Source organism: Hypanus sabinus, chromosome 10 (assembly GCF_030144855.1).
Source record: "Hypanus sabinus isolate sHypSab1 chromosome 10, sHypSab1.hap1, whole genome shotgun sequence".
Classification (NCBI taxonomy): Eukaryota; Metazoa; Chordata; class Chondrichthyes; order Myliobatiformes; family Dasyatidae; genus Hypanus; species Hypanus sabinus.
Window position 1 is genome coordinate 112,440,329 of NC_082715.1, and position 576,716 is coordinate 113,017,044.

The following is a 576,716-nucleotide window of genomic DNA, read 5'->3' on the forward strand; positions in this document are numbered from 1 at the left end:
TAAAGGGAAACACCTTTGCAGAATATATAAAACTTCGGTTTATGGGAGGAGGTAAAAAAAGAAAGAAAGGAATTATATTGACGCGTCTTAAAATTGGGCATAAATGCTTAATTGTTTTCCTTATATCTTGTTGGAAACATCTTTCCGTGTTGTGTAAATTATAGGGCTTTTGGGGGTAATTTCCCCCCAATTATCTACATCACACCCAGTCCAGTTGGTGGCGGTACAATGCGCCGTTAAGCGGGACTAGCAACCGCCATTAAGTCGAAAAAAGAATTGAGCTCTGAGTGTAATAGCAACGCGCCAACCGCTCCGCTACCGTGGCGCCCTGTGCTCAAAACAATAAACTGAACTCGCCTCGCCTCGCCTCGCCTTCCACCATGTTAGATGTCCTATAAATTGTCGATAATCACTACGGGCTTCGGCTCTATATTTCTCTCTATAGACGCTGGTTGACCTGCTGAGTTCTTCCAGCTTTTTACGTATGTTGCTCTCTACTCCCAGCATCTACAGAATCTCTCCGAGTTTTTATGGCGATCATGATGATTTAGCGGGGCATTCGATGCTGGGATTATGTGCTTTGAATTACACGTCTGGTGACCCCATTTCTATGTAAAGCATATTCAGAATCAGGTTTATTATCACTATCTTAAATGACGCCACGTTGTTGATTGCTCACTTTAGTGCTTCACACAGCAGTTCTGGGGCTGACGATCCTCAGGCGGAAAGGCTGTCAGCTTCCGGGTGGGTGGTTTCCGCTCGCCCCTGAGTGACGTAACTTCCGGCCTTCTCTTCCTCTTTGTCTGGTGCAGTGAAGGGCTGGACGCCATTTTAAGCTCCCCTGTCAGCGAGTGAGGTGCGCAGTCAGCTCGTTATTAACATGTCGGATGAGGGGAAACTATTTGTCGGCGGCCTTAGCCTCGACACGGACGAGCAGGCCCTGGAAGAACACTTCTCCAAATACGGGCAGATCACCGAGGTGCGAGTTATTAAGAACCGAGAGACCATGGCGTCCCGTGGTTTCGGCTTCGTAACTTTCGACAACCCGGAGGACGCCAAGGACGCTTTGCAGGCCATGAACGGCAAATCTGTCGACGGCCGCCAGATCCGAGTGGGTCAAGCAGAGAAGAAGAGGGGAGGTGGTCGTGGTTACGGTGGAGGTCGAGGCGGCGGCGGCGGATATGGTAACCGCAGAAGAGGCGGTGGTTACTGGGATAACGAGCGGAGCAGCTATGGCGGAGGAGGCCGGTACGACCAGAGCGAGCGTGATGGCTACTTGGGTGGGTACCGGAGCCAGAGCCAGAGCAGTTACAACAGCTACGGAAGCCGCTATAACCGAGACTATGACTGAGGGGCTGGAGCGACTGATGGTGCCGGATTCCCATCCACCTGCCGCCGGGCGAGCGGCTCCTGGAACCGCAGAAAGCCGCTGTGAATGAATTGATTTGCCTGTTATGTTAAAAATGCTAGAAACCCAGTTTTGACTATTGTCATGATTAATCTTGTTAACTGTTGTTTGTTCTGGGGTCTTCCTTAAATTGGGCTTTCGACTTTGAACCTCGCTTACCACGTGGTTTTCTGTGATAATTTTTTAAATCCGACCCACGGAGCCTCTGTATCATTGTATACAGTATGTTGATGATTTTAAATTGCCCTAGTCTCCTTCTGTGAGCTCCTTTTGGAATTTGTCGAAATCGTTTTGCTTTCTGGTGAGCTCTTTCCACAATTCCATGCGGCGCAAAGAACGAAATCGGGCGGAGAACGATTTAATTCCCACTTCCCGGCCATTTCATGATTGCTATCCTTAAAGATGACTGGTCTCGGAATACGGATCGCTCGAGTTACTTTTGATCGATCGACCGATTTTCTTGACTTAATTATCTGGTAATGAGGATTGAACACTTTTTTAAAAAAAAAATCTTAAAACGTCCCGCAATGTAACCTTTTAATTACTTTCACTTGGACCAGTAACATGGAACCTGTAGAAACCATTCATTTAAGTGAGAAACCTTGTTTGTATTTTGCCAACATTCACCCGAGTGCTGAGTCACTTGTCACTAAAACATAATGAGAAAATCGACTACAGAGCAGCTTATCACAGGCCTCTTGGAAAGCAAGCCGATCGTGGTCTTTTATTTTGAAACATTTATTGAAAACTGTATACATTAAAATTCATTTTATATTGTACTTTCATCGGCTAGTACGCCCATTTGGACACCAAATTGCCACTTGGGAGACCAATCTTTGCCAGTGGATGTATCTGAAATAAAATAGCTTCAGGTATTCTAGTGACTTGTCTTTGTTATAAACCATTCAAATTCACTCTTGAGGAGGTGAGTCTGAAGATTATCCTTTCTTGCTAAACATATCTCGTCCTGATAACTTGATCCCTGTGCTACTGAAGATGTGGAGGTGATCCTGAAAAAATTTGCCAAATCTAAGGTAAAGAGAGCACTGGATATTTAGTTGAGTGAACTTGTATATCTTTTGGCTGTGCAGACAAATGTAATTGTTATATTCATTATTCCTCTAATTTAACCTTTGGCCATTTAGTTACTCTTTATAATGCAAAAATATTAGCAAATTACCATCTTCTGATATGGTTCACAGTGTGTCATTTGGTGGCATATAGTGAACATTATTGGCTTTGTGATAGCTAATTAGTATTACTGAATGAAATTTTGTGGATTGGATTGTTATCAAACCTTTGTATTGAATTATTGAACTAATAGAGACAGTGGTCCTGGACCAGAAAATGTGTCGTAAAATTTCTCTCAATTGCTTCTCTCTGCAATTGTTCCATTGGAAAGAAGATTGCATTTATAAGCAAACTAGTTAGTGTGTGGTAGTAGTTTAAATATGGGAAAACCAGGGTCCAAAACAATGTTCACTTGGAGTTGTGTGGTAAAAGCGGGATTTAGCAGAATGGGTTGTGGAAAGCATTCAGTCAACTGTCAAGGGTCTAAGCAGTGGGTGAGGGTCTTGGAGAAACGTGAGTAATTCAGGGTGAATGTTTTTGCAGAAAGATCCAGAACTCCTGCATGACAAAATACATTATATCAGTCTCTACAATGAAATAAAAGCTTATTTGACAAAATAAGTCCCAAAGTTGGTGACCTTGATGGTGAGATCTTGGTGGCAATGCCATGGAATGTCAGGTGTTAAGTAGGCACATCCTGTTGGAGAGAGCCGACATTAAGCAGTTCGGTGGAACAAATGCTACTTGGCACTAAAGATCTCGTGCTACAAAACTATAAATAGAATACACAGAAAGGAGGCCATTGGCAATCAGATACTAGTGTCTGTACTGTACTGCACGGGGAAAAAAATGACATGGGTGATAAACCTGATTCTATGAGTTTCACACACAAAATGCTGGTGGAACACAGCAGGTCAGACAGCATCTACAGGGAGAAGCACTGTCGACCTGTCAGGACGAGACCCTTCGTCAGGACTAACTGAAAGGAAAGATAGCAAGAGATTTGAAAGTAGAACAGTGAAGGTAAAATGCGAAATGATGGGAGAAGATCAGAGGGGGTGGGGTAAAGCTGAGAGCCATCGGGTTGGAGACTACCCAGCTGGTATATAAGGTGTGTACATTATGATATGTCTATCCATGGCCTCCTCGACTGTCAAGATGAAGCCACACTCAGGTTGGAGGAACAACACCTTATATTCGGTCTGGGTAGCCTCCAACTCGATGGCATGAACATTGACTTCTCTAACTTCTGTTAATGCCCCTCCTCCCCTTATCCCATCCCTGATATATTTAGTTTTTTCCCCCGTCTTTTTGCCCATCACTCTGCCTGTTCTCCATCTCCCTCTGGTGCTCCCCTCCCCCTTCCTTTCTTCCCATGCCTCCTGTCCCATGATCCAGCTCTGTATCCCTTTTGCCAATCAACTTTCCTTCTCTCAGCTTCACCCCTCCCCCCACCCCCGGTCTTCTATCATTTCATATTTTCCCCTCCCCATCCTACTTTCAAATCTCTTGCTATCTTTCCTTTAAGTTATTCCTGATGAAGGGTCTCTGCTCAAAACATCAACAGTGCTTCTCTCTATAGATGCTACCTGGCCTGCTGTGTTCCACCAGCATTTTGTGTGTTGTTTGAATTTATACCACCTGCAGATTTCCTCATGTTTGCTCTATAAGTCTTTAGTGTGGACTAAGTGAGGAAGGGGTGGGGAGTGGAGAATCGTGGTTTGAAAAGGGGAGGGAGTGGAAAACACCAGAGAGACGTTCTGTAATTATCAATTAACCAATTGTTTGGAATTAAATTACCTTGCCTTGTGACTCAGGGCTGGGTGTGTCTGCACTAACCCCTGACACTCCTGACTCTACCCTCACCATCCCCAACATCCCTTGCTCCCACCAGATTTACAAACTTGCTCTCCATTTCTCGTCGACAATACACTATTGTGCAAAGGTTTTAGGCACCCTAGCTATATACATGCGCAGTTGTACTGTCATGGCATTGCAACGTCAAGTATGAAATTAACTGACACAAACACTGAACTGATCTTTCTGCCTCAGACTAGACTTGAATTTTAAAATGTTCCCATAATACATTATGCCTAAAGTGGTTGTTTCATGAGCCTTCCCTATTAAATCATTCATTACCTTGGAATTACCTCCAGCACTCACAATTTAAATGTGAAAACAGCCCCATTTGATGTTTCATGACTGTACTTCCCTGTTAGAGACCAACTCCTAATCTCAGTTTCCATTTACTAATTATGCACAATATCCAGCTTCTGTAAAATGGTCCCTTAACCGGAAGCTGTTTTTATTTTAAATAAAATTATCTCACATTGTTCAGATGGCTTCCAATCTGGTTGATCTCTGTGAATGCATACAAAGGTCTGTCTAAACCAGCATGATTTCCATAAACTCAAAACTGAAACAACTGCTATTTTTGACCCTTGTACTAGTACTTTCTTTGTTTACTCAATTTCTCTCACCTACCTTTTGAGTCTCAAAAACTGCACCACCTTTTACCTTGTAAAAAGGAATTTACCACCTTTAATTCCTGTAGTGATTTCTATCAGCTCAGCCTTCTAATATAATTACAAGAGATTTTTAGGGGTGACAAAAAGTCTGACCTGAAATGTTTACACTGATGCATCTGACTTCCTTGATTTTCCATCTATTAATTTGGATTGCAATTTTACTTATTTTCCATGTTTATCAATAGATTCTGTGAAACTTGTCCTCAATCATAAAGCAATTGGAGTTACTTTAGATCTGGAGTAAAAAAATTGCAGGAAATCAGCTGGGCAAGAGTAAATGAATTCACATTAATACTTTTCAGAGCTGAACTTTGAGGAAGCAATTCTTTCAAGATGTGAAAAAGGGCTCTGACAGGAATGAAGCCAGCAGGCTTGATGCTGTTCATAATGTTAGTTGTGGAGACTTGTTATGAGAGGGAGATGAATGCAAGCAGAGTGGGTATAGAATCCCCACGTGAGGTATAAGCAAATGAATCAGACCGCATCATTGGGAATGGAAAAACTGAGCACCTCCAGTTTAATAGCCTTGGATCAGTACAGTTCAATTTGAATCCATAGATCCTGAGGTACATTGCTGAGTGCCATCACTGCATCTAAGAGGTATTTTTACAACTAAATGCAGGTCATTTTGCTGTGGCTGTCATACTTGTGTGGACAGTTGAAATACTTAATTGTTTCAGTCAGGATCATTGGATCCTGAGATTCTATCCCTATGATTCTTTCTCTATCCTTCCTATTCCTTGCTGTGTAGATGACCTTTGTGCCCAAGCCTTTCCCACAACACTCTGTTGTGCTTGTCATGGGGAGCTCTGTAATTTGGCTGCTTCAGGTTGCCACTGCTCGAGGGCTGTTTTCTGAAATTTTGTTTATTTTTCTGTATTTTTCACCAAACCTTTCTATCTAGTTCTGATTACACATCCTACTTACTCTCCCAAGATCTGATCATTTGAACTTCTGTCAAGTCTGCAGCTTTCAAACCAAATCCTGGCTTGGCTATATTGGCAATAAATCTGAGGGCTGTCATCAGAGGTGTCTCATTGATTCTGATTTATAATGTTCATTATCTCATAATAAATAATATGCCAAATTTTCTAGCAGATGGTTCAGTCTGAATAGTCTGTAGCTTTAACATTCTCAATAACTTCCCTATGGTTTGAATGGTATTTTTCCAGGGTTTAGAGTTGGACGTGGTTGCTAGACCAGCAACCAAACCCATTCAAGATTTTTTTTTAAAAAAAGCTCGATCAAGCAGCATCAGTGGAGTCAAAAGAGATAGTTGCTGTTTTGGGTTGAAACCCTACATCAAAATGAAGGGCACCTTTTCTCCCCCTATGGATTCGTCTGTTGCAGCCAATCTTTCTACACAATTGTGGTATGACACTTGGTCAATTTTTGAGTGAAGGCCACAAACTTCGTACAGTTCCCCAACCCATTAATGTTGAGTTAACTCTAAGTTAAATGTGTTTTTTGCTACAAGTCCAGCTGCACTGTGGAGGAACAAGGACCTTCAAAGATGCATCAACCAGTAATGGAAATGGCAGTGTGCAAATTCAATTTGATAAGGAAGGCATACAGCTACTGGTCTTTATTAGCCCATACATTGTGCAAGAAGCATTAACTCCAAAAGCAATAGACTGCAATTTGGGCATGAGTTCTAGTCACCAGATTATGGGAAAGATGTGATTACAGTGGAGAGAGTAGATTACAGAGATTAAAGAATGTTGTCAGAATTGGGAACAGCAGTCATGAACAAAGTTGTAATAAGTTTTGTTTTCATATCAGAGGAGATGGTGTGGTGGGGATAGGGCTGGGTTTCTTGTCATTGAGGTAGTGTGTATAGGAAATTGCAATTTTGTTCCCTGTAACAATGGGGTGGAAAGGGAAATGGGAGGTGTTGATTTAGACAGCACCAGAGGGAGATGAGTAAAAATGAATTCACCTGGTGGGTGAGTACATAGGGTCTCTAGGAAATAAGACATTGAAAATGGTGAAAGATCAGAATCAGGTTTTCATCACTGAAATTTGTTTTGGGGCAGCAGTACAGTGCAAGACAAAATCTGGACACATTCTCAATTCTGTGCATTCGAGTCTTCATATCAAGCAGTGATCAGAATGATCCACCATACTTGTATCTGTAGAAATCTTCTAGGGTCTTTGGTGGACCAAAACTCATCAAACTCCTAATGAAGGATAGTCCCTGTGATGCTGCCTTCATGATTGCATACAGGGCTCAGGATAAATCCCCTGAAGTGCACAATCATTTCTTTGGTGTTGCTGATGTTGAGTACAAGGTTGTTCTTTTGATGCCAGTCAACATGATGATAATGTTTCTCCTTTATGCTGCGTTATTGCCATTTAATATTCTGCCAATAACTTCATCAAACCATAGGGAGATGAGAACAGAAGAGAATGAGAGGGTGACCGCAGTGAGGAATGAATAAAGAGTACGTCATTCTCCACAACTTCTGCCATTTCCAAAAGGACCCTACTGCTAAGCACATCTTCACACTCTTTCTTCCACTTCCCTCTTTCAAGCACCCCCCCACCCCGCCCAGCTTTCCATTGGGATCATTCTTCACATGATTCCCTTGTCCTCTCATACCTCCCCATTGATTTCCCACCTGGCAATTACCCAGCAGCTAAAACCACCTCCCTCACTGCCATTCAGGGCCCCAAACAGCCCTTCCAGGTAAGGCAACACTTTAACTGTGAGTCTGTTCAGTCATCTATTATTATATCAGGTTCTCTTGGTGCAGGCTCTTCTATGTTGGTAAGACTTGATGCAGATTAGGAGACTGTTTTGTTGAGTGCCTTTGCTCCATCCACCCAAAAGGCAGGATTTTTCTGGGGTGACCCATTTCAATTTAATTTCCCATTCCCATTATGACATGTTTGTCCTCGGCCTCCACAATGAGTCCAAGCTCGGGTTAGACCTTGTATTCCATCTGGGTAGCCACCAGCCCGATGACACGAACATCGATTTTTCTATCTTATGTAAATTTTCACCAATCCATTCTCTTCCTTTTTCTGGTTATCCTCACCCCTTCTCACCTGCCAAATACCTCCCTCTAGTTACTGTCCTTCCCTTTCTTCCATGGTCCACTGTTCTCTCCTATTGGATTATATCCTTCATCAGCCCTTTACCTCATTCACCTATCCCTTTCCAGCTGCTTGCATCGTCCCTCAATCCCCACCACCTGGTCTCCCCCATTGCCTGCCAACTTGTACACCTTCCCCTCACCCACTATCTTATTTTGGCTTCTGTCCTTTTCATTTCCAGTCCCGATGGAGGGTCTTTGCCCAAAGTGTCAATTGTTTATTCCCCTCCATTGATGCTGCTTGGGCTGAGTTCCTCCAACATTTTGACACAAATTGTGTCAAACTCCAGATGGTTTTGGTCCAAGAGTGCTGTAATAAATTGGTTACCAAATAAACATGTTGTGTGTCATCATCCCAAATTCTGTCAGAAATTTTGCCTTTGGATTTGAAAATTGTAAGTTCTATGTCAAAGAAATGTTCAATATTTTAACCATTGATACAGTGCAGAGAAGCTTTTTACCAGCAGGTGGCTTATATATTGGATATATTATAAACATGAGATGCTGGAAATACAGAGGAACTAACAAAATGCTGGAAGAACTCAGCAGGTCTGGCAGCATCGATGGAGAAGAATGAACAGTCGACATTTTGGGCTGAGACCCTTCAGCAGGGCACATCAGATTTATTAAACTTGCTAGAAATTGTTTTCTTCTGCAAGTTAAATATCAGGTGTGAGAAACTCATTTTGCCTCTGATTTAATATCCTTGATTAGCTGAAACTGTTGTCTTATTTTTCCCCTGTGGGAATGGTGTGTGATCTGTGTGTAACCACCAGTCTGGTGTTCCCAGTTAGATACAACCTTTATCCTTCTGGGCTGCTTCTTCAACTCTATCCCCTGCCCCCCAACAAATGGTCTCACATGACTTCATGATATAATAAATTTAATAAGACATCTGATTATGTCAGGCTTATGAGATGATCCTGAAGTTATTGATGCTATTGCTAGAGTAGCAGCTAAGAGTTCGAAAACATTATTGTCACTTGTACCAAGATCCTATGTAAAGCTTTTGTTTACATGCCACCGAGACATCATTCCATTGAGAAGATCAGGCAGCATCTATGAAGGAAAATGGACAGTTGTTGTTTTGGGTCAAGGCTCTTCAGAACAGATGAGGGGTTTCGAACTGAAACGTGGACTGTACATTTCCTTCCATAGATGCTGCCTGACTCAGTTTCTCCAGCTCCTGTGTGTATTTCTTCTGCAGTCCTTGTGCCTTATATACGTGTGGATAATTTCATACACAAGTATATTGGAGTAGTGAAAAGGAAAGCAATGTGGAATTGTGTTGCATTTAAAGAGTGGATTGTAGTTAGACAAATTGCAAGTACCATGACAAAGTAGATGGGAGTTCAAAAATTCATCTTTGAGCCCAGTGGAAGGGGGGAGAAAAAATGTCGGAGTGGGAGGGCTCCTTGATTATGTTGGGTGCTTCAAAAGTGCATCACAAGTAGTCTGACTTATAATTTGGTTTAATTGACTTAGAAAATTACTCAGAATTAAGGATTACTTGCTTTGTAAGTTTAAGTTTTGAGAGTTCTTGGGTAACTGAAACTATTATGGTGTTTGGACTGTACCATGAAGGTAGGAAGAGTCAAGTAGGATAAATGCGCAGCTCGTTTAAGGTGGGTGCTACTGACTCATGGCCTCCATGCTCAGTGCATCCCAAATGTTGCCTTTTAAGTAGTTGTGGGGAAATTATCGTGAGTGTGGCATTTTTTTTTGACAAGGAGTCTTTGAGAATGACCTTTACTTCCTTTCTCTCTGCCTGGTGATCTTTTGTGGCAGATTTATCTTAATGGTGTCAAATTTGTCTAGTATTGACATGCAAATTGGCCATAAGAGCAGATGAAATGCAATTAGTCAAAGTCAAGTTTATTGTCATGTGCCCAAGCACATGTATTCACAGCTGCAATGCAAAACTTAGTTGCAGTAGCATAGGCACACAGCTTCATAGGCAGCATTCACAAATACGGCATCACAATTAGAAAGAAAAATAAAATGCAGGGGCAAAACAACAAAGCAGGCAGCATCTGTGAAAAGATAAATGGCCAGTGTTTCAGATCTGCAGGATGCAAATAGATTTTTAATGGGAGCTATGTATCATCAAATCAGGCTCTTTGACCCAACTCATCTAAGTTGCTTAACTGTGCTGATCCCACTTGGCTCATCCTTCTAAACCTTTGCTGAGGAAGTTGTGTAGAACAAAGGGAGTCTCTGATGGGATGAGCTGAAATGCTTAAAGGGATAGTGATCCACAAACAAATAGACCTGTATAATGAGGTAAATGGTAAGGCAGTGCAACTTGCCTGGCATGCTAGACTTGGCAGTACGTAAGAGAAGAGAAAAGTGGTATATGAACATTGAACATTACAGATACGAGCTAAAAGCAGGATTTCCCAATAGCTAACCATCTTAAATTGTATCCCCATTCCTGCTCAGACATGCCGGTCCATGGCACCCTCTTTTGCCACAACGAGAACACCTTGTATTCAATCTAGGGAGCCTACAACCTGACGGCATGAACATTGAATTCTCCTCCCAGTTTAAAAAAATTTCTCCCCCTCACCTATTTCCCACTCTGGTCTCTTACCTCTTCTACTCACCTGCCTATCACCTCCCCCTGGTGACCCTCCTTCCCTTTCTCACATGGTCCACTCTCCTCTCCTAGATTCCTTCTCCAGCCTGTTGTCTTTTCCACCCACCTGGCTCCACTTTTCACCAAAGCTTGTCCTCTTTCCCCTCTCACCTCTTCTGCCTTTTTATTCTGGTGTCTTCCCCCTTTCTTTCCAGTCCTGAAGAAGGGTCTGGGCGTGAAATGTTGACTGTTTATTCATTTCAATAGATGCTGCCTGACATCTTGAGTTCCTCCATTTTGGGTGTTGCACATGTACAAGCCCCTTGGCTCAAGTCTGCCCAATAAAACTGATTTTCTTTCTGTTGGTACATGATCCATTCCCTATATATTCATCTGTCTACAACTTCTAGAATACCACTATCATAGCTGTTTTCACCACTGCCTCTGGCAGCCAGTTCCAGGACTTCCATAGTTTTTTTTCTATATTGATGTACCGTCAATAACTCTTGGAGACGTGAGGCGAGATATAGGCTTTTATTGGCTGGAAGAAAGAAGAAGCAGCAATTGACCACCACACTACATCCTGGAGGCTGTGGCGGAGTCCCCAATCGCCTTTATACCGGGGTCCATGGGAGGAGCCACAGGAGCAGTCAGCGGGGGGGGGGGGGGCGTGTCCAGACAGGTATATGTAGTTCACCACGTTCACCCCCCCTTTGTTTTAAAAGAGAGTAGAGTCCCCATGGGGCGAAGTTTCTTACAAGTATATTTACAGGTTACGTCTATCAGGTGGTCGAAACTGTCGCTGCAATCTAGGTAGACCGGCTGTGATTGCACTGGTGCCGGTGGTGATTGCACCGGAGATGGTGGTTGTGCTGGTTCCGGCCTAACTGGAGGTGTTAGCCCACTAGGCGTCAGTGATCCCTCATGCGTGCACGATGCCCGGTATAGGAGTGTCGTGAGGAGTCTGTAGGGCTCAGTGTGCGCGGTGTCACCTTGGATACAGGGTTCATAGTTACCATGGAGTGTTCGGGGTAGTGGTCCGCCGCTCCTGTGGGCGCCAGGTCACGGACGGAGACCGTGTCCTCCCGCCCATCAGGTAAGACTACGTAGGCGTACTGGGGGTTCACATGTAGAAGGTGAACCCTCTCGACCAGTGGGGAGTATTTATTGCTCCTCACATGTTTCCGGAGCAGCACTGGCCCTGGGGATATCAGCCAGGCCTGTAGGGTGGTCCCAGTGGCAGACTTCCTGGGAAAAGAGAATAGGCGTTCGTGAGGGGTGGCATTGGTGGACGTACATAACAGGGAGCGGATAGAGTGGAGTGCCTCGGGGAGGACCTCCTGCCATCGAAAGACTGGCAACCCTTTTGACTTAAGGGCTAAAAGTGTGGCCTTCTCCCTCTCCACCTGTCCATTTCCCCGGGGATTATAGCTCGTGGTCCTACTAGTAGCAATGCCCCTAGCCAGCAGGTACTGGCGCAGCTCGTCACTCATAAAGGAGGACCCTCTATCACTGTGGATATCGCAAGGATTTCCAAACAGACTGAAGAGCTGGCGAAGGGCTTTTATGACGGACGTGGCAGTGGTGTCGGGGCAGGGGATGGCAAAGGGGAGCCGCGAGTACTCATCGATAATGTTGAGAAAGTAGACATTGCGGTCGGTGGAGGGAAGGGGGCCCTTAAAGTCTACACTCAGTCGCTCAAAGGGGCAGGTGGCCTTGATAAGTTGAGCCTTTTCAGGATGGTAGAAGTGCGGTTTGCACTCAGCGCAGACTTGGCAGTCCCTGATAAGTGAGTAAACTTTGGGGCTGACCCTCGAAAGGAGGATTCTGTGCATAATAGCGGGCTCAGTCACACGAACCTCCTCCAAGTATGATTGGAAGCATGCAAGCCAGAGTTCAAAGGCAAGAGCTGCTTCTGAGTTTTGAGGATCAAGGTCTAATTTTTCCAGATGTAAAATGCTTTCCATGTTTTAAAACTTCCAGCCAATAAAATTGATGCACCATCAATAACTCTTGGAGACATGAGGTGAGATATTGGCTTTCATTGGCTGGAAGAAAGAACAAGCTGCAGTTACCCACCACATTGCATCCTGGAGACTGAGGCTGGGGCGGAGTCCCCAAACGCCTTTATACCGGGGCCTGTGGGAGGAGCCACAGGAGCAGTCAGTGGGGGGGGGGGCGTGTCCAGACTGGTTTATGTAGTTCACCACATATATGTATTGTCATGTACAGCTTTAAAATTCACCTTCTCCCCTTAAATGTATGTAGTCTCGTATTTGACATTTCTGGAATGCGGGGATAAACTAAGCAGCATTCATCTAAAGGGACAGTTAATGCTGCAGCTAAGTGTAATCAGGATCTCATTCACATTTATATTTAAAATTCCTGGTATAAATGTTGGTGACACAACAATATTTATTAAAGATGGTGACCTACACTCAGACTCCCAGTATCGCTATTCTGATCTGACAACAAATCTATAGTTAACCAAATATTTGCCTACCAAAGACTCAATTTAGAATTCCACATAGAATTCCAATCTCCTCAATGAAGTTCAATATTCCACTGAAGTAAATCTGTTTATCTCCTTTGTCACAAATATTTTCATTAACCAACATTGTTTTAACTCTCTTCTATAACTTTGTCTTTAATGAAGATTCTAAAGGTTAATTACAATGGATATAAACTTAAGTTTGTGGATTTGTGCAAGTATTGTTTACCTCTGCATTTTTCCATTCCTTTATCCTATGTGTATTCAAAGCATTTTTTATATTTTTGATCTTCCTTCCTAGGGTATACTATTTGGAAGTGACCATTTTTTGTGCCCTTATTCCCTTTAATAGTTGCTTTTGTAGTTGTGTTTAAGATAACAAAAGTCAGTTTTTTGTTCATATGTACATGCATGCACAGGTGCAGTGGAAAAAAAACTAAACAGTCCAGCATTCACAAGATAAACTAATTATACATAAATTTTATAAGAGTAATTAGAAATAGAAAAAAGATCTATTTTAGTGCAAGGTGGATAAAGGGGTTACAGTGTTACTAGATTGTAGTGAATATGGTTTTATTGATTAATTAGTGGTCTGTCGTGTTCCACTGCGGACTATGACAGAAATTAGTCAGGATGCTTTCAACAGCACATTTGTATAAGTTTGTTAAAGTATTCGGTGACAAGCCGAATCTCCAAATAAATCAAATGCATTTTAAACTGCCTTTAAAGCTTAATGCTTTTTTTTTGTATAGATACACCGATTCTTCAAATCTACGTTCCTCTTTGTGCATATGCTATTCTTGTAGAACTCAAAATAAAGCTTCCTCTTGCACTCAGGATTCATGTGTGCAATGCATTTGTCTCTAGCTATCATTATTCCCTTTAGATGAAGTATTGTTATAGAAAGTAAAATAGATCAAACATAAAAGAAATGAAGGAAAGTCAAATTTCATGCGGAAATGTGGTTTCCTGCAAGTTGACTGGAAAAAGTTGCTTGAAAGTATATGTGCATTGGAGCAGTGGAAGGAGTTCATATCTGCATCTTTGATTATGTTGAATGTACTGACTAGGGTAATCATTGTATAGGGGTTCGGTACTGGTAGATATACAAAGGAAGGAATTATGAAAGAGTTGGAGGGAAAGGACATGGGAAAATATTGTGAAGTAGAATTAAATGGCATGAGGATAACCAGGAGTAGATCTTGGAAATCAAAGTTAATATGAAGGTTTAAAATGTACATAGCATTACAAAGTTGAAGGAGATGGTGTCAAATGCAGCCAGAAGAGAAAGGGAAAAAATGCATGATGTTAACCATAAAATGGAGTAGTTTATTTTAATAACCAGTGATACTTTTGTCTGACTCAAATATTTAGATAAGTTGAGAAAAAAGTGGCATTGCACCTGTTGGTAATAGATTGGAAAACCTTGTTTGTAATTTTCCAATTCAGAGAAATAACAAATAGAATCAAGAATAGCCCTTTGTGATCTTAAGACTAGGAAGATTATGGCTAATCATCCAAGTTGACATCATTTTCCATCACTGTCCTCATGTCCCTTGATAATCAAGAATCCTATAGACCTCTGTTTACAATAAACTCCATGACTGAGACTTCACAGTCCCTCATGATGAAGAATTCTGAGGGTTCACCTCTCGCTAAGTGAAATTTTTAACTTCCATCATAAATAGCCTATCCCTTATTTTCACACTATGCACCCTGATGTGAGAATTGGTCGGGGGTTGGGGGGGTTGGTTTTGGTTTACTATGATGGCACTTGTACCTAGATACAGAGAAAATCTGCTTGCATGCCATCCAAGGCAGATTTTGCCAACGTAATTACAGAGGCAATAAGAGAAAAATATGCACAATGTTTGTTGCAACTACAGAGAATGTGTATTTTAAGAAGAACAAAGTGCAAGAGCCAGGGTGAGGTAAGTGCATGAGAGGAAGGAATGGTTTTTAGTCTTTTTATCCCCGACAAGCTTTTTGTTTATTCGATTTAACCCGAGAAGGGAGAATGACCAGGATGGGAGGGATCCTTGATTATCTTGGCTGCTCTCCTAAAGCAGTGGGGAAATGACAAGTCTGGTTTACAGACACACATCTCTCGTTTCTTGTGGTTTAGGGCAGAGCTGTCATTTTACTAAGCTGTGATGCATTTAGACAATCAGGCCTTTTAATGGTTTGAAATTTTCAAGCAGCTCTCTTCATTCTTCTGAACTTAGTGCCAGTAGTTGTCAGTGTGGCGTGATACATGATTAAGGCTGGAGCTGGGTGACAGTGATATTCTTGGGATCAGTGTGTGGATGACTGCTTTCTTTGATGTACATCACTGACTACAGGGTTAATAGGGAAATTAATGGAAAATAAGAAACATATTTTGGTGGATAATTCAGGGAGACAATGTTGACTTAAAAGGATAGTTCTATTAATAGAAGAATAGACCTGGCTAGAGAGTAAATAATTTTTTTGAGATATTGCTATTTGACTTGGGTAGTCTTGTACTTTAAATTGCATGCCTGATGACACTTATTGTTCAAATGAATTCTACATTGGTTGAATTCTGAAAAGAATTGTGTTCAAACCCTTGGTGTTTGTTATCTTGTAAGATAATTTGACACCTATTTCCAAAAGAACGCACCGATACACAGGGGTGAGAGGGGGCAAAAGGAGGACAAAAAGCAGCGAGCTCCCCGCGTCCTCAGCGGCTGAATTCCTGGCATTCTTTCTCTTTTTGCCCGACGCCATTTTAAGCTTCTCTTTCACTGAGAGAGGTGTGCACTCAGCTCGGTGTTAAAATGTCGACCAAGTCGACCAAGGGGAAATTATTCATTGGCGACGGAATTGGCCTGGACACTTACTCAAATACGTGCAAATCACGCTGTCCGATTCATTAATAAATCAGAGACGGTAACGTCGCGAGTTTCGGTTTTGTAAATTTAGACAACCGAAAAGCTCTAATTGCAGGCTATTAGTGGCAAGTCTATCGACGACCGTCAGATCCGGTGGATCAAAGCGAGAGGAAGCGAGGTTTTGGCAGAAGCCGAGGTGAATGAAAGGAGTGGCTTTGGCGGTAGAGGCCAGTATGGCGAGGTCGCGGGTGACGGCTATTTAATTGTGAAACGAAGCCACGTCCCTGATGGCGGCTACGAAGAACAATGACCGACAATCTAACGCTGCCGTGTTCCTGCCGCTGAATAAACAGCTTCTGGAACCGCTGTAAATGAATTGATTTGCCTGTTACGTTAAAAATGCTAGAAACCCAGTTTGAACATTGTCATGATTAATTTTGTTAACTTGTTTGTCCTGGGGTCTTCCTTAAATTGAACTTTGAACCTCGCTTATGACGCGGTTTTCTGTGATAATTAAAAAATCCGACCCAGTTAAGTCCCTGTTATTGAGACTGTGTTCGCTATTCTAATTTGCCGTTCTCTTCTTCCATGATCTCCTTTTGGAATTGTCAAAATCGTTTTGCTTTCTGGTGAGCTCTTTCCACAATTTCATGTAGCGCAATGAAGGAAATCAAGCCGAGAAATACTCTTAAGTTCCATTTCCTGAACATTTCATAATTGCTCTTCTTAAGATAACTGGTCATGGAATATGCGGACATGTTACTGGTCCAGATGAAGATAGTAACATAGAACCTGCAGAAACTATTCATTTGAGCGGGAGACTTTCTTTTGTATGCTGCCAGAAGTCACTTGTCACTAAAACATATTGAGAAAATAGCTAACTCATATAGTTTATCACAAGCCTCTTGGAAAGTAAACAGATTCTGGTCTGTTAGGTTGGAACATTTATTGAACATTGGATACCAAATTGCCACTTGAGAGAGCAGTTTTTCAGTGCATCTGAAATAGCTGCAGGAATTCTAATGACTTTTCTTTGTTATAAACCATTCAAATTCACTGGAAGAGGTGAATCTGAAGATAATCTTTTCTTGCTAAACATGACTCCTTTCATATTTATTTCCTTTTATGAATATTTAGTGCTGAAGATTTGAAGGTTGTGTTCAACAGAACAAGAATCAAGATTTAAAAAAAGACATAAGAAGGGAAAAGATGAAATATGAGGACAGAAAAGCCAATAATAAAAAGCAGGATACTAAAAGTTATTTTCAGTGAAATAAAGAGTAAAAGGGAGGTGAGTTGATATTGGACCACTGGAAAATGATGCTGCTGAATTAGTAATGGGGACAAAGAAATGACAGATGAACTTAATGGGTACTTTGCATCAGCCTTCACTATGGAAGACACTAGCAGTGTTCCAGAGTGTCAAGGAACAGGAGTGAGTGCCATTGTTGTTATAATGGAAAAGTGCTAGGCAAACTCAAAGGTCTTAAGGTGGATACATCATTTTGCAGTCTACTATTAAGGATAAGGTTTCACGATACTTGGAGACTAATAAAATAAGTCAAAGTCAGCATGGTTTCTGTAAAGGGAAATCTTTTAGAGTTCTTCAAGGAAGTAACAGTGGACAAAGGAGAGTCAGTGGATGTCATTTACTTGAGTTTTCAGAAAACATTTGATAAGGTACCACACATGAGGCTACTTAGCAAGATTAAATCCTATGGTGTTGCAGGAAAGATACTGCCACTAGCTGACAGGCAGGCGGTAGTGAGTAGGAATAAAAGGAGCCTTTTCTCATTGGCTGCCGGTGACTGGTGGTATTCCTCTGGAGTCCGTATTAGGACTACTACTTTTCACATGGTTAGTGATTTGGATAATGGAATTGGTGGCTTTGTGGTAAAGTTTGCAGATAATACAAAGATAGGTGGAGGGGTAGGCAGTGCTGAGGAAGCAATGTGATTGCAACAGCACTTAGACAAATTGAAAAAATGGACAAAAAGTTGCAAATAGAATACACTGTTGGGAAATGCATGATAATGATTTTGGTAAAATGAACAATAATGCGGACTATCTTAATGGGGAGAAGATTCAAGCATCAGAGGTGCAGAGGGACTTAGGAGTTTTTGTACAAGACTCCCAGAAGGTTAATTTACAAGTTGAATCTGGTAAAGAAGGCAAATGCAATGTTAGCATTTATTTCAAGGAGAATAGAATATAAAACAAGATGATAATGCTGAGACTTTATAAGACACTAGTCAGGCCGCACTTGGAGTATTGTACAAAATGCTGGTGGACGAAGGGTCTCGGCCCAAAACATCGACAGTGCTTCTCCCTATAGATGCTGCCTGGTATGCTGCGTTCCACCAGCATTTTGTGTGTGTTGCTTGAATTTCCAGCATCTGCAGGTTTCCTTGTGTTTGCCTTGGAGTTTTGTCAACAGTTTTGGGCCTCATATCTCAGAAAGGATGTTTTATTGGAGAGTCCAGAGGAAGTTCATGAGGATGATTCCAGGAATGAAGAAGTTAACATATGAGGAGCGTTTGGCAGCTTTGGGCCTGTACTCACTGGAATTTAGAAGAATGTGTGGGGTGGGGGGGGGGTGGAATCTCATTGAAACAAATGTTGAAAGGACTAGATGGGGTGGATGTGGAGAGGATGTTTCCTATGGTGGGGGCATCAAGAAGTAGAAGGCACAAACTCATATTTGAGTGGTGATCCTTTAGAACAAAGGTAAAGAGGAATTTTTTTTAGCCAGAGAGTGGTAAATCTGTGGAATGCTCTGCCACAGACTGCGGTCGAGGCAAAGTCCGTGCATATATTTAAGGCCGAAGTTGATCGTGACCTGATTGGTCAGGGCATAAACGGATATGGGAAGATGGTAGGTGTACGGGGTTGAGTGGGATTTGGGATCAGCCATGATGGAATGACAGAGCAGACTTGATGGGCTGAATGGCCTAATTCTTCTCTTATGTTCTTATAGAACAGTACATGTTCGGTATCTCCAAACAATTGTGCTTGTTCAGCTTTTGAAAAATGGTTGAAGTCACACAACATGAAAGGTCCTAAGTTTTTCTGGATTCTTGTCCAGGAGGTTTTTTGCAAAATTGGTGCGTGCTATTTTTAAACCAGTACTCTGCTTTTGGGAGACTGAATCTTTAGTGATGCAGTCTGCACAAGTCACCATAAAACAAAGGACTGATGCTGTGGCATATTTTGTGGTTGAGTTTTTATATTTGATTATGTAGAACCTGGGCAGGTTTTTAAAACTGGGGTAAGGTGGAGTATATTAATCTGAATTTCTCATGCAGGCCACAATTATTTGTTACTGTAATTAGAAATGAAAAAAATAGATTAATATGTGGGTAAAAATAAGACTTAAGAGGGAGGACCTGAGGCATTGGCATGTTAGTCAAGATGAATGGGTTGTACCTCAACAAGTTTGGGCTTTTACCAGTATTATTTGGGAGATATTAAGCAAAACTGTCAAGACCATAAACCCATTTGTAGCAGAAAACAAGTGAATATGGGTAGCAGAGAAGGTAGGGGAGGGGAATGGTAGATGAGATTTAATTTCTTCCCCTTTCTGATGTTTGGTCTGAACAACAACTGAACCTCTTGACCATGTCTGCATTCTTTTTTTGCATTGAATTGCTGCAATGTTATTGGCCGATTGGTTATTTGCATTAACAAACTATAAAGTGGGCTCTGAGTACAGAATTACGAATTTCACCTGTTCACTAGTGCTTTATTTTCTAAAACAAGTTTTATTAGTTGTTGATTGATCTTTCAAACTTCCTTTTATTGACAAGATTGTAACAAATAGCTTTCTGATGGACACTTCCCTCAGCTACTGAGTCCCAGTTGAGAACATCTTGAAATTGCACCTCGAAGCAGGTGCTGCTTGCTTCTCTATCCATAATAAGCCCTTGTCTGTCAGCTTGGTGAGTGAGGCCTTGGGTGTTTGGACCATTTATAGCTCTGAAGAATCATCATGTCATGGTGAGTGGATCCGGCCAGATCTCCTGTATTTATCCTATCCACTCTCTCAAGGCAGGCAACATCGGTGGGAAGAGAAATAGTTAATGTTTAGGTCATTAACCTTTCATCAAAACTGTTAGCAGTTAGAAAGAATGATATCATCTTAAATTGTAGTGCAGTGGGGTGGAGCAGAGAGAACACTGGTGAGGTTTACAGTAGGCTGGAGACAAAGAGGTCGAACAATAGAGGCGATGATTATATTAGATAAAAGAGGATGGTGACAGCTGGTGAATATCAATGGTCATATCTAGAGTAGGTGTAAGTAGAAGAATGAAATATGAAATTATGAGTGGTAAGACTGAATGCTGGAAATGTGAGACAAGACTTAAAAAGAACAGGTTATCTGAAATACAGTCCGCCCTCCTTATCCATGGATTCTGCGTGCGCGGATTCAACCAACCGCAGATTGGGAAAACCCGGAAGTTCTTTCTCCAGCACTCGTTGTTCGAGCATGTACAGACTATTTTTTTCTTGTCATTATTCCACACAATACAGTATAACAACTATCTACACAGTATTTACATTGTATTAGGTATTATAAGTAATCTAGAAATGGCTTAAAAGTACAGGCAGTCCCTGGGTTAGGAATGAGTTACATTCCTGAGTCCATCTTTAAGTAGGATTTGAAGCCGGAACAGGTACATCCGGTCTTATTTAGCGTCAGTTAGTCAAATGTTTTTCTTAGTATATAGTACATATTTTACCTTTTTATGCATCTAAAACACTTAAGAAGCATACGTATTTCAATAATTAAACCACTGTGTTGCTTAGTAATAATTGTAGCTTTCATTGTTGCAGAGCCTTTCACACGCTCCATTAAAATTGTTCTGATTGTTGACCAACTATAGCCTAACCCTTTTCCAATGACCGATGGCATTTCACCTCTTTCCGATTGCTTTATTACTTCCACCTTATTTTCAACTGTGATTGTAATTATTTTCGTGAACAGAAACACCGTGGATTCAGAGCTGCACCGCCAGGTCCTAATGTCCACCGCACTGAGACAGGTTAAGTAAAGTCCGGAGTCCTGCAAGACTCCCATACTGGGACAGGTTAAATAAGGGACTTGAGCATCCGCGTTTTTTGGTATCCGCCGGGGGGGGGGGGGGGGGGGTCCGGAACCAATCCCCTGTGGATAAGGAGGGCTGACTGTAGTTGAATTCAGTGTTTAGTCCAGAATGTTGTAATGTGCCAAGTTGGATGTTGTTCATTAAGCTTTTGTTCTTTATTGAAAAAAGAGGAGATCAAAACCAGTGGTCAAGAGTGGAGTAGAGCAATGCAGTGTGGAACCAACCCCTGTGGATCAGGTCATCCATGACAATGAACATGCCCATCTAAACAAGTCGCATTTGCCATCATTTGACCCAAATCAGTTTAAATAACTCTCTGTACACCTTTTCTATCCAAATATGTTCCAAATGTTTTAAACGTCATTATTGTACCTGCCCCAGCCTCATTTCCTGGTAGCTCATGCCCTCTGAATGAGGAGGTTCCCCCTCAGATCCTTTTCAATTATTTCCCCTCTCACTTTAAATCTCTGCCATCCAGTTTTTGTTTTCATTCCCTTGGCAAAAAGCTGATGTACATTTAATTTAGCATTGCCCCTCATAATTTTATACATCGTGATAAGGTCACCCCTCATCTCCTGTGCTTCAAGGAGTAAATTCTTATGATTATTATTCTAACCTCTTTCTCAGACCATCAAATTGTAACAACATCCATGGTAAATCTCTCCACTCTTTCTAGCTTAATTTTGATTTTCTATAATAGGGTAATCAAAACCGTACACAGTACCCCAGTTGTTTCCTCATCAATATCTTGTACATCTGCAACATAAAATCCCAATTTCTATATCCATTGTCCTGACTAATGAAGGTAAGCATGCCAAACACATATTTCACCACCCTGTCTATCTGTGATACCACTTATACTTGGACTCCTAGGTCCTTCTGTAACACTCCCCAGTGAATTTGTCTTCCTTATTTGTCTTCCCAAAATGAAACACCTTACACTTATCTGAATTGATTGCCATTGCTTAACCCACTTAGCGAGCTGATTAAAATCCTCCTGTAATTTTTAGTCACTACCTTCACTGTTTGCAATACTACATATTTTCATGTCATCTGCAGATTTACCAACCATTTTCACATTAAAATAGTTTCTATAAATGATGAACATCAATGGGTCCACCACCAATCCAAGTGGAACACCACTTATCACAGGGTTCCATTCTGAGAAACAACCTCTGCTACTTTTACTATTAAGTATCTGCTCCTTGCACTTCTGGAGAAGAAAGATGCTTATGAGAGAATGCTTTTCTTGGACTACAGTTCAGCATTCAAAACCATAATTCCCTCCAGGCTCAACAAGAAGCTCAGAGACCTCAGCCTTCACCCTGCTTTGTTTAGCTGGATCCAGGGATCCAGGACTTCCTGTTAGATTGCCAGCAGATGATAAGAGTGTGCTCCCTCACTTCTGCCCCTCTGACCCTCAACACAGGAGACCCCCCCCCCCCAGCGCTGTGTCCTGAATCCTCTTTTTTACTCTCTCTACCCATGATTGTGTTGCCACCCACAGCTCCAATCTGCTAATTAAGTTTGCTGACAATACTACACTGATTGGTCTAATCTCAAATAATAATGAGGCAGCTTACACAGAAGGAGTCATCACCCTAACACTGGCATCAAGAAAACAACCTCTCCCTCAACGTCGCAAAAACAAAGGAGCTGGTTGTGGACTACAGGAAGAATGGAGACAGGCTAACTCCTATTGACATCAATGGATCTGGGGTTGAGAGGGTGAACAGCTTTAAGTTCCTTGGCATAAACATCACAGGGCACCTCACATGGTCTGTACATACTGGCTGTGTGGTGAAAAGGGCACAGCAGAGCCTCTTTCACCTCAGACGGTTGACGAAGTTTGGTATGGGCCCTCAAATCCCAAGAACTTTCTTCGGCGGCACAATTGAGAGCTTCCTGACTGGCTGCATCACTGCCTGGTATGGGAACTGTACTTCCCTCAATTGCAGGACTCTGCAGAGAGTGGTGCAGACAGCCCAGCGTATCTGTAGATGTGAACTTCCCACTATTCAGGACATTTACAAAGACAGGTGTGAAGGATTGGGGACGTGTGTCACCCTAGCCACAAACTGTTCCAGCTGACTATCCGGGAAACGGTACCGTAGCATAAAAGCCAGGACCAGCAGGCTCCAGGACAGCTTCTTCCACCAGGCCATCAGACTGAATAATTCACACTGATAAAATAGTATTTCTATGTTATATTGACTGTCCTGGTGTATATAGTATTTTTAATAAATTGCACATTGCACATTTAGACGGAGATGTAACATGAAGATTTTAACTCCTCGTGTATGAAGGATGTCAGTTCAATTCAAACAGTTATGGATCCACTAGTGCTAGCTCTCCCTGAAATCCATGTGATCTAACATTCCAGGCTAGTCTTCCATGTGGGACCTTGTTACAGGCCTTGCTGAAGTCCACTTAAACAATCACCATCACTCATAAATTCACTTGGTTGCTTTTTCAGAAAACCACCTACACGTACTAATCACCACTGCCTAAACCTGATGTAAGCCATCGTTTTCTTAGCCAGAGCCTCAATATCTCTTATCCTTGCCGTTGTAAGGGCAAGGGCAATGCTGGCCTTGTTCTTTGCCCTGACAGGAACATGCTGTTCATGATGTCTTGAAATCATAGTTTTAAATGCTTCTGATTTGCCAGTCACTTGTTTACTTGGAATTGTTTCATTCAACTTATCTCTACAGGTTCCTGTTTTTAAAAATTCTCCAAAATTTGCCCTTCCCCGAGTTAAGACCTTAACTTGTAGATTTACCTTTCTCCTTATCTTTTTTTTAAACTAATAGAATTAAAGTCACTGGTACCAATAAACTCCACAGCTGAAACTTCAACATTACCTCTAAGTGGTGGTCTAGTTTTGTGCCCTGTCTAGTAGGGTCATCTGTTTATTGATTAAGGAAGTTTTCTTGGACTCATAATATATAACAAATTTGATTTTGTCCAAGCCCTTTGCACTATGGGTGACCAAATTGATATTAGAGGAGTTAAGTAACGCACCAATTTGCCCTGTTGTTCTTACAGCAATCTGCCATCTGTTTTCACATCTGATTTAATTCCCGCTGACTGTTTTAGAGCCTATAATACAGTCCCATCTAAGTGATAATCTCTCTTGTTTCTGTGTTCTACCCATATAGCCTGGCAGGACGATCCCCCAAGGATGGAGAATTCAAGTGACTTGGAGACTGAACATCTTACAGGATCTCATTTCAGACTTCTAATGTTGTTACTTCGGTTTTGTGGCAGTGACTTAAACCTAATTGGAAGTTTTAAAACAGGATGGGAAACAATTGCTCTGTAACTCAATTATTTTCTCCATGGTTTTGGTCTAACTAGGCTAATTTGACAGGGAGATGAAAAGCTGAGTAAATATTCAGAGCGAAAGAAGCAAAGTGGAAATGAGATAATTTGGAGGGCAGAACAACAGAGACTGGAAGATGAATATACAAGGCATAAGTTTGTGCTGGACAGTAAATATGTATGTAATTGCAACAATAATAGCACGTAAGGTGAGATGATATGATGTAAACTGTAGCTAATATGGAAACTTGATTTAAAGGGTGGAAATGGTACTTCAACATTCCTGGTTACAGTTTTCAAATAAAGGGGGATAAAGGAAGGTTGTGTTATAAATGTTGGTTCACAAATTAATAACAGCAATGAGAGTTAATTTGTGAAAAATATGATTGAAAGAAGAAACAATGTCAGTCAAAGGGAGTGGACAATAAATATCTGAAAACAGCTAAGGAAATCAAAGCATAGATTTATGGGCAAATTTCTGATAAATGGCAGAACATGCAGTAATACCAAGGGATTAAAATCATCCAAATGTTATCTGGAATACAATTAGTAGAATTGTTACAGCCAGCATGTAGCAACCCCACAAGAGAAGAGGCAGCTCTGGTGGTTGAACTGAATATGTGCACAGACTAACTACCTGAAAAATTCCCTTATTTTCAAAAGTATGACCCTCTAGTTCTATTTTCTCCTTCAATTTCACTTCCACCAGGATCTTCTTTATTCAACCAAGTCACTCTTGCTCTTCAAAACACCATTAAGCTGCTTTCAATGCATAAACATAAATAAGGAATCAAATAGTTGACTGTGGAATTCAGATCCCTTTGAAGGTGGGCAGTTGGAAGGAATATCAGTGAAAGTGGACTTGTGTTGTAATATAACAGTAATTGGATTATAAATTTTATTTAGTAGAAAAACAATGTATGGGAAATACAGAAAGTTGGGCAGCATCCATGAAGGGGGAAGTAACATTAACAGCATTAATAAAGTCAGGACTACGCCATTTGGCCCTTGAGCCTATGTCCCAAATCAGTCAAATTTATTGTCATATGCTTAAATACATGTATGCAATGGTGTATGAAAAACTTACTTACAGCAGTATTGTGGGCATATAGCATGAAATACACAACACACCCAAGAAAAAAAAACATTTGAATTGCTGTATTAGACTATGGTGCATTGAGATAGGATACTTCATTGATACATGTGTAGGTTTGTTAGAATGATTGATGACATGCTGAACTTTCTTTACCTTCTAAAAAGTAAAGATGCTGACATACCTTACTTGTGATTGCATCTCTGTGCTGGGTCTAGGAGAGGTCATCCAATATGTTAACACTCAGGAATCTAGAGCTGCTCACACTCTCCACCACCAATTCAGCAATGCAGACAGGCACACATTTTCCCACTTTTCCCTTCCTAAAGTCAATAATCAGCTCTTTAGTTTTACTAAAACTAGCAAGAAGTTGTTGTTGTGGCACCATTCAACTAGGTACCCTATCTTGCTCCTGTACCCTGAATCATCACTACCTGTGATTTGTCCAGAAACTGTGGTGTCATCAGCAAATTTGTATATGACATTGGATCTCTGCTTAGTTACGCAGTCATGTCTGTATAGGGGTAGAGCAGGGAGCTAAGCACACTGTCTTGATGTGCATATGTATTGATGGTCAGCTTGGAGGCAATGTTGTCACCAATTCTCACTGATTAAGTCTGCCAATGAGGAAGTTGTGGATCCAATTGTAGTGGCAGATACAGGGCTCGATGATAAGTTTGGTTGGGATGATTTTATGTTGAATGCCAAACTGTACTCAATGACATATGTGTTCCAAAGTAGAGTATAAGAACCAGAGAAAGTAGATCTTCTATGACCTATTGTGGCGGTATCAAAGCAGATACAGGTTATCTCTTGAGACCATTTAACAAGATTGGGGTTAATTTTCTACCTCCACTATTTTACAATCCTATTATGTTATCTCTTAATTAACTGATCAGTCTCTAATTAGAATATAACCAATGACTGATCTTCCATTCCCCTCTATGGAAAAGGATTCCAAGTAAAAACATAAGTTAAAAACAATCAGTAGGTGTTTGAGAAACAGAGTTGACACCTCACATCTGAAACTCTTTATCAAACCTGTTTTATTTATTCTCAGTTAAGTGAGTTTTTATCTGCCATTTTTATTTTTGGTTGTCCAATACAATTTCTACCCAATCTATTGTAAATGTTTTGTAGTTTTATGACAAAAACTATTCAAAAGTAAAGTTTGTCATATGCTTAAGTATATGAATGCACACATGCAATGAAAAATTTGCTTTTAGCATCATCACAGGTATGTACATATCATGTACAATATTCACAAGAAAAACAAATTATATAAAGCCCAACAAATCTGTGTCTGTTCTCAGAGCATTCTTAGCTGACCCACTTTCCCACTAAGTTCACTAAAAACCCCATTTCTCACATGCACATTATCTTTCTCCTGAATCTCCAACCACTCACTTGCACCAAGTGTAGCTTTTACTATAGCTCATCTTTAGACTCTGGGAAGAAACTGGAGCTGATGGGAGCATGGTAACAGGGAGGACATGCAAAGCACATAGACAATACCCAAGGTCTTGATCAAATCCTGGTCACTGAAACTACTGTGCCCATCCCCAGTTTGTTTTAGTGGAAGTTTGGTAAGCCTGCAGATTAATATGTATGTACTAACCTTGCTGGCCATCAACACTGTGCACCTCAGGGATGTGAGCTTAGCCCACTGCTCTGCTCTGTCTACACCCATGACTATGTGTCTAGGCACAGCACAAATTTTGTTGGCAGGACTTCAGATTGTAATTAGAGGGCATACAGGAGCAAGATATATCAACTGGTTGAGTGGTGTTGCAGCAACAACCTTGGACTCAACATCTATAAAAACAAAGAATTGACTGTGGACATCAGAAAGGATAAAATGAGGGAACACACCAGTCCTTATAGAAGGATCAAAAGTGGAAAGAGTGAGCAATTTCAAGTTCCTGGATGTCAGTATCTGAGGATGTATCCTGGACCCAACATATCAATGCAGCTACAAAGAAGGCACAACAGTGGCTAAATTTCATTAGGAAAACCATGTATCCATTTACCTCTCATGCAACTTAATCAGCTAAACAATATTGTTCTGTATGTAATGCCCTGTTTGCATTTTTACTGTTACGCCATAAGTATTTCATTTAACAGTTCTGTAAGAGCTGTCTGTTCTGCTTTCAGCCTGTTTGGGTTATTGTTGAAGATAAGGGATGATGTGGAATGTGTGCCATCCAATTAGCGGGAGGTTTTCTTGGTAAAGGACAATAAAGGTTAGGCTTGGGGTTTTTGTTTGAGAGGAGATGAAGAGAGAAGATGCTGGGGAGAACCATTTGCAGCATACGATTTGGTGGGAGACTCGTTTATTCAAGATGGATTGTGAGTGTCATTCAGAAGGTGATGTGTGCTTTGACGTTGACCGAGAGCCCAGCGTGTGAATGACAGAGAAGTTCAAGATGAGCTCCAACTTGTGCATATTTGACTGTTTAATTAGAATTAGCTCTTTTCTTTGTGTTATTCTTTACTAACTCTTCAGTTAAGATTCATAAATATAATTCTTTTAATTGTGTGTGGTGTACCGTCAGTTGTTTTGTGGCATTAATTTGTAACAGGTTAGCAAATGTCACAGCATCCGCACAAACCGAGGTTTGTGGTGGGATTGAGTGCGCCTCAATCTCATTAGTTTGGTGGGGCCAGAAGTTCTCTTCCGTAGACTTGCGCAGCCGAGGAAACCAAGGTAGTTTCATGTATTTATATTAGCATCCTCATTATTAAACTGCAGTTAATTTACTTATTCCTCTGATCCTACAACTTATCTGGTCTTCCTGGTCAAATGATAGGGCTGGAAGTAAACTCAGAAGTAAACTCTTTTCTTGGAGCAAGCTGATGCCAAATCTGCAGGACAAATGTCAATGGTACTAGCAGGTTACTCTCTGTCAAATTCAAAAAAAACTCCTGAACTGTTGCTACTTTAAGCTTCAGACATTGATTTGTGTTTCAGTGATTTTTAAATATGACAGTTGCATGAAAATATGTAGAACACAACATTTGCAAGGTAGCTGGGTCCTTTTTTCCTCGGCGTCTATTTCATAAAAGTGTAAAATGAATACCAAAAAACTATCTCCTAATGGCCAATACAATGATATCATACCATTGAACTTTGAATAAAATAATACTCAAATATTTATTATGTGTTTCTTTATGTGACTGCATTAAGGCCTGGTATGGGTACATTAATGCGCTTGAGTGGAAAATCCTACAAAATACAGTGGATTCGGACCAGTACATCATGGTAAATAAAGCCCTCTCAACCACTGAGCACATCTACATGAAACATTGCCATAGAAAAACAATATCCACCATCAAAGATCCTCACCACCCAGGCTGTGCTCTTTTCTCACTGCTGCAGTTAGGTGCCTCAGGACCCATTCCACCAGGTTCAATAACAGTTACTACCCTTCTACTATCAGGCTCTTGAACAAAGGGGAATAACTACACTCACTCTATTTCTAGTGTTTCCACAACCAATGGTCTCACTTTAAGGACTTTTTATCTTGTTATTTCAGGCACTTAATTATTTATTGCTATTTATTTATATTTCCATTTGCTCATTTACCCCATTTACAGTTACTGTCCTATAGATTTGCTAAATATGCCCACAGAAAAAAAGAAACTCAGTGTTGTACGTAGTGACATGTATGTACTCTGATAAATACATTTTATATTTGAAATTTCTCCCTGTAATATTAAGGCTCAAACACTTAAGTGTTTGATTAATACTGGTCTTTTCAGCATTCCTCTGCTAAATCTTTAGAATATGCCTTTTAGGGCTATTCTTCCCAGTCCCACTTATATTCAATTCTACTTTAAAGTTATTTTTGATGAACATTTTATATACAGATGAAATGCTCATGTCTTCTTTAGTTCTCTTGTAAGTTACTTTGTCTAGTATTGATCTAGTATGTTTTCCCTTTATTCACGGACTTCATTTTCAGAGGTTGTTGCAAATTGATAGATGTACTTCACTGTCACCTCACTTCTGGACTTTGGTTCGTTTGTTTATGTTTTGACGAAAACTGTGATCAGATTTGGAATTACTGGGCCTTAGAATGGGTTCACAGCTGCTATGAGACGTGTGGTTATGTAACTCTTAACAGTGAGACCAGAAGGGACGAATGGCTTAATACTTATTATTTTCTTTGTGGTTTTGATTTGCTCGTGCGTTTAGCGAAATACCCAATTCTTTGTTATATTTTAATGAGATATTGATTAGAGCTTATCTTAATTTATTTTGAATTAATATGATTCGCAAGGATTTATTTGTACGAGTGGAAGATGGCAGCCTTCACGTGGCCCACTCTGTTAAGTGAGAAATCACGACTAATATCTTCTGTGGGGAGACGAGATATAAATTGTTCATTCCTTCATCTGCAGAATTCAACTGGCGTTTGCGGACACAAGTCTGAAGGCTTGTTCCAAGTTTCTGAAATAGCTGACGTAAGCTGCGCAGTGTTTGTAATTTCAGGAGCCATGTTTAGTATTGATTGTTGACGGCATCATTAAATTTTAATAGCAAGTGAATAAAATTTTTATTGTAGATATAAAAGACTTTAATGTTGTTGTCCGACTATCCTTAAATTTTGAGGCAAACCGTACGGGTGAAACCCGTGAAATTATAGTGGAAATCTCGAACTCTGACCACTGGACTCTGCAGCACATGGGCACCACTTTCCAGGAGGATCAAACAGCTCGGAATGGAGGTTGAACAACTGCGAACCGACAAGATGGCGGGCGGGCGGGAGCGGACTGCGGTCGGAGGGAAGATCTCGCGCAGTTGTGGCGCGGAAAGACCCACCTGCCGTGCGATTGGCTGGTGTCCACAGAGCCTGGCCAATGGAGCAGCGGCTTGGGGGCTGGTGGGCGGAGCGAGCCGAGCTAGAGTCGAGCTGCAGCCGCCACCGAAGGAGCAGACCGGGAACACGAGAGCGGAGAGAACACGCACCAGCACCATGTCTGAGGAAGGAAAGTTATTCATCGGCGGCCTCAACTTTGAGACGGACGAGCAGGCGCTCGAGGAGGTGTTCTGCAAGTACGGGCAGATCTCCGAGGTGCGTGTTATCAAGGACAGGGACACACAAACGTCCCGTGGCTTCGGCTTCATCACCTTCGAGAACCCGGGTGATGCCCACGATGCAATGCAGGCGATGAACGGCAAGTCTCTGGATGGCCGCCAGATCCGGGTGGACCACGCTGAGAAGAAGACGGGAGGCGGTGGCGGCTACGGCGGAGGAGGACGAAGTTACGGCCGCGGGCGAGGCGGCGGATACGGTGCCCGGCAGTATGACACGAGGGACAACTTCTACCGCCAAGATAACTACACCCGAGGCCGAGGCGCCTACAATTATGGAAGCCGCAACACCTACCAGTGACTTGCGTGTGTGTACCCGGCCTGAAACCGAGGCCCACTTCTCTCCCTCCCCCACCCTTTACTTAACACCCTACTGAGGGAGGAGGAGCGGGGAGGCGGAAGGTTCCTGTCCACGAGTCCCGTCCCGCCATTACAGGACTGCCTCTGTTGGTGCCAAACGCCTCTCCCCTCTTATGCTCCACTCGCTTTCCTGCTCCACCCTCTCCTTTGTCCGTCGCGAAGTTTTATAGCTTAAAAGTTCAGCCAGTTTGTAACTTAAAAGACATTTTTTTACTTTGAATTAACGCGGAGGAAGTTGTGGCGGGCGGTAGATGTGCGTAGTGACCCAGCGCCTCTGTGGCGTTGAAGCAGTCTGGTCTCTTCTAATGGTGAAAATGTGTCGTTTGAGAAGCAAAATCCCGCTTTCCGAAGCCTGGGTACTTTATTTACTTAAGACAAATTATTTTGATGGAAAGCTGAACACGTTCTGTATGAAATTCTTTGCAAAGTGAGAAATTAAAAATGGAATTGAATTATTGTCTGCAAAATGCTTTTGTTCAGGTCGTGCGGAGCGGTGGTCGGTGTATCAGGTGAGTGGTGGGTCGGGACGCGGTTTCGGTCTCGTGTGACACGTGGAGTGGCGGCGGGGCCCAGGCGCCTAGGCCCGGCCCGGGGAGGGGCGGACGGGGCACTGCGGCGGGGCTGCAGCAGCCATGCCCACGTGTTAGCGCCGGACCCTCGGCCGGCCCGGCCCAGCTCGCTCGGCTCGGCTCGACTCGGCTCGCCGTGCCCCGCCGACTCGTGGTGTGCAGGGGAGGAGCCAGCGCCGTCCTGCGTGGCCCGCGCCATGTTGCACCTGGAATCCAGTGCGCTAATATATCAGCTACGTTGCCGTTCGCTCGCCATGTTTTCGGAGCCCTTTTACATACGATGTTCACCTTCCAAACAGTTTATTAAAATGATGGCTTCCGGAAACTGTACTTTTAACTGCGGTATTATAGGCAGTAAATGAAGCATTTGGTTTTAATCTAATTAATTAAAGCTTTTTTTGAATATTGCTAATTTAGGTTTTTAGTAAGATTAATTCCACATGAGGTGGGAGCTGCTATATTATCATTTTCACAGCCAATTTATAAAAATCTAATTTAAGAGGTCACTGCAGTGATACGGGAACAGACCGGAGAGATTACTGCAAACGGTTCAAGACAACCATTCACATCTGAGTGATAGCTATTTTATCAACTGTGATGCAATTACGTTTAAATTGCCTGTCACTACATTGCCTATAGTAGTTGAAATTTGATTTTTCAATCCTGTACAGAAACCTAATTTGTGCACTTAAAGCAGCCCCCAACAAAACCTTGAGGGTTAATTGTAACTTTTTTATATATTCTGTACTCTCCCTTCAATAATCAATGTCTCCATCTGATGTTCAAACATACACATTTTGACATAAAATGAATGCCCCATCATAGTCGAGGCTTTACGCATTCATGGTCTTGATCCAAGGCCCAAATCCTAGTACTAGTTACTGCCTGCTGACTACTACCTAAACCCCACTGCCTTTATGGCATTGGTGAACTCCGGGGACATTAAGCCAATGCAGTGTTCGTGATATTCGACAAGTGCAGCATGGTACCTACATGGACTTTGGTAAGCCTTTTGATAATCTTCCACACGTATGGCCCGTGGGATACAGGATGAGCTAGCAAAGTGGATTCAAAATTACATGGGATTAGGCAGAATGGTGAAATAGGAACACAAAAAATGCGGAGGAACTCAACAGGTAAGGTAGCATCAATGGAGAGGAATAGTTCATATTCTAGGCTGAGACAATAGAGTATAGCTGATCATGGAGGAGGCCACTGCAGCATGGAGTGGTGGGTCCAAAATGGGATTGAAGAATATAGCAGAAGTTAGAAAATGTTAATAGACATTTTAAAACCTGAAGTAGTCTCTCTTCCCACCCCCCCCCCCCCCATTCCTAATCTTACCAGGTTCCAACTAGTGCTGGCACGGAGTGGTGGTGTGAAAGGGGTAAGTGCCTGGAGATAGATCATAGGGAGGGAGGAATGAATGGGAAAGGGGGGTGGGTGGGGGAGGTGCTTAATGGTAGGAGCCTGTTGCAGATGGGTAAGGGGAAGACTGAAAATGTCAGACATTTCCAATCTTAAGGAATGGAAAGCCTTATCCTGGGAAAAGATGCAGCAGTGATGGAGGAAATGAGGGAACTTCTTATGAGTGGTGGAAACATACTGTCAAGTTGGTTTCGATAGGGTTATTCAGTCGTAAGATTCGATTGGAATTGATAGCTCTTAATAATGGGGCAAGTAGATTTTGGGGAGCAAGAGGTGCAAAATATGGATTTGGAGAAAGCACAAACTGGCAGATGGCATTGTGGCGTCATGCACTTTAGCAGAAGGATTAAAGGCCTGGACTTCTAAGTAAGTGCAAAGGGGCTTGGGAATTTGTACAGGTAAATAGAATGTTAACATCGTTTTTGAGAGAAAGGAATATTAAAGGAAGCATGTAATGCTGATCCCTTAAAGGACATTGGTTGTCTTGTAAATGATTCTAGGAATCAAAGGTTAATGTATGAGGAGAATTTAATGGCTCCAGGTGTGTTTGCTGGACTTTAAGGAGAATGAGGGGGGATTTCATTGAAACGTGTGGAGAGAATTTTTCCTTCAGTGGGAGGAGTCTGGGGCTAGAGGGTACAGGCTCAATAATTGAATTACACAGTTTCATAGCCATAGATGGCTGTGGGTATTACCAAGTCATAAGGGTACATTTAAAGTGAAGGTTGATGGGTAATTGATTTGTAAGGTGATCAAAGATTACATGGAGAAAGCAGGACAAAGGTATTACGGGAATAATAAATTAGCCAGGATGGAATGGCAGAGCAAAATTGGTGAATCAGAATCTGAGCTGAATGGCCTGATTTTGCTTCAATGTCTGGTCTTGTGATTTATCCTTGATAGAAAATTAAGTTTCTCAGCAAGGGAAATTAATAAGTGATAGAAATAATTTTGCTCATTTGTGGTCAGTTGCTGCAGTAATTTTAAGTTTTTAAGATCCCATCATAGATGTCCAGGATTAGGTAATTAGGTAAAGCAATTGTTCATGCATGCTCAAGTTCTGTGGGTGAATGTCAGAAATTTGAGTTCCACAGGTCATCAGATTCATGAGTGAGGTTTATTATCTCTGATGTATATGACATGAACTTTTTGTAGCAGCAGTAGTGTGCAAAGACATGAATTCAAAGAGTTCAAAATTTTATTAAAGTACATGTGTCACAGACAGCCCTGAGATTTGTTTTCTTGTGGGCATACTCGGGTCCAAGAAACATAATCAGTTAAAGACTCCACCTTACAGGCTGGACAAAACTAGTAAATAATACATATAAATACAGGAGATGGTCCTTGGGTTGTGGAAACAGTTCAGTAATGGGGCAGGTGAAGCACTGGTTTGAGAGCTTGATCGTTCAGAGAACTGTCCCTTAACCTGGTGGTGTGGGCCTTAGGCTCTATACCACTTTCTTGATGTCAGAAGAGAGCACAGCCTGGGTGGTGAGTCAATATACTTTTCTACAGAAATCCCCTCATGGAGAGGATTATAACTGGTTGCATCACCACCTGGTATAGAGGGCCCACTGCACAAGATTGAAAAAAGCTTCAGTGAGTTTGTAAACTCAAGACATGCCCTCTTATTGCTACCATTGAGAATGAGGTATAGAAGCCTGAAGAGTTACTGCCTTTCTCCCATCAGATTTTTGAATGGGTAATGAACCCATGTACACTACCTCACTCTTGCAATGTACTGTTGCTGGAAAGTGACAAATTCCCCCCACACTGACCTTTTCAAATTGCTTAACAGATGCCTTGTGGAAATACTTTCTTTTGACCCTGCTTGATACTTTCCCCAAAGAACTCAACCAAACTGATTTCCTTTTCATAAATTATTTTGACTTGTTTTGATCACATTCAGTTAATCTGAGTTAACTAGTAAATTTGTAGACTGTAGCACCTTCCCCACAAAAGATGTTAAGCAATCTGGCAAAAAGTGTCACATCTGCATTTTTCCACTGGTATCTTCCCAGAGCTCAGCAGGATTTGAAGGGGAAAAAAATCAATTGCTTATGCAGCCACTTGAACCTTTGGGAGAGTCCATAGAGTCTTGATAGTTTGACTATTTTAGACTAATTAGTTATTCTATTAATTCTACTGTGACAGAGTTCGTCTTGAACTAAGAGGGATGTCCATCTAAAAAATGTAAGGATACCAGCACACTTAGAATCTACTTATCTCCCTTCTGGCAGTGTTTACCAAAATTCCTAATATTCTGCTCTAATGCAGAATGCAGAATATTCTGCTCTAATTCACAATGTTCTTTCTACAAGAGTGTCCTCGTGAGAAATAGGAAACCACAAACTAGGAGTTTCTGCAAGTACAAAATAAGGAAGAAAGTGACTTAGGAAAATTTGTCTCTTAGACGATTAGGCTGTGAAGTTAATAAGGGAAAATAGAAGTTGAGACTTTGAATAATTTGTTTCCATCTTCCTCTTAGAAGACAAAATCACCTTAATGATAGAAAATCAATGGATAAAATGAGGAACTTTTAAACAATTATTTTTATTTTCACTAGAAAAGGTGATTTGGCCAATCTTGAAGCTAATGTCTGGTAAATTCTCTGGCTTTTAATTGATTATAGAGGTTGTGGGTTCAAATCAGTTTGGTCTTTAATAATTTTTCAGATTCTGTGAAGTTCTCGGTGGATTAGAAAACCACAATTATTATGCTCCAGTCCATAAAAAGAAGACCGATCAGGAAGCTGGTCCAGTTAGCTGAACAAGTATCACTGAAAAATTGCTGGCATGTATTATTAAGGCAGTAGTAGTAGGGCGTTTGTAATTAAGCAAAGTCAGCATGGTTTCATGAAAGGGGGATTGTTTAAAAAAAATTTAGATATTCTTTGAGAATGCAACAAGCAGCATGAATAATGGGGAACCAGTCAAGAAAATGCCATCTTACTGTTTTGAGTAAGATTGTACAGCAATAGAGATAATTAGCGTGAATAAAGGTTTGGGTAACAAAGAAAAAGACAGGATAAATGGCCGTGAAGCTGTAATTTATGAGCGTCAACACTGGGCTGCACATCATTATAATCTATGTTACTACCTAGAGGAAGAGACTATATTCAAATTCATAAATTTATTGATGAGATAGGATAAATGGGAGGGAGATGCAGAATAAAAGGTCTGGGATATGTTACTTGGCTAAGCTTGTCAGAGTACAGAGTCAATTCCACTTGCCTGCATTAATTCCATATCAATCCATAGCGGTTTATGCTCATTTTGAAAGGGAGAATATAACTACAGCTGTGAAGACCCCTGCTGCACCTGGTGACCCTGTGATCTCTGTTTCAGAGGCTGACATTAGACTGTCTTCAAAGAGGGTGAACCCTCGAAAGGCGGATGGTCCTGATGGAGTATCTTAAAAGGCTCTGAAGACATGTGCCAACTGACTGGCTGGAGTGTTCGAGGACATTTTCAACATCTCACCACTATGGATGCACGTTCTTACTTGCTTCAGAAAGGCAACAATTGTACCAGTGCCTAAGAAGATTAATGTGGGCTGCCTTAATGACTATTGCCCAGTAGCACTCACATTGACAGCAATGAAAGGCTTTGAGAGGTTGGTCATGACTAGACTGAACTCCTGCCTCAGCAAGGATCTGGACCCATTGCAATTTGCCAATTGCCAAAATAGGTCAATGGCAGATGGCTCAATGGCTCTTCACATGTCCTTAGACCACCTGGACAACACAAACACCTATGTCAGGATGCTGTTCAACTATAGCTCAGCATTCAGCACCATTCCCACAATCCTGATTGAGAACGTTACAGAATCTGAGCCTCTGTACCTCTCTCTGCAATTGGATCCTTGACTTCTTAATCGGCAAACCACAATATGTGCGGATTGGTGATAATACCTCCTCTCTGACAACCAACACTGGTGTACCTCAGGGGTGTGTGCTTAGTCCACTGCTCTACTCTCTATATACCCATGACTGGCTAGGAATAGCTCAAATGTTATCTTCAAATTAGCTGATAATGTAACCAGGTATGATAGGTAGAATCTGATGGTGACAAGAGGGCGTATAGGAATGAGATATGCCAACTAGTAGAGTGGTGTCACAGCTACAACCTGGCACTCAATGTCAGTAAGATGAAAGAGCTGATTGTGGACTTCAGGAAGGGTAAGACAGAAGAATGCATACCAATCCTCATAGAAGGATCAGAAGTGGAGAAGGTGAGCAGTTTCAAGTTCCTGGGTGTCAAGATCTCGGAGGACCTAACCTGGTTCCAACATATTGATGCAGTTATAAAGACAGCAACTATACTTCATTAAGAGTTTGAAGAGATTTGGCATGTCAACAAATACACTCAAAAACTTCTAGAAGAGAATGACCAGATGGTTCAAGCTGACAGGAAGGTGATAGTAACCTAATAGTCATGCATTAAAAAAAGTGGTGTGCCAAAGAGCATTTCTGAATGCACAACATATTGAATCTTGAAGTAGATAGACTACAATAGCAGAAGAAGATCGTGCACATACACTCACTAGCCATTTTATTAGGTACTGCAAATACCTAATAAGGTGGCTACTGAGTGTATAATAAGATATAGGAGCAGAATTATGTGGCCTATCGGTGGCATCAACAGAGCTATGCAAAGAGGTATTTCTCACAGGTTGGTGGTAGTTATATAAAAAGGGAGTTTTGAGGGCATTTGTCCATTGTATGGGGCCTATCAGTGGCATCAACAAAGCTCTTACGAACTAAGAAAGTACAGAAGGGATAAGTGGAGCAGCCATTGCTGGGAGTAGGTCAGTGGTTAGAGCAGAAGTGATAGGCTTTGCTTCAAAGGAAGCGTCGGCTCTGTGTAAAGTGTCTGTTAAGGTTTCCTTTGTCTTATTTCCTCTCTTACTGCACCATTTAAATGGCTGTGGTGTTGTTCTTTGTGCCAGACGTTAGAGAACTGGGAGACCTAGAGTTTCCCGAGGAACGACGTCTTCATGAAGTGCATCTAGTTGCAGCTCCTTGAAGAACTTGTTAGGGATCTGGAGCAGCAATTGGATGACCTTTGGCTTGTACGGGAGTGAGGATATAATTGATCAGTTACAGGGAAATTGTCACCCTGCAGGAGGTGAGTAGCTGGGTGACTGTTGGGAGAAATGGAAATAGGCAGTTAGAGCATTCCTGTGGCCATTCCCCTCAAAAACAAGTATACCACTTTGGATACTTTTGTGGGAGGTGACCTCCTGGGAGAATGCCACTGCGACTGGGTTACAGGCACTGAGCATGGGTCTGTGGTGTAGAAGGGAAAGAAAGAAAAGAAGGGAGCAGTAGTGATAGGGGACTTGATAGTGAGGGGAAAAGTCAGGAGATTCTGTGGATGTGAATGGGATACCCAGATGGAATGTTGCCTCCCAGGTGCCAGGGTCACATCCACAACATTTTGGAGGGAGAGGGAGCAGCCGGATGTCTTGGTACATATTGGTACCAATGACATGGGAAGCAAAAGCAATGAGGTCCTGAAAAGAGAATTTGGAGAGCTGAGAAGCAGGACCTCCCAGGTTATTTCTGGATTGCTGCCTGTGCCATGCACCAGTGAGGGTTTAACCAGGATGCTTTGGCAGATAAATGTGTGGCTGTGAAGCTAGTGTGGCTGGGCTTCAGGTTCTTGGATAATTCGGATCTCTTCTGAGGGAGGTATGACCAGTTCAAAAGTGATAGATTGCACTTGAACCCCAGGGGGACCAATATTCTTGTGGGCAAATTTGTTAGAGCTGTTGGGGAGGGTTCAAACTAACTTGGCAGGGGGTTGAAGGGACTCAGGATAGGGTGGGTGGTAAAAAAATAAAGATAGCATGCTGTCAGGTTGTCAGGAAGGGCAGGCAGGTGATGGGACTTAATTGCAGCCAACAGGCTGAGTATCAAATCATTAGGAATGCAGAGTCAGAAAGGATGGCAGATATGGTACTCAAATGTACGTAGTATAAGAAATAAGGTGGATGATCTTGATGCAATATTACAGATTGCTAGGTATGATGCTGTGGCCATCACTGAATCGTGGCTGAAAGATTGTTGTAGTTAGGAGCTGAATGTCCAAGGTTACACATTATATTGGAGGGATAGGAAGGTAGGCAGAGGTGTGGCTCTACTAGTAAAGAATTGCATCAAATCAGTGGAAAGATGTGACATAGGATCAGAAGATGTTGAATCCTTGTGGGTTGAGTTAAGAAACTTCAAGGGTAAAAGGACATTGATGGCAGTTATATACAGGCCTCCCAAAAGTGGCTGGGAGGTGGACCACAGGTTACAACAGGAAAGAGAAAAGGCTAGTCAAAAGGGCACTAGTAGTAGGCCTAATGTTGTAGTGTGTGAAGGAAGAGAAGTGGGTGCAGTTACTGTTACAAGAGAGAAGGTGCTCAAAAAGCCAAAAGACCTAAAGGTACATAAGTCATCCGGACCAGATGAACTGCACCTTTCTGAAAGGGGTAGTGATATTGTGGTGGCATTAGAAATTATCTTTCAGAAATCATTGGACTCTGGTATGGTGCCAGAGGACTGGAAAATTGCAAATGTTAGTTCACTCTTTAAGAAAGGAGGAAAGCAGCAGAAAGGAAGTTATAGACCAGTTAGCTTGACCTCAGTGCTTGGGAAGGTGTTGGAGTGAATTGTTAAGGATGGGCTAATGGAGTACTTGATTAACAAGGACAAGATAGGACAAAGTAAGCATAGTTTCCTTAAGGGAAAATAGGAGGCAGCAAGTGAGAATAAAAGAATCTTTGTCTGGTTGGCTGCCAGTGACTAGTGGTGTTTTGCAGGGGTTGGCGTTGGGACCACTTCTTTTTATGCTGTACATCAATGATTTTGATGATGGATTTGTTCCAAGTTTGCAGATGATATGAAGATTGGTGGAGGGGCAGGTAGTGTTGAGGTACCAGGATGCAGAAGGACTTAAGACAGATTAGGAAAATGGACAAGATAGTGGCAAATGAAATACATTGTTGGAAAATGCATGGTTATGCACTTTGGTAGTAGAAATAAATGTGTGGACTATTTTCTAAATGGGGAGAAAATCCAGGAATCTGAGATGCAGAGCAACTTGGGAGTCCATGTGCGGAACTTGCAGGTTGAGTCAGTGGTGAGGAAGGCAAATGCCATGTTAGCATTCACATCAAGAGGTCTAGAATACAAGAGCAAGGATGTGATGCTGAGCCTTTATAAGGCCCTGTGAGGCCTCGCTTTGAGTATTGTGAAGTTTTTGGCCCCTTATCTTAAAAAAAGATGCTTTGGCAATTGGAGAGGATCCAGAGGAGGTTCACAAGAATAATTCCATATCAGGAATTTTTGATGGCTCTGGGTCTGTACTCACTGGATTCAGGATGAGTGGGGATCTCATTGAAACCTTTCGCATGTTGAAAGACCTAGACAGAGTAGGTGTAGAAAGGTTGTTTCTCAAGGTGAGAGAGTCTAGGAAAAGAGGGCAGTGCCTCAGGATAGAGGGGCAACCTTTCAAAACTGAGATGTGGAGAAATTTCTTTAGCCAAAGGGTAGTGAATTTGTGGAATTTGATGCCACATGCAGCTGTGGAGGCCTGGTCATTGGGTATATTTAAGGCAGAGATGGATAAGTTCTTGATTAGACATGGTATCAAAGGTTATGGGGAGGCCAGGAGCTGGGGTTGAGGAGGAGATTAAAAAAAAATGATGGACTTGATGGACCCATTCAGTCTGCTCCACCATTTCAATGGCATTGAGGTGTATCCAGGTGTATTTTTTTATATAGATAAGATATAATTTTCTGGGATTGCGTTCCAGATACAATGATGATGATACATGATGTTCTCTATCCAAAATACACCTGGATACAATGGATAACACATTAGATGTTAAACATAAGTGGGAATTGGAGGCAAATACCAGAATAGAAGAGGAAGAGTGGGAGAGGTCTTGGGAGACATGGCATATATGCTTGAATAGTCCCAATTGGAGGGAATTTGCTTGGAAAATTAGGATGAGGTACTTTAAAACCCTGTTAGTAATGTCATTATATGCAGAAAAAAACTGCAGACTTTGCTGGAGAGGATGTGGCCTAGTGGGAGATTTTGCACATATATTCTGGGACTGTCCTAAATTAAGGGAATATTGGTACAAGGTTACTGAGGAAATAAGGAGGATTTTAGATATAAGTGTACCCTTTGAACTTAGTCATTTAGTTTCAGGCAACCTCCCGCAATCTGCAATAGAGAAGAATAAACTATATGTTAAGAGTTTTGATTCTGATTGCTCATAAAATGATAACTGTGAACCAGCTTAAATCTCACCCACCCACTTTGGAACAATGGGTACAGAGACTGAAAGAAATGAACTGTATGGAAAATATCACCAAGTTTACTTAGAAAGATGGAACTCTGTTTTAGTGTACCTGGCACAGTGAAAGGCCCATCATATAGGGACCTGGCAAAATGTGGGACTTGAGCTGATTTACTGAGGACTGTGATTTAAAATAGATGTAAATCTACATTGAGGGCTGATGTAAAGTATGTAGATCATGTGTATGTATGTAATTGTAGGTATGTGCTTTTTATTTCTTTTTCTTGTTCCTACTCTCTTCTACCCCTGGTATTAATATAGGCATTTACCATTGTGCAGCGAATTGTGGACCGATAGCCAATGCTTGTTTGTAGATATGTGTTTGTTCAATGAAGTGAAAAAATAAAATTAAAAAAAAAACGTGCTGCTGCCTTCAGGAATATTTGTATTTCTGATTATTACATTATTATGTTTATACCTGCCTTATAAGTCTTCCCTAAATAATTCACCTCATATTTTTCAGAATTTAATTCTACCTGCCGTGTTTTGGCCCATCTTACCACTCTATCACTATCGTTCTGTAGTCTAAGACTACACTCCTTGCTATCATTACCACCAATCTTCCTTTCATCCGCAAGCATACTAATCATACTTCCATACTATCAGCACAGTAGTGCAGTTAGTGGAACTACTGCCTCACAATTCAAGTCGTGAGTCCATATGGGTTTCCTCTAAGTGATCTGTTTTCGTCCAACATGATCAAAAATGTGGGGTTGGTAGATTAATTGGCCACTGTAAACTGCCACAAATGTGTAGCATCTGATGGGATCTGGGAGGAAATGATTGCAGAATAGGGATGTAGTTTAAATAAAATTAGGCATTAGACAAAACATAGAAAATAAAATGGGATAATTGAAAATGTGTATTTGATGGTTGACAAAGTCAGATATGGAATAAAATGTGCATAAATACATAAATACTGGCATGTATTTACAATGTAAACAGCATAATAAAAAGGTTTGAAGAGAATACAGTGCAGTGCTTTTTTTTGCTCACTTCTTTCTCCTGGACACAGAAGTCCTGCATCAATGGTAGACCACTGTAGTTTTCATATATTGTGAGAGGATGCTGCAAAACCAGCCAGTAGTGGTGGTTGTGAGGATGCTATTTATGATGGTAATGTAAGTATGGTTTGGGGAAGATAGAACTTTACTAATTGTCACAAGTACATTTCTAATGAGTCTTTTTGTTAATGAAGGAGATACAGTTCTTCTACATCAGACATAGGAACCTGAATGTTGAAATGATGCTAACTGTAGAGTTGTTGATCATAAGCAAGCAGAGAGGAGACATCTTCTATACTGAAGGGTTGTTGATTGGGAAGGACAGGAAGCTGGAAGATCTGTTAATTACAAATGGTAATAGAGCAACAGAAATCATAGAGCCTTACAGCATGAAAACAGGCCTTTGGGCCAAACTGTGTTACCAAGTGACCCAATCCCATGAGTTTGTAATTGGCTCATAGCCCTCTAAACATCTCTTATCCATGTAGTTCTCTAGATAGTTTTAAACGTTGTAAATGTGCCTACCTCAACCACGATTTCTGGCAACTGTACACCACCCTGTGCATGTAAGAAGATGCGCTTGATGTCCCTATTAAATCTCTTGCCTCTGATCTGATGCCCTCTTGGTTTTAGCACCCTTGCATGTGCTTTTACACTGTCTATGCACCTCACAATTTTATAGACCCCTATAAAGTCACTCCTCAATCTACATTTTAGGGAATAAAGTCCCAGTTATTGTGCATTTAATATTTGAATAATATTGTAAATATGCTGTTTGATTAAGCATACTTTTTTGTTTATATAATTCATTATGATTATATGTAAAAATACATGAATTGCATATGTCATTGTGCTACCATGTGATATGAGTGTGCCTCACTTGAAGTAAACAGGGTTAGACTCACAACTCAAGACTCCTGTGCCTTCCTTAGAATTAGTTTGGAGTTACGAAACTTTGAAACTTCAATGTTTTGAAGTGGTGACGAGGCATTTTTAAAACAAGCCCGAGACAACTACCAAACAGTTGAAGCACAATGACGGAACAGTCAAGTTTAAATAAAGACAATGCATCATCTGTTCTTCAGAAGGGAAGACATGACTAAGTTTTTTTTTAAAAAGGCAAATATGTAAGAATTTACAGGTTCATAAACAGTGAGTACCAGGTGATAATAACCATAAAAGAGAGCAGTCTACATCAGAAAGATTGCTCAGCTGGTAAACGGGTTTACTGAGCAAATTGAACAGTATTTTGAACCAAATGAAATACTAATGAGAAATGTGTACCAATTTTGCTGAGTTAAAAGGCATACAGCTTGCTTTGAAGTTTGACTGCTCCAACCAAACCAGCAGAAATGAAATTTGCTGATTTTGTGAAAGAAATGCAGAAACATTTAGAACCGATTATGGAACACTTAAGTTTTATAAGCAGAATCAAAAGTAAGGGGAGTCCATTTCAGCATACTTGGTTGAATTGACGGAATTGTCTGAGCATTGGCAGTTTGGAAATGGGCTTAATGATGCACTGAGAGATTGTTTAGTTTGTTGGAACCTAAAGGAAAGCATTCAAGGACAGCTCCTAACTGGAGCACAATTTGCATTTAAAAGGACAGTTGAAATTGCCGTATCAATGAAAGCATCAGACAGAGATGCAATTGAGTTTCAGTTAGGAATAGAAGTGAGTGTGAACAAAATGACAAGGTCTAAACAGAAATCGGACTGGCTAAACAAATTGTGTTACTTCTGTGGCAGGGGCTCACATACACTAAACCAATGCAGGTTTGAAGGTGAAACTTTCAGAAAATGCACCAAAGTAGAGCACATACAAAGAGCATGTCAGGCGGACAAAAAATAAATGGACCATACAAGGAAGAGAAAAAATAAGTCAAGTTGCAGTTTCATAAAAAGGGCTACACTGCATGCTGTTGATGAAAAATCAGATATTGTTGAGAGGGATAGAGGGTTGTGTCGCCTTGAGATTTACAATGTGAAAACTAGCGACAGACAGGCAATATGGCTTACACTAGCAGTGAATGGCAACTTAAAATAGAATTGGACACTGGCTCAGCTGCTTCAGTCATTCCACAAAATGAGTTTGAACAGCATTTCAAAGTTACTAAACTGAAGCCTACACATATCCAATTAAGAACTAATACTGGAGAAAAGGTAATGCCTGTGGGAATGACATTCATAATAGTGAGATACAACAACCAACAAACCACATTGCGCTTGTATGCGGTAAAAGCAGGAGGTCCAGCATTGTGCGGGTGTGATTCCCTAAGACAACCACTACTTGATTGGAGATCCATTCACCATTTGCATGCCACATCCCTTGCAAAACAAATTAAGAAAGGATGATGTCACAATTGTCTCTTTATGCTATATGTACAACATGAACAGTTGTCCAACAGAGGGCAGACAGGTGTTGGGGCCAAACTGTGCCTCTGGTTGGAAAGCATATTGAACCAAGGAAGGACCATGCTGCTTGGAGAAATCATGGAAGTGATGAAAGCAGTGGTCAAACTACAATAGTTTTTGTTGGGAACACATCTGAGAAAGCTTCTGATATATTAATCAGCCAGTTACTTGCAAAAGGTGGCTTGCTTTTAAGCTGGAAGAGGGTTCAAAGAGCTTCAGGAAAGTTGCAAGCATTCAGCTTTTGTGAGTATAAAGAACCAAAATCTATTCTGTGTGCACTAAAATGATTGCATGAACTTCAAGTGGAAGACAAACAGATCCATGTAAAATTAGATACAAACACCAAAACCCAGCTGGATGAATGGAAGGCCGAAGAGAAAGGCTCAATGGACATACAAAAATAGGATTCATCAGATGATATAGATGTGGAAACCAAGAGGAGGGATTAGATTGTAAAGGGAGCTAAACACATGGTCCCAAGATCAAGATGCACAATCTAAAACACGCAAGAAGTATGTCCAGAGCTATCAGAACAACTTCCTACAGTCTCAGAATCAACTCCTTCAACCACCACAGAGGAGGCCCCAGACCCGAAATCATCTGAGCTGCCATGCAGAGTGATCCCCCTTGTCAGGAAAGACGTTATCCCACAAGAGTAAGGAATCCTCCATGGTGATTAAATCTTTAGGCTTGAATTGGACTATGTACTATTCTATAGGTGTCTATGCAGCAGTTATACACTTTGTATAAAGCTGACATGCATTTTCTATTCAGTTCGAGTTTATAGTTAAGCAGGGAGGAGTACTGTGTATTTAATATTTTGTTGTTTATATAATTTATATGTAAAAATTCATGAATTATATCTATCATCATGCTACCACGTGATATATGCATGCCTTGCTTAAGTACACACAAAGTTAAAACTCACATTTCAGAATCTGATTTAGTTTGAATTTAGCATTTTGAAGTTACAAAACATAACACTAGTTTACACAACCTCTGCTTGTAACACAGGATACTAAATTCACATAACATCCCAGTCAATCTTTTCTTTACTTCTGCTTGTTTAATAGCATGATTCCCATAACAAGACATTGGAGCAGAATTAAGCCATTCGGCCCATTGAATCAGCTCCACAATTTGATTATGGCTGATCCATTTCCCTCTCAACCCCATTCAGACCCTGATTGATCAAGAATCTGTCAATCAATCTCTGCCTTAAATACATTCAATGACCTGGCCACCAGTCACCTGTGGCAACAAATTCCACAGATTCACTACTGTCTAGAATTTTTTATATCCATTCTAAATGGATATCCCTCTATTCTGAGGTTGTGCTCTCTGGTCCTTTACTCCTCCAATATAGAAAACATCCAGTCTATATAGGTCTTCCAACATTCTAAATTCTAGTGAGCACAGGGCCAGAGCCATCAAATTCATGAACCTTCTATAATGTCATCACATCCTTTCTAAGGGGCCCAGAACTGCACATAGTACTGCAAGTGAGGCAAGTCCTTTATAAAGTCTCAGCATTATATCCTTGTTTTCTAGTCCTCACAAAAAGGATGCTGCATTTGCCTTCCTCGCCACTACTAGTCACCAGCAGCCAATCAGAAAAGGCTCTCTTTATCCCCACTCTTTGCCTCCTGCCTATTGGTCAATGCTCTATCCATGCTAGTATCTATCCTGTATTACCATGGGCTCTTATCTTGTTAAGTAGTCTGCTCTGTGGCACCTAGTCACTTTTGATGATCCAAGTACACAGGATCCACTCGCTCGCCCTCGTCTCTCCTGCTTGTTATTTCCTCAAAGAATTTCAAGAGATTTATTAAGCAAGATTTTCCCTTAAGGAAACTATGTTGATTTTGGCCTGTTTTATCCTGTGCCTCCAATACACTAAAACCTCATCCTTAACAATCAATTCCAACATCTTCCCAACCACTGAGGTCAAGCTAACTGGCCTAAAATTTTCTTCCTTCTTGAAGAATGAAGTGACATTTCCAATTTTCCAGTCCTCCAGAACCATGGTGGAATCTAGTGATTCTTAAGAGCTCATTACAAGTGCCTCCACAATCTCTTCAGCAACCTCTTTCAGAACCATCAAATATAGTCCATCCAGTCTAGATGATTTATCTACCGTCAGACCATTTCAGCTTCCCAGGCACCTTCTCAGTAATACTACTTCTGCCACCTGATACTGCTATTGTCTTCCACAGTGAAGATGCACATTCAGTTTGACAGACATTTCCTTGTTCCCCATTATTACCTCTCCAGAGTCATTTTCCAGCAGTCCAATATCTCCATTCACTTCTATTTTACTCTTTGTATTTCTGAAAAAAAAACTTGAATATGCTCTTCGATATTATTGGCTTGCTTACCTTCATATTTCATCTTTTTGCTTTCTGGAGATTTATAAAAGGTTCCAACTTCCTCTTATTTTTGCACTATTATATGCCTCTCTTTTGCTTTCATGTTAGCTGTCTTCCCTTGTCAGCCATTTGAGTTTTGCCTTCAGAATACTTCTTTGAAATGCATCTATCTTGCATCTTTGGAAACTCCTGCCATTGCTGTTGTCATCCCCGCTAGTGTCCTCTTCCGATCAACGTTGGTTAGCTCCTCTTATGCCTCTGTAATTCACTTTACTCCAATGTAATACTAATACTGCTCCCTCTCAGACTGCAGGGTGAATGCTATTACCTCTCAAGGGTTCCTTTGCCTTAATCTCCCTAATCAGATCCAATTCATTACAAAACACCCAATCCAAAATAGTTGATTCCCTAGCTCAACCACAATCTGCTGTAAAAAGCCACATTCATCTGCAAAATCATCCCATTCTAACCCTCACAGGTGGTGACCAAAACTGAACACAATACTTCAAAATGCAGCCACACCAATATCTTATGTAACTGCAACATGAATTAAAAACTCTTATGATGAAGGCATACCAATACCTTCATTGCTAACAACAAACTATGTGCGTGGTCCTTGGTCCCTCAGTTACATAACGTTCCCTATGGCCCCACCATCCACTATACAAGTCCTAAATTGGCTTGATCTTCCAAAATGCCATCTCCCTCTTTTATCTAGATTGAAAACCATTTGCCAGTTCTCAGCCCACATACCCAAGTGATCAAGATGTCACTTGTAATTTTTCATAACCTTCTAGAGTCTTCAGCACCTACTTTAGTGTGAAATGCCAACTTCCCAATAATGCCTTGCATATTCACATCCAAATTGTTTTATATAAATTACAGTTACATTACTTACAGGCATCCAAACCAAGAAACAAATCTTGACCAACACTGTCTGCTTTCTACCGGAGACTTATAAATCTGAAATCAGCAATTTCCCCCTGGATCCCATGCAATCTAACCTTCCACACTAGCCTGCCACAGGGGACCTTGTCAAAGATCCTGTCAGCATTCACTACCCTACCTTCATCAATCACCTTTACAAAAAGAACTCAAATTAGTTTTGAGACTGGACCTCCACCACAGAAAGCCATATTGGTAGATCCTGTCCCTCCAACAATTTGCCTACCACTGACTCACTAGCCTGCAGTTTCCTGACTTGCTTTTCATACCCTTTTAAACAAAAGGTACATTAGGCATCCTCCAGGCCTCTGGAACCACTCATGATCAGAAATGAAGCTATTTCTTCTCTTTCCATAAGGTCCAAAAATACACTAGGCCAGACCGAGGATTGACCAACCTTAATGCATTTTAAAGCCTCCAAAACTTACCTGCTAACTCATATGTGGTCACTTTCCCCATTACCTGGGCTTTAATTTTTTTGCAGTATAATAAGAGAAATCCCTCTCCCATTTCCTTTAGTTCCACATATGCTGATCTTTAAGAGGACCTTCTCTCTCCCAACCAGCCTTTTAACATACCTGAAGAACCTTGTGATTTTTTTCCCCAACTGCATCCATGAGATGCCTCTCATATCCAATTTTTGCCTTCTTACCTTCTTCCTTAGGTGGTCTCCTACCCTTCCTGGAGGCAACAGAGCATAGAGCAATTCTACATATGCATGGGAAAGTTTCCCTGAGCTCACCTCATTTGTAGGCATTTCACCCATATCCCTCCAAACCATCGCTATCCAAGTGTCTTTATATCCACTTCCTCTGGCAGTTCCTCAACATACCACCTTCTGTGCGAGGAAAAAAACCTTTAAATTTGTCAAGATTTGCTTCCTGGGTTGGAGACCTGTAAGCAGTGGTGTACCATATGAGTTGGTGTTGGAACTTTTGTTGTAAATTATTTACATAAACAATTTGGATGTGAATGTACAAAGACATCATTAGGAACACATCTGATGTTACTAGAATAGGTGATGTGGTAGATGGTGTAGAAGTTTACGAAAGCCTTTAAAGCTTCCCCTTTCACCTTCAAAATAGGCCTTCTACTTTAGACTCCCTTACCCTGGTAAAAGACAGAAATCCATCTAATTTATTATTAATTAAATAAATAACATTCATGCGCTCTTTGTAACTGATGTGTTGCCACCACTCAGTTGAGCTCAAATTTAAAACGTAAATTCATCTAGCCCAGGGACAAAGACATTGGGCCAAAAGTTAGCCAAAATTTGGAAGAATATATGAATGCAAGAGGTTTAACAGAAATCTGTGAGTCAAATGCATTGTTTTAAATAGTAATACTGATGTGACACATGTGACAAGAATACAGGAAATTCTTTCTATCCATCTTCAGCAATTTTTGATGGTTTCAGCAATAGTCAGCTGCTTATTCTAAAACCCTGGCACCACCCTGTGTGAATTTCTGATGTGAGACCTACCAGTTACTTGTATTAGACAGCAAGAATATTTGCCTGAATATCAAGGAGCTGATGACTATTGTTTTAATGTGCTGCATTGATGAATTCCACCTCAGACATCAGCTGTAAAATGTCACCTCCACAGACCAGTATTGAAGTGGCCTGTTCAGTAGATCACTTGATCCTCAAATTGTCCAAATGTGATACAAGGCATTTTAATTTCAACCAAGCAAAATCCCCCAGGCACCAGAATCTCATGTGTGGAATCTGTGGACAGAACAAAAGTTAACTTTCCTACCAGAAATCCTCTCCCAAGGACTGTTGGCACACAAGAATTTTTTTTACCAGTTTCCAAAAAGCTTGATCGAGACAGCAACTGAATATCTTTAACTTTTATTTTTCCCATTGACATGTCTCCAAAGTGGCAAGTTTTTGTACAAAAACATTCCATGCTAACTCATGAAAATTCAATAAGAAACAGCTATCAACTTCCTAACAATTTGCCATTAAAAAAACTGTTAGCTTAATGTTGTACTACTTATAGTAGGACAGTACTAAAGTTTCAACTGTAGACTTCTCACTTAATGCAGAGGCCATACTCCGAACCAGCATACAGTGGTTTACTGGCTGAGTGGCACTAGATTTACATTGAAAACAGTTTGTCAGATATCAATATAACCCACAATATAACTAGATAAGTGTACAATTGACGGGGATGGACTGCACCATTCCCCCCGGATCAATGTTCTTTAATGTTTTGCACTCATTAAAACAGTCATATCTGTAACAGAATATACAAAGTCAAACTGTTGCTCACGAATGCAATCTCCAGAAATGTGGCGTTTTCCCCAACCAGCTGAAACTACAGCGCATTTCCCAGCCTACTAAAAAATCAATTGGATCGTTGTTCCCTATTTAAATCAGTAATGTGGCCCCATAAAACCTCGAGAATAAAATAGAAAATGCTCCCACTTCCAAAATTGATGTCTGACTAAAGACGAAAATGTTACAATGCAGTTACTCAGCCAGATACCCTGGCGGTCCTAAAGATTACTGCGGGCAGGGGAAAAGGAGGACTTGGAGCACATTGCCGACACACTTGAGCATTGAATGTCTCTGCACAAGGCGAGTACGCCATTTTAAAACCAGAACAGAGCAAACAAAAATCAGCAGCTAATGCAACGCCCGGGCACTGGGAGAGGCAGCACTGAGCTGCTGGGCTATTATGCGGAGATCAATGGATCTACATCCTTAATAGTCAAAAATAAACAAAAATAACAAAAGCTATTGGGAAATTATTGTGGGAAAGAAACACTGCTAAGGGACTAATTAAGTTCGGAATTTAGGAAAAGGTCCGACAAACCCTCCCCCCGCCCCGCCGTTGCTGTGAGAAACCTTTACTGCAACAAAGGATGGGAATACGAGTGGACGGAGAATTAGACAGCGTCCCGAAGAAGCGAGATTGAATTCAAGAGATTAGACGGCGTTCGCCCCAAAAAAAAGTCCCTTCAGAAACAGCAAGTGGTCGAGGATCACGGTGACCTGGAAAGCACAGCCGGCGGTGGGCTTCTATCTGTTGGTAGCGTACCGATCGTAGTTATTACCACGGGACCCCCGGGAGTAGCCGCCGCCCGACTTGGAGTCGTAATGCCGGTAGCCGCCATAACCGCCGCTTCCGCTACCGTAACCACCTCCGCTGTAGCCTCCGCTGCTGTAGCCACCGCCGCCGCCGTAACCTCCGTATCCGCCACCACCGTATCCGCCTCCACCGTAGCCACCGCCGCTTGAGTAACTGTTGCCCCGTCGGTAGCCGCCTCGACCTCCTCCGTAACCGCCGTCACCCGATTTCTTCTCAGCGTGGTCCACCCGGATCTGGCGGCCATCTAGAGACTTGCCGTTCATTGCCTGTAAGGCCTCGGAGGCATCCTCCGGGTTCTCGAAGGTGATGAAGCCGAAGCCGCGGGACGTCATGGTGACCTTGTCCTTGATCACCCGGGTGTCAACGATCTCGCCGTACTTGGAGAAAACGGCTTCCAGGGCCTGCTCGTCCGTCTCAAAGCTCAGTCCGCCGACGAATAACTTTCGTTCGTCGCACATATTGTTGTTTTGGCGGGGCTTCGTCTGAAAACAACCAACGAGCTCCGCAGCACTGCCAAACGTAAATGCGCACCCACCGGAAGCGGGCCCGTTTATATAGTGGTTCTGTGCACCGCCTCAAAACGACTTCTGCGCCACAAAGGCCACGGAGTTAGGTTCCGGTACCCACGTTGTGCAGAGAATTCCTGCACACGTGACCGCTGTTACAGGGACAATAACTACGATACTTAGAATGAACACAACAACTGATCCACCAGGGCTCTTCATAGTGTGAAAGTGCAAATTGTCCAAACCTTGGCCCATAGCATGAAGCGAAATCTAAAAACCAGAGCTTCAGCCCTTCATTGTGTGAATATTGCTACTCATTTCGACCTCATCACTTCTTCCCATTCTATCAAAGAATTTTTGTCTCCAGAGGGCACCACTTCATCCATATTCCAGTTTGGGAATGAACATTTTAAAGCACAGCACCAGTACCTTGGTCTGTAGAATCAGATGAATAAACTGTTGTAGGTGAACAACTCAGTTGCTATACACAGTGCAGCAGCAAGAAGTATCATTCATGCACTCATATGGTTTCTGGTAGAGTTTGGCACGATGATGAAATGTCAAGGGAAGGAATCAAACATTTTTTTTTAACACATTTGGAGTATCTATAAATGAAATTATATTGGAAAAGGGTAAAACGTCAAATGCTCAACTTATACAGTGGATAGATATGGCAGTGAAATCTCTGACAAGAGATTGCAGATACTGGAATCTAGTCCAAAAAAGAAACAAACTGCTGGGAGGAAATCAGCAGCACTGTCTGAAGTCAAAGGGATGGTTGGAGCTTTGGGTTGCCTCAGCAAAAAAAAAGTGGAGATGTACAAGTCTGGTGCATGTACATAGTAGGATGGACTAAGATACCCTAAAGATAAATAGATACTCTGGTACTTTAGTTCTTGAAGACTCCTTTCACACTACCGGTTTGTCAGGCCTTTTTAAGTGCCAAATAATGCAAGCTAGATTTTTATGTAATTGCACAGCTAATTGGCTCCTTCACCACGTTCTGGGATGGCCTGGCAGTGACCATCATATACTGAGTGAGTTATACAGGCAGTGAAGGCAATATAAAACTCACAACACAGCTTAGTAATGGCCCTTCCCGTCAAAGACATCGTACCTGTCATCAGTCTTCACTACATGTACTGTCTTGGCAATATATATTTAAAAAAAAGTGGGGCTTTTGGGACTTTCTGATGGGCTTCAATTGCAATTTATTACGCACTTGGCAAAGGCCATTAAGAAGTTAGGTTGAAGCTGATCGGACACTGTGGGAATGGGACAGTGTTAGAGTGGTTAGTTTCAGACAGGCTCAAAATGTTTAGTTGAGAAGACATGAAGGTTATTTCTTTCTATTTGTATTGGTGAATAGCTAGTGCAGTGATAATGGGTCTAGAGTCAGTGGTGTATTCGTCATGTGAGAGCTCTGAGACACCTCCCTGATAACTACATTTGCACAAGGTGCATTCAGCTGTAGCAGCTCCTTTCAAACCGTATTGGGGAACTAGAGCTGCAGGTAGATGATTGGCTCATCTGGGAGAAGGAGGTGATAGATAAGAGCTACAGGGAGGTAGTTACCATTAAGTCGCAGGAGGCAGGTAGCTGGGTGACTGTCAGGGCAGGGAAAGGGAATAGGCAGATAATGCAGAGCACCCTGTAGCCAAACCCCTCAATAATAAATATATCACTTTGGTTACTGTTGGGGAGGGAGAACAATCTATCAGGGGAAAGCCAGAGCAACCAGATCTCTGGCATTGAGTCCTGCTCTCTGAGGCTCAGAAGGGAAGTGAGGGAGGAGTGCAGTAGTGATAAGGGATTCGATAGTCAGAGGGTTACGTAGATGTCTAGGACACAATATCAATGGTCAACCCTGACCAATGGAGGGCCTCAGTAAGTCAAAGGAGCAGACAGGAGATTCTGTGGATGTGAAAGGGATACCTGGATGGTGTGTTGCCTTCCAGGTGACAGGGTCAGGGGCATCTTGGGTGGGTCCACACCATTCTAAATGGGAAAGGTGAGCAGTCTGAATTCATTGTACATATTTGTACCAACTACATAGCAGGAAAAAGGAAAATATAGGCAGCTAAAGAGAATTGTGTAAAAGCAGGGTAATAATCTCTGGATTGCTGCCTGTGCTATAGACCAGTGAAGTTAAGAATAGGATGATTTGGCAGATGAATGCATGGCTGAGGAATTGATGCAGGATGTACGGTTTCAGATTTTTAGATCATTGGGATCTCTTCTGGGGAAGGTATGACTTGTACAAAAAGGACAGATTACACCTGAACTCGGACTAATATCCTTGTGGCAGGTTTGCTACAGCTGTTGGGGAGGAGTTAAACTAATTTGGCATAAGAACAGAAACTGGTGTGATAAGACAAAGAATGGGCAGTTGGTGTACAAGTAGATGTTGTGTGTAGTGAGTTTGTGAAGAAGGATAAGCACTTGATGGGGCAAAATTGCAGTCAGTGGGAATAGGATGAAGTGTGTCTTTAAGCTAAATAGTAGGCTCAACAGTTCAACAGTTTAGAAAAGTGAGGATAATGTAAAAGGGATAGAGAGTGCAGGGGAGATTATGGAAGTCTCCAGAATAAATAACAAGAAAAAAATTAGAATTTAACTTCTGGTAACAATGGCAAAATTGAAAAAGGTTTATGAATACAGGACTGAAGATGTTATATTTGAATGTGTGCAGTATGTGGACAAAAGTAGAGGATCCTGTACTGCAGTTAGAAATTGGCAGGTATGACATTGTGGGCATCACTGAGTCATAGTTGAAAGATGATAGTTGGGAGTTTATCATGCAAGGGTAAACGTTGTATGGAGAGGAGAGGGCACACAGGCGACATAGGATCTGAATATGTAGAATCTTTGTGGATAGAGTTAATAAACTGTAAGGGTATGAAGACCCTGATTTGAGTTATATATAGCCCTCCGAACAGTAGCCAGGATGTGGGGTATAAATTGGCATGTAAAAAGGGTAATATTACAATAGTCATGGGGATTTCAATATGCAGATAAATTGAGAAAATCAGGTTGGTGCTGGAACCAAGCACCAACCTAACTTTTTAGAATGCCTACAAGATGGCTTTTTAGAACAGCCTGTAGTTAAGCCCACTAGGGAAAAGGCAATTCTAGATTGGGTGTTGTTTAATGATTAGGGCTCTTAAGGTAAAGGAATGCTGATGAGGCCGTGATCATGAGTCTGAGGGGGAGAAGAGAAAATCAGATGTATCGGTATAACAGTAAAGAGAATTACAGAGGCACGAAAGAGGAGATGGTCAAAATTGATTGGAAGGGGTCACTCGCAGGGATGATGGCAGAACAGCAATGGCTGGAGTTTCTTGGGGCAATTTGGAAGGTGAAGGATAGATACAACCCAAAGAGGTATTCTAAAGGAAGGATGAGGCAACTGTGACTGACACCATAAGAGCACAAGAGAGAGCATACAATTAAGCAAAAATTAGTGGTAAGCTAGAGGATTGGGCAGCTTTTAAAAGCCAACAGAAGGCAGCTAAAAAAACATAATTATGAAGGTAAGCTAGCCAATCATAAAAAAGTCCATACAAAAGTTTTTTTTCCAGCTACATAAAGAGCAAAAGAGAAGTGAGACTGAATATTCGACCATACCTCTGTGAAGAGGAGGTCTATGACATATGATCTGTTCTCAGGGGCACATGTCAAGATAAGCCAAATGCAGCAGAATTATAAGGAACTGCCCACTGTTCCAAGGTTTAGGACTACATGTTGGGGGACACACTGAGTTTAGTGCTGTTGCCAGAGGCTCCATAGGTAAGAGTCCAGTTTCAGGTCCTCTCACTGTTGCACAAAAGGAGCTGGAACCGACATCAGACCGTTTGTGTGTACAAGGAAAATATTGATAACTCAATGTAAATTGTGTAGGAAGATTAGAAATGATATTGATTTACTGAGAATAATGATACAGTTTGAGAACGAAGCATATTTCTAAAAATATGCATTAAACTTACTTAAAGTTAGAGAGTGTCATGCTTCTTTAAAAGATGGAAAACCAGAGCAATGTTTGATGCAGAGGAGGCACAAAACTCTGGGGAAGAATGACAGTGGGATTGGTTATGACTTTCCCTAGTAAAAGACATGTTGGCCAACAGCCTCTGTAGGGACTGCAGACATTTGGTTCAACTGGAAAAAGCCACAGCTTGATATGACAGCTGGACAGTTTGTGATGGGAAGGAATGATATGAGTTGTGGATATAGTTCCAATACATCACAGAAACTAGCCTCTCCACCATGGACTCTGTAAAGCAGCCAACATGATTAAAGACCCACCTATTCCAGACACTGCCTCCATCCCCTCCAATCAAGCAGATATAAAGCCAGGTTCAATGATTTTCTATCTCACTGTAATTAATCTTTTGAACGATCCCCTTTGGTCTCCTGATAAGATGGACCCTGGACCTCAAATTCTACCTGATTATGCATTCCGGTTAATTGGGGTAGCCGCTTATTTGGGACAACCCCTAAAGAACAAGAACTAATCAAGAAAATTGCTGGGATTCCCTTAGTTTAATTTGGACACTGTGCCTCCTAATTGGGGCATGAGACTGTTGCTGAACTGTTTCTAACCAGCATCACTTGAGTGCACTTGTGTGGCTATTAGACACAACACTGTGCTTCAAGTGAAGTTTTTAAATAGCATCAGTTCCATGTCTTTATGTTCAAACAGCAGTGATTTTTCTCATTGATAGTTGCTGAGAGATGAACAGTAATACTGTCTGTTTTGCTTATTGTGTTTTCAAGCAATCAGGCTTAGAGATGCCAGAAACGGCCCGGAGTGAAAACAAAATAGTTTCACTACTTCAAAAAGTTAGGAATGATGAAGAATCTGAAAGTATCGACAATCATCTTGAATATTACAATGAAAACTAAGACTTGGAGGATGCTTTTGTTAACAGCATTATATGAAGGCAGCCCATTATTTGCACTAGGTTGCTCATTTACAGTCAAAGGAACATGATGCAGGTGAATTCTCGGCCTTTTTTTCCTTGGAGCGATGGAGGATGAGAGGTGACCAGATAGAGGTGTATAAAATGATAAGAGGCATTGGTTGTGTGGATAGTCAGAGGCTTTTTCCCAGGGCTGAAATAGCTAGCATGAGTGGGCACTGTTTTAAGGTGCTTGGAAGTAGGTACAGAGGAGATATCAGGGGTAAGTTGTTTTTTTTTTATGCAGAGAGTGGTGAGTGTGTGGAATGGGCTGCTTGCAATGGTGGTGATGGTGGATATGATAGGGTCTTTTAAGAGACTGCTGGATAGGTACATGGAGCTCAGAAAAATAGAGGGCTATAGGTAACCCTAGGTAATTTCTCAGGTAAAGGCAAGTTCGGCACAGCTTTGTGGCCGAAGGGCCTGTATTGTGCTGTAGGGTTTCTTTGTTACTCTATGTTTCTATTATAGCCTTGCCCCCAAATGCAGTGGTGGACTTTTATCTTGCATTCTGTTATTGTCTTATATTGATACCCCAATGCACTATTGCAGTTAAATGATCTGTATGGGTGGCATGCAAAACAAGTTTTCAATATACCTTGGTACATGCAACAATAAACCAATTTACCAATTTTAATTGGGCTGCACAGTCAGAGTGTTTCCATACTTCAGGAGAGTGGTGTTCTGCAAACAAGAGGTGGATCTGTTGGTGTGCAAAAGTACAAGGAAAGAATTTTTGGTCTATTAATTTGAAAGGATCTCAAGTCCAGCTTACACTTGATTTTAAAAAAGTCCAATTTTGGAAATGAGCAGTAAAGTAAACATTTATTATAGATTTGGATCTACATGATAATAATTGTTATTTAACATAAATTAATACTCGGTTAATCTCCAAATTCACATCAACACTGTGCCAAAAGTCTGCCTGGCACACTGATGTTATCAAAACACAAAAGCGAATCTTCCTGATTAAGACAGTTTAAATATCAACAAGATTTTAATGAGCGAGCAGGCTGGGTATGCTTTGCACAAATCAAATCCCTGGGCTGTGGTGACAGATTATAATCTGCAGTTTTGGGACTAGATTTTCCCACTCTAATTACTTTAAGGCTGGATGGAAACCAAATTTCAACACAATGCTTGATTGCAATTTTAAATAGCAATGGCTCTTTGATTATGAGGGGTGATTGATAAGTTTGTGGCCTAAGGTAGAAGGAGTCAATTTTAGAAAACCTAGCATATTTATTTTTCAACATAGTCCCCTCCTACATGTGCTAGGTTTTCTAAAATTGACTCCGTCTACCTTAAGGCCACAAACTTATCAATCACCCCTCGTATCTCCATTAATTGACGAGACACCTCATGGTTTTCTAACAAGTTTGAATCAAAATCACTAATAATGATTAGAGGGTGATTTAATCCAACCATTTTGCTCTGAATTTACAACTACACTGCAGTTTGAAATTGAAGTGAAATTGTGGATTTAAATTATATATATTTTAGGTGCTGCAAAAGAATTCAACCTTCTATCTTCTGCTCCTTTTACTGAAATTAAGAGGTAATCCAAGCAGATATTAGAAATCACTGAGGAATCTGGACTTGCTCTTTACTGTACACTAGGATTAGTCAAAGGTTTCACACAAATGTTTTTTGGAGACTTCGTGCCCGCAGAAAATTTAAGCTGCAATCATCCTTGGTAATTAACGAATTCATAATTTCCCAGTAAGCTGGTAGTGACCACCCAAAGATGAATATTAATAATGCCAGGTCACAAAAACTCTATTTGCCTAAATTCCATAATAGTTCAATTGCATTAAATCTCATGCTGCATAGGTTCAATGATAACTGCTCAGTATTGAAGAATCCAAACTGTTGTTGAGTTCATGCTCCGCAATTCATACTATCGCAATCATTTGGTTTGGGCTGAAAATCTCTATCCAATAACCATCTGGATCCTGGATGAAAGCGAGCCCCTTCATTTTACCTGAAGCAAAAACAAAATGGATTGTACTGGGTTTCATATTTTTTCACTATCTCCCCTCACCTTACTTGCCCTAGAACAAAAGGAATGCAGATACAAAAAGTATGTTGGAAATATGAACAAGAGATGTTGGAAACAATCAGCAGGGTAGACAGTGTTAATTTTTCAGAACCAGAACAATAAGCAAGTGTGCTTTTAAGCTGTAGAAATGGGAGGGAATTGGAAAACATGAAGAGTCTGTATTAGGTCAGATGTCCATTTCAAGCATGGTCTCCACTGCCTTGATTCATCTGCCCATATTTATGTCCTAGACAGATCAGTTTGCTCAGGACCAAAAGCAATGTGTCACCTGGACAAGCTTAGTTCACCACCCCAGTCCAATCATTTTCTGTTTTCTTTGCCCTCTATCTCACCTTCTCACATTTTCAGTTATGATAAAAGGTCATCCACCTAAAGTATTGACTCCGTTTCTTTCTCCACAGATACTGTCTGACTTGCTGAGTAAGACAAGGACCTGGAATTTATTCTGTCAGTACATTCAACTGTTGTCATACAGGAAAGCACAGAGACAAAAGGACTCACCATCATTCAGTTTCTTCACAAACTTTACTCCAAGTTCCTCAAACCGCTTACAAGCTGCATAAACATCAGGGACAGCAATGCCCAAGTGACCTGCAGGTAAGGAGCATCTCCAGGTGAAAACTAAAAGCACTGGCTACCTGAGATGACTGACTGTGCAGCCACCTGTCATTGTCCAATACAGGGAGGGACAATCACTAAATTCCCAAATTGTAGCATCCAAACTTGGTGCAGTAGAAGCCACCTCCTTCAAAGTCAGCCTATAAATAGGAATCAAGAGCTCTGTCCAGCACCAATCAGCTACCATAGGCCAAATGGCTTCCACCGTTAAATTGTATGATTTTATCAGGCACAGATTGGCAATAGGAAAGGCAAGGAACACATTCCCAAGCAGATGGATCTAGAGTAGGAAACTGTAATTTCCTCTCACCCAAGACTGTTAACAAGCTCAATTGAGACATCTGACCGTAGACTGCCACTGTGACCTCTTGCCAACCCCTCCCACCACACCCCTTACTCAGAGCTACAAAGCAAGCAGAGACCACACCTCCTGAACTAGGAATTTTGTTCCCATTTGGCCAAATGACCCACAAAGCTTTTAGGAGAATCAAGGAGACTAGACTTACCAAATCCTCTGGGGTCAGAATTGCCGTTGTGGTAGGCCTGGTTTTCATCCACTTCTGTGCCCCAGTTGCTACGAAGTACAAAAAATAGTGAATGATCAGGAAGCTGCTCCACCCAGCACATTCCCTCATCGACTGGCCCACCCAAGAATGGCTTCACTAGCTTCATACCATCATTCAGTTCATCACAGTGAAAGAGCCCATCTGATCAACAGCAGTGAGGTGGATCTCCCCAGCTTTCACTCATGTTCTTGGCAGACTGACCTGTATCCGTGGTGCGAGCTTTTGCCTTCACCAACAATCCAAGCAGCAAGTTTTAACACCCAACACTGCCTGGATGAGAAGAAATTTTCTTTCCTCAGGTCCTACCCCAATCTTTCAATCTTCCACGTCCCCAGTAACTACTCTTTTGGGGAAGTGGTCACTTTCAGTAACTTTACACAGTACCACACTGTTATTTAGCACAAAGACAAGAAGTCCAACTCTGTTGGACAAATGCCTCAGGTTAACATGCTCCAGTACTGCTGTCATCCTCAGATCTCCTCTGTTGATCTCATAAGCATGACCAGGAACATACATAGTATCTTAATGGTCCTCCAGCAGGAACTTTCTACCAGGATATCTGAACTTCAAGCCACTTCAGTTAAACATATACTACCTTAGCCAGCACCCTCACACGCCACCCATCAGCCCATGCCTTCACTCCTCCTTCTGTGCTGGCTGCCAAGATACCATTCCTCATTCTGCATAACGACTGTACACATCTTCCCCTTGCCCCTCCAGTCTTCCCTATAAAAATCTTTTTCAACATCTTCAGCTTTCTCCACACTGACATATGCTAAACAGAAACGCAATCAAAGACAAGACCAGAAGTCAATCCACCCAGTCAATCTGTTGTCTGTCAGGAGGTCTTGGCAGTCAGAGAACAGTTCATCGTCACATTCTACGTTTATCACAATGAGAGAAGGACAGTCATTTTTAGGACCCAGGAGTACTGGACAATGAGCACAACCCTTATACTGTGGGCCTCCTTACAGAACTCTGGCAGGAACTCCTTGCAATCCTGATAATGGGGAATGAGAGAAGGTCCCTGATTGTCAGGTCAGTACAAGGAACCAGCAGTTAGGGAGACAAGAAACTGGAATGTGGACCAGAAACCTGCCAAAGGAACTCAGTGGGTGAAGCAGCACTTATGGGCGGGGAGAGAGGAAGAGGTGACATTTCAGACTGAAACCCTGACTGAGTGAACAGGGATGATGGCCAGTATAGAGAGGAAAGGAGGAGGGGTGAGACAGGAGCCAGAAGTGATTGTAGATGAAGTGGGGGTGAAGGATGATGGGCAGATGCGAGTTAGATTAGGGGTGGGGAGGGGATAGAGTTGGAAACCTGAGGCAGGAGTATGATAGATGGAGGCAGGCAACATTGGGTAGATAGAACCAGGAACCCGGTGAGGGGAGGGGAGGGGAAGGTGAAGATGGAGACAACAGCTGGAGGAACACAAAGTCTACCAGTGTTGGAATCTGAGAAATAAATATGAATATTGGGAACCATTATCAGGAAGAGGCAAGACAAATGGAACCATGAACCAGAAGAAGGAGATGGGAAGCCAGGGTGGAGGGTGAAATGTGTGGTGGGTAGGTGGATGGAACCAGGAGGGGAAGGAGAATGAAATAAGGGCATTAGGAGACTACAGTAGATGAATAAAAATCTCCAGTGAGTGTGGGGGAAAGACCAACTCCGGGTTCAGTTGGAGGTCACCAGGATTCTTGCGTAGGGCAGCCATTTGGGCCTTGCTGATTTGGGCCAGCTGATTCCTGCCTCATAGGTACTGTCAAGACCACCCTGGGCTCGATCATCCACATCAGCTTCTACACCTCAGTTTGAAAGCCTAACCCCACTTTCCAAACCCCCAATCTTGGGGCCTTCTACCTCTCCAGTCCAGAGCCCCTCCCATTTGCTCCCACCCCTGCATCTTGTCCATCTCCAGTTTTACCTGACATATTGTTGATCGTGTCTTGGCCCCAAGTTGGGAATTAATTTCCCAGTAACCTCCATCTCTCCCAGATTCTTTTCAGAATCTCCCCCTTTGGGCACATGATTTGTTTAGAATATTCCTACTTAGGACAGTTCACAGCACCAAAGGTACCAGTGAAAATGGGAGTCACAGGTCACAGAACCAGGGCCTTCACCCCATTGTGCCTCTGCTATCCATCTGTACCCATTGAATTTTCCAGCACTGCACCGTGCGGCTTCTCTACCAGACTGTATTAGTGAGTTTTGCACATTGCCGCGCAAGTGCACATTAGTGAATATAACTTCATAAGAAAGCCAGGCTGCGTGTGAAGAATGAGCTGTGCATACAGAACATGCCTGGCGATGGGGTACAATCCACAGCGCCGTCAGACATTACAAAGGAAAACACTGGATGCTTCTGGTAACATTCAGGCAGGAGAATCCGACGTGGACAAAACGCCTCCATGCTCTCAGTACTGCAGCCCACCCTGTTCAGTACCCTGCTGCACTCACTGCGTCAGCTCAATGGTAGCCCTCCTAGAGAAGGTCCAGGCCGTATGCTCGTTCTTTTCTGTTGGGATTTCCTTTTTGTCCTCAAAACCCAGAAAATAGAGTGTGAATTTCATCGAGGGAACATCAACTTTCTGCAGCAATCTAGGAGCAAATTGGAAAAATGACCATTAGAGAAAGAGAGCATGGACAGCACAGAACAGAGTAGCAGTGGTGTAAAGTCCCGGAAGAGGAGGAGTCGGTCCTGAGAGGGAGGGATGAGCCGTTAAACTAGAATGAGTGCAGGAAAGATTTACAACAATATTGCCTGGGCTCAGGGGACTGGGTTACAGCAAGTGGGCAAACAGGCTGGGACTTTATTCCTTGGAGCACAACAGACCGAGGGTAACCTTACAGAGGCGTATAAAATACTGAATGGTACAGATAGTTTGAAGACAGCTTTTTCACAGGATTGGGAGATCAAGGACCAGAGACTATATGTTTAGGGTGAGAGGGGAAAGATTTAATAGGAACACGAGGGGCAACTTTTTCTACAGAGGATGGTGGTTATATGAAATGAGAACACAGTGATTGAGGCAGGGAAAAACATGGACAGGAAAGGTTCATCGGGATATGGGTAAAATGGGTAATTTGATCAGCATGGATGGGTCTGAAGGACTGAAGGGCGTCTTTCTGTGTTGTATGACTCACTCAGCACGAGCAAGGAGGAAGAGGAGGACTGTGGCTTCACACGCCAGTGAACTACACAGGATTCCATTTCCCATCCACTCATTTTGGCTCCTGCTGGGCTCAGTTAAAAGGCACATACCAGCAACGCTGCACACACTCAGAGGTCTGGCATTGGGTAACCATGCAGACACCAAACAAAGGACATCAGTTCAGGCACAAACAAGGGATACCTTTAGAATTCATTTTCCTGACAGGCACTGATCACAGTACTCTCACTGCCCCCCACTCCTCACCTCTGCTTTATCCACAAGTCCAGAAATGTTTGTACTATTCCCACTTGGAACAAAAGTAAACGCAGGAGGAAGTTTCACCCAGAATGAACGCTCACAATCTCACTGGGTGAGACATTTAAAAGTAAAATGAGGAGAAATTTCTTCACTTAAAGGGTGGGTAACCTGTAGAATTCTCTGTGAATGTATTCAAGGAGATGGATAGATTTATAAACCCAAAGAAAAGTGGAGGGTTATGTAGGAGGGAAGGGTTAGATTGATTTTAGTGGGTTAAAAGGTTGGCACAACATCATGGCCTGAAGGGTCTGTATCGTGCTTTATGTTCAAAGGGCTCTAAGGATAATGGGGAGAGAACAGGAATATGGTACTGAAAGGATCAGCCATGATCACAGTTAATGCCAGATCAGGCTCAAAAGGCCTCATGGCCTATTCTTGCTCTTGTTTTTCTGTTTCTATGAAGTATCATGGGGCACGCTTGCATTGTTAAGGGTACTTTATAACAGAAGCAGCTGTCACGTCCTCCAGGCCATTGACTTGCTGCATTGAATTTATTGGATTGGATTTTCTTTTAATGCCAACGAAATACATTTAACCCAGCAATATCAAAGGAGAAGTGCAGGCCCTGCCTCAGCTGGATAAACCCTTCCAACAGGCAAGGTGTACTTAAACCTTCTCTACATGATGAAGTTCAGAGAGGACAGGCACCAAATAACATTCAGTCCTGGACGTGGGCTAAATCCCAAATCACTGATAGGCAAAAGTCCATTTTAAAAAGCAGTAGTTGGTAAAATGCAATAGTTGCCAAGTAATTTCTGCCTGTATAGCTAAATATACCTCAGCAGGAAGAGGAGGGCCCAGGGCTCTCACCAGGTACATATATCTGTAATTTATGTTCATTTACACTATTCCTAACTGATACTTATATTCATCTGGTAATCTACTGTACTGCTGCTCCAGAAATCTCATCTTTAAAGGCATTTATACCCCAAAATGCCAATGATAAAAATAAACTTGAACAGCTGTATGAATTTACAAAGGGGATAACTTTGCAGAGCAGAGGTGTCCGAACCCCCTCCACGAGGAAGTTTTACTAAAACAATAGCTACACAGGTGTTCAGTCCTGGAAGCCACACATTAGGAAAGCTGTGATGACCTTGGACAGGGTGAAGAGATTCCTTATATTAGTTGCAAGGAAAAGGGATTGTAGTCACAGGGTTTGTTTACCTTGGAACAGAGAAGTGTGAAAGTAGGTCTGATGAAGATTTTTATTATCGTGAAGGATGTGGCTGGGGAGAAACCATTGGCAAAGAGATCCTGAACTGCCAAAGGAACCAAAAGTTATTTAGGTACAATTTGATTTAAATAAATGTAGTAAGTTGTTAAAATTTGGAATGCACTGCCAAGATTAGTGGGGGAGAGGTGGCTGAAAACAAATTGTTGGAGGAACTCAGCATGTCAGGCAGCATCTGTGTAGAAGGGAGATAGCCAAAATAGAGAGGAGAGGAAGCGAGACAAATAGGTGGGTCTAGGTGAGGAGGGAGGAGTGGAGGTACTGGCAGAGGTTGGAAGTTGATAGGTGGTGGCATAAAAGACTGAAAATGATGAAATCTGATAGGTGGATCATGGAACCAAATAAGGGAGGCAAGATGGACAGATGAGAACAGTGGGAGGAGAGTGTAGATGGGTAATGGAGTGAATAGGTGAGGGGAAAGAAACTGGGTTGTGGGGGACTGCGGAGTGAGGGGAATTGGAAGGAAGTGAATGTGTGCAGGAGGACTTGGGTGGGTTAGGACAGAGGGAGAGCAGGTTACCTCTGTCTCCCTGTTCATGCCACCAGAGTTTAGACTACCTAGGCAGAACATGAATTGCTGTTCAGTGGAGAATGACTGAATCATGGCAAGCAAGGAAAACGTACAGGCCTGTGGGGAGTGAGATGAGTTGGGTTGCTTTTGCATCGACACGATGGGCCAAATGGTCTCCCTCATTTCTGTAACCTTTCTGTGCTTTTACAAATGCTGGGAGATCAAATGAAACAGAGAGTGGTGAAATGTGAATAGAGAACGATTTGGGAGCTACCTGGGCAACCAGTTGTACAATAATTTTGACATTAAAAGGCAACATACGGGTTTAGTGGAGTTTAACAAGGTTAAGCTGACAATGGATACTTTTGGTTTAATATGAGTTCTGGGTGGGATATGGAGATATAATACTGGGGAAAAGTGAGAAGACAAAGGTAGGGAGAGAACTATCACTGGGACAAAATGTCACACAAGACCCAGATCACACACACTCTGTGTTAGGTGTGACAGTAACCCATGCTCTAACAAGGAGGTACATCAGGAAATATTAATGAGTAACATTAAGAGAACGTAAACAACATTTCTGACATGTGTTTACTTGCAAGAGCTGAATCAGAACATGCACTGAACAAAGAAATGGGAAATTACTTTAGAAAAACAACTATTTAGAAAGGAAATTATTTTAGCACAAAAATTAAGCTTCCAGAGACCATCTGATGTAGAGACAGATACCATCAGCAGAAAATGTGGGAAATGTTGATTAGTCAACACCAGAAAGTAAACTGGATCATTTCACTTTTTAGGTAACAGAGACCAACACCTCAGAAAGTAACTACAGATCAGACAAACTGAATGGTGCGTTTCATTTTGTTTAACCTGTGGGATCCTGGAGTATCTTATACTCTCACTCTCAACTCTAAATCGCTCACTCATTTTTTTTCATGTACTCAATTTTTAATGTTCCTTACGTCATTCCAATGATTCTGGTGTAAAAATCAAGAGATTTTTTCGGATCCTTCACTCTCAGCATTGTCTGTTGCATTATAAAATCCTGAAAGACAGAGACTATGAGAACACTGGGAAATCAATGCACTCTAGTTAACATGCGATAATACTTTGTCACCAAACAATTGATACTAGAGTGTACAATCATCACAGTGATATTTGTTTCTGCGCTTCGCGCTCCTTTAAGTACAAATCAAAATAAATATAATAAAAATTTAAATTATAAATCATAATTTAAACAGAAAAGGGAAAGTAAGGTAGTGCAAGTCAGGTCCAGATATTTGGAAGATACGGCCCAGATCCAGGTCAGGATCTGTTCAGCAGTCTGAATGGAGGAGAAATCAAGTTACTGGTAAGGCATTTACTTTCTCCTCATCCCCTGTCCATCTACAGGAGGGTACTAGGAATAACTTGAATAGCAATGGGCTAGTTCAAACCCCACCCTCTAGTTAATAGAAACATACAGAATAAAAACAAGCCATTTTGTTGTAGACTAGATAATCTGAAGAGCCTACAGTACTCTATGACATCCATACTGACGATCAAGTACACACCTGTGCTAAACCATTAGCCACCTCTTGGTCCATCATATACCCCTTTCTGATTCAAGTGCTTTGGAATGTTCAAAGTAAGACTGTTCCCCCCCCCCCCCCACTCCCCTGGACATGCAGTTTCCAAGCCTCTACCAGCTAATTTTCCCAATAACCTTTGTCCCAAAACCCCCAGCATCTCACCCACATTCATATTTACAGCAGCTAACTGATCAACCAACCCACAGGCCTTTGAGATTGATGGTGGTGGTGGGGAGAACAGGGCAACTACAGGTTGCACCTTTGCACCCCTTATTTGTCTACTTGTACTTTCCAGGTAACCGGAGATAGAATTGTACACTAGTGATGTGGATGAATTGATCTGTCTGGATGGCATACAAATAAAACGTTTTCACTGTACCATAGTACTGTACATGAAACAATAAGTCTATTATCAAATGCACATAGTTACTTAGAAAACATGCAAACATCACAAATCACAAACATGCACTCATTTTCTTTGGCAATGGGGGAGGGATCAACAAAAGTATAATTAGTCAGAGGGGAAAAACGTGTCTCAAAAGATGGTTGAGACAGAAACCCCTCATCAGATGCAAACAACATCTGAAGTTTGGAGAAGCTACGGCGACCGGGAGGATAGGCTGGGTAACTCTTCCACCAGTACGGGAATGATGGGCCGCATGGCCTCCCGCCGGCAGTGTTTAACAGAGCTTCCTGACGGCTCGGATACACTGACCGGCAGACGATCGTCGCATTGCCGAGCCGTGTTTCACCAATTCAGCGGCACAAGCCCTCCGACGTCCCCAGCCATCCCACCGAACTTAGGCCGTTCGGTTCATCGAGTCTGCTCCGCCACTGCTCACGCCCAAGGCGCCGGGCACCGATGCAGCAAACGACGCCCCGTGATAGAGCCCCCACCCCGCACCTTGGTGTTCGGGTCCGGTTCCGAACAAGCGGCATAAGCCTGCTCATCCGTGAGGCCAGTGAGCTCCTGCGCCATGACCAGGCACCCTGCCCGCCTGCCAATCACAGCCCACCCTCCCAGCCGATTCACCAATCCTAACACGGCGTCTGTCGCGGTAATCCAATGAAAATGCGTCGGTGGCGCCAGCTCTAAATTACCCAATCATTGAGAAGCGACTAGTCCCCGAGACTCAACCTCATTGGTCACCGCCGACTGCCATCCGCTCATCTTTCTAGCGTAAACTTAGCTGTTCTTCAGCCTCAATGCGAGTTGATCCTTTTAGGGTTATTGCTGACCGAACTGGGCGAAGGCTCCTACCTTTTAGGGATATGGGAACCTGCGGTTCGTTAGGGAGAAGCTAAAATCAGGTATCAGTATTACAGTGGAGTAAGGGTAAAAAGAGGCAGGAGAGAGGTCCATTCACAAACAAGAGAAAATCTGAGCTGCTAGAAATCCAAGCAACACGCTCAAAATGCTCAGCAGGCCAGGCACAGAAAATGAAAAAAATGCAGGTGACGTTTCGGGCTGAGTTTCTTCGAAAACAGTCGAAGACAGCAGGAAAGCAAAACAGTAAAATATAGCAAAAATTATACTACCCTGAGATTCATTTTCCTGGCAGCTATTCACAGTAGATCATTAACTACTACGCACAATGACTGAAAAACAGCCAATGTGCAAAAGACTAACTGAGCAAATAGTAAATCAGTAAGAATAATAAAAATAGTAAACAACTAATACTGTGAGCATGAGTTGTATCCTTGAAAGTGAGTCCATAGGTTGTGGAATAAATTCAGTGTTGAGGTAAGTGAAGTTATCCATGCTGCTTCAGGATGACTGTATGATAAGAATTCCTGTACCTCTTTACCGATGGCAGAAGAGGGAAGAGAACCTAGTCTGAATGATGGGCGTCCTTGGTATAAGACGCTGCAGTTTTTTGTGGCAGCGCCTCTCGTAGTTGTGCTCAGTGCTGGAGATGGATTGGTTACACAGTTACACAGATCCTCTACTCTGTGTAGTCTTCAGGCAGTCAGAATCCTCTGCACAATGCACACAAAATGCTGGAGGAAGTCAGCAGGCCACTCTATAGAAGTTTGTCAAAGTTTTAGATGACATGCCGAATCTGTGCACTCTTTCAAGAAAGTACAATTGCTGCTGTGCCTCCATTGTAGTGGAATTTCCACACTGGTCCCAGGTAAGATTCTCTGAAATGATCATGCCAAGGAATTTAAAAGTTTCTCACCCTCTCCACTTCAGATCCTCTAATGAGTACTGTCTCACTGTTTCCTCCTGTAGTAAATAATCAGCTCATTGGTTTTGCCGACTGAGTGAGAGGTTGTTGTAGTGGCACCACTCAGCTAGATTTTCAATCTCCCTTCTAAACTGATAAACTTGGAATGAGATTTTAAAAAAACAACTGGAGACAATTAAAAAAACAATATGGAGAGAAAAGATGAAATACTGCATGAAGGTAAGCAGGCCAATAATATAGGAGAGGATACAACCAGAATCAGATTTAATATAACAGGCATGCATTGTAAAATTCATTGTTTTGCGGTAGCAGTACATAGTAATAAAAAAATAAATTTACAATAGGAAATATATATAAAAATAAATTAAGTAGTGGAAAAATATAGAAAGGTAGTATTCATGGTTCATTGTTCATTCAGAAACGTGATGGTGGACAGCAAGAAGCTGTTTCTGTAACATTGAGTGTGTGTCTTCAGGCTCCTGTACCTCCTCCCTGAAGCAATGAGGAGAGAGTATGACCTGGGTGATGGGGGCCCTTAACGATGGATGCTGCCTTCTTGAGGCATTGCGCCTTGAGCTGTCCTTGATGCTGGGGAGAGTTTTTCTGCAGCTTTTTTTGATTCTCAGCAGTGACCCCTCCTTACCAGATGGTGATGTGACCAGTTAGAATGCTCTCCTATAGCAATTTACAAGAGTCTTTGTTGTCATAACAAGTCTCCTCAAACTCCTGATTAAATACAATAGACTGACTGGCGAGTCTTATTTGTATTGCATCAAAATTACAATTTTTTCAGATATATAGAGAGTAAAAGAATCAAAATCAGGTTTATTATCACCAGCATGTGACATGAGATTTGTTAATAGCAGCAGTTCAATTCAATACATAATATAGAAGAGAAAAATAAATAAATAAATCGATTACAACATACATACAGAACTATCGTATATTCAAAAAAGTGTAGTGCCCAACGGTTCAATGTCCATTTAGGGATCGGATGGCAGAGGGGAAGAAGCTTTCCTGAATCACTGAATGTGTGCCTTCAGGCTTCTGTACCTCCTACTTGAGTCAATAGTGAGAAAAGGGCATGCGCTGGGTACTGGATGCTGTTCATCAACTATAGCTCAGAATTTAATACCATCATTCCCACAATCCTAATTGAGAAGTTGCGGAACCTGGGCCTTTGTACCTCCCTCTACAATGGGATCCACAACTTCCTAACTGGAAGACCACAGTCTGTGCGGATCGGTAATAACATATCCTCCTTGCTGACAATCAACACTGGTGCACCAGGGGCGTGTGCTTAGCCCACTGCTCTACCCTCTGTATACCCATGACTATGTGGCTAGGTGTAGCTCAAATACCATCTATAAATTTGCTGATGGTTCAACCATTGTTGGTAGAAACTCAGGTGGTGACAAGAGGGTGTACAGGAGTGAGAGTTGCCAACTAGTGTAGTAGTGCTGCAGCAACAATCTGGCACTCAATGTCAGTAAGACGAAAGAGCTGAATGTGTACAGGTCGCACATCACTGAACCAGCCTCTCCTCCATGGACTTTGTCCTTAGAGCTGATTGTGGACTTAAGGAAGGCTAAGACAAAGGAACACATACCAATCCTCATAGAGGGATCAGAAGTGGAGAGAGTGAGCAGCTTCGAGTTCCTGGGTGTCAAGATCTGAGAATCTAATCTGGTCCCAACATATCAATGTAGTTTTAAAGAAGGCAAGACTTGGATGCTGCATTTCTGAGACACCGCTCCCTGAAGATGTCCTGGGTACTTTGTAGGCAAGTAACCAAGATGGAACTGCCTCTGCAGCTTCTTTTGGTCCTGTGCAGTAGCTCCCTCATACCAGACAGTGGTACAGCCTGTCAGAATGCTCTCCACGGTACATATATAGAAGTTTTTCCAGTGTATTTGTTGACATGCCAAATCTCTTCAAACTCCTAGCGGTATAGCTGCTGTCTTGCCTTCTTTATAACTACATCGAGGTGAAAATGGAAATCAGACTGCTGGGTAATTATGTTGGAGAGGTTGTAATGGGGGTTAAAGAAATGATGGATGAACTTAAGTATTTTGTGGCAGTCTTCACTGTGAAAGACACTAGCAGTATGCCAGAAATTCAAGAGGTTGGGGTAGAAGTGAGTAGTTTCTATTACTAAGGAGAAGTTGTTTGGGAAGCTTAAAGATATGAAGGTAGATGTCACCTGGACCAGATGGACTACACCCCAGGGTTCTGAAAGAGGTGGCTGAAGAGATTGTGGAGGCATTAGTAATGATCTTTCAAGAAGCACTAGATTCTGTAGTGGTTCCAGAGAACTGGAAAATTGCAAATGTCACTCCACACTTTAAGAAGGGAGGGAGGCAGAAGATATGAAATCATAGTACAAACTTCAGTGGTTGGTAAGATGTTGGAGTCGATTATTAAGAATGAGGTTTCACAGTGCTTGGAGGCACTTGATAAAATAGGGTGAATTCAACATTGTTTCCTTCAGGGGAAATCTTGCCTGACAAATCACTCGGAATTCTTTGAGGGAATACTACGTAAGACAGATAAAAGAGGGTTAGTGGATTTTCAGAAGGCCCTTGACAAGGTGCCAAACATGAAGCTGCTAAACAAGATAAGAGCCCATGTTATTACAGTAAAGGTACTAGGATGGATAAAAGACTGGTTGTCTGGCAGGAGGCAAAGAGTGGCAATAAAGGGGGCCTGTTTTGGCTGGCTGTCACTGGGGTTTTGCAGGACTGCTTCTTTTCATATTTTATGTCAATAATTTGGATGATGGAATTGATGGATTTGTGAATGATACAAAGATAAATGAAGGGGCAGATAGGTTTGAGGATGCAGGGAGTGTGCAGAAAGTCTTGGACAGATTGGAAGAATGGGCAAAGCAGTGGCAGATGGAATACAGTGTAGGGAAGTGTATGGTCATGCATTTTGGTAGAAGGAATAAAGCCATAGACTATTTTCTCAATGGGGATCAAATTCAGAAATCAGAGGTGCAAAGAGGCTTGGCAGTTCTTGTGCAAGATTCCCTAAAGGTTAACCTGTAGGTTGAGCTAGTGATAAGGAAGGCAATTGCAATATTAGCATTCATTTCAAGAGGACTAGGACATATATGCAAGGATGTAATGCTGAGGCTTTATAAAGCATTGGCGAGCCCTCGCTTGGAGTATTGTGAGCGGTTTTGGACACCTTATTTAAGAAAGGATGTGCTGGCATTAAAGAGGGTCCAGAGGAAACTCTCAAGAACGATCCCAGGCATGGAAGGGTTAACTTGTGAGGAGCATTTGATGGCTCTGGGCCAATACTCACCGGAGTTTATGAAAATAAAGGAGGCTCTCGTTGAAACCTATCGAATATTGAAAGGTCTAGATAGAATTATTGAAGAGGATGTTTCTTTCAGTGTGGAGTCTAGGACCAGAGGGTTTAATCTCAGAATACAAAGATATTCCTTTGGAACAGAGATGAGGAAGAATTTCTTTAGCCAGAGGGTGTGAATTTGTGTGAAATTTATTGCCACAGACGGCTGTGGAGGCCAAATCATTGGGTATGTGTTAAGTAGAGGTTGAGAGTTCTTGATTTGTCAGAGCATCAAAGGTTAGAGAGAGAGAAGGCAGATCAGTCATGGTGCAATGGCAAAGCAGACTCAATGTGCTGAATATCGTATGGTCTTATGGGATGTCACAAACCTTTACTGATGCAAAGGCCACAGGAAAGCATCAGCCATTGTCAATGACCCCCCCCCCCCCCCATCCAGGCCATGCCCTCTTACCACTACCATTGGGATGAAGGTACTGAACCCACACCACCTGGCCTACAACCTGAACTGTTTCTTGAACAATCTACAGGCTCACTTTCAAGGATTCTACAACTCATGTTCTTGGTATTATTTTTATTTGCAGATGTTGGGAATCTTGAGCAAGATACACAAAGTGCTGGAGGAACTCAGCAGATCAGACAGCATCTGTGGAGGAGAAACAGGTGCCCTTTTGGGCTGAGACCTTCATCAGTACTAGAAAAGAAGGGGGAAGAGGGCAGAATAAGAATGTGGGGGGGAATGAAGGAGTACAAGCTGGTGGGTGATAGATGGAGAAGGTAAAGGGCTGAAGAAGAAGGAATCTGATAAGGACAGTGGACAATGGGAGAAAGGGAAGGAGGAGGGACACCAGAAGTAGGCGATAGGCAGGTGAGAAGGGGTGAAAGGGCAACCAGAGTGGGGAATGGAAAAAGAAAGAAGGGGAGGATGAAGATGGAGAAATCAATGCCATCAAGTTGGAGGCTACCCAATGGAATATGAGGTGTTGCTCCTCCAACCTGAGGTGGCCTCAACATGGTCATAGAGGAGGCCATGGACTAACATGTTGAATTGGGAGTGGGAAGAAGAATTGAAAGAGCTGGTGACTGGGAAATTCCACCTGTTGTGGCAGACAGAGAGAAGGGGCTTACGGAGAGGTCCCTCAATCTATATTCTGTCTCACTGATGTAAAGGAGGCCACACGGGGAGCACTGGATACAGTAGATGATCCCTGATAGACTTGCAGGTGAAAAGTGTTGAGTGTCTAGGACCCTGAATTGTGGTGAGGATGAAGGTGTAGCACACGTTCTGCGTACAGGGTTAATTGCCAACAGGGAGACCAATGGGGAGGGACAAATGAATGAAGGAGTTATGGAGACAGTGATTCCTACAGAAAGTGGAAAGTAGAAGACAAAATGTGCTTAGTAGTAGAATTCTCCAGACGATGGTGGATGTTACAGAGAATGATGTGCTGGATGTGGACGTCCTGGGGTGGTAGTTAAGGACAGGGGAAACTATCCCTGTTATGGCGGCAGGAAGACTGGGTGAGGGTAGATGTCCGGGACATGGAAGAGATGCAGTGAGAGTAGCATCAATGGTAAAAGACGGGAAACTCGTCCTTTGAAGAAAGAGGACATTGCAGATGTTCTGGAATGGAACAGATGTGACAGAGACTTCCCACTTTCTGGCCTGGCTCCTAGAACACTGGTTTACAACATTGTATACCGAATCTCAAATGTATCCCGTCTCACTTTCCTTACCCCCGTTTAAAGGAGCCAAACCATAGTGTGGTTACTCTAACTTTGGGTCCAGGGATATTTATAGGAGTCACGTGGAAATCATGGTCTGTATAGACAGTATCTGTTGGTTCTTTCTAACCAATTTCTATTTATTTATTTAGACATTCAGCACATTAACAGATTTTTCCGGCCCAACATGTCCTTGCTGCCCATTTACACTCATGTGACCTATTAAACTACACCTTTGGACTGTGGGAGGAAACCAGAGCACCCGGAGGAAACCCATGAGGTCATGGGGAGAACATGCAAACTCCTAACAGACAGCAATGGAATTGAACCCAGGTTGCTGACGTTGTAATAGTGTACACTAACTGTATTTAAGCTACAAATTAGAAATACTCAGCAGGTCAGGCTGCATCTGTGAAGAGGGAGACATTTTATGTGTCACTTTTTTGTCAGAACTGAAGAAGGATCATAAATTTGAAATGTTAACTCTTACTTCTCACTCCACAAATGAATCCGAATCAGGATATCACTGGAAAATGTTGTAAAGTGTTTTGTCTTGTGGCAGCAGTACATTGCAATATATAGTAATAAAAATCCTATAAATTACTATGTACATTGTATATATAAAAATCAAATTAAATAAGTATAAAAAGGGAGAAAAATAATGAGAAAATCTGATGGTGGAGGGGAAGAAGCTGTTCTTGAAATGATGAGTCTGTTTCTTCAGGCTTCTGTAGCTCCTCCATGGTAGCAATGAGAAAGGGGCATATTCTGGGTGATGTGGGTCCTTAATGATGGATATAACTTTATGAAGGTGTTCTCAATGGTGGGAGGTCTAGTGCCCATGGTGGAGCTGGCTGAGTTTATAACTTTCTGCAGCCTTTTCTGATCCTGTGCAGTGGCCCCTCCATACCAGACAGTGATATAACCTATTAGCATACTCTCCACATTACACTTGTAGAAATTTTGCTAATATAATTGGTGACGTAACAATTCTTCTCAAACTCATAATGAAATACTGCCATTGTTGTGCCTTCTTTGTAATTTCATCAATATGTTGGGCCCAGGAGAGATCTTCAGAGATGTTGACACCCAGGAACTTGACACTGCTCACCCTTTCCAGTGCGGATCCATCGATGAGGACTGGTGTATTCCCTCGACTTTCCCTTCCTAAAATCCACAGTCAATTCCTTGGTCTTACTGACATTGAGTGTAAGGTTGTTGTTGTGACTCAAGCAACTGATCTATCTTGCTCCTCTACATTGCCTTGTCACCACCTGAAATTCTAACAATAGTTGTGTCATCAGCAAGTTGATTCTAGCTATGACCAACCTCTCAAAGCACTTTATTGCAGTAGATGTGAGGGCCACTGGGTGATAATCATTGAGGCAGCTCACCCTGCTCTGCTTGGGCACTGGTAAGATCATTGTCCTCCTGAAGAAGCAGGTGGAAACCTCCAACTGTAACAGTCAGAGATTAAAGATGCCCTTGAACACTCTTGCCAGTTGGTTGGCACAGGTTTTCAGAGTCTTACGAGGTAGACCATCAGACCCTGATGCCTTCCAAGAATTCACCCTCTTGAAAGATGTTCTGATGTCAGATTCTGAGATAGAGATCACAAGATCACCAGAAGCTTCATTCCCCCTTTCAAAGATTGCATAAAAGGCATATATAAAATACTGTATGACCTGTCAATCATTTTCAGCATTTCTGGTTTTATTTCAGATTTCCAGCATCTACAGTTTTTATAGATTTTTGGTTACTGGAGATACAGAACTTGTAATCAGGGGCTAAGAAATGTCAGCATGTACATTAACGTATGTCCTGGCACCATAGATTCTGTGTTTCTCAAGGAAGTGTGCATGACATGTTTGTGAGTTGAATTTAATGTAAGTTATTGAACACATGGACTCTCACAATCGAGCATGTTTGCAAAATCCAGTGTCTGGCAAGATAGCCAAAGAACATGAAATAATTTTCTTCTGATGTTAGTTATAAAGTAATTGTGGTTTGCAGCCAACAATATTAACATCCCCTCAAAACTTATCAAAAGTTCCAACAGTATCATCAGCAACAGTCTGATTGGCAACAGTATCTCTTCCACAATCACCATTAGCAGAGTCATACCACAAAGCTGTATGCTTGAGCCCCCACTCTACTCGATTTATACCTATGACTGTGAGGCGAAGTGCAGCTCCAATGCCGTATTTGTTTGCTAATGACACCAGTGTTGCTGGCCGAATTAAAGGTGGTGATGAACAGACATCTAAGAGGCAGAGTAAACATCTGGTTGAATGGTGTCACAATGATCTCACACTCAGCAAAACTGTAGAGTTGATTAACGGCCACAGGAGAAAGAAATTGGAGGTCCAAGAGCCTGTCCTCATTAGGTGATCAAAGGTGGAGAGGGATAGTAACTTAAAAAATTCTGGTTGTTATCGTATCAGAAAATCTGTCCTGGGACTTTCTTACAAAGATTCAGAATGTCAACTAAAACTTTGATAAACTTATGTAGATGTAGAGTGGAGAGTATCCTGACTGGTTGCATCTCAGCCTGGTATGGAAACACCAATGCCCAAGAACAGAAAAGCTTATTACAGGAGGTGGATACAGCCCAGTTCATCTCAGTCAAAACCCTCCCCACCACTGAGCAAATCTACAAGTAGCACTGCCACGAGGAAGCAGCATCCATCATCTCGCATCCCACCATCATGGCCATACTTTCTTCTCCCTACTACCACTGGGTAGGGTAGGAGGTACAGGAGCCTTGGGTGCCTCACCACCAGGTTCAGAAAGTTACTGTTCTTCAACCGTCAGGCTCCTGAGCCAACATGGATAACTTCACTCACCTTAACTCTGAATGGATTCCACAACCCATGGCCTCTCTTTAAGGACTCTGCACTCATGTACTGAGTATTATTTATTTTATTTATTTTCATAGTTCATTTATTTTGACATTGCTTGTTTGACCACCTTTATTTGAGTGTAGTTTTTCATTGATTCTATAATGTTTCTTTATTCAATTGTGTACGCCTGCAAGAAAGTGAATCTCAGGGTAGTATGGTGATATACATTATCTCTTCAGCCCCAACCATTTGTTCACATCATTAAATATTACAACCAAGGATTTCAATCAATTTAACCAAGAATTTCTATTTGTGAATCACATGCTCCTTTTTTCACAAAGAGCTCAAACAACAGGGAAAAATGTAAAGTGTGAAACACTACAAATTCAAAAACCGTAATGTCAGTAGTTCCAAAGTATTCACTCCCCTCCCCTCTGCTCAGTACTTAGTTGAACCACCTCTTGCTGATATTCCAGCCAGTAGTCTTTTTGGATAAATCTCTGTTAATTTAGCACAATGTGATTGAGCAAGATTTGCCCATTCCTTCTTGCAAAATTGTTCAGGCTGTGCCAGGTTAGATGGGGAGGGGGCAGTGAACAACAATCTTGAGGTCTTGCTAGAGATGTTCAATCAGGTTAAGATCAAGACTCTGACTGGGCCTCTCAGGTACATAAATTTTCTTCATTTGACACTACTCCATGGTTGCTCTGCAGTGTGCTTTGGGTCGTTGTCCTGCTGAAATACCAACTTCCTCCCCAGTTTAAGCTTTCTGGCAGAGACTGACAGGTTTTTATCCAGGATCTCTATATTTAGCAGCGTTCATCCTCCCATCAATCTTCACCATATTTCCAGCCCCTGGTGCTGAAAAGCGTCCCCATAGTTTGATGCTACCTCCACCATACTTTACTGTAGGAGTGGTGTTACCTGGCTGATATGCAGTATTAGATTAACACCACACATACGGCTTAGAGTTGAGGCCAAAAAAATTCACTTTGGTTTCATCTAACCACAAAAACTTATTCCACATCTTTACAGTATCTTATAAATGACACCTTTTTTTAGCCAGGGCTTCTTCCTTGTCACTCTTTAATTAAATGCCCCTTTGTACTAGGCCTTAAAGATTGTGGAGTTCTGAACGTCACCTCCAGATGCAGCCACTCAGAGTGACTATTGGCACACACAGTAGCTCCTCTTACAAGTGCCATTCTTCTCCCGCAACTAAGTTGAGAGGTGCAGCCTGACTTTGGCAGTGTAGCTGTGGTTTCATATTTTTCCAGTTTTCACAATGAGCTCTGAGGTATGTTCAATGCCTTTAAGATGGTCCTCCTCAGATTTGTGCTTCTCTATTATCATTTCCCTGACTAACCTTGAATGCTCTTTTGTCTTCATGTTCATTTGGTCTGTTGAAAATCTACCATACTGTTGTACCCTACAGAGAGAGGAGGTATTTATTCTTATGAATTCATTGAAAACAGGCAATCCTCCAATTTTCTACATCAACAAATTGTGTGAGTTTATAAGGAGAACCTGGGAAAAATTAGCATCGAATTACAAAGGGTGTGAATACTTTTTAACAGCTTTTGGAATTTTATCTTTTGATTTGACTTGATGCACAATGTTTTGTAGATTAGCTCAAAAATCCTACTAAGTTATATTTTAAATTTAGAAAATGAGACAATAAAATGTGAAAATATTTGTGGGGGGTGGGCGCCGGAGTACTGTTTCAATACATACTTTGATAATCAATTTACTTTGAACTTTGCAGTAGAGAGGTGGCAGGGAACATTTAGCAGAGCCAATTTCTGGACATGGGCCTTTATCAGCACAGTTTAATGCTTCCCTCCCCCAACACTGCAAACCACCAGTGTTTTCAGAGGCCACATATTTCCTGGAGAAAGTGGAGCCTTTAAACAACTGGAACAAAGGAGACTGGGGGAGGGGAGAAGCTGCATTTCGGCCTGGTCTACTATTGAGCTCAACAGCTTGTTCTCTACCCCCACTCATCCTCCATTCTAATGACAAGTTGCAGATTAAACTGTTTTTGTACACACTAAGTTCGAAACCAGTAAGCATTTGTGATATTTATTTTAAACGCACCCATTTATGCAATTTTATTCCCAGGGTTATGTATTAGCTGAAAGGTTTATCGATTTTATTTTTTATGCTTCTTAAAACTCCTGGGCTCAACATATTGATGCAAGTACAAAGGGGGCACGCCAGCGGAGGCTATATTGCATTAGGAGTGTGAGGAGATTACTCTAGCAAATTTCTGCCGGTACTGCATGCTGGGTGCACCACCGTCTGGTATGGAGGGGCCACTACACAGGATCGGAACACGCGGAGCAGCTTTTTTCTTTCCGCCATTAGAATTCTGAACGGACAATGAACCTATGAACATGACTTCACTATTACTGCTCTCTTTCTGCACTAATTATTTCATATATATCTTATCATAATTTATCGTATACATTACATATTGTACTGTACTGCTGCAAAAAGCTACACCTTCAAGCAAGTTTATCACCAAACTCTGGACCTGGGAGTTAGAGACTCCCTCTGCAACTCGATCCTTGACTTCCTGACTGTTCGACTGCGATCAGTAACGATAGACAGCAACACCTCCACCATGATTATTCTAAACGCTGGAGTCTCGCAAGGTTTCATTTTCTGCCCTCTACTGTTCGCACACGCATGTTTATCTGGACAGGTCACTGCATTGGGCTGCGTCACAACCATTGTTAAGGGCGGGAGGGAGTTGAGAGGTTAGTAACATTGTATTATGTCAACAACCTTTCTCTCAATGTCAACAAAAGAGCTGGTCATTTGTTGACTTCAGGAAGGGGAACAGTGCGCATTCAAAACACAAAAATACAACTGCAGATGCTGTGGATCAAAGAATACCTACACAACGCTGGAAGAACTCAGCAGGTCAGGCAGCATCCGTGAGAAAAGAGTAGTCAACGTTTTGGGCCGAGACCCTTCATGCGCATTCTGCCGTCTACATCAACTGAGTTCCTCAGAGTGAACATCTTCCAATGATGCAGACACCACAACCAAAAAAAAACATTTCGACCCGAAACGTTGACTGCTCCTTTCAACGGATGCTGCCCGACCTGCTGAGTTCATCCAGCTTTTTTGTACGTCTTGATTTGACCACAGCATCTGCAGTGCACTTTGTGTTTAGAGTTGTGGATATAGGTCAGCACATCACTGAACCAGCCTCTCCTCCATGGACTTTGTCCTTAGAGCTGATTGTGGACTTCAGCAAGGGTAAGACGAAGGAACACATACCAATCCTCATGGAGGGATCAGAAGTAGAGTGAATGAGCAGCTTCAAGTTCCTGGGTGTCAAGATCTCTGAGGATCTAATCTGGTCTCAACATATGGTTATAAAGAAGGCAAGACAGCGGCTAATCTAATCTAATCTGGTCTCAACATATGGTTATAAAGAAGGCAAGACAGCGGCTATACTGCTAGGAGTTTGAAGAGTCTTGGCATGTCAACAAATACACTCAAAAACGTCTCTAGTTGTACCCTGGAGAGCATTCTGACAGGCTACATCACTATCTGGTTTGGAGGGGTTATTGCACAGGATCACAAGAAGCTGCAGAAGGTTGTAAATTTAGTCGGCTCCATCTTGGGTACTAGCCTACAAAGTACCCAGGACATCATTAGGGAGCAGTGTCTCAGAAAGGCAGCATTCATTATTAAGGACCTCCAGCATCCAGAGCATGCCCTTTTCTCACTGTTACCATCAGGTAGGAGGTACAGAAGCCTGAAGACACACACACAGCGATTCAGGAACAGCTTCTTCCCCTCTGCCATCTGATTCCTAAATGGACATTGAATCTTTGGACATTACCTCATTTTTAATATACAGTAGTTCTGTTTTTGCATTTTGTTTTTTAATCTATTCAATATACGTAATTGATTTGTGTATTTATTATTATTTTTATTTCTCTCTGCCAGATCATGTATTGCATTGAACTGCTGCTGCTCAGTTAACAAAGTTTACATCACATGCTGGTGATAATAAACCTGATTCTGATTCTTATTGCCTCAGTAAAGCAGCCAACATCATCAAAGGCCCCACCCACCCCAAACATTCTCTTCCCCCCCCCCCCCATCATCCAGAAGGTACAAAAGCCTGAACGGACATACCACCAGGCTCAAGGACAGCTTCTACGCCACTGTTATAAGACCATTGGGTTTCCTAGTACAATAGAATGGACTTTTGTCCTTCAAATCTACTTCATTGTGAGCTTGCACCTTATTATTTACACTGCACTTTCTCTGTACACTTTATTCTGCATTTTGTTATTGAGGGACAAGCATCTTTAAATTCCTCTGTGTTATCATTTCAGAGGACCAGTCCTGGGCCCAGCACAAAAGTGCCATTACGAAGAAAGCACGTCAGTACCTCTATTTCCTTAGAAGTTTGCGAAGATGTGGCATGGCATCAAAAACTTTGACAAAATTCTATAGATATGTGGTGGAGCATATATTGGCTGCATCACAGCTTGCTATGGAAATACCAATGCCCTTGAATGGAAAACCCTACAAAAATTAGTGGATATGACCAGTTCACGACGAGTAAAGCCCTTCCCACCACTGAGCATTGTAGGAACGCAACATCTAATATCAGGGACCCCCACCACCCAGGTCATGGTCTCTTCTCACTGCTGCCATCAGGAAGAAAGTACAGCTACCTCAAGACTCAAACCACCAGCTTCAGCAAGTTACTACCCCTCAGCCATCAGGCTCTTGAACCAGAGGGTTACTGAACTGTTCCCACAACCTGTGGACTTTCAAGGACTCTTCATCTCATGTACTTGATGTTTATTGCTTGTCTGCTCATTTGTCTATTAATTGATCTATTATTGTTTTTAAAAATTTATGCAGTGTGTTGTCTTTTGAACACTGGTTGTCTACCATATTGGGTGCACTGCATTGGCTCTATTATGGTTACTGGATTTATTGAGTATGCCTGCAAGGAAATGAATTTCAGGGTTGTGTATGGTAACACATACTTTGATAATAAATTTACTCAGAACTTTGAAAATTTTATCTTATGCTATCTCAACTCACTGTATCTAGGTACCTGTGACAAATATAAACTAATTCAAGTTCTAATTCATTTTCCATTTTGTTTCAGGCTTTCAGCAACTGCCAAGGTTTCCCTTTCTCTTTCACTTTCTGGCTTCTATTAATAAAGTATCTTGTATGACTTTTTACATTACCGTATCTACCTGTCATTTACCTTTAAGGCTCTGTAGATGTGCTCGTTCACACCACTTGGTATCCTGCCATTTAGTATATATTCTCTCACCTTCTACACTTAAGAATTTCCTGGATTAAATTTGTCAATTATTTTTGCTGCACTGACCAGACCACCACCATCTCCCTGGAATCTAAGCTTTTTTTTCCTGTTAATTATACAGCTAATTTTTGTATTACCTGCAGACTTCTTTATATTTCCCTTTACATTTTCTAAGTAACTAATGAATAGAACAATGTAAGTGACCAAGTACCAGCACTCTGGTCAACAGTCTCTGTTTATCAATTCTGTCACTATTTTGGATGCTGTTTGCCATTCTTTCTTGGACAGGAGGCAGCAAATGAGAATAAAAGAATCCTTTTCTGGTTAGCTGCCAATGACTAGTGGTGTTTCGCAGGGGGTCGGTGTTGGGACTTTTTTTATGCTGTATATAAATGATTTAGTTGACGGAATAGATGGCTTTGGTGCCAAGTTTGCAGATGATACAAAGAAGGTGCCAGGGATAGTTCATGTTGAGCAAACAGGAAGGCTGCAGAAGGATTTAGACAGATTAGGAGAGTGGGTAAGAGTGTGGTAAGAAATACAATGTTGGAAAATGCATGGTTATGTACTTTGGTAGAATAAATAAATGTGCAGACTATTTTCTAAGTAGGGAGAAAATCCAAAAATCTAAGATGCAAAGGGACTTGGGAGTCCTTGTGCAGAACATCCTAAAGGTTAACTTGAGTTGGTGGTGGGGAAGGCAAATGAAATGGTAGCATTAATTTCAAGAAGTCTAGAATACAAGAGTAGGTTTGTAATGTGAGTAATGTGAACAGTTTTGGGCTCCTCATCTAAGAAGAGATGTGCTGGTATTGGACAGGGTTCAGAGGAGGTTCACAAGAATGATTCTGGGAATGAAAGGATTATCATACAAGGAACATTTGATAGCTCTGGGTCTGTACTCGCTGAAATTTAGGATGAGGGGGGATCTCATTGAAACCTTTTGAATGATGAAATGCCTAGACAGAGTCGATGTGGAAAGGATGTTTCCCATGGTGGGGGAGGGAGTCTAGGACAAGAGGGCACAGGCTCATTGTAGAGGGGCATCCATTTAAAACAAAGAAGAGGAGACAATTCTTTAGGCAAAGGGTGGTGAATTTGCGGAATTTATTACCACAGGCAGCTGTGAACGCCAGGTTAATGGGGGTATTTAAGGCAGAGCTTGATCGGTTCTTGATTGGACACGGCACCAAAAGTTATGGGGAGAAGGCCGGGGAGTAGGCCGAGGAGGGGAAAAAAGTATCAGCCATGATTGAATGGTGGAGCAGACTTGATGAGCTAAATGGCCTAATTCTGCTCCTATGTCTTATTGTTCTCATGGGTTTTACTACTTCCACTCGCTTTTACAGGGGACCTTATCAAAAGCCTTGCTAAAATTCCTGTAGACCACATCAAATACACTGCTATCACTGATCTTTTTTGTTACCTCTTCAAATAATTCAATCAAATTAGTCAGACACAATCATCTCTTTAATCCAAGTTGACTGTACTTTATTTAAGCCTTTTAAAATAGAGGTTTAGATGAAATATCAGTACTGATTCTAGTAATTTGCCAGACAATGACATTCAACTGCCAGCACTTCTTTTATTCAGTCTTATTGTTTATTATATTCTGAGTTTTTTTTTGCCTGATATTTCTTCTTTTTTTGTACGAGGGAGTGTATTTGGGGTGTATTTTCATGAAGTTCACTTGCCAGTATTTTTAATTTCCTCTCTTTATTTCCCTTTATTCTCCTCCAGTTTCATTCCTATACATTCTATATTCTTCAAGGATTCTGGTGTATTAATCTTCTGGTATTTGACACAAACCTTTTTGCTTTACTCTGACCTCAATGTATCTGCATCCAGATTTTGGAACAAGAGAACCTGGGTTCAAATCCAGCCAGCTTCTTGCATGCTTTCCATCTGTGCTGGGTTGAGGATTGAGCTAGCAACTTGGCCTCATAAAACACACAAATGCAAGAGAAGTGGTATGGTTGCTGCCCGATGTGTCAAACATGATGTAGCGAGGAACTCTCAATGCACTCTGAATTGTTCTGTTCTATATTCTAATATTTGGTCTATCTATACATCATTAACAAATTAACAGACATACCTTCCACAGGAGGCTCCACTTAACCTCTGTCTCAGGAGTCATTTCTCAGTGAAGCAGTTATCAATGAAGAAATTCATTCTCATCTTCACTGCACCAGTGATTGAGGAAATAGGTTTGAAGATCGGACACAGAACTCATAGTCTATCAAGCAGCAGTGATGCCTGCTTGAGACTCTGGTCCACCTACAGTAGGCATCTGAAGGCATTGGAAAAATACTTACAACGCTACCTTCTCCAAATTGAACAGATGGACAAACAAACTAATATCTGTCTTTTCTCCCAAGCCCAGGCATCAAGACCTTGCTAATATGGTTGACTCCAAATTCCTGAAACAAATACACTGTTTCAGGAAGAGAATACCAGGTAGAAAGAGGAAACGATTAAACAATGTGCTTAAAATCTCTTTTAAAAAAAAAATTAATCTCCCCACCAACTTGACCCACAATGCTAGTCAGTGGCGGCCAGGATGGCAAAGGAAATCTAGAGTTGGGTGAATCAGAAGTCCAACGTAAAGGGCATGAGGAACAGATCACTTCCCAAATCAGTCATCCACCTATTCTAGCACACTCTACTCCATGTGTAGAAGAGTTTGTCATTTCTCCAGTGTTCTCATCAGTCACTTAAAATCCCATATGGAAGACCAACTTCAATCCCAGTTGAATATTCAGGAAAATGAACCTCCTGACTATCCTTTTTGTACAAAATTCCTCCCTCCCACCACTCTCAGTAACTCACACTGCACGGAGTACAAGGCAGGAGTAAGGGGATCAGGGAGGCAGGAGAGAAGTGTACCAGTGGAGGTGAGGTAAGAGACAGCAGCATCATGCAAAGGGGACTGAGGATAAGGGAGAACCATGGGGGAGAGAGAGAGGATGACAATGAGCAGTGATGCAGGAAGGGGTGCTGGTGAGCAGGGAAGAGGCACAGTCTAAGACCAACACTGGGAAGAGGGTTGACATAGCAGCATAAGATTGAGCAGGAGTTCATCCATTAATTTTATTCAATGCGAGGTTAGTGACTTAATTCTGCTGTTTCTTTTATTGCTGAATCACAGAGAGTGAGAATTCATCCTTTCATCTACTGAGGCCATCTCTCCTACCCTGGTTGCAGAAGTCAATAGCCCTAACCTGAAGCTACTTCTGGGAGTCAATGCCAATTTCTACAGCTCTGCTCCACTCTGGAGGAAGGATTTTCACACTCCTGGGCCAAAAATGTTGGATTTTTGTTTAACTAAATAAAAGTTGTACAAGTGACGTGCATTTATTTAACAATCCAATAACTCTTTCAAGCAATGAGAAATCAAACAACAAAAAAATCACATATATATGTATTTTTTAAAGTAATGCTGAATTATATATAGTTGTCTTGATTTGTTGACGTGGGGAAGTTTTGAACCACAGCCCCATCCCTACTAGTAAGATGAAGCAGTTTATTCTGCATGTATGGCTGTCTACAGCAGAGTACAAGCACTTCCCCTCAGTACCCGCCACCCTGCACGGTCTGTATGCAGTACCCTCAGATCTCTGAAGGCAAGAAGGAAACAGAAATCCCAAGATTACTCATAGTCAATGCATCTGTAGGCTGGCACCAATCAATCTCACTGTGCTGTTTGGTACAGTCACAGAAAGTGCTGAGACGTCTCGGGGGAATCTCATTGGACCAGCATTCACTCCCTCCAAAGTATCCAGGATACCTGTTGGATTAAAATAAAGTGTTTTACAACTGCCCGTTCTTTCAGATCTTCAGCTGCCTTCTAAAACTGAAAGCTGGTGACACCTCATCAATTCAACCCAGTTAAAGAATTCCTTAAAGCTTATATAGAATAAGACACAGCACCAGAATGAGGAAGAAAAGCAATCTACTGGTGGATCTGTGGTAAATGCACCTTGTAGCAATGAGTCAGTATGTGGCAGCAAGCCAGCTTTGATCACCGGACTGCAGTGGACCAGCTGATCTAATCAAGGCCATGTTATTTTAGCTGTATTATGTAATGAGAAAGAATTGTCTTCCAGTCTTGCAGCTAAGTGGCCTTCAGATGACGATGATGGCCCTCTGTTCGTTGGGGTTGACCATGGATGTTGCATCTTAGCTATCATATGCAAACCAGTACACAAGCCAGGACAATACCTAATAGACAGCAAGCTGTTGCCAATGCAGCAGACTCCACCTCTCCATGCAGCTGATGAACCCAAAGGAATAGCAGAGACCAATACAGTTTGGCACCAGTGGCATTGAAGGAATCGCCAGTTAGCGTTGAAATCAACGCAAGACTGCCTTAGGGACTCCAGCTCCAGATTTTTACTCAGGGTTTATTCCTTGAGTTTTTAAGGAATTGTGATTAAAACTTAATGGATTCTGAAAGATTCCAATTTATTCACCTTCAATGAGCCTGAGAGTATAAATCTCATCCTTAAACAGCCTTCTTCTGCTGAAAAATGTCTGTTTCCCAACTGAGAATTCCGAGTCTGCCTGTGCAGCTGGGAATAAATGAGCAACACCCTGAAGAATGCTACCCTATCAGCCAAGTTGAGATCAGAAGCCTTTTATCAACAGCCACTAAGCATGCACCACTTCAGTACCTTCCACAATCCGGTGATATGCAAAGTGCAGGTAAAGCAGGAAAACCATGTGCAGAACAGCGAGCACCCCACAAACAGTGAGCCGCTGAGTTTGTCCAACTGTGCGGGAGAGCATCACAGCCACCTGTGAAAACAGAAGGGATTCAGAGCACAGAACAGATAACTCGAAGCAAGCTGTATCTTACACTCACAAGTCTCCAAACCTGTGCCTCACCACAAGAGATAGATTAAATTCTTACACAGATAAATTAAACTATAGCTCCCTGTTACTCAGAGGGTAAATGGCACCATAGTTTTCAGGTTACATTCCCAATATGAACAAGCCTCCTCAAACTTTCAGCAAATGATTCGTCATCCCTCCCTCACCCATTTGTGTTACTCAAGACAGATTATACAAAAAGAGGTCTTCTGACTCACAGATCTGCACCAAATTTTATATACAACACTCAACATTCTTCACCTAACTCTACCTTAACACTGCCCCATTCTTTTTGTGCTCTTCCAATTTCCCCAGAAATACTTCTATTTCCCCAGAAATAGGCTTGGTTTTCTATCTATTCTCTGATTACGCAGTGTCTTCCTGAATTACTTGTGACAAAACTGTATTTAGAGACTCTAAATCTTCTTTCTCCCTCATGAGATGGAGTGGAATATGTTTTGTAAATCTGTGCTGTCAAACTATTCTTAACTAGCAGAGGAAAGAGGCTGTTGATCCATACAGGTATTACTTCTCAGCTATGGGAACAGTCTTCAACATGTCTTTTATGATCTAAAGCCATGACACACTTCTTTGTAACGTGGCAATCAGCATCGAGAAGCTGGTACTGTTAACAGGAGACTGAAGAATAATGCCTTACCATCCTGAGGGTGGACAGCCCTCCAATGATAAGCCATAACAGGTAGAAAAGAGAATGAAGATGTACGTTGTAGGTGACAATCAATACAATGCAAGGTCCAAACAAACCATAACCCTGTGAACAAGACAGTAGAATCAATATAAAGCATTGGTACAGATATTTAACACAAGTAACAAATTATTAAGCCAACTGGCACATACTTCCTCACTGTCAGTGAGAAATATAGTCTAATGCTGATCATCCAGTTACTTTCTTACTAGCACACCAATATATTAAACTCATCACACCAAGGAATGCCCCGCAGTCCTTGCTCTAAATCCATTACTGCACTACTGCTAATTGAATTTCAGTTGCAGTTATTTACTGTTATATAAAGTACACTCAGTGGCCACTTTTATTAGGTACACCTGCTCATTAATGCAAATATCTCATCAACCAATCACGTGGCAGCAGTCAATGCATAAAAGCATGCAATCATGGTCAACAGGTTCAGCCGTTCAAACCAAACATCAGAATGGGGAAGAAATGTGATCTAAATGACTTTAACTGTGGAATATTTGTTGGTGCCAGACGGTGTGGTTGAGTATCTCACGAACTGCTGATCTCCTGGGATTTTCAACCAGAGTTTACAGAAAATAGTGCAAAAAAAATCCAGAGATCAGCAGTTCTGTGGGCGAAAACACCCTGATGTTGATGAGAGAGGTCAGAGGAGAATAGCCAACATATTCAAGCTCAGGAAGGTGACAGTAACTCAAATAATTACACATTACAATGGTAGTGTGGAGAAGGGTACCACTGTATGTACAACACGTTGAACCATTAAGTGTTGGGGCTACAGCAGCAGAAAACCACAAACATATACTCAATGGCCACTTTATTTGGTACAGGAGGTACCATATATGAAGTTTTAAAGTTTAATTTATTTTATATTGAACTGTATGAAGCTAATTTTTCATAGATTGGATACTTTCAAGATCAACCTGATCTCAGTAATTCATTACTCAGAAATTGAAACTCCCCCTACTGGGTTAAATAAAGTGCACAAAAGTCTATTTGCATCCAAGTGGGTAAAGATGGTGCCTTGGCAGTACACATCAGCACAGTGACTGGGTAAGTTTAATTTACAGCTTTAGACTGTTGGGTGAGCTCAACAGGGAAACTGTATAACCTGGATGACCCTTAGAGGGGAGAATTTTAAAGTTGCTTAATGGTATTTTTTTTGCTAGGAGGTACAATACATAGGTAAAAATATGACTGTGGTGTCAGTGCTCAGGAGAACGATTACTGAATGGGAAAGAAGAATCTTCACAAAATGTTGCCTACTTCACAAAGATAATGATTAGCAAATGTGTTCCAACCCACCCCCACCAAAACAAAGTGGGTGTTGTGTTCTTCCACTTACTATTTACCAAACAAACTTCCCAACCATCTCAGACTCACCACCAGTGACAGCATCTGTACCATCGTGATCTGGGCATTGCACAAATAGCCAAGGAAGTAGACAAATGAGGAGACACCCAGCCAGTAGCCAAAGCAGGTTCCAATTGCAGTGCCCATCAGCGTGCCTTCTCTCTGTGAGAACATATGACAGTGGACCCTCAGCGATACATAACAGCTTAACAACTCTGCTAGGTCATGAGTAATAAGGCTAGGTCATGCCTTATTTTCCCCATTCACTAGCTGTCTAAGCAGTAGCTAGGGTACATTACTGAAGGTGTAAAACTGCTCCCACTGAAATACATTCCAGCCACCAATAAAGCACTTTGTTAGGTTAAATCCTCATTACAAACATCTCCATGTTTTACAGAAAACTACACTGTAATGCTAAGACTTATGAAACTGTAGAGCTAAGACATATTCACATTTAACTGTATTGACTATTACTACTGATTTGCATTTCTTACTCAGAAAATAATATCAGATTTATCAGAGTCAATGCATTTTTCCAGTTTACCCTCTTCTAATGTACTGGATCCAAGACACTTAATGTTTCAGTAGCTTCAATCAATCATAACTACTGCAACAACCAATTCTGAACTCTCCATAGGTATATTCTGAAATGCTTAAATGATGAGACAAAATATATTTAAAGGCCTGAGTAAACCAGACACATGAAGATGGGATACCATTTCATCCTAGTTTCAATCTACAAAAGCCTACGGTGGATTGTCCCTTAGACTCAAAGAAATGCAGTGTGGACACAGGTCCTTCAGCCCAACCACTCCATGCTGATCCTGCCCATCCCTGCAGCTAACCAAGGGCTTCATAAATGATACTACCGTACCTGCCTCAACTACTTCCTTTGGCAGCTCTTTCCAGATATTCATCACCCTCTGCTTAAAAAATGTTGTCCTCCAGGTCCCCTTTTAAATCTCCTCCCTTTCAGCCTAAACCTACGCCTGCTAGATTTAGACTATCCTATCCTGGGGAAACGAATGTTACCGTCCACTTCAGTAAGGTCCCCTTCATTTTCTTATAAAGAATAAGCCTGGCCAACCTCTCCCTATAACTAAGGCCCTCTAATCCTAGCAACAGCCCCATAAATCTTTTCTGCATTCTTTTGAGTTTAGCCCCATGATTCCTATAACAGGTCAAACAAAACTCTACACAGCAGTGTAATTTTCAATGTTTCCAGTTTTCCTTGATTTCGCAGGACTGAAACATTGGTGCTGTTTCTTATTCTACAGGACCTGTTGGCTATTTCTGTTTTAAAGTCAAAGAAATATAGCACAGATACAGAACCATTCAGTGGGTGCAAACTACCAACCGCTAATTTACACCAGCCCTGCACGTACTCTCCACAAGTTCTCATCAATTCCCCCAAGATTCTACCACTCATTGACATACTAGGACCAATTAACCAAAGAACCTGTACGTCTTTAGGACATGGGAAGAAGCAGAGCACCCAGGAGAAGCTCACATGGTCACAGGGTGAGGGGTGAACTCAGGTATCTGGTTGTGGGAGGCAGTGGGTCTACCAGCTGCACTGATGCACTGGCCTTATTTCAGATTTTCAGCTGTCTGTTTTTGGATTTGTTGAACTCTGTCTCTGCAGGACATTTCACTTGTGATCAATTCATGAATCCATTTGGATTATGTTCATCAGTCTACATCTGTTAACTTGGAGTCACAAAGTAATACAGCACAGAAGCATGCCAACCAGGAAGTGAAACTATACTAGACCCATTTCCTTCTGTTTGACCCATATCCCTCTAAAGCTTGACTATCAAGGCATCTGTCCAGTGTCTTTTAAATGTTGTTATTGTACCTGTCTCAACCACTTCCTCTGGCAGCTCATCCCTTATAATATGAAAAGGAATAGGGACAAATGTGTAGTGATGCCTTGGTCGACAAATAAATTACCAAAGAGGTATAGATGGTCATAAAGCACATTAAGGTGGATAAATCTTGTCTGACCAAGGGCATCCTTGGAGTCATGTGAAGTTAGTGAAGAAATTGCAGGGCCCTTGCAGAGATGTTTGTTTTGCCTTTGGCCACGGGTGAAATTCTGGAAGACTGGAAGATGGCTAATGTTAAACTATTATTTAAGAAGGACAGCAAAAATAAGCCAGGGAACCAGTGACTCTGACATCATTGACGGTTAAGTTACTGTTCATGATGAGAGACAGAACCAACCATCATTTGGATGAACAAGATCTGATTAGGAGTAGTGAACACAACTTTGAGAGTGGGAAATCATGTCTGACAAATCTGTTAGAACTTATTTGAAGAAACCAAGAAGAAAAGTGAGGGCAGGGCAGTGGACAGAGGCTGGTCTGGAAGGTCGAATGCATGGGATACAGGGAGAGTCAGCTAACTACATTCATCATTGGCACGAGGCTAGGAAGCACAGGGTGATGCAGGAAGGCTGTTTCTCAAGTCTGGAGGCCAGTGACTAATGGTGTGCCACAGGAGACTTTCATACACTGGACATGAATAGAGAAGGCATAGCTAGTAAGTGTACAGATGGTATTAAAATAGAATGTATTGTAGACAGAGAAGAAAGTTATCAAAACTTTTAGAAAGATCTTAATCACTGAGGTAAGTGGGCTGCGGATTGACAAATGCCATTCAACCAGATTAGTGTGAGATACTGCATTTTGGGAAGGCAAACCAAGATAGGACTTTTACAGTGAATGGTAGGGCCTTGAGAGTGTTGTACCCCTGGGTCTCTCTGCTCCATAAGTATATAGTTTGTTGAAAGTGGTGTCACAGGTAGACGGATTGGTGAAGAAGGCCTTTGGCACATAGGCCTTCATTATGTTTGAGCATTATGTTGCAGTTGCACAAGATGTTTGTGAGACTGCATTTGGAGTATTGTGTGCAGTTTGGTCACCCTGTTATAGGAAGGATGTGATTAAACTGTAAAGTGTGTATAAGAAGGGGCTGAGTTAAAGGGAGAGGTTGGGTAGGCTAGCACTTTATTCTTTAGAATGTAGGAGACTTAGGGATGACCTTATAGGCCTGAGGGGCAACTCTTCTTCACGCAGTGGGTGGAGTCATAAGTGGCAAGAACAAAACTTGCCCATCGTTGAATGATCCCTGTTTATTGCATAGTACTTTTCTGAAAACATTGATTATTACTTATGTATAGTACACTGGGACCATCTGCCAATCCATAATTGTCCTTAAACAGTGACACAATTCACACAATCAAGTTGACACTTACGATTACTGTTCCAGACGTCTTCATTCCATGCAAAAGAATGGCCACCAGAGTGAAAACCAACATTAAAGGGCCATACAACTCGCCTGCAACTTTCTAGGAGAGAAAGACACAATAAATGCCATTCTTTAAATCCCTCGTAGAACATTTCTCCCAAACACTGGCATTAAACAAACTAAAAGCCAAGGTATTTGGTTCTGTAGTATCAGGAAGAGGCTAGTCAGCCCTTTTGACCCATTATCCTATTCAATCTGTTCTTTAAATCTATCAAACTACCCTAAAGTTCCTTGCAAGTAAAAGAAAACCTAGCAGCCTTAGTTTCAAAATTTCAGTTGATCCTCACCCCTCGTCCCAGTTTCTGGGAGGCCACGGAAACCAGATTTCCAAAGTGATCATCTCCTCTCCTCCTTCTGCTCACCACATTAGATAAATGTATGTCTAATAAAATCACTTTGGTTAGCTTATATTCAAAATAGTTACAGTAGGTACAATGTTAATAGGCTGTCTGCAGGTAATAGTCCCCAACAGGTAAGGATGAGTGGCTGGTAGGTTACAAATAGAAATTGAATTAAGCAGACCTGAGGGAAAGTGATCATCCGGACTGGAATTAGAGACTCCACCAATCTGGAATTGTAAACAAAGTAGAACGTGAGTGAGTCTAGACTTAAATGAGTCCAAATGGTACAGAATCAGACCAAAAATTAGGTAGTGTTGTAATTGGAGCAAAAACAAAACAGAAAAACCAAACTGCTGGAGTAACTCAGTATGTCAAGAAGTTTATGTGGGCGCAGAGGGACGTGACTGTGCTGCTTGAGTTCTGTTCTCAAGCAAAATATTAGCTCTATAGCTGCTGCCTGACCTTCTGACCTGTTGCCTCTTTTCAACATTTTCTATTTATTGCAGGACTCATTAAACTTGAAACAGATAAACTCTGAAATCTTACATCAGCGCTCAAGGTACTGAACGTGGTTTAAATATTTCTAAAAGGCATGAACTATCTTGAGCAACAAGAAAATTACAGAAAATAATTAATAGGAAAGTGATCACAAAAACATGTTATACCTTTTGTTTTCCATAATACAAAGACTTGATCCATAAAAGAGGGTCGAAAAAAAAAGTTAGATATAATAGGGCTTGATAAGATAAACTTATTCAAGCCAAAAAATTTACGAAATTGAAACCATATTCGCAATGTATATTTAACTATGGGATTAGTTATTTGTTTATTCAATTTAGATAAAGAAAAAGGAAGTGAAGATCCTAAAATTGGAAAGAGTGAAAAGTCTTGTACAGATTTACATTCCAAATTTACCCATTGTGGGCAAGACGCCATAATCGATTCTTGTGTCCAAAATATTAAATATCGAATATTGACTGCACAGTAGTAAAATCTCAGGTTGGCAAAGCCAAAGGTACAACATGTTTTCCTGATCTATTTTTAGATAATAGTTTTATGTCCTTTGAACAGCTATCTAATAAATATAATTTACCTAAAACTTATTTTTTTTTAGATATTTGCAAGTTAGAAATTTCTTGAATAATATGTTAGTCTTTTCTGAAATTATGTCCAATGGACATTACGGAAATTTTTTTTTAGCTCTGAATCCTTGCCAGAAGGGTTTAGTAGCCACCATTTATGATATGATCATGAAAATACAGCCAGAAGTATCAGAAAAAATTAAGAAGGAATGGGAAAAAGAACTTAATTGTCTTATACCCACTGAGCACTGAGCGAAAATTTTACAATTAGTCAATTCCTCTTCTATTTGTGCTAAACATGCCCTAATACAATTTAAGGTTGTACATAGGGCTCACATGTCCAAGGATAAACTTGCTCGATTTTACTCTCATGTTAATCCAATCTGTGACAGATGTCATTTCTGAAGTAGCTTCTTTGACCACATGTTTTGGTCTTGCCTCTGCTTGCAAAATTATTGGAAAGATATTTTCGGTATTATTTCAACAGTTCTGAATATCAAATTGCAACCGCATCCTATTACTGCAATTTTCAGTTTACCAATGGTGGATAATAGTTGTTTATCCCCCTCAGCTCAACAGATGATTGCATTTGTACATTAATGGCTAGAAGATCTATCCTATTGAACTGGAAAGAAATTAATCCTCTAACTATATTTCTGTGGTTTACTCAAACTATCTCTTGTTTGAGCTTAGAAAAAATTAGAAGTGTTGTCTTTGATTCTTCAGTTAAATTTGAAGAAACTTGGAGACCACTTATACAACATTTTCGTATTAGTTAAACTGACTTTTCCTAAACCCTGCTTCTACTATCCTTAATTATTTGGATGGAGGTGCAGAGTTATTGATGCTACTGTGTATATTTGACATAATGCAATGGCCCATGTTGGTTAGTTTTTTTTTCTGGAGGTTTTTTTTTCTTATTTACTCCTTTTTTTGTAATCACTATGAGGTTGGGAGGTTATTATATATGGACCATCATCTATATGAATGTATACTTAACCTATTAACTATGTACTTTCAAACTCCCTGTATTCATGTTTCATTTATGTTTGTTTAAAATTAATGAAAAGATTTAAAAAGAAAAAGAGAAGTGATATTTAAACCATTAACAAGAGTAATATATACAGTTGTACAAACTTCACAGAGGTTATGCAATTATGACCAACATAAAATTGCACTTAGAAATAAATCTAGTTCAATTGAGTATTTGCATTAAATGGTACAGGCACAAATCAAATGCATGTTATTTAGGGCAGAGAAGGGAAACTTTAAGAAAACAGGAAAATCAGTACATTGTTGGGATTAGTTTTAAAAGGTGCATGTACTCTGAAGAATGGATGGAGATGCTGTAATAGAAGTGGGACAAAGAATATGGCAATAACTCAGGTCTACAGAACCTTAACTACAGATAATATGGAGGATAAGTAACTTAATTTAGGGTGAATGACCTGTTTCTGTATTTTTTAAAAATATAATTTTGAACCACATATCCATGACATGACTGACAATTATTCCAGAATTTAATGGCTCCACTTTGTCCCTCTTGGAAGCATTATGGGTATTTATGGTGGAACGGATGAGGATATCAAAGTCAGGATCAACAAGACCAGAGTTGTATTCAACATCTTGAAGAAAGTGTGGACATCCAGAATCATATCAAGGAAAACCAAAACAGAATCTTTAACTCAAATCTTAAAACAGTGCTTCCGTATGGGTTTGAAAACTGGAGAACAACAAAGACACGACAAAAACTACAGGCTTTCATCAACCAGTGCCTGAGAAGGGTCCTAAACATCAGAACGATTGACAAAGTAACCAACCAGAAACTATGGGAAAACACCAACCATGAATCTACTTAGAGTTCAAAACATGGAAACAGAAATGGAGGTGGTTTGGCCACACTTTGAGGAAGCAACTATCATCACCAGGCAAGCACTAAAATGGAAGAGGAAAGACGGACATCCAAAGAACACATGGAGGAGAGATGTCAATGCCAAAATTGGATGATGGAGACACTCCCAGTGCACCTACAAGAAACTGGCTCAGAACAAAGGACAATGGAGACAGGAGGTCATTGACAACCTGTGCTCCACTGGAGCCAAGAGCCCAAGAAGAAGACTGTTGTTTGTGGCTGCACAGGTGCCAGAGTTTGTATCTTAATGCTGCTGCTTAATACCTATGTCTCTGACTTTGTTAGTTTTTGCTTATATACCTTAATGTAACCTTGGTATCAAATTCTATTTGCTAACACTCTTATTAAGTGCTTTGCTACAACTGGGGTGTCAGCCAGACAACTATCATCATTTATAGAGCTTTATCCGTCAATAGAAAAACAGAGCTAAAACATTTAAATTAAAGCTCACCTACCTGTTCCTCACTTGGATGGGCTCAACATCAAAGTATGGTCTGAGTATATCAATATTACCGTATAGATTGAATGCCTTTGATGCCTGAATCTTGCTTGCTTGCCACACCTAAAACAGATAATCCAAACTTAGCTTGGCAAATTATTGAGCTGATGCCCTCTAAAGTAACGGAACACTCCCCAACAATTACGTGGCTGAGAAGGCAATGCAGTTCAGCACAGAGCATTGCAGTGGTACTTAAACACACACAAAATAGTGGAGGAACTCAGCAAGTCAGGCAGCATCTACAGAAGGAAATAGTCAGTGTTTTGCGCCTTTGTGCAAATGAAGGGACTTGGCCTGAAACATCAACTGTTTATTCCACTCTATTAATGCTACTGGCTTTGCTGAGTTTCTCCAATATTTTCTGGGTGTTGCTTAAGATTTCCAGCATTTGTAGAATCTCCTGTGTCTAGTGTTACTTAAACCTACCAGATTTAATATGGGACAGGTTATATGCAGAACTTACTTTGGCAACAGTAAGATTTCAAGACCACTTATGGCAAAGACACGAGTAAGTATTTTTGCAGTAGAGGGACTGAGATAGAGATTAGCGTTGTTTTTTCATTTTTAGTTACAATTTACTGTGGATATTTTGAGTTGTTTCTTTTTAACACTGGAATATAACACAGGAATAACTTCTGTAATTTGTCTACACCACTATTACAAATGAAACAGTGGCCCAAAGAGTGACCCATAATCAGAAAAGGGGGAGCAATCAACACAAAACTTTAGCTTGGCATTGGATACAGTGCAATACAGTACCTGGGACATCTAGGCTACACAGTGGGATCAAGATGACTGCTAGAAGAACAGAAGGCTGCTAGTGCTTGAGTAATTTATGTCACTAAGTGGTACAACAAATGAATACACACTATCGTAGACACTCCTGATGTTGGAAGGTTGACAAATATTGCATGGGTTTAAAAAAAATCACAGTACTTGATGCAAGAATCTGGTTTGTAATGGAGCTGACACTGACTGTGATTTTCAAGGTCAATCAGATTCACTGGTTAGGGATACATTCAAATACCCCTCCTGACCCACAATTTTTCTCACACTCTCATGGTGAAAGATGACTTTAAGCAAGAGAAATTTCATTGCAAAGTGCTTCACCTTGAAAGAAAATATCAGACCCAACACAAGACAAACCTGGCTCCACACCTGATCTGCTACTTCTCTGCCCAGCTGTCCTTTCAATCCCTTCATACCAAGGAATGCAGCATCCTCCTGCTCTGTGGTCACAGGTTCCTCACCCACATCATCTTCGTCCTTCATTTGCTGGTGCATCTCTCCCATATCCTCAAAACTGGAGCCAGACGTGTCATCCATGTTCTCCATGTCAATCACTGCTGAGCTGCTGCCCTAAATATTGGCAGAATTTTAGAACATTACCAGAAAAATATACAGATTATTTAAACATAACATTCTTAGACCTGAAGCTACACTAGTGAATAGTAGTCATGAAAGAGGGTATTTATTGGAGCTGTTCCACAGAAGAGATTTCAGCTTCAAGGTTAGACTAGGCAAGCTGGTATTGTTCTCCTTGGAGCAAAAGAAGGTTGAGATGAGTTGTTGAGGTGTACCAGATCAATATTGGTTTAGACAGGTTTACATTGAGAGAAACTATTGCTGTAAGCAAATGGTTAAAGGAATCATATGAGTGGTTTAACATGTGGAAGATAGAGGAAAGTACCTGGGACATCTAGGCTACACAGTGGGATCTAGGCTAACAGAAAGTAACTGCTCCTTGTCTATAATGGTGGTGGAAAAAGAATCAATAAGGGCCTTTAGAAAGGAATTCAATATGCACTTCAGTGTCGCCAGAACACCCTTGCACTCAATATCACTAAGACCAAGGAATTGATTCAAGGGAGAATACACAACAGTCCTCACTGAGAGATCAGCAGCGGGAAGGGTGGGGAGTTTCAAGTTCCTGGGTGTCAACATCTTTGAAGATATACTCTGAGATCAACAAATTGATAGAATTATGAAACATGTTAGAGACTTACTTCATTAGGAGTTTGAGGAAATTTAGTATATCACCAAAGACCAGCATATTTCTACAGATGTATCATAGAGAGCATTCTGACTTCTGGTATGGAGGGGCCACTGCACAAGATTGGAAAAGTCTGTAGGCGGTTATAAACTCAGGTTGCTCCATCACGGGCACTTCCTCCTCACCATCCAGGACATCTTTAAAAGGTGATGCCTCAAGAAAGCAGCACCCATCATGGAGGACCCTCACTATCCAGGACTTGCCCTCTACTCCTTACTATTAATGAGGTGGATCAGAAGCCTGAAGATGCATAATCAACGTTTTAGAAACAGCTCTTCCCCTCTACCAAACAATCTTTGAATGATCCATGAATACTATTTCGCTATTTTGTTCTCTTGTTGCATTATATATTTATACAATACATTATTATAATTTATAGTAATTTTTATGCATTGCACTGTACTGCCACAAAACAACACATTTCACGACATATGTCTGTGATTATAAATTTGATTCTGAGTTACTTAAGAAAGGAGTGAGACAGAAAACCAGCAACTATATGGCATTATAGGAATTATATAGGCATTATATGACATTATCTTTCATTAGGAAAATACTGCACTCTCTGAGGAGGGAGAGAAGCAAAAGACAGGAAACTATAGGCCTGACTTCAGTGGTGGCAAGATGTTGGAGTCCATTATTAATGTTGATGTTTCGGGAACACAGCATGGTTTCCTTAAGGTAAAATGTTGTCAGACAAATCTGCAGGAATTCTTTGAGGAAATAACAGGCAGAATAGACAAAGGAGAGTCAGTGGATATTGTTTAATTAGATTTTCAGAAGGCCTTTAAACAAGGTGCTGCACGTGGATTACTAAGCAAAATAAGAGCCCATGGTACTACAGGAAAGATACAAGCTTGGACAAAAGATTGGCTGACTGGCAGAATACAAAGTGTGGAAATGAAAGGGGTCTTTTCTGATTGGTGGCCAGTGACTAGTGGTGTTTTGCAAGGCTTGATGTCGGGTCCACTAATTTTCTTGTTATAAGTTAATCGTCTGGATGATGGAATTGATTGCTTGAGGCTGAGTTTGTGGATGATACACAGATAAGTGGAAAGGCAGATAGTGTTGAGAAAGCAGGGAGTTTGCAAAAGGACTTGGACAGTTTAGGAGAATGGACAGAGAAGTGACAGGTGGAATAGTGTAGGGAAGTGTACGGTTATGCACTTTGTAGAAGGAATAAAGTTGTACGCTATTTTCTAAATGGGGAACAAATTCATGAAATTGGAGGTTAAAAAGGACTTCAGACAAGCAGGATTCTCTAAAGGCGAGCTTGCAGGTTGAGTCAGTGGTAAGGAAGGCAAATACAATGTTAGCATTCATTTTGAGAAGACTAGAATACAAGAGCAACGATGTAATGCTGAGGCTTTATAAAGCATTGTTCAGACCACGTGGAATATTGAGGGCAATTTTGGGCCAATATCTAACAAAGGATGTGCCAGTATTGGAAAAGGTCCAGAGGATGCTTACAAGAATGATCCTGGGAATGAAAGATTTGACACATAAGGAGCCATTAATGGTTCTGGGCCTGTAATCGCTGGAATTTAGAAGAATGAGAGGGGAAATCTCATTGAAACCTATGGGATATTGAAAAGCCAAGACAGAGTGAGTGCAGCGAGGATGTTTCCAGTTGTAGGGAAGTCTAGGACCAGAGTGCACAGCTTCGGAATACAAAGGCATCCCTTTGGAACAGAGATGAGGAGGAATTTCTATAGCCAGAGGGTAGTGAATCTATGGAATACATTGCCACAGATAGCTGTGGAGGCCAAGTGATTAGGCATATTTAAAGCAGAAGTTGCTAGGTTCTTGATGAGAGTGTCAAAGGCATTGGAGAGAAGGCAGGCAAATGGAGTTGAGAGGGAAAATAAATCAGCCATGATCAAATAGTGCAGCAGAATGGCCTAATTCTGCTCCAATGCTTAATGGAATCCTTTAGAAAGCTAACAGTAGGCTACTTAGAAAAATAACAGTGTTTGATAAATTTAAGTAAATAAACAAACAGGGTGAGTAAAGGGGAAATCAACAAACACTGCAATATGTTGCTTTCCAGAAGGTATTCGATAAAAGCACACGGGCCTGGGGATAATATTCAGTGGTTTCCAGTTAATTAGTACATTTTGGGCCAATTAAGTGGCTGCCCCCATTTGCTGAAGTTTCATAGAAATACTTAAAAAGTACAAAAAAACTGAATAACAAATTATGTACTTCAAAGAAATATAGAACAAATTAAAACACAACCAATAGTACAATACGACAAAACTATGTTAGTTCCTAAACGTTATCAACAAAGGAATTTCCACAATGCACAAAATAAGCACAGATAATACAATGTGATAATTGCCTCCGAAAACTTCATTTTCATTTTAGATGATTGTTGATACCTTCAAATTCTTTGCAGTTCCTAATTTGTTGAAGTAGTGAAATAATTTCATTTTTACTCCCAGCTGTTTCTGGCATCTCTAAGACTGAATGCTTGAAACTGCAGTGAGCAAAGGGGAAGCTTAGTAGTGACCTGGGTTCAATTCCCGCTGCTGCCTGTAAAGAGTTTGTATGTTCTCCCCATGACTGCTTAGGTTTCCTCTGGGTGCCCTGGTATCCTCCTACAGCCCAAAGACATACTGGTTGGTAGGTTAGTTGGTTATTGTAAATTGTTCCCCGATTAGGCTTGGAATAAATTGCTGGGTGGCATGGCTCGAAGGGCCTATTTCATGTTGTATCTCAATAAAAATAAATAAAAAGTTTAGAATTGCCTTGTTGCTTATTTCTGACCCGCTATCAGTAACAAAAAATCACTGCTTTTTGAACACAAACACACAACTGCTGCCATTTAAAAACTGTTCATTCTAAGGATGGTGTAGCGTCTAAAGGCCACCCAAGTGCTATAAACTGATGCCAGTTGGAACCAGGCTCTTGCTCCAATTAAGTGGCCTAATATCCCACATAAACGAAAGAATCCCAATAATTCTTTCAATTAGTTTTTGCTCTTTATGATTTTCCCCGATTAACCAATAGCCTGATTAACTGGAATCTGCTATAATGAATACTTAGAGATAGTAACTAATAGATAACTAAGAGTCAAGATAAGTGAGTAATTTTTGGTAAAGTGTTTTGTTAGCAGCTTCGGTAATATAAAGAGAGATGGATTAGCAAATTGTGGGGGGGGTATAGGGCCTGCAAAAGAATTATAGCTTACAGCAAGTGATTTGAATATGTAGGCAGATAGAAGACAATGAAGAAAATGCACTTTGGATGGAAGAATGATAAACCTGATAATGATTGAAATGAAGTGAGACTATAAAATGCTGAGGTACAAGAGGACCTGAAAGGTCCTAGAACCTGAAACATTAAAAAATCAGCATGCAGAAACAGAAAGCAGTAAGAAATTGGTCTTTATTGGAAAAGATTATATAGGTTGTAACTACATGGTGCAATGAGGCCTCATCTAAAATACTGCATACAATGCTGATCTTGTGTATTGCACAGAAGCATTGCAGAAAAGGGTGATGTACGAAGAAAGTTTGACCTTTTGTAGTAAGTTGTATGCAGTATTTTAGGTGAGGCCTCATTGGATTACTGAAGAGGTGATCTTATTGAACTGAATAAGATTCTGATCGTGGATTAATCAGATGGATGTCAACTGTTTGCTTCCCTAATAGGAGTAACTCCAACTGCAGGACACATCTTCATAAGGGGTTGCTCATTTAAGATGCAAGTGTAGATAACATTCAAGGCTCATGAATCCTTAGATTTCTCAGCCCCAGAGAGCTAAGAAGACAAAGAGACTAACATTTAATGCACATGGTTCAAGGGTTATGTGAAACAGTAATATGGTATTAAAGCCAAGATTGGATCAACTGTGATCTTACTGAATAACAGAGCAGACATAAACTTGAAAGGGTGCAGAGGAAATTTATACAGAAGTTACTAGAACTTGAGGATCTGAGCTACAGGGGAGCAGTTGAATTGGTTAGCATTTTATTCCCTGGATTGCAGGACAATGAGAGGAAATCTTAAAGAAGCGCACAAAATCATTAAGGGTATAGATAGGGTGAATGCATGCAGTTCTCAGATTGGGTGAAATTAGAACTGGAGACCATAGGTTTATAGTGAAAAGTGATATATCTCAGGGGAATCAGAAGTAACTTCTGCGTTCAGCAGGTGGTGTGACAGGAATGAACTGCCAGCAGAAGTGGGTTCAGTTGCAACATTTAAGATAAGTTTGGCGAGGTATATGAATGAGAGAGAGTATGGAGGGTATCTGGGTGTACCTATACAGACAGACTTTATTGGGTTTCGTTACAGGCGCACCAACCAAGAATAGTGTAGACAATATATAAATATAAAACCATAAATAATATGTAGATCATGCCAAGTGGAAGTAAGTCCAGGACCAGCCTATTGGCTCAGGGTGTCGGACACTCCGAGGGAGGAGTTGTAAAGTTTGATGGCCACAGGCAGGAATGACTTCCTGTGACTCAGTGTTACATCACGGTGGAATGAGTCTCTGGCTGAATGTACTTCTGTGCCTAACCAGTACATTATGGAGTGGATGGGAGTCATTGTCCAAGATGGCATGCAACTTGTACAGCGTACAGGACTGGACAAACCAGGCTAGTACAAACTGGATGGGGTAAAGGCCCTATTTCTGTGCTGTAATGCTCTAGGACTCCATGTCTAAAATATTCGGAGGTTAGACAATGTGGGGGGGGGGCAACAAGGAGGGGAACACACTGCAGAGTATACACAATGCAGACGAATATTCAGTGGTGAAGCTGAGGGTAGGGGTAACAATGGATGGGGATAGGTATTGTGGAAGCAATGTGTGGGTGACACACTCAATCGGGGAACACTTTGTGGGTGGGGCACTGCATGAGCCAACGAGAAGTCAGGTGATACGCATTGCGGGTCCTGAGTGGCAAAGTTTATTTAACCTGCAGCAGCGCCTCCTCGAAGTTTCCCCATTCGCCGTTCTTCGTCCCTCCACCACCGGCGGCCGCTGTCGTCGCCATCGCCCGCAGCACCGCACCGGCGGCCCACCGCCACCGACCAACCGTGGAAGCGGTGACGTGAACTCACGTGATCTCACGGACCCAGCTAGGAAGTGTCGGCAGATCTCGCGTGATTGAAAAGTCGCGAGCTTTGCCGGTGGGAGGAGCGGGGCTGGAATCTCGCGCAAATTTAAATCCTCCCCGTAATGGCGGACAGCCGGGAGCGCGTTGAGTTGATACGCAGCCGAGTGGTTTTGAAGGAGTTTGGTGTCCAGAACGTGAGTGTTTCCTCTGGCATTAATGTTGATTGTATGTCTGCTGTAAATGCTGTCCGGGGGAACGTTACCGTCGCTGTTAATTTCCCTCCTCTGTTCAGGTCCATACCACTGATTTCCCTGGCAATTACCCCGGTTACGACGACACGTGGGACCAGCGGCGCTTCGAGCAGGTATGGAACAGGCGGCCGGATGAACGCAAGCTTGGGGTGGGGGTGGGGACTGACACTTATCTACTTGATGTCTCTGCTGGGGGATCGTGGTGACAGAGGATCAGTAACATCATGTCTTCTAACCCTCCTGATTTCTTTCTTAAGGGTCCTCTTGCATTTCTTATGCTCCATTAAGTACCTCATTTGGTCTTATCTGCCGATACCTGCTATGCACCTCCTTTTTAATTCTTAACCAGGCTTGAAATCCAAGGTTCCACAAACATGTTATCTTTTCCTTTTATTCTGACAGGTATATACATATACTTTGTACTCTCAAACTTTCACTTTTGAATGCCTCCCCTTTACCAAGTACACCTTTCCCAGAAAACAGCCCATCCCTATCCACACTTGCCAGATCCATTTCTGATATCATCAAAATTGACCTTTCTCCAATTTAAAATGTCAACATCCAGATCAGACCCATCTTTTCCATATTTATCTTGAAATTAATGACACTACATACAAAATGTTTTCTTACATAAACTTCTGTCACGTGCCCTGTCTCATGCCATAGGCCTTTTGGCCCATTGGGTCTACTCTGCCATTCAATCATAACTGATCTGTTTTTTCTCCTCAGCCACCTGACCTTCTCTCTGTACCTTTGATGTTGTGTCCAATCAAGAACCTATCAAGTTCTGCCTTAACTACACTCAAACACCTGGCCTCCAAAGCTGCCTGTGGTAATAAATTCCACAATTTCACTACCCTCTGGCTATAGAAATTTCTTTATGTCTTTTTTAAATGGACACCCCTCCATGCCCTCTTGTCCTAGACTCCCCAACCATGGGAAACATCCTTTCCACATCTGCTCTGTTAGGCTTTTCAACATTTGAAAGGTTTCAGTGAGATTCTCTTCTCTTCCCCCCCCCCCCCCCCACATCCTTCTAAGTTCCAGTGAGTACAGAACCAGCAAATGTTCCTCGTATGATAACCCCTTAGTTCCTGGAATCATCCTTGTGAACCTCCTCTGGACCCTCTTCAATGCCAGAACATCTTTTCTAAGATGAGGGGCCCAAAACTGTTTACAATACTCAAGGTGAGGCCTCACCAGTGCCTTATAAAGCCTCAGCATCACATCAATGCTCTTGTATTTACATCTTGCCCCTCCTGCAACCAAGTATCATAATTGTATGTGTTGATCCATGCTCTGAGTTCATCTGCCTTTCCTACAATGCTACTCGCATTGAAGTATATGCAACACATTAGTCACACCATGCTCAACCTTTTCAGTCCTGACTTTTACTGAGGTCTTAACAGCATCTGTCTCCACAACTTCTCCACTGTCTGTTCTGGCATTCTGGTCCCCATCAACCTGCAACTCTAGTCTTAATCTGGAATTTATCAAATATACATTGACAGCACTCTGAGGTAGAACAATTCAAAGATTCACTGTCTTCCATGAAGAAATTTTCTACACATTTCAGTCTCCTAAATGAATAGACTGGTCAAGGAAACACCCTCTCAGTGTCAGCCATATCAGGCCTTCTGCAGTTTTATTCTAATGTCCACTTTGTTGATTTTTGTGTTGAGGGAAGAAATTAGCTTTTTTCAAAATGGAGGGTTTACATTAGATAATAGTTAAAGGTCCTTTGTCATTGTTTAAATCTTGATGCTAATTCAGAAAGCTTAATTCAAAAATCAAGTCTATGGACCAAACTGTAGATAAAAGATGTTACTGCCGCAAGGAGGGAAAAATTCACTGTTGCATTGACCCCTGTCTTTTTCCTGGCTTTGTAGGCCAGTCTTTTGCTTATGTTTCCTAAACCCATCTTCGTCCCTTGAAGAGGCATTTTCATTTAATCATACAACATACAGATGTGCCCTTCTGGCTCACAGCTATGACGCCTATCTATGCTAATCTCATCTGCCCTCATTAATCCAGTATCTCTTTATGCCTTCCAGTTGCCTTTCAGATGCCGCTCTTGTAGCTCATTCCAGATAATCACTTCCCTCTGAACTCAGAGGTTACTGATTGCATAACTCAGCTTCATTTAATGCTCTGGAACAATTTGTTGCTGGCTTTTAGAACTGTCCACACCAGAATTAACTCCGCTTAACTTCAGGTGCAGAAGTGAAAATTTGTGTGAATTCCCTGTAAAGTGAAAGTTGTGTGAGATTTATGTCTTCATCAGAATTTTAGGATTGACATTGTTCGGTTGGAGGATGACACTTTGGAGTTTGACATGATTGGAATCGATGCCGCTATTGCAAATGCTTTCCGCAGGATCTTGCTTTCCGAGGTAATAAAACTGCAGGCTGTTATGCTGCAAATTATGAATTGTATTTGCCTTACGACATTTTGGATCATTAGCATTACGATAGTATTTTAGTTGTTAATGTGCATAGCTTGCGTTTTGCATTGAGACCCTTTGAATATGTGAAACTAGCAGACTCAATGGGTCAGGTAGCATCAGTGGAGTTAGTGCTTCAGGTTAATGGAATTTCTTTGAATATTGTACATGATACAAATGTTTTTATTCAAATTCATTTGTGTTACAATATATGTTGAAATTTCTGTGAGCACATTGGAAACGTACAGACTGGGTTGAAAAGCTTTCTAGGTTCTTGCACTTCACAGTCCAGTAGGATCACCAGTAAATCCCAACTGTACTGAGTTGAGATGTAACTGAAGAGATCTGTCAAGGATCTGAAAAGTGGTCACACCCATTTGTTGTATTTATTAATGGCCTGACTGACAGGAATCCATTTGTTCATGTTTGTCGATGATAGTCACATTAATTTTCAGTGTTCATACAGAGGGACTCCTCTGTCCTTCTGACCACAGATTCTCTTTCAGTCCCTTGTCATTTTAAAAGGTACTCTGCTGTTTTAGTTTCTACCAGAGTGATGTTTTCATACTTTTCTATGTTATAGTACATCTATCCTTAACTTGTTCTGTCTGTCTGTTTGTTTTTTCTAATATTCTATTGTAGTTTTTTCATGTAGATGTCTGCAAGTGGTAACATGTACATAGTTTGATAATATGTATTAAAGAGCTCCAACTTCTCCTGTTGAACATTGTAGCTGAAATCTTTCATCTCTGGACCCTTCTGGGCCTTCCTATCCTCTCTAAAGTGAGGTGGACAGAATTGGATGCCTTAAGAAGTCTTTCATTTTCCTTCTGTCAAATTATTATCATTTCACATTTCTGCACTTAGAATTTAATTGGCTTCTTGCCTGCTTATTCAGTTAATTTATGTTCTCATGATCTATTACAATTGTTCTGTTTAAATATTGTCTCATCTGTGAATGTTAAGTTTTTTATTCTAATAGAGTGAGCACTCCAAGGGAACATTTTGCAATTTTTCAGTCTCAACTTTACTTTCTTTTCCAATTTTTAATAATATTTATGTTACTTTGACTTTTGTCCAGAAGACATTAATTTTGCTAACCAGTATTTTCTTTGTAGAACTTGTCAAACAATGAATAAAGGTGACACTTAATACATTACTTCCACTGTGAATCTAACCTTTCTGCTGTTCAGGTCCCGACCATGGCTGTGGAGAAGGCATTTATCTACAACAACACCTCCATAGTTCAGGATGAGGTTCTGGCACACAGACTGGGCCTCATCCCCATCAAAGCAGACCCACGACTGTTTGAGTACAGGAGCACAGGTGAGGGAGTTGTTTTGCCCCAGTGAGCAGATGTGTTACCCACTGTGTGGGACTGATGTAGAACAGCTACTGTACTATTAACAGAAGAACAAAGAAGCATCTTTGCATCTGAGTCATACAAAACAGAAACAAATCCTTCAGTCCAGCACATCTGGGCTTGCCATTCTACTTGTCTATTAATTATATTAGTATATTAATCCCTGTAACTGGGTAACTTTGTAGTCTTTTATTTACAACTGTACCTGCCTCCACCACCTTCTCAGGCAACAGGTGAAAAATCCTTTCCTCGTATCTCCTATTTTAAAAAAAAACTTCCACCTGAAATAATTGCAAAACATATTGAAAATATTCCGGAAGTCAGGCAGCATCTGTGGAGAGAAGCAGTTAACATCTTAGGTTGATCAACTCTTTTGTTCTCTTCATGGATTTTGCCTGACTTTTTGAGTATTTGCAGCATTTCCATTTGTATCCTACATTTCTGCTGTCAAGTGCAAGGGTCACTGTGTGCTTCAGTGAAATTACTGTGCCCTAACAGGGGACTAAGCTTTATTTCTTTTTCAGGAGATGAAGAAGGAACAGAGATTGATACTCTGCAATTCCACCTGAAAGTGAAATGTACCAGAAATCCTAAAGCACTCAAAGACTCTTCTGACCCTGAAGAGCTGTACCTAAATCATAAAGGTATCTGAAATTCACAGTTCTGCTATTTTACATTCCCTATTCACTAAAGCTCTATGAGATGACATCTTACTGAAATAGGGAATTTTCTGACACTTGCATGAACACTTATCAGTTGATTCAGCGGGAGATTTGCAAGTGTTAGAAAACTGCATCAGAAAGATTAGGGTCTGCAAGCCCAAGTTGGGAAAATGGTTCATGGTAGCGTAGTGGATAGTGTGATGTTATTACAGCTGGGGGCATCAGCGTTCAGAGTTCAATTCTGGCATTCTCTGTAAGTACTTTGTACATCCCCTCTGTGGAATGCATAGGTTTTCTCAGAATGCTCCAGTTTCCTCCCAGTGTCTAAAGGCGTACTGGTTAGTAGTTCAATTGGTAATTGTAAATTGTCCCGCAATTGCACTGGGTTAAATCGCGGGTTGCTAGAAGGTTGCTAATCCGTGCAGTATCTCTAGATAATAAATAAATCTCACATGAGCCCTGTCCATGTCCTTTTTGTAATTGGCAGACCAGAAATGAATGCAACTCAATATGAGCTGGTATTGGAATTGTTCTTTATATTATAGTTTTGTGATTCATCATGTTTCTTCCATAATTCAGTTATGCTGCAGTACGGGCCCCACATTCTTTCATTTGTCGTTTCAGTCTACTCCAAGCACTTGAAGTGGGTACCCATTGGGAACCAGGCAGATGTCTTTGGACAGATTGAAATTCAGCCTGTACACGATGATATTCTCATTGCTCAGCTTCGCCCAGGGCAAGAAATTGATGTCGTCGTACACTGTGTGAAAGGAATTGGTAAGGCAGTGGTAGGAGAGGGAATCGTGTTGCTTATGACAGTCCTCTTTGGGTCAATAGTATAGGAACTGAATGGCCTTGTTGAAAAGAAAATTGGCCTTGGCCTCTACTGTTCAATGAGCAGTAGGCCAACACTTGGCTTAATCAGTGTATTAAAAAAAAGTGTCCAGTAGGGTGATGGAGAGAAAATATTTTCTCTTCTCGGAGTTCAGGACTGGGTGGGAGGAGGGTGCTGGCTGTAAAAATACCACTATTAAACTGAGGAAAGAATGCAAAATAAATCATGATATGAGCTGTACCATAGTGCATGAATGTAATCTTTGTGTTCACTTCCTAGCTAAAGACCATGCCAAGTTCTCTCCTGTTGCCACAGCAAGCTACCGACTTTTACCCGAAATAACTCTACTGAGTCCCATAGAAGGGGAGCTTGCAGAGAAACTCAAGCAGTGTTTCTCCCCTGGTGTCATTGAGATTGAGATGGTGAACGGTGAGTCAGTTCTACTGTTGAATTTGAAATCCCTGTTTTTTAGAATTGTGTCCTTGATCTAGATGTGCTGTTTAGATCAGAGGACAACAAGGTGAGTCTCAACATAAATAAACACAAAAAAAACTGTAAATGTATCTTTCTTGATGAACCATCTCTTTCGAGATGTTTCAGATCATTAACTTTTCCCCCTCAGAGATGCTGCCTGAATATTTTCAGCATTCTCTTTTTATTTCAGATTTTCAGCATCTCCTGTAATCTGGTTTTAGTGCAAGTGTGCAGAATCATAAGCTATTTATGTCAAGGAAGGATCTTTCTAGTGGAAGAAGTGAAAGAAAGGTTTGTACAGGATAACTTAAAATAATTGGCATGGGAAGTGGGGACATATAAATTATTTGAAACGAGTTACCTTAAAAGATAAATTAAGCTATTTTATATTTAAACCTAAGTCTTTCCAGAGCTGTGAGAATCATTGTATACTTCATAAAAGGAAATAGTATATTCAGGAAGTCCCCTTTAAGAAGGGGGTCCTGCAGTGGACTGCAATTTCCTTAGTGTATTTAGTGCGGCAAGGATAGAAAGAGCTTTTCCATTCTTGGCTTCTTTAAATCAGGTTTCTATTGATGACATTATACTTAAGAAGTTTAGGAATTTGGATTTTCAAATCAAACCCAGAGAAATGAAGATTCCCAAGTGATACAGGTTGCCTGTCCTTTATGAGCTTGCTGTGGTGGATGGTATGGATGCATGCCAACAGGCAAAGCTGAAGAATGGAAGGAAGTGGGATGCAAGGCTTTTGGGCTAAATGCCCTGTTGTTACAAGTTTCTGGCAAAGTCTAAGATTCATACTGGTAATGCATCAGTTTATTGAATTTGTGGAATGTAACCTTTCTGGTTGGCAGGGTGGAGAAACGTCTCTACCAAAGGAGGTGTAAGGTGCTCCTTCCTTCCACTAGGCTGCAGGTTACCCTTGGGCGAGGTTTAGCACCCCAATCACTGTCATGTGAAACTACGGGAGCAGCTGGTGTATATCACAAGTTCTGGTTATGCGATCATTGACGCCAGGCAGACAATCTCTGAAGAGTATTGGTAATGGCTGGGGTCACCTGTCTTGTAAAGACACTGCCCAGACGAAGGCAATTGCAAACCATTTCAGTTGTAAAAATTGCCAAAAACAATCATGGTCATGGAAAGACCATGATCATCCATGTCATATGACATGGCACATAATGAATGAAAGAACCATACAGAGGTGTACATCTGGTCTCATCAGATCTGTTGTCTTCAGCTTCTCTACATGTGGTGTGATTGCATAAACTAGGAAAACCCTGTTTTATCTATCCATGTTGATACAAGTTTTCCAACTGACACACTGTTAGCCGGCATTAGTAACACTTGAAGTTTTACAAGCAGGGAACCAGATGATTTTGGTGACTGGTCTGATGTACAATATTGATTTTTTGGAAGTTGAAAAGTCATCTGTTCCTTTGGTCTTAGGAAAAAAAGTTGCAAATGTTGTGAACTCAAGATTGGACACTTGCAGTCGGGAGATTTTTCGTCATGATGACCTTAAAAACCTCGTCCGTCTTGGCAGAGTTCGAGATCACTACATCTGTAAGTATATATTGGGGGAGGATTTGAAGTGTAGCACTATAAAGAATTTTGTGTTTGGGGTTGTTTTCAGTTGTGTGACTTGTAAATAATCTCCACACTGACTGTTAACAGATTTTGTTATCTTTTGTTATTTTGCTAGCAAGGGAGCAGTTAAGGGAAAGCACCTAGCTCTAGCAAACTTCATTTCTTGTTCATTAACTTCCATGAACTGTTCTTCTCCACATAGTGGTCAGATGCATACAGACGAAGATTATGACAAAAATGGTGGTGCTGTAGCAAGGATGTGTGGTTAAATCATTAAACCTTATGCAACCATGTTGTTCATGTTCTTCTACACTCCCCTCTTTTGTCCTGTAAGGACACCAAGATGGCTCTTCATCATCATACTGTGTGTAGATTAAGGCATAGAGAGCTTCTTGGAAGTTTAGTTATGGGGAACATGGAGATAGCTATAGGTCTGGGGTGGTGCCTTTGCTGTCTTATAGTCCCACATAAGGTGTCACCCAAATATAGTGCCACTTGGATAGGTAGGTCACCATTATGGTGGCCAATGCAATGAAAATGTTAGTTATCAGATGCTTAACAGTGTATCCCAATATCTGGTATCTACCCCCACCAGTCAGAAGGTTCATTCTCCACCACTTTATGTAAAATCTGCTTTTGTTCTGCATCCCTGTGTTACACAACCACTATGATCAACAAGGTAGCAGCAGGACTCATTGATAGCAGGTGCAGACTCCTTCACTAGCTGTCATAGGGAGGATTAGGACCATATGATTCCTGGGAATGAAGTTCTAGTCCATGCAATGTTTCCTGTAACTCAGGCCCCTAAGTACAAGCAACATTCTAGTAAATCTTTTCTGCATTTTTTCTAGTGTATTAACATCTTTTCTATAACAGGGTGATCAAACGACATAACGCAGCCTCACCAGTGTCTTGGTGTAACATAACTTTGCAACTCCTATAACGTCCTGATTGATGAAGGTCAGCCTGACAAATGCCTTCATCACTATTCTAGCTATGTACCGAAACTCCTGGGTCCCTCTGTTCTATAACATCCCAAAACCCTGCTATTCTACCTTGGTTTGAGCTCCGGAAATGCAGTACTTTGTGTTTAAGTGTATTGTAAGCCATTTGCTAATCCTTAGCCCACATACGTAGCTAATCAAGATCCCTTGTAATTTTTCATTAATCTGTACACTCTCCACTACATTAGCTATATTAGTATCATGTGCAAACTTACAAACCATGGCTTGTACATTCACAGCAAAATAATTTATATAAATTATAATAAAGCTCCCAGCACCAACCCTTGTAGGACACCACAAATCACAGGCAACCCTCAACGATCACTGAGGATTTGACCTTCCTACCACAAAACTAATCATGAATCCGATCTATTATCTCCCTTGGATCCCTTGCAATCTAACCTTCCAGACTAGGGAGGGACCTTGTCAAAGTTGTGCAAAACTGTACATGTTGAACATTAAACTGTCCTGCCCTCATCTAACCTTTTGGCTACCATAAGACATAGGAGCAGATTTAGGCCATTCAGCCCTTCCAGTCTGCTCTGCATTTCATCTTGGCTGATTTATTATCCCTTTTTACAATATTTTTTTTCAGAAGAAAAAAAACAAGATTTACAGAGTGCAACACATAGATACATCTCAACATAACTTGTGTACGTTCATATATTGTGATAAAATTGATCAAAATGTTATAGCATAACACATAAAGGTATACCACTCTGTAATCAAAAATTTAAAGATAGGTCATACGTCATAAAAATTTTTTTTTATATAAAAAGAAGTCAACTACCAAAGAAAAAAGCTGATGGATGATAATGGATAAATTAGAAAAGAAAACATATTCGCTTAAGAAGAAAAGATAAAAATATACATAAAATTCTGTGCACTGTTAAACTTTATAAATTGGAAAAGTAATTTACGAAAGGTCCCCAGATATCATAAAAAGATTGTTTCGTATTTAAGACTAAGCAGCGGATCTTTTCTAAATTTAAATAAGACATAATATCACGTAGCCATTGAAGATGTGCAGGAGGGGTAGACTCCTTCCATTTAAGCAAGATTGCTCTCCTTGCTAAGAGAGAGCTAAAAACTAAAACCTGTAGTTTAGTATTTAAAGTTATATCTTCATCTGCAATAATACCAAACAAGGCAGTAAGGGGATATGGGTCAAATTGGACCCTAAAAAGTTGTGGGAATACTTCCAGCCAAAACTTTTCAATTTTAGGGCAAAACCAAAACATATGAATTAAAGAGGCATCAGCAGAGTTACATTTATTACAAAGTGGAGAAACATTCAGATAAAAACTGGAGAGCTTTTGTTTAGAAATGTAAGCTCTATGAAACACTTTAAATTGTAGAAGGGAATGATGAGCACAGAAAGATGATTTATTAACCCATTTAAGAATTTTATTCCATCTATCATCAGAAATCTGAGAATTTAGGTCATCCTCCCAAGCTTTTTTTATTTTATCTAAAAAGACTTGTCGAGATTCAATCAACAAGTTATAGAACCATTAACAAAAGTTTTTAAATTTAAAAGATCGTCCAGTAAATTTTTATCAGGACCAATAGGAAAAGTAGTTAATTGGAAACGTAAGAAATCTCTAATTTGAAGGTATCTGTAAAAATGTGTTTTTGGGAGTGCAAATTTAGTTGACAATTGGCCAAATGAAGCAAGAGATCCTGAGATAAACAGGTCCCAAAAACACTTAATACCTAGTTCATCCTAATCCTTAAAGACTTTGTCAGTCATGGAAGGGATTAAAAAAAAATATTAAGGAGAATGGGAGATGATAATGAAAAATTCGCTAAACCAAAAAATTTCCTAAATTGAGACCAAATCCTTGAAGTTTGCTTAACAATTATGTTATCTGTTATTTTATTTGCTGAAAAAGAAGAATATGATCCAAGAAGAGAGACAATAGAGGTATTTTTTACAGAATTAACTTCTAAGGAGACCCATGATGGGCAATCTTCACGATAAATATAACAAGACCAGAAAGTAATAATCCTTATATTGGCAGCCCAATAGTAAAACCTAAAACTGGGTAGGGCTAATCCACCCATCTCTTTATTTCTTTGTAGGTAAACTTTACTTAAACGAGCTTCTTTATTATTCCAAATATAAGATGTTAAAATTGAATCTAAAGAATCAAAGTAGGTCTTAGAGATAAAAATAGGTAAGGCCTGAAAATGATATAAAAATTTAGGAAGAATCTTCATTTTAATTGAATTAATTCGGCCAATTAGGGATAAAGAAAAAGGAGACCATTTAGAAAGCATCTTTTTCACATAATTCAATAAGTTTTCTTTAAATAAATTCTTGAAGTTTTTAGTAATTGTTACACCTAGATATGTAAATTGACTTGTAACAGCTTGGAATGGAAATTTGGCATTTGATGACATTAGGTCATTTAAAGAAAATAGCTCACTTTTATGTAAGTTCAGCTTGTATCCTGAAAAAGAACTAAACTGGGAAATTAAAGAAAGAACCGAAGGTAAGAAGTTTCAGTGTTAGAGATGAAAAGTAAAATATCATCAGTTTATAATGAAATTTTATGAGTCATGCCTTCCCTTAGTATACCAGAAATATCCTTAGATTCTCAAAATGCTATTGCTAAGGGTTCCATAGCTAAAGCAAAAAGTAAAGGACTAAGAGGGCAACCTTGTCTAGTTCCCCGCTGTAATTTAGAGGGCTTAGAAATTTGAGAGTTAGCAATAACCTTGAGTGGTAGGAGGCAAGTAAATTTAATTTAACCTAATGAATAAAATTAGGCCCAAAATTAAACCTTTCTAAGGTCTTAAAAAGATAATTCCACTCAATCCTGTCAAAGGCTTTTTCTGCATCTAAGGATATTATACACTCTGATATTTTTTTGGATGGTGAATATATCACATTCAACAACCGATGAATATTAAAATGTGAGTAACGATTTTTAATAAATCCTGTCTGGTCATGTGATATAATAGATGGTAGAATATTTTCAAGTCTTCGAGCTAAGATTTTGGATAAGGTTTTTGCATCAACATTTAATAAAGAGATTGGTCTGTATGAAGAACATTCAGCTGGATTTTTATTTTTTTTAAGAATAAGAGAAATAAAAGCTTCATAAAAAGATTGAGGGAGTTTACCTGATTTAAAGGACTCTGATAAAACAGAGGATAAATAAGGTGTAAGTAACGTAGTGAAAGTTTTATAAAACTCCCCAGGAAAGCCATCAGGTCCTGGGGTCTTACCAGAATGTAAAGCATGTATAGCCTCAGCAACTTCTTCATTGGAAATAGGCTGATCTAACTGTGTTAGGCTATCAGCAGACAATGTAGGAATGTTGATATTACTGAAAAAAACATTCAAATAGGTATCATCTAAAGAAGAGTCAGACTGATACAACTTAAGGTAAAAGTCTTTAAATACGTTGTTAATTTCAGAATGGTTGGATATCTTAGTACCATTACCTTTAAAAGATTTTTGTGATTTGACGATTAAACTGTAAAATATTTTAAGTGATTGGCTAATAAACTACCTGTTCTATCCCCGTGAATGTAAAATTGAGTTTCATCTCTCAACAGCTGTCGTTCAATTGGGTAAGTCAGCAGAAGATTATACTTGGATTGGATTTCAATCCGCTTATTATATATAGTTGGATCTGGAGATGGGGCATGTTTTCGACCAAGATCTTTTAATATCGCTGCTAGGTCAGACCTTTCTTTGTCAGCTTTTTTCTTTATATAGGTAGAGTAAGAGATAATTTCTCCATGAATATATGCTTTAAAAGTATCCCAGACTATAGTACCAGCAGTATCTCCTTTTTAAAATTTTCTTTAAAGATAAAAGTAATATGGTTTTCTAAAAACTTTAGAAAATTTTTATCAGATAAAAATGATAAGTTAAAACGCCAACTTCTAGTTGGTACAGAGTAAACAGGTAATCTTAAAGCCAGAAGCACAGGTGCATGATCAGACAAAGCAATCTCCTTATAATCACAGGATCGAACCAGTGGAAACAAGTTTCTATCTATAAAAAAGTAGTCAATCCGAGAGTACAGATGATGAACCTGAGAGAAATATGAATATTCCTTTTCTTGGGGGTGTAAAAAAAACGCCATACGTCGAGAATACCACATTGAAATAGAATAGATTTAAAAAGTAGGACTCATTTATTAGTGACAGGGGTTTTACTTGAAGAGCGATCTAATATAGGGGTCAAGCCAAAAATTAAATCTCTACCCATCACTGAGGAATACCAATTCAAATCAGGCAGAAAAGAAAAAAGATGTTCAAAGAACAAGGAGTCATCTGTATTTGGAGCATATACATACGCAAATACGATTAGTTTATTCTCAAGACTACCCGAAACAATAACAAAATGCCCATTTGTATCAGAAATTACATTATGTTGAATAAAGGATACATTCTGATCAAACAGGATAGGGACGCCTCTCGATCTAGATTGAGAGGGTGAGTGAAAATGTATACCCTTCCATCCTTTGAAAAAGCGTGAAATAACATCTTTACGAATATAGGTTTCTTGGAGAAAGATTATACGAGTTTTAATTTTCCTGATATAAGAAAAAATCTTAATTCGTTTAACAGGGTTATTTAGACCTTTCACATTAAAGCTGAGTATATTAATAAAAGAATCCATCAAGTATCCTTTAGAAATGTATAAAAAGTAATCACAGACATGTAGATAGTGAATAATTAAACAGTAAAAATCTCCAATCAGCTTTCTGGAAGAACCCATTTCCTTCCCTCCCCCCAAAGAGAGAAATCAGCCAAGGGAGGCTGAAGACTAATTCTAACGTTCCCAACCCAAAACTCTGGTGGCTCCAAAAATATATATATGTATAGCTGTGCTGAATAAACGATTGGAAGTAAGTAAGTAAGTACAAAAACAAAATATCAAAGTAAATAAGTTCGCTATTTACGAGAAAAAACCATGGGAAAATACAAGTATTAGTCTCGGTAAAAAGGAAAGACAAATAAGGAAAATCAATAAGTAAAACAACATGTGGGTGCAAAGAAAAGGAGTAAAGAAACAAATAGAAAATAATTAGAAAGGGAAGCGGTTTAGATAGCTTCCTACATGACTAATTCAAGGGGGAAAAAAACAAAATGGCAAAATAATGAAAAAACCAAAAGCCAGCAATAAGAAATATAGAATATTGTATACTATTGAAAAACAGTAAAAGACCAAAAGGTGTATAAATAATCAAAAGATAGAAAAAATCTGAATGAATTTAAAGTAAAGCAAAACACCCTATAATTTCATTTCTCAGTAATTACTACATGTACACCCTACATAATTACTTCCAGTCAAATTACTAAAAGGAAGGTAAAAATCAACATAACACTGAGACAATATAACATTTTGTTTAAAAAGAGCTGCGAGAAAGTAACATTCGAGGACCCATATAAAGGCGGAAAACAGCGAAAGAGAAAATAGATGCAGTCTGACTGCATGTTTTGCATAGTTAACAAGATAACAAGTTAACAAAGATAACAAGGTGCCAGTTACTTAATCAAACAAGTGATTAAGACTTCGTAAAACCAAGAAACCTTGTTAACAACAAAGTGCCAGTTACTCGATTGAACACCTGAAATTAAAACATTTAGCATAAAGCAACTCAAGGTTGAATTTAAGAATGGAGACTATGTACAAATTTCTTAGCTTCTTCAGGCTTTGTAAACCAAGAAACCTTGTTATCAGAAGTAGTAACCTTGAGTTTACACGGATCTCTGAGATAAAGGTGACAGCCAAGCTTAAAAAGGTCAGGCTCTTTAAAAGCCTGTCTAGCTCTTAAAACTTCCGATGGATAATCTTGAACGATCCGAAACTGTTGATCACGAAATTGTAATATGCGTTTCTTCCTTGATTCACGAAGGATCTGTTCTTTAATCTGATCGTCATAAAAGCGAATGATAATAGAACGAGGTTTGGCAGGATCCCAATTAGGCGGGGTAACTTGGTGAACGCACTCAAATTTTGGTAGTTCCGATAATATATCAGGGAATAAATCTTTCAACATTTGAGTACAAAAATCGATAGGTTGATAACCCTCTAGTTTTTCAGGAAGCCCACAAGTTTTGATATTGCACCTTTGATTCCTGGTCTCCAAATCTGTCAGTTTCTTCAGTAACACGTCGTATTTTTTAAAGTTGTTCCCTAGAAATTTTCTTGAAACCTTCGATATCCTTCTGCAACTTCGGCAGAGATTCTTTGTGTAACTTAATATGAATTTCATGGTCATTCACAGTCTGCTGTATACTTCCAAGTTTCTGATTAAGCGTTTTCAGTTCAGATTTAACCAGGTCGAAGGTATTCTGTAACAAGTCAAACTTGGATTCCAAGTCATCCAGTTTATCCAATTTTTCGCGTCTCTCTGACATTTGTTGAGACATTTCAGCCAAAGTCTCTAAAGTAACCTCTTTTCTAGAGTGTTTTCTACTCATGGTGCTCTCACTGAGATAGGTTTAAACAGCAAAGTAAACAAATAATTTTGGAGCACGGAGCTACTGCAACCTACTCCATTACAGCCACCGGAAGTCGTCTATTATCCCTTTCAACCCAATCTCCTGCCTTTTTCCTGTAACCTTTGACGCCCTGATTAATCAAAACCCTGTGAGTATACCCAATGACTTGCCCTGCACAGCCATCTGTGACAATGAATTCCATAGATTCACCACTCTCTGGCTAAAGAAATGTTTTTCCTCATCCCCGTTCTTAATGGATGTCCCTCAACTCTTGAGGCTGTGCCCTCCGGTCCTAGATTCCTCCACTATTGGAAACATCCTCTCCACATCCACACTATCTAGTCCTTTCAGTGTTCAATAGATTTTAATGAGATTCTTTCTCCCGGCCCCCCCCCCCCCCCCCAATTCTTCTAAACTCCAGTGAGTACAGGCCCAGAGTCATCAAATGTTCCTTGTATGTTAACCTTTTTATTTTTGGGATCATTCTCATGAATTGCCTATGAACCCTCTTTAGTGCCATCACATCTTTTAGATAAAGGGCACGAAACTGCTCACAATTCTCCTAATTGTAGTTTGATCAATGCCTTATGTAATGCCTCAGCATTACATCCTTGGTTTTCTATTCTAGTTCTCTTGAAATAAATACTAACATTGCATTTGTCTTCCTTGCCACTGACTCAACCTGCAAGTTAATCTTTAGGGAATCCTGCACGAAGCCTTCCAAGTCCCTTTGCACCTTTGAGTTTTGAATTTTCTCCCCATTTAGAAAATAGTCCTTTATTCCTTCTGTCAAAGTGCATGACCATGCACCTTTCTACACTATGTTCCACTTCTTTGCCCATTCTCCCAATTTGTCCTAGTCCTTTTGCAGACACCCTGCTTTCTCAACACTACCTGTCTTTGTATTGTTTGCAAACTTGGCCACAAAGCCATCAATTTAATCATTCAGATCATTAACATATAATGTGAAAAGAAATGGTTCCTTAACTGACCCACTAGTTTCTGGCAGCCAACCAGAAAAGGCACCTTTTATTCCCACTCTGCCTCCTGCCAGTCAGCCAATCTTCTATCCATGCTCATATCATTCCTGTGATACCATGGGCTCTTATCCTACTAAGCAACCTCGTATGCAGCACCTTATCAGAGGCCTTCTGAAAATCTAAGTAACCAACAGTGCACTAGGTCAAGCCTTGAGTATTTATCCACCCTAATGCACGTTTAAGCCTTCAGTACTGCAAAATAATCGCTGGGAACCAGGTGGTGGAATGTTTGAAGCACCAGTTTAGGTAAGGATTCTATTTGAATAAGCAGGACCTGTATCACATGTATGGTGTCGTTTTGTACCTTTTCTATGGTGGCTGAAATATTAATCACAGCACTCTGCAACTCTGCCATGTCTAGATAAGGTAAATGGGCTCAGATGAACTGGTGACACCCAGTGTTTCATAAGGATTCTCTACCTCCTGCTTACGGTGACCCTTCTTGGGGTAATAATTGTGATGAGCATGTGCATAAATTTTTACCTAGTCAACTTCAGGATCAGTTATTCCTGTAGTACATGTACCTGCTCAATCCTAGAGTAGGATTTTATAGACACTGTTACTACAAATCCAGAATTATCTAGGGCTAATGTGTTGGAGGTACCAGTCAGTGTAGTTCTGGCTGAACCTCATCCAGAGGGAAGAGTTTAGAGGAGGCAGGTGAGGTAACGGATACATATCCAACATTTTGTGTTAATGGTTTGGGAGGTTTCATCCTGCATTTGCAATACTGCTGAATTATCCTACCTTATATTAACAATTACACAGCATGTTGCAGACTCTCAGGTATTACTTCCTTCACCCTTGTTGCTGTCTCCTCAATTTGTCCCTATAGCCCACTCAGAAACGGTCACCTCCACTGGCACCCTTTGTTAGATATATTCTTCTACAACTGCAACTGGCTGCCTCGGGTATGCAGAACAGGGACATGCCTGAACTCCCTCCCCATAGTGTAGACAACCAGAGCTGGACTGAAGCCCAGTCCATAGTGCAGACAACTGGATTGGTGCTGGGCAGTCCAATCTCTAGACAACTGTTGGTCTGTGCTCACTGGCTATTGTCCACAACTCCTATCCTGTCCAAACCATCTCCAATGCTAGAAGACTGTAAAATAAACAAAATGCTGGAAACGCCTAACAAGTTGGGTAGAATCTGTAGAGAAAGATGCAGCTAGTTTTGGATCAGAGATCTTGGTCATCAGGACAAATTGCATTTTAACTATCAAGTAGTAACATTTTGCAAGGTGTTTTGCAAGATTATTATTCCATCAGTAGTCATAAGGGACAGAAAATTACGGACACATTCTATTTGAGCAGTATCTGGGAGAAAGAGCAGTAATATCTAAGGTAGAAAGAGGCATGAGCCTGCAGGTACTGGAAGTGAGAGAAAAAACAAGCTGCTGGAAGAACACAGCAGGTTAGACAGCCTCTGAAGAGGGAAATGGACAGTTGATGTTTCAAGTCAAAATCCTTCATCTGGACTAGATATTTAAGGTAGAAGATTTTTAGACAGAGCTGAGAGAGTAGTTTGTAAACGTCATCCAAGATTGTTGGACGATCACTTCAGCTTATCCCTTGGCTTTATCTCATCACAAACATTCCCTTTGTCCTGCCCATTCTTTCCTGCACCTAATCTTTAACCTGTAATCTTAACTTTATTTCAACATATTGTGTTTTTAATTTCAGAATTCTGACATTTACACTTTTTATTTTGATTTTCCTATATGGGAGACACTGGGCTATGTATCCAAAAACTTGGTGACTAAAAGTTTTATAGAATGCCTGATGAGACAGGGAATTTGATTGATTGTATAGTTGAATATTGTCCATTAGATAAAGGAGTTCTGTAATGGTGTCTTTCTCATGTATCTGTTGTGTTTATTCATAGAGAATGTGCAAGGTTCTAGAAAGATTTTGGCAAGCTTGATCCTTTGGCAATGAGTGACGAGTTATCCTATGAAAAACAGTAATTGTCCTGGGGGGGGTGGTTTCCCAAGATTTTGTGTGCTGCTATCCACTAAGCCTCTGTACCTTTAAAGTTTCAGTGGAATCAACGGGAATTCTTCCACCAGAAGTGCTTGTGTCTGAAGCCTTGAAAGTCCTGATAACAAAGTGTAGAAGATTTTTGAATGAACTGGACACGGTACAAATGGACTGAGCTTGGTGTGGTTGGGCTGGTTCAACTCGGTCTGAGCTGTGCTTGGACCTGATGGCAGTGAGAATAGTGGCCTCTTCTGAGTACCAATTCTACCTGAAATGAGCATCATTGACTTGGTTCAACAATGACCTCTGTCCCACGTAATAGTGGGTTAATACATATAAAGCTGAATGTCAGGGACAATGGCAAGGATAACAGATATAATGAACTATCAGTTCAATCATAAATAAAATGAAGTGGAGTCAATCAGCAGCACCTGCAAGAGAAGATCCAACTTTCAGGTTGATGACCTTTCTTCAGATCTGATTTTTTTATATATTGTAATTTGTGTTTGTAAATATGTTGCACTATTAAAGAAGTTTGCTCTGCTATTACAGCATGGCTGATTTATTATCCCTCTCAACTTCATTCTCCTGCGTCTCTCTGTACCTTTGATGCCTTGATTTCTCAAGAACCTATCAACCACTGCCTTAAATAAACCCAATGACATCGCCTGCACAGCCCTCTGTGGCAATGAATTCCATAGATACACCGCCCTCTGGCTAAAGAAGTCTTCTTCATTGCCTTTCTAAATGGATGTCCCTCAGTTCGGAGGCTGTGCCCTCTGATCCTTGACTCTCCCATTATAGGAAACATCCTCTCCATATCCACTCTGTCTACCCTTTTCAACATTTGATGGGTTTTAATGAGATCCTCCCCTCGTTCTTCTCAACTTCAAGTACAGGTTTAGAGCCTTCAAGTGCCTTTCACTCCTGATCATTCTGGTTAACCTCCTGGATCCTCTCCAATGCCAGCACACCTTTTAGATGAGGGTTCAGCATTCAACACCATAATTCCTTCCAGGCTTGACAAGAAACTCGAGATCTCTGCCTTCACCCTGCCTTGTGTATCTGGATCCTGAACTTCCTGTCAGGTTGCTGGTAGGTGGTAAGAGTGGGGTCCCTCACCTCTGACCCTCAACACAGGTGCCCCTCAGGGCTGTGTACTAAGCCCCCTCCTTTACTCTCTATATCCATGACTGTGTCACCACCCACAGTTCAATTTGCTGACAACACTACACTGGCCTAATCTCTGACTGGGAGACCATTTTGCTGAACACCTACGCTCTGTCTGCCAGAGAAAGTAGGACCTCCCAGTGGCCACACATTTTAATTCCACGTCCCATTCTGATATGTCAATCCATGGCCTTCTCTACTGTCAAGATGAAGCCACAGTCCGGTTGGAGGAACAACATCTGAAATTCATTCTGTCTGGGTAGCCGCCAACTTAATAGCATGAACATTGATTACTGTAACTTCTGTTAATCCCTTTCCTATCCCATCCCTTATTTATTATCCCCCACTTTTGTGAGCTCTCTGCCCCTCACAATCACTCCTTGCCTGCTCTCCATCTTCCTCTGGTGTTCCCCTCCCCCTTTCTCCCTAGCCCTCCCGTCCCATGATCCTCTCCCTTCTCCAGGCTGTGTATCCCTTTTGCCAATCAACTTTCCAGCTCTTAGCTTTATCCCTACCCCTCCTGTCTTCTATCATTTTGGATTTTCCCCTCCCCCTCCCACTTTTGTACCTCTTACTATCTTTTCTTTCAGTTAGTCCTGACAAAGTGTCATGGCCCTGAATGTCAACTGTATTTCTTCCTATAGATGCTGCCACCAGCATTTTGTGTGTGTTGCTCAAAGAGGCAGCTTACAGAGAGGAAGTCATCACCCTGACATGGTGTCAAGAAAACAACTCCGTTAACAGTGGAGCTGGTTGTGGATTACAGGAGGAATGGAGACAGGCTAAACCCTGTTGGCATCAATGGATCTGGGGTTGAGAGGGAGAACAGCTTTAAATTCCTTGGCATAAACATCACAGAGGATCTTGTGTCTGTACATACTGGCTGTGTGGTGAAAAAGGCAACACAGTACCTCATTTACCTCAGACAGTTGAAGTTTGATATGGCCCCCAAGCTCTAAGAACTTTCTATAGGGGCATGATTGAAAGTATCCTGACTGGCTGCATCACTGCCTGGCATGGGAACTGTACTTCCCTCAATCACAGGGCTCTGCAAATGTGTACTTCCCATTATTCAGGACATTTACAAAGACAGGTGTGTAAAAAGGGCACAAAGGATCATTGGGGACCCAAGTCACCCCAACCACAAACTATTCCAGCTGCTACCATGTGGGAAATGGTACTGCAGCATAAAAGCCAAGAGCAACAGGCTCCGGGACAGCTTTTTCCACCAAGCAATCAGACTGCTTATTTCATGCTGATGCAACTGTATTTCTATGTTATATTGACTATCCTGTTGTACATAATATTTATTATAAATTACTATAATTGCAGAGATGTAATGTAAAGATTTTTACTCATTCATTTGAAGAATGTAAGTAATAAAGTCAAAACTGCTCTCAATACTCCTGAGTGTGGATTGACTAGTGCCTTATAAAGCCTCAGCATTACATCCTTGCTTTGGTATTCTAGTCCTCTTGAAATGAATGCTAACATTGCAGTTGCCTTTCTTACCACTGACTTAACCTGCAAATTAAGCAAGAGGGAATCCTGCTTGAGGGCTTCCACATCCTCTTCTACACCTTTTGATTTTTGAATTTTCTCCCCATTCAATAACAATAAAGGCAATTGTTAATGCCTTTATTTCATATTATACAATATTCCATCTGCCACTTCTTTGCCCGATCCCTCACTCTCTCTTAAGTCCTGCAGATACCCGCTTCCTCAACATTGCCGGTCGCTCTACCTATCTTTATATCATCCCAGCTCCCAACTCCAGATACTTCTGTATGGAGTAATCTGTCTGGATACCATGGAAAAACAAAAGCTTTCCACACGTATGACAATAATAAATCAATTACATATTAGCATTGATTTTCCACAATATTGTTTGCTTTCCAGAATCATAGAACTTAAATAGTTTGCACGTTAAATCTTTATAAAATATTTATTCTTGGATTGTTAGCAGTGCTGGCAACTAATACTTATCACTAATTGTCCCGGAGAGGGAGCTACTGAGGTAAAACACTGAACTGTTTGTGTGGTGAGGATGTGCACAGTGTAGGGAGTTCCAGGATTTAGACACATCGATGATGAAAGATAAGTAATTTATTTCCAAGGCAGTATAGGGGTGTAACTTCGTTGGAAACCAGTGGGTGCTTTCTGCCCTTCTCCCAGCTAGCAGGGGTTAGGGATTATAACCTCTGATGGGTAACTACAATGCATTTTAAAGATGTTACATATTGAAGGCAGTGTGGAGGGACGAATTAATTATAAATATTAACTATTTCACTAAGGTTTACTGTTAAACAATGGTTCCAGAAGTTATAGTTACTGTTTTGCTCAGTCTCACTGAGTAAATTTCAGCGCTCCTGGGGATTTGAGGAATCTGCTTTTCACTCTTCCTTTATGTCTGTCCCTCATTCTCAGACACCCCTTCCCATAGTTAGCCCCTTTTCAGTCCCCTCTCTTCTATTCTAAGCCTTCTGTTCACCATACCCCCATCCCCTCCTCTGCATTCTCAGCCGCTCCCTGTCCTCTCCTCAACGTCCCCAGCCCTGCCAGTTCTCTTGGCCCACTCGACCTTCCCCACCACCAGTCCCTTTTCGGCCTCCTTCCCTATTTTTACTTTCCCTTATCCCCTCCACACATTCACTCCCTACTCCCCAGCTCACCCCACTCCCCCCTTGCCCGAGCCCGGCTCCGCTGCTGACGTGTCGCGGCGGTCAGTGCGCTTGCGCCGTCATCCAGCGCCGCGCAACATGGCTGCAGTGCTGAAGGGGATGTGTCTATGGGCGCTGCTTGTCGCTGCCGTCAGCTCTGGGCAGAAGCTTTTGTCCGACTTCAAACGCTGCCTGGACGAAGAATGCAGCAGTAAGTAACCTGTTCTGTAAACAGCCGAGCCCGTAGGTTCTGTTTTAATGAATTAATAAGTCATGAACAGAAAAGATGTCCTAGGCTCCAACTGCTGACCTGTTGGCAGCTGCAGGACACCCAAAGCATCAGTCTGAACTTTATATGCTGCCTGGATGTTTTGTGAATAACGAGGTCGGCGGGCTCCAAACTCTTCAAACCACGGGAGCTAACTTTGGATACATTTTATCACCTCATTGAAAGCATATCAGAGGTCTAAATTACTTATAATTGTTGTAATCTAAACATAATTAGTTATCATATCTAAAATATCATCTCTTTCTCCAGATTATTGCTTTGCAAAGATAATGATGCATTTGTTGTTGACGGGGTGTTCTAACTTTAACCATACATGCAGTTCCAAATCTGGGTTCATCTGGGTAGACTCAGGAATTTTAATTGATTAATTCATTGACAGCGCCACCCACATCCTGTTCATGTCCGTATGTGCTGCCAGCCCAAACTACCATTTGGAAGTAGGGTGGTGTATTTTCCTCACGTAGGAGGATCAGACAACCAGTTAGAATTTTGTGATTCTGTAGTTTGCTGCTGGTGGTTCATTTCAGGTTTATTTAATTCGTCAGCTGTTAGGAGTGGGATTTGAGTTTGCGTTTATAAGCGCAAACCACTGGACACCAATCAGATGATTTAACTGTTGCACTGCTGGTCAAATAAATGAGCAAATTTCCATTCCATAACGTGAGGAAGTGCCGAGACTTCCCAATGCACTTTTTATTTTTGTTGCCAGTGGTACAAGTTGTGGTTCGGTGTGCAATACTCTCAAGCTCAAGTTTATTGTCACCTGACTCTGTGTATTTGTTTATATATAATACAACCTAAAAGAAACACAGTTCCTCTAGACCATGGTGCATCCACAAAATGTATATCATACACAGCACATAAAACAAGGTGTTACCACAAATAAGTTAAATATAATTCAAGTTGCAAGTAGTGTTTTGTACAAGTAGGCAGTACAATAAAAGGCTCACTGTCAGAGTGATGAGATCGTGCTGGAGGTGGGATATTCATTAGCCTCATAGCTTGAGGGAAGAAGCTGTTAGCCAGACTGGCAGACTTGGTCCTGATGCACCTGTACCTTTTTCCTGACATTAGTGGGTCAAAGAGAGTGTTGGTGGGGATTCTTATAATGCTTTGGGCCCTTCACATATAATGCTTCCCATAAATGTGACAAATAGTGGGGAGGGAGACCCTGGTGATCCTCTTGACAGTTTTTACTATCTTCTGTAGGGTTTTGTGTTCCGATGCCTTGCAGCTTCTGTACCACACAATGCAGTTGGACAGGCCACTCTCAATGGTGCTGCAGAAAGTTGTTAGAATGGGGGCAGGGAGCCTTGCATGCCTCAGTCTCCTCTGAAGGTGTAGACGTTGCTGAGCCTTCTTGACAATTGAGGAGGTGTATGTCCAGGTTAGACTCCATAATGTGCACACTAAGGAATTATGTGCCCTTCACTCTCTGTGGCAGAGCCATTGATGTGCAATGGAGTATGGTTGACCTGTGCCTTCCTGATGTCCACAGTCAACTCTTTTGTGTACATTGAGTCTCAGATTGTTGTTCTCACACCACTTGACAAGCCTCTCTGGAGGCTGATGAGGCCAGCCACTGTTGTATCATCAGTGAACTTGACGTTGTTTCAGTTGGACCTGGCATTGCAGTTGTGAATCAGCAGCAGGCTGTGTGCATGGCCCTTGGGGAGCACCAGTGCTCAGTATGATGGAGCTGGTGATGTTGCTGCCAATTGGGGTCTTTTGTCACAATGTCCAAGAACCAATTACAGAGAGGGGTGAGTCCCATTGAGGACAGTTCACCCACCAACCTCTGAAAGATGATCATGCACTCTCCCTCCCCTCTCAATCAGCAGGTTGTTGTTTCAGGACTAACTCTGGACCAAATGTATTCCTCCTGTCATTTCAGTTATTTGGCCCGCCTTGTTCCCTAAGAGGTCTGGCATTGCTTCTTTCTGAGTAAGTTTCTCAATACATTGTGTCAGGAAGCCCTCTGGGATGCACCACATAAATCCTGCCCATTTCAGGCCCTTTGCCCTCTGAATGCTCAGTTGAATTGAACATTGAAATCTCAGCACCTTACTATTTTCACAACTACAGGCAATTTCTTGACATATCTGGTTCTCAAGTGCCCATTGACTATAATACAGATCTACTGGTGGTCTATAGATCATTCCCTTCTGATTTTCAAGTTATACTTAGCCTCATTCTATGGTTCCTTAAGAATATCCTCTCTAAACACTGCTGTTATGCATTCTCCTATCTAAAGGGAACACCCCTCCAGTCTGACCTGTTTCTCTGTCGCACCTTGTCGCACATTGGAATCCCGGAACATTGAACTGCCAGTCCTGGCTGCCTTTCAGCCACATTTCTATTACGGCCACAATACCCTAGTCCCTTGAGGGTCTATGTGTTAGTCATATTAGTCTATGTGTTCAGTTTGTCCCCCCTTACCTGCTAAGCTAAGTGCATTGAAATAGATGCAATTTGAATCAGTGGTCTTGCCTGCCTCTACCTACTTGTCTGCCTCTTAGGAAATCTGCCGAAGCATGGCTATCCTGATTGTTAGGCTTATACTCTTCAGTTGCTGCACATACCCTGCCACCCACTGCCAATTTAGTTTAAACCTTCCTTGGTAACAAGGGGCAAATTTCCCCACTAGGGTATGGGTCACTCTCCAGTTCATGTTGACCCATCCCTCTTGAACAGATTTCTTCAAATCCCAGCAGAGATCCCAATGATCCATGAACCTGAATCCCTGCCCTCTGCACCTGCCCCTCATCTATGAATTCACCTGGCTTATCTTTTTGTTTCTGGACTCACTAGCTTGGCGCACTGGGAGTAATTTGGAAGTCCTGCATTTTAATTTCATCCCTAATTTCCTATAGTCATTCTGCAGGACCTTGTCCCCTGTTCTGCCTGTGTTGATTGTACCAATGCGTCCACTGACTTCTGGCTAATTATCCTTCACCTTCAGAATGTTCTGCAGCTGCTCAGAGATATTCTTGACTTGGCACTTGGGTGGCAACACACCCTCCGGGCATCTGTACTGCAGCCACAGGACCTCCACTGCCACCTTCTTAATCAGGTCTCCTATCACTATTGTCCTGTGTGGCTGCACTTTTTCCAGATAGAGTATAAATAGACGGCCCACATCTTTTCCCCACGTGGTCAAAATGTTTAATTTTAGAGGGCATGGATTTACGGTGAGCAGGGGTGATTTATTTTATTTTTACTGTGTGCTATGTGCCTGGAATGCACTGACAGGGATGGTAGTAGAGGAAAATATGATGGAGGCATTTGAGGGACTCTTAGATAGGTGCATGAGAGAATGGACCGAAGTGGACAACGTGTCACCATAGTTAGTCGTTTAATTACTCCAGCGCAACATCGAGGGCTGTTCCTGTGCTCTACTATATTCTATGTTCTGTGTCTCCCCCGTTCCTGAGAGATGGTTCCAAAGCAAAAGTGCCACAAATGTCCTCTGCGTAATTCAACTTCACTGTCTTCTTCCAGATCAACATCCTGAGTATTGAGGCTTTGGTTGCAGACACATTGAGCAGGCTGTGCCATTCGCATGCCTGGAACCAGACTCCTGAATCAGACATTCTACTTTGAGTTCTATCATGGGAAGAGATGACCAAGCAGATAGAGGAAAAGATTTATGAAAGATGTACAAGAGACTGCAGATATTGGAATCTGGAACAACAAACAATCTGCTGGAAGGACAGAGACCTGTCTGTGGGAGGGGAAAGGAATTGTGGATATTTTGGGTCAAAACTACGTTGGGACTTGGTCTTGCCCTGATGCATGGTTTTGACTTGATATATTGATAGTTCCTTTCCCCCAAGAATGCTGCCCAACTTGCTTAGTTTCTCTAGCAGATTGTTCATTGCCAACGATTAACAAATCTGCTTAAAATCTCCTTGAAGAAATATAATATCCCCTCTGACCTTTAGGAACCTCTGGCTCATTGTCCTTCAAATTGGGGAAGAAGTCTTCAAGATGTTATCGAGAACCTTGAGTCCATGCTTCAGGAGAACACAGAAGCCCTGTGTAAGTGTTAGAAGGAATGCACCAGCTCATAAACTGCCCCCACATCCCCCCACCTCCCAGTCCATTACTCACATCTGCCCCATGTGTGAAAGAGTCTACAGCTCCCACATTGACCTCATCAGCCATCTGAGCACCCAGTGAACTACAGTGGAAACAAGTCATCCTCTTTTCTGAGGGACTGCCTAAGTAATGTCCTCACTTTCGTTTGAAAGTATCCCGAATTGGATGCAGTATTTTTATTGCGTTTGGACCATTGCCTTATCAGCAGGAGACATAAAAGTCTGTATCTGGAGTAACGTACATATTGCTGGAGGAACTCAGCAGGTCAGGCAGCATCTATGGAGGGAAATGGGTATTCTTATCAATACTGTTACTGTCTTATCAATATAGTTGTTCTGTTTTTTAAGAGTGGGGAAGAGGTGCAGGAGCAAGTTTCCAGAGCCTGCTTTGCTGTTTACAGAACGAATCTGCCTTGGCAAATCACTGTTCTCTAAGGTTTTTGGAGGCTGACTGAATCACCCAAATTGGCCTTGAATAAACTTGACTGAGCATGCGTGGATTTCTGGGATAGAGGGAATTCCAAAGATTTGCAGATCCCTGAGCAAAGAAATTCCTTCTGTCTTCACCGGTAAATGGTTGACCCTTGAACGTGCAACACTACCCCTGGTCCTGTTTCTGCAACTTGAGGATGCAGCCTTCTAATATTTGCTTGTGAAACTCTTTTGAACTGTTGTACATAAAGCTTTTGTTTTGAGCTCCGGAACAGTCCTGTTTTCCTCAGACTCATTGTAGCACAATATCAGTAATCAATTAATCTTTCCTCCAAGTTATTCCTACCAATTGCAGATATTTCTTCATGTTTGCCTGTCTACTCCTTCCCAAGGTTCTGTTCCTGTGGCCCTTTTAGAACTGGATCCATCTTATAATACTGGCTCTCACCCTTCCTAAATAAAGTATCTGCAAAATGCACCCAGGCTACTCCAGTGAAACATTACTGAGTCTTTGCCAGCAAGCACAAGGGCAGCAGGTGTAGGGGAATACTACCACTCACAGATTTCCCTCCAAGTTGCATGCCATCCTGAATTTGCAATTTATTCACTATAACTAGGTCTAAATCCTGGAACTCCCTCCTCAACACCTTCGCCAGAAGGGATGCAGTAGTCCAAGAAGGGGACTCGCCCCTCCACCTTCTCAAGGGCAAATTGGAATGAGCGGTAAATGCTGGGTATGTGAAAGATGCCCAGATACTGGGCACCAAAAAAAAACACAGAACTCATAACAAACAGTAAAAACCATGAATGTGAGAACTTCTACCTTGTCTTCTCCTGAAGGCGGAAGGGCGATAGGGATAATTGAGAAAGATTTTGAGAGAAGTAATTCAGGTTGTAAGTTTTATTTAAAATTGGAATGATGTTTGAGTTGGTGTGGTTATGGAAAAGAGTTTAAGAAAATGCTCTAAAGTACAACCTCTGGGTCTGAAGGAGTGGGAATGGAGGAATGGTATAGAATCATGGAGTTTTGCAGCTCAGAAACCTGCCCTTCAGACTATCATGTCTATGTTGACCTTTTTTTCTCTATCTAGACTAATCTCATTTGCCTGGATTGGGAGGGTGCTCTTTTAAGTTTTGCTTATTTGTGTCTGTCTAAATGTCTCTAAAACATATCTGATTGCAGACTTCTAAATATCAGCCACTCTGTGTAAAATATAATCTTGCCCCTCAAATTCCCTTTAGAACTCCTATTTCTTGCCTTAAACCTATGCTTTCTTGTTTCTGATACCCCTACTATGAGGGAAAAAAGGACTACCTATGCCTTTTATAATTTTTATAAATCACTTGGCCTCCTTCTTTCAAGGAAAGAATTGATAGAGATATTCTTCATTGGGAAGTTAATTGAGTTCAACAGGATATTTTAGAATATGATAGCCTGGATAGGAAACCATGGCCTTGTACAGCTTTCAGAAAATTCCAGATCTCCTGAGGAGTGTGAATCTGTGAATTTTCCTCCTTAATATGAGGTCCACAGAAGGTAACTACACATGTCCATCACCACACATGTGAGCAGCTGATTCAAAGACTGCATCATGGTGGCAGATGATTTTGTCTGACTGACCGTGTTTGTGTTTATGCTTGTCTTCCATACAAGCAGTATTCACCCTGCTTTGGCCACTAACCTTGTCTGTGTCTAATCTGGTATCATGTTCCTGAATTGAGCTGATCCAACTTTCTCTCTGTGTGAACTACCTTCCTGAAATCTTTCCAGTACTTTTGTTTTTTAAAAGTTGGCAGATCTCCACTCCTGCATCACTTCCTCATAGCAAGCTCTATGTGATGATGTGCTGTAACTTTACCATTGGCTGAACATGCAGTTGTTTTAAGCTCAGAGTCATGATTCTTCAGAGAGGAGAATTTGCCCCAGGCTACTTTAGCAAGCATGATGAGAGAGACCGGGTAATGTGTGGATGTGGTAGGGTATGACTGGAGGATTGGAGATGGCACACTTGGAACGTGTACACACTGAGGTTGTGGCAGGCATGGCTGTGTGGAGGTATAGTGGCACAGATAGTGCAAGAGGGGGATGTTGGGATGGTAGGATGTTAGGGAGGGACAGAAGTTAGATGTGGGGGTGACTCGGGACATAGGTGGGTGTTTTTTTATTAAGAGATTTAGAGTAGATCAGATGTAGGGATGGATAGTGGAGGGGTATGTGGAGATGATGATGGTGGTGGGGGGGAAGGGGCTCTGATTAATTGTTTAAAATTTGGATGCACTTATCATTGTGTTTTGGTCTGAAATTCCCTGCTTGCCACAATATCTGGAATTGCATGATCATTCCTTCAAATAGTTTTTCCATTTGTCATGTTGTTTTTCTTGTCGTGTGGATGTGGCCTTTTTCCAAGTCCCGAAGTCAGAGCCTGGGCAGGTTCCCTTGATACAGGCTGCAGAACTGGTGCTGCCTCTCAACTGCTGCTTCTGCAGGAGAACTTACATTGCTCAGGTGCAGTTAAAACATCTGGTGAGTGCCCCTGGAGTCTTGGCCAACATTGATCAGCTGTATAATATTGTCTGACCATTTATTTCATTGTTGTTTGTGGATGGAGTCATATAACCGGGAAACAGGTCTTTGGCTCAGCTGTTCCATACATCCAAGATTCCCATCTAAGCTAGTTCAATTTGCTTGCATTGGGTCCAGATCCTCATAACTACAGTGGATTCCAGTTAATTGGACAATCGGTTAATCAGGACAGCCATTTATTTGGTTTAACTCTTAAAGACTAAAACCTAATTGAGAAAATAGCCAGGATTCCCTTCATTCATTTGAGACATTACGCTGCTTAACTGAGATGGGAACTGCTTCTGAACAGTTTCTAATTATTGTTAGTTGCATGCACTTGTCTGGCTGTTAGACACTACACAGTGCTTAGAGTGAAAAGTTTCTAAAATAACGTCAGTGGTGTGTGCTTGTGTTACGTTATCCATTTGGGCAGATGGACGCCAATTCAAAAAGCAGTGATTTTTGATACCTTTATTGTTTTTAAACTTAAAAAAATTTCCAGGGAAGTGAGTGCAAGGGTTAATCTTTTATAGGCAGTACAGCTTGTCAATGAGAGTTGGCAAGAAATAAGCTGTAAGACAATTCAGAAAGGTTTTGCTCATTGCAGTTTCAAGGATTCAGGCTTGGGGATGCCAGAGACAACCGGAGTGAAAATGAAATGATTTCACGATTTTAAGTTAGGAACTACGAAGAATTTGAAGGCATTGGCAATAATCTTGAATGTTAAAATGAACATGAAGATTTGGAGGATTGTAAATCATTGAAAGCATTGTATCAAAACAGCAAGGTGGGAAATATGAAGACAAGGAAGATGAGGAAGATGATGCATCTGAAAGAGCTAGCGACTGCACAGGATGGCCGGCGGTTTACGACATTACTTCGTGAAGGAAGTTGACTACCTGCGCTATGTGTCTGTACTGATTTTGTTCATTTACAATCAGTTAAAAGAACCAGCAGCATACATTGGATGAATTCCCCTGTTGATACCTGTTGGGAATGAATACGTGAATATATAGTATGTTGTGTTATTGGTGTTCTAATTTGTTCTGTCTTTCATTTAAATACATAAACTGTTACTCAGTTAACCAGTAGTTTGTCTTTTTTCAAAGTTTTAAAGTCTCATTTTATTACCAAAACATGATAGCCATAAAGTACAGAAAACCACGGAAGTAGTTGAAAGGAAAACATCAATCCTCTGCCCCTGCCCCCCCGTCCTTTAGTTGTAATCTTTCCCCCCCCCGCATGAAAAGAAAAAGAAACAAAAACTCTCAAATCCCAAAGCCCTCAACCCCTCCCTCGCATAAAAGCTAACAGATCACCCAGATGGAGAAACAACAAGAACATCAAACGCCAAACCCCCAGCCCACCAATCAGCAACAAGGAAGAATGGATGAGAAAACGAAAAAAAAACACAGAACTGAAAGAGGCCAATATGAACTACAGTCCAATCCATAAATCTCAGAATTTCGATAACGTCTCTCAGAGCATCGGGGCCCCTCTGAGGGCAGTGAGCTGGAACCACTGGCCCCTTCAAGGGCAGTGACACAAACCAGCGGCCCCTCTGAGGGCAGTGACATGAACTAGTGACTCCTCTGAGGGAACAGACTCAACTCAGAGGACCAGCGTGAAGCTTTTAAACTATTTCTATAAAACTAGCTAACTGGGAGCAGCCACTTAATTGGACCAAAATGTACTAGTCGTAATGTGTCCTAATTAACCAGAACCCACTGTATATTCTATCCATATCATTATCCTTTATTACTAATGGACTGCCTTAATCATTTCCTCTTTCATACAGTGATCACCCTCTGGGTGAAAAAGGTGGCCCCTCAGATTCCTATTAAATCTCTCCCCCTCACCTTAAATCTATGCCCTCTGGTGCTTCATTGCCAGCCCTGGTAAAGAGGTTGCACTTTCACCCTGTTTTTGTCTCTTATGATTTTTTACATACCTGTGAGGTCATCCCTCATTCTCCAATGCTGCAATGAAAAACTCACGACTTGCTGAATCTCACCCTTCATAACTCAGTCCCTTAATTCCTGGCAACGTCTTCATAAATTTCCTGTGTTTTTTTTAGCACTTTTTCCTATCTTGCTGAGTGCAAACAGGGAAATGGTGGGTGGGGGAGGTGGTATGGTAATTTTCTTACACAGGCCTTCCCCAGTAACAAACAAGTTTAAATTATGCAGATGTCTATAAGTCAATTTTGTCCACATAAGATATATTAAAAGGCTCCTGATGTCGTAATCATATCTCCATTGTATTGTAATGAACAGCAGCAAAAATAAACAAGATGATAAAAAGAACCAACTAAAAGTGAAAGGAGAGAGGAAACTAATTCTGTTTATAGAATAAATGTATGTACATGGGTTAGACATTTTTTTTATAATATGGGAACTCATTTGTATGGAGGGGTATCTATACGTTGGGTTTTCTTTACCTGGGAACATTTGGAGCTACAATTGTGCCAGCATTTGAGAAGTATTTAATTGCATGCGTATATTGCTTCTGGTTATCAGGAGCTGATAACATTGTCATAAAGAGGACGTATTATTGTCAGAACATATGAAAGAGAAGTTGCAGTTGGCTACTATGCCTCTCACACCTGCCAGTCTGTGAGCTAATGGTTGACCACTTTTCTCAGCTTGATTTTCCTGCAATGACCCGATATCCTGAGATTCTCCTATATTCAAAAAACAAATATATTTTAAAATACAGTAGGTTCCGATTAATTGGGCTGATCGGGATATCCACTTATTTGGGACAACTCTTAAAGAACAAAAACTATTTGAGAAAATCGCCAGGATATCCTTCCTTTATTTGGGACACTATGCCACTTCACTGGGGCAGGAGACTGTTGCCTAACAGTTTCTAACTGAGGTCAGATGTGTGCACTTGTTTGGCCAATAGATGCTACGCCATGCTTAGTTCAAACAGTTTTTAAGCTGTGCCAGTTGCATGCACTTGTGTTAAAAAAGTAAGTGATTTTGTCACTGATAATTAGCGAGAAAAATGCAGTAAGACAGTTCAGAACTGTTTTGCTGACTGCGATTTCAAGCGTTCAGGCTTGGAGATGACAGAAACAGCCGGGAGTGAAAATGAAACGATTTCATTGTTTCAACAAGTTAGGAGCTAAGAAAAATTTGGAGGTATTGACAATCACCTTGAATGTTACAATGAAAATGAAGATTTGGTGGATGCAATCCTTGATAGCTTTGTATGAAGGCAGTCTATTATTTGCACTAGGTGATTGTGCTGATTTTGTTCATTTACAGTTAAACAAAAGAATGTAGTAGCATACACGTACATTGGATGAATTCCTCGATAACATTTATGGTACAGTAGTATAGATATTGTTCTGTATGTAATTTAAATACATAATTTGTTACTCAGTTAAACAGTAGTTTGTCTTTTTTTGTAAACCTTTTTAATTGTTCCCATGAAACTTTGGCTAATTAGGGCAGCCACTTAATTGGGCCAAAGTGATCTAGTATTGATGTGTCCCAATTAACCAGAATCTCCTGTAGTGTAGTCATGAGGATTGTAGGTGACGTACTTAATTTGTTTTCCCCAAGAGTGGGGAATCACTAAATATAGGGCATAGGTCTAAGGTGAGAGGGGAGAGATTTATTAGGAGTCTGAGGGGTAACTTTTCCCAAGAATACCTTTCATGAGCCCGTCTCCAACCTCCTCCTAGAACTAACAGCAGTTTTTCCCGGAACTCCAGATGCTGATTTAAAAATATTTTCTGTATTTCCAGCATGTGGTAAGTAAATGTACTGAATGATTGAGGGGGGCAGAGAGGATGGGGAAGCCTTTCTGTCTGTTGGGTGAGGTGGGAAGTGGGTGGTAGAGACAGGTTGAGTTGGGGAATGATTCTGTCTGTGGGGTTGGTGGGAAGAAGCAGTTGGGGCTCTGATTGATGAGGTGGTTTGGAGAGCTACAGCTAATTATTTTCCATATCTTCCAGTGCTGATGTGTCGTGGTAAAGCTGTGAAGGATTTCGTGGGTCCTGACTGCCGCTTCCTAAAGTTTAAAGCGGGTGAAACCATTTATGTGTATTATAAATTAGCAGGGAAGAGAAATGACCTCTGGGCTGGAAGTGTGAGTAGTGTTTTATGGCTGTGTTTCTCTGTGTATGTGTCTGTCACATTAAATACCCTTTAACAGGGCCTGTTCACTCTGTTCTTGCATCATGAAAACTCGCTCTGATGCTGAGAGTTGTGGGTTCAACCCCTCATGCATGACAAGCACCTGATCTCACTGCTGCAGTGTTAAGAGTCATTCGTCCAACCCATCTGTATTAATCTACCTCTACCTCTTGGCCCGTTGCCTTCTCTGCCAGGGCCATTCACTGATGGTCAAAACACTTCCTAAATATTCTCAGTGACACCACTTCCAGTGCTCTCTCTGACATAGACCCCCTCAGATGCCTTCTAAATTTCTCGTCCTTACCCTGAATTTACGTTCTTTACATTTATTTTTCTGTGGTAGGGTAGACTGCAGGAAATTACACCTTATCTATGTCTCTTATTATTTTATATTCAGTACATCAATCCCATCCTCTTTTTCAGGGAGAACAGGGCCAGCTGCAATAGTCTCTCCTCATGACTGAACTGCCCCACCCCAGCTGTTGGATCTCCGTTTAATTTCTGATTGTTAGGTTTCTTCCAGGAATCAAACATGGAAAGCAGTCTTAATTCCAATATTTCAGTTTATTTTAAAGTACAGACAAACATCCAAATACTAAGCAAATTAAATAAAGAGCTGAAAAACTATCTAAGAGGGGAATTAATGAGTGTAAGACAAGGAATAAAAGAAGGTGCTTCTGAAAAATCCATCACCTTTATAGATAAGACATTTCTTAGTGATAAATTAGTTTATCAGCCACGTAATTTAAAAAAAATTACATTACGTGGGCAATGTGCTAGCACATAGCTAATGAAAAATAAAGTAAAACCATTATTTTAGCTGCTATACCGCTTCCTGCCAGTGAGTGTGAAAATTACAAGTTTGTTAAAAAAGTACAAATCTTATAAAAGTATTATTAAAGGAACAGTAGTTTTCAACAGTTCCCCCCTTTTTTTTTCAGTAACAGACCCTAGCAGAATCACATTTAAAAATTCAAGGTAATCACTTTTAACCAAACACAAAAAATGTAGACTCTGGTAATGTTCAATGAGAATGTGCAACAATTGTATTTGGTTTCGAAGTCTTCCCACAGTACTCGTCTCAATCTGGAGTCACTGTAGCTTGCCTGGCGTGTATCCACTTACTTTCATCTTCTACCTTAACTGCTGAATTGGTAATTAACAGTACTTGTAAGGACCTCCCCACTGAGCTCCCAGGGATTCCTTATGCAGTTTCCAGATTAGGACTCACTCGCCTGGAATCAAGGTGTGTCCTCCTTTCGATGGACCACTCCAAGCAGCAGAAACCTGTTAAAAAGCAAATGGATCAGACTGTGTTAGTTTTGCACAATAATCAACTAAGCTATCTGACGTAACACGTACTTCAGCCTCTCTGAGATCGAGAGCTCCTGGTAGTGATGTAGGTCATCCCGTTACCACTTCAAATGGTCTCAGTTTTGTTTTCTTGTTTGGGTTAGCTGATCCCTGATGCTGCATAACACCAAAAAGAGACTGTAGGCCATGGTGCGCCTTCCTCGTGATACATAGTCAGCTGTTGTTTGATAATGTCATTCATTCTTTCAACTTGTCCTGATGACTCTGGATGATGTGGACGATTAAAGAGCATTCCATGTTCATCAGTCGACATAATTCTTGAGAAGCACTCCCAGTGAAATGTGTTCTTTGATCAGAATCGATTTGGTAGCTTTTTGTGCTGGGATGGTTTCCACCCATCTTGAAAATGTGCTCTCTATTACTAACACATCTGAATATCTTTGGCACTTCAGTAAAGTAATAATAGTCCACTTGTAGATGTAAAAATGGATCAGATGGGGCAGGAGTACTAAGTTGAGGTAGCTTCTCTGTTGATCTGGGGTTTTTCTGGAATGTCATACGTCTTTCAACTGTTTGTGGTGTTTGCATCCTGAACTTTGGATTCCACTACCATTGCGAGAATCTGCTGATTATTGTTTGTACTCCGATGTGTCGTAAGGAATGTACCTGCTGTGGCAAGTAAGGAAGCAGCTGAGCTGGGGCCATCAGTCTGTCTCTAGTGCCATATCACCATACTCCATCGTCATTTAATAACCCCCCATTTTCCATCCAATACCACTTTTCTTCATTTGAACGCTGATGTTGCATTTTTTGAATACCTTGCATGTTCATCTGTGACAGTGTTTCACTTGGTTTCAGTTCTTGGGTTTTCTCCTTTTTCTTCAGTTTTCTTCATTCCTTTTTCTGCTGCCCTTTTTGTAGTTTCATCTGCAAATGGAATTCCACAGCTTTCCATTGTGGTCACTTTAATACTTTAACTTCTGGCAGCAGTTGTATGACTTCCATGAGTTTTTGTACTAGGTTGCCATTCTTGATTGGAGTTCCCATGGCTGTGAGATATCCTCTTAGTCCCCATAAATTTCCAAAGACATGAACAACTCCAAAAGCATTTTGAGAATCATGTAGATATTAGCTGATCTTCCTTCTGCTAGTTTACAGGCTTCAACTAAAGCTTTCAGTTCAGCCTCTTTTGCAGAAGTACCAGGAGTCATATATACTGAGGCTATCCCTTCATTTTCTGTGGCAGCAGTCCAACCAGCCATTTGAAGTACTCTGAAATAGTTGAGGAGCCATCAATGTATAGAATCAGATCTGGGTTCAACAAAGGCATTTCTTTATGATAATTCGCATCTCCTTGGCATGTTATAGTTCTTGCACAGTCACAATCATCATGGTCTTCCATGTCTACCGACAACAGCGTATATAAGTCGTCTCCGATTCTTGTTCTATTGCTGCAGACGAAGGCTGGGAGGCCTGGTCTAGTCATTGTTGCAACTTTGACAGCATCTTCATTACAGTTGTTATTCTACTCTGAAATTATGCCGCCCAGTCAATTTTTTCCTCGTGAAGTGGGGGTTCAGCTTGCTGTTGAGGTTGTTGTTGACCTTGTGGTCAAGTTGATCTCAAATGCCAACACAATCTAGCCCAAAGTCCTCTTTTCATCAGCTGGAGACCATTGACCAGTCTATACAGTGCTTATCAGATGTTGATATCCACTCCTTTTATTTGGCAGGTTGTACCACTTCACTGCAGGAAATGGAAGTTCCACTCCAATTTGCTTTTGCTAGCTTCATCATTTTGGCAACATCTCATATCAAGCCATCCTCGAAAGTCGACTTCAAAGGGCCATATATAGCTTCTTCAATATTATCTTCATTTATTCCGGGGACTCCTGAGTAACTGAGCCAAACTGTCCTATAGCAGTCTTCATATTCAGAAACGTCCTCCTAATATTTGTTTGCAATTGACCACCATCTTCGAATCAGTCTGGTTTCAGACTTGTCCCTCCAACCATGTCTTATTTGCTTCCCAACTGGCTGGTAAATTCTGTTTATCCTCTCCTATATTATCTTCATCCCACTGTGTCAACTGATTTATTTTCTGAGATGTAAAATTTGATGCCATCATATGGATGCAAATTGTATATATTCTTTATTAGTTGAAGTTTAGTCCAAGTCCCTAAGCTTCCTTTTTTAGGAAGTGGAATTTCCCTAGACCATTTGTCAATTTTTTCCAGATCTGGTGATTACCTCCTGTTTCCTTTCATAATCTCGATCATCAGTCTTGTGTGTTTTCTCTCCTGCTGCTGCCTATAAGGAGTTTGTATGTTCTCCCAGTGACCGTTTGGGTTTCCTCCAGGTGCTCTAGTTTCCTCCTACGGTCCAAAATATTTACCAGTTGGTAGGTTAATTGGTCATTGTAAATTGTCCCGTGATTAAATCAGGGGACTTCTGGGTGGTGCTGCTCAAAGAGCCAGAAGGGCCTATTGCATGATGTATCTCACTAAGTACTGGGGCTGGTCTTCCCATGGCTGCCAGACTAGTTACCTCACTACTGTCATCATGTCTTAAGCCACTAGAGGTCTCTGGTGAGTCACTATCGCTGCAGTTCCTTGGAGTTCCCTAGCTGTTACTGTTTCTGGGGTCTAGTCAGTGGCTGCCTTTCAACATGATTGAAATCACAGTTAACACCACTCACTGGGTTGGCAGAACTGCCTACCAAAGGTCTCCCCAATGCCACGCAGATTTGCCTCATTTCACTTTGCAACTCTGGATAGAGCTTTTGAGTGTGGACATAATTTGTATGCTATATTTTAACATGCTCCATCAATGCAGAGATCTGTGTTTCTGCTGCTTTATCATCTTTTTCATACTGTTCTTTTAGCATGTTATGCATTTTTTCCTAAACCAGCGCATTCGTGCTTCGAAGTATCTACATCTGTAACTCAATAAACTTGTACCTTTGAAGCTCTGTTAGAGTCACCAATGTCCATGTTGTCTTTTTAGTTCCCGACCACAGCTTATTGATTTTACAACTAATCACTCCAACGTTATTTATAAGCCAGTCCTCACTTGACTTAGGATCGGTAGCACATTACTTCTGTATCTTTTTATCATTGTATCAAGTTTAAATGCATCACTTAAATAAGTGCTTAAGATTTTAGTTAACTTTTCTCTCTTGGCTTTGGTTATTGTATTAGTTTTGATCTTAAGGAGTACTCTTAACCTTAAGACACCAGAAATCTCATGAAACTCACAACCCTGTTGTTAGTATAATATCAGGTTACAACCAAACAAAGGTCCATCCAGTATCTTAAAACTCTTGTCAGCCTCTTGTCCTACAAGTCACACAAATCCATTGTGACAATAATATCAGACCTGGGTTTCCAATAATTTATACTGATCCTACGTGGGTTGTACAATTACGACTCCACTCACTCGTAAACTCCCTTTAAACGATGTACTGAAGAAATTTATTCTCAGACAATTAAGGAATGGAGGAATGTCTTACCTTCCAGCTCCATGCTTAAAACTCCCTTCTTGTTAGTTTTTTTTCTTCAAGTTGGTGTCAAATTAGTGGATCTTCCTTTATTTTCTGATCCTTGGGGGTTCTTCTGGGAGTCAAAAATTGTGAATGCAATTGGAAAAAATAAGAATTGAAAAATAAATGTTTCCAGCCAGATGCTGATTTGAACAGATGTTTTGATGACAGACTCTGCCATCTTCATCAGGGATGATGCCTGAGCATGTCTAGTCTGGTGGTATTTATACCCCCATCGTCTGTCCCTCCTGATTGGTTAGTCCTCATCCAATCAGGTTTCTGTTGACCTCCCTTGTTTACAGTCAAGTTCCAGTTCTTTCTTAGAGTGAAACCTTCATCTTTGTTAAAATTCTTTTCCTTAAGTTTTATTTCAGTGGCTTCCTTCACCAGGCAGTCCCAAAAGCCATTGGAGTGGCACAGTCTGTTCGTACCTCTGAAGTCTGTCCTATGGCGAATGCAAATACAATGTTCTGCTACCACCAATTCGTCATATACGCCAGGAAAGCACTAGATCATTTTTTACATGGGTTTTAAAAAGTACACGTCTTATAAAAAGTATTATTAAAAATACACTGTGGTTTCCAATACAGGCAACAACCTGAATCTCCTCTGTATGCTGTTCAGCTTTATCATAGATTCTTAGAATCATACAGCAAGGAAAAGACCCTCTAACCCGACTTGTCCATGCAGACCAAGATGTTGAAATGAGCTCATCCTATTTGTTATATTTGGTCTGTATCTCTCTATGCCTTTTCTGTCCATTTACCCATCCATATATATATTCTTTTATACTGCATTTGTTCCAGCTTTGATCACCTCATCCGAGAGCTCATTCTGTTTACTGGTCACTCTGCGTGGAAAAAGTTGTCCCTTCTCTCCTTAAGTCTGTTCCCTCTAGTTTTAGACTTCACTGACTTGGGAAAATGCCTGTGACTATCTACCTTACCTATGCTCCTCATAATCTTATATAACTATATTAAGTGCCTGTGACTGTCTACCTTATCTATGCTCCTCATAATCTTATATAACTATATTATAAAGTCTATAAGAACATTAGACCATAAGACATAGGAGCAGAGTTAGGTCATTTGTCCTATCGCCCCTGCTCTGCCATTTCATCATAGCTGACTCAATTTTCCTTTTAGCCCCAATCTTCTGCCTTCCCATGTCCCTTCATGCTCTGACCAATCAAGAATCTATCAACCTCTGCCTTAAATATATATGAAGACTTGGCCTCCACAGCTGCCAAAGAATTCTACAAATTCAGCAGTCTCTGGCTAAGGAAATTCCTCATCATCTTCGTTCTTAAAGGATGCCCCTCTATTCTGAGGCTGTGTCCTCTGATCTTAGATTCTCCCACTAGAGGAAACATCCTCTCCACTCTATCAAGGCCTTTCACCATTCTATAGATTTCAATGAGGTCACCCCTTATTCTTCTGAATTCTAGTGAATACAGAACCAAAACAATCAAACACTCTTCATTTGATGAGTCATTTATCATGGAGTCATTTTCACGAACCTCCTTGGAACCATCTCCAGTTTCAGGACATCCTTTCGAAGATAACGGGCTTCAAACTACTCACAATGCTCCAAATGAGGCCTCACCAGTGCTTTATAAAGTTTCAACATTACGTCCTTGCTTTTCTAGTCCTCTTGAAATGAATGCTAACATCTCGCCTTCCTTACCACAGACTCAACCCTCAAGTTAACCTTTAAGGAATCCTGCACAAGGACTCCAAATTCCTTTTGCACCTCAGTAGAAACATAGAAACATCGAAAACTTTCAGCACAATACAGGCTCTTCAACCCACAATGCTGTGCCGAACATGTACTTACTTTAGAAATTACCTTGGGTTACCCATAGCCCTCTATTTTTCTGAGCTCCATGTAGCTACCTAGGAGTCTCTTAAAAGACCCTATCATATCCCTGTCACTGGCAGCCCATTTCACACACTGACCACTCTCTGCGTAAAAAAACTCACCCCAACATCTCCTCTGTACCTACTTCCAAGCACCTTAAAACTGTGCCCTCTCGTGTTAGCCATTTAGCCCTAGGAAAAAGCCTCCAACTATCCACATGATCAATGCCTTTCATTATCTTATACACCTCTGTCAGGTCACCTCTCATCCTCCTCAGTGTTTTGTATTTTCCCTCCATTTAGAAAAGAGTCAACTCTTTCATTTCTTCTACCAAACTGCATGACTGTATGCTTCCTGACACTGTATTCCATCTGCCATTTCTTTGCCCATTCTCCTAATCTGTCTATCTGTACCCCTCTACTTCCTCAAAACTAACTGCCCCTCCACCTATCATAATATTGTCTGCAAACTTTGCAACAAAGCTATTAATTCCATCATCCAAATCATTGACATATAATGTAAAAAGAATTGGTCCCAACACAGACCCTTGTGGAACAATGCTAGTCACTGGTGGCCAGTCAGAAAAGGCTCCCTTTATTCCCACTCTTTTCCTCCTGCCAATCAGCCACTGCTTTATCCATACTAGAATCTTTCCTGTAGCTTGATAAGCAGCCTTGTGTGGCACCTTGTCAAAGGCCTTCTGAAAATCCAAATATATAACATCAACTGATTCTCCTTTGTCTATCCTCCTTGTTATTTTTTTTCAAAGAATTTCAACAGTAAGTGTTCTTTTCCAGTCAGTTCTGGACAACTCCTCTCCAGTGATTCTTTTACTCCAGTGTAATACTGATACAACTGACTTAAACTTCTCTTCTGAAACTTCAGCATAAATTCGATCATATTATGATCACTTGCCTATAAGGGTTCTTTTACCTTAAGGTCTCTAACTAATTTTGGTTCATTGCATAACACCCAATCCAGAATAGCTTCCGATCTCCCTGCATATCGAAGATCACCCATGAAAATTGTAACATTGCCATTTTGGCATATATTTTTAACCTCCCATTGTAATTTGTAGACCATATCCCATATCCTTACTTCTGTTTGGGGGGGGGGGGGGGTCTGTGTCTAACTCTCATCAGGGTCTTTTTACTCCTGAAGTTCCTTATCTCTACTCACAATAATTCTTCAACTTCCGCTCCAGTGTCACCTCTTTCCGATGATTTTATTTCATTTTTACTAAAGGAGCAACACCATCCCCTCTGCCTTCCTGCCTATCTTTTTGATACAATGTGTATCCCTGGATATTAAACTCCCAGCTATAATCTTTCAGCCATGATTCAGTGATGCCTACAACATCATACATGCCAATCTGCAACTGTGCTGCAAATTCATATAGCTTATTCCATATACTGTGCGCGTTCAGATATAATACCCTATATGCACCCTTTTTGATTTTGTTGCACCATGTTCAACCTTTTGATTCTTAGCTTTGTCTAAGGGCTTACCAACATCTGCCTCCACAATCTCTCCACTGGCACTCTGGTTCCCATCCCCCTGCAACTCTTCTTTAAATTTCACTGTGCAGCATTAAAAAACCTTCCTGCCAGGATATTAGTCCCTCTCCAGTTCAGATGCAAATCGTCCCTTCTGCACAGGTCCCAACTTCCCTGAAAGAGAGCCCAATGATCCAAAAATCTGATGCTCTCCCTCCTACATCAACTCCCTAGCCACATATTAATATGTATAATCTCCCTAGTTCTGACCTCACTAGCATTTGGCACAGGCAGCAACACTGAGATCACAACTCTGGAGGTCCTGCCCTTAACTTGGCACCTAACTTATTAAACTCCCTACACAGAACCTTGTCACTCATCCTACATGTCATTGGTACCTATATGGACAATGACTGCTGGCTGTTCACTCTCACACTTAAGAATGCTGAGGATTCGATCCGAGATATCCCAGACCCTGACCCAGGAGGCAACATACTATCTGGGAATCTCGTTTTCACACACAAAAACTCCTGTCTGTTTCCCTAACGAACGATACCCCTATCACTATAGTGTGCCTCTTCTTCCCCCTTCCCTTTTGAGTCACAGAGGCAGACTCAGTGCCAGAAAACCGGACCTCTGTGACTTTCCTCTGTTAAATCATCACCTCTCAACAGTATCCAAGTTGAGGGGATGGCCACAGGGGTACCCTGCATTGGCTCCTTAGCCCCTTTCCCCTACCTGACTGTCACCCAATTTCTTGTGTCCTGCACATTGGGTGGGTGTAACTATCTCTCTTTGTCCCATCTATCACCCCCTCAGCCTCCCGAATGATCCGGAGTTCTTTCAGTTCCAACTCCAATTCCTAAACACAGTTTGTTAGAAGCTGCAGCTGGATGCCCTTCTTGCAGTTGTAATCATCAGGGACACTGAAGATCTCCCTGACTTCCCTTATCCCACAAGAGGAGCATTGCACTATCCTGCATGATATCTGTCCTGTCTTGAGCTCTTTCCCCTTTGCTTTCTCTAATCGAAGCTAAGAAGAGCTAAAACCGTAAGATCACCACTCTCTCTAATCTGACAACGGCTGCTCTGACTCTGTACACTCAAATGACAGCCACTGTGACAGTGGCCATTGTACTTGTCCCTGCCTTCCTTTAATTTGCTCTTACTAATCAATCCCAAATGCCAATTGGCTGTTGTCAAAGCTCTATTATGCTGCTGCGACCTTATCTTTGGACAGGATTGAAGTCTCCTCCTATCTAAGCTTTCGATGTCCGGATTCGCACTGGACAAAGCACTATGAAGGTCACCACTCAATTTCTTATCCTTCAATGAAAAAATCCCAGCTTATCTAGCCTCTCCTTGTAATGCCACTATAATATCTACATGAATCTTTTCTGCACTGTTTCTAGCTTAAGGACATCCTTCCTTCAGCTGGGCAACAAAGCTGCACACAGTAAATGTGTGGCCTCACTAATGACTTGTAACATGATGCCCCAACTCTTGCAACTCAATGCTTGACTGATGAAGACTAGTACTTTACCATCTTTTCTATAGTGTAGTGACCGGAATTGCACGCAGTGCTCCAACTGAGGTCTTACCAGTGCTTCGTAAACTTGAAATGTAGCCTTCCTGCTTTTATATTCTTTGGCTTGACAGATGGAGGCCAATCTCCTATAGTATGCTTTAACCATATTAAATAACTATGCTGCCATCTTCTAGGATCTTTGGATGTCCACCAAGGTTCCTCTGTGCCTAAGCACTCTGTATGGCCCTTCCATTCAAGATGTATGCCCAGGCCTAATTCGTACTTCACCTCACATTTATCAATCATTTCTTAGCTCATTTCACCAACATATTGTTAACACCCTGTATCCTAAAGGTACCTTTCACACTCTCTCAGCCCTCTGCCCTTTTTTGATCTGTGAGCTTGCTGATCTTGCCTCCCACATCCACATTGTCATTCACATATAATAAACAGCAAGAGTTGCAGCACTGATCCAAATGGTACACTACAAGTTACAGGTATCCGATCACAAAAGCAAGCCATACTATTGCCTCTTGCCAAGCTCAATTTTGAAACCAACCTGCCCTGGATCCCATGGGCCCTGAGCTTTTGGACTACACGTTGAAGGCCTTACTGAAGTCCACTTAAACCACATCTGCTGCACTGCTTTTGTTAGTACATTTTGTTGTTTCTTTGAAAAATTTTGTTCAGATCAGGTCAGACAGGATTTGTCTTGCCAAAGCCGTGTTGGTTCTCTTTGATTAGTCTTTCATTAACTCTTCTTGCAGAATTTTTATAAAGTAGTTTCAATACCACTCATAGGCCTTTAATTGCCAGGCTTTTCCCTGCTGCCCTTCTTGAAAGGTGGAGCCATATTTGCCATCCCCCAGACATCTGCTATCTCACATGCAATCACTGAAGGTTTAAAATTTTCAGATAAAACTCCAGCAAGCAATCTAACCCAGCAGAATATTACATGCAGCTTCAGTGGAATAAACTGATTCTCCTCTGTCTGCAAAAATTGCTGGGCACTTAAAGAAGTTTACCTTTCAACATCTCAGGGTTGTATGATCAATCAGTAATGGATCTGCCTCACTCTGATACTGTTCAAATTGAGTCAGGAGTGTTTGAATGCCTAAATACAGCCCATGTAAATATCTAATGCAGCAGTTTTGTTGCGGAATCCTTGTTGGGAGCTTGCTAGCAGGCAGGAATTGAGAGTTTTCCCAATGATGGAATTTCTCAAAGTACTCCTACGAATCAAAAAAGTTGCAGATGTTGAAATTTAGAAATAAAAACAGAAAATTCTAGAAACACTCAGTAATCAGGCTTCATTTGAGAAAGAGAAACAGTTAATGTAGCATTTAGTTTGAAGACATTCAGTTAGAACTGGAAAAGAGGTAAATATTTGTTCTGAGTTTGTCCATTTCAAGCATTAGGCTGTCATAGAACTTGACACCCTCACAGTGGATGCTGCTTTACCTTGTGTGCATTTCCATCATATCCTTGCTAACCTTTTTGCCTATCCAGATTATCCTATTTGCTTGCATTTGCTCCATATCCTTCTAGGCCTTGCTGACTTAGGTGTTTGTCTAAATGTCATTTAACGCATCGATTGTATCTGATTCCACCTTCTCCTCTGGCACCATTCTAGAAATCATCCACTCTCTCTGGGGGAAAAAAAATAACACAATACTTTCACCTCAAATCTGTTTTAAGGTGTTTCCCTCTCATCTTAAGCCCATTTCTTGTTGTTTTTTTGTACCCCTGCCATGGGAAGAAGACCCTAAGTATGCCTCTTTTAATTTTATGTACCATCAGGGAAAACAAGCCTGCTGTATATAATTGCCAAAACTAAAGTCATCCAATCCGGGTAACTTCCTGGTTTATTTCTGCCCAGCTCAACCGTATTGTTCCTGTAATGTGATCAGAACTCTTAAGTGTGCCCGAACCACAAATGGAACATTCCAATCAGAAAAGTATCTTTCCATTACATTCAATTTTGGATCCAGTTTAGTCATCTGACCTTGGATCTCATGTGCTTTATTCTTTTTGGATGGACTTGAAAACTTGTCAAGTGCCTTGCAAAAATCCATGTACCCATACAGACGATGTCTACCTCCCTGCCTTCTTCAATGTTCTCAATTACCGACTCTTTAAAAAAAGAGAAACTCATTCGAATTAATAATTACCCTGTATGAAGGCAGGCTGACTATCCCTGATCAGTCGCTGTCTTTACCTTTCAGATTTTGCCACTGATGTAAGGATTACTGGCCTGCAGTTATTTGGCTTATCCTTGCTGCTCTTCTTGAATAAAGGAACTATTTTAGCTATCTTCTAGTCTTCTGGTACCTCAACTGTGGCTAACAAAGAGAAATCTATCCTCAAAGGATCTAGTGCTTTCCTGGCATATATGATAAACTCTTCTTGTGCTTCCAGCCAGTACAAATATCGATTATAACTGATGTTTCAATGGCAAGCTCATCGGATGCTCCACTAGCCACAGGCCTCCAGTCAGAGAGGCAACCGTCTACAACCGCTCTTTTGCTTCCCCCACAAAGCTAATACCTTATCCTATTTACTATTGAATGCCAAGCAACTGAACCTTCTTGACCAAGCCCCATGTGGGACCTTGTGAAAGGTCTTGCCAAATTATCTCAAATAACGAGTAAAAGTACAGGAATGAGGTAGAGAATTATGGTGAATATGGTGTCACGACAACAGCTTCTCCCTCAATGTCAGAAAAACAAATGGACTTCTGGAAAGGGGACAATAGACATGCCGCTATCTACATCAAAAGTGCTGAGATTGAGAGGATTGAGAGTTTCAAGTGGTTAGGAGTGAGGATCACCAAAATCTTGTCCTGGTCTGGCCCTTTTCCTTTTTTGTTATTTTGAAACTGTAAAAGATGGAAATAAAAAAAAGTAATCTTGCTTAAAATATTAAAGAAATGTGTCATCTTTAACTTTATGCCTTTTGGAAATCAGGTCATCTTTTACTGGCTTAGCTATTCACAGTAACAGAAATTTTGACCGGGGTGCCCAAACTTTTGCATGCCACTGTATGTAATGAATTGATCTGTATTGGTGGTATGCAGAACAAGTTTTTCACAGTATGTTGATCGGTGACAATCATAAACTAATGTACTAAAAGGGTTTTTGCTGCTTTATGGTTGTGGTAACTGAGGTCAACATTTTTTTTAAAGTTCCAGATTTGTTCACTTATGTTAACATAAATTCCTCAGCTGTGGGGTGGTCAGCTCTGCAGACCAGTGGTCCAGACTTCAAGCTTTTACAGAACTATAACTAAAGTTGAGGACAGGGAGGGACAGAAACAGGCCGTGATCCACCATCAACATGCTGACCACGTACTGCAACGTGGGATACCAAGCCATGGGCTAGTCCTGGTGACTGGCTTCACTCCAAGGTCAAGAGGACCTATTGAGGAATGCCTGTAAATGTTCTAGGACCTAGGTAAGGGAGCCAGGGGTGGAAGCCACTCTGTAATGCCATCCTCACCTCCTTCACATGCAAGTGAGACTGCTACAGAGCTTGCATACAGGAGGATTAGAGAGTGCTCTATCCCATGTGGAACCTATTGCAAGCAAAAAAAAAATCTTAAGTTTTGTTTGTGTAACTATGATGGTGCAGATTATGCTCTGTGAAATGTAATATGAAAATCAACTTTAATATTATACATGAAGTGGAAGTTTCACACTGGCTGTTTTCCTGATCAGTCAGAAATATGTTAAATTTCTTGATATGAAATCTTTCTGTCGCAGGTGGGGAGTCAGTTTGGATATTTTCCCAGCAACTTGATTGAAGTAAATCTAGTGTACTCGACTACTGAGGTGGAGTTGCCAGCTGAGGTAAGTGTGAGTTTTTGGTCTAAGTGTGTGCATATGTGACAGTGTCAAAGAGCAGACTCTACTTAAGGATGCTTTCTAACCCCATCTGAAGCATAAACAAAGACCTGCAAGATGCCAGGAGAGCTTCCCTTAGGTAATTACTCATCTCTTCTGCATTAGCAAATTACTTTTCATTATTTTTGTTGCATTTTACAATGTAGATTACACACTGATATAGATGTTCCTTTACTTTGCTGCCTGTGTGAATTTTCTGAGTTAATATTGAACGGTGGTAGGCAGAGTGGTGTCTGGTGGAGAAAGGGGAAACAGAAGATATAGGATCAGGCCATTCGGCCCCTCTGAGCACATGCACTCACTGTTCAACAACGACTGATCGACCTGTGTCATTTTCCCTCACCTATATCCTTTGGTTCTACAATATACAGAATTTCATTGAACTTTGTTGTGAATGAACTCAGGACTGAGTCTACACAGCCCCATGGCACAGAGAATTTCAAAGATTTATCCACCTCCAGTTAAAGAAATCTCTCCTACTACTCTCAGTTTTCAATGCCCAGGGCCTTGACCTGAGTCTATAATGCTTGTTTTAAACATGGCTAATAATTTTTTTCATCCAGCCCACATTTCATTCATTTAAATGACTAGAACCCTCTCTCCCTTTAACTTTCTAATGGCATATTGAAAAATTCTGACCTTTAATGGATTACAAATTGGCAAATTACAATGCCACTTCACTTTAACTGATTGAAAGTGATATATCGGTAGACTCACATGGGGGGGTGGGACAAAAGGCATTTTTGTTTTGGGAAAGATTCCCCCTCAGGATGCTGAACCTGAGGAGGGTTATGGTGCCTTTTCCCTAGTCAGCCCTGTCCAATTTGGGGCAAAACAGCATCAGTTCTTCTTCATTCCATCCTTTGTCCTGTTTGTTTACTGACAGTTGAGCTGCCTCCTCCACTCTTCCCTCAGCTTCATATTCTCTCTTGGACAACATGAAACACCCAGACCCTCCACCTTTCTCCTCCGAGCAGGACCTCCTGCAAGGGGTGGCATTTGCAAGGGTGATCCTTGAGGAAGTGGTTTACTAATATTTCAGGGGGCCCTTGGTTGGAGGCAGCTCCTTGTATTTGCAAAGATATTCTGTGTCACATGGTTTGGTGAGGTGGTATTCGTAGTGAGATCTCTGGGTTGGAGGATATGCCAGTGTTTGTAGACACTCCCCCAGTAGTGGGTAAAGTTGCCACTTGCTGGGGAGTCTGCAGACAGGTGTTTGGGGTTACAGTGTCAGGTTTGATAAGCTAATGGCTTGACTTTAATCTTTACCTCTTGCACATTTGCAGGACACAGACTTCGTTTGTTTTGACGAAGGCCCAGAAGAATTTGAAGAGGTGGATATTGACAAGCTTGTCAGAATTGCAGGCTCCAGTGACGGTGAGAGTAAGGAGCACATTGAAGAAAGGGATGCAAGTCCAAGGGAGGATGATACAGGGCAACAGATTCCAGATGATGAATCTGGGAAGACATCAGAAGTACCTGGAATTAAGTCTGTGGGCGATAAAGCAAGCAACGAAGCTGTTCAGTCTGCAGAACAGGAAGGTGGGGACTCCCTAACACAGACTGAAGGGAGAGGAGCTGAATCTATAGATAGTTCATTAAGTGATGAAAGAACTCTTCATGTTGAAGATGAAGTTCCTGAAGAAAAACCTGCTTTTGTGGGTGATGATACTTCCTCTTTGGAAGACCATTCAATGGAAGGGGATGGTAGTAGCCACGTTAAAGTGAGCACACACTTGGAATCCAGTTCTCAGGAGCCAGCAACCACATCTCCAAAAGATGCAGGGAGTGAAGGGCTAAGTCGAGATGGCAGAGACACTCGAGTTTCCCTGGACGCTGAGGAACTGCTGTCTGTAGCAGAACTTGAATCAGAAGGTGGACAGAAAGAACTTGTAGAACTTGAGGGCTCTTCAGTATTAAAAACTAGATCTGAGTCAACAAGAGATGCGATTATGGTAGATCATGAAGTGGGCAGCAAAGTCACTACATTGGATGAAAAGACATTGTTGGATGTAGAATTGGACCAAGATCATTTGGCTGAGCCTCCTGAAAACATAACCCTACTCTCCAGCTCAGATGAGAATTCACTTCCTCAACAGGATAAGGAAGTTGGGGAAGATTTAAAATCTAGTGAAGCTGACACTAAAACTACAACTCAAGCTGCAGATACTCTGGCAGCTTCTATTAGTCCAGAAAAGGGACAACCATTAGATAAAGTAACTGAGAAAACTACCGAAAGTGGGGAAACACTAACTTCAAAAGACAGAAAAAGTGGAGGGCTGTGGACAACTCTTGGAGAGACCTTTTCTGCAGTTCTAACTGAAGATGAGATGACATTCAAGGTTACAGACCCAGATGGTTCTGATTCTGAAGACGTGCTGAATGATCCAAGTGTGGGAAATAGTGAAAATCCAGTAGAAGAAAATAGGATCTATTTGTTGAGTATGTCAGAAGATGCTGGCAATAAGCTTCGATCTTCATTTGGTAAAACAGCTGCAACTGATGTTGCTGTAAAGGAGATAGAAGATCCTGAAGCCACAGTTCAGGCCCTTGACACGAGCCTGGAAACTGAAACCAATGTTGAAATGTTGGTTATGGAATATGAGGGAATCAAGCAGCAGCAACATGTTGCGTCTACAGTAGATAGTCAAAGTTCAGGGCAACACAAAGAGGGAAAATTGCAGTCACAGGACGCTGTGGATGATGAATCTGTGACTGTGCCAGAAACAGATGAAATTAGTCTAAAAATTGAACCACAAGTTGACACTGAAGTTGAATTGGCAACTGAGATGAATCAAGAACTCCCAAAGTTTATCCAGTCAGAACTAGAAACTGGAATGGACAAACCATCTGGGCATTCTGAAGGAATAGATACTGTAAATGAAGAGTTAAAATCGGAAGATCGGATAAAGGTAGTGACAAGTGAAGGGCTTCCTGCAAAAGATGCCAATACCACCCTTTCACAAGATGCAGTGCAAGTTGAAGATCAAATGACGGACCCAGAAGACCGCAGGACGGTGAAGAATGAAGATGACATGCAAAAGAATGACCAGAGAGATGTAAATCTAACTTCAGATAGTTATTCAGAACTGCCTGACACTGGAATTTCAGATGATAGCCAAGGAGATCTAAACAGTGAAGACAGTGAAGTTTTAGATGAATTCCTTGATGAAGATCAGCCAGAAGAGTTGTTAGAGGATGAAAATGCTGCAGATGCCAGAATGGCTAAAGAACGAGGTGCCAACATAGCTCTTGGAGATGGGTTAGATGATCAGAAGTTAGGTGTTAGTGATATGAATGTTACAGAAAAAGAGAATACTGTGGAGCCGGTAGATCTGCAAGCTGGACGAGAAGATGCTGCAAAGGAAGCTGCAGAGAAAGACCATGAAGTAAGAAAGGAGCATGCTCAGAACATTCAAGGACAAGCAAATTGGATTGAAAATGAGAAGAAATCAGAACAATCCTCCCTTAGATCTGTAGATGAGCGTGAAGAGTGGGTAGACCAGACTCAGGACCTGAAGAATCTTTCAGGAACTTTGCATGAAGAAAATGGTGAGTTTGATAAGAGTCTTCATATTGAAGAGAGTGCAAAGAGCGAGGGCAGGTGGCCTGGGACGTATTCCAGAAGTGAAAATGCCTCAAACCCATTGAAAGTTGAAGAGAAGAAGACTGAAGATTCCAAACAACCAAGCAATTATATTGGGTCAGAAGATGCAAACGAAGAGTATGAAGATCTCAAGTACCAGGAGGCTGTGCAAAAGCTTACAATTTTGAAAGGCTCCTTGAGTGAAAAGAGCTTTCAGCTTGTGCAGAAGTATCTAAGTCCTCAACAAGTTTTGGAGGTTGAAGCTGTGCTTTATGATTTTGAAAAGGAGCTAAATCTCACCAAGTTATCTGAAGCGAATGATGAAGATACTGAGAACATTCTTGACAACATACTTGAGGAATCAGAGTCAAGGATCCTCGACATGGTGGAGAATATGTTGGACAAAAGAGCTGCCGTGAACCAACAAAAGATAGATGAAAACCCTCTGGACAGTGATGAAGAGACTGTAATTTTGAATGACCTTCAGGAGCTTATGTTTCAATTAAGACTGAAATATTCAGCTATCAGGGACAGTGTTGTTCTTGCCTCTGGAGATGAGTTGTCGAAGGAAAGGAATCATTTCCTCCATGGTAGAGTAGAATATTGATTTGATGGGGGGGGCGGGGGGGTGTGTGTGTAATATACACCCACATTTGCAAGGAAAAGTTAACCCTTTGCAATTACCTAGTTTCCTGTGCTAATTACTCATAAAATATGCTCTAATCTTCACCTAAGGCAACCTAAACTAATAACACACAAACGTAATCCGCCTTAACTAATAACAGACAAACAATTGTACTTTTCATTGTTTAATTATTCACATTCCAGGCTGGAAAAAGTATGTGAACCCCTGCATTTTAATAACTGGTAGAACCTCAATTAGCAGCAATAACTTCCAAATATTTCCTGTAGCTGCTGAACAGATTTACACAATGGCAAGGAGGAATTTCAGACCATTCCTCTATACAAAACTGTATCAGTTCATCAATATTTATGGGATACCTTGCATGAACAGCCCTCTTCTGGTTATGCCACAGCATCTCAATTGGGTTAAGGTCTGAACTCTGACTTGGCCATCCCAAAACATGAATTTTCTTCTTTTCAAAATATTCTGTTGTTGATTTGCTCTTGTGTTTCGGATCATTGTTTGGTTGCATCATCCAACTTCTATTAAGCTTCAGATAATGGACTGCTATCTTAACATATGTCTAGATACAATTTTGAATTCATTGTTTCCTCAATGATTTAAAGCTGTCAAAGGGTTCAAAGGTACATTTAATGTCAGAAAAATGTATACAATATACATCCTGAAATTCTTTTTCTTTGCAACCATTCATGAAAACAGGAGTGCCCCAAAGAATGAATGACATTTAAAAGTTAGAACCCCAAAGACCCCCCCCAGCTCCCCCTCCCAAGAGTAATCAGCAGCAAAGCAGCGATCACCCCCGCACCTGCAAAAAAATCGGCATCCCCCCCCACTGAGCACTCAAGCGTACAACAAAGCATCATAAAGGCACAGACTTGTAGTACCCCAAAGACTACTCGTTCACCCAGTAATTTGACATACCACAAGCATGTCTCTCTCTCTCTCTCTCTCTCTCTCTCTCCTCCAATAAGAGAAAAAGAGTTGTCTCCATTTCGCAGCGAGAGGGGAGATGTAACAAAGCAACTTGCTGATTTACGATGTTAAAGGTCTGTTGCGTTGCTTTTTCTGAGCTCTTGCCCAAAGAACTTGGGTCTCTGGGCACACAGCCAGAGATCTTCTGTCTCTCCCGACAGAAGACCGATTTCCTGCAGTGGCACCGACCTTGAGTCCGCCCGCCTGCAGAGCCATGAAATCCTGAAACTCTGAAGGTGAGCTGATCTTCCAGGCCATGTCCTTGGTATATTGAATAGCAACCAGTCGGGAGATGCTGAGAGTGGGTCCCGTTCCCGCAAAGAACCAAAGTCAGTGTGTCAGGGTCTTCAAAAGCATCCTGAAAGGGAAAAATAGAGATATTAAAGATAGAAATAGAGCTGTTTCCGAAGATGCAAGCAAAGGAGTCACCGTTAGATGCCAATGTCTCCCTGACTCCACCCCACTTGATCCAGGCCCTGAGGCAGCAAAGCAGCTCCAAACCATGATGCTCCTTCCACCATGCTTCACAGTTGGGATGAGGTTTTGGTGTACAGTGCCCTTTTCCCTCCAAACATAGCAATGTGCATTTCTGCCAAAAGTTCAATTTCTGCCAAAAGTTCTGTCCACAGAACATTTTCTCAGATGCATAGTGGAACATCCAAGTGGTCTTTTGCAAACGTGAAACTTGCAGCAATGTTTTTTTTGGAGACAGTGGTTTCCTCCATGGTATCCTTCCATGGACACCATTTTTGTTCAGTATTTTTCTTGTAGTGGACACACGAACAGAGACTTCAGCAAGTTCTAGAAATTACTGCAGGTCTTTTCCTGTTATCCTTGGGTTCTTTTTCACCTCCTTCAGCATTGCACAATGTGCTTCTTCTAAGGTAATCAGAAAGTTGTTTTAGTTGAGGCATGTTTCACATAAATAGATATTTCTTGAGAAGAGCAGGCTCTGTCAGACTTTTTTTTTAATGGGGCAGGGCACTTCTACAGCCACACCTCCAATCTCATCTCATTGATTGGAACACGTGTTTCCAAATAGCTTTTGTAGAAGGCATTGCCCCAGAGGTTCACATACTTTTTTGAACCTGGACTGTGATAGTTTAAATGATGTACTTCTCAGTGATGAGAAGAAGTATAATTGTATGTTATTAGTTCAGGCAGATTGAGATTGTATTTGTCTATTATTGGGACTTTGATGATGACCATGTTTTATTCGTAATTAATGGCAGCAAACCAGGTAATTGCAAATGATTCACAAACTTTTTCTTCTAAGTATAAATAAGTATAGCATCAGATACACATCCACAAAAACATAAATTAAGTATAACTTATGTACAATTTTTACAATCAGAACCAAAAAACAGTCCACCTGTTCAAGTGAGAACTTCTGTTCAGTGGGTTTTGTTCTGGCTTCCGAGTCAGAGATTATGGGTTGAAGTCCCAATTGAACACATAAACACAGAATCCAAGTCTGATGCTCTTGTGCAGCACAAAAGCTGCAGTGAACTTGAAGGGCATTTTGTCAGACAGAAAGAATGGATGTGATCTGTGCCAGGCCTCAACGTTTTATCATGTATTAAGAAAGGCTGATCTGCGTCCCCATCCATTCATAAACTTTATAAACAATTTCATACTGTGTGTGGTTGACAGGTGCCTGAAGAAATCCATAGTCATTTAAACTCAAATGGAGAAAGGAAAAGCAGGAAATGTCAGGCCATTTAGTCATTTGGAGAAGGTTAAAGACCATAACATATAGGAGTAGAATTAGACCATTTGGTCCATTGAGTCCACTTCATCATTTCATCATAGCTGATATTTTTTCAATCTCTTTCTCATACCTCCTTCCTGTAACTCTTAACCCCCTTACCAATCAAGAACCTATCAATGTCTGTCTTGAATACACCCAATGACTTGACCTCCACAGCTCTCTGTAGCAACGAATTCCACAGACTCACCACCCTCTGGCAGAACAAAAACTCTTCCTCATCTCAGTTCTAATGGGCTGTCCCTTTATTCTGAGGCTGTGCCCTCAGATCATGACTCTCCTTCTGTTGAAAAGATCCACTCTACATCCGGGTCTTTCAGTAATAGAAAGTATTATGGAAGATGTTGTCGAACCAGGCAGTGCAGAAATGGATCCTTTGGCCCAGTGAGTCCAAACTGACCAAGTAGCCACTGAAACGAATCCCATTTTGCTCCTCCCATGTTCCCACTCCACCAATCACACACAGACTTGGAGCAATTTATAATGGCCGATTAACCTATCAGCATACCTTTCTTTGGGATGTGGGAGGAAACCAGAGCACCCAGGGGAGGATCTCACTTGGTTACTGGGAGAATGTGCAAAGAGAGTGTGTGAGGACAGGCTGGAACCTGGGTCCCTGGAGCTGTGGGATAGCAGGTCTATGGACTATGCTGCTGTGCTGCAGGTCTCATATTCTAATCCGAGGTAGCTGGTCAGCAGAAGCAGATTAAAACCCAGGTGAATGCAAGTGTAAAATTGGCCTCTTTATAAGCCACAAACTCTTTAATAGGCCTCCTTCATCTCTGGGCTGTATCTACCCTGAGCCTTCAGAATTGATCTAGTCATTGCTGTTCTGAAGTCACCCTTGCCAGTAACCCCTTCCAACCAACTTTGGCCATGTCCCCTCTCATGCCTCAGTATTTCCCTTTAATCCACTGTAATGCTGATACATCTGACTTTAGCTTCTCCCTCTGAGACTGCAGGGCGAATTCTGTCATATCAATACTGCTTCCTAAGGGTTCCTGACCTTAAGCTCTATTATCAAACCTGGTTCATTACACAACACCCGATCCCGAATTGCCTTTTCCTTAGTGGGCACAGCCACAAGCTGCTCTAAAAAGGCATCTTGTAGGCATTCTGCAAATTCTCCCTCTTGGGTACCTGACTTTCTCAATGTACCTGCATACTGAAATCTTCTGACTATCATAACTTTGCCCTTTTTACATGCCTTTTCTATCTCTGGTAGTGATTTGTATCCCATATCCTGGCTATTGTTTGGAGGCTGGTATATAACTCCCATTAGGGTGTTTTTACGTTTGCGTTTCTTAACTTTACCCACAAGGATTCTACATCTTCCTTTTTTAAAGGATTTGATTTCACTTTTTGTCAACAGAACCACCCCACCCTCTCTGCCAACCTGCCTGTCTTTTCAATACAAAGTGTATCCTTGGATGTTAAGCTCTCATTTATGATACTCTTTCAGCCACAAGTCAGTGATGCCTACAACTTCATACCTGCCAAACTGTTACTGCACTGCAAATCATCTTATTCTGTACACTGCATGCATTGAAATATAACACCTTAAGTTCTGTATTCATCACTCTTTTCAGTTTTGCCCCTTTGTTATACTTCAACTCATTTTGCCATATCTGCTTGTTTCACCTCACAGTCTCACTACACACTGCAGATAGTTGCGTACCAACTGCCCCATCCTCAACCATATCACTCTGGTTCCCATCCCCCTGTCAAATTAACTTTAAGCCTTCCCAACAGCTCTAGCAAACCTGCCTGCAAAGATATTGGTCCCCCTTGGGTTCAGGTGTAACCCGTCCTTTTTGTACAGGTTATACCTTCCCCGGAAGAGATCCCAATGATCCAGAAATCTGAAACCCCACCCCCTGCACCAATACCTCAGCCATACATTCATCTTCCACGTTATCCTATTTTTACCCTTACTGGCATGTGGCACAGACAGCAATCCAGAGATTACTATCCTGTAGGTCCTGTTTTTCAGCTTTCTACCAAGCTCCCTAAAATCTCTCTTCAGGACCTCCTCCCTTCTCATAACAATGTTGTTGGTACAAATATATACCACAACTTAGATCTGCTCACCTTTCCCTTCAGAATCTGAGACATCCCTGACCTTGGACCTGGGAGGCAACATACTATTCAGGTGTCTCTTCCATGTCCTCATCAGAATCTCCTGTCTGCTCCTCTAACTCTGGAATCTTCTGCCACTGCTGCACGCCTTTTCTCCCCACTTCCCTCTGAGCCACGGAGTCAGACTCAGTGCCAGAGACCTAGTGGTTGTTGCTTCCCACTAGTTAGTCCCACCCCCCCACCTCAACAATTTCCAAAGCAGTGTATTTATTATTGAGGGGAATGGCCACAGGGGTACACTGCACTGGCTGTTTTCGCCCTTTTTCTTTCCTGACAGTTACTCAGGTACCTGCCTGCTGGATCTTTGGGGTGACAACCTCCCTCACTATTACAACTTCATTCTCCCGTATGACCCGAAGATCATTGAGCTGCATCTCTAGTTTCTTATCACATTCACTAAGGAGTTGCAGCCTGATGCACTTCCATGCAGGTGTAGTTATCAGGGAAACTGAGGGCCTCACAGAGTTCCCACATCTCACACAAACAACATACCACTAACCCTGAATCCACTCTCCATACCCTAGCTATATACTAATAGAGAAAGAAGGGGTGAAAAAATGCTAGGAACTTTCTCACCAAGCCTGTTGAGCCAAAGGCTGGCCACTCTTAACCCAGCTCACTCACACAATAGCCACTCCAAGAATGGCTGCTTTGCTTACAGCTGACTTCTTTATATTGGCCTTTGCCTGAGAGATCGCTATGCTTGTAGCCCGGTGAAAAGTTCCAAAAGGCCCTGAGCTCTTTCTAAACCTTGTGCTGCTTCAGCCAACCAGCGACTACTCAGGATGATTGCAGAGCACAGCTGTTGCTGAATGCACTTACCCCATCCTCTCTTTGTATTGACCATCTCCCCTCTTTCTTTCCAGTCCTGATGAGGGGTCTCAACCCAAAGTGTCCACCGTCTGTTTCCTTCCATCGATACTGTCTGATCCACTGAGCTCCTACAGCATTTTCTGTATTTCTCCTGATCGTAAGACATAAGACCATAAAATATCAAGGCAGATTTAGGCCATTTGGCCAGTCAAGTCTGCTCTACCATTTGATTGTAGCTGATTTATCTTTAGTCTCACTCCCTTTCTCTTGCTATCTCTCTCTGTAACCTTTGATGCCCTTACTGATGAAGAATCTGCCAACCTCCACAATGATTTGACCTTCATAACTGTCTGTGGAAGTGAAATCCACAGAGTAACCACTCTCTGGCTAAAGCAATTCATCCTCATCTCTGTTCTAGAGGGATATACTTGTATTTTGAGTCTGTGCCCTCTGTCCTGTACTCTCCCACTATTGAATATATGCTCTCAACACCCACTATATTCTGGCCTTACAACATTTGGTAGGTTATGATGCGAACACCCCTCCCCCATTCTTCTAAACTCTAGTGAGTACAGGCCTAGAGCCATCAAACACTCCTCGTAAGTTAACCCTCTCTCCAATGCCAGCACATCCTTTCTTAGATATGGGGCCCAGAACTGCTCACAGTCCTCCAAATGTGGTCTGAGAAATGTCTTACAAGCCTCTGCTTTATATCCTTGTTTTATATTCTCATCCTCCGGAAATGTATGCTAACATTACATTTACCATCCTGAATATTGACTCAACCTGCAAACAAATCTTTGAGGAATCCTGCTCTCACGGTTCCAAGTCCCTTGCCACTGTGGAAAGCCTTTCCACTGTGGGTTTCTGAATTCATTCACTGTTGAGAAAATGGTCTATGCTTTATACCTTCTACCCTTCCCTACACTGTATTACGTACAGTGGCCACTCGCTTCCCTACTCTGTATCACGTACAGTGGCCACACACTTCCCTACACTGTATCACGTACAGTGGCCACACGCTTCCCTACACTGTATCATGTACAGTGGCCACACGCTTCCCTGCACTGTATTACGTACAGTGGCCACACGCTTCCCTACACTGTATCACATACAGTGGCCACACACTTTCCCATGCTGTATCACGTACAGTGGCCACACGCTTCCCTACACTGTATCATGTACAGTGGCCACACGCTTCCCTACACTGTATTACGTACAGTGGCCACACGCTTCCCTACGCTGTATTACGTACAGTGGCCACACGCTTCCCTACGCTGTATCACGTACAGTGGCCACACGCTTCCCTACACTGTATCACGTACAGTGGCCACACACTTTCCCACGCTGTATCACGTACAGTGGCCACACGCTTCCCACACTGTATCACGTACAGTGGCCACACACTTTCCCACGCTGTATCACGTACAGTGGCCACACGCTTCCCACACTGTATCACGTACAGTGGCCACACGCTTCCCTACACTATCACGTACAGTGGCCACACGCTTCCCTACACTGTATCACGTACAGTGGCCACACGCTTCCCTACACTGTATCACGTACAGTGGCCACACGCTTCCCTACACTGTATCACGTACAGTGGCCACGCAGTTCCATACGCTGTATCACATACAGTGGCCACACGCTTCCCTACACTGTATCATGTACAGTGGCCACACACTTCCCTACACTGTATCATGTACAGTGGCCACACGCTTCCCTACACTATCACGTACAGTGGCCACACGCTTCCCTACACTGTATCACGTACAGTGGCCACACGCTTCCCTACACTGTATCACGTACAGTGGCCACACGCTTCCCTACACTGTATCACGTACAGTGGCCACACGCTTCCCTACACTGTATCACGTACAGTGGCCACACAGTTCCATACGCTGTATCACATACAGTGGCCACACGCTTCCATACACTGTATCACGTACAGTGGCCACACGCGTCCCTACACTGTATCATGTACAGTGGCCACACGCTTCCATACACTGTATCACGTACAGTGGCCACACGCTTCCCTACACTGTATCATGTACAGTGGCCACACGTTTCCCTACACTGTATCATGTACAGTGGCCACACGCTTCCATACACTGTATCATGTACAGTGGCCACACGCTTCCCTACACTGTATCACATACAGTGGCCACACGCTTCCATACACTGTATCACGTACAGTGGCCACACGCTTCCCTACACTGTATCATGTACAGTGGCCACACGCTTCCCTACACTGTATCATGTAGTGGCCACACGCTTCCCTACACTGTATTACGTACAGTGGCCACACGCTTCCCCACGCTGTATCACGTACAGTGGCCACACGCTTCCCTACGCTGTATTACGTACAGTGGCCACACGCTTCCCTACGCTGTATCACGTACAGTGGCCACACGCTTCCCTACACTGTATCATGTACAGTGGCCACACGCTTCCCTACGCTGTATCACGTACAGTGGCCACACGGTTCCCTACACTGTATCACGTACAGTGGCCACATGCTTCCCTACGCTGTATCATGTACAGTGGCCACACGCTTCCCTACACTGTATCATGTACAGTGACACGCAGTTCCATACACTGTATCACGTACAGTGGCCATGCAGTTCCCTACACTGTCAATTACACCAGCTACACTTTGCCCATTCTCCTAATCTGTCTGAGTTCTTCTGCAGAATCCCTGCTTCTTCAACACTTCCTGCCCCTCCACCTATCTTTGTTAGTGACTAGTGGTATTCCACAGGTGTCGGAGTTGGGTTAATGATCTTACCACAAAGCCAGCATTTTCATCATACAGATCATTAAAATGTAACGTGAAAGGTAGCAGACCCAACTCCAACACCTGTGGATCACCACTAGTCACTGACAGCGAATCAGAAAAGGCCCCTTTTATTTCCACTGTTTGTCTTCTGCTAGTCAGTAATCTTATGTCCATGCTGGTATCTTTCCTGTAATATCTAATCTTATCTTGCTTAGCAGCCTCATGCAGCACCTTTTCAAAGGCCTGAAGATCGAAGTGAACAGCATCCACTGACTCACCTTTGCCTGTTAATTCGTCAACTCCAATGGATTTGTTCGGCAAGTTTCCCTTTCAGGAAACCACGCTGACCTTGGCCTGTTTTATCATTTGCCTCCAAGTAGCTCAAAACCTCATCCTTAAATAATGAACTCCAACATCTTACTAACCACTGGAATCAGGCGATCTGGCCTATAACTTCCTGTACTTTGGTTCTCTCATTACAGAGAGGAGTGATATGTGCAATGTTCCAGTCCGCTGGAATTACAGTGTCTATAAAAAGTATTCATTCCCCCCCCCCCCCCACCCCCCAGAAGTTATATTCTCAGAAACTTCAAGACTTTGTTCTTGTTTTCCTCTGACAGAATCAGCGGATGAAGGCAAACCGGAAGCACCAGACAGACAGGAAGAAGAGAAGGAGGAACAACTGGAAAGAGGGCTGCCTTCTCTACATTTCTCAGAGCATGTATCACATTTGGAGGAAAAGCAGCACGCAAGCAGAAGTGAAGGGGGACTTGGAAAGTTGGACTCCGCAGAGAGTGAGAGCAAAAAGCACGACAACAAACCGGGGGAGGTGCTTTCTCCAGAGCCTCCAAAGGATCTAGAGGAAGAGCTTCCTTCTGTTAACGGTCCAGACGGTGGAGCAGGTCACACACAGGTGACAGAGGGAGAACCAATGTATCCAGATTTTACACAGCAACATCCCAGTGGAGAATTTGAGGAAACAGAAGCAACTCCTTCTAACATTACAGGGAGCATGGAAGATGCAGGGAGTAAACCTCCTCCAGAGGATGGTGTAGAACTAGGCGCGGCTGAACAGAGGAATGACGGGGAATGTGCCAGAGGAACAGGCTCCATGATGGTTGGAGGGAGATCAAAGGAGGAAGTTTTGGGAGAACAGTGTGTCCTGAACGCTGAAGGCGGGAAGGAATCACAGATGGGACCTCCTACAATGAGAGATGGAAAGTCTGACAAAATGGACCACGTGGATGACAGTCCACTTAAGCAAGAGTGGCAAGAGGTGGACAGTGTGCGTGCGATCACATCTGAGAGTGTTGCCGACAGGGCTCATTTGGAGACAGAGAGAGGTGGGTGTAGAGTAACTAACTGTTGGTTACAATCATTTGTCTCTTCCATACATTCACCTGTAGAGTTCCTTATAGAACACAGAACAAAGAGCACAGATGGGCTCCTTGGCCCACAATCTGAACTAATTAAACCCCTAACTAAACTAATCCCTTCTGCCAACACTACCTCCACATCTCTCCATTCTCTACATTCATGTGTCTACCAAAGAGCTTCTAGAATGCCTCTATTGTATTTGCTTCCAGCACCACCCTTGGTAGTGCCTCCCACCACTTTGTTTTTAGAAAATATCTATTTGCATGTGTCTTTTCAATTTAACCCCTCTCACTTTGTATGCTGTACAATATTATATATTTCAATCTTGCTGAAAGATATTGGTTGTCTCTACGTCTGTCATAAGCTTTTAAACTTCTACAAGTTCTCTCCTCAGCCTGCACCACTCTGTTCGATCTCCCTCTCGTGAGCTTTCCTTGGTAAAAAGTGTAAAACCCACATGATGATTTCAGAGGAAGTAATTGATGAGCTATGAAACACTGTGGCATATCCTGAGATGATAAAGGCAGAGCAAATCTTGTGTCTCTCCACAGCCAGGGACTTAAGGGGCCATTACACGGCTCCATGACTCCATATCTTGGTGCCATTGAAGAGAGATGTCTGAATCACTGTAAGCTTCAAGCAATTTGTTGGATGATCTCAGCAGATCGAGCTGCATCTGGGGGGAATAGATTCTGCTCAAATCTGAAATCCTCCAGCACCTTGTGTGTTCCAGATTACAGCTTTTACAGTCTCTTGTGTCTTCAGTATTGATTACAGGCAGGGTGCAGAGAGGCTTTGGGAGCAGTGGGAATGGATAGGCTAAGTGAATGGGCAAGGACATGGCAGATGGAATATAAAGTGACACACACAAAATGCTGGGGGAGCTCAACAGGCCAGGTAGCATCTGTAGAAAAGAGAACAGTCGACGTTTTGAGCCGAGACCCTTTGATAGGAAGTCCTGCAGAAACGTCGATTGTACTCTTTTCCAAGATGCTGCCTGGCCTGCTGAGTTCCTCCAGCATTTTGTGTGTCACTTGGATTTCCAGCATCTGCAGATTTTCTCTTGTTTGTGATTGAAATATAAAGTAGATAGAATTGAAAAGCAGAATAATTATAAAAGATAGGAAGTACTGGGAATATTCTGGCTGTGCCACATCTGTGGATTGAGAAACTTTTGAACAAAGTTTCTCCAGCATTTCCTATTTTTATTTTAGATTTCCAGCACCTGCAGATTTGTGTTTGATTTTGAGGTTTTCCTTTGAAATGGTGAGAGATTATAAATTGTTGCTGTTCCGTGGAGCTTGGATGCTCTTGGGCATGAATCATTGAAAGTTAACACATGGGAATTATGAAGACTTTATAATCTCTTACCATGCTTCGATGAGTATGATGTGTGCTGTCAGCAGGTAAGCTGGTTCATTCACTGTCTCTGTTCCGTGTTGGACATCAGGTTCTCTGCACTCCCAGGAAAGGATTCAGTGGCTGCCATGGACTATCTCAGCACTGTACGGAGTCATCCTGGCTACGAGCAACACTGTGAGACAAGTTGTCCGTTCACTCTCGGAATTTGTAAGTATCTCTATTTACTCCCAGTTTACCTACTGCTGTTCTATGTAGTTCTGTGAGAGTATGATGCTTCTGTCATTGGTAATTCTTACCCTTGGGTCCATGTGTGTTGAAGTCCCATATCTGATTTTCTGCACATATAATCACAGTTTGGGACGTGGGAGTGCATGATTTCCTGAAAGTGGTGTTGCCAGTGGACAGGGTGCTGGAGAAGGCTTTTGGCATGCTGGCCTTCGTCAGTCAGGGCATGAAGTATAGAAGTTGGTATATTATGTTGCACTTGTGCAAGATGTTGATGATTTGGAATATTGTGTTCAGTTTTGGTCGCCCTACTATGGAAAAAATGCCATTGAGTTGCAAAGAGTGCAAATGAGATTCATGAGTATGCTGCCGAGAATCGAGGGACTTAGTTACGGAGAGAAGTTCAGTGAATTGGGACTTTTTTATTGGAGCATAGGAAAATGAGAGATGAATTTAGAGGTATATAAAATCATAAGGGATGTAGATGGGATGAATGCACACTATCTTTTTCTCAGGGTTGGGGAATTAAAACCTAACGAGCATAGGTTTAAGGTGAGAAGGGAAAAATTTAATAGGAACCTGAGGGGCAAATTTTACACCTCAAGGCTGATCAATGTATGGGATGAGCTGCCAGAGGAAATGGTTGAGGCAGGCACATTAATGACAGTTAAAAGATATTTGGATAGGCACATGGATGGGAAAGGATATGGGCACTGGGAAAAGCTTAGATAAGAATCTTTGTTGGGATAGACTTGGCCTGTTTCTGTGTTGTCTGACTATGATGAACTTGTATACATGTAGCACTTAATCTGTCGTGTTATCCCACGGTGATATAGCCAACTTGGCACTGGGGCACCAGCAAATACTTGGATGGTGACTGAAATCTTGTTTAAGGGGGAGGGTTTTAGCGAGTGCCGTCTCGGCAAGTAGGAGTGGTTTGGGGAAGAAATTCGAAAGCCAATCACCTGGGCTACTTGAAAATGTTGCCCTTGGTGCAGTCCTTTTTAAATCAGGGTTGGAGATGAGGCCAGAATATGAGGACCTCAGCTTTTAGAATCCAATGGACTTCTTACAATGCAGGAGGCCATGTAGCTTGGCTTAGCTCCCAACAGTCCCATTATCCTCTTTATTTCCCTGAAGCCTGGCAATTTATTCCCTCTCCCTTTGACTCGTTATTTTTACTGAAAGGCGACTTGTGTTTGGAACGTGTATGGGGGGAGGGGAAGCCCAACTGCACAGGGAGCACCACACAAACAGCGTCTGAGGTCGCGATTGAAGTAGGGTTGCTTGAGCATGGCTAGTTATATCACTGCACTACCCAAAATTGCCTTCATCTGTTTGAGGAAAAGGGTGCTTGAAAATGAAGACCTCAAACCAGGCACAAGGTGATCCCTGTGATTCCTGATCACAAAGTGCTTTTGCAATATGATATCCTACCACAAGCAGACAAAACAGCATGCTCACTGCAAAATCCTCCAAACCCACTAGCCGATAAGCGAACCGGAGTTGTCATCCTACCCTTGGCTAATGTTGAGTCCTGAATTATATAGTGTGATTCCAATAGTCGGACCAAGATGACAACTGAAACAGGCTCACATGGCACAAGGTTAGTAGGAGGAAAGGGGAAAGGCTTTAAGGTTGTTCTCAAAGCCTCGCTAAAGAAGAATGAGCTGGTCACCATGAGCTTTCGTAGCCATTGACTCAATGAACTGGAGGAGCAGCAGGTGGAATTGCACTTGAGAGCCAAGAGATCTTTTTGTGGGAGTATGCTGAAGCAGGAAAGAGCAGCGAACCTCTTTACTGCCAGCTTGACACTTCAAGTGCTTCCTGACCCAGCCTGTGGATGTCACTTTGACTTCATGAGCCACTTCAGAGTCTGATAATTTTGGAATGGAAGCAAGCCATTCTCGACCCCAAAGGATTGCTCAACAGGAAGGTTTACAATCGTGGAAATAGAAAAGATTGCAGATGCTGCAATTTGTAGCAACACACAAAATACTGGATGAATTCAGTGGGTCAGGCAGCATTTATGGAGGGATGATAATCGTGACTGGGTTTCAAAGTTCTGCATTGTTTACAGAAGCTCTTCAAGGTGAAGAAAGCTTCCAAAGACTCTTAAGAAACTGAAAAGCACCTATTTTCGCGGTTTATGAAACGATCTGGAGCCAGATCGACGTAGGGCTGGCGGCTGGCGGCTGGGGGCGCTGCTGGCGGAGCGGAGCCATCCGGAACCGTGATGGTGGAGGTGGCGCTGTTAGTTCCGGCGCCGCTCACTTTCGGTTGACGTGTTGAATGGGAGGCGATCGGTATCTGTCGGCATGAGGCCGATACACAGACGGTTGTCTGGGGTCTTCTCGCTGCCGCTGTTCCATTAACAGGGCAGCCTCACCGGACCCTCTGCTGTCAGACTTCCGCCCTCAACGCCATGAGCTCGGGGAAGGAGCAGACAGCGCCGACCGCTCACGGACTCGGGCCCGGTGCACTCGTCTACTCGGCTCTGGTGGGCCGCATTAACCAGGTGAGGAGAGCGGCGACCAGGGACTGGGAGCAAGTCCACCTGTCCGATCCCGCCACTGGACTCCGGCCGGCCTGGTTTGACGGGTGGCAGAAGGCAATCACTTGGGAGCGAGATAACGGGCAGTGATAGCACTATAAATGTTCGGTTAACACAGCCGTGTTTGTTACCTGAAGCCAGTTGTAAATGCACTCTGTGTGTGTGTGTGTGTGTGGAGGTTGGTCAGTATGGGTATACTGTGTGTGTGTACCCGAGGTTGGTCAGTGTAGGTATACTGTGTGTGTTTGTGTGATAAGATGGGCTGCTTAGTAAAGGTTGCAAATGCCAAAATCGGTGGAGATGTTACTGAAGAAGATTGTTACAGGAGGATGTAGGTCATTTGCAGATATAGAGAAATGGATATACAGTTTAATCCAGCAAGTGGGAGATGTATTGCACTTTTGGGGGTAGGGTCAGATGTAAATGTGAAATGTATACAGTAAATGGCAGGATCTTTGCATCATTATTGTACCGGTGATCTTGGGGTCTAAGTCCATAGCTCTCTGAAGGTAGCAACACAAATAGGCTGGTAAAGAAGACATATCAGTCTTCACTGAAGGCACTGAGTACAGGAATCGTAAACGTTGCAGTGTATAAAACTGGTGAAGCTGCATTTGCAGTGTTATCTGCTGTTCTGTTTGCCCCATTACAGGAAGGATGTACACACGAGGAAATCTGCAGATGCTGGAAATTCAAACAACAACAACAACACAAAATGCTGGTGGAACACAGCAGGCCAGGCAGCATCTATAGGAGAAGCACTGTCGATGTTTCGGGCCAAGACCCTTCGTCAGGACTCCTGGCCTGCTGTGTTCCACCAGCATTTTGTGTGTGTTGTTTACAGGAAGGATGTGGAGACTTTGGAAAGGGTGAAAAAGAGGTTCATCAGGATGTTGCTTGGAATATTAGGAGATATTAATCAAATTTGTGTTGTTTTCTCAGAGGCACTAGAGGCTGAATGGAAACTTTGTAGAGGGTTGTAAGATTATGAGAGGCATAGGTACTCAATCTTTTTTCTAGGTGGAGATGTCAAATACTAGAAAATGCATTTAAGATGAGAGAGGGAAAGTTTAAAGGAGATGTTTGCTGTAAACTTTATTTTTACATGAAGTGGTAGGTGCCTGGAATGCACTGGTGGTGGAAGCAAACATGGTAGTAGCATTTAAGAGGCACCAGAGCGTGTAGGGAATGGAGAGGTGTGGATCACCTGCAGGCAGATGGTTCACAGAGCGTGTAGGGAATGGAGAGGTGTGGATCACCTGCAGGCAGATGGTTCACAGAGCGTGTAGGGAATGGAGAGGTGTGGATCACCTGCAGGCAGATACTTTACTGTAGGACAAAGTCCTATGAAAAAGTTTCTTAAATTGTGTTACCCAAAGAGGGGGATGGTACGGGTCATGTGGGTGGTAGTGGCACACTTTATAATGAAGGTGATCATACTACAAATGTATAGAATCAGTAACACTGTGAATGCTTAGATTGAATGACATAATTAATGATAAATAAAGCAATGCATATTTTCTTTGTATTTATGTATATTTTGATGAATTAAGTTTACTTTGAAATTTAAGAAGTCACTAAACATTGTGTGTGGGTGTGAATGTAGCCATAGTTACAAGATGTGTTGTCTATATGCATGTACTCATGGTAACTTGTAAGATGCATTAAGGTAACTTGATTAATGTGCATATGGTAACTTTATAAATGTATTTCTGTCATATCTGTGAGTGAGTTTACGTATAGTAACTGTATAAAATGTATAAAGTTGTGGGTTATTGCACTTTAGTGGTAACTTCAAAATTTTTTGTTGTAATTTGTATATATGAAAATATCCTTGTGACTTTATAAACTAATATTCAATATATCTGTGTGTTTTATGTGCTTACTATTTATATTGCTGTCTATTTTCTTACTGTAGTAACACAAATGTGCTAGTACCATGATCTCAGTTTTATAAATGTACCGTTAATGCAGCTGTATGTTTTTCACAGGTGTCCTATGAATGTATTGTTCATTGAGTGGTAGAAACAGGAAAAAACAATTTGGTCTTTTGTATCTCAGTCAGATCATGTTGATCTTTTACCAGATATTATCCCATATCTCATATTTGCTGAATAACCTTCTCCACCAAAGGTGGCTGTGAAGGCTCAATCAAGGCAGAGATTAACAAGAGTTGGGTTAAAAACAGAAAGGATCCAGTGCTTAGAAATTGCTCCTCATCTCTGATATAAATGGACCCCTCTATTCTGAGGTTATGACCTCTAGTCCTAGACTCCCTCACTCTTGGAAACATCCTCGTCACATCCACTCTATCTGGGCCTTTCAACATTTGATATACGTCAATGAGATGGCCCCCCCCCCCCCATTCTTCTAAATCCCAGCGAGGGCTGTTCCGGAGCCATCAAATACTCCTCATATGATGAGCCTTTTATTCCTGGAATAATCTTCATGACTCTCTTTTGAACCTGTTGCAGCCTTTTCTTAGATACGGGGCTCAGAGATGTTCACAAGCCTCAGTACTACATCCTTGCTTTTTTATTCGAGTCCTCTTGAAATGAATGCTAACATTGCATTTGCCTTCCTCACCATCATCATCATCTCAACCTGCAAGGGAACCCTGCACAAGGACTCCCAAGTACCTTTGCACCTTGGACTTTTGGATTTTCTCCTTGTTTAGAAAGTACAGTCAGCCCTCCTTATCCGCGAGTTCCGCATGCGCAGATTCAACCAACCACGATTCGGGAAAACCCGGAAGTTCTCTCTCCAGCACTCGTTGTTTGAGCATGTACAGACTACTATTTTCTTGTCATTATTCCCTAAACAATGCAGTCTAACAACTATTTACATAGCATTTACATTGTATTAGGTATTATAAGTAATCTAGAGATGATTTTAAAGTACAAGCAGTCCCTGGGTTATGAATGAGTACCGTTCCTGAGTCCGTCTTTAAGTCGAATTTGAAGTCGGAACATGTACATCCGGTATTACTTAGCGTCAGTTAGTCAAACATTTGTCTTAGTATATAGTATATATTTTACCTTTTTATGCATATAAAACACTTAGGAAACGTATGTATTTCAATAATTAAACCACTGCATTGCTTAGTAATAATTGCAGCTTTCATCAGGAAGGGCCTTCCACATGCTCCATTAAAATTGTTCTGATCGTTGACCGACTGTAGCCTAACTCTTTGACCGATCGCGTTTCACCTCTTTCTGATCGCTTTATTACTTCCACTTTATTTTCAATTGTGATTGTCATTGTTTTCATGAACTGAAACACTGCGGATTCAGAGCTGCCCACCATACTGAGAGACAGGTCAAATAAGGTCCGGTGTTCCGCTGGGTCCTAAAGATCACTGCACTAAGACTGGTTAAATAAGGTCCGGTGTTCCGCTGGGTCCTAAAGACCACTGCACTGAGACAGGTTAAATAAGGGACTTGAGCATCTGCATTTTTTGGTATCTATGGGTGGGGGTCCTGGAACCGATCCCCCATGGATAAAGAGGGCCGACTGTAGTCAGTGCTTTTATTCCTTCTGCTAAAGTGTATGATCATAATCTTCCCTACACTATTATATCTACCACTTCTTTCTCCATTCTCCTAATCTAAGTCCTTCTGCAGCCTTCCTGCTTCCTCACATTACCTACCTGTCTCCTTATTGTTCGTAAACTTGCCTACAAAGCCATCAGTTCCATCATCCATAATCGACTTACAATGTAAAGAGCATCAGTACCAACTCTGTGGAGCCCCACTGGTCATCAGCGGCCAAAAAGAAAAGGCTACCTTTATTCCCACTTTTTGCCATCTGCCTATCTGCTAATGCTCTATCTGTGTTAGTGTCTTTCCCGTAATACCATGGGCCCTTAATTTGTTAAGCAACCTCATGTGCAGCACTTGTCAAAGGCCTTCTGGCAATCCAATACACAATGTCCACTAATTCTCCTTTGCCTTTCCTACTTGTTATTTCCTCAAAGATTCCCAACAGATTTATCAGGCAAGATTTTCACTGAATGAAAGCCTGCTGACTTTGGCCTATTTTACCATGTGCCTCCAAGTATCCTGAAACCCCATCTTTAACAGTCGAGTTTAACATCTTCCCAACCACTGAGGTCAGGCTAACTGGCCTATAATTTCCTTTCATCTGCCTCCTTCCCTTCTTGAAGAGTGGAGTGACGTGCAATTTTCTAGTCCTCCGGAACCATGCCAAAATCTTTTGATTCTTGAAAGATCATTCCTATTACCTCTACAACCTCCTAAGAGACCTCTTTCAAATCTGTGGGGTGTAGTCTGTCTTGTCCAGGTGACTTATCTACCTTCACGTCTTTCAGCTTCCCAAATATCTTCCTAGTAAAAAGAATTGCACCCACTTCTGTGCTCTGACCATTACTACCTCTCCAGGGTAATTTCCCAGGATCTGATATTTACTCTTGCCTCTCTTTTACTCTTTATAAATTGGGGAAAAAACAATTTTTGTCCTCTTTGATATTATTGGCTAGCTTACCTTCATATTTCATTTTTACCCTCCTTATTGCTTTTTTTTTTACTTGCTTTCTGTTGTTTTTTAAAAGCTTCCCAATCTTCTCCCTTCACACCAATTTTTGTTCCGTTGCATGCCATCTTTTCCTTTCATGTTGGCTTCGACTTGTCAGCCATAGTTGCCATCCTGCCTTTTGAATACTTCCTTGTTTTTGGGATAATTCTGTCCTGTGTCTTCTGAATTGCTCTCAGAAATCCCAGCCATTGCTGCTCCCTCATCATCCCTGCTAGTCAACTTTGGCCAGCTCCTTTCTTACGCCTCTCATTCCTTTTACTCCTTTGTAATACCGATACATTTGACTTTAACTTCTCTCTCTCAAATTGCAGGATGAATTGTGTCATATTATGATCTCTTGTCTCCTACAGGTTCACTTACCTTAAGTTCCTTGATGAAATTTATTTCATGACACAACACCCAGTCCTGATCCCCTAGTGGGCTCAACCCTGATGGGTTTAACAGGCAGGTGTACCTAAAAAGTGGCTGTTGAGTGTGTGTCCTAGTTCTTGATTTCCCCATTCCTGGGAAAGAGACTGTACTCATCCTAACTGTGCTCCTCGTGAGTTTATAATGTCACCTCTCATTTTATCATACTCTAAAGAATAAAATCCCAGCATGCTCAATCTTTTGTAACAGTCCCTTGAATTCCAACAACTTTCTTGTAAATCTTCTCTTTACTCTTTCCAGCATAATGGCATATTTTCTATAGCAGGGTGACCAAAACTGAACATAATATTCCAAATGTGGCCTCACCAACATCTTGTACATTTACAATAAAAGCAGTGAATGGTTAATCATAGAAACTACTATATGGGAAACTGCTGAGCCCTAACAATTCTGCATGCTATGTTGTATATCTCTGCTTTTCTTTCCTTTGTCCTCTAAGTTTCTAAATCTCAGGCACCTATTAGGTTTGTTTTAAAATTACAGAAATAGTCTAGGTGTCTTTGCTAGATGTAAAGTTAATGTAACTCTTGGTCTGTGAAGTAATTTCTTAAATACTTGAATCTAAATATGTTAATGTAACCAGTCCTCCCTGTGTTATTAACAGGTGACTTTCTGTAGAACCCATATGAATGACCATTTGAGAGACCAGAGACATGAGGTTGTCAGCTGCTGCAATGCTGCAGGTTTCTACCACGTGCAAACATAGTTCAGAATTAGTCTTGTTATCGCTAGCAGGATTCATGAAAGTAGTCTCTTAATGGTTGTGCTAAGCACCCTAGTTTAATTATGTTATCCTTGGCTGGTGTGTTTTTTTTCCTCTCTATATTGCTCTGTAGTTGGCATTTGTCACTTGCAAACTTCCTGATTATGAGCAGTTCTCAGGAACCCTGCTGTAATTTGGAAGATTTCTATTCTTAACACTTTCATTAACTGAATGCCTCATTTGCCACTTCTTTTCACATGCAATACCTTGGCATATTGATAAGTGCATATATATATATATATATATATATATAAAGAATTTATCCAATTCTTCAGTTCTAATTCCTAACAGACTTTCCTCTCTTTTTTTTATATAACCACTTGCAGTGTTTTTTTTAGATTTCTGGACTCAATCAACTTGAGTCTCTTGTGCATTGTCCATAAACTTCACCCGAGCTTCAGCAGTGCTATGTCTTGGTTATAAAAGCATTGAGCTTCCAGTCCCTTTTCCCCTGGCCACTCAAATCTTGCTGTTTTGTTTCTCTAAGACCCACGTTGGCCAGATGGTTGATCATCTGTGCTGGGGTTGTCTTTTGCTTGGTGCCTGTTCTTGTCGGATGACTCACCTGTGACGTTCTTTGGGTGTTTTTACACACGTGCATGTTTTTGGTCATATCAGTTATATCTGTATGATAATTTTAATGCATACTCTTAAATCTTCTCCAATTTGAACTGCATGTTATTTTTGGGTTATAGGCTGTTCATTACTAAAGATAGTGGTAAGAGAGAAGTGGAGGATATTCTCTTGAACAATTGTAGAGCGGCAGTTTAAGTGAATTCAGATAACAGTACTGTATTGGCTATGTGGCCTGTGCCAGTTTGCAACATGGAAGCAATGGTAGACATTTTCTTGTGATCTTTATAAATATGTCCATGCATCTCGAATTGATGAAACTATGCATGTGGATGTGCTATTCTAGTTTATGATTATTAAGTTCTTTAAAAAATATTTTGTATACTAAATCATCTGGGACACTGTTTACGTGGAGCTGGGGCAGTCTTGAAATTAAATAATATTTATGGTGAGAGACTCTTGGACCAGGAGCCTACTTTTATTAGTGTCATATTGTCCAATTCTTTTATTTTTACTCCACCTGCAATTTCTCTGCCCATATTTCAAATTAGTTTACTGTATATCCTGCTCTAGCCTCTATCAGCTTTTCTACTATCCACAATTCTGCACTTACTGTGTTGTCTGCAAATTTGTTTATCAGCACACCTATATTATTCTCCAAATCATTTATATGGATTACAAAGGATAGAACTGATCCCCACTGGTTACAAACCTCCAGTCAGAAAAATACTCCTTCAAAACTACTCTCTTCTTTGGCCAAAACCAGTTTTAAATCCAAACTATCAACTCACCAAGGGCCTTAATCTTTTAGGTCAGCCTATCTTGGATCATGTTGAATGCTTTACTGAAGTCCATGTATACATTATCAGCTGACCTGTTCTTATCTCTTCTCACTGTGCTGACTATGGGTTAATAAGCACTTTCAGTTGCATGCCACATTGTGACTTGTCGCTTCAAGTAAAAGTTGAGAAACGAAGTGCGTTAATCAGAGTTTAATCCTCCAGGTAGCTTGCCAAGGTTACCCAGCTGATAGTTGTGTTTTATTCAGTGACTGGCCATGTTGATCTAATTCTAGACAGCAGTATCAGTGCAATTGGAATCAGCAAACAGTGTTATATTGAGAGATCCTCCCTCAGTATTGATGATTTATACTGGAACTATATACACATCTGCTTGCACAGTGTGCCATCATTTGGCTTTAAAATATACTGACAGGTTTGAATATCAGGATTATGAAAAGCAGTGAGCATTAATAGCCAGAGAGTCATACAGCACTGAATGGAGCCCTTTGACACAACTTGTTCATGCTGACCATAGCATCCTCCCCGTTAGTTCCAGTCACCTGTGTTCAGTCCATGCCCTTCCTCTTCATATGCGTATCCAAATGCTTCTTCAATGTTGCAGTTCTGCCTGCTTCAGCCACTTCTCTGACAGCTCATTCCAAGTACTCACTACTCACTGTGTAAAGAAGTTATCTCTCAGGTCTCTTAAATTTCTCCCCTCTTGTGTTTGTGCCCTCTTGGTTTAAGCTCCTCAAGCCTGGGAGAAAAGGCTGATCATCTATCTCATCCATATCCCTCATGATTTTTATAAACTTTAATGAGATCATCTCTCATTTTCCTACATTCCAAAAAAAAATCCAGTGTGTCCAATGGGTCCCTAAAACTCACTGTCAAGTCCAGGCTACATCCTCATAAGTCTCTTCTGCACTGTCCTGAGCTTGACAGTATATTTTATGTAATAGGGTGACCAAACTACACATGATTCTCCAAGTGCAGTCTCGCCATGACTTGTATAACTGCAACATAATGTCCCTCTTCCTAAATTTCATGCTCTGACTGATGAAGGTCAACATACAAAACACCTTCACCACTCTATCTACTTGTGCAAAGTTCAGTGCAAGTGCCTGCACTTGTTCTCCGAGTTGCCTCTTTTGCACAACACCTGTAAGTGCCTTTTGATTCACTGTATAGGTCCTAAACTGGTTTGAATGTACAAAATACATTACCTATTTTGTTTCAAAACTACAAAAGTTTATTTACACAAAAATACACAAAATACAGACATCATTTACAAGTCTGTGAGCATTAATTAAAATATGATTATTACTGTCTATAAAACAGTAGGTTTTCCAGGAACAGTAAAGCCCACTGTTCCCAGAAATCCCCTACTGTACCCTTCATGACCACATGATCCCTATAACCTGCTTAACTATCAACAAGACCTTATAGTTTAGTATACTTTCACAACCAACTTATTTCCATATTGGATAATTTGTTTGCGTTCAGTCATGAAGTTGAGTCCGACTCTTCATGACCTCATGGACACCTGCGCACCAAGACTTCTGGTTGGAAGCTGCCTCTCTAAGATCCCCCAAGGTCATGCACATTGTCTGAGTAATATTATCGATCCTGTCGTCGTCCTCCTTCTGTTTTACCGAACATGAAAGTCTTCTCCAAGGCATCCTGTCTTCTCATGATGTGGCCAAAATATTTGAGCTTATCTCTTATAATCAAGTCTCCTAGTGAGCAGTCGGTTTGTATTTCTTTAAGTATTGACTTGTTGGATCTTCTTGCTGTCGAACAAACTCTTAACATTGTCCATATTATTGGATAGTAGCAGTACCAAGACTGATCCCGGGGCATCTCACCAGTAACAGTCCTCCAGTTGGAGAATCGGCCTTTAATCATTACCCTTTGCTTCCTGACATCGAGCCAATTCTGAACCCACCTCACTTGTCAGTCCCCTTGAATCCCATGCGACTCTTATCTTCCAGTTCAGCTTGCTATGTGAGACCTTGTCAGGGGCCTTACTGAAGTCCATATAAACAACATCCACTGCCATATCTTCATCATTCTCCTCTGTTGTCCCTTTAAAATATTCCGAAAGATTTTTCAAACATGACCTCCCACACACAGAATCATGCAAACTATTTTAAATTAGGTCTCGACTATCCAAATGATGGTAGATCTTGTCCCTCAGAATTCCCTCCAATGAATTCCCTCTAGTAGCTTCCCTAAACTGAAGTCAGGCTCACAGGCCTGTATTTCCCTAGCCTGTCCTTTCTACCCTTATTGAACAGTGGAACAACATTAGCCACCCTGCAGTCTTCAGGAACTTCACCAATGGCTAACAAAAAAGCAAATTTCTCAGTCTGTGACTTTTTTTTCCAATGGCTACGATCTGGAGGTGCGCTTGGCCGGGTCCTGGGGATTTGCCCATGTCAATGTACTGTAAGGGTGCAAATATTTTCTTCATCATAATATGAATATGATGCATGATCTCATGATTTATTGCCCTCACATTTTGACATACTAGGATAGAGAATTAAGAAAATGCACCTGTGAAAAGCAATTCCTTCACACCTCAGTTTTACATGACTGTCACCTTGTAAGTATGTCTCCATACTTGATACCCTCACTGGTAGAAACATCTTAACATGTACCCTGCTATACCTCCTCAGAACCTTGTAAATAATATCTTATTCTTCTAAACCCCACAGATCCAACTTGGTAAGCCTCTTGCGATGGGAATCTCCTCTTACTCCAGGAATGTCTTTTGGACAGCCAACAATACTACTCTGTCCTTTCTTTAGTGACTTGACCAAGACTGTACGCAGCACTCCTGGTGTAGTTTCACCGGCACCTTGTACATTTGTAGCAGTACTTGTCATTTCTCAAACCCAGCATCTTACAATAAAAGCAGTATGCTGTGTGCAACATGCTGCTTCTGCAGTTGACTCTCTAATTCATGCACAAAAGCAATAGGCCATCATTTGCAGTCTGCCTTTTGGTTTCACTTACTGAAGTATATGACCTCCTATTTTCCTATATTAAAATCCTTTTGCCAGGTTTTCTCCTGATTAGGCAGCCTGTCTATCCTGTCGCTCCTCTCAGCATGTTCTTCCACTATTTGTGTATTATTGGCAAACTTGGATGCCACATATTCTATTCCCCCACCCTTTCCAGGTCATTAACATAAGCAGTCAGTAATTAGGGGCCAAAATCAGATCCCTGGGGCACAGAAGCATAGTGGTTAGCACAACGCTTTACAATGCCAGTGATCTGGGTTAAATTCCTTTTGCTCCCGGTAAGGAACTTTAATGTTCTCCCTATGACCATTTGGGTTTCCTCTGGGTGCTCCGGTTGCTGTGTGGCATGGCTGGAAGGGCCTATTCCACGTTGTATCTCAATAAATAAATAGATAGATATATCTCTGGTTATGTCCTTCCAGCCTGCAGAAGACCCATTTACTCCTCCATCTTCAGAGATAATGTCTTTCAACCAGATTGTACTCTTAGGTAGTGGCCTTTCATGTAGTACCTTTTTTGAAATCAAAACAGACTTCATCTATAGATGTCCTTTCAACTTTGCAAAGAACTGGCGCAGTTTTGTCAAATGCAATTCTTTTAATAAAACCATACTGACAGTTTCATTATATTAGGCTTTCATGAATGCTGGTTTGTTTCCTCTTTGATTGACTGTAGCATCTTGCCAATTACATATGGTTTTGTATTGTTAGCACAATGCTATAGTTTCTCAGTTTCCCCACATTTTGTCTCCTTCCCTTTTTGAACCTCAAAATCACATGTAATGTTTGGTACCTTCCCAGAAATCAATGAGCTTTGAAAGCTTTCAACCATTGGGTCCGCTAACACCCCACAATACCTGTTTCTTTATACTTTTATACCCAAACATTCATGCGTTCATCTACCTCCCTTATATTTCCCAAAGGTGTTACCTGACATCTCTAAATACATTTAAATAATATATCAGAAATGTTTAGTCAGGTGTGTCTCAGTAGATGACACGCTTGGAAATAGCAGGTTGATAGTGAAAGTTCCAATCCAGAGATCTGGGCACAAAATTGGAGGCTGATGCTTGTAGTACATTAATAAATATCAGAGATCTAAAACTAAGGCTCAGTCTATGCTCGCAGACTCTGGTGACAGTGTTTCAAAGAAGAGCAGAGTGCTAATCGTCCCCATCCTCACATCTTGGCTGTTAAGATCACTATTTGTGATCCTAGAAAACACAAGTTACTTGTTGGATTTTCTCCTTCACATTTTGACATCATAGGCAAATTCAGTTATATTTGTAATTATTACATGTCTGCTTGTATATATGTTACTGCATCTCCAGTATAGATTATACATTTAGTTGCCTGTATTATCTCCAGTGAATTGGGTTCAGGACTGTGTGGTGCCAGCTGGTGAGGTTTTGTATGCCTTCTCCACAACAGGTCATTGGACTGAATTTGAATTTTGGTGCTTAATGTGTGAAAGTTTGACAAGGTGAAAAGTCGTTTGCTTTTTGAAGCAGTTGGGTTGGAGTGAGATTGGGTTTTGTATCTTGAGTTTAAGTTTTGAAATAATATTTATGGAAGCAAGGGGTGAGCTCTCCTTGTTACAGAGACATTAGCCTTTTATTTCATTGTGAATCCTCGTAATCCGGCACATGCCATTCCTTGTCAGAGTCCACCTAAGTAATTATTTAATCATCAGTGATAAGGAGTTGGTTGCAGGAAGTTAAATGGTTTAGTTATGATAGTGTTCAGACCAAAGCTTAGATGCTTTTTGAACCTGGAGATTAGATTTCAGTTAATTTGCGCCAATAATTCCTCCCACATTCCAAAGACGTATGGTTAGGGTTAGTGAATTGTGGGTATGCTATGTTGGTGCCCAGAAGCATGATGACACTTGCAGGCTGTCCAGCACAATCTTTGTAGAATTGATTTTGAGCAAACATATTTCACTGTATGTTTCAATGTACACGTGACAGATAAAGCTGATCTCCTTATCTCTTTTTTGGAAAAAGGAGCAGAAGTATAAAAGTCATACGAATGAGAAGTTTGGCAGAATATTCCCTGAATATCTGTTGCTCTGATGGCAAAAGGCTTCCATTTAGTGTGTTTTTTTTTAAGAGGAACTGTGTGTAGGCTTCATGTGGTGACGTGTATGAGCTCTCCAGTTGGCTACATCTTGTGATGATTTGCACATGATTTGAATACCTATAGTTGTAGCTTTCTTTTTAGTGGAGGAAACATGCATTCTCAGAGTGGAATCTGGAATCAGAATCAAGTTTAATATCACTAGCATATGTAGTGCCAAAAGAGAGAAAAAAATAGTGGGTAGTGTTTGTACTGGGATCTGATAGCAGAAGGGAAGAAATGGTTCCTGAAACATTGAGTGTGTGACTTCAGACTCCTGTACCACCACCTTGATGGGAGCAATGAGAAGAGGGCATGTCCTGGCTGATGGGGGTCCTTTTGAAGATGTTCCTGCTGCTAGAGAAGCTAGTGCCCATGATGGAGCTGGCTGAGTTTACTTCTTGTTACTTTTTCCGAACCTGTGTAATGACGCCTCCACACTAGATGGTGATGCAACCATTTAGAATGCTCTCCCAGTACATCTATAGAAATTTGTGAGGATCTTTGATGACATACCAACTGGTGTGTGTTCCCTCAACTTACCTTTGCTGAAGTCCACAATCTATTCCTTGGCCTTATTGACATTGAGTGCAAGGTTGGTGTTGCATTACCACTCAAGCAACTGATCCATCTCACTCCTGTACACCTGCTTGTCACTATCTGAAATTCTGCCAACAATCGTTGTGTCAAGGGTAAATTTATAGATGGCATTCAAATTGTGCTTCACCTCACAGTCATGGGTGTAGAGAAAGTAGAGCAGTGGGTTAAGCGTGCACCTTTGAGGCGTTGGTGTTGATTGTCAGTAAGGAGGAGAAGTTATTTCTGAATGGCATTGGTTGTGGTCTCCCGGTGATGAAGTCAAGGACCCAGATACGGAGAGAGGTACAGAGGTCTCGGCTTTGGAGCTTGTTGGTCAACAGACGGTTTGACTGTGTTGAATGCTGAGTGGTAATCAATAAACAGTAGCCTCAACCAGCTGATCTATCTCACTCCTGTACACCTCCTTGTCAACGTCTGTAATTCTACCAACAGCAGTGCTACAATTTGCGAATTTTGTAGATGGTGTTGGAGCTATGCTTAATCACATGTTCATAAGTATAAAGAGAATATAGCAAAGAGTTAATCAGGCAGCCTTGAGCTGCATCTTTGATTGTAAGCCAGCAATTTCCTAATGTTCTTCCTGTTACACTTCCAGCTTATTTCCTCTTTGCCTGATGAAATGAGGCCAGGCCCAGATTTCCATGGAGTGCCCTGGGAACCCATTCTGATAACTGCTGCTCTGGGATTTCTTACTTTCTTTATCTTTATGTGGCGAACCTGTCTTTCAGTAAGTAAGATTAATTTTGCCATTCACAGACCCAGATAATTTTTTTTTATTAATGCTTAGCTTAATTGTTGTTCGATAGAAATGGCTGGACTTGCAAAATAATGTTATTGTTTGGCTCACTGGTGGCTTTTCTGCACTGTCTCAAGTCTGATGTTTTGACGTACCGTGTTGGAGCATTGACGGTAGTGGTTGTGGTTATGAGGATGAATTTGATAGCTGATGGCAACAAGCTGCCTGGCAAAGCCAGATTTATTAACCATCTTGAGTTGTCTGGAGATTCTGCTGGGCCACATTTTTTGGTGCTGAACCTGAAGGACATCTTGCCTTGTTATGCTGTGTTATGATTTCTGTAACTGACAGAATTTCTTTTCTTTCCTTTCAGGTGAAAAGTAGAAAATATCAAAGTAAGTGTCCAGTGGGTACTTGGGTTAAATCTCGTACTGAAGTCTTATAAATAATATGCGTTTACTGTTTTGCATAGTAATGAATCTACACATGATCATAATGATAACGGAGGCCTTTCCTAATGGTTTATAATCTGCTTTGTTGGTCTTGTTTGCTGCTGTTACGTTGCGTTCCCTATAACTTAACTGTTTATCAGCCAGGCTTTACAGAGCATGACCAGACTACTTAACTGGGGTGTGTTAGAGGGTGTGGGGCTTCAGGGCAAATAAACTTGTGATTGTCCTCTGTATCCCAAGATAGTTAATACTTGGTAGATGTCAGGAGCAGGAAAAAAGTTGCCACGTCCAGCAAGATGAAGCCAATTAAGTCTCTTCAACCAGTTGTGATCTGTTAATTCTGGAGATGTTGGGAATCAGGTTGGAGTCCTGTGTGACTTGTAGAGCATTGTGTCAAGTATTCTTCAGATAATTGGTACTTTAAACCATATTATTACATAAACTAAGTTGATTGTAAAACATTTCTCTCTCATCCAGTTACTGAAAAGCAGCTAGCTGAGAAAATCAAACAGCTTATTCAGGAAAAGACTGAAGCTTTGGAGAAAGTGTCCAGTTATGAAAAGAAGGTACAGATCTAAATTTTCATGGAGTTTATAGTATGTAAGTGTGTGGATGGGACGGTTGGGTTGGGGGTGAAGCAAACTTGTTATGATATTGAACAGTGAACTGTGCATAGCTCAAATAAAACCACGATCTTTAGTGTTAGGTCCTTGGAGTTCACATGCAAACATTATTTGGTTTGAGTCTATTTAAACCTCCTCCAAGTGGTATGTTGAGTAATTCTAACGTCTGTCCTGACTAAAAATATTGTACCCTGGAACAGTGAGCCGACACTTCTGCCAGTTCTGTACACTCCTCAACCGTGTTTCCGTAATAGCTGTACTATCACAATCCACTGGGCTAATCATACACAGTTAGCCCATCACCCATACTGGGGTATGGGTTCCCAACTGCAGCTCGCCAGAGTGCTTTGTCCTAGGCCAGTCTTTCAAGTTGTCCCCAGGTATAGCCCATCTTAAGATCCTTTCTCTCCCAGAGATCAGGTCTTTGGAGGTTCTGTCAGCTTTTCTGCAGCACTGGGATTTTAAGGGAAGGGAATGCTAGTCCCATGCCTAACCCCCCTCCTCTCGCAGCTGGGCTTGGGGCCAACCATGGCTAAGTTAACATGTTGATCATACTTTGAGTTAATATGCCTTAACTATGAGGTTTTTTGCATTAAAGTAAATACAGTTTAGCCAATCAGGCCTTTCTCATTTCCTGTCCTGTCTACTGGAGTTGCTTTGTCTAACTTCTGTGTTTGCTTCAACTTTCTCATCATTTAAACAACTACTTTTGGTTTACTTTGATACCTTTTTGTCTTGTGAAGTAGAAGTGCAGAATACCCCTTGGTTCTGTCTGTGTGAAGTTGCATGTTCTTCCTGTGATCACATGGACTTGCTGTGTGTGGTCAGGTTTCCTTCCACATCCCAAAGGCGTACAGGTTGGTAGGTCATCTTGCCCCGGTGTATAATTGAGTGGTAGAATCTGGGGGAAGTTGAGGAGAACATAGATACAATAAAAATGCATTAGTGTAAATGGTGGTTGGCATGGACTTCCCAGGTAAAGGGGCCTGTTTCTGGTCTGACAGCAGTGATTTCCTTCTGTACTTTCAAGCATTTGAGGTGATCAGAGAGTGTCCGTGGATGGGAAAATACTCCTGAATGGACTTGGTGAAATTTACATCGTGGTTTTAAATGTAATTTTGTATTCAAAATGTACTTTTTCTTTTATTTCCACCTTCCCCTGCCCTGCCGCCCCTGAACTATTTAGTTGGAGGAAACCAAAGCCCTTATAAGTGAGGCCCAGAACGTCGAGTCTACAGCTTCTGTTGAGACCAAGGAGCTTGAGGTGGGAGAGCCAGTATCCTACAGTGTGTGACAATTGGTCATTGAAATTCTGTGCATTAACATTATAATTTCTCTGTAACCTAAGGAGTCTTGCCGGGAGCTTGAACAGGTGAATCTTCATCTGGAAACGCGTGTGAAAAATCTCCAGGCATCATTGGATAAAGAGAGGGAAGAGACTGCAAAACAGCAGACTCTGGTAAGGAAATCATGGGCAAGTTTTGAAAAGGGTTACTTAGAATTATTTCCTAAAATGGGAAATAAAGTGTGTGGGAAGAGAGGAACCTCAAATGTGTGCTGACTTCAGTTGGCAAAGCTGTTACTTGTCTCGAGAAGAGGGTGATTTAAAAAATAGAGTCTGTTGAGACTTCCTGTTCAGTTTTAAATTGATCAGGTAATGAAGTAATTGACAAGGGCCAATTAAGGGAAGTAAGGTTTAAGTGGGAGAGGCCATCGTTAGAGTCAGGAACTGAGGCTTAGGCAAGAAGAAGCGGAGGCTAGGTCGAGTTTTCTTTCTTTCATTATTGGATAGGTAGAACAACGAGAATGGATCCCATGGCGCTGTGAGCTCCTCTTGCGTGATATGGGAAATACCGGAGAGCTCGAGTGTCCTGATGGATGCATTTGGCTGCAGCTCCTTGCAGACCACGTTAGGGAGTTGGAGATGGATGACCTACTGTTCATTCAGGAGGCAGGTAGCTAGGTGACTGGAGTTGGAAAGGATGCCAAGTACCCCTGTGTTCTGTTCCCCTCGTTAACAAGTAAACCATTTTTGATACTGTTGGGGATATTCTACCAGGGAAAGTTGCAGTGACTAGGTTTCTGGCACTGAGTCTGGCTCAGAAGGGAGAAGAGTGATGGTGATTCAATATTTAGAGGAACAGACAGGAGATTCTATGGCCGTGAAAGAAATTCACAGATGATATGTTACTTCCTAGATGTCAGGGTCAAGGACATCTCAGATCATGTCCATAGCATTCTTAAGGGGAGGATAGCAGCTAGAAGTTGTGGAACAAATTGATAGCAAAGATACAGCTATGAAAAGGGATGAGGTCCAGAAGAGTGAATAAAGGGAGCTAGGTATGAGGCAAAAAAGCGGGACCTCAAGATTAGTAATCTCTGGATTGCTGCCTCCGTCACGCTCCAGTGAGGGTAAGAATAGGATGCTTTGGCAGATGAGTGAGTGGCTGAAGAATGGGTGCGGGAGACAGGGTTGCTGATTTGTGGATCATTTGGATCTCTTCAGGGAAAAGAATAACAGTAAGTGGCAGGTTCCAACTGATCTCTATGCAGACTAATTTCCTTGTGGGCAGCTTTGCATGGGCTGTTCTGTGGGGGGGCGGGTGTAAGCTAGTTTGGTGGGGATGGGAACCAGAATGACAGGTCGGAGCATGGGAAGTTGGTATAAAGGTAGATGTAATGTGTAGAGAGACTGAGGAAGGAGAGGCAGTGGGTAGGACAGGAATGAGGAAGGAGAGTCAGTGGGTAGGATATGAATGAAGAAGGAGAGGCAGTGGGTAGGACAGGAATGAGGAAGGAGAGGCAGTGGGTAGGACATGAATGAGGAAGGAGAGGCAGTGGGTAGGACAGGAATGAGGAAGGAGAGGCAGTGGGTAGGACAGGAATGAGGAAGGAGAGGCAGTGGGTAGGACAGGAATGAGGAAGGAGAGGCAGTGGGTAGGATATGAATGAGGAAGGAGAGACAGGGTAGGATATGAATGAGGAAGGAGAGGCAGTGGGTAGGACAGGAATGAGGAAGGAGAGGCAGTGGGTAGGACAGGAATGAGGAAGGAGAGGCAGTGGGTAGGATATGAATGAGGAAGGAGAGGCAGTGGGTAGGACAGGAATGAGGAAGGAGAGGCAGTGGGTAGGATATGAATGAGGAAGGAGAGGCAGTGGGTAGGACAGGAATGAGGAAGGAGAGGCAGTGGGTAGGATATGAATGAGGAAGGAGAGACAGAGGGTAGGATATGAATGAGGAAGCAGAGACTGGGTAGGATATGAATGAGGAAGGAGAGGCAGTGGGTAGGATATGAATGAGGAAGGAGAGGCAGTGGGTAGGACAGGAATGAGGAAGGAGAGACAGTGGGTAGGATATGAATGAGGAAGGAGAGGCAGTGGGTAGGACAGGAATGAGGAAGGAGAGGGAGTGGGTAGGACAGGAATGAGGAAGGCGAGGCAGTGGGTACGACAGGAATGAGAAAGCAGAGGCAGTGGGTAGGACAGGAATGAGGAAGGAGAGGCAGTGGGTAGGATATGAATGAGGAAGGAGAGGCAGTGGGTAGGATATGAATGAGGAAGGTGAGGCAGTGGGTAGGATATGAATGAGGAAGCAGAGGCAGTGGGTAGGACATGAATGAGGAAGGCGAGGCAGTGGGTAGGACAGGAATGAGGAAGGAGAGGCAGTGGGTAGGACAGGAATGAGGAAGGAGAGGCAGTGGGTACGACAGGAATGAGGAAGGAGAGGCAGTGGGTAGGACAGGAATGAGGAAGGAGAGGCAGTGGGTAGGACAGGAATGAGGAAGGAGAGGCAGTGGGTAGGACAGGAATGAGGAAGGAGAAGCAGTGGGTAGGACAGGAATGAGGAAGCAGAGGCAGTGGGTAGGACAGGAATGAGGAAGGAGAGGCAGTGGGTAGGATATGAATGAGGAAGGAGAGACAGAGGGTACAACAGGAATGAGGAAGCAGAGGCAGTGGGTAGGACAGGAATGAGGAAGGAGAGGTAGTGGGTAGGACAGGAATGAGGAAGGAGAGGCAGTGGGTAGGACAGGAATGAGGAAGGAGAAGCAGTGGGTAGGACAGGAATGAGGAAGCAGAGGCAGTGGGTAGGACAGGAATGAGGAAGGAGAGGCAGTGGGTAGGATATGAATGAGGAAGGAGAGACAGAGGGTAGGATATGAATGAGGAAGGAGAGGCAGTGGGTAGGACAGGAATGAGGAAGGAGGCAGTGGGTAGGATATGAATGAGGAAGGAGAGGCAGTGGGTAGGACAGGAATGAGGAAGCAGTGGGTAGGACAGGAATGAGGAAGGAGAAGCAGTGGGTAGGACAGGGATGAGGAAGGCGAGGCAGTGGGTAGGATATGAATGAGGAAGGAGAGGCAGTGGGTAGGACATGAATGAGGAAGGAGAGGCAGTGGGTAGGACAGGAATGAGGAAGGAGAGGCAGTGGGTAGGATATGAATGAGGAAGGAGAGGCAGTGGGTAGGACAGGAATGAGGAAGGAGAGGCAGTGGGTACGACAGGAATGAGGAAGGAGAGGCAGTGGGAAGGACAGGAATGAGGAAGTAGAGACAGTGGGTAGGACAGGAATGAGGAAGGAGAGGCAGTGGGTAGGACAGGAATGAGGAAGGAGAAGCAGTGGGTAGGACAGGAATGAGGAAACAGAGGCAGTGGGTAGGACAGGAATGAGGAAGGAGAGGCAGTGGGTAGGATATGAATGAGGAAGGAGAGACAGAGGGTAGGATATCAATGAGGAAGGAGAGGCAGTGGGTAGGACAGGAATGAGGAAGGAGGCAGTGGGTAGGATATGAATGAGGAAGGAGAGGCAGTGGGTAGGACAGGAATGAGGAAGCAGTGGGTAGGACAGGAATGAGGAAGGAGAAGCAGTGGGTAGGACAGGGATGAGGAAGGAGAAGCAGTGGGTAGGACAGGAATGAGGAAGCAGAGGCAGTGGGTAGGATATGAATGAGGAAGGAGAGACAGAGGGTAGGATATGAATGAGGAAGCAGAGACTGGGTAGGATATGAATGAGGAAGGAGAGGCAGTGGGTAGGATAGGAATGAGGAAGGAGGGAGTGGGTAGGACAGGAATGAGGAAGGAGAGGGAGTGGGTACGACAGGAATGAGGAAGGCGAGGCAGTGGGTACGACAGGAATGAGGAAGGCGAGGCAGTGGGTAGGATATGAATGAGGAAGGAGAGGCAGTGGGTAGGACAGGAATGAGGGAGTGGGTAGGACAGGAATGAGGAAGGAGAGGCAGTGGGTAGGATATGAATGAGGAAGGAGAGACAGAGGGTAGGATATGAATGAGGAAGGAGAGGCAGTGGGTAGGACAGGAATGAGGAAGGAGAGGCAGTGGGTAGGACAGGAATGAGGAAGGAGAAGCAGTGGGTAGGACAGGAATGAGGAAGCAGAGGCAGTGGGTAGGATATGAATGAGGAAGGAGAGACAGAGGGTAGGATATGAATGAGGAAGGAGAGGCAGTGGGTAGGACAGGAATGAGGGAGTGGGTAGGACAGGAATGAGGAAGGAGAGGCAGTGGGTAGGATATGAATGAGGAAGGAGAGACAGAGGGTAGGATATGAATGAGGAAGGAGAGGCAGTGGGTAGGACAGGAATGAGGAAGGAGAGGCAGTGGGTAGGACAGGAATGAGGAAGGCGAGGCAGTGGGTAGGACAGGAATGAGGAAGCAGAGGCAGTGGGTAGGACAGGAATGAGGAAGCAAAGGCAGTGGGTAGGACAGGAATGAGGAAGGAGAGGCAGTAGGTAGGACAGGAATGAGGAAGCAGAGGCAGTGGGTAGGACAGGAATGAGGAAGCAAAGGCAGTGGGTAGGACAGGAATGAGGAAGGAGAGGCTGTAGGTAGGACAGGAATGAGGAAGCAGAGGCAGTGGGTAGGACAGGAATGAGGAAGCAGAGGCAGTGGGTAGGACAGGCATGAGGAAGGAGAAGCAGTGGGTAGGACAGGAATGAGGAAGCAGAGGCAGTGGGTAGGACAGGAATGAGGAAGGAGAGGCAGTAGTTATTTTTTTGACAGTGAAATTGGTAAGTGTCTAGAGGTTGTGGTAGAGGCAGAAACATTAGGGGCGTTAAGAGATTCTTATGCACGTGGATGAAAGAAAAATGGCAGGCTATGTGGGAGGGACGAATTACAGAAGATTGATTTTGAAGTAGGTTAAAAGATTAGCACAACATTGTGTGTCAAGGGGCCTGTACTGTGGTGTAGTGTTCTATGTTCAGTGTGTCTTAATTCCAAAGGAAAATAACATTGTGTTGGAATATGGAAGATAAATGGGAATAAATGGAGTGTATTACAAGCAAAGATTATTTTGCCAGCATGCAGCATAAAGTAATTATGTATTAAAGTATTAAAACAGTTACAATAGAAAGAGACCAGCAATTATTCTTGACTATGGAAGAGCTCTTTAGTTGTTATACTAATAATACGTATTTTATTGATCCCGAGTGGGAAGTACTTTTGTTACAACAGCAACATTTAAAAACACACTTAGCAGTGTGTAGACTTAACTAATAATAAAGAACAAAATAATAAATTACCAATGTGCAATAATGTGTGAAATAATAAAACAGATGATTGTGCTATGATGTGTGTTCTGTCACACAGAGAGGAACTATTGTATATGCATATTACATTCGGTAGGAAAGATTTCCTGTGATGATCCTTGTCACAGCAGAGCTGAACGAGTCTGTTGGAAAAGGTGCTCCGCTGCTTATTCAGTTGGTCATGGAGAGGATGTGTCGTATTGTCCATAATGGACAACAGTTTGTTTAGTGATGCCCTCTCCACCACTAACTCAGAAGGGTGGGATGGATCCAGCCTTTTTGATGAGTTTAAGAAGGGATCCAGTGTAGGCAGATTGGAAAAGGGAATTTTGGGCTTAACCAATGACTCAATTTTGGAGGGCCTTTGGGGAAGAAGTGCTCAGTTGAGTGTATTTTTGACTAATTGATGGGGTGCCAGAAACGAAGGGTTTGGTGGGTACGGAGGGAAAGAAGAATTGTTGTGGAAGTGCAGCTGTTGTCATCGAATGGCAGAGCAGTCTTGAAAGGTTGGCCCTGCTCCTGCTTTGTTGTTGGCTTGGGTTCAGACATGGTGTTTTCCTTTAAGTTATATTGATAATATGCCTGGGCTGGTAAGTTTAAATCAAAACTGTTGAAATATGATAAATGCCAGGAGCAGGATTCATAATCTCTCCCCTCTCCCATCGGGCAGAAGATGCAAAAACCTGGAAGGACATAACACCAAGCTCAAGGACAGCCTCTGTCCTGCTGCTGAATGGTGTCCTGGTACAATAAAGATGGACTCTTGACCTCACTAGCTGCCTCATTAGGGTCTTGCCTGCACTGCACTTTCTCTAACTGGAATATCATACTCTGCTATTTTCCCTTGTACTACCTCAGTGCACTGTTGTAATGAAATGATCTGTATGGATGGCACGCAAAACTACTGATTTCAGAGTACGTTGATACATGTTATGATACTAAACCAATTTATCAGTTTAGTTGCTAGTAAGATTATGAGAGCGTAAATAGAGAAAGCTTATCTGAGAGGTAGTTGGGGTTATGTTAGCTTGAATCTTAAAACATCTTGTTTACATTTAAAGTGTAAGCTTTATTTTTATAAGCAACCCACGTTTTATCAAAGTGAATTTGATAATAAATTTACTTTGAAATTTGAGCTTTGATCTACCAATGCATGTTTTAAATTATTTTCAGAATGTTTAAAAGACTTCCTTAAATCACTTTGGAAAAGACTCGTTGGCAAGTGATCCACTGGGTCTATTTTATCCCTGCAACAGGGTTCAGTGATCCTCTGAATTATCAGTATTCTGAAACTATTTGCATACTTTCTACCTCCTCACTCCCCACCTTCCACATGTGCAGTGTCTTTAATACTTTAATTCAGTTGCCGGACTCTTAAACTGTTTGGTTGACACAGGTCAGCGTTTTTTATATGAGAGGATCAGCCTTTTATTTCCTCTCATATAAATTCACCATCATGCAGAACAGAAACAAATAGCAAGCTTTGGAGTGGAAGGTAGGAGCAATAAAATGACAGATTTAAGAAAACAGAGACAAAGGGGAGGCTAATGGAACAAGTGAAGAACAGGAAACTGAGCTTGAGATATAACTGAGAAAGGCAGAATCATTATCCAAACAACATTGAGACTGGAAGGCTGTGATGTGCCTGGTCAGAAGATGAGGTGTGTTACATTTTTTTACCGGATCTCCCATTATCATTCCAGTTAATCGTATGTACTCTCATTGCATGCTAATGCATTGAAGGTTATATACAATGCTTATATACAAAAAGGTACCACAAATGGATCAGTAACGTTATGAAGGATCTCACCCACCCTCCGCATGGATGGTTTGTCCCAGGTCCATCAGGAAGGAGGCTACTTAGGACCATCAGACTCAAAAACAGTTACCTTCCCCAAGCTGTAAGGCTGATCAACCCCTCCCCTCCACCACTACTTTATCATTCCTGTCAGTGTCACCTTATGTACGGACACTCCTGTGTCTAGTGTCACTTTATGAACATACCATACAATAAATCGAGATATTTGTATGTGTAAGATATATTTATTGTTCGTGTATTTTTTTATTGTGTACTTACTTTTTTTGCTGCATCAGGTCTGGAGTGGCAATAATTTTGTTCTCTTTTACACTTGTATACTGGAACTGACTTTAAACGATCTTGGATTAGTGTACGTGGGTGCAATGAATGGTGTGGATATGATGAGCTGAAGGAACTGTTTTTGTCCTGTTCAACTTTATGGCTGCATGACCTTCAGTGGAGTTCACAGCGATTAGGCACAGGGGCGCAGATGTTCAGATTTGAAAATGATGCCATGTTGTGAAGCAGGCAGCATTCTCTGCTTAGTGGTGTGGAGTTCAAAACCAGGTTTTCTCAAGCTTGGATATCTTGGCAACTGCATTTCAGGGCACCAGTGTACATGCTGGAGAGTTAATAACACTAAAGCACCAGTGTTTATCATGCCAAGGGACACACAGAAAAATGCTTTATCTGCACTAAGCTGCACGTAAGGAAAGTAGATGACTGTGGGGAAAGTGGGACTAACTGGATAGCTTTCCAATACTAATATAACTAATGGGAAGAACCAGCTTCTTAATGCTGGAGTATCTGCAGTGTTTGAACATGGTAGGTCATTCTCAAGATATATTGCTGTCAATACCTTTGAACATTTGTCTTTTTTACCCCCCTATTTTTCTTTTTGGCAAACGCAGATCGCAGATACTCAGCAGTCCGTGAAAAAATTGCAAAAAGTTATTTCGGCTCATTCAGCAGAACTGTTACAGGTAAGGGGCCTTTGAGTTTAGAAAAAATCTGACCAGGCAAATATGGGCCTGAACAGTGTATATATACAGAGCACTGTAGCTATGTGGTGTGGACAAGCACCATGGCCATGCAGTGTGAGCAGATGTCCCCATCTGTAAGAGAATATTACGGCAGTATATATTCACTCACTTATGATATCTGTGGAAATGTATCGACCAAAATTACTCGATACAGAGCACGATTACTATATACTGTATTATGAGCTGGCTTATTCTGGCGGTAACTGTGTAATGTGGGCTAACATATCTGTGTGGATAGCATTACAGCTGAATAATGTGGGGCATCATGACTGTATACAGAGCATTGCAGCACTATAATTTAAGCTGATGTTAGTTGCTTCTGCAAAAACAGCAGATCTGTAATGCTAGGCCTACCAGAGGGGGAATAATCAAAATTACACGGTCAAATGCTCTGAGTGTGAACTTCTGTCAATCCTGTTTTCATTCTTCCTAAATAATTCCCTAGAAATGTTAATTGAACAGATGCTTTGAATTTTCCATTCCACATGCAGTATGTTTGCGAGAGAAATTAATTTCTGAGGCTTGAGTGATTTGGTGGGAAGAGTAGTAGATTGCAAATGTTGAACTGAGTTTTTACTGCTCCTAGTTATAACAGGAAATGGAAGGATGTTTTCTGTTCAGCTAAAGTAAAGAGAAACTGATAGAGCAAGCAATGTTAATGCAGCTCATTATTTCTTATTGCATTTTGTTCTTGGTTTTAAAGCAATTTATTTCCAATAGACTTCATTTGCTGTATGGTCAATATTTTATAGACAGCTGCAGTGGCCAGTTTGTGCATGGCAAAATCCCACAAGCAAGGTGAGGCTGTTTGGCTATTTTCACTGTGTTCTAAAAGAACTGCCAGTACTTGCTGAAGAGTAGATAAGAGACTCAAATTTAACTTTAAATTTGAAGGCAGAATGCATTACTTGAGTCACTCGGCTCCAACTCTTGGCTGATCATGGACCAGAGCTGAAGATGATGTCAGAGTAACGCTTGACAGAATGTGGTGACCAGAGTCCTGGTAAAGCTGGATTTAGTGGCTTGATAGGGAAAATATTCCAATGGTTAGATTCACTTGCAGTAAGGAAGATACCTGTGGATGTTAGTAGTCTTCCTTCCTTACAACCCAAAAGGTTCTCCACCATCTACAACGCACGTTTCTGAATGAACATGTCCCCAACATCTTTCATGAAGCTCTGTGTGTTCCAGGAAAAAAACAGCCTGCTTGTTTGGCACTCAGTTCTAAAAGTAATTTCCTCCACCTTGGCTGCTGTGTGTATAGTCTACAAAATGCACTGCTTTTCTTTACTTGAGCTACTCCAATAACATCTCCTAAATGTATGATCTCTATTCCCAAGAAGGATGAGGGCAGCAGGTCCCTGCTGACACCCCCACCTGGAGTTTCCTCACCAAGTTGCACAGCATCCTGATTTGAAACTATATTGGTGTTCCTTCATTGTTGTAAGTCCAGATCCTAGAGCTCCCTCAGTTGGTGTACCTTCACCAGAGGGACTCCAGATTTGAAACTATATTGGTGTTCCTTCATTGTTGTAAGTCCAGATCCTAGAGCTCCCTCAGTTGGTGTACCTTCACCAGAGGGACTCCAGATTTGAAACTATATTGGTGTTCCTTCATTGTTGTAAGTCCAGATCCTAGAGCTCCCTCAGTTGGTGTACCTTCACCAGAGGGACTCCAGATTTGAAACTATATTGGTGTTCCTTCATTGTTGTAAGTCCAGATCCTAGAGCTCCCTCAGTTGGTGTACCTTCACCAGAGGGACTCCAGCAGCGGCCACCTCCTTCTCATGGACCACTGATTTGGGTAGTAAATTCTGACCTTGCCAGCGAAGTCACATGCCAAAACTAAATGAAAAACAAGATAAACCATTTGACAATCCAGCACTACCTCAGTACCACACCCAGTGTCAGCCAGAGGAATCCTGGAAAGTCAGAGCTTGAAACTTAATGTGGGAATTAAACAGCATAGCCATTAGCAACTGGGCATCCATTTTGTTCTCTGGTCTTGGTCACTGTTTTCAGGAGACTTTAGTTTGTGGTGGTGATGGACATTACCTAACACAGTTGTGTATTTTAGGTACAAGAAGCCCTTTGTGGTGCCAAAACAAATGAAGAGAAACTGCAATCAGATATGCAGGCTGTGCTTGAGGAAAATGCTCGACTTAAGCAGAGCAAAGATCAGGTGAGTGTCCCTTTTTGCTTCAGGAGTCCACCTGAAGTAAGCAAAGCCACTAACAAAGGCCTTGTTTTGTGGGTTTGCAGCTGCTAAAAGAGGCAGAAGGCTGGAGTGAGCGACATGGTGAGCTTAATGAGCAAATCAAGCTCTGCCAGAAAGCTCAGAGAGACTTGGAGGAAACCTTGGCCTACAAGGATAATGAGATTGAGGTACGTTGAGGAAGCTCCTTTAGGTTGTTCATTCGTTCATCAGAAGTATTTTTGTGTTATTGGTTAATGGCAAATAGACTTTCACTTGTGACAATGTGAGATTGAAAAGCAGTTATTAATAGAAGATTTGATTTAGAAAAGATGTATATCATATTGGGAAGATGTAGATGAAAGGGCAAGGCTCTTGTTTTGAAGTTCTGGGAAAGACTTGAGTTGCAGTTCTGATTTGAGAACATCTTGTAAATGCTAAAATCAAATTCAAGACCAAAGAGCCCTTCTATCACCTTGTTTCTAGCCCAGGGGTGGGCAAACTTTTTGACTTGAGGGCCACAAAGGCTTCTAAGATTTGACGGGGGGGCCGGACCAGGAGCAGGTGGACGGAGTGTTTTGGTAATACACCTCATAAGAGAAAATAAAATATCATGGGATATGTAGAAAACATGTGCTTTAATTTCAATTGAAAATGAACAAATGCATTACAACAAAATATCTGTCTTTGAAGTCCCATGGTATTTAGCTATTTATTGAAATATCTTTTAAAACACTGAAAATTAAATGAATAAAATACAGCTTTTTTTAATAGTAACAGTTATTATTTTAAAGCACTGAAAATTCTGTTATCCTTCAAGATATTATCATCATCACTCTCCTCCTGACTGTCTTTATTTCAAAAACGGTAGGAAATGCAGGTCTACTTGTCCTGCTCCTTCTTATTCAATTGTCCCCTGTGCCAAAACTCAACAACGACCCGCACAATGACAGAACAGTGAGAGCGCGCCAATATGCGGAGCTCTGTGCTTGCAAATCCCCGCAGGCTATCTCCCTTAGCCGGAACGCTGGCTAATTGTGAGCCGGTTCGGATGTGCCAGGAAATGGGTCGCCACAAGGTCACAAAGTAAAGCGCAAATGTGGAGTAATACGCTGCACCTCAACAAAGGTCAATGTATATAGAGTGCGTCATCTATTGGGAAAACGCCAGAATTGCAGGGAAAAAACGTTAACAAGGTTTATTAATATAATTTCATCAAGTTCTGCGGGCCGGATTAAAAAGCTTAACGGGCCGCGTATGGCCTGCGGGCCGTAGTTTGCCCATGCCTGTTCTAGCTCCTTCATTAGTACAGCTTGTGGAAAAAATAACTCTTGGATCTGAAAGAACAGCACTTTCACCTGACAATACAATGAATGTGAGCATTTGTAACAAATGTAACATTTCAGCAAAAACACCTTTTGCCTTCCCATCTGTTAAATGGTATAGTAATTCTGTCCATTTAAAGGTTTGTGACTCAAAGCAGCAACTGTCCATTTCCTTCCAGAGCTTTCAGCCTGATCAACTGAGTTCCTCCAGTCTCGTTCTGAATTGGCATTCCAAAATGTCCATTCATTAATTTCAGATCTTTACCACTATAAAGACATTACTTCCTGCAAAGTGAAACCCAATAGCATGAATGGCAGCGATGCTTCACTACCAGATTATCCCAATGCCTTCTATGAACGCTTTGAAAGGCAGAACACAACTACAGCTGTGAAGATCCCTGCTGCACCTGATGACCCTGTGATCCCTGTCTCAGAGGCTGATGTTGGGCTGTCTTTAAAGTGAGAGAACCTTCGCAAGGCAGAAGGTCCTGATGGAGTACCTGGTAAAGCTCTGAAAACCAGTGCCAACCAACTAGCGGGAATATTCAAGGACACTTTCAACCTCTCACTGTTACGGGTGGAAGTTCCCACTTGCTTCAAAAAGGCAACAATTACACTAGTGCGTAAGAAGAATAATGTGGGCTGCCTTAATGATTATCACCTGGTAGCACTCACATCGACAGTGATGAAATGCTTTGAGATGTTGTTCATGACTAGACTGAACTCCTGCCTCAGCAAGGCCCTGGACCCATTGCAATTTACTTATCGCCACAATGGGTCAACAGCAGATGCAATCTCAATGGCTCTCCACACAGCTTTAGACCACCTGGACAACACAAACACATATGTCAGGATGCTGTTCATCGACTATAGCTCAGCATTTAATACCATAATTCCCACAATCCTGATTGAGAAGTTGCAGAACCTGGGCCTCTGTACCTGCCTCTGCAATTGGATCCTCAGCTTCCTAGCCAGAAGACCACAATCTGTGCAGATTGGTGATAACATCTCCTCCTCGCTGAGATCAACACTGATACACTTCAGGGTTGTATGCTTAGCCAACTGCTCTACACTCTGTATACACATGACTGTGTGGCTAGGCATAGTTCAAATACGATCTATAAATTTGCTGATGATACAACCATTGTTGGTGTAATCTTAGATGATGATAAGATGGTTTACAGGAGTGAGATATGCCAACTAGTGGAGTGGTGTCAGAGCAACAACTTGGCACTTAACATCAGAAAGACAAAAGAGCTGATTATGGACTTCAGGAAGGGTAAGATGAAGGAACACATACCAATCCTCATAGAGGGATCAGAAGTGGAGAGAGTGAGCAGCTTCAAGTTCCTGGGCATCAAGATCTCTGAGGATCTAACCTGGTTGCAACATATCGATGTAGTTATAAAGAAGGCAAGACAGTGGCTATACTTTATTAGGAGTTTAAAGAGATTTGGCTTGTCAGCAGATACACTCAAAAACTTCTATAGGCGTACCGTGGAGAGCATTCTGACAGACTGCATCACTGTCTGGTATGGAGGGGCTACTACATAGAACCGGAGGAAGCTGCAGAGGGTTGTAAATCTAGGCCGCTCCATCTTGGGCACTAGCCTACAAAGTACCCAGGACATCTTCAAGGAACATTGTCTCAGAAAGGCAGCGTCCATAATTAAGGACCTCCATCACCCAGGGCATGCCTTTTTCTCACTGTTACCATCAGGTAGGAGGTACAGAAGCCTGAAGGCACACACACAGCGATTCAGGAACAGCTCCTTTCCCTCTGCCATCCGAATCCTAAATGGACATTGAACCCTTGGACACTACCTCACTTTTTAAAAAATATACAGTATTTCTGTTTTTGCACGTTTGATTTACTTGTTTATTATTTTATTTTACGTATTATTGTTATTTTCTCTTCTATATTATGTATTGCATTGAACTGCTGCTGCTGAGTTCACAAATTTCACGTCACATGCCGGTGATAATAAACCTGATTCTGATTCTAAATAATAAGCCTCACCATCTCCTGAAAAGCACTAGGGAAGCTGCTGTAATAAAATGGAACCATTTCCTTGCAAGCATTCTGACTTTTTCTTCAATTATCCAATTTTAGACATCAGGGAAACCAGCCTCCCCTCTGTGGATTGTGTCTTTCTGTCTCACTTTAGTGGTGTCCTGGGTATTCTCTCTTCCCTCCTTTCCATTGGGCAAAAGCCTACCCAGCTCCACATCAACCCCCAAATCACAAACTGCTGATCAAGTGGGCTGCCTGTATCAAGGCCAGTCAGTGGGAGGCTAGTTCTGTTTGCCTTCCGCTGATCCGTGCATGTTATAATACATAAAACGTGACATGAAGGCTGATGTTACTGCAGTGGGGTCATCTGCCAGAATTTTGGTTCAGAGACCTGCTGGAGATGTATATTCCAGATTGGGTGGTGGGTCCATTTGGGGTGACTGAATGGTGTTGACACTACTTTGCAAGGATCTTACTGAGCTGCAGGATTATAAAACAGCTCAAGCAAAATTTCTGGATAACTAGTGATATTCAAAATAAGCTTCCACAGCTGTGGGAGAAAGCAAAGTTGTTTTAAATTGGATTTCACACTTCTTATCTAGTTGAATGTGGTTTTAGTCAAGTTCTTCACTGCTATCAAAAGCTTGTAACTATCTTGATGTTGTGAAAAGAGCTGATCTTTGATTATGTTACAATCAGATATTTAAAAACTTGCTAGATATTTTTGATACATTCTTTTGATCTTTTCTTGCTATAGAAGATATTTTTGATACCTTCTCTACAGTTTTGCACATTGATTTGCAACCTCACCCTATCACTGCAATATTTGGTTTACCAATGATTGATCAGATTGGCGGATGATTGCATTTGCTACTTTAATGGCTAGAAGAAATATTTTATTGAATCAGAAAGAGATGAATCCTCCAACTATTTCACAATGGTTTTTCCAAACTGTATCCTGTTTAAACTTAGAAAAAATTAGAAGTGGTACCTTCGGTTAAACTTGAAGAAACTTGGAGGCCATTTATCCAATCCTTTCATAGAATGTAATTTGACCTTTTCCGATTCCTTTGTATTAATTATTAATTTGAGTAGAGGAGCAGAGTTGATGACACTAATGATTTTATCCAATATAATAGAATAGCCCAGCTTTGTTTAGTTTTATTTCTGTTTAGTTTACTTTGTTTTTGATTTTTTCAATTTGGGGTTTTTTTCCCCCCATTTTTTATTTCCTTTTATCTTGTCTATATTAAGAGTTTGGGAGGTCAATTATATTGGTGTTACCTACGGTCTCTACTCACATGTATTGCCAACAATGGAATCCCACTCCTTTTGTACTATTATGACCACTATGTATTTGTTCAGAAAGATTCAATAAAAAGATTGAAAAGAAAAGAAAAAACTTGCTAGTTTGCATCAGTCACAATGGTCTCACTAAATACCTTAAGTAATAATATTAAGTGTTTTGTCATTGCTGGTTGGAAAAATATGTATTTTATGAATTAAGTATCCTATTCAGAGCTTTGAAATAGTTTGTTTTCATATACACCTGTAACTGTATTTAACATGTAATAGTATCTATTGTCTATTAAAACATAAATATTGATTATATTAGAATAATTAGAACAGTTGACCAAAAAGAACTTTAGCAACTAAAGGACACTATGGAGGGCAGGAGCCACAGAGATTGAAAACCAATGTATTAAAGCATATTCATGAAAAACATCAGGTTTAAAATGTAAACATTTAATTTTCTGATTACTTTCAGCTGCCTTTGTTTCTGAATTTTTGTTTCTCATGTTAACAAGCATGGTGGTTAAAAAGCCCAATTTGAGTCCAGGTCTTTAACTGTTTTTGATTTGTTTGTTAAACTGCTTCCCATCTTTAATCAGTCAAAATCCTTGCAAATGTGGAAGAAATCAAAGTTGTGACATGTGTCATTCCTAAAATGATTGTCTTGCTTGCAAGTTTTTCTATGAGTTGAAAATGGTGTTGGAATGTGCAGTATTTGCTGTTGTCTTTGGGTGTTCGAGATTCCATACTAGCCCATTGTGGTCAGCTGCAGAGTTCAGTTCCCTATTTTCTATCATAGTCACATCACCCTATGCTGCTAACTTTAGTCTGGAGCATAACTTCCACAAGCTCTTTCCCACCAACCACCTCTCAACCTACCACACACAACTTCAGACGTGTCACTTAATCTGTTTCCCAGACGTAAACACGCCATGATATGAAGTGTTGGGCCGAAATGCTGGGTTACCTATTATAAATAGCATGAAATGCCAGGCATTTTGTCACCTAAGCAGATTGGAAAAATTTTGCGCCATGGGCCATTTTTATAGGATCTGTGCTAAAAATCTGAAAATACATTTACCATAAGATTCCTGTGTTTCAGTAATTTAAAGCAGACTGCTGAAAAACAGTCCCCAGCTCAGCTTTTAGGAATTTCAACCTCTGCAGCAACTTTGTTAAGCTAGTAGTGTAATGTTCCTCATTCTTGACTAATATCCAGGTGCTGACCGACTGTGTGATGCAGCTTAGGCAACTTGATACAGAGTCTGACAATGAAGATCGTGGATGGGACAAAGAAGTGGATGGTGATGTGGCTAACGGTGAACTGCCAGGTGAAACTAGTGCAATCGCTCCAGATCTCTTGGCAAACAGTGGTTTGTTTGCCTTATTTCTGATAAAGGAAGGGAGATGGGAAGATAAGTACTTCTGCAAAAATGTCCCATTAACACAGAATTTGAAAGGTTATGTGTACTTGGGTCTTGGGTTCACTCATTATTTGCTAATGTACCAGAACACAGTTTGTGTTTATATAGCACCTCTAATGTAGTAAAGGATTTCCAAGCTTCTCATGGTGGGGAAAAAAAACTCAGGCCACATCACAATCTTTTAGGGAACTGAACTTTCACTCAAAGAGTGTGAATTTAGATTTGGAATTGTTGGCTGGGAGTGGAGAAGGGACTTTCCAAAGAACAAGGGTGAGGAAATTGGAAATGTGGGCTGTCAAGTTGGTGCAAGTTAAGGAGATTGGAGAGGGAGCTAAAGTGGCAGTAAAGCTTTGGAGGTATTTTCACACCAGGGTAAGTGTGTTAAATCATGACATTACTGAGGCCACTGAAGGTCAGTGTGAATACGAGTCAGAGATAAATAGGGTTTGGTATGTAAAGATGAGAAGCACGGTCACTAAGCTTGACCTCACTGTGGGAGATGAATTAGGCAAATTTTCCACGAGTTCAGTCACTGTGTTGGAAGCCCAGTGGAATGGGTTGACAGTTGTTGCTCAGAGTGCTGTTTCCATGGTCTGACGTGATGACATAATTATATCAAGTTTTTACCGCACTTTGTATTCTGTGTTTGGGGGACAATAAAGGAGTTACAGTTTCCCTTAAACTTAAAACACCACTGCAATTTTATTTATGAAAACCTACAATCTCACAGATGTTCTCAGGTAATTGAAGCATGACTTCTGCAGCAATACACATGATCTTGTTAATGTACCTGATTACTTGCTGCACCTGCAGAAGTCTTTTGGAAGTCATGCACTAGGCCCTTCCCAAATTCCCAGATCCTTCTGCATCTTGGAGCTCTACGTTGCTTAACATTTAGATAAGTTTCTTCTGCCAAAATAGACACTTGCACATTTCCCACGTTAAAGTCTTTCTGTTAATCTTCATCCGTTTGTAGCCTATAAGTACTCTTCACAACTCCACAGATTTAGCAACAATACCTTTAGTGCCTTCACTTATGATTCATGTGACATACTTCCTGTTTCATCTTGACGATCTGAAACAAAACCATATGTACTTGCTGTGTTTCCTGTTAGTCAGCCAGTCTTCCATCTGCACTAATACTTTCCTGTGAAATAGCCAGACAAGTTACTATGAAGCGCAGGAGTGTAGAATAGACTGATGATCAAAGCATGTTTGGAAATATTCCTCACACCTCAGAAAATGCACTCAGTGGCCACTTTATTAGGTACAGGAGTGGAAGCCAGCATGGTCTTCTGTTGTAGTCCATCCACTTACTTCAAGGTTCGATTTGTTGTGTGTTCAAAGCTGTGTATCTGTCTCCACTGTTATAATGGATGGTTATTTGAGATGCTGTTGCCTTCCTGTCAGCCTGAAACAGTCTGACCATTCTCCTCTGACCTTTCTCATTTTTGCCCACCAAACTGCCACTCACTAGATTATTTTTTTGTTTCTGTTTTTTGCACCATTCTCTGTAAACTCTAGAGACAGTTGTGTGTGAAATTCCCAGGAGATCAGCAGTTTTTGAGATGCTCAAACCACCCCATCTGGCACCAAAAAATATTCCACAGTTAGTCACTTAAACATGTTTCTTCCCCATTCTGTTGTTTGGTCTGAACAACAAATGAACATCTTGACCATGTCTGCATATTTTTATGCATTGAGTTGCTGCCACATGATTAGATATCGATGTTAATGAACAGGTGTACCTAATAAAGTGGCCACTCAGTGTAGAACAGTAAAGCACAGGACAGACCCTTCAGCATACAATGTGGTATTGATTGTCTAGAAAATTACAGAGTATGTGAGCTGAGGCTTTCAATCCTGATAAACATCAGGTTCTTCAGGAATATGTAGTATTGATGTGACACGGACACTGCTGTGGATTGAACAACCACGTTTATTCAACACACTTCCACTTTACTTACCTACGTCCTGACATCATACGCACTCTGACGCTACAAATACTCACACAATACATTACCTCCCCTTTCTCAAGATGTTTTTTTTACAACACTGAATTCCCAAAACAATGCCTCTAGGTTTGCCTTTCTTACATTGCAACAACCATGACATAAACTAAAAAAAATCTTAACTCCTTATACTGTATTCTACATTGTATCTTGCAATACTAACGACAGTATATTTTCTTTTACTAACATAGACCAATAAACCTTTTATTTCACACCTTGGAACATGTTCCATCAGCAGTGAGTGCTGAGGTTGAGAACTTCAAGTTCAAGATGACCAGTTGTCTGTCCTGGTCCAACCATGTAGATGCCACGACCATGGAAGCTCACCAACATGTCTATCTCCCAAAGAGACTGAAGAAATTTGACACAATCCTGTCCATTCTTAGCAATTTTAATCGATGTATCTCAGAAAGCATTATATCCTGATGTATCTTGGCTTAGTGTGGTGACTGTAGAGTGTAGACACAGCTAGCATATCATGGCTTCCGATACTTCTCACTATCTTAGTAAAGCAGCCAACATGATCAGACCTCACACACCCTGGAGATCCTCTCTTCCCTACTCTCCCATTGCACCGAAGATATAGAAGCCTAAAAGCCTGTGCCATCAGACAAGGATGGCTCCTACCTGGACTGATTTACAAGAAGAGGTTGTGTAGACTAGGACTTTATTCACTGGAATGTAGGAGATTGAAGGGTGACCTTGTAGAGATGTGTAAGATCGAAGATCTTGTGGGGACATAGACAGAGTAAAAGCACAGATGCCAAAAACAAGAGGGCTTAGGTTTAAGATCAAAAGCAAGAGATTTAAAAGGGGCAATATTGGCAGCAGCTTCATGCAAAGGACATTTGGAGTGAGATGCCACAATCGGAGGTTCGGGTGGGTGTATTAGCAACGGTTAAAAGCCATTTAGATCCGTACCTGGATAGAAAAGATTTGGAGAACTTTGGGCCAAATGCTGGCAGATGGGACTAGCTCACTGGACAGCACTGTTGGCATGGACAAGTTAGAGGCTGCTTCAGTGTTGTAAACCAGTGGCTCCTAATTAATCTAATCTCTTCCTTACACATTGACCATATCCCTCCTTTGGGAATAGCATCTAATTTTTAACCCTTCATTCTTCCCTCCACTCCCCTAATAAACCAAGCATCTTGAAATAACTTTAGATTTAATAGAAATAACTGAGGCTATTTTCTCACAGTAAGCTGTGGTGAAATCAGGCTGATGTACACAGATTATAATATTTTAGGTTTTGCTTTCTCTTAGATAAAAACAAGAAGACAAAGATGAAGATACAACAAATGATGGACGTTTCAAGGGTGAGTTGAAGGGAAAGCAACTGTGTTTGATCGCCGCTATTGATGTACAGGAGTGTCATTGACTCTTGCTTTGTGCTCATCAGGTAAAAACCACACTGAAGATCATTGAAGAGGAAAAAGAGCATTTCCAGGCCAAGCTGACAGATGAAATAAAAGCCAGACATGAACTGGAAGGTAGGATGTGTTTTTATTTGGTGTGACTAGGTGGAGCTTTAATTGTGTAACCAAAATCAATTAGTTGATAAATTTGACACAACATTTTCTTCGTTAATGGGAGAAAGGCTGACTTTAGCTCCTCCATTAACTTAACAGAGTGGAGGTTGACTTTCTCTTCCTGTTTCACCTGTCCTGTTTGTAGATGCAGAGCTGCTTGGAGAGAGATTTCTTCACCACTTTATTGTTTGTTGGGTTATCTTGCCATTTTCCTCAACTACTTCTGTAACTCGAGCTTCATGATGATGAGGGAGTTTGAAAACTTGAAGAAAACTGCTAGATATACTACAGCTATGTATACCTGTTTTTTGTCAGGTATATTCTGGCAATTTACTTTCATTTATTTCTTGCGCAGAACAAATTAAACAACTTGAACACAACTTTGCAGCCACCGAGACTGAGAAATCAAGGCTCGAGAATGAATTTAAAACAATGCAACAGAAGTTGGAAATCCTGACTGAGCTGTACCACCAGAAGGAGATGGCTCTGCAGAAGTATGTCAGCAGTGTATCTGAGACCTGAGTACAGATGGTGGTGGTGGGGGGTGGGAGGAAAGTAGATGGGATCATTTTCATATCACATCACAGAGGTGTTTGATATACTATGATGAATGAACAGTATAGTGGAAGGGAAGTTTAGTTCCAGTGTTGAGGAATGGGATTAAAGAATTTTCCATACTGAAGAATGCCCTCTTTCATGTAAATCCCCACCTCTTACCTAAACTCCCACTGTGCCTCTAGTGATTTGATTGGTGAGGTAAGATTTCCTTATTGTGCTTCTCAACAAAGGGCAGGGGTGCCTTTTTGCTATATAATGTTGATGCACGTGACCAACTCCTGACAGCAGTGAAAAGGAGTTGAGTTCTGAAGGAAAATAGAAGCCAAAACTCCTGGCAAGTTGGTATATTATCTCAATGATTCCGAAGACCTTAAGATATAGGAGCAAAATTAGGCTAATTGGCCCATCAAGTCTGCTCTGCCATTTCATTATGGTTGATCCAATTTTTTTCTCAGCCCCAATCTCCTGCTTTCTCCCTGTATCCCTTCATGCCCTGACCAATTAAGAATCTATCAATCTCTGCCTTAAATATACATAAAGACTTGGCCTTCACAGCGCCTGTAGCAAATGAATCCACAGATTCACCACTCTCTGGCTAAAGAAATTCCTCCTCATCCCTGTTCTAAAAGGATGCCCCTCTATTCTGAGGCTGGGTCTTAGCCTCTCCCACCATAAGGGAGCATTCTCTCCATGTTCACTCTATGAATAAAGGTCTCTCACCGTTCCATGCAGAACTGTAACTTTTCACCTGAGATTTATTGAGCATTAGCTAGTTCTTTCAGTGTGATAAGGCTCATTGTAATTGCCCTGGCTGAGGGCAAATTTAGTACAGGTTGAGAAATGAATGTGGGGTTGCTCTTGACATTGACCTCAATGCAGCAGCATAGTGTTACTCTTTGTAAGAAGCTGGCTAATTCCTCTTAGCTCCATCGTCAGTTGGAACAACCTTACTGTTTTCTCAGAAAGGACGTGTTGTCAGTGGAGAGAGTTCATGAGGATAATTCTGGAAATGAAGGGGTTAATATGTGAGGAGTATTTTGCAGTTTTGCGCCTGTACTCTCACTGGAATCGTGGGGATCACATTGAAAGCTATCAAATGTTGAAATGACTAGGTAGGTGGATGTGGAGAGGGTGTTTCCTATGGTGGAGGTGTCCAGAACTAGAGGGTACAGCCTTAAAATTGAGGGGTGACTCCTTTAGAACAGAGGTAAGGAGGCATTTTTTTAGCCGGAGATTGGTGAATCTGTGGAATGCTCTGGCGCAGGCTGTGGTGGAGGCCAAGCTTGTGTGCATATTGAAGACAGAAGTTGATCGATTCCTGATCGGTCAGGGCATAAAAGAATATGGCGAGGAGGCAGATGTATGGGGTTGAGTGGGATCTGGGATCAGCCATGATGGAATGGCAGAGCAGACTCGATGGAAGAATGGCCTATTTCTGCTCCTATGCCTTATGGTCTTAATGGCTTTGTATGGACGGTGCAAAGAATACCATATTGTGCTTCCTCTAGCTGAGGACGTAGGAACTCACTGGGGGGTTACTGCCAGTGTCATTCCTGATTAGAATGGGAGATGATACCAGTATTTACAGCATTTGTTGTCTTAACATTTGTATCAGTTACTTGTTTTCTGTTTGACTTGTTACTGGGGGCACCTGGTGATTTTCATTAAGTGTTTCTTCCTCTTTTCCTTTTATAGGAAGCTGTCTCAAGAAGAGTGCCAGCGTCAGGAAAAGGAGCTGAAGCTCTCTGTGGCTGATGAGAAGGCACTTCAGGCACTAGAGGAGGTGAAAATGTACAAGTGAGTGGCTCTGTCACTTTAGTTCATTCATGCTGAGAGTGCATTATATAGACATGAATTAATTTACATGACTGCTTCTTATTTGTGGGGCAATTGCAAAATGAAATTTTTATTAAAGTGTGATTATAGTCAGTGTTGTAACTTGCTAACTTCTCCAAAAATCAGTGTGATAATATCTAAATATCATTGTGTCTTTGGGATATTGATGGGTTTTATTCTGGCTGTAAGACAGTGATATGTGGAATGCAGGGATCTGTACTGAACCTCTTATGTTTATGATGTATAAAAATAGATGGATAGGTGGGTTAGTAAGTTTGCAGATAATACAGATGAGTCTTCTCCAACCAGAAGCCCTGGATGAACCAAGAGGTTTGCAATCTGCTGAGGGCTAGATCAGTGACATTTAGGATTGGCAATTTAGGAAAGTGCAGAATGTCCAGGTATGACCTCCGGAAAGCCATCTTGCATGCAAATTGGGAATTCCAGATTAAATTTGAATCACAGAAGGATGATTGAATGTCCTCACGTCCTAGAAAGCAAAACCAAGCAACAAAAATGGCAACGAGATTTCACTCAATGCTTTTTTATATTCGCTTTATATCAAGCATGTAAACACCTTCACAAACACCCACAGCCCCCAGTGAGGCTGATGTGAGAGCATCCTTTAGGAGGGTGAATCCATGGAAGGCACGTTCTATATAAAGCAAGCATAAAAGGCACTGAACTGGTCTGTAAGTGAAATCTCGTTGCCATTTATGTTGCTTCTAGGAAGTGGTGGCATTCAAGCATCCTTCTGTGATTAAAATTTAATTTGGAATTCCCAATTTGCATGTGAGATGATCGCACACGGTTGATTATTAAAAAGCTGTGCTAATCAATTGGCTGGAGTATTTACGGACATCTTCAACCTCTCACATTGGTAGTCTGAGGTACCCATCTGCTTGAACCAGGCATTAATCATACCGGTACCCATGAAGAACGCAGAAACCTTTCTTGATGACTATCGTCCAGCAGCACTTGAATCCACCATGAGAGGTTGATCATCAAGCATACCAGCTCCTGCCTACAGATAACCTTGATCTGCTCTAATGTGCCTACCGACACAACAGATTAAAAGCAGATGCCATTTCATTGGCTCTTCTCTCTGCTCTGGAACATTAGGACAACGAAGGTGAATACACCTGGACTTTATTGACTGTAGGTCAGCATTCAATACTCATCGCCACCAAGCTCATTACAAAGCTCCAAGACTGGGCCTTAGTACCTCCTTGTGGAACTGAATTCTCAATTTTATAGACCCCAGTTAGTACGGCTTGGCAAAAGCATCTCCACACTCAGCACAGTTACATCGCAGGCTTTGTGCTTATTCCTCTGCCTGCTCTGATCGCTGCATGCTTGTGGTTATGTGCAGTTCCAATGCCATTGTTATTGGCCGAATTAAAGGTAGTGATGAATGGAAGGGAGATCAAAAATCTGGTTGAATGGTGCCTCAACAACAAGATTTCACTCAGCAAAAAGCTGATTATTGATTGCAGGAGGAAGCCATAGGTCCATGAGCCAGTCCTCATTAGGGCAACAGAAGTGAATCATTAATATCATCAGAGGATCTGTACTGGATTCAGCATGTAAATGCCATCTCAAAGAAGGCACGACAGCACCTCCACTTTGTTAGAAGTTGGTGTGGATTTGGTATGTCATGAAAAACTTGGACAATTTTCTATAGACGCACATTGGAAAGTATCTTATCTGGTTGCATCACAGCCTGGTATGGAAACACCAATGCCCAGGAACAAAAAAAAGGCTACAGAATGGTAGAGTGTGGTATTCACTGGCAAAGGCCCTCCCCACAATTGAGTACATTTACATGGAGCACTGCTACACAAAAGGACCATCCAGGCCATTTCTCTACTACCATTGGGTAGGAGGTACAGAAGCCTTTAGTCACAAACCATCAGGTTCAGGAATTATTACTCTACCATTCTCAGGCTCCTAAACCAGTGTGCATAACTTCGCTGACTCTGGACTGATTCTGTGACCTGCAGCCGCTTTCAAGGATTCTTTCCAACTCGCGTTCTCAGTTTTATTTATATTTGAACAGTTTGTCGTCTTTTGCACATTGGTTGTTTGTCAGTCTTAGTTTATGTATAGTTTTTGTAAAGTTTTATTGTATTTTTTCCTTGTAAATGCCTGCAAGACACTGAATCTCCTGGTAGTGTATAGTTTCATGTGTGTACTTTGATAAACTTATTTTGCAATTTAAAGATGGGTGGCATTGTGGATACTGTTGGCCAAGAAATGACAGATTGAGTTTAATCTGGGCAAGTATGAGGTGTTAAGCCTTGGGAGGTTAAATGTAATGGGGAAGGTATATAGTTAATGATGGGACCCTAACAAAATTAATATATAGAGGCATCTTTTGTAACAAGTCTTTTCGAAGCACCCTGAAAGTGTTCACACATTGGAGGGTGATAAGGCTTATGGCATGCATGCCATCATTGGTCAAGATATTGGGTTTAGGAGTCAGGAAGTTACATTGCAGCTTTATAAAACTCTTGCTAAAGCTGCATTGAATTCTGGCTGCCACTTTTCATAAGGACGTGAGGCTTTGGAGAAGGTTCAGAAAACGCTGACTAGATTAGAGGCCATGGTGCAGTAAGAAGAGGACGGACAAAACTAGGGTTATTTTCTCTGAAGTTTGTTGACTATAAGAGGCATAGATAGAGTAGGCAGCCGGTATCTCTTTCCCAGAGCTCACGTGTCTTAACAGCAGAGGATATGCATTTAAGGCGAGGGAGGGAAGTTTGAAGGAGATGTCTCGGGCAAGTTTTTTCACAGAGTGGTGTCTGCCTGGAATGCATTGCAAGGGCTGGTGGTGGGGCAGTTACAATAAAGGTGTTTAAGAGGCTCTTAGTCACATAAATATGGGAATGGAAGGATGATGGACTATGTACAAGTAGAAGGGATTAGTGAAATTGGATGTCGTTAGCTTAATTAGCGTGCCACAACATTGAATGCCTGTTCCTGTGCTATGCTGCTCTGTCTCAGTGCGAATTGAGGTGTGACATTGCAGAACTCATAGTGGCTGCTCCAATCTTCGACAACCAAGTCTGGCCTATTTTTTAAAATCATGTCCAACAGATTACACTTTCAGCAGTGCAGCCATTATGTCATTGTGGGTTACATGCTCATAGAGTCATAGAACACCAGAGCACAGAAGTGGGGCCTTCAGCCCATTTAGTCTGTGTTGAATCATTAATCTAGTCCCATCGACCTGCACCTGGACCATAGCCTCCATACCCTTCTCATTCAAGCACCTATTCGAATTTCTCTTAAACGTTGAAATGACTCTGCATCCATCACTTATGCTGGCAGCTCATTCCACACTCTCACCATCCTCTGAGGGAAGAAGTTTCTCCTCATGTTTCCCTTAAACATCTTATCTTTCACCTTTAGTCCTTGACCACTAGTTCTAGTCTCACCCAACCTCAATGGAAAAAGCCTGCTTGCATTTATCCATTCTAAACATCTCATAGTTTAGTATACCTCTATCAAAACTCTCTTCAATCTTCTACGCTCCAGGGAATAAAGTCCTAACCTAATCAATCTTTCCCCAAAACTCAGGTCCTCCTGTCCCTGCAACATCCTTGTAAATTTTCTCTGTACTCTCAACCTTCTTTACATCCTTCCTTTAGGTAGTGACCAAAACTGCACACAATACTCCAAATTAGTCCTCACCAACATCTTGTACAATCCCAACATAACATCCCAACTCCTGTACTTAATACATTGATTTATGAAGGCCAGTGATACCAGAAGTTTTCTTTGTGCTGAAATCTTTGGTGTGGATCTTGGGGCCCACCACCTGAGAGAGAAGGAACTGCCGTGCACAAGATGGTTTGCTTGTACTTTGTGATGTTTATACTGTTGGTGTGCACTTTGTTTTGGTGCAGCTTTTTTTGCAGCCCTTGTAGACCTTTGTCGTCGGAATATCTAACCCAAGTGTTTTAAAACCACAGCACACAGGCTTGGTCTCACAGTTTGTTCCTCTGTTGACTCCTTGCCCTTTAGTTTCTTTGAATAAATCAAGTTCACACATGCAGTCCAATCTGCAAAAATATTTTTTAATTGAACTCAACTTTCACTCAGTTTTTAAATTAAAGTTATTTTATGGGGGAACCACTTGTCTTTATTTGCAGCATGGTTATATAAAATATGATCCAAAAGAATCTTCTGTGAATTATCTTTGTTGTAAAACTGTTGACTTATTTTGTTTTCCTGTGTACTGACCTTACTTATTCTCTTTTAAACTTGCTAGACAAAGAATCCAGGAGGTGGAAGAAGAGCTGCAGAAAAGTGAGAGATCGTTCAAGAGTCAGGTGGGTGGGCAGGGTGATGTGTTGGAGCTTTGAAGTGTTTTACAATAGTTGGTGCTACTGGATGAATAGCATTCACAACAAAAGTGACAGGCAATTGTGGTTTCCTTCCAGAACAACTCCCAATCTCTGGTACTCCCTGTTAACGTTGCTGAGAACCCTGCATCAACATCCTTAGGGTCACTGTGTGACTGGCTAAAACTGAGCCAGCTGTGACTGGGAAATGTAAAAGTCTTTATTCACACAGCAGCCTCCAGGAGAGAGAGAGTCCTGGAAAATCCAAGAGAATCTCACTCTCCTGACACAATGTTTTATACTTCTTTGACACAAAGATAACAATAAACGATTAACTGCAGTTTCAATTGCTGCAATCATCTACTTTAACATTTGGAATATAGTCGGTAAAATTTACAGAATTACATATTTACAATGACAGCATATTCCAATAATAAGAACACCTTTGAATATTTAATACCAGGGTCTGCACCAGAAGCCAAGCATCCAAAATATGTCTTTTTAGTTGCAGTGTCTCGGCAAGAATATACAATGAACTAGAAGATTAAGTGACCCTCTGAGATGTTGATGCCCTTCAGGACCATTAACCCCTCAATGAGAACGAGTGCATGTTCTCTTGACACCGCAGTGTTTGTGGTTGTAGATTTCAGCTGTAGTAGTTGCAAGTGAGAATACTTGATGATTCCTTTGGGAGCTGCACACAAAACATCACCCCTCTCTGGTGCATCAAACAGTGTTTGTGAAGCACAACACCAGTTAAGACAAAGCATCCTGCTAGATTGACACTCAGTGCACCATTCTAAAATATTCACTCCCTTCAGTGTACCCAGCCCAAAATGCACTGCTGTTACCAGTCTAGGACATCTGGCATCTCTGATACTTGTGTTCCTTTCTACCAGCAACTCAGTGCATTAGAACACCACCTACTGGTTTTGCTCCAAGTTACTTACTATCGTGACTTAAAAATACGTTGTGTGTTTATTTTTGGTAGATCTGAACCCTGAAATTATGTATGAGTACTGTGGGAGCATTTCTGCCAGAACTCTAGAGCTCAAGAAGGTGTTCAACATTGCCACCTCAAGGACAGTCAAGAATAGAAAATAAACTTTTATTTTGCCAGTGGCATGCGCATCCTGAAAATCATTTATGGCTTTTGTTGAGGATCCTGTAGAAGTGCGATCAGTTAAACTGTAGGTAGTTTTTTTTATTTTTGCAATTGATAGTTTATTGGCAGTGATTAGCCAAGTTGGATTTTGTTTTTTATTTGAAGTCGTGATTTTTTTGTAAGTCGCAATTTTTCACTTTGACAATTAAACTGTTTCTCATATAACAGTGAAACCGAATGCACCCAACCACATCTGACAATTACTTACATGAGTAAGACAGAAGGGATAAAATATACTCACAGTGAGTAGGACGAGAAAACTGGAGAGTGGCAAATGTTATTCCTTTGTCAAAGAAAGGCAGCATGGATAATCCTGGGCATTATAGTTTACTTTTTTGTCACCAAACAGTTGATACTAGAGCGTACAATCATCACAGTGATACTTGTTTCTGTGCTTCGCGCTCCCTGAAGTACAAATCAAAGTAAATGTAATAAGAATTTAAATTGTAAATCATAATTAGAAAACAGAAAAGGGAAAGTAAGGTAGTGCAAGTCAGGTCCGGATATTTGGAAGGTATGGCCCAGATCCAGGTCAGGATCCGTTCAGCAGTCTTATCACAGTTGGAAAGAAGCTGTTCCCAAATCTGGCCAAATGAATCTTCATGCTCCTGAATCTTCTCCCGGAGGGAAGAGAGACAAAAAGTGTGTTGGTAAAGTGTGTTGAGTGAGTCTTACTTCAGTAGTGGGCAAAATATTGGAGAGGATTCTCAGAGACAGGACTTAGAGAAATTGGAGAAACATGGACTGATTTAAGGATGGTCAGCAGTGCCTTGTGAGGAGCCTGATCGAACTTTTTGAATTAGTGACAAAACAAACTGATGAAGGTGGAGTGGTACATGTGGTGTATATGGATTTTAGTAAGGCATTCGACAAGTTTCCCATGGTAGGCTCATTGAGAAAGTCAGGAGGCATGGGATCCAGGAAAAGCTGGCTGCGTGTATTTGGAATGGGCTTGCCTGCAGAGGCAGAGGGTGGTAGGAGATGGAGTGTATTCTGCCTGGAGGTCAGTTACCAGTGGTGTTGAGCAGGGATCTGTTGTGGAACCTCTGCTCTTTGTGATTTGTCTAAATAATTTGGATAAGGAAATGGAAAGGTGAATTAGTAAGTTTGCAAATGACACAAAAGGTTGATGGTGTTGTAGACAGTATGGAAGGTTGTTGTAGGTTACACAGTGGGACATTGATAAGATGCAGAGCTCGGCTGAAATGTGGCAGATGGAGTTCAGGCTGGAGTGTGTGAAATGATACATTTTGGAAGGTTGAACTTGAGGCAGAGTACAAGATTAATGGCAGGATTCTCGGCCGTGTGAAGGAACAGAGGATCTTGGTATCCACATCCATAGATCAGTGGTTAAGAAGGCATATAGTGCATTGGCTTTCACTAGTCATGGGATTGAGTTCAAAAACTGTGAGGTAATGTTGCAGCTCTATCACTTCTGATTTCCTCATTAAAGGAAAAACGTGGAGGCTTTAGTGAGGGTGCTGAGGAGATTTACCAAGATGCTGCCTGTACTAGAAGACATGGCTTCTGAAAGTAGGCTGAGCAAGCTTGGCTTCTTCTCTTTAGAGCAAAGGACAATGCGCTGACCTGTTAGTGGTATACAAGAGGCGCAGGTCAAGTGGATAGCCTTTTCCATGGCAGAAATAGCTAATACCAGGGTGCATAATTTTAAGATGATTAGAGGAAAGTATAGGGGAGGGGAAGTGATGTCAGAGGGTGGTGGGTGTGTGGAATGCTCTGTCGGGTGGTGGTAGAGCAAATACATTAGGGGCATTTAAGAGACTCTTGGATAGGCAAATAGATGATAGAAAAGTGGAGGGCTTTATAGAAGGGAAGGGTTAGATTGATGGAGTAGGTTAAAACATTGGCACACTTTGGGCTGAAGGTCTGTACTGTGCTGTTATATTCAATGCTCAGTTACTCTGAACCAGTGAGGTAATGAGCACGTTAGAAGCTGTAAACAATAATTAAAAAGAATATTGACCTATGGGATGCCATTAAGAAGAACCTTCATAGGTTTATGGAAGACAAGTGATACTGTTTATTTGAGGAAAAAGCTATTGACTAGGAATGAGGTTCTTATTTTTTTCCTTTAATTAATTTTTACTCCTTTATCAGAGCTGGAGGTACTGAGCTTGGATTTGTTCATCAGGGATCTTTGAGCAGTGGGTACTGATGGGCTGGATGGTTCTTTTGCAGCCTCTCTGTACGCAGCCTACCACCCTAATAAGAGCTCAGAGTACCTAGTGGTGGAGGTGGCTTACTGATTTAGTGTGGTACACTGATAGAAATATATCGGTTAAATATTTTCCCTCTTTTTACACTGAACAAATGGATGCAAGTGATGATTTCTGTTTTAGTTTTTGCCCTTGTTGCATTCTTCAAATGAAGGTTTTATTTTTCAGATTGCCGCTCATGAGAAGAAGGCTCATGAAAACTGGGTGAGTTTGATATGTTGTCCTGGTGTCCATTGTTTTACCTTTTGGTTACCATGCCCAGGAAAGGATGATGGTCCTGCAGTGTCATCCTGGCCATGCAGAGGGTTTCCAATGTTAAAAGGCACTCTAAAGTGGATTACCAGGAAGTGACCTTAATTACTGAATTTCATTGAAATCCACCAACCTTTGCCTGATAGCTGATGTTTATTTCCCTTTTGAAGTTTATAATGCAAAGGAAGCATCCTGACCATAACTAGAACAAGTTAAACAAGTATAATTCCACTCTCCTGCTTTCCTCACATCTCCACTGTTTATAATCTTTGTTCTTGTAAAAGGCTTCATTTACAAAAGTCTGGGACTTGATGACCAATGCCAGCTGGCCTGAACTGAGGAGGCTCTGGAGAGCTGAGCACTTTGGTGAGTTTAGACTTGCCTAAAGTCAAGAAAGGATTTTAAAAAAGGCAAATCACTTCCCCAGTGGACATTAATGAACTGGGTGTTTTATTTTAATGACAACCTCTGGTTTGATTCTTGTTCTAAGTGTGGCTTCAGTTCCCTATTTATTTCAAATCTCCGCAAAACTTTGTTCTATATTCTCTGTCTGTTCATGACACTTCCTATGTCCCAATTTTATCAGTCACTCAGATGCCTCTCAAACTTGTCTGATATTTAGTTTCGAGCTTTTGTTCTCTTATTTTCATTTCACTTTGTCAATGGGTAGTTATACAGGATGAGGAAGGTCTAGAGAGTCGTGGGCCAAACCCAGGCAAAATGCAACGAGCTTAGTTAGATGTGTTAGTCCACATTGATGAATGAGGGCGAAAGGGCCTTTTTTTGTATTGTATAAGTATGGCTCTTATCTTTATTCCTCAGCATCTCAAAAGCTTGTGTGTGTTTTTTTTAATCCCCTCGCCCGCAAAACCATTTGTTCATCTGACCTCTCTGTTTCTGGAGTCATACAGCACGAAAATAGCCTGTTCAGCCCACCTCACCCACACCGACTAGGGTTTCCGATCACAAAACATCCCAGGGTTTCTCAGTGCCAGACAGTAGGAAATGATACCCGGCAGGGATCACTAATGAAGCTAAAGGCAAGCATTTTGAAATCTTGATATCTTACCGTTAAACAGGTGTATGGAGGAGAGGAAAACCAGGCTGTTCAAATCTGCAGACTAAAGCCAAATAATTATAACAAAGTATAGGAGCCCCACTTATTGGCTGAGCAGAGATATCTGGAACTAACTATCCTTGATGTTAAAAATAGTGACAGCAGATGATAAATCTATAAACCACTGTGACATCTGGAAGTACAGAACAAATGAAGTCAGCTAGTAGAGTGTCTGTATACCGTGCGGAGTATCTAGTAGAGTATCTGTGTACCGTGTGGAGTATCTAGTAGAGTATCTGTGTACCGTGTGGAGTATCTAGTAGAGTATCTGTGTACCGTGTGGAGTATCTGTATGCCGGGTGGAGTATCTAGTAGAGTATCTGTATACCGTGTGGAGTATCTAGTAGAATATCTGTATGCCGTGTGGAGTATCTGTATGCCCTGTGGAGTATCTGTATGCCATGTGGCGTATCTAGTAGAGAATCTGTATGCTGTGTGGATTATCTAGTAGAGTATCTGTATGCCATGTGGAGTATCTGTATACCATGTGGAGTTTCTAGTAGAGTATCTGTGTGTCGTGTGCAGTATCTAGTAGAGTATCTGTATGCCATGTGGAGTATCTAGTAGAATATCTGTGTGCCATGTGCAGTATCTAGTAGAGTATCTGTATGCCGTGTGGAGTATCTAGTAGAGTATCTGTATGCCGTTTGGAGTATCTATTAGAGTATCTGTATGCCGTGTGGAGTATCTAGTAGAGTAACTGTATGCCGTGTGGAGTATCTGTATACCATGTGGAGTTTCTAGTAGAGTATCTGGATGCCGTGTGGAGTAGCTAGTAGAGTATCTGTATGCTGTGTGGAGTATCTGTATACCATGTGGAGTATCTAGTAGAGTATCTGTATGCCGTGTGGAGTATCTAGTAGAGTATCTGTGTGCCGTGTGGAGTATCTAGTAGAGTATCTGTATGCCTTGTGGAGTATCTAGTAGAGTAACTGTATGCCTTGTGGAGTATCTGTATGACGTGTGGAGTATCTAGTAGAGTATCGGTATGCCGTGTGGAGTATCTGTATGCCGTGTGGAGAATCTAGTAGAGTATGTGTATGCCGTGTGGAGTATCTAGTAGAGTATCTGTGTGCCGTGTGGAGTATCTAGTAGAGTATCTGTATGCCGTGTGGATTATCTAGTAGAGTATCTGTATGCCGTGTGGATTATCTAGTAGAGTGTCTGTATGCCGTGTGGAGTATCTAGTAGAGAACTGTATGCAGTGTGGAGTATCTAGTAGAGAACTGTATGCTGTGTGGAGTATCTAGTAGAGTATGTGTATGCCGTGTGGAGTATCTAGTAGAGTGTCTGTATGCCGTGTGGAGTATCTAGTAGAGTGTCTGTATGCCGTGTGGAGTATCTAGTAGAGAACTGTATGCAGTGTGGAGTATCTAGTAGAGAACTGTATGCTGTGTGGAGTATCTAGTAGAGAACTGTATGCAGTGTGGAGTATCTAGTAGAGAACTGTATGCCTTGTGGATTATCTAGTGGAGTATCTGTGTGCCGTGTGGAGTATCTAGTAGAGTATCTGTGTGCCGTGTGGAGTATCTAGTAGAGAACTGTATGCAGTGTGGAGTATCTAGTAGAGAACTGTATGCCTTGTGGATTATCTAGTGGAGTATCTGTATGCCGTGTGGAGTATCTAGTAGAGAACTGTATGCAGTGTGGAGTATCTAGTGGAGTATCTGTGTGCCGTGTGGAGTATCTAGTAGAGAACTGTATGCCGTGTGGAGTATCTAGTAGAGAACTGTATGCCGTGTGGAGTATCTAGTAGAGAACTGTATGCTGTGTGGAGTATCTAGTAGAGTATCTGTGTACCGTGTGGAGTATCTAGTAGAGAACTGTATGCCGTGTGGAGTATCTAGTAGAGAACTGTATGCTGTGTGGAGTATCTGTATGCCTTGTGGATTATCTAGTGGAGTATCTGTGTGCCGTGTGGAGTATCTAGTAGAGTATCTGTGTGCCGTGTGGAGTATCTAGTCGACTATCTGTATGCCGTGTAGAGTATTTAGTAGAGTATTTGTGTACTGTGTGGAGTATCTATATGTGATGTGGAGTATCTAGTAGAATATCTGTATGCCATGTGGAGTATCTAGTAGAGTATCTGTATGCCGTGTGGATTATCTAGTAAGAGTATCTGTATGCTGTGTGGAGTATCTAGTAGAGTATCTGTGTGCCGTGTGGATTATCTAGTATCTGTATGCCGTGTGGAGTATCTAGTAGAGTATCTGTGTGCCGTGTGGATTATCTAGTAGAGTATCTGTATGCCGTGTGGAGTATCTGTATGCCATGTGGAGTATCTAGTAGAGTATCTGTATGCCGTGTGGATTATCTAGTAAGAGTATCTGTATGCCATGTGGGGTATCTAGTAGAGAATCTGTATGCCGTGTGGAGTATCTGTATGCCATGTGGAGTATCTAGTAGAGTATCTGTATGCCGTGTGGATTATCTAGTAAGAGTATCTGTATGCCGTGTGGAGTATCTAGTAGAGTATCTGTGTGCCGTGTGGATTATCTAGTAGAGTATCTGTATGCCGTGTGGAGTATCTGTATGCCATGTGGAGTATCTAGTAGAGTATCTGTGTGCCGTGTGGATTATCTAGTAAGAGTATCTGTATGCCGTGTGGAGTATCTAGTAGAGTATCTGTGTGCCGTGTGGATTATCTAGTAGAGTATCTGTATGCCGTGTGGAGTATCTGTATGCCATGTGGAGTATCTAGTAGAGTATCTGTATGCCGTGTGGATTATCTAGTAAGAGTATCTGTATGCCGTGTGGAGTATCTAGTAGAGTATCTGTGTGCCATGTGGGGTATCTAGTAGAGTATCTGTATGCCGTGTGGAGTATCTGTATGCCATGTGGAGTATCTAGTAGAGTATCTGTATGCCGTGTGGATTATCTAGTAAGAGTATCTGTATTCCGTGTGGAGTATCTAGTAGAGTATCTGTGTGCCATGTGGAGTATCTAGTAGAGTATCTGTGTGCCGTGTGGATTATCTAGTAGAGTATCTGTATGCCGTGTGGAGTATCTGTATGCCATGTGGAGTATCTAGTAGAGTATCTGTATGCCGTGTGGATTATCTAGTAAGAGTATCTGTATGCCGTGTGGAGTATCTAGTAGAGTATCTGTATGACGTGTGGAGTATCTAGTAGAGTATCTGTGTGCCGTGTGGAGTATCTAGTAGAGTATCTGTGTACCGTGTAGAGTATCTGTATGCCGTGTGGATTATCTAGTAGAGTATCTGTATGCCGTGTGGATTATCTAGTAAGAGTATCTGTATGCCGTGTGGAGTATCTAGTAGAGTATCTGTGTGCCGTGTGGATTATCTAGTAGAGTATCTGTATGCCGTGTGGAGTATCTAGTAGAGTATCTGTGTACCGTGTAGAGTATCTGTATGCCGTGTGGATTATCTAGTAGAGTATCTGTATGCCGTGTGGATTATCTAGTAAGAGTATCTGTATGCCGTGTGGAGTATCTAGTAGAGTATCTGTGTACCGTGTAGAGTATCTGTATGCCATGTGGATTATCTAGTAAGAGTATCTGTATGCCGTGTGGAGTATCTAGTAGAGTATCTGTGTGCCGTGTGGATTATCTAGTAGAGTATCTGGATGCCATGTGGAGAATCTGTATGACATGTGGAGTATCTAGTAGAGTATCTGTGTACCGTGTGGAGTATCTGTATGTGATGTGGAGTATCTAGTAGAGTATCTGTATGCCGTGTGGAGTATCTAGCAGAGTGTGTGCCGTGTGGAGAATCTAGTAGAGAACTGTATGCTGTGTGGAGTGTCTGTATGCCGTGTGGATTATCTAGTAGAGTGTGTGCCGTGTGGAGTATCTAGTAGAGAACTGTATGCTGTGTGGAGTGTCTGTATGCCGTGTGGATTATCTAGTAGAGTGTGTGCCGTGTGGAGTATCTAGTAGAGCATCTGTATGCCGTGTGGATTATCTAGTAGGGTGTGTGCCGTGTGGAGTATCTAGTAGAGAACTGTATGCTGTGTGGAGTGTCTGTATGCCGTGTGGAGTATCTAGTAGAGTATCTGTGTACCGTGTGGAGTATCTAGTAGAGTATCTGTATGCCATGTGGAGTATCTAGTAGAGTGTGTGCCGTGTGGAGTATCTAGTAGAGTATCTGTGTGCCGTGTGGAGTATCTAGTAGAGTATCTGTATTCCATGTGGAGTATCTAGTAGAGTATTTGTGTGCCGTGTGGAGTATCTAGTAGAGTATCTGTATTCCATGTGGAGTATCTAGTAGTGTATCTGTATGTGATGTGGAGTATCTAGTAGAGTATCTGTATGTGATGTGGAGTAACTAGTAGAGTATCTGTATGCCGTGTGGATTATCTAGTAAGAGTATCTGTATGCCGTGTGGATTATCTAGTAAGAGTATCTGTATGCCGTGTGGAGTATCTAGTAGAGTATCTGTGTGCCGTGTGGAGTATCTAGTAGAGTATCTGTGTACCGTGTAGAGTATCTGTATGCCGTGTGGATTATCTAGTAGAGTATCTGTATGCCGTGTGGATTATCTAGTAAGAGTATCTGTATGCCGTGTGGAGTATCTAGTAGAGTATCTGTGTGCCGTGTGGATTATCTAGTAGAGTATCTGTATGCCGTGTGGAGTATCTAGTAGAGTATCTGTGTGCCGTGTGGATTATCTAGTAGAGTATCTGGATGCCATGTGGAGAATCTGTATGACATGTGGAGTATCTAGTAGAGTATCTGTGTACCGTGTGGAGTATCTGTATGTGATGTGGAGTATCTAGTAGAGTATCTGTATGCCGTGTGGAGTATCTAGCAGAGTGTGTGCCGTGTGGAGAATCTAGTAGAGAACTGTATGCTGTGTGGAGTGTCTGTATGCCGTGTGGATTATCTAGTAGAGTGTGTGCCGTGTGGAGTATCTAGTAGAGAACTGTATGCTGTGTGGAGTGTCTGTATGCCGTGTGGATTATCTAGTAGAGTGTGTGCCGTGTGGAGTATCTAGTAGAGCATCTGTATGCCGTGTGGATTATCTAGTAGGGTGTGTGCCGTGTGGAGTATCTAGTAGAGAACTGTATGCTGTGTGGAGTGTCTGTATGCCGTGTGGAGTATCTAGTAGAGTATCTGTGTACCGTGTGGAGTATCTAGTAGAGTATCTGTATGCCATGTGGAGTATCTAGTAGAGTGTGTGCCGTGTGGAGTATCTAGTAGAGTATCTGTGTGCCGTGTGGAGTATCTAGTAGAGTATCTGTATTCCATGTGGAGTATCTAGTAGAGTATTTGTGTGCCGTGTGGAGTATCTAGTAGAGTATCTGTATTCCATGTGGAGTATCTAGTAGTGTATCTGTATGTGATGTGGAGTATCTAGTAGAGTATCTGTATGTGATGTGGAGTAACTAGTAGAGTATCTGTATGCCGTCTGGAGTATCTGTATGCCATGTGGAGTATCTAGTAGAGTATCTGTCTACCGTGTGGAGTGTCTGTATGTGATGTGGAGTATCTAGTAGAGTGTCTGTATGTGATGTGGAGTAACTAGTAGAGTATCTGTATGCTGTGTGGAGTATCTAGTAGAGTATCTTTATGCCATGTGGAGTTTCTGTATGGAATGTTGAGTATCTGGTAGAGTATCTGTATGCCGTGTGGAGTATCTGTGTGCCGTGTGGGGTATCTAGTAGAGTATCTGTGTACCGTGTGGAGTATCTAGTAGAGTATCTGTATGCCGTCTGGAGTATCTAGTCGACTATCTGTATGCCGTGTAGAGTATTTAGTAGAGTATTTGTGTACTGTGTGGAGTATCTATATGTGATGTGGAGTATCTAGTAGAATATCTGTATGCCATGTGGAGTATCTAGTAGAGTATCTGTATGCCGTGTGGATTATCTAGTAGAGTATCTGTGTGCCGTGTGGATTATCTAGTAGAGTATCTGTATGACGTGTGGAGTATCTGTGTGCCGTGTGGATTATCTAGTAGAGTATCTGTATGCCGTGTGGAGTATCTAGTAGAGTATCTGTGTACCCTGTGGAGTATCTGTATGTGATGTGGAGTATCTAGTAGAGTATCTGTATGTGATGTGGAGTATCTAGTAAGAGTATCTGTATGCCGTGTGGAGTATCTAGTAGAGTATCTGTATGCCGTGTGGAGTATCTAGTAGAGTGTGTGCCGTGTGGAGTATCTAGTAGAGAACTGTATGCCGTGTAGAGTATCTATATGCCATGTGGAGTATCTATATGCCATATGGAGTATCTAGTAAGAGTATCTGTATGCCGTGTGGAGTATCTAGTAGAGTGTGTGCCGTGTGGAGTATCTAGTAGAGAACTGTATGCCATGTAGAGTATCTATATGCCATGTGGAGTATCTAGTAGAGTATCTTTATGCCATGTGGAGTTTCTGTATGGAATGTTGAGTATCTGGTAGAGTATCTGTATTCCATGTGGAGTATCTGGTAGTGTATCTGTATGCCGTCTGGAGTATCTGTATGCCGTGTGGATTATCTAGTAGAGTATCTGTATGCCATGTGGAGTATCTAGTAAGAGTATCTGTATGCCGTGTGGAGTATCTAGTAGAGTATCTGTATGCTGTCTGGAGTATCTGTATGCCATGTGGAGTATCTAGTAGAGTATCTGTCTACCGTGTAGAGAATCTGTATGCCGTGTGGAGTATCTAGTAGAGTATCTGTGTACCGTGTGGAGTATCTGTATGTGATGTGGAGTATCTAGTAGAGTATCTGTATGCTGTGTGGAGTATCTAGTAGAGTATCTGTATGCCGTGTGGAGTGTATCTAGTAGAGTATCTGTGTGCCGTGTGGAGTATCTAGTAGAGTATCTGTATGCCGTGTGGAGTATCTAGTAGAGTATCTGTATGCTGTGTGGATTATCTAGTAGAGTATGTGTGTGCCGTGTGGAGTATCTAGTAGAGTATCTGTATTCCGTGTGGAGTATCTGGTAGTGTATCTGTGTGCCGTGTGGAGTATCTAGTAGAGTATCTGTATTGCGTGTGGAGTATCTGTATCCCGTGTGGAGTATCTAGTAGAGTATCTGTGTGCCGTGTGGAGTATCTAGTAAGAGTATCTGTATGCCGTGTGGAGTATCTAGTAGAGTATCTGTATTGCGTGTGGAGTATCTGTATCCCGTGTGGAGTATCTAGTAGAGTATCTGTGTGCCGTGTGGAGTATCTAGTAAGAGTATCTGTATGCCGTGTGGAGTATCTAGTAGAGTATCTGTATGCCATGTGGAGTATCTAGTAGAGTATCTGTCTACCGTGTAGAGAATCTGTATGCCGTGTGGAGTATCTAGTAGAGTATCTGTGTACCGTGTGGAGTATCTGTATGTGATGTGGAGTATCTAGTAGAGTATCTGTATGCCGTGTGGAGTATCTAGTAGAGTATCTGTATGCCGTGTGGAGTGTATCTAGTAGAGTATCTGTGTGCCGTGTGGAGTATCTAGTAGAGTATCTGTATGCCGTGTGGAGTATCTAGTAGATTATCTGTATGCTGTGTGGATTATCTAGTAGAGTATGTGTGTGCCGTGTGGAGTATCTAGTAGAGTATCTGTATTCCGTGTGGAGTATCTAGTAGAGTATCTGTGTGCCGTGTGGAGTATCTAGTAGAGTATCTGTATTGCGTGTGGAGTATCTGTATCCCGTGTGGAGTATCTAGTAGAGTATCTGTGTGCCGTGTGGAGTATCTAGTAGAGTATCTGTATTGCATGTGGAGTATCTGTATGTGATGTGGAGTAACTAGTAGAGTATCTGTATGCTGTGTGGAGTATCTAGTAGAGAACTGTATGCCGTGTAGAGTATCTATATGCCATGTGGAGTATCTAGTGGAGTATCTTTATGCCATGTGGAGTTTCTGTATGGAATGTTGAGTATCTGGTAGAGTATCTGTATGCCGTGTGGAGTATCTGTGTGCCGTGTGGAGTATCTAGTAGAGTATCTGTGTGCTGTGTGGATTATCTAGTAGAGTATCTGTATGCCATGTGGAGAATCTGTATGCCGTGTGGAGTATCTAGTAGAGTATCTGTGTACCGTGTGGAGTATCTGTATGTGATGTGGAGTATCTAGTAGAGTATCTGTATGCCGTGTGGAGTATCTAGTAGAGTATCTGTATGCCGTGTGGAGTGTATCTAGTAGAGTATCTGTATGCCGTGTGGAGTATCTGTATGCCATGTGGAGTATCTAGTAGAGTATCTGTATGCCGTGTGGAGTATCTGTATGCCATGTGGAGTATCTAGTAGAGTATGTGAATGCCGTGTGGAGTATCTGTATGCCAGGTGGAGTATCTAGTAGAGTATCTGTGTACCGTGTGGCCTTATTCTCCTGTCTACTTGGATCTGCTGGCTAGACCAGATACAGAGAACCCCTGCTTGTCCCTGGGTGATCATCCATTCCTCCTATATTGTACACCTCCTAGTATTTTGGTGGTTTCACAGTGTTATGGAAATTAGGGTCTGGGACCATTTTCTTCCCCCCCCCCCCCCCCCCCCACACACCTGTTCTCTTAATGACTGGCTATTTGCTCATCTCAGGTCCTCTGTTGTGGAGGCTTTGAAAATTGCTGCATATGTTGTGCAGCTTTTCACATGATTACCTCTTGCACTATTGTCGTCAAACTCACCATTCAAGTTCTGTGCCAGCATAAACTCCAGAAACAAACTCTCTGCCCATTAATTCTGGAAAAGGGAATTGTTCTGACGGGTCAAGTCTCCTTTGGTGCTGATTTCTGGGCTGGGATACGCTGGCTTTATTTCATCTTTATGTGATAGAATCTAGTTATTGACCTTCGCCATTGATTTTGTAAAATGTGGACGTGATGAGATATTTGATCTCAGAATTAGAGGTAACTGTGATAAGTTGGAAATCCAGTGATGTTGAGGAAAGTTTTCTCAGGTGGCTGCTAGGCCACAGCTTTGAGCATATTAATGACAGATAAAACAATAATGTTTTCTTCAAGTTTGTAAGACAAAGGTAATTTGTTAGCTATATCTTCCATTGGAAAGTGTCAGAATATTATTAAAAATTTGCAGGAAAGGACTGCTGTTCCAACTCCCGTTGAACCTCTGGGTGTTGTCTAGGTTGGATGTAGCAGCCACTGCCAGCATGCAGATATACTTCATTTCCCACTGTAAGAATGCTGACTGAGGAATTGGTTTACATTACCTCTCTGCACAGGATGCTGTAGTTACAGCATTGCATTCTTGCATACCTTGTGTGATGGGGATATAAGAATGTTTAAAGAGAAAATACTTGCTATGCTTATAATTCTTAACATGTCTATTTAGACAAAATAAATAGCAAGATGTACTGTTTCCTTCCAGTTAAGTGCACGTTCAGCTGAGAGAACACTTACAGAAGAGAAGAGAGAGTCTGCAAATTTGAGACAAAAGTAAGTTTCTGTGTTGAATAGTGTCCAGTGCTTTGTTTCAATCTGGATCTATGCGGAGGGTGTTGTATCTGACTTAATCAGGAGATGTCAGTGAACTTCCAACAGACATTTAACGATGGTCTACAGATTAATGCAAGTATAAATTATTTTGCGACATTGGCTAATAATCGGTTGGAAGTCAGATGAGAATGGAAATGATGATGAAATGGAACAAATAAACACAGAGCCTCAGTGTGAATATTATTTATAAATTATAAATAACAATAATACTGTGTATGGGTTTGCAGCAGACTTTCCACTATAGGCACAGTGAGTTATGTAGTTCAGAGCAGGAAGTCACAGGAAGACAAAAAAGAACAAATTGCTGAAGGAACTCAATCAAACAGTATTTGGAATTGTGATGCATGGTCCCAGTCCAAGCGTCACCCATTTGTTTTTCCACCACAAATGCTACTTGACCTATTGAGTTCCTCTAGCAACTTGATTTTATTTTTGCAGTGGATTTCAACATTAGCCTCTAGTGTCTATAGTAGGGCAAGATGTTTTTCTGGGGATGGAGTTTGGTGTCATAATGTGTTGTGGTTATTCAGTTGGGATCAAAGTATTTAGTTAATGGTGTGAGACTTCTAATTATGGAGGAGCAAAGGGTGTCATCTTTTGTTAGCAGTAAAAGCTGGTGCTCAGGGACAGGAATATTTAAAAGACCAAATGTGACGTTAGGTGGAATTCAGAAATGGTTCGACGTTTGTCAGTCTCCTTTAGACTGGAGCCATACTCTAATTTCGGATGGGGGGGGTGGGAGGGGATGAAGCACAGATTTACTAGAATAATGCCAAAGCTCGAGAGGGTTAGTCTGAAGATGGTAATGATAAGTAGCCCGTGTTCTCATACAGTTGCATGGTCGAGGGGTGAATTTATTTAATTATTTAAATTAACTATTTAAAATTAAGGGTTGAAAAGAAAACTATACAATAAAGTAGAACTACAGTGTGAATGAATGCTGCTTCCACTGATAATGTGGACTGAAGGTGCGCTCAGTCGTGAAGTCAGTTTTTCTTACATTGTGTGAAGGATTGTGGTTGCAAGCATTGATGGATTTTTGTTGGCTGAAGCGGCATCAAACCTGTGTAAATTGTATGTAGATGAACAAAATTTACATAACTTAGTAAATTTTGGCTGTTTAAATTTAGTTTGGCTGATAAACTAAATCTAGTTAAAAATCAAGTATTTAGGTGGAATAGAATTGCATGCTTGATCTTTGTTATTGCAGGTTGATCGAATTGAATCAGAAGCTTTCTCAGCTCCAAAGACCTTCAATAATTAAACCAACGCCAGGTAGGCCTGACAGGCAGGTTCCTCCAGGAGCTCCTCCACCTCTAGGACCAGCACGCAGAGGTGAGGAACTATATGGTTTATCCACCTATGAGAATGAATTGCTTCATATTTGACCATTTCCTCATCTATTTGCCTTGATTTCTGCATTGAGTCTCTGGATAAGAGATATTATTGCACGAACTGTATGTTTTAATGGTTGTTAGGAACCCAAGCATCTTATAAATCAATTTTAGTGATTGTTAAAGTATCTTGGTTCCAAATCATTTTCATCAAATAAGCCTCTAACAAGTTAAACTGAGGTAGAGACTGGTAGAAGAGAAAGAGGAGTGAATAGGGTAGAGACGAGAGAGGGGTAGAGGGGAAACAAGTAGGTCACTCAGCAAGTTCTTTCCTTCCTTTGTGAACATCTGGCCTTCAGCAACTTTCCACCTCTGTTGAGGTGAAGTACTGCCCCTGCTCAGTTGCTTTACCTGCTGAGGTGGACTTTCTCTTTGATTCTGACTGCCCTAGACAGACTTTGCCTTATACTTGATCATCACACACACTAAAAATTATTACATACCATTAATATAATGAAAATGTAATGTGTGCAGGGTAATGAAAGTAATCTTTTAGTCTCCACTTATGATGCTGTGTTTTGATTAAAAGTTTACAGTACACTGTATTTTTTGTGAGGTATAGAAACAATCAGCATTGTAGACTTGTACTGGTGTTAGATTTTCATCAGTGACCATCTTCACAAACTCATCAATGCTTCATCATCAGCAGACACTTTATCTTTAATTTTTTTTAAAAAATCTTAAAAAAAATTATGCCATAACTTAAATTTCTGTAAGCAGCCTGCTGAATATTCACAATTACCTAAAATTTTCAGTTCACAATGATAGATATTTGCTTGTTTCATGATCAGCATATGTTCACTCTGATGCTGATGAATCCACTCTTTCAATACACAATTGAGATCTCCATTTTCCACTTTATGCAGTGTTTTTGTATTTTTAGTTGACTTCTGTTTATTACATACGTGAGATTACTTCTGACAACTGTCTGTGATGCAGAGACCTTCCCAGTGCCTTGTGGAATTTTGCAATTGTTATGTCAAGTCAGTGCTCAAAAAGCAATTGGATTTTGGAGGTTTTCAAATTCTGGAACTTCACATAAGGGGTGCTCAACCTGTGCTGAGGAGAAGGTGCTTGGGAAGCTGAAAGGGCTGAAGTAGATAAGTCACCTGGACCAGATGGACTACACCCCAGGGTTCTGAAAGAGGTAGCTGAAGAGATTGTAGAGGCTCTAGTATTCTCTTTCAAGAATCACTAGTTTCTGGAATGATTCTGGAGGACTAGAAAATTGCAAATGTTCCTCCACTGTTTAAGAAGGGAGAGAGACCTTTAAGGGAAAGGTCTCAAGGGAAAATCGTGTGTGACAAATCTGTTGGAATTCTGTGATGAAGTAACAGGCACGATAAACAACAGTCAGTGGATGTTGTTTACTTTGATTTTCAGAAGGCTTTTTGACAAAGTAGCACACATGAGGCTGCTGAACAAGCCCATGGTATTACAGTGAAGATACTAGAGTTTATAAAAAGATTGGCTGACTGGCAGCAGGCAGAGAGTGGGAATAAAGTGGGCTTTTCTGGTTGGCTGCTGGTGTTCCACAGTAGTCAGTATTGGGACCACTTCTTGTCACGTTATATGCCAATGATTTGGATGATACAAAGATAGTTTAGAGGGGCAGGGAGTGTTAAGGGAGTCTTCAGAAGGACTTAAATTGAGAGATTGGGCCAAGAAGTGGCAGATGGAACACAGTGTAGGGAAGTGTTTGGTCATGCACCTCATTGGAAGGAATAAAGGCATAGACTATTTTCCTTAAAGGGTGCAAATTCAGAAATCAGATGTGCAAAGGGACTTGAGAGTCTTCCTGCAGGATTTCCTAAAGGTTAATTTGCAGGTGAGTCAGTGGTAAGGAAGGCAAATGCAATGTCAACATTATTTTCAAGAGGACTAGAATAAAAAGACAAGGATATAATGTTGAGGCTTTATTAGGCATTGATCAGACTACATTTGGAATATTAAGTGGTTCTGGGCTCCTTCAGCACTGGCTTTGGAGAGTCTGGAGGAGGTTTACAAGAATGACCCCAGGAATGACAGTGTTAATGTATGAGGAGAGTTTGGTAGCTCTGGGTCTGTACTTTAGAAGAATGAGGAGGAAATCTCATTGAAACCTATTGAATATTTAAATACCTAGATAGAGTGGACATGGAGAGGATGCTCCCAGTAGTGTGGGAGTCTGGAACCAGAGGGCACAGCCTCAAGGGACGGATGTTCTTGTTGAATAGAGATGAGGAAGAATTTCTTTAGCCAGAGGATAGTAAGTCAATGATATTTATTGCCACAGGCGGCAGTGGCGACCAAATCATTGAGTGTATTTAAAGCAGAGGTTGATAGGTTCTTAATTAGTTAGGGTGACAAGGGTTATAGGGACAAGGCAGAAAAATGGGGTTGAGAGGGAAAATAAGTCAGCCATGATGGAATGGCGGAGCAGAATCTAGGCTCCTGTACCCTATGATTAATGTTTCTTGATTGTAATTAAAAGCAAGTTCATCTAATTTAAAATTTGATTTGTTCTGGCTCATACACTATCTAGTCTAAACTGGCAATTTGCCATGCATTAACCACCTCTAAGAAGTTGCACTTTTAGATTCATAAACAATTACACTGTGGAGTAATCTTCAAACAGTTTGCACTTAGACATTTTATTCCTGTGGGGCTTGCAGAAACAAATGTATGTGCTGAAATCAAAATGTTGCTTGTTGTATTCCAGCTCCAGTATCTTGTGATGACTCCTATGGGCCTTCTCCTGTAAGCACTGGGCCCCCTTCACCCCCCATGATGATGGAGCTCCTTGTACGGCCACCCTCAGCTAATGCAGGTCGTGGTTTTCCCCGGGATCGGGGGGATGGAGGTAGTGTATTCAGATGCTACTTAGAGCTGTTGTTGCATAATTGCCATTCTGTAAATGTGAATTGGCCAAATATGAAGTAACCACATAGTGTTTGTGAATTATAGGCCATCGAGTTCCTCCCGGTGCTTTGCCTTCTCGTGAGTGGGTTGGTCCAGGCCCAGATCGGTTAGGTCCTTCTTCTGATCATGGTTCTCCACCTCCTCTGTGGGACCGGCGGCCAGGTATTATCACTGTTGACAGCACAATTGAATTTTCTCCACTCCTGCTCCTGGCTTAGAATTCCTGCCCCTAGCCGCTCACTCTTGCACAAAAAAGGACAGAAGCAGGGAACTACCGGTCTGGTAGTTTAACAGCTATTATCGGCAGTATATCAATGAAAGAGAATAGCTAATTGTTTTTAGAAAATTAAACTAGTCAACATGGATTTATGATAGGTTACATGTTTGACAAAACTTTCTCTAATTCTTTGAGTATGTAACAGGGAGACTTCATAGACGGGATCTTGTGTTTAGTTGCCAAAGGACATTTGACAAAGTGCCACATCAGAGGCTGCTGCATAAATTAAAAACCTATGGTATCAGAAAAAAAGTGTGTTAGAGTGGATTGAAAACAAAGTTTGGAAAACATGGGTCATTTCAGACTTCAGAGGGGTAACTAGTGGACTATCGCAGGCATCAGTTCTTGGCTCATTATTTTCAGTAATGTCCAGTATGTAAGATTTCCATTTTTGCCAGTGAGTTATAAAAAATAATTCTGCAATAGGATATAGATTGAGTGAGTGGGTAAAAGACTAGCAACTGGCCTTTATTTAGAGATACAGCATAGAACAAGACCTCCCAGCCCTTCGAGTCACGCCTAATCATGGGACAATTTACAATGACCAATTCTAACCGATATGGGAATAAGCTGTGGCAGTCAAAACCCATGCATTCCGCAGGGAATACATGCAAACTTCTGAGAGGATGCTGGGATTGAACTCTGACACCCAAACTGTAAACACGTCACGCTAACTGCTACACCACCATGATGCCAGGAGGAAGTGTGAGCAATCATCTAAATGGAGAGAGACAAAATGAGTGAAAGACAGAGGGATTGGACATGAATAGCAAAAAGCTTGCAGGCAGCTCCAACAAATGGTTAAGACAATTGTACAGGGTGAATTGTCACTGAGAGTGTCTATAGTTTTGGACGCTGTACCTAACATCAGACAATAACGTTGGAGGCAGTACAAAGGAGATTCACCAGGTTAACTCTCGGGATGAGAGGGTTGTCCTTCTAAGAGAGACTAAGTAGTTTGGAGTTTAGAAAAATGAGTGGTAACCTTATTGATACACAAAGGAGCTTGATTTTAAATTGTATTAACCCCCTCCCCAGGAGAAGCACAGGAACAGGCCCTTTGGTCCACAGTGTTATGCCAAACCAATTAACTTCGCAATCAAATGGCTAACAAAACCTGTTCTTTTATGCCTATACAATGTCCATATCCTTCCATTTTTTCACATTCATGTACCTATCTGAACTTACCTTAAAATGTTTCTGGTGATACCATACCAGGCAGTGCATTCCAGGCCCCCACCAGTCTGTATATATAAAAAAGCAACAAACTTACCCCTCAAATCTCCTTTGAAATTACCCCCTCTCACTTTGAATGCATGTTCTCATTATTATACATTCCAACATGTGGAAAAATGTACCATCTATCTACTCCACCTGTGCCTCTCATAATCTTATAAACCTCGATCAGATCTCCCCTCAGCCACTCTAGAGAGAACACCCCAACCTTGTTCAACCTCTCATTATAGCATATGCCCTCGAATCCTGGCAACATCATGGTAAATTTCTATTGCATCCTTTACAAACCTTTGACATCCTTCCTATAATGGGGTGACCAGTACTGTATGCATTACTCCAGATGTGGCCAAACTAGAGTTTTCTAAAGTTGCAACGTAACTTCCTGACTTTTAAACTGAATGCCTTGACTAAAACAAGCAAGCATGTGACTTCTTAACCACCAATCAACCTGTGCAGCAACTTTTGGGGAGCTGTGAGCTTGGATTCCAGATCCCTTTGCTTGTCAACAATATTGAGGATCTTGCCCTGAGCAGTGTTCTGTCTCTTTGCATTTGACCTATCAAGGCACAACACTTAATGTTTGACTTTGGGGGGGGGGGGGTTAAACTCCATTTGCCATTTCTCCTCCCATATCTGTAACTGATATGTAATCTGTTGTATTCTTTACTCTTCATAGATTACAGCACAGGACAATGTTGTGCTTAAGTAATTAATGTTAACTAAACTAACCCTTCGTTGACGTACTGCCTGTGTCCTTTCATTCGCTGCGTATCTAAGAGCCTCATAAATGCCTTATCACAATTGCCTCCACTATCACTCTTTAAAAATACTGCCCTGCACATCTCCTTTGAACTTACCCCTCTCACCTTAAATCCCTGCCCTCTAGTACAAGACATTTTGACCCTTCTGTCAGGTTTGCCCTCAGCCTCCAACATTCTAGAGAAAACAGACCAAATTTGTCCAACCTCTCCTCAGCGCATGCCCTCTTATCCTTGCAAATTTCTTGGTAAATCTGCTCTGTACCTTGTCCAAAGCCACCACATTCTTGTATGGGGCAACAAGAATTGAATCTGTGAATCTCTTTTGAACTCTATCCAGAGATGGACAGGCAGTCTTTCTAGTGTGAACTTTTCTATACTTCCCTTGCAATGTTGAAAGAGGCCATTTTATTATCAAGTTCAAGTAGTCCCAGTCCCCACTGTTTATCCCATAACTTGTGCTCGCTGCAGATTCTACCACTCCCTTATGCATTGCCAATAATTTACGGTGGACAAAAAACCTGTGAGTCAGCATAGCTTTGGAAATCAGAGGAGCCTGGAAAAACCCAGGCCTGTTCAATTTTTGGCCCATCTAGGATCTCAAATGTCTTTTCAAGCAGACATTCCAGCACCTTTGGGAGTAATGCACATCAGGACTTCTGACTGAATTGCCCACATATCATCACCTGGCTCCAATTTCCTTCCCTACCTCTCCACTCATTGGCAGCATATAGAAGGCCCAGATTATTTCTACTTTAAACAAGATGCCCTCTCTCACCACAATATTTCATGTAATCATTGCTCCCATTTCTCTCCTTTCTCCCCTTTTCTGAACATTTTATACAAAGGGATTTTTCACACTCAATCTTGTTCTTTTAAGCCAGTTGTTTGCCCTACTGTTATAAACAAGCATGGTTAGTTGAATAAACTGCTCTCTAGCCTTTATTATGCTCTATTTACTTATATGCATGCACTGAATATCTCTTAGTTGTTTGTTGCTGTAGAGAAATCCATCTCTCCTAATTCTCTGTATACCATTCCATCGCCTCCCCATTTCCCTATCCTTTTCGTTATCCCATCTGGTGAAACTTCAGCAAGGGCTTTAACCCCATCTCATGGAGATGCAACTTAAAATCACCCCCCTAAGACTGTTCACAGTACCCCAGGAGTCTGAAACCATTCCTGCTAACCATCTCTCCACATGTGCAATCTTCTGTACTTCCCCATTTTTTTAGATTTGCAGTCTAGTCAAGTTCTGCTTCTTCAGGCTCCATCTCAACACCTGCAAACAAACGCTTATTCTACTCATGTCGTAACTACTCACTTACCCTACACTTGGTTCTGATTCTTCCCATCCCCCCACTCCACCCTCTGTGGCTGATGGTGGCTAATTGCAGGAAGATAGGACTCTGCAGCTGTATCTTTAGCTCAAAACCTGAGCTTGAGCTCACTTCTTCATTTGATCCTCTAGGGCACGTGAAATATCCTTTCCTCACGGTGGATTGTAACTCATCCGGATCTAAGGAACCTAGCATTTCTCGTCCATAGATAATGCTTCTTTTATAGTTTATAACATGGTTGATTAGTTCTTTTTGTGACCTTCAAATTTTAATTTGTGGTCATTCACTAATTATTGTTTTCTTGGTATTATTCTTCCTGCTCATGATGTAAATAGATTAGCCCTCTCAATTCCATTTTAATGTTGCTCTTTCAGGTCCAATGGATGGTTATCCTGGACTACGGAGACCACCTTCGGAATCGAATATAATGTCTGGACGAATTTCTGGTCCGGGTGAAATTCGTGGACTTCCAGCTAACAGAGCAGGTATATTTAAATAAAACAAATAAATGTAAAATGATGACTAAAGCAAGTGGTGGCTTGCAATGAAATCCACTGAAACATTCAATTGCTGTTGTTTGAAAGAAAACAATGTTTGATTATCTCTGGATAATTTCAGTCTTATAAATCTATATCCACAGAAAAATGAGACAGGGTTTTAAAAAGAAATCTGCAGATGCTAGAAATTGTAATTAATCTGCCAGAAACACTAAGAAGATCATGCAACATCCATGGAGAGAAATGAGCCCTTGAACCTTAGATGCTTAGCTGATCTAGACCTTGTTGCAACCCTGTGCATTACTCCACCCAATGTTGTGGTGCTGTCCCGTGTGTTGCACTGGTCCGCTGTGCCTCACATGCTTGGACACTTTGTACGCCTTGTTTATCAGATCACATTTCGCCACATAAAACTAATTCCCCTGACTTAACACACTGGGCACCTCAATAATTATCTGTATTCTGATTTCTGCCTACTGATCTGTCATTAGGAACTATTTTCCTATATCTACCCCATAAAACCCTCACTATGTCAAATGCCAACAATCCCTCCATTTTATATATTACTGAGTACATTCGCCCTGCTGATCTTGATGTTCCAGTTAATCACGGAGACTGGTACAGGCTTTTTTTTTTAAAAAAAACAGCTTTTAGCTGAGTTGTTTCATAATGAGTTTCATCTTCAGCAGAAATGTGCTCTGGAGGATCGGGTCAGTTGCCCAGTGGGCCAAGAACATCTTCCCCAAATGTGACGGAATGTGCGACGGTAAGTTTTGCACCCACCACTTTTTGCTAAAATCGGATTTCCCTTTTGCTGTAGATCCTCTGCTGAGTTTTGATTTCATCACTTTGTAATGAAATTGCTTTGACAGAAAGAAGTGTGATAGTTTCACCTGAAATGCTTTTTAAAATGTTTCCACATCCCCTGCTGGTTAAGCTTGATAAGAGTATCAAGAATTACTGGATTTAAACCTCTGCTTTTGATGATTTGGACAATCTATGTGGCAGAAGGATCCTTTTGGAGAAGCGGAATCAGTCCTATCCTCCCTGTTGTGCTGCCTTTCCACCAAGCTGGTTAGTGTGATGGAGATGTTGGTTTGGTGGACTTTTGCACTCTGTTTTGTTTTTAATTTGTTGGTTTTCTCTGTAGCAAGATGATGTTGCTAAGGCTGAAGAGCCGGTATCTTTATCTAATCCATCCTCTGAACAATCAAAGGCAGTGAGTAATGGGCATAGGAAATTGAATTTCATAACCCACTAGTAGTTTGCCATTTAATAAAACTAACCAATTGGATACTTTGATAAGCCCAGATTGTACATTTGTGGAAATGACTGTCCTCTGTGCTTTGGTCAGTTATCAGATGAACTAACCTTGCATTTATCTATGTCACTGTAAGGCCTGTTCGTTCTGTGTTAAGCTTGCTGGTGCTTGTTATTTTAAAAGCTCTGATTGTTATGGATGTTGCTGGATAAAATTGGGGCGGTTAAAAACAAAGGCTTGCTTTAAAGAGATGCTCATCTTAGGAATGTAGAAGCTTTTAAAGTTCTCTTCTCCCCACCAGGTGAATGCTAATGCCTCTCAGGCTGCAATGTCTTTCCCAGGAACACCTATCATGAATTCATCTCTGGGTGGGATGCCTCCCCCTGGACCCCGACATGGACCCCCTCCACCCAGAGGCACCTACGGTCCAGTGCCAGTGCCACTCCCGCAGAGCCATCTAGGTAGGCTGAACAGTCCTCTGTATCCCTACTGTTATTTAACCTCATGAGGTTTCAAATTACAACTACTTGCCCTCTGTCTGATACGTGAGTGTTTTTTTTTATTCACAGTCCGTGTTCCAGCCCTCCGTGATTACCCTCCAGGGCCGTTCCCGCCACCAGGGCACAGACAGTTTCTTCCTGCACCCTTACCACCACCTCCACAAGTTCTGAGAGACTTCCCACCTGGTGTAAGGGAATACCCACGAGGACCCAGAGTTCTGCCTCCTGGAGCCCATGACATTCCCTCTGGGCAAGATAACCGGCAGTGACAAGGCATTCGACTGGACTGATCACTCACCTCAGGCAAATGTACTTGATGTATGTAAACCAGATTTACGATGGAATCCTTCAAGTATTCCAGGATCCTGGTTTGTTTCTCAGTTACCTGTAATTGGGAATTATTTAACTAGCAGGTCTGATTATTGGACCTGTTTAAACTGTGCTGGCTGTTGGAGGATCCCATTCATCGTAGCAGTGGCTTTACCCTTGTGAATGATGATCAGGCGCAGTCAATCATCAATTTATTCTGCAGCCAGAAAACTCTTGGACAGCTTAAAGTTTTGTACTTTCCAGCTTTGGAAATGGATAGGAATGTTTATGGGAGATTTGCAAATTAAGTATAACATGCTGTTTACAGCTTCAAACTTCTGAGAATTTGTCAAAAGGTAGCCACTTTGCCAATCAAGGAGTAAATAGTGCAATATTAGGGTACCTGTGTCTCGTGTGGTAAATCTCTTGATAATCTGTCAGCATTGTTCTGAGGCCTTTTAGTCTTCATGGTTGCAAAAAAACTTTTCCTGTGGAAATAACTAAAGAGAGCAGCCTGATTATGTTGTCATGGCAATACATTTGTAATTCATACACAAACTACTTCAATGAACCATCCATTTGTCAGCCAGCCTGATTTTAGTTTGACTTCTCTTTGGGAAAACAAAACACAGGAACACCCTGTATAAGTAAGGCCAGATGTAACTTATTTTACTATTGAGAATTTATTAATAAAGATTAAAATTACTGGGTTGTCAATGAATAATGTTCAGTGGTGATATTTGGGCCTCATTATTTTCTTTCCATGTAAGTCTCTGTTAGTAGGAATACATAGATTGGCACGGCATGAATCAAAACAGCCTGCAGATGTCCTGCTTCTAAGTCCCCGTTCTCTTCCCCTCCCACCCACCCACCCACCTCCATTATCATACTGTAAAATTTGTTATAAACTCCACAAATGTTAATGAACAGGGTACTGAACAGTTATATACAATGAAAAACAGTGCTACATGCAGTTGTAGTGCAATGATTAGACAAAGAATACAATTTTTAGAGCTTTGGCCAAACACATCTCACTAGGGCACTTCAAATACATTTCTAGCAAAGTTTCCAGCCAGACAGAAGGGTTCTTGTTAAAAGTACCACTGCATACTGTTCACCACTCACACCTCTACATTAAAACACAGAAGCCAAGATCCTTTGTCCACTTAATGCTTCCCTTTAGTGTAACAATTAACTATAAAGCTGCTGCCTCAATGATCACAGCACACAGTCTGGATTTAAAAAGTGATGACTTGCTTTGTGAAGTTGTTCTCCAACAGTTCAGTATTAATCAGTTGCTAAAGTAATAAACTGGATGTTAATCAGCATGAAACTTTCCCCTGAATTGAACCAGCAGCAGTACTGGACACAAGATGTTCTCTTCGAGAAACTGATACTGTTATTGCACGTTGTTGATCACAGATGTGCTGCCTAGTATGACTGGGATTCTGCTGTACACACACACAGTTACCACAACACTTGTTAATTTGCCTTAGTATCTACAGAAAGTCATTCCTTGTGCAATGTTTGATGGAGGTGAAGATACAGCGGTTTCCTGGTCAGCAAATGTAGCTTTTTTCTCTTAAAGTCGGTTGGCTTTTTGTATCTGAAGAGAGAGAGAAAGTATTTAATGTTAAGTTATGATGACTGGCTGAGTGTTCACTTTCAAGTCTGAGCATGGCAAGGACAAGTTGTAATTCTATTCCTTTACTCATTTTTTAAGTTGAAAAACTACACAGATGTGGGATGTGATGCTTCAGTGTCAAGGCTCAAGGTGACAAAAGTTCATTTGTGGACAAATACTAAATCTCTCAACCTTCATTCTGAATAGTTCACAGCTATTCTATTGAATTAACTTGAGAGTTTGGCAGCTGTTATGCTGTTAGAAAGGATACATATAGATTTAAGATAATGTGAACAATTAAGATTTAGAATGTAGAAATGTACTTGTAGAAACAGATCCATTATGAATTAATGATATGCAGTCGTCCCTCAGTATTGGTGGGGGATTGGTTCCAGGACCCCCTGCAGATACCAAAATCCGCAGATGCTCAAGTCCCTTACATAAAGTGGCGTATTTGCATATAACCTACACACATACTCCCGTATGCTTTAAATTATCTCTAGATTACTTATACCTAATACAATGTAAATGCTATGTAAATAATTATACTGTATTGTTTAGGGAATAATGACAAGAAAAAAAGTCTGTACACGTTCAGTACAGACACAACCATCCAGCCCTTTTGGGAAGGCTGATGCCGCTTCAGCATCAGCCGATCCCGATTCTCCAATGATCTTTAAGTTCTTGAGGCTGTAACACTTTACGTAGCGAGCCAGCCATCCCTTAAATGTTTGCTGTAAGCACGGTGTAGTGTTTAACGACCACACAATGTGCACGCGACCAATGCTAATTAAAAATTATTTGGTAACAGCCTACTGTCCCAGGTGCATATTTTCATTAGACACAAAGCGAATATAGTCAGAATCTTTCCCTTGCTAGAGGTATCAAAAACAAGAGGGCACAGATTTAAGGTGAGGAGGAGGATTTAAGGGGATGAGGAACGTTCCAGATATCAACCAAAGGAGATGATGGAATCAGCTTCGTGCATTAAGAGGAATTTGGAGAGGGACTTGAACAGGCAAGGCACAGGAGGTCACGGTTTAGGAAATAGATTAGTACAGATAAGCAGACATGGTGGGCCAAAGGACCTGCTTCTGTGTTGTAAACTCCATAAGACAGGAAACACAAGCAGGTCTAGGCTACCTGTCCCTGAACAACCAATCACTCCTAATTCCATTAAACTCCAAAGAATACAGGGCAATTTATTTCTGATTATACAACACTGTGGCGGCTCATTTCCTAGCGTATGCGAACCGACTCACAATTAGATAGCCTACGGGGGTTTGCGAGCACAGAGCTTTGGAGCCTCTTCGCCATGGGGGGCCGGTTGACAGAGGCTTAAAAGTGAGGCTGAAGTTTTCGAATAAAGTTTTTTCCTTCGACTGCAGTTACCGACTCCGTGTCGTAATTTTAGCGCTGCTTGTAGCACACCGCTACAACACCTTCATTACAGAGCTCAATCTCAGTTGGACTTGTACTGATTGTGGAGGCAGCCTATCTTTTCTTAAAAAAAGACCAAAGCTGGCCTCCCCAACATCATGTACAATTGAAACAATACCTTGTTCTTTCTAAACTAATTCCTCCAACAATATAGGCCCATACATTATAAGCTACCTGCTCCTCCTGTCGGCTAGCTTCTTGCGTTTCATGCACAATAGCTCGATCCCCTTCCACTCTAGTCACTTGCAGTCTCCCACCATGTAAATAATAGTCTGCTTTTAGCATTTTTAAGCATGACCTTAGATTTATAGAGGTGCTTGGAGATGGGCTGTGAATGGATGGAATATTAAAAATCAGAATATGGAAACACACTATACAGTTTCTAATGGTGAGAGATTGAAAGGTCTGTGTTCCAAGGGACATGGGTGACTCTGTCCATAATCATTAAATTAAAAAGGCAAAGAGTGCTATATGCTGATTCGATCACAGCTAGAATAGTGTGTGCATGCAGTAAAGGATTCTGAGAAAGTGGGGAGATTCACCATGATGTTACTTCAGAGATTGGACAGCCTGTTTCCCCTGGAGCAGATGATTGAGCTGATAGAAGTATGCAAAACTGATGGGAGTAGATTTAAGAAACTTTTTTCCCCTCTGATGGGGATGTTCAAAGGTTATCAGGGTAAAGGGTAGGAAGTGCAAAAGGACCTGAGGGAATTCTTTCCTGCAAAGTCATTGGAGAACACTACCCTAAAGGTGCAGGTTCTCACAGCATTTTCATACAGGAACTGGTGAATATAGATGGACATGAACCCAATGCGAGTCAATGAGATTAGGAGAGATGGGTGCAGTGGCTGGCATAAATGCAGTAGGTTAAAGACATATTTTAATGCTGTACACTTCTCTAGGCATTTATCAAACAGACTGTGTCTATACTTGGGAGTTTGGAAGAACAAGATAATCTCTCACTGAAGCTGCTTGAATTGATAAAGCAGCTCTGTTCAACTCTAGTTCAACTCTGAACTAGGAGTTAGTTTCAGAATGGGGTGGGAGCAATTATTCATAGCATAGATGAAAGGAAATGTCTAGAGTGTAGTGTATCTCTGGCCAACAGAAGACTATGAAGGCTCAGCTGCTGTGTGTTCACAACTAAAATCAACAATTTTGTATACTAAGAGAATCAGGGGAGTGCAGCAAGTGGTAAATGGTCAGTCACTGTCTTGCAGAAGGGCAGGGTCTTGTTCTCACTAACGGTTCAAGAAATTGGTGGCACACACTTAAATTTTGCAAGAAGTACAAGTATGATGTGAAGAAAAATATTTCTATGCCCAGAATTAACAGGGACTTCCAAAGGAAATGGGATAGCCACTTGGAAGGATAACCTGCAGGGATGCTCAACCTGAGAGCTAGAACAGGCAGGAGGATTAGAAGCGGTTATAAAACTGAAAGAGACCTAGCAGGTGAGTCAGTGTCACACAACATGAAAACAGGTCCTTTGGCTCAACTGCTCCAAGCTAACATATTCCTATCTAAGCTAGTTCCTGGGTTTTGTGCACATCTCTCTAAAACTTTCCTATCCTTGTACTTACTCAAGTTCCTTTTAAATATTACTAAAGCACCATCCTTAAGCACTTTCTCTAGCAGTTAATTCCATGTTATGACCACTTTCTGGGTTGAAAAAGTTGCCCTCAGGTTCCTATTAAATAATTCCCTTAATAGCGAACTTAACAGAAAATGAAATGCAACATCTGTCAAACACTGGGAAGGCTATAGGTAGACCAGGCAAAATCTTTACCAGGTGGCTCAGTACTCACAGCTCTATAACAATCTCTCCAGCTTTGATTTCATCCATTTCCATAAATGCAAAGCACTTTGTGCTTGTAAACTTCTTTTTGGGTTTGTAATGTTTGAATTCAAAGAAAATAGCAGCTCCTATAAAAGAAAAAGTGGATTGCTGAAGATTAAATAGGAAGCAGTGATGTCTCACACTGATAAAATACATCACTATTATAATCAAGCTCAACATCAAACATCCATGAGGGTTTCATAAAATCCCACCCAACCCTACACATCAACAGAAAATACAGAAGTCCTAAAGTACATATCTCAAAGTTTCTATACCGGACTATGGAACAGTCCCGAGTACAATAGGTCAGACCTTGTTGCATGCCTGCACCTGTCACTGTAACACTTTATTCTGCATTCTGTCAGTGCTTTTCCCCAGTAAACCCTCAATGTACTGATGTGATGAAATAATCTCTATTGGTAGCAAGCAAAATTAAGTTTTTCACCCCATCTCTGTACAGACATAGAACATTACAGCACAGAAACAGGCCTTTTGGCCCTTCTTGGCTGTGCCGAATCATTTTACTGCCTAGTCCCACTGACCTGCACCGAGACCATATCCCTCCATATACTTCTCATCCATGTACCTGTCCAAGCTTTTCCTTAAATGTTAAAAGTGAGCCCACATTTACCACTTCATCTGGCAGCTTATTCCACACTCCCACCACTGTGTGAAGAAGCCTCCCCTAATGTTCCCCTTAAACTTTTCCCCCTTCACCCTTAACCCATGTCCTCTGGTTTTTTTTCTCCCCTAGCCTCAGTGGAAAAAGCCTGCTTGCTCTATCTATACCCATCATAATTTTATACACCCCTATCGTCTCTCCTCATTCTTCTACACTCCAGGGAATTTTATACACCTCTATCGTCTCTCCTCATTCTTCTACACTCCAGGGAATTTTATACACCTCTATCGTCTCTCCTCATTCTTCTACACTCCAGGGAATTTTATACACCCCTATCGTCTCTCCTCATTCTTCTACACTCCAGGGAATTTTATACACCCCTATCGTCTCTCCTCATTCTTCTACACTCCAGGGAATTTTATACACCCCTATCGTCTCTCCTCATTCTTCTACACTCCAGGGAATTTTATACAACCCTATCGTCTCTCCTCATTCTTCTACACTCCAGGGAATTTTATACACCTCTATCGTCTCTCCTCATTCTTCTACACTCCAGGGAATAAAGTCCTAACCTATTCAACCTTTCTCTGTAACTCAGTTTCTCAAGTCCCGGCAACATCCTTGTAAACCTTCTCTGCACTCTTTCAACCTTATTAATATCCTTCCTGTAACTAGGTGACCAAAACTGCACACAATACTCCGACTTCAGCCTCACCAATGCCTTATACAACCTCACCATAACATTTCAACTCTTATACTCAATACTTTGATTTATAAAGGCCAATGTACCAAAAGCTCTCTTTACTACCCTATCTACCTATGACACCACTTTTAGAGAATTTTGTATCTGTATTCCCAGATCCTGCTGTTCTACTGCACTCCTCAGTACCCTACCATTTACCTTGTATGTTCTACCTTGGTTTCTCCTTCCAAAGTGCAATACCTCACACTTGGCTGTATTAAATGCCATCTGCCATTTTTCAGCCCATTTTATCAGCTGGTCGAAATCCCTCTGCAAGCTTTGAAAACCCTCCTCACTGTCCACTACACCTCCAACCTTTGTATCATCAGCAAATTTGCTGATCCAATTTACCACATCATCATCCAGATCATTGATATAGATGACAAATAACAATGGACCCAGCACTGATCCCTGTGGCACACCACTATTCACCGGCCTTCACTCAGAGAAACAATCTTCCACTACCACTCTCTGGCTTCTCCCATTGAGCCAATGTCTAATCCAATTTACTACCTCGCCATGTATTCCTAGTGACTGAATCTTCCTAACTAACCTCCCATGCGGTACCTTGTCAAAGGCCTTACTGAAGTTCATGTAGACAACATCCACTGCCTTCCCTTCATCCACTTTTCTGATAACTTCCTCGAAAAACTCTAATAGATTTGTTATACATGACCTACCACACACAAAGCCATGTTGACTCTGTAATAAGTCCCTGTCTATCCAAATACTTATAGATCCTATCTCTTAGTACTCCTTCCAATAATTTACCTACTACAGATGTCAAACTTACTGCCCTATAATTTCCCGGATTACTTTTAGAGCCTTTTTTAAACGAGAACAACATGAGCTATCCTCCAATCCTCTGGCACCTCGCCCGTAGATATGGATATTTTAAATATATCTGCCAGGGCCCCTGCAATTTCAACACTAGTCACCTTTGAGGTCCTGGGGATTTATCTACTCTGATTTGCCTCAAGATAGCAAGCACCACCTCCTCTTCAATCTGTATACATTCCAAGACCTCACTACTTGTTTGCCTTATTTCCATTAACTCTATGCCAGTTTCCTTAGTAAATACAGATGCAAAAAACCCATTTAAGATCTCCCCCATTTCTTTTTCATACATAGTTGTTCCATACATACCTAGCTGACCACTCTGATCTTCAAGAGGGCCAACTGTATCCCTTACTATCCTTTTGCTCTTAATATACCTGTAGAAGCTCTTAGGATTATTATCCTTCACCTTGACTGCCAAAGCTACCTCATGTCTTCTTTTAGCCCTTCTGATTTCTTTAAGTATTTTTTTGCACTTTTTACACTGCTCAAGTACCTTATTTGCTTCGTTTCCTATACATGTCATATATCTCTCTCTTCTTTATTAGAATTTCAATATTCCTAGAGAACCAAGGTTCCTTATTCTTATTCACTTTGCCTTTAACCCTGACAGGAACATACAAACTCTGCACTCTCAAAATTTCTCCTTTGAAGGCCTACTACTGACCAATCACATCCTTGCCAGAGAACAACCTGTCCCAATCCACGCTCTTTAGATCCTTTCTCATTTCTTCAAATGTGGCCTTTCCCCAGTTTAGAACCTCAACCCAGGGACCAGATCTATCTTTATCCATGGTCAAGTTGATCACTGTTATGCTCACTGGAACCAAAGTGTTCTCCAACACGCACTTCCGTCACCTGTCCTAACTCGTTTCCTAATAGGAGATCTAATATTGCATCTTCTCAAGTCGGTACCCATATATATTGATTTAGAAAACTTTCCTGAACACATTTTACTAACTCTGACCCATCTAGACCTTTAACAGTATGGGAGTCCCAATCAATATGTGAAAAATTAAAATCCCCCACTATCACAACTTTATGTTTCCTGCAGTTGTCTGCTATCTCTGCAGATTTGCTCCTCCAATTCTCACTGACTATTGGGTGGTCTATAATACAACCCTATTAGTGTGGTCATACCTTTCCTGTTTCTCAGCTCCATCCATATGGCCTCAGTAGACAAGCCCTCTAATCTTTCCTGCCGGAGCACTGCTGTAACATTTTCCCCGACTAGCAATGCCACCCCCCACCCTTCATCCCTCTGCCTCTATCACATCTGAAACATCGGAACCCTGGAACTTTGAGCTGCCAGTCCTGCCCCTCCTGTAGCCAAGTTTCACGAATGGCTACAATGTCATAATTCCACATGTCAATCCACGCCCTCAGCTCATCAGCCTTCCCCACAATACTCCTCGCATTGAAATAGACACACCTCAGAAGATTATTACCACCACACACAACCCTTCTATTTGTGACTGTACATGAACTTTTAACATAATTTATTTTCACCCCCGCTTCACTATCTACTCTGGCACTCTGGTTCCGCCTGCCCCGAGTAGCACTAATAAACCTCCCTGCAAGGATATTGGTCCCCCTGTAGTTCAGGTGTAACCCGTCTCTCTTGTACAGGTCCCACCTGCCCCAGAAGAGGTCCCAATGGTCCTGAAATCTGAAACCCTGCCCCCTACACCATGTGTTCATCCTCCAGAGCATTCTATTCTTCCCCTCACTGGCACGTGGCACAGGTAGCAATCCTGAGATTACCACCCTCGAGGTCCTGCTTTTTAACTTCCTACCAAGCTCTCTATACTCACTCTTCAGGACCTCCTCACTCTTTCTTCCTATGTCATTGGTACCAATGTGTACCGTGACATCTGGCTGCTCACTCTCCCATTTCAGAATGCTGTGCAGGTGATCAGAGACATCTCTGATCCTGGCACCCAGGAGGCAACAAACCATCCGAAAGTCTGTCACAACCACAGAACCTCCGGTCTGTACCTCTAACTATCGAGTCCCCTATCACTACCACTCTCCTCATCTTCCTCCCCCACTTCTGCACTACAGAACCAGACTCAGTGCCAGAGATCCGGCTTCCACAGCTTGTCCCAGGTAAGTCACACCCCCAACGGTATTCAAATCGGTATACTTTTTGTTGAGAGGAATGGCCATAGGGGAGCCCTGCTCTGCCTGCCCCTTCCTTCGCCTGACAGTAACCCAATTACCTTTGCACTGCTCCTTTGGTGTAACTAGTCAAGTCTCTTTTACTGTCATTTCGACCATAACTGCTGGTACAGAACACTGTAAAAATGAGATGTTTTTTCAGGACTGTGGTGCTGCATAAACACTACAAAAACTACATTGAACTACATGAAACCAACACAAAAACGACACTAGACTACAGACCTACCCAGGACTGCATAAAATAACACAGAGCAGTGCAGGCATTACAATAAATAACAAACAAGACATAGCACAGCAGAGGGCAGCAGGTTGGTAGACCAATGGCTTGGGGAAAAATCTGTTCCACAAATAATAATCAGTCAGTTTCTGTACTCCCGCTGAGTATTTCGTTGCCACAGATGTAGTCCAATTTAATGTCAATTGGAGAGCAGAACGGACGGGAGAGCCGGCTGGCTAGTGCTCACTTTTTTCCTGGCACGGACTCCTGCCCACTCACCTTGCTTCCGCTTCCTCGCACACTGCTTATGACATCCCCACCTCCGGCCACAGGCATCAGGCGACTCTGAGAACTGCAGGCCCGATTCCCTCAGCAAGCCAAGGTCGTGCAATCTAACCAGTAGATTTTCATGAAGGTTTGTTTTTGGGCGATCTCTGTATTATAGCAGTAACTGCCGATGGTAGATAACTGTTATCCATTGCCCTAAACCCTAATTGTGCCTTAAAATTAAATTAAAAAACTAAATTAAAGTAGCACCAGATCCAAAAGGCCGCTGCTACCGTGTGCTGCTACCTCCCTGAAACTTATCTAGAAACTTCTCATTCTCCCGAAGATCCGGAGGTCATCCAGCTCCTGCTCCAGTTCCCTAACATCACAGACAATAAACCATTTTACCAATTTACTATGTCCAGTAACATAAGGAGAGGACCGAGTCATTCAGTATATTTAAGTTAATTCCAATGGACCATGTCTGATCAGCTCCACGTGTAAAAGCTCTACACAAATGCCGCCATCTTCTGGATGTAAAGACCTTCTGCTGATCTCAGATTATCTCACAAATTTAATATTCATGCATTCTCCATTATTTCCATCTTTTCCCTATTTAGAAAATCCTCTTCTTTCTGTTTCATGTTTAAAGTTGGTTACCTTAGACTACCTCTTTTTTCCAGTAGTACACCTGCTAAATCAAAACGTGGATTGGACGATGTTAGCTATAAGAGAATGGACAAATGCAGATTGTTTTCTTTGCATATCGGAGGCTGAGGGCTGACCTGACAGAAGTTAATAAAGTTTTTAGAGGCATGCATGTGGTTGGCAATCTATATAATTTTCCCAGGGTGCATATGTCAAAAACTAGAGGGGCATAACCTTAAGCTGAGAGGGGAAAGTCTAAAAGGTTTGAGGCAAGTAGTGGGATGTGCTGCCGGAGGAGGTGGTGGAAGCAGATACGACAGTAACATTTAAGAGGCATTTAAATGGGCATGTGAACAGGCAGCGAAGGTTAAGGACCATGTGCAGGCAGATGGGATTAGTTTAAATTGACATCATATTCAGCACAGACATCATAGGTCGAAGGGCCTGTTCTTACATGTGCTATGTTCTAGAACACCTAACATTCACCTACACTTCTCTCAAGTTCATATGAAGCTCTCCAACATTAAGTCATTACAAAATCTGGGGAACAGTTTGTCACAATACTTTGGATTCCTTGGTCCTATGCTTCCTTGTAGTTCCTTCCTATGCTTCCATCTCTTGCTCTTCACTTCCACGAGGTTGAAAAATTCCTATCAAATACCATCTCAATAACCTTACGAATTATATTCAGAAACTTTCTGGTTTAATTACTTCACAAAATTCAGTAGATTTACTATAAACATGAGAAATTCTGCAGATGCTGGAAATCTACAGTAACACGCAAAATACTGCAGGAACTCAACAGGTAAGGCAGCATCTATGGAAATAAATAAACAGTTGACACTTTGGGCTAAGTTCCTTCTTCAGGACTGGTTTTACTAGAGGTTGTTCATTATTAAGCAACAATCCTGGAAAAAAGAAACTGTTAAGTGTAATGTTGGTGATAAGACTATTGGAGAGGATTCTTTAGAATTCATGAGAATTCTCTATCAGATTACCACTCATTCTGCTACACCCTGTGAAAGAAGTCCCAAACTGCTCAACATTTCTCCATAACTCACTTCTTTCATGTCCTAGCAACATCCCTATAAGTTCCCTCTGCAAGCTTTCCAGTTTACATCTTTCCTGTAGCTGGGCAGCTGAATCTGAATGGAATGTTCCAAATGCAGCCCGAGCAGCATCTTGTACAATTCAATAGGCTGAAGGGCCTGTTCATCACTGTGATCTCAGTGTAATGTACTTCCACACAAGCCAGTGCTTCACTCTGCATTAAGTGAACACATTTCACTGGGTACCAGGACATTCTCTACCATGGTGTTGCCACACAAAAAGCCTTCTCTAAGGTAGAAAAGGAAGCTGACTTACCCTTTGGCAATTTCTCGATGTGTTTCTGGATTTCCACATCAACAGCAAAATGTATGTACGTGTCTTCCTTTCTTGTAGCCACAGGGGTATCTTGTACAGGGGTTAGATCCACTCCATTAATATCTGTGTAATAGAGGTACTTCCTGTATTAATATTTTGTAAGCATCAGAATTATATGGACCACAGACCCATTTCAAAGTGACCCTGCTTTACCTTTTACACTGACTGTCAGGTAGGGGTCAATGCACTGCCCTGCATCCTTGAGTCCAATTTTTTCTATCTTTATAGTAAGCAGAGCCATGCCTGGTTCAGAGGGCAGTCGTGGTAGGAGAGTACCTGAGAACAGACATTACCACAGTCTCAATGCTTGTGCCTTGTCATCATCAGAACACCACCTGAACTTAGTATTCAAAACAGTAATTCAACATTACCCACTCCCCTCCCTTGCAGGGTTTTAACACACTGTTCATACATCTGGTGATTTCTCATAATGACCTTGCCATTTCTCACAATTGTTCCTCAGTGCCAGTGTTTGTTCAATGTGGAAGTTGCTTTTATGTTGCTTTACTTAACACTGTCAGCTGTGAAAAGTGAGACTGAATTGCAAGTTTTTGAGAATTACTAGGGAGAAGTTCTCTCAGCTTTAACTAGTTTGGACAGAAATCAGTCCATTTTCCTATCATGCACAAATAAACATTCAGTGTAGACAGCCTATTCAACACAGAAGGCACCAGAAAGGGCTCTCAGTTTTTCTACGAGGCTAGAAAAGAAACTGATACATGGGGGCAGGGAGCAAGGCTCTAGTGCTAAGTCACTGTGGAAGAGGTTGCTGAAGGAGTCTCAGTAAAGGAAGATGTAGCTGAGATTCTGGATGGGCTTAGATTTGACACAGAAGGGGCCCTAGGAGGCTGTAGTTCAAGTGGGTAAATCACCCGGACCAGATGGAATGGATCCCAGATTGCTGAGAGGGAGGGAATTGCTGACACTTATTACCACAGGCCTTCAGTGGAATTAGTGGTGGTGCCTGAGGACCGGAAAATGGCAAAAGTGAGACCCTTTTGCAAAAAGGGGTACACACCAGTCCATTTAATTTCAGTGAAAAACTCTAGAAACAGTACCAGAGACAACATACAAACACAAGACTTAAGAAAATTAGTATGTAAGTAACTCGCTCCATCAATCAATACAATCATTAATAAAATGGTGGAGGATGAAATTTAATTCAGGGAATCGTTAAGTGTTACATTTTGTGGGAAGAATGAGGTCAGCCATTTTGAATGTCAATAGAGTTTTGAATGAGCTATGAGAATTGGAGAATTGGGGTACTTGTTTAGTTCCATGAACATGATAAGACAAATTAAGTAAGTGGTGTAATAAAAACATGGGATCCGGGGCTGTATGGGGCAGAGAAATAATTAAAGAAATATGCAAGACTGTGAGGGGCATAGACAGGGTTAAAGCACAGTGTTTTTGTCAAAAGGGGATGCTAAATGCAAGAGGGCATATGCTTAAGATCAGAGATGAGTGATTTAAAAGTGATTTTTTTCTTCACGCAAAGAGTGTCTGTATTCAAATGAGCTGTCAGAAAAGGTGACTGAGGCAACATTAGAAAGCTATCTAGATAAGTATATGAATAGGAAAAGTTTAGAAGACTATGGGCAGTTGGGACGAGCTTACTAGGCAACACAGTTGGCATGAACAAGTTGGGCCAAAGACCTGTAACAGCAAAAAAAATTTGTGATCAACCTGATCAAACACTAGCTCAGCCTTAACTGAAGCATTGTGTCCACTTCTGGGCACCAGCTTTGGTTTTGACAAGGGTGCAAAAGGGAATGATTCTGGGAATGCAAAATGGAACAGTGGTTGAGGAGATTTGGTGGAGAGATTTGAAGAAATGGAAGGACAGAAGAAGACCAAAGTAACTAATCCATTATGCAGAGGTCAAGAAACAGGAGACAATAGAGACAGGAGCAATACAGCAGGCATACAGACTCTCCAGTCCAACTCATCCTTGACAATCAAGATAGTTTCTTGAGCTGGATCCATTTAGATTTGACCCACCTAAATCTTGATGTCCTTACAAAGGCCTGAAACATCAACTGTTTACTCTTTTCCATAGATGTTGCCTGGTCTGTGTGTTCCTCCAGCATTTTGTGTATGTTGTCTCTAACTCTTTCCTATCTACAAAACGATGTCCAAGAGCCTTTTAAGTGTTATAATTATACCTGCATGAGATTTTTTTCATGAAAAATCATGGAGTAGTTCAGGTCTGCAGTACTGTACATAGACAATGTACACACAGGGTCAACTACAGAGAGTTGCAAATACTTGAAAGTAAGGAATTGGCAGGCCATTGCAGAGTTGGACAAGCTGAATTGATCTTGCATGGTCTTCGTAGGATAAATGGCTTCTTTCTGAGCCTTATGCTTCTTACATCAGCCTGCCTCTGAATTCGAACAATCTAATACTGATCATGAATGTGATCTTGCTAGTTATTCTATCTCAGTGCAGTGTGGCAATATATGAACCATTTAATCACACTACCATTATTAATGCTTAATTTAAAAATAATCCCAGATCTCCCCACCACACTTCTTTCTCTCAGAACTTCTCTCTGACCACAACAAAAGGCACCAACCCAACAAAGGCTCTTCAACTTGCTCCTCAAAACCTTTCCAAAATCCAAAAGGCACAGGCCAGGAGTGTAATGGCAGTCTCCGCTTGTCTGGATGGGTGCAGATCCAACTGCACAAACTCAATGGCATGCAGGACAATGCAGCCTGGTTGACTGATTCCTATCTACCAACCTAACCGTGCACTATTGTTTGTGAAAACCCATGACCACTATCAACTAGAAGACAAAGTGGGCAGAGGTGGCAATGGCACCACGAACAGGGTTTCCTCAAAGTCACACACCATCCCCACGTGGAAAAATATCACAGGTACTTTACCACTGCTGGAACTCTTACCCCAATAATTCTGAAGGATACTTCAACACAAGCATGCAGCAGATCCTGAAGGCAGCTCACTGCATTCAAAGGCATACCATGACATGGGAGCAGAATTGGGTCATTTGGCCCATCTAGTCTGCTGCACCATTCAATCATGGCTAATCATTTCTTCCCCTCCTCAGTCCCACTACTTGGCCTTCTCCCCATAACCTTTGATGCCATGTTCAATCAAGAACCTATCAAGCTCTGCCTGAAATTTGTTGCCTGTGGCAACAAATTCACCACTACCTAAAGAAATTTATCTGCATTTGTTTTAAATGGACACCCCTCTATCCTGATGCTGTGCCCTCTTGTTTTAGATTCCCCAACCATGGGAAACATCCTTTCCACATTGACTCTGTCTAGGCTTTTCAACATTTGAAAAGTTTCAATGAGAGCCCCCTCATCCTTCTAAATTCCAGTGAGTACAGGCCCTGAGCTATCAATCATTCCTCATATAATAACCCTTTAATTCCTGGAATCATCCTTGTGAACCTCCTCTGAGCCCTCTCCAATGCCAGAAGCATCTTTTCTTAAAGATCTTTTCAAAACTGTTCACCATACCCAAGGTGAGGCCTCACTAGTACCCCTGCTCTTATATTCCAGATCTCTTGAAATGAATACTGACATTGCATTTGCCTTCCTTACCACCAACTGCAAGTTAACCTTTACGATGTTCAGCACAAGAGCTCCCAAATCCCTTTTCAGCTCAGATTTTTGGATTTTCACCGTTTAGAAAATAGTCTGCACATTTATTTCTACTACCAAAGTGCATGACCATGCATTTTGCAACATTGTATTTCATTCGCCCCTTTCTTGCCCATTTTCCTAATCTAAGTTCTTATGTAACCTACCTGTTTCCTCAACGCTACCTGCCCCTCCACCAACCTTCGTATAATCTGCAAACTTGGCAATAAAGCCATCTATTTCATCCTCTAAATAACTGAAATCAAGCATAAGAAGAAGCGGTCCTGATACCACTAGTCAGAAAAGGATCCTTTTATTCCCACTCACGCCTCCTACCAATCAGCCAGTGCTCCAACCATGCCCTGTAATACCATGGGCTCTTAACTTGGTAAGCACCTTGTCAAAGGTCTTCTGAAGGTCCAAATATACAGCATCCACTGTATCCCCTTTATCTATCCTATTTGTAATCTCCTCAGAGAATTTCAACAAGTTCATCAGGCAAGATTTTTCCTTAAGGATACCATGCTGACTTTGTCCTGTCTTGTCCCATGTCACCAAGTACTCCACCACTTCATCCTTTACATCTGACTCCAACATCTTTCCAACCACTAAGATCAGGCTAACTGATCTATAACTTCCTTTCTGCTGCTTTCCTCATTTTTTAAAGAGTAGAGTGCATTTGCAATTTCTCAGTCCTCTAGCACCAAGCCAGGGTCCAAGGATTTTTGAAAAAGCATTACTAATGCCTCCCCAATCTCAACCGTTACCTCTTTCAGAACCCTAGGGTGCAGTTCATCTGGCTGGGGTGACGCTTATGTATGCTTATGTCTTTCAGCTCCTTGACCCGCTTCTCTCTACTAATAGTAACTGCACTCACTTCTCTTCCTTCACACCATTCAACATCTGGCACACATCTGGTGTCCTTCACAGTGAAGACTGATGCAAATTACTCATTTAGTTCATCTGTCATCTCCTTGTCCCCCATTATTTCTCCAGCCTCATTTTCAAGTGGCTCTATATCCCCTCTCATCTCTCTTTTTATTTATTTATTTGTTTGTTTATTTATTTATTTTTCATACTTGGAAAAAGCTTTTTCCATTTTGATATTGTCTGTAGTGGCATACTTTCATAGTTCATCTTTTACCTCCTAATGATTCATTCAGTTGCTCTCTGCAGGTTTTTAAAAGCTTCTCAATCCTTTCTTTCCACTAATTTTTACTTTATTGCGTGCCCTCTCTTTTGCTTTTACATTAGGTTTGACTTCCCTTGTCAGCAAGTTATACTATTTTGTGATTAGAGTATTTCTTCATTTTTGGAATACATCTATCCTGAACTTTCCTCATTTTTCTCAGAAACTCATGCCATTGTTGCCCTGCTAGCATCCCTGCCAGAATCTTTTTTGAAGTTACTTTGGCCAACTCCTCCCTCATACTACTGTAATTTCCTTTACTCAACTGAAATACTGCTACGCCAGACTTCACTTTCTACCTATCAAATTTCAAGTTGAACTCATTCATATCGTGATCACTGCCATAAGCACCTTCATACATGTCCTGTGAATGGATTGAAAAAGACCTGACAAATCTCATTTAAACACCTCATGAAATGGACAAAGCTGCTGACAATATGGCATGTCATGAGTCATACAGACTCTTCAGCCCAACAAGTCTTTGCTGACCAAAACACTCCTCTGCTTGTCCCACTAGCCCACATTTGGACCACACTCCTCTAAATCTTTCTTATCCATGTACCTGTCCAAGTGTCTTTTAAATGTTAATTCACCTGCCTCAAACAGTTGAACTCTGGCAACCCACTCCATATATGGACCGCCTTTGGACAAAAAGGCTGCCCCTCAGGGTCCTATTAAATCTCTCAACTCTCACTTTAAACCTATGCCCTCTTGTTCTCAATTCCCCAAATCTGGGAAAAAGACAGAATGCATTCACTTCATCTATACCCCTCATCATTTTATATAGCCCTATGAGATTACTGGCATGATAGTGTAGAGGTTAGCATGATGCTATTACAGGAGTTATCTTTTCTCCAGTATTCATCTTATGTTGGATAATTGCAGGCTTCAGTTCAGTATCTTTGAAATGATGTTCAAATTCATTTTGAAACAGCTGAGCCAGTGTCTAATTCCATTTTAATTAATTTGCTGTTCATATTTGATATAGGCCATATTGCTTGTCTCTGGTTGGTTCTCACATTGTAAATCTCAAGATTACTTAATTCTGTAAGTTTCACCTTTAAATCTGTATTGGTTTAGTGTACGTGAACCCTTGCCACAGTAGTAATCCAATTTGTTTGACAGGCCGACTTCTGTTTGGACAACGTAATTTTGTTCTCTTTAACTTTCATTCCTGACTACAACTTAATTACGTCTCTGCATGCTCTTTCCACCGATACAGCAGTTTGAACTGCTCTTGTAAATTGAAGTTGTGCTTCAGTTAGGTGCTGTTTTTTGAATGTTTTCTTGTAAGATTCCACAAACTAAACAATCTCTCAGTGTATCTTTAAGCCCATTACCAAACTGACAATGCTTGGACAATCTCTTCAATTCAGCTACATATGCTGAAATAGGCTCCCCTTACTTTTGATTCCACTTATGAAACCTAAAGCATTCTGCAACCAAAAATGGTTTTGATTCTAAATGTTCCTGCAATACCTTCATAATATCAGCAAAGGTCATTTTGGCAGGTTTGGTTGAAGCAACTAAATTTCTAGGCAAATTATATGCTTTTCTATGAATTACACTCAGCAAAACCGGCACTTACCTCTCATTAGCTATTTCGTTTATTTCAAAATACCGCTCAATTCACTCAGTATATATCACTCAGTTATCAGTTGTGCAATCGAATGTGTCTATTTTTCTGATGTAGCCAGCCATTTAAAAAAAAGTATTAATATCATCACATGGTACTCACAGCTTATGAACCCATGAATTTGTCTGATTTTTGCCTTTTGTTTAAAACTCAACCTTCTGTCTCTTCCACTTGCAAAGAAGACGAGCTGTGTTTTTTTAAAAACTTGAACATCTTACTACATTTCAACAGTTAGGTAGTCATCTCAGGTTTGTTTTAAAACTTACTCATCACCACTGTTATGCTTTGTAACAAAACATACAAGTAATTGAAAGAAAACACGGAGCCAGGAGATGCATGTCTCGTTCTGTTTTTACTTCAGTGAGGAGCCTATTTATGACATAGGCCATTCACTTACTTTTATCTATAACCTGTCATGAATTATGTAAACAAAAAATGCTTAATCAATGTATTTATAATATTAATCAAATATTACTGAAATATAAATACACAACATGTGGGACATAAATAAACATTGGTGAACAGCCTATTGCTCCTTTAAATTGGCTACATGTGGGCAAAGAGGTGAAGGCATGCAGTATGCATATCCTTGTAGGTCCAGGCATAGAATGTAAAAGTTATGTTGCAACTTTACAAAACACCAATTGGACCACAGTTTAGTATTATGTGCATTTCTGGTCACTACACTAGATTAAAGATGTGGTTGTGTTGGTGAGAGTGCAGTGGAGATTCATCTGGATATTGCCTGGATTGAAGGTTTTAACTATTGGGAAGGTTTGGATAGGTTGCTTTGTTTTCCCCAGAGTGAAGGAGGCTGAGGGGCGATTTAATAGAGACGTGTAAAATAATCAAAGGCCTAGGGAGGGTAGATAACAGAATCCTCCCCCCATGGTTGGAACAAGAGGGCATGAGTTTAAGGTGAGAGGAAGGAGTTTTAAAGGGGATCAGGGAAGTTCTTTTTTAAGAATGAGTAATTGATATCTGGAACTCACTGCCAAAGAAGGTGATGGTATCTAATATAATAACTACATTATGAGACACTTAGAAAGCAAAGCATGGCAGGATATGGATCCAGTGCAGGTAAATGGGATTCACCTAGATGAGCAAAAAGGTCAATATGGACGTGGTGCACCAAAGGACCTGTTACTCTGCGATAAATTCAATGTTGCACAATACCTGGCAAGCTGTCAGCGTGAACCTTTGGTGCTCTTTGATGTTCTAGACACCAGGTACAAGTACAGTAAGCAGCAAAACTAATACCACAACAGGCCCAAATCTATTCTTTGGACGCATGCTCCAGACTTATACATTTCATCCACCATCACAGCAATACACATAATGCTGGAGGTACTTGCCTGACCTGCAGAGATTTATGGAGGGAAATGGACAGTTTATGTTACAACTCATAAGACTTAATCAAAACTGGAAAGAAAAAGGGGAGACACAAGACAACTCCAATTGATGTAGCAAGCCCACTTGAACAAACAATGCAAATATTCTTCAGGATTATCACTGTCCATGTGATTGATACCCTGAGCTAAAGTTCTCTCTGCCTCTGCCCAGATCTAGTGAATGAAGACAAAAACTGCACTATACTGTTGAAGAAATACTGGTGTTTCACTCTGCTTGGAAACACTGGTAGGTTAAAAGAGCAACCACAATAGAGATGCTGAAAGAGCAGTGCAGTGATACCATGGATTGTTCTTCCATGGCTGTCAATCAGATACAACATTTGACTGACAAAGGTACAGGTCAGGATTTCAATTTTAAAAATTGCAGGACAGTTGTAGACCAAAGTGAGGAGGCAAAGAGATGGAAAACTTACAGGTAGAGATATTTTTAAAGAGGATCAACTTACAACAAAAATAACTTGCATTTCTAAAACACCTTAAATAGTAAAACACCCCAAGAGATCACTTGGCATGCAGGATAGGAGATATTAGAACTAATAATACTGCTGCCACAAAACAACAAATTTCACAACATATGACAGTGATAATAAACCTGATGCTGACTCGGACTCTAACGGCTTGGCCAAACAATCAGGTGCACATGGAGCAGTGGCAGAGAATTGCACAAAGACAAATTGATCTTGGCAGCCTATAGTAGCATGAAGGGAATGCAAGAGGCCAGAAATGCTTATTGAAGGTTGAAGAAGGTCTGCAAAGAGAATGTTAGTAAAAAAATTAATTTGCTGGACTAAGGACGGCCAGTGGCATGGAACAGTCAGGAGACCAGTGGAGTTGGGTATCCTGCAGGAGCAATATGGATGCAGCTTCAGGAATGGATGAACAACACTAACAGCAGTTGAGAAGAAGACTGAAGGTACATTCTGCACTCTTGCCAATGGATTTCCAATCATTACCTTAATCTACTTTTCTGTAAAGATCAATGACTGAAGTAAAAAGGTTGATTTGACCCCACAGAACAAACCCATCATGGTAAATATCAAAAGCAACCCCATTACCTTCTACAGCTCCTAGGGTTAGAACGCAGGACATGCAGGTCAGAAGCAGGTGAGCCAACAGAACCAGACCATGCAGATGAAAGACAGGATCACATGTTAATGCATCACCTTAATACAATCTACAACCCTAACACGCTGTAATTATACAGTGATGGCAAAAGACTGGCAGTGAGCACGAAGCAGAACAAGAAGTAAAATTTGCCAAAAAGCAAGTTTGCAAGTCACGATTAAGTTTTGAATCCTTGGTCATGAGTTTGCACAACCCCTGTGATCCCCATCATCATGGGGATCAACCGAAGAAACAGGAGCAACTATCAGCTTGGGGGGGGGTGCGGGTGAAGAAAATCAATCGTCTCAGTCACAGGGGAATGAGTTACACGGTCCTTACAATGGCAATACTAAGTGGTAAAGTTTTTCTTAGTCCTTTCTCACTTAGTATGGAGGAGGGCTGGTAATGTGTATCCTTTAATCCCTGGTGGATCACTGACAGTTGATATCAAGGCTAAGGGTATGCTTGGGTACAGTAGAAGGTTGTTCATTGACAACACAAGTTGAACACTGTCATAACATGTCAATAGAACAAAAGTGCTCTTGTCTGGGTACTTAACTAGAATGGAGTCTGTGAAAAATAAGTGAAGAAAATGCACAGATAATGATCTTGTTCTGATTTGGAGGGGCCTGGGGGAACTGGATCAACACAGGACACACTACTCTACAGCACCAAGTGAACACTGGTTCAAAGCAAAACAGTTTCACAAATAAAGGGCTGCTCAGGAGAAGCATTCAGCAATACAGGGACTTTGAGAGGGTTCATTGAATTGGAGAGCACACTTGTGGAAAATGGATAGTCTAATTCATTGATTTTTTAAAAACATCTGTCCCCATTTAAGGACTATCAAGTGTTTCTGTTTTAGGGCAGAGATGAATAGAGCAGATAATGAATAAACTAAAAGGAATCCCATGGAAATATTTTCCAGGGCCTAGAATTACACAACCTATGAATATGAACCTGTCCTTACTGAAAGTATGGCAGAATTTCTTAAGGAAAACAATGGCTTTCTCACTGTAACAGGACTGTTATTACTCAATAAATGAATGAAGAACAGCTTAACCAAACAGTCCCAATTATTCTTACACATGTGGAAACAGCTGTGTCAGTCAAACTAACGTGGGTTTTATCTGGAAGGGTAAGCATTTATGATGCATTGTGATTTTTATAAACCATGTAGATGAGTATGTCTCAGAGGCTCTATCACCTGGTTACAGAGCAAGATGGAGTGTAAGTGAGTGGCAGGGAAGTCAGAAGGGACTTACTGGGAATGTAAGAGAGAATAGGTTACAAGGAAGTAAGAGGGAAGGGGATAATGGCTTGTGCTGAGAGCTGGCATGAACTCAATGGGCCAAATGTCACAAGGAAATGTAAGCAAGTCTACAGTTCACCCACCAGCACTGCTATCACCACTGAACAATAAAACCTAGAGAAATGCTGAGACTGGTTTGCTGCTTTCCTCACCACAACTCAATGGGCCATTTAACCTTGAACACAGAAAGGAGAAAGGACAGTGGCTTCAGACTGAAGGTTCATATGTCACAGAATGTGGGGAGAGTCCACCAGACCTAACCACTAGGTATGGGTGAAACTACCCAGGGATATTCCCTGCTGTAGAGATGATAAATCCTACTTCACTGGAACAGATAAGAACCAAGTTGAATCCCTTCAGCATTGTGAATGCTTCTCTTTGATTCCTATCAGGAACAGATGGCCAAATATCGCCGGTTTTATTCAATTCAGCACTCATCATTCTGCCTTCATCAACAAGCCCAGAAATTCAAGTACAGGAATCAGTGCCCCATTAGCCAACCTGGAACTCTGGTAGTGAAGAAGTCAGGGGTTCCTGCTCCGCCATCCTCCTCTTCCTCAAACTCCAAGTTCTCCTCTTCTCCAGGTGCCAAGATTTTCCTGTCACACAAATCAAAACCAATGCTTATGAAGATTCCCAGCCTTCCGGCAACTTATCCTTGACTCAAAATAACTCCAAATGCTACAGGAAGTTGAGCCTATAAGTTGAAATATGGGACCACACAGACAATGAGCTGCATTTCATTACATAAAGCTCCTAACAATTCAATGCATCACAACCTGTCCTTGTAAATGGCTATTTCTACACCAAGACTGTTCAATGCACCCCCTATCCCCTGGAAAGACATGTGAAGGTGAAAGGATTCCTTGCTCATTGATTAGTTACTATTAAGTTCTTTTTTTAAAAATTAAGAGACTATTTAAACACTTACTGAACAATAAACAATCTGCTGGAAGAACTCAGAGGCCTAAGCAGAGAAAAGAAAGGATTTTGAGATATTTTAGGTTGAAACCCTGAATAAGGATTGAAAGGCAAGATGGCTGGTATAAAATGAGTAGTGAGAAAGCATTCTGGGATGATATGTTGGCTGATGAAGGGTGTAAAATAATAGGTAGGTTATTGCCTCGTAGGGGAGGGGAGCAAGGTTTCAAACTGAAATGTCAACAACTTCTCACCCACCCCAACATATGCTGCTTGACCCGCTGAGTTCTTCCACAGATTGTATATGCTCCAAATTCCAGCATCTGCAGTCTCTTGTGTCTCCATTGTAAACATTTATTGAAAAAGGGAACAGCCTGAGCAATTAAAATACTAAATGATCACTCCAATTATGCCTGTCAGCATCAGTAACTGCAGCCATGACTGTCTTGTGAAACATCTGGGACCTCTAACCTACAGAGGAAAACTGTGAGCCCGGGACATCAGTAAGATCACTCTTCTCCGTTCACAGAGAAGACAATTTCATCAAACCACAGGAACAAGAATTCAACATCAATGTGATCACCAAAGTCATTAGAGAAACCCACCATAAAGTAAAGATTCATTCAGTCATCAAGCAAAATGAAGTGTTATTTTAGTTATTCACTTAACTAGGACAGAAATCAGCTGATGCAGCAGAAAAGGAAGACTGGATGGAAAGCAAGCTGAGGCTCTGTGGCATGAACAAATCATGGACAAATCCTGATAGTCTGTTGGAAAATCGCATGCCCAAAAGAAAGAGAACAGAAGCAACTCATTATCAAGATGGATCAATTTTATTAAGCTAAGAGTTTTAATGGACAAGATGCCAAATTAAATCATTTACCTTATAGGGACAGGTTGAACATCAAAAGGAAAATCTTTGTTATAAGAAAGAATGTTCTTTAAAACTGTAAAGAAAAAAAGCAGAAAACAAACCAATGTCTACTATTAAAAGCAGCAGTGCAGGTAAATATGGGCTTTCATCTCCAGACCCTGTAGTTGTTTTCAAACAGACAGATTCAATCTTTAAACTTTGCAATCATATTGGAATTCATGTGGTTAAGTTACTGGACTAAAATCCAAAAGAGTCAACTATTGATTTGAAGCCCCAATTCAAATTCCACTACAATAATTAGTAAGTTCAGAAATTCCAAAAACCTGGTATCAGTTACAGTGATCCTGAAACTCAAAATCTGCCTTAAACCATCTTATCCACACTGCTCTTCAGGAGGGAAAGCCAGTATCCCCTCCCAGATCTGGTCCCCTTTATTCCAGACCTAAAGCCATGTAATCAACTCAAAATATGCCACATTAGGGGCATTTAGGGATGGGCAATAAATGTGCAACCCCCTAGATGAATAAATTAATGATCTTTGATGGTTGCAATCATATTTTAACCCATACTGATTTCACTTATGATGATGCTTAAATGGATGCAGGAATTTAACTACAATCACATTTAAGAATCTTTGACACAGTGTTTTGATATCCAGATCTCTAGTTCTCCTGAAGGAGAGGATGCAGAAAATAGTTGTGGCACAACCTGTGTAAAATAATCTGCCAATTTCCACCATCTTTAATGGGATCCTACCACCAAACACATCTTTACTATACCTCCCCCTCCACGCTCCACTTTCCACAGGGACCGCTTCTTCCATGATTCCTCTTGACCATTCGTCCCTCCCCACATATCTCCCTCCTGGCACATATCCCTGGAGCCATAAATGCTAACCTGTCATTCACCTCCTCCCTTATCTCCATTCAAGGCTCCAAACAGTCGTTCCAAGTGAGACATCACTTCAACTGCGAATCTATTGGGGTAATCTATTACATCCGGTTCTCCCAATGCAGCCTCCTCTACATCAGTGATAACCAATCACACTGGGGGACCGCTTTGTCGAGTACCTCTGCTCCATCCACCAAAAATGGAATTCCCGGTGGACAACCATTTTAATTCCTATACTCATTCCTAATCCGACATGTTGGTCCATGGCCTCCTCTTTTGCCATGATGAGGCCTCTCTCAGCATGAGGTTCAACACCTCATTCCATCTGCTTAGTTTCCAACCTGATGGCAAAAGCACTGATTCCAGTAATTCTTTTGTTCCTTCCCCTTCCCTCTTCTTCAATCCTCCATTCTGGACTCTTCTCTTCCTCTCAACTCTATCAACCCCCTCCCACCCGGTGCCCCTCCTTCTTCCCTTTCTCCCATGGTCCACTCTCCTCTATCAGATTCCTTCTTCTCCAACCCTTTACCTTTCCCACCCACCTGGCTTCAATTATCACCTTCTAGTTATTCTCCTTCCCCTCCTCCTACCTTTTATTTTGATGTCTTTCCCCTTTCTTTTCAGTCCTGAAGAATGGTCTCCGCCCAAAATGTCAACTGTTCATTCATTTCCATATTCTATATAGTGCTGACTGATCTACTCAGTTCCTCCAGCATTTTGTGTGTGTTGCTCTGAAGCAACCTGCCCTTCAGTTTTGTGAAGTTATCATGGCATCATACCTTAGAGTGTAAAGCAATAGTTTCACCCTCTGTTGGACAGTTTGGGCCTGGTCCACTGATACCTAATTTTTTGTAATGCAATTACAAGAATTTTGCAAGGATGCAAGGGATTAGAATGAGAATCTAACCCCTTGGGAGAATGGGCGAGAACTTTATTCCTTGCAGTGTAGGAGCCCGAGGAATAACCTTGTAGAGGTGTATAAAATCATGAGTAGTAAAAGTAGGGTTACATAGGCACACATATTTTCCCCCAGGGAAAATAAATCAAAAACTGGTGGCCACAAGGTTAAGGTGAGGGGAAAGTTTCAAAGGACCTGAGGGGTAACTTCTTCACAGAGGGTGGAGGGAATATGAAACAAGCTGCCAAAGGAAGTGGCAGGGGCAGGTACAATAAAAAGTTAAAAAGACACTTTCCTATCCATATACCTACCTAAAAGCAGGCAAGTGAGTGTAGATGAAATGGGCGGACATATTGGTGAGAGGGTGGGAGGGTGGAGGGGGGAGAGGGAGAGGGAGGAGGGGGAGAGGGAGGAGAGGGAGAGCGAGATTTTTTATATACATATAGAAGTTGGTATTCATGGGTTCAAATGTCCATTCATAAATCTGATGGCAGGGGGAAAGAAGTTGTTCCTGAATAGTTAAGTGTGTGCCTTCAGGCTCCGGTACCTCCTCCCCAGTGATAGCAATGAGAAGAGGGCATGTCCAGAGTAATGGGGGTCCTTAATGCTGGATGCCACCTTTTTAGGGCATCGCTCCTTGAAGATGCCCTGGTTGCTGGGGAAGTTAGTGCCCATGATGAAGCTGGCTGAGTTTACAACTTTCTGCAGTTTATAGGTCCTTCCAGCCCTTTGAGCCATGCCATCAGCAACTCACCTATTTAACCCTAGCCTAATCCCTGGACAATTTACAATGGATTAACCTATGAACCAATACGTCTTTGGACTGTGGGAGGAGATCAGAGCACCCAAAAGAAACCCATATGCATTCCACAAGGAGGACATACAAACTCCTTACAGAAGATGTTAGGATTAAACTCTGAACTCCGATGCTCCAAGCTATAATAACGCTGTGCTAACCGCTAGGCAACCATGATGTCCCTATGTCACTCAGCCTATCTTTGCAATGTGACAGTTGGGACTTTACAGCTACTGTGAGGTGATTATACAACTGAGGCCACATTTTCACTCAATTTCACCATAATGGCCCAGAAGTTCCAGCAGCAACCCACATTTGATCCTGACTTCTGGTGCTGTCTGTGCAAACACCACGCGTTCTCCCTGTGAATACAAGGTCACCCCTGGATGCTCCAGTTTCCTCCCGCATCCTAAAGATCCTGTAGATTACCCTTGGGATAGTTGAGTGGTAGGAGAATCAGGAGGAGTTGAGGAGAAAGTGAAAGATAACAGGTTACAGAGGTAGAGGAGGGGGAGTGGGACAGATGGAATGATTCTGCTGGTAGCTACCTTCGGCTCACTGGACCTAATGGCTTCCCGTAAGCAAGTATAATTTAAAGTGGCAAGTTTTAAATCTCTCTTTTGCAGGTACCCATCTTAAAGATTTGCTAAACATGTAATCAACTCATGGGTCCCTGTCAGTGCTAGGTTGATAACGAGTTGTTTGGAGATGCAGGTCAGCAGCCCTAGGTAATGCTCCCTGGCAAGCAGTTTCAGAATTACTTTCAGCAACTTTAACAGGGTCCTTACTATATCTTAGATAGGGATAATTTACAACAAGGGGAACAGCAAGTTTATAATGTTAAAGAATAGTCATGCTGCCAGAAGAAGCACTTATGGCAGGGACTCAGTTAAATTATGTCTTTAAGGTCAGTGGTAGCTCGTCTCTGGGTTCTAGACAAATACTTGAACATGTAATAACAAAGGGAAATAAACTGTACATGTTAAAACAATTAAAAACATAATTCTGGAAACATTCAGCATGTGATGCAGCATCTGTAGAGGGAGAAACATGGTTAACCCTTTATCTGACTCAAATCATTAATTCTGTTCACTTTCCACAGACGGTATCCAATATCACTAAGTATTTCCTGGATTTTTTTTAATTAATCAGACAGGATTTTCAGTGCCATTCTATGGGAGTACAGCACAGTTGCTGCCACCATCTTTCAAATCAATAAGGCTCTTTCACTGAGAAATTAAAGATTTTACAGCTTTATCCACACTGGACAGAGAATTCATCAATCATGTTCCTTGGTCCTCACCAAACTTTTTCTTACAAAGACTTTACAGAAGATTTGGTGTAGGGCAGCTACACTGATCCAGGACTACAGGACTAAATATTTGAAAAGTAAGCCTATAAATTTACTAAAATATACAGAGGAAATAGAAACAGGGGCAGGCTATACCACCCTGAGTGGCTGTTCTATCATTCAATAAAATCACGGTTCATCTTTTTACCTCAGCAGCGCTTTTCTGCACTAATCCTATATATCTTGATTTTTACAAAGAAATAGTCATTTGAATGATTTAAGATTAAAGCAAATAATTAAGCTAGCAGACACGATCACTTTTTGGAAAGAGAAATGAATATAAATTTTCACAGGTTTTGCTTCAATTATGGGAAAACTGCATCTGGAGCTGCTGGTTGTGAAGGATGTTCAATGTATCAGAAACATCTCAGAAAAGATGAATCTGGAACGTGTTGGAGGAGATAGGGTTGTATCTATTGGAGTCTTAAGAAAGGAGAGGAGACAATGCAAACAAACAAGTTCCTAAAAGGTCTTGCCAAGGAAAATGAGGTGAAGGTCAGAATCAGGATCAGAATCAGGTTTAGTATCACTGGCATATGTCATGAAATTCGTTGTTTTGTGGCACCTGTACAGTGAAATACATGATAAAAACACTATAAAATTAAATAAGTAGTGCAAAAAGAGGTGAAAAATAGTGAGGTAGTGCTCATGAGTTCATTATCCAATAATAAATCTGATGACGGAGGGGAAGAAGCTGATTATAAAATGCTGAGTGTGTGTCTTTGGACTCCTACACCTCCTCATTGCTTAAAGCCAAGGACTCAGCAATTTAATATGAGTCTAAGTGTTCTGAGGAGATCATGAGTCTTTGTATTCTTTTCCACAAAAGGCAGTAGAAGAGGTGGCTTTGATTATAATTGGGAAAATGGAGTTAAGGACTTTATTGCCTGGCAGGAGTTGAGTGACCTGATCCTGCTCCTAAGTGGAGGCTGAAAAAGAAAACATTCAGGAGTCTTTCAAGAGGCAGGTAAATGCTGAGATAGGATTAACAAATGGACATCAAGTATCGCTCAGCTATACTTATTTTTATGAGCCAGAGTTAAGCACAGATAAGTTTACTGATGTATTGCTTTTATTTTTCTAATTGCATTGTGGTATCAATGTGACAAAACAATTTAGCTAAGTTGCCATCAGCAGAGGATGCTGTATTAAAAGCCTTTGTTGTAGCGATGCTGCTTAGGACAGGATTTCTGAATTGGATTCTTGGCAACTAGGTCATCAGAGGCAGGCAAAAGGAGAGAATCAAGGGAAAGAGTCATGGTGAAAGTTGTACGGGTAGAGAGGAAGGTTCAGAAATCACAATCAAATTTGATGCATCCAGTGATCAGGATGAACATTTCCAACATGTCGGTCCTTGGCTTCCTCTACTGTCTCGCGATGAGGCCACACTCAGGTTGGAGAAGCAACACCGTATATTCCATCTGGGTAGCCTCCACCCTGATAGAATGAATATCAATTGCTCAAACGTCCGGTAATGCCCCCCCCCCCCCACTTCACCATTATGCATTCCCATTTCCCTCTTTCACTATCTCCTTACCTGTCCATCACCTCGCTCTGGTGCTCCTCCCCCTTCCCTTTCTTCCAAGGCCTTCTATCCTCTCCTATCAGATTCCCCCTTCTCCAGCCCTTTATCTCTTTTACCAATCAACTTTCCAGCTCTTTACCTCAGCCCTCCTCCTCCCGGTTTCGCCTATCACCTTGAATTTCTTCCTCCCCTCTCCCCACCTTCTTACTCTGACTTCTTATCTTTTTTTCTCCAGTCCTGATAAAGGGTTTTGGTCCAAAACATTGACTCTTTTCCACAGATGCAATCTGGCCTGCTAAGCTCCTCCAGGATTTTGTGTGTGTTGCTTGAACTTTTTCACTGTTGGCAGGATCTGACTTTATCACTCAATAGATCAGTATTGTACAGAGAGTTTCCCGGCCCAACCTTAATCAAAAGCATGGCAGTTTATTTACAGAAGAAAAGGATGGATGACTTCTGAGTAGCATTAGTTCAGAACAGACAAGAGTTCTCCTGTACTGCAGCACAACACTGTACTTCCCTTACCATGACTCAATTCCCAAGAGATACTCACTTGGTTCTAGTGTCTTCAAATCTTCCAATTTGAATGCTTCCTGAGATTGTGTTGTCTATAAAATTTAAAAATAAAGTACAAATGCTCATTATGGCCTCATAACAGTATGGTAGCAATGTGGTTAGCATAACAATATTATAGCACCAGTGACCCAGGGTCAATTCCGCCACCGTCTGTAAGGAGTTTGTGCGTTCTCCCCGTGACCATGCAGGTTTCCTCCAAGTGCTCTGGTTTTCTCCCACATTCCAAAGACATACAGGTTCGTAGTAATTGGTCACATGGGGGTAATAGGGCAGCAGGGCTCACTGGGCCAAAGGGCCTGTAACTGTGCTATATCTCTTGAAAAACATCACACTGTGTGGCACACAAGAGCAGTATACATCTCCAGGAGGAACACAACACGCTGAAAGGGGTACAAAAGACTGCAGATGTTAGAATCGAGAATAACACAGAAACTGCTGGAGGAACTCATCTATGGAGAGTTACTTGAAACTTACGTTAGTGCAAGCCTCAAATCAATCCATAGCAATTACATACTGTACACCTGAAGTGCAATTCCAAACACCAATTTACACACAGCAAGATCTCACACACAGAAACACTGAAATAATCTCGTTTGGGAGTGTTGGATGAAAGATAAATATTGGTTAAAGCACTTTGACCATGGGATCTGTTGCTTTCAAGAGCGATCAGGGCCAGTTTAACACTTTAACTTTAGTACACAACTCTCTAACTCAACATGGCATTACTTGTTAAGAATTGTTAAATTGGATTCAGATTAGTTTCTTCACATCAGGATACAATAACGATTCTTGCTTGCATGAAATTCAGAGTGAACAGTAGACATGGATTGAAGTCAGGACTTTGTGATGGCCACTTCAATACCTTGACTTTGTTGTCCTTAAGCAATTTTGCTACAATTTTGGAGGTATGCTTGAGGTCATTGTCCATTTGGAAGACCCATTTGTGACCGAGCTTTAACTTGCTGGCTGATGTCTTGAGATGTTGCTTCAATATATCCACATAGTTTTCCTTCCTCATAATGCCATCTATTTTGTGAAGTGCACCAGTCCCTCCTGCAGCAAAGCACCCCCACAACATGATGCTGCTACCCCCATGCTTCACGGTTGGGATGGTGTTCTTCAGCTTGCAAGCCTCACCCTTTTTCCTCCAAACGTAACGATTGTCATTATGGCCAAACAGTTTAATTTTTGTTTCATCAGACCAGAGGACATTTCTCCAAAAAGTAAGATGTTTGTCCCCACGTGCACTTACAAACTGTAGTTTGGCTTTTTGTTTTGGAGCAGTGGCTTCTTCCTTGGTGAGCAGCCTTTCAGGTTATGTCGATATAGGACTCGCTTCACTGTAAATATAGATACTTGTTTACCTGTTTCCTTCAGCATCTTCACAAGGTCCTTTGTTGTTGTTCTGGGATTGATTTGCACTTTTCATGTCGAAGTTCGTTCATCTCTAGGAGACAGAATGCATCTCCTTCCAGAGTGGTATGACAGCTGTTTGTACAGATGCATGTGGTACCTTCAGGCGTTTGGAAATTGCTCCCAAGGATGAAACAGATCTGACATCATTTTCTGACCTCAATCCAATAGAAAATTTGTGGGCAGAACTGAAAAAGCATGTGTGAGCAAGGAGGCCTACAAACCTGACTCAGTTACACCAGTTCTGTCTGGAGGAATGGAACAAAATTCCAGCAACTTACTGTGAGAAGCTTGTGGAAGGCTAACCAAAACATTTGACCTAAGTTAAACAATTTAAAGGCAACACTACCAAATACTAACAAAGTGTATGTTGTTACATACCCGTGACACGTGACAGTGGTGTACTTGTCACTTGACATGTGTTGAAGCTATACTGGACTTGAGGTAACGGTCTTGTGATGGTGGAGTGACGTCATTTTCCCGCCAGTAGAGGTCATGTGACAGGTTTTTTTTACAGGGTATAAAAGGAGGACCCCTCCCTGTGAGGAGGGGCAGTTCGTGGCTGGATTTGCCATTTTGACTTCATGCCACTGCGTGATTTAATATTATGACTCAGTGTGGTTGAAAGATGGAGTTTTATTAAATGCCTAAAGTTTAAAAGGTCATTGCCAGCAGTTTCTTTATAATACTGCTAGTTGAGAATCAGTGGAGAGTGAAGATCGGAGTTCGGGAGCTAAAAGATCGAGGAAAATCGATTTCGATGGTGAAATAGGTTCGACCTTGTTTGATCCTCATTCGGAAGGAATTCGTTGACTGAGCTCGTGTTAATCCCTGTGAAATAGCAGAATGGATTGAGTACAGTTTTGTAAAGGAAAGGTCAGTGCCTTTAAGCCGTTCCATTTTTCATCTTCGTAAATTCTTCGTGGGAAAAGTAGTTCGACTGGGAACCGCAGCAACATGACGTGAAAGAGAATTTAAATCGTCTTAAAAAGTCTCTCCCTTAAATGGACTGTAAACATTTTGAACTTTTGCAATACTACTTTGAAGAACTGTTTTTGCAACATCGCTTTAAGGACTGTTTAAGCTGCTGCACAGCAGCTGATTTCCGGTTACGTTAGTGATTTGTTTACTTTTGGGGGTTTGTTTTTCAGTGTTTAATAAATGTTTTATTTGTTATAAAAACCCCTGCCTCACTCATATATTTATTGTTGCTGAATCCGTAACATAAATATGGGGGCTGCATCCAGGATGAATCATTTTGAGTTTAAATGCTTGTTAAATTTTGAATCGGTGTTTTGGAAAAGGGAAATACTCCATTCTTTTGTTTGATTGGCTTGTGAGTGGTATTTGGCAACAATGAATATTGATGAGTTTCTGGCTTCGCCAGACGCGGAGTTGTTAGCGAAGGTAAAAAAAACTGAGGTGTCTGAGATAGCTAGTAGATTGCAACTTAAAGGTATTTTGAAGGCTACATCAAAGGCTCTAATACAGAGAAAAATCGCGTCACACTATGTGGATTCAGGTGATTTTGATGAATCGATTTTAGAGTTGTTTCCAATAAGTAATATAGAGATGCAGTTTCAAATCAAACAAATGAAGTTGGAACAAAGTAAAGCAGAATTGGAGTGTTGTAGGTTAGAAGCTGATAATAAAAAGAGGGAATTTGAATATGCGAAGACGGAATTAAGGTCTGGGAATCAGTCTTCTGGTTCTAGAAAACCATTTGTTGCTAGTCAAGAAATTAAATTGGTCCCTCCATTTAGTGAAACAGAAGTGGAAAGATATTTCCAACATTTTGAAACAATTGCTTAGATTTCAGAGTGGCCGAAAGATAAATGATCAGTGTTGTTACAGAGTGTAATTAAAGGCAAAGCACAACAAGTTTATACAGCTTTAACTGCTGCGCAAGCACTTGATTATGATATTGTGAAAAAGCATATTTTAAAAGCATACGAATTGGTCCCAGAAGCATATAGGAAAAGATTCAGAAGTTTGAAGAAGTCTGTGGAAAAAACTCGTGGAATTTGCCTATGATAAAGCTGTGTGTTTTGAGAGATCGGTTTCTTCTAAAAATGTAAATGGGGACTATAATACGTTGAAAGAGCTGATTTTAATGGAATTTAAAAGAAGCATCCCTGTTGAAGTAAGGACCTACTTAAATGAGAAGGATACTGATACATTGCAGGACTGTGCTAGATTAGCTGATGAGTATGTTTTAATCTATAAGAATAAATTTCCTCAGGGCAGAATTTTTAAGAGGGGAAATAACACGGAGACTCAAGGTAAATCAGAAATTAAATCAGAAGTTAATGAGAAAGGTAAGGAGGAAGGAAAACCTGTGAAGGAAAGACAGTTTGGTCTTATTTGTAACTATTGTAGGAAGCCTGGCCATGTAATAGCTAACTGTTTCTGATTGAAAAAGAAAGAGAAGGAAGCAGTTCCAGATGCTTGTGTGCAACATACTGAAGCACCTGTAAAATTATGGGGTTCGATAAACACAAATGAGGTTTTGTTAGAGTCTGACCAAGTTAAAAAGGGATATGATCATTTTATAACTGAAGGGTTTGTATCCTTGAAAGAAGGATCTGCTCTGGTGCCAATAAAAATCCTTAGGGATACTGGAGCTTCTCAATCACTGATGTTAGACAGTGTATTGAAGTTTAATGAAGAGTCTGATACTGGTGAGGTAAATTATATAAGAGGTGTTGGGAGTGATTTTATGCCTGTACATTTACATAAAGTAAGTTTAAAGTCAGGGTTAGTTACAGTATTTTTTAAAGTAGGATTACAGCCTAGCTTACCTGTGAAGGATATTTCTTTATTGTTAGGTAATGACTTGGCAGGTGGACAAGTTTTTCCTGAAGTGCATTTGACAATGGAGTCAGAGGAACCAGAGATGAATTCTAACACAGATTCTTCCTGTGTTGTGACCAGAGCTATGGCTAAAAAGATTGATGTGCAGAATGAGGTTGTTACTCATGACTGTTCAACTCAGGATTCGAGTTTTGAGAATGTGTCAGAGACTTTCTTACCTTCATTGTTTGAACAAGATTCTTGGAGTAAGTCTGACTATGAAGATTTATTTCTGTCTCGGAAGGAGATGATAGCAGAGTAGGGTAGAGACGCTGAAATTATAAAATTAAGAGAACAAGCTCTACTAGAAAGTGAAATTGAGAAGCTGCCAGTAGGATATTACTTGGGAAAATGAGTGTTGATGAGGAAGTGGAGATCACCTACAATTCCTGCAAGTGAGGAATGGAATGTTGTTTACCAGGTAGTTGTCCCTAAAGTTTATCGAAATGAGATTTTGACTTTAGCTCATAGTGTGCCTTTAGGTGGACATCAAGGGGTAAGGAAAACTGTGGACAAGATTTTAAAATATTTTTACTGGCCTGGTCTAAGAAAAGATGTGGCGATGTTTTGTAAAACGTGCCATACTTGTCAAATTGTGGGTAAACCAAATCAAGTTACATCAGTGGCTCCATTACAACCTATTCCAGCATTTGGTGAGCTGTTTTCTAAAGTTATTATAGATTGTGTTGGTCCATTACCAAAGACAAAAACTGGTTATCAGTACTTGTTTACTATTATGTGTACTTCGTCTAGGTTTCCAGAGGCAGTACCACTTAGGAATATAAAAGCTAAAACTGTGACAAAGGCCCTTATAAAATTCTTTACTTATTTTGGATTATCTAAGGAAATACAAACTGATCAAGGCAGTAATTTTATGTCTGGATTGTTTCAACAGATAGTTTATAAATTGGGAGCTAAGCATCTCACTTCGTCTGCATACCGTCCAGAATCGCAAGGTGCCTTGGAAAGGTTTCATTCTACCCTCAAGAATATGATTTGGACATATCGTGTGGAAAATGAAAGTGATTGGGATGAGGGTATAAACTTACTTTTATTTGCAGTAAGGGAATCAGTACAAGAATCTTTAGGTTTCAGTCCATTTGAACTTGTATTTGGGCATAGAGTTAGAAGACCTTTATCTTTATTAAAAGAATAGTGGATTAGTAAGGAAATACACACTAATTTGTTGGACTATGTTTTGAAATTTAAGGACAGGTTATATAAAGCTTGTAGCTTAGCCAAGGAAAATTTAAAATTGGCTCAGGAGAAAATGAAAATTTGGTATGATAAAGAAACTAGGACGAGGATGTTTAAGCCTGGAGATAAGGTGTTGGTTCTTTTCCCAGTGCAAACGAATCCTTTACAAGCTAGATTTCATGGTCCTTATGAAATTGTGTCTAAAATCAATGATGTTGATAACGTGATAAAAACTCCAGATCGTAGAAGGCCAACATAACTTTGCCATATAAATATGGTGAAACCATATTTTGAGAAATAATCTGGTATTGTGACTGTTGTGGTTAATGATAATGAGTTTGATTTAACTAGGAACATGATAGATGATTCATCTGAATTTCATTCTAAATCCAACATTGTTTCTGTTAGGTTACCAAATTCAACCATTCTGGAAAATATTGATGAGAAACTAGCACATTTACAGCTACAGCAGAAACAGCAGATGAAGAAATTAATTTTTAAATATAAGGATTTGTTTCCAGATGTTCTGAGAAGGACTACTATAGCTTCACATGATGTAGATGTTGGAGATGCCAAACCTGTTAAACAACACCCATATAGGATGAACATAGAAAACTGTGAACTTGCTGAGAAAGAAATTAAATATATGTTAGAGAATAATATTATTAGACCTTCTAACTCGAATTGGAGTTCACCCTGTGTTACGGTGCCGAAACCAGATGGTAATATTAGGTTTTGTACGGACTATAGGAAGGTGAATGCTGTAACGAAAACAGATGAATATCCAATTCCTAGAGTAGATGATTGTGTGGATAAAGTTGGAAAAGCAAAGTTCCTTACAAAGATTGATTTATGTGTCCATTAATGGACAGAGGTAGAGAGATTTCTGCATTTCTAACTCCATCTGGGCTATATGAATATAATGTTCTTCCATTTGGGATGAAGAATGCCCCAGGTACTTTCCAGAGAATGATTAACTCTGTGATTCAGGGATTGAAAGATACTGATGCTTATATTGATGATTTAGTGACAGGAAATGATACTTGGGAAGCACACATTATTGCTGTGGAGAAATTGTTTGAGAGGCTTTCAAAAGCTAACTTAACTATTAATTTAGCTAAGAGTGAATTTGGACATGCCACTGTGACTTACCTTGGTTATGTTGTGGGTCAAGGTAAGGTAGCTCCTGTTCAGGCAAAAGTTCGGGCAGTTTTAGAGATTCCCACTCCAACGGGGGAAAAAACTCTCAGAAGATTCTTGGGAATGGTAGGATATTATCGAAAATTTTGTAAGCATTTTGCTAATGTTGCCCTTCCATTAACTAATCTTTTGCAGAAGAATGGGAAGTTTGTGTCGACAGTGCCTTGTCAAGAAGCATTTGAAAAATTGAAAACAATGATATGTGAACAACCTGTGCTCAAGGCACCTGACTTTGAAAAACCTTTTTCATTAGCTGTAGATGCTAGTGATGAGGCTGCAGGAGCAGTATTAATGCAAAGGAATGAGGGTGATGAGGTTGATCATCCAGTAGCTTACTTTTAGACAATAGACAATATCACCTACAACCCCAGAATGTGTTATCTCATTAGATGCTGAAAAAGCTTTTGATAGAGTTGAATGGACATACTTATTTAATGCACTGAGAAACTTTAATTTTAGTCCTAATTTTATATCATGGATTAAATTAATATAAACCTGTTGCTTCTGTTCTTACAAATAATTATAGATCCTCTTTTTTTCAATTATCTCGTGGTACGAGACAAGGTTGTCCTTTAAGTCCTTTATTATTTAATATTGCATTAGAACCTTTAGCCATTGCTATTCGTGAATCTCCTAATATTTTTGGTATCACCCGTAATGAGAAGTTATACAAATTATCACTTTATGCTGATGACTTGCTGTTATATATTTCTAATCCTAATAGGTCTATTCCCGCTATTTTATCCTTGTTGGCTCAATTTGGTAGTTTTTCTGGTTATAAATTAAACTTAGATAAGAGTGAATTATTCCCCTTAAACGCGCAAACCTTATTGAATGACAGGATACCATTTAAAGTTGTTACTGATAACTTTATCTATTTAGGTATAAAAATTACCAAGAAATATAAAGATTTATTTAGACTGAATTTTTTACCTATGCTTCATCAAATTCAACAATTTACTACAAGATGGTCTCCCTTATTCTTATCATTAGTTGGTCGGATTAATGCTATTAAAATGATGATTTTACCGAAATTTTTATATTTATTTCAAGCCTTACCGATTTTTATTCCTAAATCTTTTTTTGACAACATTGATTCAAAAATTTCCTCATTTGTGTGGCAAAATAAAAACCCCAGGTTAAGCAAAAGGCAATTACAAAAATCTAAAAAAGATGGTGGTCTTGCTTTACCTAACTTTAGATTTTACTATTGGGCGAATAATATTCGTAACCTAACGTATTGGAAACTAGATTTGGACTCACCATTGTGTCCACAGTGGGTAAATTTGGAATGTAGTGAGGTAAAGGGATATTCTATATTCTCCGTTCTTGGCTCTTTTCTTCCTGCTGATTTAGTTAAATTCAATAAACAGATATCTAATCCTGTTATCAAACATACACTATGAATTTGGTTTCAATTTCGTAAATTTTTTAATCTGAAAAACTTTGTTCTTGATAGCCCTATTTTACTTAATTTTTTTTTCAAACCTTCATTGACAGATCAAGCTTTTAGCATATGGAAAAGGAAAGGTATAAAATGTTTTCGTGATCTTTTTTTTGAAGGTACTTTGATGTCTTTTGATCAACTTTCTAACAAATTTAAATTACCTAAATCTAATTTTTTTAGATACTTACAAATTAGAAATTTCTTACATAAAGTTCTTCCATCTTTTCCCAATTCAACTCCATTGGATTTTTCAGATTTGATTTTCACCTTTAATCCTTGTCAGAAGGGATTAGTAGCTTTTATTTATAACATGATTATGAAAATACAACCAGAAATATCAGATAGAATTAAACAAGAATGGGAAAAAGAACTTCGATACAATATATCAACAGATAAATGGGAAAAAATTTTGCAAATGGTTAATTCCTCTTCTATATGTGCTAAACATGCTTTAATACAATTTAAAATTGTACATAGAGCTTATATGTCTAAAGATAAGCTTGCTCAATTCTATTCTCATATTAACCCTCAATGTGACAGATGTCACTTAGAAGTGGCTTCATTGACTCACATGTTTTGGTCATGTCCCACTTTACATAACTATTGGAAGGACATTTTTGGTGTCATTTCCTCAGTATGGAATATCGATTTACAACCTCATTTTATTACTGCAATTTTCGGTATACCAAATGAGGATGGTAATCAGTTTTCCCCTTCAATCAGACGAATGATTGCTTTTGTAACATTAATGGCCAGAAGGTCTATATTACAAAACTGGAAAGAAGTAAATCCTCCTACCACGTCTCAGTGGTTTTCTCAAACTATTTCTTATCTGAGTTTGGAAAAAATTAGAAGCACTATTTTTGACTCATCAATTAAATTTGAAGAAACCTGGGGACCGTTCATTCGACATTTTCATATGAATTAATTTGGCCTTTTTCAGACCTTCTCTTTACTTATTCTTGTTCAGGTATGGAGTTCCGGAGTTTTTCTTGACACTATCACATACTTATAAACTGTTATTATTGCCCAGGTTAGTTTAGTTTAGTATTTTTTTTCAATATATATTTTCTTTTATATATTTTCAATTTTTTTTTCTTTTGATGATTATTTTTGTTTTTTTTTCATATATATTTATATAGACTTGATTGATTAATGTACCTTTTGTTCGTTGATGTTTAATAGGATATTATTATCCTATTACTAATGTAATTTCAAGTCTATTGAATTTATAACCTATTCATTATTATGTTATGTTTTTTCTTATATATATATGAAACTTAATAAAAAGATTGAAAAAGAAAGACAGACAATAGACAATAGACAATAGGTGCAGAAGTAGACCATTCGGCCCCTCGAGTCTGCACCGCCATTCTGAGATCATGGCTGATCATTCTCTATCAATACCCAGTCCCTGCCTTGTCCCCATATCCCTTGATTCCCCTATCCATCAGATATCTATCCAGCTCCTTCTTGAAAGCATCCAGAGAATTGGCCTCCACCGTCTTCCGAGGCAGTGCATTCCACACCTCCACAACTCTCTGGGAGAAGAAGCTCTTCCTCAACTCTGTTTTAAATAACTGACCTCTTATTCTCAATCCATGCCCTCTGGTACTGGACTCTCCCAACATCTGGAACATATTTCCTGCCTCAATCCTATCAAATCCTTTAATTATCTTAAACGTTTCAATCAGATCCCCTCTCAATCTCCTCAATTCCAGCGTGTACAAGCCCAATCTCTCCAATCTCTCTGCGTAAGACAGCCCTGCCATCCCAGGAATCAACCTAGTGAATCTACGCTGCACTTCCTCAATTGCCAGAATGTCTTTCCTTAAACCTGGAGACCAAAACTGTACACAATATTCCAGGTGTGGTCTCACCAGGGCCCTGTACAAATGCAAAAGAACATCCTTGCTCTTGTATTCAATTCCCCTTGTAACAAAGGCCAACATTCCATTTGCCCTCTTCACTGCCTGTTGCACTTGCTCATTCACCTTCATTGACTGGTGAACTAGGACTCCTAGGTCTCTTTGCATTTCTCCCTTACCTAACTCGACACCGTTCAGACAATACTCTGCCCTCTTGTTCCAGCTTCCAAAGTGGATAACTTCACATTTATTCACATTGAATGACATCTGCCAAGTATCTGCCCATTCACTCAGCCTATCCAAGTCTCCCTGTATTCTCCTAACGTCTTCTTCGCATGTCACACTGCCACCCAGTTTAGTATCGTCAGCAAACTTGCTGATATAGTTTTCAATGCCCTCATCTAAATCATTGACATAAATCGTAAAGAGCTGTGGTCCCAATACAGAGCCCTGTGGTACCCCACTAGTCACCTCCAGCCAGTTTGAGAAACACCCATTCACTGCTACCCTTTGCTTTCTATCTGCCAACCAGTTTTCTATCCATGTTGAAACCCTGCCCCCAATGCCATGAGCTCTGATTTTACTCACCAATCTCCTATGTGGCACCTTATCGAATGCCTTCTGAAAATCTAGGTACACAACATCTACTGGCTTACCCTCGTCTAACATCCTTGTTACACCCTCAAAAAACTCCAACAGATTAGTCAAGCATGATTTGCCCTTGGTAAATCCATGCTGGCTCGGCCTAATCCTATTTCTGCCATCTAGATGTGCCACTATTTCGTCCTTAATAATGGACTCAAGCATCTTCCCCACGACTGACGTTAGGCTAACAGGGCGATAGTTCTCCGTTTTCTCCTTCCCTCCCTTCTTGAAAAGTGGGACAACATTAGCCACTCTCCAATCTTCAGGAACTGATCCTGAATCTAAGGAACATTGGAAAATGATTACCAATGCATCCGCAATTTCCTGAGCCACCTCTTTTAGATCCCTCGGATGCAGACCATCTGGACCCGGGGATTTATTAGCCTTCAGTCCTACCGGTCTACTCATCACAGTTTCTTTCCTAATGTCAATCTGTCTCAATTCCTCTGATATCTTATGACCCTGGCCCATCCATACATCTGGGAGATTGCTCGAGTCCTCCCTGGTGAAGACAGATCTAAAGTATGCATTAAATTCTGTTGCCATTTCCCTGTTTCCCATAACAATTTCTCCCAATTCATTCTTCTAAGAATTTCTAAGAAATTTAATAAGCATCAAAGAAACTATTCGACAATAGAGAAGGAATTGTTATCTCTTGTTTTAGCTTTAGAATATTTTGAGGTATATGTTGGTACAACTCAAAAACCACTTATTGTTTACACTGATCATAATCCGTTAGTGTTTCTGAGTAAGATGAAAAACAAAAACAGAAGGTTATTAAATTGGAGTTTGATGTTACAAGAGTACAATATTGTGATTACTCATATTAAAGGTAAAGATAATGTGGTTGCTGATTGTCTATCTCGATGCTGAATGTACAATGTAATTTTTTTATGGAGTACTTTTTTTACAATTGTAACACTCCTACTGTATTGTGAGTTGTAAGATGTTATATGATGATACTGTATTGTATATTGTGTATGTTATAAAATTTATACATTTGTTTTTCTTGTAAATAATTGTTAAAATTTTTGTTCTTGACAGACCCAAAAGAATTTTTTTTGGAGGGAGGTGTTATGTACCCGTGACACGTGACAGTGGTGTACTTGTCACGTGACAGGTGTTGAAGCTATACTGGACTTGAGGTAGTGGTCTTGTGATGGTGGAGTGACATCATTTTCCCGCCAGTAGAGGTCATGTGACAGGTTTTTTTTTACAGGGTATAAAAGGAGGACCCCTCCCTGTGAGGAGGGACAGTTCGTGGCTGGATTTGCCATTTTGACTTCATGCCACTGCGTGATTTAATATTATGACTCAGTGTGGTTGAAAGATGGAGTTTTATTAAATGCCTAAAGTTTAAAAGGTCATTGCCAGCAGTTTCTTTATAATACTGCTAGTTAAGAATCAGTGGAGAGTGAAGATCGGAGTTCGGGAGCTAAAAGATCGAGGAAAATCGATTTCGATGGTGAAATAGGTTCGACCTTGTTTGATCCTCATTTGGAAGGAATTCGTTGACTGTGCTCATGTTAATCCCTGTGAAATAGCAGAATGGATTGAGTACAGTTTTGTAAAGGAAAGGTCAGTGCCTTTAAGCCGTTCCATTTTTCATCTTCGTAAATTCTTCGTGGGAAAAGTAGTTCGACTGGGAACTGCAGCAACACGATGTGAAAGGGAATTTAAATCGTCTTAAAAAGTCTCTCCCTTAAATGGACTGTAAGCATTTTGAACTTTTGCAATACTACTTTGAAGAACTGTTTTTGCAACATCGCTTTAAAAACTGTTTAAGCTGCCGCACAGCAGCTGATTTCCGGTTACGTTAGTGATTTGTTTACTTTTGGGGATTTGTTTTCAGTGTTTAATAAATGTGTTATTTGTTATAAAAACCCCTGCCTAACTCATATATTTATTGTTGCTGAATCTGTAACAATGTAAACTTCTGACCCACTGGGAAAGTGATGAAAGAAATAAAAGCTGAAATAAATCATTCTCTCTACTATTATTCTAACATATCGCATTCTTAAAATAAAGTAGTTATCCTAACTGACCTAAAACAGGGAATGTTTTCTAAGATTAAATGTCAGGAATTATGTAAAATTGAGTTTAAATGTATTTGGCTAAGGTGTATGTAAACGTCTAACTTCAACTGTACATGATAGCACACACATAGAAAATATCGGTAACATACCGTCACACAAAAAATATAGTCCAAAACCCCGAGTTCACGAACACTGTAGAAATCCGCAGTCGACCATACTACAGCTTGTCTTCTGCCAGGCGTACACTGACAGGCAATATGCACAACACGCTGGAGGAACTCAGTGGGTCGGGCAGCATCCGTGGAAATGAACAGTCTACATTTCGGGCCGAGACCCTTTGTCAGGACTGAAGAGGGAGGGGGCAGGGGCCCTATAAACAAGGTGGGGGGAGGGTGAGAAAGAGAAGGCAGGAAAGGTGAAGAAGGAATGTAAGGGGAAAGCACTATGGGTAGTAGAAGGAGGCGGAACCATGAGGGAGGTAATAGGCAGTTGGAGGAGGAGACAGAGTGAAACTGGGATGGGGGAAGGGAGGGGAGGAGGGAATTACCAGAAGTTGGAGAATTCAATGTTCATGCCAAGGGGCTGGAGACTACCCAGACGATATATGAGGTGTTGCTCCTCCAACCTGAGTTTGGCCACATCATGGCAGTAGAGGAGGCCGTGTATGGACATATCCGAATGTGAATGGGAGGCAGAGTTGGTGGGTGGAAACCGGGAGATCCTGTCTGTTGTGGTGGACGGAGCGGAGGTGCTCGACGAAGCGGTCCCCCAATCTGCACTGGGTCTCGCTGATGTAGAGGAGGCCGCAACGGGAGCACCGGATGCAATAGATGACCCCAACAGACTCACAAGTGAAGTGTTGCCTCACTGGAAGGACTGTTTGGGGCCCTGAATGGTGGCAAGAGAGGTGGTGTAGGGACAGGTGTAGCATAGAAACATAGAAAATAGGTGCAGGAGTAGGCCATTTGGCCCTTTGAGCCTGCACCGCCATTCAGTATGATCATGGCTGATCATCCAACTCAGAACCCTGTACCTGCTTTCTCTCCATACCTCCTGATCCCTTTAGCCACAAGGGCCATATCTAACTTCCTCTTAAATATAGCCAATGAACCGGCCTCAACTGTCTCCTGTGGCAGAGAATTCCACAGATTCACCACTCTCTGTGTGAAGAAGTTTTTCCTCATCTCGGTCCTAAAAGGCTTCCCCTTTATCCTTAAACTGTGACCCCTCGTTCTGGACTTCCCCAACATCGGAAACAATCTTCCTGCATCTAGCCTGTCCAATCCCTTCAGGATTTTATACGTTTCAATAAGATCCCCCCTCAGTCTTCGAAATTCCAGAGAGTATAAGCCTCGTCGATCCAGTATTTCTTCATATGAAAGTCCTGCCATCCCAGGAATCAATCTGGTGAACCTTCTCTGTACTCCCTCTGTGGCAAGAATGTCTTTCCTCAGATTAGGGGACCAAAACTGCACACAATATTCTAAGTGCAGTCTCACCAAGGCCTTGTAGAGCTTGCAGGGATAAGTGCCAGGTGGGAGATCCGTGGGGAGGGACATGTGGACAAGGGAGTTGCGGAGGGAACGATCCCTACAGAAAGGGGAGAGGGGTAGAGAGGGAAAGATGTGCTTAGTGGTGAGGTCCTGTTTTCCTTTACTCACATGATGAGCCATACATGGCCTCCTCTACTGCCATGATGAGGCCAAACTCAGGCTGGAAGAGCAACACCTCATATACCGTCTGGGTAGTCTCCAGCCTCTTGGCATGAAGACTGAATTCTCCAACTTCCAATAATTCCCTCCCCCTCCCTTCCCCCATCCCAGTTTCACTGTCTCCTCCTCCAGCTGCCTATCACCTCCCTCATGGTTCCACCTCCTTCTGCTACCCACAGTGCTTTCCCCTTACATTCCTTCTTCACTTTTCCTGCCTATGCCCTCCCTGTTTCCCCTCTCCCACCCCTTGATCTTTCCCCTTACTGGTTTTTCACCTGGCACCTACCAGCCCACCCTCCCCCTGCCTTCTTTATAGGGCCCCTGCCCCCCCCTTTAGTCCTGACGAAGGGTCTCGGCCTGAAATGTTGACTGTTCGTTTCCACAGATGCTGCCCAGCCTGCTGTGTTCCTCCAGCGTGTTGCTTTGACCCCAGCATCTGCAGAGTATTTTGTGTACACTGACAGGCCACAGCACCTCCAGTGAAGCACACTGATTTCAATGCCTCTCTCCTGGGTGGCTGTAAACAGGTGACACAACGGCTTGAGGCCTACTCCTCACTATGAATGAGGCCACGCAACTCTCCTGCCATCCACCTCTACCATCAGCCAATAAATCAGTGGATTGGACTCGCAGCATTCTACATTCCACATTGTGACTACACTTCAAACAGCACACAAGTTGTTGGAACACTGGATATGCAATTATCTTGATGGGCCAAATGGCCTAATTCTGCTCCTGTGTCTTATGGTCCTATCTATGGAGGAAAATAGCTGATATCTTTGGTTGGGACCCTTCAGCTGGACTGAGAGAGAGGGGATAGCCAGTATAAAAAGATGGAGGGAAGGGGTGATGCAAAATCTGGCAGGTGGATAGTTTTATTCAATTGAGGGGGGTGATAAGGGAGAGGAGAGGAGTGGGAATGAAGTCAGAAGCTGGAAAAAGATGGGTGAAGTGGCAAAAGGCTGAAGAAGATGGCATCACAACCTGAAATGAAGCCTCCATTTCCCTCCACAGATGCAGCCTGACTTGCTGAGTTCCTCCAGCTGTTTGTTTTTCCAGATTCCAGCACCACAGTCCTTTGGGACAACACCAGAATACCCAGTGAGATCTGTTCAAAGGGCACCAAAGGACATTGAGACAGCACTTCATTTCTCTCAGGTTACCTCACCAGACTGGTCCCAAACTCCACAATAAACCTTCCCCTCCTTTTCTGTGTGTACTATCTCCTGCAAAGCAGTTTCCAGCATCTCAATCAAGTACGATTACACATCAGTGCCCAAAATCCTTCAACATTGTTTGACTTTACAGCTCAGCCCAATCTTGTCTTCCACAAACATCCAACTGTGAACCTTTCACCAGAAGATAACAAATAGTCAGACAGGAACTAATCATCTTCCTTTTTTAACATTCTGTTCACTAAGGGAGAAAAATATCAGAGGTAGCCCTTTTACTGAGTGCCTGTTTGGCTTGTACACCGTTTCAAAATGCTGGAGGAAGTCAGTATGTCAGGTAGTATCTTTGGAGGGGAATAAACAGTCAATGTTTCAGGCTGACACCCTTCATCATGATATCAAGACCCTTTATGAGTCTTGATGAATGTCCTTGGCCCAAAACATCAACTATTTATTCCTCTTCTATAGATGCCTGCCAAGTTCTTACAGCATTTTTGCACATGTTGCTCAAGATTTCCAATATCTGCAGAGAATGTCTTGTATTTATCCTGTACTCCTTGTTTCTCGAAGCAACTTCAACACCTATTTCCACAGAAATTATCCTTCAGAAAACAGAATGCGTTTCATTTGATTGAATTTATAGAATTTTAAAAAGTTAACCAATCATTAGTACCTGTAGAGCCGTGCTTCTTAATTCAAGACATGTTGCTATTTTGCTGAGTGTTTTCTGTGAAGGAGAAAAAAGGTATTATTAAGTCTTTTGGAAAGAAGTCAAAGCACTCTTAGGAACAAAAATAGTGTTAATATTTATCGCAGTCTTTCACTTGCCAAAGGAACTACATTTATATAAAGTATGGTGGATTTCAGCAAACTTATCAGTTATAAATTACTTTGAAACACATCATTACCAACACAAACATTTTTCCCACACTGCAAGATTCCAGATATAAACCTCAAAATTAATAACAGTGTGTATTGTTCAAATATTAACTAAGGGAAAGATTAAGTTAAAATACAGCAAGAGTTCCCCACAGCTTCAATAGTGTCCTGGGAAGGTGGGAAAAGAGAGACAGGGTGGGAGGAAGAAGAGCATGGAGAGTGTGAAGATAGTTGAGAGGGCTGAGAGGGGGCCAGAATGACGAACAACCAATATTAACCCATTTTCATTAACCACCAATGTTGCTGCAGAATCACCAACAGTCCATCCCTTCCCAATGAAATTCCTCATTCTATGCATATTTTGAACAGAAGAGAATGGGTACACCACCACCCACCTTGACAGTCTCCAGTTCACCTTAACCCACAGTTACCATTGCGACATAGGATTAGTCTTCCAGAGAATGAACTTGTGCAGATGAATTGGTGGGGTATTTGCAGAAATCTTTACCTTCTCCCCACTTTGATATGAGAATCCCTCCCACTTTAACAAAGTCAATGTCATCCGGGTACCTCAGAAAAACAACGAACACCCAATGGCTCTGAAACCTCCCATCGTGAAGTGCTTCGAGAAACCTGGAGTTAATGTGCTATGACCAGCTTCCAGACAATCTCAGCTACACTCTGCTTTAAGTGCTATAATTCCAAGCAAATTGTCAAACTCCAGACCGTGGGAGTCAACTCCTCCCTTTACAACTGGATTCTTGTATTGCCAGCAACATCTCTGCTATGATTACTCTAAACGCTGGTGCTCCATAAGGTTGAGCCCCAAGCTCCTTTCTCTGCTGCCTGTACATTTATTACTGTGTGGCCAGATTCTGCTCTAATTCCCTCTACAAAGTTGCCCAGGGGATCATATCACAAGTAATGATAAGTTGAAGTACAGGAAAGAGATAAGAGATAGATTTTAGTGCCATGACAATAACCTTTCCTTGTCAACAAAAGACATGGACATTCTAGTCAAGTCACCTTTTATTGTCATTTTGACCATAACTGCTGGTACAGTGCACAGTAAAAATGAGACGTTTTTCAGGACCAGGGTGCTACATGAACAATACAGAAACTACACCGAACTACGAAAACCAACACAAAAACTACACACTAGACTACAGACCTACCCAGTACTGCATAAAGTGCACAAAACAGTGCAGGCATTACAATAAATAATAAAGAAGACAATAGGCACAGTAAAGGGCAGTAAGTTGTCCTACCTCAATGTACTGTGTAATGAAATAATCTGTGTAATGTGCTGTAATGTTTCATGCTAATTTAATGGTTTCTCTGTAGCAGTAATGTTTGGGTTATGACTAGAGATAATGGGGACTTTGGAATGTGCACTGGCCAATGAGGGAAGACGTTTTCTTTCTCGCGTGCCCAAGCAAAGGTTTTGCGGTCTTTTGTTCGGTGTAAGATGGAGACAAGATGCCAGAACGGGGAAGTCGTAGTCTGCAGGATGGAGTGGTCTTGGAATGGGGTCAGGAGTCAATGCCAGAGGGGAAAATCGATGGAGAACTAACAGAGGGGAAAACAGTGAGCTTCAAAGTTGCGCATTAGAGTGTTTCATGAGATTGAGCCCTTTTCCCCCCTCTTTTTGTTTCTTTACTAACCTACAGTCAAATTAAGAATTATAAAGCTCAATCATTTAATTGCATATTGTGTACTGTTTGTTATTTTGTGGTACTGATTTGTAACGGGGAACACATCACGCAGCATCCACCCAAACAAGATTTCTCAAGCTTGGCTGGGCCAGAGGCAGTCTCCTCCAAGATTAAGCCATGAGCCCTGAAGGTTACAACTGGGGCCTTGTCCGGGATTGATTTCGTTGTATGCTGTGTGATCATCCTGAGCACTGAACCTGTGGGATAGATATTCATACTCCAGATGAATTGTTAATTCACCTATTAAGTACTGTTAAAGTTGCAATTGTGGATGGAGGTTTGATAAACTGGCGGGCACAGCTCTTGCTTTAATGCAGACCAGCGCTGACGTAGTGGTGGTTTGGGATAGAGATTTCAAAGACAGGGTTCTATTGTTTCTGAGGAGTGAGGGGAAGGAATGGTCTGATTTGGAACATCTAATTAGACCCTGTCTCCCGGGGAGAGTGAGAATTCTGAGTTAGTATCTGCCCTTACCTCTCTGGCAAATTAATAGAAAAATGCCCAGTTTCAAAGTCCCAGCTACGGTAGGCTGCAGCTATTCTCTGGAATAATGCCTACCCCTAAAGGGAAAAAGGAGTATGAAACCTCCCAGCTGTTAGATGAGTAGCAGTGCTCTGATAACGTAAAGCGAGAGATTGGTTGTGGTATCCCCTAGCAACTGTAGGCGATTACATTTGGCACATCAGGAAGCCCAATGGAGCTCACGGTGGGGTTTCAGAACATGCATCAGGAGAAGGGGGAGAAGCTTTCTGCTTATATTTTTCAGCCAGAGAGCCAGCTAACTTGCTTGCAGCGCAGAGGGGTCATTCAGGCGGTTGAGGTGGGTCAGTTAAGAGTGGACCAGACAGCTAAAGGCACCCAGTCCCAGGACCTGACTGCTTGGGGTCTCCGACTGTCTCATGAGACGCACCCCGTTCCCTCTTTTGTTGAGCTGATCAGAGGTACGAGGGGAGGAGAATGTGTCGGAGGTGCGGGAGGCCTCACGGTTCTTGGTAGTGGTCCCCTGCGGTGAAGTGACCACAAATAGCCCAACCGGGGAGCGGTAGAGGAGAACTGAGATGTCTTGGATGTTATCAACAGGTGTGACCCCCCCCCCCCCCCCGCATATGATGGAGCTGACGGTGGGGATGGATCCCCTAAAGGGCCGAACAATGCAGAGGGCTGCTGGCAGCAAGTGTCACGCGAGGACGGGACTGAGCCCCCAGGTACCTAGGCAGAGAAGACAAAACATGTGGTGGTGCCTCCATTACTGAGAGAATGGCCTTGTTTGGAGTTGCGGAACCAGATTCTGTACCGGGTCACATCACCCCTGGACTGACCTTGGCACTGCCAGAGAAGTATCGCAGGATTGAGGTCACTTCATGATGATTTTGGGCACTTGGGGTTGAAAAGAGCTATAGATTGTTCAAAGATCGGTTTTACTGGCCCCGAATGAAGTTGGAGGTCAAAGAATATCGCGAGTTGTGTATTCGATGCATACGGCAGAAGATGCTGCCTATGTGGGCAGCTCCCTTGTCCCACTTGCAGGGTGCGGGGCCCCAGACCTGCTGCATATGGATTTCCTGTCAATAGAACCCGATGCCAGCAACACGGTGAATGTCTTAGTCATCACGGACCACTACACCACATATGCGCAGGCTTTTCCTACCAAAGACCAGAGGGTGTCCACCGTGGCCAAACTGTTATGGAAGAAGTATTTCATTTATTATGGCCTCCCATGTGGATACACAGTGATCAGGGACGGGATTTCGAGAGTAGGTTCATCCATGAGTTACTGGGCAGGCTTGGAGTCGAAAAGTTGAGGATCACACCCGCAGGGTGATCCCCAGCCAGAGAGGTTTAATTGGACCTTGCTAGACATGCTTGGGACCTTGGAGACCAGCAAGAAGAGCAGGTGGAGTCAACATATTGGACATCTAGTCCACAGTTACAACTGTACTCGAAATGCAGCTATCGGGTACTCAGAATACTACCTGATGTTTGTGTGCGAGGCAAGGTTGCCCACTGACCTTTGTTTTGAGACTGACGAGGGCAAATTACCACCGAAGACTTATCTGAAGTATGTGTCTGAGATGAGAAGAGTTGAAAAGGACTTCTGAATTACTTGGGGTCGCGACTGCCAAGCTAAATCAATGAAATAAGAGGAGGTATGATCAAAAGGTGAGGTTCTCCCACCTCCTGCCGGGAGACTGAGTTCTCATCAGGAAGTTAGGGCTACCTGGGAAGCAGCAGTTGGCTGACCGCAGGGCGGCTAAACCCTATGTGGTGAGAGTCAGATGCCAAACCTACCAGTTTTCCAGGAGAAACCAGAGAATGGGAATGGGCCTTTCAAGATTCTCCATCAGAACCACCTGCTGCCCCGGAACAAGAGGTGCAGGTAAACACAGAGCCTGAACTGGAGTCTACACCTAGTAAGAGGACTCTGTGGAAACGCGGGGCGACTACAAGGCCCATAGCAGGAGAGGTTAAGCCGGCCCCCACTCCTAAGAGGAATACTGATTCGGAGGATGAGGACCTGGATGTGTGGTATATGCTACCTTTTGCTAACCTCTCACTGATTGAGGAAGAGACTCCCAACCCTTCAGCTGAGTCAGGTGAAATTGGGGAGACTATCTGTGGATAGCCTGGGTTGCAGCGGGACCCTGCAAGGGATGAAGCAGGGCTTGGCCAGGGGACAGAGGGGTCCAAGTTGTCAGTGGGCACAAGTGAGAGGCCAGGGGAGGCCTCGCCAGGTAGACCAGTAGTATCCCCAGTAGTGTCGGAACCTGAAGAGCTAGGTGAGGGGGGACGAAGGTCTCAGAGAATTAGGAGACCACTGGATAAACTGGCCTATGTAGCACTGGTAGAACACAGTGGGGTCCCTGCTATGTCACTGCCTTTTACACCTTGGTTGGACTTGGCGCTTTGCAGGAAGGGTTGGCGAATTATCTCAACATCATGAGGACATGACTGAATTTGGTAGGAGTGTAACGTGCTGTAACGTTTCATGCTAACGTAATGGCTTTTCTGTAGCAGTAGTGTTTGGTTTATGGCTAGAGATAATGGGGACTTAGGAATGTGTGCTGGCCAATGAGGGAAGATATGTTCTTTCTAGTGTGCCTGAGCAAAAGTTTTGCGGTCTTGTTTGGCGGAAGATGGACAGACAAGATGCCAGAACAAGGAAGTCATAGTCTGCAGGACAGAGTGGACTTGGAATGGGGTTGAGAGTCGATGCCCAAGGGGAACATTTTTTTTTGTTTCTTTACTAACCTATAGTCAAATTAAGAATTATAAAGCTCAATTGTTTAATTGCATATTGTGTACTGTTTGTTGTTTCGGGGTTTTGATTTGTAACAGGGGAACATATCACGCAGCATCCACCCAAACAAGATTTCTCAAGTTTGGCCAGGCTGGAGGCGGTCTCCCCCAAGATTAAGCCGCTAGCCGAACCGGAGGGTTACATCTGTATGAACAGTATGCAAGTCAAGCTTTTCGCTGTATTGTACATGTGACAATAATAAACCAATTCCAATGCTCATTCTCATTATTCTAGTCATTTTCATGGTACTCAAATATTCTTTCCGAAATGAAGCAGAATTAAATATAACAGTTCAAATATCAATAACCAATACCTTGTCCAAAAATACTGTCCTTTTTTCCCCAAGTCTCACACACAAAATCAAGAATTTGTTTTCACTTTTTACTTGCATCTTCACCACTGAATATGGATCTGCACTTGTAAACTTCTTCTGGCAGTGACCCTATACCCCAAACATACCGTTTCATATTTCTTTTCACTTACGTGCATCAGGATATTCTCAAACTTGCCTTCTGCCAATTTCCCTTCATTTTCAATTTAGTTTCATCAATATAGATTGTGCTTCTTAAAAATAATTTGGAGGTGACACACAACAGTAGATTATGGCCCAGCAACATTTTACCAAAATTGAAACATCCTTTTGTCCCTTTTTTTTGATTCCCATCTTGTAACCATGTACCTATTTATTTAATTTCACCTTTATTCTAAACTTTTAAATGTTTGCAAGAAGTCATTTCAAAAATGTTTTAAACAAAATCAACCTACTTCATCAATTCTCAACCAACTCTGAATACATAGAAACTTAGAAACCCTACAGCGCAATACAGGCCCTTCGGCCCACAAAGTTGTGCTGAACATGTCCCTACCTTAGAAATTACTAGGGTTACCCATAGCCCTCTATTTTTCTAAGCACCATGTACCTATCCAAAAGTCTCTTAAAAGACCCTATCGTATCCGCCTCCACCATCGTTGCCGGCAGCCCATTCAACGCACTCACCACACTCTGCATAAAAAACTTACCCCTGACATCTCCTCTGTACCTACTCTGCAGCACCTTAAACCTGTGTCCTCTTGTGGCAGCCATTTCAGCCCTGGGGAAAAGCCTCAGACTATCCACACGATCAATGCCTCTCATCATCTTATAAACACCTCTATCAGGTCACCTCTCATCCTCCATCACTCCAAGGAGAAAAGGCCGAGTTCACTCAATCTCTTTTCATAAGGCATGCTCCCCAATCCAGGCAACCTCCTTGTAAATCTCCTCTGCACCCTTTCTATGGTTTCCACATCCTTCCTGTAGTGAGGCGACCAGAACTGAGCTCATTAGACATTGGAATAAATTGAATTGAATTTCTTTTCTTATTCAACAAGTACCATGAAATCTTTAAAATATTCAAGGAACATTAGAAATAGCAGATGAGGACCAAGCTTGATTGCTCAAAGAATCATACATTATGGGAAAAAGGCCCTTCAGCTCAATTTATCCATGCTATCCAAGTTGCCTAACTTAGTGTAACCCTCAGGTTCTGTTGACTGTGTAAGTCTAGGGAAGACAAACTCTGGCCCCACCAAACGGGAGAGATTGATGCAAGTCTACCTCCAAACCTTCCTGTGTGTGTGGATGCTGCATGATGTGTTACCCTATTACAAATCAGTACCATGAAATAACAGACATTACACCACATGCAATTAAATGATTTAGTTTTATAATTCTTAATTTGACCACAGGGTTAGTGATGAAAAAGCAAAGAAAAGGGTCCATTTTCCTGAAGCAGTTTAGTGTGCACAAGCTAGAGCTCATGGTTTCCCCTTCGCTGATCCTCCTTTGATCTCCCTGGCCTTCATCGGATCATGACGCTGCTCCAGGTTGAGTCCTAAGACCTTTTCCCATGGGCATCTTTTCTCTTCATCTCCCACCAAACAAAAGACCAGGATCACCCCGGTATCAGGCACATGGCACAAAAAAACCCTCCCGTCATTGGATGGTTCACATTCCAAAGCACCCGTTATCTCTAACCATAACCCAAACACTGCTTCTACAGAAAGGCCATTACATTGGCAGTGAAACCTTTCCCAGGGTGTTACATAAGCAAGCTTGTGTTTGACTCTTGTATTTTCTTATGTTACATACCCGTGGGTGTCTTGTACCTGTCACGTGATGTAATTGAAGTTATGCTGGTGTTACGTACCCCGTAACTGGGTATCTGACCAGCAGAGAAAGAAGAATCCATTGGAGTCTGGTGGTACCAAACTAAAGGTGTTTATTAGTAAACTACACAATACAATATCAAAAATGCAAATACACATATAAAACAAGTTAGCAGTAATAAACCTAAAAGTGTAGGAATAATAATAATCAATAATAAACAAGCTCTATCGAATACTAGGGGTAAATGGATTGTCATAGGAAAGTATAGAGTTCAGTTAATAAATGCTGAACTAGTTATGGCTGTTGTATTGAAATTGTTGGAGAGAGAGAGAGAAAGCGAGAGAGTGAGACGTAACAGCAACAGTTGCGGCAGGCAAACTTTTTTTTGTGGCTTTCTTAATCCGTCATATCGTTGTGGTCATTCAGTTATGACCCCTCTGGTCTTCAGCTAGACCATTCTTCTGTGGTGGACTCGTCACTCTGGCATGAGTGGACACACACACAAGTCCCCACCACCCTGCTGTAACACTGTGAGCTTTACTGACTGATTTCCTGGTTTGGTCTCTGAAGCCCCCATCTTTCTGTGAGTTCCAACACTCAGTCAGTGTCCATTGGTGTGTCTGAAGGGTGTCTCTCCAGACCTGTCTTTTTACCCCTACTCAGCTATCCATCAATGACCGTGTCCATCAAATCAGGCCACTCCTGATATCTCCTGAGGAATGTTAATGAGCAAAGTACAGTCCTTGTGGTAGAAGGTAAATAATCCTTGTAGAAGTCATAATACAGTAAATCAACAGTCTCTGTCCCCCTCTTATCTGTAGCAGATGTTCTTGCCTGGGCTTTATCTCTCTCTCATGAGCAGCATAACAACAGCAATAGTTTGTAGTTCTCAGGAGGGGGGTTGGGAATGGTTAACTCTGCACCCCATTGTTCATCAGGTCCATTCATCACTCATAACACTGGACATGAGGTAATGGTCTTGTGATGGGAGAGTGACACCATTTTCCCACCAGTGAGAGGTCATGTGATAGTTTTTTCAACTGGGTATAATACGAGAACCCCATCCTATGACATGGGCAGTTTGTGGCTGAATTCGCTACTGACTCCATGCTGCTGCGTATTCCAATATTATGATGCAGTTTTGTATAAAAGTGGAGTTTTATTTTCTGCCTTAAGTCTCAAAGGTTATTGCCGGCAGTTTCGCTATATTACTGCCAGTACAGTCAGTGGAGAGTGAAGATTCGTCAAAGTTCGGTAAGCTGAAAGATCAAGGAAAGTTGATTTTGACGGTAAAGCAGGTTCAACTTTGTTTGATTCTCATTCGGAAGGAGTTCGTCAGCTATCCCCATGATAACCCCTGTTCTGCCAGAAGAATAGAGGGTTGGGTAAAGTTTCGCCAAAGAAAGGTCAGTGCCTTTAAGCCGTATCATTTTTCTTCATCCTAAGTCCTTTGATCGAAGCATACTTCGACTGGGCTCAGCAGTAATGCCACGAAAGAGAATTTATTATCAAGGAAAGCTTCTCCTTTAACAGACTGTAAATCATTTTGGACTTTTCACATTACTACTTTAAGATCTGTTTTCGCATTACTGCTTTAAAAACTGTTCGAGCTGCTGTATCGCAGCTGACTTCCGGTTACGTTAGTCGTTTGTTTACTTGTGGGTTTTTACTGTGTTTAATAAATGCTTTATTTGTTATAAAAAAAAACCTGCCTCAATTATATATTCCTTGTTGCTGATTTGTAACACTTAAATTTCCTTACAACATAGAAGTATATTCAGCCCATTCAATCTGTGCTGGCAATCCCATTGACCACACCCCCCTTTGCCACTTTATTCTCTGTAATCTACTCTATGTCACTTGGCCACAATCCCTCATGCAAAAGACAATGCTACCAAACAACATTGCATTCCGTTATCAGACTGCAGGATCACACAAATATATGTGGTCTGGTTCCATTGAGAGGTTTTGTACCTACAAGTCTTCTGCCTGAGTGACATAAATTGACCAATGCTGCAATTATGCAAATTAACATTCAAAAGCATTGTGTATCTTTATAGTGGGATTAATAACAGAAACAAACATTAATTTTAATGTACAACATGTCCAAAAATGCACAAATGCTTTCTTACATTCTTACTTCACGGGGAGAAGGAAAAAGAACTGTCTGTTGAAGAAATCACTGCACACATTGTGCATTGTGATATTCTCCAGTGAAATAACTATGTAGTCATGTCAGCATTAGATAAACTAAGATTGTGTTGAGCACTAAGCAGGGAAAATCAAAGGCAAGGTTAGCAGAGATATTCTGGACAGAAAACAAAACTGATAAAAATGATGAGACAAGTTAGACGAAAACAGAAAGGTCATTTAAAATTGTGGTATATGGAAAGTTCTCCTCTCAGGAAGGTGGTTAACCTATATAATTCTATACTCTCAAGGGAGGTGAAGGCCAGATCATTAGATGTACTTATGGTGAAGAAAGATAAACATCTGAAAGATCAAGGATTTGAGGGTTATGGGGAGGTGGCAGAAAGAGGAATTTAGATCTGAAACAGATGCTGAAACATCCTTTTGGGAGCTAATAGCCAGGAACAAAGGTACTATCATGGTAATCCAAGGAAGTCCATCTCTTTCCAATAATAGTGCATATTGTATAATGTTTTCATTTCTATTTCACTTCTCAAAATTCTGAGCAGAGATGGAACCAGTGATATTCACATGGAATTAAATTTATACTGCTTGTAAAAGTCCACACAAGGCATCCACTACACCAAGAGGTCACTTTTAACAGCAATACAACACATTTTGTGCGATCTTCCGACAAAACAAAAGAGCTGGTCATTGACTTCAAGTAGAGGGTGGTGCACATGTTTTTGCCAACATCAATAATGTTGAAGTTGAGAGGTTCAAGAGCTATAAGTTCCTAGAAGTAAACATCACCAATAATCTGCCTGGTTCAATCACATAGATGCCATATCACTAGTTCCATTTCTGCTCAGTTTTGAGAAGTGAAATAAAATGAAAACATTTTACAACATGCACTATAATTGGAAAGAGATGGATTCATGAGAGTACGTCTATTCAATGGCTACTAGGACCCACAAGGATGTTTCTGCATCTGTTTCTGATCTAAACTCTTCAGAAGGCTAAAGAGATGTCCCTTTCAGTCCTTACCAATATTTACTGATGCACCATGGAAAGCATTTTATTCGGACGCATCGCAGCTTGGTGTGGCAACTGCAAATGCAGAGAGCTACGAACGTAGCTCAGTAAATCACATGAGTTAGCAGTTCCTCCAATGGCTACTTCTACGCCTCAGTAAAGCAGCCAACATAATGAAAGACCCACCCACCCCAGCCATTATCTCTTTTCCTCACTCCCAGTGGGCAGAAGATACGCCCAAAAGCACATATAACCAGGCTCAAGCATATCTTCTATCCTGCTGTTATAGACTTAAAGGTTCCCTAGTACAATAAGATAGTGAGGTAAAGAATCAATCTTGTTATGACCTTGTGCCTTACTGTCAGACTACTCCATACTTCCTCTACAACTCTTAATACTTCATTTTGCACGATGCTTTTGTTTTATCTGCAAGGCACTATTTTGTAATGAATTGATCTGTATGAAGACAAGTTTTTCACTATACCTCACTACATGTGGAATAATAAAACAATTTATCAATTTTAATGAATGCACAGCGGGGCAGAATGGGTGTGGTAGAGCTCTGCACCTGCAAGATTCTGGGTGATGCAGAGAGCATAATAAGTAGCTCCTTTCTCCCAACGTCTGACCACACTTAGTGGCTGGTTACCCAACTCAATCCCAATGACACCCACTACTTATGTCGGGTTTTTGTCATACATCCAAAAAGTTACAAGTCAAGTTCATACTAACCACTGGGTCAGGTTTTAAATTTATACCTAAGCAGAGCTAACCATCCTCCCACCATTTCAATTGTTCTATTCAATTAATGAGAACACAAAAAATTGTACCAATTTTACTTAAACTGGATGTTGAACTTTATCCCAGCAATTTATGATAATACTTTCCCTCCCTCCCCATCTTTTTAAATGTACAGTTCCTTGGAGATCAGAACTCCCAAAGGTGACCTTCAGGTGACAGGGAAGTTACTGGAGAAAATCCTAAGAGACAGAATTTTATGTACATTTGGAAATATAGTGGTTAATAAGGGATAGACATCATAAAGATCGCCTTTATAGATATCATTCAGGAAGCAGTACAAACAAGACCTTGTGCTAGGGTATTTATTTACCAAATGGAGCAGAATCTATACCACCATAATCTGTCACTTTCCAGTTCAGCACACAACCCTCTCTAGTATTAACATCAGACAAGTGACTAACCTCGGTTACATGAGTACACACCCATGGCAAGAACATTCCCAGAACATATCTGACAACAAAACACTAACCCTGGTTGCAGATGTATGAAACTTCGGTTAGGCTACATTTCAGCATTGTGTGCAGTGCCAGTGTCTGCATTACAGAAAGGATGAGAAGTTTTTGGAAAAGGATGTATGAGTTGTTGACTAAGATGCTGCCTGCATTCGAGGGTATAAACCACAAAGAGGTTGTTCAAATTTGGATTGCTTTCTCTGGAGTGTCAGAGATCGAAGGGAAACCAGACACACATTTATAAGATTATGAGAGGGCACTGACAGGGTAGACAGAATCTTTACCAGCTATGTAACATCAAATACTAGAGAGCACAGATTTAAGGAGATGTGTGGGGCAAGTTATTTTTACTATGCAGAGAAAGGTGGGTGCCTGGAATGCATTGCCAGGTTGGGGGTAGAAACAGATATGACAATGGCACTTGAGGCTTTTAAGTAGGCATATGAATATACAAGAAATGAAATACTATAGATCATGAAGGCAGAAAAGACTGGTTTAAGTTGGCATCATGTTAACACAGTCATTGTGGGCTAAATAGCATGTCTCATGAAGCACTGATATATGCAATTTTTAAATTTTTGTAACTTATAATTGTCTTTGCACTGTACTATAGCCATAAAGCAACAAATTTCACATAATCGGAGTCAATGATAATAAATATGAATCTAATTTATCTTTTGACTTGTTCAAGTCCTTGTGATATCAAGTATACCCACCAAATCGCCTTGTTACCTCTTTTTATTTCGCATTTCCAGGATATGTGGCTTTTCCAATTTTCCACAAATCAATTGAGTGCATCTAGCTTTGGACATTTTTACTCACTTCTACTTCTCTGCTCTAAGCTGAACAACTCTGTTGTTTCCAGTCTACTCACATAATTGAAGTGGGACCAATCAAGCAAATCTTTCCAAGCATTCTACATCCTCCTTAAAGTACAGTATCAAGAATATGTACTTAAGTTTTAACTTAACTAGTTGAACACTGCTTTCCTATTTTAAACTTCTGTTTACAAAGACTAGGCCCTTAACCACCTTTTCAACCTCGCCCAGATTTTGTGCATCAATATCCATGCATCTCTCTTCCTGCACCCAATTCAAAATTATACTTTAGAGACTGTTTTGTTTCCTTTCATTACTTCTCTTACCAAGATGTACCCCTCAGAGTTAAGTGTCTATCTACCGCATGTCTGGGAATTTCAGGAGCCCAACTATGACACCTTGAAATTTATCACTCTCCTCCATCTCACTTACAGCACTTCCAAGTTGTGTTGTTTGCATATTATAAAACTGGCCTTCTGTGGTAAAGTAGCACGTCAAGAAAAGCACTGGTACTGCAATTGGTCCCTGGATAACAGCACTGTTTTCCCAGCTCCCACCCAAAAGCATTCAGCACTGTGCTCAGTTTCCTGATCCTCATATTCATGCTGCCAACACCCCTGTATTCAATGGGCCAATGTTCTGGCAAAGATCTTACATTATTTGAAATTCCCTATACAAAACATCACTTACAATGGCCTCCAATGTGTTTGCGTACCTCAGAAATAATGAAGCTAGCTAAATATTATTTACCCTCAGCAAAGTCACCTTGATGTGTTATTAATGAACAATTATCCAAGTGACCATTAAGTGTAGAAGACCATGGGGTCAGCTCCACCTTCAACTATGTCAAACACCAGCATACAAAATGTCAAAGACATTGTTACGTACTTACAAGTCAGAGGTTCTGAGTGACAATGCATACCTTGTTCTTCTCCAGAGGAACCAGAATCTAGCCAATCCAATCCACCGCTGATGCCAATAATCAGTGCAATTGTAAAGGCAATAGCAGAATTGAGGAAATGCTCCTTCACAAGTTTGCTTCTAGTTAAACTATCTGTGAAAAATTGCCCAGCTAAATATTGACCACAGTTTGATCCAGACGTTGACCAAGCTATCAATTTAATCTCAATGTGTAATACTGTATGACTGGCAGCATCACTGATAATGGCTACATGTGGCACTTGACAATAAGCCGAACACCAGTGAACAAATAAATTATTTTCCCAAGGGATCAAGCTGCTCCAAATATCACTATGATTTTGGCCCACATCAGAAGTAAAGTGGAAATAACTACCTTTGACATTGAGATAGTTGAACAAATGTGGTATCAAAACAGGAATTAAAGGAAATCTCTCCAAAATGCAGGCTGTAAAGGGCAATGATTGTTGTGTCACAGAATTCCTCAGGGCAGTGTTCCAGATCCAAACATACCCCAGCAATAATCTGGTATGAATTGTACAGCCCAAGTAATTGTGTACCTGAAATTGCACTTTCTTTGTAACTGTAACACTATATTCCTCATTCTGTTTTGTTTTATTTTGTATTACCTTGATGAACTTGTGTATGGCATGATCTAAGTGGACGGTACACAAAAGCTTTTCACTATCTCAAAACACGTGACAATAATAAACCAATTACCTACAATTTTGTCACACAAGTATCAAGTGACCTTTGAATAATGAAGAGATCAGTGTGGGTGTAGGGAAGGTTTCCAATAACCAGAAACAGAACATGATCAAGCACATAAACAAAATTAAGTACATTATCAGGTCAGACACCTCTTTCTCTGCAAAGCATTTCCATTGTCAAAGTATGTCAGGTGTGATGAAATATTCTCTACTTTCCCATACAAGATCAGCTCTAACACCATACAAAAACCTTAATATATCCAGTTCAAAGCAACCCATTTGATCAGCATCCCATCCACAATCATAAACATTCATTCCCACTACCACTGCACAATGACTATAGTATGTGCACTTACAAAATGCATTACTACAGCTCGCCAAGGCTTCTTTGACAACACCTTTTAAAACCCTGAGACACAGGCAGAAAAAGTGCACGTCCTATTGAAAACTTTCATCACTTTCAGCACATTCAGAACAACACACATCCTCCTGATTTTGGAAATAAAGTTATTCCTTCAATAAGACTGAATGAAAATCCAAGAATTGCCCCTCAACAACATTGTGCATGCATCTCCATCACACAGACTGATGCAGTCCAAAGTAAATTTATCATCAAAGCTGCCACACTTAGCGGCCACTTTATTAGGTACAGGAGTGAAAGGCAGTCTTTAGCTGTTGTAGCCCATCTATTTCAAGGTTCAACATGTTGTGCATTCATATATGCTCTTCTGCACACCACTGTTGTAACATGTAGTTATTTGAGTTATTGTCACCTTCCTGTCAGCTTGAAAACCAGGCCATTGTCATTTAACCTCTCTTGTTACTAAGGCGTTTTTACTTGTAGAATTGATGCTCACTGAATTTTTTTTGTTTATCTCAGCATTCTTTGTAAACTAGATACAGTTGTGTACGAAAATCCCATGAGATCAGTAGTTTCTAAGATACTCAAGCCATCCTGTCTGGCATCAACAATCATTCCATGGTCAAAGTCACATAGGTAGCACTCCTTCATTCTGATGTTTGGTCTGAACAACAACTGAACCTGTTGACATGTCTACATGCTTTTATGCATTGAATTGCTGCCACTTGATTGGGTGATTTGAAATTTGCATTAATGAGCATACCTATTAAAATAGCCACTAAGTGTATGTTACTATATAATACCTTGAAATTCATTCTCTTGCAGGTATTCAGAGGAAAAAAATGCAATAGAATTCATGAAAAAACTATACAGGAATAGATACAGACTGACATAGATAAAGAATGTGCAAAAGACAAAGTGTGCAAATTAAAAAAATAGAGAACATGAGTTGTAAAATGTCCTTGAAAAGTGAGTCTAAGTTGTAGTATCAGTTCAGAGTTGTAGTCAATGAAGTTATCCACACCAGTTCAGGAGCCTGATGCTTGTAAGGTAGTAACTATTCCTAAACCTGGTAGTGTGGGTCCTAAGACTTCTGTCCCTCCTTCTGATGGTAGTAGACAGAAGAGAGAATGGCCAGGATGGTGGGAATCTTTGATGATGGCGGCTGCTTTCTTGTGGTAGCGTTTCATGTAAATGTTCTCTATCATAGGGATGGCTTTGCCGGTGATGGACAGGGCTGTATCCACCATTTTCCGAAGCCTTTTCTGTTCCTGGGAATTGGTGTTTCCATATCAGGCCATGTTGCAATCAGTTATGATACTCTTCACTGTGCATCTATAGAAGCTTGTCAGAGTCTTTGGTGACATGCCAAATCCACGCAAACTTAGTAGATACACAGAAAGTAGATGCACTGTCATACCTTCTTTGTGATGACACTTAATAGCTAGTCCCAGGACAGATCCTCTATTATGTTAACACAAAAGTCCTTAAAGTTATTGACGCTCTCCATTTCCAATCCCTTGAGCGCTGCCTCATACATCTCTGGTTTCTGGTCATGTTCTTCTTTAAAACTGTTTTGGAAATCTTTATTTTCTACAATCTCTAAAGCTTTGAAAATTAATTTACAACCTAATAGACTAACTGTTCTATTTGGAATAGTTCCGCATCATATTCAGGGTATTTCATCTTCAGATCAACATGCTATTCTGTTGAAATGGGAAGATATCTCTTCCACTACATTAATTGAATGGTTTTCTCAAGTAATGTTATGTCTCAGCTTGGAAAAAATTAGAAGTAGAACTTCTTGAACCTCGATTTGATTTTGAGAGAAGATAGGGTTCTTTTGCCAAATATTACCATTTAATTTGAATTATTCTATATGGTTTCCTTCCAATTTTATTATCTTTTTTTAAAAAATGTGAATAGGTGATTGATGACTTTTTTTCTATATATCTATATGACGGTTAAACGTATTGTTTCCGGGGGTTGATTCCGAATGGGTTTTTTTTGTAGTTAATGGGATTTTTTTTTTCTCAGTTAGATGGGGTTCTTTTTTTTCCTTTTTTCTATATATAAGTTTTTTTTTTCATTTTTATAAATTACGATTAGTTTTTTTCTTCAGTTCTATTAATTGTATACATGTTAATTTGTTGAAGTTTTGTATTATTCTATAGTTGTTGACGATTATGTATTAGTAAAAAGATTCTAAAAAAAAATTTCTGGTTTCTTCCCCCGGCAGTGGATAATCAGCTCATTGTTTTTTCTGACAAAAGTGAAAGGTTGTTGATGTGGCACCACTCAACCAGATTTTCAATCGCCCTCCTATATGCCAATTTATCACCACCTTTGACTTGCCCAACAACAGTGGTGACATCAGCAAACTTAAATATGGCATTGGAGTTGTACTTAGCACACAATCATGGGTATGAAGTGAGTAGAGCAGGGAACTAAGCACACAGCCTTGTAGGGCATGGTGACTAGTGTGGAGAAGATTGTGATTCATAACCAGGGTCTGCCAGTAAGGGAATCAAGGATCCAATTGCACAGGGAGGTATCAAGGCCAGGGTCTGATGCTTAGTGACAAGTTGAGAGGAAGATAATGTTGGATGCAAAGCTGTAGTCATTGAAAAGCATCCTGATGTATGCATACTCTTTCTCCAAGTGTTCCAGAGCTGAGTGAAGACCCAATGAAATGGCATTTGTTGTTAACCTGTTGTGATGGTTGGCTAACCGGAGTGGATACAGGTCATTCCTCAGGCAGGAGTGGGAGCACGGAGGAACATCTGGAAATCTCCAGGAAGACCTTCTTCGTTGCTGCTGCTGCGAGGTCCGGGACTCTGCTGCGAAGAACAGGCCCCCAGTCCTCAGGGCTGCGCTGCCGATGGCTGTTGGCAGGGCCATCATAATACGCTCGGCAGAGGATGGTGCTCGGAGAAGCTGTGCCGAAGGGGATGGTCATCGGCTCAGAGGTTCGACAGACTCGGAGTCCACTGCGGTCAGGTCGCTTTTGGTGTGTGCTGCGCCTGCGAGGCTGGTTTCGATGGAGCTTTCATTGTCTGCTGCGTCTGTGAGGCTGAGTCGGGCGGCGCCATGGAAGTCCATAGCGGGGGTACTCCCTTCTGCCGCCGGTGTGGGATGGCGAGTCCGTCGGGACCCTGGGGACTTGTGGAAACTGTGGTGATTTCTTTTGAATTTGTAGTCCTTTAACATCTTTGGACTATTTTTACTGTGTCCATGGTCTGTTTTTTATCAATTATGCTATTGTTTGCACTGTTGTAACTCTGTGGTTTTGTGCAGGTCTTGTAGCTTTAAGTTTTTGGTCTTGTTTGTCTGGTGGACTTGGAGCTCCTTTCCGGGGAACGTACTAAGACGGTAGTGCGATATTAATACGCGGCAGCCTCTCCGGACTCTGGATTGGGGATTGCCAAAAGTTATGTGGATTTTCTGGTGTAGTCTGTTTTGTCATATGCTTTTGTGATATCATTCTGGAGGAACGTTGTCTCATTTTTTAACTGCATTGCATTTGTGGTTTCTAAGTGACAATAAACTGAATCTGAATATGCTTTATGACTTCTCAAAACACTTCATCATAGTAGATGCAAGTGCTACTGGATGATAGATATTGAGGCAGGTTACCACATTCTCCTTGCGCACTGGTATAATTGATGCCAGCAAGTGGGTACCTGATTGCTGAAGCAATAGGTTCAAGATGTTCGTAACCATTCTAGGCAGTTGATTAGCACAGCTTTTCAGTACTTGCCAAGGTAACCTCTCTGGGTCAGATGTGGATTCACCCTCCTGAAGGATGCTCTCATGTTGACTTCAGAGACTGAGATCAAAGGGTCATCAGGGGCTGGAGGGGTTCATGAAATTGCTTCCATCTCCTGTCAGTCAAAACAAGCATAAAAGGCACCGAGCTCATCTAGGAGCTAAATGTCAATGCCATTTATGTTGCTTGGTTTTGCTTTATAGGAGGTGAAGGCATTCAAGCCCGGCCACAGATGTTGATTATCCCTCTGAGATTCAGGCTGAGTTTGGAATTGCCACGTTGCATGTGAGATGACCTTCTGGAGTTCATACCCGGATCTCTTGTACTTTCTTGGATTGCAAGTCTTAAATATCACCAATCTAACCCTCAGCAAATTTCATCATGAGTATACTTCTGGGGAATAGTCTGAATGATCTTGTGGGGGATACACTCATCCACGTGTATCTTTATACAGTCCGTGACAATCATAGTGTTGTAGCGGTGTGCTACACGCAGCGCTAAAATTACGACACGGAGTCGGTAACTGCAGTCGAAGGAAAAACTTTATTCGAAAACTTCAGCCTCAATTTTAAGCCTCCCTCAACCGGCCCCCCATGGCGCAGAGGCTCCAAAGCTCTGTGCTCGCAAACCCCCGTAGGCTATCTAATTGTGAGTCGGTTCAGATGTGCCAGGAAATGGGTCGCCACATAACCCCCCCACAGAACCGGCGATACACCCCCCAATGTCCACAGTCTGGGCCAGAACCTGCTTGGGAGGTCGGCCTCTGCGCCGAGGCGCCGGAAACTCGGCCAGTTGCGCCAGGTCCACATGGGCCGGTTTGAGGCGGTCCACCGTGAAAACCTCCTCTTTCCCCCCAACGTCCAGCACGAACATGGACCCGTTGTTCCGGAGCACCATAAACGGCCCCTCGTATGGCCGCTGCAGCGGCGGCCGATGCCCGCCCCTTCGTACAAACACAAACTTACAGTTCTGTAGGTCTTTGGGTACGCAGGTCGGGTGCCGCCCGTGCTGTGAAGTGGGTATGGGGGCCAGGTTACCGAGCTTCTCGCGTAGTCTGCCCAGGACTGCTGCAGGTTCTTCCTCTTGCCCCCTTGGGGCTGGTAGGAACTCCCCGGGGACGACCAGGGGCGCGCCGTATACCAACTCGGCCAACGAGGCGTGCAGGTCGTCCTTGGGCGCTGTGCAGATGCCAAGTAAGACCCAGGAAAGCTCGTCCGCCCAGTTGGCTCCTCGCAGGCGGGCCATGAGGGCCGACTTCAGGTGACGGTGGCCGGTACACCAAAGCGAGACACCCAGGTGGCGATCAGTGCTCGGGCGCAAGATTCAGAGGTGGTGTCTGTGAGCGGGACCGCCTCTGGCCATCTTGTGAACCGGTCCACGATAGTCAGGAGGTGCCGCACTCCACGCGACACTGGCAGGGGGCCCACGATATCCACATGAATGTGGTCGAAACGCCGGTGGGCAGGATGGAACTGCTGCGGTGGGGCTTTGGTGTGCCGCTGCACCTTGGCCGTCTGGCAGTGCATGCACATTTTGGCCCATTCACTGACCTGTTTGCGGAGTCCGTGCCAAACGAACCTGCTGGAAACCATCCGGACAGTTGTCCGGATGGAGGGATGCGCCAAGTTATGAATGGAGTCGAAAACGCGGCGCCGCCATGCTGTCGGGACGACTGGACGGGGCTGGCTGGTGGCGACGTCACAGAGTAGGGTCCTCTCACCTGGGCCCACGGGGAGGTCCTGGAGCTGCAAACCGGAGACTGCGGTTCTGTAACTCGGAATCTCCTCATCCGGCTGCTGCGCCTCTGCCAGTGCCTCAAAGTCTACCCCTTGGGAAAGGGCATGAACGGTAGGGCGAGAGAGCGCATCCGCCACGACATTGTCCTTACCCGAGACGTGCTGGACATCCGTCGTGTATTCAGAGATGTAGGACAGGTGGCGTTGCTGGCGGGACGTCCAGGGGTCGGACGCTTTCGTAAACGCAAAGGTAAGCGGTTTGTGGTCCGTGAACGTGGTGAAGGGCCGACCTTCTAGGAAGTACCTGAAATGCCGGATTGCCAGGTAGAGCGCCAACAGTTCTCGGTCGAAAGCACTGCACTTAAGCTCGGGTGGTCGCAGGTGTTTGCTGAAAAATGCCAGGGGTTGCCAGCGACCTGCGATGAGTTGCTCCAGCAGCCCACTGACTGCCGTGTTTGATGCGTCCACTGTGAGGGTGGTAGGGGCGTCCATTCTGGGATGTACTAGCATTGCGGCGTCCGCCAAAGCTTCCTTCGTTTGAACGAAAGCGGCGGCGGACTCCTCGTCCCAGGTAATGTCCTTGCTCGGACCCGACATCAGGGCGAACAGGGGGCGCATGATCCGGGCAGCTGAAGGGAGGAAGCGGTGGTAGAAATTGACCAGACCTACGAATTCCTGAAGGCCTTTGATCGTGGTGGGTCGGGGAAAGAGGCGGACCGCATCTACCTTAGCGGGCAGAGGGGTTGCCCCGTCTTTAGTAATCCTGTGGCCCAGGAAGTCAATGGTATCGAGTCCGAACTGGCATTTGGCGGGGTTGATTGTAAGACCGTACTCACTCAGTCGGGCGCAGAGTTGACGGAGGTGGGACAGATGCTCCTGACGACTGCTGCTGGCTATGAGGATGTCGTCCAAATAGATGAACGCCAAGTCCAGGTCCCGTCCCACCGCGTCCATTAACCGCTGGAACGTCTGTGCGGTATTCTTCAGGCCGAACGGCATGCGGAGGAACTCGAAAAGGCCGAAAGGAGTGATGAGAGCCGTTTTGGGGACGTCGTCAGGATGCATCGGGATTTGATGGTACCCTCGGATGAGGTCTACCTTGGAGAAGATCCGTGCGCCGTGCAGGTTTGCCTCAAAGTCCTGAATGTGCGGCACAGGGTAGCGGTCCGGTGTGGTAGCCTCGTTCAGCCTGCGGTAGTCGCCGCACGGTCTCCAGCCCCCCGTCGCTTTGGGCACCATGTGCAGGGGGGAGGCCCATGGGCTGTCGGACCGCCGGATGATCCCCAATTCCTCCATCCTCTGGAACTCCTCCTTCACCAGTCGGAGCTTGTCCGGGGGAAGCCACTGAGCGCGGGCGTGGAGGGGTGGTCCCTGGGTCAGGATGTGGTGCTGTACGCCGTGCCTGGGCATGGCCGCTGTGAACTGCGGTGCCAGAACCGATGGGAACTCCGCCAGGACCCTGGTGAAGTCGTTGTCGGACAGCGTGATAGAGCCGAGGTGAGGGGCTGGCAACTGGGCTGCACCCAGGGAGAACGTCTGAAAGGTCTCGGCGTGTACCAGTCTCTTCCTGGGCAGGTCGACCAGTAGGCTGTGAGCCCGCAAAAAATCCGCACCCAGAAGCGGTTGGGCTACGGCGGCCAGTGTGAATTCCCACGTGAACTGGCTGGAGCCGAACTGTAGCTGCACCTGACGGGTGCCATAGGTCCTTACTGTGCTGCCATTCACGGCCCTCAGGGGGGGACCCGGTGCCCTGCTGCGGGTGTCGTAACTCGTCGGAGGTAAAACGCTGATCTCAGCCCCAGTATCGACCAAAAACCGGCGTCCCGACCTTCTATCCCACACATACAGGAGGCTATCCCGATGGCCAGCCGCCGTAGCCATCAGCGGCGGCTGGCCCTGGCGTTTCCCGGGAACTTGCAGGGCGGGCGACAACGGCGGGCTTCTGCGCCCCACCGCTGGTGGTAGAAGCACCAGTGTTCCTTGGGCCGGGGGTTGGCGGGCTCTGCGGCCGGGCCTGGACTGGTTTGCTGCCGGGAGCGTGGCTGGGAGATCTGTGCGATGGACGCCCCGCTCACCTTTTTGGCATTCCACAGCAAGTCCGCCCGGGCTGCCACCTTCCGGGGGTCACTGAAATCCGCGTCGGACAGCAGCAGGCGTATGTCCTCGGACAGCTGCTCCAGGAATGCCTGCTCAAACATGAGGCATGTGTGTCCGTCGGCCAGAGACAACATCTCATTCATTAAAGCCGATGGAGGTCTGTCGCCCAAGCCATCCAGGTGCAGTAAACGGGCAGCCCGCTCGCGCCGTGAGAGTCCGAAAGTCCTGAGGAGCAGGGCTTTGAATTCCGTGTACTTGCCGTCTGCCGGGGGCGACTGTACGAACTCCGCGACCTGGGCCGCTGTGTCCTGGTCGAGGGAGCTCACCACGTAGTAGTAGCGGGTGTCTTCTGAGGTGATCTGGCAAACGTGGAATTGGGCTTCGGCTTGCTGGAACCATAGGTCTGGGCGCTGTGTCCAGAAACCCGGCAGTTTCAACGAAACCGCATGAACAGAGGCGGCGTCGGTCATTTCTGGTCCAAAAATCGTTTGGACCGTCGGGGTCACCAATTGTAGCGGTGTGCTACACGCAGCGCTAAAATTACGACACGGAGTCGGTAACTGCAGTCGAAGGAAAAACTTTATTCGAAAACTTCAGCCTCACTTTTAAGCCTCCCTCAACCGGCCCCCCATGGCGCAGAGGCTCCAAAGCTCTGTGCTCGCAAACCCCAGTAGGCTATCTAATTGTGAGTCGGTTCGGATGCGCCAGGAAATGGGTCGCCACAGTGTATTCATTCAGGCCTTCTGACGAATGCTTGAACATGGCCCAGTCCATCAACCTGAAACAGTCCCATAACTGCTCCTTTGCTTCCCGTGACCACTTCTTTGCTGTCCTTACCTCTGGTACCTTGTTCTTTAGTCTCTGCTTATATATAGGTCAAAGGTCAGATGGTCAGATTTCCCAAAATGCAGTCAAAGGATGGAACAGTATGCATTCTTGATAGTATAGTAGCAGTGGTCAAGTATGTTGGGTTGTCTAGTACTGCAGGTGATGTGTTGGTAACTATGAAAATGGACCAGGGAGAGCCAGTGGATGTAGTGTACCTGGACTTCCAGAAAGCTTTTGATAAAGTCCCACATAGGAGATTAGTGGGCAAAATTAGGGCACATGGTATTGGGGGCAGAGTACTGACATGGATTGAAAATTGACTGGCTGATAGGAAACAAAGAGCAGTGATTAACGGGTCCCTTTCAGAATGGCAGGCTGTGACCAGTGGGGTACCGCAAGGTTCGGTGCTGGGACCGCAGCTGTTTACAATATACATTAATGATTTAGATGAAGGGATTAAAAGTAACATTAGGAAAGCTGGGTGGCAGTGTGAAATGTCAGGAGGATGTTATGAGAATGCAGGGTGACTTGGACAGGTTGGGTGAGTGGGCAAATGTATGGCAGATGCAGTTTAATGTGGATAAATGTGAGGTTATCCACTTTGGTGGCAAGAACAGGAAGGCAGATTACTATCTAAATGGAGTCAAGTTAGGAAAAGAGGAAGTACAACGAGATCTAGGTGTTCTTGTACATCAGTCAATGAAAGCAAGCATGCAGGTACAGCAGGCAGTGAAGAAAACTAATGGCATGATGGCTTTTATAACAAGAGGAATTGAGTATAGAGGTAAAGAGGTCCTTCTGCAGCTGTACAGGGCCCTGGTGAGACCCCACCTGGAGTATTGTGTGCAGTTTTGGTCTCCGAATTTGAGAAAGGACATTCTTGCTATTGAGGGAGTGCAGCGTAGGTTCACAAGGTTAATTCCTGGAATGGCGGGACTGTCATATGTTGCAAGATTGGAGCGACTGGGCTTGTATACACTGGAATTTAGAAGGATGAGAGGGGATCTGATTGAAACATATAAGATTATTAAGGGATTGGACACACTGGAGGCAGGAAGCATGTTCCCACTGATGTCCAGAACTAGAGGCCAGTTTAAGAATAAGGGGTAGGCCATTTAGAACAGAGATGCAGAAAAACTTTTTCACCCAGAGAGTGGTGGATATGTGGAATGCTCTGCCCCAGAAGGCAGTGGAGGCCAAGTCTCTGGATGCATTCAAGAGAGAGCTTTTATATATAGCGGGGTCGAGGGATATGGGGAGAGGGCAGGAACGGGGTACTGATTGTGTATGATCAGCCATGATCACAGTGAATGGTGGTGCTGGCTAGAAGGGCCGAATGGCCTACTCCTGCACCGACTGTCTATTGTAGTTGAGCAGAGTTCTTAAGCTAACCTGACTGAATTTTCTGGCAAGGATGTGAACGGCATCAGGATAGATGGGTTGTTTCTTGTTGTTAATCATGGCACTCAATACATCAAGTGCTATCTTCACATGTCTTTGGTAGTATGCAAAGTACAGTCTTAAGGTTCCTTAAGGTTGTAATAGCCAGGGGTGGTAATGGGTACTGTTGCGTCAGTGCACAACTACATGTGTATGTTAAATGAAAGCACACATGCAGGAGATGGCTTTAATTGGTTTATTAACATTGCAACAAGAGAGACAGAACAATGCACATGTGCAGACAATGGATCAATACATAGTGCTAAGGGGCAGGAGGGCTCATTGCTCTAAAGAAATAGATCCATACATTACACTTCTTCCCTCTTTAGATTAATGTACCATAAAACTGTATATGTAAAAAACATTCAATTTCCCTTTCATAAACCCATATTCCTAATAAACATGCTTTCACAATAACAGTCCATAACTAACTTTACAGTTCTAAAGGTTCAGTCTTTCGGGTGGCACTCTGCTTCTTTCAGGATAGCACCTCAGGAGCTGTGGAGTGGCATCAGTTTGGTAGGTGTCCTGTCCAAGACAACATTCTTGGTTTCTGGTGTCATGATGGCTGCAATATGTTCGTCTTGGATGCAATCAACTCAGGTGTGTTCTTCAGTTGAGCATCCAGTATCTGGTCCACATGGTGTCGACACCATGTCTGATCTCCGACATTCACTGTGTATATCAGCTGTTCAGTTCTTGTAGCTACCCTACCAGGTGCCCCCTTGTCTGCTCAGTAATAACGTGCTTGGACTTCCTGTCCAATCTTGAAGGTCCTTGCTGCTTTGCTTGGCAACTGGCTGAACTACTTATTCTGCATTTCCCTCTGTCGGTCTGCTTTCAGGAGGTCTATGCCAGATTGCAGATTCCTGGTCATGAACAGCATTGCAAGTGCATGATTTGTCATCAGAGTTCCAATACACAAAAAGGAAGTTGTCCACCTTGTGCTGTTGAGAAATGTCCTCCTTGTCCATCACTTTAATGGACTTTGTAAAGGTTTGGATAAACATTTCAGCTAACCCATTCATTGCTGGGCGATGAGGAGCCGACTTGAAATGCCTGATGCCTTTTTTTCTTCATGAACAGTTGGAATTCTTCTGACATGTATTGTGGTCCATTGTCACTCCCAATTTGTTCTGGTAAGACATTTCTGGCAAAGGTAGTCCTCAGAGTGGAGTCAGTTTTTGCTAAGGTGGTTGACTTCATTGGCATAACCTCCAGCCATTTTGAAACAGCAATCAGAAACATGAATCAGAGTCCATGAATGGCCAGCAAAGTCAATATACACTCTTTGGCACAATGACAGCAGTCACTCCCTTGGGTGTAAAAGTGCCTGTGGAGATGCATTTTGAACTTTCTGGCATCCCGAACTGCTTTTGGCCATGACTTCAATCTGTTTGTCTATTCCTAAGCATCACACCTAGATCCGGGCAAGATTCTTCATCTTGACTGTACCCAGGTTTCCTTCATGCAGATTTTCTAACACTCTAGGGCACAGTTTGGAGGGAACCACAACATGGTATCCACACATTAGTGTTCTTTGACATAGTGACAGTTGGTTTCACCTTGCTCAGAGATCTGGAAACAGGGTTACTACGAGCTGGCCAACCTTGCATGGTGATTTCATGGTGATTTGACAATTTCAGGTCACTCCTCGCTTCCCTTTGTACTTTGGAATTTGTTACCGGCAACTTGACAACCAATGCAGCGTGGAACACTACTGCTGGGTCACAGTATGAAGACTTTTCTTCTTCAGTTGCCAATTATGTGTAAAGGGGTTTTCTTCTTTTTTCTTTGTTACTGTGTATGTAATCAAAATGGCTTCTTTGTTTTGTTAACTGGCAGGAATGCTTCTTTGTTGCGAGAGAGTGCTGGGAGAATTGTATTCCTTTGTAAACCAAATGGGGATTAATGTTCTTTCTTCTGAGTCTGTAAGCTTTTGTTGACGGGCTTTTGGGCAGATCGACGTGAGGGGGTTGAGAGAGAGAACGCAATGCTGTAAGCTGGGTGAGGAACGGACCCCAAGCGGGGGTCCGAGGCCAGGAGGTACTCCGAGGAGGGGGGATGAAGCTAGATGTGCTTGGTTGACCACTCGGAGGGTCCTGAGCTGCGAGTCGAGGAGTTCAGAGGGGATCGAATGGTGGCCAGAAGACTTCAGTAATTGAGCTCCAACTCAATTGTGCACGAAGTGGTTTGGACTTTGATAAGTTTGGCGCCTTTTCTTTATTTTTTCTCTTCATATATACTGTATCGTTATTAATCACTTAGTTATAGTAACCTTTATAAATTGTACTCATTTAATCGCTTATGGTGTACTGTCTGTTTTTGGGCGAGGCGGGGACATCACACAGCATCCACACCAGCTGATTACCCAGTTTGGCGGGGCCGAAGGCTGCTCCCCCTAGACGAGAACGAGCTGAGTGAGCATGAGGTGACCCAGGGAGTTACATATGGAAGACGTGACAACCCATCAGCATTGCTGTGTTGTTTGGTACTCTTGAACTCTATAAGAGTGGGCTCCCAGGATAGTGCCCAACATTGTAACCAGGTAGCAATCATCACTGGAGTTCCCTTCCTGGGATTGAAAATGGACACAAGGGGCTGGTGATCTGTCACTAAGGTAAACTTTTATCTGTAGGGTAGTGGTGAAACTTCTTTATTCCCCATACTAGACTAAGGGCCTCTTGGTTAATCTGTGCACAGTTGCATTCCGTGCTCATCAGTGATTTTGAGGCAGATGCAATCGGGCATTCAGATCCATCTTTCATAATGTGTGACAAAGTGGCTCCAATGCCATAAGGGGATGCACTGCAACCAGTTTGTTGGGTAGGGATGGGTCATAATGGGTGAGCAGTTCATCGAATGTTATTAGTCTCTTTGTTTCCTTGAATGCTTTTTCACATCTTTCTGACCACTCCTACTTTGCTCCAGTCTGTAACAGTATGTTCAATGGGTGCAGCACTGTAGCAATGTTTGGGAGAAACCAGTGATAGTAGTTTATAAGACCCACGTATGACCTGAGTTGTGACACATTTTCCGGTTTGGGTGCCTGTAGCTCTGCTTCAATCTTCTCTTGTGCCTTATGTAAGCCATGCCTGTCAATAACGTGTCCACAATATGAGATCTCATTCTTGGAAAACTCACATTTCTCTCTCTCTGCGCACTGACTATGCTCACTCAGTCTAGTAAGCACTTCACCGAGGTTCTGGAGGAGCTTTCATCACTTTTGCCAGTCACAATGATGTCATCAAGGTAACATTGTGTTCCTGAGGTATTTTGGGACATCTGGTCCATTGCTCTTTGCCAAATTGCTGGAGCTGATACAATGAAAGATAGTACAATTATACTGGAACAGTCCCTTGTGAGTGTTGACTGTGAGGAACTTCCTGCTTGACTCCTCAAACTCCATTTCCTGAAAAGCTTGTAACAAGTTAATCTTTGAACATCTCTCTCCACCTGCCAAAGATGGGAAAATACCTTTTATTCATGACAGATGTTACTGCACAGTACGCAGCACCAGGTTGATGCTCACTTTGAAATCACCACATATGCAAAGGCTCCGGCCTTCCCTTTCTTGATCATCAGGACAATGGGCATGGCCCAATCGCTTTATTCAACCCTGAGAAAATTCCAGATGCCTCCAAGCTCTGCAGTTCAGCATCCACTTAAGGACGCAGTGGGTAAGGCACTGGACATGCTTTATGGAATTTTGGTGTTGCCGGTTCATCCAGTTCAATTCTGGCCTTCATGCCTTTTGCGTTTACCAATCCACTTCTCATTAGCATTAAGCAGCTGTGCCAGTCTCTGGTTGCCCCATTTGGGCTGCTGTTGCCTGTTGATGTCACACTGAGAGCTTTAATTGAGTGCCAATCTAGTTAGATTTTTCTCAACCATTCACATCCAAAAAGTGCTGGCCCTCCACTTTTCAATACATGAAGCTTTAACTGTTGTGTTCGGCCTCCACAGGTCACATTTACTTTCAATTTGCCTTTGGCAGACACTTCTTCACCTGTCTACGTCATTAGCATCACTGAGGTCTTCTTTAATGGTATCTTAGAAAACAGTCTGTTATAATCAGCACCTGGAACTATGGACAAAGCTGACCCTCTACCCTCTCCATTTTCAGTTTTACACCAGACACATCTATTGTGATCCAGATGATTTTGCGATCTTTCCTTATACTGTTCAGTTCTATGCATGGCCGTTCACCTTTGTCAGACTCAATGTTGTCGGATTCTGTTGTACATTTGGTAACTTCATGCACTTGCTTAGTTTTGTGTTGGAGAACTTTCACTCAGTTGTGTTTTTTGTCTGCCTTGCACACTCTCTCTGTGACACTTTCTGCAGACTTTCTCTTTGAACCAGTCATTTGCATCATTTGCCACATCAATAAAATTTTTGGCTTTTTGCACCATCCAGGGGCATTTCATGCATTTCACATTCTAGCCTCCTTCTCTGTAGTTCTACTACATCTTCTGCTGCAGTCTCTAACAATATTACAATGGTTAATGCCCATTCTAAGGTTAGGTCTCTTTCAGATAGTAGCCACTTTTGAGTGCTTTGACTATGCATGCCATATACAAGCCTGTCCTTTAATGCATCAGTAAGTCCATCTCTATGCTCATGGTACCGGGAAAGCTTACGCAGTTCTGCAATCTATTCAGAAAGGCTTTCATCTTTTGACTGGTCCTTTTGTAAAATTTAAACCTCTGAGCTATTACCAGTGGTTTAGGGCTCAAGAGATTTTGTAAAATTGTAACAGTTTCATCAAATGTCCTGCTTGCTGGCTTTGCAGCAGTTACTAAGTCGCATAACAGGCTGTATGTTCTTGAGCTAAGACCTGTGGGGGCTTTCTTTTGCTCCTGCAGATAGTTTGCATTATAATACAGTTCAACCTTCTCAATATACGACTCCCAGCATGATGAAATTCGTCAACTTTCCCGACTGAAGCCATCGCTCCGTTATTTTCACTTTAAATTCAGCGCATTTTTCACTATTACTCACACATCGTTCCACTTTCTCTTGCACTTTAACCCTCACTGTTTTGTCCCGTAACTTTCAGAGCAGTTCGTGATATTCTCTGACATTCAGGTTCATACTTGTCACCAATTTGTTGTGTCTGTACACAACTACATATATATTAAATATAAGCACACATACGGGGTTGGCTTTAACTGGTGTATCCACACTGCAGCAAGCATGAGAGGGACAGCAATGCACCTGTATAGACAACAGCATTGCAGAGTTGACAGATCAATACGTATTGCTAAGGGGTGGGGTTTCATTGCTCTAAAAGAAATAGATACAGTACAAATAGTACAGAAAGAAATAGTACAGGGACAAGTTCCCACTACCTATTAAATGCTCCCAATGAGGTGTGCCACAAATAGCCTCTAACAACCAAGTTCAGCTCCTGGCCTTCATGTATGGCTTAGCTACTAAGCCCTGCGGAACAGTTTCTACTGACAGGAGAAGGGACAAAGGCAGATTACTAGAGCCTTAAACAAGGTAGATGGGGCTCGTCAGCTGTGGTTGGCGGCTCATCGAGCAGAAGGAAAACTTTGGTCTCAAACTTCTGCTGCTTAGTGGCTATACCTACTCATGGGGAATGCTTTCGGAGTAAACCCAGAGGGAAAAATCTAGTGCTGGAGTCTCTAAGGCAGTTCTATCTTGAGTTCAACGCCTACTGGCAACTCCAGTGATACGGCTGGTACGAAACTCTATCAGCCTCTGCCGTTCCCTTGGGTTCATGAGAGCATGGAGAGGGGGGAAAGCTTGCTGCATGGGCAACAGCTTGCTCTCCATATCGTATTGCCCAGCTTGCATATCTAGATAGTTAGGACACAACATCCATGGTTGACCCTGATCGACGGACCAGCTCACTTAAACTACAGTCAGGCGTAGCTCACCATCATCTTCTTAAGGTTGAGTAGGGATAGGCAGAAGATTCCTGTCTTGCCATGAATGACTAATAAAACAAAATACAGAGCCCTCACAAATAGCTGGAAGAAGCATATAAACTTACATGAAGAAATGCTACTTGGGTTTGGTATTCAAGAGATGCTAGCAACTCTAGAATTTTGCCAAGGTAGAAGTCAACATGTAAAGACTGCAAGCATGAAAGGACCAAAATGAAATGAAAAGGGAAATCGCAAATTAAAAGCAGAGTTTTCTTCTTACACAAAGCAAGATATTCAAACATTGTAGCAGCGTGCTACATGCAGCGCTAAAATTACGACACGGAGTCAGCAACTGCAGTCGAAGGAAAAAACTTTATTCGAAAACCTCAGCCTCACTTTTAAGCCTCCCTCAACCTGCCCCCCGTGGCGCAGAGGCTCCAAAGCTCTGTGCTCGCAAACCCCCGTAGGCTATCTCCCTTAGCCGGAAAGCTGGCTAATTGTGAGCCGGTTCGGATGTGCCAGGAAATGGGTCGCCACATAACCCCCCCCCCCAGAACCGGCGATACACCCCCCAATGTCCACAGTCTGGGCCGGAACCTGCTTGGGAGGCCGGCCTCTGTGCCTCTGTGCCGGAAACTCGACTGGTTGCGCCAGGTCCACATGGACCGGTTTGAGTCGGTCCACCGTGAAAACCTCCTCTTTTCCCCCAACGTCCAGCACGAACGTGGACCCATTGTTCCAGAACACCATAAACGGCCCCTCGTATGGCCGCTGCAGCGGTGGCCGATGCCCGCCCCTTCGTATAAACACAAACTTACAGTTCTGCAGGTCTTTGGGTACGCAGGTCGGGTTCCGCCCGTGCTGTGAAGTGGGTATGGGGACCAGGTTACTGAGCTTCTCACGTAGTCTGCCCAGGACTGCTGCGGGATCTTCCTCTTGCCCCCGTGGGGCTGGTAGGAACTCCCCGGGGACGACCAGGGGCGCGCCGTATACCAACTCGGCCGACGAGGCGTGCAGGTCGTCTTTGGGTGCTGTGCGGATGCCGAGTAGGACCCAGGGAAGCTCATCCGCCCAGTGAGCTCCTCGCAGGCGGGCCTTCAGGTGACGGTGGAAGCGCTCCACTAGCCCGTTCGACTGTGGGTGGTAGGCAGTTGTGTGGTGCAGCTGAGTCCCCAAAAGGCTGGCCATAGCTGACCACAGGCTGGAGGTGAACTGGGCGCCTCTGTTGGAGGTAACGTGGGCCGGTACACCAAAGCGAGACACCCAGGTGGCGATCAGTGCTCGGGCGCAAGATTCAGAGGTGGTGTCTGTGAGCGGGACCGCCTCTGGCCATCTTGTGAACCGGTCCACGATAGTCAGGAGGTGCCACACTCCACGCGACACTGGCAGGGGGCCCACGATATCCACATGAATGTGGTCGAAACGCCGGTGGGCGGGATGGAACTGCTGCGGTGGGGCTTTGGTGTGCCGCTGCACCTTGGCTGCCTGGCAGTGCATGCACGTTTTGGCCCATTCACTGACCTGTTTGTGGAGTCCGTGCCAAACGAACCTGCTGGAAACCATCCGGACAGTCGTCCGGATGGAGGGATGTGCCAAGTTATGAATGGAGTCGAAAACACGGCGCCGCCAGGCTGTCGGGACGATGGGACGGGGCTGGCCGCTGGCGACGTCACAGAGTAGGGTCCTCTCACCCGGGCCTACGGGGAGGTTCTGGATCTGCAAACCGGAGACTGCGGTTCTGTAACTCGGAATCTCCTCATCTGCCTGCTGTGCCTCTGCCAGTGCCTCAAAGTCTACCCCTTGGGAAAGGGCATGAACGGTAGGGCGAGAGAGCGCATCCGCCACGACATTGTCCTTACCCGAGACGTGCCGGACATCCGTCGTGTATTCAGAGATGTAGGACAGGTGGCGTTGCTGGCGGGACGACCAGGGGTCGGACGCTTTCGTAAACGCAAAGGTAAGTGGTTTGTGGTCTGTGAACGCGGTGAAGGGCCGACCTTCTAGGAAGTACCTGAAATGCCGGATTGCCAGGTAGAGCGCCAACAGTTCCCGGTCGAAAGCACTGTACTTGAGCTCGGGTGGCCGCAGGTGTTTGCTGAAAAACTCCAGGGGTTGCCAGCGACCTGCGATGAGTTGCTCCAGCACCCCACCGACTGCCATGTTAGATGCATCCACTGTGAGGGCAGTAGGGGCGTCCATTCTGGGATGTACTAGCATTGCGGCGTTCGCCAAAGCTTCCTTCGTTTGAACGAAAGCGGCGGCGGACTCCTCGTCCCAGGTAATGTCCTTGCTCGGACCCGACATCAGGGCCAACAGAGGGCGCATGATCCGGGCAGCTGAAGGGAGGAAGCGGTGGTAGAAATTGACCATACCTACGAATTCCTGAAGGCCTTTGATCGTGGTGGGTTGGGGGAAGTGGCGGACCGCATCTACCTTAGCGGGCAGAGGGGTTGCCCCGTCTTTAGTAATCCTGTGGCCCAGGAAGTCAATGGTATCGAGTCCGAACTGGCATTTGGCGGGGTTGATTGTAAGACCGTACTCACTCAGTCGGGCGCAGAGTTGACGGAGGTGGGACAGATGCTCCTGACGACTGCTGCTGGCTATGAGGATGTCGTCCAAATAGATGAACGCGAAGTCCAGGTTCCGTCCCACCGCGTCCATTAACCGCTGGAACGTCTGTGCGGCATTCTTCAGGCCGAACGGCATGCGGAGGAACTCGAAAAGGCCAAACGGGGTGATGAGAGCTGTTTTGGGGACGTCGTCAGGATGCATTGGGATTTGATGGTACCCTCGGACGAGGTCCACCTTGGAGAAGATCCGTGCGCCGTGCAGGTTTGCTGCAAAGTCCTGAATGTGCAGCACAGGGTAGCGGTCCGGTGTGGTAGCCTCGTTCAGCCTGCGGTAGTCGCCGCACGGTCTCCAGCCTCCCGTCACTTTGGGCACCATGTGCAGGGGGGAGGCCCATGGGCTGTCGGACCGCCGGATGATCCCCAATTCCTCCATCCTCTGGAACTCCTCCTTCGCCAGTCGGAGCTTGTCCAGGGGAAGCCGCCGAGCGCGGGCGTGGAGGGGTGGTCCCTGGGTCGGGATGTGGTGCTGTACGCCGTGTCGGGGCATGGCCGCTGTGAACTGCGGTGCCAGAACCGATGGGAAATCCGCCAGGACCCTGGTGAAGTCGTTGTCGGACAGCGTGATAGAGCCGAGGTGAGGGGCTGGCAACTGGGCTGCACCCAGGGAGAACGTCTGAAAGGTCTCGGCGCGTACCAGTCTCTTCCTGGGCAGGTCGACCAGTAGGCTGTGAGCCCGCAAAAAATCCGCACCCAGAAGCAGTTGGGCTACGGCGACCAGTGTGAAGTCCCACGTGAACTGGCCGGAGCCGAACTGTAGCTGCACCTGACGGGTGCCATAGGTCCTTACTGTGCTGCCGTTCACGGCCCTCAAGGGGGCCCCAGTGCCCTGCTGCGGGTGTCGTAACTCGTCGGAGGTAAGGCGCTGATCTCGGCACCAGTGTTGACCAAAAACCGGTGTCCCGACCTTCTGTCCCACACGTACAGGAGGCTATCCCGATGGCCAGCCGCCATAGCCATCAGCGGCGGCTGGCCCTGGCGTTTCCCGGGAACTTGCAGGGCGGGCGACAATGGTGGGCTTCTGCGCCCCACCGCTGGTGGTCGAAGCACCAGTGTTCATTGGGCCGGGGGTTAGCGGGCTCTGCAGGCCGGGCCTGGACTGGTTTGCTGCTGGAAGCGTGGCTGGGAGATCTGTGCGATAGACGCCCCGCTCACCTTTTTGGCGTTCCACAGCAAGTCCACCCGGGCTGCCACCTTCCGGGGGTCACTGAAATCCACGTCGGACAGCAGCAGGCGTATGTCCTCCGGCAGCTGCTCCAGGAATGCCTGCTCAAACATGAGGCATGTGTGTCCGTCGGCCAGAGACAACATCTCATTCATTAAAGCCGATGGAGGTCTGTCGCCCAAGCCATCCAGGTGCAGTAAACGGGCAGCCCGCTCGCGCCGTGAGAGTCCGAAAGTCCTGAGGAGCAGGGCTTTGAATTCCGTGTACTTGCCGTCTGCCGGGGGCGACTGTACGAACTCCAGGACCTGGGCCGCTGTGTCCTGGTCGAGGGAACTCACCACGTAGTAGTAGCGGGTGTCTTCTGAGGTGATCTGGCGAACGTGGAATTGGGCTTCGGCTTGCTGGAACCATAGGTTCGGTCGCTGTGTCCAGAAACCCGGCAGTTTCAACGAAACCGCATGAACAGAGGCGGCGTCGGTCATTTCTGGTCCAAAAATCGTTTGGACCGTCGGGGTCACCAATTGTAGCGGTGTGCTACATGCAGCGCTAAAATTACAACACGGAGTCGGTAACTGCAGTCGAAGGGAAAAACTTTATTCGAAAACCTCAGCCTCACTTTTAAGCCTCCCTCAACCTGCCCCCCCGTGGCACAGAGGCTCCAAAGCTCTGTGCTTGTAAACCCCCGTAGGCTATCTCCCTTAGCCGGAAAGCTGGCTAATTGTGAGCTGGTTCGGATGTGCCAGGAAATGGGTCGCCACAACATAATTAAAAGCAACCGATATACTGTATACTCTAACATAAACCTTAACTAAACCTCAGGCAGTTAATTAATGAAATATCAAGGAATACATACTAATGAACCTGTTATGGATTCACACACAGCACAGTCAGATACAGAGTCAGACAGTATATAAGCATTCCACACTCTTGCAAAACTTCAGTTTTTGGAGAGTAATTTTTGAAGTAAAATATTTATGTCATTGTTGTGTATCTTGAAGCAGAAATCTTAGACAAGTCTTAAGACATACAATCAGCATACAAGCTAATTTCATGTACTTGAATTTATTGCATTCTTTATACTTGTATTATATTTTTATATGCAACATCTGATTCAGAAAAACCATCATTCCATTTTCATTTACACTTCTAAACGGACAAATGCCAAAAAAAAATCTTGAATCTTTACCTGTGATCATTTTAATGATCTTACCAATAACCCTGAAGATAGGAACATCTGATCTGTTTTGCCAAAACACTGAAAGCAGACAGCACCAAGACATGGAATACCAGGTAACATTAGTGGTCCTTGTAATGCTACACCACTCACCTTTTGATCCTCTGAGAGTTCAGAAGAACTGGCCGTTGACTGCACTTCCTTCTGCAAATGCCTGGCTAATCTGTGTGAACATGATTTTTATAAAATGGTTATCTCTCAAAAATTTGGTGTGACAAACCATGAACAGAACAATTCTCATAACAGGAAAAATACGTGTATATGGCATACTGAACATTAAACTTGATAATTATTCCCATCAGCTCAGAAATGTTCGCAGAAGCTTGGATGGCATTCTCCACTCAAACCGAGCATTGTGTCTCAGTGAGAAGTACAGAAAGTATCATACTCCACAACAAATCTCAGGTTGTTTAGCTAAAAGAGTATCCCACCGAGGGTAGAATGCAGCTGATACTATAATACAATACAGCTGAAAGATTATGCATAAAGCGTGCTTGCTCAAGTATTTCACTCTCATTCCAATGTCTGAAAGATGCATACTCCTTGGAGTTGGCAGTTTTAATTAACAAATAGCATGTCTTCTGAACAAGAAGATAAAGAGAAAATGGCAGCTGGCCACATTATCCCCTTGAGCCTCCTCCATCATTCATTCAACCTAATCTTGGCGTCAGCTCCACTTTCCTGCCCACTCCCTTCACCTTCAGCCACTGGGACTGAGTATTGGCTTTCTGCATTTTGGATATGGACCTTGAAAATAAGACTTGGACAGTCTTTTAGTTTTTTATATTCTGTGTTTTTCACCCAACCTTTCTCTTTTTCTGTGTGCAGGTGAGAGGAATTTGCAGATTGATGTGCTTATTCTGTTTTTGTCCGATACTGTGCAGGAAGGAGAGAATAGGGAGTTGATGATCATGCTGGCTTTCTTTGCTTTTTTTTTCCCCGATTTTGTATTTGGAGAAGAAGAAATTCAGAGTTATACACTTCAATAATAAAATGAATCTTTGAATATATTGATTGATACAACTTCCACAACTCTTATCAGAGAGAAATTCATCCTTACCTTCCCCTTAAACAAGTGATCCTCAATCATGAGACTATCTCCCCTGATTTTAAAAGTCCCTGAGAGGCTACATGTCCACTTTGTCAAGTCCCCTATGTAAGTAAGATCATTACTCTTTCTTCTGTAATCCAGTAAGTATGGGCCTAACCTACTCAACCCTTCTTTGTACATTTACCCCTCCATCCCAGGAACAGACCTCGTGACCTGCTGAGATCTGCTTTTTGTTCCAGATTCCAAAAGGTATAGTCTCTTTTGTCTTCAATGAACCTAGTGATCCTTCTCCAACCATCTTCAAAGTATGAACATCTCCCCTTAAACAAAAAACAAAACTGATCACCATAGTTCTTGTATGGTATCAGTAAGACCTTGTAGTTCTAGCAAGAGCTCTCCACTTTTATACTCCATTCTACTTGCCTACATTATTGCCTGTCCATGCTTTGTGTATATAAACACTGAATGCTCCTTGACTGAGTATTCTGCAGTCCCTCTAAATTTAAAAGACCATCTGCTTTTCTATTCATACTTCCTAAGTGTATAATTTCACATTTCCCTAGGTTGTTCTCCACGTACCAATGTTTTCTATCCCTCCGCTAATTTAACTTCTATGCCTCTCTCTCTCTCTCCTCATTATCCATTTTCCCACCAACTTTAGGTGCAAAACCCTTGTACCCTTCATTCAAGTCTTTAACATAGATTGAAGATAGTTAAGAACTCCCCTCAATAGATCAACAACCCAAAAGCTAAAGATAATAAAGCTTTATTTTTTAGAGTTTAGAAGACTGATCCTATTGCAACATATAAAATCCTTAAGAGGCCTGACAGGGTCAAATTAGAGTGCATACTTACAAGATTAGAGGTAATTTATTTAAAACGGGCTTTTCACAGAGGTGGCGAATCCATGGAATTCTCTACTCTAGATAGTTATGGAAGATAGGTCATTAGATGCATTTAAAGTAGAAATACTGAATGATTTTTTAAAAGATCAAAGGAACTAGCAGAGAAGAGGGAATGAGGCCCAAGACAGACTGGCCACGATATATTGAATGGAGGGCAGCCTTGGGAGGCTGTGTGGCCTAAGTCTGCTGCTAAGACCACTAGATAAGAGCAAAATTAGCCTATTCAGCCCACCCAGTCTGCCCCATCAAACATGGCTAATTTTTAATCCCATTTGTTGTGAGGGAAATGAGACAGACTCTTTACGGCTCTCTGGATATACCATTCTCCTGCCTTTCTTTGTAACCCTTTACCCCATCTCCCAACAAATCCAAAAACCATCTATTTCTAAATATACCCAATGACTTGGCCATCACAGCCTTCCACAGCAACAAATTCACCACCCCCTGGCGGAAGCAATTCCTTCTCATCTCAGTTTTAAGATGTTTTGTCCATCTCTCTCCCCCTTTATATTTCTACTGTAACTTGAATACTGAAACTATGAAGACAGATACAAAATTCACTTCAGTTTATTTTTTAAAAAGTTACTAATATTCTGGTTTACCACTAATCTTCCGAATGTTAAAAGCTTTTTCTTTCAACCTAATACTATCTTCAATATCTTTCAGAGTCTTTATTTCTCAGTTGAATCCATATTTATAAAGAGTTATGAAATGGCTCTTCAGGTATTTGGCTCAGACCCTGCTGTTGAGTTAGCCAACATCAGTCAGGGTAATGACAGAATGCTGCTGTAGATTTAGTACTCCATAATTGTACAGGATTAGAACCCCAAGCAAGGTGTCAATTATTTCAGTAATCAAATTGGCAAAGTATAATTCTACTCCTATTTCCACAATTATTAATCCTAAATATTATTTAGCCATGTCCTGTCCTTCTTAGATTCATCTATAATTACCAATTAGGGAAAGATGTGGCAAAGGATCTCTCAAGAGGACATTTCCAGGAATAGTCCACTACAAAACCTTCCTGCAAAAACAGGTTGCACACCCATTTCCTGTTTTGAGGAAAATACCTTACAGACCAGCCAATATATACTGGAAAAACATTACAAAGATACTGGCCACAAAAGTAACTACTACTTTTTTATATGAACTTTCTGAATCCAGACTTCAAAAGTTTACTAATAAATAAATAATCCCATCGCTTCTGCTGAAACACAAGTTTGCATCATCACTGAGTGTATTTACATAATATAAAGCAACATTAAGTCTAACATTGTTTTCCCAGCAAAAAATCAGATTTTTAAAAAAAAATTTGGAACACAGGTCATAATCTCAAATGATAATCCAGTTTTGGTACCCACTTCCAGACCCCACTGAACATCTCTGAAGATTACATCTCCACTAACCCAAGCTACAAATTCCACAAATCTAGTTGTGAACTACCAGAGTGAGGATGAAAAGCAGAAACAATCTGACACCCTCTATCACAATTAAGGTCAGAAACCACTTCAGTCCAAACTGCCCCAAATAAATAATTTGGAACCAGATAGCATTCAACTTTTCAATGGTGAGAAAAAAAGAGCTAGTCTTGCATAAGGCATATAAACAAGGAGAACCTGAAGAAACATGTTAGGTAACTATTAAGGGAGCTATATATAAAGTGAACATTGCATAAACATACCAAAACCACAAATCATTGTCAGTATCTTCCCAGTTTTATAGATCTAATACAGATGGCGCTGCATTTTCCAAATAACCTGGCATATAGCTAAATACAGCCACGTTTAACTATAGAATTTATTAGTAGGTAAATCCATGTAAGATCTTTGTCCAGGATAAAGAAACTGATGTGAAAGCAGATCTTCAAAACAAATAAATAAATGTAAACTTTATTCCAAACAAACAAAAAATACAACTATTTTCTTTCAAAACTGAGCGAGCATCAACAGATCCTGCTGTCTCCACCCATAACAAAAGAGGGTGTGGATGCAGAATAAACTGAACATGGCTCTGCTTCTTCCAAACCCAAACACTGGAATGATCTTCGGCATTTTTTGTTAAAAAGTTCCAACTCAATTCAACATTGCAAGAAATGTTTTTTTCTCAGAAGAGTTAGGTCAATAATAGCTCAAACGGTTAATTGAACACGATTAGTGGTAACTCACATTTGGTACTCGTCGATAGCTTCCACTAACTGTCCCCAGGAATCGAAGTCTGTACCCTTTTTGAAACTTGCGTGCCATTTTTGAATCATTTTATTAATATCAGTCATTTTAAGAAATGCACAAATATTATGGTCCCAAAAGATATCGGGTTAACATCTGGGCTCGGGTTATAAACTAGTCCCAAAGTAACATTATCAAGTCACACACTCCAACCAGTACCAAACCCGGCCAGTGACCAAGCCCATCTGAGCTGTGTGTGGAAGCCGATCCAAAGCCAACCTAGTCTGATCGCTGAAAGTCCCGCCCGCGTCCCCGCCCACTCCACTTTACACCGATCCGATTGGGCACTCAGCCCACACGTATTGGTCTTTGGCAAATCTGATGGTTTGGTCGGTTGTCCATCATTATTCACTACCGCCCCTTCGCTGACGTTCTGACCGCGCTCTTAAAAGTTAGGTTGAGACGGCAGGTGACGCGATGGCTGAGGTGAGGTAACTGTAAACAACGCGAACTACCAGCTCGCGAGCGCCCGGCGGGACGGACCAACTAGCCAATGAGAAAGCAGACTGCTGAATGACGTCAGGCGAAACCTAGGGACCTGGGCATAGCACGGCAGTGGTTCATCATGATTACAGCTTTTTTCTAACAGTAATGGAGTAAACAGTGTATCCACCTGAAACTAAAGGGAAACAAAAGAGAGACAGGAAAGCCAAAAGACGCAAGGGGGTGTTCGGTCATTGGCCAATGGGCTGTGACGTCTGGAGCGGGGATGACGTCACCGCGCTGCAGCGATCCGTCCGTCGCTTCCTGCCGGGTCAGGGAGGTGGTTGTTGATTTTGGAGACGGTGCTGGAACGCTACGATGACCCACTGGTTTCATCGCAATCCCTTGAAGGCCACGGCCCCGGTTTCCTTCAACTTCTACGGAGTGGCGACTAACAACGCGGCGGCCAAGATATGCAAGTAAGGTTTGGAATCGGGATGAAAAAGCAATTAATATGGTGTCTCCGATTTCAGTTAGGCCTTTTAAATTCGCAAGGGTTTCCCCAGCCTGCTAGGTTTGTCCCACCTCAACTGCTCCTCTACAAAGGTTACTGCTCAGTCTCGTATCAGACTGCAGGTACTGGAATCTGGGGTGACCTCAGAGGTTTATTAAACGTGAGATACGTTGATAGGAGTCTCTGTTTCCTCAGAACAGGGGAGTCTAAAATAAAATCCATTGGTTTAAATGAGAGAGGAAAGGCGCAAAAAGAACCTGAGGGACATCTTTTCACAGAGAAATTGGTGCGTTCATTGAATAAGCAGAGGAAGTGTTAAAGACCAGTGCATTTATGACATTTACGAGATTGCTGGGGGCAGAAATGTTGATAGGAAAGGCCTATTGAGTCAAATGGGATTTATGCAATTAGGCAAGTTGGTTGGCATAAATGATTTGGGCCTGTTTCTCATGTTGTAAAGTTCCAATCCTCTGACAGTATTCACGTACCTACATAGATGCTCCCTGACCCGCTGTTTAATCATACAGTTTATTATTGTCGCACCTATTGAGGTAAAGCTTTTTGTATGCCATCAGTACAGATCTTTTCATACAAATGTACATTTTGGGTAGTGAAAAGGAAACAAAAGATAATGTAGTTATAGAGAAGGTGCAGTGTAGGTATAATGGGGAAAATACCTTCCTTTGAAAAGAGAAGCTAACCCTCCCTCAGCAGTTTATTGTTCACTGAACCTGATGCAGAGGTTTGACTGGAAATGTAACAACTTTATTTCCTCCCAAAATGCTTCTTGACCTGTTGAGTTCTTCCAACAGTTTGTTGCTCTAAATTCCAACAGCTGCAGTCTCTTATGCCTCCTCTTTACTTAATATGTTATTGTAAGACAGGTTTCATTGCTGCTTGAGTGAGCTTTGTGTCAGTCTTGAAGATAGAATCTTAGGCAGCCTCTCCCTCAGATGTGCTGGTTAACTGAAGGCTGTGGTGAGCGGTGGCTCCTATTGGGAATGATCCACAGTTTCCAGGGACTCATTGTGGACCATTGTTGTATATAGCTGGGGCACATTGGGAAAATATGTTCATTTTGTGGGCAAAGAATGTGAGGTTTGTTTAACGAATGAATTGATGACTTGGAGATTAATTTCCAAGTATGAATGTTAATTAATGTCTAGACGCCACAGATTAATGACAAGTTAGGTGACTTTCGATCTGGAGTAGAGGTGATTTTAACAGTGTCCCATTAGTTTCACTCAGAAAGAAGCTTGTTGGATGTGAGGTGCAGCACTGCCCCAACGAAAGCTATTTTTTTTCAAATGTCACGGCAGTGACACAGCCTTGTTTAACACTGTTCTGCCATTGTGAACCTCTTAGTTATTGCTTGAATGCCATCAAGATACAAACATAAGATTGAGACAAATTTCTCCAGTTGGACATATTTGGACAGGGTGTTTTACTTGTCCTCCTGTCCTAAGGAATCAAGGGAATTAGTGAGTTTAAAAAGGACACGTATAGATGGTCGTCATCTTCTTGGGCGCTAACTCCCAGTGGAACAAAGGCCTTGGATGATGGAGATGAGAGATCATCAAAGTTGATGGAATGGTCATCAATGTTTCTGTAATCCATTGTATCCACTGTACAGGGGTTTGGCCTATACAGCTTCACCAGAGCCTGGTTGGCTTGCTTTATGCATTTCTGCCTCATGATGGGGACGGAGTGTTGGACTTTAAGAGGCAATTGTTGATAGTACACCCTACCTTTCTCAGGGATGTCATGGATTGAAGATTGTGTCCACTGTGCTTCCAGGTTAATTCAGATTTATTTATCAAGTGTACATTGAAACATACAGTGAAATGTGTCAGCTTCATTAACAACCAGCACACACAAGGGTATTCAGGGGCAGCCTGCAAGTGTTACCGCACATTCTGCTGCCAGTATTAGCACGTGCACAACTTTCCACACAATACAAGCAGCAACAACAGCAAAACAAGGCCTTCCACCCTGCCAAGTCTCCAACCCCAGTGCAGGCCAACTCCAGGTCTCCAATCCTTGTACCCAGATTCTCAGACATCAGGCCTCCAACTTCAGATGCTAACCATGGGTTTGACCTTTGGGCCTTGATTTCCAGAATGACACAGACCTGTGTGAGGTAGTCCACAGGGGACTAGGGGAGCAGTCTTTGGCAACTGAGGCAATTTGTCATGGAGAACCATGATAATCTTGCCTTGTGGCACATATCAGGAAGCTCCCTCTTGCACCTGCAGTCAAATTTGTTTCTTTCATTGCAGGTGGCCATGTTTATGGTATATCTGATGTCTCCTGACATATCCTCTCTATTACGTTATATGCTGAATGGAGGAGAATATACAGTTTGTGAGTGAACGAATTTTGATCAGATTACGAGGTGCATTTTGAAATGTTGGCCACATCTTAGTGATTCCGTAATTGGCTTCAGATGTTGGTAATGGGTCGCCACAGTCTACTTATGGTGTTGTGTTGTGATTTGATAACAATGAAAGAGAAGTGCTAATTGTGTTCCCAAGACATTGTTGTAGAGTTGTACAGTTCACAAATAGGTTTACCTTTGCTAATCCCACTTGACAGTATTACATCTCATCCTTCTGCTTTCCTTTCCAGAGGCCTTTTAAACACTGTAACCATAGCAGACCCTGCTACTCTCTCTGACAGCTCTTCCATATGTCCATGTGGGAAAAACCTGTCCCTCGATCTCAGAATCAGGTTTAATATCACTGGCATATGTTGTGAAGTTTGTTTTGTGGCAGCAGTACATTGCAATACCTAAAAGTAAAAAAAATATAAATTGCCTTAGAAATATATGTAAAAATTAAATTAGTCCAAAAAGTAAACGAAAAGTTGTGAGGTGATGTTCATGGGTTCCTTGTCCATTCAGAAATCTGATGGCGGAGAGGAAGAAGCTCCTGTGAACTAATTATTGTTCTCTGTGGTACTCATCTTGGAGCTGGGAGCAGGCTGCCAACGTAAACTTAGAGAGTACATGGTACATCCAACAAACAAACTGAAGCTGAGAAAGTGCTGATTCATGGACCGGAAGAAAGGCACTACTTGGTCCTCTGGCGTTCATCCTGTTTACTGTAGCAGTTATATTCGAACATTGCTGATGGAATGATGTTGTTGTAAGCTGCCTTGTAACTTTCTTGTCATTGTCTCTGCCTTCAGACAAGTGTATCAGTTGTTGTTGAATAAATATCCTCATACATTGTCGAATTTTTTCCTAACTGCTTGGTTCATGGGCTTTTTAAAACCACCCTAGGTGTTCTTTGTACTGGTGGTAATTCTTCACTTAAGAACCCCAGCAGTATCATCCAGATATTCAACAGTGAGAGGTATTACAGTAGGGTTACATTGTGTTCTCATCCTTGTGAGTTGCTCCCTTGGAGAGATCTCTGAATTCAAGAACAGTAATGGGCAGTGATGGATGGTGCTATCAATTCTTGACTCCGTTACAGAATCTTTGAGGCTAATTGCCATCTCCTTACCACGAAAGCATTTGAACTAATTCTACACTCGGTGATTAATCCCATATTGGTATTCCCAATATTACACTTGAGAACTGGCATTTGTAAATTTGAATACATTTTAATGAAACCATGTAAATCAGTACACGATAGTATCTCTGCTGTTCGTGGAGCATATCTTGCTCTTGACCTCTCATACATGAGTAGATTATCTGGGAATTTGTGTACAAAAAATATAAGCATTAATTTATTCAAATTCCACTGTTGGGCATAATAACAAAACCATCCCCGACAAAGAATCTGTTAATCATTTATATTCACAATTTGAATGATAGATGAACTTTATTTGTCACATGTACGTCAAAACATGCAGTGAAATACGTTGTTTGCATCAACAGCCAGCACGGTCCAAGTATGTGGTAGGGATGGCCCACAAGTCATAACACTTCCAGCATCAATACAGCATGCTTGCAACTTACTGACCCTAACCAGTTAGTCTATAAGGATGTGGGAAGAAACCCAGGGGTGAAAGTCCAAACTCCTTAAAGCAGCGATGGGAATCGAACCCTGACTTCTGGTGTTGTAAAGCATTATGCTAACTGCTACACAACAGGGTAGCCCACTGAAATGGAGTGGAACAGGGTTATCAAAGTTTTCTCAACATCAATCTTGCTACAAAGTTCTAAAATGGATCCTAAAATAAATGGAATCAAACCACCTTTGATGTGTACACGCATAGTGATTGAACTTACTGGTGTTGGTAAATGTAATGAATATGTGATCTTATTCATAGTAAGAAATCTGCTGTTTGTGCTTGTCTTCAATAAATCTGTTGTTACCAGGAACAAGTGACTTACAAATTTGAGATTGACTTTTAACCAAAGTCCGGAGTTCAGAGTTGGATTGCATAACCTGAATGGAGTGGTGGGACAGATTTTGAGCTAATTGTCTACATAAGAACCAGAAGAAATAGGAGCGGGAGTAGGTTATCCGGCCCATCGAGCCTGCCCCGCCATTTAATAAGATCGTGGCTGATCTTTCTATAAACTCAACTCCATCTACCTGCCTTTTCCCCATAACCCTTAATTCCCCTATGTAAAAATCTTTCTAACAGTGTCTTAAACATATTTAGTGAAGAAGCCTCAATTCTTCCCTGGGAAGAGAATTCCACAAATTCACCACTCTCTGGGAAAAACAGTTTCTCCTCATCTCCATCCTAAATCTCCTGTGAATCTTGAATCTTGATTTTTTTTTTAAATTTTCCTGTATTTGTAATAATTTATTTTTCTTTCAGTGACTTGAGAAGCACAAGGATGAAACTTCTGGAGTTATTTCTAGATGTGAATTGTAACATGGAAATGATGAAGAATGCAGTAGATGCATACTTCTCCCTTTTACAAGGTAAAAATGTAATTAAAGGTTAAAGGTCTGATGTTAATGTGTTGAATTTTGTACAAGGAAGGTAAAGTGTGATAATTTAAAAGCAGGAATTGCTGCAAGCCCTTGGTCAGGTAGCATCTGTGGAGATCAGAGTCAGTGTTTCTTAGAAATGTGGAACATGAGGTGATAGTTGTTTTAAATTGTAGAGAAGAGGAAGGAATGGAGTAAAGGAATGATAAATGAATGGGTGATAAAAGAATCCAGGTACTGTTGGTGTTGTCTGATAGAAGCTGTTATTAGTCATTGCTGTGTAGAGGAGATGTAAATAGGAGATGGACAACAGAGGAGTTAAAGGTAGAGAAAGAAGCTGGAATTATGGAATGTAGAACACAGTTGCAGGAAATTCTGAAGGATGAGAATACTTCACACATCAACCAACAACAGAGAGTTAAGCAGAATTCTGAACAAATTTGAAATGCTGGTTACCTAACTTTGTTGGATTAATGCTGTGTCGTAAGAGCTATAATAGATGAGATTTTTGTTCCTTCGGCTTATGTTGAACTTTGGAATTGTGTGGATGCTAAAATAGAGACGTTGACGTGGAGTGGCTGGAATATAAAGTGACAGGCACTCAAAATGAAGATATGAAAACAAAATTTTATTTCAGAATTAGACTTTATTCATAGATATATGCAAAGGCAGAAACAATGCAAAGAGTTTTTAAATTAATAGTATTCCATTCAGTGGTGTAAACTTCTAAAGGGGAAAACACGAATGTAGCACTGTTGTCCCTCAATGTGGCTCCCTGAGGTGATGCATCTTCCATTTTTCGAGGAGCTTCTCTACTTGACTCAGCCCTTTTCTGTGCAGTAGTGGAAGGGGCCTAGAATATGGTTCTTCCCCACAGAGTGTTAGCTTTGGCTGTACCAAGCTTCAGTGCATCCTCTCTACAGACACTCGGTGGCCACTATATTCGGTATACCTTTTCCTAAATGCAATTATCTAACATTCAAAATGCTGGACGAACTCAGCAGGTCAGGCAACATAGATGGAAATTAATAAAGAGGTTTTATTTCTGGCTGAGGCCCTTCATCAGGACTGGAAAGGAAAAGGTAAGAAGCCATCATACGGTGGGAGAAAGAGTACAAGCTAAAAGGTGGGTGGGGAAGGGGGAATGAAGTAAGAAGCTAGGAGGTGATAGATGGAAAAGATAAAGGGCTGGAGAAGAAGGACTCTGACAGAAGGACCATGGGAGAAAGAGAAGGAGGGGGGCACCAAAGGGGAGGCAAAAAGAGGTAAAAGGGGGGCAGAGTGAGGAACAGAAGAAGAGGGGAGAAGAAACCAATGCTCATGCCATCATGTTGGGGACTACCTAAAGAGAATGAGGTGTTGCTCTTCCAACCTGAGCATAGCAGGTAGAAGAGGTCATAGACCAGCATGTGGATTGGAATTAAAATGGTTGGCCACCAGGAAATCCTGTTTTTGCAGATAGAAAGAAGGTTCTCAATAAAGTAATTCCCCCCACTGTTCATCAGGTCTTACCAGTATAGAGGAGGGCACATTAGTAGATGACTCCAACAGATCGGCAGGTGAAGTGTTGCCTCACCTGAAAGGACTGATTGGAGATGAGGGAGGAGGTGCATTTCTTCCACTTGCAGGGATAAGTGCCAGGGGGGAGATTATTGGGGAGAGACGAATGGACAAGGGAATCACGGAAGGAATGATCCTTGTGGAGAGTTGGTAGAAGTAAAGATGTGTTCGGTAGGGTTCCGTTGAAGATGGCGGAAGTTGCAGTGAATGATGTGCTGGATGCAGAGGCTCATGAATGGCAGGTGAGGACAAGAGGAACTCTATCCCTGTTAATGGGGCAGGAAGATGGGGTGAAGGCAGATGTTCGGGAAAAGAGATGCCTGGTGAAGGCAGCGTCAATAGTGGCGGAAGGGAAACTCCATTCTCTGAAGAAGGAGGACACGTCTGATGTTTTGAAAAGAAAAGCCTCATCTTGGGAACAGATCCAATGAAAACAAAAGAAATGAGGTAAGTGTGGAGACAGAGTGGGACAAAGTATAGCCAAGATAGCCATGGGAGTTGGTAGGTTTATAAAAGATCTTTGTAGACAGTTTGTCTCCAGAGATGGAGGCAGAGAGATATCAAGAAAAGGGATCAGCCAATCATGTGGCAATAACTCAATGCATAAAAGCCTGCAGACATAGTCAAGAGGTTAATTTATTGTTTAGACCAAACATCAGAACAGGGAGCAAAGGTGATCTAAGTGACTTTGACCATAGAATATGGTTGGTGCAAAATGGGGTGGTTTGTGTATCTCAGAAACTGCTGATCTCCTGGGATTTTCATACACAATAGTCTCTAGAGTTTCCAGAGAATGGTGTGAGAAACAAAGCTCAACTATTGGAGTGGCAGTTCTGTGGGTGAAAAGGCCTTGTTCATGAGGGAGGTCGAAGGAGAATGTCCAGACTCTTTCATGGTAACAGGAAGACCACAGTAACTTAGATAACCACATGTCATAACAGTAGTGTGGAGAAGAGCATCTCTGAATGCTTGTCTTATGAAGTGTGTTTGATGGCTCTGGGCCGGTATTTTCTAGAATTCAGAAGAATGAGGGGTGATCTCATTGAAACCCATTGAATAGTGAAAGGCCTTGAGAGAATGAATGTGGAGAAGATGTTTCCTGTGGTGGGAGAGTATAAGACCAGAAGACACAGCCTTAGAATTAGAAGGGTGTCCTTTTGGAAGGGAGATGAGAAGGAATTTATTTAGCCAAAGAGTGCTGAATCTGTGGAATTCTTGGCAATAGTCAGCTGTGGAGGCCAAGTCTTTACGTATATTTAAGACAGAATTTGCTAGATTCTTGATTGATCAGGGCATGAAAGGATGCGGGAGATTGGGGTTGAGAAAAACATTGGATCAGCCATGATGAAGTAGTAAAGCAGACTCGATGGGCCAAATGACATAATTCTGCTCCTGTAGCTTATCTTGTATCTTACCACATTGAACCTGGATGTGGAGGGGCTACAGTAGCAGAAGACCACAACACATTCCTGTCAACTAAGAGTGGAAAATGAGGCTGGGTGGGCATAGGCTTACCAAAACTGGACAGTTGAAGACTGGAAGAACATCGCCTGGTCTGAGAAATCTTGATTGCTGCTGCAATGTGCAGTTGGAAGGGTCAGAATTTGGCATAAACAACATAATCCATGGATCCGTCCTGCCTTGTATCAACAGTTCTGGCTGGTGGTGATTAATGGTATGGTGCTAAGTGATGCTATCATGTCAACATGGACCAAAATCTCTAAGGAATGTTTCCAGCACCTTGCTAAATCCATGCCATGAAGAGTTCAGGCTGTTCTGGGGGCAAAAGGGGATCCTACCTAGTATTAGAAAGTCATACCTAATAAAGTGGCCACTGAGTGTACTCCTGTGCCATTCGTGACACTGAGTGACACCTGGTGCTGCACACACAGCATGATACAACACATTTGAAGATGGTCATCAGGCTAAAGGTAGTACTTCTAACCTCCCTCCCTCCCCCACTTCCCCCCACCTTCACCTCCTGATGAATGGTCTTGGTCCAAATTGTCAACTGTTTATTCATTTCCATCGGTACCACCTGACCTGTTGGTGTCCTTCCAGCATTTTGTTTGTGGGGCGAATGGTAGTGTTGGGTATGCTTTTGTCCCCATTCTTTGGGGACTTGTGCAACGTGACCCAATGGGATCAATCCTACCTCCCAACACAGAGTCCATATTCTTGCATTTCAAGAACTGTAGTGGTACTTAATTTTTGGTTATGTAAATAAATTTCAGGACAATGTCTTTTCAGGCGGAGTGAGAAAATTCTATCAATATTTCTGTCATCCTTCTATTAATTAACTTGCATTAATTCAAGTTAGATTTATCAGTGGGTTTGTGTTGGTACTTGTGCCTTGAAATGGCTTTCGTGTCAAGTCCTACTCTTGTGGTGTGGCCACAATCCAGGCTATTAGTTTGCTGGAGTACTAAGTACTGCTGTGTTAAGGGTGCAGTCCTAAAATACAAAGCTGCTACTGTTTGCTCAACTGAAAGTAAAGAATCCCAGAGCACTTTTCAAAGAAGAACTGTGGTTTTCCCTGGTCAATGTGTATCCCTCAGCCAACATTACTTAAAGCAGATCATAAATTTTCCCTTTATGTACTGTACATTACCTTTATAAAATTAGGTTACCCCATTTCCCTTCATCACATAGCTACACTTCAGAAGTACTTTAGTGTTTGTTGTAAAGTGCTTGACAATGTTAACACTGTTGTTTTGGTGGGGGATCTGTTTTTCTTTCTGATGTGTTCTGAGGATTTAAAAAAATCTTGATTGTACCTCGTAGGTAATAAAAGTTCATCCCAGAGAACTGGGTTTAAAATCAGCTTTTGTGGATTCTTCTCTCTGTTCTGTGAAAGGGTTTGAAATGAAGACATTTGTGACGTAAAAGCAATGAATTTAGAAGCTTTGTTTTGACTATTTTGTGTTCTGCACTGCATCTCTTTTGTATTGGCTAAAAATGGTTTTAAGGTTAATCCTTGTTCCCAGTACTAGGACCTCTGTATTTGTACATGTATGGAGGGATTTTGCCTCCTTTATTCTTCCAGGTGAACTTAAGACCCAAACCATATATTGAGACCCTTCCTTTTAATTCCCCTGTAATTCTTCTATTAATTAACAAATATAATTTTATGGTAACTGAACTCAACAGCTATGGTAAACGAGTCCTCTGTTTAACCTGTAATTTAGGCTTCCTACCATCTTAGCAACACACACAAAATGCTGGAGGAACTCAGCAGCCCAGGTAGCATCTATAGAAAAGAATACAGTTGATTTTTTGGCTGAGACGTTGACTGTACCCTTTTCCATAGACACTGCCTGGCCTGCTGAGTTCCTCCAGAATTTTGTATGTTGCTTGGATTTCTAGTATCTGCTCTTGTTTGTGATTGGACGTCCTATAATCTTGTTTGGCTCAACTTAATCTTCTCTCTGTCTCATTTGTTCCATGGGGAAATAACACACAGCCTAGGCAGACTATCTTTGTAAATCTTCTCTGCAGTGTTTTATATAGCTTTAGCATGAATAGGCTAGGTTGGAAGCTTCTGGAAATGATCTTTCAAAGCTATATCTATTCCCTGTTAAATACCTCCCCTGCCTGTTTCCCCCGTGATCGAACTTCCACAATTCTCCAGGGTGAAGAATTCCATGGATTCACCACATTTGTGAACAGGGGTAGACCATATGACCCCTTGTGCTTTGTCTGCCTTTGAACATGATAATGGCTGAACTTCTACTTTACTCTCCGAGGCATCTCCTGAAGTCTTTAAGTGGACAGAAATCTATGGTGCCATTCTGGATGCAGTCAAAATACTACATGAATGCAGTTAACTTCATTAGTTAAGTGTTTGGGATATCCTTAGGCAGTGAAAGTTGTGTGAAAGCTTTCTTTCTGATATTTTGGGCTTTCTCAAAGCATGTGTTCCAAAAGAGAAAACATGCAGAAAATAGTTTTAATAATCCTGGTCAACTTAGTTTTCTAATCATCTGTAAAGACTATTCTCATTAGCATTTTGTCACTGTCTATATCTAAATTGCAAGTAATTTGTTTTTGGCTTCATTTTCTCCTGGAGCACAGTTAGGGATGAGTGGAAATTGACTGTCCTGTTTGCAATCCACACTTCCTATAAATGCAATCCACACTTCCTATAATTTTTTCAGAAAGACCACTCAGAAAACCAGTGGATGGGAAAGGCTTAATAGGGGAGTCAGAGAACAGACATATCCCTTTTCAGCCCCTAGTCCATTCTGGTCATCTTTTCCAACTAGCGAGTCCCAATTTCCGATATTTCGCCACATTCCTCAAAACCCTACTACTCCATGTGGCTATCCAAATGCTTCTTAAAGATGGTATTATTCCTACCTCAACCACTTCTGATGGCTGCCTGTCCCATATGCTTACCCTGCTGTCCTTGGGTGCCAAAGTGATTGATCCTCCTTTGAAGCTGCTGGGAACCTCCACTGGCAGCAGTGAGAGGTTGAAGATGTCCTGCAACACTCCAGCCAGTTAGTCGCCACATGTTTTCAGAACCCTGCCAGGGGTCTGATGTCTTAGAAGGGTTTAACTTTCAAGACTTAGATCACAGGGTCATTGGATGCTATGGGGATTCACCCTGGGATAGTGAGTTTTTCGCTCTTAGTGTTCCTAAAAGGCATTGAGCTCATTGGGGACTGAAACATTAGGTTTTGCAGTACAGAAGTAATGCCATGCACAACTGTCGTGCACTTGATTGTGTCTCTAGCATCACATGGAATTACCTTTTTACTCTCACAATGGCCTTTCGTAGGTCATACCTGGACTTGTGGGTTCTGGATTGACTGTTCTGAATGCCACAGGTCTAACCCTCAGCAAGCTGCAAAACTTCCAAGGTTTCTGGATGGGATACATCCAGTGTGTTCCCAAAGACACACACTCATCCACACGGGTCATGATGAAGTCACTGATAGCTGTGACATGTACATTCAGATCCGAGTATATAGTCACCAATGATCTAGTCACCAATTTAAAGCAGTCTTTTAAGTACTTCTCTACCTCCCTTCGTCATACATTCATGATCCTCAGCACTGCAGCTGCAGTCCTCAGTCTGTATGAGTAGAAGTACAGCCAGGTGATTGAACTCGCCACAGTGTAGATGTGAGATGGTACATTAAGTCTTAATAGTTAAGAATGAGTGTTGACTTCTGTGGTTCCACAGGTGACGTGTTGGTGACAGTTTGTCAGAGACATCGCCAACTAACCTAGTTGAAGTCCCCTGCAATCATCAAGAAAGCATCATTAGCTCTAGTGTAGTAGATGTCAAGGCCTTAAAAGGTATGGTTCAAAATCATGGCTTTCTGGTAAGGTAGAAGACTGAAGTTGGGAGCAGGGCTAGAAGGTATGCTGCAGTATATTACAGTCCTGTCAGTACTTGTCTCGCAGGCTGGATGACATTTAAATACAATGAGACAGGTTACACCTGAACTACCAGGGGACCAATATCCTTGCAGGGAGGTTTGTTAGTGCTGTTTAGTTTTGTTAGTGTTGTTAGGGAGGGTTTAAACTAGATTTGCAGGGGGATGGGAACCAGAGTGCCAGAGCAGATAGTGGAGCAGGGGTGAAAATAAATGATGTTAAAAGTTCATGCAAAGTCACAAATAGAAGGGTCGTGTGTGGTGGTAATAATCTTCTGAGGTGTGTCCATTTCAATGCAACGAGTATTATGCGGAAGGCTGATGAGCGGAGGGCGTGGATTGACACATTGAAATTATGACATTATAGCCATTAGTGAAACTTGGAGGGGCAGTTTAATGTTCCAGGGTTCCGATGTTTCAGATGTGATAGAGGCAAAGGGATGAAGGGTGGGGGGTGGCATTGCTAGTCGGGGAAGATGTTACAGCAGTGCTCAGGTAGGACAGATTAGCGGGCTTGTCTACCGAGGCCATATGGGTGGAGCTGAGAAACAGGAAAGGTATGATCACATTAATGGGGTTGTATTATAAACCACCCAATAGTCAGCGAGAATTGGAGGAGCAAATCTGCAGAAAGATAGCAGACAATTGCAGGAAACATCAGGTTGTGATAGTGGGGGATTTTAATTTTCCACGTATTGATTGGGACTCCCATACTGTTAAAGGTGTAGACGGGTTAGAGTTTGTAAAATGTGTTCAGGAAAGTTTTCTAAATCGATATTGAGGTACCAACTAGAGAGGATGCAATATTAGATCTCCTATTAGGAAACGAGTTAGGACAGGTGATGGAAGTGTGTGTTGGGGAACACTTTGGTTCCAGTGATCATAACATTAGTTTTAACTTGATCACGGATAAAGATAGATCTGGTCTTCAGGTTGAGGTTCTAAACTGCAAAAATTTGAAGAAATGAGAAAGGATCTAAAGAGCGTGGATTGGGACAGGTTGTTCTCTGGCAAGGATGTGATTGGTCAGTGGGAGGTCTTCAAAGGAGAAATTTTGAGAGTGCAAAATTTGTATGTTCCCGTCAGGATTCAAATCAAAGTGAATAAGAATAAGGAACCTTGGTTCTCTAGGGATATTGGAACTCTGATAAAGAAGAAGGGAGAGATGTATGACATGTATAGGAAACGGAGCAAATAAGGTGCTTGAGTATAAAAAGTGCAAAAAATACTTAAATCAGGAGGGCTAAAAGAGACACGAGGTAGCTTTGGCAGTCAAGGTGAAGTATAATCCTAAGAGCTTCTACAGGTATATTAAGAGCAAAAGGATAGTAAGGGATAAAATTGGTCCTATTGAAGATCAGAGTAGTCAGCTATGTATGGTACCAAAAGAAATGGGGGAGATCTTAAATGGTTTTTTTGCATCTGTATTTACTAAGGAAACTAGCATGGAGTCAATGGAAATAAGGCAAACAGGTAGTGAGGTCATGGAACCTATACAGATTGAAGTGGAGGAGGTGCTTGCTATCTTGAGGCAAATCAGAGTAGATTAATTCCCAGGACCTGACAGGGTATTCCCTCAGACCTTGAAGGAGACTAGTGTTGAAATTGCAGGGGCCCTGGCAGATATATTAAAATGTCAGTATCTACTGGCGAGGTGCCGGAGGATTGGAGGATAGCTCATGTTGTTCCGTTGTTTAAAAAAGGCTCTAAAAGTAATCCGGGAAATTATAGGCTGGTAGTTTGACATCTGTAGTAGGTAAATTATTGGAAGGAGTACTAAGAGACAGGATCTACAAGTATTTGGATAGACAGGGACTTATTACAGAGAGTCAACATGGCTTTGTGTGTGGTAGGTCATGTATAACAAATCTATTAGAGTTTTTCGAAGAAGTTATCAGAAAAGTGGATGAAGGGAAGGCAGTGGATGTTGTCTACATGAACTTCAGTAAGGCCTTTGACAAGGTCCTGCATGGGAGGTTAGTTAGGAAGATTCAGTTGCTAGGTATACACGGTGAGGTAGTAAATTGGATTAGACATTGGCTCAATGGGAGAAGCCAGAGAGTGGTAGTGGAAGATTGTTTCTCTGAGTGAAGGCCGGTGACTAGTGGTGTGCCACAGGGATCAGTGCTGGGTCCATTGTTATTTGTCATCTATATCAATGATCTGGATGATGATGTGGTAAATTGGATCAGCAAATTTGATGATGATACAAAGGTTGGAGGTGTAGTGGACAGTGAGGAGGGTTTTCAAAGCTTGCAGAGGGATTTCGACCAGCTGGTAAAATGGGCTGAAAAATGGCAGATGGCATTTAATACAGCCAAGTGTGAGGTATTGCACTTTGGAAGGAGAAACCAAGGTAGAACATACAAGGTAAATGGTAGGGCACTGAGGAGTGCAGTAGAACAGCAGGATCTGGGAATACAGATACAAAATTCCCTAAAAGTGGTGTCATAGGTAGATAGGGTAGTAAAGAGAGCTTTTGGTACATTGGCCTTTATAAATCAAAGTATTGAGTATAAGAGTTGAAATGTTATGGTGAGGTTGAATAAGGCATTGGTGAGGCTGAATTTGGAGTATTGTATGGAGTTTTGGTCACCAAATTACAAGATGGATATTAATAAGGTTGAAAGAGCACAGAGAAGGTTTACAACGATGTTGCCAGGACATGTCACCATATACAACCCTGAGATTCATTTTCTTGCTGACATTCATAGTAAATACAAGAAACAAAATAGAATCAATGAATGACTGCATCCAACAGAACAGACAAACAATCAATGTGCAAAAACAAAAAAAAGCAAGTTATAAATATTGAAAACGTGAGATAAAAAAGTCCTTGTAAGTGAGTCCATAGGTTGTGGGAACAGTTCTGTGATTGGGCAAGTGAAATTGAGTGACATTATCCGCTCTGGTTCAAGAGCCTGATGGTTGAGGATAACCTGTTCCTGAACCTGGTGGTGTGGGTCATGAGGCTCCTTCACCACCTTCCTGATGGCAACAGCAAGGAGAAGAGCATGGCCTGGGTGGTGGGTGTCTATGTGTCCTAGATGTCTTTGTTTTACCCTGCATTATAGTTAGTAGGTTTTGTAGCCATGTCTGCTTCTTTTCCTGAATTCTGCATTGGACTCTCTTACTCAGAAGTGAAATGAGATTTCCCTATCCTCATTGCCCGCCCTAAAAATCTCCACCTTGAAACAACTATCCCATCTTTCCCTCTCCTCTGCGTTCAACATTACAAAGGGTGCAAGCTCTTCTGTTAAGTCCCTGGGTGATTCTTCTACCTCAACTAATACCAACTTGACATTTCACAATACTTTTCCGTGCAACTGGGTGATGTGCAGCCTCATATCTTCTCTCCATCAAAGATTCCAATCATGCCTTCTAGGTGAAGGACTGATTTACTCGTGCCGCTTCTAAGTTGGTGTACATAATGTGCTGCTCTTTATTTAGGAGGAATCAGAGATTGAGTGACTAGTTTGCTATAGAACTTCAGTGTCCCTAAACTTCTAATTGCCTGTCACATGAATTCTGTTTAGTCTCTTGCATTTTGCCAACAAAGCCCACTATAAGACCATAAGATATCAGAATAGTATATCTAAACTGTACCCCATTCAATTATGACTGATTCTTATTTAACCCTGCTTCCTGCCGCCTTGATATCTTTAACCTCCCCATTAATCAAACGGAGGAAAACATTCCTTCTGACTCAGCACATTATAGCTCTTGGGACCTAATATTCATCTGATTTAGAATCTGCAGCATTTCATATTGCATAGTTCAAAATCTGTGTTCTGCATCTCCAAACAGATCAACTGTAGTTAAGCCATCAGCATGTCTTCGGGCTATGAGAGGAGACCAAAGTGCCCAGGACTGAGTAGAGGCATCCTGCAAGGCAGCTACCCAACCTACTTTTGGTTCCTCCGATGTTGGAGGCTACAGTATGAGCACTAAGATTGTGAGATGTGCAAATGAATCTCTGTTTTATCTGGATTATGGGAAGATTTAAAAGGAAGTGACCAAACAAATTGAAGAAGGTAGAGTGCTGGATGTGGTGTATATCAATTTTAGTAAGGTGTTTAACAAGGTTCCCTGTGGAAGACTCATCTAGAAAGTCATGAGGGATCCATGGAAACATGTCATCATGGATTTGGAATTGGCTAGCCCACAGAAGGCAGAGGGTGGTGGTCGATGGAGCATATTCAGCCTGGACATCCGTGACTAGTGTTTTTCCACAGGGATCTGTTCCTGGACATTGCTCTTCTGTGATTTTTATAAATTACTTGGATGAAGAAGTAGAAGGGTGGGTTTGTAGGTTTACAGATTACATAAATGTTGGTGATATGGATAGTGTGGAAGGTTGTCTTAGGTTAAAGTGGGACATTGACAAGATGCAGTGCTGGACAAAGATGTGGCAGATGGAGTTCAGTCAGAAAAACTGAAGTAATTCATTTAGAAGATCGAACTTAGTTTATGGAGTACAAAGTTTATGGCAGGATTCTTAACAATGTGGAGGAACAGGGGTATCTTGGGGTCCAAGTCCATAGATCCCTCAAAGTTTCCACGCAAGTTGATAGGATGACTGAAAAGGTATATGGTATATTGGCCTTCATTTGTGGGGGTGGGGTTGGGTTCAAGAGCCACAAGTTAATGTTGCAGCTCTATGCAACTGTGGTTAGACCAATCTTGGAATATTGTGTTCAGTTCTGATTGCCTAATTGCAGGAAGAATATGGAAGATTTAGCGAGGGTGTAAAGGAGATTTACTAGGATGCTGCCTGGATTAGAGAGCATGTCTTGTGAGAAAAGGTTGAGCAAGCTAGCAATTTGCTCTTGAGAGTGAAGAATGAGACGTGACTTGATAGAGGTGCATACAATATGTGGTTGAGGCTGATACATCAGGGGCATTTAAGAGACAGGCATATGAACGAAATAAAGATGGAGGGTCAAGGGCTAACAAGGAAGGGAGGATTAGATTGATCATGGAGTTACTTTATATGTGTTGGCACAATATAGTAGGGCCGAAGGGCCTGTTCTGTGCTGTACTGCTTTGTTCTAAGAGAGCAGTTGCATCTTATAGATGCACAGAAAAGTAACGGGAGAAGGGGAGTGGTTGGCAGAGACTGAAGAGAAGACTAGCAAATAACAGGAGGAATGCTGCAGGTGGAAAGAGGAGAATGTATCTGGCGGACTCTTATTGAAGTGGCGGATGACACTAAGAGTGATGTGTTGAACCTACAGGCTTGTGAAATAAATGACAGGACCATTGGGGATCTTGGGGTACAAGTCTAGAGCTCCTTGAAAGTGGCTCTACAAGTAGGTAGTGTGGTAATGAAGGCACAGGGCAAACTTGCTTTTGTCAGTAGGGTCATTGAGTATAAAAGTAAGGAGGTCCGGTTGCAGCTGCATAAAACTTTGGTTAGACTGCATAAGGAAGTCATTGTAGACCCTCAGAGTTGAAATGGTCCGTTTTAAATCTTTCTACGTCAGCAATTCTAATGCAACTTGTTCAGCTTCCAGGAGTGAGCAATGACCCAAGGTTTGACCAATTTAAGGGCCAGGTAATATTTGAAAGGTTGGGCTTGAGAGTGTATTGAGGTGCTGGTGCCCAAGGTTTGGCTGATTTAAGCGCTGGGCTAGATTGAAAGGGTCAGGGTATCAGGGCTGGAGGCAAACAACAGGCCGGTGCTCAGCTCACTTCTCCGCGACAGTTATTTGCCTCTGTGCTGAACTGAGGCCGTGGCCTGCAACTAAAGCTCGCGGATTGGCTGTGACTGGCTTTGTGGCTTTCATGAACTTCAGTTCTGAATGTTATTTGCTTTTTTTTTTGCATGGGTTTTTGTTTTTTATTCTTAATACTGGGTGTATGTGTATGACAGTCTTTTTTTAATGTATTCTGTCTGTTTTGTGGCTGCCTGTAAGGAGATAAATCTTAAGGTTATGTATCGTGTACGATAATAAATGTATTTTGAACATTGAATTTAGAAAAAAATTATATAGATAATCATGATTTACTCATATTTCTTTTACCTTATACCTTCCAAGGTTTCATAACATCGCTAGATGGCACCACACAAGAAAATAAACTGCGTTTTATTCAGAACTTTAAATGGACTGATACCTTGCAGGGAAACATAGCAAGGTGGGTCTCAAGTAATTGTTTAATGTGTTTACATTGTGACTGAAATGTGTTGACTTGGTGTTTACGTGGCCATCCCACAGCATTTGGTACCTCTGCCTTAACCAATGGTGTTGATTCCTTGTAGTGTCACTGCTGCAGGTGGGTGGTATTTAACTGCCAGTCATTTGTCTATTAATGATAGCTAAACCTTGACCCTGGTGCCACATGCTGTTCAATGATCAGGCATTCATGATGCATAAAAGCGAGCCTATCACAAGGGTGCATGACAAAGCATTTTATAACTAATTACATTAAGTGTAGAGTGGAAGACGTATCAATCTATTTTCATCCAAAAATACCCCACAACTAGTGATGTAATAAGCTGATAATCTGAAATAAAAATTTTGCCTGAAATACTGTGTAGGCCAGGTAACATCAGAGGGGAAAGAAACATTTCAGGTCTATGAGAGGATATTGATGCAACAAGGTAACCCTGATTCTTTCTCCACAGAAATTGCCTGACTTGCTGACTATTTCTATTATGTTGTTTCAGGTTTTCAGCATTTAAAGATTTTTGCTTTTGCCCCAGGTAATTTGCTTTGCAATTGGTCGGGATGAAATAGAAAGCACAAGTGAGTAATGCTGCAAATCACTTGCATTTGCCTGACCTTTTGTTTAAGGCCTTAGTAAAAAGGGTACTGTACCTCCACCAGAACCCGCAAGTCTTCAAGCAAGGAATAGTCTGCTGGAGGAACTTGGGGGGGTCAAGTGGCATTCACGAAGTGGTTTGGGAGGTGATGTAGGATTTTAACCTGAAATGGCGACAGTTCCACACTACCTCCCACAACAGGTGCTGTTCAACCCACTGAATTCCTCCAGTAGATCATTTGTTGCTCCAGATTCCAACATCTGCAGTCTCTTGTGACCCTGTTTTTCGAGCCCATAATTGTTTCAGGTAAGTAAATTACCTGATATTGAATAGTGGCTGTTTCTATGCATCAACCAATCCTAAGCCTTCTCTTGTGCTCACCAAACATGAAGAGCATCCAAGTTACATGAGGCCTCAGATGACTGAGACCAAACCTGGGACTCTTTAGTCTTTTACCTGTGTCACTGCTGAGAATTGTCAGAGTTGAAAGCCCTGAATTATGTACACTGGAATTAATGTGCACATTTAAAGACTTGTTTACTGGAGTGCATGTCTGCAGATTACCACACCTGATGCCAAGAGGAACTGAATGTCACAGCACTTTAGGTGGTAATTCCAAAGGTTCACTAACCCTGAGGGAGGTAGTTCTTCCTGATACAATTCTGAATGGCTAAGCCCTTATCCAGAGTTTGACTGCAGGTTTCAGACATCAAGAGTTTTCATACTTCATTGAGAACTCAGTAGTTTGGTAGAGCATAGGCCTTTGCTTCACTTTATCTAAAGCACATGTAGTACGTTCCTGTGCAGACCAAAACGATATGTTGTATAGGTGTGGCCTCGCCAAACTGCTAAGGAAATCTTCTATGGTTATTTACTCTTGTTGTTTGACTATGTAGCACCCTTTTTAAAAAAAGTTGACTCAGTGAATAGCTTTGAAATTCTGGCAGGTAGCCATGGCAGCTACTTTAAGATCTACAAGGCATCAGAAAGAAACATACCTGGAATATATAATCTAAGAAATAGCGACAGGATTTGGCTGTCTAGCCCATGAACTTGTTCTGGTTGAAGTGTTGAGTTCATGTGGCACAGACCAGTGTCCTATGGCCTAAACCAAAGTGTTGTTGATGAAGAGAGCCACGAAGCGGTCCTTACCTCTCCAACTTGCCAAACCATTGTATTTATACATTGGCTCTTGGCCTACTTCTCGAGGCACTTGTTCATTAGATGTGCCTCGAGAAGTAGGCCAAGAGCCAATGTATAAATACAATGGTTTGGCAAGTTGGAGAGGTAAGGACCGCTTCGTGGCTCTCTTCATCAACAACAATATATATATAGCTGTGCCAGGAGCTTGGTGTGAATCCAGCAATGAATTGCCCTGGGCACAGTGCAAAGGTGCTTTCTGTGAGGGCTGGTATTGAGCAGACAAGGGCCAGCAGTGTAGCAGCTCAGTGAAGACAGAGGGCTTGAGGTTGCACCCTGGCCAGCACACTAGTCTGAGCTGCTACCTGGAACTGAGCAGATTGCCCAGATCCTGTGGTCTCCCTTGTTGCCATCACTTGGATGTGATGGAAGCTGCTGTCTCCCCCTGGTTGTTTGGCTGCCTAGCTTTCACCAGCTCAATGAACTTGTTATTACAGAGACATCTCTGGGCTGGAGTGAGATGTGAGTAAGTAAAGGGAGGTAGCTGCTCCCATCTATCTAAGTCATGGTGCGGAGACAGAGAGAGTTGTAGGATCCCAGGTGATCTGGCATTGTAAGACTTGGCAATGGGCTGCGTCTTGTGGTGCTGACTAAAGTCTAGCCTGAGCCCCACATCTCAGCGCTAAGGGTCACATTGCTTGCCCTCAACCCACTCAAGTAGTATCTGTATACTGAGCTGTGGAGTAGATTGCATAAATTCCTGCCTGCTGTTGACAAGTTTCCAGTGTGATGTCATTTAAAATTCAGTGGGTTACGTATCAGTCAGTGATGGAATTGAAGGACCCAGAGTGTTATAACAACTCAATATGGTGGAACATCCCCAAGTAGACTAACATTTGCAAATTTAACTCTACTGCCACAATATCATCGCTTTTTAAATTCTTACTTTGCTTACTTGGCCTGTCGCCCTAAAGCACCAGAGGTGAGCTGAGGTCCAATAACCAGAATAATTCCTGATTACTTCTGATCTCAGGATTAAATAATCTGAAGTCACCAACTGGTACAGTGGACATTGAAGATGGTTTTCAAAAATTATTGCAGGTTCTTGGTCCACTTACTCAGCTGATCAAGGAATGGTAAATGGAGTTTAGTTTGGAAGGACTGGAGCTATAAGTACATAGTTCCCTAAGTGGCATCACAGGTAGATAAGGTGATGAAGGTGACATGCTTAGTTTCATCAACTGAGGCACAGAGTACAACAGTTGGGATTCACATTCAAGTTGCACAAAGTCACTGGTTAGACAGTACCTGGACAATGTGCAGTTCTGGCCTCCCTCTGTATAGGAAGGAAGTGAATGAACAAGAGGATACAGAAAAGACAAGGATGTTGCCTGTGCTGGAGGGCTTGAATTACAAGAAGAGCTTAGGGCTCTTTTCCCTGTAGTGCCTGATATGGAGGGGTGATCTTATGACCTTCTGATGAACAGCCAAAGCCTTTTGCTCCAAGGGAGGGCTTTCTAAACCCAAAGGGTTTAGTTTGGATAAGAGTGAGGTGTTTCATTTTGGGAAGACAAATGCAGGTAGGAATTTCACAGTGAATGACAGGGTCCTGAGTAGTGTTGTAGCACAGAGGGACCTTGGAGTAGAAGTACATGATTCACTGAAAGTGGGGTTAGACGGGGTGTTGAAAGTTTTTAACCTGCTGGCTTTCATCAGTCAAGGTATTGAGTACACGAGTCATGGTGTGGTTGAACAGGATGCTGGTGAGGCCATGATTGGAGTATTATTTTCAGTTTTGGTCGCTCTGCTAAGATGTTATTAAACTGGGGGGAAAAAGTGCAGAAAAGATTTACAAGGATGTTGCCAGGATTTGAGGGATGAGTTGGAGAGGTTGGACATACTGAGACTTTATTCCTGGATGTGTAGAAAAATGAGAGGTGATCTCATAGAGGTGTATAAAATCATTAGTACCATCAGTCTTTTTTCCAGGGTTAGAGAGTCAGGAAGGGGAGGGCTAAGGTTTAAGGAAAGATTTAACTGGAATTTGAGTAGTGGTATATTGAACGCGACAAGTTGGCCCCTTGACTGTGGGCCAAGGGTGTGGCTGGAGTCAGGGTTGTGGTCAGGAACATGGATAGGTTTACAGCTGGAGTTGAGGTCGGGTATGCTTGTATGTTTCCTACTCTCATTAAAACTGCAAAATTATTGTATAACTACGCTGCAAATATTTTTAAAAAGTGAGATAAGTGTGTCTAGGTAAATGGTCCAGAAAACGTGCTGATCTGGCAATACCACAGACCCAAGGCTGCCAGGTTATCAGTTTTTCAGTAAAATGCAATCAACCAGAATGAAAATAGACCATATCTTGAACTTGCACAGCATAGAAACAGGCCCTTTGGCCCCCTGCATCTATGTTAACTATTATGCCTAATTCCATTTTCCTGTGTGTCCTGCATATTCAAATTGCTCCTGCTTCCATATTGATCTCCTCTGGTGGCTCATGCCAGATACCACTGAGTGAAAAATTTGCCACTCTCATCTCTTATGAGTTAGAGACTAAGCCATGCTAAGCATTTTGATTCTCCCGACTGATCCCTCCCAAAGGACACTACCTTCACTATCAGCTGTTTCATTCCCTGGAAGAGTCTACTTAAACAAATTGCTCTAGAAAGAATTAGTGTTTTAAGCATGCCATCCAAAATTCCAGTATCTTTTATACTCCGTGATGATTATCCAGAGACATAACCTTTTTTCTTTTAAATTCTCTATGCAATTTCTGAGCTTCATATTATCTAAGTAGGTCTTTATTTGCTATTTATGTAACTTGTGCAGAAAAGGAAATTGTCAGAAGTGGGAAAAGAAAGACCAGGCGCAGGTGCAGGAAATAGGATTCTATTCCATAAGGCACAGAAGAGATCTTGCATGACTCATCCTCAACGCCATCCATGACCACTCTCTTTACCCCTAGCCCTGTCTTTTATAAAAAGCGTACACACTCACGCACATAAAATAGTTGTGCAGTATTGCTGTTTGCAAAAACAATTAGAGCCAGAGCTTAAAAGCTGGGCAGTTATTTCAACACAAACTGTATTGAGTACCCAAGTAGGGCTTGGAAAGTATGCACTGCCATAAACAATGGGGATATGTGTCTTGTTTTTAAAAAAAACTGGATGGTGTTATAGTAACTGTCATGGTCTGAGCCTCTTACAATGAGGACAGTCAGAATAAAATTCCATGGGAGTGATGACGTGTCGGAACAATAACTACAAACAAATGAGCACTTTGATTCATGAGTAGTGTGGCGCTGTTATGTGAAGTTGAGTGCAAATTGTAAGGCCATGCCTCTTCTCTCATTGAAATTTCGTAACCTTAACTGACCCTCAAAAGCTGCTCATTTGTTATTGCTATAGTTGGAAGACTTCAGACTGCAGTGGAAAAGCCACTATAAAACGTTATAAGTGACATCTAGCCCTTGCCAATACCCTCCTAAACCTTTCCTATCCATGTAGCTGCCCAAATATCTTTGAAACGTATTTGTACCCACCTCTGCCACTTCCTGTGGTAGCTCATTTCCTGTGTCTAGATGGGGGTGGTTGTTAATTGTCTTTCAGGTCCCTTTTAAAACCTTTGCCCTTTGGGTTTAGAAATCCCTCCCTTGGAGCAAAAGGCTTTGGCTGTTCATCAGAAGGTCATAAGATCACCCCTCCATATCAGGCACTACAGGGAAAAGAGCCCTAAGCTCTTCTTGTAATTCAAGCCCTCCAGCACAGGCAACATCCTTGTCTTTTCTGTATCCTCTTGTTCATTCACTTCCTTCCTATACAGAGGGAGGCCAGAACTGCACATTGTCCAGGTACTGTCTAACCAGTGACTTTGTGCAACTTGAATGTGAATCCCAACTGTTGTACTCTGTGCCTCAGTTGATGAAACTAAGCATGCCACCTTCATCACCTTATCTACCTGTGATGCCACTTAGGGAACTATGTACTTATAGCTCCAGTCCTCTCCATTCAATTCTACTCCCCAGGGTCTTGTCTAGCACTGTCTATACTTTGCCCTGGCACTTCCCAAAGTATCACCTTGCATATCTAGCTTAAATTTTATCTGCATGCCTTTCCCCATTTTCCTAATTGATGTTATATATTGAGACAGCCTTCTTCACTGATCACCAATGTTGGTGTCATCAAGAAGCTTGCTAATCATGACACCTCTATTCTCAACCAAATTAGAATTAGTTTTATTACTACTGACTTGTATATTGTGAAATTTGTTGTTTTTCAGCAACAGTACAGTGCAAAGACATCAAATTAATATAAATTAGAAACTAAATAGTGTAAACAAAAAGGAATAGCAAGGTAGTATTCATGGTCATAGCCTGCTCAAAAATCTGATGACAGAGGGGAAGAAACTGTTCCTAAAATGTTGAGTATGTGTCTGAGGCCCCTGTACCACCTCCGCAATGGTAGTAACAAGTATTAATGAGAAGAGGGCATATTCTAGATGATGAAAGTCCTTAGATGTGGATGTCACTTTGAAGCATCACCTCATGATGGTGGGGATGGTTGTGCTTGTAATAGAGATGGCTATATCTATAACTTTTGGTAGCCTCTTGTGATCGTGTACATGAAGTTTCCATACCAGGTGGTGATGCAGTCAGTCAGAATACTCCCTAATGTATGTCTACACAAATTTGCAAGAGTCTTAAGTGACATAAGAAATCTCCTCAAATCATTACTACAATGACCTGTAACTTTGACTAGCATCTCTTCCCACAAATGTTGCCCACCTGACTGAGTTATTCTAGCGTTACTCTTTTTTTTACTTCAGCTTCCAGCATTTGTTTCCCATACTACAGATACAGGCAATTAATTGTGTTGGAGGTCTGGTTTCAAGCATTTGGCATTTTTCTTTCAAATCTTGGTTTGGGGAAAGGTTAACACTTACACTGTAAATTTTTTTTAAAAACTTTCACAAAATTCAAGATAGCCAGAAAAGAAGCAAAATTGTAAGAAGATAATTACTTATTGAGCCAATTGTCACAGAAATATTGTATGTCCTGAGCTGTCATACAAGCAGATAAGCTTTCTTAACTAAATTGAAACCTGCAACACCTTTCTTTGCTGAAGGAAATGAATGAACCACATAGTTTTACACTAGAGGGAAGTTTTACCCACATTCCTTCTTGACAATGAAGATACTCCTTGCATTCTTTCTAAGTGTTGGCCACGCAACGAGGAAGCCTGCTGGCTTAGTTGTCTCTAGCTGGGTCACTCCAGAGGTATTTAAGACATGGGTAGTCTTCTCTAGTAGTGTATAGGTAACCATTCCCTAATTTGCTAATCAAGTTAACCTTTGGAAGCTTGACAAGTTGCACTCCCTTTTTTTTGTAATGCTGATTCTTCCTCCTTTTTTTTGTAATGGGCTCCCCAAAAAATTTAAATCTTGAATGTAGATGTAGATTACTCTGGAGTTTATCAAAGATTTATCTGGAATATTCTGACTTTGATCTCAGTGCTCAACAGGATGCCATCTTTGACCTCGTCTCTGTGGAGTTTAACGTCGCTCTTTGGCACACTAAGTATGCCTCCAGACTTGCTGGAAAGGAGGAGTAAGTAACTGGATTATTCAAAGCTAAACATCCTTGTGTGAAGCTGTTTCTGAATTGAAGCTTTATGATGTGTATGTCAATTCACTCTTAGTATTACAGTGGATGAAGCAAAAGAAGTACACAGAAGCTTAAAGACTGCAGCTGGGATCTTCAAACATATCAAGGTAAGCAATGGCTGCCTTCCTGCCCACTGCCTGAAGATGTGCACATTTACAGCACCTTCACTGAAGATTTGGTGGGAGAGAGAGATTCCTATCTGATCTTCCCCCAATAATCAGCTGCAGAGTTCAACACTACCCATACCTGATGCAACACAGTCCTAGAGAATTGTCAAGCACAGTATAAAAGTTTCAATTATTTCAGAATATTTTTTGGCTTCACAGCATTCCCATGTCCCAACTAGATATCATAGAGTGCGTGGTATCAACTTTGGCTCCAAGTACAATACTGATCAAGCCTAGCTGGACACTCGTGAAACAATAGAGTTGTTCTACAGAAGCATGAGGTTTAATTAATTCATGAGCCACCTTCCTTCATTTACTTCTGTACCAACTTGCTGGTATATGTATCAATCATATGGTGGGATTTTATATGAATGACAGGTTATAAATGTGTCCCAGATCCAGACAGACATACTTTATTGATTCCGAGGGAAATTGGGTTTCATTACAGCGGCACCAACCAAGAATAGTGAAGAAATATAGCAATATAAAACCATAAATAATTAAATAATAATAAGTTAATCATGCCAAGTGGAAATAAGTCCAGGACCAGCCTATTGGCTCAGGGTGTATGACACTCTGAGGGAGGAGTTGTAAAGTTTGATGGCCACAGGTAGGAATGACTTCCTATGATGCTCAGTGTTACATCTCTGTGGAATGAGTCTCTGGCTGAATGTACTTCTGTGCCTAACCAGTACATTATGGAGTGGATGGGAGTCATTGTCCAAGATGGCATGCAATTTGGACAGCATCCTCTTTTCAGACACCACCGTCAGAGAGTCCAGTTCCACCCCACCCCAGCACACAACAGCAAACATGATAGAACTGGCCACAGCCTCATAGAACATCCTCAGCATCGTCCGACAGATGTTAAAGAACCTCAGTCTCCTCAGGAAATTGAGACAGCTCTGACCGTTCTTGTAGACAGCCTCAGTGTTCTTTGACCAGTCCAGTTTATTGTCCATTTGTATCCCCAGGTATTTGTAATCCTCCACTATGTCCACACTGGCCCCTTGGATGGAAACAGAGGTCACCAATGCCTTAGCCCTCCTCAGGTCCACCATCAGCTCCTTGGTCTTTTTCACATTAAGCTGCAGATGATTCTGCTCGCACCATGTGACAAAGTTTCCCACCGTAGCCCTGTACTCTGCCTCATCTCCCTTGCTGATGCATCCAACTATGGCAGAGTCATCAGAAAACTTCTGAAGATGGCAAGACTCTGTGTTGTAGTTGAAGTCCGAGGTGAAGAGAAAGGGAGACAGGACAGTCCCCTGTGGAGCCTCAGTGCTGCTGACCACTCTGTCTGACACACAATGTTGCAAGCGCACGTACTGTGGTCTGCCAGTCAGGTAATCAATAATCCATGACACCATCTGCATCACTGTCAGCTTCTCACCCAGCAGAGCAGGGCGGATGGTGTTGAACGCACTGGAGAAGTAAAAAAAAAACATGACCATCACAGTGCTCGCCAGCTTGTCCAGGTGGGCGTAGACACGGTTCAGCAGGTAGACGATGGCATCCTCAACTCCTTGTCGGGGCTGATAGGTGAACTGGAGGGGGTCTAAGTGTGGCCTAACCATAGGCCGGAGCTGCTCTAGAACAATGAATTAAATAGACTTATAACACTATCTTCCTACTTTCTTTTCAAAATATTGTACAGGTGAATCCTGTATTACAGGGATGCAGTGGTTTGTAGCTCAACTTTGTACTATTACAAATGGTTTGTAATGCAAGGCCATGACATCTATGCAAGCATCAAGGAATGAGCGTTTGGGGGAAAAGATTTTCAGATTTGTGATCACAAATTTCATAAACTTTATAATTTTATTCTGTATATCAAATTTTTGGGCAGTGATTTGTGAATTCTGTAAAGGCAAATTTCTGTAACCCATAATGCAGAGGTTGCCCATCGTATAGAAATTGTTTCCAGTGTAGGGATTTTAATTCTCGCTTATATTTGACAAGTGGAATAGTTTTCATGTACAGTCAGTATAAACAGTACGTTGTAAAACAGTACAAGTGCGTTACAAATCACTCGCACTTCAAGAAGAAATAAATTACTTTTGTGTCTGTCAGCTTTTGATTACATTCCATAAACTCCTGGATATAGGCAGCTGCAATCTGGCTCTTTCCAGTTACAATTTTCATAAATAAATCCAAGTTCAGGATGAGGTGAGGAAATAAATAAAACTTCCCTTGAAATGGAATTGTGAATCTCTCTTGGATTTGTAGCTGTATATGGTTTTATAGACCATGGGTAGAAGTCAAATACTATGATATACTATCTTTTCAGTAGGTTTCAGAATAGCTGCTTGACAATACACAGCTAAAATTGCAAATCAGTTTTCTAATAAATTAAATTTACACAATAAACTGGCAGGTAAACCACAAATAAGTATTTAATTTCCACTAACTTTAATCCATCCCCCACCCCACAATGCTAGATGTGTTTTTTTTTTACTTAGAGTGGCTACACTTAATAACGTCAGAAAAGGAGCACAATTTGTCATTCACTGTGGCTACAAATGGTGCAGGTACGGCACCAAATTCATTTTGCTTGTCAGTGATGTTTTCAGTATAAACTAGAAAACGGCTGTTCTGTCACCCAACGAGAAAAGGGTATCTAGACTCTTTCGCCTCTTCTCCTCCACAGCTCATCATTTTTCCTCGCACTGCAGTAGTTGGTGACAAGGGTGAGGCAGCAGTGCCTTGTGACTGGCCAGCCACAGAGTTGGTCTAGGAGCCCAGTGGCTGCCAGCCACAGCCATGGAGCCAGTTCAGTGCTGTGGCAAGTAAAAGCCCCTTGGGAGTAGTGAGCTGAATAGTCAGCCTCAATGCCTTGAATTTCACACATTCGTGAATTTCATATGACAGGCATACTTCTATCATTGGGATCTTCACTGGTGGCCAGTGGATGAGAATTGATCCGATATTTTGGATGTGTGCTTTTTCCTTTCCCTGTTGGCTTTCTGCCACTTCTAGCCTGGAATGTGGAGTGTGACCCTGCAGTCTGTAATGTGTGTGTGCGTGATGTCACCCTGGAGCCCATTCTCCTGTGCTGGAGAACATGCATTTGTTTTAGTTTTCTGTTTCTGATCTACTGAATCCTCAGTCATTATCTGCATTCACAAGTTAGAGCTGGCTTTAATGTAAGTCACTTTTGTTTTGCTTAGGAAAATGAAGTCGCCAAACTTGTGACCGCTCCTGAGAAAGGAAAAGACCTCGAATCACGGGTTCTTGATACCTACATTGTTCAGTGTCAAGCTGAGGCTCAAGAAGGTACAAATGGGGAGACAGTGCCCAGAGCACCAAACTATTTCTCATTGTAGCCAAGGCAATGTAACCCTGTCAACAGAAGGCAAAATTTCAAATTTTACCAGACAAAAAGCCTTGAGAATGAGACTTCAGATGCTGCAAGGCATTCAGTTTCTGTAATTATCCAAAACTAAAAAAATTTATCTGTAAAACTGAACATGAAACTTAAAGATTATCATTAAAAGCCCAATTGGTTAAATACTGCCCTTTAGCTGCTATCCTTTCACGCAGCCCAGGAGGTTGATTTATTTTTATTTAAAGATACAGAACAGGCCCTTCCATCCCAACAAGTTGCACTGCCTAAGAATCCACCGATATTTAACATTAGCCTAATCACAGGACAATTTACAATGACCAAGTTAACTTACTAACCAGTATGTCATTGGACTGTGGGAGAAAACCGGAGCACCTGGAGGAAACACGGGGAGAATGTACAAACTCCTTGCAGATGGCACTGAAATTGAACTCCAAGCTCCTGCTCACTGCCATGCTACTGTGGCAGCCCAGTTACAGAACAACAGTTCATGAGGTCGTCTCACTGCCATCTCCTGAGGCAACCAGCAATAAGCAAAATATTGGCCAAAAAAAACTCAGCAGGTCAGGCAGCATCTGGTAAGGTTAAGTTTAGACCCTGTAGCCAGAGAAGTTAATGGGCCAAACTTGTGCAAATTAGACTGGCTTTGATGGGCTTCCTGATTAACATGGACAATTTGGGCCAAAGGACTTGATTCTATGCTGTATGATTCTTATCAGAACTAAAACTAGGAATAATGAATATGCCAGATTAAAAAATTGAGCGCATTGTTTTACCACCAAGTAACCATCTATTTGCCTTTAATTATAGTGACCATCGCAAGAGCCATTGAACTGAAGCACAATCCAGGTCTAATTGCAGCTCTGGCCTATGAAACGGCTAACTTTTACCAGAAAGCTGGTGAGTTTGCTGACTTCCCTCCTGCTCTTTTCCATTGTATTAGAAAGAACTTGTTGATCATTGAAAGCAATGTTATTTAAAGTTCTGGGGGGGTTTCCCTGACCTTTTATTGGCCATTGGCACATCTGCTGACTTACCTTGCTGTCCAAGTTTGTCTGTGCAAAGAATGTAGGTGGCCCTAGTAATCTAGGCCAGACTTACTTCCCAATAAGAGTAGTACCGGAAGGGTGGCTCAGTTGATCAAACTTGGCAAGTCAGCCTGGGTTACTAATCACTCTATGGTCTTGTCTGTTGGATCTGTTGTTGAAGGTAGGGATGAAATTTTCCTTGGACACTGGGCACAAACCCTGACATCCAGTAGTGTCAGAGGGGTGTGAGCTTAATTTTCTTTCTCTTCATCCCGCTGAACTATCTCCCACTCCACTCCGAGCTCACGTGCGTTAAAATATTCTACCTGTTTGGATGCATGAACTAAGCAATGAATTAAACGCTGGGTAGGTCTGTGTTTGCTTCTGCCCTGTTGTGACTGCTGCTAGTTCTGTGTATTCCAATCCTGTGCAGACAGGGAGAGAGTTCCTTCGATATGTAGAATTGTTTTTTTATTCCTTGTCAATGTACATCTTACTTCAAGAAATATTCAAATGGGATCTGATGGGGAAAGTTCATGCAGAGGATGGTGGTATATGAAACAAGCAGCGAGAGAAAGTAGTTGAGGTAGGTCCCAACAATGATGTTTGAAAGACATTTGGATAGGTATATAGAAAGGAAAGGTTTAAAAGATGTGGGGAAAATCAGAGTCAGGTTTATTGTCACCGGCATCTGTCGTGAAATTTCTTAACTTAGCAGCAGTACAATGCAATACATAATATAAAAGGAAAAACGTAAAATAATAAAAAATAAATTACAGTAAATGGATATTGAATAGGTTAAAATTGTGTAAAAATAGAAATAATATATATTTAAAAAGTTAAGGTAGTGTTCAAGGGTTCGATGTCCATTTAGGAATTGGATGGCAAAGGGGAAGAAGCTGTTCCTGAATCACTGAGTGTGTGCCTTGAGGCTCCTGTGCCTCCTACCTGGTGGTAACAGTGAGAAAAGAGCATGCCCTGGGTGCTGGAGGGCCTTAATGGATGTTGCCTTTCTGAGACACTGCTACTTGAAGATGTCCTGAGTACTTTGTCGGCTAGTACGACTAAATTTACAACCCTCTGCAGCTTCTTCCAGCCTTGTGCAGTAGCACCCCTCCCCCCACCACCCATACCAGGCAGTGATGCAGCCTGTCAGAACGCTCTCCAAGATACATCTATAGAAATTTTTGAGTGTATTTGTTGACATACCAAATCTCTTCAAACTCCTAGTAAAAGATAGTCACTGTCTTGCCTTCTTTATAATTGCTTCTATATGTTGAGACCAGGTTAGGTCCTCAGAGATCTTAACACCCAGGAACTTGAAACTGCTCACTCTCTCCACTTCTGATCCCTCTGAGGATTGGTATGTGCTCCTTCATCTTACCCTTCCTGGTCCACAATCAACTCTTTCGTCTTACTGACGTTGAATGCCAGGTTGTTGCTGCGACACCACTCCACTATTTGGCATATCTCACTCCTGTACGCCCTCTCGTCACCACCTGAGTTTCTACCAATAATGGTTGTATCATCAGCAAATTTATAGATGGTTTTTGAGCTTTGCCTAGCCACACAGTCCTGGATATAGAGTAATGTCTTGCAAGCCCTGCCAGAGTTGTCGTACATCCATCTAGCTTTGATGGCCACCTTGGTCAGCATGGATCAGCTGGACCAAAGGGCTTGTTCCAATGCTGTTCTGACTTGGCATCACTGGCTAGACCAACGCTTCTTACCCTGGTGGTGTTGTGGTCTCTTGTAGGACACTTGCAGCTGTCTCTTTATTAGTTTGTTTAGCACAGATGTGCTTCGTCTGATTCTGTCTTGGTCATTACAGTTCAGCAACTTGCTGGATCAATTTTTGTAGCTTGAAGGGAGTAGACAGGGCTTCCTGTGGTGCTGTTAGATCTCTTTTCCATGCCGTGTAATATAACTTAACACTCAGTCAAGTCAGGTAATGTTTAGGTGGTGAATAAAATATTTCAAAGAGCATCATAAAGTTTAAAAAAAAGGGGGGGGGGGGTTAGGGAAGGAAATTCCATAGTTTGGAATCTTGACAAGTATAGGCGCAGCCGTGCATGGTGAAGTGACTTTAAAATACAGGAAAAAATGGAGGCATATAGAGTTCTGGAAAGTTATAGGTCTGGAGGAAGTTACCAAAGTAGGGATGAGTGAATGTCCAAGGAGAAATAGCAGGGGATGGGACTGGGCGAGGCTTAATGGCAGGGGACTGGACTGGGCGAGACTTAATGGCAGGGGACGGGACTGGGCAAGGCTTAATGGCAGGGGACGGGACTGGGCGAGGCTTAATGGCAGGGGACGGGACTGGGCGAGGCTTAATGGCAGGGGACGGGACTGGGCGAGGCTTAATGGCAGGGGACGGGACTGGGCGAGGCTTAATGGCAGGGGACGGGACTGGGCGAGGCTTAATGGCAGGGGACGGGACTGGGCGAGGCTTAATGGCAGGGGACGGGACTGGGCGAGGCTTAATGGCAGGGGACGGGACTGGGCGAGGCTTAATGGCAGGGGACGGGACTGGGCGAGGCTTAATGGCAGGGGACGGGACTGGGCGAGGCTTAATAGCAGGGGACGGGACTGGGCGAGACTTAATGGCAGGGGACGGGACTGGGCGAGGCTTAATGGCAGGGGACGGGACTGGGCGAGGCTTAATGGCAAGGGACGGGACTGGGCGAGGCTTAATGGCAGGGGACGGGACTGGGCGAGGCTTAATGGCAGGGGACGGGACTGGGCGAGACTTAATGGCAGGGGACGGGACTGGGCGAGGCTTAATGGCAGGGGACGGGACTGGGCGAGGCTTAATGGCAAGGGACGGGACTGGGCGAGGCTTAATGGCAGGGGACGGGACTGGGCGAGGCTTAATGGCAGGGGACGGGACTGGGCGAGGCTTAATGGCAAGGGACGGGACTGGGCGAGGCTTAATGGCAGGGGACGGGACTGGGCGAGGCTTAATGGCAGGGGACGGGACTGGGCGAGGCTTAATGGCAGGGGACGGGACTGGGCGAGGCTTAATGGCAAGGGACGGGACTGGGCGAGGCTTAATGGCAGGGGACGGGACTGGGCATGGCTTAAGGTCAGGGGGCGGGACTGGGCGTGGCTTAAGGTCAGGGGGCGGGACTGGGCGTGGCTTAATGGCAGGGGCAGACAGGACAGTTTAAAGACGGTAGTGTGTGTAAGTTGAGCAGGAATGATTTGGAAAAGACAGAGTGTCAGTAAGATTTAAGAGCAGATGAGTTGAGACAGTGGTGGATAGAGCAGAGTGTTAGTGTATTTGAAGACTGAGATTACAGCTCTCATCTAACTATCTTTGTGCTACAGATAACAGCCTTACCACCTTGGATCCTAGCTATGCAGCAAAATGGAGGAAATACTTACAGCTCAAAAACTGTTTCTACCTGGCTTATGTAAGTGTTAAAACTGACAAGTAAAGCAGTAAGCTATCAATTTTATTTAATAAAATTTATTTATTTTGTATCATTTAGTGAAAGTACATCACTTGAGGCTTACACGTCAATAGCTCCTCTACAGGGTAAGAACCATCTTCACATTGAGGGAAACCTGAGACCAGACTGCCTCGGGGCATCATCTTAGACTCTGTTCCTGTCCTCTTCCCCCACGAGTCTATTGAGTTTGGATCAGTCAGTATGATGTTCCTGCTGTTTGACGAATTTGTGTCCAGTGATTTGTTTTAGTACTGATGTCCATTCAATCACCCAATGACACGAGCAACAGTAAAAAAAAAACGAGTTGGGGGGAGGGGTGAGTATCTGAGTGATGCCCCTGGCCTTATTTTCTGCTGTTTCTTTCAGTTTGCAAACTTAAACAATTATTCCCCTATCACGGATGTGGGAGGCATTCTTAAGCAATGGTATACAAGGGGAAGTATTGCTGTATTGTTTCACTTTGGGAGTCCTGTCCAGTCCAGTTGCAATGTTCAAGTACCTTGCCCTCCATATGGCTGCAGTGAGGATGTGGACAATGCTTTTACCAAATAATTCTAGAATATATCAAAATTCATCCCAAGTAGCTGCAAACAGAGGTCTCTGATCATTAGACAGTTTTAAGGCAAATATCAGCTGCTGCGGGAGTATTCGCTTTGGTCTGTACAAAATACAGTGTCTTGGTCTTTGAATGTAACAAGATATCTGTAAGGGAATGTTGCTAACTGGCACATTCAGGGATAAATGACTAAGTGCTGAGGGATGTTCTGAAGCTCTGTAGCCACAGGGTCCTGATCCAATGGACACAGAGGGACTGAGCACAGTGTAACAGTCTCTCAAAACATTTCACCGTAGCTCAAACAGGAAATGTGAGTGGCTTTGGTGCATTGTAGAGAGAATGTGTTGAGTTAGTGGCACAAGTAATGTAATCAGATGTGCACTGATTCATGTATATATATTTTATAAATAAACTTACTTTTGCAACTTAGAGCTGTAACACTTTAGAACAAAATAATGCAGCCAATGGATAATGATAGGAGTTGAAGCTACTGCCTAGGGATGGATGTTGTGATGTCGGGTGAGCTTGGTATTCTTTTGATTCGAGTTAATTTTGGTCCTGATAACCATTTGATGTTGGAGAGGGGGAGGATTCCACGTCCTGACTGTAATGTGTGTTTTTCCTTGCAGGCATACTGTTACCATGGCCAGACCTTGCTGGCCAGTGATAAATGTGGGGAAGCCATCCGATCTCTACAAGAAGCAGAAAAGTGTGAGTATGCTGAGTCTTTACTGCCTGGCACTTCTGGTGGCTTGGTCACCCGGATTACATGTGGTGATGGAAATCCCTTTTGTGTTGGCTGTGGTGGTCACAGGAGTCACCTCTAAACGAAGGGTTGTGGCAGGTGCTTCCTTGAGCAGCTGGTGTCTGGTGCTTTGGAAGGCAATTCTCAGCATGTAATGTGCTTTTAGACATTGCGGGTGAGAATGAGCAAGATGTTTAAAGTGGCATCTGTTCAGTGGGGACATGAGACAGCAGATATTGGACTCCTGAGCAAAATACTATCTGCCAGAGGAACTCAACAGGTCAGGCACTATTGTGGAGGGGGGAAAGAAACTGTCAATGTTTTGCTCTATTGGCAACCTAAGATGTCTCATAGTCTTAAGCTTACCAGACGTAACCCTGGTCAAATTAGTCGCTCTCCTTTCCCACCTAAGACCATAAGATATGAGGAAAGAAATGGCCCATCAAGTTTGCTTCACTGTTCAATTATGGCTGATTTTATTTTTCAACTCCATTCTTCTGTTTTTCTTTACCCCTTAACCCCTTTACTAATTAAGAACCTATCATTCTCTGTCATAAATAAACCAAATGACTTGTGGCAAGCAATTTGAAAAATTCACCACCCTCTGGCTAAAGAAATTCCTACTCGTCTCAATTTTAAAGAAACATCCTTTTATTCTGAGGATGTGGCCTTGGATACTAGAGTTTCCCACTAGTTCCTCTCCATATAAAATCTACCTAGTTCCCACGTCTCTAGATTCATCACCAGTCTAAAAATCAATTGATCTTTGCCTTGAGTGTACTTAACTGCACATTCATTGCATTCTGGTGCACTGTTCCCAACTACATCTCCAAGTATCTGACATGAAGGCCAGAAGGACCTATTCTGTGTAGTCTCCTAATAAATAAATAAATAAATTATTGTCCTGAGAGCATTCTGCACTTGAAGGTTCACTAGCCTCTGTGCAATTGGTGGGCTGAGGTGTCTGTTTCCTTGTTGAATCTCTCTAAGTGAGTACTTTATGGCCTGTGTGCAGCAGGGCCCCTATATGTTTTGTCTGATTCTTAACAGCCTCAAAATAAATGAGGGATAGCTGATATGATTTTAATCTGGAGCTTGCTCTGTATCAGGCGTCAGCGACCTTTTTGCCTCTGTTGGCCGGTTCACGTATTAATGAGCAGATGGTGGGTCAGATAATTGCCATAAAAAACTTGAAATATGGGAATTATCCATTTAAAAACATCTAGTTATGTTTTGCCTCAAATTAATGAATAATGCATGCTAGAAAATCATTTGTGCTTAACCAAGAATGCCAATTAGTAATCAAATAACTCAGTTTAGTTGCAATTTATTTCAATCAAGGCATCTTTTGAATCTATTAAAAAGACACAAAGAACCTTTAAACATAAAAGGTATGAACATGATGCATTGAATGGTAGTAAATTAAGTATAATAAAAAAGAAAATTTTAATGTAAACAGTTGATAAATCAGTCTGAAATGATGCTGTTTGTTGCTTGATAGCTTCTCAATATTGGGTGTCAAGAGCAAAACATTATCCAGATGGGCATCAATCAATCTTGTTCTCAAATGGTTCTTGGTGTGCTTCATTTTTGAAAATAATTGCTCACACAGATAAGTACCGCCAAACAATGATGCCATCTTTTTTTGCAAGGTTCACTAAGTTAGGATACTTCCCACTTGGATGAATATATTTTCTATAGAAGTCAAGCACCGACATATCTTCAGAATGAAATTTCGATCTCAATATGTTGTCACACTGCATCTCAAATCAATTCCATTTGAAAAATTTCTGATGGAGTGTCCACTTCCACATCAGATGGAGTAGCAAACAGCTTAAACTCTTTTCTCAATTCTTGGACCATATTCACAAAAATGCCTGGATCTTGTGCTTTACTTTTTTGAAAAGTGGGAAAATGTGCACAATTTCCTTTTTGAAGCTGGTACTCCCACAATTGCAGCTTTCTTTCAAAGGCCACAATATGACCATACATCTCATGTATCAGCTGATTTTTTTTCCCTTGAAGTTGTAAATTCAAGTTACACCTATCCTCGTTATATGCGGGGGATACGTTCCTTGCAGTCGGTGCATAATGTGAATAATTATTTAAATAGGGATGAAATTATCCCTATTTAAATAGGAAGAAAATAGGGATGTGTTCCAGAGGGCTTCTTAAGTATATCTATAATTTATTCACATTTTCATACCAATATGACACAAAAGCTGTACCACAAAGGCAACATATGTATTATACTTAATCAATTTGAGGTAATATTCAACGTAATAAATCATAGAAAGTTAGCATATTAGGGTGTAAAGTACTCACCAACAGTGGCAAGTGTGTTCGCTCCAGGAGATGAGTGGTTGTTGTGGTGTCGGGATCATAGGGGTGAAGGAAGACTCACAGAACTCTCAGAACTGCCGGCAGCAGGAGATGACACCGGTTTGAAGAAAGTGGTGAGGGTTGTTTGCTTGGCAGCATTTTGTTTTTCAGCATAAATTTGCTTGTAGGGAAGAAGGGTTGATGGCAGGGAACGACTGAAATGCTGATTCCGTTCTAAACTTGAGTCCATGTCCATCGCCATTTGTTCCAAGTGTTCCGACTTCCACCATTCCCTCACCGTTGGTAAACTCCCGGGACTTTCAAAATCGTCTGTTGCTTGCAGCATCTGAGAGATAGTTTGCCGTAAAAAAAAAAACGCCTTGAATGTGGATCGCACCTTGGTCGAGTGGTTGAATCAGTGATGTTGTGTTAGGTGGCAGGAAATGCACTGTTATGTTAGGATGAATGCTGCCCAAATGTTTAGGATGGGCTAGCGCATTGTCAAGTAACAGAAGAACTTTAAAGGCAAGATTCTGTTCCCGGCAGTAGCGCCCCAGAGCTGTGTTCCCTTCACCTGATGCCGCGCTGTTTATAATTTCCAACTTTTTTTCAAGTGTTTAAAGCAGTTCTCTGCCGCTCGGCTGATGGCCCAGGACTGGACTTAGCAGGCCTAGTTAAATATTTCAAGCACAGAATCACTGCACTGAAGGTAAAGCCAGCAAAAGTTTAAGAGCACAAGATCGCACATCCTCACCTTGCCAAAACCAATGCAGGACTGGCGGGAGTGAGATTGAGAGGCATGTGCATGTGACTTGTATTGGCGGGAAAGCAGGGCTGCTCGCATAACTCTGAGTTTTGGACGCATGTAAGGAGACATTGGTAGAAATAGGTTCCTCACATAACTGTGGAGCTGCATAGTATGAAGATGCATATAACGAGGATGTATTTAAATGAGATGTAATGTCCACAAAAATGTGAAGCATCCTCATTTTTGATTTCAAGGAATATGCAACGCAAATACTCCTTCCAGCATTGACTCTTGGCTAAGCCAGCGTACATTGCAGAAATAAGTCAGGTCCCCATATTCTGCCTCCGTATCCAACAAAAATTGCTGAAACTAGCAATGATTCAATCCACGAGATAGGATCAGATTCACTGCCTTCACAACAATGTCCATAACACTCTTTAATTTCAGAGAAGTGGCACTTAATGCCTCCTGATGGATAATGCATTGAATTTTAACCAGTTTCTGTGCGATGCCCAGGTTTTCCATTTGTCCCTGCAGCAATGCCATGATGCCTTTTCTGTCCCACCATTGCTGGTGCCCCATCAGTTGTGATGCCAACTACCTTCGACACATTAAGTTTCATTTCTGACATCATTTTCAACAAAGCTTCAAAAATGTCTGCTCCAGGAACCGTGTCCTTCATAGGAATTAATTGAATAAACTCTTCAAAAATTTGAGAAACTGAGGTCACTCCTAGCATAAACACTGCAAGTTGAGCAGTGCCTCTCAAGTCTGTGCTCTCATCAAGCGCAATTGAAAAAAATTGCAATTTGTTGCAAGCATCCCTTAAACAACTTTTAACATCTGACTTTTCTTCAACATGCCATCTGATCATTCTTGCTGACAGGCTGATAAGATGCAAATAAAGATTTCTTTTCAGGACAAACAATATCCACCACTGCCAGTAAACATTCATTGACAAAAATCTCCATCTGTAAAAGGCCTCGTCTTCTCTGCAATACATTTTGAGACTTCGTAGCTGGCATAGGTATTTCCTTCATTTTCACTGCTTTTCTTGGCAAAAAATGACATTTGTTTTCCAAAACTAGCCTTCATTCACTCAACTTCATCTTTCCTTGCTTGCCCAGTAAACTTGTTAAAATTTCCACAATGGCAGGTCTCATAATGTCATCTGATATATGCCACCTTCTTCACAGCAATACTTTCTAGGCAAATGAAACAAACTAGTTTCGCAGCTTACTCGATGAAGAAGTAATCTGGTGACCAAGTGTCTTTGAAATTTCAGTGCTCTGTGTCTACCTTCCTGCCTTTTGCATTCATTGCCATTGGAACTTTTTTCTTTGATCTTATTTTGAAACACGAGTTATTCAACAAGTATAGTAGCACTTGTAAATATCTGGATATTTAGTGTGGATTTCTTGTTAAAGCACAGTGACGTGGTTTCTGTTTACAAATTTGAACGATACCATCTGAAAACCTGCGTGTGCAGGGAGATTATCTAATACATATTAATAAGGTAGTATGCCTTCCCGTCATTCATATATACCAGTGTTTGGTTTGGAACAAAACGGAACCTGGGGCCAGTGTAACAAGATGCCATACATGTCCATCAGTGTGGTCATGTGAAACACTCAGAATAAGGAAAAATCACTCGCGGGCCGGATAAGCATAGTATCCCAATATTTGCTCGTGGGCCATAGGTTGCCTGCCTCTGCTCTATACCATCAGTCAGGGCACTGAATACAGAAGATGGAATGTTATGTTGCAGTTGTTGATTCATATTGTGTTGAGTTTTGGTCATTCTGCTCTTGGAAAAATGCTGTTAAACTGGGAAGAGAATCGAGATTTCATGAGAATGTTGCTGGGATTTGAGGGACTGAGTTATGGAAAGAGGTTAAGCAGACTAGACTTTCTTCACTGAAGTGTAAGAAAATGAGTGATCATACAGAGGTACGTAAGATTGAGGGGCATAGATCGAATGAATGTGCACAGTATTTTCCCAGGGTTGGGGAATCGAGAATGTGGGGGCAGGGGTTTAATGTGAGATAGAAGAGAGATTTAATTGGAACTTAAAGGCCAATTTTACCACCTAGAGGTTGGTACATGGAATGAACTGTCCAAGGAAGTGGTTGAGGCAGGTACATTAATGTTTAAAATGTACTTAAACAGGTACATGGATAGGATTTGGAGGGATATGGGCCAAATGTGGGCAAATGAGATTAGCTTGGTGGGCACCATGGTTTCAAGAACAAATTGGGCTGAGGGACTTATTTCCATGCTGTAAAATTTTGAATCTATGAGGATATAGAATCACTTAGGATTTTCCAAAGGGAATTTTATATACATTTAAAAATTGTTTTCCTTCAGAACTGGATTGTTCTACAACAAACTAGTAAGGGGCTTAATAGGCCAAAATGTAGCCCCCTCTCCCCCCACGCCAAGGACACATTGGTTTTGTAATAAGGTGGTAGTGACCTTTTCCACATGGATTGATGTGATAGAGATTTTGTTTGTCTCCTGGTCTTAATTTCCATCTACTCTTTCAAACCTGCAGACTACTCCAAGGCAGAGACCTTGTGCAAGGAGTATGGACAGACAAAGGGGCCAGGATCTACTGCCAAACCATCAGAACACTTGTTCTTCAGGAAGCTGGGAACATATGTCAGGAACACCTTGGAAAAATGTCAGAGAGAGAATGGGTTCATGTAAGTGTCTTTTGCAATGAAAAGTCACCAAGTTGGTGTGGGACTAGACTCACAAAAGGAAAGCAGGAGAAATTAGTGCTTGAGGCAATTTTTATGTTAACGTAGAGTCATACAGAACTTATAAAATATGAGCTGATACCATTTAGTAACTGAGTCAGATTACAAACCACGTGGTGGAGTTTGAACTGGTATTCAAGTCAGTGTATCCAGGATTCACCCTGACCCATCGGGTCCTTGGTCTCCGAGGGTTAAGTCCTGAGCAGAAATGCCTCAAACTGGAATCATACTCACCACAGTATTGAGGGAATTTGAAGGAGTTTGCAAGACAGAAGATGAAGAGATATTCCTATTCATTAAGGATCCAAGGACCAGGAGCTGGCCTTGAGGTGTTAAAAGAAATATTTCTGAATACCAAGGGTTGTAGTAGTTTGGAACCACCTTCTGCAAAATTACTTGTCTGAAAATCTACGTGAGATTGTTAGTCATGGATCTGTATTGCACAGAAACAGGCCTTTTAACCCATCACATCTATACCAAATGTCAAGTAGCTGTCTACACTAATCCCACTTACCAGGACTTGGTTTGTGGCTACTGTGCCTTTGTGATTCAGCTGCTTGTTTAGATGCCATGAGAGTCTCTGCCTCAATAGTGTGCTTCAGATTCCAGCCACCTGAGTGAGAGCATCCTTCCTCAGAACCCCTTTTACAAGTCTCTGCTTTATGGTTATTGCTCTTCAAAGTTATTATTTATAACGGGGATCAAATCACATGTTCGACTCTATTTCATTGAAAGGCAACCATGTATGTGTTTTGCCAGTCCCTGTTCAAGTTGACATTGTCATGGTTCGAGAGCCCAGGAAGCTGCAACTGTGAGTAGATTCACCTGGATCAGCAGAAGGTCCTCTCCTGAGGGCCACTGGGTAAATGGTAAGGTGCGACAAACCATTGAAGTTTGAATTGGGGTGCAGACACCCTCTGGTCTGGGCCAGGCCAGAGGTTATAGTCAAAGTTAACTAACAAATAGGAAACTGGGCCTTACCTCAAGCTCCTAAACACTGCTTTAAACCAGCAGGATGATGTGTGGGATAGGAGTGTGCTTGAATGCAATATTGACGTGCCTGATCATGGCAATCTGAAAGATCTCATCCAAGAAGCAGTTTGGTCATGCACTGCCTGTTTTTTGTCCTTTTCAAGCTATTTCCAGAAAGTTCCTCCAGAGGCTCCACAGCTGGAATTGAAGGCAAGCTATGGTTTGGTGGAACCTCAGATGTTTGAGCTCCCAGCACTGGCAGCTGCATGGAACCAAGAACTATACACTGCATTTGACATCACAAAAGGCCCCAAGGATGACAAGGTAGGAGAAGACATCTCTTCTGGTGATTCTGAGTTTAACTCTGCTTCTCTTTCCTCTGGGAATGTCAGGAATATTAGATTGAGGCCCTCGCCTGCTTCACCATTCAGTAAAGATCATGGCTGACCTGAGATTTGATCCTGGTTTCAGCTCCTCTTTCCTGTCTATTCCTCTGAACCCTCAACTCCCCTTTTCCTAAAATACCTTCACCCAGAGTCCGTTAATGATCCCACGTCCATCTGAGGTGGAAATTTTAAGAGTCATAATCCTCTTGGAGAGAAAACAGTTCCTCCTTCCTTCAGTGAGTGATCACTTTATGAGAATACCACTACCACTGTTCACCTTGCTAGACTCTCTCAGAATTAGGTCATTTCAAATTCTTGAAAACACCAGCGATGCTGTGCCCAACATTTCTCCATGTCAATCCTCTATCTCTGGAATTATCCGAGTAAACTGTTTCAGAACTACTTTCCCCAATTACATCTTTATTAAGGAGACCAAATCCTCATAGTGCTCCATTTGTGGTCTCAGATGTGGCAAGAACTTTGTATGGAATTTCACCCCCTTTCGCAAATAAAGGCCAACATTCCAAGTACCCTTTTAGTTGATAAAGCTGTGTGCTGACCTTGATTTCCTTTTAGAGCATCACACTATTTAAATAGAATTGTTGTAGCACAGACAGAGACAATTGGATTGATCATGCATCTAACCTAAGTCCTGCTGTAGCAGATAAATAACCCTACACATTCTTGCCCCAAAAGTTGGATTACTACCTTTATCCACCTTGTATACCAGCTGCCATAGTAGACCGACTTGACCTTTTAAATCCCTTTGTATATTATTTGTGGTTTTTGTGCATGTTACATATCTGCCTACCTTCATATCACTAGCAAACTTGGATTACAAAGCTATCCTCATCCCAGTCTATGACATGAGTTGTGAGTGGCTGAGACTCCCACTAATTTCCAATTCTAACATGGGATTGACCCACACTGAAAAACAAAGCTGCAGATGCTAATAATTTAGCAGGCTGGCCAGGGTGGGACAGATCTGTGGAAAGAGAAATCCAGATACAATTTAATCTGTTTCATCTTTCACAGATGCTGTCTGACCTCCTGAAAGCCTGTTTGTAATTTGGAAAATCACAGTTAACTGGATAGTCATTGGCTATTTAGCACAGAAATAGGCTCTGTGACCAAGCTTATTAATCCCATTTGCCCACATTAGCCCCATACCCCTCTAAACTTTCCTATCCAGTAAAATATTGTACCTGCCTCCACCACTTCTCCAGCACCTGTTCCATGTATTCTCCACCCTCTGTGTGGAGGAAAAAGTTGCCCCTCAAATTCCTTTTAAATCTCTTCTCTTTCACCTTAAACCTGTGGCCTCTAGTTTTAGATAGCCCTACCCTAGGAAAAAGGTACCTATTTATGCCTCTCATGATTTTATAAACTTCCATAGCAACACCCTGCAGTGTCCTAATTTCCAGTGAGAATAAACTCAGTCTATCCAACTCTCCTTGTGTATGAGGTCTTCCCTTCCGTGCAGCATCCTGAATGATCTCTGCTCTCTTTCTAACGCTACCTTGTTATTCCTGTAGTGTGGCATACACGATATTCCAAGTGCAGTGTTTTGTATGTTTTTCACAACACACAGTTCCATATCTGTAAACAGCAAGTTCATCTTGTGCAGAGGTGTTTTCAGAATAGCACCTTTGCTAAGTGCCTATCAGTGTGGCAGTCCTCCATTAGCCAGCACCACTTAGTCTTTTCCTTCTCAGTTGCTTAATATGTCACTGGATGTCATGTTCATCTCCTTTCCAGGCCAAAGTGAAGGAGGAAGAGGTGAAGCCAATGAAGGAGCCAGACCTGAAACCCCAGAAAGACACTGGCTGCTCTATTTCATAAAGAGATGAGCAGTGGGAACTGACTCAAATGTATGGTCTCCTCTGCACTGAGTGCGAATTTATCTTCTGAAAGGACTTTTATGCAACAGCCAAGAACTGAGACACAGCCTGTTTTTCTTTTATTATACCCCATTCATTGAGTGCTCTTTGCAATGAAACTTCAGGTATATTTGCAAGTAACCCAGTGGCTGCGTGCAAACTGTCATCAAGCTGTCTCGGATACAGGAACGAGAAGAGGTTACCCTCTGGTCAGTGTTGCCCTGTCTGCAAGCACTCTTCTGCTCATACTGGGAAAGTGAGAGATTGATACCCAGGAGCTGATATAAACTGTAGTCATTCTCCCATTTACCTATTGGTTTGCAGTAACTGGCCTTAAACACCCTAACTGGATCATTCCAGAGCACTTGACAAACATTCCTACTTATTTAATTTCAGTCACACATCTGAAGATTTTTTTTCCTTCAGTCATCTGGGTGGGGCCGAGAGTGAGAGGGGCTTCCATATTCCCCAGGCCCTCCACACTTCATTTTACCAGCAGCAGTTTGATTAGTCAGTTTCTCCCCCATGAGCCAACACACAAGTAGGTTATTCTGTTCATTCTGACCAAACCTGGGCCAGAACAGAAGCCCAGTATATTGAATTCTGACATGCTCAATGGTGGCAGTCAAAGTTCTTGGAGGCTTCCCTTCTTGTCAGCTGAGCTGCTTGTAATATCTTGTTCCATTGGCAATGTGGCACTGCCTGTGTGCAATGTTTCAAGACAATGACACAAGATGTTAGTTTCCCTCCAAAGACTGCCTTCATTTTCAATTTATTCTGAAATCCTGTCATCCACTAATTCTAACACTAACCCTGTGATAGTTAAGTTTCCCAATAGTCTCCAGGGCACTTCAATGTTGTTAACAATATAAAATCAGCCAGTGAATCAGAAAAGGATACAAGGAAGTTAAGCAGCTGTTAGAGCCACTGCCTCAGCGTCAGAGACCAGGTTCAAGCTTAACCTCCAGTGCTATCTATGTGGAGTTTACATATTTTCCATGGGTTTCCCTCAATTTCTGCCCACAACTCAAAGGTGTGCAGGTGGGTAGATTAATTGGCACTGTAAATTATATGTGGGTGAGAGTAGATCGGGGGGGGGGGGGGCAGGGGAGGTTGTAATTGGTGAATCTCCAACTCTTTTGAAGGAAGAACCATGATGTGTGATATACCTATGCACTGCTGTAACCAGGCTTCAATTTAATGCACTTAAAGCTCAATATAGTATCTTGGTTAGGGTTAATTGTCAGATTTTTTTCCTTGAACGGGATGGAAAGCAAGGCCCAGAGCCAGACTAGCTCGTTGCCTTACAGCCAGCTTCTATCCCTGGTCCCAGCCTTTAATCAGACTTGTATTTCAGCCATACTGGGGCTCACAATCAGGGAGGGTGTCTCCTGGTGGCTGCTCACTGCTGTACAAGCTGAGCAAGCAGATAGATGAGAGTTCTCTGTGTGACCATCTGCAGTTGAATAGGCTGGTGAGACTCTTTCCACAGTCCCAAGCCTGTGCTTGTCCATGGCGTTGCATGAGGTTTGATGCTTGGAATGAATGGATTCAGGAGGGTTTGAGATATGGCTTGTGAACAGAAGGTAACAACTGAAATCCTGGATACTCGATACCCTGCTGAACCTGTGCTGTTTCAAAGCTGTATTCTAGACCTGGGCCAGTCACCTCCTTAGTCAATGTGGTGGGTTCATCCCCAGCAGGCTCCACTGGTGAATGCTGTCAGTGTAGGTGGAGATCACCCCAGTCCTTAAGCATTTTCACATTGAGACAATAGCAAATCTGCAGATCATTAAACATGTAAATTCAGCCATAAAGTCCATTAATCTTTCTGGGGAATTGTATAATTCTGTGGATGAATGAGGGTGTGAATATTAGTTTGATTGTAATATTATCCCTGCTTCTTGTTAAGATACCTGTTTATCATGTAACTCTGTAATCTCTGCTGCTCTATAGTTAAATGATTTATGTTGAAGAGGAAAAATAAATATTTATACATTAAACAGTTTTTTGATGGAGTACATTAAGCCAGCAGTTCTGGAGCAGGCAGGCCTGTCTGGAGAGGATGCTCAGAGTGGGCTGTATTGGTCAAAAGCTGCTTGTAGTTTGACTTAACCTGGGTCCGTTCTCAGCCAAGCTGGCATCTGGTGAAGCTGGGGTTTGCTGTCTGGTATTTGACCAGGCCCCATTCTAACTACCAATGTCCCAGATATAGCAGTGACCCTCCAATGGCTAATTGATTTCTAGAGGCCAGTACTTGCTGCCTGAATCAGGCATAGCTTAACTGGCATTGAAGTACCTCTTGGAGTTGAACGGAGAATGTAATTAGGGAGATGAACAACTGGCCACGCACAAAATGCTGGTGGAACACAGCAGGCCAGGCAGCATCTATAGGAAGAAACACTGTTGACATTTCGGGCCGAGACCCTTCATCAGGACAGTGCTTCTTCCTATAGATGCTGCCTGGCCTGCTGTGTTCCACCAGCATTTTGTGTGTGTTTGAATTTCCAGCATCTACAGATTTCCTCGTGTTAGCTGAACAACTGGTCATTTCATTTCTGATTCCAGCTGCTTAATTCCAGATTTTATCTCTGGGTCAAGGGTGAGAGAGAAAGGGGAACGGGAGATCTGTATGTAAGGAGTAGCAAGGGAATCTGAGACAAGGGCAACACATCTTTATAATTAAATCATTGATCAACCTCGAAGGGCTGTAAGACTGAGCAAAGAAATGATTTGGCAGCTGGGTCTGTGCGACTTTCCTGTTGTCTCTGCTGTTGTAACTTTTTCCCTGAAACGCCTCTTCGTGGAAAGGAAGCCCACATCTGGGGAGAGAGGGAGGGGACTTTGAGGAGAAAGAAACAACCATTGGTCTAGATACCTGTGGATCAGGTATCCCTGGGCAATGCCGTCCCCTCTGTCAAGACAGTGGTCCTCTGTCCCCATCTACTGGCCCTTATGGAGGAGATGATGTAACAAAACAAGCACGAATTGTGGCGGAACTGCCAGCGTACCTTGAGTGGTAATATTGAGGGGGCTCTGCTTCTGGATTTACATTGCAGTTTGTAAGTACTAACGAAAGATCACAGTGCTGAGAAAATGAGTATTTTTGCATTGTGGATAGGGGAAGCAAGAACTCCCAGCATGGTTACTGCCCCCCCTCGAGCACCACCAGCAGCTGCAGCAACAGCAAGCAGACCGACTGCCCGAATGCATGTGCACTCGGGCACACCAGCGAAACTGCAGAGTAACCCAGCATTCCTACACAGCACCAACACTTGGTGGTCCAGAGCAATGCCCATCATTCCTGCTCAGCTGGAGAGGAAAGAGGCAGGGTTTCCTAGTTAATGATGTTCGATTAGATTCCTCGATTAAAATCTGCATTAAGCGGAGGATGAATGGGTAAAATAGTTTAATGCGGAAGCGTATTGAGTTAACCAGACAGAGAGGCAGTCTGGTTATCCGGTATGGTCAGTCCACTGACCCCAGTCCTGGAGGGAAGGACGCTCTACCCCCAGGTTTTCTCTCAGTCTCGCTGTTTCCCCCTTACTCTGTCGGAGCGTCTCGGAGCCTTTCAGCCTGTCACCGATTCCAGGTTCCGCCCTTCTCAGGATCCTGAGGTTCAGAGCCTCACCCCGAAGGGGAGGGTGCGGTGCCGGAACAAAAGCCCTGTTTGAACCCACAGGTCCTACCTCCTCTACCTGCTGCTTCCTGCACTGCTGCCGCCGCCTCCGAGTTTCTCGCCGAAAGAAGGGACAGAAAATGGAGCTTGGAGATCGAGGACGAGAGGTGGGAGACTATCTCTGGGGAAGGGAGATATTATTTAATTTTCTGCGATCGGACATTCCCTGACCCTCAAAGTGAGCTCGCTAACCGAAGAACAGTGCAGATTGGAGGTGGCACTCCAGTGTCCTGGCTGAGCGGATAGTTCAGCCCTCTGCTCTGGTCAGGTGCAATCCTGCCTGTCCCACTGTCCGGGATCCAGTCCCTGCGCCTCTTCCCCGACCCCTCGCTGACGTACTACTGACTTAAACGATGTTGAAAAGGCATGTGGACAGGTACAAAAATAGGAAAAGTTAAAGGGTATTTGACACGAACGCAGACACCTGCATCAGCATAGACTAGTTGGGCCGAAGGGATTTTCCGTACTGTAAGCCTCTGAGTTTTCAGCATGTAGGGCCAGAGTACTCCTCGTATCTGTGGCTGACTTCCCAGAGGAATCATTTTCCCGACCTGTACTCAGAGCTGAATTAATTGTTAGAACTACCGTGAGCTTCAACTTTCTCCAACAGTCGCATTTTGACCTGTCCGAATGCTCAGATAAAAATGCTGGAAACGCACAGTTGGCTGGGCAGAATCTACTGAGCAGTTGTGGAGCTGACTCCTCCTGAGAAATGGGAAAACTTGGACATGAAACCCGAGATTTCAGAGAGCAAAAAGTAGGGTGGAAGACTGTGTGACACTGGAAGTGGTGGTACCTTTGGAGGGAGGGTGCTGAAGGATTGTTTGGAAGAAGCACACAGTAGATATGAGGAGGGGAATGGCACTGGAAAGATTAGCAAAGGAGAAAGGAAAAATGCAACTGGAATGGCTCAATTCAAATTCCCTTTGGAAGTCCATATAACCTACACCAATTGACCAGTGATCTGTTGCTTACACCACCACTAATTTCTCCAAGTCTGCCCATAATTATAGATTCCTGTGATGGTGCTAGTTTTAAAATTTCCTAGTTTCCATCTCACGTTTTCCAAATTTTCCAATTCAACAATCCCTGAACCAAAAGAACTTGGGAAGCTTGGTCAAAACGCTGGATTATAGAACCAGTGGACTTCAATGGCATTGGTTCTTTTGTTTTTCTTTGTTCATCGCCTTGGGTAAGTTCCAGTCCTTAGTTCCCCTTTAACTTTCTCAGCAGGTGTGACACAAACTAAATATTGAATCTGTTCGTCAGTTTCACATATATTAATGAGTCAGTGGTTGAACCATCAAAAAACACACAAACAACATTCACAAAATACACTTTGCTTTGTACAGATATATGTACCCAGTCCTCTAACTGCAGCCCTATCCTATTGAATACAACAGCCACATTGTTCTCAAAACACAAGGAAGCAGGTGCAGGAGTTAGGTCACTTAGCTCCCCAGGTCTCTCCCACTATTCAATATGATCTTGGCTGGTCCAAGGCATCAACTCTACTGTAGTCTCTGAGGTCTATTTTTAACTCTTCTGCACCAGTTTCGTCCATCTTTAAATCCTTGATTTTTCAAATATTTATCTTTCATATATCTTTACCTTAAATATATCCAATTATCTGGCCTTCACCACCCTTGAGATTCATTACCCTTTAACTGGGAAAAAAAATCTAATGACCAATGTCTTATTTTGTAGTTTTGTCCCTTGTTCATGACTTTTCCAATAATGAGAATCATCTCAACATCAACCCTTCAAACACACTTAGGATTTTCCAAGTTTAAATAAGATCACCCCTCATTCTTCTAAACTCCAATGAATACAGACCCAAACAATCCAGCCGTTCTTGAAGGGCTACAGATAATGGTGGATACAGCCAAGTCCTTCACAGGCAAAGCCCTCACCATGATTGGGTATATTTACATGGAGTGCTACTGTAAGTAATCAGCTTCCATCCTCAAAGACCCTCACCATCTAGGTCATGCTCTCTTTTCACCACCAATAATAAATATACATCAAAACCTCTAATCATGTAAATCTTCTTTAGACTACCTCCATTGCTGTTATTATCCTTTATTAGGTAAGGGGACCAGAACTCTGTGCAGTGCTGAATTTTGGTTTGGGTTGGCATAGTGTAATATTGGAAATATGTTGTTTGATTATTGTTGGACTCTGTTGGATTAACTATATTGTTATTGGACTCTATTGTTGGGGATGAACTTCCAGGGAAATGCTATGGAGACCAGATTACTGACTCTGAGCATGGGTCCATAGTGCAGAAGGGAAGGAGGGAGAAGAGGGTAGTGGTAGCAATATGTGGCTCAACAGACAGAGGAATAGAAAGGAGATCTGTGGGCATGAATGGAACACCCGAATGGTATGTTACCTCCCAGGTGCCAGAATCAGGGACACAGCATCTTGGAGGGGAGAGGGAACAGCCAGCTGTCTTGGTACATTTTGGTACCAATGACACAGGAAAGAAAAGCAAAGAAGCCCTGAAGAGAGAATTTGGAGAGCCAGGCAGAAAACTGAGAAGCAAGACCTCCAGGGTAGTAATTTTGGATTGCTACCTGTGCCACCAGTGAGGGTAGAAACAGGATGATTTGGCAGATAAATGTGTGGCTGAGAAGCTGGTGTAGGGGGTATGGCTTCAGGTTCTTGGAACATTGGGATCTCTTCTGGGAGAGGTATTACCTGAACCCGAAGGGGACCAATATTCTCACAGGCAGGTTTGATAGAGCTGTTGGGGAAGGTTTAAATTAATTTTGCAGGGGGGTGGGAACTGGAGTGAAGGGACCTAGGACAAGACAGATGGTAAAAAAGTATAGCGTGCATTCGGACTATCAGGAAGGGTAGGCAGATGATAGGATAAAATTGCAGACAGCAAGGTGAGTATCAGTGCATTACGGATGCAGAATCAGAAAGGATAGCAAATACAGTAGTCAATGTGTTATACCTCAATGCACTGAGTATGAAATAAGGTGGATGATCATGTTGTACTTGTACAGATTTTCGGGTATGATGTTGTGACCATCACTGAATCGTGGCTGAAGGATGGTTGTAGTTGAAAGCTGAAGGTTATATGTTGTATCAAAGGAATAGGAGATAAGCAGAGGGGGTGCCATGGCTCTGCTGGTAAAGGATGGCATCAAATCATTAGAAAGATGTGACATAGGATCGGAAGATGTTGAATCCTTGAGGGTGAGTTCATTTGAATTGAATTGACTTTATTACTTACATCCTTTAAATATATGAGGAGCAAAAATCTTTACATTACATCTCTATCTAAATGCACAATTTGTAATTTATAGTCATTTGTCATAAATAGTATTACAAATAATTTAACAGGACAGTCAATATAACAAGGAAATACAATTGTATCAGCATGAATTAATCAGTCTGATGGCCTGGTGGAAGAAGCTGTCCCAGAGCCTGTTGGTCCTGGCTTTTATGCTGCGGTACCGTTTCCCGGATGGTAGCAGCTGGAACAGTTTGTGGTTGGGGTGACTAGTGTTGCCAATAATCATTTGGGCCCTTTTTACACACCTGTCTTTGTAAATGTCCTGTATAGTGGGAAATTCACATCTACAGATGTGCTGGGCTGTCCACACCACTCTCTGCAGAGTCCTACGACTGAGGGAAGTACAGTTCCCACACCAGGCAGTGATGCAGCCAGTCAGGAAGCTCTCAATTGTGCCCCTGTAGAAATTTCTTAGGATTTGGGGGCCCATACCAAACTTCTTCAACCGTCTGAGGTGAAAGAGGCTCTGTTGTGCCCTTTTCACCACACAGCCAGTATGTACAGACCACGTGAGATCCTCGGTGATGTTTATGCTGTGGAACTTAAAGCTGTTCTCCCTCTCAACCCCAGATCCATTGATGGCAATAGGGGTTAGCCAGTCCTTCTGTAATCCACAACCAGCTCCTTTGTTTTTGCGACATTGCGAGGTTTCGGACTAGGACTGCTAGAAAATTAGGCTGGAGAAATAATAATAGGGGACAAGGAGATGGCAAATGAACTAAGTAAGTATTTTGCATTAGTTATTACTCTGGGGGTCTCTAGAAGTGTGCCAGATATTGAAGGGTGTGAGGGAAGAGAAGTGAGTACAGTTACTATTACAAAGGAGAAGGTACTCAAAAAGCTGAAGGACCTAAAGGTGCATAAGTCACCCAGACAAGATGATCTGCACCCTAGGGTTCTGAAAGAGATAGTGGTAGAGATTGTGGAGTCATTAATAATGATCTTTCAAGAATCATTGGACTCTTTTTCCATTTCTGGAGAACTGGAAAGTTGCAAATGTCACTCCACTATTAAAGAAAGGGGGAAGGCAGCAGAAAGGAAATTATAGACCAGTTAGCCTGACCTCAGTGGTTGGGAAGATGCTGGAGTCAATTGTTAAGAATGAGGTTATGGCGTACTTGGTGACACAGGACGAGATAGGATAAAGTCAGCATTCCAACCTGTTGGAATTCTTTAAGGAGATTACAAGTAGGATAGGTAAAGGGGATGTAGTGGATGTTGTATATTTGGACTTTTTAAAGGCCTTTGACAAGGTGCCATACATGAAGCTGCTTACCAAGTTAAGAGCACATGGTGCTACAGGAAAGTTTCTGGCATAGTTAGAGAACTGGCTGATCAGCAGGAGTCAGCGAGTGGGAATAAAAGTATCTTTTTCTGGTTGGCTGCCAGTGACTGGTGGTGTTCCACAGGGGTCGGTGTTGGGACCACTTCTTTTTATGATTTATATCAATGATTTAGATGATGGAATAGATGGCTTTGTTGCCAAGTTTGCAGATGATACAAAGATTGGTGGAGGGGCAGATAGTATTGAGAAAACAGGTAAGCTGCAGAAGCACTTGGACAGATTAGGAGAATGGACAAAAAAGTGGCAAATGAAATACAATGTTGGAAAATGCACTGGTCATGCACTGTGGTAGTAGAAATAGATGTGCAGATTATTTTCTAAACAGGGAGACAATTCAAAAATCTGAGATGCAAAGGGACTTGGGAGTCCACGTGTAAAACTCCCTGAAGGTTAACTTGCAGGTTGAGTCGGTGATGAGGAAAGCAAATGAAATGTTAGCATTAATTTCAAGAGATCCAGAATATAAGAGCAGAGATCAGATGCTGAGGCTTTAAAATGCTCTGGTGAGGCCTCACCTTGAGTATTGTGAACAGATTTGGTCTCCTTATCTAAGAAAAGATGTGCTGGCATTGGAGAGGGTTCAGAGGAGGTTCACAAGGATGTTTCTGGGAATGAACGGGTTATCATACAAGGAAAGTTTGATAGCTCTGGGTCTCTACCCACTGGAATTTAAAAGGATGAGGGGGATCTCATTGAAACCTTTTGAATGTTGAGAGGCTGAGATAGAGTAGATGTGGAAAATATGTTTCCCATGGTGGTGGAGTTTAGGACGAGAGGGTACAACTCAGGATAGAGGGGCATCCATTTAAAACTTAGATGTGGAGAAATTTCTTTAGCCAGAGAGTGGTGAATTTGTGGAATTTTCAGGTGGCAGTGGAGGCCAGGTTGTCCGATGTATTTAAGACAGAGCTTGATAGGTTCTTGATTGGATGTGGCATCAAAGGTTACGGGGAATGGGGCTGAGGAGGGGAAAAAGGATCTGACGTGATTGAATGACGGAGCAGACTTGATATGCCAAATGGCCTAATTCTTCTCCTAGGTCCTAAGGTCTTATTAAGCATTCTTTGTTTACATAATTAATTGTGGTTTATATGTAAAAGTACATGAATGGTATATGTCATTACACTACCATATTATCTATGAGTACTTCACTAAAAGAAAAGAACAGTGTAGACAATTTGTCCCGGGCTCCTTGTTTTTCTTTCAATTAATTTCTGGAATTACAAAACATAACAATGGCGATGAGAAAGTTTTCAAACAAGCCTTAGATGACTACCTACCTGTTGAAGTGCAGAATATTTTTTCTTTGGAAGGGAAGAGAGACATTTGAGTTTTTAAAAAAGGCAGGAAATGGACAAAGTTAACAAGTAATGGCCGCAGGATCATAAACTGTGAGTACCCAATGATAATAATTTTAAAAAAGCCAGAAATAGCTGGCTACATGGGAAAGACAGATGCATTCCATTGTGTAATAGATAACCGGATGATGTATACTGAATAAATTGAACAGTATTTGGAAACAAGTGAAAAGTGAGCGCCAATGTTAATGTGGAACAGGTGGAAAAGCATACTGTTTGTTTAGAAGTTTAACTTCTTCAACCAAAACACTCAAAATGAGCTTTGCTGATATCTTGAATGTATTGCAGGAACACTTAGAACCAAACCCATTGTTGACTGCAGAAAGCTTTAGGTTTCATAAGTGGAATCAAACAAAGGGGAACCCATTCAGGTTACATGGCTAAATTGAAGAAATTGTCTGCGCCTTGTCCGTTCAGTGATGGGCTTAAAGATACACTGAGAGATTGTTTAGTTTGTGGAAGCTTACAAGAAAACATTCAAAGATGGCTCCTAACTGAAACACCACTCACATTTAAAAGAGCAGTTGAAATCACTATTATCAATGGAAACAGCAGCCAGAGACGCATTGAGTTGCAGTCACTAATGAAAGTGAGAAAGAACAAAATTGCAATGTCTAAACAGAAACCCACCTGACCAAACAAATTTTGTTACCGTTGTGGCAGAGGCTCACGTATAGCAGACCAATGCAGGCTTAAAGGTGAAATTTTCAGAAAGTGCAACAAAGTAGGACACATGCAAACAGCATGTCAAGCAGACATGTCCGCTCACAGACATGTAAGACATAGTTTCTTACTGTCCGACTTTAATTTCTCCCTTTTCTGACTTAAATTTTGATATTATAACTTTATTTAGTCGGGTCTGTAGAGCAACAGTTATAATTATGGCTACCCTGAGAAGCACCAAAAGGAATCCGGACCCAGGCAACAGAAAGCCTAAAAAAGCTGACGAGTTCTCAGAGGAACTCCCCTGGGTGAAGAGATTAGAGCCTCAAATCAGCTGTATCGGCATTGAAATAGCTCAACTAAAAGATAAATTGACTCTCTGAGCCTCGATCTTAAAGAAGCTAGTCGAAATGCGGCTGACCTTTCTTCTTGTTTGGAAAAGGCTCAACAACGAATCGTCGATCTAGAAGCTCGGTCACGTTGGAACAATATCCGAATTGTTGGATTAAAGAGAAATCAGAATCTGCTGACACACTGGATTATTTTACTAATATGTTTTAGTCTTTATTTCCAGAGGCTTGTTTGCAACCCCTGAAGATTGAAATGGCTCACAGAATCAGTGCTTTAAAACTTTTGGACCAAGGTAAAAACAGGCATATTGTTGTGCGTTTCCTTCATTTTAGAGACAAAGACCGCGTTATTAAGCTTGCAAGAAAACAAAGATTGTTTCAATTTCAAAGTTCGGAGGTTCACTTTTTTGAATATTTTCTACATGAAATTGTTAAGAAGCATGCTGGATTTTCCTCGGCCATACGTTTAGCTTACCAAAAAAAGCTTTATCCATTACTTCAATATCCAGCTAAATTAAGGCTTTTTATCAAAAATTCTGGAGCTCATATTTTTGATGACCCAGCCGAAGCATTGCATCTTATCAACTCCTTGCCTGACAAGTCTGAAGCCTGAAGTTTGTATGATTTACAACTGTTTGATTGTCTCACGACATAAGGAGTGATGAAATTGGAAGATTTGATGGTTATAGAAAGTCTTTACGTTAAAATGTATTTTAATCTCTGAAAAAGACTGGTTTGGATGGTTTTAACCTCAGAAGACATAGCGGGAGAACTGTTGAAAGATTGTAGATAATGTTGAATCATCTAGAATTTTTTCTCTGTAGCATTTAAATGAACTAATTGTTTTTTTTGTTCCATATGCTTTTGTAAAGATCTTTTAAGTAACTATCTAGATTTCCTTACGTTTTAAAGATGGCAATTGTTTTTTTTGTGCAAATATTTCAAGAATTGTTTTGGATGTGTTTTTCTTCCATTATATAATATAATGAAGGTAATCTCAAAATTGAAGGTTGTTTTGTTTTACAAAAAAAGACACTGTTCCTTCCAACTTAGTTATATTGAGTTATATGTCGACTATAACGAATTTTATGTCCGGTAGAGGGAGACAGAGATTACCTTTTTCATTTTTTAAGTTTTATTTAGGTAGGTGGAGTTTATATTCACTTTCTATGCTTTCTTTGAGGCTTGTGTCGATTGATATCGACTTATTTCTGGGCTTTGTAGTTTGGGTGGCTTTTTTCTTTTTTCCTATTTTTTTATCCCCATTATGGAATTCCGGAGCATACGCTAATTATTATTATTGTTGTTCATCTCCGCCATTTTCGATTACCTTATCCTGACATGCGTCTAACTACTCTTTTTAGATACAAAGTCTCATGATGATATCTAAACAGTTAAATGTTTTAAATTGGAATGTCTGTGGTTTGAACCATCCTATTAAGCGCAAGAAAACATTTTAAATTATTAACCGATTCCAACCTGATATAATCTTTGCGCAAGAGACACATATCTGGTTATGTGATAAAAACCAATTTTTTAAATTTTGGAAGGGTCCTCAGTTTCATGCAAACTCTCAAAGTAAAATTAGTGGTGTTTTTATAGCCAATACCAATGGTAGATTTTTGATTGTTAAAGGAATAATTTATAATAGGAAAACTGTTTTGGTTAATATTTATGGACAAAATGTTGATGATCCCTCATTTTTTTAAAGCTGTCTTTGCTCTATTACCTGATTTAAATGAATATATGTTATTAATGGGTACTGATTTTAATACTTGTCTAAATCCTTTAATGGATAAGTCATCATCCAAATATCAACTTCCTAATCATTCTGCATCACTTATTAATTCCTTTTTAATTGATTATGGCTTAATTGAAGTTTGGCGGCATATGCATCCCAGTGATAGAGAATATTCTCTTCTCTCATATGTTCATAATAAATATTCGAGAATCAACTATTTCATAGTCGATCCTGGACTTCTATTTAATGTTCAGAAATGTAAGTATGATGCGATTACTATCTCTGATCATGCGCCTTTAAACCTAATATTTGAACTAAAAGATGTTGCTCCTACCAGACTATTTTGGCATTTTCCAGAACATTTGTTACAAAGTTCAGAATTTGTTGAGTTTATTGAAACACAGATAAAAGAGTTTTTTCTCTTTAATAATACAGGCTACGTCTCAAAGTTAGTAATCTGGGATACATTAAAAGGCTATTTACATGGTCAGATTATTTTGTATATAGCTAAACTGAAGAAACAAACAAGAATAGAATTAGATAAAATCGCTAAACGAAGAATTAGATAACATCAGTGCAACCATTCCAAATATTGTTTTGTTTAAAAGAAGAGTATAATATAATTTATTATTAACTTATCCTATTGAAGGATATTTGCTTAAATTGAAAAGTCAGTTTTATATTTTTGGGGATAAAAATAATAAGCTCTTAGCTTCTCAATTAAGAGCAGCTTGAGCTAAAAGACAAATTATAAAGATTTGCAAAAATAATGGAGATATAGCAAGTAACCATGAAGACATCAATAATATTTTTCAAGATTTCTATTCTGATCTTTATAGATCTCAATTTCCTGCAGATTCCTCCAAAATTAAGGCTTGTTTACATAAGATTAAATTTCCTCAAATTTCTGTTGACGATCAACAGATGCTTGATGCTCCAATTACTGAGCATGAAATTCAGAAAGCTATTCTATTAATGTAATCAGGTAAAGCTCCTGGACTTGATGGTTATTCAGTAGGATTTTACAAAAACTTTGAAAGATTACTTTCTCTGTATCTTTTGGAAATATTTCATGAATCCTTTGAGAAGGGTAGTTTACCTTCTTCCTTTTATGAAGCTTCTATTTCCTTAATCCTTAAGAAAGAAAAAGATCCTACTGAATGTTCATCATATAGACCTATTTCGCTATTAAATATGGATGCAAAAATTCTCTCTAAGATAATGGCTAACCACTTGGAAAATATCTTAACTAAAATCATTTCTATGGATCAAACGGGCTTTATTAAAGGCCGTTACTCTTTCTCTAACACTCGGAGATAGATGAACATTATATATTCATCACTATCTAAGCAATCCCAATGTCTTTTCACATGGATCAAAAGGCATTTGATAGAGTTGAGTGGCCATATTTGTTTAAAGCATTAGAAAAATTTGGTTTTGGTAATACTTTCAATAGGTGGATTCAAATGATTTATAAGAATCCTATTGCCATGGTTATTACTAATAATTTCAGATCCTCTTTTTTTCACTTTCACGTGGTACTAGACAGGGATGTCCATTAAGCCCTTTGTTATTTAATCTTGTATTGGAGCCTTTGGCCATAACACTCAGTGAAGCTAAAAATATTCATGGTATTTCTATGAATGGAACTATACTTAAGATTTCTCTTTACGCAGATGATCTTTTGGTTTTTATTTTGAATCCTGAGGAATCAATTCCTAATCTTTTGGAAACCATAAAAGATTTTGGTAAATTTTCAGGATATAAATTTAACTTGAATAAAAGTGAATTGTTTCCATTAACTGCCCCTGTTATTATATTGTTATGTACCCCGTAACTAGGTCACTTACCAGCAAAGATAGAGAGGTCCGTTGAAGTCTGATGGTACTATTTTTTAAAGTCTTTATTTATAAAGGGGCACAAAAATAAGATTAATACAAACATTCAGATAATATACGTCGTCACTACTCAATCTAAAAGCGCAGGTCTAATAATAACCATCAATAAGAAACAGCTCAATCGTTTGTCTAGGGGATAATATATTGTCCGATGGAAATATAAAAGTCACTCAGTTCCTGCAGGCTTCAGCCTTTGGGTTTTCACTTGTTGGAGAGAGAGAAATTTGTGAGAGAAGAAACTTGCCCGGGTCTTTCATGAAGCAACACTGTTGAATTGGGGAAGTTGGTTCCCCGTGGTTAGTTCAAGAACATTGGTTCTGTGGTACCTGCCACCGGCTACCCAAGCACGGGAACCGAACACACATGGCTTCCTTCAAATGGCTTCCCGTTACTACGGATTTGTTAGCGTTTCTTCTGGTGCGTCTGAAGGGGTTGTTCCCCCAGACCCTCTTTTATACTTCCTCACGGGGTCTCAGATGTCAATCAGGTTGGGGTGATGCAATCTCTCTCTCAACCAGCCCACTTTGCCCGAGGGCTTGCACGTAGCATAGTCCCCAATCCACAAACGTGGTCTCAGGAGACAAAGGTCAATGTCGAGTCATTTTGCATCGCCGGGGAACGAGGCATTCGGCACGTCTCTCTCCCATTTCCTGGGTCTACTGACACCCCCCCCCCCCCCCAACTAGTGCTCTTGCGATTCTCACAAAGGAGGGGGCTGCGGGCATAACAATATATAATGATATTCCATTTAAAATTGTTAAATCTTTTAAATATTTAGGTATTATAATTCCTAAAAAATATAAAGATCTTTATAAAGCTAGTATAGTTCCTTTAATGGACTCCATGAAACGACTATCTTCTAGATGGAATCCACTTACTCTTTCTTTAATAGCTTGTATTCATGCTGTGAAAATGATGATTTTACCTAGATTTTTATATATTTTCCAAAATATATCTATCTTTTTAACTAAAATTTTTTTTGATCAAACTGACTCTCTTATTTCATCCTTTATTTGGAACAATAAGAGACCAAGAATTAATAAGTATCATTTACAAAAATCTAAAAAAGATAGTGGACTTGCACTTCCTAATTGAAGACTGTATTATTGGGCTGTTAATATCAGACAATTATGTTTTGGGCTATATTGGCTCGACAAGAGCCAAAAACCAGTTTCGGCTGATTTGGAATTGAAAGCTGTTAAACAATTGTTAAACAATTAACCTCAATATTAGGAGCACCATTACCTTTACAGCTCTCTAAAATTCCAAATTTAAATCCTTACCCTGTTATTAAACAGTCCTTATGGATTTGGTTTCAGTTTCGCAATTTTTAAAAATTTTAAACAACTTAAACTGTCTAGTTCTTTATATCAAAACTTTTTATTTAAACCTTCAATAACCGATCCCATTTTTCTCCTATGGAGAAATAAAGGGATCCGTTCTTTTACAGATTTATTTTGTGATGGTCGATTGATGACTTTTGAAGAGTTAATTAACAAATATTCTCTCACTGATACACACTTTCTGCAATATCTTCAAGTTAGACATTTTTTACAATAATATTTATCTAAGTTTCCATATTTGCAAGAATCTGATTTGTTGGATACCATTTTGAATTTGAATCCTTTAGTGGGAGGTTCCATTGGTAGAATTTATAATTTATTTTTACTACAAAAAGAGAACCTCTCATTAAAGATTAAACAAAATTGGGAGAGAGAACTTAATATGACCTTTGTTAATGAAGATTGGTTGCGAGTTTTGAAAAAGGTAAATTCTTCTTCTATATGTGCCAATCACTGTTTTATTCAGTTTAAAATTGTTCACCGTTATTATTTAACAAAGGAGAGACTATCCAAAATATTTCCTAGTATAGACAATTACTGCAATAGGTGTAAAACTGAAGTAGCTACTTTGTCACATATGTTCTGGTCATGCTCTTCATTAAAAATTTTCTACAATTTCTAAAGCTCTGAAAATTAATTTACAACTTAATAGATTGACTATTCTATTTGGAATAGTTCTGCATCATATTCAGGGTATTTCATCTTCAGATCAACATGTAATTGTATTTGTTACATTATTGGCAAGAAGGGCTATTTTATTAAAATGTAAAGATACCTCTGTCCCTACCTTAACTGAATGGTTTTCTCAAGTAATGTTATGTCTCAGTTTGGAAAAAAATTAAAAGTAGAACTTTTGATCCTCGATTTGATTTTGAGAGAAGATGGGGCTCTTTTGCCAAATATTATCATTTAATTTGATTTATTTTATATGGTTTCCTTCCAATCTTATACTATATAAACATGAACTGGCGGTCGATGCTTCTTTTTCTTTATATATATATATATATATATATATATATATATATATATATATATATAATGCTAAGACGTATTGCTGCGGGAGTTGATTCCTAATGGGGTTTTCCCCCTTTTTTGCAGTCAGTGGGGTTTTTTTCAGTTAGTTAGCATTCTTTTTTTTCCCTTCTTTTCCATATATACATTTTTTTTCAGTTTCATATACTATGATCAGCTTTTTTTTCTCTTCAGCTTTATTAATTGTGTATATATCAACTTGTTGAAGTTTTGTATCATTTTATAGCTGTAGAAGATTAAGTACCAATAAAAGGATTCTAAAAATGAAAAAAATGAAAACAAAGATAAATGGACTGCACAGGGAAGAGAAAAAGATAAAAAGTCAAGTTGCAGTTTCTAAAAGTGCTAATCTGCATGCTGTTGAAGAAAAATCTGAATGATGAGAGTGACATAAGATTTACATGTGAAAACTAATAATAGACAAGCAATATGGCGTACGCCAGAAGTGAACGGCAAATTAATTAAAATGGAATTGGACACTGGCTCAGCTGTTTCAGTCATTACGCAAAATGAGTTTGAAAGCCGTTTCAAGGATAGGGAACTGAAGCCTGCAGATATCCAACTAAGAAGGTATACTGGAGAAGATAACTCCTGTGAGAATGACGTTTGTTGCAATGAAAGACAACAACCAACAAGGCCCATTGGGCTTGTATGTGTTAAAAACAGGATGCCCAGTATTTGGAGGCTGTGATTGGCTGAAACAAATGCAATTTGATTGGAGATCCAGCCACAATTTGCATACCATATCCCCTGCAGTAGAGTCAACTGAAAGCAAATTAAGAAATATACTGGATGTTGCCACAGCAGTGTTCAAGGCTGGCATAGGAAAGCTCAAATATATCAAGGGTAAAATTGTGTTAAATAAAAATGCCATACCCAATCTTTTCAAAGCCTGTCTGGTCCCTTATACCATCTGTGATAAGGTAGCCAGTGAGCTGGATTGCATGGAGGCTGAAGGAATTCTTTCCAAAGTTGAGTGAAGCCCATAGGCAACACCAATGGTTCCAGTAGCCAAGAAGGGTGGGTCTGTCAGGATCTGTGGTGATATTACGGTCACCATCAACCCAGAACTGAAAGTTGATCAAAGCGCTCTGCCCAGGATAGAGGATATTTTTGCAAACCTTTCTGGAAGAAAACACTATAGCAAGATGGAAGAAGAGTGCAACATGTTTCTCAACATAAACACTTAAAGGGCTTTATCACTATAATAGCCTTAGTTTGGAGTGGCATCTGCACCTACAAATCTGGCAGAAAGCTATAGACCAGGTGCTGCAAGGCTGCCCAGGCACTCAGTGTTACCTGGATAACACCACTGCTACCAGTGAGAATGACTAGGAATATCTCAAAAATCTGAAGACTGTGTCCAAAAGATTAGCAGATTATGGGCTCAGAGTACAATGCAGCAAGTGTGAATTCTTTAAACCAAACATTACTTACTGTGGTCACACCATTTATGCACAAAGGTTACACAAATGCGCTGAGAAAATTCGGGCGGTGGTGGATGACCCAAGGCTAAAGCATGTGTCTCAATTGCAATCCTTTTTTAGGATATGTCAATTACTACAACAATAGACAACAGGTGCAGGAGTAGACCATTCGGCCCTTCTAGCCAGCACTGCCATTCACTGTGATCATGGCTGATCATACACAATCAGTACCCCGTTCCTGCCCTCTCCCCATATCCCTTGACCCCGCTATCTATAAGAGCTCTAACTCTCTGTTGAAAGCATCCAGAGACTTGGCCTCCACTGCCTTCTGGGGCAGAGCATTCCACATATCCACCACTCTCTGGGTGAAAAAGTTTTTCCGTATCTCTGTTCTAAATGGCCAACCTCTTATTCTTAAACTGTGGCCTCTAGTTCTGGACTCAACCATCAGCAGGAACATGCTTCCTGCCTCCAGTGTGTCCAATCCTTTAATAATCTTATATGTTTCAATCAGATCCCCTCTCATTCTTCTAAATTCCAGTGTAACAGGTACTACCAAATCTGGCTACTGTGCTCCACCCCCTTAAACTCATTACTATAGATCGGGAAGAAATGGCAATGGACAAAGCAGTGTGAGACAGCTTTCCAAAAGGCAATAGTGATATCAGAGACTGTATTGACACATGATCCATGTGGTCCAGTGAAGCTTGTCTGCGATACCTCGCCTTACGGTTTAGGGGCAGTGATGTCACAAGTTATGAGTGATGGAAGTGAACACCCCATAGCCTTTACCTTATCACTGCAGAAAAAAATTACTCACAGATTGACAGAAAGGCCTTGGGTCCAGCTTGGGGTATAAAACATTTCAACTAATACCTGTATGGGATACAGTTTACCCTCATTACTGATCATCAACCACTAGTGCCCATTTTCAATCTACAGCAGGGTGTTCCACAGATAGCAGCAGCATGAATGCAGAGATGGGATCTGTTTCTTGGAGGACACAGTTACACACTTTCTCTAACACAAATTGAAAATCTTCCTATTATGGTAGCGATGAATCAAGGGAAAACCAGAAAAGACTCCACGCTGTCTCAGGTCTACATTGCCACCTAAAATGGCTGGAATGTGCAGGAGGAATTCCATTTCCCCCACTTTTACTATGCCAGGATGAACTTGCCCTTGAAGGAGGCTGCCTTGTGTGGGGATTGAGAGTTATTGTACCATTGAAGCTGAGAGTTAAAGTGTTCGAGGAGCTACATGCCAGTCATCGAGACATAGACAAAATGAAAGTGTTGGCTTGAAACTTTGCCTTGTGTTCTGGGATAGATCAGCAGCTTGCCATGCACTGTTCAGGATGCCAACACATTCTGAAGATGCCAAGAACAGTGCCTTTCCATCCCTGGGAACAGCCCACATTGCCCTGGCAGAGGATTCATGTCATTTCATGGGCACAAATCTCTTGGCAGTAGTGGATGCAACTACGGAATGGCCAGAAGTGTTCCCAATAACTCCAGTACAGCCTCACACACCGTTAAGAAGCCTCTTCTCATTGACAATGGACCACAGTTTGATGTGGAACAGTTAGTCATTCCTGAAAGTGAATGGAATAAGACATATTACATCTGCACCATACCACCCAGTTACTAAGAGTTTGATGGAAAGGCTTGTCCAGGGTCTAAAGACCACACTATGAGCAATGTCAGCAGAGCACACTGTACTGATGCTGAAGCAGAAGCTCAGCATTTTCCTCCTTGTATATCACAATGTACGCACGCCACAATCAACAACTCACCAGCCACACTGTTCCTGGGTCGTCCCTTGCACTCATGCTTGGATCTCCTCAAACCCAGTCTCAGAAGGAGAATGCAGGACAAATGTCTGAGACAAATTGAGGGCTCCTCAAACAAGGAGGTTTGAAGTTTCATTCCTGGACAAGCAGTCCTGCAAGGCACTATAGAGGTGATAAAAAGTGGGTACTCGGAAAGATTAAGGACAGAACTGGACCACTCTCCCACACAATGGAGATTGTGTCCGATATCATCTGGAGATGACACACTGATAAGTTGTGGAGAGCAGAGTCAATTGTTAGAGAAGAAAGGTGCCCAGAGCTGTCAATTCCACTTCCTGCAGTTCCAGAGCCATCTCCTACAATCACCATGGTGGAGGCCCCAGAACATAAGATTGTTTCACAGCTACAAGTCTCACCTGCCAAGCAGAGTGACCCCCCCCCCCACTCCCCGCCCGGTCAGGAAAGACTTTGTCCCACAGACTAAGAAATCCTCCTCAGCAATTATATCTTTAGGCCTGAATGGGACATAAAATTTACTATGCTGTAGATGTCTGTATAGTAGTTCTATTGTATGGTATACTGTGTATATAGTTGAGATACATTCTATATTGAGTTGAGGTTTATAGCTAAGCAGAGAGGAGCGGTTAAAACTTATGCAACATTTGAGTAATATTGTAAATATATTTTTGATTAAGTATTCTTTCTTTGTTTACATAATTAATTGCGGGTTACAGGTAAGAAGTATGTGAATGGCAAATGTCATTACGTCACCATATAATATCTGAGCACCTCACCCAGAGAAAGATCTGAGTAGGCAAGTTATCCCAGGCCCCTGTGTTTTTATTTTTGATTAATTTTTGGAGGTACAGAACTTAACAGTTGGGAATGACATAGTTAACACCTTAACTGTCATCGGCTTCTGACCTGCTCTTGTCGCTACACGACAGCCCAGCAAGCAACGACTTAAAATAACAACAAAGAATGTTGGCAGGTCAGACATCATTCATGGAAAGAGAACAGTCAGCATTTTAGGTTGAACATCCTCAGCATTGTTGCTTCTCTCTTCACAGACGCTGTCTGACCAGCTAATGTTTCCAGCACTTTCTGTATTTATTTCAGATATCAACATCTGCAGTTTAAAAAAAATTTGTTCAGGTATGAAGTAAGTTCCTACTATAGAATATCTTCTGATTCCATTAAAGAAGATTGATTCCACTTGCTCCTTGATTCAAGTGCAGCATATTAGGCAATAGAGTCACACAGCACAGAGAAGGCCCTTCGGCCCACCATGTCCTTATCGACCTTCAAATACCCAACTGTACTCACCCCATTTATTAGAACTTGGCCCTTCACCTTTTATTTCTTAATAAATCATGTGCTTCTTCATGTACTTTTTAAATGAGTCTCTGCCTGCTCCACCCCCTCAGACAGTTCTTCCAGATCCTAAACACACTCTGAATGAAAGAAAATATTTTTTCAAATTTTGTCTCCTTATTTTAAGTCAATGTTCTGTGGTCATATACATTTGCTAAGGGGTCAAAGTTTCCTACTCTTTCTGTGCCTCTAGTAAATTTGTACACCTCTATCAAGTCCCCCATTTCAGTAAAACCCAACCTCTCCAGTCTCTCACCATCTGAAATGCTGTATCCCAGGCAACAAACTGATGAATCTGCACCCTCTCGAGTGCAGTCATGTCTTTCCTATAGTGTGGTGACCAGAATTGTACCCAGATATGGTCTAACCAACATTTTATATAGTTGAACCCCAACCTTCCTGCTGTTAAAATTCTATACCCTGGCTTCCTTTCTTAAGATTTTACTGAGCGTTCTAATGACAGGTAATCAGTCTCTATACAGATGCTGCCTAATTTGAGTGTTTCCACTTTTATTTTGGATTTCTGGCATCTGCGGACTTTTGCTCTCTGTAAAGATCACTTTTTGCCAACAGTCAAGCTCGTCTTATCAGGCATCATCTCACATGTCAAGCTACTAAATCATGGTTCAGTGAGATCATGGATCAGCCTTACTTCAACTCCACATTCCTGGCTGATCCCTATATCCCTCAATTCCCTTGATCCAATAATTTGCGACCTTATCCTTGGATACTGAAATGCCTGGATAAAATTTCCAGACTCAAACCTTGGAGTTAAGACGTTTCTTCTCATCCTAGATCTAATCCTGAAACCATGTATCCTAGTTCTAGATTTGTCCAGTCTAGGTTAAACAAAACCTCTTGACCCACTAACAACTTTAAATAGTTCAAACAAATCTCTCCCTCTAAACTCTAGTCAGCAGCCGTTCTTACCCAGGATGGCTGACTCCTACCAGAGATCTGCCCAGCAAACTTCTGCTCTGAAGCCCACAAGCCCAGTATAACGCTTTTTTGTTGGGTACAAGAATCCGAACAACTGATAGTACAGATTTACCTGAGTCATGACAGTTGATCCAGGTTTCCTTTGTTTTGCACTCAGACCCTCCTATGATAATGTAAACACAAGAGAAGGCAGATGCTGGAATGTAGAGTAACAAACAATCTGCTGGGGGGATTCGGTGGGTTGAGCAGAATCTGTGGAAGGAAAGGGGTTGCTGATATATCGGGTTGAAATTTTGCATCACGGTTGAAAACCTAATGAGAATTTCAACCCAAAACATAAACAATTCATTCCCCCATCCCAATAGATGCTGCCTGGCCTGCTGAGTTCCTCCATGTGTTGTCCATTATGAAAATGATAATATCAGTCACTTGTCTTCATTTGCTGTACCTGTACTTTCTGTGTGTAAGTAGGCTGCTCTCTTCTGTACTATTGTGAAACCCTCTTAAGTTGCGTGGAGATCATATTTCTCTCTGCCTGAACCTGTTGATCAGGTTTCATTGTTATTCTCCCCTTTCCCACTTGCCTATCACCCTTCTACAGTTAGATCCACCGATCACTGCCAGCTCTTGATATACCCCTTCCCCTCATCTCTTTATACTGGCTACCTCCCCTCTGTCATTCAGTCCAGATGAAGTGGCTTAACCCAAAACATAAACTGTCCATTTCCCTCCACAGATGCCGCCTGTCCTGCTGAGCTCCTCCAGTACTTCTGTGTGTTGCTCCACATTCCTGCATTTACTGTACGTTCTCTTGCATCTATTTTTGTTCCTCGTTTACTTACAGGACATTATTCTTCTAGAATTCATTCCACATCCTTGTTTACGTACTGCAACAAACTGAGCAGCTTGCCGGGCTGTAGTAATCGGACACTTCACTGAGAGTCTGGAGTCATATGTAGGCAGATGCAAAGGACAGGAGATCTCCAGCATTCAAGGGGCAGATGTTCCCAAGGCCTCCTCAGCAGGACAATCACACATCAGGAGCTCACCATGTCTCCTTCTCTGTGCCCCTAGTGCATTCTTCCAAAGAGAGGCTGATCAGGGCGGGACCTTCCAACCAGAGATTGTCCTGGTTCTTCCCACTAGACGTTATCCCAGCTGATCAGGGATCTTCCAGTAAATTTGTCCGAGCTGCTGCAAACTGGCTGATTTTTTTTAAGGTATTTCAACCCTTTACTGTCCTTGCCACTTCCACTGTGGAGTAAGCCAGCTCCTTATGGTTAAAGGTCTCATGCGTGGTCAAGCACTAAATTAAGCATGTCTCCCTGATCTCTCCTCATGATCCTCTGTTTCTGAGCACATCTCACCCACCCTCAGTTGAGGTGAGAGGTCCAGTGTGGGCATTGCTGCTAGGGATGTATTACACTGCTATTGACACTCCCACCACACTCAGCACTCTACCTGGCCTCTCTGAACCAGCAGTATTTCAGGAGGGAGGATGACCTCACCTGCTTCCTAACCCTAACATTATGTCACATAGTGGCCAGCTGCAGCTTGGGTTGAAGTACAAGCACCCTCTCAGACAAGGACTTTCAGCACAGAATGAGTCTCCATGGGAAGAAATTTTCCCTCTCATGCCCCTTGAATCCTTTCTCTAACACTCCACAAATAGAGGCCACTTCCCACAGTTTATCCTCAATCCCATCCACCTCCATTAAATACCTCACACCCTAGGGGGAACAGGCCTCCTTCTCCAGTTCAGCCCCCATCCCAGAACTGAACAACCCATCCAGACTAACATCAGAACTCAAATCTCCCATCCCAGTAACTCCAGAACTGAACAACAAATCCAGACTAACATCAGAACTCAAATCTCCCATCCCAGTAACTCCAGAACTGAACAACCCATCCAGACTAACATCAGAACTCAAATCTCCCATCCCAGTAACTCCAGAACTGAACAACAAATCCAGACTAACATCAGAACTCAAATCTCCCATCCCAGTAACTCCAGAACTGAACAACAAATCCAGACTAACATCAGAACTCAAATCTCCCATCCCAGTAACTCCAGAACTGAACAACAAATCCAGACTAACATCAGAACTCAAATCTCCCATCCCAGTAACTCCAGAACTGAACAACCCATCCAGACTAACATCAGAACTCAAATCTCCCATCCCAGTAACTCCAGAACTGAACAACAAATCCAGACTAACATCAGAACTCAAATCTCCCATCCCAGTAACTCCAGAACTGAACAACAAATCCAGACTAACATCAGAACTCAAATCTCCCATCCCAGTAACTCCAGAACTGAACAACAAATCCAGACTAACATCAGAACTCAAATCTCCCATCCCAGTAACTCCAGAACTGAACAACCCATCCAGACTAACATCAGAACTCAAATCTCCCATCCCAGTAACTCCAGAACTGAACAACAAATCCAGACTAACATCAGAACTCAAATCTCCCATCCCAGTAACTCCAGAACTGAACAACAAATCCAGTCTAACATCAGAACTCAAATCTCCCATCCCAGTAACTCCAGAACTGAACAACCCATCCAGACTAACATCAGAACTCAAATCTCCCATCCCAGTAACTCCAGAACTGAACAACCCATCCAGACTAACATCAGAACTCAAATCTCCCATCCCAGTAACTCCAGAACTGAACAACCCATCCAGACTAACATCAGAACTCAAATCTCCCATCCCAGTAACTCCAGAACTGAACAACAAATCCAGACTAACATCAGAACTCAAATTTCCCATCCCAGTAACTCCAGAACTGAACAACCCATCCAGACTAACATCAGAATTCAAATCTCCCATCCCAGTAACTCCAGAACTGAACAACAAATCCAGACTAACATCAGAACTCAAATCTCCCATCCCAGTAACTCCAGAACTGAACAACCCATCCAGACTAACATCAGAACTCAAATCTCCCATCCCAGTAACTCCAGAACTGAACAACCCATCCAGACTAACATCAGAACTCAAATCTCCCATCCCAGTAACTCCAGAACTGAACAACCCATCCAGACTAACATCAGAACTCAAATCTCCCATCCCAGTAACTCCAGAACTGAACAACCCATCCAGGCTAACATCAGAACTCAAATCTCCCATCCCAGTAACTCCAGAACTGAACTTTCATCCCCAGTAATCAACGTCTGAATGTCATCACTGCACCATTCCAGTAAAACTCTTCCAGCTTCTCTGCAACTGTCACACCCTCTGAACATGAGGTAACCTGAACAGGATTCCCTTCTCCATTAGTGGTCAGTGGTATTTTGTACTGGCTCACGTCTCCACAGGCTTATGTACGGCTGGAGGCTAAATCAGTGGAGGTGGTGGATACGTTTGTGAAAGGAATTGAGACCCATGTGAAACTGTCAGTGCCAAAGCCTGGGGCAGAATCAGCCAAGTTTAGACCAACCAGTGGAGCGGCAGTCTTCTGTTGCATTCCTGTATGATGGAACATCCCTGACTTTGTACTCCGACTCTCAAGTTGGAATCCAAGATTCTGGTGCTTTACCCCACATCACTCAATGTGTACCACTACCAACAGAGGGTCAGCTTCCTCTGTTCCTCCGTCCCACACATTCTCTCTTTATCATCCTTCTAACAGGCAGAAAACACAAAAGCTTGAAAACACCAGACTCAGGGATTGATTCTATCTCACAGTTATAAGACTCTTTAATGGACCTCTTGTATGTTGAAGATGAACTTTTGATTTCTTAATCTGTGTCTGTCTGTGCTGTACTTTCCCTGTAACTGTAACACTATATCCTGCATCCCGTTATTGCTTTTCTTTATGCATTACCTCAGTCTGCATTGAGAGAGTCAGGGTTCTGTCTCGGGCACAGTTACACACTGTGCCCCAAACCCCTACCAATGTCCACATTTCACCCTTAAAGAATGGTGGCTGTGTACTGCAACTTCCTATCCAATCCTTGATTTGTCAGGCAGAGGGAGATCTTTCCCACGAACTGGAGGCAGGCAAGAAGAAGCTGGGAAGAGTGATTCACTTTGCGAGCGGAGAGACGATGGTTGAGAGTAGCAGTGAGGAGGAGATGGAAGAGGAGCAGGAGCAGCTGGTGCAACGAACTGACCCTGTGAGTGCCCAGGGCGGCGGGCGTTACTGTCACCATACCCACTCTGCGGGTCTCACCGGTTCCCAGCACCCACCCCTCACCCTCCCTCCACATTCCCACACCCTCTCCATGAATCGCAAGCCCTCCCCGCTCATCCTCCAGCTCCTGACACATCCAACATTCTCTCTGCACACCCCACTGTCTCCCCACACACCTGGCACACACCACGTCACTCTCCCCACATCTGACTGACTTCCTATAAAACCTGTATAGTGATTGGGAGAGGGATCAGAGTGTGTGGGGGAGAGTGATGGGTGTGTGGGGAGAGGGATGGGTGTGTGGGGGGAGAGTGACAGGTGTGTGGGGGAGAGTGACGGGTGTGTGGGGGGAGAGTGACGGGTGTAAGGGGAGAGTGACGGGTGTGTGGGGGGAGAGTGACGGGTGTGTGGGGGGAGAGTGACGGGTGTGTGGGGGGAGAGTGACGGGTGTGTGGGGGGAGAGTGACGGGTGTGTGGGGGGAAAGAGTGACGGGTCTGTGGGGGGAAAGAGTGACGGGTCTGTGGGGGGAGAGTGACAGGTCTGTGGGGGGAGAGTGACGGGTCTGTGGGGGGAAAGAGTGACGGGTCTGTGGGGGGAGAGTGACGGGTGTGTGGGGGGAAAGAGTGACGGGTGTGTGGGGGGAGAGTGACGGGTGTGTGGGGGGAGAGTGACGGGTGTGTGGGGGGAAAGAGTGACGGGTCTGTGGGGGGAGAGTGACGGGTGTGTGGGGGGAGAGGGACGGGTCTGTGGGGGGAGAGTGACGGGTGTGTGGGGGGAAAGAGTGACGGGTCTGTGGGGGGAGAGTGACGGGTGTGTGGGGGGAAAGAGTGACGGGTCTGTGGGGGGAGAGTGACGGGTGTGTGGGGGGAAAGAGTGACGGGTGTGTGGGGGGAGAGTGATGGGTGTGTGGGGGGAGAAGGACGGGTTTGTGGGGAAAGAGATTCAGCTCATCCTGTAACGCACTTGTAGTAAGGGAACTCTCTGACAAAGCAGAGTGTAATGTGGTTATTCTGATAAACATTTTGGACTGGGAGCTTGCAGAGATCAGGGTGGGGAGCTCCGCTTGGGTAATGCACACTTGCTGGAGGGATTGAGCTGTTGAACAATTTGACGTGTAATGTTTTCTGCTCTAATGGTCTACAGTCTACACTCCCCTGGAGGCACTTCCTGTGGTTCTGGGTGATACACTTTGCCAGAAGATCATTATTCAGTGAGTATTGCACTGTGATAAGGAGCTGGTCCAAGACTGCAGAACATGACACAGACTGACAAATCACACAGCCCCCAGAACACCAACAACAAATAAACAAAGGACATTAATCTGTTGGTAACTATTCCTGAACTGCCATATTAGGTCATCCTCTCAGAAACTGACCCATCGCCCCCCTCCATTTCATTGCTACGTAAAATAACTTTTCTCTCTTTCCCCTTTCTGATAAAGTGCCCTGGCTCTGAAAAGTTAATCGTTTCAGCTTCCACAGATATTGCCTGATCTACTGAGATTTTCCAGCATTTTCTCTTCAGTCTAACATGTCTGGCAGCTTGATGAGACAGTAGTGATGCACCATCAATAACTCACTCTGAGATGTAAAGGCGAGATATCGGCTTTTATTGACTGGAAGAAGGAACAAGCAGTGAGTGACCACCATACTACATCCTGGAGACAGAGAGGCCGGGCTCAATCGCCTTTATACTGGGGTCTGTGGGAGGAGCCACAGGAGCAGTCAGCAGAGGGCGTGTCCAGACAGGTTTATGTAGTTCACCACAAGTAGCAATGGAGTTTTCTCCAGAATAACTGGTCTGTTGCATTAACTAAAAATTGAAAATGCTGGAAATACTCAGTATTTGTGAAGAGAGAGATAGAATTGACCTTAAAGCTCAGAGACCTTCATCAGAACTCTATTTCAGATTTATAGCATCTGCAGGGTTTTGATTGTCAGTTTTCTTGCAACAGGCCCTGTCTCTGCTTCCATGTTGCCAAAGAAAGTGTAATCTGTTGCAAGTATATACCATGCACTTCAGCCACTATAACATGATGTTTGCGGGAGCCTGGTCCTTGCAAACTGTGTCTGCTCCCCGCACACACGGCACTTGGTACAGGGGACCACTGAAATAACACAACATCGCAGCAAACCATGAGCTAATTCGGCATGATTGGGAATTGAATTTGGGATTTTCATTGCCCGTGTCTTACAGTGAGGCGGTGTTGGCACAGTGATGTGACATTCTGTTGCTTCTTTTCTCCTAGCCTGTGACTTTCTTGGAGGGAAGCTGGCTGACTTGTTTGGACTGACGACAGCCAAGTACCAGTATGCTGTGGATGAATTCTTCAGTGTTCAAGACCAGGTCTCCTACACATTTGAACTCTCTAAAATATATGTTGCATTGTATGTTATGTAAACATGATGCAATTATCAGGTTATCCATGGAACACAGCAAATATTTGTGTAAATGGTCCAACAGATTATCCAACAACTATTTCATACTAATATGCACATCATAATAATTTCCTACGGGTGATCAACAGGCCACTTGATACTAATAATTATATGCATTGTATATATATTATATAGTAGATCATTTAACAATAACAAAGTCAGTCAGCACAGAAACAGGCCCTTTGGCCGATCATGTTGCTGCTGATCCTCAGATATCTATACTATACTATCTACCTACACTCTTCCGGCAGTGCAGTTCAGTTTCCAAACATCTTCTGGTGGAAGACGTTAATCAGTTAATCCACTCTAAATATTTCTACCCTCATCCTATACCTATGCCTTCTGCTCTAAAACACTGCTGCTATGTGGAAATATTTGCTGCTATCTATTCTATCTGTGCCACTCACCATTTTATATAACTACATCAGGTTCTCCCCTTTACCCTCCAGACCCCCATATCCTCTGCTCCAAGCAATATATATTCATATATCTGATATACAATCAATAGCTATTAACTAATAATATTAACTAATAATGATAATAGATTTAATTTAGATATTAATTGGATATTATTTTTCAGGGTATCATTAGATGAGTTTGCACATTCATATGTAAATTATTAACAGGTTTTAAATTAATTACAGTACTGTTTCCTTTATGTATTGCGGATCTGGGCATTGTTGACCAGCTAGTGTTTTTACCCAACCCTAGTTGCCCCTTTGAGGCATTTCAGAGCTTTTACGAGTCAACCATATCGGGTAGATCTGAGGTCATACGTAGACCTGACCAAGTGAGGAGAAGGGAGTCATACAGCACAGAGGCCGCCCCTTAGTCCCGGCTACTCGATGCCAAACAACATGCTCATCTGAGCTAGTTCCACTTGCCTGTCTTTGGCCTAAATCTATCTAAACATTCTGATTCATGTACCTGTCCAAGTAACTTTTAAATGCTGTTAATGTTCCTGTCTCAACTACTTCCACTGACAGCTCATTCTATATACTAACCACTCTTTGGGTTACCCCTCAGGTTACTATTAAATCTTTCCCCTTTCACTTTAAACCTAAACACTCTAGTTCTTGAATTCTCAGCCATCAGCAGGCATTGTACATTCACTCTAATTGTGCAACATCATCAACTAGATACGTTTTGTGATAATTAGTATTATGATTAGTTATTGCTCCAGGTTCTACATTAAATTTAAATTCCACAGCTGGTGGTGGGATTTGAACTGACGCTCTTTATGGCCTCTGGATTTTTAATACAAAATTCAACCAATGTGCCATCCACATCCAAAATAATAATAATAAGATAAATATAATAAACGTTGATAAAATAACCAATTGGTAATTTGGTTTAAAATGACTCCAGCATTGTTATTTTAAAAGTAACCAAAAGGCTTCTGATAAACTTTTCATGCTGATACCTGGCAGTTTAATGACAGTTTAACATGATGAATCAATACAATGAATCACTTTTGAAGAACAGTGACTATTTTGTTGACAAAGGCAAGAATCAGCTCAGGTATACATTGTCGTCAGTCAGCAGTGACAGGAAGACCGAGGGAATTCTGGCAGGGAGGTTGGAGAGGAGCCAGGCACAGGGACAAGGGAGGAGAGGGAAGGAGGAAATACAAGTACATTACCAGGACTGGGGGGCTTGAACTGTAAGGAAAAGCTAGATAGGCTGAGACTTCTTCCCCGGAGTGCAGGAGGCTGAGGGGTGATCTCTCAGAAATTTAAAATCATGAGGTACATTTACAAGATTACACGTTGCAGTCTTTTTCGCTTGGGTATGGGAGTCTACAACAAGCAAGCATGATTTAATGTAGCAGGGGAAGATTTAGAAGGGATCTGAGCAGCAGCATTTTTTGTGGCTTGTATTTGTAATGAGTTGTGTAAGGACGCTGTTGAGGTGTGTACAATTATGACACACTTGGACAGGTACATGGGTAATAAATGCCTAGAGAGACATCAGCCAAATGCAAACAAATGGGACTAGCTCAGAGAGATTTTATTCGGCCAAAGCCTATTTCTGTGTTGGTTACTTTGTGAGTCTAACTAGAAACAAGCACAGGCCATTCAGTCCCTTGAATGTGTTCTGCCTTTCAATAAGGTCATGGCTGATCTTTCATGTGAGCAAGTGACACACAAAATGCTGGAGGAACTCAACAGACCAGGTAGCATCTATGGAAAAGAGTAAACAGTTGATGTTTTGGCCTGAGACGTCGACTGTACTCTTTTCCACAGACCATGCCTGGCCTGCTGAGTTCCTCCAGCATTTTGTGTGTTGCTTGGATTTCCAGCATCTGCAGATTTTCCCTTGTTTATGATTGTTTCACATGAGCAACATTCTTTTCTTAATATCCAAACCACTTTCAATCTTTGATTTAAATGTACTTTGTGACTGAGTCCCCACAGTCCTTCTGGAAAGATTCACCAACCTGGATGAAGATATTCTCCCCATCTCCATCCTGAACCACTGGGACTGGTATTCCTGGTTTTGGACTCCCCAGCCCAGGAGGGTAGGTCTGGAAGGAGATGGGAAATGGTAAAAAATGCTTCTCCCTACCCCGGATGATTTAAAATAACTGTTCTCTACTTCCAGAAAGAAGATGAAGATGGAGAAGAGATCACAGAAATGGAGGAGGTGGAATGTTATGAGAGGAAGCATCTCCCCCTCCAGACATCTGAATATGGGACTTTACATACAGCAGAGTGCCCAGGAATCAACAGCAAAGCTGAATGCAAGCACCAAGTATCATACAGCAATGAAGTACCGGGAGACAACTAACCCCATCGGGATCTAAATCTCCTCATGTATAATTTCCTCCCTTGCCAATTGTTGCAACTCTTGAAAAGAGATTGACATGAGTTCATAAACCGGGACAAAAAGTATCCTCTGTTTGTGCCTCCTCTCCTATAGGGGATGATCTCACAAGTTATATATGCACCCGTCACTGCCAACCATCCTGTAGCAGAGTCATGTGGCAGCATAGTGGTCAAGACCCAGTCATCAACACAAAATGTTGACTCTGCTTCCCTCCTGGCAGATTCTGCCTGATCTACTGACTACTTTCTGCACTATTTTGTTATTGGAATTCTAGCGCCTGGAATTGGTAGAATTTAAATCCTGTCATGACAACTGAATCATTAAGGATCATTCAAAGTGACGATGAAACATGTTCTCTGGAGAAAGAGATTAGATATCCTTATCTGGTCTGGACTATAGAGTTGAAGATTCAAGTTTACTTTATCATGTGTACTTTGAAACATACAGTGAAATGCATTGTTTCTGTTAATAACCAAGACACCCAAGGATATGCAATTCCAGAGTATTAACTGTTAATAATCTTGAGTTCAGGGGCAATTAAGGATGAACAATAAATGCTGGTATTGCCATTGTGTTCACATCCACTGAGTAAGTAGATGAGAAACATTCTAAGGGTGTTTTTTGTGCCTAAAAAAAATGTAAGTGCTGGGAACTCTCCAAAGATCAGGTGGCATCAGTGGAGAGAGAAACAGTGACGATGTTTTGCTTCGAAGACCCTTACTCAGAACTTTGTGCTTCAGATCAGCTGCAGATAAACTGTAAGAAACATCAAGTTGAAGCTCTATTCTGCCCTTGTTTATTGTTTTTAAGCTCAAAATTCAAAGTAAATTTGAAGGAGAAGTGAAAGTAGATATTGGACGGCTGGAAAACATTGCTGGAGAGGTAGTAACAGGGGACAAGGAAATGGCAAACTGTCTGAATAAATACTTTGCATCAGTCTTCACTGTGGAAGACACTAGCAGTGTGCCAGAAGTTTGAGAATGTCAGGGGGAATAAATGATTAAAGTTGCAATTGGCAGGGAGAAGGTGCTTGGGAAGCTGAAAGATCAGGTAGATAAGTCATTGGGACCAGATGATGTACATCCCAGTTCTGAAAGAGGTGACTGAAGAGATTGTGGAGGCATTAGTAATGATCTTTCAAGAATCGGTAGATTCTGGCATGATTCCGGATGACTGGAAAATTGCACATGTCACTCCACTCTCCAGGAATGGAGGGAGGCAGAAGAAAGGAAATTATGGACCAAATAACCTAACCTCAGTGTTTGCGTACATGTTGGAGTCGATTGTTAAAGATGAGATTTTGGAGTCTGTATTGTTTCCTTAAGGGAAAATCTTGCCTGACAAATCTGTTAGAACTCTTTGAGGAAATAGCAGGTAGGGTAGGTAAAAGTGAACTGGTGGATATTGTGTACTTGGATTTTCAAAAGGCCTTTGACAATGTGCCACACATGAGGCTGCTTAGCAAGATAAGAGTCCATAGTATTACAGCACAGATACTAGCATGCATAGAGCATTGGCTAATTGGGAGGAGGCAAAGAGTGGGAATAATGGCTACCAGTGACTAGTGGTGTTCCACAGGGGTCTATGTTGGAATGCTTCTTTTTACATCGTAGGTCAACGATTTGGATGACGAACTTGACGGCTTTCTGGCCAGATTTGCAGATGATATGAAGATATGTGGAGGAGCAGGTAATGTTGAGGAAGCAGGGAGTCTGCATATGGACTTGGATTAGGAGAATGGGCAGTGTTGGGAACTGTATGCTCATGCACATTGCTAGAAGGAATAAAAGCGAAGACTATTTTCTAAATGGGGAGAAAATTCAAAAATCTGAGATGCAAAGGGACTTGGGAGTGCTTGTGCAGGATTCCCTAAAGGTTAACTTGTAGATTGAGTCAGCTGGTGAGGAAAGCAAATGCAATGTTAGCAGTCATTTCAAGAGGACCAGAATATAAAAACAAGGATGTAATTCTGAGCCTTTATAAGACACTGGTGAGGCCTCATGAAGTATAGTGAGCACTTTTGGACCCTTTATGTAAGACAGGATGTGCTGATATTGGAGAGTTCACAAAAATTATTACAGGATATGAGGAGTGTTTGATGGCACTTGACCTGGGCTCACTGGAATTTAGAAGAATGAGGGTGAGTCCCATTAAAACCTATTGAATATTCAAAGGCCTAGATAGAATGGATGTGGAGAAGATATTTCCTGTAGTGGGGGAGTCTAGGACCAGCTGGCACAACTTTAGAATAGAGGGACGTCCATTTAGAACAGAGATGAGAAGAGGTGGCCTTCAGGCAGAGGGTAGTGAATCTCTGGAATTCATTGCCACAGGCAGCTGTGGAGGCTAGGTCATTGAGTGTACTTAAAATGGAGTTTGATAGATCCTTGATAAGTCAGAACATGAAAGGTTATGGGAGAAGGAAGGAGAATGGGTTTGAGAGGAAACTGGATCAGCCATGATGAAATGGAGCAGCAGACATAATGGACTGAATGGCCTAATTCTGCTCCAATGTTTTATGGTCTAAATTTATTATTGAAGTACATATATGTCACCATATAGAACTTCAAGATTAATTTTCTTGCAGGCATACTCAATAAATCTATAATAGAATAATGATTATAATAGAATGAATGAAAGATAGCACCAACTTGGGCGTTCAATCAGCGTGCAAAAAGAAAACAACCTGTTCAAACACAAAAAGATAGAAATAATAATAAATAAATAACCAATAAATATCGAGAACATGAGATGAAGTCCTTGAAAGCGAGTCCATGTGTTGTGGCAACATTTCAAAGATAGGGCTAGTGAAATTGAGTGATGTATAGTAATGTATGGATCTATTTCTTTTCGAGTACAATTCGGCTTAGCACTACGTATTGATCTGTTGTCTGTGCATGGATATTGATCTGTTGTCTGTGCATGGATATTGATTGCTCTCTCTCGCTGCAATGTAAATACATCAGTTAAAGCCATCTCCCATGTGCATGCTTTTATTTAATTGATATGTAGTTACACAGATACTACAGTTATCCGCTTTGGTTCAAGAGTCTAATGTTTGAGGGGTAATAAATGTTCCTGAACCTGGTGGTGTGAGTCCTGAGGCCCCTGTACCTTCTTCCTGTTGGCAGCAGTGAAAAGAGAGCATGGCCTGGGAGGTGGGAGACCCTGATGATGATGCTGCTTTTCTGTAATGTTTCGTGTAGATGGTGGGGAGGGCTTTACCTGTGATGGACTGGGCCTTATCCACACTTTTTGTAGGATTTTCCATTCAAGGGTATTGGTGTTTCCATACCAGGTTGTGATGCAGCCAGTCAATATACTCCCCACTATACATCTATAGAGGTTTGTCAAAGTTTTAGATGACATGTGGAATGTTCCCAAACTCTTAAGGAAGTAGAGGCACTGCTATGCTTTCTTCGTAATTGCACTTGCATGCTGGGCCCAAATCAGATCCTCCGAAAAGATAACACAGAGGAATTTAAAGTTGCTGACCCTCTCCACCTCTGATCCTCAGATGAGGTCTGGCTCATGGACTTCTGGTTTCTTTCTCCTGAAGTCAATAATCTGTTTCTTGATCTTGCTGATACTGAGTAAGATATTGTTGTTATGGCACCACTCAACCAGATTTTCAATCTTCCTCCTATGCACTGATTTTTGCTCTGGGATACTCTAATCGGAGCAACTGTTTCTGGTATTGACCTGCTAAACCTGAGATCAAGCTTTGTGTTGTGTACAATGCCAGGTTCGCGGAAGTAATCTCACTAGACCCAGGGTCTGGGTCACTTGTTTGACAGTTTAAATGTTAGATTTGAAGAGAAACAAAGAGCCATAATTTACCAGTTGTCACTTCTGGATCAGGGTGAATAAGGAGTTAAAAGTCAGTCAAATGACCCATAGCCAATAACACTGAAAGGCAACATTTGAACCGGTAAGGAATGGAAATGAAAACAGACGTTTTCAGACTGTCGCAAGGAAGAACCCCCACGCCAGGGGCTGGGAAAAGAAAAGATCGGTTGGTTAACTGGAGATCCCCTGTTTCAGTGTTATAAATTGGAAAAGTGGTCTGAGTGAGTATTGGTACAAAGGGTAAAGTAGAATTCATGTTTTAAGTTATTGGCCCTGGTCAACATAGTTCATTATTTCTGCAGGAACAATAAATTGCAAGCTTTGATTAATTAAGAGTTGTGTAGTGAGATTCCTAACCTAGTTCCATTGATGAATGGTCAACAGGAGATACTGGAGACCTGGGGACCTCAGTATTTTAGTGTTCAAATCACAAAATGTTATCAGGTCCTGTAGGTCCAACAAGTAGTTAAAAAAGCAGCAACGTTTTGGCCTTCAATGCGAAGCAAAGCTGAGGCAAGATGGTGCTGGTGGACCTTGGTGATGTTCTGTGGGCTGCATAGATTCATTGAGTATGCTTAAAGAAAATGAATCTCAGGGTTATACGTGGTGACATTTATATACTTTGATCTTTTTACTTTGAACTTCGAAGAAGCTGGAGGTTAAATATAGGAAGATTTCGTTTCTGTTATACAAAGTGTTGCTGAGGTTATAACTGAAATACAGTATACTGTTTTGGTCCCCTAACTTAGTAACATTGAAGGCAATCCAATGGAGGCTTCTAAAATTAGATCATCCTATCGAGATAGGCTAAATACTCTGGCTCTGTATTCCTTGAAGTTTAGAAAAATGGGGGGTAACCATGTTCAAACATAGAAAATCCTAAGGGGGCTTGATATGGGATATTTTCTCTAGTGGAAAAGTCACTAACAGGGGCCAATAGTTTATAAAATGAGCTGCTCTCATACTAAGGTGCAGAGAAATTTATTCTCTCAGAGTATAAGGAACCTCTGGAATTCTCAACCCCTGAGCACAGTGGAGGCCAGATCATTAAATGTATTAAAAGTAAAGGTAGATTATTATTTGGAAGATTGACAAATTGAGAACTATCTGCAACTGGCACAGAAGAAGAGCTGAGTCCAGCAAAGATCAGACATGCTCATGCTGAATGGTTAAACAAGCTGAGGAGGTTAGTGGATTCCTCCTGATATTATTAATGGATCTGTCTAGGACAAATCTCCATTTAGCCAGAAATGGTCCTGGAAACTATAGTCAATTACAGATGACCATGACTTCATCACAATGATTGACTCTGAAACTGTATCCTACCAGACCCTTTCCTGCTCCAGCCACTGTCATGATTTCCTCTTTTGGAGCACCTCCCTTTACATTGACCTTCCACTGTCCTGTAGTAGTTCTTTGATTGGTTTTGAAAACAAATACAACAACCTTTTCCACACAAGATTTGGTGTCACACAAGGGACTCATCTCATGATGCTTCAAAGCCTTTTCACCAACTACAGGGACAAATCAAGAATGTGATGGAAGACCTCTCCACTGCCTGCATGAATGTAGCTCTAACAACTATCATGGACCCGAACACCAAACAGGATAAAGTGCCCTGCTTGACTGTCGTTCCATCCACCAGCCCAAACACTCATTCCCGCATCCCTGGCAGACCTTGACTGCAGTGTGCACGCTCTACAAATCCCACCATTCTTGGGAATGTAGACATTGACCTCGGAAGAAAGAGTTGGAGGGTTGGGTAGGTCAGACTTGTACTGGAGTTTAGAAGAGAGAGAAGTGATCTTATTGAAATACATAACATTCTGAGGCTTTGACAGAGTGGCAGCTGAGAGGATGCTTCCCCTTTTGGGGAATACACCTATGGGGCACGTTTAGACTAAGGGGCCATTTATACCAGAATTAAATAGGGATTTCTTCTCCTAACACTTTGAAATTCTCTGTGGTAGAGAGATCTGAAGGTGTAGTTATTAAATAACTCAAGACCAAGGTGGACAGATTTTTGGATTATTAGGGAGCTGAGAGTTCTGGGGAACAGGTCAGTGGGCCAGTCATAACCTTATTAAATGGTGGAAGAAACGGAAGGGGCAAAATTGCTACTTGTTACACAACATTTTTTAAAAGACTTCTTCAAAGTGCTTCAATTCAAGATTTTAAGTATTTATAAACAAGATCAGCAGGCAAATAGCACTATCACTTGCAGGTTTCATGCCGAGTCACGTACCATTCCTGATTTAGAACTATATCTCCATTCCTTTACCACCACTGGATCTAAACCCTAGAACACCCTACCAGTGTGGGAACACCTTCAACAGGTGGACTACAGCACTCAAGGAGGGAGTTCATCACCTTCGCCTCCACCCCCTCCCCCACACCATCTCTAGTGCAATCAGAATTATGTTATAAATACCAGGTTTTCCAGTGACCGCTAGATCCCAAAAACAAGTTGAGAGCAGACTTGAGGGTATTCCACAATGAAGTTAGTATTAACAAGCCCAACAACTATTTTTATTTTATATCTTAATCAAAAGTTCAATTGGTCACAAAAGTACATGGATTTGCAATTAGCTACATATGTTTATAAAGCATTTACACGATCTGGACATTACTCACAAGGCTAACATTTGCTTCTCCCAAACTACTCTTGAGAAGGTCATGGTGAGCCACCTCTTGAGCTACTAAAATGCTTCCAGTGAGACTGGTCCCATGGTGTTCCTCCAGGATTTATATTGGGTCATGATAAATGGTTGTCATGTATTTCCAATGCAAAATGATATGAGAGTTGGTTGGGAGCCCACAGTTCATGGCTTTTCTATGAGCAATACTGGCTTCAGTGGAGTTCAGGGGTTGGTGAAAAGCTGTCTGAGAACCCAGGTGAAGGATCACAGTACAGCGGTAAAGGAGGGTGGATGGGATGCCAATCAAATGGGCTGTTTTGCTGTGAGTGATATGGAGCTTGTACTGGACTTACACTCACTTATACAAGTAAAAAGCATTCTGTAAACTCTGACTGCATGGTGGAAGAAAGTAAGAAACTTGTAACTGCATACCCAGGTTCTTTCAAACTCTTACAGCCGCAGTAGTTTCATGGCTGATTCACTTGAGATCCTGGTCAATGGTGTTCCCTCAGACACAGTCAATGGCAATGTATTCAATGCTAACACTGGGTGGTTAGATGCTCCCATTTCTTGGCACGTGAATAGTGCAAATGTTATTTAGGAGTCCAGGGTTTAATCTTCCCCTTCCAATGGGCAGAAAAAGTCGGTCACTTCTTCTCTTTACCATGCTGAGTTCTCTTCCCTTGAGGATGAATTGTTTTCACTCTGGGTTCTGATGTGACTAATGAGGCCGGTGTGGGAACTGTAGCCTCTGCCACAGATGGGGAAGGAGGTGCTTTATTGTGATGGTCTTCCTCCCCTACTTACTCAGGGCTTTTGCCTGCTCCCATGGACTCAATGCCACCGAGTGCTCCTTTGAATGATTCAAGGATACCCAGGTCAGTGGGCATGTTGCATGCTTTCAAGAAGGCGCTGAATCTTTTCCTCTGTCCACCTGATGTTTTCCTCCCATGGGAGACTTGGAATAGAGTGTGTTTCGGGAGTCTGGTGTTGAGCATATGATCAACATGGTCAAGTCAACTTAGCTGTCTGAGTGTAACTAGGACCTTGATACTAGAGCTGCTGACCCAGCAGAAAACATTAATACTTGTTCAAGTTAATTCAGACAATTTGGTGGAAAATTTTGAGTGCTTTCAGATGCATTTTGTAGGTAGTCAAGGGAGCTGTGATCGTCACTAACTGGTCCATAACAGGTTTAAGACCATAACAGGTCCAAGGTCTTAAACTTAAAATACCCTTTTCCACAATTGATTAAAGGCTGCTAAAACCGCATCCATCATCAAGGATCCCACCATCCAGGCCACGCTCACTTTTCACTGTTGACATCAGGAAACTTCAAATCCCACATTACCAGGTTTAGGAGCAGTTATTATCTCTCAGTCATCAGACTTTGAACCAGAGGGGATAACTTTACTCACCCCAACACTGAACTGATTCTGTAATCTATGGACACACATTTAAGGACTCCACAACTCGCGTTCTTGATATATATTGCTTATTTATTTATTATTACTTTTTTTCTTTTTGTATCTGCAGTTGTTATCTTTTGCACATTTGTCCGTCTTTGTCGTGTGTGATTTTTCATTGAGTCTTTTTTGTTTCTTTGTATCCACTGTGAATGCTCACAGGAATCTCAGGGTAGTCTACGGTGACATACATATATGCACTTTGATCATAAATTTACTTTGAACTTTGAAGGCAGTGTCTTCACCAAGAGGTATTTAAAATTGGTAACAGTTAAATACCAAGATATATTTCATTTCAATCCTAAGAGTCCGACCTGCTAGGACTGGGCGTATTTCCTAATCAAATCACTGACCAGAAGCTTGCTAAGGACCAGTGAATCTAGACAAATATGTCTTTAGGATCTTCCCAAGATGGCACTGATAAGTGGCAACTCTTTGTGTGCTGCTCCGATGGGAGTAATCAAGTATTCCTGTTCAGGAATACTACAGCTGAAATCCACTGCCACACCCATAGTACTTCAAAGGTTCAAAGATACAAAGTACATTTATTTTCAAAGAATGTATGCCGTATATAACCCTGAGATTCGTCTTCCCACAGACAGCCTGTGCAAGCGAGCTAGCTGAAGTGTTTGCTGACATCTTCAACTGCTCCCTGCTTCAGTCTAAGATCCCCTCATGTTTTAAGAAGGCAACGATAATCCCGGTGCCGAAGAAAAGCAAGGTGGCATGCCTGAATGACTATCGACCTGTGGCTCTGACATCAATTATTATGAAGTGCTTCGAGCGATTGGTTATGGCACACATCAACCCTAACCTACCGGTCAACCTCAACACTTTGCAATTCGCCTACCAGAGCAACAGGTCAATGGCAGATGCCATCTCTCTGGCACTACATTCCTCCTTAGAACATCTGGAGAATAAAGACACATTTTCATTGACTACAGCTCTTCTTTTAATACCATCATTCCAATCCCTGATTCAAAGTCACCTAAAATAGCAACAAAGAGGGAGCAACCAGAAACCAGTAACACATCAATGACAGAGTCCAATCCATATACTGCGCCGATTAAACTTTACCGAAGAACTCCAGCACCATCCTCTGACAGCATCGCAGGAACTTTCAAATACTTCAGGAGCAGCAAGTGAGATGGAGGGAGAGACCATCTCACATAGATACCTTCTAGCAGCAGCGAGTGAGAGGCTGGTAGATAGTGCTGAATTCTAGACTTCCACACTCAACTCGATGATTTCAATCTTCCTCAATGCTTTAATCAGTGACATTGGTGAGAAATGGAGTTGATCATTTATTTGCACCCCCTCTCCAGGCTCCTCAGCCTCAATGCCGCACTCTTTGCACAAAGCCTCCTGGAACACCCAGGACAACCCAGGGCAACAGCAAAATGCCAATCGACCCGATAACACACCATCAAAATGTAGATCATGGGCTCCAGAAGAAGCAAAGTCACACTTGAAAGAAAAAGAAGATCTAAAAGAAGTGAAAGAAGTAGTTTCATGAACCTTCTGGAGGATGTCACCCTTGGTCAGGTTATTCGCTGACACCATTCTTCTTCAGTAGCTTACTTCATTTTAAGATGTTTAAAAAAATCTATTGATACCCAAAATCAGCAGATCCTAGATTGCAGACTCAGGTCATGAGTGAAGTTCCCCTTTAAATAAAAAGGAAGCATGGAAGGTGAGTTGGTCTGCAGGTACCATTGAAGCACACAGGCCTTAAACCCAATTATCCTGCTGGTGAATGTAATTTCTGGAAATTAAGGCTGGAGACCTCAGAGCAAGATTGCAGTACTAGAGGGACATTGGGGACTGCTGTGTACTCTACTTCATGGAAACATGGCTCACACCTGCCATTTTGTACACAGCACCATTCTCCACAAAGACAAGACAACTGAGTCTTCTAAAGGAAGAGGACATGGAGTATGCTTCATGATTGATTCATCATGGTGCACAGATTTGGCAATCCTGCTCACCCGACCTAGAACATTTAGCAGTCAAGTGACATCCATTTTATCTGCCGAGGAGGTTTTCCTGGTAGAGGTGTACATTCCACCTCTGGCCAATGACGAGCAGGCACTGGAGATGCCGAGTACCATAATTAGCAGCCATCAAGCACTGTATCCTGATGCCTTCCCTATCATCGTGGGGGATTCCAGCTTGAAGAAGTTTCTGTACCAATACCACCAACATATCACCTGTGGAATCAGAAGAGCCAACACACTAGACCACTGTTATATTACGAACAAGATACTCACTATGCCATCCCCTGTCTACATTTTGGAAAGTCTGATCACGTGGCTGTACTTCTACTTTCGATGAATACGCAGAGAGTAAAGGTTGCAGTACCAGTGGTGAGGACCAAGAAGGTATGGTCAAGGGAGTCAGAGAAACAATTAAAGAACTGCTTTCAGTCTTGACATCTTCAATCTCCCACTGCTGCAGTTGACGGTTCATACCTGCTTCAAAAGGTCAACAATCATACCAGTGCCGAAGAACAGTAGGGTGAGCTGCCTCAACGATATTGCCCAGTTGCATTTACATCTACTGTGATGAAGTGTTTTGAGAGTTTGGTCATGGCCAGAATCAACTCCTGCCAAAGCAAGGAACTGGACCCTCTGCAATTTGCCTTTCTGGGCTATGGTGGATGCAATTTCACAGGCTATCCACTCTGCCTTGGATCACCTGGACAATAACAATATTGTCCTATGTCAGGCTGCTATTTACTGACTGCAGCTCAGTGTTCAGCACCATCACACCCTCTGTTCTAATCGCCAAGCTCCAAAACCTGGGCTTCTGTACCTCTCTTAGCAAATGACTTCATAACCAGGAGACTATAGTTTGTGCGGATCAGAAATAACATCTCCTCACTGACAATTAACACTGGCGCACTTCAAGGATGTATGCTTAGCTCATTGCTCTACTCTCTCTACACCCATGATTGTATGGCTGGGCACTGCTCAAATGCCATCTATAAATTTGCCAATGACACAACTATTGTTGGCAGAATTTCAGATGATGACAAGGAGGAGTACAGGAGCGAGATAGATCAGCTCATTGAGTGGTGTTGCTGCCACTCAACCACTCAATGGTAAGAACAATGAATTGACTGGACTTCAGAAAGGGGAAATCAAGGGAACACACACCAGTCCTCATCGAGGGATCAGCAGTGGGAAGGGCAAGCAGTTTCAAGTTTCTTGGTCTCTGAAGATCTATCCTGGGACCAGCATATTGATATGATTACAAGGAAGGCACAACATTAAGAGTTTGAGGAGACTTGGTATGTCACCAAAGACTCTCGCAAATTTCTACGGATGTATCGTGGAAAGCACTCTAACTGGTTGTATCACCATATAGTATGGAGGGACCACTGCACATGATTAGAAAAAGCTGCAGAAAGTTGTAAACCCAGCCAGCTTCATCAATAGCTATATTTAATGTCAGAGAAATGTATACAATATACATCCTGAAATTCTTTTTCTTTGCAAACATCCACAAAAACAGAGGAGGGCCCCAAAGAATGAATGACAGTTAAATGTCAGAACCCCAAAGCCCCCCCCAGCTCCCCCCACCCACGCACAAGCATCAGCAAAGCGACGATACCCCCCACCCCACCAGCAAAAAAGCATCGGCACCCCCCACCAAGCACTCAAGCATGCAGCAAAGCATCAATAAAGACACAGTACCCCAAGGACTTACCTGTTCATGGTAACTCGACATACCACAGGCTCTCTCTCTAATAAGGTGTCTGCATTTCACACCAAGAAGGAAGACATAACAAAGCACCTCGCTGATTTATGGTGTTAAAAGTCCGTTGTGTTGCTTTTTCTGAGCTCTGTGCTCAAAGAACTCGGGTCTCTGGGCGCACAGCCAGCTTGCTGCTTATGATCTTTTGTCTCCCACGACGCATCAAGTAGTGGTATCGGCCTCGAATCTGCCCGTCTCCAGAGCCAAGAAAATCCGGCATCCTGAAGGTGCGCTAGTCTTCCAAGCCACATCCTTGGCATATTGAAAAGCTGCTGGTCATGAGGCCACGAGACCAGGACACATTTCCACAAAGAACCGAAGTCAGCGTGTAACTCCAGGTCAGAGTCTTCAAAAGAACCTTGAAAGGGAAAAGAAGAGATATGAAAGATAGAGATAGAGCTGTTTCCAAAGATGCAAACAAAGGAGCCCTCCTAGGCTCTGCCTTCTTCATGTGCATTAGCTTCCCCAACATCAAGGATGCCTACAAAAGGCGATGCCTCAGAAAGGCAGCATCCATCATTAAGTACTCTCATCACCCAGGACATGCCCTCTTCTCATTGCTACCATCAAGCAGGAGATACAGGAGCCTGAAGACACACACTCAACATTTCAGGAACATCTTCTTCCTCTCCGCCATCAGATTTCTGTATAGACAATGAACTCATGAACACTACCTATTTTTTTTCTTTTTTTGGCTCTTTTAACACCATTTATTTAATTTAATATTTATATATTTCCTATTGTAATTTATAATTTTTTATTATTATATATTGCAATGAACCGCTGCACAAAGCAACAAATTTCATGACATATGCCATGATATTAAACCTGATTCCGATTATGGATGTAATAACAAAAATGTATAATGGTGACATTCCCACTGCCTTCCAGCTGGGGGAGCTAAAGAGCTGTGTTAAATCCTTCTCAATGGCACCAAGCCTGGGCATGTGGTTCATAGCCTTAATTTTGTTGCAACTTTGCAGGGGCACATTGCTGCACAATTTCATTAGCTATATTAGTACAAATTTGTTGGAATTTTCATATCAGAATAAAGGAAATTGCTAATGAAAATTGTACACAATTCCTTATGATTCTGTTTTTGTTGGCTTAAGTTTCAGTTTGAGTCGGAGTTACAGAATGATATGGCATGGAAACAGGCCCTTTGGTCCTTCAAGTCTATGCCAACCCATTATCAACCACCCATCCTGACCTTCTATTCCAGTTGCAGCTCCTCTCACCCTTCCTCAAATACCATCAGTCTAGATTACGCAGTCAAATCCTGGAATAGATAGGAAACAAAATCATCTAGCTCCAAATGATGATGTACAGTTTCCCTTCTTTTCTTTATCTGAATGCCTTTGTACTTGTGTTTCTGTTCCCTATGCACCAGAGAGTAAACATGCAGTGTTGGTGACAGCACTGACTTCTCCCTCAGAGAAGCATGCCCCATCCAGCACAGGAGTAAAATCACCCTCAATTTGCACCTCTAACCTTGAATAGATTACTTGTGATGAATCAAAAGTTGTTCTTCTTGTGCTGAATGACCAATTCTCCTAGTAATCTCAATTATAAAATGTAAATGACACAGCAAAGTGACAATTTAATCCTAAAGAATTTAAATTCTGAATTAATACAAAATCATGGCAGCATTGCTGTAGGTGTGACTCAGGCATTATCAGGGTAGCATTCTCACCTCAGTGTTTGCACCCCTGTAATGATAACACTCAGATCAAATGTGCTACTGTTTACTCAGTTTTAGTACTAATCACAGCAATGCTACTGAATTCACCAGCCCTGCTCTCATTAGTGGCAAAGGAAGTAAGTACAAACCCTTTGCTGTACCTTGTCTGAAATGACTCTTTCATGCAGTACCAAGATGTTTTGGCTTAACTAAAACATTTAACCAATCTATCTCATTGCCCTTTGAAAGGTTGGGTTCTGTACATTGCAATAATAACTGGACTTAAAAAAAAACTTAATTGGCTATGAAATATCTTGGCACATCCTGAAAGCCACTATGTAAGAACAAATTCATTCTTTAAGAGACATCTAGAGACGCTTAATAAGATACAGTCCTAATGCTGAAAAATAGGATTAGTGTAGATCGGTAGGTAAATGGTTGGCATGAGATGTGATGGGTCAAAGGGCTGTTTCTGTGCTGTATGACTCCATTACTGTGTCCATTTTGTACTCTCCCTACATTCTTTAACCATTACTTATTTCGCTTCGTCTGCATCTTATTTTTTTTTCTCTTTTCTGGGTTCACCTATGAAGAATATAGTGAATCATACAACACAGGAGGCAGCTATTGGCTTGTTATATATGTGCCAGCTCTTTCTAAGCTTTGTCAGGGTCCTCCTTTAAAGTATCTATTCAATTCCCTTTATGAAGCCTCGATTACATAGGCTTCCATCAGCCTTTCATGAAGCAAGTTTCAGACAGTAGCAATGGTGTATTAATATATTTATCACTCCTCTGGATTTTTTGGCCAATTACCTGTGATTACTGACATACTTACCAATTGAAAAATAATTCTGATTTTGTTATAAACATCTGTAGCTTTTTTTTTCGTTTGTCAGTTAAAGCATTGTTCCATTTACAAAGTTGATTGGATATAATGGCGTCTAATTGCAATGTTTCAAGCAGTATCAAATATATGTTAAAAGTTGAGTCCATATTTTAAAAAATATATATTTTGTATATTTTTGTCACAAGTTCTCTCACTGAAAGAGATGTTAATCCAGGTCACAATCTGAAGTTAACTAACAATTGTAATAACATAACATACAAGAATAACAAAGCTTTGAGTCTGCTTCACCATTCATCAATGCCACTTTCTGCACTATATCCGTACCCTTAATAGGATTCCCTTAATATTGCTCTCTATTTTAAAGGAATTTGATTACTTAACTGTCACAGAGCTGCAGCAGAGAATTCCAAAATTAACCACAAGCCCTGCTGATAATCCTGTTCATAGAGAGGAACCTGTGTAAACTGGGGTAAAAGCCAACATGAACATGGTAGGCTGAAAGGCCTGAATGTGTGTTGTATAATCATGGAAGGAAGCGTGACAGGAATGTGATGTTTTCATACTGTATAGCAGTTAACTAAAAGATTCTTCACATGATACATTTAGGCAGGTACTACTGCAGGAGTCACAATTTCCCTCACTATATCTGATCTGGTCTGAGGATACATGGAAAAATGAGACATAAAAGTAGGCTGGTTGAGTGTTTTTTTCCTGGTTTGACTTGGTTGGTTCCACTGTGGCCAGTGAACCTTCTAGTTGTTTGTGAGAGCACATGATCCAGGCTGACACAGCAGTCGGTTACTGAAAGAGGCCACATTGTAGGATGTGTTCTCCCTTGAATGGGTCATTAAACCAAAGTTCTGATGATTCAGGGGGATGTTTAAGGTCCTGTGGTGTCTACCTTTGCTGAATCATGCTGAGATTTCAGCCACATTAATGACTCAGTCAATATGTACAGTCTTCATCGTCTGAACCATCCATGTATATCCTGGATAGGTGCCATTTTGGGAAGATTACAAAGGTGCCATTTAAAACCCACTAACTAGCAGAGTATTTCAGATAGCTCAAACAAAGTAATTTGTTGTGCCATATTAAAGTGGAGTCTCCATAACTTAATTTCAAGTTTTGTGGCAGCCCTGTGACAATTACTTTGTACAAGGGTAGAAAAGAAATAAGTACTCATTTCTAACACATGCAGAATTGGAGCTGTTTATGACAATGTCAATATCACTGGCTCCTGGAAGATCTACAGTTCCCCTCACATTTCAGGTTCACCCTTGGCCTGGTTTCAGATCACCAAAATTTCAAATCACATCACAGCTCCAGCAACCTAGGCTCCATTCTGATCCCCACACTGTTTGTGTCGAGTCTGCCATTCTTCCTGTGTGAGGTTCCTCTGGCTGTCCCATCCCAATTACATTTGAATTGGTAAGCTAATTGGCTACTATAGTGAGTGATAGAATTTGAGGTGAGTGGTGAGTGGGGAAGTTGACAACGTGGGGAGAATAAATAGGGATTAGTCTAAGTGGGTGGTTGACAGTAGGTACATACTCAGTGGAATAAAGGACCTAATTCTGTCCTACATGATTCTATAACTGCCTACAAGTAGGTCTGATGGTAGTCCTCCATCTTATCTGCAAATTGTTGGCTGGTTGCTGTCGTCCTAATACTTTGCCCAGACTCTTTTGCAGCAATGATATGCCATTGCTCCAGCAGTCAGCATGGCTTCGTGCAGGACAAGACATGTCTTACTGACGTGATGGAATTTTCGAAGAGGTGACAAAGGTGATTGAAGAAAGTAGAGTTGTGAATATTATCTTCATGGATTCTAGTGAGATGCTTGACAAGGTCACTCATGGAAGGCTCATCCAGAATATTAAAATGGATGAGATTCGTATTGAATTGGCCATTTGGATTCACAATTGGATTGTCCATCGAAGCAAGAGGGTAGTGATTGATGGGGCTTATTCTGGCTAGGGGTCTGTGACAAATATTGTTCCACAGGGATACGTGCCCAGACCTCTGCTGTTTACATATAAATGAGCTAGATTAAAACGTAGATTGGTGGGTTGGTAAATTACAGACAATATGAAGATTTGTGGTGTCATAAAAGCTGGGCAAAGGATAAAGAGAGATATAGATCAGTTCCAGGTGGATGGCAAATGTGAAGCATTGTACTTTGGGAGATCAGATATAAATGGCTAAACTCCTAACAGTGTTGATGTGTAGAGGGGTAAGACCATAAGACCTGTGAATCCTCAGACTTGCCCAGCTTGTGGTCATCTAGGGGAAACAGCCTTCGGCCCCACCAAACTGGGAAATCATATTTGTGTGGAAGCTGTGTAAAGTACCCCCAGTTACAAACCCACAATGCAAAATATCAGACAGTATACCATATGCAATTAAATAACTGAATTTTATGAATCTTAATCTGAATATTAGTAATGAAAATTAAAAAAGGGTCCAATTCAAGTCAAAAGTTCACGTCGGAGCTCACTCAGTAGTCTTTCTTCCACCATCAGTCTCCTCCGAGCATCGCTGACCTTCGGACCCTCAGATCCCAGTCCACTCTGTCCGGTGGTCTACCAGCTCTCTCCACACATGTCCTTCTTCATCTCTCCTTGACAAAAGACCGCAAACAAACATCTTTCACCAGACAGGGCAACAATCTCTTATTGGCTAACATGCATCCTGTTATCTCCAGCCACAACCCAAACATCACTGCTACAGAGAAACCGTTATCTCAGCAGTGAACATTACAGAGAAGCCATTACATTAGAGGTGAAACCTTACAGCACATTACAGACCATTAGACTTCGGAGCAGAATTAGGCCATTCAGCCCATTGAATTTGCTCCACCATTCCATCATGGCTGATCTCAGATCCCACTCAACCCTATACACCTGCCTTTTCACCAAAACTTTTGATGCCCTGACCAATCAGGAAACTATCGATTCTCACTTTAAATATACCCACGGACTTGGCCTCTACAGCTGTCTGTGGCAGAGCATTCCACAGAATCACTACTCTCTGGCTAAAAAATTCCTCCCTATCTCTGTTCTAAAGGGTCACCCCTCCATCTTGAGGCGGTGGCCTCTAGTTCTGGATACCCCAAAATAAGAAACATCCTCTCCCTATCCACCCTATCAACATTCAGTAGGTTTCAATGAGATCCCACCGCATTCTTCTAAATTCCAGTGAGTACAGTCCCAAAGTTGCCAAATGCTCCTCATATGTTAACCCCTTCATTCCTGGAAACATCCTCGTGAACCTCCTCTGGACTCTTTCCAACAACAACACATTCTTTCTGAGATATAGGCCCAAAACCCTTGACAATACTCCAAGTGCAGCCTGTCTTAGTGTCTTATAAAGCCTCAGTATTATCTCTTTGTTTTTTTATATTCTAATCCCCTTGAAATGAATGCCAACTTTACCACAGACTCAACTTGTAAATTAATCTTCCTGGAGTCTTGCACGAAGACTCCTAAATCCCTCTGCACCTCTGATGTTTGAATTTTCTCCCTATTTAAATAATAGTCTGCACTATTGTTATTTTTACCAAAATGTATTATCATACTGTATTCCACCTGCCACTTTTTTGCCCATTCTTCCAATTTGTATAAGTCCTGCTGCATTCACATTGCTTCCTCAGAACTATCTACCCCTACACCTATCTTTGTATCGTCTGCAAACTTTGCCACAAAGCCATCAATTCCATTATCTAAATCACTGACAAACAATGTGAAAAGTAGTGATCCCAATACTGACCCCTGAGGAACACCACTCAACCAGAAGAGGCCCTTTTTATTTCCACTCACTGCCTCCTGGCTGTCAGCCATTCCGCTGTCTATGCCAGTATCTTTCCTATAATGCCATAGGATTTTATCTTGATAAGCAGCCTCACATGTGGCACCTTATCGAATATCTTCTGAAAATCCAAGTAAATGACATCCACTGCCTCTCCTTTGTCCTTCCTGTTGTAACCTCCTTGAAGAACCCTAACAGATATGTCAGGCAAGATTTCCCTGTACAGAAAACATGCTAATTTAGACTTATTTTATCATTAGTCTGCAAGTACCCCAAAACCTCATCCTTAATAATGGACTCCAACACTTTCCCAACCACTGAGGCTAGGTTAACTGGCCTATAATTTCCTTTATTTTGCCTTCCTCCCTTCTTAAACAGTGGAGTGACATTTGCAATTATCCAGTCCTCCGGAATCATGCCAGAATCAAGTGATTCTTGAAAGATCATAACCAATGCATCCGCTATCTCTTCAGCAACTTCTTTCAGAACTCTGGGATGTAGTCCATCTGGTCCAGGTGACTTATCCACCTTAAGACTTTTCAGTTTGCCTAGCCGTTTTTCCTTTGTAATAGAAACAGCACTCACTCCTGCTCCCTGACACTCACGGGCCTCTGGCACACTGCTAGTGTCTCCCACAGTGACGAACTGATGCGAGGTGCTTATTAGGTTCGTCTGCTATTTCTTTGTCCCCCATTACTACCTCACCAGCAACATTTTCCAGAGGTTCAACATCAACTCACCTCCCTTTCACTCTTTATATAACTGAAAAGACTTTTAGTATCCCGCTTTATATTATTGTCCTCGTAAATCCTGAGACCAGGACTACCTACTTCAGGCACATCAAGGTGCTTTGGTTTAACAGGGTTCAGCATGAACAGGCAAAGGCCCTGTAAGAAGAGGTAAGCCTTTTTCTTTTTTAGTATAGAGTAGTCAGGATGGAAGGTTTCTCCAGTCAGATGTGGGAATTCAGGAAACCTGACGGTTTCCCACTTGACTATATCTGTGGGACGTGCACTCAACTTCAGCACCTCACTGACCAGGTCAAGGAGTTGGAGCTGGACGTACTCAGGATCATTCAGTCGGCTGAAGATATTACAGGTGAGACGTTTGAAGAGGTGATCACACAGTAGCTGGGTGACCACCGGGAGAGGTAAGGGTGTTAAGAAGTCAGTGCAGTGTTCCCCAGTGGGCATTCCCCTCAGCAACAAGTATTCCTCTTTGGATGCTACTGGGGGGGATGTGCCATCAGATCATTGCAGCAGCAGCTGAGCTTGTGGAACTGTGGCCGGCTCAGAGGCTTAACAGGCAAGGGTAGAGTTAGACAGTGCAGTAGTTACAGGAGAAATCAATCGTTAGGGGGACAGAAAGAAGATTCTGTGGCTGCAAAAGAGATCTCAGGATGGTGTGTTGCTTCCATGGTGCTAGGGTCCATGATGTATCAGAGCGGCTGCAGAATATTCTCAAGGAGGAGGGTGAATAGTCAGAAATCATGGTACATATTGGCACCAACGACATAGGCAGAAAAGGGGAAGAGGTCTTCAGCAGTGAGTATATAGAGTTAGGAAAGAGGTTGGTGAAGGACCTCCAAGGTTTCAATCTCTGGATTACTCCTTATGCCATGGGCTAGTACAGGTAGGAAAGGGATAATAGCACGGATGAATGAGTGTCTATGGAGATGGTACAGGGGGCAGGGTTTCAAGTTCTTGGACCATTAAAACCTTTTCTGGGGAAGGAGTGACCTGTACAAGAGGGGTATGTTGCACCAGAACTGGAGGGAAACCAATATCCTGGCTGGGAGGTTTGCTGAAGCTACTTGGGAGAGTTTAAACTACTTTTGCGGGGGTGGGGGGGGGTGCTGAGAACTGGAACCCCAGGTCAGTAAGGAAAGGATCGGACCAGAAAGGAGATGTTATGAAAAGTATTGAAAGGCAAAATCAAAACAACAGGTATGATGGGTCAGATAGTTTGAAGAGTGTATATTTTAATGCTTGGAGTGTTATGGGTAAGGGTAGTGAACTTAGAGCATGGAACTAGGATGTTTTAGCCATTACCGAAACTTGTTTGAGGGAGGGGCGAGAATAGGTGATTAATGTACCATGTTTTTGAAGTTTTAGAAAAGATGGAGAATGAGGTAAAAGTGGGGGAGAAGGAGTTGCACTACTAATTATGGACAGCATCACAGTTGCACTCATATGAAGGGATCAGACACTGTGTCCATTTGGGTGGAACTCAGGAATAGGAAATGTGCAATCACACTGAATGGATTGTACTACAGACCACCCCCTTCCCCAATAACCACCGGGACATTGAGGAACAGATATGTAATCAGATTAAGGAAATGTGCAAAAATAATAGGGGATTTCAACTTCCCTAATAAAAACTGGAAACTTCTTAGTGTGAGGGGTTTAGATGGAACAGAACCTGTTAAGGTTTTTTTTAATCAACATGTGGACGGTCCAACAAGAGGAGGGACTGTACCTTACTTGGTGTTGGGTAATGAGCATGGCCAGGTGGCTGACCTTTCAGTGGGTGAGCAGTTAGGGAACAGTGACCACAAATCCTTAACTTTCAAGAATAGCTATAGATAAGCAAATTGGAGTAGGACAAATTATAAGGGCATTAGGCAGGAACTAAGAAGCGTTAATTGGGAACATCATTTTCTCTGGCAAGTCCACTTCAGACATGTGGACGTGTTTAAAGATCAATTACAGAAAGTACAGGAAAGGTATGTTCCTGTTAGAAGGACAGAGACGGAAAGATAAGAGAACCTTGGATGTCCAGACAGGTGGTGAATTTAGTCAAAAGGTGATGTAAAGCTTCAGAAGTTAGGATCAAACAAAGCACATGAGAAGTATAAAGAAGCCAGAAAAGGACTGAAGAATGGAATTAGATTAGGAAAGCCAGGAGGGGCCATGAAAAGTCATTGGTAAGTAGGATTAAGGTGAATCCCAAGGCATTCTATACTTACATCAAGAGCAAAAGGGTAACTAGGGAAAGGTTGGGACCACTCAAGGATAAAGAGGGGAACATTTACTTGGATGGAGAGAATGTAAGTGAGGTACTTAATGAGACTTTGCTTCAGTATTTAACAATGAAAATGATATGGAAGACCAGGAGATCTGTGCTAACTATATAAGTACACTAGGGCGTTTAGAGATCAAGGAAGAGGAAGTGTTGAACCTACTGATGAGTATTAAGGTGGATATGTCCCCATGACCTGATGAGATTTACCCCAGGTTATAGAATGAGGCAAGAGACAAGATTACTGGGGCCTTGACCAGAATTTTTGTGTCCCCTCTAACCATAGGCAAGATCCCAGAGAACTGGAGAGTGGCTGATGTTGTACCTCTGTTTAAGAAGGGAACAAGGGAGAATCCTGGGAACTATAGATTGGTGAGTCTCATATCAGTTATAGAGAAATTGCTGGGGGAAAATTCATAGGGATAGGATATTGTCATGGTCCAGTCCGAAGTCTGCATTCCGGTTCACAGTCTGGTCTGCAGGCTCCGGACTCCGGGTCCTCCGGCTGTCCCTTGTTTCGGTTGGACTAGACCATAAGCACCTGATGCTCATCTTGAGGCTGGGAATATAAGTGGCTCTGGGATTGAGTGTGGTTGGGGGGGGTGCTGTCTTGTCAAGATTCCCTGGGAGCAAATGGCTGGTGGAAGGCTAGAATGGCCACTTGCCACCTTTAGGCTGCGTTGGAGAACCATTGCTTCTTGGATCCTTGCTGTCAGTGGTCGGAGCTGTCATGGCGATATGGATTCGGCCGTTTCCCGGGCCAGCTAGGTGGCTGTCAGCCACTCCGAGCTAGGTAGGGATCCGGTTGTTTCCGTAGCCAGCCAAGGTTGCTGGCCGTGACTGCAACTCAAAGCAACCCCGATGCAGAGATGGAACTGTCTGTCGTTCTTCGGTGTTTGTCTCTTCCGGTCCTTGCCCCGTGGGGTAAGTCAGGCTGTTCTGCTGCTGCCCTGCGGGGGGAATCTGTCTTGTCTTTGCCTCCGACACACACAAAACCTATGTCGATGTCATTGATAGGTCGAATAAATGCTATAAAAATGGTTATTCTACCGAAATTTTTACGTATATTTCAAGCAGTTCCCTCTTTTGTTCCAAAAACATTTTTTGATAAAAGTGAATAAACTTTTATTGCAAAAATCAAAAAAAAGATGGAGCACTGGCTTTACCAAACTTTAGATTTTATTATTGGGCAATTAATATTCGCTATATTACTTTTTGGATTTATGATATAGACGACCAAGATCACCCTTCATGGTTACAGTTGGAGGAAGATTCAGTAATGGGGTTTTCATTAGCTTCTTTATCAGGAGCTCCTCTTCCGTTTTCGCTCTCCAGAATAGGTAGACAAGCTCTTAACCCTATTGTTAAACATACTTTAAAAATTTGGTTTCAATTTCGTAGATTTTTTGAATTAAATGATTTTTTACTTTCTAGAAATATTTATTCTAATTTCTTTTTTAAACCATCAACTTTGGATAAGGCTTTTTTAACATGGAAAATTAAGGGAATAAAAACTTTTTTAGATTTGTTTTTACAAGAATGTTTAATGTCTTTTTCCCAGTTAATGGATAAATATGATATCTCTAATACACATTTTTTCAGGTATTTACACATTAGGAATTTTTTACCGAATTACCCCTTGGCCTGCGCTTCAAATTTGGCTTATGTTATTTTTCAGTTTAAACCTTTTCAAAAACGATTAATAGCTATCATTTATAAACAGTTAATGAATGCTCGCATGTCGCCTAATGATAGGGTTCAACGCTCCTGGGAAGTAGAACTTCAACATTTACTCTCAGATAATCAATGGAGTAAAATTTATTTAGTCAATAATTCATCTATCTGCGCACGCCATACCTTAATTCAGTTTAAGATAGTACACAGGGCCCATATATCCAAAGATAAATTGGTGCATATTTTTCCTAATATAAGCCCTATTTGTGACAGATGTAACGCAGAAGTGGCTACTCTAACTCGTATGTTTTGATCATGTGTAAGTTTAAATAATTTTTGGAGGGATGTGTTTGGAATATTATCTAAAGTTATAGATTTGGATGTTCAACCTAATCTACTTACAGCAATTTTTGGGATTTTTCCAGAGGAAGCAAGCAAAGTGTCTGCTTCCGCCCACCATGTGATTGCTTTTTCTACTTTACTGGCTAGGAGAGCTATTTTGCTACACTGGAAAGAATCTAACCCACCTACTGTTTTCTATTGGCTCTCCTCCATCATGTCATGTCTATGTTTGGAGAAAATTAGAAGCCAGACATTTGATACATCCTTTAGTTTTGAACAAGTCTGGCAACCCTTTATTCAATATTTTCATATGATTTAATTTATTTTTATTTATTTATTTTTCTTTATTCTCTTTGGGGAAAATCTTTATCCATGAAGGTTCGGAGATGACTGGAAGGATGCGTTTTTTTTTCTAATTTTATCCTCAATTGGACTGCCCAATCTTTCTTTTTCTTTCCTTTTTTTCTTTTTTTTTTGCTTCAGTTTAGTTAGTGGGGTTTTTTTTCCTTATCAATAAAATTTCCAATTTCTTTATGATTGTTATGAGGAGTTGTAGTTTTTTTGACTATTGTATATATAACAGCATAATATTTTACTTATTTGATTTTGACATTATATACTTTCTGTTTTTACTATTGCTTTTTATATGTCTTTTATATTATCTACTTGTTAAACTCCTCTTCTGATTTGTATATTATTTATCTGGAAAGCAATAAAAAAGATTGAAAATGAGAAAATGCTGGTGGAACACAGCAGGCCAGGCAGCATCTATAAGGAAAAGCACTGTCGACATCTCGGCCCGAAATGTTGACAGTGCTTCTTCTTATAGATGCTGCCTGGCCTGCTGTGTTCCACCAGCATTTTGTGTGTGTTGTTTGAATTTCCAGCACCAGTAGATTTCCTCATGTTTGTCTTTGCCTCCGTTGGGTAAGTCAGGCTGTTATGCCGTTACCCGACAGATAGACCTGCCCCACCTCGGTGTGGAGTGAAAGTTGAGTCCCGGTTTGTTGAAGGATAAGTCCCGGCTCTATGTTGATGTATAGTTCCTAGTCTGCCTCCAAGCTCCAGCCTCTGAGGTATGCAAGCCTCAAGCCCCCAGACCCCAGTCGCAAGCCTCAAGATCCCATTCTCAAGCTCCAAGAACCCAGGTCTCGTCACGTCTTCACCTGGTTTGGGGTCCGAGCCCGAGTCAAGACCCAGGCTCTGGTTGAAGGGACTTACTCAAGCTGGAGGTCTGTAATTAGTGGAGTTCCGCAGGGATCTGAGCTGGGGCTCTGCTGTTTGTACCTGGATGAAACTGTAGATGGGTTAGTTAGTACATTTGCTGATGATACAAAGATGGCTGGAGTTGTGGAAGTGTAGAAGACTGGCAAAAAATATAGCAATATATAGATCAGTTGCAGATATGGGCTGAGATATGGCAGATGGAATTTAACCCAGATAAAGGTATTGTACTTTAGTCGGCCAAATGGCAAGATCCTTAACAGTGTTGCTGAGCAGAGATCTTGGGATCCAGGTTCATACTGTAGATCCTTGAAAGTGGCTACAAAGGTCAATAGGGTGGTTACGAAGGCTGATGGAATGCTTGCTTTTATTAACCGAGGTATTGAGTTCAAAAGTCAGGGGTTTATGTTTCAACTTTATAAAATTCTGGTTAGGCCACATCTGGAGAGTTGTGTGCATTTCTGGTCACCCCACTATAGAAAGGATGTTGAGGCATTGGGGAGGGTGCAGAAGAGGTTTACTAGGATGCTGCCTGGTTTAGAGGGTCTGTGCTTTCATGAGAGGCTAGACAAACTTGGTTTCTTTTCTCTGGAGCACCAGAGGCTGAGGGGAGATCTGAGAAGCATAAATAGAGTAGGCAGGGAGTATCTGTTTTCCAGGATTGAAATGTCTAATACAGAAGGCATGCATTGAAGGTGAGAAAGGGTAGGTTCAAGGGGGATGTGAGGGGCAATTTTTTACTCAGAGAGTTGTGGATGCCTGGAATGTGCTGTCTGGTGGTAGAGGCAAATGTATTAGAGACTTTTTAGAGACATGGATACAAGGAAGGTAGGGGAATATGGGCATGGTGTAGTTGGGTTTATTATTTGGATCTTTTTGATTTGCTCTTTAGCTGGTTTGGCACAACATTGTGGGCCAAATGGCCTGTTCCTGTGCTGTACTCTTCTATGTTCTACTCTATATCAACAAAATCCTCCAAATTCACTTTCCCAGGCTAACATACCCTACCTTGAGGACCCAGTTACACCTAGTCAGCTCCAATAGGCAAGCCGTTGTTCATTTGCCTGACATCAGACTTCTGAAACAGATAACGTATTCCAAACTCTGTCATAGGAAGAAATCACCAGCTGGAAAAAAAAACAGATTAAAGGGTGTGCTCAAGGTCTCCTTGGAGAAATCAGCATTCTCTCTTACTTCTGGGAATCTTTGTCTCATGAAGTTCAAAATGGAGATGGAGTATTCAGGACGGTACTGAAAACTTTGATACTATTCAAGGTTCTATATAAGTGTGGAAGGAAAGCACCATCTCACTTCCTGGAAGACTCCACATTGGTCTTATCAACAATTTCAGCCATTGCAACGGTAATGAAAACTAACGTCTTGTGCATCACTGCTATGGTTTCATAGGAAGATGTTTTCTCAGTCTTTCATGTTCCAGGCCAAACATCTGCAGGGTCTATAATCTTTTAATCCCCTCAAACCTGGAAACATACTGGCAAATCTTTACTGCAACTTCATTGGGACCCTTTCATCTTCCACTAAATGGAGTGATCAGAAATAGATGTAATACAAAGGTTATGTCCCAAGCAATGTTTTATACTCACTTAATACACTCATGTTGCTTTTCATTTTATAGATCTCATATACTTTATCAAACAACTACTTCCCTTCAACTATTTGGTTTTTGAACCAAGTAACACACACAAAATGCTGGTGGAACGCAGCAGGCCAGGCAGCATTTTAATTCCACGTCCCATTCCCATTCTGATATGTCTATCCATGGCCTCCTCTACTGTCAAGATGAAGCCACACTCAGGTTGGAGGAACAACACATTATATACCGGCTGGGTAGCCTCCAACCTGATGGCATGAACATTGACTTCTCTACCTTCTGTTAATGCACCTCCTCCCCTTCTTACCCCATCCCTGATATATTTATTTTTTTAATGTTTTTTTCCCCCCTCCCCTATTTATGTTCTCTCTCTGCCTGTTCTCCATCTCCCTCTGGTGCTCCCCTCCCCCTTTCTTTCCCCCTAGGCCTCCTGTCCCATGATCCTTTCCCTTCTCCAGCTCTGTATCACTTTTGCCAATCACCTTTCCGGCTCTCAGCTTCACCCCACCCCCTCCAATCTCCTATCATTTCGCATTTTCCCCTCCCCCTCCTACTTTCAAATCTCTTACTACCTTTCCTTTCAGTTAGTCCTGACGAAGGATCTCGGCCTGAAATGTTGACATTGATTCTCCCTGTAGATGGACTTCATTGTTTCTGTTTCAATGGCGTTGTGTCTTGCAAAAATTGTTTAATTTATATTTTTCTTGTGAATGCTGCTAATATAATGCTACATGTCTGTGATGCTGCTAGCAAGTCAGTTTTTCATTATTCTTGTGCATACATGTACTTATGCATATGATGATAATTTCAGCTTTGACTTTGACAACCTTCTGCCACCTTTACCTCTCTCTACCTGCACTTCATTTGGGAATTCTAAATCTTTTAGTCATATTGTTTCTCTTTGTCTTCCTAATAAAATACATCCTTGCACAAAATCTTCCATGGATCTGCCCATTCCAACACCTACTCTATATCTTCTTGTTCCGTGATCATTCTTCTCAGTGCCTACCACACTTCCAGCTTTGAGGTACCTGCACATTCTGAGTTGTTACTCTGTACAACTGTATCTAGGTTATTAAATTATATCAAAATTGACACTGGTTGCAGCACCTGTCAAAAGCACACCTGAAAAATTAAATTACATTACAAAGATTTGTCTTTAAAATCTACAAACAGTGCAATCCAAAGTAGTGAAAAAGAAATACTGAAGTGTTGAATACAGAATAACAAAGAGGGGTAGAATTAAGAATCTGAGAACTTGGAAGGGGAATGTGAAATAGGTGCTTGGTTCTGAAGCTTCATAGCAGTGGGGAAAAACCTGTATTTGAACCTGGTTGTCCAGGCTTTCAGTTTCTGTATTGTCTCACAGAAAAGTAGGAAAGGATATATAGCCTTAATTTCTTGGGTGTCAACATCCCGAAGGATCTATTCTGGGCCCAACATATTGATGTATGCCAGTGGCTTTTCTTCATTAGGAGTTTGAGGAGATTTGGTATGTCACCAAAGACTCCTATAAGTTTTTATAGATTACCATGGAGAGCATTCTCACTGGTTACATCACTGTGTGATATGAAGGCTTCAATGCATACTTAGGATTGCAAAAGGCTGCAGAGGCTTGTAGACTCAGTTAATTCCATTATGGCCAAAACCCTCCCCACTATTGAAGACATCTTCACAGGATGGTGCCTCAAAAAGACAGCATCCATCATCAATTCATGTATGCCCTCTTCTTGTTACTAGCATCAAGATTAGCTATAGGAGCCTGAAGACCCACACTCAATGCACATGTGGTCACCAGTGACAGTGAAAGACATAGAGTGGCACTGTTTGCCTGTGATAGGCTCATGTAGCCTATTTGTGTTATAGTCTGTGCTTTCACAATGCAGAAGGGTGTGTGCTTTCCTGTCATAACTAATTACTTTAAATTAAATTAGAATTTACTAATTACCACCAGGCTTTATTTTACTCTCAACATTCTCCCACATAATCAAAGGACCTTTTAATGTCTCCGAGCCTCTATTGCTGCATCTTGTAAACTCTGAACTACTGTTGCAGCTGCTTTTAGAATTTCACAGCCTCTGTTACTACTATTTTTAAATCCTGGCCTTCTGTTGCTTTTTAATTAAACAAAAGCCAAATATAAAATGTTCTTTTCAGTTAAGGATTATTATCCAGAAACAACAGAATGAAAATTCAAAGCAATGGAAATTATTGTATTGAAATGACAAGGCATTGGAAATGCATGGGAAAACAACTATAGTGAAAACGTTGGTACAGTTCTACATTATAGGAAGGTTATGATGTCACCAGAGAAAGCCAGGGAGGATTTACAGGGATAGTTCTGGAACTGGAAGCTGTAGCTTTGGAACAGGAGGCAGCTTTTCATTTAAGGAGAAATGTATTTGAGGTGCATCAACTCATGAGGGGCTGGCTCAATTGTCATAAATGTCAGCAAGATGAAAGTGATGGCTGTTGCCCTAAAAAAAGAAGAGTGAATATAACCATGTCCTCATCAATGGAAACACCGTCGAGATGGTTGACAGGTTCGGGTTCCTTGACATCCACATTATCAGCAACCTCACCTTCACACTGTCACGGAGATTTAAAAATGCATCAGCATATTAACTTGAGAGGAGTTGGCATGTTCACCAGGATTCTCTTGAAATTCCAGAGTTTTTTTTTGGAAAGGACCGTGATCTGGATGCATCCCAGCTTGGTGTGACAATTGCTCGGCTCTGGACTTAATGAACATGGTCCAGTTCATCAAAGACTGGTCACTTCCTTCATAAGGTGTTGCATCAAGAAGGCCAACTGTGTGGTTAAAAATGTCGACTCTCCTGACCATTTCCTTTCCTTTCTTCCACCTTATGGGACAAGACGTAGGAGCTTAAAGCCTGGACGTCCAGACTTAAGAATAGTTTTTTCTCCACTGCTTTCTGACTTCAGAGCCTATCATCTCTTTCAACTTCTCTCGGTTATTCTATATTTGTCTCTTTGGCATTTTTACAACTACTTCAGATTTGCTCTGATGTCCTGTACAGGGTCTCCAAACGACGCATTTCACTATGTTTCGATATGCATGTGATAAATCCGAATATGAATCTGACATGCCGACTGTTAATTTCCCTCTACAGATGTTCCTCCATAATTTGTGTGTGTTGCTTCAGATTTGCACTACATCTTCGCACCCAGATATCATTTGCATTTATACAATACATACTATTTGAGAGCTTCAGGCAAGCAAAAAAATTCATTGAACTCCTGTGTATGCGAATAAAATAATTTGAACCTATTTCTCTCATGCGAGCTTTCAAAACCTATTGACGTGTATTTAAAGTAATTGATAGAAAAACATGGAAAAGAGGAGCATAGATTATTCACCCAGAGAGTGCAAGGAACCTGGAACTGAATGTCTGCAAGAGGCAGAAACCCCTCAGCACATTTCAGGAGCTACCTGGATAATGTACTTGAGGAGAAGCGATTAGAGAACCTAAAGCCGGAATGTGGCTGGGGAGCCTTTTCCTGGAACTGGGTTGAGAATGACGATTTTACATATTTGCAAAGGAAATTCATGAATGTAGTGAAAACGCACGGAAGACTGTACAATGCATCGGTATGGAAGCTGATACAATGAAAACACAAAAAAATGCGACGAGGATGGGATTCGAACCCACGCGTGCAGAGCACAATGGATTAGCAGTCCATCGCCTTAACCACTCGGCCACCTCGTCTTGTTGGCGCCTTTTACGAACCTACAGTAGCCAACCAACTAATTCTCCCGTTGAGACATTTCCACACAAATAATTTCATCTTCTGCCCACGTCAAGTCAACCAAATGCCAGCCTTTTCCTCCCCTCCTCCCCCTCTACACCCTGAGCCTGGGTCACCTCTTTTCGCAGCAGCAGTATCAGCTGGCTTTCGCGCTGAATGGAAAGTTGTTTGGAAAGCCCCATACTAGATGCCGACACTATCCCGGAGTTTATGAACTGCGCTCGACACCCGCACCCTCCCGCTGTCAACTGTCAGCCCTCTATTGGCTTCAGCCTCCTCTCCCCGATGGTTAATTGTGCCGCCATTCCCTTCTTACCCTCTCATCAGGCTAGGTGCACGTAAACGTAAGGTTGGTTTTCTCAACTCAGTCTGTGATTGGGCAAGCACGGTTCAGTTAAGAGCCGCGCGCTCCAGCGAATCCCGTTGGTCGTTGGTTTGGATGTTTGTCAATCATAGAAAAAGGGGCCGGGACGCTTGAGATCAAGGTAATTAGAATCAGCCAATGGGGACTTGATAGTGGGCGGGATAGCGATTGTTCACCAATCATAAAGCGGAAACGGACGCAGATGCCTCTATGACTGGTTAGAGGGGGCCGTCAGTCGCCCGCCTCCCTCTGCGATTGGCGCCAGGGAGAGGGCAATTTGCGAAACGTCAACACGGGGGCGGCGAGCGGCTGTGGTACGCTGTCGTTTTGTCGTCGTCGTGCGTCTCTTCCTTGTGTTGGTTGGTTGGTGGGTGCTGGCGGCGGCGGCGGCGGCGCCGGTGGTCGTGTCGGCTTGCTGTGTCCCGGGATGACCGCGCCTCTCAGCTTGGGTTTAATTGACTGAGGGAACGAGGCTGAAACCGTGTGGGCCATCTCCGCTCAGGTAGGTCCCTCAGTTCACGCCGACTGGCTGTCCTAACTTTTCCACTCGGCCGGCGGCGAAAGGTTCTGCAAAACTTCTTTGGTGATTTTGTTTGAAGATAAAGTCGCAGATTATTGTTTGTGCAGAACACAAATGAAGAGGGCTGAGTTATTTATTTTATTAATAATTTGTCCCACAATCAACTGGAGATCATGCCAAACTAGTGATGTACGTTAAATATCTTGCAAGAGGGATCTAGGGGAATGTTCGCACTTTATACCGGTGTATCTTTCTTTTGGAAATAACATGAAATTCACATGTTGCTCTGTAAAGCGTGGCTTTATGGCAGTGAGAACGTTCCGAAGTACTGGACGTGCTTTAATCTTGGCAATGCTAAACGCACACGTACATATTGCCAACATGCAGATTTAATCTAAAATTGTAAGGAATTAACGGTAATACTAATATATTTTAGGTCTATACAGTGCAATTAAAGTATACCAATTTCACTGCATTCAAGGCTTGATATTGTTGCTAATTTTATGAATATTGAAACTCGAAAGTGTCGGTAAATGTGGAGAGAAAGATAATGATTTTATGACATGAGTCGTGTAGTGTGCTATAAAGTAAGATATTTGCCTCCAGATTTTTACAGTTATTTTACCTTGTGTATTTTAGTGCAAACCTTGCAGCAAAAGCAATGCCTATACAGTAGCTCAAATGTTGATGCTGGAAAATGGAATTATATACCATTTTTGGAACTGAACGTTAAAGAACCCTGCACGATTAGATGTAGTGTAAAGTTTCTACCACTGAACCACAGTTTCAGCATGCTTTCTGCTTCGTTTTGTACAATGGTCAGAGATTATGTAGGAAACAAAGATATCCATCATGTTGAACTATATTTATAACCATCTTGAAGGAGGTGCGAGGTTTACTGTTATAGCCGGTTTCTTTAGTTGTACTTTAAAAGACCCTTTAAAATAATTTTAATTCTAATGGGGTTTTTAAATTCCTGATCAGTCTAGGCTAGCATAAACCTTGCTTAGAAAAATGCTTATTTGCGATTTTTATCATTTTTTAATGACCTTTAACATCACTATAGTAAGAGATTCTGCAGATGCTGGAAATCCAGAGTAACACACACAAAATGCTAGAGGAGCTCTGCAGGTCAGACAGCATTTATGAAAATGAATAAATTGTCAACATTTCAGGCTAAAACCTCTTCATCAGGACTGAAAAAAGTCTTCCCTCCTCCTTTCCAGTCCTGATGAAGAATCTCAGCCGGAAACGACTGTTTATTCATTTTCATAGATGCTGCCTGTCCTGCTGAGCTCTTCCAGCATTTTGTGTGTATCACTATAATTAGTTAGGGGCTTAACTTTCCATTTGTCCTGCTGCAGGAAGCAGTCAGGAAATAGTTTGAACTAATCAGAAAAGAAGGAAGTCTAGAAAGAATTCTATTATTAGATACTTAGTCTGCAGAAGTCTCCCTAGGTTGATAGTTAAATTATATGATTTGAATGGAAAGCGTGTGTTTAAGTTTAAGATTTGCTATCTGATAAATGATCTGATCTCTAATTTAAACAGTATAAAGAAAGTGGTCTGAAAGCGAATTATAGAAATAGTCTTGTGCAGTCTGTGTAACAAACAACAGTATGATTTATGGAGAGAGAAGTGGGAAAAGTGATGTTTTTAATTCAGTGCTTAATTAATGGTGTCAGTTTTGTTTTTGAAAAGATTTGATGTGATTTTCTGGCCATTCAGTGGGTAGGAAATATTATCTTACTGTTTATTTACTTTAAATAAACAAGCTAAAGAGTGTGGGAAGTCCCACCCCAAGAGCTCTATTATTGTTTTGCCAGGCTGACTGGAGCCAGCAGAGGAAAAGAAGTAGGTTGATGCATATGACTGCAGTAGGAGCCTGGTGCCTCCCTCTGTTAATCCCTGCCAAATTTTCTGTGTTCAGTTACACGTAATTCAGGTAGGGCTGATTTAGAAACTGAATTGCTTCCATAATTCTTAAGAGAATTCTTTTTAAATACTTTTAAACTGGAATGATTCCTTGCCATTTTTATTAGCTCAATGATCAAGTGATCCTTTATGTTCCAAAGATATTTTTTGAAAACCTTAAATTAAAATAGAAGCTGCAGATGAAATCTTGTTTGCTTGTAGAGAAAAACCTCCATGATTAATGAGTTTTGCTGTCAAAATTCCAGTTATTTGGCATTTGTAATCAATTTAGGACCAACATTTTTAATCCATTATTACCCCTCCTAACTTTTGTCTGGCTCTGCACTTGCTTTTCTATAAATCTGTCTGAAGTGCCTTGGAACTTCAGGTAGAAATACATGTATTGTGAGGTACTTGGATCCACCAGCCATTGCATAGTACCTAAATGATATTGAAACTGTAGGAAACACTTGTTAGGTCATTACAGAACACTACATGCAGTCTTGTCACCACATTATGGGATGGATATGATACTACTAAACAGCATGTAAAAAGGATGCTGCAGGAGCTTCAGAATTTTAGCTATGAAAAAAGATTGGATAGGTTTGGGGTAATTTTCTATTCGAAGTTGGAAGGAAGTGTAATTTAAAATACAGCAACAAAACCAGCTCTGAGTCTTCTGAGCATCTGGCTCAGGTCGAGTAGGGGAAATAGTGAGGCGGTAATTGGAAGAGGTGCGAGTATAGGGAAGGGAGCGGCTCAAGGCTTGTGGTGTTGGAGCTGAGAGAATAAGCTTGAGGTTGTTGTATTTGCAACCTATGCTTCAGGGGTTTGGGAAGGGATGTGCCAATCCTTTTCCTTTTGTCCCCTACCCCTCCACCTCTTGTGAGAGAGGCAACGGACTGGAGGTGCCTGCTCTGGGTTTGGTTAAGCTGACATTGGAACAGCATCCCTTGCCCCATCCCACTCTGGGCACGAGAGTGCATAACATCTTAACCCATAAACATTTCTAGTGGTCAGTGTAATTGAAGGCATAAGGGGGTTGCTAGCATGGAAGCTTCGGGAAGCTATAAGTGCTTTTCCATGGGCCATCTTGGCAGTGATATATATTGTGGTTCCCCTAGTGACTCTGGAGCCTCAAACAGTTCTCACTTTCTCACGTATTAGCTTGCATGGAGAAGCCAAGCATAGCCAGTGGTTGAACCTGACTGAACTTGTTTAATTAGTCTTTAGTTACTTCTGTCCCTCATGTTGCTTTTATTCATGAATTTAACTTCTGTTTTCTTCAACACAAAACAACCTGCTTCCTGGAAGAAAGAAGGGAAAATCAAGCCTTTGTCACAGTTCAAAATGTGCCTTAGTGTTGTGGGACTTGGCTTTGTAAGTTGCAGAAATGAGGGTTTTGTGGAGAAGGGTGGAAGTGATGGGTTGAATGGTCTGTTCATAATTTACAGCATAGAAGTAGGCTGTTCAGCTTGCACATTAAATGCTCACTCTCTATAAAACAGAGGGACTTAGTGGTACAGGTACATAGTTTTCTAAAACTGGAGACACTGGTAAGCAGGGTGGTGAAGAAGGCTTTTGGCACACTTGCCCTCATTGGCCAGGTATTTGTGTACAGTACTGCTAGAATATTCTGTGTAAATTTGGTTGCTTGGCTATAGAAAGAATGTCATAAAGGTGAAAACATTCATGAGGGTGTTACTGGGAGTGGAGAGGTTGATCTATGAGGACAAACAGAATCGGTTAAGACTACTTCCCCTGGAGTGAAGGAGGCTGAGGGATGAACTCCTAGAGGTTTAAAAAAATCATGAAGGGAGAATGGCCACAGTCTCCACAGGTGGTGGGTATTAGGACATGAATTTAAAGTGAGAAGGGAGAGATTTGAGAGATCTGAGGGACAAGACTGTCACAGATGGTTAGTATATGCCAGAGGAAGTGGTGGAGGTGCGTATAGTTACAACATTGAAGAGACATTTAAACAGGTTCACGGAGAAGTAAGGTTTAGATCAGTGATTCTTAAATCTTTTTGGATTACAGCCTTGGCTCCCAGAACACACTCTGTTTATGAAAACTATAAAGAATTTGGCTTTGCAATGCACAGTGAAAGAAAATAGGACTGCAAATTGAAAGCAGTGTCAAATAATTGCAAACATTATTCAAATCTATTTAAAGCTAAAAATAAAATTATTTCTTTGATTACATTAAAACAATTTTCAACAATTTTAGAGTGTTCAGTAGGAGTCCTGCTATTCATGGCATTGCTTTTCCACCTTTCATTGAGATGGATGGGCTTGGTGCAGTGATAACAGCTGAATGCCACTCGGGAGTCTCAGATCCCCAAGTTCAGTCATTTGCAGTCTGTTTCATTGCTTTAAAAGAGATTGAGCAACTGTGCTGAAATTACCTTCTATTAAATATAATGTTGGAGAGGTAATAAAGAGCATCTTGACCTTTCTTTCATAGTGCAGGAGAGCATTTGGAGATTTATTTTTGCAACCAAAAGCCTTCATATAATTTTTTTGAACCTTGACTTCAGCTCAGTCATTTTGTAGTGAGATCAGTTTTTCCTCTGTCCTTCCTGTTAATGCCTCATTACAGGTGTTCAGGAATGGCTTCATTATCCAATCTGGTATTTGGATCGAGAGTAGATCAGCCAGGTGGACACAATATACTTGAAGATCATCATCTGGTATTCTTTCTTTCTCTTCCAGCTCAGAGAGGCTCAGAAAGGGAAAAGGTCAGGATAGCCATTGTTGCACCGGAATAGTTAACTTTGACAGAAACGTGGAATGACTGATTTGACTTTGCTAAGGTTCACATTATTTCCTTGCAATTGAAGATTGATTTCATGAACTTTGTGAAAAATACTGATACATAAGCAATGTTGTGCCTAATATTCTTGAGTTGATTACTGAATGAAGCATTTGAGTCTTCAAAGAATTTTATCACAGTTTCTAGAAGCAGCTTCCTTTTGAGAGCCATCTGACTTCTGTGTACAGCAGCAAGCATTCCAACTGTTCATCATTCTCAGTACAATTGATCATCTTATGTAGCTAATCACTTAGGTTTTTTTTACGACAAGATGTTTGTGAATTACACAGTGAATATGTGGGGTACAGATTTTTTTCAAGAAAGTAATAACCCTATGGTGGCATCCTGCCATTGATCATGCCCTATCTGTTGCACTGCCAAGAATGTTGGTGAGGGGAATATCCTTCGTTTTGGAAAAAATTAACAACCCCAACTGTTGACTCCTCCCTCCCCCTCGTATTTGTTTCCAGACTCCTTGCAAATAGCAACTCCTGAACCATGCTGTTAATCTTTTATGAAGCGAATGTAATCAAGAGGCAAAGGTTCATTGCCTGGCAAAGTTGACTCATCCAACTACAGAGCAAATTCTATTGTCCTAAGTATGTGGCACAATATGTCTTCCACATTCTCAGCCATTTATTCGTCTTTGAACAGAGTTGTTGCTGAGTGGAATTGCTTTAATTATTCCCTCTGGTGATTTATGCAAAACCATACTCAGAACTTTACTGCCAACAGAATCAGTCTTTTTCCAATTGTAATGGGGCTTTCCAGATTTGGCAATGAGCAGTGAAATGTTGTACAAAGCATGTGAACCATCACTGTTTTGTTGTGATGTGCTGGCAATTATGTTTTGAAGTATTTTCCGTTTCTGAAAGTTTTCACGAAGTAACTTAAAATAATCCAAGTTCTTGTTTGCTTTTTTAAAGTGTTTTCTCTTCAAATGTTCAAGGAGCCTGGGCAGTTTATTGCCTCACTTGAGAAAACTTTTTCACACAGTAGGCACATTGGCTGTTGTTGTTTGCTTGGTGCTGGTAGAAATCCACACTATAGTGTCTACACTTTGTTTGGTCTGCTTCTGCCATTTTTGTTATGGATTAATGACCATGGTCAATCGCCTATTGTTTAGGTCCTTCTTCAAGTGCTGCGATCAATAAAGGGGAAAGTTATGACTTCATCACAGCTCAGGCAAAACCTGACTCTGCCTGAAGGTACGTAAAGTTGGGCAGCAATATTTTGATTGGGTCATAGACTAGCTAAATGTGGTGAAGGCTATTGGAAAGGGCAAATTCTGAGCTTTACCCCATTGAATGTCATAGTCTAATTCATAGGAATTAGGTTAATGCATGATTACAGTATGGGAATTGTACTAGCCAACACTGTACTACAGTAATGAATGGCAGTAATGTGTGGGCCGGGCCTGAAAATAACACTTCCTCGTGATATACCAAATTCAGAAGTGTCACATTGCTTTTCATAACTATAACACACTTAGAGCAAACTCTGAGAACCATGGTTATCAAGAGATGGGGTGATTATGTGATCATTGTAATCAATTATGAGGCACTGAGGATCAAATACTTGTAATAAATAATTCGTTTCTTAAATTAAACCTGTCATCCCATAGCTGCCCCCTTGTTACCAAGTATTGATCCCCCCCACCACCCCTTTTACCTTTATCACCCCTTTAGAACCCCCACAGCCCCCATGGGGCGATATTGCCCACTCTGTGAGCTACTGGTTTAGATGGGTATGGGCTGAATATAGGGAAACTGAAGTAGCTCAAGAAACTAACAATATGCATGGATGAGATGGGCCTTATGGCCTGTTTCTGGACTTTGACTGCAGCCAGCATTCTTCTAGTTGATTTCATCTCACCTAATCTGAATACACTGTTTTGTAGTAAATGGCTTTGTTGATTTTTTTTCCAATTACTGGTTGTGGTATTTTTCCACACTTATTCCCAGTATATTTTTTAAAGATGGCCTATATATAAAACACAAGAAACTGCAGATTTTGGAATCTAGAGCAGAAAGCAAGTTCTGGAGAAATTCAGTGGGTTAGACAGCCTCTGTAGAGGGAAGTGGATAGTTGACATTTGGGATTAAAACCCTGCACCATTCCCTTAAAACTATTGATCCCCCCCCCCACCCCACCCTCTCATAATTTAAAGTGGACTTGTTTTCTCTCAGTTTCACTCTGAAAGGTCTTTGACATGAAATGACCACTGAATGTTAGCAATAATTTGATTCCACATCAGCTTTCCAGCATCAGAATAAGATTTATTATCACTGACTTAGATGAAATGAAATTTTTTGCATCTGCACTTTTTTGATTTTATTCTTGTAGAGTGGCTGTGTCTAATATAAAAGTTGTGGTGGGCCAACTATGTGGAATGACCTTCTCCTGTGCTGGCCCATATTTATCCCTTCATCAATATCACAAAAATAGATCATTTTATCACTTATTATGTTGCAGTTCATGCAAGCTCTGTGCAAATTGCCCCCTGTGTTTTTTGGTACGATGCAATAGTGTACTTTGAAATATAAAGTGTAGTTTAAATGAGGTTTAAATGTACCCTGGATGTAATTCCCACTAAAGACACTATATAAATTGGTTTATTATCGTCATACAAGAGCATAAGATATAGGAGCAGAATCAGGCCATTCAGCCCATCATGTCTTCTGCCATTTCATCATGCTAATCCAATTTTCCTCTCGGCCCCAGCTTCTTGCCTTCTCCTTGTATCCTTTCATGTCCTGGCCAATCCAAGAATCTATCAACCTCTGCCTTAAATATACATAAAAACTTGGCCCCCACAACCGCCTGTGGTAAGGAATTCCATGGATTCACCACTCTGGCTAAAGAAATTTGTCCTGGTCTTTCCCAACAAAGGAAGCATCTTCTGCACATCCACTCAATCAAGGCCTTTCGCCATTCGATTGGTTTCAATGAGGTCACCCCTCATTCTTCTACATTACAGTGAAAACAGGCCCAGAACCATCAAAAGCTCTTCATACGACAGGCCTTTCAATTATAGAATAATTTTTCTAAACCTTTGAACCCTCTCCAGTTTTAGCACATCTTTTCAAAGTTAAGGGGTCCAGAACTACTCACAGTACTCCAAGCAAGGCCTTACTAGGGCTTTATAAAGTCTCACCATTACATTCTTGCATTTGTATTCTAGTCCCCTTGAAATGATTGCTAACATTGCATGTGCCTTCTTCACCACAGACTCAACCTGCAAATTAACCTTTAGGGAATCCTGCACAAGGACTCCCAAGTTCCTTGGCACCTCAGATTTTTGTATTTTCTCTCCATTTAGAAAATAGCCAACCCTTTCATCTATCAAAGTGCATGACCATACACTTCCCAACAAGCAAGGACTTTATAAAGCATTGTTGAGGCCTCACTTGGAGTATTGTGAGCAGCTTTGGTCCCTTTATCTTAAAAGGGATATGCTGAAACTGGAGAGGATTCAAAGGAGGTTCATGATCTACTGTTTCTTTGCCCATTCTCCTAACGTCCCAAGTCCTTCTGTAGCTTCTCTACTTCCTCAAAACTACCTGCCCCTCCACCTATCTTCATATCAGAATCAGGTTTCTTATCACCGGCATGTGATGTGAAACTTGTTGACTTAGCAGCAGCAGTTCAATGCAATATATAATCTAACAGAGAGAGAAAAATATAAAAAAAATAATAACGAAACTTGTAAATCAATTGTGTATATTGAATAGATTAAAAAAGGTGCGAAAACAGAAATACTGCATATTTAAAAAAAAGTGATGTAGTGTCCAAAGATTCAATGTCCATTTAGGAATCGGATGGCAGAGAGGAAGAAGCTGTTCCTGAGTCATTGAGTGTGTGCCTTCAGGCTTCTCTACCTCCTACCTCTTGGTAACAGTGAGAAAATGGCATGCCCTGTGTCCCCGAGGTCCTAAATAGTGGATGCTGCATTTCTGAGACACTGCTCTCTGCAGCTTCTTTTGGGCCTGTGCAGTAGCCCCTCCATACCAGACAGTGATGCAGCCTGTCAGAATGCTCTCCAAGGTACTCTGGAAGTTTTTGAGTGTATTTGTTAACATGCCAAATCTCTTCACACTCCTAATGAAGTATAGCCACTGACTATAGTTCTTTATAACTGCATCAATATGTTGGGACCAGGTTAGGTCCTCAGAGATAGTGACACCCTGGAACTTGAAGCTGCTCACTCTCTCCACTTCTGATCCCCCTTTGAGGATTGGTATGTGTTGCTTTGTCTTACCCTTCCTGAAGTCCACAATCAGCTCTTTTTACTGATGTTGAGTACCAGGTTGTTGCTGAGGCACCAATCCACAAGTTGGCATATCTCACTCACTCCTGTACACCCTCTCGTCACCACCTGAGATTCTGCCAACAATGGTTGCATCGTCAGCAACTTTATAGATGGTATTTGAGCTATGCCTAGCCACACAGTCATGTGTATATAGAGAGTAGAGCAGTGGGCTAAGTACACACCCCTGAGGTGCACCAGTGTTGATTGTCAGCGAGGAGGATATGTTATCCCAATCTGCACAGATTGTGATCTTCCGGTTAGGAAGTTGAGGATCCAATTTCAGAGGGAGGTAAAGAGGCCCAGGTTCTGTGTCAGGATTGTGGGAACGATGGTGTTAAATGCTGAACTATAGTCAGTGAACAGCATCCTGATGTAGGTGCTTGTGTTGTCCAGGTGGTCTAAAGCCGTGTGGAGAACCATTGAGATTGTGTCTGCTGTTGACCTATTGTGGCAAATTGTAATGGGTCCAGGTCCTTGCTGAGGCAGGACTTCAGTCTAGTTGTGACCAACCTCTCAAAGCATTTCATCACTGTTGATGTGAGTGCTACCAGGTGATAGTCATTAAGGCAACCCACGTTCTTCTTCTTTGGCACTGGTATAATTGTTGCCTTTTTGAAGCAAGTGGGAACCTCTTCCCGTGGCAGTGAGAGGTTGAAAATGTCCTTGAATATTCCCACTAGTTGGTGGGCACAGATTTTCAGAGCAAACTGCAACAAAGCCATGAATTCCATCAACCTAATCATTGACATATAACGTAAAAAGAATCTGTCCTAACACAGATTACTGTGAAACACCATTAGTCACTGGCAGCCAACCAGAAAAGGCTCCCTTTATTCCTACTCTCTGTCTCCTGCCGATCAGCCACTGCTTTATCCATGCTAGAGTCTTTCCTGTAATACATTGGGCTCATAGCTTGTTAAGCAGCCTCATGAGGCACCTTGTCAAAGGCCTTTTGAAAATCCAAGTACTTAACATCAACCAATTCTCCTTTGTCCATCCTCCTTGTTATTTCTTCAAAGAATTCCATTAGGTTCCTTCTCTTCGGTATTCACTAAGGAGAAGGATATTGAATTGTCTAAGGTGTGGGAAACAAGTAAGGAAGTTATGGAACCTATGACAATTAAAGAGGTGGAGGTACTGGCGCTTTTAAGAAATTTAAAAGTGGATAAATCTCCGGGTCCTGACAGGATATTCCCCAGGACCTTGAGGGAAGTTTGTGTAGAAATAGCAGGAGCTCTGATGGAGATCTTTAATATGTCATTAGAAACGGGGATTGTGCTGGAGGATTGGCGTATTGCTCATGTGGTTCGATTGTTTAAAAAGGGTTCTAGAAGGAAGCCTAGCAATTATAAGCCTGTCAGTTTGACATCAGTGGTGGGTAAATGAATGGAAAGTATTCTTAGAGATAGTATTTATAATTATCTGGATAGACGGGATCTGATTAGAAGTAGCCAGCATGGATTTGTGCGTGGAAGGTCATGTTTGACAAACCTTATTGAATTTTTTGAAGAAGTTACGAGGAATGTTGACGAGGGTAAGGCAGTGGAAGTAGTCTATATGGACTTCAGCAAAGCCTTTGACAAAGTTCCACATGGAAGGTTAGTTAAGAAGGTTCAGTCGTTAGGTATTAATGTTGGAGTAATAAAATGGATTCAACAGTGGCTAGGTGGGAGATGCCAGAGAGTAGTGGTGGATAATTGTTTATCGGGATGCAGGCCGGTGACTAGCGGGGTGCCTCAGGGATCTGTTTTGGGCCCAATGTTGTTTGTAATATACATAAATGATCTGGATGATGGGGTGGTAAATTGGATTAGTAAGTATGCCGATGATACTAAGGTAGGAGGTGTTGTGGATAATGAGGTGGATTTTCAAAGCTTGCAGGGAGATTTATGCCGGTTAGAAGAATGGACTGAACGTTGGCAGATGGAGTTTAATGCTGTGAAGTGTGAGGTTCTACATTTTGGCAGGAATAATCCATATAGAACATACAGAGTAAATGGTAGGGCATTGAGGAATGCAGAGGAACAGAGAGATCTAGGAATAACTGTGCATAGTTCCCTGAAAGTGGAGTCTCATGTAGATAGGGTGGTGAAGAGGGCTTTTGGAACGCTGGCCTTTATAAATCAAAGCATTGAGTACAGAAGTTGGGATGTAATGCTAAAGTTGTACAAGGCATTGGTAAGGCCAAATTTGGAATATTGTGTGCAGTTCTGGTCACCGAATTATAGGAAAGATATCAATAAATTAGAGAGAGTGCAGAGACGATTTACTAGGATGTTACCTGGGTTTCAGCAATTAAGTTACAGAGAAAGGTTGAACAAGTTAGGTCTCTATTCATTGGAGCGTAGAAGGTTGAGGGGGGATTTGATCGAGGTATTTAAAATTTTGAGAGGGATAGATAGAGTTGACGTGAACAGGCTGTTTCCATTGAGAGTAGGGGAGATTCAAACTAGAGGACATGATTTGAGAGTTAGGGGGCAGAAGTTTAAGGGAAACACGAGGGGATATTTCTTTACTCAAAGAGTGATAGCTGTGTGGAATGAGCTTCCTGTAGAAGTAGTAGAGGCCAGTTCAGTTGTGTCATTTAAGGTAAAATTGGATAGGTATATGGACAGGAAAGGAGTGGAGGGTTATGGGCTGAGTGCGGGTAGGTGGGACTAGGTGAGATTAAGGGTTTGGCACGGACTAGGAGGGCCAAGATGGCCTGTTTCCGTGCTGTGATTATTATATGGTTATATGGTTTGTCAGGCAAGATTTTCTCTTGAGGATGCCGATTTTTACCATGTGCCTCCAAGTACCCTGAGACCTCATCCTTAAAAATCAACTCCACCATCTTCCCAACCACTGAGGTCAGGCTAACTGGCCTATAGTTTCCTCTCTTCTGCCTCTCTCCCTTCTTGAAGAGTGGAGTGATATTTGCAATTTTCCAGTCTTCTAGAACCATTCCAGAATGTAATGATTTTTGAAAGATCATTACTATTGCCTCCACAATCTCTTCAGCTACCTCTTTCAGAACCCTGGGGTGTACATCATCTGGTCTAGGTGACGATCACTTGCCCTTAAGGGTTCTTTTACCTTAAGCTCTCAAATCAATTCTGGTTCATTGCACAACACCCAATTTAGAATAGTTTATCCCCTGGTGGGCTCAACCACGAGCTGCTCTTAAAAAGCCATCTTGTAGGCACTCTAGAAATCCTCCCCTCCTGGAATCTAGCACCAACCTGATTATCCCAATCTACCTGTATATTAAAATTCTCCATGACTATTATAACATTGCCCTTTTGACAAGCACTTTCTATCTCCCATTGTAATTTGTACACCACATCCTTGCCACTATTCAGGGGTTTGTATACAACTCCCATCAAGGTCGTTTTACCCTTGCAGTTCCTTGGCTCTATCCACAATGTTTCAACAGCTTCCGATCCTATGTCACTTCTTTCTAATGATTTGATTTCATTTTTTACCACCACAGCAACACCACTCCCTCTGCTTTCTTTCCTGTCCTTTCAATGCAGTGCATATCCTTGGACATTAAGCTCCTAGCTATAATCTTCTTTCAGTCATGATTTAGTGATGTCCATATTATCATACATGCCATTCTGCAACTGTGCTTCAAGTTCATCTACCTTATTCAAGTATACGTGCATTCAAGTATAACACCTTCAGTCCTGTATTCACCGTTTTTGATTTTGTCTGCCTTTTTATGTTGCAACTCATCCTGTAGACTACAGTTTTGCCCCATCAACAGCTTCTCCTCAGTGCACATTGCCTCAGTTTGTAAACCAGCTACTTCATCAGCACTATCATCTGCCTTTCCTACGATACTTCCTACATTGAAATATATGCAGCTCAGGACACTCGTCACACCATGCTCAACCGTTTGATTCCTAATTTTGTTTGAGGTCTTACCAACATCTGCCTCCACGACCTCTCCACCAATGGTTCTGGCATTCTGGTTCCCATTCCCCTGCAACTCTAGTTTAAACCCCACCGTGCAGCATTAACATAACCTTCCACTAGGATATTAGTCCCCCTCCAGTTAGGGTGCAAACTGTCCCTTCTGAACAAGTCTCACCTTCCCTGGAAGAGAGCACAATGATCCAAAAATCTTATGCCCTGCTCCCTACCCCAACTCCTTAGCCATGTATTATGCTGTATAATCTCCCTAGTTGTGGCCTCACTAGCACATGGCATGGGTGATAATCCTGTGATCACAACCCTGGAGGTTCTGCCTTTTAACTTGCACTTGAACCCCATCTGTAGAACCTCGTCACTTATCCTACCCATGTCATTGGTACCTACATGGACCACAACTTCTGGCTGTTCATCCTCCCACTTAAGAATGCTGAGGACTTAGTCAGAGATGTTCTGGACCCTGGAACCTGGGAGCCAACATACCATCTTTAAATCATGTCGTAGCCCTCAACCTCCTTCTTTTGCCCTAACTAATGAATCCCTTATCACCACAACATGCCTCTTCTCCCTCCCTTTAGTGCTGGAGACCTGACTACTGTGACTTTTCTCTGATAGGTCAATCCCTCTCTTCCCCCCCCCCCCCCCCCCACCACCCAAAGAGTATCAAAAGTGAGTTTATTGAAGTAAGTTGTTGAAGGGGCTGGCCACAGGGGTACACTGCATTGGCTCCTTAGCCCCTTTCCCCTTCCTGACTGTCACCTAGTTCTCTGTGTCCTGTACTTTGGGTGTACTACCTCTCTCTGTGACCTATCTACCACCCCCTCAGCCTCTTGAATGATCCAAATTCATCCAGTTTCAGTTCCAACTCCTTAACACTGTTAGAAGCTGCAGCTGGCTGCACTTCTTGCAGTCATAGTGGTCAGAGACACTGGAGGTCTCCCTGCCTTCCCACATCCCTCAAGAGCAGCATTGCACTATTCTGCCTGGTATCTTTACTGTCCTAGCTGAGCAGATATAAAGAACAAAAACACTACTTAGAGCTTTTCTTTCCTTTGCTTTCTCTAAGTGAAGCCTTGAAGAGCTAAAGCCTCAAGGTCACCGTTCTGATTCTGTCCATTCAGATGACAGCTGCTGTGCTTGCCCCTGCCTTCCTTTAAATTGCTCTTGTTAGTCAATCCCAAATGCTGATTGGTTGCTGTTCAAAACTCTTTTGTTGTAGCAACCCACTGCTGTCTTAACTACTGGGGCAGTGGACCTGATTGAAATTCCCTCTCAAAACTTCAGATGTCTGAGTGGTTGCTAGATGAAACTTTGACCTGTTCTGAGGTACAGTGAAAAACTTGTCTTGCATAGCGATCGATTCATTACAGCTGTGCATTGAGGTAGTACAAGGTAAGCATTAACAGTGTAGAATAGTGTTACAGTTGCAGAGAATGTTCAGTGCAGATACACAAAATGGTGCAAGATCATCCTGAACCGGACTGTGAGGTCAAGAGTCCATTTTATCATTCTAAAGAACTACTGAACAGTCAGTCTTCTAATTCCAACTACACTCTGTCTCCAAGTTTGCAGATTGCACCACTATATGGAAGCTGCATCTCAAATAACGATGAGTTGGAGCAGATAGAGACAAGGTGTCATGACACCAACCTTTACCTCAACGCCAACAAAATAAAGTTTGGAAAAGGGAGCAGTGCACATGCGCTGTCTGCTTCAGTGATGTCTAGGTCGAGAGCTTAAAGTTCCTAGGTGCAAATATCACCAATAGCTTGTCCTGGTCCGACTGCCATGATGTCATGGTTAAAAAAGCTCATCAACATCTCTACTTCCTCATGAGGCTAAAGAAATTTGGTTTGTTCTTGTTGAGCCTTATCAATTCTTATCAATACACCATAGAAAGCATTCTGTCTGATTGCAGTACATCTTGATAAGGGAACTGCTCTGCATTTGACTGCAAGAAACTGCAAAGAGTTGTGGACACAGCTCGGTACATCACAGGAACCAACCTTGCTTCTATGCGCTATACTTCTTGCTACCTCATGAAAGTGAAAACCACATCCATCTTGGACATTCTCTTTTCTTCCCTTTTCCATTGAATAGAAGATCCAAAAGCCAGAAGCCATGCACTACCATCTCTAGGATAGCTTCTAACCCACCTGTTATCAGACTTTTGAATGGTCCTCTTGTGTAATAAGGTGGGCTATTGGTCTTGCGATCTACCTTGTTATGATCTGGCACTTTGTTGGTTACCTGCACTGCACTTTTTTGGTAACTTTTACACTTTATTCTGCATTGGTATTGTTTTTCCTTATGCTAGCTTATTCACTGTAACAATGTGATCTGGATGAATAAGTATGCAAGGCAAGCTTTGCACTCTTTTTGTACATGTGGTAACCAATACTAATGAAACAGTGAAATAGAGGCTGTGAGCTTGATATTATAGGCTTCTGTATCTTTTGCCTGATAGAGGGGGAGAAGAGAAAATGTTTGGGGTGGGTGGAGTTTTGGTTAAGTTGACAGCTTTACCAAGGCAGTGGAAGTGTAGACAGTCCATGGAGGGAAGGCTAGTTCCTGTGATGTGCTGTTGAGCTGTGTCCACAACTCTCCGCACTTCCTTGCATTCACAGGCAGAGCAATCGCCGTACCGAGTAATCTGGACAGGATGTAAGTTAACTAGAATTTGAATTGTTTCTCTGCTGTGCTCTAGTTACACATCCTAACAAGTACTCAGCTGAAATTTACAGTTCAGTGGTGAATGGGGGAGGAATGGTCTTGTGGTGGGACAGAATGAATTGGACACCCCTGGTCTTTTCAAGTCTTGTAGAATACAATATAGGCATTCTCATTAAATAGTTTTATATCTGAAATTCATAGACACCCCTATAGAATATAGCCTACCGTGACAAATGGAAAGTTTGGCTTTTAACTGCAACTAATTCCCAAATTTACCAAGTTATCAGAAAAATGTTTAGCTTATGAGCACTTGTGTATTGTAAGCTAGGCTATTCTAGTTTCATCCTTAGTGATGCTAGTTATAAATCTTAGAAAAAAGCTAATTTATGGTTACATTTCTGCTAACTGGATGTCTGCTTGAACTCCCAGCTAGATTACAGCTGTGCAGTAATACAGTAATTTATTGTTATCATTTGTAGTGGAGTGTCAAATTCCCAAAAAAAGGTGGAATCTGCTGTGGTGTGCTGTAGTTGCAATCTGTCTGATAAATTAAACACACTCTTCCACGGATATAGTTATGAGAGAGAGAGGGCCTATATGTCAGGTCTAGTCACTATTTGTGTGGGCCCACAATTGTCTCTTTTTGTCATTGTGGAAATGTCATTGTTCCCAGTGTGTGTGCAAGCTTATTCATCATCTGTTTAAACTGATTCTGAGATCGTGTGTGGCTGACGTTGCCTCTTTAGTAGACTTGGAGATTCGTTAAAGGTTGGCCTGACTCTTCCACAAACCCACCAAGTGAGCACCAACTTCGAAACTTCTCATCTTATTGGAAACCACAAAAGTTGCAGAAACTTGTGAAATTAGACAGCTCTGTAATTAAGGATCCCACCACCCAGGACCTGCCCTCTTCTCATTGTTACTGTCAAAGGAGGCACAGAAGTCTGAAAACACAAACTCAGCAATTCAGGAATAGCTTCTTCCCCTCCGCCATCCAATTTCTAAATGAACATTGAAAGCTTTTACTTTATTACTTTATTGTCGCCAAACAATTGATACTAGAGCGTACAATCATCACAGCGATATTTGATTCTGCGCTTCGCTCTCCCTGGAGTACAAATCGATAGTAAATATAATAAAAAAATTTAAATTATAAAGAGAAAAGGGAAAGTAAGGTAGTAGAAAAAAAAACCGAGAGACAGGTCCGGATATTTGGAAGGTACGGCTCAGATCCGGGATCTGGGCCGTACAGAATCTGTTCAGCGGGGTGTGAGAACAGGATCAGGATCTGTTCAGCAGTCCGTCTCACAGTTGGAAAGAAGCTGTTCCCAAATCTGGCCATACGAGTGTGTTGGCTGGGTGGGTCGTGTCCTTGATTATCCTGGCAGCACTGCTTTGACAGCGTGCGGTGTAACTTGAGTCCAAGAACGGAAGATTGGTTTCTGTGATGTGCTGGGCTGTGTTCACAATCTTCTGCAGCTTCTTCCAGTCTTGGACAGGACAACTTCCATATCAGGTTGTGATGCACCCTGGAAGAATGCTTTCTATGGTGCATCTGTAAAAATTAGTGAGAGGTTTAGGGGACAGGCCAAATTTCTTCAGCTTTCTCAGGAAGTAAAGGCGCTGGGGGGCCTTCTTGGCAGTGGACTGCTTGGTTAGACCAAGTCAGGTAATTTGTGATATTGACCCTAAGGAACTTAAAGCTTTTGACTTGTTCCACCTGCGCACCACCGATGCAGATGGGGTCGTGCAGTCCGCTACTCCTTCTGAAGTCAACTACCAATTATTTTGTCTTGCTGACGTTAAGAGATAGGTTATTGTCTTCGCACCATGCCACCAGGTTCTTAATTTCCTCTCTGTACTCAAGCTCATCATTACCCGAGATACGGCCTACAATTGTGGTGTAATTAGCAAACTTATATATCAAGTTTGATGGAAACTTGGCTACACAATCATGGGTGTACAGTGAGTATGGGACACCGGTGCTTAGAGTGATTGTAGAGGAGAGCTCGTCTCCTATTTTTACAGCCTGGATCCTGTCTGTGAGGAAGATCCAGCTGCAGATCTGAGTGCTTCAGGTTCTGGATCTTAGGAATCAGTTTATTTGGAATAATGGTATTAAGGGCAGAGCTGTAGTCACTGAAAAGGAGCCTTACATATGCGTCTTTATTCTCCAGGTGTTCTAAGGAGGAATGTAGTGCCAGAGAGATGGCATCTGCCATTGACCTGTTACTCAAGTAGGGGAAGTGCAAAGTGTTGAGGTTGACCGGTAGGTTATGGTCGATGTGTGCCATAACAATCACTTGAAGCACTTCATAGCAATTGATGTCAGAGCCACAGGTCGATAGTCATTCAGGCATGCCACCTTGCTTTTCTTCGGCACCAGGATTATCGTTGCCTTCTTTAAAACGCGAGGGGATCTTAGACTGAAGCAGGGAGCAGTTAAAGATGTCAGCAAACACTCCAGCTAGCTCGCTTGCACAGGCCTGGAGAACCCGTCCTGGGATGCCATCTGGGCCCGTCGCCTTCTTTGGATTTATCTTCAGGAGGGCCCTTCTAACATCCTCCTCAGTGACGATGAATCTCAATGCCACCAGGTCCGGTTCATCCTGAGGGGGCAGGATGCTCCTCTTCTGTTCGAATCTTGTGTAGAATATGTTAAGTTCATCAGGAAGAGAAGTGCTACAGTTATTGATATTCCCAGCCTTTTCTTTGCGCCCAGTGATCTCATTTAGACCCTGCCATAGTCTACTGGCATCCCTCTAGTTAGCTTGGGCTTCCAACTTGGCTCGTTATTGCCTCTTGGCATTGTTAATGGCTTTCCGGAGTTCATGCCTGGATTCCATGTAGCGACTGGTATCCCCAGACCTAAAAGCTGCAGCTCTAGCCTTCAAAAGGGACTGGACTTCATAATTCATCTAAAGTTTCTGGTTAGGGCATACCTGAATCATCTTCGAGACACACAGTCCTTAGTGCATTTCCAGATAAAGTTCGTGACAGCTGAGGCATACTCATCGAGGTTAGCTGCCGAGTCCTTGAATACTGATCAGTCCACCGATTCAAAGCAGTCATGGAGTCATCCGTTTCCTCTGTCCAATGCGACACCACTTTTGACACCGTGATCTCCCGCTTCAGTTTCTGTTTGTAAGCCGGGAGGAGGAGTACGGCCTGATGGTCTGATTTTCCGAAGTGAGGTCGTTGGATGGAACGGTAGGCATCCTTGACCGCTGTGTAGCAGTGGTCAAGTATATTCAGGCCTCTAGTGGAGCAGGAGACATGTTGGTATAACTTTGGCAGTGCTTTTCTGAGGTTGGCCTGGTTAAAGTCCCCGGCTGCAATGAGCAAAGCCTCCGGATACCTAGTCTCAAGTTCACTGATGTTGGCTACAGTGTGTTCAGAGCACACTCCACGTCCACCTGGGGGGGAAATGTAGACTGCTGTCAGTATGACTGAGGTGAATTCCCGTGGCAGATAATAGGGATGACACTTCACCGACAGGTATTCCAGGTCCGGACTGCAGGAGCTTGTGAGTGCCATTGTGTCCGAGCACCACGCAGTGTTTATCAGTAGGCAGACACCACCTCTCCGCATCTTGCCCGAAGATGCTGTGTGGTCCATCTGATGGATCGAAAATCTCTGCGGTCAGATGGCACAGTCAGGGGTGGCAGGAGAGAGCCAGGTCTCAGTGAAACAGAATACACAGCAGAATGCTTGAACACTACCTCATGACTTTGTTTTTTTTTGCTCTATTTATTTTAAATTAACTATTTAATAGACATATACTTTAAGTTTATTTTGTGTTTTAGTTATTCAAAGTATGTATAAGTCAAAGAATGTATAAATTATACAACCTTGAGATTTGTTTGCTTACAGGCAGTTATAAAGCAAGGAACCTGAAAGACCAGCCCCCAGTGTGCACTGAGAGAGCGAAAAATAAATCATGCAAACAATAGAAGCAAGCACCAACAACAATGGCAATCTGAACCAAACTGAGTCCTTCGATCCAAATCCCCGGGATAGGCCCAAAGCCGTGGTTGGTTTATCATATTAATGGGGCAAATTGCCGCAAAGTCGCAGACATGAAACGCAGCAGCTGAGGGCAGTCTCACAGACTTGGCATTGTGGAGAGAGGAGCTCTGTGTCTCTCTGGGCTGGTGTTTAAATTCTCCAAACAGCAGATTGTACCTCACATTAGGATCTGGGTCCTGCCGTGGCTCATTGCTCTGGGCTTACATTTTGTTACCACTGTTTTCATTATACTGCTGCCATAAAGTTAACAGATTTCACAAATGTCAGTGATATTAAACCTGATTCTGAATACGAGCAATTGCAGAATCAAGTATTTGACCTTGCAATTGTAATGTGTCAAAATTGCATTCTGTTCATTTTGTGCATTTTGTTGCATCATGCAATGTGACTCTTCCCATAAATTGTCACAAGTTTACTTTGGAAAGCACCACACTTGTGGGACAGAGCAGGGATAGCTTTATGATTGTCTTGTTGACAGTTGACTGTGGTGTACCTCAAGGATGTATGCTTATCCCACTGCTCTACTCTCTCTACACCCATGACAGTGTGGCTAGATACAATTCAAATGCCATCTATAAATTTGAGAAATTTGGGAAAAAGTTGTTCCTGAATTGTTGAATGTGTTTTCAGACTTCTGTACCTCCTTCTGTTATAAACTTCTTTCAATCTACCCGATGCAGACACCACGTACTACGGTGAAAGTAACTTTAACTCTTTATTAGCAAGTAACTCGAAAGAACCCTCTCTCGGAGGCTGCTTCGAGGGTCTCTCTCTCTCCTGAAGCAAATACAGTTCTTTTTATATAATGCAGTCACGTACACAGATACATGTGGGTACACCCTCCTTAGTTTCTCTACAGATGAGTATTGTTAACGTTATCAGTCATAAATTGTTCGTATAACAATTTTAATTGCTACTATGTTTGGATACAGACATGCACAAGCCCACCACCCGAAGTCTGCTGCCCGTGGAAATAGTCACTCCCTCTAATTGCTTTTCTTATAGGTGACAAAGAAACACAAGGCGTGATATGTTTTCCCACAGCAAGGCTGCCGTCACCTGCTCAGCTTATCTTATGGGAAAGCATTTGTGCATTTATACTCTTTTTCTCAAGCTCACAGCTGCTATGACCTTTTAAAAATAATAGCCAGGGTCACAAGCAGCCTGCGAGATGTTAACTTCTTAATGTTACATTTTGACAGTAACAACAATTGGCAGAATTACTGATGGTGACAAGGAGGCATACAGGAGTGAGGTAGACCGGCTGGTTGAGAGGCAGCAGCAACCATGCACTTAACATTGTCGTGGTTACTTGAAATGACCTGGAGACAGACAATTCTTCAAGAAAATTAAACCTTTATTTGCAAACAAAGGCTGAGGCAATCAATGAACTTGTCACCGAAAGCCCACCGAGCTCCAGTGTACAGCATTCTTTATAGTAATTTCTTATCTCAGTTACATTTCGGTTTCATCAGCATACCCAATCAAGTTTTAATTGCATATCATCTATATATTAATTAATCGCTCTTGCCTCGCCTGTGGTGCGCCACCATTATATTTCACCCGTTCGCATTGGGGCCTTATTCGTGGCCAAGATTGTTTTCCAGACAACCTCCCTTATATTCCTGCTCGCAGCATCCTGTCCGCCACCGTTATCTCGTACTAAACAAAGGCCGAGTGTAATACATGGGGTACACTTCAGCTAATAGTGCTGCTAACTAAACAGGTGTCCTGTAAGTGCCACAGTATGCAGCTAAGAGAGTAGAAAGTATCTAGTGAAAACAACACATAGCAAAATGTGTCTAGTAAAATAATACATATTAATATTCAGTACCTAGAAGTGATTACATAGTATAGTAAATGGCTAATACATAGTGATTATATTTCAGGTATATATAGTGATTATATTTCAGGTATATATAATGATTATGTCAGGTATATTTCCCAATATAATCAGTAAGATCAACAATTGACTGTGGACTTCAGGAAAGGGAAGTCAAGGGAACACACTCCAGTCCTTATCGAGGAATCAGCAGTGGAAAGGGTGAGCAGTTTCAAGTTTCCGGGTGTCAACACCTCTGTGGGTTTATCCTGGGCCCAAATATATTGATACAACTAGAGCAAAGGCATGATAGCAGTTATATTTGAGGAGACCAGGTATGTCACCAATGACACTCTCAAGTTGTACCATGGAGAGCATTCTAACTGGTTACATCCCTGTCTGGTATGGAGGGGCCACTGCAGCTGTAGAAAGGTGTAATCTCAGCTGTTAATGTTTGGTAACTCCAAAACATTAACTTAAATAAAAGAAAAAGACGTGAGTCCGAAATGTGAGTCTAACTTTTACTTTGAGGCACGTGCGCATTACGTGGTAGCATCATTACGTATGCAATTCATGTAGTTTTACATATAACCCATAATGAATTGCATAAACAAAGAATGCTTAATCAATAACATTTAAATATTACTGAAATATTAATACACAACATCATCATGGGCACTAACCTCCCTAGCATCGAGGACACCTTCAAAAGGCGATGCCTCGAAGGTGAAGGACCCTCATGACTCGGGACCTGCCCACACACACTTGACATTTCAGAAATAACTTCTTCCCTTCCACCATCAGATTTCTGAATGTACAATGTATCATTGAGCACTGCCTCACCTTTTTTCCTCTTTCTGCAATAATTTAATATTTTTAACATCTACTTATTGTAATTTATAGTTATCTTTTATTATTTTACATTGCAATGTACTGCTGTCACAAAACAATGAATTTTCCAGGCACATACCAGTGATATTAAACCTGATTCTGATATTTTCATAATTGTGCATTTCCTGGCCTGAGAAGACGCAGTACATTTTTTAAAATGGGGCATCAATTGATAAGTCATTGAGATGAGAAGGAAGAAGCTGTACATTTTGTGAGATTGCATTCAGCTGCACCTCCTTACTGAGTGTCAACATTCTCTTGAGTGTCTGGTGGTATTCAGGGCTCTGATTTTTCTCCCGACAATTCCTTTGTGTTATCTATGTGGCAAAATGAACCATGATGGATGGATCTGCTGTGGGTATAAAATAAAAAAGTGACTAATCCGAATCACAGAACTCGTTATATCTGTACCCATCTTGAATGTATTTCAGTAAAATAGAAAAATATGCTATATACTGTATTCTTTGCTATTGACAAAGAACACAGGACTTTTACTATTAAGTGAGTCAGTTTGACCTGGGTAGTACTGAATCAGACTAGGATTGCACAGCTGAGCTAGTGCATGTAGTTATGTCCTGTCAGCTGGCCAAACTTTAACCTGAGAAGTAACTCAATAGAGTTGTTTAAGGTTATGAAAATGTTTATGGCTGAAATGGCAAGGGTACTGGTTGGGAAGAATGAACTCTGATTTGTAGGTGTTGTCAAGAAATCAAAAGGAGACATTTTCTTAGAGTGGTGAGAATGGGACTCTTGTGATTAGCATTGATGGATTTAAGGCAGAACTGATGTGTACTTGAGGGAGGAAGAAAGGAAGGGAATGATCTGATGAAGAAAAGTGGTGCTAGGATGTTATTTAAAGCAACAATGAATGGATAATTTAAATGGGTCCATAGCTGCTGTGTATTGCTATATCATTGTTATCAAGTTACTCACTGCTCTTTCCCTCCCTCCCCTCCCTTCTTCTCTTCCCCAGGAAAGCAGCCAGTGAGTGAGTGGGCCAGTGAAGGAGTGGAGATTTGAGGCTTTGACTCGAGATTCTGGCAGTTTTGGCAGTTGGACTGTGCAATCAAGTCAATCAAGATTTGAATAGCTCGGCAGAAAGCTGTTGATTAGACAATCAAGATTTGAATAGCTCAGACTCAGCAGAAAGTAGCTGATTGGGCAATCGAGGTCAGGTGACCAAGCAGTTTGAAAAGCTCAAACAAATAAATAAAGGGTTAACTCAAGCGGAGCGGCCTGTGGAAAGCGGCCAGTGAGTGAGTGGGCGGGCCAGTGAAGGAGTGGAGTTTCAAAAGTTCAGGCGTGTATTGGGTGGCTCATGGCAGCTGAGATCGGCCCTGTGGTTTGTTCATCCTGCAGTATGTGGGAAATCAGGGCTACTTCCATTGTCCCTGATGACTATGTGTGCAGGAAGTGTGTCCAACTGCAGCTTCTGGCAGACCCATGTTGAGTGTCTGGAGCTGTGATTGGATTCATACTGGAGCATCCGCGATGCTGAGAAAGTCGTGAATAGCACGTTCAGGAGTTGGCCACACCGCAGGTAAAGGCTACACAGGCAGAAAGGGAAGGGGCGGCCATTAGACAGCATAGCAGTAGACAGGTAGTGCAGGAGTCCCCGGGGTCATCCCCCTCCTAAACAGATATACTGTTTTGGATACTGTTGGGGGAGATGTCTCATCAGGGGAAGGCAGCAGCAGCCGAGTTCATTGCACCATGGGTGGCTCAGTGGCACAGGAGGGAAGGAAAAGGAGTTGGGAGAGCTATAGTGATAGGGGATTCGATTGTAAGAGGAATAGATACGCGTTTCTGCAGCCGCAAACAAGACTCCAGGATGGTATGTTGCCTCCCTGGTGCACGAGTCAAGGATGTCTGAGTGGCTGCAGGACATTCTGGAATGGGAGGGTGAACAGCCAGTGGTCATGGTGCACATAGGTACCAACGATATAGGTAAAAAATGGGATGAGGTCCTACAAGGTGAATTTAGGGAGTTAGGAGATAAACTAAAAACTAGGACCACAAAGGTAATAATCTCCGGGTTACTACTGGTGCCACATGCTAGCGAGAGTAGAAATAGGATATTTCAGATGAATATGTGGCTTGAAAAATGGTGCAAGGGGAAGGGATTCAAATTTTTAGGGCATTGGAACCAGTTTTGGGGAGGTGGGACTGGTATAAACAGGACGGTCTGCACCTGGGTTGGATTGGAACCAATGTCCTAGGTGGAGCATTTGCTACTGCTGTTCAGGAGGCTTTAAACTAATGTGGCAGGGGTATGAGAACAAGTGCAGAGAGACAGAGGGGTGTAAAATGAGGGTAGAAGCAAAAAGTAGTAAGGTAAAAAGTAAAAGTAGCAGGCAGGCAAATCCAGGGCAAAAAGCAAAAAGAGCCACTTTTCAACATAATTGTATGAGGGCTAAGAGTGTTGTAAAACAAGCGTGAAGGCTTTGTATGTCAATGCGAAGAGTATTCGTAACAAGGTGGATGAATTGAATGTGCAGATAGTTATTAATGAATATGATATAGTTGGGATCACAGAGACATGGCTCCAGGGTGACCAAGGATGGGAGCTCAACATCCAGGGATATTCAATATTCCGGAGGGATAGACAGGAAAGAAAAGGGTGGGGTAGCATTGCTGGTTAGAGAAGAGATTAATGCAATAGAAAGGAAGGACATTAGCCTGGAGGATGTGGAATCGATATGGGTAGAGCTGCATAACAAAAACGCTGGTGGGAGTTGTGTACAGGCCACCTAACAGTAGTAAGTGAGGTTGGGGATGGCATTAAACAGGAAATTAGAATTGTGTGCAATAAAGGAACAGTAGTTATAATGGGTGACTTCAATTTACATATAGATTGGGTGGACCAAATTGGTAAGGGTGCTGAGGAAGAGGATTTCTTGGAATGTATGCGGGATGGTTTTCTGAACCAACATGTTGAGGAACCAACTAGAGAGCAGGCCATTCTAGATTGGGTATTGAGCAATGAGGAAGGGTTAGTTAGCAATCTTGTCGTGTGAGGCCCCTTGGGTAAGAGTGACCATAATATGGTGGAATTCTTCATTAAGATGGAGAGTGACATAGTTAATTCAGAAACAAAGGTTCTGAACTTGAAGGGTAACTTTGAAGATATGAGACGTGAATTAGCTAAGATAGACTGGTACTTACAAATGATACTTAAAGGGTTGACGGTGGATACGCAATGGCAAGAATTTAAAGATCGCATGGATGAACTACAACAATTATTCATCCCAGTCTGGCAAAAGAATAAACCAGGGAAGGTAGTGCACCCGTGGCTGACAAGGGAAATTAGGGATAGTATCAAGTCCAAAGAAGAAGCATATAGATTAGCAAAAAAAAGTGGCATACCTGAGGACTGGGAGAAATTCAGAGACCAGCAGAGGAGGACAAAGGGCTTAATTAGGAAAGGGAAAAAAGATTGAGAGAAAGCTGGCAGGGAACATAAAAATTGACTGTAAAAGCTTTTATAGATAAATGAAAAGAAAAAGATTGGTCAAGACAAATGTAGGTTCTTTACAGTCAGAAATAGGTGAAATGATCATAGGGAACAAAGACATGGCAGATCAATTGAATAACTACTTTGGTTCTGTCTTCACTAAGGAGGACATAAATAATCTTCCGGAAATAGTAAGGGACCGAGGGTCTAGTGAGATGGAGGAACTGAGGGAAATACATGTTAGTAGGAAAGTGGTGTTAGGTAAATTAAAGGGATTAAAGGCAGATAAATCCCCAGGGCCAGATGGTCTGCATCCCAAGAAATAGTGGATGCATTAGTGATAATTTTTCAAAACTCCTTAGATTCTGGATTAGTTCCTGAGGATTGGAGGGTGGTTAATGTAACCCCACTTTTTAAAAAAGGAGGGAGAGAAACCGGGGAATTATAGACCGGTTAGTCTGACATTGGTGGTGGGGAAAATGCTAGAGTCGGTTATCAAAGATGTGATAACAGCACATTTGGAAAGAGGTGAAATCATCGGACAAAGTCAGCATGGATTTGTGAAAGGAAAATCATGTCTGACGAATCTTATAGAATTTTTTGAAGATGTGACTAGTAGAGTGGATAGGGGAGAGCCAGTGGATGTGGTATATTTAGATTTTCAAAAGGCTTTTGACAAAGTCCCACACAGGAGATTAGTGTGCAAACTTAAAGCACACGGTAATGGGGGTATGGTATTGACGTGGATAGAGAATTGTTTGGCAGACAGGAAGCAAAGAGTGGGAGTAAACGGGACCTTTTCAGAATGGCGGGCAGTGACTAGTGGGGTACCGCAAGGCTCAGTGCTGGGACCCCAGTTGTTTACAAAATACATTAATGATTTAGACGAGAGAATTAAATGCAGCATCTCCAAGTTTGCGGATGACACAAAGCTGGGCGGTGGTGTTAGCTGTGAGGAGGATGCTAAGAGGATGTAGGGTGACTTGGATAGGTTAGGTGAGTGGGCAAATTCATGGCAGATGCAATTTAATGTGGATAAATGTGAAGTTATCCACTTTGGTTGCAAGAACAGGAAAACAGATTATTATCTGAACAGTGGCCGATTAGGATAAGGGGAGATGCAACGAGACCTGGGTGTCATTGTATACCAGTCATTGAAGGTGGGCATGTAGGTACAGCAGGCAGTGAAAAAGGCAAATGGTATGTTGGCATTCATAGCAAAAGTACAGGAGCAGGGAGGTTCTACTGCAGTTGTACAAGGCCTTGGTGAGACCGCACCTAGAATATTGTGTGCAGTTTTGGTCCCCTAATCTGAGGAAAGACATTCTTGCCATAGAGGGAGTACAGAGAAGGTTCACCAGATTGATTCCTGGGATGGCAGGACTTTCATATGAAGAAAGACTGGATCGACTAGGCTTATACTCACTGGAATTTAGAAGATTGAGGGGGGATCTTATTGAAATGTATAAAATTCTAAAGGGATTGGACAGGCTAGATGCAGGAAGATTGTTTCCGATGTTGAAGTCCAGAATGAGGGGTCACAGTTTAAGGATAAAGGGGAAGCCTTTTAGGACCGAGATGAGGAAAAACTTCTTCACACAGGGAGTGGTGAATCTGTGGAATTCTCTGCCACAGGAAACAGTTGAGGCCGGTTCATTGGCTACATTTAAAAGGAAGTTGGATATGGCCCTTGTGGCTAAAGGGATCGGGGGTATGGAGAGAAAGCAGGTACAGGGTTCTGAGTTGGATGATCAGCCATGATCATACTGAATGGCGGTGCAGGCTCGAAGGGCCGAATGGCCTACTCCTGCACCTATTTTCTATGTTTCTGTGACTGATGACTGTGTATCATAGAGTGCAGTTTGGAGGAATTTGCTGAGCACCGAAATTAGCCAAAGTAGGGAGAGTGATGCTGCTTGTTACTTAAAATAAAATGCACAGCTAAATTATTGTTTAATCAATAACTTAAACTTGTAGCAGGCCTACCAGACTCAAAAACAGTAGCTTTCCCCGAGCAGTAAGGCTGACCATCACCTCCTCCCACTAACCCACTCCTCTGTACCTCCACTACTTTATCATTTCCTGTCAGTCACCTTGTGCACAGACAACCCTGTGCCTAGCGTCACTTTATGGACAACTAATCAATCTGTGTGTAGATACCTTATGTATTTTTACTATATTTTATATGCTAACTTATGCTTTTATATTTATTGTATTTTTTTATTGTGTTCTTTATCTTATTGTGGTTATTTTTGTGCTGCATTGGATCCGGAGTCACACTTAATTTGTTCTTCTTTGCACTTGTGTACTGGAAATGACATTAAACAATCTTGAATCTAAACTGTGAAGCTAAGGTAATTGAAGAAATATTTGATTCATTCAAGTTGGTACAGAGAAGTGAGACAAAGTTTTTTCAGATTATGGATTTGACAGCTGAGGCCCAAGGCCAGCATTTCTTGTGTCATATAAAAACTTCACTTGCCCCTTGGAAACTGTTCAGCAATACCTCTATGTAGTAATACCTCTGATCTAACTTGCTCAGGTTTTAAACTTGAAGGACACCTGGTGATGTTAGTGAGGGTAGGAGCTTCCTGGATTGAGTTTCAGGAGGTAGCCACTCTGCAGCTGGACAGTGTTTGGGATAGAAAGTGTGAAGTGGTTTGCAATTGACTTTACTTTGATCCCATGATTCTGAGGCACCTGAAAGGGCAGAAGGAGCAAGAAGCCTAAATGTGGGTGCAACTTGCAAACAGATACTCAACATTAAGAACTGGTGGAAGTGATGTCTTGAAAGAATACCATCCAGAGCACAATTTTATGATTTAGTGGGTTGTACAGCAGAACCACCAAACATAGAAATGTGATAAACATAGGAGATTCTGTATGTTCGTGGGTGCTAGGTAACCTTTGTTACATTCTTGTTTGCATGTCTTCTTGGTGCCAGGGTAACCTCTATGTTTAAAATGGTGCGGAGTATTGTAGGGAATCAGAGTGGGATATGCATATCCAGGCTGTGGTACAAGGCACTAACTCTAACAAAAGTAGAAGACTGCAATAAACTCTGTAGGTGGACGTTAAGGAAAGGGTGTTGAGAAATAGGACCTCAAAGTTGGTCACCTCTGGATGACTCTTGCCACTAAATGTGAGTGGATACAGAAATCTGAAGATAGTTGATGAATACTTGTTGGAAGGTTGGTGCAAGACAGAAGATTCGATATAGGGTGTTGGGGCCAGTTCTGGAGCAGGTACACCTGTGGAGCTTAAATGTTTGTGAAACAATGTTCTGTGAATAGATTTAATGACACTGTGGAGGGGAAGGTTAATCTAATTTGGGGTGACTGGTGTACCTGGGCTGTTACACTGGGGGGGGGGGGAAGAAAAACAAAAATTCCAGAGCTTTGTGAAGGATGAATAGCATTTGTGAGAAATGTAGTTTTACATGGAACTCCTTGTTCTGGTTGTAAGATGTACATAAATGCATAGCACTTGTGAAGGGGATTGGAGAGATGCAGGTATAATTAGTTATGTGGGATTCTGTTGTGACATTTAGGGAAAACAAGAATAAAGCAGGACAAGATTGTGTATTAAATGTTTCTAGATCATGTTGATGCAAGAGGATGAGGAAGGAAGAAGCGAGGGAGTGCAGGGTGGTGAATACAATGATTAAGGAGAATACAGTGAATTCTGGTTAATCAGGGCAGCTACTTACTTGGAACAACTCTTAATGAACGAAGACTAATAGAGAAAATAGTTGGGATTTCCCTTCTTTCTTTGGGACACTATGCCACTTAATTGGGGCTGGAGACTGTTGCTGAACAGGTTCTAACCAGCATCAGTAGCTTGCACTTGCGTAGCCATTAGACACAACACTGTGCTTCAAACGGGCAGTTTTTAAATAGCATCAGTTGCGTGTGTATTCAAAATGCAGCAACTTTTGTCACTGATAGTTGGCAAGGAATAAGCATTAAGACAATTCAGGACTGGGAAGGGGAAGTTGAGGGAACATACTCCAGTCCTCATCGAGGAATCAGCAATGGAAAGGGTGAGCAGTTTCAAGTTCTCGGGTGTCAACACCTGTGAGGGTCTATCTTGGGCCCAAATATATTGATACAACTAGAGCAAAGGCATGATAGCAGCTATAGTTGAGGAGACCAGGTATGTCACCAAAGACACTCTCAAATTGTACCATAGAGAGCATTCTAACTGGTTGCATCCCTGTCTGGTAAGGAGGCGCCACTGCAGCTGATAGTGTATATAGTATTGATAGTGTTCAGATTTGTTCTGTGTTTCATTTAAATGCATAATTTGTTACTCAGTTTGTCTTTTTTTAAATACCTTTTTAACTGTTTCTATGAAACTTTGGCTAATTGGGGTAGCTATTAATTGGGCTAAAATGTACTGGTCTCAATGTGTCCCAATTAACAGGACAGTTGCAGTCCTGGAGAAAGAAGATATCTTGAAAAGATCAAGGACTGTGTCTGTTTGCTTGGAGTCATATTAAAGGTGCCATTGTACCTTTTACTGTATCTCCCTACCATCCTCCTCTTCTGTCACCTAATTCTCCAAAACTTCCATCACCTCCAATGGGATCCCACCACCAAGCACATCCTCCTCCTCCCCCCCCCCCTCCACTTTCTGCTTTCCTCAGGGATCACTGGATCACTCCTTATGAAAGTCCCCAACTCCCTTGTCCATTCATCCCTCCCCACTGATATCCCTCCTGGCACTTTTTCTTGCAAATGGAACAAGTGTTACACCTGCCCCTAAACCACCTCCCTCACTACCATCCAAGGCCCGAAACAGTCCTGCTAGGTGAGACAACACTTCACCTGTGAGTCTGTTGGGGTTATTTAATGTGTTCATTGCTCCCGGTGTGGCTTCCTGTACATTAGTGAGACCCAATGTAGATTGGGAGACTGCTTTACCAAGCATCTATGCTCCATCTGCCAGAACAGGTGGGATCTCCCAGTGGCCACCCATTTTAATTCCACTTCCCATTCCCATTTCAATAGGTCCACCTATGGCCTCCTCCACTGTTGTGATGAGGCCACTCTTAGGTTGAAGTAACAACACCTTGTATTCTGTTTGGGTAGCCTCCAACTTTTTTGGCATGAACATTGATTTCTCAAACTTACAGTAATGCCCCCTAAACCGTGCCCCCTCTATTTCCCATCCCCTTTTCCCTCTCTCATCTCATGTCCTTGCCTGCCCGTCACCTCCCTCTGATGCTCCTTCCCTCTTTTTCTTTCTTCCATGCCTTCTGTCTCTTTCACTAATTCCCAGCTCTTTACTTCATCCCTCCCCCTCCAGGTTTCACCTTTCTCCTGGTGGTTCTCTCTCCACCCTCCTTCCTTTTAAAATCTACTCCTCAGCTTTTCTTCAATTCTACTGAAGGGTTTCAGCCTGAAACATCGACTATACTTTTTCCATAGATGCTGCCTGGCCTGCTGAGTTCCTCCAGCATTTTGTGTGTTGCTCAGATTTCCAGCATCTGCATATTTTCTCTTGTTTGTATCATTATCTTATCTGTTTTTTTTACCATGGAGAAAGACACAATAATAAAAAATACTTTAATGATCCTGAGTGGGAAATTCTTTTGTTACACCAACATTTAAAAACACACTGAGCAAAGTGCAGACTTTACTAATAATAAAGTACAGAATAATATACACAATTTACCAATGTGCAATAATTTGCAATAATAATGTATGAAATAATAAACAGACTACTGTACTAGGATGTGTGCTCTCCTGTCACACAGAGATGATCTGTTGTATATGCTTATTGCATGTGGTAGGAAATATTTCCTGTAACAATCCTTGTGACAGCAGAGCTGAATGAGTATTTTCAAAAAGGTCCTCTGCTTGCTTATTCAGTAGGTTATGCAGAGGATGTGCCAGATTGTTTATAATGGATTACAGTATGTTTATTGACCTCCTCTCCACCACTAACTCAAGAGAGTCTGGATTGTAGCCAAGGACAAATCCAACTTTTTTGAGTTTATTTAGTCTTTTTGCATCACCAGCACCGATTCTGCTCCCCCAGCATAAAGCTGCAAATAAGACTGCACTAGCTACAACAGACTGGTAAAAGATCTTCAACATCTTGCTGCACACATTGAAAGATCTCAGCTGCCTTAGAAAATAGTCTGCTCATCCCCTTCTTGTAAACAGCCTTGGTGTTGGTTTTCCAGTCAAGTCTGGAAACAGATGAACACCCAAGTGTTTGTACTCCTCCACCACCACAACTTCTTTTCACAGAACGTATACAGGACTCGCCACAGTCCTCTTCCTCCTAATATCAATCACCATCTCCCTGGTTTTGGCCATATTCAGGAGTAGGTGATTCCTCCTGCACCCCTCCATAAACTAGTCCACCAGTCCTCTGTCCTCTGACTCCTGCCCATCTCTGATACACCCATCCACTCCAGAGTCATCAGTGACAAGGCTCAGATTTGTACTGAAAGTCTGAGGTGTACAGTGTGAACAGAAACGGAGACAGGACAGTCACTTGTGGCATGGATACCAGAGATCAGATGTATCCTGGGATACGGTGGGAAGCCAGAAAACAAATTGTGGTGATATTTGTATCATCAGTAACTATGGGTGAGGTACCAGAAGACTGAAGGTTAGCTAGTGTAGTGTCTTTACTTGGGAAAGGCTATAAGGAAAAGTCTTTGAACTACAGCTTAGTGAGCCCAATATCAACGGTTGGTATTGGAGGGATTCTGAGTGATGGGATCTACATGTGTTTGGAAAGGTAGAAACTGATTAGGGATGGTTAGCATGTCCTTGTATGTGGTAAATTGTCCACCTCAAATTTAGGTGATTTTGTTTTTGGAAGAGGTGATTAATGAGGAAAGTGGGTTTTAGTAAGGCTTTTGACAAGATACTGCACAGTAGGCTGGTCAGGAAAATTTAGATCACATGATCCAGGACAAGCTAGCCAATGAGATGCAAAATTGTCTTGGTGGTAGGTTGGTGGAGACCTATAACTAGCAGTGTGCCACAGGGATTGGTGTTGGGACCTCTGTTTGACATTTATATTCATAATTTGGATGAGAATATAGACAGTGTGATTAAGTTTATGATGACACTAAAATTGGTGCTGTAGTGGACAGTGGAGATGGTTATCTAACATTAGAACAGGATCTTGATCAATATAATGATCTGAAGAAAGTCAGATAGTTTGAGGTGAATGTGAGGTGTTGCATTTTGCTAAGACATACCAGTGCAGGATTTATGCAGTAAATGGCTGGACTCCATAGAGTGTTTATGAAACAGAACTAGGAGTATATGTACATAGTTCTTTAAAAATGACAAAGCAGGTGACAGTGGTGAAGGAGGAGTTTGGCACACTTGCCTTATCATTCAGAATTTTGAGTACAGGAATTGCGATGTCATGTTACAGCTGTGCAAGACGTTGGCAAGTTCATATTTCTGGGTGTCCTGCTGTGGGAAGGATGCCATTATACTGGAGAGGGTGAATTTAAAAAAAAATCTAAAGCATGATACCAGAACTGAAGGGTTTGGGTAATAGGGAGAGGTTGGTTATGGTAGGAATTTCCTCATTAGAGCCCAGGAGCCAGAGGGATGACCTTCAAGGTTTATAAAATAATCTGGTTGCACCTTGTCTATGACCCTCCTTTTCCCCAGAGTAGAGCAGTTTGAACAGAAGGGGTCAGCTTATCATAAAGTTTGAAGCCCTTGGAGTATGAAAGGCAATACTAGTAGTCTGGATAAAAAATTTGATTAGTGACAAGGAACAGAATGGAAGTGAATATTCTTTGGATTGGGTGAAATTTGAGGTATTCGTGAGTGTTGGGGTCGCTGCTTTTGTCAATATATTTATTAAAGTCTTGGATTTGAGTATACAAGGCACATTTCAAGAATCTAGTCCATGTAAAATTTGGAAGAGTGTTGAAGTTTGAAGATAGAAACCAGAATTTAAAGGAATTGAAGGCAGGTTAGAGAAATAGCCATAGAAAATATCCTTTCATGATACATCACAGGTTGGAATGGGAATTGCTGTGCTCCAGCCCGTTTTTAAAAAAAATCTACAGAGAGCCTCTCTTTCATGGTCTTTGTCTACACCTTTTGCTGCCTTAGAAAAACAGCTAACATAAAGACTCCATTCTCTCTTCCGCCCTCGCACTAGGTAAGCCACCAGGCTCACGGGCGGATATTATCCTGTGTTATGAGACTATTGAACAGTCCCCATGTATGATGAGGTGGACTCTTGATTTCACAATCTCCGTCACCGGGACCTTGCACTGTATTGTCTGCCTGCACTGCAGTTCCTCTGTAACTAACTTTATTCTGTATTCTGTTACTGTTTTTCCCTTCTACTATCTCAATGTGTTCATGTGATGAAATGATCTATATGGGTAGAAGTAAAACAAACATTTCTCATTGTACTTTGATACATGTGACAATAAATCAATTTATGAAACTTAATGTAAAAAATGAAGTTTTGGTGGAGTGAATGAAGAGGGAAAAATAGTGGCAGAATTCTGTAAGGGTATCAGTAAAGAGAGATCTGGGGTGTTATGGCTATAAATTATTGAAAGTGGCAGGGCATATTGGAAGAGTGATTTTAAAGTGTCTCAGAATTCTGGACTTTATAAATGGAGGCAAAAAGTACAAGAGTGAGGAGGTCATGATGAATCTTAGCAAGGAGTATGCTGTGGAAGGGTGCTTTCCTTCAAAAGAAAAAAAATGGAGTCCTTCCAGAGGTTTCAGAAGTGATTCATTACTATTATTCCAGGGATGAGGGGATTCAGGAGAAACTGGTGGCTCTTGCTGGGGGGGCGGGGGGGGGCAGAGTTTGAGGGGATCTGACAAAGACAATTAAACTCATGAAGTCCAGACAAATAAATTAAGAGGGTGTTGAATGAAGGTTACAGAATAAAGGCAAAGTGCCTTTAGTAGTACTACTGAACACAGTAAGTGGTTAGGATCAATTCTGTACTGTCATGGGGAAGAGATTGTGTTGAGTATGGGGTGGGTAAATAACTGAGGAGGAAACATTGCAGCAGCTGTTGGGAAGAAGGGATAGAAGAGATTATCTGAATTGTTCTTGCTTTGAATTGGCACAGGCACATCCTAGCTGAATACTACATATACTTTCCCTGATTCTAAGATCCGATTGGGCTCAGTTGGTGAATAGCTTTAAAAGAGTACTGAATGGGCTACATGGTGTGAAATATATCCCTTTCCTCAGATAAGGCAAAGTACATTTCAGTGTGGGCTGATAACTTTGCAGAGAAAGAAGAAAACTTAGCACAAAAATACAGCTGCAGATGCTGTGGATCAAAAAATATGAACACAACGCTGGAAGGACTTAGCAGGTCAGGCAGCATCCGTGAGAAAAGAGTAGCCAACGTTTTGGGCCGAGACCCTTCATCAGGAATGGGGGGGGGGGGGGAGAGAGGACCAAAACCCAGTAATAGAGATAGGGGAGGGGGGAGGGCCTAGAGGCGCCAGGTGGAAAACCAATCAGAGGAAAGAGAAAGGGGGGAGGGGAGGGGATAAGCATGAAAGAACTGTAGAGATAAAGAAGCAGAAAGTTGAAAGGGGAGCGAGGCAGAGAGGGACCAGGGGGAGGGGGAGGGAATTACTGGAAATTGGAGAATGCAATGTTCATACCACCAGGCTGGAGGCTACCCAGACGGTAGATGAGGTGTTGCTCCTCCAACCTGAGTTTGGCCTCATCATGGCAGTAGAGGAGGCCATGTATGGACATATCTAGATGGGAATGAGAGGCAGAGTTGAAGTGGGTGACAACCAGGAGATCCTGTCTATTGTGACGGACAGAGTGTAGGTGCTCGACAAAGCAGTCCCCCAATCTGCGTCGGGTCTGACCGATGTAGAGGAGTCCGCACCAGGAGCACCGGGTGCAATAGACGACTCCAGCAGACTTGCAGGTGAAGTGTTGCCTCACCTGGAAGGACTGTCTGGGACCCGGAATGGTGGTAAGGGGGGAGGTGTGGGGACAGGTGTAGCATTTGCGCTTGCAGGGATAAGTGCCAGGTGGGAGTTCTGTGGGGAGGGACGTGTGGACCAAGTAGTCGCGAAGGGAACGATCCCTGCGAAAAGCTGAGAGGGGCAGGGAGGAAAAGATGTGCTCGGTGATGGCGTCCTGTTGAAGGTGGCGGAAGTTGCGGAGGATAATGTGTTGGATCCGGAGGCTGGTGGGGTGGTAGATGAGGACAAGGGGAACCCTGTCCCTGTTTTGGTGACGGGAGGATGGGTTGAGGGCTGAAGTGCGGGAAGTGGAGGAGATACAGGTGAGGGCATCTTTGATGACGCCAGAAGGGAAACCACGAAAACAAGGAAAAACTTAGCAATTTGAGTCAACCCAGGATTTAGAGTAACAAACTTTGGTGGAGAGAGATGACCTGCATGGTTTGAGGGATATAGTTAGCTGTACATTTTCTAGCTGAACTGTCAAGAAAGAACTTTCAGAAAGAGCAGAATGTCTCCTTGTAGCAATAAATTTGATTTGGCTAAATCTTGAAAGATGTCAGAAGACTGGCTTGTGAAGACTTGGAAATACGTGTGATATTTGGCAGTGCATTATTTAACTCTGTTTCCACAAATCTGGACGCTTTTGGGGATAATGTGTCTTGTGTATTAAGTAGTGACTGAAAACATTTTAATAACTAGAATAAAGTATATGCTTTAAATTATTTGAGCCTTGGAGTTTGAAGAATAGTGAGTGAATATTGGTATTATCATCACAATGAAGAAGTTTTATTGCTTATAAAATTTTATTCTTATTATTATTTAAAATTATAAAGTTTTATTAATACTTCCGGGGCACCTAGGGGCAGCTTGTGTAGCAGCAGAACTCTCAATGGACACAGTTAAATATTCTCGTTTCAGCCTGATACATTTAAAAAGCACACCTGCTTCCAAGGTCAGTACAGCCAACAAAGATGTTTTAATGCATTTAAACGAATTAACGCTGCTTAAAACTGATGGAAACAATGCCAGTTGTAGACAGATTTGTCCTCATAGGATTTCACGTGAGAAGCATGGCTGCAGATCAGAGATATGTGCATTTAAGGAAACTGGGAATTAAACTCCCAATACTGACCATCTTGCTGGCAAACATGCAATCTCTGGTGAATAAAATCGATGATCTCAGAGCTAGGGTGCTGAATCAGAGGGACATTAGGACCAAGTGTGTCCTTTGTTTCACGGCATCCTAGTTAAACTCTTCTGTACCGGATGCAGCGATTCAGATTGGTGGGTTCACTATACACTATCAGGATAGATCTGTAGAGACTCTCAAAAGCAGAGGTGGAGGAGTATACCTCAGGATCAACTCTTATTGGTGCAGAAATGTATCAGTGCTATCCTAATTCTGCTCACCAGACCTGGAATATCTAGCAGTTAAGTGCCGTCCTTTTTACCTACTGCAAGAGATTTCTGGGGTCATTTTGGTAGCTGGTTACATTCCACCTCAGGCCAATGCCAATCAGGCTTTAAGGTGATGTGAGCAATGGGATCAACTTGCACGAAGCAGTGCACCCTTACACCTTCATCATAGTTTTGGGGGATTTTAACCAGGCCAGTCTTTAAAAAAAAAATCACTAAGCAATTACCATCAACAGATCACTTGCAATACCAGAGGAAACAACACACTGGACCATTGTTACACCACCATCAAGAATGCCTACCATGCTATTCCACGCCCTCACTTCGGGAAGTCTGATCACCTGGCTGTACTTCTACTCCCTGAGTATAGGCAGAGACTGAAGACTGCAGCACCAATACTGAGGATCAAGAAGGTATGGACAAGGGAAGCACAGGAGCACTTACAGGACTGTCGAAGGGTCTCGGCCTGAAACGTCGACAGTGCTTCTCCTTATTGATGCTGCCTGGCGTGCTGTGTTCCACCAGCATTTTGTGTGTGTTGTTTGAATTTCCAGCATCTGCAGATTTCCTTGTGTTTGCGCTTACAGGACTTTTTTTTTAATTAGTTTTTTTTTATACATTTTCTACATCACTACAGATAAAAAAAAAACCCCAGATCAAAATGAAGAACATTAATACAGTGCAAAAATAAACATACAATAATAATATAATACAAAAAAAATAATTGAGAAAGCACCCAAATTGAAGACATGTAAAATTAGTATCCTCCCCAAGCCCCGCAAAAAAAAACTCCAGACCAACCACAACACAATATAGAGAATATAAATCAGGACAATCAAACCCCCAAACTGTGAATACACTTAGCAACAGAAGATATTAATGCCTACTACCAAAAAAAGAACTGAAAGCAAGGGACCGAGAAAAAAAAACCTTAGTTAAGAGGAAGGTTATGAAAGTACTCAATAAAAGGTCCCCAGACCTTATGGAACTTTATATCCGAATTAAGAACTGAATAATGAATTTTTTCAAGGTCTAAGCAGGACATAATATCGTTAAGCCATTGAGCATGCGTGGGCAGGGCAACATCTCTGTATCTAAGGAGGATTAAACATCTAGCCAGGAGAGAAGCAAAAGATAATATTCAACACTTAGTCGAACTCAGACGTAAATCTGTCTCACCCAAAAAACCGAACAAAGCAATTAAAGGGTTAGGTTCTAGGTGGTGATTCAGAATATATGATAATGTTATGAAGACATTTTTCCAAAATTTCTCCAAGCTAGGACAAAACCAGTACATATGAATAAGAGAGGCCTCGCCCCTTTTGCATTTATCACAAAGAGGACTGATGTTAGGGTAAAATCGAGATAATTTAGATTTAGACATGAACTATGAACAATCTTAAACTGTAAAAGGCAATGGCGAGCACAAAGAGAGGTTGAATTAACCGAATTGAGAATCGAGTCCCAAGTCTCATCAGATAAGGAGGTATTTAAATCATGCTCCCAAGCTATTTTAATTTTATCCACAGGGGCACGTCGTAGGGCTGCTAATTTATCACAAATAAATGATATTAAACCTTTACCTAGTGGATTAATAGAAAGAAATAAATCCATAACATTTTTCTCAGGCATTTCAGGGAAGTTAGGAATTAAAGGATTAATAAAGTGTCTAATTTGGAGATATCTAAAAAAAATGAGCATTGGGCAGATTGAACTTAGCAAAGAGCTGTTGAAAAGATGCGAAGCGATTATCAATAAAGAGATCTTCAAAATGTCTAATGCCCTTCCTATACCAATCATGGAATGCTGAATCATACGTAGTAGGTAAAAAAAAAGGTGATTATGTAAGATAGGGCTAGAAAAGGAAAAACCATGGAAACCATAAAATTTCCTAAACTGAGCCCATATACGCAAAGTGTGTCTAACAAGAGGATTAACAATTAATCTGGACAAACTACTAGGGCAGGGGTCAGCAACCTTTACCACTGAAAGAGCCACTTGGACCCGTTTCCCACAGAAAAGAAAACACTGGGAGCCGCAAAACCCGTTTGACATTTAAAATGAAATAACACTGCATACAACGTTTTTTTTGCCTTTATGCTATGTATAAACAAACTATAATGTGTTGCATTTATGAAATTGATGAACTCCTGCAGAGAAAACGAAATTACATTTCTGCATGCAACAAAAACATTTTGAACTCCGAAAAAAAGACGTTGGGTTGAAGGTTACTTTTAAGTAAAATACTCAATGTCTATTTGAGTCCTTCTTGTATTTATGAAAAACGCCAAACTTAAATTTGCCGCCAGCAGCAAACCAAAAATAACATCAGCCAGCTGTCAGCCTGAAAAATAAAAGGACTATTTCACTGAACAATGAATAAATATGAATATACATAAAATAATAGGCAATTAAAATATTTATCATACTTGGTTAATGGGATTTCTGCTCCTGGACCTCAGCGCACAGCGTCTGCACATCAGGGCTGTATGACGTCACCTTCATCTTTACACAGGATCGCAAGCTGTCATCTGTGAGGCGTGCGCGATGTTTGTTTTTAATAAAGTTCATGTTGGAGAACACCTGCTCACATACATATGTGGATCCAAAGATCGACAGGACTCCAAGCGCATACTTTTTCATGTTTACATAAATGTCGGGCATAGCATTCCATGTTTCGAACACAAGTTTGTCCGGTTTTGGAAGGTTTTCAATATCACTCCATTTGTGATTCTGAGCAAGAATGGCCTTCTGACGGGCAACATCTTCAAGGTCTGCTGTCAAGCGTCTAAACTTGGACACCCATATGTCTTTGTCGGCTATGTCGGCCAGTTCCATCTCAAGATCAGGTTGACTCACACCTGCCAATGCAGTCGTATTCAGTAGGGAAGGATCGATGCTTAAGGGAGTGACCGGGAAGGATAATGTGTTTTTTTCCTCTCTGAACTCACAGAAGCGTTTCCCAAACGATGTTTGCATTGCGATGATTGCAGAATGTAAATACTCCGAAATTATCATGTCGTGACCTTGTTTGAACTCTCTCAAATTGGGGAAGTGAGACAAAGTGCCTTTCTGTAAATCTCTGGCAAGCACTGTCAACTTGCGCTCGAATGCCAAAACATCCTCCAACATGTGCAGGGCTGTGCGTCCTTTCCCCTGAAGAGCTGTGTTCAGCGTGTTCAGGTGCGCTGTCATGTCTACCATGAAGTGTAGCTTTTCCAGCCACTCTGGCTGTTCCAGCTCAGGAAAGGTGAGCCCTTTGCTGCCCAGGAAAGTTTTCACTTCTTCCAGACACGCGACAAAGCGTTTCAGCACCTCCCCTTTGGACAGCCACCGGACTTTGTTGTGCAGCAGGAGATCAGAATATGCGCTTTCCATCTCGTCCAGTAACAAACGGAATTGACGGTGATTTAAACTTTTTGCCATTATTTTATTGACAATCTGAATGACAACATCCATTACTTCTGTGCATTCCGGAGGAAATGTTTGAGCGCACAGTGCCTCTTGGTGCAAGATGCAGTGAAAAGTCAGCAGCTTTCTGTCCAGCGACTTCTGCAGTAAAGCCACAAATCCCTTGTGCGTTCCCGTCATATTCGGAGCCCCATCAGTAGCTACTGACACCAGATGGGTGGTCTTTATTCCTTTGGCTCTTAAACAATTCAAGAGAGCCTCACAGATGTCCTCCCCCCGTGTTTGGTCTTTTAGAGGTATCAACTCAATCAGTTCTTCCTGTGGCCCGGCAGAGTTTACATACCGGCAGAACAACGCTATTTGTTCAATATCACCTTTGTCTTTAGACTCGTCACAGGCAATCGAGTAGGCCACAGCTGAATTGATGTCTTTAATTTGCTGTCTTGTGATGTCTTCTGCCATTTTTATGGTTCTGTCTTTGACAGTCTTTGCAGAGAGGGGCATATCCCTGATTTTCTGCACAATTTCACTCTTGTTTTTAAAGTCCGTGAATAGATGTTCTGAAATCTTAATGAAAGATTCTTTTATATATTCACCATCTGTAAACTGCTTCCCGTGCCTGACTATTTCCTGAGCGGCAATATAACTGGCGTATGTCGTTGATTTTCCAGACTTCATCCATTTCTGGAAATGATTTTTGCTCAGATCAACCTTCCGCATCAGTTCCGAAACGGCTTTTTTTCTCTCATCTCCATCCGGATATTTTTGAGCAAAGGCTGCATGTTTACTCTGGAAATGCCTTGCGACATTTGACTTTTTGTTGTTTGCTAGTTTCTCATTGCATATTAAGCATACCGGTAAACCAGTCTCGTCAACAGTGAAAGCAAATGAATCTGTCCACGTATCATTAAACGTTCTGTTTTCTTCAGTCACTTTTCTTTTTTTAGAATTCTCCATAGTTGGCTTACCTTGGATCGAAAAATTAAAGAAATCGCGCACTGGCGGGTGTCAGGTATTGGCAGTGGTGACGTATATTAATAGCGATAAAAACACGTTGTAGCGGTGTGCTCACGCAGTCAGTAAACTGCAGTCGAATAACTTTATTCGAACTAAACAGCCTTGCTTTTAAGCCTCCCTCAACCCAGCCCCCATGGACGCAGATGCTGCAAAAGACGCGTACTCACAAACCCCCGTAGGCTATCTCCCTTAGCCGGAATGCTGGCTAATTGTGAGCCGTTTCGGATGTGCCAGGAAATGTGTCGCCACACTTAGATTGTACAAGATCACCATAATCTTCAAATTTAGAATTACATTTCAAAAGCTAACAAACTAACATAAAATACATTTTAATTAAATACTGACCAATTATTTCCCAAAGCCACAGGGAGCCACAGCACAGAGGTGAAAGAGCCACAAATGGCTCGGGAGCCACAGGTTGCCGACCCCCGTACTAGGGAGTACAGAGCCAAGAAGTGCAGAAATAGATAAATCTTCAGTGGAACTCAACTCCATTGCCACCCAATTAGGGCACTCGGGTTGGCCATGGAAAAAAGACCAAAAGGTAGCACAATGTATATTGGCTGCCCAGTAATATAAACGAAAGTTAGGTAAAGCCATACCACCCTCTTTTTTTAGATTTTTGGAGATAAACTTTATTAATTCTAGAGTGCTTATTCTTCCACAGATATGACAAAATAATAGTCTAAGGAATCAAAAAAAGATTTAGGAATAAAAATTGGGATTGATTGAAATAAATATAAAAGTTTAGGGAGAACATACATTTTAACAACATTAATATGACCTACCAAAGACATAGATAGAGGTGACCATTGTAACAGACTCTGTTTTATAGTATATGAAAGATTGGCAAAATTTTCACGAAAAAGATCTTTAAACTTCCTTGTGACTGTAAGCCCAAGATAAGTAAATTGATTATGAACTACTTTAAAAGGGAGATCACGGAATGTTAATTCTTGTGCTTCTTTATTAATTGGGAAAAGTTCACTCTTATGTAAATTAAGTTTATAGCCAGAGAACTGGCTAAACTGATGAAGAAGTTAAAACATTGGAGGTAAGGATGTAGACGGATTTGAAAGAAAAAGTAATAAGTCATCAGCATAAAGAGAAACTTTATGCTCAACACCCCCTCTCCAAATCCAGGACAATTTTGAAATTCTATCGCCAAAGGTTCTATAGCCAAATCAAAGAGAAAGGGACCTAAAGGGCATCCCTGACGGATGCCACGTTTGAGGTTAAATAACTGGGATTTCTGAAAATTAGTCAAAACAGAGGCAGTAGGACACAGATACAGCAATTTGATCCAAGAGATAAAACTTTGACCGAGGTCAAATTTTTCTAAAACTGCAAAAAGGTAGTTCCACTCTATACGATCAAATGCTTTCTCCGCATCGAGGGAAATAACACATTCAGGAATCCCAGTTGGAGGTGAATATAAAATGTTAAATAAACGCCGAAAGTTAAAAAAAGGAAGACGGTTTTTAATAAAACCAGTTTGATCCTCAGAAATAATAGAGGGAATAACAGTTTCTAATCTATAAGCCAAAACTTTGGCCAAGATTTTAACATCAACATTAAGCAAAGAAATCAGCCTATACGAGGAACACTCTGCTGGGTCTTTACCCTTTTTTAATAAAAGAATAATAGATGCCTCATTAAAAGAGGGTGGCAATTTACCGTAATTAAACGAATCAGATAATACTGAGAATAACTGAGGAGAAAGAAGTGAAGAGAATGATTTATAAAATTCTACGGGGAACCCATCAGGTCCAGGAGATTTCCCTGAAGACAATGCAGAAATTGCAAGAGATATTTCTTCTGATGATATAGGTGCATTAAGTTTAGCTTTAAAATCAGATGAAAGCGAAGGAATATTCAGATTATTTAATAAATGATCAACAGAGATATTCTCATTCAGAGATTCAGAGGAATAAAGTCGAGAATAAAAATTTTTAAATGCATCATTGATTTCTAAGTGATCCGATGTAAAGTCTCCATTCTCCTTCCGGATCTTTGTAATATGTTGTTTGGCTTTGGAACGCCTCAGCTGATTGGCTAGAAATTTACCAGATTTGTCACCATGAATATAAAAGCGACTCTTACTTTCAAGAAGTTGGCGTTCGACAGGTTGAGTAGACAAAAGATTAAATTTAGTTTGAAGTTCTACACGCTTCTTGTATAATTCAGGATTCTTAGTTTGAGCATACAGTTGATCCAATTCTTTAATCTGATTAATGAGGTCTAATCGATCTGCACAGGACCTTCTATTAAGATTTGCTGTATAGGAGATTATTTGACCCCTTAAATATGCTTTCATGGCATCCCAGACAATCTGGGATGACATTTCAGATGATGTATTGGTGTTAAAATAAAAGGTTATCTGATCCTTAATAAATTTTAGAAAATCATCATCCGATAATAAAGTCGAGTCAAAATGCCAGTGTTTATTCCTGTGAGGGAGACCAGGAAAATTTAAAGACAAAGTAATTGGGGCATGGTCAGAAATCAGTATACTCTGATAATCACAAGACTAGACAAATGGAATAAGTTGATTATCGAGTAAAAAGTAGTCAATTCTAGTAAAGGTATGGTGAACATGTGAAAAAAAAAGAATAATCTCTCTCAGTAGGATGAAGGAAACGCCATATATCAGAGATACCATAATTAGAGAGAAAAGATTGAATAGCTAAGGCAGATTTAGTAGGTAGTCTAATAACAGAGAACAATTGATCCAAATTAGGATCTAACCAACAATTGAAATCACCAGCCAGTATAAGAGAGTATGAGTTTAAATCTGATAGTGAGGAGAAAAAACGTTCAAAAAAATTAACATCATCAAAATTGGGAGCATACAGGTTTGCTAGAACAACTTTATTATTATATAATTTACCAGAAACAATAATAAAATGGCGATTTGTATCAGATATCTTATTATGGAGTTCAAAAAGAATATTTGAATTAATAAGGATGGAGACCCCCCCCCCCCAGCTTTGGTGGCAAAGGATGAATGAAAATGCTGACCCGCCCACTTTGACAAAAGCTGAGAATTATCAAAACTACGAATATGAGTTTCTTGAAGGAAAGCAATGTCAGCTTTGAGTTGTTTAATATGTGAGAAGACCTTCCTTCTTTTAACAGGATGATTCAATCCCTTTACATTTCAGCTCACAAGTTTAAGTGTATTAACTATTATCAATTGTTAGTGCATAGAAGGCAGCAGGCATATAAAAAATTAAGCAGTACAATAACAGTCTGGGAGCAAAAATGTAAACATAGATCCGTAGAATCAAAACAGAGACATGTCCTGAAAAACAAAGGAAAACAAAAGAAACAGTGAGTAGTGTTGGAACTGGAGAATCCACTCCACCCTCGCAACCCAAAACTAGACGGCTACCTAAAAAAGCAGCTAGCTCTACCAAAAAAATTAACCCAAGTATGACTTACAGTTCTGTGTCGTTAACAAAAGTTCCGTATAAATACTATAGCTAAATAATAACTAATTTATGCACTAGAAAACAGAATTACAAATAGGAACAACTTCAACAGAAGTATAAAACATAATACAAAGAAAATCAGAAGAAAACTAAAACTAACCTACCAGTGAAAAATTATAAAAGATTAAAAGAAAAGAAAAAAAAGGAGGGAGAAAAGGGGAAATTATAAATTCAAAGAGAGTACTTATCAACCATTTACAGAAAAAAAACAAAACTTGAACTATGAAACAACCAACAGGGAGGCCTTCAATAAAAACTCCAAACCTCCAAAACAAGTTAAAGTCAATTGTAGATCTCTGTAGATAAAGTTATACAAAAATAAAATAGATTACACAAGTACAATCTAAAAGTCCGCAGGGAAACATTAAACTTAGATTATCTATTTAGAAAAAACACACCAAGTCCAGGGAGAGATTGACTACAGCCCTTAGAGTTTCAATAGATAATGTCTGAATTATTCAAGTAAAGTCTGAGTTCGGAAAAATTAGTTTTACTTCGAGAAGTACTTATCAACCATTTTAGAAGGTCAGGCCGGTTCCGAAGAAGACGGGGTGGCCGGAAGACTTCCAACAAATGCCTCAGCCTCCTTCACTGATTTAAACCACTTATAATCTCCAGTAGTAAGCGTAATTGGAAGATAGGCTGGATTTCGGAAAGAGGGTCTGAATCCACAATCGAAAAGCACTTTCATTACACCTTTAAACTCAGCACGCATCTTTAGAACCTAGGGGGCATAATCCTTCACAAAACGAATGACCGTATTTTGAAAAGCAAAAGTACCTCTGCGGCGTGCCTCCATAATCAAACGGTTTTTCACCTGGTATTGATGAAAGCACAAAATTACCGGCCGTGGACGAGAACCCAGAGTTGTACGAGGAACATACATCCTGTGAGCCCTTTCAAGCTCAGGTGGAGTCAGAAGAAATTCTTTCCCAAAAATCTCACAGTGAAAATCAGAAAAAAATTCAACCGGAGAGCCCTTTTCAGTGGCCTCTGGCAAACCAAGAACTCGTAGATTGCAACGTCTGCTCCGGTTTTCAAGATCCACCATTTTGGAAAAAAGTTTACTGTTCTTTTCCTCTAGGTTGGAGCAGAGAGTTTCAAGATATTGAACACGGCGTTTTAAATCTTCAGAAGTTGAGTCAATGCGAGATAAATGTTCAGCATGTTCATCCACTCTAGCATTGATCTGATCCAATTTGAAATCCAGCTGGTTGAAAGAAGTTCTAAATTCATTTCTAAAATCCTTTAAAATATCTTGTCGATGTTGTTCCAAAAAAGCGAGAATGTCAGCCGGCAAAGCCGTAGAAGTTTCCTTTTTTCTGGTTTTAGTACTTTTGGTAGCCATTATAAGATAGATGAGTTCGCAGGCAGGTAAAAGAGAACTAATAAAATACCTAACTAAGGTTTAAGAAGGGAGACATATAGTGCAAAGATAGGAAGAATGACAGAGCAAAAGTTCGGAGCAACTAAACAATTGCCATCTTACTGGAAGTCTCTAGGACTGTTTTGAATCAATGGACTGGACTGTATTCAGGAATTCATCTTCGAACTTGGAATGAAACAAAGGACACACTTGGTCCTAATGTCCCTGTGATTCAGCACCCTAGCTCTGAGATCTTCGATTTTATTCAGCAGAAACTGCAGTTGTTACTGACTTCATTAAAACCAGTGTGGATGAGTGTGTGCCTACAAAGACTTGCTGTACATTCTCAAACCAGAAGCTATGGATGAACCAGGGGGTATGTCATCTGCTGATGGCTAGATCTGTGCATTCAAGTCTGTCAATGTGGGTGCCTGTACCAGAAAACCAGGTATGATTTGCAGAGGGCTATTTCAAGGGTCAAGAGACAATTTCGAATGAGGTTGGAGGTGACATCGGATGTACAAGAACTCTGGCAGGGTTTGCAAGACATTACTTCCTATAGAGCGAAACCCAATAGCATGAATGGTAGCGATGCTTCACTATCAGATAGACTCAATGACTTCTGTGTCCGCTTTGAAAGGGAGAATGTAACGAGAACTCTGAAGATCTGTGTTGCACCTGATGACCCTCTCATAGACTGTCTTTAAAGAGGATGAACCCTTGCAAGGCAGAAGGTCCCGATGGAGTACCTGGTATGGCTCTGAAAACCGGTGCAAACCAACAGGCGGGAGTATTCAAGGATATTTTCAACCTCTCACTGCTACGGATGGAAGTTCTCACTTGCTTCAGAAAAACAACAATTGTACCAGTGTTTAAGAAGAATAATGTGAGCTACCTTAATGACTATCGCCTGGTAGGATTCACATCTACAGTGATGAAATGCTTTGAGAGGTTGGACGTGACTAGACAGAATTCCTGCCTCAGCAAGGACCTGGACCCATTGCAGTTTGCATATTGCCACAATAGATCAACGGCAGATGCAATCTCAATGGCTCTTCACACGGCTTTAGATCACCTGGACAACACAAACATCTATGTCATGATGCTGTTCATCAACTATAGCTCAGCATTTAATACCATCATTCCCACAATCCTGATTAAGAAGTTGCAGAACCTGGGCCTCTGTACCTCCCTCTGCAATTGGATCCTGAACTTCCTTACTGGAAGACCGCAATCTGTGCAGATTGTTCATAACACCTCCTCCTCCTCACCCTCAGAGGTGTGTGCTTAGCCCACTGCTCTACTCTCTCTATATACCCATGACTGTGGCTAGGCATAGTTCAAATACCGTCTATAAATTTGCTGATGATACAACCATTGTTGCTGTAATCTCAGATGGTGAGAAGAGGGTTTATAGGAGTGAGATGTGTCAACTAGTGGAGTGGTGTCAGAGCAACAACCTGGCACTCAATGTCAGTAAGATGAAAGAGCTGAGTATGGACTTAAGGAGAGGTAAGACAAAGGCACACATAACAATCCTCATAGAGGGTTCAGAAGTTCAAGTTCCTGGATGCCAAGATCTCTGAGGATCTAACCTGGTCCCAACATATCAATGCAGTTATAAAGAAGGCAAGACAGCGGCTATACTTCATTAGGAGTTTGAAGAGATTTGGTCTGTCAACAAAAATGCTCAAAAACTTCTATAGATGTACCATGGAGAGCATTCTGACAGGCTGCATCAGTGTCTGGTATGGGTAGGGGGTCTACTGCACAGGACCAAAAGAAGCTGCAAAGGATTGTAAATTTAGTTGGCTCCATCTTGGGTACTAGCCTACAAAGTACCTAGGACATCTTCAAGGAGCGGTGTCTCAGAAAGGCGACATCCATTATTAAGGACCTCCAGCATCCAGGGCTTGCCCTTTTCTCACTGTTATGATCAGGTAGGAGGTACAGAAGACTGAAGGCACGCACTCAGTGATTCAGGAACAGCTTCTTCCCCTCTGCTGTCTGATTCCTAAATAGATATTGAACCCTTGAACACCACCTCACTTTTTAAATGTATATTATTTGTTTTTTCACACAATTTTTAATCTACTCAATATATGTATACTGCAAATTATTTATTTATTATTATTTTTCTTCTATCTTATGTATTGCATTGAAGTTGCTGCTAAGTTAGCAAATTTCACAAATCATGCCGGTGATAATAAACCTGATTCTGATTCTGATCTAAAGATTAAAGATGTTAAAGGAACAGTGGAAGTAAATAGTAGTTTGCACTTAAAAAAAACATTTATTATGGAAAATTCCATTTCGAGGTGAAGAAGGGGCACCGATACAAACCTTGATGAGAAGCAGTTCAAAATAGGAACTTTAAAATGAGCAATATTTATTGTACTTACTGCCTGATATGCCGCTGACATTTAGGGCAACAGTGAAGATTTTCCATCTCTGCCGGTGTTCAGGGCTTCCTTCGACATGTCAGTATTTTTCTCTGTTTTCACTACTGTCAATCATGCAAGTCCCGGGTAGAGACTCAGGAATACCATCACACTCAGAAATAGAAGAATTCTTCATTGCTGCTTTCATAACAATTTTGTTTTACCAGTCAAGGTCATTAGACTTGAGCCAAACTCCAAACCAGGAGGACCAGTTGATCACTCTTACTCTATATAGTCTACCCTTTAACCTGTTTGGCATGAATGACCCTATCAAGAGCCAAGCACAAAGCCATGAATCCAGCCAACATAGTTCGCTGGGTCATTGAGGCATGCAAGCCTCCAAGTCATGATAAGGTTGTGGTTCACTTGGAGAAATATTTTTGTACATTTCCAAAATTGAATGAGGCCCTCCATTGGTCAGGGTCCTATTGCGCCCTAGCTTTCTTTGTGATGCGCAAGCCAGAGCAGGCAGTACAATACAGAGAGCAAGTTATTGTCATGCAGCAAGTTCTCCCTATCCACAGAACTGATGAATCCAAAGGAATAGCAAAGACCAGTACTGTTTGGCACCACTGGCGTCTCAGGATGTGCCATTCATCATTGAGCTTAACATTGGACTGGCCTTGGGGATTCCAGCTCTGGATTTTTCCCTCTGGGTTTACTTTTGATGGATTTACTCCCATGAGTGGGTATAGCTGCAAGGCAGTTGAGGTTTGGAATCAATTTTCCTTCTCTTAGATGAGCTGCCAACAATGGCTGATGAGCCCCATCTGCCAAAGTGACTGGTTTTAAAGGCACCAGTAACCTGACTGCCCTTCTCCTGTTAGAAACAGTTTTGCTGGGGTTAGTAGCTAAGCCACAGTGAAGGCCAGGAGCTGAACTTGGTTGTCAGAGCCTAGAGATGCACGCTATTGGGAGGTAGTGGGAGCTTATTCTCAATACCTCTGCTGGCCATGACAACCTTAAGGAACCCAAATTGACTAAGTATTTGGAAAGCGTGGTTGCCTATTTTTAGTTATATATAGCTTAGACCAGTTACTTTTAATGATATTGAGGGAGGAAAGAATGAAGGGTGAGTCACTGTTACATCTAATTCAAACCGAATCATCAAGTTCGCTGATGATCTCATCAACAACAATGATGAGATGGCATACAGGGAGGAAGCAGGGCAGCTGATAGAATGGTGTGAACACAACTTGAGTCTCAACATAGATCTAGACATGTGCAATGAGACAGGTAAGATTAACGATCTTGTAGTTAGGGATCCTCTTGGAAAGAGTGATCATACTATGATTGAATTTCGCATTCAGATGGAGGGTGAAATAGTTAGATCTAAAACTAGTGTATTATGCTTGACCAAGGGAGACTACAACAGGATGAGGGAGGAGTTGGCTAATGTGGATTGGGAGCACAGGCTATTTGGTAGGACAGTTGAGGAACAGTGGAATACTTTCAAAGAGATTTTTCACAGTGCTCAACAAAAGTATATTCCAGTCAAAAGTAAGGACAAGAAGTGTGGGGAGAGGCAGCCTTGGATAACTAAGGAAATAAAATACAGTATCAAATTAAAAGCTCATGTGTATAAAGTCACAAAGAGTAGTGGGAGGCTGGAGGATTGGGAAAACTTAAAAAAGCAACACAGAACAACTAAACAAGAAATAAGGAAAGGAAAGATAGAGTATGAAAGTAAATTAGCATAAAATATAAAAACAGATAGCAAAAGTTTTTATAAATATATATAAACTCAATGTATTTCCCTTGGAAGATGAGAAGGGGAAATTGATATTGGCTGATAAGGAAATGGCTGAGGCATTGAACAACCGTTTTGTGTCAGTCTTCACGGTGGAGGAGACATCTAATATGCCAAAGAAGGATGTTATAGATGAAATGGGAGGCAAGGACTCTTCATCTGCACCCACTGGTAGAGATGCTGCGTAAATCTAGCACCATGTGTTCGGTGTGGAAGTCACATGTCCTCTGAGACCATGTGGTTTGTTTCGAGGTGCTCTGGTTTTCTGCTTGTAGGTTAATTGTCATCTGTAAATTATCCTTACTGTGTTGATGTAAAATGGGAATGCAAGGAGAATAACCGGATTAATGTTAATTCTCAGTTGTTGGTGTGAATTTTATGGGCTGAGGTAGCTGTTTCCATGCTGTATGACTCTGGCAGTGCCTGTTTGTCCATGGATAGTTTAATCCTTCACATTCTTAAATGGAGCTTCAGAAGAGCTATTGAGCTGAAATATTGAAAGGATTGTTGCAGCGGCTAAGCAGTGGCTCTGAAGAATAGATTTGTGCTTTAATTGTTAAACTGGCTTGGGGGTACCAAGAGCTATAGTGTGGCATCTCTGCAGCTGAAAAGAGTACCTGAGAGACTAATTAGTAATCAACAATGAGATGACTTTCCCAAGTTTAAGACCTTTGTGGAATGTGAGGGATGAAAAAAGAGCAAATAAGTAAGTTCTGCAGTTTGATAAGAATTGATATTGTGTTTAGTGAAGAAGAATTTTAATATATGTTGGTTATTGAATGTGATATATTCACCATCCAAAAAATATGATGCAGAAAAAGCCTTCGATAGGATTGAGTGGAATTATCTTTTTAAGACCTTAGAAAAGTTTAATTTTGGGCCTAATTTTATTCGTTGGGTTAAATTAATTTACTTGTCTCCTACCGCTCAGGTTATTACTAACTCTCAAATTTCTAAGCCCTTTAAATTACAGCGGGGAACTAAACAAGGTTGCCCTCTTAGTCCTTTTCTTTTTGCTTTAGCTATAGAACCCTTAGCGATAGCATTTTGAGAATCTTAAGGACATTTCTGGTATACTAAGGGAAGGTATGACTCATAAAATTTCATTATACGCTGATGATATTTTACTTTTTATCTCTAACACTGAAACTTCTTTACCTTTGGTTCTTTCTTTAATTTCCCAGTTCAGTTATTTTACAGGATATAAGCTGAACTTACATAAAAGTGAGCTGTTTCCTTTAAATGACCTATTGTCATCAAATGACAAATTTCCATTCCAAGTTGTTACAAGTCAATTTACATATCTAGGTGTAACAATTACCAAAAACTTCAAGAATTTATTTAAAGAAAACTTAAACCCCTTATTGAATTATGTGGAAAAAGACGCTTTCTAAATGGTCTCCTCTTTCTTTATCCCTAATTGGTCGAATTAATTCGATTAAAATGAAGATTATTCCTAAATTTTTATATCTTTTTCAGGCTTTACCTATTTTTATTCCTAAGACCTACTTTGATTCTTTAGATTCAATTTTAACATCTTATATTTGGAATAATAAACAAGCTCGTTTAAGTAAAGTTTACCTACAAAGAAATAAAGAGATGCGTGGATTAACCCTAACCAATTTTAGGTTTACTATTGGGCTGCCAATAAAAGGAATATTAATTTTTGGTCCTATTATATTTATCGTAAAGATTGCCCATCATGGGTCTCCTTAGAAGTTAATTCTGTAAAAATTTCCTCTATTGTCTCTCTTCTTGGATCATACTCTTCTTTTTCAGCAAATAAAACAACAGATAACATAATTGTTAAGCAAAGTTTAAGGATCTGGTCTCAATTTAGAAAATTTTTTGGTTTAGCGAATTTTTCATTATCATCTCCCATTCTCCTTAATTTTTTTTTATCCCTTATTTATGACTGACAAAGTCTTTAAGGATTGGGATGAACTAGGTATTAAGTGTTTTTGAGACCTGTTTATCTCAGGATCTTTTGCTTCATTTGACCAATTGTCAACTAAATTTGCACTGCCAAAAACACATTTTTTACAGATACCTTCAAATTAGAGATTTCTTATGTTCCCAATTAACTACTTTTCCTATAGGTCCTGATAAAAAATTTACTGGATGATCTTTTACATTTAAAACCTATTGTTAATAGTTCTATTACCAGTATCTATAACTTGTTGATTGATTCTAGACAAGACTTTTTAGTTAAAATTAAAAAAGCTTGTGAGGATGACCTAAATTGTCAGATTTCTGATGAAAGATGGAATAAAATTCTTAAATGGGTTAATAAATCATCTTTCTGTGCTCGTCATTCTCTTCTACAATTTAAAGTGGTTCATAGAGCTTACATTTCTAAACAGAAGCTGTCCAGTTTTTATCCGAACGTTTCGCCACTTTGTAGTAAATGCAACTCTGCTGATGCCTCTTTAATTCATATGTTTTGGTTTTGCCCTAAAATTGAAAAATTTTGGCGGGAAGTATTTCATACCTTCTCACAACTTCTTAGGTCCAATTTGACCCAAATCTCCTTACTGTCTTTTTTGGTATTATTGCAAATGAAGATATAACTTTAAATGCTCCTAACCTACAGGTTTTAGTCTTTTAGCAAGGAGAGCAATCTTGCTTAAATGGAAGGCATCTACCCTTCCTACATATCTTCAATGGCTACATGATAATATGTCTTATTTAAATTTAGAGAAGATCCCCTGCTCAGTCTTAAATTTGAAACAATCTTTTTATGATATCTTTTGTGTTACACCATCATTCCCAGGAGATGAAGGTTGTTGAGAGGATAGGGAAGTAGGCTAAAAAATGTCAGATAGAATTTAATGCAGACAAGTGTGAAGTGTTGCACTTTGGGAGGAAAGACCAGGGTAGGACTTGAACAGTGAATGATAGGGTACTGAGGAATGCAGTTAGAACAAGGGGATCTGGGAATACCGATCCATAATTCCTTGAAAGTGGCTCACAAGTAGATTGGTTAAAGAGTGAGCTCTTGACACATTGATCTCCATAAATTAAAATATCAAGTACAGGGTTGGGATGTTACGCTCAAGTTGAATAAGATGTTGGTGAGGCTTAATTTGGAGTATTGTGGCCAGTTGTGGTCATTTACCTAGATGAAAAGTATCAATAAGATTGAAAGGGTGCAAAAAAATTTCCAAGGACGTTGCCAGGTCTGGAGCACCTGAGTTATAGGGAAAGACTGAATAGGTTAAAACTTTATTCCCTAGAACACATAAGATTGGGGGGGGGGGATGGTGGTGGTTTTGATAGAGGTATGCTAATCATGAGTGGTATAGAAAGGATAAATGCAAGCCCGCTTTTTCCACGGAGGTTGGGTGAGACTAGAACTCGAGGTCATGGTGAAAGGTGAAATTTTAAGTGGATGATGAGGAGGAACTTCATTCGGAGGGTGGTGAGAATGTGGAATGAGCTGCCAGAGGAAGCAGTGGAAGTGGGTTCAATTTTAATATTAATGAAAAAATTGGATAGATACTTGGATGGGAGGGGTATGGAGGGTTATGCCTGGATGCAGGTCAATGGGACTAGGCATATAATAGTTTGGCACTGACTGGATTGGCTGAAGGGTTTTTTCCTGTGCTGTATGACTCTAAGCTCTGATGAGGGTTCCTTTTGAGATAAAGAATCCAGTAAAATTATTCAATTATGAAAGAAGGATGTCTGATGGGCAATGGATGAGGTGATGGCTAAGATACTGGAAAAAAACTACTTTCAAAGAAGTGAAAACTGCAATATCTTCACTTTGCCATTGAAAATTGTGGAGAGCAGGTTGTATTTCAGTTACGCTGTCTCAAGAGGATAGTCTTTAAGTTTGGAAACTGAAGTCTGATGGAAAATCATTTGCTTGACAACAAAATGAGGAGTAAGAATTGAGTAAGAAAAGTCATTGATCTGGGGAAGGAATATTGGGAGATGACAGAACAGCAATAAAAGTTCATGCTAGATAAAGTCAAATAAACAGCAACAACAGTTTGCATTTATATAGTATTGTAAACATAATTGTCACAGGCTGGTGACTGAATAGTGAAGAATGATCCAACAGAAAACTACAGCTGTATGATGAGTAGCCAATTTTATGCTTCATAGTTTGCAGCCTTCATTTTTGAGCTAATACCTCCATGTTTCTTCTGGCTTACTGCTCAAACTTTTCTATGCAGGTTCAATGAGTTTTCCCTGTTCTTCTGCCTGTGACATTAAGAGCTTACAGTGTGGCACCCACTGCTGCAGTCAGGTAGCCTCCATTTGTAATAATTGTAACAGCTGCTGGCCTTGTGGTGTGGTGGTGGAGTTATTTGGCAGGAAAGGTGGAACAGTAGTTAAATTCTAGGATTAATAATCCAAGGATTTGAGTTCAAGTTTCTCAGCTGTAGAATAAAAGTTCATTTTTTTTTAATCCAAGAAGATTTGAAGGGTGGTGGGAGTGGAGAATGACCCTAGGTAACACATTACTACTGGGTTGGGATGAGAAAGCCATCTGGTTCATAAAGGGCCTTCAAGGAAAGCAAATTTCCACTTTTCCCCTGTAACTTTAGATTAGAATCTGGTTTATTATCACTGGCATGTGACATAAAATTTTGTTATCTTAGCAGCAGCAGTTCAATGCAATATATAATCTAGCAGAGAGAAAAAATAATAATGAATAAACAAGTAAATCAATCATAGATTTAAAAAACGTGCAAAAACAGAAATGCTGTATATTTAAAAGGAAACAAGATGTAGTGTAAAAAGATTCAATGTCCGTTTAGGAATCAGATGGCAGAGGGGAAGAAGCTGTTCCTGAGTCGCTGAGTGTGGGCCTTCAAGTTTCTATACCTCCTACCTGATGGTAACAGTGAGAAAAGGGCAATCCCTGGGTGCTGGAGGTTCTTAAAAATGGATGCTGCCTTTCTGAGATACCGCTCCCTGAAGATGTCCTGGGTGCTTTATAGGCTAGTACCCAAGATGGAGATGACTAGATTTACAACTTTCTGCAGCTTCTTTCAGTCCTGTGCAGTAGGCCCTCCATACCAGACAGTGATGCAGCCTGTCAGAATGCTCTCCACAGTACAACTATAGATGTTTTTTGAGTGTATTTGTTGACATGCCAAATCTCTTCAAACTCCTAATGAAGCAGAGTCACTGTCTTGTCTTCTTTATAACTACATCAATATGTTAGGACCAGGTTAGATCCTCAGAGATCTTGACACCCAGGAACTTGAAGCTGCTCACTCTCTCCACTTCTGATCCCTGTATGAGGATTGTTGTGCTCCTTCATCTTACCTTTTCTGAAGTCCACAACCAGCTCTTTTGCCTTATTGACGTTGAGTGCCAGGTTGTTGCTGTGGCACCACTCCACTAGTTGGCATATCTCACTCCGGTATGCCCTCTCGTCGTCACCTGAGATTCTACCAACAATGATTGTATCGTCAGCAAATTTATCGATGGTATTTGAGCTATCCCTAGCCACACAGTCATGTGTATCTATAGAGGGTAGAGCAGTGGGCTAAGCACACACCCCTGAGGTGCACCAGTGTTGATTGTCAGCGAGGAGGAGATATTATCACCAATCTGCACAGATTGTGGTCTTCTGGTTAGAAAGTTGAGGATCCAATTGCAGAGGGAGGTACCGAAGCCCAGGTTCTGCAACTTCTCAATCAGGATTGTGGGAATGATGGTATTAAATGCTGAGCTCTAGTCGATGAACAGCATCCTGACATAGAACCATAGCAATATGGTTGATTGTTAATAACTTTAATTGATTGACCCTGACAGCACAGCACAGTGACTATGGTATGTCACCAGTAACATTTTGTTGAGCTCAGCTTATGATAATTGAAGTTAGCATACACATCTGAGGCCAACTGTGGTCAGGGCAGGGCATACTCCAATCTCATAGTACTTCAGTGATTCGCATTTCTGGCATGATCTGCAATATCCCTTGGTCTGTGTCTGTAATGAAGTTTGGCCTCAAAAGGCAAGAAGCCTTTTAGTATCATCTGTTTTGGAGCAGAAGGGTATATAGTTTGCAGATAATAGCTTCATGGGTATACAGGGTGATGAAGGTGGCGCTTGGCAAGCTGGCCTTTGTCAGTTGGGGATTGTGTTGTAGTTGTATGAAATCTTGGTTGACCTGCATGGAATATTGTTTAGCCCTATTGCCCTGTTATTGGAAAGGTATAATTAAACTGGAAAGAGTGCAGAGATTTGTGATGATGCCGCCAGGACTCGAGGGCCGGTGTTATAGAAAGCTGCTGGTCAGGCTAGGGCTTTATTCCTTCAAAATATAGGAGATAGAAGGATGACTTTATGGAATTGCGTAGACTCATGAGGGATTATAGATAGGATAAACACAGTCTTTTTCCCATGGAAGAGAGCATGGTTTAATGTGAGAGGGGAAAGATTTAAAAGGGATCTGAGGGGCAGCTTTACGCTCAGGGTTGTGCATTTATGGAACAAACTGCCAGAGGAAGTGGTTGAGGCAGGTATTATAACATTTAATAGACACTTGAATAAGTTGGTGGATATGGGCCACTCCTCGGAACTTCAAGCTCTCAATCCTCACGATGTCAACACTGTTGACATAAACAGGAGAATGTGCACTGCCCTCACAGACCTCCCCCACCCCGCCCCTACTTTCTGAAGTCAATGACCAGATCTTTGGTTTTGATGACCTTAAAGGAAAGGTTGGTGTTGTGATTCTATGTCACTCTTTATCCTTACTATACTCTGATTCATCATTATTTGGCATATTATGGTTTTTTTTTTGGCTCATCTGCAGACTTGGCAAGTTAAAGCCTGGCGCACAGAATTGTTACTTTCAACAACATCCCAGACTTCTTTACAATCTCTACAAATCGCCCTGGGAATCTGCAGTGTTCACTCTAAATCCTTTGGAATTTCCCATGGCATGAGTTCAGACCTGGACAAGGAGGGATTTTCCTGATTATTATTTACTGCCCTTCCTCAGCTGATGAATAGACCAGCATCCAAGTTGAAGCATTGAGTAGTGTGAATGAGGAACACGAGCGGGCTCAGTAAGATTATTTTTGAGTGATCTTGCCTGAGGAAATATTTACCAATCTGGTTTTGCAGAAGGTAGTGAGAAAATTAACAATAAGCGTGCTTAATTTCACTTCCCCATCTTCTCTTTATGGATATATCTGCCCAAACTGGATGGTAGGAATGAAGGTGGGGGGGGGGGGGAGGGGGGAGGGACATTTCTTGTCAAGATACAGTCATATCCGCATGCAGAATGATGGTCAGAATGAGTGCGATGATCCTGATGTTTGAAGGGAAGGCTCAATGAAATCTGTGTTCTCAGTAATAGTGAGGTTCAGCAAAGGAAAGGATGAAGTGTTCTGTTCAGCCAGTCATACTGGGTGGATGATCTCAACTTCCTTTTCAGATCTCAAAGTTGCAGTTTAAAGTAATCATATTATCATAGTACATATATGTCACCATATAGAATACCTGAGATTCATTAAATTGCAGACATTAGTTTGCAAATGACAACAACATGTGTAAATATAAAAAGAAGAAGAAGAAATAATAAATAAATAAGCAATAAATATTGAGAACCTGAGATGCGGAGTTCTTGAAAGTGAGTTCCTAGGATGTAAGAACAGTTGAGCGCTGGGGCAAGTGAAGTTAAAGAGGCTGATGGTTAAGAGGTAATAACTGCTCCTGACCCTGTTGGTGTGAGTCCTGAGGCTCCTGTACTTCCTGATGCAGCAACGATAAGAGGGCATGGCTTGGGTGGTGAGGTTCCTTGATGATGGATGCTGCTTTCCTGTAACTTTTTGCAGCATTTTCCATTCAAAGGCATTGGTGTTTCCATACTCTCCACCACACATCTATAGATATTTGTCAAAGTTTTAGGTGTTATACCCAATCTTCACAAACTTCTAAGAAAGTAGAAGTGGTGCAGTGCTTCCTTTGTAATTGCATTTGTGTGCTGGCCCAGGACAGGTCCTCTAAAATGATAACACTGAGGAATTTAAAGATGCTAACCCTCTCCACCTCTGATCTCCTGGTGAGGACTGGCTCTTGCAATTTCTGGTTTCCTTCTTCTGAAGTCAATAATCAGCTCCTTGACCTTGCTGACATTGAGTTCAAGGTTGTTGTTGACACCACTCAGCCAGACTTTCAATCTGCCTCCTATATGCTGATTTGTCACCACCTTTGATTCAGCTGATGACAGTGGTGTTGTCAGCAAACTTAAATATGGCTTTCGGCTGTCCTTAACCACACAGTGGTAAGTGTAAGACGAGTAGAGTTCCTGAGAACATGAGTTGTAGGATCCTTGAAAGTGGCCAAATGGCATTGGTTGTATAAACAGTTTAGAGTTGAGATGACCATAATAGAAACCAAGTTTCATCTAATACGACCTAGTCCATGTAAATTTTGAAACCTGGGATTTTCAGAAAGTCATTGGTAAAGTCCCTTGTGAATTTAAGTAGGCGTTATTGGCGATAATTTTAGTAGCATGGATTGCAAATTAGTTCACTGACAGGAGATAGAATAGGAATAAATGAGTTCTTCTCAGAGTAGAGGACAGAAATTAGTGGAGAATTGGTGCTGGAGGCTCAGCATTCATATATTTCAACGACGCAGATATCTGAACGGAAGGTAATGTTTTAAAAATTGCTACCAACCCTAAAGTGGGTGAGATTTTGAAGAGGGCACAAGGAGTCTTCAAAGCAACTCAGGTTGAGTGATTGGACATAAACATGGCAAGTGAAGTAGAATGTGGATAAATGTGTTGTGCATATCAAAAAAACAATTCTGATTCTCCCGTGATCTTTAAGTTCCTGAGGCTGTAACACTTTATGTAGCGAGCCAGCCATCCCTTACTAGCCTTTAACTCCTTCCTCTCGCTCACAACACAAGTAGCGAACGAACAAGACGTGAGGCGAACAATGCTCAATTTCCGGGTTTTCCCAATCTGTGGTTGGTTGAAAAAACAAGGGCAGCATTATATTTAAATATTAGGTGGGAAGCATTGATGTACCGGTAGACTTGTTTGTGCTTGCACATAATTCTGTGAAAACAAACATGCAGGTTCAGGAAGTAGTTAAGCTGACAAATGGTACACTGGCCTTCATAACAAGGGAACTTGAGCACAAGGCCAATGATGTCTTGCTACATTTAAATAGGCCTAGTGAGAGACCACACTTGGGAGTATTGGTTTCCTTGCCTTTTGTAATACAGTCGGCCCTCCTTATCCGCGGGGGACTTGTTCCGGGACCCCTCGCAGATAACAAAATACGTGGATGCTCAAGTCCCTTATATAAAATGGCATAGTATTTGCATATAACCTACGCACATCCTCCTGTATACTTTAAATCATCTCTAGATTACTTATACCTAAAACAATGTAAATGCTATGTAAATAGTTGTTATACTGTATTGTTTGGGGAATAATGACAAGAAAAAAAAAGTCTGTACATGTTCAGTACAGACGCAATCATTGTAGCTCTTTTGGGAACACTGGTGCTGCCTCGGAATCAGCCGATCCTGATTCTCCCATGATCTTTAAGTTCCTGAGGCTGTAACACTTTACGTAGCGAGCCAGCCATCCCTTACTAGCCTTTAACTCCTTCCTCTCGCTCACAACACAAGTAGCGAACGAACAAGACGTGAGGCGAACAATGCTCAATTTCCAGGTTTTCCCAATCTGTGGTTGGTTGAATCCACGCATGCAGAACTCACGGATAAGGAGGGACGACTGTATAGACTTACCATAGATAGAGTGCAATAAAAGTTGACTTGATTAATTTTTGGGATGGCAGAGTACCCTATGAGGAGAGATCATCAACTAGGTTTAGATTCACTGGAGTTAGAAAATAAGAAAACCTACAGCACAATACAGGCCCTTTGGCCCATAATGCTGTGTCGAACATGTACGTACTTTAGAAATTACCTAGGGTTACCCATAGCCCTCTATTTTTCTAAGCTCCACATACCTATCCAAGAGTCTCTTAAAATAACCTATCGTATCTGCCTCCACCACTGTCTCAGGCAGCCCATTCCATGCACTCACCACTCTTTGCGTTTTCTTTTTGTAATTTATTTTTTTTATTGAAGTTCATCATCAAACAAACATTTCCATGAGATGTATTTCAGACATTGTACATATATATCATATATATCACAAATCTTCACAAAGTATTTATCTGAGGTATATACTTATAGAAAAGAGTGGAAAGAAAAAAACAAGCAAAAGGAAAGAACTATGTACAAGTAGGGAGTGATCTTTTTTTTAACAACAGATTCATTGATTTGTGAGAATAAAATCAGGCCTATGAGGCATTATGTAGTTAAACCATTTTTCCCCAGTATGAATCAAATTGTTCCAGCTTATGATTAACAGATGCTGTTATCTTCTCCATTTTGTAAATGTCCATTGTAATTTCCATCCATGTATTTAAAGTTGGGCTCTCCTGTGATAACCATTTCCTAGAGTCTTTTTACCAGCCACCAACAGTATATTCATTAAATATTTATCTCTTTACAACCATTCTTGAGGTATATATCCAAAATATATGGTCTTACTCTCCAAGGGTATTTCACATTTAAAGATGTCTTGTAGGGCATTGTGTATCCCCCTCCAATAGTTTTTAATAACAGGGCAGTCCCAAAAAATATGATAATGATTTGCATTTTGATTTCCACAATTTCTCCAGCAAACAGGGAGGTTACTATCATAATGGGATTTCTGAGCGGGTGTAATAAAATATCTTATCAAGTTTTTCCATCCAAACTCCCTCCATTTCTGTGAACTGGTACACTTCCATTGATACCTCCATATTGTTATCCATTCTTCCTCAGATATAATTATCCCTCCTTCCTTCTGCCATTTTGTTTTAATGTATGAAGTCGAATGTTTTTTAAGATTTGACAACCCCTTATACATGCTTGAAATGATTCTACTACCATTATCTGAATTAAATGCTTTTCTAAAGAGTTCTATCAAGCATGTACTTGCCTTGGTTACATTTTTAAGCATCTTATTAACATATTGTCGCACCTGTAAATAACAATAAAAATCTTGTTTTTCTAATAAGTGTTTCTCTTTAAGCATTTCAAAACTGAACAGTGTTCCTTCTTTCAGTATGTTGCAAAGAACTGTTATTCCTTTAGCTGTCCAGTCCTTAAATCTAGCATCCAATTTATTTGGTGTAAAATCCGAGTCATATGCACATCATTTAAGAATTGCAATATCTTCCTTTAGATTATATTCTTTTATAGTAGTTTTCTATAGTTTAAGAGTCAATTTCACCCATGGATTATCAATGGTATTTATGTACCTTTGCAGGTTGTTATCAGCCAAAATTGCTTGTATGGGGATGGGAAGTACCCGCTCCTCAGTGTTTTTCCAGTGAGTGTCATATGATGGGTTGCACCAACATATCACAGTTCTCAACGGTGCTGCAAAATAATAATCTCTAAGAGAAGGTAGGCCCCATCCCCCCTTTTCCTTTGCTAATTGCAATGTTTTGAGACAAACTCTAGGCCTTTTACCCTGCTAAATATACCTTGATAGCATCTTGTTCCATTCATTGAATTGATTTTGATTAATCTCTATTGGTAGGGTCTGAAAGAGATATAACAGTCTGGGCAGTATATTCATTTTAATAGACTCAATCCTTGAACTGTGACTGAGAAAAGGAATCAGGTTCCATCTTGCCACATCTTCCTTAATTTTTTTATACATAAAGACTGATAATTACATTCTGATAATTCTGCCAAATCTTTTGGCATAATGATGCCCAAATATTTGAAAGACTCTGTGTGCCATGTCCAGGGGTATCAACTTTCAATTTCTCTTGGTTGTCTATAGTATTATGAAAGTAATTTGGTTTTATCTATGTTGATCTTGTATCCTGATAATTGACTATATTGTTCAAAGGATTGCATCAATTTAGGTAACCAAATCTGTGTAAAACTCTAAAGAAAATTCCAATTAACTGAATCAAATGCTTTTTTAGCATCCATGCTTATCACTATTGCTTCGATTTTATTTTTTTGTATATGATCCATAATGCGAAGTGTCCTTTGTATATTGTCTTGTGTCTGGCGTTGTCGTATAAAACCTGTCTGATCATTACGTATCAGTATGGGTAGAAACTCCTCTAATCGTTTGGCCATGATGGAGGTAAATAACCTATAATCTACATTAAGAACGGATATTGGTCTAAATGACCCGCATTCCATTTTATCTTTGCCTTCTTTTGGTATAGCTGAGATTATCGCTTCCTTCCAACTGGGTGGCATTTGTGCCTTTTTTAGAGCCCAGCTCAGTGTGGGGAGTAAAACAGGAAAAAAAAACATTTTAAAATTCTTTTGGGTCAATTTGGGTTATGCTTCCCCCTGGAACTTTGGAATATAGAGTTTTGTAAAACACTTCAAAGGTTCTTAAATTTCACTTAGCTTATTTTTTATCATTTTCGTTCTGTGAATTGTATTTTCTAACTTTTTTTTCAGTTTCCACACCAGTATTTTCATAGATTTCGATCCGCTTTCATAATGTCTCTGTTTTAGAAACATTAGGTTTTTCCTGATTTCTTGCATAGCCAATCTATTTATTTCATTCCTAATTCTTTTAATTTCCCCTAATGTATCCTGTGCCAAATTCGATTTGTGTTTTTTTTTTCTAGTTCCTTCAGCCTATTTTGTAATTCCTCTAATGTTTTATTCCTTATTTTTTTCTTATATGAAGATATCGCTATAATTTTCCCTCTTAAGACCACCTTCAGAGTGTCCCATAAAATGGGAAGTGAAACCTCTCCATTATCATTAAATTCTAAGTAGAGACCAATTTCTTTTTTAATTTGTTCCTTAAAGTACGGATCATTGAGTAGACTTGAATTTAGTTTCCAAAAGGTATTCTTTGGTTGTAGGTCAAAATCAACAGATAAATATATAGGTGCATGGTCACTTACACCTATTGTCCCAATTCCACTGGTGTTTATTTTGTCTTTGTCTTTTCCAAATGTTATGAAATAGTCTATTCTTGTATATACAGAATGTGGAGCAGAATAATGAGTGTAATCCCTTCTGTCAGGAAAAAGGTCTCTCCATTTATCAATTAAACCAACATCCTCAAAAAGTGTATTAACTTTCTTATGTAAAGATTTTGTTTCATAGGTTTTTCTATTAGAAGAGTCTAAGTTTGGTTGTAATTGTAAATTTAAGTCTCCCTCACATATCAGGAGACCTGTTTCCGTTACCATAATATCAGTAATTTTCTGAAAGAAACCAATATCACTTCCCGGGGGTGAGTATATATTCAATAGAGTAACTGAATTTTCGTCTATATTCTTCCTTACCAGAATATATCTGCCCTCTTTATCTCCCAGTTCAAATACTTTTTCAAAATTTAGCTTACTTGAGATAAGAATAGCAACTCCTCTCCTATGTCCTGATTTATATGAGGAGAAAAACAGATTAGTGAAGCCCATTCTCTTTAGTTTTTCATGCTCATTATCACTTAAATGAGTTTCCTGTAAATATACTAGATGGGCCTGTTCTTTTTTCATTTTGGATAAAATTCTCTTATGTTTGATTGGATTTAATAGCCCATTGACATTAAAAGAAATGAATTTTACCTTGTCCTTAACCATCTGTATTTAACTGTCAATGTATCATTGAAATTAGAATAAAACTTAATCGATCTACTCCCTGAACAAATAAGAACCAAGAAACGCAAATAATAACAAAAATGGCAACGAACGTGTGATTCCAAGGCTGAGGTCTCTAGTAGATGACCCTGCGTTGAGCTAGAGGAAATGTCTAGCTGTGGGGGATAACCCCTCTTATTTGTGAGGGCCCCCATTGCAGTATTCATAAAAGTTAGTGAACAAATCCATTACACAGAAAAGATTTCCCTGTGTACTCCTCCTACATACATACACACACACACTACATACATACACATATATACACATACACTATATATATATATTCTCATTTTGGTGGGGAAAAAGGAGTAAGTGGGCGAATAAAGAATAGCAACTAAGTAATATAAAATCCACATTATGATAAGTATTTCTCGGGATAGGTATATCACCGTCTACTTTTGCTTCCGTTTAGGTTCTCAATATTTTTAAAGTTAGCCAAACCTTATGGCTCTTCTGAAGGGGGTGAGGACTGTCTTTGGGAAACTTCCGGTCTCTTCCTGATATATTTCTCTCAGCCTCCTCCCGTCTCCTGCCTTATCGATTCTCACACTATTTTCCAAGTGGAGCGGGATAATTCCTCAGCCAGGTTTTCTCTCGTTTTGGTCACGCTGATCGGCAACCATCTTCATGTCTGTAGTCGCCTCTTCAGCTGTCTGGTACAACTGTGTTCCCTTGTCATAAAACACTCAAAGTTTAGCAGGGTACGGAGTTTGAAATCTAATTTTTTTTTGCTTTAGTACTCGCTTTACTTCACAGTATTCTTTGCGTTTCTGCAGGACTGTGGAGGGGGGGGGGTAAGCTTGGTCGAAATATATTAATTTATAGTCTAAAAACACTCTTCTTACCCCAGGCCCTTCGTAGAATCTGCCTTGGTGCTGTACTGAAGGAATTTAATTATTATTGAGCGTGGCTTACTTGGGTAGACTTCGGGACTAATATGCGGTGGGCTCTTTCGACTTCCAGCTCCATAGCCGTGGGAAGATCCAGCGCGTCCCGCAGTAACTTTCCGACAAACTCCGTCTTAGATGAGCCCTCCGCTCCTTCGGGAATATCGTAGATTCTGATATTTTTCCACCATGATCTTCCCTCCAGGTCAAGCAGTTTACCTTCTTGGTGATGTATTATTTTTATTGTCGTACTCGGTATCCGTTCCACATTTTGAACGTGATTTCCACCTTCTCAATTCGAGTCTCTGCCACCACTATTTTTTGTTTGACCCCGGCGAGCTCTGATTTAATATCACGAAGCTGCTGTTTTATTGCTTTCTGAAACTCCCTTATCTCTTTCAGAATTTCAATCATATTCGCCGCTTCGCCTGAATGAGGCCCAGCGTCTGCCTCACTAGCACGCAGTCGGGTAGGAGAGCCGCTTGCTGCACTCCTCTCAGCTGCAGACTCTGCTTTTTTTAAAATTTCCATTCCTTTTCCCCATTCTTGCCCCTCTTTTCAGTTCAAATATTTTTTGAAAAATACTATATGTGATGGGTTAACGGGGCTTAATATGTGTTTTTCCAGAGGAGCTAGTGACTTAAGCTGCCATTCTTGACGTTGATGTCAGCAGAAAACCCACCCTACGCGTTTTCAAAAAAAAAACTTACCCGGACATCTCCTCTGTACCTACTTACAAGCTCCTTAAAACTGCCTTCTCGTGTTAGCCATTTCAGCCCTGGGGAAAAAGCCTCTGACTATCCACATGATCAATGTCACTCATCATCTTATACACCTCTGTCAGTTCACCTCTCATCCTCTGTTGCTCAAGGAGAAAAGGCCGAGTTCACTCAACCTGTTCTCAAAAGGCAAGCTCTCCAATCCCACGCAACATCCTCATAAATCTCCTCTGCACTGTTTCTTGGTTTCTACATCCTTCCTGTAGTGAGGTGACCAGAACAGTGCATAGTATTCCAAGTGGGGTCTGACCAGGGTCCTATTTTGCTGTAACATTACCTTTCGGCTCTTGAACTCTAGAACTCAATCCCACCTATGCTGCCTTAATCTCAGAGTCAAACTGCGAAGTGGCTTTGAGAGTCTTATGGACTCATAGACACCAAGAGCCCTCTGATCCTGCACGCTGCCAGGAGTCTTATCATTAATACTATATTCTGTCATCACATTTGACCTACCAAAACCAACCACCTCACACTTATTTGGGTTGAACTCCCATCTGCCACCTATCAGCCCAGTTTTGCATCCTATTGATGTCCCACTGTAATCTCTGACAGCTCTTCACACTATCCACAACACCCCTGACCTTTGTGTCATCTGCAAATTTACTAACCTACCCCTCCACTTCGTCATCCAGGCCATCTATAAAAATCACGAAGAGTTGGGGGTCCCAGAATAGATTCCTAAGGCACAGCACCGGTGACCAAACTCCATGCAGAATATGCCCTGGCTACAGCCACTCTTTGCCTTCTGTAGGCAAGCCAGTTCTGGATCCACAAGGCAAAGTCCCCTTGGAAGTTTTCTGATGACTCTGCCATAGTTGGATGCATCAGCAAGGGAGATGAGGCTGAGTACAGGGCTACTGTGGGAAACTTTGTCACATGGTGTGAGCAGAATCATCTGCAGCTTAATGGGGAAAAGACTAAGGAGCTGGTGGTGGACCTGAGGAGGGCTAAGGCACTGGTGACCCCTGTTCCCATCCAAGGGGTCAGTGTGGACATAGGGGAGGATTACAAATACCTGGGGATGCAAATGGACAATAAACTGGACTGGTCAAAAAAACACTGAGGCTGTCTACAAGAAGGGTCAGAGCTGTCTCTATATCCTGAGGAGACTGAGGGTCTTTTACATCTGCTGGATGATGCTGAGGATGTTCTATGAGGCTGTGGTGGCCAGTGCTATCATGTTTGCTGTTGTGTGCTGGGGCAGCAGGCTGAGGGTAGCAGACACCAACAGAATCAACAAACTCATTTGTAAGGCCAGTGATGTTGTGGGGGTGGAACTGGACTCTGACGGCGGTGTCTGAAAAGAGGATGCTGTCCAAATTGCATGCCATCTTGGACAATGTCTCCCATCCGCTCCATAATGTACTGGTTAGGCACAGGAGTACATTCAGCCAGAGACTCATTCCACTGAGATGTAACACTGAGCGTCATAGGAAGTCATTCCTACCTGTGGCCATCAAACTTTACAACTCCTCCCTTGGAGTGCCAAACTCCTTGTGCCAATAGGCTGGTCTTGGACTTATTTCCACTTGGCATGATTAACTTATTATTATTTAATTATTTATGGTTTTATATTTCTTCACTATTCTTGGTTGGTGCGGCTGTAACAAAACCCAATTTCCCTCAGGATCAATAAAGTATGTCTGTCTGTCTGGGTCCCATGCCTCCTTACTTTCTCAATAACTCTTGCATGGGGTATCTTATCAAGTGCCTTGCTGAACTCGATATACACTACATCTACTGCTCTACCTTCATCAATGTGTTTAGTCACTTCCTCAAAAAATTCAATTCAATGACTATTCCTAATCATATTATGCCTCTCCAAATGTTCATAAATCCTGCCTTGCAGGATCTTCTTCATCAGCTTACCAACCACTGAAGTAAGACTCACTGGTCTATAATTTCCTGGGCTATCTCTGCTCCCTTTCTTGAATAAGGGAACAATATCTGCAACCCTCCAATCCTCTGGAACCTCTCTTGTCCCCATTGATGATGCATAGATCATTGCCAGAGGCTCAGTAATCTCCTGCCTTGTCTCCCACAGTAGCCTGGGGTGTATCTCGTCTGATCCCGGTGACTTATCCAATTTGATGCCTCCCAAAAGGTCTAGCAAATCCTCTTTCTTAATGTCTATATGCTCAAGCTTTTCAGTTCACTGTAAGTCATCCTACCAGTCTCCAAGGTCCTTTTCCATAGTGAATACTGAAGCAAAGTATACCTCCACTGCCTCCTCCGGTACTATAAACACTTTTCCACTGTCACGTTTGATTGGTCCTATTCTCTCACGTGTTATCCTCTTGCTCTTCACATATTTGTGGAATGCCTTGGGGTTTTCCTTAATCCCGTCTGCTAAGGCCTTCACATGGCCCCTTCTGGCTCTCCTAATTTAATTCTTAAGCTCCTTCCTGCTAGTCCTTATAATCTTCCAGATCTCTATCATTACCTAGTGTTTTGAACCTTTCATAAGCTCTTCTTTTCTTCTTGACTAGGTTTACAATAGCCTTTGGACACCACGGTTCCTGTACCCTATCACCCTATCCCTGTCTCATTGGAACATACCTATGCAGAACTTCATGCCAATATCCCCTGAACATTTGCCACATTTCTTCTGTATGTTTATCTAAGAACATCTGTTTCCAATTTATGCTTCCAAGTTCCTGCTGATAGGTTCATATTTCCCTTTTCTCCAATTAAGCATTTTCCTAACTTATCTTTCCTATCCCTCTCCAAAGCTCTGGTAAAGGAGTTAGAATTGTGATCACTATCTCGAAATTGCTCTCCCACTGAGAGATCTGACACCTGACCAGGTTCATTTCCCAATACCAGATCAAGTACAGCCTCTTCTTTTGTAGGCTTATCTACATATTGTGCCCTGAAACTTTATTGAACACAACTATCAAACTCCACCCCATCTAAACCCTTTGCTCTAGGGAGATGCCAATCAATATTTGGGAAATTAAAATCTCCCATTATGACAACAATGTTATATTACACCATCCAGAATCTGTCTCCATATCTGCTCCCCGATATCCCTTTTACTATTGGGTGGACTATAAAAAACACCCAGTAGAGTTATTGACCCCTTCCTGTTTCTGACTTCCACCCACAGAGATTCAGTAGACAATCCTTCCATGACTTCTTCCTTTTCTGCAGCTGTGACACTATCTCTGATCAGCAGTGCCACGACCCCACCTCTTTTGCCTCCCTCCCTGTCCTTTCTGAAACAGCTAAAGCCTGCCACTCTGAGTAGCCATTCCTGCCCCTGAGCCATCTAAGTCTCTGTAATGGCCACAACATCATAGCTCCAAGTACTGATCCACACTCTAAGGTCATCCGCTTTGTTCATACTATTCCTTACATTAAAATAGATACATCTCAAACCATCAGTCTGCATGCATCCCATCTCTATCATCTGCTTATCCTCCCTCTCACACTGCCTACAAGGTTTCTCTATTTGTGATCCAACCACCCCTTCCTCTGTCTCTTTAGTTCAGTCCCCACCCCCCAACAATTCTAGAGCTTAGAAGAATGAGAAGAGATTTAATTGAAATGTACAAAATTCTGACAAGACATGGGAGGCATATTCTACTGGCTGGCTTTCTAGATTGAGGAGTCAAGGCAAGAGTCTTCAGATAGAGATACAGAGGAGAATCTGAGTTCTGTAGGGCAGCAAACCTATGGAATTTGCCACCAAAGTGTTTTAAAAGCAGGGTTGCAGAATTTATTAAAGAAGGAAATAGGTATTTAGAGGTACAGCACAGTAATAGGCCCCCCAGTCCAACGAGCTCATGCTACCCAATTACACCCATGTGACTAATTAACCTAATGACCTGTAAGTCTTTGGAATATGGGAAGAAACTAGAGTACTTGGAAGAAACCCATGAGGTCATGGATAGAACGTACGAACTCCTAACAGACAGCAGTGGAACTGAACCTGGATTGCTGGCTCTGTAATAGTGTTATGCTAACTGCTACCCTACTGTGCCCATCAATAGAGGGAGGCATAGAAAAAATACTGAGATAGAAGATCAGCCATAATCGTATTGAGCAGAGCATGCTTGAAGGGTAGATTGTAGTTTCTATTTGAACAGAAATGGCTGCAAGCTTTGGTAATGACAAAGACAATTAGACCAAGTCGTATTCTGATTTTTAGTGCACTTCAGAACTTGCCTGTCTCCAGTCCTGCTCCAGTGTAGTTACAACACTGACATCCACTCAGCACTACGGGATTTGCTAGCAGTGTTCCTGTGCTCAAAGGGGAGAACAATCAAACTGTTGATGACCATGCTATCATGTGATATTTACTCACAATGACTAATTTTACTGAAGTTTGATGTGGGTTTTGTTAGAGACCACTTGGCTTTAAATTTCATTACATCCCTGGTCCAAATGGGTGCAAGAGCCAAAATGTTAAATTCTAGGATGAAGTGAGTGATGACCCCAGCATCTAACCAAGTGTATTACTAAGTAGTACTGGTGATACAGGCTGTTGGGAGATGGGAGAATACTTCATTGTGTTAAGTAATTTGCACAAAAATGGTTCTGTTTGTTGGTCGGTCATCCCAACCTTGGATGTAACTTTAGGAGTTCCTTGGAGCAGTGCATCTTCAACTGTCTGCATCTGCTTCATCATTGGCTTTACATCCATCACTGGGTCAGATTTAGGAACTGTGGCCAATAATTATACAATTTTCAGATCCATTTGCATGTCCTCAGAAAATTGTCCTTTATGTGCAATAATAAGACCAGCTATCAATAAATAAAAGTAACACTTGTGCCAATGAAAGTGTTTTGAAATATGAGGTGAGAATAGAGGTGGATTTTGAAGAAGAGGTCCATCAGCTGCTTCATCTCAGTATATAAGGGAAGATCCAGATCCTGGTTTCTCTTTTTTTTGTAACATACCACTACCATGATTGTGTGGGACAACCAGACTTGAGAACACCTGCTTCCCCACTGCTGTCAGACTTCGTAGCTAATCACCTCTTCTCCACGCTCTCCCCTTTTCCTGGTGATGATGATGTGCTCTCAGTCTCTTAATTTTGCCTCTCGCAGTCATTCCATTATTGTCAAGTTACCATCCCTTTATGCTTTCCTTCAGGTTGCACTACAGTCTTCAAACCATTCTGTTGTTTAGTGCTCATTGCTGTATTTAGAACAATACAGCACAGAAACAAGTGCTTTGGCCCAGGATGTTTGTGATTTATTGATAATTTATTGTTATATTTATTACTCTGTAAGCTTCATGTGAGTAAGGAATTTCATTGTATCCTGGTGTATGTGACAATAAACTATGATCTAGATCTGGGTGAATTGTGGAAAGTATAACCAGGCAGAGACCAAGGGCAAAGCTGTTACTGGCAGACTAGATATCCATCAAAGCCTGGTTCACTAATGAAAGAACATGGTGAGTGGAACAACTGAGTGATCCAAAGGAGCAGCAATGTGCAATTGACCAGGTTCAGGAGACTGGCTGGATTAGTCAAGGGATAAACACGCCGCAGCTAATGTTTGTTATCTGAAAATGAACTTTTTCATTTTGAAATCATCTGTAAACTGGTTATCAGCTTAATTTAATATTTGAGACACAAAACCAATGCCAGATTCAGAAAATAAAACTGATGAACTGCACAAAGTATAGGTAAAATATCCTGAACACAAGAAGTATGAAAGAGAAGCAATAGTGCCCTAAAAAGGAGAAAATTATTGTAGTGTAAAGGATATGGGGTTTCTGTTGACATTTTTTTAATGGACATCTTTTTCTCTTTCAGTCTTAACATACTTAAAACATTTGGCCCAAGTTCACAAACTGGAAGCAATTATTAATGGTGTCAAAAGTGAATTAGATTGGCAGTTGAAAGAACAGTTTGAAGAGCCATGGAGAAAACGGAGGAATTAATCTGTCAGTCCTTCTGTGCTTCAACAGTTTTATGAATTCTGACTTCTGAAAGTCTTTCTGCCATATATAATGTATAATGTAAGTACGACTATACACTTGGTTCTTATTTGGATGAAAGAAACTTGATGAGCTTGGCACCATCCAGGATAATGCAGCCTGTGAAATTGAACCTTTTATTGTTCAAGTAAGTTACCCCCAATTTGCACATCATTGCGAGCAGTCTACAACCCAATGGCATGTGTCAAATCCTCTAATTTCAGGTAATCTGTTCTCCATCTGTGACTTTCTCTCTCTTGATCAGTCCAGGTCCTTTCACACACAACCTTCCAAATCTCTAGCCCCTAGCTCCCTCTCTCCTGGTTTCTTTCCTCTCTGTCACCTATTCCATTAGTCAAGGAACTCCCTTGTCTGTTTCCACTCTTCTTCTCATCAGATTCTGTCAACTACAGTATTTACTTGTTTCTGCCTACCATTTCCCAGCCTTTGTCACTATCTCAATTCTTATCTTTCCACTTGACCCATCTGACAATCAACCTCTCCTCTCTGCCCTGGATTCATCTATTTTTTAGCTTTGCCTCGCTTCCCTTTGCCTCTTTGTTCTAGCTATTGTCCTACCACTTCAACCCAGATGAAGAACCTCGACCTGAAGTATCTGTTTCACTCCACAGATGCTGCCTGACTCTGAGTTTCTCTAGCTTTTCCTTTTTTGCTCCATTCCAGCACCTGCATTCTCCTGCGATTACACATCAGTCTGACTTGAAATTTTATTTGCATTTTCTTATCAACATCGAGTCCAAATACTGCTCAGTAGCTCTATGGCTGTAGTGGCTCAGAAGTACTATACCTTAAGCAGTTTGAAGTGGTTGACAAGTTCTGGTGTTGACTATATATTCCTTCAATAAGTCGGTAAATAGATAAAACAATAACTCTAGGTGACTCATCCTAATATCTCCACGTGAGGAAATGCCTTGGAACTCTCGTTAAAGACTCTGCTTTAATAGAAATTGTCTTTCCTGATTTGGGATCGTTGTTGTCCACTGTATCTGCTTGCATACTGCTGTCTTGACATTAACATTTGCATTACATTTTCTCTGAAGTGGGAGGAAAAGAGGAAATTACAAACTATCAAATGTAGTCATAACAATAATTATAATATGACACTTGACAATTTGAATGGAACTACTTATAAAGATTGTGATTTGCTAATGTTGTTCTAAACTGTGCGCTTATCATTACCAGTGGAGGCCAACAGTTCACCCTGGTTTTGCATGGCTGCTTTTTTATCTTTCTGCAATTGATATATCTTTTAAGAAAGATCAAGGGCTTCCACCTATGTAATTAGTACACTGACGTAGTCAGCTTATGTGTTGTATTATTTAGTATTTAAAGCATAATTTAAAACAACATTCCTAGTTTTAAACAATTATGTTGGCAATCTTTTCTGGTAGTGTGCAGTGTTTCTATTTGCTTTTTTTCCAACTCTGCCACCCCACCTACTACCTTGCAGTGAGAAACTGTGGGTTCCTTGCTTTTTCGCTTTGAGAGGTTTTATTGTGTGGGAAGTGGTGTGTTAAGGCAAGGCTTCTGATGTCAAAAGAAATTGTACTTGATCGTCAAGATGAGCAGATAGAGATAACAAATAATTAACTAAAGACGGAGAAAATTGTCCTCAGTCAATTTAGTGAATTCAACAGAGATCTAATAAGAGTTTCTTTTTTTTTCTAACCTGCTCAACAATCTGCCCATTAAATTAAGTAACGTCTGGATTGGGAAAGTAAAAGTGCAAAGAGAGGGAAAGCAAGCAGTAGCACTATGGAGATAACTTTGTATTATCTGATGTTGTTTTGTGGATAATAATCTCAGTTCAGTTGGTCAAGTTTTGCTGCTTGTAATATTTTTACTGCCTCCATCCTCATGCCACCCATCATTTGCCTTCCTGGACCAACATCTATGGATGCCTGAAACCTGAAATAAAAAATGTTGGATTAAGCAGGATCTATGGACAGAACAATAGAGTAATTATTTCAGATTTTATTTCCTTGGCAGACATGTTCAGCATTTTCTGATTATTGCCTTTTGAAAAGTGCTGTTGGAGATGAAGGATTCGGCATGGTAGAGACTGGAGTGGCTTGAATTGCCCTTAGAATCTGGTTTATTATCACCAAGCTGTATGACATGATATCTGTTGTTTTGCTGCTGCAGTACAGTGCAAAAACAAAAATCACTATAAATTATACAAAAAATGAAGTGTGAAACAAATGGTGTTCATGGACAGTTCAGAAATCTGATGGCAGAGTGGGAAAGCTGTTCCTAAATCCATCTTGGAAACTCCTTAGGAGAGCAGAGGTTTTGAGGGGATCTGATAAAAGTATTTATGATCATGAATGGTGAAAAGCGAAGTTGTTCTTATTGGTAGATCAATCAAGAACTAGGGTACAGAGTATATCTATTGGCAAAACAGCCAAAGTGACGCAGGCAAAAAATCGTTTCACTACATACATCTAGTGCCTAGATCTGAATGCAGTGGAGGAAGACTCAACATGTAAAAGAGCTGGATAAGAAACTGAAAGGAAAGTCTTTTCAGGACTTTGGGGAGTGGGTGGGGGGAAAGAGACTGGCGTAGAGCCAGTCTGAACTTGATGGCCTCCTTCCAAGCTGTAATTCAGGACCTCTGTGGCTTCCAGTTACTCAGTGTTTATCTAGTACTTTTTTAAATCCTTTGGGTTTAAAGTGGATGACTTCATTTTCTTCTTTTGAAAGTAATTTGCCACAGCTTTATTTGTTTATTCTCTTTGCTATTTAATTTATTCATCAGCATTGTTCATCATGTCATCTATTTTTCAGTTATTGCTAAATTTAGATATCTGGTTTTCTACTCAATATTTTTCAGTCATAAGGTGTGAGGCTCCATTAGTAATATGTCAGTTTGACAACCTGCCCTTCATTCCTGTCTCCTGTCATTTAGCCATTTCCCGGGCCAGTATTATTTAACCTATCAATTTCTAAGGAGAAATCTATGCAAGCTCCATCCAAGGATATTTCTTTGTATACTAACTGTCTCCAAAAGAATATGGTCAGGTTTGTCGGGCATAACTTGCTCCTTACAAATCATGTGACCTCACTGTCCAGCTCAAAGAAATTCAAGACATTCAGTAATCTGTATTCTGGAATCTGGAACAATTTAGCCATTAAACAAATTTCCATCTCTCATGCTTTCTTCATCCATGCTCAGCATCTGCATTCTCATGTACTGTGGGGTTGCTTTGAACTTGCAATGGCCACGGTCCATGGACTTATTGGAATAAATTGAAGCTAAGTTTAATTTGTGTTAGTATCTTAAAGCCAGAAAAAAAATAGGCAATTTATTTTTCGCATGGAGGGATTGGATTTAAATCCAGATTCTGAGAGCAAAGCAACTAATACATATCACTACCTACTGCTTCTCTTGCCTCCTTTGTCAGTTCATAGAAATCATGGCAGACCCATGGAGTTTGTGTCTGCACTGCAAAATTAAAATTTTGGCACATGCTCACAAACTGGGGAAATACAAAATTTGTTTGAAAGCTTGATGCTAATGTTAGTCATAAATATTAGAAATAGATTTTCTTGCATCTGTATCATCCCTTGCCTCTCTGCAGGCAAATATTCAATAAAAGCAAGCTGGTAAATTATGCATTTTGCACCATTCCCTTCATAGTTTATCAAATTTATTCAGACAGTTAATAAACTGTGTAGATTAGGGAAGCCCTTGGTTAATCATACAACATGGAAACATGCCCTTTGGTCCATTGAAACAATGCTGAGTATCAACTGTTTTTTTACACTAAGCCTATTTTGTTCCCCCAACATTCTCATCAACTCTTCCCCCCCCCCCCCCCCCCCAGATTCTACCCCTCACCTACACACTTGGGGTAGTTTACAGGAGCCAATTAATCTATCAAGTACTTGGGTTATAGGAAAAAAATGAAGCACCTGAAAGAAACCCACAAATAATAGGGAGAAAATGCATCTGTACAAATAGCACCGAAGGTCAGGCAGTAGCTATACCACTGTGCTTATTCCAAATTTGTGCTGGCTTGTTTGATATAAGGACATTCACGGTTATACTACTTAGTTGACGTCGGTATATGAATTGGCTTCAGAATTAGTTTGGGAAATAGTTGGAACACATGATTAACCTGATCAAGGTATACAAGATCATGAGGGGCATAGAATGAAAGCACTAGTCTTTTTCCCAGGGAGAGCATGCTAAAAACAAGAGAGAATAGGTTTAAAATCAGATAGGAAAGATTTAAAAAGGAAGCTTCTTCATACTGAGGGGGTTGGGGGGGTATGTATTTGGAATGAGTGGCCAAACATGGTGGTTGAGACAGGTGTAAGAGCTGCATTTGAAATTTGTCTAGGTAAGTACATGGATAGGAGAGGTTCAAAGGGCTATGGGCCAGATGTGGGCAGATGTGACTAGCTCACTGGGCAATGTAGTTGGCATGGACCATTTGGGCTGAAGGGCCTGTTTTCATAGTGAATGGCTATAAATCAAAAAATTCTGTAGGTGCTGGAAAGCTGAAATAAAAACAGAAAACTGTGGAAGAACTTGGAAGGTCAAAGAGAAACAGTTAACATTTCTGTTCTACTGAAGGGTCTTCAACTTGGAATGTTAACTCTTTCTCTTTCCATGGATGTTCCCCTACTTGCTGAGTATTTCCAGAATTTTCTGTTTTGACTTGTGGGAAATAATTGGATTGTGTTTTGCTCTGTGGCACAGTCTACTAAAAACATTTTCTGAGGGTTGAAGATGTGTACATTTGAGCTTGACTAGTAGTTATCAAATCTCCATAATAAAGTTGATACTGTAATTTTCCTTGGTATCTGAGTAATGATAATTTCAGTAAGGTACTAGAGGGTATCTGATGAATAAAGGAAATAATGGGATAAATGGCTTAAGATCTTTTAAAATTAGATCTTGTGCCTAGTTAAAAGAATATACTAATGGTCTTTGGACAAGAATGGCATACAAGGCAAAAAATGAAAATAAATAGTGCTGTTGATCATCAGAATTAAGTGCACTTCTTCCAGTGCTGTATTCTCGCAAGGTACTGAAGAAATGGGTCCTGGGGTACATTGCCAATAATTGATTTGATGCTGACGTCAATCCTACATTGTAGTTATAACCTGGGCTTTCTGACTGGATTGCTGCTTTCGACATTTTGCTGTGTTAATCTTTGAAACCTGCCAAAATTTCTGTATTGCATTTTCTAAGTGTTTGCTGATCCTTTCTTTTTTTTTGAAAGTCTCACTAATGAAGTATAGATTCTCTGAATGCGTGGGTGTCCTTTCAGTCAGAATTGCCTGCTCTATCCATAGCATGCACTTAATAGCTCAGAGGATGTGCCCACGGCTTTGGTTTTCCTTGTTCTGCAGTAGTGTTATCACTATCTTTTATTTATGTTTTTAATAGCAGGGATAGCCCGAGATTCTAATTTGAACAACTTCTTTTTGCTATCAATTGCAGCATATCATCTGTTTAACATATCTCTCGAGCTTATCTGTTGTCATTTTAACATTTAAAATTATCCCCAAAGACTTGCTTGGAAAGTGTGTTTTATTATTTTACTCTGATAAGTTCCATTGTGGTAGTAAATATCATTCATGCAAAATTGTTGAGTTCTCATTCACGTTGTTTTAAGAATGTTGCTGAGGTGAACAATTAGCCATGGTTTTATTAAATGGCAGAACAGATACAAGAGGCTGAATAGTCTTCTGCTTCTGTTGTTTGTACTCGGGTTCTTTCCATGGTTATATACTTCGCAAACCAATTTTTTTTGGTAGAGAAGTTTTATATTTCCTAATTATTTTTTAAACGTGAGACATTGTATGGAATACATTTGCCTCGTGAACAATTTGTTAGATTGACCATTATGTATTTTCTGGAGCAAAAGCAACCAGGATTGAAACGAAACACAGAAATAAACTTTAAATATATTTTTGTATGAAATCCTAGCTGTGCTGTGCAGTTTGTGTGGCATTAGGTGTGAGATGTCACTGCTGCTGGGAAGGAATTGATTCAACATGGACCGAGTTGCTCATAGTGTGAATCCCTATTACAGGAAAATGCACATATATTTCTAAATATTCAATCCTGAATCTCACATTACAGAAATCTCAGTATGTAGATAACTCTGATGGATCCAACAAGGAGCACAAAGTTGCCTTTCACTTTTAGGGTTACGAAGTTCCATGCATTCACGCTTATTCTATTATAGATTCCAAATTCAGTGGACTCCAGTTGATTGGGCCATTGGAACAGCTGTTGAAGAACAAAAACTAATTGGAAAAAATGGTCAGGATTCTCTTCGTTTGTTTTGAATATTATGCCTAAGACCATTGCCAAACAGTGTCGCCTTCTGTGGCCGGCGGACACTGTACCTTGCTTAGAGAGAACAGTTTTTAAATAGTTGTGCGTGCATGTGTTCAAAAAACAATGATTGTTGTCACTGATAGCTGGTGAGAAATAAGCAGTAAGGCGATTCAGAACTGTTTTGCTTGCTGGGGTTTCAGGCATTCAGGCTTGCAGATGTCAGATGTGGCTGAAAATGTAACTATTTTACTACTTCAAGTTAAGAACTAAGAAGAATCTGAAGGTATCAACAATCATCTTGAAAGTAACAATGAAAATGAATAATTAGAAGATGCAACCATCGATAGCATTGTATGAAGGCAGTCCATTATCTGTGCTGATTTTCTTCATTTATAGTCTATCAAAGAACATGGCAGCATACACTGAATTCCTCCGTCAATAACTATTAGGAACTAATACACAGTTTTATACTACTATAGTCCAATTGATAGTGTCTGATTTATTCTGTATTTCATTTAAATACATAATTTGTTATTTAGTTAATAGTTCAATAGTTCCATTTAAGATCAAATGTATGCAATATACATCCTGAAATTCTTGTTCTTCACAGATATCCACAAAAACAGAAGGGTTCCTCCAAGAATGAGTGACAGTAAAAATGTTAGAACCCCAAAGCAGCAAAGCAATGACCTTCCCCCAATTCCACAAAAAGGCATCAGCACCCTCCACACTCCAAGCAAGCAAAAGCAAAGCCCCCTAGAAAGACTACAATCAGCAGTATGACAAAAGCTAAATGTTCACTCAACAATTCGATGTACCACGGGCTCCCCCCACCCCCACCAATAGGTGGGAGAGAGGGAATTTGCTGAGTACAGAGCCTCCAACAGCTGATCCAATCTTCCGTATTCTCCTGCAACACTTCAGTTGGCAGCACTGGCATTGAATCAGCTCATCCATAGGGCTGCAAAGCCTCAGTACCCTGAAGGTACACTTGCCTTCTAGGTCACATCCTTGGGATTTTGAAAAGCGACCAGTCGTTAGCCCCCAGGAGCAGGTCCTGCTGCCACAAAGGAACTGAAGTCTGAGTATAACTCCAGGTCAGCAACACACACAGAAATGCTGGTGAAACACACAGACGTTTCGGCCCAAAACGTCGACAGTGCCTCTCCTTATAGATGCTGCCCGGCCTGCTGTGTTCCACCAGCATTTTGTGTGTGTCATGCCATTATTGTGTCCATTTCCATTCATGGACGGATTTGACAGTGATTTGCGAACAAACCCTCATCTAGTTTTCTGTAGTAGTAGATATTCTGCGGATGCTGGTACTCGAGCAACACACAGCAGGTCAGGCAGCATCTATAGAGAGGAATACACAGTCGGTGTTATGGGCCAAGACTCTTCACCAGGATTGGAAAGGAAGGGGAAGAATGCCAGAATAAGAAGGTAAGGGAAAAGAGTACAAGCTGGCAGGTGATAGGTGAAACCAGATGAGGGGAAAGGTGGTTGGGCCCCCATCCCCTCCATCCACCCACCTATCAGCTGCCCACTTATACTCCTTCCTCACCTCCTTATTCTGGTGTCTCTGTCTTTCTTTCCAATCATGGTGAAGAGTCTTGTCTTGAACCATCGACTTTTTATTTCTTCCCATAGATGCTGTGTGACCTGCTGAGTTCCTTAAGTATTTCATTTGTGTTCTTTCAGATTTTCTTTTTTTTGGTCTAAATTTAAAATTGAATCCTCAGCTGTGTTTTTGTGCCTTCCATGCAAATCACTCATCTTTCCATTCTCTGAGGTTCGATTCCTCAAGTCTCTGCCCATGTTTTCACTTGCCTTCTTTATAGCAAGTACTGTACTCACTTACTTTGTTTTGCATTGTGCTGAATTCAGACTCTTTCATTGGGTTGACCCATTCAACCACACGATATAAGACCATAAGACAAAGGAGCAGCAGTTGGCCATTCAGCCCATCGAGTCTGCTCCGCCATTTTATCGTGAGCTGATTCATTCTCCCATTTAGTCCCACTCTCCGCCTTCTCACCATAACCTTTGATGCCCTGACTATGCAGATACCTATCAACCTCTGCCTTAAATGCACCCAATGACTTGGCCTCCACTGCCACCCGTGTCAACAGATTCCACAGATTCATCACCCTCTGGCTAAAAAAGTTTCTTTGCATCTCTGTTCTGAATGGGCGCCCTTTAATCCTTAAGTCATGCCCTCTCGTACTAGACTCCCCCACCATGGGAAACAACTTTGCCACATCCATTCTGTCCATGCCTTTCAACATTCGAAATGTTTCTGTGAAGTTCCCCCTCATTCTTCTAAACTCCAAAGAGTACAATCCAAGAGCAGTCAAACGTTCCTCATATGTTAACCCTCTCATTCCCAGAATCATTCAAGTGAATCTTCTCTGAACCCTCTCCAATGTCAGCACAACCTTTCTTAAGTAAGGAGCCCAAAATGGCACACAGTACTCCAAGTGAGGTCTTAACAATGTCTTATAGAGCCTCAACATCACATCCCTGCTCCAATACTCTATTCCTCTAGAAATGCATGCCAACATTGCATTCACCTTCTTCACCACCAGCTCAACCTGGAGGTTAACCTTAAGGGTATCCTGCACAAGGACTTCCAAGTCCAGTTGCATCTCAGAACTTTGAATTTTCTCCCCATTTATATAATAGTCTGCCCGTTTATTTCTTCTACCGAAGTGCATGACTAAACACTTTCCAACATTGTATTTCATTTGCCACTTCTTTGCCCATTCTCCCGATCTATCCAAGTCTCTCTGCAGACTCTCTGTTTCCTCAGCACTACCGGCCCCTCTACCTATCTTTGTATCTTCATCACCTCCATTCCACCAAATACCTGAGAATCCTCTGATTTCCATCTCCTTTCTTTTGTGCATTCCACATTTCTCTCCACCAATGCCCTAGGATTCTCTACCTAAGTTCTTCAGCTAACGATCACTAGTTTAAACCTCCTTAAAGCTGACACACTTACATATTGTTGCTTTGCCACCAAACTACATGACTGAAATCTGCCAACACTGCTTTGGAAATGTAGCTTGATGTTCTTTAATCTTTCTTCTTGTATATTAGACTAGGTGTATTTTCCAATAAGTGTTGTTGTTCTTTCTCACATGCTCTCTGAACTTTGTTAAATAGTTGCACCTATGCTTAATGGAAAAAGGGGTGGAATATTTGTACAGAAATATAGCTGTTTGGATTACATAATATCCTTCTTATTTTCCCATCAAAGAATGTGTAGATTTGTTCCAATGACCATGGACTCCATATGTGGCTTGAACAATTTATTATTAGCCCTTAACATAACCTTAACATACGTCTAGCCTGCTTTTCTTTTTCATTTGCATTTTTTGCCATAAGGCTTTTTCTGCCTAATTGAATATCAAAGCTGCAAATCTCTTTGGATTTATTTCTGCATTCTCTCACTCCTCTTGGTTCCAATATAGTCAGCGGATTTAATGAGCGTCTGTGCTATTTACACTATTTGTATAACTTAATGGTTCATGCCTTGATTCATGATGGACACAATCTATCTTCTGCCACCTTGCTGTCATACCTGTGAAATATTTCATTTCTTGTGCTTTTGGAAATTTATTTTCTTATTAGTTAGAACATAATCTCTCAAAGCTGTGCTGCTGTTAATTAAGATCTTCAGCCTCAACTCGTTTGCTGGCCTTATTTCCTCTGTAGTCCAAAAACTTATTTAACTCAGTAATGAATATGCCCACTGGCTTAGGATTCCTAGGACTCTGCAGCAGAAATTTTCAAAGGTTTACAGCCTTCCTAGGTTTCAGTCTTAAAGTGAAAATTCTAAGCTTCCTAGACTGTTGCAATGAGTTTGTCCCTTGTTTTTTGAAACTCCAGAGAGCATAGGCCTTTTTAAAGACAGACTTGTCATCTCACACACACAGTGAAGTAAATCTCTGCTGCACTGCCTTCAAGGCAAACTTAACCTTACTTAAATTAGGGGACCAAAGTTATACACGGATCTATGGGTATATTTCACCAGCACCTTGTGTAGTTAGTGCATGTACTGTTCCATTTGCTTCAATTATTATTTACTGTACCTCCATACTAATGTTGTTTTGTATAAGGCATCTAGAATTCAATTAGCAGCAAGATTTAATAACTTCGAGGCACCTAAATAGTAGTATTTATCTAATCTACTGAAATGGATTTGTCATACTTTATTTCTTTATCTGACATCGAGGGGATCTTTTGTCAATTCACATAATCTGTCGGCATTCCCTTTTGCAGATTCTTTGTTATCCCAAGATCTGGGTCCTAAAGTTCTGGGGATGCAAAAATCATAGAACTTTTATACAACAAAAGGGATCATTTGACTCATTTAGTCTTTGCTCTTATTAGATCAACCCAGTCATAATCCATTTTCCTGCTTTTTCCTTGTACCCCTGTAAAATATTTTTCTTCTCTGTAAATGATAAGATAATGCAAGGCCGAAATAGGTTCTTTAGGCCCACTGTGTCAACGTTGACTGTGATGCCTAGCTACACTAATACTACTTGCAACATTAGGTGCATATTGCTCAACACCTTTCCTATTCAAATACTTAAAGAAATTATAACATTTAAATTGCATCTACAACATCTTCTGGCAGTTCATTCCAGATAAACACCACCCTCTGTATAGGGTCGACACATATCCCTCAGATCTCTATAACATATCTCCCCTCATATCAAACCTGTGCTCGCTAGATCTAATCTCCCTACACTGGGTTTAAAAAACCTCTATCTGATAACTTTCTAAACATTTTAAGGTCATCCCTCAAGCTCCTACATTCCAGTGAAAATAAACCCAGTTTATCCAGTCTCTCTTTATAACTATTGCCTCCCTCCACACAGCTCCCCATTCCAGACAGTCTCTGCACTTCTCAAATCTGTGTCTCTTAACCTCTTCACTAATAGCAAGAACACTTAACAGGTTAGGTAGCATCTGTGAAGGGAGAGATGACATTAACATCTTGGATTGTCAGAATCATTTTTATCTGACTAAGCACCTTTCACCTGTAAAGTTAATGCTGCTATCTTTCCATACATGCCATAAAACCTGCAGAATGGAACTTATTCAGTTTTTATTTCTGAGTTCTCGTATCTGCATTTTTTCTGTTTGATTAATAGGAATGGGTTCAGTATATTTGAGAGTAGTATGAAATCACTGAATAGTTACAATACAGAATAAGGCCTTTTAAGCCCATTGTGTCTGTACTGGTACTCACCCAGAGCAAATCACAAGTTCTAGTTCCCCAGTCTCTGTGGCCTTGCAGGTTTTTTTTTCTTGGCACATGTTTATTCAACTCCCTCTTGAAGGCTGCAAGAGGGACTACAATTAATTCTAGGAACCAACCACATGTTTTTTTGCTTTTAATTTAAAATATTTTTCTTTACTTCCTACTATTATTAATGTTATTAATAAGAACAAAGGAGCAGGAGTAGGCCATCTGGCTTGTCCTTGTTGATCTAGATGTGGACTCAGCTCCATCATCCTCTCTTTTTCTATAACCCTTAATTACCCTACTATGCAAAACTCTATTTAACTTTGTTTTATGTTTATTTATTTAAAACAAAATTGGGGCTGCAGTAGACAGTGAAGAGCACATCAGAACTTGCAGAGGGACCTGGACCAACTGGGAAAATGTGCAGATGGACTTTAATGCAGACAAGTGTGAGGTGTTCCATTTTGTGAGGACAAACCAGTGTAGGTCTTGCATGGTGAATGGTAGGACAATGAAGAGTGCAGTAGAACAAAGGGATCTAGGAATTCAGACCCATAATTCATTGAAAGTGGTGGCACAGGTAGATAGGAGTGAGTGTGGAACGAGCTACCAGTGCAAGTGGTGCATGCAAGTTTAATTTTTACACTTAAGAGAAGTTTGGATAAGCACATGGATGTTTGGGGTAATGAGGGCTATGTTCTTAAGTACAGGTCAATGGGAATAGGCAGCTTAAATGGCTTGGCACAGACTAAATGGGCTGAAGGGCCTGTTTCTGTGCTGTACTCTTCTATGACTCTATGACTCTAAAGCAATAAATATCAAGAACATGAGCTGAAGAGTCCTTGAAAGTTAGTCCAGCTCAGTGGCGAGTGAAGTTGTCCCTTCTTGTTCAAGAGCCTGATGATTGAGAAGTAAAAGCTACTCCTGTACCTGTTGGTGTGGTCTTTGAGGCGCCTGTACCTTTTTCCTGATGGTAGCAGCGAGAAGAGGGCATGGCCTGGATGGTGGGATCTTTGATGATGGATGTTGGTTCCCTGCAACAGTATTCCTTGTAGATGTGCTCAGTGGTGGGAAGGGCTTTACCCATGATGGACTAGGCCAAGGGTCGGCAACGTTTACCACTGAAAGAGCCAATATGGACCCATTTCCCACTGAAAAGAAAACACTGGGAGCCACAAAACCCGTTTGACATTTAAAATGAAATAACACTGCAATCAACGTTTTTTTTTGCCTTTATGCTATGTATAAACAAACTATAATGTGTTGCATTTATGAAATTGATGAACTCCTACAGAGAAAACAAAATTACATTTCTGCATGCAACAAAAACATTTTGAACTCCGAAAAAAAGACGTTGGGTTGAAGGTTACTCCATAGGTAGCCTACCTTGGATCGAAGAATTAAAAGAAAGCGCGCACTGGTGGGTGTCAGGCATTGGCAGTGGTGATGTGTATTTATAGCGATAAAAAAACACGTTGTAGCGGTGTAGCGCTACACTCAGCGCTAAAATAAAGACACTGCAGTCAAAGCTATCTTTATTCAAACTAAACAGCCTTGCTTTAAAGCCTCCCTCAACCCGTCACAGTGGGCGCGGATGCTCCAAAAGACATGTACTCACAAACTCCCGTAGGCTATCTCCCTTAGCCGGAACGGTGGCTAATTGTGAGCCGGTTCGGATGTGCCAGGAAATGGGGTCTCCACAACGTTTTTAGATTGTACAAGATCACCATAATCTTCAAATTTCGAATTACATTTCAAAAACTAACAAACCACGGGGAGCCGCAGCACAGAGATCAAAGAGCCGCATGCGGCTCCGGAGCCGCGGGTTGCCGACCCTTGGACTAGGCTATATCCACTACTTTTTGTAGGATTTTCCTGGTATTTCCATACCAGGCCGTGATGCAACCAGTCAATATATTAGAGGTTGGCAAAGTTTTAGGTGACATGCAAAATCTTTGCAAACCTCTTGAAGTGCTGCTATGCTTTCTTGTAATGGCACTTGCTTGCTGGACCTAGGACAGATCCTCTGAAATGATAACATCGAGGAATTTAAAGTTGCTGATCCTCTTCACCTCTGAGTCTCCAATGAGGACTGGCTCAGGGACCTCTGGTTTCCTCCTCCTGAAGTCAATAATCAGCTCTTTTTTGTTGTTGGCATTGAAAATCTTGCTAGTGAAGCCACAACAACCACCTCTTACTCAATCTCCCTCCCATATGCTGATTCGTCACCACCCACGATTTGGCCAATGACAGGGAGTTGTTGGAAAACTTTAATATGGTGTTGCAGCTGTGTTTAACCTCACAGTCTTAAGTATAAAGCAAGTAGAGCAGGGGGCTAATCACACGGCCTTGTGGTGCACCTGTGCTGATGGAGGTTGTGGAGATGTGTTTACCAAACTGAACTAACTGGGGTCTCGAATTAAGGATTTAATTGTACAAGGAGTTATAGTGTGGAAGAACATTGATTAGTTTTGAGAGGACGATAGTATTGAATGCTGAGCTGTAGTCAATGAAGAGCATCTTGATGTATGCATCTTTGCAGTCCAGATGTTCCAGGACTGAGTTTCCTGTACTTCAAGGAATAAAGATGAGCATGACCAACCTCTCCCTATATATCTCAGCCCCCTCCTGTCCATGCAGCATCCTTATAAATCTCTTCTGCAATCTCTCCAGCTTGACAATGTATTTTCTATAATAGGTACCCAAACTGTTTGAATCAAACAGTTCTGATCGAAAAGCTCTGTACCTTCCTCTGCAACTGGATCCTCGCCTTCCTAATTGGAAGACCACAATCTGTGTGGATTGGACTTAACATCTCCACCTCACTGACGATCAACACTGGCGCACCTTGGGATGTGTATTTAGCCCAGTTTCTAGGCATATCTCAAAAGCCATCTGTAAATTTGCTGATGATACAACTATTGTTGGCGGAAGTTCAAAAGGTGATGGGAGGATATACAGGAGCAAGATCTATCAGCTGCTTGAGTGGTGTCGTGGCAACAACCTTGCACTCAATGTCATTAAGCCAAAAAACTGATTGTGGACTTTAGAAAGGATAAGAAGAGGAAGCACACGTTAGTCCTCATAGAGGGATCAGAAAGTGTAAAGAGTGAGCAATTTCAAGTTCCTGGGTGTCAATATCTCTGCAGATCTAACCTGGACCCAACATATCGATGCAGCTATAAGGAAGTCATGACAGTGGCTATATTTCATTGGGAGTTTGAGGAGATTTGGTATTTCACCAAAGGTACTCACAAATTTCTACAGTTTTACTGTGGAGAGCATTCTACTGGCTGCATCATTATCTGGTATGGTGGTGGGTTACTGCACAGGATCAAAATAAGCTGCAGAATGTTGTAAACTTGGTCAGCTCCATCATGGGCACTAACTGGGCTCTAATATATAAGACATCTTGAAGGAGCGATAGCTCAAAAAGGTAATATCAATCACCTATGTTCTTCCTTGTTCTTGTTACGAGAAGGAGGTACAGAAGCCTGAAGGCACACACTCACGGATTCAGGAATAGCTTCTTCCCCTCTGCCATCAAATTTCTGAATAGTCATTGCATCCGTGAACCCTAGCTCACTATTTTTTGTTTCTATTTTTGCACTATTTTATGTAATATATATGTAACCCCTTGGGTCGCCTCAGGCTCGCTCAGCTCGTTCTCGTCTAGGGGGAGCAGCCTTCGGCCCCGCCAAACTGGGTAATCAGCTGGTGTGGATGCTGTGTGATGTCCCCGCCTCGCCCAAAAACAGACAGTACACCATATGCGATTAAATGAGTACAATTTATAAAGGTTACTATAACTAAGTGATTAATAACGATACAGTATATATGAAGAGAAAATTAAAGAAAAGGCGCCAAACTTATCAAAGTCCAAACCACTTCGTGCACAGCCGTTGGAGCTCAATTACTGAAGTCTTCTGGCCACCATTCGATCCCCTCCGAACTCCTCGACTCGCAGCTCAGGACCCTCCGAACTCCTCGATTCTCCAAACAGCTCAGGACCCTCCGAGTGGTCAACCAAGCACATCTAGCTTCATCCCCCCCCCCTCCTCGGAGAATCTCCCGGCCTCGGACCCCCCTTTGGGGTCCGATCCTCGCCCAGTTTAGAGCATTGCGTCCTCTCTCTCGACCCCCTCGCGCCGATCTGCCCAAAAGCCCGTCAACAAAAGCTTACAGACTCAGAAGAAAGAACATTAATCCCCATTTGTTTTACAAAGGAATACCATTCTCGTTATCAGTAAATTAGCATTCCTGCTAGTTAACAAATAGAAGAAACCCTCTTTACACTCTCCCTCCACCAAATAAAAGTCATGTCCTCATGACTACTAAATAACTCGCCACCTTTCCTGCCAACACACCGTAACCCAAGCACAAACAGTGACATCTCCTCCCCACACAGTAACCCTCACGCCCTGTTCCTCAGGCGCTACTTAGGCCAACTATCTGGGAGTTCCCTAACCCTTCTGAGACCTCCGTACCTCCTCACCTAAACCCTTCAGGCTCGGACACAACTGGGGATACCTTGGGCCCACTACCAACTCCTCTCTCAACCTCTCACTCATGCCCCACACTGCACACAGCTAACCCTCCCCGCTACACCTGACTCAATGGGAGAAGGGCCAAAGGTCTCTTCCTCAATCGAGGGAAAGTCAGCAAAAGGCAGCATGTACCACACATCCAGCACATCATCCATCGAATCTGTATTCTTCCTCATTCCTGTGATTGGTAGCTGCTGTTTGATCTTCTCCAAACGGAAACACGTGGCCTGCACTGCTCCCGCAGTCTCTTCAGCCTCCTGTTCAGCATTCACTGCACTTCTCTCCAGCTTTTTCTTCCTCATGACTTCTTCCAGATCAACTTTCAGGTTTTGCACTTCATTTGAACTGTCGATGGTCACCTTCAGGTTCCCTTCAAGCCTCCGCTTCTCTCTTCTGAGATTTGTCTGTAATTTCTTCACCTCCGCAAACTCCCCTCTCCGGGTTCTCAGTTTGCTATTACCCTCAGTCAGACAACTTTCTTCATTCTCTCCAACTTGTAAGTCTTCCGAATGGTTCCAGATCACTTTCTCCAGTCTCTCCATCTTCATTTCAAACTTGGTTCCGTAGAGACAGTCACTCACGAGCTGCGACCTTCGCCAGCCCTGGCACGTGTCCCGAAAACACTTTAACTCGGTAGTTCTCAGCTGCTCCTGCAACGACCTCACTTCATATTCTCCTGAGGCAAATCCAAACACCAAGAGATCATCCACATACACCAAAACTCCAAACGCCTCCACATCCCCTATGGTCTTCCACCTGCCCAGCAGGAAGGTTGCAAGGGCTCCAGATATGCCCTGTGGCATCTTTTCCGACCCGAAGACTCCTAGGGAATTTATAACGGCCGTCTTCTCCTTGTCGGCCCCACTCATCGGGATCTGGCAACATCCACATCTCAGATCCAGCACCTTAAACCATTTCACACCACTCAGACAGGCCATCGCCTCTCCGGCCCTCAGGGCCATATTCTGGTCACTGACAGTGCGCCTCTTCAACGCAATACAATCCACACACACGCTGCCTACGTCTTCCACGGCTTCAGGGGCCAGTCGCCGCAACCTCTCTCTCTCCGAGGTGTCTTCAGCAGTCAACTCCGCTCCCTCGTGGTATTTCGCAGCGTCCACTAAGAGGGTCTCACCCTCAGATACTTCCCCCAGGCCGTACCGCCACTGGCTCTTGTTTGAATTCGGTATCAGCCCAATGCTGCTACACACGTCCACACAAGCAGCTCGAAACTCTGGGTGCATCGACAATGCCTCCAAACAACGCTCACCTGCCTCTTCCGGGCAGGCCCCCAAGTACACCAGCAGGATATTGGTTCTCTCTAGAACAGAAACGCTGCCCGTCTCAACAGGGTCCGGACACATCAGCATTAACGATTCATGAACCTCAGTCTCCTCCACATTTGCCTCCAAGAACTCCATTTTCACTGACCAACAACCGTCGTCTGGATAATCACCGGCACTGGTACCCCGAATCTCCAGTGTCCTCAATGTCGTCAAGGGTAAATGCTTCCAATAACGGTTATGAAACAAACTGTTCAGCAACTTAACCGGCGCCCCGGTGCCGAGGATGGCTTTAACTTGACTTCCATCCATCCGTAATAACACCTGTGCGCGTGACCCCTCTAAGCCTTCAGGAATAGAGTCTGTTCCTTTCGGGAGTTCCTTGGTACATTGCTGGGAACGTGCTTCCCCAGAGACCCCAAGCCGTTCCCCCACTGGGCCTCCTCTAAGTTTCCCGACACCTCTCGAATCAACGGAACAACTGATCCCCTTGACAGATCCCCTTGGCACCACAAGCAATTTATCTGCACCCCTAGGCAAAAAGAGATACCCTAAAAACTTCCCACCAATCTCCTGCCACGGATATGATAAGCCCCCCAGCTGCGGCATTTGACTTCCAGTCGAACCACACGCATTTTCCCACACTTTCCCAGAACTGGCAGCGGTCACTTCGAGGTAATTGCGCCCGACAGTTCTAACAAAGTCACCAGCCCGCCTACTCAAACTTTCAACCCGTCCCTGTCGCTTTTCCTCAGCCAAGCACTGCCACTCACCCAACAAATGAGGGGTCCGCTCCGCCCACGTCTCCGCTCCTTTAGGGCTGGACATTATTCCTACAACCGGGCGGAGCTCACCACTGCTGAAACATCCCAACCTGTCACTCCTCACTCTCCAAATAGTACGGACAGCCCATGGTCCCACCACCATTTCGTCAGCACTAGTCGGAAATCGAACAACGACCTCCAGGCTAGCAACAGCAGCCACCCCACCCAACACACACGTAGCGATAACCAGCAATCACACACCCACAAAGGCACACCAACTCTTCGCCGCAGACACAATCCAAAGAGGGCGATCCCACAGCTTCCACAGAAGTCAACCCCGGACGAGCACCCCACAATGTAACCCCTTGGGTCGCCTCAGGCTCGCTCAGCTCGTTCTCGTCTAGGGGGAGCAGCCTTCGGCCCCGCCAAACTGGGTAATCAGCTGGTGTGGATGCTGTGTGATGTCCCCGCCTCGCCCAAAAACAGACAGTACACCATATGCGATTAAATGAGTACAATTTATAAAGGTTACTATAACTAAGTGATTAATAACGATACAGTATATATGAAGAGAAAATTAAAGAAAAGGCGCCAAACTTATCAAAGTCCAAACCACTTCGTGCACAGCCGTTGGAGCTCAATTACTGAAGTCTTCTGGCCACCATTCGATCCCCTCCGAACTCCTCGACTCGCAGCTCAGGACCCTCCGAACTCCTCGATTCTCCAACCAGCTCAGGACCCTCCGAGTGGTCAACCAAGCACATCTAGCTTCATCCCCCCCCCCTCCTCGGAGAATCTCCCGGCCTCGGACCCCCCTTTGGGGTCCGATCCTCGCCCAGTTTAGAGCATTGCGTCCTCTCTCTCGACCCCCTCGCGCCGATCTGCCCAAAAGCCCGTCAACAAAAGCTTACAGACTCAGAAGAAAGAACATTAATCCCCATTTGTTTTACAAAGGAATACCATTCTCGTTATCAGTAAATTAGCATTCCTGCTAGTTAACAAATAGAAGAAACCCTCTTTACATATATTTGCTGTAATTCAGCTTTTCTCTCATTATGTATTGCATTGTACTGCTGCCGCAAAGACAACAAGTTTCACAGCATATGCTGGTGATATTAAAACAGATTCTGAAACTAAATGAATCAAAATGTAGCTTCACCAATGACTTGTATATCTGCAACATGATGTCCCTATTTCTAAACTCTCTGCTCTGTCTAATGAAAGTCAGCATGTTAAATGCCTTCTTTACCACCTTGTCTACTTCCGCGGCCAGTTTCTGTGAATTTTGTACTTGTAATTCCAGGTCCCTCTGTTCCACAAAACTTGTTAGTAGCCTGCTGTTCACTGTATATATCCTACCCTGTGCATCACTTCATACACATCTAAGTTGAAAAACGTTTGCCCCCATTTCTCAGCCTGGCTCCCAAGCAGATCAAAATTTCTTTGTAATCCACTGTAACCCAATTCCTTATCAGCAAGACAACCTGGTTTAGCATAATTAACAAACTTACTAATCATGCTGTGTATATTCACATCCATATCATTTGCATGGATGAATAACAGGGGACCCAACATTGAACCATGGAGAGTCTCACTAATCAGTCCTCCATGAGGAGAATTGAACTTCATTCATTACTGTCTACTTCCTATCATCAAGCTCACCAGCTGCCCCTGAGTTCCATGTGTCCTAACATCAACCTACCATGCAGGATCTCGTCTAAGGCCTTGTAGAAGTCTAAATTCACTGCTCTGTCTTCATAAATCTCCTTAGTTACCTCTTCAAAAGAAACTTCGAAAGATTTGTCAGACATGACCTTCCATGCACAAAACTTTACTGACCATACCTGATCAATCCTTGACTATCCAAAAGATGGTAGATCTTGTCTCTCAGAAACCCTGCCCGCCCTACCTCCACAGCAGTTTCCCTACAACTGTAGTCAGGCTCACTGGCCTCTAATTCTTCGGCCTGTCTCTGTTGTCCTTCTTGACAATGGAACAATGTTAACCCCCCCTATCCCACCTTCTGCAACTTTGCCAGTGGCTGTCCACAAGTGCCTCTGATTTCTTTTCTGGTCTTCCATAAGGTCTGAGAATATGCTTGGTCAGGTTCTGGGGACTTGCCCACCTTAGAGCCATAGAACACAGAACCAGGCCTTTTGGCCCTTCTTGGCTGTGCAGAACCATTTTTCTGCCCAGTCCTGCTGACCTGCACCTGCACCATATCCCTCCAAACCCCTCTCATCCATGTACCTGTCTAAGTTTTTCTTAAATGTTAAAAGTGAGCCCGCATTTACCACTTCATTTGGCAACTCATTCCACACTCCCACCACTTAATGTGCTCCAAGGCTGCAAATTCCTCCTTCCTTGTCATGTGCATTTAATTCAAGACCTCACTACTTATTACCCTAACTTATTTGGTATTCATGAAATTCTCTTTGCTAAACACCAAGGAGAAAGAGACATTAAAAATCTTGGACATCACCTATGGCTCCACACATTTGATGACCTTGATTGTCCTTAAGGACCAAGTCACCCTTTTTATTGTTAATATAACAGAAAAGCCACAGGATTATTTCTAACCTCGCCTGTCAAATCCATCTCATACCCTCTTTTTGCCCTTAATCTTATATTTGTCGAGGGATTCATTTTTACCTGGCTGTCTAAAAGCAATTTGCATATCCTTTTTTTCCTGACCAAAACCATAATCTTTTGATAAAGCACAGAATTATGTATACTTTATTAATTAGCTTCTCAGTCAGCCTTGCTACTTTCAATAACTTAGCTAGGAAGAGGAAGGACCTGTTCCCATGCTGTAGTACTCTAATTCTGACTCACTCAAGCATGAGGATGGAATTTAACTCTGGAGTCAGAGGAAGTAGGTGAAGTACTAAATGAATACTTTGCATTGGTATACACAAAGGAGGAGGACATGGATACGAAGATCAATGTTGGATATACTAATATTCTGACATTTTTTAATCAAGAAGGAAGAGATATTGGGTCTCAAGATTATTGAGGTAGTGAAGTTCCTGGGGCCTCATGAGATCTGTCCCAGGTTATTGAGAGAAGCAGGTCAGACCGTTGACAATGATCTTTTCATCCTCTCTAGCCGTGGGTCTCAGAGGTCCCAGAGGTACTGGAGAGCAGCTGATGAACCTTTTGTCAGTGGTAAGGAAGCTTTTGGCAATGATTGATTCACATTTGGGAAAATATGGGCTTATTAGGGATAATCAGCATGGCTCTATGTGGGAATGTCTTATGAATTTGATTGTATCTTTAGAGGAGGTGACAGAATTTATTGAGGTTAGGGAAGTGGATGTTGTATATATGGACTTTAAGGCATTTTTGACCATGTCCCTTATGGTTTACTGATCTGGACGATTAAGGGATTAATAGAGCCTTAGACTGGATTCAGTATTGACTTGGCGACAGAAGACAGTGTTTGGTGTTTCTAATTGGAGGTCTATGAACAGTGTTGTATGGCATGCTTGCCTTCATTGGTCAGGACATCAAGTATAAAAGTCATATTTCAGCTGCTTAAAATTTTGGGTCATATTTGGAGTATTGTGTGCATTTCTGGTTGCTGCATTATGGGAAGAGGATGCAGAAGAGGTTCTCCACGATGCTGTTTGGAATAGAGAATATAAAGTGAGGTTGGGTAAATTGGGATTGTTTTCTCTGCAGGCTGAGGGGAGAGCTGATAGAAGTTTGTCAAATTATGAGTGGTATAGATAGAGTAGGTAGTCAGTCTTTTTTTTCAAGATGGGAATTTCAGATTCTAGAGGGTAGAGAGGAGGAATGTTCAAAGGAGATTTGCAAGACAATTTTCTTTTTAAAAGCAGACTTTGTGAACTAAAGGGCTTGGTCCTGTGCTGTATTGTTTTTTGTTCCTATTGTCTCTTCTCAATGTCTTTTCAGAATTTATCACTCAGTTTTCTCTGCATTAAACTTTATCTGCTCATTATACCATCCTGTTTACATACTGCTGCTATTTATTATTGTCTTCTTTACAGTTCACAATACCACCATCTTACCTCCCACATATTTAGAAATTGTGGCTTTTATTTCCAAGTCTAGATCATCAGTATCTTTTAAAAAAAATAATGGCCCCAGCATCATTCTTTGGAAAACACCCCTATTAATCTTACTCCTGTCCAAAAAGAACGATTACCGTAGCCTAGTGGCCACCAACCTTTTTAAGCCCAAGATCCCCTACCTCAGCCTTAGTGAAAGGCAAGATCAACCTACTAAATCATTTAGAGAAAAAAACAGCTCAGATTGTACTTCCAACTTGAGGCCCTTTATTTGGGCTAATTGTATTTTAATTACATAAAATGCTTTAGTCAAACTTTCAAATTAATTCAACCAAGAAAACACTGCAACTAGCATATCAAACAGGCCATGGCGGCATCGAGCTCATCCAATAACGCCTTGAATAAGCGGTGCTGAAGTGCCTTTGCTTGAATCAAGTTTATCAGTTTGACCACCAGAGTCATTACATGAGAAAAGTCTATGACTTTCCCAGCCAAGGCCTGCTGATGAATCACACAGTGATAATCCAGGAAGTCAGGAAAATCAGGGTCATTATGGCACAGTGCTGTAAAACCAACGCGCACACCGCACATTGCTGGGGCCCCATCAGTAATAATTGCCACCAGTTTATAAATAGGGATGTCATTTTCATGGACATTTTTAAAAACTCATTGTAAATATCCTCACCTCTCTTTCTCTCCTTCAAGTGCCAAAGAGTGAGGAAGTCCTCCTTTGTTGTAAAATCCTGGAAAGCCATTCTGACAAATACAACAAGCTGAGCTGTTTGCATTACATCCAGGCATTCATCGAACTGTCGTGAAAAATATTCAGAGTGCCAAGTCCTTTAACACTTGTTGATCCATGTCCTCTGAGCAGCATGTTTGCTTGGCCTTCAACCCCAATTTCAGCTCCTCAACTTTCCTGGTATTAGTAAACTTACTGGGACACTAGTATAAGTATCAGAGGTACACAAGCTAATGACACCACTGTTTTTGTTTCCCATTTCTTTTACATTTGGGGAATGTTGGAATTTAAAGGGGGAGAAGTGTTGTAATGTGAGCATTATAAAGATAAGTTAAAACCAGTTAGGGTCATGGTAATATAGCAATACTCCCGCTACGGAAACTGTTTGTAAAGAGAGATTGCAAGGTTTTCCTTCCGGTCTTTCCTGCCCGGTGCACATTAGTGAAAATTTCTGTATGCGAATGTCGTTTTGCCAACCTAGATAAAATTGTTCCTTTTGGGCATGAAGTTGTCAAGTGGCCCTTTTTCAAAGTAGAAGTTACTGCATAATTGCATCAAAAGGTTTATCAAGCATAATGTGTTTGTGTATTTATTTTACACTTTTTTCAGGATCTACTGAGGAAGTCTCAAAGTTCGACTGGTCAATCGCAATCGACTGGTTGGCGACCACTACCATAGCCTATTGTTTTTCTGCCATAGCCAGGTTCATGTCCATGTCATCAATATCCCTATTTTGCATGTTCTTGTATAATTTGCTTCTAAGCCTGTTGTGCAGCACCCTTTCAAAAGCCCTCCGGAAGTCCACATGCATGATTTCAACTGCATTACTCTCATCAACTCTATCCATTACCTCATTAAAAGAGGTGTATCAGATTGGTTAAACATGATTTGCCTTTCACAAATTGCCTCAATTGATCTCCGTTCCCCCAGATAACTATTAATCCAGTCTTGCATCCAATATTTCTAATAACTTTTCCTCTATTGTTAACTGATTGGCCTGTGATTTCAGGGATCCTTGCTGCTGGTTATGAACAAAGGAGTTACATTCACCACTTTACCCTACTATCACTTCCATATCCCAAAAGCAATGAAAGAGTATGGTTAATAGCCCTTGATATCTTTCCTCAATATTTGACAGTGCCTCTCTTTTTTTTTTTCTTTTCCTGATAATATACCTGCTGTGGTTTAACCAACCTTTCTGATACCATGCTGCCAATTTTTAAAGTGTTTAATGTCTCAACTATTTGCTATGTCTCTCTTAGAAACATTGAGTACTCATTTAGTACCCAACATGTGATAGAGGTTTTGACCCAGGAACATTAACTCTGTTTCCACTGATGCTGACTAATCGGCTAAATGTTTCTAGCAATTTTTCTTGTTTGATTACTCACTTTGTATTTTAGCAGTATCTTCAGCGTGTTCCCTTTCTTGTCCATAATAGGCCCTACTCTTTCAATTACTCCCTTCTATAATTATATACCTTTGACAACTATAAAATCTCTAATGCTTTCTTTGCCTCTCACTTTAGTTTTCACTTCACTTTTGTTTCTTTCTCATCAATCTGCTTCTCACTGTTATGCAACCCAATGCTTGTCAAAGATGTTTTTTCCCTTTATTTTCCTCTGTATCTCTTGTCATTAATGGAGCTTTGGATTTACTTTTTCTTTTCCTCCTTGTGGGAATATGCCTCTATCTGTACCTGAACCACCTTTTCTTTAAAGATAATCCCTTGTTCTTCATAGAATTGAATTGCAATTCAATTCTGGCAAGACCTGTGGACATAATCCATGCCGACTGACTCCAATGTACTCTAATTCCATTTGTCTGTATTAGGCTTATATCCCCCTACACATTTCCTTTCCAAGTATTTATCCAAATGCCTTTTAAACATTGTAATTTCATCTGCCTTTACCATATCCTCTGGTAGCTTATTCCATCTAAACACACCCCTCTGGATGGGGTGTAGAGGGTGATTTTATCTCTCAATTCTTTAAATTTCTCCCCTATCACTTTAAGCCTGTGCCATCTCTTCCTAGGCTTCCATGATCTGGGAAAAGGATTCTGACAATCTTTCTGGTCTATACGCCACATAATTTTATTATAAAGTCGCCTTTCAACCTCCTACAACTTGTTGAGAATAAATCCATTTTATACAACTTCAGTGATAATCCCTGATCATTGTAGCCCCCTGTTCAAGGAAACAGGCTGGTGAATCTTGGGATATGCATCCTTGGGTATGGAAGTGTGAAGTATGTGTGGCAAGTAGATTCCATGCATGTTGAGCTACTGCAGAGTGTATAGACTAATACATCTCAGGATTTCAAGATGGCGCCAAGCTGTGGCCTCCATTGAGATCGTGGCTTTGATTTGTTTCTTTCAAATTCACAGGAATGGTTTTGGGGACAGAGGGGAGTTAGGGTTCAGGGTCAGGAATGTGGAGGAGTTAAAAGTCAGGCCTCCAAGTCCAGCAACATGGACAGGTGATGAAGGACATCCAGAATTAAGACCTCCGGTTCCACACTCAAGGCCAACAATGTGGGTGTGGGAATGAAGGACATGTAGTGATAAGCATGTTCTAGGTTGGTGCACATCTGTACCAGCAGGAGGCACGAGGGCTGGCCATTTGGTGTGCTCGGAATTCAAGCCACTGGTCCTTGTCATCAGCTAGTTTGGTTGTCAATGTTGAAGATTGAACCCAAAGGTCGATTGGAAGTCCGAAAGTCGTAGCCCAGTGACTGAAGTTTAGAGGCCTGGAGGCCTGTTCTGGAGTTGAAGCTCTGTCTGTCCATTTGGGTGAGAAGGGGAAGGGGCGTGTTTTGTTGAGTTCTTTGTTGTTCTTCTAGGTATTGTCATCTATATTTGTGTCGGAATATGTAGAGACATTTGCAGGCTGCCCCGGCATATCCTTAGGTGTGTAGGTTGTTAATGCAAATGACACATTTCATTCTATGTTTTGATGTACATGTAATAAATAAATCTGAATTTCTTGTAGTTTTGCCTGTTAACTTTTGACTCTAATTTTCTTGGGACAGATCCACTTTAAGCCCATTGAAATTGAACCTCTGCAATTAATTATGTTTAATTTAGTTTGCTCCACTTTTCCTAAAATTAAACTGAGTCTTGTAATGCCTTGAACGCCCTCTCCTGAATGTTGATCTTCTGAAACCTGGTGTAGTTGAGTGACCTTTAAAACCAGATCTAGCAATAACTCCTTTGTGAAGTACAAATATTCTGCTCTTGAAAGTCATCATAGATTTTAGAAACATTTCTTCCTTTTTTGCCCCGAGTACTACTGCAATCTCGGTAAACAGAGCACCCCACTATATTTATGTATAAAATCATCCTGTAGTTTTTTGCCATTGTATTTGTACTTTGCTCTTCCCTTTTATAACATTTGAAAAGTAGGGAAGGATCAGAGGGATATGAACCTAATGTGGCAAATGGGCTTGGCATAGATGGGCATCGTGGTTGGCAAGAAGAAAGTAGTCAATGGGCCCGTGTCTATGCTGTACAATTCCATAACTCTAAAATAATGAATTACAGCAATTCAGACTATCCCAATATTGATAGTAGACAAAGAATGGTATTCCAGTTCTATATAAAGGATTCTTAACTTAATCTATTACTTAAGTAACCCAGTGAGGGAGGATTCATCTTTGGATCTCAAAATGGGAAGTGAAGTACATTAGAACAATTGATTAATAAAAGTAGGGGAACAATAATAAACATAATACAGTATATATCAGGGTGATATTGGAGAAGTATGGAAGTATGGTGATACAATGTTAACGCGTTAAAGAAAATGTGGTTCTGAGAAGCTGAAAACAAAATTTGGGAAAATAAGATGGATGGCAATGTTGGCTAGCAATGGTGTGGAATAATGATAGGAAATATTTTTAATGAAGTGTTTGACAGGAAAATGTATTATGCTAAAAAGAAGTAACAGTCTAAACAATTATAAAACCCTATATTATCTGTAAAGAGCAAGAAAAGTATAGGACCTTTTAAAGAGCAAAGTTAACAGGTAAATGAAAATTTTGTAAACACGAGGAAATCTGCCTATGCTGGAATTTCAAGCAACACACACAAAATGCTGATGGAATACAGCAGGCCAGGCAGCATCTATAGGAAGAAGTACAGTCGACGTTTCGGGTCGAGACCCTTTGTCAGGAGTCCTGACGAAGGGTCTCAGCTCGAAACGTCGACTGTACTTCCTATCGATGCTGCCTGGCCTGCTGCATTCCAACGAATATTTTGTGATGGTTTTCCCAGAAGAGGGAAATGATGCTGCTTATGTAATTACTGTATGTGGAAAGTGTGCAAATTTTTTGATTGTATGAGAAGCAAGTAATACAAGAGGGACTGCAAAAAGGGTTAGAATTTTTGAATGCGGATAAATCACCACATTTAGATTAAATACTCCTTGGTTCTTAAATAAATAAAGGAGAAAGTTGCAGAGGTGGCAAGAAGGACAGAACAATAGTTGATGGGCGTTCTTGCAAATTCCACAAAACTCAGTACTCAAGTGTACATATTAGGAACAGGGCTAGGACAGACAGTACTGTGTGGAGAGAGAAACTGACTCGACATTTCAAATTGGTGAACAGGCATTAGAATTGAGAAAAATAGTAACCTTGTAGGTAACACAGTGCCAGAAGACTTTATACTGCATAAAGATAGAGTTGATTTGGTCAGCCAGGCAGAAACTTGGCAGATGGAATTCAGTCCGTGGTAGAATGAGGTAATGCATTTGAGTAGGAGTTGCCAGGCAAGGGAATACACAACAAACTGAAGAGTACTGGTGGTAGGGAATAACAGAGAGCCTCTGACTCTAATAATATATAAGTATTTAACCATTTGGAAATCCTGGTATTTTTGTATCTGTGGCCCTGTTTTTTGTACGCTTGATCCACTTGCCAGGGCACTGGTTCCCATGATCTGAAACTTGCTGGGCTCATTGGAATGTTACTGCATAACACATTTTTATACTTTAATAAAAGAATTAAAATGTGGAGGAAAAGACTTCAGCTGCTAAAATATGTAGCAATGTAGGTTTTCACAAAAAAAACAGCGTGAGGTGTTTCTTGTTTAAGAAAAACTGAAACAACTCATTTATTGAACTCCAAATGGTGAACGCAAAGCACTGTTAAAGTACTTTACGTAATTACATAAGCATGTCAGACCAGCCTCTTAAAGTGAACCCCAACTCAATGTCAGTCACCATAAATTATGTACGTTTCTGCCAATTACATTACCCTAAACAGGCCCTCCCCTCCCCCAGAATACACTAAAACTGACATTGTGAGCTTCTCTCAGATGAACCACCAGTCTCAGGTCCTATGTTCCATGGCTGGAGGAGCAGCAGAGGCCTCTGGCTCATCCAAAGTTTTGTTGTCACACTCACGGTCATGTTGTGATGGCAGGAGTATGGTAGCAGAAGCCTACAATTGTGGGCTGGTTTAAGGCAATCTACCAAAATACATTCAGGTTTACCCTTATCTATGATGAGTCTTTTCTCTCTGTTCCAAAATATGGATCAGGCTATTGTAAGGCAGCCCAAGGGATGTTGGTGTGCATCATGGTGGACGAAAACAAACAAGGTGGAATGTAGGAATACAGGAACCCAAGAGTGCTGTACGTCAGGATGGGGGTAGGAATAGGTGAAAAGGAATTGAATTGAGGAGGGTGGAGGCCAACTGGGTAGTCGTGGAGGAATGAAATCATCTAGCCCTCATAATGGCTGCCCGTATATCAACTCAGCCACAGATGACAGCGGTTCCTCTTTTGGAGCTGTTCCGAGCCCCAGCAGGACCCATGGGAGATGATCATGCCAACACTCATCAGTCAGGGAAGCCTTCAGAGCAGCCTTTAAGGAGTGGTAAAGCCACTCACATAGGCCATTGAACTGTGGGTGATACACTGTGGTGTGATGTAGCCCAATGCCTAGGGTCTGGGCCATTGCAGTCCAGAGGTCTGATATGAATTGGGGACGGTGGTCAGAGGAAATATCAGCTGAGGTGCCAAACTGAGCAACCCAGGTGCTGGTGAATGCCCGAGCGATGTCTACTGTTGTTGTCAATGCGAGAGGAGCAACATCTGGCCACCTTGTGGTATGGTCCACCATGGTAAAGAAGTACGTGAAACCACGGGGGGTGGGGGGGGGGGGAGATGGCCAGTAAGGTCCACCTTGACGTGGTCAAACCTTTGCTCAGCGAATTAGCTTCCTGGCCAAACGTGCTGAAAAGCCTTGGATGTGTGGGACTGGGTGACGATTGGGGTTGTGACCTCCTTATGGTGTCAGTGATCACCACATGGGCAGCAACACCATCCAACTTGGGGACCATATGGAGTGGTGAAGCCCAGGGGTTCTTTCACTGGCATACAATGCTGTCTTTCCATGTTGGCAAACTCTCCGGGCATGGACTGGCGTGCCATTTGTGGGAATGTTTTGTGACTCTTGTGGAGAATGTGGGCTTGATAAGGTTTGGGAATTTGCCCAGCAGTTAAGTAAACTCACATGCGGTGGTGCATGCACCTGACAGAATCATTGTGGGGAACTTACTGGGGGAGCAGGATAACAACCCAAAGTCCTTGACATCCACAAGCCAGCAGTTTGTAAGAGCAACCAATAGTCTTGGCGACACAGGAAATCTGCACCAGGCAGAGGTCTAGCCACTTTAGCCGGGACAAAGTCCTATATGTAAAGTTGCCCACTGAAGCAGAGTGTCTCCTGTTGTGTCCAGTAAGTCTGGATCCTGTTTCCATTGGTGGCCTCCAGTGAAGTCTATTTCCCTCACTTGAGTATCTGTGTCACACAGGAAGTGTCACCCTGAAAAGGTGTCCATGATGAACAATAGACAACCCTAGCAGCTGGAACCCATGTTGTTCGCAGACCTCTGTCCTGAGGCACTGGCACTGTCAAAGCTGAAAAAACAGTCAGCACTTCCTAGCATTCATGCCAAAGTGAGTGTGGTGAAAACACAGACCCGGCGTCGCCTGTTTTGTAGGGGGCCTTGCTGACTGGGCTTATTGAGGTAGGGAAAGGAGGAGGAATGATGCACCATTGCCTGGCTGAATGTTGATGTAACATGCTGTAAGGTTTCATTGCTAATGTAATGGCCTTTCTCTAATGTTTCACTGCTAAGGTAATGGTTTCTCTGTAGCAGCAAAGTATGGGTTACAACTAAAGATAATGGGGTTTTGGAATGTGGGGCCATCCAATGAGAGAAATATTGTTTTTTCTCGTGAGCCTGGAAGTGAGATTTTTGCGGTATTTTGCCAGGGAGAGAGGAGGAGAGGGGATGTGAGTGGAGAGTGCTGGTAGACCACTGAATGGAGTGAGGATTCAAAGGTCAGTGACAGTCAGAGGAGGATCGATGATTAACAACTGGCTTATCAGTGAGCTCCAACATTCATGAGAAGGGGCCCTTTTTCTTTTTCTGTTGTTTTCTTTACTAACCATATAGTCAAAGTAAGAATTATAAAGCTCAATCGTTTAATGGCATATTTTGTGTTGTTTGTTACTTTGGGGTACTGATTTGTAATGGGGTCACATCACACAGCATCCACCCAAACAAGATTTCTTAAGTTTGGCCGGGCCGAGGGATGTCACCTCCTATATTAAGCCGCTAGCCAAAGCAAGAATTACATAGACTATCAGCCATGTTAGCAAATTGCCTGTAGTTCTTCATGGGTGCATTTGTGAGGGCTATGCAAACTTAATCATGCATTTGCTGCGTGAAGATTTTTAAAAAAAATAAAAGAAGGATGGTGATTTCATGTGGTTCGTTAGCTCTGAAAGCCTAGTATCACCGAGACTGGGTGAAGTTAGCAGCTGTTTGGCATAGTCAGACTCCAATGGTTCAAAAGTCTGTAAAAGGTGAGTTTTCAGTGATCGGTATTGATCACATTCAGGCAGGTGTTCCAGTAGAGTCACCACTCTCGCAGCTGTGGAGTTGCTGAGCGGTAGTAATATAGACTAGAATTTGATGTTGTGATTTGAACAGTGATTTCTAGCAGCGGAGTTGGGCCTCAGCTTATACAAACTAAGCTTCATTTTGCTCACAAGACTCCAGCAGTTTCAAAGTGACTGCATTGGCCGACACGTTTAGTAACACTGGAATCATTCTAGGGCATCACAGGATCATCCTAGGTTTTTGCAAATAAAATGATGTGAGGCTTGTGTTTAAGGAAACCCGTAATAACTAATTTATTGACCATCAAATACCGAACACAAAGTGTAGTAAAAGTACTTTACATAATTATGTCATCATGTCAGACCAGCTTCTGAAAATGAGCCCCAACTCAATGTTGGTGGTTGTGAATTATGTATGTTTCCGCCCCTTACAGTACCCCACAGTAACAATGCTCGAGTGTTCGAGAGCAGGGTGAGCTACCGCACTATCGCCCAGTGCTACTCACATCTATTACGATGAAGTGCTTTGAGAGGTTGGTCATGGCTAGAATCAACTTCTGCCAAAGTAAGGATGAGGCTCGCTGCAATTTGCCTATCGCCAGGACAGATCGACTGTAAATGCAATCTCACTTGCTCTCATTGGATCACCTGGACAATTGTAATACTGACGTAATGCCGCTGCTTATTGATTACAGCCTAGTATTCAACACTATCATACCCTCAGTCCTAATCAACAAACTCCAAAGCCTGAGCCTCTGTAACTCCGTCTTCCTCACCAGGAGACCACAGTTTGTACGGATTGGAAATAACATCTCCTCCTCACTGACAATCAACACTGACGCACCTAAAGGATGTGTGCTTAGCCCACTGCTCTGCTCTCTTTCTACACCCATGATTGTGTGGTTGGGCACAGCTCAAACACCATCTAAATTTACCAATGACTCAACTTAAGATGGTGATGAGGAGCCATGCAGGCATAACATAGATTAGCTGGTGGAGTGGTTTCTCAGCAATAGCCTTGCAGTCAATGTCATTAAGACCAAGGAATTGATGTGAACATCAGGAAGGGAAAGTTGAGGGAACACCAGTCCTCATTGAAGGATCAGGAGTTGAAAGGATTAGTAGGTTCAAGTTCCTGGATGTTAGCATCTCTGAGAACCTATCTGGACTCAACAATTAATGTAATTACAAAGAAGGCACAACAGCAGCTATATTTCATTAGGAGTTTGAGGAGAATTGGAATGTCACCACAGACACTTGCAAATTTTTACAGATCATTCTAACTGGCTGCATCACCGAGTGGTATGGAAGGGCCACTGCACAGGATCGGAAAAAGCTGCAGAGCTGCAAACTCAGACAGTCTCTCCAGCATCCAGGACACCTTCAAAGGCGTCACCCAGAACATGCCCTCTTCTCATTGCTAGCTTCAAGGATGTGGTACAGGAGCCTGAAGGTACATACTCAACGTTTCAGGAACAGCTTCTTCATCAGATTTCTGAATGGACAATGAACCCATGAACGCTACCTCAGTATCTTTCCCTTTCTTTTTGCACTATTTAATTTAAATTGCTTTTTCCAATTCTTATTGTAATTTATACTTTTTATTATCATGTATTGCAAAGGTAGTCATAGCCAAAGGGTGGTAGTGGGGATGAATTCCCACTGCTAAACAAATGCTCTTAAAACCAGTTGCTCCAGGCAGATGAGGCTTGTTACCCATGGATGGTAGCTCATCTAGGAGAGGGAAAACTCCGATTACAAACCTCCGCTGCCTTGTGGCTATACCTGCCCTCGGGAGAGGCTTTGGGAGTAAACCCCTGGGAAAAATCCGGAGTCGGAGTCCCGAAGGTGGCTGACTGCTGTACCCAGCACCGGCACGGCAACTCCTGCGACGCTGCTGGCACCAAACTGTATCGACTCCCGTCGTTCCTTTGGACCGGTCATCAGCATGGAGAGGGGTCCTACTGCATGGGCAACAGACGGATCTCCATATCAACTCTGTCCTGGCTTGTGCCCTGAAGAGGCCACTCCAGCTTACTACCAGAGGCATAGTACCCATGCTCGACCATGACCAACGGAGGCCACACACACATTGCAATGTACTGCTGCAACAAAACAACAAATTTCATGACATACTGTACGCCAGTGATATTAAACCTGATTCTGATTCTTCAAACAAGAAGATTGAGGAAAAGCTGGTAAAACGGAATCTTCGGAAAGAGTAATGGACAGTTGACGTTTTTGGTCGAGGACTTTCATTTGGACTCTGTTGTATTTGTGTCAAAATTATGTTGGAATACTAATAAAAGCGCGAGATAGCCTGGATAATCTGTTAAGTCTACTACCACAAGTGCTGAGTGTGCTGGAATATTAGAATTTTATTGTACTATTTAAACCACAGATTCACAGATCTGGTCAGCAATTTATTAGTGAGTTATGGGTGGAGATGGCACAGACGATTGAGGTTGTTGGTGGAATTGGAAAATTTTAACTTTGAAGACTAATTGGTTTCCTTTCCTTTGGGGTAGCGAATGGTGAAGAGATATTTAATTATGGGATATAAAATTGTAATGGTCTGGTAACACTTTCCTACCTTATTTTCTTAAGGGGAAGGGAAAACTGGTGGCTATAGATTTAAAGTAATCGGTAGAAGGATCAGTAGAGAGCAAAAGTAAATATGTTCACCCTTAAGGTAGGAAGCATTGGAACTTGCTAATTAAACAAGAGGTAGGCGCAGAAATCCTCAACACATTTAAACAGAATTTGAAGAGCTGTTACCTGCAGGGCTTTGGACCTGGTGAATGAAGCTTCTTGTCAAACAGTATAAACACAATGGGCCAAGTGGCTATTTCCTGCATTGTAAATTTTCTGTGATTCTATTTCTGTTACAACTTTAGGCTGTTTTCACTTTATTGCCTCTCATATTGTAGCTGCAGGTCAATGGTTGCTCCCACAGAACCTTCATTTGCTGAATGGAATGGGCAGGTTATAACCCGAGACATTCAAGCCTCAAAATTTTTAATTCCACAATCTTGCCACACTAATATGATAAGTGGTAAAGTTTTTCAGGCTCTGTTTGGGGATTGATTTTGTTATAAATGAACCTGTGGCAATTTATAATTGAAAAATAATTTACTGGGTGCAGACAAGGGATTTTTAATACCTTTCTGGTCAATCTTCTGCTCAATTGTAAGCTAATTCATTTAATATTTTTGAGTTAAAATTTCTTATGTTCTTGCAAAACTCTTCATATTTCTCTAAAGATTTGCTGACTTCAAAATTATTTAAAAAATAATTTAAAATCTTTCTGCATGTTTTATTGATCCATCATTTTGTTTAATTTTTATCCATCCTCCTTTCCTTGGTCACACTGTTGACTTCTTCATTTCCCTTACTATTTCTCAACACCCCCATATTCTTAAGATGATTGCTTTCTCTTTGAATATGAAATAGAATGAATCTACATTTGTATATTTATCTGTGCTTGTTGACTGTGAAGTTTGTAGTCACGGAGTTGTATAGCACAAAGAATCAGAATCAGGTTTATTATCACCAGCATGTGTCATCAAATTTGTTAACTTAGCAGCAGCAGTTCAATGCAACACATAATATAAAATAAGTAAATGAGTAAATCAATTACAGTATACATATATTGAATAGATTGAAAGTCATGCAAAAATCAGAAATAATATATATTAAAAAAGTGAGGTAGTATTCAAGGGTTCAATGTCCATTTAGGAATCAGATGGCAGAGGGGAAGAAGCTGTTCCTGAATCACTGAGTGTGTGCCTTCAAGCTTCTGTACCTCCTACCTGATGGTAACAGAGAGAAAAGGGTGAGCCCTGGGTGCTGGAGGTCTTTAATAATGGATGCTGCCTTTCTGAGACACCGCTCCCTAAAGATGTCCTGGGTACTTTGTAGGCTAGTAGCCAAGATGAAGCTGACTAAATTTACAACCCTCTGCAGCTTTTTTTAGTCCTGTGCAATAGCTCCCCTCCCATATCAGACACTGATGCACCCTGTCAGAATGCATTCCATGGTACACCTATAGAAATTTTAGAGTGTATTTGTTGACATACCAAATCTCTTCAAATTCCTAATGAAGTATAGTCACTGTCTTGCCTTCTTCGTAATTGCATTGATATGTTGGGAACAGATTAGATCCTTAGAGATCTTGACACCCAGGAACTGGAAGTTGCTCACTCTCTCCACTTCTGATTTCTCTATGAGGATTGGTATGTGTTCCTTCGTCTCGCCCTTCCTGAAATCCACAATAAGCTCTTTTGTCTTACTGATGTTGAGTGCCAGGTTGTTACTGTGACACCATTCCACTAGTTGGCATATCTTGTTCCTGTATGCCTATTATCACCATCTGAGATTCTACCAACAATGGTTGTATCATCAGCAAACTTACAGATGGTATTTGAGAGTAGAGCAATGGGCTAAGCACATACCCCTGAGGTGCACCAGTGTTGATCGTCATATGTTATCACCAATCCACATAGACTGTGATCTTCTGGTTAGGGAGTCGAGGATCCAATTGCAGAGGGAGGCCAAGGTTCTGTGTCAGGATCGAGGGAATGATGGTATTAAATGCTGAGCTATAGTCGATGAACACCATCCTGACATAGGTGTTTGTGTTGTCCAGTGGTCTAAAACCGGTTTATGTTGTCCAGGTGGCCATTGAGATTGCATCTGCAGTTGGCCTATTGTGGCAATAGGCAAATTGCAATGGGTCCAGATCCTTGCTGAAGCAGGAGTTCAGTCTAGCCATGACCAACCTCTCACTGTCAATGTGAGTGCTACCGGGCAATAGTCATTATGGCAGCTCACATTATTCTTCTTAGGCGCCGGTATAATTGTTGCCTTTTTGAAGCAAGTGAGAACTTCCACCTAGAGCACAGAGAGGTTGAAAATGTCCTTGAATACTCCTGCCAGTTGGTTGGCACTGGTTTTCAGAGCTTTACCAGGGACCTTCTGCCTTGCGAGGGTGCATCCTCTTTAAAGACAGCCTAACATCAGCCTCTGAGACAGGGATCACAGGGTCATCAGGTGCTGCAGGAATCTTCACAGCTGTAGTTGTGTTCTCCCTTTCAAAGTGGGCGTAAAAGGCCTTGAGTTCATCTGGTAGTGAAGCATCACTGCCGTTCATGCTATTGGGTTTTGCTTTGTGGGAAGTAATATTTTGCAGACCCTGCCAGAGTTCTTGTACTTCTGATGTTGCCTCCAACCTCGTTCGAAATTGTCTCTTCGCCCTGGAAATGGTCTTCAGCAAATCACGCCTGGTTTTCTGATACAGGATTGGGTTACCAGACATGAATGCAACAGATCTAGCCTTCAGCAGGTGATGTACCTCCTGGTTCATCCATGGCTTTAGGTATGGGGATGTATAGTAAGTCCTTGTAGGCACACACTCATCCACACAGGTTTTAATGAAGTTGGTAAGAACTGTAGTATACCCATCCAGGTTCGAAGATGAATCCTGAATACAGTCCAGTCCACTGATTCAAGGCAGTCCTGTAGGTGCTCCTGTGCTTCCCTTGTCCATACCTTCTTGGTCCTCACTACTGGTGCTGCAGTCTTCAGTCTCTGCCTATACTCAGGGAGTAGAAGTACAGCCAGGTGATCAGACTTCCCGAAGTGAGGGCGTGGAATAGCACCATAGGCATTCTTGATGGTGTAGCAGTGGTCCAGTATGTTATTTCCTCTGGTATTGCAAGTGACCTGTTGATGATAATTGCTTAGTGGTTTTTTTTAATCAGACTGGCCTGGTTAAAATTCCCCAAAACGATGGTGAAGGTGTTAGGGTGCGCTGTTTCATGCATGTTGATCCCATTACTCAGATCATCTAAAGCCTGAATGTCATTGGCCTGAGGTGGAATGTATACTGCTACCAAAATGATCCCAGAAATCTCCTGTGATAGGCAAAAATTACGGCACTTAACTGCTAGATATTCCGGGTCTGGTGAGCAGAATTGGGACAGCACTGATATATTTGTGTACCACGAGGAGTTGATCCTGAGGTATACTCCTCCACCTCTGCTTTTGAGAGTCTCTATAGATCTATCCTGACAGTGTATAGTAAACCCATCGATCTGAATTGCAGAATTGCTTGCATTCAGTGTGGAAGGGGTTAATCAGGATTCCGTGGTCTTAATGTCCCTCTAATTCAACGCCCTAGCTCTGAGATCATCGATTTTATTCATCAGAGACTGCACATTTGCCAGCAAGATAAGTCGGTACTGGGAGTTTAAAGCCTCGTTTCCTTAAATGTACTTATATCCCTGACCTGCAACCACATTCCCTGCGTGGAATCCTACAAGGATGAATCTATCCCCAATCGGCATTGTTTCCATCAGTTTTAAGCAACGATAGTTTGTTTAAATGCATTAAGACATCTTTGTACTGACCTTAGAAGCAGTTGTGCTTTTTAGCTGTATCAGGCTGAAGCGAGGATATGTATTTACTTCTAACCATTGAGAGTTTTGCTGCCATATGAGTTGCCCCTAGTTGCCCCAAAGTAGAAATAGGGGTTCTGCTGTCCGTTATTTCGGTGCAGATGTTTATGCCACCCACACTAATCCTATTTACCCACATTAGTTCTGTTATTCCATTCCTCATCTGAAGACAACAATGCACATTGGAAATATCATTTTCTCCTCACTGTCAATCAATACATGTGTGCCTCAATGATAATTTTTTAAGCCTGCTTCTCCACTTTCTACACTCATGACTGTGGCTAGGCACTGCTCAAATGCCATCTGTAAATTTGCTGTTGACACTAGTGTTGGCCGAATCTCAGATGGTGACAAGGTGGTGTACAGGAGTGAGATAGATCAGCTGTTTGTGTGGTGTCACAGCAACAATCTTACATTCAATATCAGTAAGACCAAGGAATTGCTTGACCAAGGAATTATAAAGGTTGGACTTCATAAAAAGGAAATTGGGATAACACACAGCAGTCCTCATGAAGGGTCAGCAGTGGAAAAGGGTGAGCAGCTTCAAGATGGAATGAAACATCTCAGAAGATCTTACCTGAGCTCAACAGATAATGCAGTTATGAAGAGGGCAGACCAATGGCTATATTTCATTAGGAGTTTGAGGAGATTGGGCATCTCATCAAAAACTCTTGCAAATTTCTACAGATGTACATGCCATGCCATGGACCCTGACCCTGATTTGTCAAGGATCGTATGACAACTGTCCACGCATCAGCTTCTCCGTGTTAAACAGTCGTGCGCAAAATAACACCTTGGGAGCATACCTGTTTGACCATTCTGACTATTTGCATCACTATCTGTTATGGAGGTTCCAATGCATAGGATGGGAGCAAAAAACTGTCAAGGATTGTAGACTCCGCCTTCCCACCATCGAGGACTTCTTTAAAAGATAATGTCTCAAGAAGGTAGTATCCAACCTGAAGGACGTGTCTGCTGTTATTACTACATCAGGGAGGAGTTAGAGAAGCCTGAAGACCTATACTCATTGTTTTAGGAACAGCTTCCCCTCTGCCGTGAGATTTTTGAATGGTCCATGAACCCTACTTCCCTGTACTTTGCACTATTTTTTTTATTCTAACTTATGGTAATTCTTTATCTTGCACTATACTGCTACTACAAAAAAGAAAATTTCATGACATATATCAGTGCTAATAATAAGCCTGAACGTTCCCTAATTTAATTTGCATCTATCTGCTCTGCTCATTGGACTTGCTTGATTTACCTTCTACACTTTTCTCCTACCTGTTGCCCTGCTTCTGTGTTTGTCACCCTCGTGGCAGGTTAATTTAAGCCCTCCTGTGTGGTGTGAGCAAACCTCCCAGCAAGGATATTTCAATTAGATGCAACCTATCCTCGTGCAGATACCACAAGTGATCCCAATGATTATTTCCATCCCCATAAGCACGTTGCACAGAAGGTAATTCCAAGAACACGATTAAAGATTGTTTAATGTAATTTCCTGTGCACAATTGTAAAGGAGAATGAAATAATTGTCACTCTGGATCTAATGCAGGACTAACAAAACCCACAAAAGATAAAACATATTATTATAATAATAATAAACACAACAAATATGGTGGATACAATGGGTCTGTAATGTGCTGTGAGTTTTCTATGTTCTAAATATAAGTACATAAGAGAGCTTTTATAAGTGACACAAGGCACTGTAGTTTCTGTATATGAGGTACATTTTTCACGAGATCCTGATCGTTAACCTGTTTAATTGTTCCTGGTTGCTCCACATTTTCTCTCTGCCTCTTGTACCCCTAATAGTTCTTTCTGTCTGCTTTTGATATTCATAGATCACAAGTAAAAACATAAATGTTTCATCAGTGGCCTTTCACTTTCTTAAAAGATGTCACACTCTTTTATAAATACCTCTAAAGAGTGAGGGCTTTGCAACTCACTTCACTGGTTTCTCAGTTTTTACCCATATATTTTATTTTACCATAATTTTGTTCTTGTGCTGTTATTTCCAGAATGCTGTGTATCTCTATCCTCCCTGCCCCCACCTCATCAGCCTGCTATCCATGAATTCTTCAGCCTCTTGCCGTGATTTTCCAAATCCTGCCTTTGGAGACTCCTGTGCATTAATTAATTCCCGTTTAAACTTTTGCATTTGACCCCACCATATCATTGCTCTTAGAATGCCCCCAGTAATGCTTTATGCTTTTCATAGCGAACATGCCAATTAATTCTGTTTCTCTGACCCTGGCCACATGTGCATTTTTGTCCTTTGGGCATCTGTCATGTGGTTACAGGGTAGTTACCTTGAATTGTTTTCCTTGGAACCCATTTCTTAAATCTCACTATGCTGCTGACTATAATCTATTGGTTTTGACACTGAATTCAGTTACTACATATTCTTTTGCATGTGGAGTGGTTTGGGACAAGTTCACAAAGTTAAAGAAACTCTAAAACTGGAAATTGCTGTGGATACCAACTGCTGCTCTCCATTTACCTCCTGTGGTTTCCTGCAACCTTAAAACCTGATATAAAAATGTTTAGTTTCCCAAAACCTCAAATTATCCTTTTAACCATTCAACATACTGTTTAGACTTAAAACATTCTAAAACCAAGGAATATATTCTTAAAACAGCTTAAGCTATCTTGTTTACACTATTCCCTTACCACTTCCCTGAATGAGGATAGAGCCTCTTCCCTATAATCCTCTGGTACCTGTGTAAACCATTCTACTCTATTGGAGTGTTGCATTCAGAGCACCATCCCTGAGAATCATGTTTCCTTAAATACTGAAGTTGTTTTTAATACTTTGATAATCTCTCACACAGATCACAGTGTGTGAGACAGGATGACAAAGCAGTCTGTGGGTATGTGTGTTGTGAAAGCAGTGGAGAAGATCCTTTGAAACCTTTCCATCTCTTTATGGAATAAACTTTGGAGCAAGAGGTCTGGCTTTAATTAGGGCTGAAGTTCAGTGCCTTCCATATGAACAGTTTAATGTACAAAGTGTAATATATCATTTGTTAACTATTTGGTATTTAATTGATCTTTGGTTACTGTTTCCTAATTTGTGCGTATGTGCGTGTGTCTAGACTGTAAACCAGTGCGGTGTCATGTACTATAGCTGTGTAATATGTGAACCATGAAGGAAACTGGAATTTTGTTTCTAATGTTCTACACAATGAACCATAATAATTAGTTTTAAGTAGATGCAGACACTGTGATTAGGGATGCAGGAGAGGAAAGGGTGGAGAAGATGATTTAGACTTAACCATTTCATACATGATGTGGAGCAGACTGTCCTAGAAGCAGTGGAGCGAATTGTGTCAGTAATTCTGCGAAGAGGTAGATAACCATTTTTTCCCTTCAACAGCATGATTAAGCTTAATTAAAATGAAATAAATGCAGCAGGATAAGATTTTGGCATATTTAAGTTTAACAGAGGCTATTTGGAATGTTATAAATCTTTTTCCTTGTGCTGTGCTTACCAAATTGCAATTTCTTCAGACATAATTCAGACTTACAAATGATGGAGCTTTGAACAGTTTTATAATATCGTTGTAGCGGAGATTTGTTCAGTCATCATTTTTACTGCAGCCTATTTATTATAGAGCCTGGTTCAATTATCATTTGTAAAATCGACTGATAGTCCTTAGAGCTGCAGTACATTGAAAAACAGCTTTACTTCATTGCATTTTATACGTGATATTGAAACTTGTTTAAATAGTAAATACAGAGAATGTCTCATTGCTGGGTTTAATGGACAAATATGCAGTGCTCAGTCTTCTCCAGATTGAGATTATGAATGTTTTTTTTTATTTTTAGGGATAGGAGCCTTTTTACGTAGTTAAGTTCAAATCTTTCCAAGCTTGGCAAGATTTTATGTTTTTCTGCATTTACTGTAATAAAGTCTGATTCTCCTGAATAACATCCATTGACTGCTGACTGAAGTTGAGCCAAAATGACCTGATTTCTATTTGCTCTACTTGGCACTGTCTAGCACCATAGCGATGAATACAGACTGTAAAACACATTCGTAAAAAGTGGACAAGTGTCTGTCTTCATTATATGTTTGTACTGATTTTACAAATGAAAATGTCACTATTCTTAATTGGTTCTTATGGAGCAGCATAGTTAGATGCTTAACTCTGGCATCCTGTGGTTTATTGGTTGTGGGTCATTGTCATCCAGAGAGAAGCATTTGGACTCCCCTGGGTCATTGGGGAATTTAAATGTAAATAATTAAAAATATGGAATAAAGTACACATCAGGAATGGAGACCATCAAACTACAGGATTGTTGTAAAATGTTGCCTAGTTTCTAATGTGCATTCAGTCTTACCCAGTCTAGTCTTATGACTCTAGACCCAACATATTATGGTTAAACTCTTAAGGGTTCATGAGAGGGAGGCATGAGGAGTAGGTTCGCAGATGACATAAGGATAGGCAGAGTTGTTGATAGTGTATGAGAGAGTCGTGGGCTGTAGAGTGATACTGATGTGTTGGTAAAATAGGCTGAAAATGCCAGGTGGGTTTAATCCAGGTAAATGTGAGGATACAGTTTTGAAGACCAGGCCCTCGCTGTGTTACGAATACCAAACGTCTGGACACTCTCACATATGATTGAGCTCCCATTACTAAAGTTATAGGTTCAATGAACATATAACTAGTTACCTTCCTCTCTCCAACTTTATTGTTCGTTCCTCCTTATCAATCCTATGTACTTTTGATGGCATTAATTACATATGTGGAGATGTGTTTACCAAATAGTGATTTTTGTGTATTTTCTGACTCATGACCAAAATTGATCAATGGACGTAGGTAAAAATCAAACCCATTTGTCACCTATGGCTGGTCTCTACTACTGACGCCAGGATGTACACCATGAGTGGTAGGGTCTTGGGCAGGAGTTACCAACCTGGGGTCCATGGAACTCTTGGTTAATGGTATTAGTCCATGGCATGAACAAAGGTCGTGAATTCTTGGCTTAGAGATCAGTGATGACTAGAGGAACCTTGGAGTACAGGTCCATCAGTTCATGAAGGTGGAAACAGGTATAAAATATGGTTAAGAAGGCTATGGAATAATAGCCTTAGAGCATTGAATGCAGAAATGGGGGAGGGGGGAGTTATACTCAAAGTTTATAAACCTTGCTTAGGCTTTAGTGTGCAGTTATGGTCACCATGCTAAAGGAAGAATGTGATAGCATTAGAGAAGATTCAGAGGAATTGCCTAGGATGGAGAAGTTCAGTTAGGAAAGGAGACTGGAGAAACCAGGTCTGATCTCCCTGGAATGGAGGGGGTTAAGTGGGGAAACTTTTCCTTAAATCAAAGATAAAACTGGAGAACATAAATTTAAGATAAAGGGGAAGAGATGTAGAGGAGATAATGAAGGAATCTTCTTCACCCAGAGTGTGGCAAGTCCCTGGAATGCACTGCTTGAGAAGTGATTGAGCTGGGCTGTTGATGCAATTTACTGAGTGTCTAGATGACCACTTGAATTGCTTGGGTATAAAGGGCAATGAACCAAGTGCAAGGAGATGCAATTAATATGGAATTATACCCCCCCCCCAGTTGGGTTAGCAAATTGGGCTGAATGGCCTGTATCCATATTGTACAATTCTATGACTGTTATGAAGATTGAGGTTTTTGAGGACCCTGCATTACAAAGCTCTTTAATTTTGTACCTATAAGCAAGATGATGGCTTGCAACAAACAGTAGGAATGGAATATCTGGTGCTTGAACTATCCTGGTCCACCATAACTAACAGTTGTGAAGGTACTGTTGTTTCTTTATTCAAACACTCAGTCTAGTTTGAGAATGACTGGGAGATCCAGGAGCTAATTAACTATGAACTGAAGGTTTGAAATCTCCATTTGAAAGGAAGAAAAGTAGCTCATCAGGCACATGAAAAACAATCTCATGACCTATAAAAAAGATGGAAGGTGAAAGGGTCAGATTAAACAACTCACCAATAACCACAACAGGAGCAGATTTTACATTGAGATAGTTAACCTGAGAACCAAGAATGCAGGAGGGTTTTTCAAGGACAGAGACAGTCACACTTGTGGAAGGAATGCTTTCAAGTATTCCTCAATCAAAATTCTGTCCTTGACTACACCTCAAATCACACTAAGTACCGGTACTCTCTGCTACCACAGACTGACAAGAGGTTGAAAAAGTCACAAGCCAAATGAGGAGTCCGGTGTAGCAAATGATATTCTGCTGAAGTGTAAATACTTGGGGGTGAAGAACTGAACACATTCACAGCATTATTTCTTTTTTTTGGTACTTTGGAGTCGCTTGGTGGACTGGCAATTTGTTTATTTATTTATTTATTTATCTATCTATCTGTCTATCTATCTGGCCATACTGAATTGCCAATGAGCATCTGCAGGTGAGCTGCCACCTTCAATTACTGCTGTCTTTCTGGTGCTATTTGGAAGAGAGTTCTGGAATTTAGACCTAATGATAGTAAAGAACTAGTGATTATACAGTAGATTCATGAGGACACATCAGGACCAGTATGTTTAGGTCCAATTAAATGACTGCCCCAATTAGACGAAGTTTTATGGAAATAGTTGAAGAGGTATAAAAAAGACAAGTACACAATTTGTTAATCAGTTTGAGTGAAATACAGAACAAATTAGAACACTACCAATGCTACTGCAGTTCTATAAAACTGTATTAGATTCTAATACTTAACGACATAGGAATTAATCTGCATTGCATTCTTTTGACTGTAAATGGATCAGTGCAGACATCTAGGATAGATAATGGACTGCCTTCAAACAATGAAACCAGAGTGAGTAAAACAGTTCTGAATTGCATTGCTGCTTATTTTGCGCTTCTTTCCAGTGAGAAAAATCGCTGCTTTTTGAACATAAGCACATACACGGGATCCTATTAAAAAAAACTGTTTGCTCCAAGCACTGTGTATCTAATGACCATGCAAGTGCATGTAACTGACACTAGTTAAAAACTGTCCAGCAGCAGTTTCCTGCCCCAATTAAGTGACATAGTGTCCCAAATAAATGTAGGAAATCCCAGCTATTTTTTCAATTAGCTTTTATTCTTTAAATAAGAGTTGTCCCAAATAAATGGCTGCCGCAATTAACTATTGACCCAATTAACTGGAATGCACTGTATTTCCAGATAATGATGTTCTGTTAATTGAAAATGGTAGTCTGTTGAGTTTATTGTTATATACACATATATGCGCAGTTGTAATTTTTATAAGAAAAGAACACAAATGGAATGAAAGTACAACCAATGTACTGCAAAGGAATCATAATGTTGCTAAGCTATGGTGATTAGAGTTCTGCCAGTTAGTTCAGAAGCTGAATGGTTGAAGGAAGCAGCAGTTTTTGATCCTGGGTGGTGTGGAACCTCAGGCTTCAAAGTCTTTATTTCAAAATGGACATGTTGCCGTTGGTTAGGTATGATCCAACAATCCAACATATTAAAAATGTGGAGAGAATAAAAATGAATTAAAATAAAATTAGTATAAATAGATGGTTGATGGCAGCACGGACCCTCTCTGTGACCCTCATTTATCCTGCTCAAATCCTCTTCCATTCATCTCTAGCTAGATGATCACAAATATAATTGCATCATACTCTATTCCTTGTCCCACTTAACTGAAATTCTCGAAGCAAGTACGGCTCCTCTAACTTTTCATGCATGTATCCGAGTGTGCTCTTATTTAACATCTTCAAAAGTTGCCATTTCTGCTGAATGCCTGTTCAAATTCTGTCAAAGTTGTTCGGTTTGCTGAAAGCAATTTGTTTTTGAAGCAAGTCCTGCTGGTTTGTTCATGCTCTGGAAGTTGGTACTTAAGATATTTAGAATACCGTGTCTTAATTTAAAATAAATCTTTGAGTATGTTCTGCAAATAAAATCAAAAATTTATTGGTACAAGTCATCATTTAGTAACGTACACAGTTCATGTCCTGAATCCATCGTCTGTTCTTTATGGCTCTATTGTAATCTTTCTATTGCATTCAATAATTCCAAGTATTTCATTTTTATACAATAATTTTACAGTTCTGTGCAGATTAAAAACAAAGCTCAAGCAAATTAACTTATTTAACATTTTTAGAATGGGTTTGGGAGTTATTAATAATTTAGGAGTTATTAATAATTTGGGACTTAAATATTTATACAGACAGTTTGATGCAAACAAAGAATATAGAAGAAATTTGTTTTAAGATCTCCAGTATCATGCATAATAAGAATGTTATATTATTTTTAAAAAAGGGAGAAACAATTTTGAGCCCTCCCTCTTCCTCAGTGACACTGTACTTTCTCTGTAGTTGTAACACTTTATTCTGCGCTCCTATTGTTTTTCCTTGAACTACCTCAATGCACTGTAGTAATAAAGAGACCAGTATGAACGGCATGCCAAACATGCTTTTCACTGTGTCTTGGTACATGTGATGATAATAAACCTGTTTACCCAAATTTTAGAGGTTTTCCTTCCTTGCATTTTGTTTTTATGTTAAATTCTGCACCCTGTGTAGGTTTAAATTGAGGGATATGGTGTCTTTTTGGGCAGGGATGTTGTTGTGTGACCCTTGTATTTGCATTGCATTGCATTCAGTAATTACCACTGCACTCTGCTTCTTGTCTGTTGCATTTTTCAGTAGGATCATGCCTGAATCCCCTCTCAACAACACATTTCTGCTCTCTTCCAATACTCCCTTGATGCCTTTCTTGTTTAGAAGTTTAACTATCCCTTTCTTAAATTTATTCCATGGCTTGGCCTCCGCCACTTTCTGTGGTCCAGGTTCAGCAGTCCTTGAGTATTTCTCATTTCACTCCCAAATCTCATGCACTGTAACCAGAGACTTTGATTCCTTGTTCTCAACTCCTCTGGCAGGAGAAGCATTTCCCTTCATAGATTCTTTCTTATCATGTCAGAAGTTTAGATTAGATCTCCTATGGTGGAAATTTTATTCTTGTGGGATCACCGTTGTCCATTTTAGTTTGGGCTCTTTGCTAACATTTTGTGAACATTCTGCTTTGCTTGGTTGATTTTTCTTCTGTTATTATTGCGGTTGATTTCAACCGGTCCAGCTTGAAGAAATCTGTGAACAACTGCTACCAACATATCACATGTGGAACCAGAGGAGTCAACACACTTGACCACTGTTATACCACCATCAAAATGTTTACTGTACCATTGAAGTGCCACGCTTTAGATAGTCCAATCAGCTGGCTGTACTTCTATTCCCAGTGTATAGGTAGAGACTGAAGCTCGCAGCACCAGTGATGAGGACCGAGAAAAGTATGGCCAAAGAAGGCAGATGACTACTTACAGGATTGCATAAAGTCAATGGACTAGACAATATTCAGGCTTTCATCTTCGAATCTGAACAAATATGTCATGGATGTTACCAACTTCACCAAGAGCTGTGTGGATAAGTGATTGCCTTTGAGAGCATACCAGCCACACCAAAACTAAATGCCATGGATGAACCAAGTGGTTCGTAGTCTGTTGAAGGCAAGATCTATGGCATTCAAGACCAGTGGTCTAGAACTCTGCAAGAAGTCTAGGTATGACCTACTGAAGGCTATTTTAAGAGCAAAAAACAATCATGATTGAGGTTAGGGACAGAAGTGAGTGCACCTCAGCTCTGACAGGGTTTGCAGGCCATTATTTCCTACAGAGTGATTGGCTGAGATGCTTCTCTCCCAGTTGAGCTTTCTGCCTTTCCTGCAAAAAGGCAGTATGAGAAGGGTTATCTTCTCTCTCAACCTCTATGCAAAGGAAGGAAAGAAAAACTGCCTTGGAACCAAATTTATACCCATTTCCAGTGCAGTGAGAGAAGGCCTCCAGGTTAGGAAACTTCTGTTGTATCCTTGACAAGATCTGAAATCCTGATCTCATTAAATGTGCTCATCAACTCTCTACACTGTATATCCCTGGGTAAATTTGTAACAAAAAAACCTTAATTGGCAGTAAGACCATTTCCACTTGAAAATTTACTGGCCACAGTAAAATAACAAAGATTAAACATTTCCAGTAGTTTTTGATAAACACCGATAACATTTCATATGAGGATTCAAAGTGCCCAGTGCTCTCTGGTGAACAGTGTGCCATAAAACAATGACAACAGGAATTTTCACTGGGTTCCTGGTCTTGATAAAAATTTGAATTTGTTGTTCCCTCAACTATTGCAAGCTGTCCAGTTGCTTCACAGTTACGATGAGGTTTTGGTGTTTGTGTGTAGTGCCGTTTTTCTTCTAAACATAGTGGTGTGCATTTCTGCCAAAATGTTCAACTTTTGTCTCATCTGTCCACAGAACTTGGTCCCAGATGTGTTGTGGAACATCCAGCTGGTTTTTTGCGAACTTGAGACGTGCAGTAATTTTTTTTTTGGAGATCAAAGGTTTCCTCCGTGAGGAAACATGATTCTTGTTCAGTGTTTTTCTAATGGTGGAGACATGAACAGAGACTTTAACAAATTCTAGATGTTTATACAGGTCCTTTGCCATTACCCTTGGATTCCTTTTCACCTTTAGCATTGCCGGTTGTGCTTGGTGTGATCTTTGCAGAACGTCCACTCTTGGGGAGAGAAGGAACCTTTCTGAATTTCCTCTATTAGTAGACAATTTCTCTTACTGTGGACTGATGAACACTCAGAAATGCTTTTGTAGCCTTTACCAGCTTCATGCATCTCTACAGTTCTTCTTTTAAGATCCTCTGAAAGTTGTTTTGATCAAGACATGGAGCACATAGACAGACCTTTTTTGAGAAGAACAGGCTCTGTCAGTAACCTGACTTTGTGTGTCTTTTTTGTAGGGCAGGGCACCTCTGCAACCCACACCTCTAATTTCATCTCATTGTTTGGAACACTTGAATCCTATTAGTTTTTGTAGAAGCTGTTACCCCAGAGGTTCACATATGTTTTTTGAACCTAGACTGTGATTGTTTCAATGGTGTACTCCGTATTGACGATAAACAGTACAATTGTTTGTGTTAGTAGTTTTAAGCAGATTGTGTTTGTCTGTTATTTGACTTGGATGAAGATCACACCACATTTTATGAGTAATTAAAACTGAAAACCAGGTAATTGTAAAGGTTCACAAACTTTTTCTTGCAATTGTATACAGGCAGTCCCTGGGTTACATCCGAGCTCCGTTCCTGAGTCTGTCTTTAAGTCAGATTTGTACGTAAGTCGGAACAAGTGCATCCGGTGTTATTTAGTGTCAGTTAGTCAAACGTTTGTCTTAGAATATATTTTACCTTTCTATGTGTATAAAACACTTAAGAAACGTATGTATTCCAGTAATTAAACCACTGCGTTGCTTAGTAATAATTGTAGCTTTCATCAGGGCGGGGCCTTTCACACGCTCCATTATTCTCACTTTATCCTTTAAAATTGTTCCAAACATTGACTGACTGTAGCCTAACGCTTTTCCAATGACTGATGATGTTTCACCTCTTACCAAACGCTTTATTATTTCCACTTTATTTTCAATCGTGATTGCTTCCTGTCAGTGGAACAAAAACACTGCGGGCGGCAGGTCCCGACCTCCGCCGGCTCCCCGAGGTCTGTTGGGTCCTAAGGACCACTGCACTGAGACAGGCTAAATGGAACAAGTGGGGGCTGTGCTGGGTTTGGGCATTTGATCCTCCACAATATTTAGCATGGGAATTTAAACTGGAGGTGGCAGTGTTTTTTTTTACGAGGTTGATCTGACTTAAAATGGCGGACGGTGTTCTCCTTCCTCAGCTCGTAAGTACGAGTTGTCTGTAAGTCGGACGTTCATAACTCGGGGACTACCTGTACCTCTTAGCCAGCATGATGGTAATTTCTCCATTGTTATTTGTGGGTTCTTGAAGTGCCTGAATGAGCTGCATGAATTTCCTACATTTCAACATTGGCTACATTCAAAAGAGCTTCTTTGGTTGTGAAGCACTTGGGCAAGTTCAGTGGCTCTGGTAGGTGCAATGCAAATGAAAATCTTGCTTTTAGCTTCACTGAAGGAATTGTGAAAAATTAGGATTGGACTGAGCTGTCATGGGTGTATGAAAGGAAATTCAAGCTTAAGCTTATCTGATATTTTTGAGATTGTTGTTTGCAAAATAGATAAAGGAGGTTTGAACTTTTTGAAAGCCTTTGAGAGGTTATTATCAAAATTGGAACATAGTGTGTTGGAGGTAAATACTGGTGTGGATTGATCAACAAATAAAAAAACTCAGGCCAAGAAGGAATGGTTTATTTTCAGATTGTGAAGTCTATTTTCAGTGAGATGCCACAGAGATTGGTGCAAAAGAAAATGAAAACTTTTCAATAATTTAGGTAAAACCTATGGATCATTCTATTCTGATCCATAAAGTGAACTGTAACTATATCCACAATCCATAGCAATTGATGGCATTGATGTTTTATTAAAAAAGCATGAAATGCTGGCAGAACTCAGCATTTCCAGCATCTGCAGATTCACTCGTGTTGCCTTGATATTTTATTAGCTTGTTTGGCAGCGTGAGCATGAGTGCAAACTGTTAACCTGCTTTTTCACACAGTGAAGTGAAATAGAATAATAGTTGTTATTCTTTTTATTCCAACTTAACTTCAAATAATAATACCTAAGGAATAAGATGGGGATGACCATGTTAATGGGATTATGTTTTAGACTGTCCTATAGTCAGCAGGATTTAGAGGAGCAAATTTAGAGGAGCATATAGGAATCTATATGTCCTCCCCGTGGAATGTATGGGGTTACCCCAGGTGTTCCAGTTTCCTCCCACAGTTCAAAGACGTACTAGGTAGGTAAATTTATTATTGTAAGCTTTCCTGTGTCTAGGTAGAGTTAAACGGAGGTTGTTGGAGCCATGGTTCAAAGAGCTGGAAGGCCTTACTCTGCACTGTATTGTAAATAAATAAACAGAGAGATGGACAGGCACATGACAAATAAATTAAGTCAAAGGGCTGGATGGGATAAAGTTTATCAAATGTGTTCAGGAAATTTTCCTTAATCAGTATATAGACGTCCCAACTTGAGAGAGTGCGATACTGAATCTGCTATTAGGCAATGAAGCAGGCAGGTGACAGAAGTGTGTGTGTAGGGGAACACTTTGAAGTTAGTGATTATAATTCCACTAGTTTCAAGATAATTATGGAGAAGGATAGGTCTGCACCATGAGTTGAGATTCTAGATAGGAGAAAGGCCAATTTTGATGGTATCAAAAAGGATCTGGCAAGTGTGGGTTGGAATAGATTGTTTCCTGGCAAAGGTGTGTTTTGTAAGTGGGAAGTCTTCAAAGTGAAACTTTGTGACTGCAGAGTTTGTATGTTCCTGTTAGAATAAAAGGCAAGTCTAGCAGGTTTAGGCAACCTTGGTTTCCAAGAGATACTGAGGCTCTGGTGAAAAAGGGAAATTATGGGCCCGTGAACTTGATGTCAGTAGTTGATAAGTTTCTGGAAGGTATTGATATACACTGTAAGTATGTGGATGGATAAGTGTTTATTAGGGATAATCACCATAGCTTTGTGTGTGGTAGATTGTGTCTAACTAATCTTAGAGCTTTTTTGAGATGGCTACCAGGAAAGTTGATAGCAGTGGGCACTGTCTATGTGGACTTTTGCAAAGCCTTTGACAAGGTCTTGCATGGGAGGCTGGTCAAGAAGTTGCTTGGCATTCAGAATGATCAGGGATCATTGCACTGTGTGTTATCTATAGCAGTGATCTGGATGACAAAGTGATAAACAGGATCAGCAAACTTGTGGACGACACCAAGACTGGGAACGTAGAGGATAGCGAGGAAGGCAATCAAAGCTTGCAGCAGGATCTGAACCAGCTAGAAACCGAGGATGAAAAATGACAAGTGGAATTTAATGCAGACAAGTGTGAGGTGTTGCATTTTGGGAGGACAAACCAGGGTAGGCCTTGCACAGTGAGTGGAAGGGCATGAGGAGTGCGGAGTAAAAGTGGCATCATATGTAGATAGGGTCGTAAAGAGAGCTTTTGGCCCATTGGCCTTCATAAATCAGAAACTGTGATGTTATATTGAAGTTGTGTAAGACATTGGTTAGGCCTAATTTGGAGTATTGTGTGTAGTTCTGGTCACCTACTCACAGGAAGGATAGGAATAAGATTGAAAGAGTGTGGAGACCAGGTTGTGGCTGGGACTTGAGGACCTGAGTTATAGGGAAAGGTTGAATAGTTGAGTACTTTATTCCCTAAAGTGTAGGAAATGAGGGGAGATTTGATAGAGGTGTACAAAATTGAGGGGTATAGATGGGGTAAATGCAAGCAGGCTTTCTTCTCTGAGATTGGGTGAGACTAGAATTAGAGGTTGTGGGTTAAGCGTGAAAAGTGGAATGTTTAAGGGGAATCTTAGGGGGAACTTCTTCACTTAGAGGATGGTGAGAGTGTGGAACGAGCTGCAAGTGGAAGTCAGCGATGTGGGTTCGATTTCAGCATTTAAGACAAGTTTGGTTAAGTGGATGGGAGGGATGTAGAGGGCTATGGTCCAGGTGCAAGTTGATAATAGTTTTAATGGACTAGATGCGCTGAAGGGCTTTTTGCTGTAATGAAAAAACGTTTTCCCTACATCTGTAAATTTAGTTCAATTTGTATTTCTTTCAAACTCCTCTTTTCTGTACCCAAGTATTCTTGAAGAATTTGGCATCCTTTATTTGCTAGCACATATCTGTAGGTATTATCTTCTTGTCACAGAAAGTCAGATATCAAACACTGTTAACCTGATGAGGGTAATGTATTCTTGCAGTGATGAAAAGCTAATGGCTTGCACAGTTTGCTCACAAATTTCAAAGTTAAAGTAAACTGAATTAACAAAGTACATATATGTCTCGATAATCAACCTTGAGATTCATTTTCTTACTGACATTCACAGTAAATACAAGAAACATAATAGAATCAGTGAGAGACTGCACCCAACAGGACAGGCAAACAACCAATGTGCAAAAGACAATAGCCTGTGCAAATACAAAAGAAATTAAAAAATAAATAATAATAAATAAATAAACAACAAATATCAGAGCCCTGTGGTGCAACTATGCTGAAAGAGGTGATGAAGAAGTTTGTAACTTGCCTTTCGGAGTTGAGCTGTTGCACCACCTGTACTACTTGGCATTTTTGTGCTGTAAACTGAAGTCTCAAAGGTCAGGATGTTCGTAGTGTGGAGTGTATGGGCTGAATCAAGGCAATAGGGCCTGTACCCAAGAGCGGAGATAAAGCCCGTGTTTGACCACTACTAGAGCTGACTTCTGGCAGAACTAAAGTGAGACGATGCAGCGTTAAGGTGGTGAGACCGGACCCAGGCCTGAAAACAGGAAAAGATCTGAGATTTGATTGTTTAAGCACCTGACCGAATCGAGATAGTAGGTCCCGAGCCCAAGGGTTGGAAGATTAAATGCCAGGCCAGATTGAAAAGGTCAGGGTGTCGATGGTGAGGGATGGACTGATTCAGCTCACTGCTCTGAAAGGTTTACTTGTCTCTGTGCTGAACTGAGGTTATGGCTTGCAACTGTTGGGCTCCTAAATTGGCTATAGTTATGACTGGCTTTCGGGCTGTGGACTCGCTTTCTTTAACTTCAGTTCTGAATGCTATTTGCTTAGTTTTATTATTTGCACAATTTTTTTCTGCACATTGGGTGTTTGACGGTCTTTTGGGTTCTACTGGGTTTCTTTGGTTTGTGGCTGCCTGTAAGGAAACAAATCGCAAGATTGTATATAGTATGCATACTTGTATAATAAATGTACTTTGAACTTTTGAGATGTTGCCAATCCAAACTGACTGTGGTCTGCAAGTGAGAAGATTGAGGAACCAGTTGTACAATAAGGTATTGAGGCCAAGGTGTTGAAGTTTATTGATTAGTTTTGAGGGGAGAATAGCTGTAGTCAATGAAGAGCATCATGATGTATGCATCTTCACTGTCCTGATTTTCCAGAGTTGAGTGAAGAGCCAATGAAATGGCATCTGCAGTTGACCTTATTTTTGTTGGTTGGCAAATTGGAGTGAATCCAAGTTGCTTCTCAAGCAGGAGTTGATATGTTTAATCACCTTTCTGTGTATCTGTGATAATCTTTTACTCCTCATCAAGCACCTATACTTCATTGACAGTAGCCCTGAAGCTAGAAACAAGCTGCTGGAGGAAGGCAGTGGGTGGCATCATCGAAGGAGAATGGACAGTCAACATCCTTCATTTGGAGTGAAGTGTGGAGATAGCAACAGAAGCTGGCAGTGATGTGGAGTCAACACAGAGTTGCAGATTATGGAATCTGATAAGGTGAAGAATGGAACCAAATGGTGGGGATGGTGTGCATTTGGAGGAAGATGTGATATGGGACTCATTGGGAAGAATGTATGAGTGATGGAAAAATGGTATAGGTAGGGGTGATAAAAGAAATTGGGTGTTTAGAGGATGGGGGAATGGATTTTGGAAAGAAGAATGTAGATCAGGAGAAGGGGTGTAAGAAGTGCAGGTTAGCTGAAATTGAGGAATTCCATGTTTGTTGTTGGGTTGTAGACTACCAAGGTGGAATATGAGGTGTTGTTCTTCTTGGTTCTATTTGGCTTCTCCCTGGCAGTGGAGGAGGTTGAGGATAAGACAGGCTCATGTGTGACTGGGAAGGGAAATTAAATGGCAAGGAATCTCAAAGGTTCATTCATTATCAAAATATGCAACTCTGAAAATCATCTTCTCCAGATAGCCATGAAACCAAGAAGGAACAGCAGCATGATCATCAACCCCCAAATCCCCCTCCCTGTGCAAAAAAAACCCAAAAGCGGAGCAGGCACATCACCCCCCATCCCCCTCCCCGCGCACAGAAAAATGAGAAAGATCGGTGAAAAGCACAGAATATGAAGAAAGTCCATTGTCCAAGTCCATATCCAAAACTCAAAACCTGAGTAACATTCTCCAGGCACAGCAGCAGGCCACACAGGTTTCCCTCTCTGGCAGTAGAGCGATTCCACCAGTAATCAAAAGGCATTCTCCCCTCTCTGGTAGGAGAGTGATTCCACCAGTGATCAAATGGCAGGTAGCCTGTGCTCAACTTCTGTTTTCACTTTGATATTTCAATCTCCCTCATTGCTTTAATCAGTGAACAATGGAAGCTTTAATCGGTGAAATGGAGTCGAACATTGGCTCACGCCTTGTCCTGCAGCCTCCTTGCCGTGATGTTTACACTTGCTGCTTCTGCCTCCTGGAATCTAGAGTCCAGTTGTCCCATGCTTCCACTTTGAGAAGGAAAATGCTAAAGACTTACAAATCTCTGGGGAAAAACAAATCATTTCCTGTCTTCTAGTTCGATCTCTTTGCCCCCTCATATTTATGTATATCTTAGTCAAAGTGAGATGGGCAAGTGAGCACCCACCGGGTTTAACTGGATTATTACCAAAATTGGAGTGATGCAACTATCTACTGAGCCATCAGGGTGCCAATTTTTGAACGTCCTGTCTGCTGACTGCACTTTTTGGCACAAATAATGCACAAATACATTGTATTTTTGGCAGAATCAATACATGCGATGGATTATTAGTTTGTAACTTGGGATGTTGCAGAATGTTGCTGAGTTTTCTGTGTGTCTGCTGTCCAGTGTGTGAAATTATGCTTATTTTTCCCCATTTGACTATAGTATGCTAGCATTGTGCCGAGATTATCCTCTATCATGTGTACACTGTGTTGGATAATTGGAATGATTGTTTTTACTTCACCTTCTTCCTCTCCCCATCACAAGTGCACTCCCTGGTTTCTCATTTTAAATATATTAAACTATATCGGAAAAGCTGGTAATGGATTTCCTTATCAGTAAGTTTTGAAGAAGTGTGTGAGTATTCAGTAGCCTTGTTTGTTTGCCCTTCTCCTGAGCTTGTTCTTCATGTATTTGTCTAGTTTTTGCCAGTTCCTTAAGGTCATCGTAGCCATTTGGGAGAGGGGCGGAGTAGTAGAGGTAAGCTCCCGCTATCTATTAAATGCCCCCAGTGGCTTGCATCTCAAATAGCCTCTATAAACAAGTTGAGCTCCTAGCCTTCACATGGGGCTTCACTAATAAGGCCGGCAGACCTGTTTCTACTGACAGGAGAAGGTGCAAAGGTGTGTTACTGGTGCCTAAAAACCAATCTCTTCAGAAAGATGGAGCTTGTCAGCCATGGTTGGCAGGTCATCAAGGAGAAGAAAACTCTGATCTCAAACCTCCGCTGCCTTGCAGCTGTGCCATTCGTGGGGAAGGCTTTAGGAGTATACCCAGAGGAAATATTCACTAAGGCAGTCCTATGTTGAGTTTTAATGCTGATTGGCAACTCCTGCAATGCCATTGGTGCCAAACTCTGTTGTTCTATATCGTTCATTTGGATTTGTTAGCTGTGTGGAGAGGGAGAGCAAGCTGCATGGACAGTAGCTTACTCTCCATATCATACTTCCCTGACTTGCATATACAATGTAGATAGCTTGGACACAGCATCCATAATCGACTTTAACCAGTGGAGGTCCTGGTCCTCCTAGTTTTGTCCACTACATGTGAGGCAGGGCCAGACCAGTCAGCACCTCAAAGCAGCTCATCTGATAGAGTGGGAATAGGATAAGAGTGGGATAAAGGATCTTTAATTCATTCTCCTGGTCTTGATATCCTTAGTCATTTCATAGATTTACGAAACTCTGAGTAATGGAATTACTCAATTTAGTCCTAAATATTTTGAGACTACTGCCCCAAGTTGATGACTCCAGAGTTGTAGCAAGCAGCAGTCCGTATTTCACTAAAGTTTAAGCAGATGATTTATTATTTAAACTCCAATCTTTCCTCACAGGACAGATCTTTTCATTGTGGTCTTCACATAATCCTTTGCTGTATTCCCCGTAAAGCCAAATATATCATCCTAGGGTAAGGACAGTTTTTTGTCTGGCTGAGGTTTAACTACAGTGAGAATTCTTTACCCTTTTCATATACCATTCCTTTGATAACAGTGGTCAATAAACCATTGGACCAAGGAATTGATTGTGGACTTCAGGAAGGGGAAGTCGAAGGGACACATACCAGTCCTCATTAAGGGATCAGCAGTGGAAAGGGTGAGCAGTTTCAAGTTCTTAAGTGTCAACATCTCTGAAGATCTATCCTGAGTCCAATATATTGATGCAATTACAAAGAAGGCACAACAGTGGGTATATTTCATCAGGAGTTTGAGGAGAATTGGTACTTCACCAAAGACTCTAGCAAATTTCTACAGATGTATGTTGGAGAGGATTCTAACTGGTTGCTTCATCACCATCTGTTATGGAGGGGCCATTGCACAAAGTTGGAAAAAGCTGCAGATGGTTGCAAACTCAGCCAGCTTCATCATGAGCATTTACCATCCAGTATCCAGGACACCTTCAAAAGGCGATGCCTCAAAAAGGCAGCATCATTAAGGACCCCGTCACCCAGGATATGTGCTCTTCTCATTGTTGCCATCTAGAAGGAGGTTCAGGAGCCTGAAGACAAATACTCAACGTTTTTGGAACAACTTCTTTCGTTCTGCCACCAGATTTCTGAATGGACAATGAACCCATGTATACTACCTCACTATTTTTGTTTGCTCTCTTTTAGTGCTACTTATTTAAATTAATTTTAAATATATATTTCTTATGGTAATTTATAGTTTTTTATTATGTATTGCAATGTACTGCTGCCACAAAACAGCACATTCCATGATGTATGCCGGTGATATTAACCCTGATTCTGATTCCCATTATGACTACTGAATTTACCCGTTTATTAACATAGATCTGTATGTGTATATATGTATGTGTCTATGTGTGTATACAGTTCCTATAAAAAAGAAATCACGCCCCCCCCCCCCCCCCGGAAGTTTTCATGTTTCACTGTTTTACAATATTGAATCACAGTGGATTTAATTTGGCTTTTTTGACACTGATCAACAGAAAAATACGTTTTCATGTCAAAGTGAAAACATCCCTACAAAGTAACCTAAATTAATTACAAATATAAAACACAAAATAATTGAGTGCATAAATATTTACCCCCTTCAAGTCAGTATTTAGTGGATGTACCTTTGGCAGCTTGAGTTTAGGAATTTGTGGTACAAATGGGCTTTTTGCTTGGAATGCCAGGTAAGAAAACTGTGACAGATTGGTGCCTCACATTGTGAGGAACAACAACCTTGCATCTGTGCTATAGCCTGTTCAGTTTCTGATATGTTAGCTTTTTGTTCTCATGGTCACTCACAGCGAAGGCAAAAATAAATGCCTTATGACCTAATGTTAGTTTCTAGCATTTATTTGTTCTGTTGTGTTACTTTGATATGATGTTGAAATGACAGATACTTTGTCTCCTTTCAGGCTACCATACATGTACTGATACCCTTGAACCAAATGGAAAAACAAAAGAATATCTGCTTGCTGGATCACTTGATGCTTGAACCAAAATAAAAGTTGTGCTGGAACAACTGTAAGTTTCTTTTAGGTTTTTTTGACTGAGTGTTATATAATGTAGTAGGATAGAAAATGGCTATATATTGCATGACAGAACACATGAAAATTAATTCCAAGGAGCTTCTCTATGGTTTAAATGCATGCCTGAATTTTTTTAAGATTCTGACCCCATTATATTCACTATTGCCTCTGGCATGTTGGCCATAGCAGCAGAGTTCATTTTTGGAAAGCAAGTTGCAATGTGACTGATGTAAAACTGAAGGCAAAGTGGAAAATAATTAGCAGTAGTTTTGGCATGTGCAAATGGCATCTCTGGTATTAATGATGTCTATGGATCATTGCATCCAGTAACATGAAGGAGGTCATTTGTGTTGAGTGAACCAGAGTATTTAATGTTAAATGATGCAAACAGAGAGAAGATAAAGTCCAGAAAGCAATAATTCTGGCAAGAATTATGGTAGAAACAAGACTTGTATTGCATCTTTTCTGGTGCTCATGGCAATTATTTTTGGCTTTGTAGTGGAAAATGTTTAGGATACAAGTATCCAATTACTGACCAAGGGCTAATCAAGCACACTTTGGCCACAGATTATTTGCTTCAATTACGCATATATCTTGGTAGAGGAATCTTTTGACATCACAGTTTCAATCTCTAACACTGTTGCTCTTTGATAAATCTTTGGATAAGATTGTGACTTGTAAGGATTATAGTAGACAGAACGGGTATTGTGGTGTTCTACAAATTAAATAGTAAGAAGAAAAACAGTACATTTGTCAAGGTGAATTATGTCATCAAGATATACAGAAATTTTACTTAACTTGAACTTTGAACACTACAATAAACTTCACTGAAATGTTCCCTCTAGACATTAAATCTGTGAGTCAAGGTCCACAACAGAATAATTAATTCATTGTCTCCTAATGGAGTGGACTTTTACTTGTCTCAGAATCAGTGTGATTATATTCACTTGCCAGATTGCTGGGATGTCCAATGAAGGGCATTGAGGATTTTTTTTTTATTACCCAAACGTTCCAGCTGGTGAGTTACCTTCTTGAATTGCTGCAGTCCTATGTACCTGTACTCTGAGATTCCTCTGTTCTATTACAGTACTCATTTAATAAACTCATTCAAATTAAATTCCATTTGCCATTCCTGGGTCTGCCTATCCAGATGATCAAAACACTGTTATAAATCTTGATACCTTACTGTTTGCATTGCTCCCTATTTAAGTGTAATCTGCAAACTTGCCATTTCTCATGTATTCTAATCTAAATCATCAAAATAAGATTTATCTTTGTCCCAAAGCATTAAGCAGTTTTGAAATGCCTTCTCCCCTTCCGCCATCAAACTTTTGAATGATCCATGGACACTGTACTATTTACTTTGTAACTTATAGTAATTTTATGTCTCTGCATTGTACTGCTGCAAGACAAATTTCATGTCATATAAGACAGTGATAATAAACTTGATTCTGAAGTTGATCCAATCCTGGAAGGATTAAAACATCGTCCAAAGCATCCAGGATACATTGCCCATAAATCAGTCTTTCTTATTGATACAAAATTAAGTTCACAATTTGAACAAAGAACAGTACAGCACAGCAACAGCCCCTTTGACCCACAGTATTGTACTGGACTAATTAAGCTAATGACATCCTACTAAACTGATCCCTTCTGTCTGAACGCGTTCCATATCTCTGCATTCGCTGCATATTCATGTTCCAATCCAAGAGCCTCTTAAATAACTCTATCATATCTGCCTCCAGTACAACCTTGACAGCACATTCTAGGCACTCACTACTTTCTGTGCAGGGAAAGAACTTGCCCTGGCCATTTCCTTTGAACTCTTTCTCTCCCCCACCCCCCACACCCCAATCAGCTTAAATACACGTCCTCTAATGTTAGACCTCTTTAAAATTCTTGATCCCTCCATTCTAGATGCAAATTTTTATTCATCTTTGGCTATTGGCTAGTGAATAGGTACAGGGACATTCACTGGTTGTCTTTGGTACCAAGGAGTTGAGGCCAATTGCCAGTTCATTACTCAATCAAATGTAGCTAAAGACAGACTTGCCCCTGTGGCATTAATAGTTGTGGAACTGGGAGAACGCAAGTGTAACCCCCTGGGTCTCCTCAGGCTCGCTCACCTCGTTCTCGTCTAGGGGGAGCAGCCTTCGGCCCCGCCAAACTGGGTAATCAGCTGGTGTGGATGCTGTGTGATGTCCCCGCCTCGCCCAAAACCAGACAGTACACCATATGCGATTAAATGAGTACAATTTATAAAGGTTACTATAACTAAGTGATTAATAACGATACAGTATATATGAAGAGAAAATTAAAGAAAAGGCGCCAAACTTATCAAAGTCCAAACCACTTCGTGCACAACTGTTGGAGCTCAATTACTGAAGTCTTCTGGCCACCATTCGATCCCCTCCGAACTCCTCGACTCGCAGCTCAGGACCCTCCGAACTCCTCGACTCTCCAAACAGCTCAGGACCCTCCGAGTGGTCAACCAAGCACATCTAGCTTCATCCCCCCCCCCTCGGAGAATCTCCCGGCCTCGGACCCCCCTTTGGGGTCCGATCCTCGCCCAGCTTAGAGCATTGCGTCCTCTCTCTCGACCCCCTCGAGCCGATCTGCCCAAAAGCCCGTCAACAAAAGCTTACAGACTCAGAAGAAAGAACATTAATCTCCATTTGGTTTACAAAGGAATACCATTCTCGTTATCAGTAAATTAGCATTCCTGCTAGTTAACAAAAGGAAACCCTTTCCCAACAGTAACAAAGAAAAAAAAGAAACCCCCTTTACACACTTCCTCCACCAAATAAAAGTCATGTCCTCATGACTACTAAATAACTCGCCACCTTTCCTGCCAACACACCGTAACCCAAGCACAAACAGTGACATCTCCTCCCCACACAGTAACCCTCATGCCCTGTTCCTCAGGCGCTACTTAGGCCAACTATCTGGGAGTTCCCTAACCCTTCTGAGGCCTCCGTACCCCCTCACCTAAACCCTTCAGGCTCGGACACAACTGGGGATACCTTGGGCCCACTACCAACTCCACTCTCAACCTCTCACTCATGCCCCACACTGCACACAGCTAACCCTCCCCGCTACACCTGACTCAATGGGAGAAGGGCCAAAGGTCTCTTCCTCAATCGAGGGAAAGTCAGCAAAAGGCAGCATGTACCACACATCCAGCACATCATCCATCGAATCTGTATTCTTCCTCATTCCTGTGATCGGTAGCTGCTGTTTGATCTTCTCCAAACGGAAACACGTGGCCTGCACTGCTCCCGCAGTCTCTTCAGCCTCCTGTTCAGTATTCACTGCACTTCTCTCCAGCTTTTTCTTCCTCATGACTTCTTCCAGATCAACTTTCAGGTTTTGCACTTCATTTGAACTGTCGATGGTCATCTTCAGGTTCCCTTCAAGCTTCCGCTTCTCTCTTCTGAGATTCGTCTGTAATTTCTTCACCTCTGCAAACTCCCCTCTCCGGGTTCTCAGTTTGCTATTACCCTCAGTCAGACAACTTTCTTCATTCTCTCCAACTTGTAAGTCTTCCGAATGGTTCCAGATCACTTTCTCCAGTCTCTCCGTCTTCATTTCAAACTTGATTCCGTAGAGACAGTCTCTCACGAGCTGCGACCTTCGCCAGCCCTGGCACGTGTCCCGAAAACACTTTAACTCGGTAGTTCTCAGCTGCTCCTGCAACGACCTCACTTCATATTCTCCTGAGGCAAATCCAAATACCAAGAGATCATCCACATACACCAAAACTCCAAACGCCTCCACATCCCCTATGGTCTTCCACCTGCCCCGCAGGAAGGTTGCAAGGGCTCCAGATATGCCCTGTGGCATCTTTTCGGACCCGAAGACTCCTAGGGAATTTATAACGGCCGTCTTCTCCTTGTTGGCCCCACTCATCGGGATCTGGCAACATCCACTCCTCAGATCCAGCACCTTAAACCACTTCACACCACTCAGACAGGCCATCGCCTCTCTGGCCCTCAGGGCCATATTCTGGTCACTGACAGTGCACTCTTCAACGCAATATAATCCATACACACGCTGCCTACATCTTCCACGGCTGTAGGGGCCAGTCGCCGCAACCTCTCTCTCTCCGAGGTGTCTTCAGCAGTCAACTCCCCTCCCTTGTGGTATTTCGCAGCATCCACGAAGAGGGTCTCACCCTCAGATACTTCCCCCAGGCCGTACCACCACTGGCTCTTGTTTGAATTCGGTATCAGCCCAATGCTGCTACACACGTCCGCACAAGCAGCTCGAAACCCTGGGTGCATCGACAATGCCTCCAAACAGCGCTCACCCGCCTCCTCCGGGCAGGCTCCCAATCGCACCAGCAGGATATTGGTTCTCTCTAGAACAGAAACGCTGCCCGTCTCAACAGGGTCCGGACACATCAGCATTAACAATTCATGAACCTCAGTCTCCTCCACATTTGCCTCTAAGAACTCCATTTTCACTGACCAACAACCGTCGTCTGGATAATCACCGGCACTGGTACCCCGAATCTCCAGTGTCCTCAATGTTGTCAAGGGTAAATGCTTCTAATAACGGTTATGAAACAAACTGTACAGCAACTTATCCGGCGCCCTGGTGCCGAGGATGGCTTTAACTTGACTTCCATCCATCCGTAACAACACCTGTGCGCTTGGTCCCTCTAAGCCTTCAGGAATAGGGTCTGCTCCTTTCAGGAGTTCCTTGGTACATTGCTGGGAACGTGCTCCCCCAGAGACCCCAAGCCGTTCCCCCACTGGGCCTTCTCTAAGATTCCCGACACCTCTCGAATCAACGGAACAACTGATCCCCTTGACAGATCCCCTTGGCACCACAAGCAATTTATCTGCCCCCCTAGGCAAAAAGGGATACCCTAAAAACTTCCCACCAATCTCCTGCCACGGATATAATAAGCCCCCCAGCTGCGCCATTTGACTTCCAGTCGAACCACACGCATTTTCCCACACTTTCCCAGAACTGGCAGCGGTCACTTCGAGGTAATTGCGCCCGACAGTTCTAACAAAGTCACCAGCCCGCCTACTCAAACTTTCAACCTGTCCCTGTCGCTTTTCCTCAGCCAAGCACTGCCACTCACCCAACAACTGAGGGGTCCGCTCCGCCCAGGCGTCCGCCCCTTTAGGGCTAGACATTATTCCAATAACCGGGCGGAGCTCACCACTGCTGAAACATCCCAACCTGTCACTCCTCAATCTCCAAACAGTACGGACAACCCATGGTCCCACCACCATTTCGTCGGAACTCGAACAACGACAATTGCTACCAACAGCAGCCACCCCACCCAACACACACACAGCGATAACCAGCAATCGCACACCCACAAAGGCACAGCAGCTCTTCGCCGCAGACACAATTTAAAGAGGGTGATCACACAGCTTCCACAGAAATCAATCCCGGACGAGCCCCCACAATGTAACCCCCTGGGTCTCCTCAGGCTCGCTCAGCTCGTTCTTGTCTAGGGGGAGCAGCCTTCGGCCCCGCCAAACTGGGTAATCAGCTGGTGTGGATGCTGTGTGATGTCCCCGCCTCGCCCAAAACCAGATAGTACACCATATGCGATTAAATGAGTACAATTTATAAAGGTTACTATAACTAAGTGATTAATAACGATACAGTATATATGAAGAGAAAATTAAAGAAAAGGCGCCAAACTTATCAAAGTCCAAACCACTTCGTGCACAACCATTAGAGCTCAATTACTGAAGTCTTCTGGCCACCATTCGATCCCCTCCAAACTCCTCGACTTGCAGCTCAGGACCCTCCGAACTCCTCGATTCTCCAAACAGCTCAGGACCCTCCGAGTGGTCAACCAAGCACATCTAGCTTCATCCCCCCCCCCCCGGAGAATCTCCCGGCCTCAGACCCCCCTTTGGGGTCCGATCCTCGCCCAGCTTAGAGCATTGCGTCCTCTCTCTCGACCCCCTCGAGCCGATCTGCCCAAAAGCCCGTCAACAAAAGCTTACAGACTCAGAAGAAAAAACATTAATCCCCATTTGGTTTACAAAGGAATACCATTCTCGTTATCAGTAAATTAACATTCCTGCCAGTTAACAAAAGGAAACCCTTTCCCAACAGTAACAAAGAGAAAAAAAGAAACCCCCTTTACACAAGAAAGTAGGGGCAGGAGTAGTCACCTGCTCCTTAGATCTGCTTTGCCATTCAATATGATCATGGCCAATCTAACCAAGGCCTCAGATCTTCCCCTGCCAGATCCCCATTGCCTTAATTCTTCTGATTTTTTTCAAAAAAAAATTGTTTTCTCTTACCCACCACCCCCCTCCCCACTCCCATTTCAAATACTTGTATTAAATTGTCCTCCACAACTTTCAGGGGCAGAGAACTCCAGTTATTCGCGATCTCAGAGAAGAAGTTTCTGTCCCTTGATTATGGATAACATTCAACGTCGATTCAGGTTAATTTATCCTTTTTTGTGTAAGGAGACTAAACTGTGTGCCACAGCCTAGGTATTGCCTCACCAATACCCAGTACAATTATAATGAAACTTACCTGTTTTTAAACTTTGTATTTGAATAAAGGCCAATATACCATTTACCCTCTAAACTGTTACTGCACTTATGATTCATGGTTCCTCTCAAGTTTACTCATTTTTGCACCCATTTATGGCAGGACCTTGCACTTTCCCACATTTATTTCCATTTGCCAAGTTTTCCCTGAATCTATTCCAATTCCAATGTAATACAATGAAAAGGATTTTCTCACAATATCTTTCTTACAACTTGCCCTTTCACCTATTTTCATGCTATTGGGGATGTCCATAAATCTAGGAGCAGATTTAGGCCATTTGGCCCATCGAATCTGCTCCACCATTCTATCATGGCTGATTTATTAGCCCTCTCAACCCCATTCTCATGCTCATTCCCCATAACCTTTCATCCCCTTACTAATCAAGAACTTAGCAATCTGCACTTTAAATATACCCAATGACTTGGCCTCCACAGTCGATTGTGGTAACGAATTCTGGTAGCTTTTACTGTATATTCTAGTCTGATCTACTTGATATTCACATCATGAGGTGACGTGTTTCCACATAAAATGTTCCTTGGGAAATAACAGTTAAGCAAGTATTTTTATTCAATTGTATAGCTATTTCAAAGAGCTATGGGCCAAGGTCACATGTTTCTGTGGTTAAGACTCTGGTTCATCTATCAGAATATTGATGAAGTCAAATTATTGACACTCAGACACTTACAGCTCCAGAGGGTAATCAGCTTCATTTTAAATGTGTGAAGGGGGCAAGTTGCAATGAAATAATCTTCCATTGCTGGCTAATACTTGTAATCTTGCTTTAATCAGAATGTCATGAACACTGTTGGTTTGAAGTAGAGTGCAAGACATAAAAAGTACAGCAAATTACAAAACATAAAGTGCAAAAGAGGAATGAAGATCATTCAGACATCTGATGGCAGAGGGAAATAAACTGTTCCTAAAACGGAGTGTGGGTTTTTAGGTTCCTGTAGCCCCACCTCCCACTACCTTGATGGTAGTAATGAGAAGAGGGCATGTCTTGGATGGTGAGGGTTCCTAATGATAGGCACTGCCTCTTGAAGATGACCTGGATGGTGGGGAGGCTTATGCCCGTGATGGAGCTGGCTGAATCTACAAACCTTTTTTTGCCTCTTTCGATTCTGTTTATTAAGGTCTCTATACTAGGTTGACTATGCAGTCAGTTAGAATGCTCTCCATTGTACATCTACAAATACTTGCAAGAGTCTTTAGTAACATATCAAATCTCCTCAGACTCCTAATGAAGTAGAATCACTAATGTGCCACCTTCTTGATTGCATCAATGTATTGGACTCAAGACGATGATGTCCAGTAACTTGAAGCTGTTCTCTCTTTCCACCACTGACCCCTTAATGAAGACTGTTGTGTGTTCTTCCAACATAATCTTCCTGAAGTCCACATTGATCATCAAGGTGCACTGATAAAGGGCGATTCTTCGTGTGTAACTGATGGGAATCATCAGATGTTCCTGTTCGGGACTACTACAGCTGAAATCCACAATCACAGCCATGGGTACTTCAGTAAACAACATCATTTTAAGTCATTTAAAAAGTCTGTCAGTCCTCAAGATTGACAAATCCTGGGTGGCAGACTTTGGTCATGAGTGCAGATCCCTTTTTAAGAAAATGGAGGCGCTGATGCTGAGCCAGTCTATGGGTATGATTGAAACGCAGAGACTTTAGACTCTCCCCCCACTCCTGACTAGCCTGCTGGGGATTGTCCAGTCTCTGGAAAATAAAATTGAAGACCTCAAAGCAAGATTGCTGTTTCAGAAGGACATCAGGGACTGCTGTGTTCTTTTGTTTCACAGAAACATGGCTCACCCTGCCATTGTTGCAGCTCAATGACTTCACCATTCTCTTCAGACAGGACAACTGAGTCTTTTAAAGATAGAAGAGATGGAGTATGCTTTATGATGAACTCATCTTGGTGCATAGACATAGTTGTTCTGTCTCAGTACCGCTTACCCAACCTGGAATATCTAGCGGTCAAATGTCGTCCATTTTATCTGCCGAGGGAGTTTTCTGCCATCATCCTGGTAGCAGTATACATTCTACCTTAGGACAATGTCAGGTAGGCACTGGAGGGATGAAGCTCTGTAATCAACAGGCACGAAACAGCACACTCTGATGCCTTTATCATTGTGGGGGATTTCAACTAGCCAGCTTGAAGAAATCTCTGAATGACTGCCACCTGTGGAACCAAAAAACCAACACACTTGACTGTTGTTATAACCACAATCAGGAATGCTTACTATGCCATCCCTCACCCACACTTTGGAAAATTGGATCATCTGGCTGTACTACTTGTGGCGTATAGGCAGAGACAAAAGACCGCAGTACGAGTGATGAGGAAAAATAAACTATGCTCAAGGGCGGTGGAGTAGTGCTTACAGGGCTACTTTGAGTTGGTGGACTGGACAATATTCAGGGATTCATCTTCGAATCTGAATGAATATGTCACAATTGTCACCAACTTCATCAAGATTGTGGTTGCGTATGTGCCTTCAAGATCATACTGGACATACCTAAACCAAATGTAATGGATGAATCAAGCTATTCATAGTTTACTGAGGGCCAGATCTGTGGCATTCAAGAACAGTGATCCAGAACTATACAGGTCTGGGTATGACATATGAATGGCTAGTTTAAGAGCAAAAAAATATTTCTGATTGAGGTAAGAGATGGAATCAGATGCATGTCAGCTCTGGTAGGGTTTGCAGGCCATTACTTCCTACAGTGCAAAACCTAAAATCATGAATGGCTGTGATGTTTCATTCCCAGATGAGCTCAGCGCCTTTTATGCATGCTTTGAAAGGGAGAATAAAGCTACACCTGTGCAAATCCTTGTGATATCTGATGACCCTGTGACTTTGGTCTCGAAAGCTGACGTCAGTACATCTTTCAAGAAGGTGAGCCCTTTCAAGGCATCAAGCCCTGATGGTGTATCTGTTGGGGCTCTGAAAACCTGTGCCAGCCAACTAACAAGTGTTCAAGCACATCTTCAATCTTTCACTGCTGCAGTCAAAGGTTCCCTCCTGCTTCAAAGTGGTGACAATCATAAGGTGCACAATGCACAAGAAAAGCAGGGTAACCTGCCTGACTGACTGTTGGCCATGGCACCCATATTAACTGTGATGAAGTATTTTGAGAGGTTGGCTAGAATCAAATCCTGCCTAAGTAGGGACCTGGACCCGCTGCATTTTGCCTATCGTCACAATGGGTGTACAGTGGATGCAACCTCACTGGGTCTTGGATCACCTGGACGACAGTAATACCGATGTCGGGCTGCTGTTTATTGATTACAGCTCAGTGTTAAACACAATCATACCCTCAGTTCTAATCAAGAAGCTTCAATATTTGGGCCTCGGTACCTCCCCCTGCAACTGGATCCCTGGATCCTTGACTTCCTCACTGGGAGTCTGTGCACATCACAAATAGCATCTCCTCTTTGCTGACAATCAACACTACAAGGATGCATGCTTAGTCCACTGCTCTACACTCTCTCCACCCACAAATGTGTGGCTAGGTACAGCTCAAATGTCATCTACAAATTTGCTGACAAAACAACTATTGTTGGCAGAATTTCAGATGGTGATGAGGGGGCATACAGGAATGAGGTTGATCAGCTGGTTGAGTAGTGCCGCAACAATATCCTTGTACTTAATGTCATCAAGACCAGGGAATTGATTGTGGACTTCAGGAAGGGGAAGTCAAGGCAACACACATCATCATCATTGAGGGATCAGCACTAGAAAGAGTGAGCAGTTTCAACTTGCTGTGAGCTTACATCTCTGAAGTTCAACCCTTGGCCCAACACATTGATGCAATTACAAAGAAGCTATGCTTCATTAGGAGCTTAAGGAGAACTGATATGTCACCAATGACTCTCACAAATTTCTACAAATGTACTGTGGGGAACATTCTACCTCCCCTGGTATGGACAGCCTCTGCATGAGATCGGGAAAAACTGCAGGAAGTTGTAAGCTCTTTTAATGGCGGTTAGCAGTCCAACTTAAAGGTACATTACTACCACCAACTGAACTGGAGTGTGGTGTAGAGTTGGGAAATAAAACCCCTGCTAGTTCTTTATCAAATGAAAACTAAATTACCACAAAAAGCCCTATAGATTGTAAATAATGAAAAACATTGTTGTGAATTAAAGTCACTTCCATGACTTTTTTTGTAATTTATTTTTTTTAATTGAAGTTCATCATCAAACAAACATTTCCATAAGATGAATTTCAGACATTGTACATGTATATCATATATATCACAAATCTCCACAAAGTATTTATCTGAGGTATATACTTATAGAAAAGAGTGGAAAGAAAAAACAAGCAAAAGGAAAGAACTATGTACAAGTAGGGAGTGATCTTTTTTTATACAACAGATTCATTGATTTGTGAGAATAAGATCAGGCCAATGAGGCATTATGTAGTTAAACCATTTTTCCCAGTATGAATCAAATTGTTCCAGCTTATGATTAACAGATGCTGTTATCTTCTCGATTTTGTAAATGTCCATTGTAATTTCCATCCATGCATTTAAAGTTGGGGTCTCCTATGATAACCATTTCCTAGAAAGGGGCTTTTTACCAGCCACCAACAGTATATTCATTAAATATTTATCTCATTTCAACCATTCTTGAGGTATATATCCAAAATATATGGTCTTACTCTCTAAGGGTATTTCACATTTAAAGAGATCTTGTAGGGCATTGTGTATCCCCTCCAACAGTTTTTGATAACAGTGCAGTCCCAAAAGATATGATAATGATTTTCATTTTGATTTCCACAATTTCTCCAGCAAACAGGGAGGTTACTATCATAATGGGATTTCTGAGAAGGTGTAATAAAATATCTTATCAAGTTTTCCATCCAAACTCCCTCCATTTCCATGAACTAGTACACTTCCATTGATATCTCCATATTGTTGTCCATTCTTCCTCAGATATAATTATCCCTCCTTCCTTCTCCTATTTTAATGTATGAAGTCGAATGTGTTTTAAGATTTGACAACCCCTTATACACGCTTGAAATTATTCTACTACCATTATCTGAATTGTATGCTTTTCTAAATAGCTCTATCAAGTATGTACTTGCTTTGGTTACATTTTTAAGCAACCTATTAACATATTGTCGCATCTGTAAATACCGATAAAAATCTTGTTTTTCTAATAAGTGTTTCTCTTTAAGCATTTCAAAACTGAACAGTGTTCATTCTTTCATTATGTTGCAAAGAACTGTCACTTCCATGACTTAGTAAAGTTTTTCAATGAAAACTATCAACCCCAAAGAAAGTAGGCACTGATCTCAACAGCATTGAGGACACCTTCAAATGGTGACTCCATCACCCACGTGTCCTCTTCTCATTGCTTCCTTCAGGCAGGAGGTTAAGGAGTCTGAAGACACACACTCAATCTTTCAGGAACAGCTTCTTCCCCTCTGCCATCAGATTTCTGAATGAACAGTAAACCCATGGAGATTACCTCACTCTTTTTCCTCTCTTTTTGCAGCACACTATGTAATTTGATTTTTCTGATATACACTTACTGTAATTTATAACTTTTTGTGATTATGTATTGCAATGTACTTCTACTACAAAACAACAAATTTCATGATATATGCCAGTAATATTAAACCTGATTCTAATTCAATCAAATCTTTGGTCTTGCTGACGCTAATTGAAAGGTTGTTGTGGTGACACCACTTATTTAGCCAAGCTATGTCACTGCCATACCTCTCCTTGTCACTATCTGATCTTCATCAAATGTATCTTGTAAATCTATATTTTTCTTATTTTTTTTATATACCTTGCGCTCTTAAAGGTCAATTAAGTGACATTTCTTCAGTGACTATATTGAAAACAAGAAACCATCAGTTTTTCATTTGCTGATAGTTTTGTAAATACGGTAGCAGAGTTGCCAGGAATTCTTTTCAAAGTAGCACTGTGACCAGAGCAACAGTGCCTGTTTTTGTGTAAGGCTGACACAACATAGCATGCTTTTGGTTTGTAATGGAATGAGATGCTTCTCCTCAGAATGTTACACAAATCTTGCAGAAATGATTAAATCTAAATCTAAATCTAATGTGCAGACAGTTTTCCTTCCTTTTGCTGAGTATCATGCTGATGTATTTGTGCCTCTTTCACTGGCAAGGACAGAACCCTGAAACAAGTTTACACGGTTACTTCGGCGCTGGCCTGTTACTTGGTTTCCCAGCACTGGAGTAGCACATAGGAAATTACATTTTGCTTTAACCAGTCACAACAAGATTTTCTTCTCTGGGATTCAACCCCACATTCATCATCCTTCAGGCCAAATTAATTGAATAGATTTGATATATGGAGAGCAAAGCTAAAAGCGAAACAAGTCTTGTAGAGAAGTTGGGGGAGAGGGAATAGCTGTTTTCAGAGGCAGTTGCTAGAACTGTGAGATGTAGAACTCGGTAGACACTGGGAATACCAAACAAGATGACTCGCAGACATCAAGACCGTTTGTCTTCCCCAGTGAACTTGCAGGTTCAGGTCTTCAGGCATTGTGTTTTGATCAGGACTTCCCGGTCTTCGACATTCGACCCTAAGGCTCACTGATGAAGGAATCCTGAACTGCTGGTCTTGAACTTGGGACTCACTGATGGCAGGATCCTCAAATCAAGGCCTTGAACTCCAGACTCGCTGACTCACCAGCCTAGGAATTCACTGGCCTTCGTATCTCCTGCCTGTGTATACCTCCAATCCAGGGGCACGCTCACTTTGTGAGACTCACTGGCCTGGAGGCCACCAGCCTAATCCTGCTGTTCTTCGTGTACCATGCTTGCCAGCCAGACATCTGTCCACATGTTCATTTTGTGGAGTGTGGAGCAGAGGGCTAGTCTCCAGCGTAACCTCTAACTCTCTCACACCCTTGTCCTGAAATCTTAATGTGACCGCTGTATTAGAAGTGGCTGATTACTTGAGATGTAGCGGACGAAAGCTGGAGATGCAGAGTGGGCATGGGATGGAAAAAAAGTCATGGTCACCCTTTTGGACTGAATAGAAGTACTCTGCAAAATGCTCATTTTAACCTGCCTTTTGTAGAGAAGGTCATGTGATGCACTGTACTGGACAGGAAGAAGTGCAGCTGTACTTTGTTATTGTACAGTACCCGTCAGCCACTTTCTCCCTCCTTCTGGTTTTATGTCCTGTGCAATGTTAGGCATTCTTCTGTGTATTATTTCTTTTCAAATGTGTATTATTGCTTCTTGAGCTCCATGTCTTTAAATAACTTCTGGAGAACATGTATTTTTTTCCACAAAGCCACCTTAAGAAATGTATAGCTGTACTCGAACAGTAATCCCGGCTGGAGAGTGTGCTGTAAAGATTCACAAGGTCACTTCTACAACTGGTGAGATTGAGTTATAAAGAGAGTCTGGGACTTCATTCCCTGGAGTAGGGGTAATCTTAGACGTTTATAAATGGTAACGTAGCAGTTACACAGTGCTTTACAATATCAGCAGTCTGAGTTCAATTCCTGTTGCTGCTGTAAGGAGTTTGTATATGCTGTCAGTGACTGTGTGGGTTTCTTCTCGGTGCTCCAGTTTCCTCCCAGAACCCAGAGACATACTGGTTGGTAGGTTAATTGGCCATTGTAAATTGTCCGGTGATTAGGCTAGGATTGCTGGCTGGCTCGGCTGGAAGGCCTGTTCCACACTGTATGTCAATAAATACGTATAAAATGATGAGGGTGTCGATATGGTCCATGGTCTTTTTGTAGGGTTAGGAACTTGACACTACAAGATTTTTAAAGAAGGATCTGAAGAGCAAACTTTGCACAGAAGTTGATGGGTATGTGGAATTAACTGTCAGGAGAAGGCATTTGGATGCATGGAAAGCAAAGTTTTAGAGTGATGTGAGCCACATACAGACAAATGGGACTAACTTGGGTGTTGGCATGGGCAAGTTGGGCCGAAGGACCTGTTTCTGTGCTGTATGACTACAACATGAAGGAGAATGTGATATGGTGCTGATTTCCTTATTGGGGCTAAACTTTTAAGTTTGTGTCAAGGTTACAGCACTTTTGAAGTTCCAGTGCTTGTCATGATGGAATCATTGTGCAGTGCTCTGGTGATGAGTTATGCTATAGTGACTGGAACAGTTCCCCTTTTCAGGCTGGCCAAATATACAAGGACAGGACTTGGAGAGCAGGTTGCCTGCCACCTGAGCTGCTTATTGTAATGTGTAGGTTTAAACAGTTTTAAAAATGATTATTTATGGCACTGTACTGCTACCACAAAACAACAAATTTCACCACATTTGCCAGTGATATTAAATGATTCTGATTTTGGAGAAGATTGACTTGGGAGAAAACAGTGGAATGATATAAATCGCAATGAGTCCATTCGGGCTGCTTTTGTGAAACTGTTCAATCAGCTTCATGTCCTCAGTGCCGGGTTCTAGTGTGTGTTTTTTTGACCCAAAATGTTGACGTTTCCTCTCCTCCTTCCCTCTCCCCCTCACACAGATTTTGTTCACTTCTCTGAGTTCCTCCAGCGGTTTGTTAGTTGCTCCAGATTCCAGCATTTGTAGTCTCTTGACTGGCTTCACTCCCCCATTGGCAAGTCATGACAAGCAGTGTGGCTCTTTGAGCACTTTGAGTTGAATTGAATAATTCCTCATCCTAATTCTATCTCCTTTTGCAAAAAATAATTGGCAGAGACCTGGTTTATACAAAGTTAAAATAATGGGACAGTGCAGGACTCGACGCTGTTGCAGTAGCTATGAAGTGACCCTAGATGTCTCCAATGCACTTTGAAGGAACTGCTTGTTGATGAATGAGCTAAATCATTTGGCAAAAGGGCTCTGCTACATTTGTTTGTTTTGAATTGCAGCAGCAAGCTAGTGTGGTCTGTGAACTTGTCTAGTTGGGCTGGATTCTGTGGCATGCCTGCTCTATTGCAATGGGTGAGAAAGCTGTATGAGCATTACTGTCCTGCCAAATGTGAGCACTTAGAATTGCAGAGCACACTATAAATGTTGGGTGATGCAACCAAGGTTTGTCGCAATTAACACAAGTGCCAAGAAAGTGAATTGATGGGCTGGTTAATGCTTCTTGTGCTCTCCTGGAGAAAGTAATTGTCATAGAATATCCTTTCTTAGTCAAAATCAGTGACCAAATTGCAAGAGTCATAATTCAGTCAGGACAAATTCAACAATGTTTATGATCCTATTCATAGGATTTGGAATGCTCTGATAAAATGTTTTCTTACAGCTTGCCAGCAAACCCCCCCCCCCCCAAATTTGTCTTAATTTCACTGTGAAAAGGACAACAAAAAGTCTGTTCCCTCCCAAAAAAATGATTGTACCCTTGTACCTTTCTAGCTGTGGTTTTCCTGTCTTGCACAGTTGAGCTATTATCTACTCTTCTTTATAGGCGATCCTTCAGGATCTAAAATATCATAGTCAAAGTTGAATTTATTATGTACACACGTACGTGTATGCATGGGTACAATGGAAAGCTTACTTGCAGTAGCATTTAAGAAGTGACAATGAATCAGAAGTTAAAATATGTACATAGATTATTACAGGACAGTACAGGCCCTTCAGCCCAAGATATTGTGCCGACCTTTTAATGTACTCCAAGATCAATCTATACGTACCCCTCCATTTGACTATCATCCATGCGTCTAAGAATTTCTTAAGTGCCCTTAACGTATCTGCCTCTTTTCACCACCCTTGGCAAGGTGTTTCATGCACACACCACTCCCTGTGTGAAGAGCTTGCATTTGACATCTTCCTTGTACTTTCATCAAATCACCTTTAAATTATGCTTCATTGTAATAGCCATTTCCACCCTTGGAAAGTGTCTCCGGCTGTCCATTCAATCTTAAGCACCTCAATCATGTCACCTCTCATGCTCCTTTTCTCCAAAGAGAAAAGCCCTAGCTTGTTCAACATAACTTCCTTAGGTGTCCCCTCTAGTCCAGGTAAATTTCCTCTGCACCTTCTCCAAAGCTTTTACATCCTTCCCAAAATGGAAAGAACAAAACTGAACACAATATTCCATGTGAACCAATGTTCCAATAAACCAATGTTTTACACAGCTGCAATATTACCTTGTGGCTCTTGAACTCGGTTCCCCGACTAATGAAGGCCATACACCTCCTTAAACACCCAGAATCAAAAAGAGTAGCAGTGTTATATCTCAATGCACGGAGTATAAAAAAATAAAGTGGATGATCGTGTTGTACTATTACAAGTTGTCAGGTATGATGTTGTGGCCATCACTGAATCATGGCTGAAGGATGGTTGTAGTTGGGAGCTGTATGTCTAAGATTACATATATTGAAGGGATAGGAATGTAAGTAGAAGGGGGTGGTGTGACTGCTGGTAAGGATGGCATCAAATCAGTAGAAAGATAAGACATAGGATTGGAAGATGTTGAATCCTCATGGATTGAATTAAAAAACTGCAAGGGTAAAAGGACTCTGATGGCAGTTATAAACAGGCTTCCAAACAACAGCTAGGATGTGGAGCACAACAGGAAATAGAAAAGGCTGTCAAAAGGGCAAAGTTATGATAGTCGTGGGAGACGCATGCAGGTTGCTTGGGAAAATAAGGCTTGTAATGGATCGCAAGTGAGTGAGTTTGTTAAGTGCCTATGAGATGGCTTTTTAGAGCAGTTTGTCATTGAACATACTAGGGGATCAGCTACACTGGATTCATTGTTGTATAATGACCAGACACAATTAGGGAACTTGAGGTAAAAGAACCCTCACAATATGATTGAGTTCAACTTGAAATTAGATAGGGAGAAAGTAAAATCTGATGTAGCAGTATTGCAATGGACTAAAGGAAATTACAGTGGAATGAGAGAGGAGTTGGCCGAAGTAAGTTGGAAGGAGATGACAGCAGAGCAGCAATAGCATGAGTTTCTGGGGGAAAAGATACTCAAGTGGCGAAATAGTACAACCATGGCTGACAAGGGAAGTCAAACCTAATGTGAAAGCAAAAGGCAGGATGTACAACAAAGCAAAAATTAGTGGAAAGACAGAGAATTGGAAAGCTTTTAAAACCCTACAGAGAGCAACTAGAAGAATCATTAGGAGGAAAAAGATGAACTATGAAAGCAAGCTAACAAACAAAATATCAAAGTGAATAGAAAAAGCTTTTTTAAGTGTGTAAAATAGTAAAGGAAAGATGAGAGTGGATATAGGACCGCTAGAAAATGAGACCAGAAAAGTAATAACAGGGGCCAAGGAGATGGCAGATATACTAAATCAGTAATTTGCATCAGTCTTCACTGTGGAAGACACTTGCAGTGCGCCAGATGATGAAGGGTGTGAGGGAAGAGAAGTGAGTGCAGCTACTATTACAAGGGAGAAAGTGCTCAAAAAGATGAAAGACCCAGGTGTATTTACATCACCTGGACCAGGTGGACGGCACCCTAGCATTCTGAAAGAGGTAACAGAAGAGATTGTGGAGGGAAAAAAAATCACTGGACTCTGGCATGGTGCCAGAGAACTGGAAAATTGTAACTATCACTCTACTCTTTAAGAAAGGAGGAAGGCAGCAGAAAATAAATTATTGACCAGGTAGCCTGACCTCAGTGGTTGGGAAGATGTTGGAGTTAGTTGTAAAGGATGAGATTATGGAGTACTTGGTGACACTGGACGACATAGGACAAAGTCAACATGGTTTCCTTGAGCGAAAATTTTGCCTGGTGACCCTGGTGGAAATCATTGAAGAGATTACATGTAGGATAGATAAAGGGGATGCAGTAGATGTTGTATATTTGTACTTTCAGAAGGTCTTTGACAAGATGCCATACATGAGGTTGCTTACCAAGTTAGGAGTCCATGGTGTTACAGGAAAGTTACTGGCATG

The 576,716-nt window shown here is 41.8% G+C and overlaps 11 protein-coding genes and 1 non-coding gene across 33 annotated transcripts in view; 6 read left to right on the forward strand and 6 right to left on the reverse strand.

The window, feature by feature from the left end:
* Positions 1-785: 785 nt before the first annotated feature.
* Positions 786-31,458, forward strand: LOC132401349 (uncharacterized). Its single transcript, XM_059983479.1, has 2 exons — positions 786-1,350; positions 30,233-31,458. Exons 1-2 carry the CDS (start codon positions 881-883, stop codon positions 30,945-30,947), a joined length of 1,185 nt encoding a protein of 394 aa, XP_059839462.1. The 5' UTR covers positions 786-880; the 3' UTR covers positions 30,948-31,458.
* Positions 31,459-49,939: 18,481 nt separating this feature from the next.
* Positions 49,940-51,764, reverse strand: LOC132400985 (cold-inducible RNA-binding protein-like). Its single transcript, XM_059982646.1, has one exon. It carries the CDS (start codon positions 51,657-51,659, stop codon positions 51,132-51,134), a length of 528 nt encoding a protein of 175 aa, XP_059838629.1. The 5' UTR covers positions 51,660-51,764; the 3' UTR covers positions 49,940-51,131.
* Positions 51,765-57,474: 5,710 nt separating this feature from the next.
* On the reverse strand, positions 57,475-67,762 carry glo1 (glyoxalase 1). The gene is made up of 6 exons (XM_059982645.1): positions 67,614-67,762; positions 66,101-66,183; positions 62,378-62,518; positions 59,855-59,922; positions 59,232-59,321; positions 57,475-58,652 (listed from the first exon to the last, which is right to left on the reverse strand). The coding sequence occupies exons 1-6, from the start codon at positions 67,686-67,688 to the stop codon at positions 58,564-58,566; spliced, it is 546 nt and encodes a 181-aa protein (XP_059838628.1). The 5' UTR covers positions 67,689-67,762; the 3' UTR covers positions 57,475-58,563.
* Positions 67,763-85,514: 17,752 nt separating this feature from the next.
* yipf3 (Yip1 domain family, member 3) lies at positions 85,515-103,334 on the reverse strand. Of its 2 annotated transcripts, none has more exons than XM_059982644.1 (9): positions 103,178-103,334; positions 97,352-97,552; positions 96,150-96,256; positions 92,882-92,927; positions 92,307-92,399; positions 89,078-89,209; positions 87,638-87,751; positions 86,781-86,904; positions 85,515-85,894 (listed from the first exon to the last, which is right to left on the reverse strand). In XM_059982644.1, the coding sequence occupies exons 1-9, from the start codon at positions 103,253-103,255 to the stop codon at positions 85,767-85,769; spliced, it is 1,023 nt and encodes a 340-aa protein (XP_059838627.1). In that variant the 5' UTR covers positions 103,256-103,334; the 3' UTR covers positions 85,515-85,766. The 2 variants fall into 2 exon arrangements, with proteins under 2 accessions (XP_059838627.1, XP_059838626.1); XM_059982643.1 differs by having other exon boundaries at positions 97,340-97,552.
* Positions 102,598-123,958, forward strand: polr1c (RNA polymerase I and III subunit C). 6 transcript variants are annotated; one of them, XR_009514445.1, is made up of 10 exons: positions 102,683-102,856; positions 103,611-103,682; positions 105,854-105,961; positions 107,206-107,338; positions 107,900-108,019; positions 108,662-108,814; positions 109,152-109,301; positions 110,796-110,912; positions 121,493-121,892; positions 123,251-123,371. XR_009514445.1 is itself a non-coding variant. In XM_059982638.1 (9 exons), the coding sequence occupies exons 1-9, from the start codon at positions 102,707-102,709 to the stop codon at positions 123,421-123,423; spliced, it is 1,176 nt and encodes a 391-aa protein (XP_059838621.1). In that variant the 5' UTR covers positions 102,598-102,706; the 3' UTR covers positions 123,424-123,958. The 6 variants fall into 6 exon arrangements, 5 of the variants coding, with proteins under 5 accessions (XP_059838621.1, XP_059838624.1, XP_059838622.1 ...); XM_059982638.1 differs by lacking the exon at positions 121,493-121,892 and having other exon boundaries at positions 102,598-102,856; positions 123,251-123,958; XM_059982641.1 differs by lacking the exon at positions 123,251-123,371 and having other exon boundaries at positions 102,664-102,856; positions 115,511-121,985.
* A 1,373-nt stretch (positions 123,959-125,331) lies between these two features.
* mia3 (MIA SH3 domain ER export factor 3) lies at positions 125,332-236,753 on the forward strand. 5 transcript variants are annotated; one of them, XM_059982648.1, is made up of 30 exons: positions 125,332-125,477; positions 136,621-136,754; positions 150,300-150,386; positions 151,727-154,616; positions 163,764-164,486; positions 165,971-166,089; positions 182,104-182,235; positions 182,618-182,639; positions 183,174-183,262; positions 184,506-184,583; positions 184,668-184,778; positions 192,570-192,641; positions 194,778-194,882; positions 194,963-195,085; positions 200,746-200,857; positions 204,229-204,281; positions 204,365-204,455; positions 204,850-204,988; positions 206,748-206,849; positions 211,165-211,225; positions 214,808-214,843; positions 225,276-225,343; positions 226,614-226,738; positions 229,499-229,639; positions 229,744-229,860; positions 233,684-233,794; positions 234,493-234,572; positions 234,957-235,025; positions 235,369-235,528; positions 235,637-236,753. In XM_059982648.1, the coding sequence occupies exons 1-30, from the start codon at positions 125,366-125,368 to the stop codon at positions 235,834-235,836; spliced, it is 6,462 nt and encodes a 2,153-aa protein (XP_059838631.1). In that variant the 5' UTR covers positions 125,332-125,365; the 3' UTR covers positions 235,837-236,753. The 5 variants fall into 5 exon arrangements, with proteins under 5 accessions (XP_059838631.1, XP_059838632.1, XP_059838633.1 ...); XM_059982649.1 differs by having other exon boundaries at positions 234,496-234,572; XM_059982650.1 differs by lacking the exon at positions 234,957-235,025.
* Positions 236,754-236,897: 144 nt separating this feature from the next.
* On the reverse strand, positions 236,898-321,811 carry aida (axin interactor, dorsalization associated). Of its 2 annotated transcripts, XM_059982653.1 has the most exons (11): positions 321,551-321,811; positions 317,523-317,592; positions 282,041-282,094; positions 265,802-265,856; positions 259,797-259,860; positions 258,494-258,591; positions 256,632-256,643; positions 247,876-247,998; positions 247,663-247,785; positions 240,752-240,869; positions 236,898-237,482 (listed from the first exon to the last, which is right to left on the reverse strand). In XM_059982653.1, exons 1-11 carry the CDS (start codon positions 321,655-321,657, stop codon positions 237,386-237,388), a joined length of 921 nt encoding a protein of 306 aa, XP_059838636.1. In that variant the 5' UTR covers positions 321,658-321,811; the 3' UTR covers positions 236,898-237,385. The 2 variants fall into 2 exon arrangements, with proteins under 2 accessions (XP_059838636.1, XP_059838637.1); XM_059982654.1 differs by lacking the exon at positions 256,632-256,643.
* A 413-nt stretch (positions 321,812-322,224) lies between these two features.
* Positions 322,225-368,337, forward strand: brox (BRO1 domain and CAAX motif containing). Of its 2 annotated transcripts, XM_059982656.1 has the most exons (13): positions 322,377-322,512; positions 324,827-324,911; positions 327,330-327,436; positions 340,434-340,530; positions 347,811-347,906; positions 347,998-348,070; positions 351,301-351,406; positions 352,287-352,376; positions 355,835-355,920; positions 357,145-357,226; positions 362,885-363,035; positions 364,229-364,388; positions 366,209-368,337. In XM_059982656.1, the coding sequence occupies exons 3-13, from the start codon at positions 327,349-327,351 to the stop codon at positions 366,290-366,292; spliced, it is 1,113 nt and encodes a 370-aa protein (XP_059838639.1). In that variant the 5' UTR covers positions 322,377-322,512; positions 324,827-324,911; positions 327,330-327,348; the 3' UTR covers positions 366,293-368,337. The 2 variants fall into 2 exon arrangements, with proteins under 2 accessions (XP_059838638.1, XP_059838639.1); XM_059982655.1 differs by lacking the exon at positions 324,827-324,911 and having other exon boundaries at positions 322,225-322,512.
* A 1,134-nt stretch (positions 368,338-369,471) lies between these two features.
* Positions 369,472-398,343, forward strand: LOC132401350 (protein FAM177B). The gene is made up of 6 exons (XM_059983480.1): positions 369,472-369,574; positions 370,013-370,116; positions 392,561-392,710; positions 393,872-393,938; positions 394,977-395,074; positions 397,771-398,343. The coding sequence occupies exons 1-6, from the start codon at positions 369,472-369,474 to the stop codon at positions 397,954-397,956; spliced, it is 708 nt and encodes a 235-aa protein (XP_059839463.1). The 3' UTR covers positions 397,957-398,343.
* A 29,224-nt stretch (positions 398,344-427,567) lies between these two features.
* Positions 427,568-427,649, reverse strand: trnas-gcu (transfer RNA serine (anticodon GCU)). Its single transcript has one exon. It is a non-coding gene; the product is annotated as a tRNA-Ser (tRNA).
* Positions 427,650-428,329: 680 nt separating this feature from the next.
* disp1 (dispatched homolog 1 (Drosophila)) overlaps positions 428,330-576,716 on the forward strand; it is a 476,889-nt gene continuing 328,502 nt past the window's right edge. For 4 of the 10 annotated variants that reach the window (XM_059982662.1, XM_059982660.1, XM_059982663.1 and 1 more), the window contains exons 1-3: positions 428,330-428,555; positions 434,428-434,509; positions 558,196-558,304. The gene's annotated coding sequence lies outside the window, so the exon portion shown is untranslated. Of the gene's footprint in view, positions 428,556-434,427; positions 434,510-500,385; positions 500,592-558,195; positions 558,305-564,717; positions 564,740-576,716 lie in introns of those variants that run through there. The other 6 variants (XM_059982668.1, XM_059982666.1, XM_059982658.1 and 3 more) reach the window with 4 other exon arrangements.
* Positions 561,546-576,716, reverse strand: part of LOC132400993 (putative uncharacterized protein MYH16) — a 149,093-nt gene continuing 133,922 nt past the window's right edge. Inside the window, exon 2 of the mRNA XM_059982673.1 lies at positions 561,546-561,646. The gene's annotated coding sequence lies outside the window, so the exon portion shown is untranslated. The remainder of the gene's footprint in view (positions 561,647-576,716) is intronic.

Excerpts from the sequence above, each read along its gene's own strand:
- polr1c (XM_059982638.1), top strand. The coding sequence starts at position 102,707 with ATGACTTCCTGTGACTCAGTGTTACATCACGGTGGAATGAGTCTCTGG. Across the intron at positions 108,815-109,151 it reads ACACTGTGTGAAAGGAATTG|CTAAAGACCATGCCAAGTTC; the intron begins GTAAGGCAGTGG and ends TTCACTTCCTAG. Across the intron at positions 110,913-123,250 it reads AGTTCGAGATCACTACATCT|ATGCTGCCACCAGCATTTTG; the intron begins GTAAGTATATAT and ends TTCTTCCTATAG.
- yipf3 (XM_059982643.1), bottom strand. The coding sequence starts at position 103,255 with ATGGCGACGACAGCGGCCGCCGGTGGTGGAGGGACGAAGAACGGCGAA. Across the intron at positions 97,553-103,177 it reads TCGAGGAGGCGCTGCTGCAG|GGCAGCAGCTCAGCAGTGAT; the intron begins GTTAAATAAACT and ends GCCAATATTTAG. Across the intron at positions 86,905-87,637 it reads GGCTGTCCACCCTCAGGATG|GTGGCTGTGATGCTCTCCCG; the intron begins GTAAGGCATTAT and ends CTGTTTTCACAG.
- LOC132401349 (XM_059983479.1), top strand. The coding sequence starts at position 881 with ATGTCGGATGAGGGGAAACTATTTGTCGGCGGCCTTAGCCTCGACACG. Across the intron at positions 1,351-30,232 it reads TATAACCGAGACTATGACTG|CACATGGGCACCACTTTCCA; the intron begins AGGGGCTGGAGC and ends TGGACTCTGCAG.
- glo1 (XM_059982645.1), bottom strand. The coding sequence starts at position 67,688 with ATGGCGCAGGAGCTCACTGGCCTCACGGATGAGCAGGCTTATGCCGCT. Across the intron at positions 66,184-67,613 it reads AACCGGACCCGAACACCAAG|GATTTTATAATGCAACAGAC; the intron begins GTGCGGGGTGGG and ends TCTGTCTTTCAG. Across the intron at positions 58,653-59,231 it reads TGTGAAGAAACTGAATGATG|GTAAAATGAAGGGGCTCGCT; the intron begins GTGAGTCCTTTT and ends TTTTTGCTTCAG.
- aida (XM_059982653.1), bottom strand. The coding sequence starts at position 321,657 with ATGACTGATATTAATAAAATGATTCAAAAATGGCACGCAAGTTTCAAA. Across the intron at positions 282,095-317,522 it reads AACTCTCAGAGGATCAAAAG|AAAACACTCAGCAAAATAGC; the intron begins GTGAGTGGTGTA and ends TCTCCTTCACAG. Across the intron at positions 259,861-265,801 it reads TTTGAAGACACTAGAACCAA|TTTTAAAGAACATTCTTTCT; the intron begins GTGAGTATCTCT and ends TTTTCTTTACAG.
- brox (XM_059982655.1), top strand. The coding sequence starts at position 322,412 with ATGACCCACTGGTTTCATCGCAATCCCTTGAAGGCCACGGCCCCGGTT. Across the intron at positions 340,531-347,810 it reads TTGCAGGGAAACATAGCAAG|TGCTCAACAGGATGCCATCT; the intron begins GTGGGTCTCAAG and ends CTTTGATCTCAG. Across the intron at positions 355,921-357,144 it reads ACTGTTTCTACCTGGCTTAT|GCATACTGTTACCATGGCCA; the intron begins GTAAGTGTTAAA and ends TTTTCCTTGCAG.
- LOC132401350 (XM_059983480.1), top strand. The coding sequence starts at position 369,472 with ATGGTTACTGCCCCCCCTCGAGCACCACCAGCAGCTGCAGCAACAGCA. Across the intron at positions 392,711-393,871 it reads TGGTGCAACGAACTGACCCT|TCTACACTCCCCTGGAGGCA; the intron begins GTGAGTGCCCAG and ends AATGGTCTACAG. Across the intron at positions 393,939-394,976 it reads TGCCAGAAGATCATTATTCA|CCTGTGACTTTCTTGGAGGG; the intron begins GTGAGTATTGCA and ends CTTTTCTCCTAG.
- mia3 (XM_059982648.1), top strand. The coding sequence starts at position 125,366 with ATGGCTGCAGTGCTGAAGGGGATGTGTCTATGGGCGCTGCTTGTCGCT. Across the intron at positions 164,487-165,970 it reads TCATTTGGAGACAGAGAGAG|GTTCTCTGCACTCCCAGGAA; the intron begins GTGGGTGTAGAG and ends GTTGGACATCAG. Across the intron at positions 229,640-229,743 it reads CCGGGATCGGGGGGATGGAG|GCCATCGAGTTCCTCCCGGT; the intron begins GTAGTGTATTCA and ends TGTGAATTATAG.
- LOC132400985 (XM_059982646.1), bottom strand. The coding sequence starts at position 51,659 with ATGTGCGACGAACGAAAGTTATTCGTCGGCGGACTGAGCTTTGAGACG.